The sequence below is a fragment of the Heptranchias perlo genome, unplaced genomic scaffold (assembly GCF_035084215.1).
Source record: "Heptranchias perlo isolate sHepPer1 unplaced genomic scaffold, sHepPer1.hap1 HAP1_SCAFFOLD_131, whole genome shotgun sequence".
NCBI classification, from domain to species: Eukaryota; Metazoa; Chordata; class Chondrichthyes; order Hexanchiformes; family Hexanchidae; genus Heptranchias; species Heptranchias perlo.
This window is the reverse complement of record NW_027138548.1, coordinates 39,629-616,344: the sequence shown is the minus strand read 5'-3', so window position 1 is coordinate 616,344 and position 576,716 is coordinate 39,629. Positions and strand designations below refer to the sequence as shown.

Sequence of the window (576,716 nt, the reverse complement as noted above, 5' to 3'; positions counted from 1 at the left end):
TGTCTTTTATTCCTCAATGCCTGTCCCCCACTATCTTTTATTCCTCAATGCCTGTCCCCCACTGTCTTTTATTCCTCAATGCCTGTCCCCCACTGTCTTTTATTCCTCAATGCCTGTCCCCCACTGTCTTTTCTTCCTCAATGCCTGTCCCCCACTGTCTTTTATTGCTGAATGCCTGTCGCCCACTGTCTTTTATTGCTGAATGCCTGTCGCCCACTGTCTTTTATTGCTGAATGCCTGTCGCCCACTGTCTTTTATTCCTGAATGTCTGTCCCCCACTGTCTTTTATTCCTCAATGCCTGTCTCCCACTGTCTTTTATTCCTCAATGCCTGTCGCCCACTGTCTTTTATTCCTCAATGCCTGTCCCCCGCTGTCTTTTATTCCTCAATGCCTGTACCACACTCTCTTTTATTCCTGAATGTCTGTCCCTCTCTGTCTTTTATTCCTCAATGCCTGTCCCCCACTGTCTTTTGTTCCCCAATGCTTGTCCCCCACTGTCTTTTATTCCTGAATGTCTGTCCCCCACTGTCTTTTATTCCTCAATGCCTGTCCCCCACTGTCTTTTATTCCTCAATGCCTGTCCCCCGCTGTCTTTTATTCCTCCATGCCTGTCCCCCGCTGTCTTTTGTTCCTCAATGCCTGTGCCCCACTGTATTTTATTCCTCAATGCCTGTCCCCCACTGTCTTTTATTCCTCAATGCCTGTCCCCCACTGTCTTTTATTCCTCAATGCCTGTCCCCCACTGTGTTTTATTCCTCAATGCCTGTCCCGCACTGTCTTTTATTCCTCAATGCCTGTCCCCCACTGTCTTTTATTCCACAATGCCTGTCCCCCCACTGTCTTTTATTCCTCAATGCCTGTCCCGCACTGTCTTTTATTCCTCAATGCCTGTCCCCCACTGTCTTTTATTCCTCAATGCCTGTCCCCCCACTGTCTTTTATTCCTCAATGCCTGTCCCCCACTTTCTTTTATTCCTCAATGCCTGTCCCCCACTGTCTTTTATTCCTCAATGCCTGTCCCCCACTCTCTTTTATTCCTCAATGCCTGTCCCCCACTGTCTTTTATTGCTCAATGCCTGTCCCCCACTGTCTTTTATTGCTCAATGCCTGTCCCCCACTGTCTTTTATTCCTCAATGCCTGTCCCCCACTCTCTTTTATTCCTCAATGCCTGTCCCCCACTGTCTTTTATTGCTCAATGCCTGTCCCCCACTGTCTTTTATTGCTCAATGCCTGTCCCCCACTGTCGTTTATTCCTCAATGCCTGTCCCCCACTGTCTTTTATTCCTCAATGCCTGTCCCCCACTGTCTTTTATTCCTCAATGCCTGTCCCCCACTGTCGTTTATTCCTCAATGCCTGTCCCCCACTGTCGTTTATTCCTCAATGCCTGTCCCCCACTGTCTTTTATTCCTCAATGCCTGTCCCCCACTGTCTTTTATTCCTCAATGCCTGTCCCCCACTGTCTTTTATTGCTCAATGCCTGTCCCCCACTGTCGTTTATTCCTCAATGCCTGTCCCCCACTGTCGTTTATTCCTCAATGCCTGTCCCCCACTGTCTTTTATTCCTCAATGCCTGTCCCCCACTGTCTTTTATTGCTCAATGCCTGTCCCCCACTGTCTTTTCTTCCTCAATGTCTGTCCCCCCCTGTCTTTTATTGCTCAATGCCTGACCTCCACTGTCTTTTATTCCTCAATGCCTGACCTCCACTGTCTTTTATTCCTCAATGCCTGTCCCCCACTGTCTTTTATTCCTCAATGCCTGTCCCCCACTGTCTTTTATTCCTCAATGCCTGTCCCGCACTGTCTTTTATTCCTCAATTCCTGACCTCCACTGTCTTTTATTCCTCAATGCCTGACCTCCACTGTCTTTTATTCCTCAATGCCTGTCCCCCACTGTCTTTTATTCCTCAATGCCTGTCCCCCACTGTCTTTTATTCCTCAATGCCTGTCCCCCACTGTCTTTTATTCCTCAATGCCTGTCCCCCACTGTCTTTTATTCCTCAATGCCTGTCCCCCACTGTCTTTTATTCCTCAATGCCTGTGCCCCACTGTATTTTATTCCTCAATGCCTGTCCCCCACTGTATTTTATTCCTCAATGCCTGTCCCCCACTGTCTTTTATTCCTCAATGCCTGTCCCCCACTGTCTTTTATTCCTCAATGCCTGTCCCCCACTGTCTTTTATTCCTCAATGCCTGTCCCCCACTGTCTTTTATTCCTCAATGCCTGTCCCCCACTGTCTTTTATTCCTCAATGCCTGTCCCCCACTGTCTTTTATTCCTCAATGCCTGTCCCCCACTGTCTTTTATTCCTCAATGCCTGTCCCCCACTGTCTTTTATTCCTCAATGCTTGTCCCCCGCTGTCTTTTATTGCTCAATGCCTGTCCACCGCTGTCTTTAATTCCTCAATGCCTGTCCCCCACAGTCTTTTATTCCTCAATGTCTGTCCCCCACTGTCTTTTATTCCTCAATGTCTGTCCCCCACTGTCTTTTATTCCTCAATGCTTGTCCCCCGCTGTCTTTTATTGCTCAATGCCTGTCCACCGCTGTCTTTAATTCCTCAATGCCTGTCCCCCACAGTCTTTTATTCCTCAATGTCTGTCCCCCACTGTCTTTTATTCCTCAATGTCTGTCCCCCACTGTCTTTTATTCCTCAATGTCTGTCCCCCACTTTATTTTATTCCTCAATGTCTGTCCCCCACTGTCTTTTATTCCTCAATGTCTGTCCCCCACTGTCTTTTATTCCTCAATGCCTGTCCCCCACTGTCGTTTATTCCTCAATGTCTGTCCCCCACTGTCTTTTGTACCTCAATGCCTGTCCCCCACTGTCTTTTATTCCTCAATGCCTGTCCCCCACTGTCTTTTATTCCTCAATGCCTGGCCCCACTGTCTTTTGTTCCTGAATGCCTGTCCCCCACTGTCTTTTACACCTCAATGTCTGTCCCCCACTGTCGTTTATTCCTCAATGTCTGTCCCCCACTGTCTTTTGTTCATCAATGCCTGTCCCCCACTGTCTTTTATTCCTCAATGCCTGTCCCCCACTGTCTTTTATTCCTCAATGCCTGTCCCCCACTGTCTTTTATTCCTCAATGCCTGGCCCCACTGTCTTTTGTTCCTGAATGCCTGTCCCCCACTGTCTTTTACACCTCAATGTCTGTCCCCCACTGTCTTTTATTCCTCAATGCCTGTCCCCCACTGTCTTTTGTTCATCAATGCCTGTCCCCCACTGTCTTTTATTCCTCAATGCCTGTCCCCCACTGTCTTTTGTTCCTCAATGCCTGTCCGCCACTGTCTTTTGTTCCAGAACGCCTGTCGCCCACTGTCTTTTGTTCCTCAATGCCTGTCCCCCACTGTCTTTTATTCCTCAATGCCTGTCCCCCACTGTCTTTTATTCCTCAATGCCTGTCCCCCACTGTCTTTTATTCTTCAATGTCTGTCCCCCACTGTCTTTTGTTCATCAATGCCTGTCCCCCACTGTCTTTTATTCCTCAATGCCTGTCCCCCACTGTCTTTTATTCCTCAATGCCTGTCCCCCACTGTCTTTTATTCCTCAATGCCTGGCCCCACTGTCTTTTGTTCCTGAATGCCTGTCCCCCACTGTCTTTTACACCTCAATGTCTGTCCCCCACTGTCTTTTATTCCTCAATGCCTGTCCCCCACTGTCTTTTGTTCATCAATGCCTGTCCCCCACTGTCTTTTATTCCTCAATGCCTGTCCCCCACTGTCTTTTGTTCCTCAATGCCTGTCCGCCACTGTCTTTTGTTCCAGAACGCCTGTCGCCCACTGTCTTTTGTTCCTCAATGCCTGTCCCCCACTGTCTTTTATTCCTCAATGCCTGTCCCCCACTGTCTTTTATTCCTCAATGCCTGTCCCCCACTGTCTTTTATTCTTCAATGCCTGTCCCCCACTGTCTTTTGTTCCTGAATGCCTGTCCCCCACTGTCTTTTCTTCCTCAATGCCTGTCCCCCACTGTCTTTTCTTCCTCAATGCCTGTCCCCCACTGTCTTTTATCTCTCAATGCCTGTCCCCCACTGTCTTTTATTCCTCAATGCCTGTCCCCCACTGTCTTTTATTCCTCAATGCCTGTCCCCCACTGTCTTTTATTGCTCAATGCCTGTCCCCCACTGTCTTTTATTCCTCAATGCCTGTCCCCCACTGTCTTTTATTCCTCAATGCCTGTCCCCCACTGTCTTTTATTCCTCAATGCCTGTCCCCCACTGTCTTTTATTCCTCAATGCCTGTCCCCCACTGTCTTTTATTCCTCAATGCCTGTCCCCCACTGTCTTTTATTCCTCAATGCCTGTCCCCCACTGTCTTTTATTCCTCAATGCCTGTCCCCCACTCTCTTTTATTCCTGAATGTCTGTCCCTCTATGTTTTTTGTTCCTCAATGCCTGTCTCCCACTGTCTTTTATTCCTCAATGCCTGTCCCCCACTGTCTTTTATTCCTCAATGCCTGTCCCCCACTGTCTTTTATTCCTCAATGCCTGTCCCCCACTGTCTTTTATTCCTCAATGCCTGTCCCCCACTGTCTTTTATTCCTCAATGCCGGTCCCCCACTGTCTTTTATTACTCAATGCCTGTCCCCCACTGTCTTTTATTCCTCAATGCCTGTCCCCCACTGCCTTTTATTCCTCAATGCCTGTCCCCCACTGTCTTTTATTCCTCAATGCCTGTCCCCCACTGTCGTTTCTTCCTCAATGCCTGTCCCCCACTGTCTTTTATTCCTCAATGCCTGTCCCCCACTGTCTTTTATTCCTCAATGCCTGTCCCCCACTGTCTTTTATTCCTCAATGCCTGTCCCCCACTGTCTTTTATTCCTCAATGCCTGTCCCCCACTGTCTTTTATTCCTCAATGCCTGTCCCCCACTGTCTTTTATTCCTCAATGCCTGTCCCCCACTGTCTTTTATTCCTCAATGCCTGTCCCCCACTGTCTTTTATTCCTCAATGCCTGTCCCCCACTGTCTTTTATTCCTCAATGCCTGTCCCCCACTGTCTTTTATTCCTCAATGCCTGTCCCCCACTGTCTTTTATTCCTCAATGCCTGTCCCCCACTGTCTTTTATTCCTCAATGCCTGTCCCCCACTGTCTTTTATTCCTCAATGCCTGTCCCCCACTGTCTTTTATTCCTCAATGCCTGTCCCCCACTGTCTTTTCTTCCTCAATGCCTGTCCCCCACTGTCTTTTCTTCCTCAATGCCTGTCCCCCACTGTCTTTTCTTCCTCAATGCCTGTCCCCCACTGTCTTTTGTTCCTCAATGCCTGTCCCCCACTGTCTTTTGTTCCTCAATGCCTGTCCCCCACTGTCTTTTGTTCCTCAATGCCTGTCCCCCACTGTCTTTTGTTCCTCAATGCCTGTCCCCCACTGTCGTTTGTTCCTCAATGCCTGTCCCCCACTGTCGTTTCTTCCTCAATGCCTGTCCCCCACTGTCGTTTATTCCTCAATGCCTGTCCCCCACTGTCGTTTATTCCTCAATGCCTGTCCCCCACTGTCGTTTATTCCTCAATGCCTGTCCCCCACTGTCGTTTATTCCTCAATGCCTGTCCCCCACTGTCGTTTATTCCTCAATGCCTGTCCCCCACTGTCTTTTATTCCTCAATGCCTGTCCCCCACTGTCTTTTGTTCCTAAATGCCTGTCCCCCACTGTCGTTTCTTCCTCAATGCCTGTCCCCCACTGTCTTTTATTCCTCAATGCCTGTCCCCCACTGTCTTTTATTCCTCAATGCCTGTCCCCCACTGTCTTTTATTCCTCAATGCCTGTCCCCCACTGTCTTTTATTCCTCAATGCCTGTCCCCCACTGTCTTTTATTCCTCAATGCCTGTCCCCCACTGTCTTTTATTCCTCAATGCCTGTCCCCCACTGTCTTTTATTCCTCAATGCCTGTCCCCCACTGTCTTTTATTCCTCAATGCCTGTCCCCCACTGTCTTTTATTCCTCAATGCCTGTCCCCCACTGTCTTTTATTCCTCAATGCCTGTCCCCCACTGTCTTTTATTCCTCAATGCCTGTCCCCCACTGTCTTTTATTCCTCAATGCCTGTCCCCCACTGTCTTTTATTCCTCAATGCCTGTCCCCCACTGTCTTTTATTCCTCAATGCCTGTCCCCTACTGTCTTTTATTCCTGAATGCCTGTCCCCCACTGTCTTTTGTTCCTGAATGCCTGTCCCCCACTGTCTTTTGTTCCTCAATGCCTGTCCCCCACTGTCTTTTATTCCTCAATGCCTGTCCCCCACTGTCTTTTGTTCCTCAATGCCTGTCCCCCACTGTCTTTTATTCCTCAATGCCTGTCCCCCACTGTCTTTTATTCCTCAATGCCTGTCCCCCACTGTCTTTTGTTCCTCAATGCCTGTCCCCCACAGTCTTGTTCCTGAATTCCTGTCCCCCACTGTCTTTTATTAAGAACATGAGAACATAAGAAATAGGAGCAGGAGTAGGCCAATCGGCCCCTCGAGCCTGCTCCGCCATGCAATAAGATCATGGCTGATCTGATCCTAACCTCAAATCTAAAGAACACAAGTTGGAGCAGGACCCGGCCGCTCAGCCCCTGGGCCCGCTCCGCCATCCACAGGGCCTTGACCGATCCAAACTCAGCTTCATGTCCAATTTTCTGCCCATCCTTGGGAACATCCTTACCGCATCCACCCGATCGAGCCCCTTCACAATCTTATATGTTTCAATAAGATCACCTCTCATTCTTCTGAACTCCAATGAGTAGAGTCCCAATCAACTCAACCTCTCTTCATATGTCCACCCCCTCATCCCCGGGATTAACCGAGTGAACCTTCTTTGTACTGCCTCGAGAGCAAGTATGTCTTTTCTTAAATATGGAGACCAAAACTGTATGCAGTATTCCAGGTGCGGTCTCACCAATACCTTATATAACTGCAGCAATACCTCCTTGTTTTTATATTCTATCCCCCTAGCAATAAAAGCCAACATCCCGTTGGCCTTCTTGATCACCTGCTGCTCCTGCATACTAACTTTTTGATTTTCTTGCACTAGGACCCCCAGATCCCTTTGTACTGCAGTACTTTCCAGTTTCTCGCCATTAAGATCATAACTTGCTCTCTGATTTTTCCTGCCAAAGTGCATAACCTCACATTTTTCAATATTGTATTGCATCTGCCAAATCTCCGCCCACTTACCCAACCTGTCTATATCCCCTTGTAGGTTTTTTATGTCCTCCTCACTCTCCACTTTCCCTCCCATCTTTGTATCATCTGCAAACTTCGATATGTTACACTCGGTCCCCTCCTCCAAATCGTTAATATAGATTGTAAAGAGTTGGGGACCCAGCACCGACCCCTGCGGAACACCACTGGCTACAGGTTGCCAGTCCGAGAATGTACCATTTATCCCAACTCTCTGCTTCCTGTTAGATAACCAATCCTCCACCCATGCCAGAATATTACCCCCAATCCAGTGATTCTTTATCTTGAGCAATAATCTTTTATGTGGCACCTTGTCGAATGCCTTCTGGAAGTCTAAATACACTACGTCCACTGGTTCCCCTTTATCCACCCTGTACGTTATGTCCTCAAAGAACTCAAGCAAATTTGTCAGACATGACTTCCCCTTCATAAAGCCATGCTGACTTTTTCCTATTAAATTATGTTTATCCAAATGTTCCGCTACTGTCTCCTTAATAATAGACTCCAAAATTTTACCCACCACAGATGTTAGGCTAACTGGTCTATAATTTCCAGCTTTCTGCCTACTACACTTTTTTAAATAAGGGTATTACATTAGCAGTTTTCCAATCTGCCGGGACCTTTGCCGAGTCCAGAGAATTTTGGAAAATTATTACCAAAGCATCCACAATCCCTACTGCCACTTCCCTCAAGACCCTCGGATGTAAGCCATCAGGTCCAGGGGATTTATCCGCCTTGAGTCCCATTAATTTACTGAGTACCAATTCCTTAGTGATTTTAATCGTATTTAGGTCCTCCCCCCCCCTAGAGCCCCCTTTTTGTCCAGTGTTGGGATATTCTTAGTGTCCTCTACCGTAAAGACTGAAACAAAATATTTGTTCAGCATTTTTGCCATCTCCATGTTTCCCACCATTAATTTCCCGGTCTCATCCTCCAAGGGACCTACGTTTGCCTTAGCCACCCTTTTTCTTTTTATATAACTGTAGAAACTCTTGCTATCTGTTTTTATATTTTTTGCTAATTTATTTTCATAATCTATCTTCCCTTTCTTAATCAATCCTTTAGTTACTTTTTGCTGTCTTTTGAAGAATTCCCAATCTTCTATCCTCCCACTAAGTTTGGCTACCTTATATGTCCTTGTTTTTAGTCTGATACTATCCTTAATTTCTTTACTTAGCCACGGATGGCTGTCATTTCTTTTACACCCTTTTTTCCTCAGTGGAATATATATTTTTTGAAAGTTGTAAAATAACTCCTTAAATGAACACCACTCCTTAAATGAACACCACTGCTCATGTACCGTCTTACCCTTTAATCTATTTTCCCAGTCCACTTTAATCAATTCCGCTCTCATACCATCATAGTCTCCTTTATTCAAGCTCAGTACGCTTGTTTGAGAACCAACCTTCTCACCCTCTAATTGGATATGGAATGTAACCATGTTATGGTCACTCATTCCAAGGGGATCCTTAACTAGGACATTATTAATTAATCCTGGCTCATTACACAGGACCAGATCCAAGGTTGCTTGCCCCCTTGTAGGATCAGTTACATACTGCTCAAGAAATCCATCCCTAATACACTCAATAAACTCTTCCTCAAGGCTGCCCTGCCCAATTTGATTTGTCCAGTTAATATGACAGTTAAAATCCCCCATAAATATAGCTGTTCCCTTATTACATGCCCCGACTATTTCCTGGTTAATACTTCTTCCAGCAGAGTTGCAACTCTTTCGAGGCCGACATACTACGCCCACTGGTGTTTTTTTCCCTTATTATTCCTTATCTCTACCCAAACTGTTTCATTATCCTGATCCTTTGTCCCAATATCATTTCTCTGTATTACAGTGATTTCTTCCTTAATTAACATAGCGACCCCACCTCCCCTTCCTTCCTGCCTGTCCTTCCTGATTGTTAAATACCCTGGCATATTTAATTCCCAGTCATTGTCACCCTGCAGCCATGTTTCTGTAATGGACACAAGATCATACCCATATCATACAAGATCATCCTCAATGCCTGTCCCCCACTGTCTTTTATTCCTCAATGCCTGTCCCCCACTGTCTTTTATTCCTCAATGCCTGTCCCCCACTGTCTTTTGTTCCTCAATGCCTGTCCCCCACTGTCTTTTATTCCTCAATGCCTGTCCCCCACTGTCTTTTATTCCTCAATGCCTGTCCCCCACTGTCTTTTATTCCTCAATGCCTGTCCCCCACTGTCTTTTGTTCCTCAATGCCTGTCCCCCACTGTCTTTTATGCTGAATGCCTGTCCCCCACTGCCTTTTATTCCTCAATGCCTGTCCCCCACTGTCTTTTATTCTTCAATGCCTGTCCCCCTCTGTCTTTTGTTCCTCAATGCCTGTCTCCCACTGTCTTTTATTCTTCAATGTCTGTCTCCCACTGTCTTTTGTTCCTCAATGCTTGTCTCCCACTGTCTTTTATTCTTCAATGTCTGTCTCCCACTGTCTTTTGTTCCTCAATGCCTGTCCCCCACTGTCTTTTATTCTTCAATGCCTGTCCCCCTCTGTCTTTTGTTCCTCAATACCTGTCCCCCACTGTCTTTTATTCTTCAATGCCTGTCCCCCTCTGTCTTTTGTTCCTCAATACCTGTCCCCCACTGTCTTTTATTCCTGAATGCCTGTCCCCCACTGTCTTTTGTTCCTCAATGCCTGTCCCCCACTGTCTTTTATTGCTCAATGCCTGTCCCCCACTGTCTTTTGTTCCTCAATGCCTGTCCCCCACTGTCTTTTGTTCCTCAATGCCTGTCCCCCACTGTCTTTTGTTCCTCAATGCCTGTCCCCCACTGTCTTTTGTTCCTCAATGCCTGTCTCCCACTGTCTTTTATTCCTCAATGCCTGTCCCCCACTGTCTTTTATTCCTCAATGCCTGTCCCCCACTGTCTTTTATTCCTGAATGCCTGTCCCCCACTGTCTTTTGCTCCTCAATGTCTCTCCCACACTGTCTTTTGATTCTGAATATCTGTCCCCCACTGTTATTTGTGCCTAAATGTCTTTCTTTTTATTTGTTCATGGTATGTGGGCATCGCTGGCAAGGCCAGCATTTATTGCCCATCGCTAATTGCCCTTGAGAAGGTGGTGGCAAGCCGCCTTCTTGAACTGCTGCAGTCCGTGTGGTGAAGGTTCTCCCACAGTGCTGTTAGGAAGGGAGTTCCAGGATTTTGATCGAGCGACTATGAAGGACCGGCGATATATTTCCAAGTCGGGATGGTGTGTGACTTGGAGGGGAACGTGCAGGTGGTGTTGTTCCCATGTGCCTGCTGCCCTTGTCCTTCTAGGTGGTAGAGGTCGCGGGTTTGGGAGGTGCTGTTGAAGAAGCCTTGGCGAGTTGCTGCAATGCATCCTGTGGATGGTACACACTGCAACCACTGTGCACCGGTGCTGAAGGGAGTGAATGTTTAGGGTGGTGGATGGGATGCCAATCAAGCGGGCTGCTTTGTCCTGGATGGTGTCGAGCTTCTTGAGTGTTGTTGGAGCTGCACTCATCCAGGCAAGTGGAGAGTATTCCATCACACTCCTGACTTGTGCCTTGTAGATGGTGGAAAGGCTTTGGGGAGTCAGGAGGTGAGTCACTCGCCGCAGAATACCCAGCTTCTGACCTGCTCTTGTAGCCACAGTATTTATATGGCTGGTCCAGTTAAGTTTCTGGTCAATGGAGACCCCCAGGATGTTGATGGTGGGGGATTCGGCGATGGTAATGCCGTTGAATATCAAGGGGAGGTGGTTAAACTCTCTCTCTAGTTGGAGATGGTCATTGCCTGGCACAAATGTTACCTGACACTTACTATCCCAAGACTGGGTGTTGTCCAGGTCTTGCTGTATGCGGGCTCGGACTGCTTCATTATCTGAGGGGTTGCAAATGGAACTGAACCCTGTGCAATCATCAGCGAACATCCCCGTTTCTGACCTTATGATGGTGGGAAGGTCATTGATAAAGCAGCTGAAGATGGTTGGGCATAGGACACTGCCCTGAGGAATGCCTGCAGCAATGCCCTCGGGGCTGAGATGATTGGCCTCCAACAACCACTACCATCTTCCTTTCTGCTAGTTATGACTCCCGTCCCCTGCTGTCTCTCGCTCCTCGATGCCCGTCCCCCGCTGTCTATCGCTCCTCGATGCCCGTCCCCCGCTGTCTATCGCTCCTCGATGCCTGTCCCCCGCTGTCTATCGCTCCTCGATGCCTGTCCCCCGCTGTCTATCGCTCCTCGATGCCTGTCCCCCGCTGTCTATCGCTCCTCGATGCCTGTCCCCCGCTGTCTATCGCTCCTCGATGCCTGTCCCCCGCTGTCTATCGCTCCTCAATGCCTGTCCCCCGCTGTCCCTCGCTCCTCAATGCCTGTCCCTCACTCCTCAATGCCTGTCCCTCACTCCTCGATGCCCGTCCCCCGCTGTCCCTCGCTCCTCGATGCCCGTCCCCCGCTGTCCCTCGCTCCTCGATGCCCGTCCCCCGCTGTCCCTCGCTCCTCGATGCCCGTCCCCCGCTGTCCCTCGCTCCTCGATGCCCGTCCCCCGCTGTCCCTCGCTCCTCGATGCCCGTCCCCCGCTGTCCCTCGCTCCTCGATGCCCGTCCCCCGCTGTCCCTCGCTCCTCGATGCCCGTCCCCCGCTGTCCCTCGCTCCTCGATGCCCGTCCCCCGCTGTCCCTCGCTCCTCGATGCCCGTCCCCCGCTGTCCCTCGCTCCTCGATGCCCGTCCCCCGCTGTCCCTCGCTCCTCGATGCCCGTCCCCCGCTGTCCCTCGCTCCTCGATGCCCGTCCCCCGCTGTCCCTCGCTCCTCGATGCCCGTCCCCCGCTGTCCCTCGCTCCTCGATGCCCGTCCCCCGCTGTCCCTCGCTCCTCGATGCCCGTCCCCCGCTGTCCCTCGCTCCTCGATGCCCGTCCCCCGCTGTCCCTCGCTCCTCGATGCCCGTCCCCCGCTGTCCCTCGCTCCTCGATGCCCGTCCCCCGCTGTCCCTCGCTCCTCGATGCCCGTCCCCCGCTGTCCCTCGCTCCTCGATGCCCGTCCCCCGCTGTCCCTCGCTCCTCGATGCCCGTCCCCCGCTGTCCCTCGCTCCTCGATGCCCGTCCCCCGCTGTCCCTCGCTCCTCGATGCCCGTCCCCCGCTGTCCCTCGCTCCTCGATGCCCGTCACCCGCTGTCCCTCGCTCCTCGATGCCCGTCACCCGCTGTCCCTCGCTCCTCGATGCCCGTCCCCCGCTGTCCCTCGCTCCTCGATGCCCGTCCCCCGCTGTCCCTCGCTCCTCGATGCCCGTCCCCCGCTGTCCCTCGCTCCTCGATGCCCGTCACCCGCTGTCCCTCGCTCCTCGATGCCCGTCACCCGCTGTCTCTCGCTCCTCGATGCCCGTCCCCCGCTGTCTCTCGCTCCTCGATGCCTGTCCCCCGCTGTCTCTCGCTCCTCGATGCCTGTCCCCCGCTGTCTCTCGCTCCTCGATGCCTGTCCCCCGCTGTCTCTCGCTCCTCGATGCCTGTCCCCCGCTGTCTCTCGCTCCTCGATGCCTGTCCCCCGCTGTCTCTCGCTCCTCGATGCCTGTCCCCCGCTGTCTCTCGCTCCTCGATGCCTGTCCCCCGCTGTCTCTCGCTCCTCGATGCCTGTCCCCCGCTGTCTCTCGCTCCTCGATGCCTGTCCCCCGCTGTCTCTCGCTCCTCGATGCCTGTCCCCCGCTGTCTCTCGCTCCTCGATGCCTGTCCCCCGCTGTCTCTCGCTCCTCGATGCCTGTCCCCCGCTGTCTCTCGCTCCTCGATGCCTGTCCCCCGCTGTCTCTCGCTCCTCGATGCCTGTCCCCCGCTGTCTCTCGCTCCTCGATGCCTGTCCCCCGCTGTCTCTCGCTCCTCGATGCCTGTCCCCCGCTGTCTCTCGCTCCTCGATGCCTGTCCCCCGCTGTCTCTCGCTCCTCGATGCCTGTCCCCCGCTGTCTCTCGCTCCTCGATGCCTGTCCCCCGCTGTCTCTCGCTCCTCGATGCCTGTCCCCCGCTGTCTCTCGCTCCTCGATGCCTGTCCCCCGCTGTCTCTCGCTCCTCGATGCCTGTCCCCCGCTGTCTCTCGCTCCTCGATGCCTGTCCCCCGCTGTCTCTCGCTCCTCGATGCCTGTCCCCCGCTGTCTCTCGCTCCTCGATGCCTGTCCCCCGCTGTCTCTCGCTCCTCGATGCCTGTCCCCCGCTGTCTCTCGCTCCTCGATGCCTGTCCCCCGCTGTCTCTCGCTCCTCGATGCCTGTCCCCCGCTGTCTCTCGCTCCTCGATGCCTGTCCCCCGCTGTCTCTCGCTCCTCGATGCCTGTCCCCCGCTGTCTCTCGCTCCTCGATGCCTGTCCCCCGCTGTCTCTCGCTCCTCGATGCCTGTCCCCCGCTGTCTCTCGCTCCTCGATGCCTGTCCCCCGCTGTCTCTCGCTCCTCGATGCCTGTCCCCCGCTGTCTCTCGCTCCTCGATGCCTGTCCCCCGCTGTCTCTCGCTCCTCGATGCCTGTCCCCCGCTGTCTCTCGCTCCTCGATGCCTGTCCCCCGCTGTCTCTCGCTCCTCGATGCCTGTCCCCCGCTGTCTCTCGCTCCTCGATGCCTGTCCCCCGCTGTCTCTCGCTCCTCGATGCCTGTCCCCCGCTGTCTCTCGCTCCTCGATGCCTGTCCCCCGCTGTCTCTCGCTCCTCGATGCCTGTCCCCCGCTGTCTCTCGCTCCTCGATGCCTGTCCCCCGCTGTCTCTCGCTCCTCGATGCCTGTCCCCCGCTGTCTCTCGCTCCTCGATGCCTGTCCCCCGCTGTCTCTCGCTCCTCGATGCCTGTCCCCCGCTGTCTCTCGCTCCTCGATGCCTGTCCCCCGCTGTCTCTCGCTCCTCGATGCCTGTCCCCCGCTGTCTCTCGCTCCTCGATGCCTGTCCCCCGCTGTCTCTCGCTCCTCGATGCCTGTCCCCCGCTGTCTCTCGCTCCTCGATGCCTGTCCCCCGCTGTCTCTCGCTCCTCGATGCCTGTCCCCCGCTGTCTCTCGCTCCTCGATGCCTGTCCCCCGCTGTCTCTCGCTCCTCGATGCCTGTCCCCCGCTGTCTCTCGCTCCTCGATGCCTGTCCCCCGCTGTCTCTCGCTCCTCGATGCCTGTCCCCCGCTGTCTCTCGCTCCTCGATGCCTGTCCCCCGCTGTCTCTCGCTCCTCGATGCCTGTCCCCCGCTGTCTCTCGCTCCTCGATGCCTGTCCCCCGCTGTCTCTCGCTCCTCGATGCCTGTCCCCCGCTGTCTCTCGCTCCTCGATGCCTGTCCCCCGCTGTCTCTCGCTCCTCGATGCCTGTCCCCCGCTGTCTCTCGCTCCTCGATGCCTGTCCCCCGCTGTCTCTCGCTCCTCGATGCCTGTCCCCCGCTGTCTCTCGCTCCTCGATGCCTGTCCCCCGCTGTCTCTCGCTCCTCGATGCCTGTCCCCCGCTGTCTCTCGCTCCTCGATGCCTGTCCCCCGCTGTCTCTCGCTCCTCGATGCCTGTCCCCCGCTGTCTCTCGCTCCTCGATGCCTGTCCCCCGCTGTCTCTCGCTCCTCGATGCCTGTCCCCCGCTGTCTCTCGCTCCTCGATGCCTGTCCCCCGCTGTCTCTCGCTCCTCGATGCCTGTCCCCCGCTGTCTCTCGCTCCTCGATGCCTGTCCCCCGCTGTCTCTCGCTCCTCGATGCCTGTCCCCCGCTGTCTCTCGCTCCTCGATGCCTGTCCCCCGCTGTCTCTCGCTCCTCGATGCCTGTCCCCCGCTGTCCCTCGCTCCTCGATGCCTGTCCCCCGCTGTCCCTCGCTCCTCGATGCCTGTCCCCCGCTGTCCCTCGCTCCTCGATGCCTGTCCCCCGCTGTCTCTCGCTCCTCGATGCCTGTCCCCCGCTGTCCCTCGCTCCTCGATGCCTGTCCCCCGCTGTCCCTCGCTCCTCGATGCCTGTCCCCCGCTGTCCCTCGCTCCTCGATGCCTGTCCCCCGCTGTCCCTCGCTCCTCGATGCCCGTCCCTCGCTCCTCGATGCCTGTCCCCCGCTGTCCCTCGCTCCTCGATGCCTGTCCCCCGCTCCTCGATGCCTGTCCCCCGCTCCTCGATGCCTGTCCCCCGCTCCTCGATGCCTGTCCCCCGCTCCTCGATGCCTGTCCCCCGCTCCTCGATGCCTGTCCCCCGCTCCTCGATGCCTGTCCCCCGCTCCTCAATGCCTGTCCCCCGCTCCTCAATGCCTGTCCCCCGCTCCTCAATGCCTGTCCCCCGCTCCTCAATGCCTGTCCCCCGCTCCTCAATGCCTGTCCCCCGCTCCTCAATGCCTGTCCCCCGCTCCTCAATGCCTGTCCCCCGCTCCTCAATGCCTGTCCCCCGCTCCTCAATGCCTGTCCCCCGCTCCTCAATGCCTGTCCCCCGCTCCTCAATGCCTGTCCCCCGCTCCTCAATGCCTGTCCCCCGCTCCTCAATGCCTGTCCCCCGCTCCTCAATGCCTGTCCCCCGCTCCTCAATGCCTGTCCCCCGCTCCTCAATGCCTGTCCCCCGCTCCTCAATGCCTGTCCCCCGCTCCTCAATGCCTGTCCCCCGCTCCTCAATGCCTGTCCCCCGCTCCTCAATGCCTGTCCCCCGCTCCTCAATGCCTGTCCCCCGCTCCTCAATGCCTGTCCCCCGCTCCTCAATGCCTGTCCCCCGCTCCTCAATGCCTGTCCCCCGCTCCTCAATGCCTGTCCCCCGCTCCTCAATGCCTGTCCCCCGCTCCTCAATGCCTGTCCCCCGCTCCTCAATGCCTGTCCCCCGCTCCTCAATGCCTGTCCCCCGCTCCTCAATGCCTGTCCCCCGCTCCTCAATGCCTGTCCCCCGCTCCTCAATGCCTGTCCCCCGCTCCTCAATGCCTGTCCCCCGCTCCTCAATGCCTGTCCCCCGCTCCTCAATGCCTGTCCCCCGCTCCTCAATGCCTGTCCCCCGCTCCTCAATGCCTGTCCCCCGCTCCTCAATGCCTGTCCCCCGCTCCTCAATGCCTGTCCCCCGCTCCTCAATGCCTGTCCCCCGCTCCTCAATGCCTGTCCCCCGCTCCTCAATGCCTGTCCCCCGCTCCTCAATGCCTGTCCCCCGCTCCTCAATGCCTGTCCCCCGCTCCTCAATGCCTGTCCCCCGCTCCTCAATGCCTGTCCCCCGCTCCTCAATGCCTGTCCCCCGCTCCTCAATGCCTGTCCCCCGCTCCTCAATGCCTGTCCCCCGCTCCTCAATGCCTGTCCCCCGCTCCTCAATGCCTGTCCCCCGCTCCTCAATGCCTGTCCCCCGCTCCTCAATGCCTGTCCCCCGCTCCTCAATGCCTGTCCCCCGCTCCTCAATGCCTGTCCCCCGCTCCTCAATGCCTGTCCCCCGCTCCTCAATGCCTGTCCCCCGCTCCTCAATGCCTGTCCCCCGCTCCTCAATGCCTGTCCCCCGCTCCTCAATGCCTGTCCCCCGCTCCTCAATGCCTGTCCCCCGCTCCTCAATGCCTGTCCCCCGCTCCTCAATGCCTGTCCCCCGCTCCTCAATGCCTGTCCCCCGCTCCTCAATGCCTGTCCCCCGCTCCTCAATGCCTGTCCCCCGCTCCTCAATGCCTGTCCCCCGCTCCTCAATGCCTGTCCCCCGCTCCTCAATGCCTGTCCCCCGCTCCTCAATGCCTGTCCCCCGCTCCTCAATGCCTGTCCCCCGCTCCTCAATGCCTGTCCCCCGCTCCTCAATGCCTGTCCCCCGCTCCTCAATGCCTGTCCCCCGCTCCTCAATGCCTGTCCCCCGCTCCTCAATGCCTGTCCCCCGCTCCTCAATGCCTGTCCCCCGCTCCTCAATGCCTGTCCCCCGCTCCTCAATGCCTGTCCCCCGCTCCTCAATGCCTGTCCCCCGCTCCTCAATGCCTGTCCCCCGCTCCTCAATGCCTGTCCCCCGCTCCTCAATGCCTGTCCCCCGCTCCTCAATGCCTGTCCCCCGCTCCTCAATGCCTGTCCCCCGCTCCCCCGTGCCTGTCCCCCGCTGTCCCCCGCTCCTCAATGCCTGTCTCTCGCTCCCCCGTGCCTGTCTCCCGCTCCCCCGTGCCTGTCCCCCGCTCCCCCGTGCCTGTCCCCCGCTCCCCCGTGCCTGTCCCCCGCTCCCCCGTGCCTGTCCCCCGCTCCCCCGTGCCTGTCCCCCGCTCCCCCGTGCCTGTCCCCCCGCTCCCCCGTGCCTGTCCCCCGCTCCCCCGTGCCTGTCCCCCGCTCCCCCGTGCCTGTCCCCCGCTCCCCCGTGCCTGTCCCCCGCTCCCCCGTGCCTGTCCCCCGCTGTCCCTCGCTCCTCAATGCCTGTCCCCCGCTGTCCCTCGCTCCTCAATGCCTGTCCCTCGCTCCTCAATGCCTGTCCCCCGCTGTCCCTCGCTCCTCAATGCCTGTCCCCCGCTGTCCCTCGCTCCTCAATGCCTGTCCCCCGCTGTCCCTCGCTCCTCAATGCCCGTCCCCCGATGTCCCTCGCTCCTCAATGCCCGTCCCTCGCTCCTCAATGCCCGTCCCTCGCTCCTCAATGCCTGTCCCCCGCTGTCCCTCGCTCCTCAATGCCTGTCCCCCGCTGTCCCTCGCTCCTCAATGCCTGTCCCCCGCTGTCCCTCGCTCCTCAATGCCCGTCCCTCGCTCCTCAATGCCTGTCCCCCGCTGTCCCTCGCTCCTCAATGCCTGTCCCCCGCTGTCCCCCGCTCCTCAATGCCTGTCCCCCGCTCCTCAATGCCTGTCTCTCGCTCCTCAATGCCTGTCTCTCGCTCCCCCGTGCCTGTCTCTCGCTCCCCCGTGCCTGTCCCCCGCTCCCCCGTGCCTGTCCCCCGCTCCCCCGTGCCTGTCCCCCGCTCCCCCGTGCCTGTCCCCCGCTCCCCCGTGCCTGTCCCCCGCTCCCCCGTGCCTGTCCCCCGCTCCCCCGTGCCTGTCCCCCGCTCCCCCGTGCCTGTCCCCCGCTCCCCCGTGCCTGTCCCCCGCTGTCCCTCGCTCCTCAATGCCTGTCCCCCGCTGTCCCTCGCTCCTCAATGCCTGTCCCTCGCTCCTCAATGCCTGTCCCCCCGCTGTCCCTCGCTCCTCAATGCCCGTCCCCCGATGTCCCTCGCTCCTCAATGCCCGTCCCTCGCTCCTCAATGCCTGTCCCCCGCTGTCCCTCGCTCCTCAATGCCTGTCCCCCGCTGTCCCTCGCTCCTCAATGCCTGTCCCCCGCTGTCCCTCGCTCCTCAATGCCCGTCCCTCGCTCCTCAATGCCTGTCCCCCGCTGTCTCTCGCTCCCCAATGCCTGTCCCCCGCTCCTCAGTGCCTGTCCCCCGCTCCTCAGTGCCTGTCCCCCGCTCCTCAGTGCCTGTCCCCCGCTCCTCAGTGCCTGTCCCCCGCTCCTCAGTGCCTGTCCCCCGCTCCTCAGTGCCTGTCCCCCGCTCCTCAGTGCCTGTCCCCCGCTCCTCAGTGCCTGTCCCCCGCTCCTCAGTGCCTGTCCCCCGCTCCTCAGTGCCTGTCCCCCGCTCCTCAGTGCCTGTCCCCCGCTCCTCAGTGCCTGTCCCCCGCTCCTCAGTGCCTGTCCCCCGCTCCTCAGTGCCTGTCCCCCGCTCCCCAGTGCCTGTCCCCCGCTCCCCAGTGCCTGTCCCCCGCTCCCCAGTGCCTGTCCCCCGCTCCCCAGTGCCTGTCCCCCGCTCCCCAGTGCCTGTCCCCCGCTCCCCCGTGCCTGTCCCCCGCTCCCCCGTGCCTGTCCCCCGCTCCCCCGTGCCTGTCCCCCGCTCCCCCGTGCCTGTCCCCCGCTCCCCCGTGCCTGTCCCCCGCTCCCCCGTGCCTGTCCCCCGCTCCCCCGTGCCTGTCCCCCGCTCCCCCGTGCCTGTCCCCCGCTCCCCCGTGCCTGTCCCCCGCTCCCCCGTGCCTGTCCCCCGCTCCCCCGTGCCTGTCCCCCGCTCCCCCGTGCCTGTCCCCCGCTCCCCCGTGCCTGTCCCCCGCTCCCCCGTGCCTGTCCCCCGCTCCCCCGTGCCTGTCCCCCGCTCCCCCGTGCCTGTCCCCCGCTCCCCCGTGCCTGTCCCCCGCTCCCCCGTGCCTGTCCCCCGCTGCCCCGTGCCTGTCCCCCGCTGCCCCGTGCCTGTCCCCCGCTGCCCCGTGCCTGTCCCCCGCTGCCCCGTGCCTGTCCCCCGCTGCCCCGTGCCTGTCCCCCGCTGCCCCGTGCCTGTCCCCCGCTGCCCCGTGCCTGTCCCCCGCTGCCCCGTGCCTGTCCCCCGCTGCCCCGTGCCTGTCCCCCGCTGCCCCGTGCCTGTCCCCCGCTGCCCCGTGCCTGTCCCCCGCTGCCCCGTGCCTGTCCCCCGCTGCCCCGTGCCTGTCCCCCGCTGCCCCGTGCCTGTCCCCCGCTGCCCCGTGCCTGTCCTCCGCTCCCTGTTATGAATGTGTTCTTTCTTTGAGCCACTAGTCCCTACTTTTCTCTTTCTCGAACTTTGGTTCCCAACTGTCCTTTTTTTTGAACGTGCATTACCCTGTCATTTTGTGAATGCCTGTTCCCCACTTTTTTTGGAAAGTTACGTGCCACCTGTATTGTTTGGGAATTACTCTTCCCTTTTAAAATTTCTTTCCAACATCACTGTCTTCTTCACCCACCAAACTAAAATCTAAGTATCCCACTCAGCATATCTTGTCACTCCAAGCCCTCAAATAGTCACTGCCATTCCATTATTTCTTTTATCCCTCAACCACTCACTACCCCTTTCTCCTCATTCACTATTATATCCCAACTAAGCCCCAAAAATCCTCAATATTTTCCCTTAAAAACCCAACTCAACAGCACACTTTACTCAAACACCCATCTGAAATCTTCACCTCCTGACTCCCCAAAGCCTTTCCACCATCTACAAGGCACAAGTCAGGATGTGAGGGAATACTCTCCATTTGCCTGGATGAGTGCAGCTCCAACAACACTCAAGAAGCTCGACACCATCCAAGATAAAGCAGCCCGCTTGATTGGCACCCCATCCACCACCCTAAACATTCACTCCCTTCACCACCGGCGCACTGTGGCTGCAGTGTGTACCATCCACAGGATGCACTGCAGCAACTCGCCAAGGCTTCTTCGACAGCACCTCCCAAACCCACGACCTCTACCGCCTAGAAGGACAAGAGCAGCAGGCACATGGGAACAACTGAAGGGATTCGCAAAATTTCACATGTTCCCCCCACCCCGAAGATTTATTGAAGTTATTAAAGAAACCCTGGTGTGACTGTTTTTTTAAAAATCCAAGGTCTCTCAAAATGGCTGCAGTCAGACACATGGCCGAGGACCGGCAGATTTGAAATTGCATTCTCAACAACTCGGCAGGCTTCATGTTTCAGACAGGTTTCTTTAAACAATGCAGCTGCATTCTAGCCCTGAGGCAAGCTATCAACATGGCCGGCCAACACATCAAAATTCGAGCAGGAAGTGATCGCAGGACAAAAGGTGAACCATCAAGGTACATTCGGAACAATGGTAAAGCAGTTAGCGAACAGATCGATACAGGAAATGGCCATTAATGTAAATGGGCCAGAGATGGGGTCCTTTGTCTTACGTTTCATGCTTAAATCAAACAATGAAGCAAGCTGATAAGGTATGAAAAAAACCTGTTACCAAGAGGGTATAACTGGGGCTGCCCAGTATCTCTCTCTAGCTGCTCTCTTCGCCTGGTGGCCGGGGTCCTGCTGCTCACTAGCTCAGACTTGAGAAGGCAGGCCATCCAGAAAAACCTCGCAAACGCAGCAGGAGGCCAGGCCTTTTTCATCTGTTTCACCGGTGAGCATTAATTTTCTGGCCGCCACAAGACAACCTAGCATAAGTGTAAGGTTGGGGGTTAAGGGATATTGCTAAACTTGTGATTTTAGAATTTTCCCTCGATGTGTCCGTTTCTTTCAACCCGATAAGTGTAAGACTGTATTCCATCCATAGCGATTTCTTTATCTTCTGTATTATACTGTTTACCTTGTAGTTTTAGTTTTCTTATTAATAAACATTGGTTTTCCTTGTACCAATCCACTGGTCTGTTTGTCTGTCTTTGTTACCACTCGATAAGTCCTCAGCTCAGAATCAGGAAGGGGTAAGCGATTCGCAACCGCACTGCGGGCAGGGCAGCTCAGGAAAACATAACTGGCTGACCTATTATAAGCCCGAGAAACAGTAAAAAAGAAACCCCTTACACAACACCACCTGCACGTTCCCCTCCAAGTCACACACCATCCCGACTTGGAAATATATCGCCGTTCCTTCATTGTCGCTGGGTCAAAATCCTGGAACTCCCTTCCTAACAGCACTGTGGGAGAACCGTCACCACACGGACTGCAGTGGTTCAAGAAGGCGGCTCACCACCTTCTCGAGGGCAATTAGGGATGGGCAATAAATGCTGGCCTCGCCAGCGACGCCCACATCCCGTGAACGAATAAAAAAAGAACACGCTGTCATTGACACTGTCATCTAATGTAGCCAATGCTAACTCCCCACAAGTAAAGCCACCAGCCGCTGACTAGTATACATATATTATTTTTAAAGTTTGACATTTTCTCCTTGCACTGTTCTTACCTCTTCTCTTAAGGTGCTAACTTGTGCCAAGGTACAGTTCTACCCTCCAGTATAGAATTATAGAAATTTATGGCACAGAAGGGGCTATTCGGCCCATCATGTCTGTGCCAGCTGAAAAAGAACTATCCAGCCTGATCCCACTTTCCAGCACTTGGTCCATAGCCCTGTAGGTTATGGTACTTCAAGTGCACATCCAGGTACTTTTTAAATGAGTTGAGGGTTTCTGCCTCTATCACCCTCTCAGGCAGTGAATTCCAGACCCCCACCACCCTCTGGGTGAAAAATTGTTTTCTCAGCTCTAATCCTTCTACCAATTACTTTAAATCTATGCCCCCTGGTTATTGACCTCTCTGCTCAGGGAAATAGGTTCTTCCTATTCACTCTATCTAGGCCCCTCATAATTTTATACACCTCAATTAAATCTCCCCTCAGCCTCCTCTGTTCCAAAGAAAACAACCCCAGCCCGTCCAATCTTTCCTCATTGCTAAAATTCTCCAGTCCTGGCAACATCCTCGTAAATCTCCTACATACCCTCTCTGGTGCAATCGCATCTTTCCTGTAATGTGGTGACCAGAACTGTACGCAGTACTCAAGCTGTGGCGTAACCAATGTTTTATGCAGTTCTTGCATAACCTCCCTGATTTTATACCTATACCTCAGCTAATAAAGGCAAGTATCCCATATGCCTTCTTAACCACCTTATCTACCTGTCCTACTACCTTCAGGTATCTGTGGGCATGCACTCTAAGGTCCCCCTGTTCCTCTACACTTCTAAGTATCCCCCCATTTATTGTGTAGACCCTTGCCTTGTTTGCTCTCCCCAAATGCATCACCTCACACTTCTCCGGATTGAATTCCATTTGCCACTTTTTTGCCCAGCTGTCGTCCATTGGTATCTTCCTGCAGTCTCCGGTTTTCCTCCTCACCATCAACCACACGGCCAATTTTTGTATCATCTGCTAACTTCTTCATCCTGCCCCCTATATTTAAGTCCGAATCTTTAATATATATCACAAAGCAAGGGACCTAGTACTGAGCCCTGCAGAGCCCGACTGGAAACAGTCTCCCAGTCACTAAAATACCCGTCGACCATTACCCTTTGCTTCCTGCCACTCAGCCAATTTTGGATCCAACTTGCCACATTCCCTTGGATCCCATGGACTTTTACTTTTCTGACCAGTCTGCCATGTGGGACCTTGTCAAAGGCCTTGCTAAAATACATGTAGACCACATCATGGACAAATATCTTGTCCAAATGGTCAATCATCATATGTAAGCTGAGTGTCAGCACTATATTTGAACATGGGGTGTTTCATAGCAAAGTCTGACCCTGTCATTCACCCATGTCCACATGAATCATTGGGTGGCACTGAGAAGCAGGAATCCTGTTTTTTTTTGCTGCCTTAGTACAGAGAGGCTGAAGCCAATTGCAGGGTCCCCTGTTGCAATCTCTGCTGAAATCAAAGAATAGTACTGACCAGAAATGAACTTGGCACGTTCCTGGCAGGGCATTTTCAAATTAGCTGGGGAGGAACGGGGACTCAAACTTCTGTAGTTATGATTGGTTTCCCAGAGCCGCAAAAGCCAACACGTCTTTTAAAGTTGTCTGTTACTTTAAGAGGAAATATGAAAGCCAACGGGAGAGGGAGAACAGTAGTAATTTCCCATCACTAGCTATTTTACACAAGAACATAAGAAATAGGAGCAGGAGAAAGCCATACGGCCCCTCGAGCCTGCTCCCCCGTTCAATCAGATCATGGCTGATCTTCGACCTCAACTCCACTTTCCTGTCCGATCCCCATTTCCCTTGATTCCCCGAGAGTCCAAAAATCTATCGATCTCAGCCTTGAATATATTCAATAACTCAGCATCCACAGCCTCTGAGGTAGAGAATTCCAAAGATTCACAACCCTGAGTGAAGAAATTCCTCCTCATCTCAGTCTTGAATAGCTGACCCCTTATCCTGCGATTATGCCCCCTAGTTCTAGACTCTCCAGCCAGGGGAAACAACCTCTCAGCATCTACTGTCATAGAGTCATAGAGTCATACAGCACGGATAGAGGCCCTTCGGCCCATCGTGTCAAACCCTCTTAGAATCTTATATGTTTCAATGAGATCACCTCTCATTCTTCTAAACTCCAGAGAGTATAGGCCCATTCTACTCAACCTCGCCTCATAGGACAACCCTCTCATCTCAGGAGTTAATCTAGTGAACCTTCGTTGCACCGCCTCTAAGGCAAATATATCCTTCCTTAGATAAGACCAAAACTATACGCAGTGCTCCAGGTGAGGTCTCACCAAAGCCCTGTACAACTGTTAGAAGACTTCCTTACTCTTATACTACAACCCCCTTGCAATAAAGGCCAACATGCCATTTGCTTTCCTAATTGCCTGCTGTACCTGTATACTAACTTATTGTGTTTCTTGTACGAGGACACCCAAGTCTCTCGGAATACCAACATGTAGTAGTTTCTCACCATTTAAAAAATATTGTTTTTCTCTTCTTCCTACCAAAGTGAATAACCTCACATTTCCCCATATTATACTCCATCTGTCACCTTCTTGCCCACTGACTTAATCCATCTTTGTGACCTCCTCACAGCTTACTTTCCCACCTAGCTTTGTATCATCAGCAAACTTGGTCCCTTCATCTAATTCATTGATATAGATTGTAAATACCTGAGGCCCAAGCACTGATCCTTGTAGTACCCACTAGTTACAGCCTGCCAACCTGAAAATGACCCGTTTATCCCAACTCTCTGTTTTCTGTCCTTTAACCAATCCTCTATCTATGCTAATATATTACCCCCTACCACATAACTTTTGTAACAACCTCTTATGTGGAACCTTATCGAATGCCGTTTGAAAATCCAAATATACTACATCCACTGGTTCCCCTTTATTTACCCTGCTAGTTACATCCTCTAAAAACTCTAATAAGTTTGTCAAATGCAATTTCCCTTTCATAAAACCATGTTGACTCTGCCTAATCATATTATGATTTTCTAAGTGCCCTGTTACCACGTCCTTAATAATGGATTCCAGCATTTTCCCGACGACTGATGTCAGGTTAACTGGCCTGTAGCTCCGTTTGCTCCCACCCTCCTTTCTTGAATAGCGGGTTTACATTTGCTACCTTCCAATCTACCAGGACCGTTCTAGAATCTAGAATTCTGGAAGATCATAACCAATGCATCCACTATCTCTGCAGCTACCTCTTTTAGAACCCTTTTTTATCTTGTTGGTAGTGTGACGTGTTATTTTTAGGTGTATATTTGCCCCCTCGTCCAGCAACAATTGGCGGGGTTTCAGGAAGGTGATCGGATGGGTTACCAGTATCATGAGCCCATCCATTTCCAGGTCTGCTGCAGTGCTACTGGGGACAGAAGACCAGTAGGTGGACTTACTTCTGCAATGGGTAAAGATGACAGTCCAGGGTCACAGCCCGTAGCCCTAATCTCTAACAGAAGACTAGACACTCAAGAGTCCAAAGTGGTTAAGTATCTTCATATAATTTTTAATTAAATTATATAAACTGTTACAACCAGGAAAACGTTAAAATGTAAAATAAGGCACGGCAATGATTTAAAAAATGGAAACAATATACAGAGACAGCTGTACTGGACTACGTGTGCTAGGAGTCAGTTGTCTATCATCTTTTGGAGTGCCACCATACCAAGCTCATTGCACATTTCATTCCCAAGGTGAAAGGTTCCAATACGGCAGAGAAGCCTATCCAGTCTTTTATGTTGCTTCGTCTTGGTGAGACGGCCTTGACGAGAGTTGTCCTGTTACTCTGGGGTGTGTCATGAAGAGGTGACACAGACACGATCTTTCTTTATGTACACAAAAAGGGGTCGCCGAGTGCAACGTTCTTTCTCATGTTGCTCGAGCAACTTTTAGGACCCTTGGTTCCTGAGCAATGCCTATGTGGGTATGGGTGCAGGACAGGGTTAAACCACTTTAACTTGAACAGGGGCTCCCACTATTTTATTGGAAAAGGCCTGTGCTCTCTTACTTCCTTTATCACAACAATTGAAAAGAGGGCTTCAACATGCTGTTGCTTTTGTTCTTTGGACTATGATGTGTGCTACTGTAAGTAACGTGACAAGGACATGTAACCAATTTGACCCCAGCAGTGCCTGGAAGTGCAAGAAGTCTAAGTAATTACAGCTGGACACCAAGTTATAGCTATCCCAGCCAGACAGAGGATTCAGCACAGTGATGGTCTGAACTTCGCCAACTGGCCCAACAACTGTGATCTGGGAGAGAGTTCCGTCCACAGGAGATGCAGTCTGTGAAGCTGAAGAGTTAGTACGCCTTGATAGCTTTTTGGATTGATACAGATGATGAGGTGCAGGGGCAGTTGCTCTTCTGTTCCTGCCATTAACATGGAGGTTCGACAAAAGCCCTGACATCACTAGTGCATTACATTACAGTGCAGTGTAAGTAGTGAAATAATCAAACACTGATATTTCACTCAACAATTCATGTTCTATCTTCCCCTGTCCAGAGAAAAGTTGAGCAGTGCAGCTGTTGAGGTTAGTTTATTTAGACTTGGTAGATTCTCAAGATCTGCAGAGGGTCTAGGGTCATGTAAATGGGAGGTATGAAACCTGAGCAGGACGGCCTGTTTAGACAGAGATACTGATTATCGTCTCCTATTTATCTGGTACGCTGATGTTTTCAAATATTATGATAAGTGGATGTAGACATGTATGTTTGCAATTAAAGATTCAGTTAAGTTTGCTGTAAGGAGCACTGTGTATGTTGCCATTTTGTGTTTCCCCACTAATAGCATGAAAGACTCCAAATGCTGCAAGGTCGGGGGGGGGGGGGGGGGGGGAAAGAACAGACAAGACAGTGAAGGCCCCAACTAGGTCCTCTTCCACACTTAAAAAAAATAAATAAACAAGTTAGCATGAAAATCATGAAACCTGGAAATCAATCCGAGTAAGACAAGACCTGCGTCAAATGTTTCTGTAGATACGTATAGGAAACCATTGAGGACACTCTCCAGGTCCTGGAAGACAATTCGAGGGGTGATCAGAAGCACGTGCTCTTCTTGTACCCAATTTAGTCCGAGTACTTTACAAAACGTTGGTCAAATCTCTCTAACGCGTGACCAGCAAGAGGTCTGAGCACTCAAGCAAACCAGTGGGTCTTTTGGTGGGGGGGGGGGGGGGGGGAAAGAAACCACTCTTTTTCCTCAAGCTATTCTACAGGTTTCCAGTAGCACAAAGGCTTTGTTGACATGACATAAATGTCCAAGAACAACTCATCAAAGCCCAATAATTTCCCTAAAGATCATCCTTCCTTAATTTGTTTCAGAATCAGCTAAAGCAAGTCATTGGTGTGGCTTCAGTTGCTAAGCTGAAAGCCCCAGGGAATCCAATTGTTTTTGTCATGCTTGGTCTGTGGAATCTTTCACACGGCCCTCAGACTTCTCCACAAATGGTGTGTGTTGAGAAATAGTGCATCAACGTTCTTGCTGGTTGAAACCAACATCTCCAGTTTCCTTGTTTGAAGTACTAGTATCCTCCATTCTTCTTCCTCGCACAGACGGGGCGTGTTACACTCACAGGAAGGAGAATTTCCTTTTATTGACTTTGCAGATGAACTTTAGCCATGAATAGCTCAGTACATACTGATACAGACCCATTCAGCCTAGAATCTTTTGAGATATTCCCTCAAGTATATCCTAATTTCTCCTTTGGCTTGTGTCCATTCTTTCCTTGCACCTCTCTATATAAATGCAAGTTTTAAAAACATCTTTTGGAATCTTACCTTAAGAGTCAAAGCTTTTTGAAATAGTGTTTTCAAAACTATGATGAATGTGTGTTACAATCCATTATATATGTCATGCAAAAGCATTGATACAGAAGCAAATAAATACATCTTAGGAAAACATTGCCAATACGTGTTGCTGATAATTCATTAAGAACATTAAAGAAAAAAGTTGCAAAAAGTAAAGCAGAAAAAAAATCTAAAAGCCAATTCTCCCTTTTTGGTTTTATCAAATGCATGTATGGAAGGTCCAGCAAATAATATGCCAGCAATCCCATAGTCTCAAAATAGTATCTACACTGGACAAAACCAACAACCCCAACTGATGAGCGAGAGAGAGATCAGATTTTATACAGCAGGTTCTGTCAGAACTGCATTCAAAATAGGCCCACCCACGTGGGAGGATCTGCCTCAAACCATGGGACTGAGGTATGTTCCTAGGTTGAGAATCGTCATTTTCAGATTAATTCAGGTAAATGGATGACCATAGGGAAGAACAGTCAAACAAGTGTAACTGGGCCTGTCCAGGCATCCATTCTCAATACTTCATTGATCGTGGAGCTGGCCCTTTTCAGAAATTTTTGTTCCTACATTCTGCCAGCAAGTGCTCAAACTTTAAATCATCAAGCTGGGCACCTTTCACTTTAGTTAAGAGTTGTTTGTAACAAACTCCTCCATCCCTTATTGAATAAAGGTGGAAAATCTCTCCCTCCTGTACAAGGGAAGTGTTGAAGAACCAACACATAACCAGAACAGAAATAACGTGGATGTGCACAAAAACAACGGTCCACCCCGCTGGATCAGTGTGATTCGTGTGGCTGTGCACAGAAACAACGGTCCACCCCGCTGGATCAGTGTGATTCGTGTGGCTGTGCACAGAAACAACGGTCCACCCCGCTGGATCAGTGTGATTCGTGTGGCTGTGCACAGAAACAACGGTCCACCCCGCTGGATCAGTGTGAATGTGTGCTTATCACACAATCTCACAATGTGAAGGGGTAAAAATACTTGTACTTCATTAGCACCTCATCATGTTGCCAAAATATTGAAAAGCACTTGATAGAATGAATGACTGAGTGCAGTGATTGTTGTTGTGGAGGGAAACAGCACCTAATCTGTTCATCAAGGTCCTAATGAGATTAATGACAGGTTAATGTTTTTTGGTGATATAGGTAGAAGGAGGAATGTTGACAATGAGTAACAGTAGTTTAAATAATTCTGTCCAATGGGATTACCCATTCACCATACTTCAGTTAGCCTAACCTCATTGAGAAATTTTACTCCTCTTAATAGTAATGCAGTTAGAAGTCCAGCCAAGGGTGAGCTCCATGATGTGCATTAAAAATCCCCATCTAGAATCATGGGGGTTCTTGTATACCTGGAGAAGAAGGAAGAGCCGTTATCTAAACAAGAAAGTGAAAGGCATTAATAGCTGGCACTCACAACCAGTTATATTGCAACTCTTAGTAACCGACACAAGGCTTGGCCGAAATTCTACCCTCAAGATCAGAGTCAGAGGTTGTTAGTAAAACAAGATTCCACCACAATTCCTACTCATTTATGTTAGATCCTGGAAGACAGACATTCCAGTCAACCTACTGAAGTGGGTGGGTACTTTACCTCTTTGTTGGCAGCACTATTGACACCATGTACACTACACTCCAAAATAGGATTGGAAGACTTTTATATTATAACTTGTTTTAAAACTATATTGAGTTGACTTCACCCATTCACAAATATGCCTCAACCAATAGAAACTGTTGACCGCCGCCCCCTGTTTCCTCACCTGGCTATCCAGGCCGAGACCTGCTCCTGTAAATCTAAAACCTCTGTGACCAATTCCAATTACTTTGAGGGAAGCTGAATACTGTTACCTAAATCCAGATGTGTTTATTGTCACTGCATAGCTGTTATTGTAACAGGCTTTGTACAAGGCCAATTATGTAGGTATGAGGGGTGAGTTGGCTAAAGTAGATTGGGAAATTAGATTAAAAGATATGATGGCAGATAAGCAATGGCGAACATTTAAAGAAATAATTCAAAATTCCCAATATACATTTCCCTTGAGGAATAAAAATGCCATGGGAAAATTGATTCAACCATGGCTAACCAGAGAAGTTATGGATAGTATTAGACTAAAAGAGGCTTACAATGTTGCCAAGAAGAGTAGTAAGCCTGAGGATTGGGAGTGTTTTAGAAATCAGCAAAGGATAAGAAAGAAATTGGTAAAGAGGGAGAAAACTGAATGAGAGTAAACTAGCAAGAAATAGAAAAACAGATTGTAAACGGTTCTACAAGTATATAAAAAAAAATTAGCGAAAGTAAACATGAGTTCCTTACAAGCAGAGTCAGCAGATATTATAATGGGTAATAAGGAAATGGTAGTGACATTAAATAAATATTTTGTATCTGTCTTCACATTAGAAGACTCAAAAAAAACATACCGGAAATAATGGGGAACCAAGGGTCTAATAAGAGTGAGGAACTTGAAGTGATCAAGATGAGTAAAGAAAAAGTATTAGAAAAATTAATGGGACTAAAAGCCAACAAATCCCCTGGATCTGATGGCCTATATCCAAGGGTTTTAAAAGATGTGGCTGCAGAGATAGTGGATGCATTGGTTTTGATCATCCAGAATTCCCTAGATTCTAGAACAGTCCCCGTGGATTGGAAGGTAGCAAATGTAACCCCGCTATTCAAGAAAAGGAGAGAGAAAACAGGGAACTATATGCCAGTTAGCCTGACATCAGTAGTAGGGAAAATGCTAGAATATATTATTAAGGATGTAGTAACAGGGCACTTAGAAAATCATAATCTAATTAGGCAGAGTCAAAATGGTTTTATGAAAGGGAAATAGTGTTTGATAAATCCATTAGAGTTTTTTGAGGGTGTAACTAGCAGGGTTGATAATAGGGAACCAGTAGATGTGGTATATTTGGATTTTCAAAAGGCATTCGATAAGGTGCCACACAAGAGGTTATTACATAAGATTAGGACTCATGGGATTGGGGGTAATATATTAGCATGGATTGAGGATTGGTTAACAGACAGAAAACGGAGAGCAGGAATAAAGGGGTCATTTTCAGGTTGGCAAGTTGCAACTAATGGGGTGCAGCAAGGATCAGTGCTTAGGCCTCAGCTATTTAGTCTATATTAATGACTTAGATGAAGGGACCGAGTGTAATGTATCCAGGTTTCTGATGATACAAAGCTAAGTTAAGCTGTGAGGAGGATGCAAAGAGGCTGCAAAGGGATATAGACAGGTTACGTGAGTGGGCGAGAAGGTGGCAGATGGAGTATAATGTGGGGAAATGTGAGGTTATACACTTTGGTAGGAAGAATAGAAAAACAGAATATTTTTTAAATGGTGAGAAGCTATTACATGTTGGTGTTCAGAGGGATTTGGGTGTCCTTGTACACAAAACAGTTGGAGTACAAGAGTAAATAAGTCTTGCTGCAATTGTACAGGGCTTTAGCGAGACCACACCTGGAATACTGTGTGCAGTTTTGGTCTCCTTTTCTAAGGAAGGATATACTTGCCTTAGTGCAACAAAGGTTTACCAGATTTATTCCTGGGATGAGAGTGTTATTCTATGAGGAGATATTAAGTAGAATGGGCCTATACTCTCTGGAGTTTAGAAGAATGAGAGGTGATCACATTGAAACATATAAGATTCTAAGAGGGTTTGACAGGGTAGATGCTGAGAAGATGTTTTTCCTGGCTGGAGAGTCTAGAACTAGGGGACATAGTCTCAGGATAAGGAGTCAGACATTTAGGACTGAGAGGAGGAAGAGGAATTTCTTCACTCAGAGGGTTGTGAATATTTGTAATTCTCTACCCCAGAGGGCTGTGGATGCTGAGTCACTGAGCGTATTCAAGACTGAGATCGATAGATTTTTGAACTCTAGGAGAATCAAGGGATATGGGGATTGGGCAGGAAAGTGGAGTTGAGGTTGCAGATCAGCCATGATCTGACAATGGCAGAGCAGGCTTGAGAGGCCGGATGGCCTACTCCTGCTCATGTTTCTTATGTTCTTAAAATGAATTACGGTTTGTTTTCTCCCTGTAACCCATCAGGTCTGGCCAGAAGACTACATAGACATCCACTGGAGAGAGACTGTTATTACAGTATGGCCAGTTTACAGAGTTTTCATTATACAAGTGGGCATAGGTATTCATAACGGAAAATGTTGCCAGGAAGTGGGTGCAGAAATAAGGTTTTTAAAAAAATGATTAGTCCATTTCCTGCAACATCGTACAATATGGTCACTCACTTGCCTGTCTCTGTGTTCCTGTGTCCCTCTCGGGGTGTCTCTCTAACTTTTTGCTTCTCTTTTTCTTGTTACATTTGGATGGGAGGTGGTAGGTGGTGCATGGTGCAGCAGGGGAAGGAGCTATTAATGGCTGGAGATCACAGGGTAAATGTGGCTCTCAACAGCTTTCTGCCCATCCTCTTTCCCAATCACGTGTTTCCCCCACCTCCTCATTCCCACCATATCTTCTACCAATTCACCTTCCCACTACCCGTTCCCCTTCCCTGCACCCCATCACTTCCTTCACCACCCTCCCTTTCCTCCATTTGAGCTCCTTGCTCAACCACTGTATCCTCCCCTTGCTCCAGTGATTCATAGAATCATAGAAAGTTATGGCACAGGAGGCGGCCATTCGGCCCATCGTGTCTGTGCCGGCCGAATAAAAGCTGTCCAGCTTAATCCCACTTTCCAGCGCTTGGTCCGTAGCTCTGTAGGTTTTTTTTAATATGTTCATGGGATGTGGGCATCGCTGGCGAGGCCGGCATTTATTGCCCATCCCGAATTGCCCCCGAGAAGGCTGCAGTCCGTGTGGTGACGGTTCTCCCACAGTGCTGTTCGGAAGGGAGTTCCAGGATTTTGACCCAGCAATGATGAAGGAACGGCGATAAATTTCCAAGTCGGGATGGTGTGTGACTTGAAGGGGAACGTGCAGGTGGTGTTGTTCCCATTTGCCTTACGGCACTTCAAGTGCACATCCAAATACTTTTGAGAGTTGAGGGTTTCTGTCTCTCCCATCCTCAGTTCCAGACCCTCCTCAGCTCCCCTCTAATCCTTCTACCAATTACTTTAAATCTATGCCCCCTGGTCACTGACCCCTCTGCTAAGGGAAATAGGTTCTCCCTATCCACTCTATCCAGACCAATCATGATTTTGTACACCTCAATTAAATCTCCCTTCAGCCTCCTCTGTTCCAATGAAAACAACCCCAGCCAATCCAATCTTTCCTCAGCGCTAAAATTCTCCAGCCCTGGCAACATCCTCATAATTCTCCTCCATACCCTCTCTAGTGCAATCACATCTTTCCTATAATGTGGTGACTGGAACTGTACGCAGTACTCAAGCTGTGGCCTAATAATTTTATACAGTTCAAGATCAAAGCACTGCAGTCCTGCCACATCCAGTCATGAATGGTGACAGACAATTGAACAACTAACAGGAGGAGGAGGCTCTGAAAACATCCCCATCCTCAATGATGGCAGAGTCCATGTAAGTGCAAAAGACAGGGCTGCAGCGTTTGCAACCATCTTCAGCCAGAAGTGCCGAGTGGATGATCCATTTCGGCCTCCTCCCGATAACCCCACCATCACAGAAGCCAGTCTTCAGCCAATTCGATTCACTCCATGTGATATCAAGAAATGGTTGAGTGCACCGGATACAACAAAGGCTATGGGCCCTGACAACATCCCGGCTGCAGTGCTGAAGGCGTGTGCTCCAGAACTAGCTGCGCCTCTAGCCAAGCTGTTCCAGTACAGCTACAACACTGGCATCTACCCGACAATGTGGAAAATTGCCCAGGTATGTCCTGTCCACAAAAAGCAGGACAAATCCAATCCGGCCAACTACCGCCCCATCAGTCTACTCTCAATCATCAGCAAAGTGATGGAAGGTGTCGTCGACAGTGCTATCAAGCGACACTTACTCACCAATAACCTGCTCACCGATGCTCAGTTTGGGTTCCGCCAGGACCACTCGGCTCCAGACCTCATTACAGCGTTGGTCCAAACATGGACAAAAGAGCTGAATTCCAGAGGTGAGGTGAGAGTGACTGCCCTTGACATCAAGGCAGCATTTGACCGAGTTTGGCACCAAGGAGCCCTAGTAAAATTGAAGTCAATGGGAATCAGGGGAAAAACTCTCCAGTGGCTGGAGTCATACCTAGCACAAAGGAAGATGGTAGTGGTTGTTGGAGGCCAATCATCTCAGCCCCAGGACATTGCTGCAGGAGTTCCTCAGGGCAGTGTCCTCGGCCCAACCATCTTCAGCTGCTTCATCAATGACCTTCCCTCCATCATAAGGTCAGAAATGGGGATGTGCGCTGATGACTGCACAGTGTTCAGTTCCATTCGCAACCCCTCAAATAATGAAGCAGTCCGAGCCCGCATGCAGCAAGACCTGGACAACATCCAGGCTTGGGCTCACAAGTGGCAAGTAACATTCGCGCCAGATAAGTGCCAGGCAATGACCATCTCCAACAAGAGAGAGTCTAACCACCTCCCCTTGACATTCAACAGCATTACCATCGCCGAATCCCCCACCATCAACATCCTGGGGGTCAGCATTGACCAGAAACTTAACTGGACCAGCCATATAAATACTGTGGCTACTAGAGCAGGTCAAAGGCTGGGTATTCTGTGGCGAGTGACTCACCTCCTGACTCCCCAAAGCCTTTCCACCATCTACAAGGCACAAGTCAGGAGTGTGATGGAATACTCCCCACTTGCCTGGATGAGTGCAGCTCCAACAACACTCAAGAAGCTCGACACCATCCAAGATAAAGCAGCCCGCTTGATTGGCACCCCATCCACCACCCTGAACATTCACTCCCTTCACCACCGGCGCACCGTGGCTGCAGTGTGCACTATCCACAGGATGCACTGCAGCAACTCGCCAAGGCTTCTCCGACAGCACCTCCCAAACCCGCGACCTCTACCACCTAGAAGGACAAGAGCAGCAGGCACATGGGAACAACACCACCTGCACGTTCCCCTCCAAGTCACACACCATCCCGACTTGGAAATATATCGCCGTTCCTTCATTGTCGCTGGGTCAAAATCCTGGAACTCCCTTCCTAACAGCACTGTGGGAGAACCGTCACCACACGGACTGCAGCGGTTCAAGAAGGCGGCTCACCACCACCTTCTCAAGGGCAATTAGGGATGGGCAATAAATGCTGGCCTCGCCAGCGACGCCCACATCCCGTGAACGAATAAAAAAAAGAGCTGAATTCCAGAGGTGAGGTGAGAGTGACTGCCCTGGACATCAATGCAGCATTTGACAGAGTGTGGCACCTTGGAGCCCTAGTAAAATTGAAGTCAATGGGGATCAGGGGGAAAACTGTCCAGTGGCTGGAGTCATACCTAGCACAAAGGAAGATGGTAGTGGTTGTTGGAGGCCAATCATCTCAGCCCCAGGACATTGCTGCAGGAGTTCCTCAGGGCAGTGTCCTAGGCCCAACCATCTTCAGCTGCTTCATCAATGACCTTCCCTCCATCATAAGGTCAGAAACAGGGATGTTCGCTGATGATTGCAGTGTTCCGTTCCATTCACAATCCCTCAGATAATGAAGCAGTCCGTGCCCGCATGCAGCAAGACCTGGACAACATCCAGGCTTGGGCTCATAAGTGGCAAGTAACATTCGCACCAGACAAGTCCCAGGCAATGACCATCTCCAACAAGAGAGAGTCTAACCACCTCCCCCTGACATTCAACGGCATTACCATCGCCGAATCCCCCACCATCAACATCCTGGGGGTCACCATTGACTAGAAACTGAACTGGACCAGCCATATAAATACTGTGGATACAAGAGCAGGTCAGAGGCTGGGTATTCTGCAGCGAGTGACTCACTTTCTGACTCCCCAAAGCCTTTCCACCATCTACAAGGCACAAGTCAGGAGTGTGATGGAATACTCTCCATTTGCCTGGATGAGTGCAGCTCCAACAACACTCAAGAAGCTCGACACCATCCAGGATAAAGCAGCCCGCTTGATTGGCACCCCATCCACCACCCTAAACATTCACTCCCTTCACCACCGGCGCTCTGTGGCTGCAGTGTGTACCATCCACAGGATGCACTGCAGGAACTCGCCAAGGCTTCTTCGACAGCACCTCCCAAACCCGCGACCTCTACCACCTAGAAGGACAAGAGCAGCAGGCCCATGGGAACAACACCACCTGCACGTTCCCCTCCAAGTCACACACCATCCCGACTTGGAAATATATCGCCGTTCCTTCATCGTCGCTGGGTCAAAATCCTGGAACTCCCTTCCTAACAGCACTGTGGGAGAACCTTCACCACACGGACTGCAGCGGTTCAAGGCGGCGGCTCACCACCACCTTCTCAAGGGCAATTAGGGATGGGCAATAAATGCTGGCCTTGCCAGCAACACCCACCTCCCATGAACGAATAAAAAAAAGCATAACCTCTCTGCTCTTATATGCCTCGGCAAATAAAGGAAAGTATCCCGTATACATTCTGAACCACCTTATCTACCTGTCCTGCTACCTTCAGGGATCTGTGGTCATGCACTCCAAGGTCCCTCGGTTCCTTTACACCCCTCAGTATCCTCCCATTTATTGTGTATTCCTTTGCCTCCCCAAATGCATTACCTCACATTTCTCCGGATTGAATTCCATTTGCCACTTTTCTGTCCACCTGACCAGTCCATTGCTATCTTACTGCGGTCTACAGCTTTCCTCCTCACTATCAAACACATGGCCAATTTTTGTATCATGTGCAAACTTCTTAATCATGCCCCTTACATTTTGGTCTACATTATTTATATATACCACAAAAAACAAGGGACCTAGCACTGAACCCTGTGGAACCCCACTGGAAACAGCATTACAGTCACAAAAGCACCGGACCATTACCCTTTGCTTCCTACCACTGAGCTAATTTTGGATCCAACTTGCCACTCCCCCTTGTATCCCATGGGCTTTTACTTTTTTGACCGAGTCAAAAGCCTTGCTAAAATCCATGCAGACTACATTAAACGCACTACCCTCATCGACCCTCCTTATTACCTCCTCAAAAAATTTAATCAAGTTCGTCAGACACAACCTTCCCGTAGCAAATGCATGCTGACTGTCCTTGATTAATCCTTGTCTTTCTAAATGACGATTAATACTGTCCCTCAGAATTGTTTCCAATAATTTGTCCACCACTGAGGCAAGGCTGACTGGCTTATAATTACTCAGTCTATCCCTTTCTCCCTTTTTAAACAATGGTATGACATTAGCAGTCCTCCAATCCTCCAGCACCACGCCTATAGCCAGAGAAGATTTGAAAAAGGTAGTCAGAGCCTCTGCTATTTCCTCCCTTGCTTCTCTTAATAGCCTGGGATATATTTCATCCGGGCCTGGTGATTTATCTACTTTCAAAGATGCTGAACCCCTTAATACTTCCCCTCTCACTATGTTTATCCCATCCAATATTTCACACTCTTCCTACTTAACTAAAATCTCTGCATCGTCCCTCTCTTTTGTGAAGACAGACCCAAAGTATTCATTAAGAACCATACCCACATCTTCCGCCTCCACACACAGGTTACCGTTTTGGTCTCTAATAGGCCCTACTCTTTCCTCAATTATCCTCTTGCTCTTTATGTATTTATAAGACATGTGAATTTTCCTTGATTTTACTTGTCAGTATTTTTTCATGTCAACTTTTTTTTTTCCTAATCTTTCACCCCTGCACTTTCTATACTCCTCTAGGCTTTCTGCAGTACTGAACTCTCGGTGTCTGACATAAGCTTCCCTTTTTTGCCATATCTTAGAGAGTAGCAAAAGTAAATGTTGCTACCTTAGAGGCTGAGACAAGATCAATTATAATGGGGAAATCAGGAAATGGCAGATACGTTAAACAAATATTTTACATCTGTCTTCACAGAAGATGACACAAAAAGCATACCAAAAATTGTGGGGAACCAAGGGGTAAATGAGAGTGAGGAACTTAAAACAATTAATATCACTACAGAAAAAGTACTGAACAAACTAATGGGACTAAAAGCCGACAAATTCCCTGGACCAGATGGCCTACATCCTAGGGTTCTAAAAGAGATGGCTGCAGAGAAAGTGGATGCATTGGTTATGATCTTCCAAAATTCCCTAGATTGTGGAACGGTCCCAGTGGACTGGAAGATAGCAAATGTTACCGCGCTATTCAAGAAGGGAGGGTGAGAAAAAACAGGGAACTACAGGCCAGTTAGCCTGACATCGATTGTCTGGAAAATGCTGGAATCGATTATTAAGGAAGTGGTAACAGGGCACTTGGAAAATCATAATATGATTAGGCAGAATTAACATGATTTTATGAAAGGGAAATCCTGTTTTGACAAATTTATTAGAGTTTTTTGAGGATGTAACTAGAGGGTATATAAAGGGGAACCATTGGATGTAGTGCATTTGGATTTTCAAAAGGAGTCGATAAGGTGCCACATAAAAGGTTGTTACACAAGGTAAGGGCTCATGGGGTTGGGGATAATATATTAGCATGGAAAAAGGATTGGTTAAAGGACAGAAAACAGAGTAGGGATAAACATGTCATTCTCAGGTTGGCAGGCTGTAACTAATGGGGTGCCGCAAGGATCAGTGCTTGAGCCTCAGCTATTTACAATCTATGTTAATGACTTGGATGAAGGGACCTAGTGTAATGTATTCAAGTTTGTTGACAAGACAAAGCTAGGTAGGAAAGCAAGCTTTGAGGAGAACACAGATTCTGCAAAGGGATATAGACAGATTAAGTGAGTGGGAAAGAAGCTGGCAGATGGAGTATAATGCGGGGAAATGTGAGGTTATTCACCTTGGTAGGAAGAATAGAAAAGCAGAATATTTTTTAAATGGTGAGAAACTATTAAATGTTGGTGTTCAGAGAGACTTGGGTGTCCTTGTATAAGAAACCCAAAAAGTTAGTATGCAGGTACAGCAGGCAATTAGGAAAGCAAATGGTTTGGAGGGTTGGAGTACAAGAGTAAAGAAGTCTTACTACAGTTGTACAGGGCTTTGGTGAGACCTCACCTGGAGAACTGCAAACAGTTTTGGTCTCCTTATCTAAGGAAGGATATACTTGCCTTGGAGGCGGTACAGCGAAGGTTCACCAGATTAATTGCTGGGATGAGGGGCTTGTCCTATGAGGAAAGGTTGAGTAGAACAGGCCTATTATGTTTGGAGTTTAGAAGAATCAGAAGTGATCTCATTGAAACATAAGATTCTGAGGGGGCTTGACAGGGTAGATGCTGAGAGATTGTTTCCCCTGGCTAGAGAGTCTAGAACTAGGGGGCATAATCACAGGATAAGGGGTCGGCCATTCAAGACTGAGATGAGGAGGAATTTCTTCACGCAGAGGGTTGTGAATCTTTGGAATTCTCTACCCCAGAGGGCTGTGGATGCTGAGTCATTGAGTATATTCAAGGCTGAGATGGATAGATTTTTGGACTCTGGGGGAATCAAGGGATATGGGGATCGGGCGGGAAAGTGAACTTGAGATCGAAGATCAGCCATGATCTGATTGAATGACGGAGCAGGCTCGAGGGGCCGTATGGCCTACTCCTGCACCTATTTCTTTTGTATGTTCTTTGACATCCAGGGGGCTCCAGATTTGGCATTCCCACCCTTTTTCTTTGTGGAAACATATTTGCTCTGCGCCCCTTGAATCTCCCCCTTGAATGCCTCCCACTGCTCTGACACTGATTTGCCTTCAAGTAACTGTTTCCAGTCCACTTTTGCTAAATCACTTCTCAGCTTATTAAAGTTTGCCTTTCCCCAATTAAGAACTTTTGCTCCTGTTCTCTTTGTCTTTTTCCATAACTATGCTAAATCTAATTGAATTGCGATCACTACCACCGAAATGTTCTCCCCACTGATACTCCTACCACCTGCCCAGCTTCATTCCCTGAAGCTAAGACCAGAACTGCCCCCTCTCTTGTTGGGCTTGCCAAATACTGGCTAAAAAAGTATTCCTGAATGTGTTTTAAGAATTCTGCGCCCTCTATATGTTTTACACTAATTCTATCCCAGTTAATATCAGGGTCGTTAAAATCCCCTATTACTGCCCTATTGTTTTCGCACTTCTCAGAAATTTGCCGACATATTTGCTCTTCTATCTCCTTCTCACTGTTTGGGGGGTCTAGAGTACACTCCCAGTAGTGTGACTGGCACTTTTTTGTTCTTTAGCTCAAACCATATTCCTCATTTGATGATCCTTCTAACATATCATCCCTCATTTCACCATTGCATCCAATCCTCCCATATGTGGGTGGGTAGAGACAAGAGACCCCCTCACACTCATTGATCGCCTCCTCTCCTACCATCACTTCCTATCAGTTTTCCTCAAAGAGGTTTTGTTTGGTTTGGTTTCAAAATTCAACTTGAAAAAGAAAAATAACTCAAATTGGAATAAGGGAAGAAATGGTCAGTCTTGTACTCCGTCTCACTCGCTCCTCAGGTATTAGATGTTAGTACTTCTGTCTCTCAGATATAAGCAATTAGTATTGATCTTTTTAATCGTCAACAAAACACACAAGAGAATTTGTTTGCTTCAAAATTAAACAGTTTTTCATTTGAAAACTGAATGTTATATGATGAAAAACTCACGCTTCCTCCAACCTCAGTCTCTCTTTCTCACTCACTGACCAGCGTATCTCTCGGATCCCAATCTCTCATTCACATTCCCTGATCATAATCTGTGTCTCTTTTCCTTCTCAGCTTAATACACTTTCTAAAGTTTCCAGAATACACAACAAAAGGCGTGTAAACAAAACATGGTCATTCTTCTCCCTCTCTCTCACACACAACAGCCTCTTTTTAAAAAAAAAAGACTCCATATTAATTTTACCTCGTTAAAGCTTTTGAAATTTGTCAATATTGATGTATCTCATAGAATCATAGAATGATAAGAACATAAGAAATAGGAGCAGTAGGCCATACGGCCCCTCGAGCCTGCTCCGCCATTCAATAAGATCATGGCTGATCTTCGACCTCAACTCCACTTTCCCCCAGATCCCTCTGCTCCTCTACCCCATTTAGACTCTTACTATCCAAGCATGATACAGCATACAATGAGGCCATTCAGCCCATCATGCCTATGCCAGCTCTTTGAAAGAGCAATCTAATTAGTCCCACTCTTCTGCTCTTTCCCCATAAATTTTTGCCATTCAAGTATTAATCCAATTACCTTTTGAAAGTTAATATTGAATCTGCTTCCACCACCCTTTCAGGCAACACATTTCAGATCATAACAACTCGCTGCGTAAAAAAATGTTTCCTCATGTCACCTCTGGTTCTTTTGCCAATTACCAATCAGTAGTGGTGCTGCCGAGCCACTCTTGGTGATAGACTTTGAAATCCCCCACCCAGAGTACATTTTGTGCCCTTTCTACCCTCAGTGCTTCCTCCAAGTGGTGCTCAACATGGAGGAGGATTGATTCATCAGCTGAGGGAGGACGGTAGATGGTAATCAGCAGGAGGTTTCCTTGCCCATGTTTGACCTGATGCCATGAGATTTCATGGGGTCCACAGTCAATGTTGAGGACTCCCAGGGCCACTCCCTCCTGACTGTATATCACTGTACCGCCACCTCTGGTGGGTCTGTCCTGCCCGTGGGACAGGACATACCCAGGGATGGTGATGGAAGAGTCTGGGACGTGGCTGAAAGGTATGATTCTGAGAGTATGGCGATGTCAGGCTGTTGCTTGACTCGTCTGTGGGACAGCTCTCCCAATTTTGGCACAAGTCCCGAGATGTTAGTAAGGAGGACCTTGCAGGGTCGACTGGGCTTGGTTTGCAATTGTCGTGTCCCATGCCTAGTGGTCCGATGCCGGGTGGTCCGTCCGGTTTTATTCTTATTATGACTTTTCGTAGCGAGATTTTACAACTGAGTGGCTTGCTAGGCCATTTCAGAGGGCAATTAAGAATCAACCACATTGCTGTGGGTCTGGAGTCACATATAGGCCAGACCGGGTAAGGACGGCAGGTTTCCTTCCCTAAAGGACATTAGTGAACCAGATGGGTTTTTACGACAATCCGGTAGTTTCACGGCCACCATTACTGATACTAGTATTTAATTCCAGATTTTTATTTAATTAATTGAATTTAATTAATTGAATTAATTATAAATATAAATCTCATTGAAACATATAAAATTCTGACAGGGCTAGACAGACTGGATGCTTCCCCTGGCTGGGGGGGTCCACAACGAGGGGTCACAGTCTCAGGGTAAGGGGTAGGACCTTTTAGGACTGAGATGAGGAGAAATTTCTTCACTCAGAGGATTGTGAACCTGTGGAATTCTCTACCACAGAAGGCTGTGGAGGCCAAGTCACTGAATATATTTAAGAAGGAGCTTAGATAGATTTCTGGACACAAAAGGAGTCAAGGGGTATGGAGAGAGAGCGGGAATATGGTATTGAGATTGAGAATCAGTCATGATCATATTGAATGGCGGAGCAGGCTCGAAGGGCTGAATGGCCTACTCCTGCTCCTATTTTCTATGTTTATAAAGGTTTAGCATAACTTCCTTGCTTTTGTACTCTATGCCTTTATTTATAAAGCCAAAGATCCTGTATGCCTTTTTAAACAGTCTTCTCAACTTGTCCTGTCACCTTCAAAGATTTGTGTACACACCCCCCCAGGTCTCCCTGTTCCTGTACCTCCTTTAAAATTGTACCATTTAGTTTACATTACCTCTTCTCATTCTTCCTACCAAAATGTATCACTTCACACTTCTCTGTTAAATTTCATCTGTCATATGTCTGCCCATTTCACCAGCCTGTCTATGTCCTCCTGAAGTCTGTTGCTATCCTCCTCACTGTTACATTTCTGAGTTTTGTGTCATCTGAAAAGTTTGAAATTATACCATCTATACCCAAGTCCAGGTCATTAATAAATATCAAAAAGAGCAGTGGTCGTAATACTGTCCCCTGGGGAACACCACTGTAAACTTCCCTCCAGTCTGAAAAACAATCGTTCACCACTACTCTCCGCTTTCTGTCCCTTAGCCAATTTTGTATCCACCCACCAACTGCCCCTTAAATCCCATGGGCTTCAATTTTGCAATGAGGTACTTTATCAAATGCCGTTTACACAACATCAACTGCACTACCCTCATCAACCCACTCTGTTACTTTATCAAAGAACTCAATCAAGTTAGTCAAACACGATTTGCCTTTAACAAATACATGTTGGCTGTCATTTATTAACCCATATTTTTCCACAGACCAATTAATTTTCTCCCAGGTTAATGTCTCAAAGTTTCCCCACCACCGACGTTAGGCTGGCTGGCCTGTAATTGTTGGCTTTATCCCTCTCACCCTTTTTAAACAGTGGTGTAACATTTGCAATCCTCCAGTACTCTGGCACCATCCCTATATCTAAGGAGGATTGCAAGATTTTGGCCAGAGCCTCTGCAATTTCCACCCTTACTTCTCTAAGCAACTTAGGATGCATCCCATCCGGACCAGGTGACTTTTCTACTTTGAGCACTGCCAACCTTTTAAGTACCTCCTCTTTATCTATTTTTATCCCATGCAATTCCTCTATTATCTCCTACTTTACTGTGATATTGGCAGTATCATCATCTTTCGTGAAGACAGATGCAAAGTACTCGTTTAGTACCTCAGCCACGCCCTCTGCCTCCACAAGATCTCCTTTTTGGTCCCTAATTGGCCCTACCCTTCCTTTGACTACCCTTTTACTATTTGTATGTTTACAAAAGACTTTTGGGTTGCGTTTTATGTTACCTGCTAATCTATTCTCATACATTCTCTTTGCCTTATTTCCTTTTTCAGTTCTCCCATATACTTTTTGTATTCAGCTTGGTTCTCTACTGATTTACGAACCTGACATTTATCATAAGCCTTTTTCTGTTTCATTTTAATCTCTATATCTTTAGTCATCCGGGGAGTTCTAGCTTTGGATGCCCTTCCTTTCCCCCTCGTGGGAATATGTCTAGTTTGTACCTGAACCATCTTCTCTTCAAAGGCCTCCCATTGCTCATTTACTTGCCAATCTTTGATTCCAATCCATCTTGGCCAGATCCCTTTTCAACTCACTGAAATTAGCCATCCTCCAGTTGAGTATTCTCACATTTGATTTTTCCTTGTCCTTTTCCATAACTACTCTGTGATCACTGAACTCCAAATGCTCCCCCACTGAAACATGCTCCACTTGCCCCACTTCATTCCCCAGAACTATATCCAGCTCTGCTTCCTTTCTTGTTGGGCTGGAAACACACTGATCAAGAAAGTTCTCTTGTACACATTTCAGGAGTTCCTCCCCCTCTTTGGCCTTTACACTGTTATTTTCCCAGTCTATGTTGCGATAATTGAAGTCCCCCATTATCACTACTCTATAGTTCTTGCACTGTTCTGCAATTAGCTTGCAAATTTGCTTCTCAAACTCCTTCCCACTATTTGGTGGCCTATAGTATTTACCCAGAAGCATAATAGCCCCTCATTTGTTCCTTAATTCTAACCTAATAGATTCTGTCTTTGAACCCTCAAGTACATATCCCTTTCTAGTGCTATAACAGTATCTTTGATCAATACTGCCACCCAACCCCCACCTCTTTTTTTTCTTTTCTGAATACATTATAGCCAGGAATATTATAGCCAGAAAAATGAAACAGAAAAAGGCTTATGAATCCTCCCCTTGTTTGAGCCAGGTCGCCGTTATTACCACTATATCATTATCCCATGTGGCGATTTGTGCCTGCAGCTCACCAACCTTATGTACCACGCAACATGCATTTACACATATGCACTCTAAATGGTAATGCATCTGGGGAGGGCAAACAAGGCAAGGGAGTACACAATAAATGGGAGGATACTGAAAAATGTAGGGGTAGTGAGGGACCTTGGAATACATGTCCACAGATCCCTAAAGGTAGGAGGACAGATAGATAAGGTGGTTAAGAAGGTATATGGGATACTTTCCTTTATTTGCCAAGGCATAGAATGTAAGAGCAGGGAGGTTATGCTGGAACTGTATAAAACACTAGTTAGGCCACAGCTTGAGTACGGTGTACAGTTCTGGTCACCACATTACAGGAAAGATGTGATTGCACTAGAGAGGGTACAGGAGATTTACGAGGATGTAGCCAGGACTGGAGAATTTTAACTATGAGGAAAGATTGGAAAAGCTGGGGTTGTTCTTTTTGGAACAAAGGAGGCTGAGGGGAGATTTCATTGAAGTATATAAAATTATGAAGGGCCTAGAGTGGATAGGGTGGACCTATTTCCCTTAGCAGAGAGGTCAATAACCAGGGGGCATAGATTTAAAGTAATTGGTAGAAGGATTAGAGGGGAGCTGAGGAAAAATGTTTTCACCCAGAGGGTGGCGGGGGTCTGGAACTCACTGCCTGAAAGGGTGGTAGTGGCAGAAACCCTCATCACATTTAAAAAGTACTTGGATATGCACTTGAAGTACCATAACCTACAAGGCTAAGTGCTGGACCAAGTGCTGGAAAGTGGGATTAGGCCGTGTGGCTCATTTTCGGCCTTCGCAGACACAATGGGCCAAATGGCCTCCTTCTGTGCCGTAAATTTTCTATGATTGTAAACCCATCTTAGTCTGCCTCACATTTCCCCTGTCTGATCCCTCCTATTTCTGAACTATTTATTGCAACGCTGTTTGTCTCTCCCAGTCCTGTGTGCACCTTATATCTCCTCTCTAATGCTTCATCCTGGTGCCCCTCCCCCCCCCGACAAATTAGTTTAAACCCTCCCCCACAGCACGTTAATCTTCTGAGGACAATGATCCCAGCTCTGTTGAGGTCAACCCATCCAATTTGTTACTGGTCTCTCCTGCCCCAGAACTGGTCCCAATACCCCAGGAATCTGAAGCCCTCCCTCCTGCACCATTTCTCCAGCCACGCATTAACCTGTCTTATCTTACTGCTCCTCCTACTCACTAGCACATGGCACTAGGAGTAATCCAGAGATTACTACCTTTGATATCCTGCTCTTTAACTTCCTCCCTAGTTCCAAAAACTGTCTGGATGACCTCAACCCTTTTCTTACCTATTTTATTGGTTCCCACATGGACCACGACTTCTGGCAGCTCCCCCTTCCCCCACAAAATGTTCTGCACCCGTTCAGTGATGTCCTTCACCCTGGCACCAGGGAGGCAACACGCCATGCAAGACTCACATTAATGGTTGCAAAAACGCCAGTCTATCCCTGACTATCGAATCCTCTATGATCACTGTATTTCTGCACTGCACTGTACTCCCTCACCATTACCTCTGGAGTCCCCCAAGGATTTATCCTTAGCTCCCTTCTATTTCTCATCTACATGCTGCCCCTCGGTGACATCATCCGAAAATACAATGTCAGGTTCCACATGTATGCTGATGATAGCAACCTCTACCTCACCACCACCTCTCTCGACCCCTCCACTATCTCTCATTTGTCACACTGCTTGTCTGACATCCAGAACTGGATGAGCAAAAATTTCCTCCAACCAAATATTCGGAAGTCAGAAGCCTCAAACGAAATTCCCTAGCCATCGATTCCATCCCTCTCCCTGGCCACTGTCTGAGGCTAAATCAGACCGTTTGCACCCTTGGCGTCCTATCTGACCCCGAGATGAGCTTCCAACCACATATCCAGTCCATCACCAAGATCATCTACTTCGACCCGCATTACATCGTCTGTTTCCGCCTGTGCCTCAGCTCATCTGCTTCTGAAACCCTCATCCATGACTTTGTTACCTCTAGACCCGACTTTTCAAATGCTCTCCTAGCTGGCCTCCCATCTTCCACCCTCCATAAACTTGAGCTCATCCAAAACTCTGCTGCCCTTATCCTAACTCGCATTAAGTCCCGTTCACCCATCACTCCTGTATTTGCTGACCTATATTGGCTCCTAGGCCGGTAACGCCTCGATTTTAAAATTCTCATCCTGGTTTTCAAATTCCTTCATGACCTCGCCCCTCCCAATCTGTTGTAGGGAGTAGCAAATATGCTCTGCCCACAAGATATAGATGACTGCTATACTCACAGACATCTGGATATGAATGGACATGATAGCATGTAACCCCATCATGAACAAAGAATTTGCATAGCATTACTAGACTATTTCACTTGCCACATGAGCACAGTATTAAGCATATTAGAGAGAGTATACTTACAGTTACATGAAATATTGCTTTGTTCCACACAGTCCTGACACCAACAGGGTCTTAAACATCAGCAGAATGACATACGTAAGTGATCTTGGCACGGAACATCTTCTTGGGAAAGTCCCCTATGCTGAATAACAACATTGTGAAAGACAGATAGAATGGTTTAGCGTACCTTCAGAGGGGTGTATTGTAATGTACTGGAAGACAGCTTTCCAAACATTCTCAGTAACCGTGCAAGGCATTTGGTGGACTGGATCATTACTGTTTCCTTTTCAGAGTTGAATGGGCTGGGCCCTTGGCCATAATCACTATCACCGAATAGCTGACCCAGATGTCTCTCGATGGTCTTAAATGTCCTGGAAATGGAGGCACCGAGTGGACTCTGGATAGTTTACAAACAAAAGTGATGAAACTGTTTAAACCACAAACTATTTGTATGTTCATAACCACTTACCTTCTGTACCAGGGGTACGGTATTGTAGTGATTATGTTACTAAACTAGTAATCCAGAAAACACAAGTTCTAATCTCACCATGGCAGTTTGAGAATTTGAAATCAGTTTAAAAAGAAAATCTAGAAATGAAAAAAGCTGGTGTCAGTAAAAGTGACCATGAAGCTGTTGGATTGTCATTAAAAACCCAAGTTGTTCAGTAATGTCCTTTAGGGAAGGAAACCTGCCACTCTTACCCAGTCTGGCCTATATGTAACTCCAATCCAACACTTATGTGGTTAACTGCTCTCTGAAGTGGCCACCACCTTCTCAGTGCAACTAGGGGTGGGCAAATAATGTCCATCAGCAACAATGAATATTTAAAAATTCCTTCCAATTATGGTAAAAGACTACATTTAGTTAAGGGGCACTCAAGTATTAAGCTGACACTACCCTCAACCATGTCAAGCCATCAAATAGTACAGCACTATTTTCTGCTTTTGCTTAGAGTTTTGAGGGAAACATACCTGTAAATGCAATTCTTTATCAACATAGCTGTGACTTGCTGGATTCGTGCAGACATGGTGGATGGACAATTAGAAAGAGCCTGGAAGCGATCAGTAGCTTAAAAGCTGATCCTAATGATAACATTGTCACTGCTAATGGCAATGCTGGGCTAATGCCAAAACTGCAACTCTTCATTGTATTCATGACATATGTAGTCTTGATATGCCCTTACCTTAAAGCCAAATAATTCACATGGGTCTGATCAATTCTGTTTGGAAAGAACTGCCTCCTCATCCTACGTTCATCATCTGCTGCTGTTATCCACTAGTAAAACTGTAACTGTTAGCCTATCAACCACCATCTGACCAAGGGATGTACTTTGGCCAGCCGTTTTGCAGTCTTCAGACATCTGGCCAAGCACTACCATTCAAAATGTTCGAAGAAGATTTAAAATTGCTGTTGCTGCTGATGGTTTTGAGGGAAAGATATATATGGATGGTGAGTATTTTAAAAGCTGATGCTGAAGATACTGTCACCAACACCGCAGAGTATGTTCGAGTCTAGATTTCAACAGGACTGGAAGACAGACTTGTGCAGAGAAGCATCACATTCACTGCTGGCAGCATATAATACTGACACTCAAACGCATCAAATCCAGTTGAATGTGGCAGGCAAAATAGCTAATTATTCAATCAATTAAACATGTTGGGCCGGATGTTGCTCTGAAAATAACAGCGATGCTAACAGGGCTCAGTTATTTCAGTGCAAATGGTACAGCAACTTCTGGCCAACGCACATGCGCAGTCTAACGTGGAAATCAAGAAGTTCCTCTACCAGATGTCCTGCTCCTCCGTAAGCATAGTGAGAACTGCATCTCGCCAGCTAAGTCACCGTTAAAATGAATGCAACAGCGTGAAATTCCTCTACTGCCATAATGGAATCGAAGTAATTGCGCCAAAAAAAGGTATGTCAAGTCTTTTAAGTCTAAGCAAACTTTTAACAGCGTGGTAAGTCTTAATGACTGCCAACCAGCCTCTCTGGCACTGAAAATTAACTTCTACGAGTGTGGAATCTCATTCCTTCAGATTTTAATTGTTGTTGGACATGTGAAAATTTTTTAAAAAAACTTTTTCTCTTGGTTCAATATTTCTTACCCTCTCTATTTCGCTTTTTATAACTGATTTGACATTGAATTCACTATTCTAACTTACACTTCCTGGTTCTGACTCGGTGCTGCTTATTAACATGGTTCAATCTGATTATTTATGAGGATACACAGAGCTTGCCACTTCACACAGGTCCCAGATGCCCAGGACTGTGCACCGCGTTGCATTGAGGGCCCCTTGAGAGGAACTTACTGTGCAAAAGCCCATGAAAAGTGTACAGGCAAGTGCAAGTCTAACAGCAGGTGCCGTTCATTCACTGCTCAGAGCAAAATCCGGCCCAAAGTATAATCTAAATTAGTTTATTTTAATTTGTTTACTTTTAATAATTTACATTGCTTTATTCAAAAGAAAAAAGTGCACCCATATATTTCATGGAGTCACTGTACAGCTTGTCACAGTGTTTACGGACACATACATTGATGTACTGGGGTAGTTGCATGTTATGAAGACATTTGAAATAACACGCTGTTTGGGTTCAGAATCCTTCAACAATGGTCAGTGAGATTTAAATCCCTCAAGTGCCTTGCAAAAACGACGGTGAGCCTTGTCTGTTGTGGAGCACTGCAGAACTTGTTAGATTTCAGTCTCCCCTCAACTTCCCCGAGGAGTGATATGGATCTGCATGGTCTTCCAGGAATGGGTTCCAAATGGCTGTGCATTCCCCCGAGTTCCAGGTGGAGTACACACATCAAGCTCCCACAGCTGTTTCACCCACATTTTGGGTTGTGGGTGGGGTTGCACTCCAGCACAGTGGGGGAATGGATTGCCTTGCTGCTAGCAGTGACAGCTGCACAACTCTGGAAAGGTGTATTCATTCCTTGGTGGGCAAGGCCTACAAACATAGGCTTTGGTCCACAGGACTACAAAGCTCAACATGCTCTCTCTGCCTTCTAGTTTGTTGCCCAGAAAGTATGAATGAGGGAGCAGGACTAGAACATGTGCAGTAGTGTGTTCCTTTGGCCTCAGTCCCTTCAGCATTCACCACCTAGAGGGGAGTGAAATTTGTGGACCAAGTATAGGGTGCAGTTCGCTCAATGCACTACCCATAGTCCGTAAATTACAATTTTAACTGCTGAGTCTTCCATCACCTCTAATATATTTAACATAACCAAGCTCCACTAATGGGAGTTTCTGAATAGCTGTATTTAAACAGCCAATTAGATGTCACTTTGTATGGGGGATATTCCCATACGAACGGGAGGGAAGAGGCTTCCATTTGCTCCACTCCAGTCAGATATTTAAATATTAACCTGATCAGGATGCCTCTGTTCGCTCTACCCCAGTCACCAGTTATATCTCACCCTATACAGGGATTTCTGTTTAGCAGCACTCCAATTCCAGCTGGCTGCACACGCATATGTTCCATTTTTCTTCAAAAGGTCCAATGCAAATGCATAACACCTGACGCTTCTCCTTAAAATGAATGGGAAATCAGAGGTAAATTGTGATTAAACTATTGTCAACAAGAAACAGCTGATTTTTCTGATTTTTCGTTAACAGAAGTAGTTCATGATGAAGAAATGAACATTTTTCATTAATAAGTCAAAGATCACTTATGAGAAACTTCCAATATCCAATAGAATAAAGCAGAAGTCTCGGCCAATATACAAAGCTTGTTAAAATAATTTACAACTTCCAGGCAGCTGGCTTACCTGAGTGAACAGCTGGAGAAGGAACGAGTACCCACTATTCTGAGTGAGCTCAACAGTTGCTTGACGTCATTGCAATAATGACGTGGCGATTTAATAGATTCGACCATTCAAATACTGAGATGAGGCCATTTATAATTGGCAAGTAAACAACATAAAATTTTAAAAAGGAACATGGTGATAAAAATGGATTATGAATTTCGTGCACATCATATTGTTATGCTGAGAGCAGGCAGAATGACTGGCAAGACATGAGTACAACTTACATTCCAATAGTCAATCAAGGCTGTGATCTTGTAGCCTAATGAGTCAGATTGGTCCCTTTTGACAAAATATTTTAATGTGCCCTGGTGGCTCAGTCTATAATTGCACCACATACTGGACCACAGGCCAGGAGGGCTCCAGGTTCAAATGTAACCCCAATTTTGCTTTGAAGGCTTGGTAGCAGACACAGAGTCATACAGAGGATGATTTCACTGATGTCTCTGCAGCCTGCTCTCCTAAGAACTGTTCCTTTCTGTATAAATGTACTAAAAACTTGCTGTGGAACAGGAACCTTTAAGCAGCAAACTGCTCCTAGTGTGATATCAACAGTGGACTATTGCTTCCCAAAGGCATCCAATCTTTTTGGATTCAAGGAACATGAAATTCTTACCCTATAGGACTTCCCCAATTTCATCTAAATACAAAATATGGACACGTCTGACAGCCAAAGAAAGCTTCCTCAGATGGCATGACAACTCCAAAGACCACACAGACCTCACAAAAGCAAAATACTGCGGATGCTGGAAATCTGAAATAAAAACAGAAAATGCTGGAAATACTCAGCAGGTCAGGCAACATCTGTGGAGAAAGAAACAGAGTTAATGTTTCAGGTCGATGACCTTTTGTCAGAACTGGAAGAAGTTGAAGATTTAATAGTTTTTAAAGCAAGTACAGAGCTGGGGAAGGGGGTGGGAAGAACAAAAGGGAAGGTCTCTGATAAGATGAAGGGCAGTACAGAACCAGCCCCCAAGTTTCCGGTCGCTTGCCATTTAATTCTCAGTTCCACTCCCACTCGGTCCTCAGCCTCCTACACTGTTCCAACAAAGCTCGAGGAACAGCACCTCATCTTTCAATTGGGCACTTTACAATCTTCCGGACTCATTGATTTTAAAAACTTCTGATCAGAACCACTGCTCCCATTTTTTCCCGGACAGAAGTGCTGGTAATGGTTTTGTTGTTGCCATTTACAGTTGTTCTTTTGTTTCTTTACTTATCCCATTACCACCTTCCCTGCCTTGCAACATCATTCCTTTTGTCATTTAATCACTCCTGCCCTTCACCCTTTCACAGACCTTCTCTTTTGTTTTTTCCCCCCCTTCACTTTGCCTGACTCTGTACTTGCTTAAAAACTGTTAAATCTTTACTTCTACCAGTTCCAATGAAAGGTCTTTGACCTGAAACATTAACTCCTCCTTTCTCCACAGATGCTGCCTGATCTGCTGAGTATTTCCAGCATTTTCTGTTTTTAACACAGAACTCTCATCCCTGTATGGTCTATGCATACTAACAATGACCAAGTCTTGTAATCACTTATCAATAATTTTTCTCCACTAAAGATTTTTTTCCTGATTTATCCTATCGTCTCTTTTCAGTCACGTTGCACTGTGGGCCATACCCCTTCCTATAGGTTTCTCAAAAAATATCAGCTGTGTAAAGCTGCAGATTTGGAGGAAGCAGTATTTTGATCTCATTTGTATTTGTATGCTAAGCAAAAGCTTCAAAAGTATACTGGAAGACATACCTGAGAGCATAAAAAAAAATTCTGATGACAAAACCAGTTCATTAAGAAAAAAAAGTTGTAATTAATTACAAGAAAATTTTAGGACTGGTTTATAGCAGGATTCATTACTCACCGTACCACAAAATCCCTGCACATTACATCTTCTCCTCAATCAAAGCACTGCTAGACTTGTCCCTGAAAGATCTGATCCTCAAACACAATCACATCACAAATCAATTAGACAAACCAAGCATTTTAGCTATCGTATATGATTAAACAGCACAACCTCAGGATTAAAGTTGTGTTGTTGTACTGACATCCTGCATCAAAAAAGTAGGATTTACATCTTTAATCCCCATATGGCATCTGGACCTTGATGAGAGTGGGGGCGGGGGAGAGAGGAAACATAGAAAGGTAAAATAACTAAGGTGGTTTTCAAGGACATCCTAGCAGCAGAGCCCTGAGAACAGTGCCTACTCACTTCCATTAGTCGGAGAAAACTTGGTGACCTTGAAATCAATAAAATGTGCAAAGGAAGAAAGAACTAGAAACTGGAAACAATATAACTTTATAGTTAAATGTGTTTTCAATATTGGCATCACACACAGTGATCCCAAGCCCAGTTTAATTTTCATTCCACCACAACGCAGGTCTCGCTTTCTGGATTCTAAACTTATGTTTCACTGCAACCATATTAGTAATATTCTGTAGAACAGGATGCCAGTATTAAGAGAGCCCTTTTTGCAAGTTTTTAAAATTTTCTTTAAAACTTGTTATTTCAAGTCAATGGGATCAATGAATAGATGAAGATGGTTGAAGATGAGAAGTGCTGCCCTGAAACATGTATGTCAAACTTCAGATTATTTGGCCACTCCAGAACATTTCTGCAGCTGGAAACTGATCAAATACAAGACAGAACTTTCTACAGTTGAATGGAGTAGTTTTATTTGTAACGTTTCAACATAGTAATTATGCAAATAAGTGTCTTCCAAGCAACTTTCAGTTACAATCCATCAAGTTCACAAAGTGTTTTTTTTACATTACAGTTTAGAACAGAATCGTACAGAAATTGCCAATACAATGATATTTTGATATTGTGTTCAGGCAGAGGAGAAATGAGTTCAATATCTTCCTTCCTCAGTTTCTGTTTCATCAGTTCTGCATTGCTCTATACGCTGTAATAGAGGAAAGTTACTGCATCACAGTAATATTACAAAGCATAGCATTTACGAAAGTGAAAATTCTCAACAATCACAATTTTGGTCCATGCTCTTGTCCTGTCTTACCGACACACTTTCCACTCATAGGCTGACAAGATGTACCGGTGAAGTCTATCTATTCAGTGGAGACAACACTGCAGAATTATGAAACAAAGGAACAAAAGACAGACACACAGACTTGACTACGCTGTTTAATGTACAATATTGGGAATAAAACAGAATGAACTATAAACTACTTAAAAACATCCAATGTTTTACCATAAGTGACAGATGATTTCTTCTGGCCAGTACAATAATGGCAACCAAGTACAGAAGAACAGTGTGTAAAAAAAAAAATTGGAAAAATACTCCTTCAACCCAGTTTGCAAATGCTGCAACACAAAGCCTTCTGTCTTCTCAAACAGCTCAAGTCGTGGGTTAGAAATATCCCCGTACTTTATTAAACATCGATTTTTTTTTAAAGTGGAATGTCTGCGCCCTGGGTGCTTGTTACAACATAATGCAGCACCATGCAAAAAGAAGAAATTATAATGCTACACAGCACTTACAAAGTGATTGGAAACCCTTGCTGGAACTTTTACAGCATGCATGCCTGAAAAGACAGCAGAAAAACAAACCAAAAAAAAAATAAATCACAAATTTTTAAAAAAGTCAGGGAATCAGACAAGAGTAGGATACACAGTTTAGGCCATACTCCGCAGTTTAGAACGTAGAGGGTGTTTGTGTGCCTCGAATGTCTGTTAATGAACATGTTATGCATCCTGCTCTGCAGATATCTTTCTCTTCTGTCAGGGTTATTTTCCAACGTTACTTTGTTGATCGAAGGTTTCTTGCACTCCTGCGACGCAGCTGCTTGGCAGGTGCCTGAATGTTTTCGGACTCATCTGATTCACGCTTTTCAGTTGTTTTATCAGGCGTCTGTGAGCACAACGCACCCTTTCCAGCCTGTGCTGCTCGTCTGGAAGAGGTGCGCGAGCTGCCACTGCTCCTGCATTCCTCTCGAGTGCCCACCTGGCCGCTGCCAGCTGCTTCTATTGACTGTGAGCTGCTTGGCTTGCTGCTTTCCTTTTGTGCCGTTTCTGATGTGCTCAAATTAATATTTTGAAGCAGTGCAGGCTGTTCTGGGGCTTTTTCTGCACTGTCTGCTGCCTTCACTGCAGGATTGAGGGTGCTGATCGGACTATCACTACTACTCCTGGTTTGATCTGAAATGTTAATTCCACCACTCCCAGACAGATCTTCTGATTTAGGAGAGCTGCTTCCACCCCGATCTTGATCCTGCTTTGCCTCAGGGGCACTTATCTCAATATTTTCGTGTTGCTCAGTCTGTCGTGAACTGCGCATATCTGTACCTTGCTCCTCTGTAACACAGATACCCACCTCACTATCATCACAAGGCACTGAGCCAGTCATTTCTATGTCTTGCTGTTCTGGGATAGGACCACTCATCACACGATTATCACACAGATCAGTCTGTAGCAAACTGCTCATTTCATTATTTCCAATTTGGTCTACTTGGTGGATATCCACTTCTTTAACCCGCACCTGTTCCAATGCATCAAACTGCTGCTGCTGTTCCATGGTACTATCTAATATTGCGGCATTTACTTCTATATCTCTCACCTCGTCCGTTGGATTGAGGCTGCTGAAGCCAACATCGCAACGCTGTTCTGCAGCGTTATCTAATATGAAAGCATCCACTTTTATATCCTTAACCTCATCTATTGTCTTGGCGAAGCTTAAGCCAATATCACACTGCTCTGGCTGATTTGCAGTGCTATCTAAAACAGGGGTATCTACTTCCACATCCGTAACCTCATCTATTGTCTTGGCGAAGCTTAAGCCAATATCACACTGCTCTGGCTGATTTGCAGTGCTATCTAAAACAGGAGTATCTACTATCACATCCTTAACCTCATCTATTGTCTTGGCGAAGCTTAAGCCAATATCACACTGCTCTGGCTGATTTGCAGTGCTATCTAAAACAGGGGTATCTACTATCACATCCTTAACCTCATCTATTGTCTTGGCGAAGCTTAAGCCAATATCACACTGCTCTGGCTGATTTGCAGTGCTATCTAAAACAGGGGTATCTACTTCCACATCCGTAACCTCATCTAATGTCTTGGCGAAGCTTAAGCCAATATCACACTGCTCTGGCTGATATGCGGTGCTGTCTAACACGTGGGCATCCATTTCCACATCCTTAACCTGTTTTGCTGGAGTAGGGAAGCTTAAACCAGTATCACACTGTTCTAGGTGATCTGCAGTGCTTTCCAACATGTCGACTCCGATTTCATCTCTAACCTGCTCTGCCAGATTGGACATGCTTAGGTCATCATCGCAACTTTGTTGCTCCACAGCACTATCTAATATGGGAGTAGCATCAACATCGTCAACTTCTATTAAAGTGTTGCATTGCTGTGGCTGTTCTGCAGTGCTACATAATACGGGAGCATCCATTTCTACATCCTTAACCTCAAGCGTATTCAACATGCTTAAATCATCACACTGTTGAGGCTGTTCTGCACTGCTATCTGCTACAACAGCATCAATTTCCATGTCCTTAACTTGTTCAACTGTGTTGAAGATGCTTAAATCGTTGTCACTTTGCTGAGACTGTTCAGCATTGCTATTTAATATGGGAGCATCCAATTCTACATCCTTAACCTCTTTGTTTGAATTAGAGATGCTCACATCATCATCATACCACTGTGGCTGTTCGGCAGTGCTTTGTAAAACATGGGTACCCAGTTCCTCATCTTCATCTTCATCTTCATCTTTTTCTGCTGGATTGGGGATACTTAAGTTGCTGTCACCGTGTTCTGCAGTGCTAATCATCCACTTTCCAGCTTGGCTCCCTTGCTGAGGAACAGTCAGCTCATCACCTTTATTCTGCAATTCTACTGCAGAGGTGCTGAAATTGCTATCTTCACATTGCTCCATTTCTTGTGCATCATGTATGCCCCTCCTTCCAGCTTGTTCATCTGTTTCAGTTTCATTGCTTTTATCTGGGACTGGTGGCTTGGCAACGACCACAGCAGTATTTTCAGAGTGTACCTGTTCTTTGGAAGAGTTTCCATCCTCATTTTTGACTTGTCCTGCCGCTAACTTCAGAGTACCATGCACCAATTTGGCACTTTGTGCACTGTTGCCAAGTCTGCTGTCAGCTGGACTCTTCCCCGAGCTACTGTAATAAATGCCGTACAAATCTTTAGCATTCGCAGCAGCCAGACAAGTTTTGGGTTTCTCAGTTTTCTTACTGGAGTCACCGAGACACACAGGAGGTGGTGGTGGTGGGCGGACTGGAACAGCTAATATGGTTTGTTCACACTCAGAGACTCCAGGAGCTGGTTCTTCGGCCAAAGGATCTGGTTCTCTATTTACATCCAGAATACTTCCCTTCAAAGTCACTTCCTCTCCACCAAAGGCCCTGGAGATCACTTCAGGAGCCAACAACACTCCAGCCTTAACTACAGGTAGTGGTTTGTTGGAAGCCCCTGAAGACCGAATGGAGAGGAATGTGTCTAAAGGAGCTGGCTTATTGACAGATGTCCCACTAGCCTTCCTCAGTGGCATGTTAGCTACAGGAAGGTTGGGCCGGATTTTTGCCTGTGTGGTGGTGGTCACTGAAGTGAATGGTACCCATGGGCTTGTGTGAGCAATAAGAGTCTTCCCCGAGAGTTTGATTTCAATAGTCTTGGAGGCAGATTTTCCTGCCTGCCCCTTGCCATCATCTTTCTCTTTGCTGCCCTCACCATTTTCCTCCTTAGCACCCACCATGCTGCTTTTCTCCTCCTCTTTCTCAGGTTTCTTCCAGCTGAATTTCCCAAAGGATGAGCCATGTTCCTCGTCTTTCTTGTCTTCAATCTCGTCCTTTTTCAGCATTAGCTTTATACCAGGCTTGTTACTAGGCTCCATTTTGCGGGAGGAGGAACGGTCACTTCTTTCCTCCTCCAGCTCAGTGACACTCTCGCGCTCCTCCTTATCCAGTTTGATTAGCTTTGCCTTTCTCTCATCACTTTCTTCCAGCCTCTTCTGTTTCTGAACCTCTTTCTCTTCATCTATTTTCCTCTTCAGCCCTGCCTGGCGCCGGCGCTCTGTCTCCATGATCACCACTAAGCCAGCCTGGCGGTCTAGGTTTCTTCTCTGTTCATAGACAGGATTCTCATTTAAGTATTCCTATCAAAAGACAATGGAAACAAATGCTGTTACTCTAAGAAAACGTACACCATCTGCAGTTTCAAAAAAAAGAACGATTACTTACGTCTCAACAACCCATACTTATCAACTCAACAAAACGTCAGCTGCTCTGTGCAATAATTCTTCTCCTTGCTTAAAGGGAGTAAAGAGTTTATTTTTCAGGAACTCTCCTCGCCAGCCCCCCCCCCCCCCCCCCAACCACAAGCAATCTTCCAATATATTTTCCCTGGTTCCCAGAACATTAATTGAATTCTGAAAAGACCTTCTCCATTTCAAACACAGAAAACGAATGCATGAGATCACAACTCAATATTGGAGAAGAGGCAGTGAAGGAGACAGGATATGAGTAATTAACTCATGAAAGGAACTGATAAATTACCATACTTATACACAACTAGAACTCTGAGTTTTTACAACATAATTCAAGGCACAATTACATCTCTTTTGTGGGTTGTAATCTTGGTGAATTAAATAGTCAAATGTAGGAATCACAGAATCTGGATAATTTTTTCTTACTGAGGGACACACGCTCACCACGGGGACAGAAAGGATACAGGCACTGGAAGGAGGGAAGGGTAAGACTTGGCATGGAGCATGGAAGGAAGGATACATGGGCCAGGACAGAGGGAAAGGAAGGATACAGGCAAAACATGGGAAGAGGCAAAAGATAGAGATACAGCATTGGGATAAGAGCGGGTTAAATCAGGTCCTCGATATATTGACTTTGAATAGCCCTTTATCACTGCCATTGTTTCTATCCTCCCCATCGAACTTGAACATGGCATTTGGGGCCACCTTCTTTTCCTGGGGGCAAACTTATGCTGTGGTAGAATTTCACGGGCACCAGCAACCCTCCAGCAGAACACCATTCTTCACATCAGAGTCTAGACATGAGTATCAGTAGGATCTTTGATCATTAGGTGGATGGGGATGGAGTGAAAGAGAAAGAGGGAAAAAAGGAAATCACTTCCAAGTCAAATTTGGTCCTCACATGAGATACACAAACACACACACAAACTGTAGTGCCTGCACTCCCACTTCAACCAAGGTCTGAAATAGAAGAAGTACAGCACCAAGGATTGAATACAAGATCATCTTGGTCTGTATGTCTCAGTACCACACCATAAAGTGCTGTTACCCACTGAGCTTTGAGTTCCAGCATAGGCACGGCCTTTCTTTTGTAACTGATTTCGGGGACGCAGCAATGTTAGCTGTGCTCAGTGGGTAGAGGAGTGCAATCAGACCATTATTGTGCATGCTTTCATGGAGCCAGCACCATGGTACAGGGGTATGTATGTGTGTACACACACACACACACACACACACACACACACACACACACAGGTTTTTAAAAAAACAAATACATGGTATGTTAGACATGAGCCTCAAAGACATGCCACGCTGAAATGAAACATTTAGTCAAGGAAAAGAAAGAATTTCACAAGCACCACACTCTGCTACAACAAACAGCAGTGTTCAGGCATTCCTGACAAGAGTGTATATCTGGAGGTAAATCTTTGCATGTCCATCATTTTCAGTAGGTGCATTCCTTCATAGCGTCTGAGCCACTAAAAATTACTCTCTTACTGACACGTGGTAGGAAGGAAGCTTCTGACATGACTCAAACATCTTTCTTAAATACTTATGAAAAATATCAATCGAAGAATTCAATCACAGAGTTCCTCATCTTACATGGCTTATTCTGCCACTATTGAGGGTGGCAGCTTTCAGTGAGGGTTACACCCAGGTCACTGCTGACGTTACCCAAAGATCATGCTTCATTTATTGTCACTTTAGATTTGCAGTATTGAGTTGGAAAAGACAGAAAAATATCTACTACTCACGAATAGGGTTATGCTACACCATTTTATTTTGCAATGAATTACCACAGGTCTTCCATTCATTTATGGTCCTTCAAAACCTGCTAAAAGGGATTACCACTAATGTATTTATTTGATTCGTATTCAAATCTTAGCAGAGCTAAGAAGGAACACAGAAGGCGTGTTTAGACATGTATGGTGAAAAAGGAGGCTGTGCACTTCGGGCTGCAGCTTAAGCCGCTCTGTAAATGAATTGACCCATAGTGTCGAGACTGGTCAAAAATAGCTATTTTTTGCCTTTGTGGAATTTCATTCCACATAAAAAGTCACATTAAATTGGGTTATACCAATTACTGAGGAATACTCCACCTTATATAGCCCATTACTGAAACTGCTCAAATACTAAAACTGTGCATCAGACAATAGAACACTTTTAATGGCCGGAAATGGCTTCACACCCTTTTTATGGAGATAAAACCACTCTCTGGTCATTTTGTACTTTGAAGACAGGTATCAGCATCACCTGAAATGCTTCAGAAATTATTTCCATCATTTAAAACAAAGAGATGCTTCATACAAAATCCAAATGCCTGTCCGCATTGCATCTCATCTGCAAAAAGGCATTTCTGAAAAAACGATCGATTATGGAGACATCATTGTGTGCCATAGAGTTGAAAGATCCAAGCAGTGCATATCTGCCCCATAGAGTATGTGCTGTGTGCTTTAGGTAGATGGGACACATAACCAGTGCACCAGTAACTCCAGTGCACTAGGTTCCCAGGCTGCTATCTCCATTCTGGAAATGCTTTATAATCGTCTTTCTTCCTAACCTTATACTTATCATTGTGACCGTGTGATTTGACATGATCTTCAGCACAGATCTGATCTCCGTAGAACTCCTCACAGAGCTGGCAGTAAAATCCAGTGACTGGCATCAGAAATTCTGAACCTGAGACAAGGACAGATGTACGCAGTCAGAAGCTGAGATGAAATACAGAAAAGATTCAACATAATGAGCGTCCTAAGAATACGATGCCCAGATTTTAAATATATCCAGCTGGAGTGTGACTTTATTCTAGTTATACATATCTAATTCTGGCAATTGCTTGTTAAGGAGTCTGCCCTGATTAAAGCACTTTTGATTTGGTTTCCACTCCCCCTTTTTGAAAGGCAATGAATATTTGCTAGACCATGTTTCATAGGTATTAATGGTTGTCTGGTATCAGTCATGTGGAACCCTGATGGTGATAAGCTGGTTATTTGACCACTGAGCCTCGTCACACCCTCACCGATATCTGCAGGTGTGCATTTCTAAGTAGGGGTTGTTAGGTAGAGATCAGGTTTTTCCCTCCTAACCAATGAGGTGCTGATACCAACTGCAGCAACCCCTGCATCTGTATAGCTCAACTACTCATTGGATAAACTCTGGTTATCACTCAAACTGGCCTGCCTTAACTGAGATTTTCACATCCAGATGGACCCCTTGCAAAGAGCTATGATATAGCATGGATTTTGAGCAAGAGTGGGAAGAGATAGAAGGGCGATGACTGGATCACATCCTCCACTGGCCAAGCAAAACTAACTGTCACACCTTACTGTGTGAAGGGCACGCAAAGGAATTGCACAGAAGAATTATAAATAGAGCTCAAGTTCTCTACCTCCCCCTCCCATAAAGCAGCTCCTACAGCAAAATATTCAGAACAGATTGCAAAATGAAATAAAACACAAACCCACCTTTTGCCGGCATTGTTATTTTATCAGTTCGCTTAATGGAGTCATTTTTGTCTTCACTTGGCATCTTCGCAGACCATGGTCTATCATAAGGATCCAGCGTCTAGTTGCATAGTGACAGAGGCACATCGTGGATTTGTACATTAATTTACACAGAGTATATTACAACAAGCACATACCAGGAAACACAATTAGTTGTTACAGTACAAGAGTACATTACAGTTGTATATAAAATGCCTTTTTCTCCCTGTAGTTTATCAGTGCACATGACTTGCTGTGGAGAAGGTAAGAAACAAGTTAAAAATGGAAAAGACCAAATGAAAAATTGACTGATTGTTTTCCAAAACTGCTTTAAAAAGGAGAGAAAACTGTTTTAAAGCATGGAGAGACATTTTCTACTTAAAACTTTGGGTTTCACATCATCTTTCATTTATTGCATGGCGAGAGTTAGCTAATGAAAAGGGCAGGTATTCATCATGTATTGCAGTTGGTTACTGACTTGTACTGAGAGCTGGGACATGAACTACAAGTTGGCTTGCAATCTTCGGAAATTCCAACGGATGTCCACTACTCCAAGACACAGGACTAGAGGTGCCCATGTACAAACAGCAAAGTGCGTAGTTTTGCACAAGCTAACTTTGATTACTATAGGTTTGAAATTACACCTCTTTAAATAGAGGACAAAAGAAAGGAATAGGAACCGGTTGTGTGTTCATAATCTTTGAACAGCAGTTTCAAAGCCTAAGATTTTCTGAAATGAAACTTAAGTCAAATTCTTTCCCTTCCCTTTAATACTTAATTCAAAATTGGTGTTCCTCTTTATCCCCTTTATTTTAACATGAGAAAAGCACAAAAATTGTGAAATATAAAGCTCATTAAGTTGCACCCAGTTTAGAAACATACTGGATAAAAATTCAAATTAAACAACTATCCTACTTGGGGGAGTGGAGGTTGATTAGTTATTTTTTTAATGAATTTCCAGAGTTTCTATCAACTTTTTGGGATTTTCCATTTTTTAATTTCCAGAATTTGATTGAGTTTTAGGGAGTTTCACTGTTGTTTGTGGTACTGAATCTGGGTCACCATCAGTCACCTCTTTTACCATGGCATTTCATTTGATCTTTTATTCCTGATTTTATATATATTCCTCATTGCCAACCCACGATACCACCTTACACTTATCGGTTTTTAGTACCTGAGGTTATCCTTCATCTTCAGCTTCTCTCATTACTCCAAGTACTATTTTCACGCACATTTAGGAAATAACTGTGACCAAATTGATCCCAGGATGCCTTTTATATATCAGTTACATCTTAGTGCCATCTAAACACCACAATGTCCCATTACCTGCTTATTGTTCACACTGTCTTTTCCACATCACACATACAGATTTTCACAAAGTTTTTAAGATTAATTATTCCTTGAGTTCATTATGGATCTTCCTGAATTTTTCTTTTCATTAAATTATTTTTTTTAAATAAAGGGATTTTTTTTTAACGTTTCTAGGATTATTTTTTTTGTTGGAGATTTTTCAGTTTTGGTGGGAAATTTTCAAGATTTGTGTGTTTTTGGGATTGACTAGTTTACCTTCCCAGATTTTTCCTGTTTCGACTCAAATACGATAAACTCATAAAACTCTTCTATTTCAAATTGCATTATTTTTTCCTTTTATTTCAATTTCTTTAATTCAGTTTCCAAACAAATGATAGTTCTGTCCATGATACAAATGCCACTGTGTTGCCTATTTTGCAGTATATGTAGTGTGACTTTTCGAATTAAATTCTTTTGTGACGGTGAAGTATCAGAAAACAGTGTCTAAGTATACGCACCTGCCTGTGCCGCTTGTTATGCATGTGAGTGAAAAAGTCGAAGAGTGTCCCACAAATGGTGTTGCAGTTTTTGCACCAGTGGTTTCCTGCATCATAGTACTCGTACACATCCCCAGATTCAGGGAAGCCCTCCAAGAGCTTCTCAGTTTTAACATCCAACTCCTCCAGAGATCCTTTTCTTGTTGAAATCTCCTGTATTAAGACCCACAGATATGGTCATATACAAAAGTACATTTCAAGTTTCAAACAAGTCCAAATTCACATGGTAACCCCCTTAAAAGGTTGTCATGATAGGATCATAATGTGCCTTCTGCCAGAACTGTTGGACTTGCAGTTGGGTCCTATATATTTGAACAAATGGGAACAGTCCTGGATCGCATCCATAATTCCAGATGGCTGCATCAGGAGTGGCGGTGGGGGGAAAGAGAGGCCAGGAAGCTTCTTAGAGAGAGGGGCTCGAGCAAGCTTCTTACTGACCATCATTGTCAAGAGACCTGGGAGTAGGTTTCCCATCCATTCACTTTACCAACAGAAGTTTCTGCTGCAGGAGGAGATGAAGCCAAATGCAAGAAAATAAAAATGTAAAGGTGCCATTAGTGCAATTTTTCAATTTAAACAAAAAATACGGTCACTAAATCATATTATGACGTCCTTTATATGGGTCCAACTTTTTCAGTGTAGTTTGATTAGTATTTTTTGAATAAGTGTTTCAAAAGTCACTACCTTTGAGAATGGTAACTTTTCTCCTTTTAGCAGCACCTTTTCCAAGATATCATCTTTGTGTTTGTCAGAAGATTTGAAACTTTTATCTTGAATCACCACCCCCAAGATTTGAGCCACTTTCTCCAGCTCGGATAGCTTTTTGACCGTCTCTTCAACCTGCTGGCGAACTAACGACATCTGGCGCACAATATCTTCCTGTAGCTTGCCATTTTCAACCAGAAGAGGGTCCTTGTGTCCATCCTTCTCACGGCGTTTCTTTCTTAGCAATTCCCCTTTGCACGTTAAAGGCGGAAGGGAGAGGTGAAGATTTAGTTTAAAAACTTAACGCCTCATTTAATGCGCAACTCCCTCTCGAGTTCTCCCCCCCCCCCCCCCCCAGTTTACAGCAGTGGGCTCACTGCAATTTTTCAGTTTCTTGTATCCTCCATTGACCAAGGGGAGCACAGGCCAACAAATTGTTGATTGCTACACAAGTTTGGAGACCAATTGGTGTTCTGTGGATCATAAGTTTGTGGGTTCAAGCTCCACCTGGAGGGAGGGGCCGAAACACAAATCTGTAAACACTATAAGTAGGAATGATTGCACTGGTAGAGGCACTGCCCTGAGTATTTGATGAGGTTCCACCTGCCTCTCTTGGTGGGTGATACAGATCCCACTGTGCCCAATTCCCTAAGCAATACCCTTGCAGGTGGTCTTTGGGCTACTTTTTCCCCACCCCACAGTGCCTCTAATGTAAAAATCTTGGAACAAGTAAACTGATGTTTGTAGTGATCCTTACCTAGTCAACATGATGGTTTCACAGCACAGTGAGCGACAAATGGTTAGCTTCCCCTCCAAAGTAGGGCACCCAGCCTCCACAAGGATTCAATATAGCAGCCTGCAACAGCGGCCACTACTGGGACTTGAAGTCCACGGAAACAAAGTTTTTTTTAAATTAACTACAAAGTAAACAAATCCCACAGTAAAGAACGCAGACTGTTGGTATATAGGCAGAAAGGAATAGCGGTCAACCACAATTATTTTGTGGAATGGGGGTTTAAAGGACAGTAGGTTGTTTTAAAGTAGCTGGGCTGTAAAAAGATGGCAGCAATAAACATTTATAACCATTCCTGTATCAAAACAGTTTAGCACATCAACTTAACTGGACAGTAATATTGTGGCAGCCCATTGCCAATTTCTACCTTGTTGTTTGCGGAGCTTCTGCAGCTCATTTCCAAGATAATCCAGGCGTTTCTGCCGAGCTTCTTTCTCCTTCTGGAGTTTCTCTTTCTCTTCCAGAACCTGAGGGGAACCAACGTGGGGTTTACTTTGTAATGACACTTAAAAGTACACAGAGCAGCCCAACTATCAAGTACCTGACCACTAAACCTCAGTCTAAGAAAAGTCATTGTTACTATTTAGTAAGAAATGTAAACGTGAAAAACTGGGTGAGAACGTTCACTTATAGGAACAGTGTTCAGATCAAGACTAGACTGATGGGATAAAGTCTCTCTCTCCTGTGTGTGTGTGTGCGCGCGCGCGCGCGGCGGGGGGAGAAATAGAAAGAGAAAAAGAGAAGGTGGGGGAAAGGAGGAGCAAAGAAGGAAAGAGAAAGGAGGAAAAAGAGTAGAGAGTTGAGCAAAAAAAAAAGGAAAGAGGAGAAAGGGAGGGACATACACACACCATGTCCATGACACCAAATTTAATATTTAGAGAACCCTGAGAAAGTCACAAAACAGTGCTGCCACACATGATCTCGCCTCATCCAGTGCAGTGACACCCATGCCCTGTTCATCTCTTCACTGATGACAGACACAAGCAATCCGCCAGTGAACCAATCTTCACATTCCAACCACTTTGTCTTCCACATTGATGCCAGATCAAAACTCCCCATGCTGCCAAACTCCACAGGCCCACTGTGGTACTCCCAAACTCCAGTGCAGAATAATCTTTTAGTGCGACAAAAGCCCAGGACTAACTCCACTGCTACCAAAGCAGTGGACTGTCTCCAGGTGCATCTACACCCCATTCCCCCTCCCAGCACAATTAGCCATCATATCTATCTTCAAACTGTGCATCTTGCATACTATCTTGTTTTATTCTCAGTGTTAAAAATGGTAAAGGGAAAAAAACTGAAATACATAGGTAAAGAATATGTACAAAATAAAGGCAGATTTGAGGAATGCAATCTCAAAAGCATCAGTAAAAATCCCAGATTATTTAATAAAAATTAAATCTGGCTTGGTCACTGTCAATCTGTGTACCTAATGTCCCCTACATTACATAACTTCTCTACAGTTATAAAGCAGCTTGAGCAACGCCACGGAATATAGAACTAGTGTTAACATACAGACGTGATGGAAAAAGGGCATGACACTAAATCATTATACACACAATACAAACATATCTATAAAAATTATGTTGTAATATACAGTCCTTTAACCCATAAAAAGTATATGTTGGGTAATACATGTGTTACAAGGGAGTAGTTCATGAGGTTCAGAGGGCTGAAGCCACAAGAGTAAAGCATCTCAGAATGCAACATACTGAACTACATACTCCTAAGGATTTTAGCTGTGTTGTGCTCCTTAACTTATGATATATTTGCAATGCAAGATTCAGCACCTTTTTTTCAATAATAAACTAGTACCCAGCTGCCAGGCTAGTTACCATGATGATATGAAGTGTTAATTATCTGTTCAAAGGGAGGATGACCTAAGAAGGATATACTTGCCTTAGAGGCGGTGCAACGGAGGTTCACTAGATTGATTCCTGGGATGAGAGGGTTGTCCTTTGAGGAGAGATCGAGTAGAATGGGCCTATACTCTCTGGAGTTCAGGAGAATGAGAGTTGATCTCATTGAAGCATACAAGATTCTAAGAGGGCTTGACAGGGTAGATGCTGAAAGGCTGTTTCCCCTGGCTGGAGAATCTAGAACGAGAGGGCATAGTCGCAGGATAAGATGTTGGACATTTAAGACTGAGATGAGGAGAGATGAGGGTTGTGAATCTTTGGAATTCTCTACCCCAGAGGGCTGTGGATGCTGAGTCGTTGAATGTATTCAAGGCTGAGATAGATAGATTTTTGGACACTAAAGGAATCAATGGATATGGGGATCGGGCAGGAAAGTGGAGGTGAGGTCAAAGATCAGCCATCATCTTAATGAATCTTTCAAAGTTCTCTAGATTCAGGAACTGTCCCTCCAGATTGGAAAATTGCTCATGTCACTCTGCTTTTTAAGAAAGGAGAGAGAGGGAAACCGGGGAATTATAGACCAGTTAGCCTAACATCTGATGTGGGGAAAATGCTGGAGTCGATAATTAAGGATAGGGTGACTGAACACCTCGAGAATTTTCAGTTAATCAGAGAGAGCCAGCATAGATTTGTGAAAGGTAGGTCGTGCCTGACAAAACTGATTGAATTTTTTGAAGAGGTGACTAAAGTAATGGACAGGGGAATGTCAATGGATGTTATTTATATGGACTTCCAGAAGGCATTTGATAAGGTCCCACATAAGAGACTGTTAGCTAAGATAGAAGCCCATGGAATCGAGGGAAAAGTACGGACTTGGTTCGGAAGTTGGCTGAGCGAAAGGCGACAGAGAGTAGGGATAATGGGTAGGTACTCACATTGGCAGGATGTGACTAGTGGAGTCCCGCAGGGATCTGTCTTGGGGCCTCAATTATTCACAATATTTATTAACGACTTAGATGAAGGCATAGAAAGTCTCATATCTAAGTTTGCTGATGACACAAAGATTGGTGGCATTGTAAGCAGTGTAGATGAAAACATAAAATTACAAAGGGATATTGATAGATTAGGTGAATGGGCAAAACTGTGGCAAATGGAATTCAATGTAGACAAATGTGAGGTCATCCACTTTGGATCAAAAAAGGATAGAACAGGGTACTTTCTAAATGGTAAAAAGTTAAAAACAGTGGATGTCCAAAGGGATTTAGGGGTTCAGGTACATAGAACATTGAAGTGTCATGAACAGGTGCAGAAAATAATCAATAAGGCTAATGGAATGCTGGCCTTTATATCTGGAGGACTAGAGTACAAGGGGGCAGAAGTTATGCTGTAGCTATACAAAACCCTGGTTAGACCGCACCTGGAGTACTGTGAGCAGTTCTGGGCACCGCACCTTCGGAAGGACATATTGGCCTTGGAGGGTGCAGCGTAGGTTTACTAGAATTTTTTTTTTTTATTTGTTCACGGGATGTGGGCATCGCTGGCAAGGCCGGCATTTATTGCCCATCCCTAATTGCCCTCGAGAAGGTGGTGGTGAGCCGCCTTCTTGAACCGCTGCAGTCCGTGTGGTGACTGTTCTCCCACAATGCTGTTAGGAAGGGAGTTCCAGGATTTTGACCCAGACTTCAAGGGTTAAGTTACGAAGAGAGATTACACAAATTGGGGTTGTATTCTCTGGAGTTTCGAAGGTTAAGGGGTGACCTGATCGAAGTTTATAAGATATTAAGGGGAACAGATAGGGTGGATAGAGAAACTATTTCCGCTGGTTGGGGATTTTAGGAGTAGGGGGCAGAGTGTAAAAATTAGAGCCAGACCTTCCTTTCAGGAGTGAGATTAGAAAACATTTCTACACACAAAGGGTTGTAGAAGTCTGGAATTCTGTTCCGCAAACGGCAATTGATACTAGCTCAATTGCTAAATTTAAATCTGAGATAGATAGCTTTTTGGCCACCAAAGGTATTAAGGGATATGGGCCAAAGGCAGGTATATGGAGTTAGATCACAGATCAGCCATGATCTTATCGGATGGCAGAGCAGACACGAGGGGCTGAATGGCCTGCTTCTGTTACTATGAATGGTGGAGCAAGCTCGAGGGGCCGAATGGCCTATCTCTGCTTTTTCTTATGATTATGTAGAACGTCAAACGTTTCAGCGTAGTGTGAAATGTTCACTCCTTGAACACCTGATGGTCCAGATGTCGTTCCATTTTATTTGCATAATAGGAATTTGGATAAGGCTGACAATGGAGAGCCGCCTGCACCCACATCGAAGGTAGAACTGTATTGACAGCTTAACAGACTGAGTGCCTCACCTCAATTTAGAGTTAAAAAGTAACATAAGAAATAGGAGCAGCAGTCGGCCAGATGGCCCTTCGAGCCTGCTCCGCCATTCAATAAGATTATGGTTGATCTTCGACCTCAACTCCACTTTCCTGCCCTATCCCCATATCCCTTGATTCCTCTCGAGTCCAAAAATCTATCAAAAAATATCCAAAATGCCATTTGCCTTCTTAATTGCTTGCTAAACCTGCATGCCAACTTGTGTTTCCTGTACCAGGACACCCAAATCTCTCTGAACACCAACATTTAATAGTTTCTCACCATTTAAAAAATATTCTGTTTTTCTATTCTTCCTACCAAAGTGAATAACTTCACATTTCCCCATATTATACTCCATCTGCCACCTTCTTGCCCACTCACTTAATCTGTCTGTATCCCTTTGCAGACTCTTTGTGTCCTCCTCACAGATTACTTTCCCACCTAGCTTTGTATCGTCGCTTTGTATCGTCAGCAAACTTGGATACATTACACTCAGTCCCCTCATCTAATTCATTAATACAGATTGTAAATAGCTGAGGCCCAAGCACTGATCCTTGCAGCACTCCACTAGTTACAGCCTGCCAACCTGAAAATGACCCATTTATCCAGACTCTCTTTTCTGTTAGTTAACCAATCCTCTATCCATGCTAGTACATCACCCCCCATGAGCCCTTATCTTGCATAGCAATCTTTCGTGTGGCACCTTATCAAATGCCTTTTGAAAAAACAAATATACTACATCCACTGGTTCCCCTTTATCTACCCTGCTAGTTACACCCTCAAAAAACTAATAAATCTGTCAAACATGATTGCCCTTTCATAAAACCATGTAGACTCTGCCTAATCATATTATGATTTTCTAAGTGCCCTGTTACCACTTCCTTAATAATGAATTCCAGCATTTTCCCGACGACTGATGTCAAGCTAACTGGCCTGTAGTTTCCAGTTATCTCTCCCCCTCTTTTCTTAAATGTTGTATTCTCTAGAAGGTTAAGGGGTGATGTGATCGAAGTTTATAAGATATTAAGGGGAACGGATAGGGTGGATAGAGAGAAACTATTTCCGCTGGTTAGGGATTCTAGGAGTAGGGGGCACAGTCTAAAAATTAGAGCCAGACCTTTCAGGAGTGAGATTAGAAAACATTTCTACACACAAAGGGTTGTAGAAGTTTGGAACTCTCTTCCGCAAACGGCAATTGATACTAGCTCAATTGCTAAATTTAAATCTGAGATAGATAGCTTTTTGGCAACCAAAGGTATTAAGGGATATGGGCCAAAGGCAGGTAAATGGAGCTAGATCACAGATCAGCCATGATCTTATCGAATGGTGGAGCAGGCACGAGGGGCTGAATGGCCTACTCCTGTTCCTATGTTCCCATTTGCTAGCTTCCAATCCGCTGGGACCGTTCTCGAATCTGGGGAATTTTGGCAGATCATAACCAATGCATCCACTACCTCTGCAGCCACCAAGGATGTCGGCCATCAGGTCCAGGAGATTTATCGGCTTTTAGTCCCATTAGTTTCTCAAGTACTTTTTCCTCAACTGATATTACTTTAAGTTCCTCACTCTCATTAGCCCCTTGGTTCCTCACTATTTTTGGTATGCTTTTTGTGTCTTCTACTGTGAAGACAGATACAAAATATTTGTTCCATGTCTCTGCCATTTCCTGATTCCCCATTATAATTTCTCCTGTCTTAGCCTCTAAGGTACCAACATTTACTTTTGCTACTCTCCCTTTTTACATACTTGTAGAAGCTCTTAGAATCCATTTTTATATTTCTTGCCAGTTTACTTTCATAGTCTATTTTCTCCCTTTTTAAAATCAACTTTTTGGTCTCCTTTGCTGGTTTCTGAAACTCTCCCAATCCTCAGACTTACTACTCTTCTTGGCAACATTATGGACCTCTTCTTTTAATCTAATACTATTCTTAACTTCTTTAGTTAGCCACAGATGAATCACTTTTTCCGTGGAGTTTTTATTTCTCAATGGAATGTATACTTGTTGAGAATATTAAAATATTTCTTTAAATGTTTGCCATTGCTTATCTACAGTCATACCTTTTAATCTAATTTCCCAATCTACCTTAGCCAACTCGACCCTCATTCCTTTGTAATTGGCTTTATTTAAGTTTAAGACTCTAGTTTCAGACTTAAGTATGTCACTCAAACTCAATGTGAAATTCTATCATATTATGATCAATCTTCCCCAGAGGTTCTTTTACTGTGAGATTACCAATTAACCCAGGTAGAGGCGGTTCCCAAAAGCCTGCCTCTCAGACACAGAGGGTGTTGTGCGTTCTCAGAGCAACAAGAAGCTGTGTTTTAAAAGTCTGGAGCAGCTGAACTTCAGAAGCTTAGCTTGACATGATGAACCTGTATTGAGTTAGTAACTTGTGTCTTCATTGTTTTGGAGCATAGGAAGATTGAGTGTATGCAGTGTAAAAACTGCATATTGTTCTTGTATTTTGTAGTCTGCTGTTCTGGCTATGTGGTTTAACAGTCCATTGGCTTTGTTTATTGCTGCACTGCATTGGTTAGACATGTTGAGCATCAAGTCTGCTGAGACTCCCAGATCTCCTTCAACTTCATCTTTGGCTTTTTCCAACAACATTCATGGAGTAAATGTCTTGCCTATTTTTCCTCCCGCTTTGAAATACATTAAAAACTTGTTCCCATTAAATATCATCTGTCATTCTTCAACCTACGTACATATTATGCCCAACTCATTTTGTGATTTTTGTAATTCCTCTATTAATTCCACTTCCATGCATCACATGGCATAATTTAAAAATGTAACCAATTTGCACTAAGTTTCTGAATCCAAGTAAAATAGAAACAGTATTGGCTCTGAAACCAATCCCTTGTGGCATCCCATTTAGTACCTCCCTCACCCTGATATAACTCCTACAACAAATACCTGTTTTCTGCTCTTCAGCCAATATCTTATCCTTTCTCAAGATTTACCCTGAATTCCCAGAGCTTTGAACTTGGATAAAAACACTTATGCAGAATTTTGTCAAATGCCTTTTAAAAGTCTAGATACAACACACTGTAGGGTTTTCTGCAGTTCATTTAGGATGTTACTGCCTCAAAAGAAGACAAGGAGGTCAATCATGCAGGATCTTCTCCTTCTGAACTGATATTGGCTGATGTTTGCCAGGTTATTATTATACAGATAACTCTCAAGTGTAATACTGGTAGGAACATAGGCCATTCAGCCCCTCGAGCCTGCTCATTCAATTAGATCATGGCTGATCGGTCATAGTATCATAGCAGGTACAGCACAGGAGGTGGTCATCTGGCTCATCATGCCTGTGCCGGCTCTTTGTAAGACTATCCAATTGGTCCCTTTCCCTTGCACTTTCCCCATGGCTCTGTAAATTTTTTCCCTTCAAGTATTTATCCAATTCCCTTTTTAATGTTACTATTGAATCTGCTTCCACCACCCTTTCAGGCAGTGCATTCAATCATTACAACTCGCTGCGTAAAAAAATGTTTCCTCATGTCGCCTCTGGCTCTTTTGCCGATCACCTTAAATCTGTGTCCTCTGGTTACTGACCCTTGCGCCACTGGAAACAGTTTCTCCTTATTTACTCTAAACCGTTCATGATCTTGAACACCTCAATCAAATCTCCTCTTAACCTTCTCTGCTCTAAGGAGAGCAGCCCCAGCTTCTCCACATAACTGAAGTCCCTCATCTCTGGCATCATTCCGGTAAATCTCTTCTGCACTCTCTCTAGGAAGGATGTGAAGGCCTTAAAGTGTGGTGGCCAGAATTGAACACAATACTCCAACTGGGGCCGAACCAGTGTTTTATAAAGGTGCAGCATAACTTTCTTGCTTTTGTACTCTATCCCTCTATTAATGAAGTCCAGGATCCCATATGCTTTTTAAAAAAAAAACAGCCTTCACAACTTGTCCTGCCACCTTCAAAGATTTGTGTACATGCACCCCTCGGTGTCTCTGTTCCTGTACTCGCTTCAAAATTGTACCATTTAGTTTATATTGCCTCTCCTCATTCTTCCTACCAAAATGTATCACTTCACACTTCTCTGCATTAAATTTCATCTGCCATGTGTCTGCCCATTTCACCAGTCTGTGTCCTCCTGAAGTCTGTTACTATCCTCCACATTGTTCACAACATTTGAGTTTCGTGTCATCGAGTTGATGTATACACCAGCTCCATTTACCTTCCTTACCTCCATAACCCTTGATACCTTTACCTAACAAAAATCTGAGTTTTGAAAGCAACAATTGTCCCAGCATCCACAGCCTTTTGGGGGAAAAGTTCCAAATTTCTGCTACCCTTTGTGTGAAAGATGCTTCCTGACTTCTCCTGGGCTCACCAACCCACAGGGCCACTAGACCCTATCCTCCAATACTGCCAGATCTCAGCAACACCCATCCTGCCAAGTTCTGGTCCCTAAGCTCCCAAACACCCTCCCCCAGTCCATAGAATCATAGAAGTTACAACATGGAAACAGGCCCTTCGGCCCAACATGTCCATGTCGCCCAGTTTATACCACTAAGCTAGTCCCAATTGCCTGCACTTGGCCCATATCCCTCGATACCCATCTTCCCCATGTAACTGTCCAAATGCTTTTTAAAAGACAAAATTGTACCCGCCTCTACTACTGCCTCTGGCAGCTCGTTCCAGACACTCACCACCCTTTGAGTGAAAAAATTGCCCCTCTGGATCCTTTTGTATCTCTCCCCTCTCACCTTAAATCTATGCCCCCTCGTTATAGACTCCCCTACCTTTGGGAAAAGATTTTGACTATCGACCTTATCTATGCCCCTCATTATTTTATAGACTTGTATAAGATCACCCCTTAACCTCCTACTCTCCAGGGAATAAAGTCCCAGTCTGTCTAACCTCTCCCTGTAAGTCAAACCATCAAGTCCCGGTAGCATCCTAGTAAATCTTTTCTGCACTCTTTCTAGTTTAATAATATCCTTTCTATAATAGGGTGACCAGAACTGTACACAGTATTCCAAGTGTGGCCTCACCAATGCCCTGTACAACTTCAACAAGACATCCCAACTCCTGCATTCAATGTTCTGACCAATGAAACCAAGCATGCTGAATGCCTTCTTCACCACCCTATCCACCTGTGACTCCACTTTCAAGGAGCTATGAATCTGTACTCCTAGATCTCTTTGTTCTATAACTCCCCAACGCCCTACCATTAACGGAGTAGGTCCTGGCCCGATTCGATCTACCAAAATGCATCACCTCACATTTATCTAAATTAAACTCCATCTGCCATTCATCGGCCCACTGGCCCAATTTATCAAGATCCCGTTGCAATCCTAGATAACCTTCTTCACTGTCCACAATGCCACCAATCTTGGTGTCATCTGCAAACTTACTAACCATGCCTCCTAAATTCTCATCCAAATCATTAATATAAATAACAAATAACAGCGGACCCAGCACCGATCCCTGAGGCACACCGCTGGACACAGGCATCCAGTTTGAAAAACAACCCTCGACAACCACCCTCTGTCTTCTGTCGTCAAGCCAATTTTGTATCCAATTGGCTACCTCACCTTGGATCCCATGAGATTTAACCTTATGTAACAACCTACCATGCGGTACCTTGTCAAATGCTTTGCTGAAGTCCATGTAGACCACGTCTACTGCACAGCCCTCATCTATCTTCTTGGTTACCCCTTCAAAAAACTCAATCAAATTCGTGAGACATGATTTTCCTCTCACAAAACCATGCTGACTGTTCCTAATTAGTCCCTGCCTCTCCAAATGCCTGTAGATTCTGTCCCTCAGAATACCCTCTAACAACTTACCCACTACAGATGTCAGGCTCACTGGTCTGTAGTTCCCAGGCTTTTCCCTGCCGCCCTTCTTAAACAAAGGCACAACATTTGCTACCCTCCAATCTTCAGGCACCTCACCTGTAGCGGTGGATGATTCAAATATCTCTGCTAGGGGACCCGCAATTTCCTCCCTAACCTCCCATAACGTCCTGGGATACATTTCATCAGGTCCCGGAGATTTATCTACCTTGATGCGCGTTAAGACTTCCAGCACCTCCCTCTCTGTAATATGTACACTCCTCAAGACATCACTATTTATTTCCCCAAGTTCCAGTCCAGCTGAAATCTTGCTTCATTCCCAGGATCTCCCCATAGTGCACAAAAATCCTCAACACATTCCAAATCCTCCTCAATCCTAGACCCTCAAACCTCACAGACACTGAGGCCCCTCTCCTCCAAATACTGTTAGACCCGGAGATACCATCCCATTACTGCCAAACACTGAACCCTTTTCCCAGTGCTCCCAGGCCCCAATACTAATAAGTCAGTATCTCCCTTGTTCTTATAAAACCTCTATCACAATTGAACAACAGGGAAAGATCTGTTAATAGGTCAGAGTCAGAGACAGTACACATTCTGTCCTCTATACAGGACACAAGTACAGAAAGTATAGTTGCATTGAGCGTTCAGTAAACAACAGGCAAAGAACATGTATCCTATTGAAGGAACCCTTCACAAGAAATTGGCCTCCAGAATTAGCAGCTGATGGAGATGTATCCAAGTTAATTCACTCATCTTGGATTCTTGCCGTGACTGAGACTCACTCTGGGTTTGGCTTCCACTCACCATGCCTGTGAATGTAGTGAAGTATGAACAAGTGCAGCATTATGGGCTCAGGTCACAGCTGCTCCCACTTTGGGAGGAAAAATAAAAAAGCAAAATATTATTTGAACAGAGAAATACTACAAAATGCTGCGGTACAGAGGGATCTGGGTGTCTCGTACATGAAACACACAAAGTCAACATACAGGTGCAGCAGGTAATCTGGATGGCAAACGGAATATTGGCCTTTATTTCTAGGGGGATGGAGTATAAAAGCAGGGAAGTTATGCTACAACTGTGCAGGGTGCTGGTGAGACCACACCTGGAGTACTGCGTACAGTTCTGGTGCCCTTATTTAAGGAAGGATATACTTGCGTTGGGGGCAGTTCAGAGAAGGTTCACTAGGTTGATTCCAGGTATGGAAGGGATGTCTTATGAGGAAAGATTGAACAGGTAGGGTCTACACTCACTGGAGTTTAGAAGAATGAGAGGAGATCTTATTGAAACATACAAGATTCTGAGGGGATTCGATCGGGTCGATGCTGAGAGGATGTAACCCCTCATGGGGAAATCTAAAACTAGGGGGCATAGTCTCAGAATAAAGGGTTGCCCGTTTAAGACGGAAATGAGGAATTTCTTCTCCCAGAAGGTCGTGAATCTTTGGAATTCTTTACCCCAAAAAGCTGTGGAGGCTGAGTCATTGGATACATTCAAGGCTGAGTTAGACAAATTTTTGATCAGCAAGGGAGTCAAAGGTTATGGGGAAAGGGCAGGAAAGAGGAGTTGAGGTAAAAATCAGATCAGCCATTATCTCATTAAATGGCGAAGCAGGCTCGAAGGGCCAAATGGCTTACTCCTATCTCTTATGGTCTTTACACACTGGATCAATCTTTTTGCTTTTCTCTGTATCCAGTCCAATGAATGCACTTTGCCCAACATTCTTTCCCCAACCAATATGTACAAAAACAGATTAACTGGTCATTTATCTCACTGCTATATACAGGATCTTGGTATAGTAAAATGTTTGCCTACAGATCAACAGTTATTGCAACTGAAAAGTGACTCATATGTTGAGCACCTTGAGACACGTAACCAGGAATATAAATACAAGTCTTTCTTTCTGTAGTATGGTGATCAGACACAGTATTCCATGTATGGAACTACAAAATTAAGGTCTGCTCTAGATAATATTTTGCCACTGGCTTCTCCTGTAAGTGGATCCCATGTCTGTTATGCTCAGTTTACCTTTACTACCCATTAACTAAGCATACAACAGCATGAACCAAGAGACCATGAGACCCCCTTGTTATATGATCTAGGTATCAAACTTGCACTTGCCCACACATACACACTTCCAAATTTTCAGAACTAATGGACACAAGGCCAAATGCAAATCAACCAGCTAGTTTATTGTATAACTGTTAAGTGAACAAAGACAAAACCTTACAGCACTTTGACTTAACTCTAGTTCGCTCCTCGTGAACCTGACATTCCACCTGGAACTTTTTCAAAAGCTTTCTGGAAGTCCAAATAATCAGTTCATTGGAAGTTCCTCTATTGACTTCAGCTGTAAAGTTCTTAAAAGTCAAGATGTGTCAGTTAGGACATCCCCATCTAAATCTAACTGACTGATTCTTATGGACTAATTGTTGTACAGGTCCTCCTCCAACCTACCCCTTTCAATAGTTTCCATTATTTTACCCATTATCAATGTTGGGCTAATGTGCCTGTGGTTGAATAGGTCTCATTTGTCAACCTTTTTAAAGAATATGCTACCGTTGTTCACTTCCAGTCCTGTGGGAGTTCACCAGGTCAAATGATTCCTCCAAGACCATAACCTGCATCCCATAAATTATATTGCAAAGGTGCTGTCTCTATCTAAGAATATATTACAACTAAAGAACCAATGAACCATGGAAGGATACAACACAGAAGTAGGCCATATGTAGGTATGGTAGTGCAGTGGTCATGTTGCTGATCCAGAGAATGGGAGTTCAAATGCTCAACTGCCGTGGTGGGATTTGAACTCAGTTTAAAAAAAGTGGAAATAAAAAACTAGAATCAGTAAAAGTGACCATGAACTTTTGTAAAAACCCAACTTAAATCACTAATATCCTTTTGGGAAAGAAACACGTCGTCCTTATCCAGTCTGGTCTACACGTGACTCAAGTCCCACACCAATGTGGTTGACTATAGTTGGTCTAGCAAGTCACTCAATCATAAAACTGCTAGTGGTTCAACAAATGGGCCCACCATCTTCTCAGGATAACTAGGGATGGGCAATAATTGCTGGCCTTGCCTGCAATGCCCACATTGAGAAAGAATTTTTAAAAATGTTTTTGTCCCCTTGTGTCTGTGCTGGCTCTTTGCTAGAGCTATCCAAAACTAATCCCACCTTTGTGCTCATTCCCCATAGCCTTGAATCTTCCTCCGCTTCAAATATTTAGTCAATTTTCTCTTCAAAATACTCAACTACTCTGTAGCAAAGCATTCGATGCTCTAACGACTGAAGAAATTTCTCCTAATCTTTCTCCTCATTCTCTGATCATTTTAAATTGATGACCCCTTTTCTCCGACTCCCAACTTCCCTATTCACTCCATCAAAACTCAATTTTAAAAGCCTCTCAACTCTCCTCTTGGCTTTCTCTGCTGCAGTTGAAATAGTCCCAGTAATTCAAGTCTCCCCTCAAATATTGTTTCCCATCCCTGGCATCATCCGAGTGAACCTATGTTGAATGATCTCTGTAGCTTTAATGTCCTTTCTATCATGAAGAACCCAAAACTACATACAATGCTTTAACTGTGGCCTAATCAATGTTTCATATAAATTCATCATTACTTCTTAATAAAATCCAGAAATTTATCAGCCTTTTTATGACTTTATCTATTGGCACTTACACCTTCAGGGAATTATGTATTTGAACCACACCCTTCAATGTCTTTCCATTGAGTGTACATTCCAATTCCTGGTTTTCCTCCCAAAATGTATTCCCTCATCCATATTCACATTATATTGTATCTGCCAACTTTCTACCCAATCCACTAACTTGCTGTACGTCTTCCTGAAGTCTTTCACAGTTCTCCTCACTGTGCCAAACATCCTACTTTTGTGGTGTCAGCATATTTTGAGATTGTATTCCCTATACCCAAGTTGAAATATCTATATATAAACACCGAGAACCAACGTGGATCTAGCACTGACCCCTGGGGTACATCACTTCCAACCCTTCTCCAATCCAAGCAACACCCATTTACTCTATCTCATTGTTTCCTGTCTATCAACCAGCTTTCTATCCATGGTGCTACACTTCCATATACAATATACCTGAATTTTTCTAACAAGTCTCTTATGAGATACCTCATCGAACAGCTTCTGAAGATTCATGTACACTATATCTACTGTATTCCCTTTATCTATCCAATTGGTCACTTCAACTAAATAAAAAGAAACTCTTAAAATTTGTCAAACACAACTTGCATTTAACAAATCTGTGCTGACTATCCTTGATTAATTTAGGCGTTTCTAAATACTCACTATGTGATCTCAAATTATGGATTCTAAGAATTTTCCCACAACCAATGTTGGCTGTGGTAGCACTCTCGGCTTGGAGTGAGAAGTGAGTTTAAGTCCCACTCCAGAGACTTGAGCACATAATCTAGGCTGACACTTCAGTGCAGTATTGAGCGAGTGTGTACTTTTGGAGGTGCCATTTTCAATATATATGGGAGTCTACCCTCCCATGACACAATTGAAAGTGCAGGAGAGTTCTCTTTGGTGCCCTGGCCAATATTTATCCCTCAAGCAACATCACTGAAAAATAGATTATCAGGTCATTGTAGGACCTTGCGTGCAAATTACTGGCCTTTATATCAAAGGACTAGAGTACAAGGGGGCAGAAGTTATGCTGCAGCTATACAAATCCTGGTTAGACCGCACCTGGAGTACTGTGAGCAGTTCTGGGCACCGCACCTTCGGAAGGACATATTGGCCTCGGATGGAGTGCAGCGTAGGTTTACTAGAATGATACCCAGACTTCAAGGGTTAAGTTACGAGGAGAGATTACCTGAATTGGGGTTGTATTCTCTGGAGTTTCGAAGGTAAAGGGGTGATCTGATCGAAGTTTATAAGATTTTAAGGGGAACAGATAGGGTGGACAGAGAGGAAATATTTCCGCTGGTTGGGGATTCTAGGAGTAGGGGGCAAGTCTAAAAATTAGAGCCAGACCTTTCAGGAGCGAGATTAGAAAAAATTTCTACACATAAAGGGTGGTAGAGGTTTGGAACTCTCTTCCACAAACGGCAATTGATACTAGCTCAATTGCTAAATTTAAATGTGAGATAGATAGCTTTTTGGCAACCAAAGGTATTAGGGGATATGGGCCAAAGGCAGGTATTTGGAGCTAGATCACAGATCAGCCATGATCTTATCAAATGGCGGAGCAGGCACGAGGGGCTGAATGGCCTACTCCTGTTCCTATGTTCCAAACTGTCTGCTGCATTTCCTACATTACAACAGTGACTACACTTCAAAAGTACTTAAATCAAAAGCAAAATACTGCAGATGCTGGAAGTACTTCAATAGCTGTAAAGTGCTTTGGGTCACCCTGAGGTCGTAAAAGGCACGATATAAATCTATGTTCTTTCTTAGACTACATGGTGTACTAGTTACCCTTGAAAAGAGTGTTACTTCAGCTGTTCTACTGCTCAATATTAAAGAAGTGTTGAAAAATTGTGATCAGAGCCTCTGCTATGTTCTCTCTGACTTCTTTCAACACCCTAGTGCATGCCAATATGGCCCAGTCATGACTTCACCTAGAGTTTTCTAAATTATTTTCCAGAACCATTTCTACCAAGACAAGCTATTTCACCTTGTCCAGAACAGCAGAACCAGAGGACACAGTCTGCATTTGAAGGGAGGTAAATTCAAAACTAATCTGCGGAAACAATATTTCAGTGAGTGAGTGGTTAATCTATGGAACAGACTCCCTAGAGAGATGGTGGAAGCAGTTAGTATTGATTAATTCAAATAAATGGTGGAAAGGAATATATAGCTCCACCTTTGGAACTATGATTAGTCAACAACTCCATTATCATTGTATCATGCGACTACCAGGATGGTTGAAGGCAAACTAGGCGGACCTTGATCTTTTTTGTCCAGTAATTCCTATGTTCTTTTTCTACAATTATCTCTATCAATTGTTCCATATTCTCAAGTAGACCTATATATTCCTTTCCACCATTTATTTGTAAAAGCTGGTGCAAAATATTTAATACATTCATCATACCTTCATCTTCCACAATTAGACTCACTCCCTCATCCTTGAATGGTCCTATTCTCCAACTAATCTTATTAAATTAAACAAACTTAACCTCTCTTTATCCATTGAACTCTATACTTTGATATACTCCTCTAACCCTGTGCATTGTCAGAATGCCATAACTATAATGATACTTCAACTCTAATATGAATTCTGTCTTAATGCAATCCCCTAGAACATCTTTACATTCTCGCACTGCAATAGAATCTTTCATTATCACTGCCACTCCACCCCTTTCTTTCCTCCCCATCTCTCCTGAAAATATTATAAACTGGAATTTTAACCTCCCAGTCCTGCCCAATCTTAAGCTAGCATTTCATTATAGTTACTATATATCCCTCCATACTTTTTAATTCTTGTATACTATGTTCAATATTTAATGTACAATTTTCATGCACTATTTTTGTTCTGTATATGGGTCTAACACATATCATGGAATTTTACCTTCTAACCAAATGCTGGAGAAAAAAAAAATCTAATGTTAAACATTCCCCTTGTTACTAAGCTACAAAATGTCACAAAAGTATGTCTAACTTCTACCTTTTTTCTAATCACGGCTAGTGTTTTGACAGCATTTTTATTTACTGCCATTGAAACCCATTATATTAATTGAAAACACTACCAGGGACTCAGTATTTATTATGGAAGTGGATCCACCCTCATGTACAGGTCCGCCAGTTGGATGTACATCATCCAATTGTGAAGCATAATCTTTCTGTATACGCTAGCACTAGTCAGGATCCTCAGAAAACTTGACACTGAGGAGTCAAAGGTATGAGCCCACAACTTACAGAATTACATCAAGCCATGATCTTACTGAATGGCGGAGCAGGCTCGAGGGGCCGTATGGCCTACTCCTGCTCCTATTTCTTGTTCTTAAGCCTGTGCTTGTGTTTACCTTATTAACTACAGCTAATGCCTTTCCTAGTGCCCTTTTATATTCTTCCTTCTCAAATACTTACCAAATTCTTTTTTAAATGATGTTATAATCTCAGCCTCAACAAGCCACTTGTGGCAACACATTCCATGTTGTATAGTGGAGATTTTTTCCTCTGACTATCCCTGTTATTTTTTCAGTATCGGAAGGTTATGAATCTTTAGAGAAGGTACCACAGTTTCACTAGGATGCTCTGGTATGAGGAAATAGAAATATAAAGACTTGAAATGTTGGGCTTTTTCTTCTTTAGAACAAATTCCAGAGAAAAAAGCCCACTTTATTTGAGCCTTTCTTCATACCTTCCCATTACTAGTGTCATTCTGTAGCTCTAATATTCTTCCTAATGTGGGATGCTGAAAACTTTAACCAGCACTCAAACTGTGGCCTAATCAATGTTCTACATGTCTTTGCCAATGTAATCTGGATTACCTGTGTCCACTAGCATGCACGTTTAGGCTGCCGCTCTGGTTCCTTTTTTTCTTTCTCTTGACCCTCTCTTCTGTCGCCTCTTCTTTCCGTCACCCAGTTATGTCTCTTGGGTACTTTGCGTCCCCAATCCATCACTACTTCTCTACCTTCCTACTCCCCTGCCGCTGCCCTAAGCTTGAATCTCCCTGGGATAAGCCCATAGCTACCCTTTGTGCCTCTTTCGGCATTCTTTTAACAGCCCGAGGCACCCATCGTTGTCTCCAGTAGCAACCCCAACTGTCCAATCCTCCTCTCAGCGTGTCCACTGGGGGTAATCTTAGCAAACTCCTTCCTATCCTTCCCACCCCACTCACCAGTGCTGCCTTGAACTCTGCAAGATCAACAATCACTGCCTCTCTCGATTTCTCTCCAGTATGTCTATTTGTTTGCAAAAAAGGCTCTAGACATCCAAGATCTTATTGTGGATGACTGCACTGACATCATGGCTTTGACGGAAACTTGGCTCAGATGGTAACACCTTGTCCCCTACTATAACCACCTCTTCCAGGCTATACCTTCCATCACCTATCCTTATAAACTACTGCCTCATCTCCAACTTGTTTTTCCTCTCCAAAGTCCTTGAACATATTGTCGCCTCCCAAATCCATACCATCTTTCCTGCAACTTCACATGTAAATTTCTCTAATCAGGTTTCCGCTCCTGCCGCAGTACTGAAACTACCCTAATTGAAATCACAAATCCTCTGTAGCTGTGATCACAATGCACAGTCCCTCTAAACCGCTCTGTAGCCGTTCACACGGTCAAGCACACCATCTTCCTAGACCTCTGCTCTGTTGTCCAGCTCAGTGGGACTACCCTCACTTGGTTTCACACTTATCTTTTCAATCATAGCCAGAGCATTGCCAGCAATGGCTTCTCATGCCACATCTAGAGTCCCCCAAGAATCTATCCATATCCTCTCCATTTCCTCATCTACATATTGCCCCTTGGCGACATCATCCAAAGACACAGGATGGCCTTCCATCCCCCACCTTCCGTAAACTTCAGCTCATCCAAAACTCTGCTGCCTGTATCCTATCCCGCACCATTTCTCTCACCTGTCACCCCAAGCTCAGTAGCTGGTCCACAATGCCTCAAATTTAACATTTTTATCTTAGTGTTCAAACCCCATCGCGACCTCATCCCTTTTCTATTTCTGTAACCTTATCCAGCCCTACAACTCTCCAAGAACTCTGTTCCTCCAACTTTGGTCTCTTGGATCTATCCCATCAGTTCCCAGAAGTGGGAGTACAGTGGTATACAGTCAGGTGGGAGTGGCTCTGGGAGCCCGCAACATTGGGTCTGGACGCACAAAGTCTCATGGCTCTGGTCATAAAAGGTCAAGGATACTTCCTGATGACCACATGAATCAGTATTCTTCATCTTGACCACCACTTGAAGGAAACACCGAAAGAAGCAAGGGCATGAACTTTTCTGAAAGAGGGAACTTCAATATCCACCAAAAATGGCTTGGTAGTATTTAACATGCTGGCCAAGTCCAGAAGGGCACAGCCGTCAGACTGGGCCTATGTCAGGTGAGGGATCAAATAGGGCACTGGTGAGGGAATCAACACAAGGGAGTAACCTACTTGACCTCATCCTCACCAACCTACTTGTCTCAGGCACGTGTCCACAACAGTGTTGATAGGAGTGACCATTACACAGGCCTTGTGAAAACAAAGTATCATTTGGGTATCCAAAACGCGACAATATTCTGAGGTCCAACCAATGTTTTGTATAGCGTTACAGTACCTCTGTGCTTTCAAAAAGGACAAAGAGCAATCTAGAGTAAAAAAAAAACTTAATTGGAGGGTGGCCAATTTCAGTGTGTTGAGAACAGATCTGGCCCGGGTAAATTGGAACCAAAGATGGTCAGGCAAGACTGTAATTGAACAATGGCCGGCTTTTAAAGAGGAGATGGTTTGGGTACAGTCTAGGTACATTTCCACAAGGGAGAAAGTTAGGGCAACCAAAAATAGGGCTCCCGAGATGACAAAAAGAGATGAGAATAAGGTGAAGCAAAAAAAAAAGGGATGCATGACAGTTGTCAGGTTGATAATACAAGTGAGAACCAGGCTGAATATAGAAAGTACAAAGGAGAAGTGAAAAAGGAAATAAGAGGGACAAAGAGAGAGTATGAGAATAGACTGGCAGCTAACATAAGGGAATCCAAAAATCCTCTATAGGCATATAAATAGTAAACGGGTACTAGGAGCAGAGGGGTATGTTAGGGACCAAAAATGAGATCTTGCGTGGGGCACTAAATGAGTATTTTGCACCTGTCTTTACCAAGGAAGAAGATGCTCCCAAAGTCACAGTAAGAGGTGGTATTGAAATGCTGAATGGGCTAAAAATTGATAAAGTGGTACTAGAAAGGCTAGCTGTACTAAAAGTAGATAAGTTACCTGGTCCGGATGGGATGCATCCTAGGTTGCTGAGGGAAGTAAGGGTGGAAATTGCAGAGGTGCTGGCCATAATCTTCCAATCATCCCTAGATACGGGGGTGGTGCCAGAGAACTGGAGAATTGCAAATGTTACACACCCTTATTCAAAAAGGAGTGTAAGGATAAACCCGGCAACTGCAGGCAGTTTAACCTCAGTGGTGGGGAAGCATTTAGAAACGATAACCCGGGACAAAATTAAAAGTCACTTGGACAAGTGTGGATTAATAAAGGAAAGTCAGCACTGATTTATTAAAGGCAAATAGTGTTTAACTAACTTGATTGAGTTTTTTGATAAGGTAACAGAGGGTTGATAAGGGCAGTGCGGTTGATGTTGTGTATTGGACTTTCAATAGGTGTTTGATAAAGTGCCACATAATAGGCTTGTCAGCAAAGTTGAAGCCCATGGAATAAAAGGGGCAGTGGTAGCATGGATACGAAATTGGCTGAGTGACAAGAAACAGAGAGCAGTGGTGAACAGTTGTTTTTCAGACAAGAGGGAGGTGTACAGTGGTGTTCCCCAGGGGTCGGTGCTGGGACCACTCCTTTTCTTGATATATATTAATGATTTGGACTTGGGTGTACAGGGCAAAATTTCAAAATTTGCAGAGGACACAAAATTTGGAAGTGTAGTAAACAGTGAGGAGGATAGTAATAGACTTCAAGTGGACAGACAGGCTGGTGGAATGGGCGGACACATGGCAGACACAGTGAAGTGATCATTTTTCCTGCCAAAACGTAATGGAGGCAATATAAACTACATGGTACAATTCTAAAGGAGGTGCAGGAACAGAGGCCTGGGGGTATATGTGCACAAATCTTTGACGGTGGCAGGACAGGTTGAGAAAGCAGTTAAAAAAGCACAGGATCCTGGGCTTTATAAATAGAGGAAGAGAGTACAAAAGCAAGGAAGTTATGCTGAACCGTTAAAAAACTAGTTCGGCCACAACTGGAATATTGTGTCCAATTCTGGGCGCTGCACTTTAGGATGTGAAGGCCTTAGAGAGGGTGCAGAAAAGATTTACTGGAATGGTTTCAGGGATGAGGGACTTCAGTTACATGGACAGACTGGAGAAGCTGGGGTTGTTCTCAGAGCAGAGACGGTCAAGAGGAGATTTGATAGAAGTGTTCAAAATCATGATGGGTTTAGATAAAGTAAATAAAGAGAAACTGTTCCCATTGGCGGAAGGGTGAAGAACCAAAGGACACAGATTTAAGGTGATTGGCAAAAGAACCAAAGGCAACATGAGGAGAAACATTTTTTTTAAAAAAACACAGCGAGTATTTATAATTTGGAACGTGCTGCCTGAAAGGGTGGTGGACGCAAATTTAATTGTGGCTTTCCGAAAGGAAAAAAATCTGCAGGGCTACAGGGAAAATAGTGGGAGAAACGGGACTAACCAGATTGCTCTTACAAAGAGCCGGCATGGACTCGATGAGTCAAATGACCTCCTTCTGTGCTGTAATCATTCTATGTTCTATGATGTGTCCTGAATTATAAAAGCTAGGCCCCATATACTTTTTCTTAAACTATGCCCTTCTACTCCATTTAAAGTTTTACCATTTAGTATCTCCCTCGCTTTCCACTTTACTTTCTCTGCCCTTCTTTCTAGTTTGCTCTCCCCCACTTTTCTCGCTCTTCCATGACATTGTCTTTCCCTCCCTCCTCCCAACTATTGTCGCTCACCCGCTTTCACCTTCCACTACTGTCCCTAATCTCTCTCTCTCTTTCACCTTTGTCTCACTTTTCTTGGTCACTCTCACCTTCCACCTTTGTCCCTCACCCCGAACTATAGCTCTGACCTCCCACTTCTGTCTCCCCTCCAATCTCCTGCTTCCTTCCTTTCTCCTCCCTTTTCTGCCTCTTTCCCTCTCCACCTTCCATTTCTGCCTCCTCGATCCCAGCCTTGGTCCTTCTCCCTCACCTGGATCTCTCTCACTCTTAAACCACACAGTCCCTTTCCCTCATTTCTGTGTCTCTTCCCTCCCCTCCCCTGCATATTTTTCTCCTACACTTCTTGTGTCTGTCTCTCTCCTCCCCTCCTGTTCTCATGTCTTTCTCCCCACCCTCTACTATCTGTGGCTCTCTCTGCTAACCCCTGCCAGTGTTGGCTCCTTCTCCTGTGCACCAGTATCTATTACTCTCCATCCCTATGGCTGACCAAATTCTGAAACATGTAAAACTACGATACAAACATGCACAGCTATGCAATCAATGCGCCATCCTGTAATGATGTTAAGAAAATGTACAACTTTTCTCTTCTGAAAAATGTATACCAATCTTTCTCTTCCCAAAAAATATTCATGCCTGAAATTAGCGTTAAACGTTTGGTTCTTGATTTGTAAAAAATGTCATGAATTATAAAACACGAGTATATAGAGCCAGAAGAGTTAGCACCATTTTTAGTTTATTTTCTAATGGAGCTTAATACAAGCTTCAGGAAGGCTATCCTATCTTTCTCCTGGGCACTCTGTAGCTCTCTGACCTGAACAGACTAACCAGAAACTCAACTGGACCAGCCACATTAATGCCATGGCTACTAGAGCAGGTCAGAGGCTGGGTATTCTGAAGTGAATGGCTCACCTAACACCCAAAGCCTCTCCACTACCTACAAAGCACAAGTCAGGAGTATGATGGAATACTCTCCACTTGCCTGGATGGGTGCAGCTACAACACAATTGAGAAAAAACCAGTCCGCTTAATTGGCAGCCCAACCACCTTAAACATCTGCTCCCTCCGCCACTGGCATACCGTGATTGCAGTGTTTATAGGATGCAGCAACTTCCAAATCTATGACCACCACCAGGAGGAAAAGGGCAGCAGTAGCATGGAAATATCATCCACCTCCAAGTCACACACCATCCTTACTTGGAAATATATTGCTGTTCCTTCATCGTCGCTGGGTCAAAATGCTGAAACTCCCTACTTAACAGCAGTGTGGGAGTACCTTCATCTCACGGACTGCAGCGGTTCAAGAAGAAGGATCACCACCAGCTACTCAAGGGCAACTAGGGATGACAATAATTGCTGACCTTGCTCGAGACACCCACATCCCAAGAATGAATAAAAAAAACTCTAGTAATTTCAGCCTTCAGCGAAATCCTCCATTTTCTTTACAGCAAGATACGCTAGTGACGTGGGGTTGGTCTGTTGATGTCCGGTAGTTTTGGGGGATGGGGAGAGAGAGAGAGAGAGAGAGAGAGAGAGAGAGAGAGAGAGAGAGAGAGAGAGAGAGAGAGAGAGAGAGAGAGAATGCAGGTTGGAGTTGAGATCCTTATCCAGGACACAGTGCTGGAAGGGAAAACTGCGTTTTTCTTCTTTCCCTCCTTTCGAGGCCATTAGACCAAATGTTTCCCCAGCAGTTTGTTTTAATTTCTGACTTGACATATACTTTGTGTGTTTTCAATTTGTCCCATTTTTTCCTTGTTTTCCTTAGTGCACTTCTTACTGCCTTGAATATCTTCCATTTCTTTAATGCTTCTTTTTATTGTCTTGCTGAGATGTCTATATCATGCAAGTCTTCTGGTCCTTTAAGTACTTTTTACTCCCTTCTCTCTTTTTGGATTCTATTAAAACGATTAGCCTCTTTCATTTTACCATTCTGAAGAAGGGCCTGGCCCAAAAAGTTTATCCACCTGTTCTCTCCATGTATGCTGACCGACCTGCTGTGTTTTCTGCATTTTCTATTGAGGTCATGCGAGGGCGTACAACACAATGGTCAGAGAACACTGGAAGGCTGAGAGTAATTCCGGTCAACATGCTACACAAGGAATTCACAAACATTGGAAACGGTTCATTCAAGAACAAGAATGATTCCAAGTGTCATGGGGATGAACTAAGAGGAAAGGTTAAAAATAACCTGGAGAAAAAGAAGTGGCCTGCCTCCAGATAGGGACACTGGCAATATCCAGCACTTTAACAAAAAAATGTTTTTCTTCCTTTCAGGTGTCACGGACAGCAAGCTTCAACAACTCATATCAACACCACTCCTGATCCTTGTTCACCTTCACTTTCCTCTGACCCTATCCCTCCTCCCAATCTCACCCTTTGTCGTGTTTTCACTATCCACTCTGATCGCGAATGATCAGTCCTCAACAAAGGCCTCAGCTTCATCCCCAAACACCCCCACTTCAATGGCTTTCGAGCTCGACTCGATGCTGAGCTCCTCTTCTGTCGCCTTTGCCTCTGTGCCCACTTCTTTGGCCAGGAGTCCTCCCCCCACCACACAGTGGACTCTTTCTCCAGTCTTCAGAATTCTCATTCCACTTGGACTCATCCCTCTAGCCTCTTATCCTCTCTTGATCTCATCGTCACGCTGGCAATTCTCATCGGCCATCTCAATTTCTCGACTCCCCTCAATCACTCTAACCTACCTCTCTCGGAACTTGCAGCACTCCGTTCACTCAGGTCCAACCCCGATATGGTCATTAAACCTGCTGACAAGGGCGGCATTGTTATTGTGTGAACAGACCTCTACCTTGCAGAGGCTGGATGCCAACTCTCCGACACCTCCTCCTACCTCTCTCTGGACCACGACCCCATCGCCGAACATCAAGCCATAGTTTCCCAAACCGTCACTGACCTCATCTCCTCCGGAGATCTCTTTCCCACCACCTCCAACCTCATAGTCCCCAAACTTGCACAGCGGCTTCTACCTCCTTCCCAAGGTCCACAAACAGGACTGCCGTGGTGGACCCATCATTTCACCATGTTCTTGCCCCACGGAACCTATTTCTTCCTATCTCATCTTTATTTCTGATGTGGAGATGCCGGTGATGGACTGGGGTTGACAATTGTAAACAATTTTACAACACCAAGTTATAGTCCAACAATTTTATTTGAAATTCACAAGCTTTCGGAGGCTTCCTCCTTCCTCAGGTGAATGTTGTGGAAATGAAATCCTCGAACCCTTCGCATTTATAAATCACAGAACAATACCTGGTGATTACAGATCGTAGTCTTTCCAACTGCCCGTTGCCAAGGCAATCACAGTGTGCAGACAGAGAGGCGTTACCTAAAAGGCCACCGAATATACAAACCACCAAAAGAGGCAGAAACATAGAAAAGACAGCAAATGACCCGTTATATTAAAAACAGATAACATTTGTTCGCTGGTGGGGTTATGTGTAGCGTGACATGAACCCAAGATCTCGGCTGAGGCCGTCCTCATGGGTGCAGAACTTGGCTATCAATTTCTGCTCGACGATTTTGTGTTGTCGTGTATCTCGAAGGCCGCCTTGGAGAACGCTTACCCGAAGATCGGTGGCTCAATGTCCTTGACTGCTGAAGTGTTCCCCGACTGGGAGGGAACCCTCCTGTCCGGCGATTGTTGCGCGGTGTCCGTTCATCCGTTGTCGCAGCATTTGCATGGTCTCGCCCATGTACCATGCTCTGGGGCATCCTTTCCTGCAACGTATGAGGTAGACAACGTTGGCCGAGTCACAGGAGTATGAACCATGCACCTGGTGGGTGGTGTCCTCTCGTGTGATGGTGGTATCTGTGTCGATGATCTGGCATGTCTTGCAGAGATTACCGTGGCAGGGTTGTGTGGTGTCGTGGACGCTGTTCTCCTGAAAGCTGGGTAATTTGCTGCAAACGATGGTCTGTTTGAGGTTGGGTGGCTGTTTAAAGGCGAGTAGTGGAGGTGTGGGGATGGCCATAGCGAGGTGTTCGTCGTCATTGATGACATGTTGAAGGCTGTGGAGAACATGGCGTAGTTTCTCCGCTCCGTCATATCCCGTTCCTAGTAAGAACGGGATATGACGCTCGACTCATCGATCGACAGTTCCGATGGGCCACAGCGAAAAATCGCATAGACCTCCTCAGGAGACTAACATGGGACGCAACCAACAGAGTACCCTTCGTCGTCCAGTACTTCCCCGGAGCGGAGAAACTACGCCATGTTCTCCGCAGCCTTCAACATGTCATCAATGACGACGAACACCTCGCTATGGCCATCCCCACACCTCCACTACTCGCCTTTAAACAGCCACCCAACCTCAAACAGACCATCGTTTGCAGCAAATTACCCAGCTTTCAGGAGAACAGCATCCACAACACCACATAACCCTGCCATGGTAACCTCTGCAAGACATGCCAGATCATTGACACAGATACCACCATCACATGAGAGGACACCACCCACCAGGTGCATGGTTCATACTCCTGTGACTCGGCCAACGTTGTCTACCTCATACGTTGCAGGAAAGGATGCCCCGGAGCATGGTACATTGGCGAGACCATGCAGACGCTGCGACAACGGATGAACGGACACCGCGCAACAATCGCCAGACAGGAGGGTTCCCTCCCAGTCGGGGAACACTTCAGCAGTCAAGGACATTCAGCCACCGACCTTCGGGTAAGCATACTCCAAGGCGGCCTTCGAGACACATGACAACGCAAAATCGTCGAGCAGAAATTGATAGCCAAGTTCCGCACCCATGAGGACGGCCTCAACCGGGATCTTGGGTTCATGTCACGCTACACGTAACCCCACCAGCGAACAAATGTTATCTGTTTTTAATATAACGGGTCATTTGCTGTCTTTTCTACGTTTCTGCCTCTCTCTCTCTTTTTTTTTTGGTGGTTTGTATATTCGGTGGCCTTTTCGGTAACACCTCTCTGTCTGCACACTGTGATTGCCTTGGCAACGGGCAGTTGGAAAGACTATCTGTAATCACCAGGTATTGTTCTGTGATTTATAAATGCGAAGTGTTCGAGGATTTCATTTCCACAACATTCACCTGAGGAAGGAGGAAGCCTCCGAAAGCTTGTGAATTTCAAATAAAGTTGTTGGACTATAACTTAGTGTTGTAAAATTGTTTACAATCTTTATTTCTCCCCTTGTCCAGTCTCTTCCCTCCTACATCAGTGACTCTTCTGATGCCCTCCGCCACTTTAACTGTTTCCAGTTTCCCGGCCCCAACCTTCTCCTTTTCACTGTGGACGTTCAGTCCTTCTACACCTCCACCCCCCCACCAGGCCACTGTCCTCCTCCTCCTCCTGGCTGAACTTGTTCTTACGTTGAACAACTTCTCCTTTGACTCCACTCACTTTCTCCAAATAAAAGGTGTTGCTATGGGAACCTGTATGGGTCCCAGCTACGCCTGCCTTTTTGTGAGATATTTGGAACATTCTTTGTTCCAGTCCTACTCAGGTCCCCTCCCTCACCTCTTTTTCCAGTACACTGATGACTGTATCAGTGCTGTTTCCTGCTCTCACCCCAAACTGGAAAATTTCATCAACTTTGCTTCCAATTTCCACCCTTCCCCTAGCCTTCACATGGTCCATCTCGGACTCCTCCCTTCCTGGACTTCTCTATCTCCATCTCTGGGGATAGGCTGTCAATCAATATCTACTATAAGCCCACTGCCTCCCACAGCTACCTTAATTACACTTCCTCCCACCTTGCTTCCTGTAAGGACTCTTCCATTCTCCCAGTTTCTCAGTCATATCTGTTCTGACGATACCACCTTCCACACCAGTGTGTCCGATATGTCTTCCTTTTTCCTCAACCAACGATTCCCCTCCACTGTAGTTGACAGGGCCCTCGACCGTGTCCGTCCCATTTCCCACACTTCTGTCCTCAACCCTTCCCTTCCAGAACCACGATAAGGGTCCCCCTTGTCTTCACCTTCCACCCCACCAGCCTCCACATTCAATGGATCATCCCCCGCCATTTCTGCCACCTCCAGACACAGTTTCCCCTCCCCTCCCCACATTCCGAAGGAACTGCTCCCACTGCGACACCCTGGTCCATTCTTCCATCACCCCAACACCCGCTCTCCTTCCCACAGAATCTTTCTGTGTGAGCGCAGGAGATGCAACACCTGCCCTTTCATCTCCTCCCTTCCCACCATCCAGGTCCCCAAACATTCCTTCCAGGCAAAACAGCGATTTACTTGTACTTCTTTCAATTTAGTATACCGTATTCGCTGCTCACAATGCGGTCTCCTCTACATTGGGAAGACCAAATGCAGATTGGGTGATCGCTTTGCTGAACACCTCCGATCTGCAAGCGTGACCCCGGACCTTTTGGTTGCTTGCCATTTTAATTCTCCGTCCCACTCCCACTGTGCCCTCAGACTCCTACACTGTTCCAACGAAGCCCAAACCCAAGCCCAAGGAACAGCGCCTCATCTTTCAATTAGGCACTATACAACCTTTCGGATTCACTGATTTCAATAACTTAGATCATAACCACTGTTCTCATTTTTTTCAGTCAGCAGGCGCTGCTAATGGTTCTGTTGTTACCATTTACAGCTCCTCTAAACCCAACTTTTGTTTCTTTACTTGTTACATTACACTGCTCCCTGCCTTGCACGATCATCCCTTTTGACATTTAATCACTCCTGCCCTCCACCTTATCACAGACCTTCCCCTTTGTTCTTTCCTCCCCTCCACTTTGCCTGACTCTGTGCTTGCTTAAAAACTGTTAAATCTTTCACTACTTCTGACGAAAGGTCATTGACCTGAAACATTAACTTTGTCTCTTTCTCCACAAATGCTGCCTAACTTGCTGAGTATTTCCAGCATTTTCAGCATCCATGGTATTTTGCTTTTCACTGAAAATAATCCAGAAAACATCACTTCTGAAATATCCATGTAGCCAGGATGAATCATACACCAGGTTTTTAAATGGATAAAACCTTCATTTAAGTGCTTGATCTGCCAACACACCACAGTTTAGTGGCCCAATGTCTGCACTAACATTATCCTCTGCACTAACTCAACTACAATAGATGCCATGATTAGTGAACAACTACATTATTGCTATATCATGTGACTACCAGGATGTTGGAAGGTGAACTAAATGGGCCTTGGTCTTTTTGTGTCTAACAATTCCTATGTTCCATTCTTCGATCTGCTACTACCTTATTCTGCACCAACATAAGAAAACCCCCTGGACAAAGGTGAAGTAGAAGTGCAATCAAATTTAGTCATTAATATTTTACATGCAGTAAGAGGGCCTTCATGTGTAGATACACATGTCACAGCACAAGTAAATAAGGTCATAATAAAAGGCAAACAGAATCCTTGGCTCTGCATTCAGAGAAAGAATACAAGGGCAAGGAGGTAATGTTAAGCTTGTACAAAATCTTACACGACAGCTGGAGTAAAACATGCATTTTAGGCTCCTCGTTATACAAAGGTTATAAATCCAATTGAAAAAATAGTGTATTATTAGGATGAAAGGGTTAGTCACGGAAACAGTTGAGAGGTTTGGGATATTTTCTACTGGAGTTCAGAATGAGGGTGACCCAATAAAAATCTTCAAAATTCTGAATGGTTATGATAGGGTAAATAGTGATAGATTATGTCCATCGTTCAAGAAAGATGGTTATGAGTAAGCACAAATTTAAGTTAAGTTTCCTCACACTGATAGTGGTTGGAATGTGGAACTCTGTCTCAAACCATTGTTGAAGCTGTGTTCATTGGGAAATGGTTGCTTGAAGAAGGAAAACTGAAGTGTTTGGGGAACGAACCGGAGAGTGGGATTAGATTAGGGATTCTTCGGGATGTGGGTGTCACTGGCAAAGCTGGCATTTACTGCTCTAGTTGCCTGAGAAGATGGTAGTGGGTCACCTTCTTGAACTGCTGCCATCCATGTGGTGAAGGTACTCCCACAATGCTGCAAATTAGGGTGTTCCAAGATTTTCACTCTTTTCTGCACTACCAGTGCCTGAATGTCTCCTTTGATCCTTAGTGGCCAGAACTGGACACAGTTGAAGGCTCACTCTGACCAGAGCACTGATTTATAGTCTACCGTTTTGAATATGTAGTTCAGTTTTGTTGATTGCAGCTCTGCATTAGTTGGACATGTTGAGTGTCAAGTCTACAGACCTGTAGGCCCCTTTCAACTTGCTTCCTTAGGTATTTCAATATCATTCATGAAGTACATGTTGCCCATTTTCCCTTCTTTTGTGCAGTACTTCACACAAGTATAATTTTCATCTGCCATTGTTCTTCCCACATCATATTTTGTCCAATTTATTATGTATTTTTTGAGATACCTCCATAAATTCCACAACTCAATTAAGGTGTCAGCCTTGGCTCAATGGTAGCACTCTCACCTGTGAATTAGCAGTTGTGGGATCAAGCCCCACTCCAGAGACTTGAGCACATATTCTAGGCTGGCACTTCAGCGCAGTACTGAGGGAGTGCTGCACGGTCAGAGGTGCCATCTTTTGGATGAGATATTAAACCAGTCTGCCCTCTCAGCTGAACGTAAAAGATCCTATGGCACTATTCGAAGTTCTCTCAGTGTCCTGGCCAATATTTATCCCTCAACCATCATTAAAACAGTATTGACTACATTACAAAGATGACTACATTTCAAAAGTACTTCATTGTCTGTGAAGCACTTTGGGATGTTCTGCGGTCGTCAAAGGCGCTATATAAATGCAAGTTCTTTTTTCTTACCCCCTCTTAGCTCCGTATAATCTGAAAATTTGATGAATTTGCATCTAAATCCAAGTTGTTGATCCAAATTAGAAACAGTTGTGGCCCTTTTAGTGAGCTCTGGAGCATCCCATTCAGAACATTCCAATATAATTCTATTAACAATTCTTTAGTCAATCATTCCTAAGATTTACCTTGAATGCCCTCTTACTATTGTAATACTCTTAATATTGTAATGTTTTGTAGCTGGACATTTTCCAAAGTCTTTCTTGGCCCCCCTGATCAGCCTTTTAACGTGTTTCTGCATGTTCCTGTATTCATCCTCGTGTATTCCTTTTCTTTTCTCCCTCCCCCTTCCAAAATCACATTTAGTCCAAAGGATGGAATGCTTCATCCCAATTCCACATTGACGTTACCAGGGCTCTGGCTAATATCCAGGGAGGTTTGCTTCAAATGTGCACAGAAGGGACAGTTCCCATCCATTCCTGATACCCAAAACACTAAAGCTGTAATCAAAGATATACAGAATTGCAAATTTCAGCAACGTAACCATTCCTGAAGCAATTTTCAGCCAAGATTTCACCAGACAAATAGAAACAGTGAGATCAGTAATTATGCACATGTCCCATATAGGGGGAAGGCAAAATAAACTCAAAATAGTGTCAGCCTTGAACCTGTCTCTGTGCTCCACAGTGCACCAGGCTGGCACACGAATGTATCACATTCCTGTTTTTTTGTCAATTTTATACCCTCCTTTCTTGAAGACACTTGCTCTTTCTGGGATATGGTTCCACAGGTACTGGCAACCATCCCATACCCTCACTCAAAAGTGGCCATGCTTGAGCCTAGACATCAAGTGTCAGCAGGCTACTTGATTATGGAAGATATCACATCCAAGTCCAATCCCACAAATTTTTACCATTAATTAGTAACCTCGAGTCACTAGTTAGTCATTCACACAGTTCCTTGGCTGCTGTAACTCTTATGTGCAAAGCACAAGAGACATTTTTCAACATAACTTGCCCATACGAAAGAAAACACATGCTGAGTGATAAAAAAAAATTCAACCCTCCTTCTCTTCACAAAGATACACAATTAACATTTACAAACCTTTCGCTTCTGTTCAGATTTCCTCTTATCCTCCTCAGTAGACTTGGGCATCAGCACCATTCGGTTCGAGGATGGTGTCGGAATATTGGGTAAGGTAGATGTTGTTTGCACTTGCACCAGCACCGAATCCTCTCGTTTGTGGTCCATGTCTTTGGGAGCCTTGACCGTTTCAATGACCCTCAGATTTGGCCGGGAGACCTTTGGCTGCTGCATCACCACCACTATTGGACTACTCGTTTCCTGAATATATGGCTCAGTAACTTGTGGGGGTGGGTACGTCGGCCAGGCAGGGGCAGGGTATGAGAGATAATGGTCATATTGATTATAGTTAGGAGGTGGTGCATTTGGTGGATAATTTACTGGCGGTATTGGATATTGCCCATAGGGCGGCATGACATAAGTTGGTGAGGGGGTAGGCAATAAACCAGGCTTACGATTCGTTGGAGCGATTACAGCAGGACATCGTGGAGCCGTTCTCTCAGGTTCATTAGCCTTCACATTCATCTCTCGTCTAAACACTTCCTTGCTCTCTTTCACCACAGGGCAAGGGACGTTTTCTTGTTTGTACGATTTCACTCGAGACTGTGAGTGAGACTCTGGTGATTTTGTCTCATTTCGGGTCCTCCGCTTATCCCAAGAACCTGATTTGTGGGATTCCAAGGGGCGGTCGGGTGATCGCATTGAGGGTTTTTTCCCATGGAGCCGCTCCTGAGTACGGGCTGCCAGCTTGCTGATCTCCGTTACCCCTATATCGAGCCCAATGGTTTTCAGTAAATCATGTATCTTTTCATACTCTTTATCAGGTTTCACAATAGCCATGTTGGACACTCCTTCAGGTAGACTGGTTTGTCTTATAGGAAGGAGATTCCGGTTTGGAGGAGTAGGCCTAAATTTGGCAGATTCTGTCTTGTCATCCTCATCCTCTCCGTACAGAAACCTTTCCTCATCCTCTATATCGGGGAAGCTCCGCTTCCTCCTTTCTTGTAAGTTGCTGTTCTCAGCCTCTGCCAATAACCCAAGTATACGAGAGAAGCTACTGCCATCTTGACCGGCTCGTTCGTGTGGGAGGAGAAAGTCCGCGACTCGGTCCTTATTTTCAGAAGACATTTCCGATTCAGATTTTGTGCCAAATTTAGAAGTAAGACCCCGCTCAAAAAGGAAACTGGTGTTTGTTAGACCAGGGAGACCGCCCTGCTCAGTGATTCGATGCATTTCTCTGGCGTCTCGCATGAAAGAGAATTGTTCAGTCTCAGGGAAGCTGGACTCGTGCTGTGATAACCGCATAAAGCTTTGCGATGGAAGATAATTTTCCTGATGTTCAGGGTTTTCAACGACTGTGCCACCACGGTACTCATCAAACTAAAAAAAAATCAAACAGCCACAAAGTTAGGAGAAGTCACATTTTCTAGCCTATACTCTTGCAACACAGGTTTTTTTTAAAAAAAATTTGGCTACTTTTTTTCCTGGCCATAGGCAGCGTGTGCTGTGCTGAGAGCACAAGCGGTCCATACAGGTCATTAATGCGCTTTTCATATTGCTGGCTTGCATGCATGCATCTTTCGCAATCAAACTGAAACTTCTGAATAACTGAGTGAACAAAGGCAGCATGGTCAGAGCTTTTTTCTGCATCTTAGTCCATTTACTTCGCCCACTCTCTCCATTTTCTCACCTCTTGAATGGGCTGACATGCTGGGAAGCAGTTCTACATATACGAGCTGCCCGTCAGTACCTCACCTAAGTAGCTAAAGACCCTTGTTTATAGTTTACAGTGTGAACAGGCTATTTGACCAGCGAGGACATCACCTGAAGCCTAATCTTGTTTTCACACACGAGCTTTCCAAAAGGAGCCAGTGATCAGCAGTGAAAATCCCAACTGAGGTCCCAAGGCCAAATGTAGCCTTTTCAATGCCCAAGCAAGCTCGGTGCCCTAGACTGAGACCGTAAGGTGTGTATAATTAAGTTTCACACTGGGCAATGTACTTAGTATGAAGCTCTTCCAGTTGCTCAATTGAGGACCCACTTCAGAATGTAGTTTTGCAATATCAGCTGTGAACCAGCTAGGCGTTCGACATGTACAGAAACCATTCACAATGAATCATTGAAGTTTACAGCATAGAAAGAGGCCATTGGCCCATCAGGTATGTGTTGGCTCTTTACAAGAGCAATCCAAACCCAATCCACTGCCCTGCTCTCTTCCCGTAACCTTGTATCTTCCTCTGCCTCAGCTATTCCCTGTGGCAAAGCATTCTGTGTTCCAGCAACTCTCTTGAGTAAAGACACTTCTCTTAACCTCTGTTTACTGAGGATTTTAAACCGGACCCCTCATCAGTAAATCCCCAATATGATATAATTTTTCCCTATTCATCCGATCAAAACCCTTCATTTAAAAAAAAACTCCATTAAAACACCTCTGTTCCAGTGGAAACAGTCCCAGTATCTCAAGTCTTCACTCATAACCATAGTTTCCCATCCCTGGTATCATCCTGGTGATGCCATGCTGTATACTCACCATGTCCTTTTCATAATAGGGCACCCAAAACCGTACACAGTACTCTATGGCATAACCATTGCCACGTGCAAAGTTGTCAAAATTCTTTACTGTTGTACTCTGTGCCTTTATTTATAAAACTCAAAATGCTGCTAACCTTCTTTATGGCTTTACCTACTTGCATTTACAATTTCTGAGAATTATGTATTTGAACCCCAAGGTCTCTGTTCATCCACAACCTTCACCTCTCCACAATGCTGGAAGTTGACAGACCAGTTGTACTAGTGTGTTTCTGAAGGGTATATATGAGAGGGATATCTGCAAAAGCACAGAGCTTGATGAAACAGAGTGAAGACTTTAAAAACAGGAAATTGGTGAGAGTGGCAATTCGGTGCAGAGGGGGAAAGAGGTGCTAAGTAATTTAAATGAAGGGGCAAGTGTATAAGTAAATATATAAATAATCAGAGTAAATATATAAATAATCAGAGTAATTAATTAGATCCAAGGGGTTAAAATTAGCTAAGCAGAGGGTATCAACATTAAGGGATCCAAATTGCATTAAATAAAATCTGGTATACAAAAATAATAAATAGGAGTTAAGGGGATAGTAAACTAAAAACATCTTTATAACAAGAGACATGTATATATGTATATCATAAGCAGATAGCTTTTTAAGCAAAATGATGGGACAGCTGAGACCCATTGTCTGCAAGTCCAGTGCCATGTGGGAACTCCAGGACACTTCATGTGTCTGGACAACCACGTGTGCAGAAAGTGCCTCGAGTTGCTCGAACTCAAGTTCAGGGTTTGAGCTTCAGGAGCGGCTGGAGTCACTGCAGGGTATACAGGAGGCTGAGAATTTCCTAGGAGTGCAAGTTCCAGGAGGTGGCCACCCTGCAGCCAAGAGAGCCATCGGGCGGTGGGGGGGGGAGGGGGGCGGGGGAAGAGACAGGAAGTGCAGGAATCCTCCAGGAGCGTGGCACTCTCAAACCGGTTTTCAGTGCTGAATAATGTTGAGGCTGATGACACCTCGGGGGAGTGTAGTCCAGAGCACATCCAGGGCACTGTGGGGCAAATAACTGCACAGGAGGCACAGTGAAGTGTAGAAATGCAGTGGTCATAGGGGATTTGATGGTTAGGGGGGACAGACAGGTGTTTCTGCAACTGCCGATGTGAGTCGCACATGGTGTGTTGCCTCCCTGGTGCGTTGCCTCCCTGGTGCCAGAGTAAAGGACATCACCAAACGGGTGCAGAACATTTTGTGGGGGAAGGGGGAGCTGCCAGAAGTCGTGGTCCATGTGGGAGCCAATGAAATAGGTAGGAAACGGGTTGAGGTCCTCCAGACAGAGTTTCTGGAACTAGGGAGGAAGTTAAAGAGCAGGATATCAAAGGTAGTAATCTCTGGATTACTCCTAGTGCCATGTGCTAGTGAGTAGGAGGAGCAGTAAGATAAGACAGGTTAATGTGTGGCTGGAGAAATGGTGCAGGAGGGAGGGCTTCAGATTTCTGGGGCACTTGGACCAGTTCTGGGGCAGGAGAGACCAGTACAAGATCAACAGAGCTGGGACCAATATCCTCACAGGGAGGTTAACGTGCTGTGGGGGAGGGTTTAAACTAATTTGTCAGGGGGGGGAAACCAGAATGAAGCATCAGAGAGGAGATATAAGGTGCACAGAGAACTGGGAGAGACAAACAGCAATGGAATAAATAGTTCAGAAATAGGAGGGATCAGACAGGGGGGGAAATGCAAGGCAGACGAAGATGGGTTTGGAGTGCATGCGCGTAAATAAGGAGCGTGGTAAATAAGGTTGGTGAGCTGCAGGCACAAGTAGCCACATGAGATGACGATATACTGGCAATAATGGAGACCTGGCTCAAACAATGGGAGAAATGGGCACACAATATTCCTGACTACAATGTATTTTATGTATATGTATGTGAATTTTATATCCACACACTCACTTCCCCTTTAATCCCATGGGTTTTTAATTTTGCTAGCAAGTCTATTACGTGGTACATTATCAAACGCCTTTTGAAAATCCATGTACACAACATCAACCCTCTCCGTTACTTCAAAGTACTCAATCAAGTAAGTCAAACATGATTTTCCAATCCGTGCTGACTTTCATTTATGAACCCATATTTTTCCAAGTGCCAATGAATTTTGTTCTGGATTGTGTCTCAAAGTTTCCCCACCACCAGTTAGTCAGACTGGCCTGTAATTGCCAGGTTTATCCCTTTCCCCTTTTTTGAACAGGGGTGTAACATTTGCAGTCCTCCAGTGCCATCCCCATATCTAAGGAGGATTGGAAATTGTGACCAGAGCCTCTGCAATTTCCACCCTTACTTCCCTCAGTAACTTAGGAAGCCTCCCATCTGGACCGGGTGACTTTTCTACTTTGATTGCTGCTAATCTTTTAAGTGCCTCCTCTTTATCTATTTTTGTCCCATCCAATATCTCTACTACCTCCTCCTTTACTGCTACAATGCAGCAGCCTCATCTCCAGTGAAGACATGCAAAATATTAATTTAGTGCCTCAGCCATGCCCTCTGCCTCCATTAGATGATCTTTTTTGTCCCTAATCAGTCCCATGCTTCCTTTGACTACCTTTTTATTATTTTTATGTTTAAGGAAGACTTTTGGGTTCCCTTTCATGTTAGCAGTTAACCTATTCTCATACTCTCTTTGCCCCTCTTACTCCCTTTTTTAGATCTCCTCTGTATTCAGTCTGGTTCTCTATGAATGTTAAGTTCGACATAAGCCTCCTTTTTCTGTTTCATTTTAATCTCTATCTTTAGTCATCCATGGGGTGTCAACCGTGACCGAGTGTCGGTGGACTATTATACAGTATAGGACAGATGAGCTTATCCTGTATGCAGCTAACATCCACACGTTTTCCACAGGGAGACTGGTTTATGATCCCTTTAATCTGATGGGAGTAGGCAATCCTGCAGTCCTCCAGGGTGATGTTAGTTGACCAGCCAGCTTGGCATATGTAAGGAATCTGGGGACTGGCATTCTCATTCAGCAGGAGGTAACACTGGAAGCCAGTGCCTTAAAAGGTAGAGTGGTCCTAGTTAAACAAGCAACAGGGAGCACATCAGTGCACTGTGCCTGTAAGCACTGGTGAAATGGGCAGACACATGGCAGATGAAATTTAATGCAGAGAGGTGTGAAATGACACATTTTGGTGGGAAGAATGAGGAGAGGCAATATAAACTAAATGGTACAATTTTAAGGGGAGCGGAGGAACAGAGAGACCTGGGGGTGTATGTACAGAAGTCTTCGAAGGTGGCAGGACAAGTTGAGGAGGCTGTTAATAAAGCCCAGGATCCCATATGCTTTTTTAATAGAGGCATAGAGTATATAAGCAAGGATATTATGCTAAACCTTTATAAAACCACTGGTTAGGCCTCATTTGGAGTATTGTGTTCAATTCTGGGCACCACATTAGGAAGGATGTCAAGGCCTTAGAGAGGGTACAGAGGAGATTTACTAGAATGGTACCAGGGATGAGGGACTTCAGTTATGTGGAGACTGGAGAAGCTGGGGTTGTTCTCTTGAGAGCAGAGAAGGTTAATGGGAGATTTGATAGAGGTGCTCAAAATCATGAATGGTTAAGACAGAGTAAAAAAGGAGAAACTGTTTCCAGTGGCAGAAGGGTCAGTACCGAGAGGACACAGATTTAAGGTAATCAGCAAACGAGCCAGCAGCGACACAAGGAAACATTTTTTTTCTTTACGCAGCGAGTTGTAATGATCTGGAATACACTGCCTGAAAGGGTGGAAGCAGGTTCAATAGCAATTTTCAAAAAGGGAATTGGATAAATACTTGAAGGGAAAAATTTACAGGGCAATGGGCAAAGAGCAGGGGAATTAGACAGCTTTTTCAAAGAGCCGGCACAGGCATAATGGGTTGAATAGCCTCCTCCTGTACTGTAACTACCTTGATACCAGAGAGCTAGATGTTTCTGTGAAATCGCTCCCTAGCAAGAGGCACTGTTTGAGGACTGGGATGGGGGGCTGGAAGACAGTCCTCGGCCACGATCAGCAGTCTCCACACACACGCAGTACAAGAACAGGAGTTGGCCATAAAGCCCCTCAAAGCTGAGCTGCCATTCAGTTAGATCATGGCTGATCTGTACCTCAACTCCACTTACCCGTCTTTGTTCCATATCTCTCAATACCCTTACCTAAAAAAAAATCTATCGATCTCAGTCTTGATTATTTCAATTGACCCAGCATCCACAGCCTTTTGGGGGAAAGAGAGTTACAGATTTCTACCTTTGCATGACAAAGTGCTTCCTGATTTCGCTCCTGAACGGCCTAGCTCTAATTTTAAGATTATGCCCCCTTGTTCTGGTTTCCCCCACCAGAGCAAATAGTTTCTCTGCCTACCCTATTGAATCCTTTTATCATTTTAAACACCTCGATTAGATCACCCCTCAATCTTCTAAACTCAACAGGAATACAAACCAAGTTTATACAATCTGTCCTCATAATTTAACCCTTCAAGCCCCTGTATCATTCCAGTGAATCTGCGCTGTACCCCCAAGGCCACACCTTCCTGAGGTGTGCTGCCCAGAACTGAATGCAATACTCCAAATGGGGTCTGACCAAGGCTCTATGCAACTGAAGCATCACTTCCTCCTCCTTTGTATTCCAGTTTTGACTGGCTGTTTTATGTGTGGGGTGAGGGTTGAAAGAGGGGGAAGCTTTGAGCTGTAGCTCAGCCCCAAATGCATCTGTACTCATGCCAAAGCAATCTATATTTAAATTTTATTAAATCTGAAAATATCTAAATGCATATACATATAAAACATTTCTAAAAAAAACCAGCAAAATGTGAAATGAGCAAAGGAAGAGTCAGGTAGATTTTTTGATTTGGAAAAAGTACTAAGCTGTAAATCATTTAGACACAGAATACAGATCTAACCTGCATTGTAGTTGAGAGCTCCAATCCTGGTTCAGTGCGTTTCTTCAGAATAGATTTCTTTGGCATTGGAGGGGCCTCATCTGGTCTATGCAAAACATAGCCACTACTTGGAGACTGCTGAATGCCTAATATACTCTTATCAAATTGCTCAGATAGACCATAAGTGGGGTTTGAGAGTTCCCGCTGAGAGGGAGGGAGCATTTCTGCTATGATCCTTTCTTCTTGCTCTTTCCTCCTGCGAGCAATTTCCAACTCACGAAATTCGTCATTTTTACTTTTGCTGTATGGAAAATGTTCCTGAGCATGACTGTTGCTTGGATTCCGAGTTGGAGTCGGACTTTGTCGCCGGTCAGGACTTCTGGCTCTGTAATTCCTGTGCCTTTCTGGGCTGCGGCTACGGCGCTCTCTGCTATGACGATCCCTGCTGCGGCTACGGTGTTCAAGCCGTGAACGTTTAGGATCCCTTCCTCGATCGTCAGATCTTGAGTGGGGGTAAGAAATCTTCTTCAACTTGTCACCATCATGTTCACTTGATCTTCGCCCTTCTTCTCTGTGAGACAAGCACTGCGATCCATAGTCTGGTCTGCGTTTGAACGAGTCACCAGAGGGTACCATGCCTAGATACCCTTGAGATTGGTCATCATGAAGAGGATACTTCCCTTGCATATGAGCTGACTGTTGCAAAGGTTGTCTGTAAATGAGACCATCAGCCATTTCATCCCTGTTGGGTCACAAAGAGCAAGTCAGAGAAGACTACCACACACACACAGAAATCCGTGGTTACTTAACAGAAGCCATATTTATACAGCAACAAGAGTCTCAAGTTACATAAAAAGTGTCAGCTTGGCTCAGTATTAGCACGGTCACCTCTGAATCAGAAGGTTGTAGATTTAGCACCCCCACCCCCCAAACCAGGACTCAAGTACATCATATACACTGAAACTTCAGACTTCCTACTGAGGGAGTGCAGCATTGACGGAATGAGACGTTAAACCAAGGCTCTGCCAGCCTGTTCAGATCTCATGGCAATATTTTGAAGAGGTGAAAGTTCGACCAATGTCCTGGCCAACATTTATCCCTCAACGAACACTGATTAGAATCATACAGCAGAGGAAGACCATTCGGCCCATCATGCCTGTGCCAGCTCTTTGAAAGAGCTGTTCAATTAGTCCTGCTTCCCTGCTTTTTCCCCATGGTCCTGCAAATTTTTACTTTTCAAGTATATATCCATTTCCCTTTTGAAAGTTACTATTGAATCTGCTTCCATCACCCTTTCAGGCAGCACATTCCAGATCATAACTTGTTGTGTAAAAAAAACCTCATCTCTCCACTGGTTCTTTTGCCAACTACCTTAAATCAGTGTCCTCTGATTACCAACTCACCCGCCAGTTGCAGAAGTTCCTCCTTATTTACTCTGCCAAAACCCCTCACAATTTTGAGCACCTCTATCAAATCTCCCCTTGACCTCCTCTGCACTATGGAGAACAACCCAGCTTCTCCAGTCTTTCCACATAACTGAAGTCCCTCATCCCTGGTACCACTCTAGTAAATCTCTTCTGAACCCTCTCTAAGGCCTTGACATCCTTCCTAAAGAATGGTGGTTCAGAAATGGACACAATACTCCAACTGAGGCCTAAGCAGTGAATCATGAAGGTTTAGCATATCATTGCTTTTGTAATCTTATGTCTTATTTATAAAGTCATGGATCCCACATGCTTTTTTTTAAAAAAGTTTTATCAACTTGTCCTGCCATCTTCAAAGATTTGTGTACGAGAATCTCCAGGTCTCTCTGTTCCTGCAACCCCTTTAAAATTGTACCATTTAGTTTATATTGCCTCTCATCAGTCTTTCTCCCAATATGCATCACTTCACACTTGTAAGAATGTGGTTTAAAACAAGTATAGTCAAATATCCCGGCTCGCATAACACCCAAACATTTAGCAAAAGGGTCGTGGTTCAGCAGCTCTGGAGAACAAGGGCAACTTACAGGCCAAAAAGTGGGGAGTATAAGGCCAACATTCCATAGAACAGATAACATTCAGAGATTGCTTACACAAGTAAGAATTATGGAGACATACTAATTTCAGAAGCGGGGGGGGAGGGGGGGCGGTGTCTATACCAAAACAAGAGATGTGGTTGCTAAGAAACCCCAAGGCCAAATAGCACGGCTGTACTCATAAGAAGGGCACACATTCCTGAAAAGAAACAAACAGCTTGTAATCAGAGATGAAGGGTTGAGGTCGGTCGTTACGCAACGTAGATCAACTCATTCGGGTTGCTAACGTGGCAGCAGCCTGACAAGATAATTTACGACCAGAAGATAAGGCCAAAGATGCTTACGTGCAGAACAACGCAGCTGAATAGTAAAAAGATTGGGAGGGAGCATACCCTAAGATTATGGCTCTCGAGAGGACAATCGGAAGTCCAGCCCAAGGCAGCCTAGGAGGTCAGACCACATCAGTTTATGTATGGGAAAACCAGGTTGTATAATTGCTTGCAATGTCATGTACGCCAAATTTATTTTAAATTCACAAGCTTTCGGAGATTTTCTCCTTCCTCAGGCAAAACATTTGCCTGAGGAAGGAGAAAATCTCCGAAAGCTTGTGAATTTAAAATAAAATTGCTGGACTATAACTTGGTGTTGTAAAATTGTTTACAAATGTACGCCAAAGACAGTTGTATTGTAATTATTAGATTGTTGGTAAACAACAAACTTTAATACATATTGACTAATAACCACTCAGGCCGGAATCATGCGGAAGTTATTGTTGAAGGCTGAACAACTCTTGTTGCAAGACAGTAATGGGAAAAATCCACTAACAACACTTCTTTGCATTAAATTTCATCTGCCATGTGTCTGCCCATTTCACCTGCCATGTGTCTGCCCATTTCACCTATCTCCTTCTGAAGTCTGCTACCATCCTCCTCACTGTTTACCACATTTCCAAGTTTGTGTCATCTGCAAACTTTGAAATTGAGTTTTGAACCCTCTCCATTATTTCACTAAGAACTCAATCAAGTTTGTCAGACTTGACTTCAACAAATCCACATTGGCTGTCACGTTTCTCAAGTGAAAATTAATTCTGTCCCAGATTAACTGATCATCCATCTCATCACTGTGAAACATTAATATGGCTGCTGTATTTGCCTATAACACAATAGTGACAACTCTCCAAAAGTAATTTGTTGCCTATGAAGCACTTTGGGATGTGCTGAGATGAAAAGTGCTATCGAAAAGGCAAGGTTTTTTTTTATTTCTCCCTCTCCTGCAACAGTGGAATGCATTTTTTGTACCCTGCAATTTTCTCCCTTCCTCTGCTGAGGATGCTAACACATTCATTTATCATTCAGAAGCACGAACAAGACTCGAGCATCTTGTCCGAATAGTAATTCTTTATTAATGAGCCTAAACAATGAGTGCTGGCAGGAAATTCAACTGTGGACTGTGACATGACCAACCCTGTCCATTTGCAGCAGGGGTTTCTGGAGAGCATTAAAATCAGAAAGCTTCACTGATAAACTGAGGCCAACTGTAGCGTTTTTACTTCTACCTTGGCTCAGATCAGCTAAATTAGCTCAGGGATCAAACCTAGGACCTTGCTTATCTGTATGACTGTGTTCCACACTGGGAAGCCCAAAGAGTAGGCCAGCGAGAAAGCCCTTTAATGGTTCATCTAATAACCTAGCCGAGAACAGCCCGTAGCTAAAATTTAACTGTCACTCAAGAGATTGATGGAGATGCCGGTGATGGACTGGGGTGGACAAATGTAAGGACTGGCACAACACCAGGTTATAGTCCAACAGTTTTATTTTAAATCACAAGCTTTCGGAGCTTACCTCCTTCGTCACCTAACGAAGGAGGTAAGCTCCGAAAGCTTGTGATTTAAAATAAAACTGTTGGACTATAACCTGGTGTTGTGCAAGTCCTTACAAATTACTCATGAGATTCAAACTGGAGACCATTTGGTTTTAAACCCTGTTGCAACCACTAGACTTACCAGACTGCCTCCCTCACCTTTTAATATGTCACTAAATAGCACAAGCCTAATTCACTGTTAATGCAAGAATAATCTAACATAATGAATGTTATTCTTATCAAGTACCATCTCTTGTTTTCACATGATCGAAACCTATAGTTCAGAAAAAAGCATCACAGTAAATTACACACCACCGAGAAACCACAATGGATGATTAAATGCTGACCACAGCCAGTTGGGTTTTAAATGTACAGTTTGCATTCCACAGTTTGAACTATTTGGGGTTCTAGTATAGAACACAATGAATTCCAGAACCTCACGCTGCAGCTGTACAAAAATACTCACTCTATCCCCATGTCATCAACAGACGCCCATGTTCAGAGCAATGAAATTTAACCCTGTCAAATTTACAGAACCAATTTCTATGTGTTAGTTAAAAAGAATTAAAACTTTGAACTTATAAACACTGCAACTTTGAACATGTACATCAGTGGCACAGAGCAGAAGCTAGGAAGCACTTCCCGACTAGAGCAGATAGAAGAAGTGTCAACTCAGACTGCACTCATACCTAGTCAGGGCCACTTTAATAGCCATTTTACTCTAACACTGGAAACATTACGCCAGATCAGGGATCTGGAATTTATTACACATTTTAAGTCCCGGGTCAATGGTGCTGTGAAATACAGTGCATTAGTGTTACAATTTCCCACTGCAGCCTCCAAGTGCACGCCAAGTGAATTTTGATCAGCAAACTCTTAGTAACGCCAAAACACTTCCTGCATGGCTCAGAATTCATTCTCTTATTGATTCCTCTGTAAATCATCTTGAGATGTTTTCTATATTAAAGATACGACAATCTATCAATCACTGCTGGAAGAAGTATTAATCAGGAAATAGACAGGGCATGTAATAAGGGAACAGCTATAATTATGGGGGATTTTAACTATCATATTAACTGGACAAATCAAATTGGGCAGGGCAACCTTGAGGAAAAGTTTACTGAATGTATTAGGGATGGATTTCTTGAGCAGTATGTAACTGATCCTACAAGGGGGCAAGCAACCTTGGACCTGGTCCTGTGTAATGAGCCAGGATTAATTAATAATGTCCTAGTTAAGGATCCTCTTGGAATGAGTGACCATAACATGGTTACATTCCATATCCAATTAGAGGGCGAGAAGGTTGGTTCTCAAACAAGCGTACTGAGCTTGAATAAAGGAGACTATGATGGTATGAGAGCGGAATTGATTAAAGTGGACTGGGAAAATAGATTAAAGGGTAAGACGGTACATGAGCAGTGGTGTTCATTTAAGGAGTGGTGTTCATTTAAGGAGTTATGTTACAACTTTCAAAACCAATATATTCCACTGAGGAAAAAAGGGTGTAAAAGAAATGACAGCCATCCGTGGCTAAGTAAAGAAATTAAGGATAGTATCCGACTAAAAAGGACATATAAGGTAGCCAAACTTAGTGGGAGGATAGAAGATTGGGAAGTCTTCAAAAGACAGCAAAAAGTAACTAAAGGATTGATTAAGAAAGGGAAGATAGATTATGAAATTAAATTAGCAAAAAATATAAAAACAGATAGCAAGAGTTTCTACAGTTATATAAAAAGAAAAAGGGTGGCTAAGGCAAACGTAGGTCCCTTGGAGGATGAGACCGGGAAATTAATGGTGGGAAACATGGAGATGGCAAAAATGCTGAACAAATATTTTGTTTCAGTCTTTACGGTTGAGGACACTAAGAATATCCCAACACTGGACAAACAGGGGGCTCTAGTGGGGTGGGGGGGGGGGAAAGAGGAGCTAAATACGATTAAAATCACTAAGGAATTGGTACTTAGTAAATTAATGGGACTCAAGGCGGATGAATCCCCTAGACCTGATGGCTTACATCCCAGGGTCTTGAGGGAAGTGGCAGTGGGGATTGTGGATGCTTTGGTAATAATTTTCCAAAATTCTCTGGACTCGGCAAAGGTCCCGGCAGATTGGAAAACTGCTAATGTAACACCCTTATTTAAAAAGGGTAGTAGGCAGAAGGCTGGAAATTATAGACCAGTTAGCCTAACATCTGTGGTGGGTAAAATTTTGGAGTCTATTATTAAGGAGACAGTAGCAGAACATTTGGACAAACATAATTTAATAGGACAAAGTCAGCATGGCTTTATGAAGGGGAAGTCATGTCTGACAAATTTGCTTGAGTTCTTTGAGGATATAACGTACAGGGTGGATAAAGGGGAACCAGTGGACATAGTGTATTTGGACTTCCAGAAGGCGCCACATAAAAGATTATTGCTCAAGATAAAGAATCACTGGATTGGGGGTAATATTCTGGCATGGGTGGAGGATTGGTTATCTAACAGGAAGCAGAGAGTTGGGATAAATGGTTCATTCTCGGACTGGCAACCAGTAGCCAGTGGTGTTCCGCAGGGGTCGGTGCTGGGTCCCCAACTCTTTACAATCTATATTAACGATTTGGAGGAGGGGACCGAGTGTAACATATCGAAGTTTGCAGATGATACAAAGATGGGAGGGAAAGTAGAGAGTGAGGAGGACATAAAAAACCTGCAGGGGGATATAGACAGGCTGGGTGAGTGGGCGGAGATTTGGCAGATGAAATACAATATTGGAAAATGTGAGGTTATGCACTTTGGCAGGAAAAACCAGAGAGCAAGTTATTTTCTTGATGGCAAGAGATTGGAAAGTACTGCAGTACAAAGGGATCTGGGGGTCCTAGTGCAAGAAAATCAAAAAGTTAGTATGCAGGTGCAGCAGGTGATCAAGAAGGCCAACGGAATGTTGGCTTTTATTGCTAGGGGGATAGAATATAAAAACAGGGAGGTATTGCTGCAGTTATATAAGTATTGGTGAGACCGCACCTGGAATACTGCATACAGTTTTGGTCTCCATACTTAAGAAGACATACTTGCTCTCGAGGCAGTACAAAGAAGGTTCACTCGGTTAATCCCGGGGATGAGGGGGCGGACATATGAGGAGAGGTTGAGTAGATTGGGACTCTACTCATTGGAGTTCAGAAGAATGAGAGGCGATCTTATTGAAACATATAAGATTGTGAAGGGGCTTGATCGGGTGGATGCGGTGAGGATGTTCCCAAGGTTGGGTGAAACTAGAACAAGGGGGCATAATCTTAGAATAAGGGGCTGCTCCTTCAAAACTGAGATGAGGGGAAACTTCTTCACTCAGTGGGTGGTAGGTCTGTGGAATTTGCTGCCCCAGGAAGCTGTGGAAGCTACATCATTAAATAAATTTAAAACAGAAATAGACAGTTTCCTAGAAGTAAAGGGAATTTGGGGTTACGGGGAGCGGGCAGGAAATTGGATATGAATTTAGATTTGAGGTTAGGATCAGATCAGCCATGATCTTATTAAATGGCGGAGCAGGCTCGAAGGGCCGATTGGCCTACTCCTGCTCCTATTTCTTATGTTCTTATGTTAATTAGAAGCCACTTGATTCAAATTTTCTGATAATTTGAATTTTTAAAGCACTAAATTGTCACTTTCCTATTATTTACATTGTTATTTTGAATTATTGGATAATTCAAAAACTTTGAATTATCAGGTATAGATTGTATATAAAAGCAAGTTGTTGTGTGGAGGTTGAATGAGTATAGAATTGGATCAGCTGTGATGCCCCACCAACACTCATTCTCCAGGCCCACACGTGAAGAATGGCCACTTTGATGAGGAACTGGGAGGACTTGCAATGCCCATGGATCTGTACCCCATCAGCTGTCAGTGCCTGCAGGAAAGGAGGAAAACACAAGTGGAATTTGAGCACCTTTTGCAGATAGGGAAGGAATCACTCCAGGGTCCTCTTAATGACCTCTTAGCTGCTGGTCAGCATGCAATTGCCACTTGTATCACGTATCCAACAATCATCTTGGTGGCAGACAGTGCATAGTGCAGAGAACGGGGAAATAAATATTTTAAGGGTCATTGGATAGCAATAAGGAGCAGGAAACTGGCTAACTTTCTATACCCCTTTCCCAGCCTAGGGGTACTGAGACCAATTGTTGTCCCTTCATATTCAGGCAAGAACCCATCCTACTGGATTGTATGGCTTGGCTTAGCTTGACTTTGACAAAATAAAAATTCAACACAAATAAAAATGTATATTTTGTATTACTAGGAACAATGTGTAAGGGGTTAAAATCCAAGATCACACATTTCTCAATGAAAAGCCATTTGCTCAGACACCAGAAAGGAAGGCTGCAATGAGCTTCACAATTAACCATCCATTCAATAATGATGAGAAATGCATCTGTGGATTTGGCTATTGATCTAATGTAATTAGGAGAAGCAGTCAATGAATATCTTTTGTTCCTGTATAACCTCAAAGGGGTTGGAACTATATTTCTGCAGGAAGCCAGTTTTACCAGAGCATGTCAGTTTTAGCTTTCCAGTCAGAGAAGGAACTCTGTTTTTAAGACTGTGCTGATGAACAGAGGGTTTAAGGCTATTTGAGGCTGTGGCATGCACAGTGTAAGAAAATGCTTCTGTATTAAAGTCTATGAAAAAGTGGGTGATATTCATATTATTTTGTATATCAAGGAGAGTAGTGTATAATTCACTGTTCTATACTGTACACAGCTCATTTACTCAATGTAAATAAACCATCTGTTGATTTAAAACCCGTGTCTTGGTCTGATGATGTGGAGATGCCGGTGATGGACTGGGGTTGACAAATGTAAAGAATCTTACAACACCAGGTTATAGTCCAACAATTTTATTTGAAAATCACAAGCTTTCGGAGGCTTTCTCCTTCGTCAGGTGAATGTCAGGTCACATTCACCTGACAAAGGAGAAAGCCTCCGAAAGCTTGTGATTTTCAAATAAAATTGTTGGACCATAACCTGGTGTTGTAAGATTCTTTACATTGGTCTGATGGACTGAATATTCACACTATCTTTTAAGGGAGGAGAATCACCTGGCATAAGAACATAAGAAATAGGAGCAGGAGTAGGCCATTCAATAAAATCACAGCCAATCATCTACCACAACTCTACTTTCCCACCCTATCCCCATATCCCTTGATGTCCAAAGATCTATCGATCTCAGTCTTGAACATACTCAATGACTGAGCATCCACAGCCCTCTGAGGTAGAGAATTCCAAAGATTCACAACCCTCCGAGTGAAGAAATTTTTCTTCATCTCAGTCCTAAATGGCCGACCTCTTACCTTGAGATTATGACCCCTAGTTCGAGACTCTCCAGCCAGGGGAAACAGCATCTCAACATCTACCCAGTCAAGCCCCCTAAGAATCTTATATGTTTCAATGATATCACTTTTCATTCTTCTAAACTCCAGATATAGGCCCATTCTACTCAATCTCTCCTCATAGATCAACTCTCTCATCCCAAGAATTAATCTAGTGAACCTTCATCGCACCGCCTCTAAGGCAAGTATATCCTTCCTTAGGTAAGGAAACCAAAACTGTACACAGTATTCCAGGTGTGGTCTCACCAGAGCCCTATATAATTGCAGCAAGACCTCCTTACTCTTATACTCCAACCCCCTTGCAATAAAGGCTAACATACCATTTGCCTTCCTAATTGCTTGCTATACCTGCACATTAACTTTGTGATTCATGTACAAGGACATCCAAATCCCTCTGACCACCAACATTTCTTACTCGCTCACCTTTCAAACATATTCTGCTTTTCTATTCTTCCTACCAAAGTGGATAATTTCACATTTCCCCACCTTCTCACCCACTTAATCTGTCTGTATCCCTTTGCAGACTCTTTGCATCCTCCTCACAGCTTGCTTTCCCACCTAGCTTTGTATCATCAGCAAACTTGGATACATTGCACTCAGTCCCTTCATCTAAGTCATTGATATATATTGTAAACAGCTGAGGCCTAAGCACTAATCCTTACTGTACCTCATTAGTTACAACCTGCCAACCCGAAAATGACCCATTTATTCCGACTCTCTGTTTTCTGTCCGTTAACCAATCCTCAATCCATGCTAATATATTACCCCCAATCCCATGAGCCCTAATCTTGTGTAACAACCTCTTGTGTGGCAACTTATCGAATGCCTTTTGAAAATCCAAATATACTACATCCACTGGTTCCCCTTTATCTACCCTGCTAGTTACACCCTCAAAAAACTTGAATGGATTTGTCAAACACGATTTCCCTTTCATAAAACTGTGTTGACTCTGCCTAATTAGATTATGGTTTTCTAAGTGCCCTGTTACTACATCCTTCTAGCATTTTCCTACTACTGATGTCAGGCTAATTGGCCTTATAGTTCCCGGTTTGCGCTCTCCCTCCTTTCTTGAATAGCAGGGTTACATTTGCTACCTTTCAATCCACGAAGACCGTTCTAGAATCTAGGGAATTCTGGACGATCAAAATCAATGCATCCACTATCTCTGCAGCCACATCTTTTAAAACCTTAGGATTAAGGCCATCATGTCCGGGTGATTTGTTGGCTTTTAGTCCCATTAATTCCTCTACTACTTTTTCTTCACTAATTTTAATTACTTTAAGTTCCTCACTCTCATCTGAACCTTGGTTCCCCACTATTTCTGGTATTTTTTTTTATGTCTTCTACTGTGAAGATAGATACAAAATACTTATTTAACATCTCTACCATTTCCTTATTGCCCATTATAATTTCTCCTGTCTCTTCCTCCAAGGGACTCACATTCGCTTTTGCTCCTCTCTTCCTTTTTACATACTTGTAGTCTTACAATCTGTTTTTATTTTTCTTGCCAGTTTACTCTCATATTCTATTTTCTCCCTCATCATCAATTTCTTGGTCATCATCTATTGATTTCTAAAAACTTTCCCAATCCTCAAGCTTATTCCTTTTTGGCAACATTGCGCCTGGCAGCACACAATAGATCCAGTAGTTGGTGCAGCAAGAGTTCTCAGTTACTATACCTGGTCGAACTATTGTTTACTGAGATATTGGGCAGAAAAAAGGTGCACTCCAGATCATAGGCGACGCAAAGTCTGCTTATGGGAGTTTCCGCTGAACCTGAAAAAATACCTCACATAAAAATGCAAAAAAAGACATTGACATGGGGACACGCACATACCAACTGAGCCGTTGCAAAGTACCAAACATAACTTTTTAAAATTTTCTACAACCCTCTCAGGATCCTGTAATTATTTTACTCTTCTATTTAACAATGAATCAAAGTAGTGGCCCAATAGTCCCTCCAACAACAAAGTCAATAAAAAGATGCAGATTCACTTCCTCTTCCCTGCACTGAATAAACAGGTGACATGCCCTTGGCCATCATTGAAACATGAACAGGTCAAAACATCCACCTGAAGAGATTCACACCCTACCTCTCAACGTCATATAATCCATCCACTGTTGATCCTAATCGGTCGAGTGCAGATGGAAGCCTTCTATCTGGGGAATTGTTGCAGTAGTGATCGTTCCCAACAGTTATCGTTAAGCTCTGATCAACCCCAGATTTGGAAGGGTGACCTGGACAGCACTTCTGTTAGAGAAGAGGAAAAAACTAAGTGAATATATTTAATTGAGCCATAGTTAATTCAAACATTTCCCACACTTCTCCAATGATTTCCTTTTTGTTTTACAATTTTCTCCTTTCATCTCCTCCGAGGTATAGTTCCATGGAGAGAGATCAGTATCCAAGTTCTTTGCCCAAACTGGCATTGGCACGAATATTAATTGGCTAAGTGATCCTTGGGGAGAGGGGTGGGAAACAGGGACATCTCAATAGACATTCACACAAAAATTTTCCGGCCAATAATAGGCATTGGATAGAGATCAGAAGCAGGAACCTTGACTATTTTTCTGCTTGAAATGCTCAAACGTTCCCTTTACACGGTATTCCATTTTTTAAAAATCCCTTAAACCCAGAAATGGTTCAGAAGAGAAAGATCTTTTAACTGAATTTTCAACCTAAGAAAAAAAAAAGTACATTCTCAATTAACAAACTTTGTTGATAATTAGAAAGGAAAACAAAAGGCATTGCTGCTAATCACAGCTGTGGGCTAACTGAGCATATCAGAGAAAAATTATTCACATTTTAAATGAGACCTGCCTGAAATAAATCTGAGAATTTAATCTTTAGTTGGTTTAAAATCTTTTAGAATAAGATACACACAAATTCTCAAAAACCTACCAATGCACACTGGTAAATTCTACAAACTGCACATGCTCAGAATGCACATGGTTGACAGCTCTGTCAAGCGTTGAGGCAAAAAACATTTAAGGAAAGTTCAGGCTTTCGAAACAGGCTGAGGCCCTGAAGTAAAAACTTTAAAGAAGGTAATTTTAATTATTGTGAAGTGTAATTTTTTGATTTTAAAATAAATTCTACTTAGAGATTTCAGTCGCTGAGAAAAAAATGGCCGATGAAAACCTTTTCAGAGCATCGGCTGACTCAAAAATCACAATAGCAAAAATTGACACTTTGAGTTAGCGCTTTGCTGTTATAAATGTTTATGCATGGGTTTCCATTATAAATGCTGACATAGGCAGTTTGAATGTTGACACAGCAAGGGTGATTCAATATCGTGACACACAAATTTCGGTTTGAACAGGGTGTGTGCCCCATACACTATTAATACTAGATATCAACACGTTCCTTACCATGAATCCTCTGACCCTTCAAACTTTGTGTCTATCACTCTGTTCCCACTTATCTCAGAGAGTCATAGAGTTATACAGTACGGATAGAGGCCCTTCGGCCCATCGTGTCCGCGCCGGCCATCAAGCCCTGTCTACTCTAATCCCATATTCCAGCATTTGGTCCGTAGCCTTGTATGCTATGGCATTTCAAGTGCTCATCCAAATGCTTCTTGAATGTTGAGGGTTCCTGCCTCCACAACCCTTTCAGGCAGTGAGTTCCAGACTCCAACCACCCTCTGGGTGAAAAAGTTCTTTCTCAAATCCCCTCTAAACCTCCTGCCTTTTACCTTGAATCTATGTCCCCTTGTTATAGAACCCTCAACGAAGGGAAAAAGCTCCTTAGTATCCATCCTATCTGTGCCCCTCATAATTTTGTACACCTCAATCATGTCCCCCCTCAGCCTCCTCTGCTCCAAGGAAAACAAACCCAATCTTCCCAGTCTCTCTTCATAGCTGAAGCGCTCCAGCCCTGTTAACATCCTGGTGAATCTCCTCTGCACCCTCTCCAAAGCGATCACATCCTTCCTGTAGTGTGGCGACCAGAACTGCACACAGTACTCCAGCTGTGGCCTAACCAGTGTTTTATACAGCTCCATCATAACCTCCTTGCTCTTATATTCTATGCCTCGGCTAATAAAGGCAAGTATCCCATATGCCTTCTTTACCACCTTATCTACCTGTTCCGCCGCCTTCAGGGATCTGTGAACTTGCACACCAAGATCCCTCTGACCCTCTGTCTTGCCTAGGGTCCTCCCATTCATTGTGTATTCCCTTGCCTTGTTAGTCCCTCCAAAGTGCATCACCTCGCACTTTTCTGGGTTAAATTCCATTTGCCACTGTTCCGCCCATCTGACCAACCCATCTATATCGTCCTGCAGACGGAGGCTATCCTCCTCGCTATTTACCACCCTACCAATTTTTGTATCATCAGCGAACTTACTGATCATACCTTTTACATTCATATCCAAGTCGTTAATGTAGACCACAAACAGCAAGGGACCCAGCACCGATCCGTGGTACCCCACTGGCCACAGGCTTCCAGTCACAAAAACAACCTTCGACCATCACCCTCTGCCTTCTGCCACTAAGCCAGTTTTGTATCCAAAGTGCCAAGGCACCCTGGATTCCATGGGCTCGTACCTTCTTGACCAGTCTCCTGTGGGGGACTTTATCGAAGGCCTTACTGAAATCCATGTATACCACATCCATTGCGTTACCCTCATCCACACGCCGAGTCACCCCCTCAAAAAATTCAATCAAATTAGTCAGACATGATCTTCCCTTGACAAAGTCATGTTGACTATCCCTGATTAATCCTTGCTTCTCCAAGTGGAGACTAATTTTGTCCTTCAGAATTTTTTCCAATAATTTTCCTACCACTGATGTTAGGCTCACTGGCCTGTAGTTCCCCGGTTTTTCCCTACTCCCCTTCTTGAATAATGGTACTATATTAGCGGTTCTCCAGTCCTCTGGCACATCCCCTGTGGCCAGAGAGGTTCTGAACATATGTGTTAGAGCCCCCGCAATCTCCTCCTTTGCCTCACACAATAGCCTGGGATACATTTCGTCCGGGCCTGGGGATTTATCTCTTCTCAACCACTCTCTGCCTCAAGTATCATTGCTTGATTTGACTGCATGATCTTCTATTCCATCCAGATATTGCACTATTCTCTTTATCTTTGCTTCAATTTCTCTCATCTGTCGCACCACATGTTTGTTCATGATCGAATGCGCTCATTTTTCTCTCCAGTGATCTACTAGCACCATCTCTCTGAATTTCTGAATCATACCCCTATCTCCAATATTATTTTCTGTCTTTCTCTCCATGGCCTCTATCTTTCTTTATCCCCATTTGTCTGAGGCACGTCTGTCTGAAATCTGTCCCACCAATCTGTCTCTCCCCTGATCTTTGACGTCCATGTCTCCCCTTCTCAGTACTACAATTATTCCCTTCTGCTTTTCTCTGGTGCTACGTTTTCTGCTGGCCCCATGTACCTCGTGGCTTCTGTGCGTCTCCATACCCCCTCTCACATTCTCTCTGACTCATCTCATCTCTCTGCAGAACAGTGGAATAGTCAAGTTGAGGTAACAAAAGCATGGATGAAGGTTTCAGCATTTGATGGCCTGAGGCATGGGCGGAGACAGGCAATTTTACGGATGTGACAGGTGGAAGTAGGTGATCTTTGTGATGGGAGAAGATATGGATTCGGAAGCTGAGCTTCGGGTCAAATTGGACACGGAGGTTGAGAATAGTCTGGTTCGGCCTTAGGCAATGGCTGGGGAGGGGGATGGAATCAGTGGCGAGGGAACAGAGTTTGTGGGGGCACCAAAGACAATGGCTTCGGTCTTCCCAAAGAAATTGAGCCTCATCCAGGATTGAATGTCGGACATGCAGTCTGACAACACAAATGTAGTGAAGGAGTCGTGAGAGGTGGCAGTGAGGTAGAGATGGAAGTTGTCAGCCTTTATGTGGAACCTGACGTCATGTCCTCGGCATCAAGGGACAGCATGTAGGTGAGAAATAAGGGGGGGGGTTCAAGAACAGAACCTTGGGGAACTCCAGAAGCAATTCTGCAAGGTGGAAGAGAAGCCATTGCAGGAGATGCTCCGGCTACGACTGGGTAGATAATGATGGAACCAGTCGAGTGCTGTCCCACTCAGCTGGACAATGGAGAAGAGGTGTTGAATGAGGATGGTGTGGTCAAAGGCTGCAGATAGGTCAAGAAGGATGAAGACAGTTAGTGAACCATGGTCACAGTCACAGAGGGTATCATTTTTGACTGATTAGGGCTGTCTTAGTGCTGTGGCGGGGCAGAAATCTGATTGGAGAGCTTCAAACATGAAGTTGTGGGAAGGAAGGGCAAGGTTTTGGGAGGCGACAACACATTCAAAGACTCTGAAGGTGAAAGGGAGCTTGGAAAAGGGGCAGTAATTTGCAAGGACAGAGGGGACAAGGGTTTTTGTTTGAGGGGGCGATAACAGCAGATTTGAAAGGAAATAGTTCCTGAGGAGGGAGCAGTTTACAGTATCAGCTTGCATTTGGGCCAGGAAGGGAAGCTAGGTAGTCAGCAGTTTAGTGGGAATAAGGTCAAAAGAGCACAAGGTGGTTTCTTGGACAAGATGAGCTCAGAGGGGCATAAGGAGAGATAGGAGAGAAACTAGAGAAAGATGCAAGTTCAGGGCGGCAGCAGGAGTGAACCTTTTTGGGTGGGGGAGAAAGAGAAGCTAGGCTTGGTGGGCAAGGTGGCAGAACAAATAGTTTCAATCTTACTGACAAAGTCCAAGAGCACCTAGCACTGTTGGAGGTGAGCGGTTTAAGGAGAGGGTTGTTAGTGGAGAAAAGAACCCGTGGGTTATCTTTGCATTCTGAGATCACCCTGGAGTAATTACCAGTTTTGGCAGAGGAGAGCAGGGGCTGTTAAGTGTTTGGTGTGGCTCAGCTAGATCTGGCAATAAATGGTTAAACCAGTTGAATGCCATATATGTTTCAAGTCTGCATCACTTGGACTTAAGGGAGAGAAGATGACTGGGAAGGGCAGTGCAGTTGGGAAGAGTGAAAGCCAGGAAAGGCACAACAAGATCAGGTAAGAGAGCAACATTAAAACAGCAAGGGTGGGAAGGGCCAGCGAGGCCTACACTTATGGCAGGGATAGCTGGTGGTCAAAATAAGCAATGCTCAGAAGTCAGGAGTCAGAGGCAAGCAGAGCCAGTAGAAGTTGTGGAGCAAAACACAGCCCCAGGAAGAGGTATAAAAGGATGGGGAAGCTGCTGGAGCACTGTCATGCAAGAGGACAGGGCCTGCAGGGAAGGCCAGGGAAATTATGAAAGCCAGAAACAGCAGAGCAAAGCTGGGAAAGGCCATAAAAACCAAGACACCAGTGATGAGAGCAGTAGCTGGCAAGAGGCTGAAATATATCAAAATAAAAACTTACCTGGAGAAAAATCTGGTAAAAACAAAATGGCAGGCAGAACAGGGTGACTAACTGCACCCAATGGTGGGAGGCCTGCAATTGTACACTGAAGATTCAAAATATTCTCAGTGATTTACTATAGGATGCATTACAGATCAGCAATCAGATTAACTTTGGGGGAAGCATCAGAGGAAAAGTGTCATCACCACTTGCCATTTTAACATGACACTCCATGGTTACATAGGAACATGCAGCCCACATACATACATACATATATTTTTTTTAAAATCTTACATCTGCATGCACTTCCTGTTAATTTTCTATTCGAAATCCCCATGCCCACATTATTAAGGACACGAGCCTATGTCAACATCACACGGTCATTACACACTGTGGCCAGTGGAGGTACCACCATGGTTTGCCCAACATGTCCCAGTACATGGAGGAGAGTCCGTGTGGTACCTCAGTAATATAACCAAACCCCACACCCCCTCACATTCCTGCCCTTTGCTGCAGGTAAACAACCACCAGCTATTTGATTTTTTTTTTTGGCTTTCCAGTGCGTTCATTTTTAACGGCTCAGGGACTAAAGAACCGTCCCCACTCCTTTAAACGTCTCTCGTTTTACAGCTCCCCGGAGCACCCCCCTTCCCCTCCCCCAATAACTTGAGGACATTTTTACCCCGCGATCTCCGTGTGACGCGTATCCAGGCCCCGGCGCTCGCGTACCGGCCGGCAGAGGGGAGCAGCACGGAGAAGCCGAGCAAAAACGACGCCTGTCCAAGTAACCTTCCCCGCCGCGACGGCACGTCGAAACCGAGGGCGACTTGGAACGGCGTCGAGATGCCGACGAAGCAGAAGAAGAACCGCCAGCAGGCCCCGGGCTCCAAGCTCGGCTCTTCGCTCGCCAACTGCGGGCTCTTCCGTGGTACATTGCAGGGGAGGAGGGGGAGGGGGGGGGAAGCGCGCGCGCGGGGGGGGGGGGGGGGCGGGGGAGCGGGCTCGGGCTCGGCCCTGGGCACGCGGGAACCAACGGGTTTTTATTTAAAACCCAAGATTCGAAGGAAAAAACGGTCGAGGCTCGCGCGCGCTGCCGCTGCGCGTCCAGACGACGCAGGGTGAGCCCGACAGGCCGCAAGCACGGTGCCCGCACTACCGACTACGCAGCAGAAACCAACCGCTAACCCACTCGACAGAGGGGCTACGTTCTTTTTTATATATATATATATATATATAAACTGTAAATATTATTATAAATCGAGAAAACTACGGGATTTATTTCAATAAAAACGGTAACCGAAGCGAACAACGGCCTCAAAGATGCTTTACCAAAATGGACCCGCTCCTGCAGAGACCTCTGGGGAACGATCGATGCAGCTACAGCGCATGTGTGGGTAGATTGATGTTTTTTATGGACTGTGGTTGTCCGCCTAAACCCATAGGTGGCGCGGTGCCTGGTACCGAGGGTCAGACAGGCTCGGCTCGGCTCGGCTCACCGCACTCCCCCCCCCCCCCATACAGGCACAGCCCATGTCCAGATAACACATCTCCCGGAACATTGCTCGAGGTGAGTGAGAGGATGCACTGTTTTATATGTTCATCCCTTTATAAAACACCAGTTTAGGCTCCAGCTGGAGTATAGTGGCCAATTCTGGACACTGCACCGTAGGAACGATGCCAAGGCATCGGAGCGGGTGCAGAGGAGATTTACCAGAATGATACCAGGGATGCTGGACTTCAGTTGTGTGGAGAGACGAGAGAAGAGTAAAAAAAATACTTTATTAGAGGAGGGCCAGTTTCAGTGTGATGAGAACAGATCTGGCCCGGGGAAAGTGGTGGGTGAAACTGCAATTGAAGAATGGGCGGTCTTTAAAGAGGAGATGGTCCAGGTACAGTCTAGGCACATTGCCACGAGGGGGAAAGGTAGGGTAACCAAAGCCAGAGCTCCCTGGATGACGAAAGAGATAGAGAGTAAGATGCAACAGAAAAAATGGGCTTATGACAGATGTCAGATTGATAACACAAGTGAGAACCAGGCTGAATATGGAAAGTTCAGAGGAAAAGTGAAAAAGGAAATAAGAGGGGCAAAGAGAGAGTACGAGAATAGACTGGCAACTAACATAAAAGGGAATCCAAAAGTCTTCTATAGGCACATAAATAGTAAACAGGTGATAAGAGGAGGGGTGGGGCCAATTAGGGACCAAAAAGGAGATCTACTCATGGAGGCAGAGGGCATGGCCGAGGTACTAAATGAGTGCTTTGCATCTGTCTTTGCCAAGAAAGAAGACACTGCCAAAGTCACAGTAAAAGAGGAGGTAGTTGAGATATTATAATTAAATAGAAATTGATGAAGAGGTGGTACTTGAAAGCCACCCGGTCAGGATGGGATGCATCCTAGGTTGCTGAGGGAAGTAAGGGTGGAAATTAATCCGGAACAAAATTAACAGTCACTTGGACAAGCATGGATTAATTAAGGAAAGCCAGCATAGATTTGTTAAAGGCAAATTGTTTTTGATGAGGTAACAGAGAGGGTTGATGAGGGCAATGCGGTTGATGTGGTGTATATGGACTTCCAAAAGACGTTTGATAAAGTGCCACATAATAGGCTTGTCAGCAAAGTTGAAGCCCATGGAATAAAAGGGGCAGTGACAACATGGATACGAAATTGGCTGAGTGACAGGAAACAGAGAGTAGTGTTGAACGGTTTTTCGGACTGGAGGAAGGTATACAGTGGTGTTCCCCAGGGGTTGGTACGAGGACCACTGCTTTTCTTGATACATATTAATGACTTGGTCCTGGGTGTACAGGGCACAATTTCAAAATTTGCAGATGACACAAAATTTGGAGGTGTAGTGAACAGTGAACAGTGAGGAGGATAATGATAGACTTCAAGAGGACATAGACAGGCTGGTGGAATGGGCAGACAATGGCAGATGAAATTTAGTGCAGAGAAGTGCAAAGTGATACATTTTGGTAGGAAGAATGAGAAGAGGCAATATAAACTAAAGGGCACAATTCTAAAGGGTGCAGGAACAGAGAGATCTGGGGGTATAGGTGCACAGGTCGTTGAAGGTGGCAGGGCAGGTTGAGAAAGCAGTTAAAAAAGCATTTGGGATCCTGGGCTTTATAAATAGAGGCATAGAGTATAAAAGCAAGGAAGTTATGATGAACCTTTATAAAACACTGGTTCAGCCGCAGCTGGAATATTGTGTCCAGTTCTGGGCACCGCACTTTAGGAAAGATGTGAAGGCCTTAGAGAGGGTGTAGAAAAGATTTACTAGAATGATTCCAGGAATGAGGGACTTCAGTTACGTGGATAAACTGGAGAAGTTGGGGTTAGAATCATAGAAGTTACAACATGGAAACAGGCCCTTCGGCCCAACATGTCCATGTCGCCCAGTTTATACCACTAAGCTAGTCCCAATTTCCTGCACTTGGCCCATATCCCTCTATACCCATCTTACCCATGTAACTGTCCAAATGCTTTTTAAAAGACAAAATTGTACCCGCCTCTACTGCTGCCTCTGGCAGCTCGTTCCAGACACTCACCACCCTTTGAGTGAAAAAATTGCCCCTCTGGACCCTATTGTATCTCTCCCCTCTCACCTTAAATCTATGTCCCCTCGTTATAGACTCCCCTACCTTTGGGAAAAGATTTTGACTATCTACCTTATCTGCTTAGAGCAGAGACGGTTGAGAGGAGATTTGATAGAGGTGTACAAAATCATGAAGGGTCTCGACAGAGTAGATAGAGAGAAACTGTTCCCATTTGCAGAAGGATCGAGAACCAGAGGACACAGATTTAAGGTAATTGGCAAAAGATCCAAAGGCGACGTGAGGAAAAACTTTTGTGTGCAGCGAGTAGTTACGGTCTGGAATCTGCTGCCTGAAAGGGTGGTGGAAGCAGATTCAAATTTGGCTTTCAAAAGGGTCGTAATCTCTGGATCACTCCCAGTGCCAGACGCTGGACCAGACTTGGAGGGAAAGATTAGAATTGTTAACGCGTGGCTAGAAGGATGATGTAGAAGGCTGGGTTTCAGATTCCTGCTTCACATGAGACCTCCAGTGACTGGGGAATGCTACACAGATGGGATGTCCTTCACCTAAACCAGAGTGGCTCCCATGTCCTTGTGAAAAGGATTAATAGGGTAGTGGGAAAGGATTTAAACTGGTTAAAGGTGTGTGAGGGTAAAATCCACACAGTAAGACAAAAAGACCATGAGAAAAAGACCAGGATGGGGCCAGTTACCCAAATAAGAGTTCTGTACACAATTGCACACAGCATAAGAAATAAAACAAGTGAGTTAGAAGCACAATTTCAGCTTATAGGTTACGATGTAGTAGCCATTGCAGAGACCTGGCGACCACCTAGGCATGATTGGGAGCTAAATATTCCAGGCTATAGTGTCTTTGGAAAGGACAGGGAATTTGGGAAAGAAAGCGAAGTAGCAAAATTAATAGAAGTCACAATTATAGCAGTAGAAAGAAAGAATTTCAGTTACAGTGATCTAGCAGTGCAAACAATATGGGTAAATTTAACAAATAGCAAAGGATGCAAGATTCTGGTAGGAATTGTCTACGCACTGATTGCAGTGATGGAGTCGGGATGTATAAATACACAGATCAGGGAAGCATGTGGCAAAAATAAAGTGGTTTTAATGAGAGATTTTAATTTTCACATAGACTGGAGGAGTCAGAACAGCTCCAGTAATAAAGGCAATGGCCCCGGGGAGGCGGGATGGCAGCGGGTGGGGACGCGGGGGGGGGGGATTGGGCACGTGGGTATCCCGCCCAGTAAAATCCGTCCGTTCCCCATACAATCGCGGGTAAATTGGAGCCACTTAACGTGGCCTCCGGGTTTGCCGTCGGAAACCTGCACAGCGGGCGGACTGCGCATCCGCATCACAGGCTGTCAGCTGGAGGAGCTCTATTTAAAGGGGCAGTCCTCCAATGGCTGCTCCTGGAGCAAACACCCAAATTACACAACAGAGCAGCACAGGGGAAAGGCTGCTCCTAGATTCAGTGATGCCTCACTCCAGGTGCTACTGGATTGGGTGAGGAGGGAGAGGGATGTCTTTTACCCGGCGGAAGGGAGGAAGTGGCCTGCCTCTGCCCCCAAGAAGGCCTGGCTCGAGGTGGCCGAGGAGGTCACCAGCACCAGTAACATCTCCCGCATCTGGATCCAGTGCAGGAAGCGCTTCAATGACCTAACTAGGTCAGCCAAAGTGAGTACACTTACCCATTCTCCAACATTCCGTCTTCCACATCACTGCCCCCACCCCACAACTCATTCTGCTCTGCCAACACTGCTTTATCACATCACTCCTCACACCCACTCAAAGCTCATCCTCAACTTACCTGCACTTACTCACCATTTCCTCACCTCCCCAGTACTCATCCCACCACTATCACTCAACCCAATCCTCATACAATGTCATGGCTCTGTCTCACACTCACCCTCTGATGCATTTCTTTCACGGTCAGCCGCACCCAAACCAATGTATTCATCGGTTGGCCACGTCACCAGCACTCACTCGCACGTCTATACTCTCTCCCCTTCTAGGAGAAGAGAGCCCAGAATGCACGGGAGAGGGCGAGGACCGGAGGGGGGCTGCTAGTTGTCCTCACAGACGGGGAGCAGGAGGCGCTGGAGCTGAGCAACATCCTTGAGTGCCTGTCCGTCGGGGATGCCGAGACTGGCACCCGACAAACGTCTGGTTACATAACTTTAACATTCAGCACACACAATATCAATTGATGTTACCATGCCTTGCCATCTTCAGCACCTCAAGATCTGTCATCATGCTTAATATTGCCTTCTGTTCTCTTACAGGGACTTCAGCGACTGCTGTGATGACAGAGGGCGATTCCTCAGAGGACCTGTCGGCCTCTGAGGGGACACAGTCACATCGGAGCGAGCCATCCCCAGCACAGATACACACACCTCACTGGGTCCCCGTCCTCAGTTAGCTGGTGTCGCAGATGGTGAGTCACCATACACATGTGAGCACGAGCAGACACTGGTGGCAGGGGCAGCTGTGGAGAGTCCATGTCGGTGGGAGCACTCTTCTCCAGGCTCTGCTCAGCTGGACACAGATGCTGAACCCTGGGGGCCATCCATTAAAAGGAGAATGATCGAGGGGCAGCAGCACATTTGCGAGGTGCTGGAACAGGTGCCACGCGCACTTTCCACATTCACGCAGAGTATGGAGGAGTCCAACTCCTGCATGAGGGGAATGGTGGCACAGGTAAGGGAGGGCATCTCTGAGATACCGTCACAGGGATGTGAGGGCATCTCTGAGATAGTGTCACAGGCAAGTGCAGGAATGTCTGCGATGGAGGGAAGGCTAGCCTCCATGGAGCTTCAAGCACGGCTCACCAATGAGTCCATTCAGGCCCTGACAACGGCCCTTCAGACTCAGGATGAACAACATTCAGCTGTCTTAAACAGGCAGGCAGATACTCTAGCACTGGCCTTACAAGGCTTCACACATGTCCTCCCAACTGTCGTCCAGCAGAGTGGTAGGAGTGGTGTGGGCCTGGCCCAGGGGAGGGACGATGGCGAAAGGGGACATGAAATTGGGGACGCCACTCAAAGCGCCCCCACGTCTCATCCCGTTGCCCCCCTCTCAACCAGTACCCGCAATGCTGCCTCCTCTCCAGGTGGCTGAGTCTGCCCTACACAGGTGCAGGTGGAGCAGTCTTTGGAGGGGCCCTCATGGGCACTGAAACCCAGAGAGCGTAGGCCCAAAGCATCTAATCGGTCAGGGCATGAACAAGAGCAACCTGCCACTACTTTGACAGTTGGTCATGTTTTTTATTTATGTTTGCTTTTTGTTAAACGTACATTAAATGTTATTATTGTCATCACTACTGCCACGTCTTGGCCATTCATGACTGGCTTGTGTAATAAGGCCCTTTCATGAGGTTCACCATGAACGTCTACACTTGTTGCCATCCATTGGGTCACTCTACAGTGGGTGCAGGTGTAGTTACAGGACTGTTTTGTGCAGGGGGTGGGGTGGGAGGGGTTGCTGGTGTGGGCTGCTGCTCTGTCCAGGTGGTGAGGACTGGACTCTTCACACTATCTGATGTTAGGAGAACCATTCACATATCAGTGACTCCCTGGCCTCACGAGCAGCCAGGTGAGCTGCTGTTCTGCCCATGGGTTGCTCCTCCTCCTCCTCCTCTGCCTTGTCCTCATCATCCTCCACCTCCTCCTCCTCCTCCTCCCGGGTGGCAGATGTGGATGGGGCCTCCTCAAGTGGCACCCCTCTCTGTTGTGCCATGTTGTGCAGGGCACAACACACGGCTATAATGCGTCCCACTCTGTCTGGTGCATCTTGAAGTGCTCCCCCTGAATGATCAAGGCACCTGAAGCACATCTTGAGCAGCCCTATAGCCTGCTCAATTGTAGACCCAGTAGTGATGTGGCTGTCATTATATTGACGCTGTTGCTCAGTGGTGGGGTTCCTCAGAGGTGTCATGAGCCACATGTGCAGGGGGTATCCCTTGTGCCCGAGGAGCCAGGCCTTGCGGGTGTTCAGTGCGGGGAAGAGGGGCGGGATGCTGGACTCCTGGAGGATGAAGGAATCGTAGCAGCTGCCAGGGTATCTGGTGCACACGTGAAGGAATCTCTTGCGGTGGTCACAGATGAGCTGAGTGTTGATGGAGTGATAGCCCTTCCTGTTGATGAACAGTCCTGGCTCGTGTGGAGGTGCTCGTATTGCTATATGGATTCAATCGATTACACCCTGCACCCGTGGGAAGCCAGCCACAGCGTGGAATCCCACTGCCCTTTCTGTCTGGCTGAGGTCATCCATGGGGAAGTTGACGTAGTGCGAGGTCCCGCGAAACAAGCCGTCGGTGACCTGCCTTATGCACTTGTGTGCAGAGGACTGAGAGACCCCGGCAATGTCCCAGGTGGCACCCTGAAACGATCCGGAGACGAAGAAGTTGAGGGCAGTGGTGACTTTGACAGCGTCAGGTAAGGAGATGCTGCTCGGCCCAGCCGCGAGCAGCTCGGCATGAAGGATGCTGCAGATGTTTGCGACTACCTGGCAACTGACTCTGAGCCTCCGTATGCACTGCTCCTCAGAGAGGTCCAGGAAGCTGAGCCTCTGTCTGTAGACCTTGTTGCAAGGGTAGTGCCTCCTGCGACGTCGCTCGCTCTGTTGTTGCCCTCCATGCTCTTGTGCAGGTGCCTGTGGCGCAGCACTGTGTGGTGGAGCTCCACCTGGCAGAGGTGGACGGCCTGCCTGGCAAGGCTGGTGATGTTGCTCGTCCTCGGATGAAGTGATGAATGCAGCCATGGCGCCCCCCATCCTGACGGTGTGAGTTTGAGAGGGTCCGCAAAGTAGGTAAACATGTTTGCACAGCAGAGTTTTGGGTGTAAAGTAAGAATTTTGAGTGAAAAGACAAAGGTCTTGCAGCCAAAACTTTTTCTGAAGTGACAGAGTGACCTGCTGCATTAAATGAGGTTTTCTCCCCACCTGTCAAATAATCATTTGCATCTCCCACTGGCTGCGGGCTGAAACACGTCTGCTACAATAGGGAGTGTTTCCCACAGCGCGGGAAACACGTTGAGGATCCTTCAAAATTGCAACCCTACCAAAATGTTCACTCAATAAGGTCTCTCAAGTACCTTAACCAACTGACAAACTATGTAAATCATCATCCCGCCGGCTTTAATCGCTGGCGGGAGTCCTGCATTCAGGAGGTGCGTGCGTACCCGAACGCGTTACTGGGGAATCCGGAAGTCAGTGGGTTGGAGCCGAGCTCCGAGCCCGCTCCAGATTTCTACCATTTTAGGAGCCCCCCCCACCCCCAATGCACTTGCTCCATCTTCTGAAAATCGGCACCAATGAATTTTTAAAATGTATTTAGGACAGTTTTCTGGAACAATATGTTTTAAAATGAACAAGGCATAAGGCCGTATTTAGATTTAGTCATGAGTAACAAACCAGAATTGGTTAAAATTCTGACAGTAAGGGAACATCTTGCAAATAGTAATTATAATATGATTGAATTTGATATTAGGGTTGAGAGGCAGAAGGGAGAGTCTCAAACCAAGGTTTTAAATTTAAATAAGGCAAACTTCGAAGGGATGAGAAATGAATAAACCACAGTAAACTAGGCTGAACTGTCAATGGGTAAACCTACAGACAAACACTAGGAAATATTCAAAGAAGTATTTTGCTACGATACAAAACTAGTACATAACCCTAAAAAATAAAGGCTCCACTTGTGTAATTAAGTAACCATGGTCAACAGATGAGGTAAAAGACAGTATCAAGCTAAAGAAAAGGTTTACACAAATGTAAGAAAAAGTAATAATAGGTGCAAAAAGGGAATATGAAAAAACATGCAACAGATATTAAAGCTAACAATAAAAATTTTTATAAATATATTAAGAGAGAGTGGTAAAGGGGAATGTGGGCCTATTAAAGACAGATGCAGGTGAGACTATAATTGATAATAAGGAAATGGCAGACTTGTTAAGTGAGAAAGTTATATTCGTTTTCACAGTGGAAGAGGAGGACAAAATACCAGTGGTACAAGGAAACCTAAAAATAACTTAAGGGGAGGAATTTAGTGGATTTAATATAAATTTAAAAAGAATAATGGAGAAAATAATGGGACTTAAGATAGACAAATCTTCGGGATCTAATGGTTTCCACCCCAGGCATTAAAAGAAACAGGTGAGGAAATTGCAGATGTATTAGTCATAATTTTTCAAAGCTCTCTGGATTCAGGAATTGTGCCTTTGGATTGGAAAATTGCAAATGTCACTCCATTATTTAAGAAGGGCAGGAGGGAGAAACCAGATAACTGCATCAGTTGTGGGGAAATTACCCTAATCTATAATCAGAGACAGAGTGACTGAGCACTTGGACAAGTATGCTGATCAAAGAGAGTCAACATTGCTTTGTGAAGAGTAGGTCATATCTGACTAATCTACTTGATTTTTTTAAGGAGGTCGTGGTGGATAGGGGAGTGTCTATTGATGTTGTCTATATGTACTTCCAGAAGGCTTTTGCTAAGATTCCGCACAAGAGATTATTAGCAAAAATGAAATTGCGTGGAATTGGAGGTAACCTTGTGATATGAGTTGGTAATTGTTTGGGAGATAGGAGACAGGGAGTAGGGATAAAGGGAACATTCTCGGATTGGCGGGATTTAAATTGTACCATTTAGTTTATATTGTTAAAGGCGCTATATAAATGCAAGTTTGTCGTTGTTGTTGTTGTTAGCGATGGAATATGCAGTAAAGGCAGGTAAATGGAGTTGAAGTACAGATTAACCATGATCTAATTGAATGGCAGAACAGGCTTGTGCGGCTGAATGGCCTACACTTGTTCCTATGGTCTCCTTTGCTGTGGAAGCTACATCATTGAATAAATTCAAAGTAGAAATAGACAGTTTCCTAGAAGTAAAGGGAATTAGGGGTTACGGGGAGCGGGCAGGAAATTGGACATGAATTTAGATTTGAGGTTAGGATCAGATCAGCCATGATCTTATTAAATGGCGGAGCAGGCTCGAGGGGCCGATTGGCCTACTCCTGCTCCTATTTCTTATGTTCTTTAATATCCTCTTTAAAACACACTCCTAATATCTCCCTCTTTGGTTCAGTGTCTATTTTTGTCGGATTTCTCCACTGTGAAGCACTTCAGGACTGTCTGTGTTAAAGGTGCTGTATAAATGCAAGTTGTTGATATCATGTTTTTGTGGTACTTTTGTGTCAGCTTTTGCCATTCTTATCTGTACACTTCTAATGGAAACCGCCTATGTAAACTTGTCACGCTGTAATTACACCCTCCTGCCAGTGGTGGCATTCATATTATCATAGTAAGTACAGCACAGGAGGAGGCTAATCGGCCCATTGTATCTTTGCCGGCCCTTTGAAAGAGCTATCCAATTAGTCCGATTCTCCTGCTCTTTCCCAATAGCCCTGTTGTTGTTGATAAATCTGTCCACCTCTCTCTCTCCTTTTTTAAGGCGCTCCTTAACACCTACCTCTTTGACCAAGCTTTTGGTCACCTCTTCTAATATCTCTTTATGTGACTCGGTGTCAAATTTTGTATGATTACGTTTCTGTGAAGTGCTTTGGGATGTTTTACTATGTTAAAGGTGCATATAAATGTAAGTTGTTGTTAACACTGGGGCATGATCCTGATCTTTGGCAGCACTGAGGTGGGATCCTGGAGTTTGGCAGAGGACTGTGAGGCTTGGTGCTATGGTGCCTTCCTGGAGTCTATCAGCATTGAGGAGAGGGAGAAGCCTAACCGCTCTGGATTGGTGGAGGAGGGGAGGGCATCCCAGGTCTGGCTTATAACTCACTGAGCGGTCTCTGCAGATGTTAAATTTGGTGTTTTGTTACTGGTCCCGAAAGTGTATCTCCGTGTCAGTCTTTTCTTGTTAGCTTCCTCTTTCTTGTCTCTCCTTCTCCCTCTTGGCATACTATTAACAAAACATTGGAGATAATTATATGAATATTAAATATTTTCTGTTTGTTTTCAGGTTCAACTCTTTTTTTGAAGTATAGGATGAGAAAAGATTATCTCCATCTCAGGGTTTAAGGAACTTTCTGATGTTTTTAAGAATATAATTCCTGACCAAGAAAAGCTACTACAGGTGTGTAATCAGTAATGTCATATTTCCCTCCTTATCATACACACAAACAGCCTGATAAATTTTACATGAATATAGCTTTTGAAATGTATTATCCAGCTTTTCTTCCAATAATTTTGAAATCAACCAAAAAGATTTTCTTCAAGAGAGAAGCATTTTATTGCTTGGCAAGCTAAATGCTGCTGCTACATTCTGGGAACTTGTGCACACTGCACATGTTCAGACTGCAGGTCCTGCCTTCAGCTTGCAGAGTAACTGTCTTGGGCAAAAATATCAAGCCCAGCACCCTGGCTTTTGGGAGATGCTGATGCCTTCAAGTAAATACTTTGTGAAGGTATTAAAAGATAATTCAGTGAGTAAATTTAATTATGTTATTGTGAAATATGTAACATGTTATTCTTTGAATTTTAAAATTTTGTGTAAAACCTAATTTTGGACATTAGAAATTTCAGTTACTGGGGAAAAATGTTGGATTATTTTTTTTTAAAAGGCATTTTGAGTGATTTGATTGATTCATCAACAAACCGTGATGGCAAAATGTTTACATATAATTTCATAAATGCTAAGTAGCAGTTATGGACAGGAAGTGTGTGGCATACACAAGATTTTTTAATTATACATAGATGTATATATGTTGGATAAAATTAGGAGAACACACCAGGTCTGTCCATCTGCAAAGAGAAAGACAGGTTCACGTTTGGGTGGGGACCTTTCGTCAGAATTTTAAGTCTTACAGTGTTTGCAATTTTTCTTTTTATGAATACTAGCAGATTTACATTTGCATTGCTTGTGGTGATGCAGAGGTTTTGCTGTTACAAGGGGGGATGGAAGTGTATGCAAAGTATTTGGAAAGAAATTTGAGAGAGATAGAATTCTAGAAATACATCAAAGAAGATCATTTGGCTTATTAAGCCTTTGCCAGTGCTGGTAAATTAACTGGAGCTATCCACTTTAATCCCATTTCTCTGCTTTATCGTTATGTTCTTTTTCAAATAATTATCCAATTCCTTTTTAAATAATGTTGTAGTTTTGGTTTCTATAGCCACCTGTGGTAAAGCATTCCATATTTTAATAACTATCTGTGAAAAAATTCTCAAACTCCCCCCAGTGATAATCCTGAGTCTATGCCCGCTTGTTACCGATTTGCCAATTGATGGAAACAAACTTTCACTATTTAAATTCTCAAACCTCTATTAGATCATCCCCCAACCTTTTTATTTCCAGTGAAAGAGCCCCAATTTCTAATAATTTCTTCATAACTATAACCTTTTGTTCCTGGTATAAATTTTAGTGAATCATTGCTGTACCCTTTCCATGGCTCAAATATATTTCTCATAATAGGGTGCCTAGAATTGCACCCAGAACTCCAACTAACTAATGTCCTGTGTAAATGCAGCATCACTTCCTTGCTTTTATATTATGATGTTTTCTACCTGCAGCCCTACCTTTTTAAAACCTGTATCTGTATTCCTAGATCTCTCTGTGCCTGCAATCTGTTCAGAATCTTGCCGTTTAGGGTGTACTTCCTTTCATTGTTCTCTTTCCCAAAATGCATCTGCCCAATCCACTAAAATTTCCAGCGTCACATGTGTCACCTTGAAGCCACCTTGACCCCATACAGACTGTTTACCTCTTCTCAAGCAGGATAGTAACTGGTTGAACATTGGTCATCTGTTAAGTGTGTGTTTGAACCCTGTGCATTCATGGAGTTTCTGCTCACTTACTCTCACAGCAACAACTTGCATTTATATAGCACCTTTAAAGTAGTAAAGTGTCCCAAAGCGCTTCACAGGAGCGATATCAAATAAAATTTGATGTCGAGCCATGTAAGGAGAAATTAGGACAGGAAGCTTGGTCAAAGAGGTAGGTTTTAAGGAGCAAGGTTTAAAGGATGACATAGAGGCGGAGAGGTTTGTAGTATCATAGTAGTATAGCACAGGAGGAGGCCATTCGGCCCATTGTGCCTTTGAAAGAGCTATCCAATTAGTCCCACTCCCCTGCTCTTTCCCCATAGCCCAGTAAAATTTTTTCCCTTCAAGTATTTATCCAATTCCCTTTTGAAAGTTACTATTGAATCTGCTTCCACCACCCTTTCAGGCAGTGCATTCCAAATCATTACAACACACTGCGTAAAAAAATGTTTCCTCATGTCGCCTCTGGCTCTTCTGCCGATCACCTTAAATCTGTGTCCTCTGGTTATTGACCCATCTGCCACTGGAAACAGTTTCATCTTTTTTACTCTTATCAAAACCAGTCATGATTTTGAACACCTCCATCAAACCTCCCCTTAACCTTCTCTGTTCCAGGGAGAACAACCCCAGCTTCTCCAGTCTCTCCACATAACTGAAGTCCTTCATCCTCGGTATACAATACTTCAGCTGAGGCCTAACCAGTGTTTTAAAAAGGTTCAGCATAAACTTCCTTGCTTTTGTACTCTATGCCTCTCTTAGTAAAGCCAAGGATCCCATATGCTTTTTTAACAGCCTTCTCAACTTGTCTTGCCACCTTCAAAGATTTGTGTACATAAACCCCCAGGTCTCTCTGTTCCTGCACTTCCTTTAAAATTGTACCATTTGGTTTATATTGCCTCTCCTCATTCTTTTGACCAAAATGTATCACTTCACACTTCTCTGTGTTAAATTTCATCTGCCATGTGTCTGCCCATTTCACCAGTCTGTCTGTGCCCTCCTGAAGTCTGTTACTATCCTCCACATTGTTTACTACGTTTCTGAGTTTCGTGTCATCTGCAAACTTTGAAATTATACCATCTATTCCCAAGTCCAGGTCATTAATATATATCAAAAAGAGTAGTGGTCCTAATGCTGTCCCCTGGGGAACACGACTGTATACTTCCCTCTAGTCTGAAAAACAACCCTTCACCACTACTCTGCATTCTGTCCTTTAGCCAATTTTGTATCCACGCTGCCACTGTCCCTTTAATCCCATGGGCTTAAATTTTGCTAACAAGTCTATTATGTGGTACTTTATCAAATGCGTTTTGAAAGTCCATATACACAACATCAACTGCATTACCCTCATCGACCCTCTCTGTTACCTGATCAAGTTAGTCAAACACGATTTTCCTTTAACAAATCCGTGTTGACTTTCATTTATTAGCCTATGCTTTTCCAAGTGCCAGTTAATTTTGTCCCGGATTATTGTCTCTAAAAGCTCCCTCACCACTGACGTTAGGATGACTGGCCTGTAATTGCCGGGTTTATCTCTCTCCCCTTTTTTGCATAGGGGGGCAACATTTTCAATCCTCCAGTCCTCTGACACTATCCCCATAGGGAGGGAATTCCAGAGTTTAGGGCCTAGGCAGCTGAAAGCGCAGCTGCCAATGGTGGAGCGATTAAAATTGGGGATGTGCAAGAGGCCAGAATTGGAGGAGCGTAGAGATCACGGAGGTTACAGAGGTAGGGAGGGGCGAGGCCACTGAGGGACTTGAAAACAAGGATGAGAATTTTAAAATGCCAGACTGGGAGCCAATGTATGTCAGTGAGCACAGGGGTGATGGGTGAACGGAACTTGGTGCAAGTTAGGATACAGGCAGAGTTTTGGATGAGCTCAAGTTTATGGAGGGTGCAAGGTTGGAGGCCAACCAGGACAGCATTGGAATAGTCGAGTCTCGAGGTAACAAAAGCATGGATGAGGGTTTCAGCAGCAGATGAGCTGAGATGGGGCAGAGACGGACGATGTTACGGAGGTGGAAGTAGGCGGTATTGGTGATTGAGAGGATTTGGAGTCGGAAGCTCAGCTCAGGGTCGAATAGGACACACACAGATGGTGTTCGCTTCTCCCTTCCAAAACAGTACATGTAGATGCAGATCAGAAAATGTTGAGTATTACAAAAAATTGAGCATTTTGAGCTTAATAATAAAAAATACTTAGTCTTTGAGGAAATAAGTTGTGGGTTGGGACCTGAGCCGCACTCTGCTATCTTGGGTTGCAGCCACTGGGGGAGAGGAGGTCAACACATGTGCATCAAACAATTTTTATTGAAGTGCTGAATCATAAATCAATGAAAAATACTTACTTTTGTTTAGAGGGGATTGGGATCTGATCTCCCTGGGACCGATACTGGAGCCTTGGCTGTCGGGGGAGAGGGGGGGCAGTGTCAGTTTGAAAAGACAAAGCAGAGCCTAGTGGAAATACATTGAAAAAATACATCAGAGCACTGATTTCAATACCTGCTTCTTTCCAGAATCCATATCCTTGAAGTCTCTGATGCTGCTAGCCATGTTAGTGCTGCTCCAGAGAAGATTACTCAACATTAAATCAAAATTAGCAGCATTGGGCTCACCAGCCACATGGAGGACTGCAAGCACTGTAATGGCAGATACAGATGTGATCACTGTTGCTGCACACTTTGTGTTACCTGTCACCCAAGAAGGTAGAGCATGCGTACGACCTTTAAAGACTCAAATCTCATGAGATTTGAATCATCACAAGGTGAATGTAAAATATCCCAGCTCTTGAACAATTTAAAATGCCAGGAAGAAGAGGAGTCAGGCGAAGCCGGCTGACCAAAATTCCAGCCTTCAAGTAGTGAAAAGTTGGTCAGGACATTTTTGACCATTCCAGGTGGTGGTTTCACTACTGCAATGGTCTATAATGTATTTTCAGTATGGTAACATATGTTTTATTGTCTTAACTCAACCTAGACAGATTCAGTCAGAGCACCACCATTAATTTAGAAACTTTCTTTTCTTTGGTTGTGATTGTGCCCTTAATTAACAAGGCCCTCCTCCCTTTTTTTATTTTCTGTCTCTCTTTGAGAATTTTATAGCTAGGAATATTTAGCTCTAGTCTTGTCCTGCCAGAAGCCAAGTTTCCATCAAGGCTGCATCGTATGTTCTAATTAGTTCCTCTGGTTCTCTGACTTTATTTCAAATGATTTGTGTAGTTACATATAAACACTGCAACTCTGACCTATTCATACTGGTGAGTTACCCTTTTCCTTTCTAGTCATTCCTTCTTTGTAACCTCTCTTATGTGCTGTAAGGTAGTTCTCTCTATTTGATGAAAGGCTATCGGGAATATAATTACTTGGGTTCAGATTGAGAATAACAAATAACCAAGTTTTAATAGCACAAAGATAAGAACATTCCATTCAATACAAAAGCTTATCTGTCTGCTGCTATTTCCCTGCTTTCTGAAGGAGGATGCCCCTCTGCTTTCTCTGGCCTTGAACTAGATTAATAACACAGTATATCAGCTGAGCCCTATTATCCTACATGTTGATTTTCTTTATCAACAGGTATCCACCAAAATCTAGCCCTAGCAGTATAATGAGAGTTTTAATTCTCTTGAAGAGTTAAAGTGTTACAAGGGAACATGTTTTAGCATTTTCTGCCTCAGCCAAAGGTGCTGACTCGTGGTTGAACCTGGGATTTTGCTCGTCTGTATGACCTGCTTTCACAGCAGTCAATGCCTTTACTCACTGAGTCGTTGGGGGAGAAGTCCATAAGGGAACTTTCAAACAAATCTATTAACTCTTACTAATTAGTAATATATTCACTCTGTATGGTTTTATTTTGATGTATTTCACTGAAAAATAAATACTATTTCACATATTTGAAAGGTTTGCAATCTGTGTCAGTCTTCCTGATCATAAACGTCCCTTCTGACAGTTCCTGAAAGTTGGTTACTCTTATTTTTGCAACAGTTTAAATCTGGAATCTGGAGACGCCTCTTTAATAGTTATTAGTTAATCAGGGATCAAAGAGAAAGGGTAGCTGGAAGGAGCATCTCAATAATGGTGTGCTGATACAGTAATATTTGTCAGCGTGCTCCATATTCTGAAACAAAGGGCCTAAAATTGGGCTTCTGGCACATTGTCAGTACAGGGACATTGTGTAGTGCAGTTGGCAGACTGCGGGATCTATGGGTTATGTGGGGACCCTTGCTTAGCATACTGGTATTGTGCACCCAGCGTACTTTGTGCAATGCACTGAGTACAGAGATGGGCGGGGGGACATGAGTTTTCCTGTGCAAAGGCTTAAAAGTGCAGGTCCAGCTCCTTCGTTAGTTCAAGCCCTACTCCAGAGACTTGAGCACATAACCTAGGCTGATACTCCAGTACAGTACTGAAGGAGAGCTGCACTGTTGGAGGTGCCTTCTTTCGGATGACACATTAAAATGCTCTCTCAGGCGAACGTAAAAAATCCCATGCGCTATTTCTAAGAAGAGCAGGAGAGTTCCCCCTGCCATCCTTTTTTCAATTAGTTCATGGGATGTGGGTGTCGCTGGCGAGGCCGGCATTTATAGCCCATCCCTAATTGCCCTTGAGAAGGTGGTGGTGAGCCGCCTTCTTGAACCGCTGCAGTTCCGTGTGGTGAAGGTTCTCCCACAGTGCTGTTAGGAAGGGAGTTCCAGGATTTTGACCCAGTGACGATGAAGGAACGGCGATATATTTCCAAGTCGGGATGGTGTGTAACTTGGAAGGGAACGTGCAAGTGGTGTTGTTCCCATGTGTCTGCTGCTCTTGTCTTTCTAGGTGGTAGAGGTCGCGGGTTTGGGAGGTGCTGTCGAAGAAGCCTTGGCGAGTTGCTGCAGCGCATCCTGTGGATGGTACACAGTGTGCCGGTGGTGAAGAAAGTGAATGTTTAAGGTGGTGGATGGGGTGCCAATCAAGCAGGCTGCTTTGTCCTGGATGGTGTCGAGCTTCTTGAGTGTTGTTGGAGCTGCACTCATCCAGGCAAGTGGAGAGTATTCCATCACACTCCTGACTTGTGCCTTGTAGATGGTGGAAAGACTTTGGGGAGTCAGGAGGTGAGTCACTCGCCGCAGAATACCCAGCCTCTGACCTGCTCTTGTAGCCACGGTATTTATATGGCTGGTCCAGTTAAGTTTCTGATCAATGGTGACCCCCAGGATGTTGATGGTGGGGGATTCGGCGATGGTAATGCCGTTGAATGTCAAGGGGAGGTGGTTATACTCTCTCTTGTTGGAGATGGTCATTGCCTGGCACTTGTCTGGCGTGAATGTTACTTGCCACTTATCAGCCGAAGCCTGGGTGTTGTCCGGGTCTTGCTGCATGCGGGCTCGGACTGCTTCATTATTTGAGGGGTTGCGAATTGAACTGAACACTGTGCAATCATCAGCGAACATCCCCGTTTCTGACCTTATGATGGAGGGAAGGTCATTGATGAAGCAGCTGAAGATGGTTGGGCCTAGGACACTGCCCTGAGGAACTCCTGCAGCAATGCCCTGGGGCTGAGATGATTGGCCTCCAACAACCACTACCATCTTTCTTTGTGCTAGGTATGACTCCAGCCACTGGAGAGTTTTCCCCCTGATTCCCATTGACTTCAATTTTACTAGGGCTCCTTGGTGCCACACTCAGTCAAATGCTGCCTTGATGTCAAGGGCAGTCACTCTCACCTCACCTCTGGAATTCAGCTCTTTTGTCCATGTTTGGACCAAGGATGTAATGAGGCCTGGAGTCGAGTGGTCCTGGCGGAACCCAAACTGAGCATCGGTGAGCAGGTTATTGGTGAGTAAGTGCCGCTTGATAGCACTGTTGACGACACCTTCCATCACTTTGCAGATGATTGAGAGTGGACTGATGGGGCGGTAATTGTCCGGATTGGATTTGTCCTGCTTTTTGTGGACAGGACATACCTGGGCAATTTTTTACATTGTTGGGTAGATGCCAGTGTTGTAGCTGTACTGGAACAGCTTGTCTGGAGGCGCAGCTAGTTCTAGAGCACAAGTCTTCAGCACTACAGCTGGGATGTTGTTGGGGCCCATAGCCTTTGCTGTATCCAGTGCACTCAGCCGTTTCTTGATATCATGTGGAGTGAATCGAATTGGCTGAAGACTGGCTTCTGTGATGGGATATCGGGAGGAGGCCGAGATGGATCATCCACTCGGCACTTCTGGCTGAAGATGGTTGCAAACGCTTCAGCCTTGTCTTTTGCACTCACGTGCTTGTGGTCTGCAATGCTATGCATGTAACACACGCATACACTTTCACCTTCATCAGCTGCATCTTCACCAGGAATATATTCTTATCTTTGTCTGGAACCCTTTCGCTGGTGGATATACCCATTAAAGACCCCTTTTGCATGCTATCGGTGCTAGCACTTCTGTTTAGGCAAGCACAATGATAAATTGCCCGACTCTAATTGACTGCTTCCTGTGGCCTGTCATTCATTAATGTCTTACATACATACATAAGATCATAAGAAATAGGAGCAGGAGTAGGCCAATCGGCCCCTCGAGCCTGCTCCGCCATTCAATAAGATCATGGCTGATCTGATCCTAACCTCAAATCTAAATTCATGTCCAATTTCCTGCCCGCTCCCCGTAACCTCTAATTCCCTTTACTTCTAGGAAACTGTCTATTTCTGTTTTAAATTTATTTAATGATGTAGCTTCCACAGCTTCCTGGGGCAGCAAATTCCACAGACCGACGACCCTCTGAGTGAAGAAGTTTCTCCTCATCTCAGTTTTGAAAGAGCAGCCCCTTATTCTAAGATTATGCCTCCTAGTTCCAGTTTCACCCATCCTTGGGAACATCTTTACCGCATCCACCCGATCAAACCCCTTCACAATCTTATATGTTTCAATAAGATCGCCTCTCTTTCTTCTGAACTCCAATGAGTAGAGTCCCAATCTACTCAACCTCTCCTCATATGTCCACCCCCTCATCCCCGGGATTAACTGAGTGAACCTTCTTTGTACTGCCTCGAGAGCAAGTATGTCTTTTCTTAAGTATGGACACCAAAACTGTATGCAGTATTCCAGGTGCGGTCTCACCAATACCTTATATAACTGCAGCAATACTTCCCTGTTTTTATATTCTATCCCCCTAGCAATAAAAGCCAACATTCCGTTGGCCTTCTTGATCACCTGCTGCACCTGCATACTAACTTTTTGATTTTCTTGCACTAGGACCCCCAGATCCCTTTGTACTGCAGTACTTTCTAGTTTCTCGCCATTAAGATAATAACTTGCTCTCTGATTTTTCCTGCCAAAGTGCATAACCTCACATTTTCCAATATTGTATTGCATCTGCCAAATCTCCGCCCACTCACCCAGCCTGTCTATATCCCCTTGTAGGTTTTTTATGTCCTCCTCACTCTCCACTTTCCCTCCCATCTTTGTATCATCTGCAAACTTTGATATGTTACACTCGGTCCCCTCCTCCAAATCGTTAATATAGATTGTAAAGAGTTGGGGACCCAGCACCGACCCCTGCGGAACACCACTGGCTACTGGTTGCCAGTCCGAGAATGAACCATTTATCCCAACTCTCTGCTTCCTGTTAGATAACCAATCCTCCACCCATGCCAGAATATTACCCCCAATCCAGTGATTCTTTATCTTGAGCAATAATCTTTTATGTGGCACCTTGTCGAATGCCTTCTGGAAGTCTGTAAATACATTACGTCCATTGGTTCCCCTTTATCCACCCTCTACGTGATGTCCTCAAAGAACTCAAGCAAATTTGTCAGACATGACTTCCCCTTCGTAAAGCCATGCTGACTTTGTCCTATTAAATTACGTTTATCCAAATGTTCCGCTACTGTCTCCTTAATAATGGACTCCAAAATTTTACCCACCACAGATGTTAGGCTAACTGGTCTATAATTTCCAGCCTTCTGCCTACTACCCTTTTTAAATAAGGGAGTTTTCCAATCTGCCGGGACCTTTGCCGAGTCCAGAGAATTTTGGAAAATTATTACCAAAGCATCCACAATCCCTACTGCCACTTCCCTCAAGACCCTGGGATGTAAGCCATCAGGTCCAGGGGATTTATCCGCCTTGAGTCCCATTAATTTACTGAGTACCAATTCCTTAGTGATTTTAATCGAATTTAGCTCCTCCCCCCCTCGAGCCCCCTGTTTGTCCAGTGTTGGGATATTCTTAGTGTCCTCTACCGTAAAGACTGAAACAAAATATTTGTTCAGCATTTTGCCATCTCCATGTTTCCCACCATTAATTCCCTGGCCTCATCCTCCAAGGGACCTACGTTTGCCTTAGCCACCCTTTTTCTTTTTATATAACTATAGAAACTCTTGCTATCTGTTTTTATATTTTTTGCTAATTTATTTTCATAATCTATCTTCCCTTTCTTAATCAATCCTTTAGTTACTTTTTGCTGTCTTTTGAAGACTTCCCAATCTTCTATCCTCCCACTAAGTTTGGCTACCTTATATGTCCTTGTTTTTAGTCGGATGCTATCCTTAATTTCTTTACTTAGCCACGGATGGCTGTCATTTCTTTTACACCCTTTTTTCCTCAGTGGAATATATATTTTTTTGAAAGTTGTAAAATAACTCCTTGAATGAACACCGTTGCTCATGTACCGTCTTACCCTTTAATCTATTTTCCCAGTCCACTTTAATCAATTCCGCTCTCATACCATCATAGTCTCCTTTATTCAAGCTCAGTACGCTTGTTTGAGAACCAACCTTCTCACCCTCTAATTGGATATGGAATGTAACCATGTTATGGTCACTCATTCCAAGGGGATCCTTAACTAGGACATTATTAATTAATCCTGGCTCATTACGCAGGACCAGGTCCAAGGTTGCTTGCATTGCAAACCAAGGGAGCAATCAACTGAAATGAGGCTGAAAACTGGAGGGTATCCCCCAAATCTGCAGCCCGGACCTTATGATGGAGGGAAGGTCATTGATGAAGCAGCTGAAGTTGGTTGGGCCTAGGGCACTGCCCTGAGAAACTCCTGCAACAATGTCCTGGGGCTGAGATGATTGGCCTCCAACAACCACTACCATCTTCCTATACTTGTTTATACTCCCCTTTCTTGTGGTGATCCAGCACTGCTTATTCCGCCCCCTACTCTAAGATACCTAAGATGCACATATTGGTATGGATGCCCACAGAAAATATTTAAATGAGATGATCCTGGATACTCTGACAGGGTCAGGAGTTGAGATTGGGAAGTCTGCTCCCCTCAACTTACACCTACTCAGTGAGCCCAAGGCTTCATGGCACCTGTTTCTTTCAGATATGCATCCTGCACTGGCAAAATTACTTGCACCATATTGGGTGTTGCTGAATATGCATTGCAAAGAATGTGTTGCATATTTCAATAGAAGTTTTTCCCATTGTCTTCGTGGAAAACAGAGCCTGAAGCAGCACCGTCCACAATGCACTACGCTGTCACTTACTCCACAAGATATTAACTCAGGATTATCCACTGCAGGAGAAGTTGAATTCGAGTTTAAGCAGGGAGCTCCAAGCATCCCTGCGATGATGACATCTGGGAATAGTAACATCCAGGACTTGCCCATATAAAAAGATTGCTTGCTGAGCATCAGTCCTTCCAGAGTGTGTAAAGAAAAAAAGAATTTAAATTTACACAGTACCTTTGACATCCTCAAGACATCCTAAAGCACTTCACAGCCAATTCTCATATTGAAGTGTCGTTACTGTTGTAGTGTAGCAAACACTGTAGCCAATTTGTGCACAGCAAGGTCCCACCATCAGCAATTAGATAAATGACCAGATAAATCTTGGCCATGATATCGCAATTACCCTGTACAGTTTGACGGCTTGTCTGGAGGAGGTCACCAACCGCATCTATACTGTCACATTTGACCAAATGACAGAACTACAGACCACCTCAGAGTACATGGCTGTTCCAGGGCCATCACAGGAGTCCCAACGCCCCCCCACCAACTTATGGGGGTCCTAGGCATAGCTGTGTGCCCTTTGAGGAGCATTATAACTGATAATATGAAGAACTTGGGGGCTCTGAACTCTGAATCAATTCTTTGGGTTTCTCTGCTGGGTGGTTGTCTGGAGTAGACCTTGACACAGTGTGACCTCAGAGCAACTCTGCGTTCTGCCCCCGTGCAGATGTCTGAACATGCTGGGTGGCAAGAGATGACGTCGTTGTTTCTCAGGACGACACATCCTTGCCACCCAACCGCCCAACTCAAGGGATTCTATCTTCCCTGGGAGGTTAGCAAACGCAGGCACCATAACAGCAGCACAGGTGGTGCCTGCCATTGCAGGAACTTCTGATATCACCTCTGAAGGAACGAAGGAGCCACTCCCATCCCTCGGAACCCCACAAGGTCATCAAGAATTCCCACCAGGGTAGCACTCAGAAGAAAAAAATAGACTAGGTAGCAACCTGTAGTTAACAAGAGGAAGCAACTGGGGAAAGAAAAAGTAGAGCATACCACACAAGAAACACTAGACACAAGAAGTGGATATGGTTGCAAGGGATTTTGGTGTTTGTGTTTCCTTGGAGGGGCACTGGCCTTTATGCTGAATCTATGCATCTATGCCTAGCTGGGCAGTGATGATGACAGAGAAATAGTGGGAGTTCAGTATAGATTGTATTGGTGATTCTGGCCAGGGCAAATCTCATCCAGGAATGGTTATGCAGGGAGAAAAGACTTTTCAAGTGAAGTGGGTTTGTATTAACCACTGCCTCAGTAGTGGTAGTGGTAAGTCCTGATGCTGTGCCTTTGGATGGGCCTCATCTGTGACCCCTTCCTGAGCCACCTCCTCTCCTTGCTGAAAATCACTGCCTCTGTGAACAACAAAAATATAAAGCATGCATCACTATCACTTTAATTTGATAGCTTGGCAGAGCTGTGTAGTACAATACCCTCTCCAGCCAATACAGAATCTCTGCTTCAGCGGGCCATTGGTATAATTGATTTTGACTGTGGTGTTGGACTCAGCCTCTGAATCTTCTTTCTGCAGGTGTTCTTGGGTTTCACACAGTCATTAGATTCATGGTTCCATTGGCTCCTCTGATTCTGGTCTTCTGAGCACCCTCAATGCCTTTGCATCTACCACTGGTGGCAGAGCCTTTAGCTGTTTTGGTCCTACTCTGTGGAACACCCTCTGTAAACTTTTCTGTCCTTTCACCTCTCTCTAATTTTAAAAATCTTCTCAAAACCCAATTCCAAAACCAAGCTTTGGTCACTCCTCCTAATCTCTCCCTTCCTGTCTTGGTGTCTGTTCCTTTTGCCTATTTGTGATGCACCTTGGCACCTTCGGATTGGGGGTAATATTAGCATGGATTGAGGATTGGTTAATGGGCAGAAAGCAGAGAGTCGGAATAAATGGGTCATTTTCAGGTTGGCAGGCTGTAACTAGTGGAGTGCTGCATGGATCGGTGCTTGGGCCTCAGCTATTTACAATCTATATTAATGACTTAGGTGAAGGGACCAAGTGTAATGTATCCAAGTTTGCTGACGATACAAAGCTAGGTGGGAAAGTTAGCAGTGAGGAGGACACAAAGAGTCTGCAAAGGGATATTGACAGGTTAAATGAGTGGGTAAGAAGGTGGCAGATGGACTATAATGTGGGGAAATGTGAGGTTATTCACTTTGGTGGGAAGAATAGAAAAACAGAATATTTTTTAAATGGTGAGAAACTGTTAAATGTTAGTGTTCAGTGGGATTTGGGTGTCCTTGTGCATGAAACACATTAAGTTAACATGCAGGTACAACAAGCAATTAGGAAGGCAAATGGTATGTTGGCCTTTATTGCAAGGGGGTTGGAGTACAAGAGTAAGGATCTCTTGCTGCAATTGTACAGGGCTATGGTGAGACCATACCTGGAGTACTGTGTGCAGTTTTGGTCTCCTTACCTAAGGAAGGATTATACTTGCCTTAGAGGGGTTGCAACGAAGGTTCACTAGATTGATTCCTGGGATGAGAAGGTTGTCCTATAGGAAAAGATTGAGTAGAATTGGCCTATTACCTCTGGAGTTCAGAAGAATGAGAGGTGATCTCATTGAAACATATGAGATTCTGAGAGGGCTCGACAGGGTAGATGCTGAGAGGATGTTTCCCCTTGCTGGAGAGTCTAGAACTCGGGGCATAGTCTCAGGATAAAGGGTTGGACATTTAGGACTGAGAAGAGGAGAAATTTCTTCACTCAAAGAGTTGTGAATATGTGGAATTCTCTACCCCAGAGGGCTGTGGATGCTCAGTCGTTGAGTATATTCAAGACTGAGAGCGATAGATTTTTGGACTTTAAGGGAATCAAGGGATATGGGGATTGGGTGGGAAAGTGGAGTTGAGGTCGAAGGTCAGCCATGATCTTATTGAATGGCGGAGCAGGCTCGAGGGGCCGTATGGCCTACTCCTGCTCCTATTTCTTATGTTCTTATCTAAGAAAATAGTAACAGGAGTAGGCCATTCAGCCCCTCAAGCCTGTTCTGCCATTCAATTCGATCATGGCTGATCTGTATCTTAACTCCATCTATCCACCTTGGTTCCATAACCCATAATACCCTTGCCTAACAAAAAATCTATCAACTTCAGTTTTGAAATTTTTAATTGACCTAGCCTCAACAGTTTTATGAGGGAGGGAGTTCCATATTTCCACTACCCTTTATGTGAAGAAGTGCTTCCTGACATCACACCTAAACAGCTTCATTTTAAAGATGCCATGAAAGGCACAACTTCCACATCCAATGATGGTTGAGAGATTGTGATCAGATCTGCTGCTATTTCCTTTCTGACCCTTATTAATGGGGAGAGGAGAATAAAATGAGTTATAGTTTTTCCTCTTGATCGCTATCTAGTGACTCCTGCTAGGATGACAAGATCGCCCTTGGTTGCAATGCCCGTTGTGGTCAAATATCTTATTTAAGTTCAAGCACGAAAATTGTCCACTTGGTTGAAGTATCAGAGAGCTGCTGATATCATTGATCACTTCAGGAGAGGAGGGGAACATTTTGAAACAATAATTTAGCAGCAACGAACTTAAAGGCAAATGCATTTTAGAGAATTTACCAGATTGATTTAATACTCAGCTTCATCTGGTGTCAAAACAGTCACAGTTGGTATTTATTATTGGCAAGAGAACAAATCTGCAAAAGTGATTTCCTATAACTTGTAGCACTGAATGATATATAAAGCTGGGTTACTGGTGTATAAAGCCACAAAACTTTTACAATTTATGATACGATCTGTGATTTTTCATAACATCCCACAAAAAGCTTTACTTTGACAGTTTTCTCCTCTTTTCTCTCCTGAAGACATCAACTCTTTGCTGGGCTATGGTTCCGTGGGCACTATTTGTTGTCTGGCAACTTGTCCAAGTAGCCATTGTTAATCTGTGAGGGGGTTACTGAATCGTGATCAGGGAGAGAACTCCAGCTGATTGTTTTGTTACCTGCCTAACCCAGAGGTACTGAGGCCAATTATGGTGCCCCCTTACTGCTGTCCCACTTAAATCAACTAATTCAGCACAGACTGGGGTTGAAGCTGAGACATTCAGCTCCATATGGACAGCTACGCATTTACTTTAATAGCTGAGCCATCAATAATCAGCTACTCAGTTATGTGCCTGAACATGATTTATTGTCGGCAATTATCAGTTTCTCACTATTAAAAGATCAAGGTGCATCAGCAAGATTTTTTTTAATAATGCTTTAAAGACTGAAAAGCTGCACAGGCTTTGGATACGCTCTAGGAAAGTTGGTTGGTTGATGTCAGGTAAATGCTACATTTCCATGGGCTATGTTTGTTTCAGCTGCATAAACAGTGACATTGAAGCTCTATGCTTCCCTGAATTTGGGACAGAAACTTGACAGTGAAGGAAATTCGAAAAAGTAACTCAAATAGCTAGTATAAAATACAATTGGTTTTACAGGGTGACGCTATTCATTTATGAGGTTGTTTTTTTAATACAGCAAGTTGTAATGATCCGGAAAGGGTGGTGGAAGCAGATTCAATAGTAACTTTCAAAAGGGAATTGGATAAATACTTGAAGGGAAACAATTGCAGATTTTTGGGGAAAGAGCAGGGGAATGGGACTAATTGGATAGCTCTTTCAAAGAGCTGGCACAGGCACAATGTTCATTATATTCAAGTGATTTATATCAATTAGTGTTAATTGCATTCAGGTGGTGCATGGCAATTGGGAACACGCTTGTATCCATTTATAAGAGAGCTGATCGAGGGTGTGGCAGTAATAATATGGATCTCTGTGAATAAGGGCTTGAAATGTTTGAAGACTAGGTTTGTGTCGTCTCTCTTTCACCACCTGGCTATCCAGTTTGTAACACACAGTGGGTCAAATGGTCTCCTTCTGTGCTGTAAGATTCTATGATTTTTTTTTGTCTTTTATCCTCTGTGTTCTCTAACTGAAAAAGCAAGCAGGTGACCTGAAGTTACATAACTGCCAGTGCTGCTGTGAAACTGGCTGTTAGGAGATGCTTGAGAGCAACTCCGTGGGCCAGAGTATTTTTGCTCAACACCTCTGCACAAGAATATAGCTCATATGAGGAACTCGGCTTGTGGCAAATCACAGAATGCTACCACTCGTCAGCACAATGTGTCGGAGAACCTAGTGTGCTTCTGCACCATGTTACACATTCAGCAAAGTATGTAGAACAGTGACAAAACGGGGCGTGGGACTAGCTGGATGTTCTTGCATACAGTCAGCAAGGACTCGATGGTCCGAATGGCCTCCTTCCTTACTGTCACCTTACTATGATTCTATGAAATGAAAATGGTGTATGTTGATGTATCAGCATGCTGCCATTCACGTTGTCAGGGCAGCAGGCAGTGATACCCAGTTGAAGTGCAATGATGGTAAATGATCCAACCTAACTACATCTTGACACTTGGTTACACAGCAGCATTGGGAGAATCTGACATTGGTCCAGTGGGTCACTTCATAACCTGCTGTGGTACAGAGCAGGAGGTTGCCGATTGATTCCCCTATCTGTATTGAGTAAGCTGATCTTAGCTGGGACAGTGGTTGGGATGGTATAACTGACCTCTGTTCTCTGAGCATAGAGGGGAATTACAAAATCAAGCCGCATTCTCACCCTTGATCTCCATTCAATAGAGAGTGTTGACATCAGGCGAGGACAGGACATTAAATCAAAAGCAAAATACTGTGGATGCTAGAAATCTGAATCAAAAACAGGAAATGCTGGAGAAGCTCAGTAAGTGAGGCAGCATCTGTGGAGAAAGAAACAGAGTTAATGTTTCAGGTTGAAGACCTTTTGTCTTAACAGGAAGATGTTAAAATTTTTAAGTACAGAGCCAGGGAAGGGGGTGGGTAGGGGGAGGAGGAAAGAACAAAAGGGCAGGTCTGTGATAGGGTGGAGGGCAGGAGTGATTAAATTACAAAAGGGATGATGGTGCAAGGCAGGGAGAGAGGTAATGGGACAAGTAAAGAAACAAAAGATGGGTCTGGAGGAGCTGTAAATGGCAACAGCAGAACCATAGACAGCAGCTGCGGTCAAACAAAAAAAATGGGAGCAGTGGTTATGGTCTGAAGTTATTGAAATCATTGTTGAGTCCGGAAGGTTGTAAAGTGTCTAAACGAAAGATGAGGTGCTGTTCCTCGAGCTTATGTTGAGTTTCTTTGGAACAGTGTAAGAGGCCGAGGACAGAGTCTGAGTGCGAGTGGGATGGGGAATTAAAATGGCAAGCGACCGGCAGGTCAGGGTCACGCTTGCAGATCGGAGGTGTTCAGCAAAGCGATCGCCCAATCTGCGTTTGGTCTCCCCAATGTAGAGGAGACCGCATCGTGAGCAGCGAATACAGTATACTAAATTGAAAGAAGTACAAGTAAATCACTGTTTCACCTGGAAGGAGTGTTTGGGGCCCTGGATGGTGGGAAGGGAGGAGGTGAAAGGGCAGGTGTTGCATCTCCTGCGCTCACACGGGAAGGTGCCGTGAGGAGGAGAGGGGGTGATGGAAGAGTGGACCAGGGTGTCGCGGAGGGAGCGATCACTTCGGAATGGTGAAAGGGGAGGGGAAGATGTGTTTGATGGTGGGATCATGCTGGAGATGGCGGGGGATGATCTGTTGAATGTGGAGGCTGGTGGGGTGGGGAGTAGGGGGACCTTATCACTGTTCTGGAAGGGAAGGGTTGAGGGCAGGTGCGGGAAATGGGACGGACACGGTCGAGGGCCCTGTCAACCATAGTGGAAGGGAATCCTCGGGTGAGGGAAAAGGAAGACATAGCGGACACACTGGTGTGGCATCGTCAGAACAGATATGACAGAGAAACTGGGAGAATGGAAGAGTCCTTACAGGAAGCAGGGTGGGAGGAAGTGTAATTAAGGTGGGCTATAGTAGATATTGATTGACAGCCTATCCCCAGAGATGGAGATTGAGAAGTCAAGGAAGGGAGGAGTCAGAGATGGACCATGTGAAGGCGAGGGGAAGGGTGGAAATTGGAAGCAAAGTTGATGAAATTTTCCAGTTTGGGTTGAGAGTAGGAAACAGCACTGATACAGTCATCAGTGTACCAGAAAAAGAGGTGAGGGAGGGGACCTGAGTAGGACTGGAATGTTCCAAGTATCCCATGAAAAGGCAGGCGTAGCTGGGACCCATACAGGTTCCCATAGCAACACCTTTTATTTGGAGAAAGTGAGTGGAGTCAAAGGAGAAGTTGTTCAACGTAAGAACAAGTTCAGCCAGGAGGAGGAGGACAGTGGTGGTGTATAGGGACTGGTTGGACCTCTGTTCAAGGAAGAAGCAAAGGGCCTGCAGGCCTGGTGGGGGGGTGGAGGTGTAGAAGGACTGAACGTCCACAGTGAAAAGGAGAAGGTTGGGGCCGGGAAACTGGAAACAGTTAAAGTGGCGGAAGGCATCAGAAGAGTCACTGATGTGGGAGGGAAGAGACTGGACATAAGAAATAGGAGCAGGAGCAGGCCAATCGGCCCCTCGAGCCTGCTCCGCCATTCAATAAGATCATGGCCGATCTGATCCTAACCTCAAATCTAAATTCATGTCCAATTTCCTGCCCGCTCCCCGTAACCTTTAATTCCCTTTACTTCCAGGAAACTGTCTATTTCTGTTTTAAATTTATTTAATGATGTAGCTTCCACAGCTTCCTGGGGCAGCAAATTCCACAGACCTACTACCCTCTGAGTGAAGAAGTTTCTCCTCATCTCAGTTTTGAAAGAGCAGCCCCTTATTCTAAGATTATGCCCCCTAGTTCTAGTTTCACCCATCCTTGGGAACATCCTGACTGCATCCACCCGATCAAGCCCCTTCACAATCTTATATGTTTCAATAAGATCGCCTCTCATTCTTCTGAACTCCAATGAGTAGAGTCCCAATCTACTCAACCTCTCCTCATATGTCCACCCCCTCATCCCCGGGATTAACCGAGTGAACCTTCTTTGTACTGCCTCGAGAGCAAGTATGTCTTTTCTTAAGTATGGACACCAAAACTGTATGCAGTATTCCAGGTGCGGTCTCACCAATATCTTATGTAACTGCCATGATGTGGAGATGCCGGTGATGGACTGGGGTGGACAAATGTAAGGAATCTTACAACACCAGGTTATAGTCCAACAAATTTATTTTAAAATCACAAGCTTTCGGAGATTATCTCCTTCGTCAGATGAATGAATGAAAAGGTTCTCAAATCGCATATCTTATACGATGTTGGGACAGCATCATACCAATCAAAAGGTGTCGTTGTTATTCAAACAGGCCAGTCACGGAGAACAGCACGTCCCAGTACACTCGATATACATTGTGTCTTTTACACAGGCAGGCAGAAAGAAACTCAAAATGGCAGAGAGAGAGAGAGAGAATTTTAAAAAACATATAAATTTTTTCCCCCTTTTTTGTTGGTGGGGTTACGTGTAGCGTGACATGAACCCAAGATCCCGGTTGAGGCCGTCCTCATGGGTGCGGAACTTGGCTATCAACTTCGGCTCGACGATTTTGCGTTGTCGTGTGTCTCGAAGGCCGCCTTGGAGAACGCTTACCCGAAGATCGGTGGCTGAATGTCCTTGACTGCTAAAGTGTTCCCCGACTGGGAGGGAACCCTCCTGTTTGGCGATTGTTGCGCGGTGTCCGTTCATCCGTTGTCGCAGCGTCTGCATGGTCTCGCCAATGTACCATGCTCCGGGGCATCCTTTCCTGCAACGTATGAGGTAAACAACGTTGGCCGAGTCACAGGAGTATGAACCATGTACCTGGTGGGTGGTGTCCTCTCGTGTGATGGTGGTAACTGCAGCAATACCTCCCTGTTTTTATATTCTATCCCCCGAGCAATAAAAGCCAACATTCCGTTGGCCGCCTTGATCACCTGCATACTAACTTTTTGATTTTCTTGCACGAGGACCCCCAGATCCCTTTGTACTGCAGTACTTTCCAGTTTCTCGCCATTAAGATAATAACTTGCTCTCTGATTCTTCCTGCCAAAGTGCATAACCTCACATTTTCCAATATTGTATTGCATCTGCCAAATTTCCACCCACTCACCCAGCCTGTCTATATCCCCTTGTCCTCAAAGAACTCAAGCAAATTTGTCAGACATGACTTCCCCTTCGTAAAGCCATGCTGACTTTGTCCTATTAAATTATGTTTATCCAAATGTTCCGCAACTGTCTCCTTAATAATAGACTCCAAAATTTTACCCACCACAGATGTTAGGCTAACTGGTCTATAATTTTCAGCCTTCTGCCTACTACCCTTTTTAAATAAGGGTGTTACATCAGCAGTTTTCCAATCTGCCGGGACCTTTGCCGAGTCCAGAGAATTTTGGAAAATTGTTACCAAAGCATCCACAATCCCCACTGCCACTTCCCTCAAGACCCTAGGATGTAAGCCATCAGGTCCAGGGGATTTATCCGCCTTGAGTCCCATTAATTTACTGAGTACCAATTCCTTAGTGATTTTAATCGTATTTAGCTCCTCTCCCCCTGGAGCCCCCTGTTTGTCCAGTGTTGGGATATTCTTAGTGTCCTCTACTGTAAAGACTGAAACAAAATATTTGTTCAGCATTTTTGCCATCTCCATGTTTCCCACCATTAATTTCCCGGTCTCATCCTCTAAAGGACCTACGTTTGCCTTAGCCACCCTTTTTCTTTTTATATAACTATAGAAACTCTTGCTATCTGTTTTTATATTTTTTGCTAATTTATTTTCATAATCTATCTTCCCTTTCTTAATCAATCCTTTCGTTACTTTTTGCTGTCTTTTGAAGACTTCCCAATCTTCTATCCTCCCACTAAGTTTGGCTACCTTATATGTCCTTGTTTTTAAGGGGAGAAATAAAGATGAGATAGGAAGAAATAGGTTCCGTGGGGCAAGAACATGGTGAAATGATGGGTCCACCACGGCAGTCCTGTTTGTGGACCTTGGGAAGGAGGTAGAAGCCGCTGTGAGGGGTTTGAGGCCGTGAGGACAGGACATTGCTTAGCAATGATGCTTTCCAAAGTTGAAAAGCTTGTCACCACTCACGGCTAAATTATCTGATTGGCATTATTATAACACTGGTTTGAATTAAATGTATTAACACCAGTATTAAAATAACAATGATTGGAAAATCAACCTGCGCCAGGTACCAAAGTCAGTCAGTACCTTCAGCAATGGACAGGAAATGTATGCGAGTACTTATGAACTGAAATAGGCTTCGAGCCTCCGATTACAAGGGGGTGCTCTCTCCACTGTTGTGCAGTCATTAAGAAACAACCATCTTGGTGCAAGAGATTATCGTTGAGAGCCCGGTGTCATTAGTGAAGGGGCGGAGTTACACTGGTTCCTCAGTTGCGGTTTCGAGCTTTATGTAAGCGTTTATTTATTTCGCCAGTAAATTGAAACCGGCGAGAAGGAATCGATAAATGAACTAAAAACCCGGCGGTGGGAATAAGTTGCAGCAGGGAGGCTGACTCTCCCTAAATTTAAACCCCGGAATCATTAGCTTACCCTTTAGACAGCATAATTTTAACTGTGATGTTTTTGGTAACGACATTTCCACCTGTGTGTTTAATTAGTGAAAGTTGCAAATCAGCTCAATGCAACCTCAAAAGTCCAAACTTCTCCCGTGCCTGAGAAACCAGACTTTCACTCTAATAATTCTTAGTATTCATTTCCACATTACAGACATTCTCTGCTTGTCCCATGGATCACTTTCCAGTGTGGACTGAGCCCCGCACCTCACAAGGTCCCAGATTTGATTAATCGTCTGTGCCGAGTTCGTTGTTCGCAGAGGCAAGAGAAATGGCCTGTGTGTCTCTGAGATGGGGAGGGGAATTGTGGCCAATTTGTCCATTTTTGATCGCTATTTAGTGTCTCCAGACCTGGTCCCAGGTGCATTTCCAACAGGAGTCGTTGGAAAGCGACCAGAACCCCGGCTGATTTTACACTCCCTAACCGGGGACACTGGTGCCAATTGGAGCAGCACCCTAACTCCTGCCATAGCTAAGCTCAAATAACTCGGGACCAATTGGGAATTGAATATTAGACCTTACGGTTCGGACCACACTTGGGTGATGCATTTGAACACCGAGCCACCAGTGAAACTCAACCTATTTTTTAAAGAAAATATATATTCAAAAGTTTGCTGATTGAGGGAAGATAATACCCTCTGTATCAACCCTTGCTGCTGTGTCTACGTTGTAAGATTGTTCTGATGCTGTGCTTATTGTCTTATTTATATAATGTACTCTCTCTCTTCCCAGGTATTTCCTGATGCTGTGGTTTCTACCCTGGCATGGCTGACTTCCTGGCTGCATTGTGTAACTCTGATCGTACTGACCCATTTCCAGTGTGGTACAATGGCAGTGTTGGGTATTGCTTCACTCAACTGGTCCTTAACGTGCTGCCACACACCGCGCTGGCTTTTGTCAGTGCCTGCTACCTTAACACCCCTCGGTATGTGTGTTCCACACCTGTGCTATTGTGTCAGGTTATATTCTCCTAGTGGGGAGTTTAATTCCCCTAGTTTGATTAGACTGTTCATGTTCAGAGGATCCCAGGGTCGATTAGGGGTGGGGTGTCTGGTTCTGAAATTATGGAGTTATATGATGACAGTATGAAAGAGTTGCCTGGACAGGATTAGTGCAATGTGGGCATTGGTCTCATGGTTATACACAAGGACGTAGATTCATACCGAAATCCTATCTTTTGTTTGCCAGGGTTTTCCTCTTCACTGCTCTTGAAGACTGGGATGAAGAGTATGGTACCTTGGCTAAGTGGCCATTGTTTGTGTGAACCTTGGCACTGTGTCAGGGTATTCATGCGAGGAAGGAACATCACAGCCGAGCCCAATCCTTTCCTCACTTGCTGTCCACACAAACGCACTTTCTGGTTCGGCAATCGTTGCCCATCAATCAGGAGCAAGAACTCGAGCTGATTTCCCTCCCCCCCCCCGCCCCCGCCAACCCCTTCCAGGGTCTACTGTAGGCACTTATGGTACCTTATCACCACCTAGACAGCACAGGCTGGGTATTGAACTTGGAAACTTCTAGTCTGCAGGGCTTGGTGCTACACTGGTCAGTGCCTTCATGCACGAGGAAATGTTCTGAAGCAAGCACTTAGGCACTAGTGCTGACAGACATATGTTTAGTCTTTTCAGAGCTGATCTCCCTTTATACAACACATACCCATATGTTTATAATAAGTATACTCACCTGTGTGTTTCTGTGCAATGTTTGCATCTATCCTATGTACATCTGTATGTTTATGGATAGTAGACACACACCTGGGCACTGTCAGCAGCTCCTTTTTCCAGTTTTTGCCCCTCCTCTCTGGAAGTGCTGGCATACTTGGGGTACAGTTTCATAAACACTGGCAGCCCTCCAGCACCTCAACTGTGTCAAGGGGCACATTGTTCATGTGTGAGCTTAGACAGTGTGTGTCAGTGGGTTATTTAACTGCGAAGGACACCATAGGCTGTGGAATTCACTTCCAGGGTTAGTGCTTGAGGCAGAAACTATGTCAACTTTCAAGATTAGATTGGAGAGGTGGATGGAGGAAAAGGGGAACAGGTTCAGTAAATGTGAGTGGGACTATTTGCTGGTGTTGAGTGTAAAGGCCAACATGGGCTGGTTGGGCTGAATGGCCTGTTTCCATGTTGTAACTTATATGTAAGGTTTAGATTTTAATCAGTAAAACAGTTTAAAACTTTCCTATGTATTACTCATTTTACATATTCAAGTTTTTAAAAATCCATTTCCAGAATGGTGAGATGAAAGTGTCACCTGTTTACTGGTTGTTAGGGCCCTGAGTGAAATGTATTAAGAGTCACAGCCCATTACCTAGTGGGCATGGTTCCACAGCACAAAACTGTCTCTAATTTGGTTCTAAATCGGCAATTTCACTAAGAAAGGCCATAGTGTGCAAAACGGAAAAATGCCACCTGGTGCAATAGGGCCGCTATTCGCTGTTGCGACTGAGGTACATTTTAGGGGTGGTGTCGAGCAAGCTTCACTGCATCTAAATGCTGGACCTGAACTGGGAGTGCTCAATGAATGCCCAAGATGAAAAGTATTATTCCTAAGTGCTAACACCTCTCACTTTGATCACAAAAAGAAATTAATTTAAAATCTCTTCCTAAATTTGACTCTTTCTCAGCAGATCCCGCTGGGAGAATTTCACGTGGAGCTGGGAATGCAGGATTATTATCTCTTTCGTTCTGGTGTCTCTTTTCCTCATTGATGGGGTGGCAGTCGTCTTTTTTCCGGACTTGCCTACTCTGTGGCTGGAGGTGTTGGTGGACTCGGTTGCTGTGATAGCCTGGCTTGTTCATGGACTGGCAGCGGTCGCACTCGCTCAGTCGCAGTACAGCAGCTCGCGGGGTCCAGCAATACTGCCATTCTTTGCGGTCCTGCCTGCCCCTGCATTAATTATCATTCTGGTAGCTGATTGCCAGAGTGGACAGGTCACGTGTGCTGATTTCCTTTCAAGCTGGCTGAGATTCATTTTGATTTGCGCAGAATTAACTTTACTTTTGGCTTATATCATTGTGCTCGTCGCCTCCCAGCTTGGAAGAAATGAATTGAGCTCTGAGCGGGAACCGTTGTTGCAGAGTGGGACTACGGGACCCGAGAGACAGATTGTGGCTGAAGATGGGGCAAGCTGGATCTCTCGCCTCTTCTATTTCTGGATGAACCCCCTCATGAAGCGTGGCTACAATCGACAGATTTCCCAGCCCAACAATGTCTATCAGCTTCCACTGAAACTTAGGACCGACAACATTCAAGAACATTTTCAGAAATGCTGGCAAATGTGCACGTTGGAGAAGACATCGAGCAAGACAAACAAGCAGTACAGACCAAAACCAGACAGCAGTCAGAGCATCCGCAGAAAGTCACGGAGCAACAGACAACGATCCGAGGGCACCCAGGAAGAGGCCACATTTGCGGACACAGACACGGAAGTGCAGCTGCTCTCCGTCTTGCACAGAGCCTTCGGCTGTCGTTATTACTGCCTTGGGCTGTTGAAGTTTGTAGGCAGCATGCTGGGCTTTGCGGGGCCTCTGCTTTTAAATCTGCTGGTCACTTTCATGGGCTCCAGCACTGAGAAAGTGACCAAGGGCATCTGGTACGCACTGGGTTTGTTCCTCAGCACCTTTGTGGGGGCCATCCTCCTCAACCAGTTCACCTACCAAGTCATGAAGATCGGCTTGTCAGTCCGGTCAGCTATAATCTCTGCCATCTACCGCAAAGCCCTGCGAGTCAACATCACCACTCTTTCCAAATTCACCGTGGGTGAGATTGTCAACTTCATGAGTACTGACACGGACAGGATAGTGAATTTCTTTCCCAGCTTCCACGAGGTGTGGAGCCTACCCATTCAGTTTAGTATCACTCTCTACCTCCTGTACCAACAGGTTGGTGTGGCGTTTCTAGGGGGCCTTGTAATAGGGATACTGCTGGTGCCTTTAAACAAGATCATCGCCAACATAATCATGGAGAATAACAAGAAACTGCTGGAGCACAAGGACTCCAGAGTCAGGGTAAGCATTACGTAGAATTAAATGGAATTTACAGCACAGAAATTGGTCATTTGGCCCAACTGGTCTATGCCGATGTTTATGCTCCCCACGAGCCTCTTCCCAACCCTCTCCGAGTAACTCTATCAGCATATCCTTCTATTCCTTTCTCCCTTGTGTGTTTATCTTGCTTCCCCTTAAATGCTTCTATGCTAGTCGCCTTAACTACTCCTTGTGGTAGCGAGTTCTTCATTCTAACCACTCTCTGGGTAAAGACATTTCTCCTGAATTCCCCATTGGATTTATTAGCGACTATCTTATATATATGTTCAGTAGTTTTAGACTCCCCCACAAGTAGAAACATCTTCTCTACATCTACCCTATCAAACCCCTTTACAATTTTAAGGACCTCTATTAGATAACCCCTCAGTCTTTTCTCCAGAAAAAAGCCACAGTCTATTCCATCTTTCCTGATAGTTATAAACTCTCTGTTCTGGTATCAGCCTTGTAAATCTTTTTTGCACCTTCTCCAGTGCTTCTACATCCTTTTTATAATATGGAGACCAGAACTGTGCACAGTAATCTAATGAGTCTTACAACACCAGGTTATAGTCATAGAATCATAGAAATTTACAACATGGAAACAGGCCCTTTGGCCCAACATGTCCATGTCGCCCAGTTTATACCACTAAGCTAGTCCCAATTGCCTGCACTTGGCCCATATCCCTCTATACCCATCTTACCCATGTAACTGTCCAAATGCTTTTTAAAAGACAAAATTGTACCCGCCTCTACTACTGCCTCTGGCAGCTCGTTCCAGACACTCACCACCCTTTGAGTGAAAAAATTGCCCCTCTGGACCCTTTTGTATCTCTCCCCTCTCACCTTAAATCTATGCCCCATCGTTATAGACTCCCCTACCTTTGGGAAAAGATTTTGACTATCTACCTTATCTATGCCCCTCATTATTTTATAGACTTCTATAAGATCACCCCTAAACCTCCTACTCTCCATGGAAAAAAGTCTCAGTCTATCCAACCTCTCCCTATAAGTCAAACCATCAAGTCCCGGTAGCATCCTAGTAAATCTTTTCTGCACTCTTTCTAGTTTAATAATATCCTTTCTATAATAGGGTGACCAGAACTGTACACAGTATTCTAAGTGTGGCCTTACTAATGTCTTGTACAACTTCAACAAGACATCCCAACTCCTGTATTCAATGTTCCTGACCAATGAAACCAAGCATGCTGAATGCCTTCTTCACCACCCTATCTACCTGTGACTCCACTTTCAAGGAGCGATGAACCTGTCCTCCTAGATCTCTTTGTTCTATAACTCTCCCCAACGCCCTACCATTAACGGAGTAGGTCCTGGCCCGATTCGATCTACCAAAATGCATCACCTCACATTTATCTAAATTAAACTCCATCTGCCATTCATCGGCCCACTGGCCCAATTTATCAAGATCCCGTTGCAATCCTAGATAACCTCCTTCACTGTCCACAATGCCACCAATCTTGGTGTCATCTGCAAACTTACTAACCATGCCTCCTAAATTCTCATCCAAATCATTAATATAAATAACAAATAACAGCGGACCCAGCACCGATCCCTGAGGCACACCGCTGGTCACAGGCCTCCAGTTTGAAAAACAACCCTCTGTCTTCTGTCGTCAATCCAATTTTGTATCCAATTGGCTACCTCACCTTGGATCCCGTGAGATTTAACCTTATGTAACAACCTACCATGTGGTACCTTGTCAAAGGCTTTGCTAAAGTCCATGTAGATCACGTCTACTGCACAGCCCTCATCTATCTTCTTGGTTACCCCTTCAAAAAACTCAATCAAATTCGTGAGACATGATTTTCCTCTCACAAAACCATGCTGACTGTTCCTAATCAGTCCCTGCCTCTCCAAATGCTTGTAGATCCTGCCTCTCAGAATACCCTCCAACAACTTACCCACTACAGATGTCAGGCTCACCGGTCTGTAGTTCCCAGGCTTTTCCCTGCCACCCTTCTTAAACAAAGGCACAACATTTGCTACCCTCCAATCTTCAGGCACCTCACCTGTTGCTGTCGATGATTCAAATATCTCTGCTAGGGGACCTGCAATTTCCTCCCTGACCTCCCATAACGTCCTGGGATACATTTCATCAGGTCCCGGAGATTTATCTACCTTGATGCGCGTTAAGACTTCCAGCACCTCCCTCTCTGTAATATGTGCACTCCTCAAGTCATCACTATTTATTTCCCCAAGTTCCTTTAACATCCATGCCTTTCTCAACCGTAAATACCGATGTGAAATATTCATTTAGGATCTCACCCATCTCTTGTGGTTCTGCACATAGATCCTGAAAGATCCTTGTTGATCCTGAAGAGGCCCTACTCTCTCCCTAGTTACTCTTTTGCCCTTTATGTATTTGTAGAAGCTCTTTGGATTCTCCTTTGCCTTATCTGCCAAAGTGTATTCAGGAGGAATTTCTCATTCAGTATGTGGATGGCCCGACGAGAGAGGGGGCAAAACTTGACCTCCTCTTGGGAAATAAGGAAGGGCAGGTGACAGAAGTGTTGGTGAGGGATCATGTCCCCTTTTTGCCCTCCTGATTTCTCTCTTAACTCTACTCCGGCAATCTCTATACTCTTCAAGGGATCCACTTGATCCCAGCTGTCCATGCATGTCATATGCCTCCTTCTTCTTTTTGACTAGGGCCTCAATCTCCCGAGTCATCCAAGGTTCCCTACTTCTACCAGCCTTGCCCTTCACTTTATAAGGAATGTGCTTACCCTGAACCCTGGTTAACACACTTTTGAAAGCCTCCCACTTACCAGACGTCCCTTTGCCTGCCAACAAACTCTCCCAATCAACTTCTGAAAGTTCCTGTCTAATACCATCAAAATTGGCCTTTCCCCAATTTAGAATTTTAACTTTTGGGCCAGACCTATCATTCTCCATAGCTATCCTAAAACTAATGGAATTATGATCACTTGTCCCAAAGTGATCCCTCACCAACACTTCTGTCACCTGCCCTTCCTTATTTCCCAAGAGGAGGTCAAGTTTTGCCCCCTCTCTCGTCGGGCCATCCACATACTGAATGAGAAATTCCTCCTGAATACACTCAACAAATTTCTCTCCATCCAAGCCCCTAATGCTATGGCTGTCCCAGTCAATGTTGGGAAAGTTAAAGTCCCCTACTATTACCACCCTATTTTTCTTGCAGCTGTCTGTAATCTCCTTACATATTTGCTCCTCAATTTCCCATTGACTATTTGAGGGTCTGTAGTACAATCCTATCAAAGTGATCTCTCCCTTCTTATTTTTCAGTTCTACCCATATAGACTCAGTGGGCGAACCCTCTGATATACCCCCTCTCACTACTGCCGTGATGTTCTCCCTAATCAAGAACGCAACTCCCCCTCCTCTCTTACCTCCTGCTCTATCTTTCCTATAGCATCTGTACCCTGGAACATTGAGCTGCCAGTCCTGCCCCTCCCTTAGCCATGTTTCAGTAATAGCTATAACATCCCAGTCCCATGTACCCATCCATGCCCTGAGTTCATCTGCCTTGCCCATCAGACTTCTTGCATTGAAATAAATGCAAGAAATCGTCAGGTGAGGAAGGAAGAAAGCTCCGAAAGCTTGTGATTTCAAATAAAACTGTTCAAATAACCTGGTGTTGTAAGACTCCTTACATTTGTCCACCCCAGTCCATCACCAGCATCTCTACATCACAGTTATCTGAGTGTGGTCTAACCAAAAGTTTGATACAACTTGAACATAACTTCTGCTTTTCAATTCGATTGCTCTAGAAATGAACCCCATTGCTTTGTTTGCATTTTTATGGCCTTATTAACCTGCATTGCTACTTTTAATGATTTGTGAATCTGTACCCCAAGATCTCTTTTTTTCTCCTCTACCCCATTTAGACACTTATTTTCCAAGAAGTATGTGGCTTATTCCTCCTACCAAAATGCACCACCTCACACCTATGTTAAAATTAATTTGCCATTTACATGCTCGTTTTGTAAGTTTAAGTAATGTCTTTTATATTTTGTCGCAGCCTTCCTCAGTATTAACTATACCCTCAATTTGGTGTCATCAGCAAATTTTGAATTTGTACTTCTGATTCCCGAGTCCAAATCGTTTATGTAAATAGTGAACAACAGTGTTCCCAGCACCTGATACGGGTGGAACACCACTTCCTGGCTTCCGCCAGTCTGAGTGAATACCATTAACCCTTTTTCTCTGTTTTGTAGTTATCTTGCTACCCAGCTCCTTGTTCCCTGACTCCACGTGCTCTGAGTTAGTCATGAGTACTATCCGGTAACTTATCGAAGTCCTTATCTACTCTTTGTTACTTTTTCAAAGCACTTCAACAACTGCATCATTAGCAGCTGCTTCAGGATTCATTTCACTGTCATCCTTTCACGAAGATGCTGACTCCTGCTGGTGTTTGGTGTCATAGGAATTGGACACTTTCCAAGTGGCCATCATTCATGTGTCTGTCGGGAACAGTGATTATCAAACCACAAATACAGGCACTCCTGGTGCCCCCCCCCCCACCCCAAGTCAGTACAGGCAGCGCTCCTGGGGACCACCCCCCCAGTCAGTACAGGCACTTGCTCCTGGGGACCCCCCCCTCCATCTGTACAGGCACTTGCTCCTGGGGACCCCCCCTCCGTCAGTACAGGCACTTGCTCCTGGGGACCCCCCCCTCCGTCAGTACAGGCACGCGCTCCTGGGGACCCCCCCCTCCGTCAGTACAGGCACTTGCTCCTGGGGACCCCCCCCTCCGTCAGTACAGGCACTTGCTCCTGGGGACCCCCCCCTCCGTCAGTACAGGCACTTGCTCCTGGGGACCCCCCCCTCCGTCAGTACAGGCACGCGCTCCTGGGGACCCCCCCCTCCGTCAGTACAGGCACGCGCTCCTGGGGACCCCCCCCTCCGTCAGTACAGGCACGCGCTCCTGGGGACCCCCCCCTCCGTCAGTACAGGCACGCGCTCCTGGGGACCCCCCCCTCCGTCAGTACAGGCACGCGCTCCTGGGGACCCCCCCCTCCGTCAGTACAGGCACGCGCTCCTGGGGACCCCCCCCTCCGTCAGTGCAGGCACGCGCTCCTGGGGACCCCCCCCTCCGTCAGTACAGGCACGCGCTCCTGGGGACCCCACCCTCCGTCAGTACAGGCACGCGCTCCTGGGGACCCCCCACTCCGTCAGTGCAGGCACGCGCTCCTGGGGAGCCCCCCTCCGTCAGTGCAGGCACGTGCTCCTGGGAACCCCCCCCCTCCGTCAGTACAGGCACGCGCTCCTGGGCATCCCCTCCGTCAGTACAGGCACGCGCTCCTGGGGACCCCCCCTCCGTCAGTACAGGCACGCGCTCCTGGGGACCCCCCCTCCGTCAGTACAGGCACGCGCTCCTGGGGACCCCCCCCTCCGTCAGTACAGGCACGCGCTCCTGGGGACCCCCCCCTCCGTCAGTACAGGCACTTGCTCCTGGGGACCCCCCCCCTCCGTCAGTACAGGCACGCGCTCCTGGGGACCCCCCCCTCCGTCAGTACAGGCACGCGCTCCTGGGGACCCCCCCCTCCGTCAGTACAGGCACGCGCTCCTGGGGACCCCCCCCTCCGTCAGTACAGGCACGCGCTCCTGGGCATCCCTTCCGTCAGTACAGGCACGCGCTCCTGGGGACCCCTCCCTCCGTCAGTACAGGCACGCGCTCCTGGGGACCCCTCCCCTCCGTCAGTACAGGCACGCGTTCCTTGGGACCCCCCCCCTCCGTCAGTACAGGCACGCGCTCCTGGGGACCCCCCCCCTCCGTCAGTACAGGCCCCCTTTATTCCATGGGCCACAATTTTGATGATAAGCTATCGTGCGGCACTTTCTCAAACACCTTTTGAAAGTTCATATACAACACATCAACTACATTGCTTTCATCTACCCTCTCTGTTACCTAATCAAAAAACTCTATCAGGTTAGTTAAACACGATTTGCTTTTAACAAAGCTGTGCTGCCTTTCCCTCGTCCATGTCACTGTTAATTCTGACCTGGATTATCGTTTCTAAAAGTTTCCCCACCACTGAGATTAAACTGACTGGACTATAATTGCCGGGTTTATCCTTACGCCCTTTTTTGAACAAGGGTGTAACATTTGCAATTCTCCAGTCCTCTGGCACCACCCCCGTATCTAAGGATGATTGGAAGATTATGGTCAGTACCTCAGCAATTTCCACCCTTGCTTCCCTCAGCAATCTAGGATGCATCCCATCGGGACCGGGTGACTTATCCACTTTAAGTACAGCTAGCCTTTCAAGTATCCCTTCTTTATAAATTTTTAGCCCATCCAGTATCTTAACTATATCTTCCTTTACTGAGACTCTGGCAGCATCTTCTTCCTTGGTAAAGACAGATGCAAAATACTCATTTAATATCTCAGCCATCCCCTCTGCCTCCATGAGTAGATCTCCTTTATGGCCCCTAATCGGCCCCACCCCTCTTCTTACCACCTGTTTATTGTTTACGTGCCTATTTGGATTCCCTTTAATGTTGGCTGTCAGTCTATTCTCGTACTCTCTCTTTGCCCCTCTTATTTCCTTTTTCACATCCTCTCTGAACTTTCTATATTCTGCCTGGTTCTCACTTGTGTTATCAATCTGACATCTGTCATACTCCCTTTTTTCCATTTCATCTTACTCTCCATCCCTTTTGACATCCAGGGAGCTCTGGCTTTAGTTCCCCTACCTTTCTCTCTCGTGGGAATGTGCCGAGACTGTACCCGAACCAGCTCCTCTTTAAAGGCCGCCCACTGTTCAGTTACAGATTTGACTGCCAATCGTTGATTCCAATTTACCCGGGCCAGATCTGTTCTCATTCCATTGAGTATTTTTACTTTAGAGTGGTCCGTGTCCTTTTCCATAGCTATTCTAAACCTGATGATACTATGATTGCTGCTCCCTAAATGCTCTCCCACTGACACTTAGTCCACTTGGCCCACTTTGTTCCCTAGAACTAAGTCCAGCAATGTCTCCTTCGTCATTGGGCCGGAAACGTACTGGTTAAGAAAGTTATCCTGAACACACTTCAAAAATTCCTCCCCCTCTGTGCCCCTTGTTGTTATCCCAGTCTATATTAGGATAATTGAAGTTCCCGTTATCACTACTTTATAGCCTTTGCACCTCTCTGTAATTTCCCTGCAAATTTGCTCCTCTATATCCGTCCCATAGTTGGTGGCCTATAGAATAGACCCAGGAGTGTAATGGCACCTCTATGGTTTCTTGACTCTAACGAAATAGATTCTGCCCTTGACTCCTCCAGGACATCCTCTCTCTCCAGCATTGGAATATTCTCCTTAATCAGTACTGCCACCCCCCCTCCTTTCTTTCCTTCCCTATCTTTCCTGAACACCTTGTATCCAGAAATATTTAGTACCCAATCCTGCCCTTTTTTGAGCCAGGTCTCCGTTATCGCCATGAAATTGTATTCCCATGTGGCTATTTGCGCCTGTAGCTCACCAACCTTGTTTACAATGCTTCGTGCATTTACACACCTGCACAGCAAACCAGTCTTTCTTGTACTCTCTCTCTCTGTCTGCTCCCACCTAATCCCGTACTATTTCTTGCTCTAGTGCTATCTTTCTCTCCCGATCCTTTTGTGCGCCTTGTTTCTCCTTTCCAATGCTACATCCTGGTGCCCATCCCTCTGCCAAATTAGTTTAAACCCCCCCTCCCCCCCCCACTCCTCCCACAGCACCAGCAAACCTCTCCACGTGAACATTGGTCCCAGCTCCATTGAGGTGCAATCCGTCCGGCCTGTACAGGTCCCACCTTCCCCAGAACTGGTCCGAATGCCCCAGGAATCTAAAGCCCTCATCCTGCACCAGCTCTCCAGCCACGCATTCATCTGCTCTATCCTCCTATTTCTATACTCAGTAGTGCGTGACACCGGGAGTAATCCGGAGATTACTACTTTTTGAGGTCCTGCTTCTTAACCTCTTTCCTAACTCCTTTAAATTTTCCTGCAGGACCTCATCCCTCTTTCTACCTATGTCATTGGTACCGATACGGACCACGACCTCCGGCTGTTCACCCTCTTTCCCCCCCCCCCCCCAGAATGTTCTGCAGCCGCTCAGTGACATCCATGACCCTGGCATCAGGGAGGCAACATACCGTTCTCGAATCACGTTTGTGGCCGCAGAAATGCCTGTCTGCTCCCCTAACTACAAAATCCCCCATCATTATCGCTCGACTGACCTTTCACCTCCCCCCTCCCCCCCCCAACCCGTATAGCTGAGCCACCCATGCTGCTATGGACTTGACTCTGGCTGCACTCCGCAGAGGAACCTTCTCCCCCACCAGTATTCAGAACTGAATACTGGTTAGAGACTGAGATGCACTCGGGACTCCTGCACTACCTGCCTAGTCCTCCTTGTCTATCTGGCGGACACTCAGTCCCTGTCTGCCTGTTCTCGTAAAGCTGCGGGGTGGCCACCTCCTGAAACGTGCTATCCACTCCGGGAGACCCCCTGTGAATACGGGGACACACTCTGGGAGACCCCCTGTGAATACGGGGACACACTCCGTGTGGGGGTGGGGAGCCCCTGTGTTGAACCATGTATTACTCTGCTGTCTGTACAGTTGGGGAGGGGGAGCCCTTGTGTCTTACACTGTTGACTTGGGGTAGTGGGTCCCATTCCCTGTTTTACCTACTGAATGTTCCCTGGGATTTAGTCCCATTCCCTGTTTCACCTGCTGAATGTTCCCTGGGATTTAGTCCCATTCCCTGTTTTACCTACTGAATGTTCCCTGGGATTTTGTCCCATTCCCTGCTTCACCTGCTAACCTCTGATTTTTATTGATTTCCTAGCTGATGACTGAGATTCTGTTTGGAATGCGAGTGATTAAGTTCTACACCTGGGAGAAGCATTTCGTTGATATGGTTGATAAATACAGGCAGAAGGAGCTGGGCCGTCTGAGAATCATCAAGTACCTCGACGCAGTTTGTGTTTACATGTGGGCTGCACTTCCTGTCGTTATCTCCATCCTCACCTTCGTCACATACTCCCTGCTGGGACACCAGCTCACCGCTGCCAAGGTCAGTGATTTATTCTTTGGGAATAACTCTACGTGTTTCCTGACACTATTTGACCCAGTTTCCAGTTCCCCGTTCCCAATTCAGGGACCTCCTTTTGTTGCAGTGAAGTGAAGGGCCTCGACTCAGAAATCAATTGTGTTGCACTTGACTGGTCTCCAGGATGTAGACGTTGCCCATACATTTTAAATTTCCTCCCTCTTCTCTTATCTTCTATGCTGTTGTCCTGTCTAGTCATCAGGTAAAGAAGTCGAATTTGCTTTTGACCGTTTTTTTCAGCTCATTACCACTGTGGTACCAGCTGTACTTTTGCACATTGATTCTGGAAGATTTTGTCATTTTAATGCCTAAGTCACTTGGATTTTTTTTCCCAGGCGGACATTGATTCTGAGGTTCAATGGCACAAAACAGAAAGTTTCAGAATCCGTCACTTTCATCCCATTTATTGAGAAACGTATTGATGATACAGAACTCAAATGGCAGCTCTGTGTACCTGGACTGAACCCACCCCCCACCGCTCTGTGTACCAGGACTGAACCCACCACCCCCCCGCTCTGTGTACCTGGACTGAACCCACGCCCCCCCCCCCCCTGCTCTGTGTAACTGAACTGAACCCACCCCCCCCCCTGCTCTGTGTAACTGGACTGAACCCCCCCCCCCCCGCTACTGCTCTGTGTAACTGAACTGAACCCCCCCCCTACTGCTCTGTGTAACTGAACTGAACCCCCCCCCCCTACTGCTCTGTGTAACTGAACTGAACCCCCCCCCCCCTACTGCTCTGTGTAACTGAACTGAACCCCCCCCCCCCCCCCACTGCTCTGTGTAAAGCTCTGGAACAAAAGACAGCAAGCAGTCTGAATCACTAACCTTTTGTATGAGAGTGATGGTGTTCAGAGGGATTTGGGTGTCCTTGTACATGAAATACAGAACGTTAACTTGCGGGTACAGCAAGCAATTAGGGAGGCAAATGGTATGCTAGCCTTTATTGCAAGGGGTTGGAGTACAATAGTAAGGAAGTCTTATTGCAATTGTACCAGGCTTTAGTGAGACCACACCAACGTACTGGATTAATGTTTTGGTCTCCTTTCCTAAGGAAGGAAATACTTGCCATAGAGGGGTGCAATGGAAGTTAACTACATTGATTCCTGGGATGAGAGGGTTGTCCTATGAGGAGAGATTGAGTAGAATGGGCTTACACACTCCGGAGTTTAGAAAAATGAGAGATGATCACATTGAAACATGTAAGGTTCTGAGGGGGCTTGACAGGGTCGAGGCTGAGAGGCTGTTTCCCCTGGCTGGAGTGTCTGGAACTAGGAGGTATAGTCTCAGGATAAGGGGTCGACCATTTAGGACTGAGATGAGGAGAAATTTCTTCACTCAGAGGGTTGTGAATATTTGGAATTATCTACCCCAGAGGCCTGTGGATGCTCTATCGTTGAGTATATTCAAGACTGAGATTGATAGATTTTTGGACACCAAGGGAGGTGGAGATCAGGTGGGAAAGTGGAGTTGAGGTCGAAGATCGGCCATGATCTTATTGAATGGACTCGAGGGGCTGTGTGGGCGACTCCTGCTCCTATTCTTTATGTTCTCATGTTCAATGGTTGCAACTAACATCTCACTGCAAGACCACACTCAGGAAAGCTGAAATGTGCTTATTGCAGAGTGAGGGGACGTTGGGACCAGGCGTATGTTTCCTCACACAATCATAGAATGATCGAGCGCAGAAGGGGCCATTTGGCCCATCGTGCCTGCGCTGGCACGATGAGCTATCCAATTAGTTCCACTCCTCTGCCCTATCCTCATAGTCCTGCAAATTTTCCTCCTTCATATTTATCCAAATTCTTTTTGAAAGTTATTATTGAATTTGCTTCCACCACCTTTTCAGGCAGTGAATTCCAGATCATAACAACTCGCTGCGTAAAAAAATGTTTCCTCATCTCACCTCTGGTTCTTTTACCAATCACCTTAAATCTGTGTCCTCTGGTTACTGACCCTTCTGCCACTGGAAACAATTTCTCCTTATTTACTCTATCAAAACTTCCTGATTTCGTCCACCTCTATCAAATCTCCCTGAATCTTCTCTGCTCGAAGGAGAACAACCCTGGTTTCTCGCGTCTCGCCACATAACTGAAGTCCCTCATCCCTGGTACCATTGTAGTAAATCTCCTCTGCACCCTCTCCAAGGCCTTGACATCTTTCCTAGTGTGGTGCTCAGAATTGAACACAATACTCCAGCTGGGGCCGAACCAGTGTTTTATAAAGGTTCAGCATAACTTCCTTGCTTTTATACTCTATGCCTCTATTCATCCCACATGCTTTTTTAACAGTTGTCTCAACTTGTCCTGCCACATTGAAATACTTGTGCACATACACCCCCAGGTCTCTCTGTTCCTGCATCCTCTTTAAAATTGTACCATTTAGTTTATATTGCCTCTCCTCATTCTTCCTATCAAAATGTATCACCTCACACCTCTGCATTAAATTTCATCTGCCATGTGTCTGCCCATTTCATCAGTCTGTGTCCTCCTGAAGTCTGTTACTATCCTCCACATTGTTTACTACATTTCCGAGTTTTGTGTCATCCGCAAACTTTGAAATTATGCGTTGTATACCCAATTCCAGGTCGTTAATATGTATCAAAAACAACAGTGGTCCCAACACTGACCCCTGGGGGACACCACTATACATTTCACTCCAGTCTGAAAAATAATTGCTCATCACTGCTCTGCTCTCTGTCCCTTAGCCAATTAAGTTAGTCAAACATGATTTTCCTTCAACAAATCCATGCTGACTTTCATGTATTAGCCCATACTTTTCCACATGCCAATTAATGAGTTTCTGATTTCAGCTATGTCACTGTGGGCGGTTGCCAAAAGGAGTCCAAGCACCTTTCCACAGGGAGAGAAAAAACTGAGATTGATAGTTCTATTTTAATAGTGCCCTTTTAGTTGCTGTAAGGAGGTTGTATAAACTCTGGATAGCAAGAAAAGAAGAGGCAGCAGTACCAAATCCCACCTTGCTCAACATCCTACAGCTGGGAAGCCATTAATGAAGGCTTAGGAACACGTAAAAGAGTCGGTCGAAGGAGAATGGGCCACAAGTTGCCCTGGACCATATTGTGAATAATACCAAACTAAGGAATTGTGCCTGTGTGTGAGGTGTGGGGGTGGAGAAGGTGTCACTTCCCTGATCCATGCCTGTGTGGTTCACATGGCCATTTGGCAGCCATTTTGTTTCTTATTGGACTGTCTCTGTCTTTCTCTCCTTTTTCTCCTTACAATCTCTCCTTCTCTCTCACTCCCCCTTTCCCTTTCCCCTCGTGCAGGTGTTCACAACCCTGGCCTTGGTGGGTATGCTGATCCAGCCCCTGAATAATTTCCCCTGGGTCCTGAATGGAATACTGCAAGCAAAGGTCTCCTTGGACCGGATCCAGCGCTTCCTGCAGCTCTCCGACCAGGATCTCAACAGCTACTATATGACAGGTGAGTCAGTAAGATAAATCATGCATCAACCTGTCAACAAACAAGATCACAGGATAATTACAGATGAGGGAGGCCATTCGGTCCATCTTCGTCGATTATCCAGAATGACTAAGTGCCCCATTGCAGCATCTAATTAGTTATAAAATGATTTCAAGGTCTTCTATAAACCTATAAATAATTAAAGGGTAGTCAAAGGAAGGGGCAAAAAAGGAGATCTTCTTATGGAGGCAGAGCGTATGGCTCAGGTACTAAATAGATACTTTGCATCAATCTTCACTTGAGAAGAGGATGATGCCAATGCAGCAGTAAAGGAGGAGGTCGTAGTGATATTGAAGACAATCAAAATAGATAAAGAGCAGGCACTTTAAAGAGTAGCAGCACTCAAAGTAGAAAAGTCATCCAGTCCAGATGGGATGCATCCTAGGTCACCGAGGGAAGTAAGGGTAGAAATTGCAGAGGCTCTGGCCACAATCTGCCAATCGTCCTTAGATATAGGGATAGAAACATAGAAAATAGGAGTAAGAGTAGGCCATTCAAAATGATCATGGCTGATCGTCTAACTCAGTACCCTGTTCCCGCTTTTTCCCCATATCCCTTGATCCCATTAGCATTAAGAAATATATCTATCTCCTTGAACACATCTAATGACTTGGCCTCCACTGCCTTCTGTGGTAGAGAATTCCACAGGTTCACCACCCTCTGAGTGAAGAAATTTCTCCTCATCTCGGTTCTAAATTGCATACCTCGTTTCCTGAGACTGTGACCCCTGGTTCTGGACTCCCCATCCATCGGGAACATCCTCCCTGCATCTAGTCTGTCTAGTCCTGTTAGAATTTTATATGTTTCAATGCGATCACCTCTCATTCATTAAACTCCAGTGAATGTAGGCTTAGTCGACCCAATCTCTTCTCATACGTCAGTCCTGCAATCCCAGGAATCAGTCTGGTAAACCTTCGTTGCACTCCCTCCATGGCAAGGACATCCTTCCTCAGATAAGCAGACCAAAACTGCACACAATACTCCAGATGTGGTCTCACCAAGGTCCTGTATAACTGCAGTAAGACATCCCTGTCCCTGTACTCAAATCCTCCTGCAATGAAGGCCAACATACAATTTGCCTTCCCAATCGCTTGCTGCACCTGAATGCTCGCTTCCAGCGACTGGTGTACAAGGACACCCAGGTCTCGTTGCACCTCCCCTTTTCCCAATCTATCACCATTCAGATAATCTGCCTTTCTATTTTTACAACTAAAGTGGATAACCTCACATTTATCCATGTTATACTGCATCTGCCATGTTCTTTCACTCACCCAACTTGTCTGAATCACATTGGAGCCTCTTTGCATCCTCCTCACAGCTCACATTCCACCCCAGCTTTGTGTCGTCTACAAACTTGGAAATGTTACATTTAGTTCCCTCATCCAAATCATTGATATATATTTTGAATAACTGGGGCCCAAGCACTGATCCCTGCGGTACCCCACTAGCCACTGCCTGCCACCTGGAAAAAGACCTGTTTATTCCTACTCTCTGTTTCCTGTCTGTCAACCAATTCTCAATCCATGCCAGTATATTCCCCCCAATCCCATGTGCTTTAATTTTGCACACTAACCTCTTGTGTGGGACCTTATCAAAAGCCTTCTGAAAATCCAAATACACCACATCCACTGGATCTCCCCTATCTATTCTACTAGTTACATCCTCAAAAAACTCCACTAGATTCATTCTAGAGTCATTCACCTGACGAAGGGGATAATCTCCGAAAGCTTGTGATTTTAAAATAAAATTGTTGGACTATAACCTGGTGTTGCAAGATTGTTTACATTTGTTAAGTATGATTTCCCTTTCATAAACCCATGCTGACTTTGTCCAATCCCATTAATACCTTCCAAGTGTTCTGTTATCAATCTTTTATAATAGACTCCAGCATTTTCCCCAGTCCTGATGTTAGGCTAACTGGTCTGTAATTTGCTGTTTTTTCTCTCCCTCCTTTTTTAAATAGTGGGGTTACATTTGCCACCCTCCAATCTGTAGGAACTGTTCCAGAGTCTATAGAATTTTGGAAGATGATCACCAATGCATCCACTATTTCCAGGGCCACTTCCTTTAGTACTCTGGGATGTCGATTATCAGGCCCTGGGGATTTGTCAGCCTTCAGCCCCATTAATTTCCCTAACACTTTTTTAACGAATACTGGTTTCCTTCAGTTCCTCCCTCTCACTAGACACTTGGTTCCCTAACATTTCTGGGAGGTTATTTGTGTCCTCCTTAGTGAAGACAGAACCAAAGTATGTGTTTAATTGTTCTGCCATTTCTTTGTTCCCCATTATAATTTCCCCCATTTCTGACTGTAAGGGACCAACATTTGTCTTTACTAATCTTTTTTTCCAGACATATTTATAAAAGCTTTTACAGTCAGTTTTTATGTTCCCTGCTAGTTTACTCTCATACTCTATTTTCCCCCTCTTAATCAATCTCTTTGTCCTCCTTTGCTGAATTCTGAACTGCTCCCAATCCTCAGGCTTGCTGCTTTTTCTGGCAATTTTCTGTGTCTCCTCTTTGGATCTAGTACTATCACTAATTTCTTTTGTAAGCCACGGTTAAGCCACCTTTCCTGTTTAATTTTTGCGCCAGACAGGAATGAATAATTGTTGTAATTCCTGTACACGTTCTTTAAATATTAGCCATTGCCTATCCACCGTCATCCCTTTTAGTAAAGTTCCCCAATCTATCATAGCCAACTCGCACCTCATACTTTCGTAATTTCCTTTATTTAGATTTAGGACCCTAGTTTCGGAATCAACTCCTTCACTCTCCATCATAATGAGGAATTCAATCATGTTATGGTCGCTCTTCCCTGAGGGACCCTGCACAACATTATTGTTAATTAATCCTTTCTCATTGCACAATACCCAGTCTAGGATCACCTGTTCTCTAGTTGGTTCCTCAACGTATTGGTCTAGAAAACCATCACGTACACATTCCAGGAATTCCTCCCCCATATATTGCTAATTTGGTTTGACCAATCTGTATGTATATTAAAGTCACCCACGATCATAGTTGTACCCTTCTTGCATGCATCTCTAATTTCCTGTTTTTAATGCCCTCCCCTACATCTCCACTACTGTTTGGGGGCCAAAGACAACTCCCAACAACGTTTTCTGCCTCTTGGTGTTTCTTGGCTCCACCCATACAGATTCCACATTGTGATTTTCCGAGCCAATATCCTTCCTCACTATTGCATTGATTTCCTCCTTTACTAACAACACCACCCCACCTCCTTTCCCTTTTTGCCTGCCCTTCCTAAATATTGAATACCCCTGGATGTTCAGTTCCCATCCTTGGTCACCCTGCAGCCATGTCTCCGTAATCGCAACGATATCATAACCATTAATATCAATCTGCGCTGTTAATTGATCTACCTTATTGCGAATGCTCTGCGCATTCAGAAGCAATGCCTTTAGACTTGTCTTTTTAAGATTGCTAGTCATCTTAGTTTTATTTTGCACTATGGCCCTATTTGTTTTTTGCCCTTGTTTTCTCTGCCTTCCACTATTGCTTCTTCCCTTTCTGCCTTTTGTTTCTATCCTTGTTTCCCCCTCCTCTGTCTCCCTGCTCAGGTTCCCATCCCCCTGCCATTCTAGTTTAAACCTTCCCCAACAGCACTGACAAACACCCCCGCAAGGACATCGGTTCCGGTCCTGCTCGGGTGTAACTCGTCCTGCTTGTACAGGTCCCATCTTCCCCAGAACCGGTCCCAATGTCCCAGGAATCTAAATCCCTCCCTCCTACACCATCCCTGCAGCCACACATTCATCTGGTCTATTCTTCTGTTCCTATACTCACTAGCACGTGGCACTGGTAGTAATCCTGAGATCATTACCTTTGAGGTCCTGCTTTTTAATTTATCTCCTTACTCCTTAAATTCACCTTGCATGACCTCATTCCTTTTTTTTTACCTATGTCGTTGGTACCGATATGGACCACGACTACTGGCTGTTCACCCTCCCCCTCCAGAATGCCCTGCAGCCGCTCCATGACATCCTTGACCCTAGCACCAGGGAGGCAACATTACCATCCTGGAGTCACGTTTGCGGCCCCAGAAACACCTATCTGTTCCCCTTACAATTGAATCTCCTGTTGCTCTCGCCCTGCCACTCTTATTCCTCCCCTCCTGTGCAGCAGAGCCACCCGTGGTGCCCCGAACCTGGCTCTTGTTGCTTTCCCCTGAATAGCCATCTCCCCCAACAGTATCTAAAGCGGTATATCTGTTTGAGAGGGAGATGGCGCAATGGGACTCCTGCTCTTCCTGCCTAGTCCTTTTACTCTGCCTGGCGGTCACCCATTTCTTTTCTTCCTGCATAATCTTCACCAGCAGTGTGACCACCTCACTGAACGTGCTATATACGATAATCTCAGCATCGCGGATGCTCCACAGTGAATCCACCCGCAGCTCCAGCTCTGAAATACGGTTAGCCAGTAGCTGCAGATGGACACACTTCCTGCACACGTAGTCGCCAGGGACACTGGTAGTGTCCATGACTTCCCACATAGTGCAGGAGGAGCATATCACGGGTGCAAGCTCTGCTGCCGTGACTTGCCTTAGATTAAGCTTGTTAGTTAGGAACAGAGGAACATAGTCGTGCCTGCTCCGCCATTTGATAAGATCATGGCTGATCTGTGATCTAACTCCATATACCTGCCTTTGGCCTATATCCCTTAATACCTTTGATTGCCAAAAAGCTATTGAGCTAGTATCAATTGCCATTTGCGGAAGAGAGTTCCAAACTTCGACCACCCTTTGTGTGTAGAAATGTTTTTTAATCTTGCTCCTGAAAGGTCTGGCTCTAATTTTTACACTGTGCCCCCTACTCCTGGAATCCCCAACCAGCGGAAATAGTTTCTCTCTATCCACCCTATCCGTTCCCCTTAATATCTTATAAACTTCAATCAGATCACCTCTTAACCTTTGAAACTCCAGAGAATACAACCCCAATTTGTGTAATCTCTCCTCGTAACTTAACCCTTGAAGTCCGGGTATCATTCTAGGAAACCTACGCTGCACTCCCTCCAAGGCCAATATGCCCTTCTGAAGGTGCGGTGCCCAGAACTGCTCACAGTACTCCAGGTGTGGTCTAACCAGGGTTTTGTATCGCTGCAGCATAACTTCTGCCCCCTTGTACTCTAGTCCTCCAGATATAAAGGCCAGCATTCCATTAGCCTTTTTGATTATTTTCTGCACCTGTTCATGACACTTCAATGTTCTATGTACCTGTACCCCTAAGTCCCTTTGGACATCCACTGTTTTTAACTTTTTACCATTTAGAAAGTAACCTGTTCTATCCTTTTTTGATCCAAAGTGGATGACCTCACATTTGTCTACATTGAATTCCATTTGCCACAGTTTTGCCCATTCACCTAATCTATCAGTATTGCTTTGTAATTTTATGTTTTCATCTACGCTGCTTACAATGCCACCAATCTTTGTGTCATCGGCAAACTTAGATATGAGACTTTCTATGCCTTCATGTAACTCGTTAATAAATATTGTGAATAATTGAGGCCCCAAGACAGATCCCTGCGGGACTCCACTAGTCACATCCTGCCAATGTGAGTACCTACCCATTATCCCTACTCTGAACTTTATTCCCTTCTGTCTCCCTGCTCAGGTTCCCATCCCCCTGCCGCTCTCGTTCAAACCTTCCCCAACAGCACTAACAAACACCCCCGCGAGGACATTGGTCCCGGTCCTGCTCGGGTGTAACCCGTCCCGCTTGTACAGGTCCCATCTTCCCCAGAACCGGTCCCAATGTCCCAGGAATCTAAATCCCCCCCTCCTCCACCATCCCTGCAGCCACGCATTCATCCGGTCTATTCTCCTGTTCCTATACTCACTAGCACGTGGCACTGTAGTAATCCTAAGATCACTACCTTTGAAGTCCTGCTTTTTAATTTATCTCCTAACTCCTTAAATTCACCTTACAGGACCTCATCCCTTTTGTTACCTATGTCGTTGGTACAATATGAACCACGACTACTGGCTGTTCACCCTCCCCCTCCAGAATGTCCTGCAGCTGCTCCACAACATCCTTGATCCTAGCACCAGGGCGGTCACCCATTTCCTTTCTGCCTGTGTAATCTTAACCTGCGGTGTGACCACCTCACTGAACGTGCTATCCACGATAGTCTCAGCATCTCGGATGCTCCCCAGCGAATCCACCCGCAGCTCCAGCTCCGAAGTTACTACCTTTAAAGAGTTTACTCCTTTAAATTACTCTTAATTAGAGAATGTTAACTACACTAGGAACCTTGATTGACTAAAAAACACTACTTGCTATAAGAGCTGCAGACCTTCCCTTTCTTTTTACTTTAGTTACTGTAGAATAGTAGAAATACTCACCTGAACCGACTTACCAATCAGGTGCCTCCCCTGTGTGGCGTCCCTTTCTGAATCCTGACGTCACTTCGAACTCCGTCATAGCTCCCTCTGCTCTGTTCCGCTCCTCTCAGCTGTTTTCGGTTCTCCGAAATCCTGCCTTTTTATGGGGCGCTCCCTCTGCTCTGTTCCGCTCCTTTCAGGGATGGTGCCGGAGGACTGGAGGATTGCAAATATTACCCTCCTGTTTAAAAGAGGGGAGAGGTATAAACCCAGCAATTACAGGCCAGTCAGACTAACGTTGGTGGTGGGGAAACTTGGAGGCAATAATCCGGAACAAAATAAATTGGCACTTGGATAAGTATGGGTTAATAAATGAAAGTCAGCACGGATTTGTTAAAGGAAAATCGTGTTTGACTAACTTGATTGAGTTCTTTGATGAAGTGGATACAAAATTGGCTAAGGGACTGAAAGCAGAGAGTAGTGGTGAAGGGTTGTTTTTCAGACTGGAGGGAAGTTTACAGTGGTATTCCCCAGGGGTCAGTATTAGGACCACTGCTCTTTCTGATTATATATTAATGACCTGGACTTGGGTACAGATGGTATAATTTCAAAGTTTGCAGATGACCTGAAACTCTGAAATGTAGTAAACAATGTGGAGGATAGTAACAGACTTCAGGAGGGCACAGACAGACTGGTGAAATGGGCAGACACATGGCAGATGAAATTTAATGCAGAGAAGTGTGAAGTGATTCATTTTGGTCGGAAGAATGAGGAGAGGCAATATAAACTACATCGTGCAATTTTAAAGGGGGTGCAGGAACAGAGAGACCCAGGGGGTGCATGTATAGAAATCTTTGAAGATGGCTGGACAAGCTGTTAAAAAAGCATATGGGATCCTGGCTTTATTAATAGTCATCAAGTACAAAGGCAAGGAAATTATACTAAACCTTTATAGAACACTGGTTAGGCCTCAGCTGGAGTATTGTGTTTAATTCTAGGCACCACACTTTAGGAAGGATGTCGAGGCCTTAGAGCGGGTGCAGAAGAGATTTACTAGAATGGTACCAGGGATGAGGGACTTCAGTTATGTGGAGAGACTGGAGAAGTTGGGCTTGTTCTCCTTAGAACAGAGAAGGTTAAGAGGAGATTTGATCGAGGTGTTCAAAATCATGAACGGTTTTGATAGAGTAAATAAGGAGAAACGGTTTCCAGTGACAGAAGGGACACAGATTTAAGGTGATCGGCAAAAGAGCCAGAGGCGACATGAGGAAATATTTTTTTACGCAACGAGTTGTGATGATGGAATGCACTGCCTGAAAGGGTGATGGAAACAGAATTAATAGTAACTTTCAAAAGGGAATTGGATAATTTTTTAAAAATTCATTCATGGGATGTGGACATCGCTGGTAAGGCCAGCGTTTATTGCCCATTCCTAATGGCCCTTGAGATGGTGGTGGTGAGCCACCTTCTTGAACTGCTGGAGGATAGTAATCTTCTCAAGGGCAATTAGGGATGGGCAATAAATGCTGGCCTTGCCAGCGACGCCCACATCCCATGAAAGAATAAAAAAAAGCTGAATTCCAGAGGTGAGGTGAGACTGACTGCCCTTGACATCAAGGCAGCATTTGACCAAGTGTGGCACCAAGGAGCCCTAGTAAAATTGAAGTCAATGGGAATCAGGGGGAAAACACTCCAGTGGCTGGTGTCATATTTAGCACAAAGGAAGATGGTAGTGGTTGTTGGAGGCCAATCTTCTCAGCCCCAGGACATTGCTGCAGGAGTTCTTCAGGGCAGTGTCCTTGGCCCAACCATCTTCAGCTGCTTCATCAATGACCTTCCCTCCATCATAAGGTCAGAAATGGGGATGTTCGTTGATGATTTGCAACCCCTCAGATAATGAAGCAGTCCGTGCCCGCATGCAGCAAGACCTGGACAACATCCAGGCTTGGGCTGATAATGGCAAGTAACATTCGCGCCAGACAAGTGCCAAGCAATGACTATCTCCAACAAGAGAGAGTCTAACCACCTCCCCTTGACATTCAACGGCATTACCATTGCCGAATCCCCCACCATCAACATCCTGGGGATCACCACTGACCAGAAACTTAAATGGACCAGCCACATAAATACTGTGGCTACAAGAGCAGGTCAGAAGCTGGGTATTCTGTGGCGAGTGACTCACCCCCTGACTCCCCAAAGCTTTTCCACCATCTACAAAGCACAAGTCAGGAATGTGATGGAATACTCTCCACTTGCCTGGATGAGTGCAGCTCCAACAACATTCAAGAAGCTCAATACCATCCAGAACAAAGCAGCCCGCTTGATTGGCACCCCATCCACCACCCTGAACATTCACTCCCTTCACCACCGGTGCACAGTGGCTGCAGTGTGTACCATCTACAGGATGCACTGCAGCAACTTGTCAAGGCTTCTTCAACAGCGCCTCCCAAACCCGCGACTTCTACCACCTAGGAGGACATGGGCAGCAGGCACATAGAAACAACACCACCTGCCATTCCCCTCCAAGTCACACAACATCCACAATTGGAAATATATCGCCGTTCCTTCATCGTTACTGGGTCAAAATCCTGGAACTCCCTACCAAACAGCACTGTGGGAGAACCTTCACCACACGGACTGCAGCGGTTCAAGAAGGCAGCTCACCACCACCTTCTCAAGGGCAATATGGGATGGTCAATAAATGCCGGCCTTGCCAGCGACACCCACATCCCATGAAGGAATAATAAAAAAAATGATCCAATTCCCTTTTGAAAGTTACTATTGAATCCGTTTCCACCACTCTTTCAGGCAGTGCATTCCGGTTCATAACAACTGATTGCATAAAAAATGTTTCCTCATGTCACCTCTGGTTCTTTAGCCGATCAACTTAAATCTGTGTCCTCTGGTTACCGACCCTTCTGCCACTGGAAACAGTTTCTCCTTATTTACTCTGTCAAAACCGTTCATGATTTTGAACACCTCTATCAAATCTCCCCTTAACCATGTTTGGACCAAGGCTGTAATGAGGTCTGGAGCCAAGTGGTCCTGGTGGAACCCAAACTGAGCATCGGTGAGTAGGTTATTGGTGAGTAAGTGCCGCTTGATAGCACTGTCGACGACACCTTTCATTGCCTTGCTGATGATTGAGAGTAGACTGATGGGGCGGTAATTGGCCGGATTGGATACATGAAGGTAAAAAATTGACAGGGCTATGGGGAAAGAGCAGGGTAGTCGGACTAATTGGATAGTTCTGCCAAAGAGCTGGCAAAGGCATGATGGGCCGAATGGCCTCCTTTTGTGCTGTATCGCGCTCTGATACTAAGGTTTTTGCCTTCATTGCTGTATTTTGAAGGCCATTTCCAGTGTTATCGCTCTTGTCATAAAGAACTTCTTGATATCAGTCTTAAATTTACCCTTTATCAGTTTAAATAGAGTCATAGAGTTATACAGCACGGATAGAGGCCCTTCGGCCCATCGTGTCCGCGCCGGCCATCAAGCCCAGTCTAATCTAATCCCATATTCCAGCATTTGGTCCGTAGCCTTGTATGCTATGGCATTTCAAGTGCTCATCCAAATGCTTCTTGAATGTTGTAAACAATTTTACAACACCAAGTTATAGTCCAGCAATTTTATTTTAAATTCACAAGCTTTCGGAGGCTACCTCCTTCCTCAGGTGAACGATGTGGAAATGAAATCCTCGAAATGAAGTCGCATTTATAATTCACAGAACAATGCTTGTTGATTACAGACAGTTTTTTCAACTGCCCGTTTTTAAAATAAAATTTTAAAATAAAATTGCTGGACTATAACTTGGTGTTGTAAAATTGTTTACAATTGTCAACCCCAGTCCATCACCGGCATCTCCACATCATTCTTGAATGTTGTGAGGGTTCCTGCCTCCACAACCCTCTCAGGCAGTGAGTTCCAGACTCCAACCACCCTCTGGGTGAAAAAGTTCTTTCTCAAATCCCCTCTAAACCTCCCGCCTTTTACCTTGAATCTATGTCCCCTTGTTATAGAACCCTCAACGAAGGGAAAAAGCTCCTGAGTATCCATCCTATCTATGCCCCTCATAATTTTGTACACCTCAATCATGTCCCCCCTCAGCCTCCTCTGCTCCAAGGAAAACAAACCCAATCTTCCCAGTCTCTCTTCATAGCTGAAGCGCTCCAGCCCTGGTAACATCCTGGTGAATCTCCTCTGCACCCTCTCCAAAGCGATCACATCCTTCCTGTAGTGTGTCCCCTTGTCCCAATCTAGCAATTTAATTCTCAGTAATTTTCCTGATTTATCTTTTCCGTTCAGTTTATTATCCTATATACCTCTAAGATCATTCAGATGCCTCCTTTCCAGGTTGAAAAGCCAAAGTCACTCCAGTCTTTCCTCATAACTCTGAGCTCTGACACTAGGGACCAGTCTCATGGCCCCGCTCTGCAGTGTCTCCAGGGCTTGAATGTCTTCCTTGAGTCTTGGTGACCAGAATTGGACACTGTGTTGAAGCTGCAGTCTGACCAGAGTATTGTGCAGTTTGTTCGCAGCTTCCTCTGACTTGTATTAAACTACACACAGCCAAAACAGTTGAATATTCTGTTGGCGTTGTTGATTGCCACCCTGCATTGGTTGGATATGTTGAGCATTGAATCTGCTAAGATTACTGGTCTCTTTCAACTTCTTCCCTAGCTATGTTAACACCTTTCATGGAATTTGTGTGTTGCCCATTTTTCTTGCCGTGCAGTAATTCACATTTGTCTGTATGGACCGACTGAGATTGGGAGGAAGGAGAGAACAAAATTGAAGTCTGCAATTGTAAATATCTTGTAATCATAAACACAAATGTGGTGAATCAGAGAGAAAGTGAGCGAGATGGTGGCAGACAGATCCAGGATTATTCTCCTGAAGATTAGGTGTATACCTCACTTCTGTCTTTGTCCCACTGTTGACAGGAGCTGCTACCTTCAGGTAAAATTTGAAATAGGTTTACGATACTTAGGACATGAGTCATTGGCGAATGCTCTTGGTAAGGAGTTTGAAATTTGATATTTCCATTGAGAAAACATTGAAGGGCTGGGTCATACAGCAGACCTCTCACTTAATGTAATTTTGAGTTTTGTTCAGGAGAACCCGATGATCCCAACTCAGTAATTGAGCTGCATGATGCTTCCTTCTCTTGGATACCCAGTGAAACTTCCAGTGACCGCAGTTACCATGACAATGATGCCTCGCGTGACGGCAGCCTGAAGCTCTTGAACATGAATCTAATGATGAAGCAGGTAAGCTCACTGCTAAAATGAGCAGTTATATTTTTTATTTACTTGTAAGGAAGGGGTGAATCAGACTGTCCTGAAGTTTACGAATGTTATACTACTATTGATTTCTCCTTATATTGTAGTAATGTTCATCTTTAACCTTTGCCTGTTAAGCAAGGAAGTTTAAGTCAATTGAAAGTACCACTGGGTTATTGGACCAGGGCTGACCCTGCAGCAGTGGTCAGTTTCAGGGTGAAGTAATGAGGTTTAATTAAAGACTGCCACTGAATCATTTGATAAGTGTGGGAGAACAGTTAGTTCAGTAAAGGAAAACCCTTTTTAATGGTACAGATACAAAAGGCAGCCTTATAATGAAAGGTTTCACTTGGAAGAACAGCAATTATCTGGAACAAGAGTGAAACTGAGATAACAAAGTAAGGGAGTTAGACCCGTTAGCTCAATTGAAAAAAGAGCTAGTTAAGTAAGGAAAACTAAAGTTATTGGGAAGGGATAAGTCAATTAAATTCTCCTTTATATGGTGTTGTATTTTAACTTTTACATAATTATGTAATGCAGAATTGTGTGGATTATCATGTAGAGGGAGTAAGAGAAATATATAAAAATTGTCAGTTTGTAGTGAATATTGGGATTCGTAAAGGCCTAAGATACTGAGCTCAGAACTGTAACATGTTTGAATTCCTCAACTAAACCAGCAGCTTCATAGAATCAAAGAAAATAGGAGCAAAGTAGGCCATTCAGCCCTTCGGGCCTGCTCCGCCATTCAAAATGATCCTGGCTGATCATCTAACTCGGTACCCTGTTCCTGCTTTTTCCCCATATCCCTTGATCCCTTTAGCATTAAGAAATATATCTACCTCCTTCTTGAATACATCTAATGACTTGGCCTCCACTGCCTCCTCTGGTAGAGAATTCCACAGGTTCACCACCCTCTGAGTGAAGAAATTTCTCCTCATCTCTGTTCTAAATGGCATACCCCATATCCTGAGACTGTGACCCCTGGTTCTGGACTCCCCAGTCATCAGGAACATCCTCCCTGCATCTAGTCTGCTTAGTCCTGTTAGAAATTTATATGTTTCGATGAGATCACCTTTCATTCTTCTAAACTCTAGTGAATATAGGCCTAGTCGACCCAATCTCTCCTCATACGTCAGTCCTGCCATCCCAGGAATCAGTCTGGTAAACCTCCGTTGCACTCCCTCCGTGGCAAGGACATCCTTCCTCAGATAAGGAGACCAAAACTGCACACATTTCTCAGACGTGGTCTCACCAAGGCCCTGTACAACTGCAGTTAGACATCCCTGCTCCTGTACTCAAATCCTCTTGCAATGAAGGCCAACATACCATTCGCCTTCCTAACTGCTTGCTGCATCTGAATGCTCACTTCCAGCGGCTGGTGTACAAGGACACCTGGGTCTCGTTGCACCTCCCCTTTTCCCAATCTATCACCATTCAGATAATAATCTGTCTTTCTGTTTTTACAACCAAAGTGGATAACCTCACATTTATCCATGTTATACTGCATCTGCCATGTTCTTGCTCACTCACCCAACTTGTCTAAATCACTTTGGAGCCTCTTTGCATCCTCCTCACAGCTCACATCCCACCCCAGCTTAGTGTCGTCTACAAACTTGGAAATGTTACATTTAGTTCCCTCATCCAAATCATTGATATATATTGTGAATAGCTGGGGCCCAAGTACTGATCCCTGCGATACCCCACTAGTCACTGCCTGCCACCTGGAAAAAGACCTGTTTATTCCTACTCTCTGTTTCTTGTCTGTCAACCAATTCTCAATCCATGCCAGTATATTCCCCCCAATCGCATGTGCTTTAACCTCTTGTGTGGGACCTTATCAAAAGCCTTCTGAAAATCCAAATACTCCACATCCACTGGTTCTCCCCTATCTATTCCACTAGTTACATCCTCAAAAAACTCCAGTAGATTTGTTAAGTATGATTTCCCTTTCATAAACCCATGCTGACTTTGTCCAATCCCGTTAATACCTTCCAAGTGTTCTGTTATCACATCTTTTATCATGGACTCTAGCATTTTCCCCACTACTGGTGTTAGGCTAACTGGTCTGTAATTCCCTGTTTTTTCTCTCCCTTTTTTAAATAGTGGGGTTACATTTGCCACCCTCCAATCTGTGGGAACTGTTCCAGAGTCTATAGAATTTTGGAAGATGATCACCAACGCATCCACTATTTCCAGGGCCACTTCCTTTAGTACTCTGGGATGTCGATTATCAGGCCCTGGGGATTTGTCAGCCTTTCGCCCCATTAATTTCCCTAACACTTTTTTACGAATACTGGTTTCCTTCAGTTCCTCCCTCTCACTAGACCCTTAGTTCCCTAACATTTCTGGGAGGTTATTTGTGTCCTCCTTTTGTGAAGACAGAACCAAAGTATGTGTTTAATTGTTCTGCCATTTCTTTGTTCCCCATTATAATTTCCCCCATTTCCGACTGTAAGGGACCTACATTTGTCTTTACTAATCTTTTTCTCTTGACATATTTATGGAAGCTTTTACAGTCAGTTTTTATGTTCCCTGCTAGTTTACTCTCATACTCTATTTTTCAACTTCTAGGGTTCAGTTGTAAGTACTTTTAAGTGTACGTTTAAGGACTGTTGCATGTACTGTATACTTAATAAATCCGTGACACCTGATTTTCTATGTATGAGAACCTTATCTATTTCAGGTGTAAATTATAAATAAGAATCTTTCTTCTAATATACCAGCAGATCTCCCTTGGCATTACTCACCATAAGTCAGAGTGTACGCTGTTATAAGAAAAGCGTAATGGCAAAGTGTTACATAGAATTACATGAATGTACAGCACAGAAACAGGCCATTCGGTCCAACAGTCCATTCCGTTATTTATACTCCACACGCACCTCCTTGTTCAGTACTTCATGTAACCCTATCAGCATACCCTTCTATTCCTTTCTCCCTCATGTATTTATCTAGCTTCCTCTTAAATACATCTATGCCATTCACCTCAACTACTCCCTGTGGTAGTGAATTCCACATTCCAACCACTCTCTGGGTAAAGAAGTTTATGCTGAATTTAATTTTGGATTTATTAGTGACTCTTTCATATTTATGGCCCCAAGTTCTTGTCTTCCCCCACAAGTGGAAACATCTTCTCTCCGTCTACCCTATCAGTCTTTTTTCTAGAGAAAACAGCCCCAGCCTATGCAGTCTTTCCTGATAGGTATAACCTCTCAGTTCTGGTATTGTTTTTTATTCGTTCATGGAATGTGGGCGTCGCTGGCAAGGCCAGCATTTATTGCCCATCCCTAATTGGCCTTGAGAAGGTGGTGAGCCGCCTTCTTGAACCACTGCAGTCCGTGTGGTGAAGGTTCTCCCACAGTGCTGTTAGGTAGGGAGTTCCAGGATTTTGACCCAGCGACGATGAAGGAACAGCAATATATTTCCAAGTCGGGATGTTGTGTGACTTGGAGGGGAACGTGCAGGTGGTGGTGTTTTTTATTCCTTCATGGGATGTGGGCGTCGCTGGCGAGGCCAGCATTTAATGCCCATCCCGAATGGTTGTTCCCATGTGCCAGCTGCCCTTGTCCTTCTAGGTGGTAGAGGTCACGGGTTTGGGAGGTGCTGTCGAAGAAGCCTTGGCGAGTCGCTGCAATGTATTCTGTAGATGGTACACACTGCAGCCACAGTGCGCCGGTGGTGAAGGGATTGAATGATTAGGATGGTGGATGGGGTGCCAATCATGCGGGTTGCTTTGTCCTGGATGGTGTCGAGCTTCTTGATTGTTGTTGGAGCTGCACTCATCCAGGCAAGTGGAGAGTATTCCATCACACTCCTGACTTGTGCCTTGTCGATGGTGGAAAGGTTTTGCGGAGTCGTGAGGTGAGTCACTCACTGCAGAGCACCCAGCCTCTGACCTGCTCTTGTAGCCACAGTATTTATGTGGCTGGTCCAGATATGTTTCTGGTCAATGGTGACCCCCAGGATGTTGATGGTGGGGGATTCGGCGATGGTAATGCCGTTGAATGTCAAAGGGAGGTGGTTAGACTCTCTCTTGTTGGAGATGGTCATTGCCTGGCACTTGAGTGGTAAGTAACATTCGTGCAAGACATCGGCCCAAGCCTGGGTGTTGTCCAGTTCTTGCTGCATGCGGGCACGGACTGCTTCATTATCTGAGGGGTTGTGAATGGAATTGAACACTGTACAATCATCAGCGAACATCCCCATTTCTGACCTTATGATGGAGGGAAGGTCATTGATGAAGCAGCTGAAGATGGTTGGGCCTAGGACACTGCCCTGAGGAACTCCTGCAGCAATGTCCTGGGGCTGAGATGATTGGCCTCCAACAACCACTGCCATCTTCCTTTGTGCTAGGTATGACTCCAGCCACTGGAGAGTTTTCGTCCTGATTCCCATTGGCTTCAATTTTACTAGGGCTCCTTGATGCCGCACTCTGTCAAATGCTGCCTTGATGTCAAGGGCAGTCACTCTCACCTCACCTCTGGAATTCAGCTCTTTTGTCCATGTTTGGACCAAGGCTGCAATGAGGTCTGGAGCCAAGTGGTCCTGGCGGAACCCAAACTGAGCATCGGTGAGCAGGTTATTGGTGCGTAAGTCCGCTTGATAGCACTGTCGATGACACCTTCCATCACTTTGCTGATGACCGAGAGTAGACTGATGGGGCGGCAATTGTCCGGATTGGATTTGTCCTGCTTTTTGTTGTCAGGACATATCTGGGCAACTTTCCACATTGTCGGGTAGATGCCAGTGTTGTAGCTGCACTGGATCAATTTGGCTAGAGGCGCGGCTAGTTCTAGAGCACAAGACTTCAGCACTACAGCCGGGATTATGTCGGGGCCCATAGCCTTTGCTGTATCCAGTGCACACAGCTGTTTCATGATATCACATGGAGTGAATCGAATTGGCTGAAGACTGGCTTCTGTGATGGTGGGGATATCGGGAGGAGGCCGAGATGGATCATCCACTCGGCATTTCTGGCTGAAGTTGTTACAAACGCTTCAGCCTTGTCTTTTGCACTCACGTGCTGGACTCCGCCATCATTGAGGATGGGGATGTTTACAGAGCCGCCTCCTCCTCCTGTTAGTTGTTTAATTGTCCACCGCTATTCATGACTGGATGTGGCAGGACTGCAGAGCTTTGATCTGATCCGTTGGTTGTGGAATCGCTTAGCTCTGTCTATAGCATGTTGCTTCCGCTGTTTAGCATTCATGTAGTCCTGTGTTGTAGCTTCACCAGGTTGGCACCTCATTTTTAGGTATGCCTGGTCCTGCTCCTGGCATGCTCTTCTACACTCCTCATTGAACCAGGGTTGATCCCCTGGCTTGTTGGTAATGGTAGAGTGAGGAATATGCCTGTTTATGAGATTACAGATTGTTCTGGAATACAATTCTGATGGCCCACAGAGCCTCGTGGGTGCCCAGTTTTGATCTGTTCTGAATCTATCCCATTTTGCACAGTCGTAGTGCCACACAACACGTTAGATGGTGATCTCAGTGTGAAGACGGGACTTCGTCTCCACAAGGACTGTGCGGTGGTCACTCCTGCCAATACTGTCATGGACAGATGCATCTGCGACAGGTAGATTGGTGTGGACGAGGTCAAGTAAGTTTTTCCCTCGTGTTGGTTCGCTCACCACCTGCTGCAGGCCCAGTCTAGCAGCTTTGTCCTTCAGGACTCGGCCAGCTCGGTCAGTAGTGGTGCTACCGAGCCACTCTTGGTGATGGACATTGAAGTCCCCCACCCAGAGTACATTCTGTGCCCTTGCTACCCTCAGTGCTTCCTCCAAGTGGTGCTCAACATGGAGGAGGACTGATTCATCAGCTGAGGGAGGGCGGTAGACGGTAATCAGCAGGAGGTTTCCTTGCCCATCTTTGACCTGATGCCATGAGATTTCATGGGGTCCGGAGACAATGTTGAGGACTCCCAGGGCCACTCCCTCCTGACTGTATATCACTGTCTCACCACCTCTGGATGGTCTATCCTACCGGTGGGACAGAACATACCCAGGGATGGTGATGGAAGAGTCTGGGACATTGGCTGAAAGATATTGTTGTGGGAAAAAATCACCACTCGGAGTCAGACTTAAAGATTCAACATGCAGTTTATTGGACAAAGTACTCTGGGAGAAGGCTGGACATTCCGCAATGTACGCATATACCTTCTCAACTTTAAAATGGTTGTCATGCTTTTTTATACCTTTGAAATACAGATTTCAGTAGCTTTTACATCATAAATCTTGATTACACACATTAACCAATTAAGTCCGCACAGCAACAACAGACAGTTTACACATTAACCAATTAAGTTTGCATAGCAACAACAGACTGCTTACGCATTAACCAATTAAGTCCGAACAACTATTATCACCTTAAGACAGCATGCCTTTGTTTTATGCAGTCTGGTTCTATAGTTTTATTAGTTCGTTATGAAATGTCCTTTGTATTCTCAGACTGTAAGCCAGTTCTGGAATGTACAAACTCAACACTTTTAACTGTCTTTCCCACAGTCACAGAATCCATTTTATTTAATAGTGTCCCTTTGTTAATAGAATCCATTTTGTTTAATAGTGTCCATTTTATTAGTAGTCAAGCGTTATATTTAAGCCTTTAATTAAGGTTAGTCTAATCTACACAAAGCGCATTTCAATGTGGTTTTAGGGTAAATACCACTGTCATGTACCCATCAGTCACTTCATCGTTGCCTTTAATTCAACAGTCCAAAATCCACGCTAACAATATGATTCGGTGAGTATGGCTATGTCAGGCTGTTGCTTGACTCGTCTGTGGGACAGCTCTCCCAATTTTGGCACAAGTCCCCAGATGTTGGTGAAGAGGACTTTGCAGGGTCAACTAGGCTTGATTTGCCTTTGTTGTGTCCGGTGCCTATTGGTCCTTCTGATTTTATTCTTATTATGACTTTTTGTAGCGAGATTGTACAACTGAGTGGCTTGCTAGGCTATTTTAGCAGACGATTAAGTATCAACCACATTGCTGTGGGTCTGGAGTCGTATATAGGCCAGATCGGTTAAGGACGGCAGGTTTCCTTCCCTAAAGGACACTAGTGCACCAGATGGGTTTTTACAACAATCTGTTACTGATGCTAGTCTTTCTTTATTCCAGATTTTGTTTAGTTAATTGAATTTCAATTCCCCAGCTGCCGTGGTAGGATTTGAACTCATGTCTCCAGATTATTAGTTTGGGCCCCTGGATTACTGGTCCAGTAACATAATCACTATGCTACCTGACCGTATCACCCGAGTAAATCTTTGTTGCACCTTCTCCAGTGCCTCTATATCCTTTTAATAAAAGGCGGCCAGAACTGTTCACAATACTCCAAGTGTGGTCGAACCAAGCTTCTATACAAGTTTAACGTAACTTCTCTGCTTTTCAATTCTATCCCTCCAGCAATGAATCCCAGTGCTTGGTTTGCTTTTTTTATGGACTTACTAACCTGCGTCACTACTTTTAGTGATTTGTATATCTCTACCCTATTTAGACTCTTATCCAAGCAGTATGTGGCCTCCTCATTCTTCCTACCAAAATTTAATACCTCACACTTATCTGTATTGAAATTCATTTGCCAATTACACTCCCATTCTGCAAGTTTATTAATGTCTTCCTGTATTTTGTTGCAGTCCTCCTCAGTATTAACTATACCCCCCAATTTGGTGGCGTCCGCAAATTTTGAAATTGTACTTCCGATTCCAAGTTGTTTATGTAAATAGTGAACAGTGGTCCCAGCACCGATCCTTGCGGATCACCACTTCCCACCTTTTGCCAATTTGAGTAACTACCTTTAACTCCTTCTCTCTGTTTTCTGTTTTGTAATCAGCTTGCTATCCATTCTGCTATTGGCCACCTGACTTCACATGCTCTGACCTTAGTCATGAGTCTACTATGCAGTACCTTATCGACGGCCTTTTGAAAATCCAAATATATTACATCTACTGCATTACCCTTGTCTACCCTTTCTGTTAATTCTTCAAAGAATTCAATAAGGTTGGTCAAGCATAACCTTCCCTTTTGAAATTTGTGCTGACTATTCTTCATTCTATTATGTGTCTGGGGAAAGTGTGTCAGGGAAATGTTATAAGAAGTACTGAGACATGGCTGCAGGATGGTCAGGATTGGGAACTATTACTGAGACATGGATGCAGGATGGTCAGGATTGGGAACTATTACTGAGACATGGCTGCAGGATGGTCAGGATTGGGAACTATTACTGAGACATGGCTGCAGGATGGTCAGGATTGGGAACTAAATATACCGGGTTATAAGGTCTACAGGAGAGATAGGGAAAATGGAAGAGGGGGAGGAGTCGCCTTAATGATTAGAGATGAAATCACTTCAATGATAAAAGGAGCATATAACGAGAGGTAAGCAGCCAACAGAGACCTTATGGGTTGAATTGAGCAATAGGAAAGGATCTAAGACTATAGTGGGAGTTGTGTCTTGGACCCCTGGCAGCAGCTCTGAAGTGCTAGATTGTATAAATGCAGAGATTAGACAAGCGTGTAAGAAAGGCATAGTGGTCTTAATGGGGGACTTTAACCTTCACATAGATTGGGAAAAGCAGACTAGCAACTGTCAGAAAGGTAGTGAATTTCTTGAGTGTGTCTGGGATAATTTTCTACAGCAGTATGTCCGAGAGGCAACAAGGGGGCAAGCCATACCAGATTTAGTAATGAGTGATGAACCAGATTTAGTTAACGGCTTAACTGTACGCGAACATCTATCCAGTAGCGATCATAACATGATGTAGTTCAATGTAGTGTTTGAAAGGGACAAAAGTGAGTCAGCTGCTAAGATTCTAGACTTGGGTAAGGCAGACTTCAATGGGATGAGACAGAGACTGTCCACAGTAAACTGGGCAAATCTGTTAATGGGTAAAACGACTGATGATCAGTGGGAAATGTTTAAAGAAACATTTAACGTGATACAGAACCAGTTTATACCCCCGAGGGGCAAGAACTCTACTTGCCAAAAAGAACAGCCATGGACAACTAAAGAGGTAAGTGACAGAATAAGACATAAGGAAAGGGCATACAAAAAGGCAAAAAATGGCACAGATCCTGGTGAATGGGAAAGATACAAAGATCAACAAAGGATCACAAAATAGATAGTAAGAGCTATGAAAAGAAACTTGCAAGGGATGTCAAAACCAATACGAAGAACTTTTATAGTTACATTAGGAAAAAGAGGGTGGTCAGGAGCAGTGTTGGCCCCTTAAGAACTGAAAGTGGGGATATTGTCATTGACAATGGGGAAATGGCGGACACGTTGAATAATTACTTTGCGTCAGTATTTACAGTAGGAAAAGAGGATAGCATGCCGGAAATCCCAAGAAAACTAATATTGAATCGGGGACAGGGAATCGATAAAATTAACATAAGTAAAGCAACAGTAATGAAGAAAATAATAGCACTAAAGAGTGACAAATCCCCAGGACCAGATGGTTTCCATCCCAGGGTTTTAAAGGAAGCAGGTGAGCACATTGCAGATGCCCGAACTATAATCTTTCAAAGTTCTCTAGATTCAGGAACTGCCCCTCTAGATTGTAAAATTGCACATTTCACTCTGCTTTTGAAGAAAGGAGAGAGAGGGAAACCAGAGAATTATAGACCAGTTAGCCTAACATCTGTTGTGGGGAAAATGCTGGAGTCTATAATTAAGGATAGGGTGACTGAACACCTTGAGAATTTTCAGTTAATGAGAGAGAGCCAGCATGGATTTGTGAAAGGTAGGTCGTGCCTGACAAACCTGATTGAATTTTTTGAAGAGGTGACTAAAGTAATGGACAGGGGAATGTCAATGGATATTATTTATATGGACTTCCAGAAGTTAGAAGCCCATGGAATCGAGGGAAAAGTACGGACTTGGTTAGGAAGTTGGCTGAGCGAAAGGCGACAGAGAGTAGGGATAATGGGTAGGTACTCACATTGGCAGGATGTGACTAGTGGAGTCCCGCAGGGATCTGTCTTGGGACCTCAATTATTCACAATATTTATTAACGATTTAGATGAAGGCATAGACAGTCTCATATCTAAGTTTGCCGATGACACAAAGATTGGTGGCATTGTAAGCAGTGTAGATGAAAACATAAAATTACAAAGGGATATTGATAGATTAGGTGAATGGGCAAAACTGTGGCAAATGGAATTGAATGTAGACAAATGTGAGGTCATCCACTTTGGATCAAAAATGGATAGAACAGGGTACTTTCTAAATGGTGAAAGGTTAAAAACAGTGGATGTCCAAAGGGACTTAGGGGTACAGGTACATAGATCATTGAAGTGTCATGAACAGGTGCAGAAAATAATCAAAAAGGCTAATGGAATGCTGGCCTTTATATCTAGAGGACTAGAGTACAAGGGGGCAGAAGTTATGCTGCAGCTATACAAAACCCTGGTTAGACCACACCTGGAGTACTGTGAGCAGTTCTGGGCACCGCACCTTCGGAAGGACATATTGGCCTTGGAGGGAGTGCAGTGTAGGTTTACTGGAATGATACCCGGACTTCAAGGGTTAAGTTACGAGGAGAGATTACACAAATTGGGGTTGTATTCTCTAGAGTTTAGAAGGTTAAGGGGTGATGTGATCGAAGTTTATAAGATATTAAGGGGAACGGATAGGGTGGATAGAGAGAAACTATTTCCGCTGGTTGGGGATTCTAGGAGAAGGGGGCACAGTGTAAAAATTAGAGCCAGACCTTTCAGGAGCGAGATTAGAAAACATTTCTGCACACAAAGGGTGGTAGAAGTTTGGAACTCTCTTCTGCAAATGGCAATTGATACTAGCTCAATTGCTAAATTTAAATGTGAGATGGATAGCTTTTTGTTAAGCAAAGGTATTAAGAGATATGGGCCAAAGGCAGGTATATGGAGTTAGATCACAGATCAGCCATGATCTTACCAAATGGCGGAGCAGGCATGAGGGGCTGAATGGCCTACTCCTGTTCCTATGTTCCTAAGTAAGTACGATGCTTTTACTGTTACAGGAAGTGTGCACAATATACATGACTTTTAATACATTACTGGTAGATTCCCAGGCATTGCTGATGGAGAGACTGAGGATTTGCTGTTTTATAACCATAGGAGTGTTTGTCATTTTGGAATATCAGACCACTGATTTACAGTAACTGAATACGTTAAATTCCATTTTTACTGAATGGTATTCTTTGAATTTTTTTAACTGGCGCTTTGGGGATTGAATTCCATGCTGTTTCCATTATTCTGTGAAAACTGTAAATGTGTGGCCTTTATATTTTATATTCTTTACCGATGTATTTGATTTTTCTCCCATATCATTTTTAAAGCTGAGAATACATAGCAAAATGATGTGCAAAATGCCCCAGGTAGAGGTATTGATTTGGTATTTAACAATACTGTGGAGGTGGAATTGGGTTTAGCTACAGTTGGGGACAGTTCTGTGCTTTGCTGGCGCTGAGGGGCTTTGGCAGTACTGCGGGGGGCTACTGGAGTTTGGCAGCATGAGGCGGGGAAGTTGAATGTCCTCTAATCAGCATCTCGACAGAAGGGGAAACTGGGATGGCAGAACTGTGGAAAGCAGATCTGAGGTTTGATACTTGGGATAGAATGTGAAGTTTTCCTCGTGCATTCCTGGTGTCTGTGAGTTGCGGAGGGAGGGACAAGGCAGGGCCTGACAGCAATGGGGGTTTGGGAATCCTCTGTGTCACACTGCTGGTTTGTGACTTTCTGAGGAATCTCATTGAACATTGAATTTGGATTTTTGTGATTGGCTCCTGGACATCCATCTCTCTGGATGGAACTTTCAACTTCAGCGGACATGTGAACCGGGCAAAATCGTATCAGCCAGCTGCTGTCGGCCCCTGCCGCTATACACCCCACCTGGGCTGGTTTTACTTTCCATTGATTGTGGAAGGTATAACAGGTGGCCAATCCGATATTGCCTGTTCTACACCCCTGTCGAAGCTGAAAGTTCCAGCGTCTGTTTGCGACTCTCTCTGTCTCACACCTGTAAAGAAAGGTAAACATTCTAATTACTAATGACAAACACTGGTGGTAATTAGAGCTCTCAACTCATTTGTTTCTTATTTGAGGAAAAAAACTCAAATTAAGAGACAGAAGTAGTGTGTATTGACTTTTTCCCTCTCTCTGCCTGACGGTTGTCAGTAAGTAGATGTTTACGTTTTCAATCAACTAAACCCAGGTGATAAGGCAACTTGCATCAAAATCTAACTAATTTGTTTTGTTGAAAAATTATCTCAGATTTAGATGAGGAAAGAACTTCCCCCCCCCCCACCCCCTCAGCTTAATGTGCTTTCTGAAGTTTATAGAACATAAGGGTATACAGGTGTGCATTATATCTTTTTTTCTCTCTCAGTGCATGTACATGGATGCACACGCATACATATACACTCTCTCTGTTTAAAAAAAAAACATTTGAAATAATCTTGACCTGAATAAATCTTTTGAAATTGTCCTCGAGCTTTGCTTTAAGCTACATGTTCTGTGCTGGGATGATCTCAGCTTGTGATGCATTATGGGCGACTTTCCATCAGCTGCAAGTGGGAGAAAGTCACCTCTTCTAAGTGGTCTCGCTGTTGGTACCATTTTATACATTGCCACAACATTGACAGTCTTACACAGCATGTTTAATATTTAAAGTCGCATTAATGTCCAGCGTTCCATATAGTTGTAGGTTTGATAAATCTGTGTATCTTTTAAATTGAAGATATAACACAATTTTCAAAAGGCCTTTGATAAGGGACCGCATAGTAGACATGACTAAGGTCAGAGCATGTGGAGTTGGGACAAGTAGCAGAATGGATAGCAAGCTGGCTACAAAACAAAACAGAGAGTAGGGGTTAAGGGTAACTACTCAGACTGACAAAAGGTGGGACTTGGTGTTCCACAAGGATCGGTGCTGGGACCACTGTTGTTCACAATTTGCATAAACGATTTGGACTTGGGAATCGGAAGTACAATTTCAAAATTTGAGGGAGACATCAAGTTGAGGGTATAGTTAATACTGACTGCAACAAAATACAAGACGACATTACTAAACTAGCAGAATGGGCATATAATTAGCAAATGAATTTCAATATAGATAAGTGAATGGGGTTATATTTTGGTAGGAAGAATAAGGAGGCCACACACTGCTTGGATAATAAAAGTTCAAATGGGGTAGAGGATCATAGAATCAGAGGTTACAGCATGGAAGGAGGCCATTCAGCCCATTGAGTCAGCGCTGGTTCCATGCAAGAGCAATCCAGCTAATCCCACTCTTCTGCCCTATCCCCATAGCCCTACAAATTTTTTTCTTTCAATTACAATGGATGTGATGTATTTGGATTTTCAGAAGGTCTTTGATAAAGTCCCATGTAAGAGGTTAGTGTGCAAAATTAAAGCACATTGGATTGGCGGTAATATACTGACATGGATTGAAAATTGGTTAACAGACAGGAATCAGAGAGTAGGAATAAATAGGTGTTTTTCAGGGTGGCAGGCAGTGACTAGTGGAGTACCGCAGGGATCAGTGCTTGGGCCCCAGCAAAATTCACAATATATATCAACGATTTGGATGAGGGGACCAAATGTAATATTTCCAAGTTTGCTGACGACACAAAACTAGGTGGGATTGTGAGTTGTGAGGAGGATGCAAAGAGGCTTCAAGGCGATTTAGACAAGTTGAATGAGTGGGAAATACATGGCAGATGCAGTATAACGTGGATAAACGTGAAGTTATCCACTTCGGAAGGAAAAACAGAAAGGCAGAGTATTATTTAAATTGTGATAGATTGGGGAATGTTGATGTACAAAGGGACCTGGGTGTCCCCGTACACCAGTCACTGAAAGCAAACATGCAGGTGCAGCAAGCAGTTAGGAAGGCAAATGGTATGTTGGCCTTCATTGCAAGAGGATTTGAGTACAGGAGCAAGGATGTTTTACTGCAGTTATACAGGGCCTTGGGGAGACCACACCTGGAATATTGTGTGCAGTTTTGGTCTCCTTACCTAAGAAAGGATATACTTGCCATAGAGGGAGTGCAGCGAAGGTTCACCAGACTGATTCCTGGGATGGCAGGACTGTCGTATGAGGAGAGATTGGGTCGACTCGGCCAGTATTCACTCGTGTTTAGAAGAATGAGAGGGGATCTCATTGAAACATATAAAATTCTGACAGGGCTAGACAGACTGGATGCAGGGAGGATGTTTCCCCTGGCTGGGTGGGGGGGGGTCCAGAACCAGGTGTCACAGTCTCAGGATATGGGATAGAACATTTAGGACTGAGATGGAGAAATTTCTTCACTCAGAGGGTGGTGAACCTCTACCACAGAATATATTTAAGAAGGAGATATATAGATAGATTTCGAGACACAAGGCATCAATGGATGTGGGGAGAGAGCGGAAAGATGGTATTGAGATAGAGGATCAGCCATGATCATATTGAATGGCGGAGCAGACTCGAAGGGCCAAATGGCTTCCTCCAGCCCCTATTTTATATATTTCTATGTTCTGTTACTTATCCAGTTCCCTTTTGAAGGCTATGATTGAATCTGCCTCCACCACTCCCTCGGGCAGTGCATTCCAGATCCTAACTACTCGCTGTGTAAAAAAAAAAGTTTTTCCTCATGTCACCTTTGTCAATTACCTTAAATCTATGTCTTCTGGTTCTTGACTATTCCGCCAATTGGAACAGTTTCTCTCTATCTCCTTTGTCTGGACCCTTCATGATTTTGAAAACCTCTATCAAATCTCCTCGCAACCATCTCTGTTCCTAGGAGAACAACCCCAGCTTCTCCAGTCTATCCACGTAACTAAAGTCCCTCATCCCTGGAATCATTCTAGTAAATCTTTTCTGCACCCTCTCTAAGGTCTTCACATCTTTCCTAAAGTGCGGTGCCCAGAACTGGACACAATACTCCAGTTGTGTCCGAACCAGTATTTTATCAAGGTTTATCATAACCTCCTTGCTTTTACACTCTATGTCTCTATTGAAAAAGCTCAGGATCCCGAATGCTTTTTTAACCACTTTCTCAACCTGCCCTGCCACCTTCAATCATTTATGCACATACATCCCCAGATCTCTCTGTTCCTGTACCCCTTTTAGACTTGTGCCCTCCAGTTTATATTGCCTCTCCTCGTTCTTCCTACCGAAATGTATCACTTCGCATTTTTCTGCATTAAGTTTCATCTGCCACTTGTCCACCCATGCCACCAGCCTGTCTATATCCTCTTGAAGTCTATCACTACCCTCCTCACTGTTTACTACCCTTCCAAGTTTTGTGTCTTTACAAGGAGTAAAGGGATCTAGAGGTAAAGATACACAAATCACTAAAAGTAGTGATGCAGTTTAATAAGGCTTTTTTTTTAAAAGAAGCAAACTGAGCACTGGGATTCATTTCTAGAGGAATCGAATTGAAAAGCAGAGAAGTTAAACTTGTATCGAACCTTGGTTGGACCACACTTTACTGTGTAACAGTTCTGGTCTCCATATTATAAAGAGGATATAGAGGCACTAGAGAGCGTGCAAAAAAGATTCACAAGGATGATACCAGAATTGAGAGGATATATTATCAGGAAAGGCTGAACAGGCTGGTGCTCTTTTCTCTAGAAAAGAGAAGGCTAAGGGGTGACCGAAAAGAGGTCTTTAAAATTATGAAGGGTTTTGATAGGGTAGACGTAGAGAAGATGTTTCCACTTGTGGGGGAGACTGAAACTGGGGGCCATAAATATAAGATAGTCATCAATCAACCCAATAGGGAATTCAGGAAAAACTTCTTCATCCAAAAAATTGTAATAATGTGGAACTCACCACCACAAGGAGTCGTTGAGGCGAATAGTACAGATGCATTCCAGGGGATACTAGATAAGCACATGAGGGAGAAAGGAAGAGAAGGAAATGCTGATAGGATTGGATGAAGAACGATGGGAGAAGGCTCGTGTGAAGCATAAATGCCAGCATAGACCAGTTGGGCCAAATGGCCTGTTTCTGTGCTGTAGATTCTATGTAAAACTGAACAGAAACCATTGGAAGCTAAAGAAAAATATTGCAACAGGTCAACTACCGAATAGTATAGATGCATCTAGCGAAAGTGGGTACACTACACATGTTCTTCAGCAAACAAACGTCACAGCTTTAGGCAAAAATATCATAGGAACATAGGAACAGGAGTAGGCCATTTAGCCCCTCGTGCCTGCTCCGCCATTTGATAAGATCATGGCTGATCTGTGATCTAACTCCATATACCTGCCTTTGGCCCATATCCCTTAATACCTTTGGTTGCCAAAAAGCTATCTATCTCAGATTTAAATTTAGCAATTGAGCTAGTATCAATTGCCGTTTGCGGAAGAGAGTTCCAAACTTCTACCACCCTTTGTGTGTAGAAATGTTTTCTAATCTCGCTCCTGAAAGGTCTGGCTCTAATTTTTAGACTGTGCCCCCTACTCCTCGAATCCCCAACCAGCGGAAATAGTTTCTCTCTATCCACCCTATCCGTTCCCCTTAATATCTTATAAACTTCAATCAGATCACCCCTTAACCTTCTAAACTCCAGAGAATACAACCCCAATTTGTGTAATCTCTCCTCGTAACTTAACCCTTGAAGTCCAGGTATCATTCTAGTAAACCTACGCTGCACTCCCTCCAAGGCCAATATGTCCTTCCGAAGGTGCGGTGCCCAGAACTGCTCACAGTACTCCAGGTGTGGTCTAACCAGGGTTTTGTATCGCTGCAACATAACTTCTGCCCCCTTGTACTCTCGTCCTCTTGATATAAAGGCCAGCATTCCATTAGCCTTATTGATTATTTTCTGCACCTGTTCATGACACTTCAATGATCTATGTACTGTACCCCTAAATCCCTTTGGACATCCACTGTTTTTAACTTTTTACCATTTAGAAAGTACCCTGTTCTATCCTTTTTTGATCCAAAGTGGATGACCTCACATTTGTCTACATTGAATTCTATTTGCCACAGTTTTGCCCATTCATCTAATCTATCAATATTGCTTTGTAATTTTATGTTTTCATCTACAAATATATCAAGCCCAGTCCAAACTTTTGTTAAAGGCTGAAGCCTTTAAGTTAAAAACTTTAATGAAGGCATTGAAAGACAATGCACTTTCTGAAGTTTATAAAACATACGGGTAGAACGGGAATGCATTATGTCTTTTTTCTCTCTCAGCTCACACATACATGCACACCCTCTCTTTTTAAAAAAAAAACATTTGAAACAAGCTTGACCCGAATAAAGCTTTTGAAATTTGTTCTCCAGCTTCTCTTTAAGTTACATGCTGTGTGTGTGCGCATCATCTCAGCTTTCACAATAATATGGTTAAATTTGTATCATATATATTTTTAATTTTGTTTAAACTGTGATTTTAGAAATTGGAAGATTTTGTTACTGAGAAGAAAATGGTGAAGAATTTTCTTTTTGGAAAGTATTTTGAGCAATTTTTGTGGAAAAGTAGATATGAATACCTGTAGGACACTCACTAAACCAAGTCGTTTATGTGATTGGTGGTGTTCTGTGACAGGCTAAGTTTGACACCTTTAACATTAAAACTCCTATCACACTGCTACCTTCAGGGGTCACAGGTAATTGCAAAACGTTTGGACACTCACAATATTTCCCTTAAGAGCTGTTTTACATAATAGTTTTCAATGGAACACGTACCAAATTTTATGTATATGAATAGGAAGAATTCAAGTATTTTCCTTTTATTTCCAACCATTCAGCTGTTGAGCAGTATTGATGGAGGTAATTCTATTTTTCTTTTCACTCCTGCTGGGGTACAGTTCCTTGGGTGCTGGCATCCTCTGGTAGCTCTCATAATTGGCCATTTTTCATTTATAGACTTGGAGAGTGATAGCAGGCTGTTTTACTGTCGAGAACAACACACTTTCCATTGGGGGTCACTGGAAAACAATCAGCAGCAGGAAACCTTACTGATATTTTCCCCCTTCTTTGCTTATTGTACTGTCATGCTGCCGTCTCAGCAGAGATCACTATAGGCAAGGAACTGAAACTTTGATTTTCTGGTCTGTATGATTCCGGCACTAACTTGACCAACTGGGCCTTCTGCCCAGCTCTTTCTCTTTTGACCTGAGATGATGTTAAAAGGGTGCAGTCATCACACTGACGGATTCTGCTTCAATCTATCTGCAGGGGGAGCTGATAGGAATTGTTGGGAAGGTCGGCTGTGGCAAGAGCTCCCTGTTAGCAGCGATACTGGGAGAACTCAACAGGTAATTTAGAAATACATAGAAGTTACAACGTGGAAACTGGCCATTCGGCCCATCCAGTCCATAGCAGCGTTTACCCTTCACCCAAGCACACTTATCCACCCTGTTCCCGTATCTCTTCAACCCCTTTTCCTCCAACCTCCTTTCCAATCTAAACTTGAGTATTGACATAATTTCTGCTTCAGCAACCAATGCTAGAAGTGAATTCCGTAGCCTCATGATTCTGTGTAAGTTTCTCCTGCCCTCTGATCTAAATATTTAATCTTGCATCTATGACCCCTTGTTCTTGACCCCTCAACTTTGTAGATAGTTTGGTTTAGAGAGTTATTGGACAGCATGCTCCCACTAATCTCAGCTGAGGAAGAGATCTGGGCTGGTCTTGGAAGGTTTCCTTTTCTGTGCTTGGTCCAGTTCCTGATAGAAACAGAGGAACGGGAGGACGCCATTCAGCCCCTCGAGCCTGTTCCGCCATTCAGTGAGATCATGGCTGATCTGCATCCTAACTCCATCCACCTGCCTTGGCTCCATATCCCTTAAAACCCTTGGATAGCAAAAATCTGTCGATCTCAGAGTTAAAATTATTAATTGAGCTAGTATCGACTGCTTTTTGTAGGAGTATTTTCCACATTTCTACCACCCTTTGGGTGCAGTAGTGTTTCCTCACTTCTCTTCCGAAGGGCTTGGCTCTGATTTTAAGTATATGCCTCCTTGTCTTAGACTCCCCCACCAGCAGGAAAAGTTTCTCAATCTACCCGATCAATTCCTTCCAAAATCCTAAAAACCTCAATCAGATCACCCCTTTACCTTCTATATTCTGAGGAATACAAGCCTAGTTTATGTAATCTCTCCTCATAATCTAACCCTTGGAGCCCTGGTAACATTCTGGTGAATCTGCACTGCACTCCTTCTGAGGCCAATACATCCTTTCTAAGGTGCGGTCCCCAGAACTGTACACAGTACTCCAGATGTGGTCTAACCAGGGCTTTGTATAGCTGTAGCAAAACTTCCTCCCCTTTATATTCTAGCCCTCTAGTTATAAAGGCGAACATTCCATCAGTCTTTTTGATTATTTTTTGTACCTGACGACTACATTTTAGTGATCTGTGCACACGGACCCCTAATCCCTTTGGACTTCTACTATTCCTAGCTTTTCACCATTAAAAAATACTTGGACCTATCCTTTTTTGGTCCAAAATGGATGACCTTACACTCACCTGCGTTGAAATCCATCTGTCACAGTTTTGCCCACTCAATTAATCTATCAATGTCACTTTGTAATTTTATGCTCCCGTCTGCACTACTTACGATGCCACCAATCTTTGTGTCATCATCAAACTTGGATATATGGCTCTCGATTGTGTTACCTAAGTCATTAATAAATACAGTGGATTGTTGAGGCCCCAGCACAGATCCTTGTGGGACACCACTAGTCACTGATCTTGGTCGTATGGCTGTGGAGAGATACTGAGCGGCACGACAGTACCTCCTCAGATGGGAAAAGGAGAGTTATTTCCCCACCGCCATCAGCCCCACACTGCTCATCCATAGTGGTGTTGACAGAGAGCTGATGGGTCGATACCACCCCCGTCTCTTGGCAGTAGTTGGTGCTTGGCCTGGGATGCCTCGGGGGTGAGTTATTGAGGGAGGTCAAAAGAATTTCTTTTCATGTTGTAGGCAGCTTGGAGAGGGTCTAGGGCAGCTTGTGGAGGTATAAGACAGCAGGGTGAGTCCCGACATTGCAGTCACTCTGCTATTATATTTTAGGAGGTGGGGAGGTTAAGATGCAGGAAATTCAGTCACTGAAGAGTTAGTGATTTTTAAAAATTCTTTCATAGGATGTGGGCGTCGCTGACAAGGCCAGCATTTATTGCCCATCCCGAATTGCCCTTGAGAAGGTGGTGATGAGCCACCTTCTTGAACTGCTGCAGTCCGTGTGGTGAAGGTTCTCCCACAGTGCTGTTAGGTAGGGAGTTCCAGGATTTTGACCCAGCGACGATGAAGGAACGGCAGTATATATCCAAGTCGGGATGGTGTGTGACTTGGAGGGGAATGTGCAGGTGGTGTTGTTCTCATGTGCCTGCTGCCCTTGTCTTTCTAGGTGGTAAAGGTCGTGGGTTTGGGAGGTGCTGTCAAAAGTCTTGGCGAGTTGCTGCAGTGCATCCTGTGGATGGTACACACTGCAGCCAAAGTGTGCCGGTGGTGAAGGGAGTGAATGTTTAGGGTGGTGGATGGGGTGCCAATCAAGTGGGCTGCTTTGTCCTGGATGGTGTCGAGCTTCTTGAGTGTTGTTGGAGCTGCACTCATCCAGGCAAGTAGAGAGTATTCCATCACACTCCTGACTTGTGCCTTATAGATGGTGAAAAGGCTTTGGGGAGTCAGGAGGTGAGTCACACACTGCAGAATACCCAGCTTCTGACCTGCTGTTGTAGCCACCGTATTTAAATGGCTGGTCCAGTTAAGTTTCTGGTCGATGGTGACCCCCAGGATGTTGATGGTGGGAGATTTGGTGATGGTAATGCCGTTGAATGTCAAGGGGAGGTGGTTAGACTCTCTCTTGTTGGAGATGGTCATTGTCCGGCCCGAATGTTACTTGCCACTTATCAGCCAGGCTTGGATGTGGGTACGGATTGCTTCATTATCTGAGGGGGTGCAAAACATAGAAACATAGAAAATAGGAGCAGGAGTAGGCCATTCGGCCCTTCGAGCCTGCTCCGCCATTCATTATGATCATGGCTGATCCTCTATCTCAATACCATATTCCTGCTCTCTCCCCATACCCCTTGATGCCTTTTGTGTCCAGAAATCTATCTAGCTCCACCTTAAATATATTGTGACTTGGCCTCCACAGCCTTCTGTGGTAGAGAATTCCACAGGTTCACTCTCTGAGTGAAGAAATTTCTCCTCATCTCAGTCCTAAATGTCCTATCCCGTATCCTGAGACTGTGACCCCTCGTTGTGGACCCCCCCCCCAGCCAGGGGAAACATCCTCCCTGCATCCAGTCTGTCTAGCCCTGTCAGAATTTTATATGTTTCAATGAGATCCCCTCTCATTCTTCTAAACTCGAGTGAATACTGGCCGAGTCGACCCAATCTCTCCTCATACGACAATCCCGCCATCCCATGAATCAGTCTGGTGAACCTTCGCTGCACTCCCTCTATGGCAAGTATATCCTTTCTTAGGTAAGGAGACCAAAACTGCACACAATACTCCAGGTGTGGTCTCACCAAGTTCCCTGTATTACTGCAGTAAGACATCCTTGCTCCTGTACTCAAATCCTCTTGCAATGAAGGCCAACATACCATTTGCCTTCCGAACTGCTTGCTGCACCTGCATGTTTGCTTTCAGTGATTGGTGTACAAGGACACCCAGGTCCCTTTGTACATCAACATTCCCCAATCTATCACCATTTAAATAATACTTTGCCTTTCTGTTTTCCCTTCCGAAGTGGATAACTCCACATTTATCCACATTATACTGCATCTGCCATGTATTTGCCCACTCACTCAACTTGTCTAAATCGCCTTGAAGCCTCTTTGCATCCTCCTCACAACTCACAATCCCACCTAGTTTTGTGTCATCAGCAAACTTGGAAATATTATATTTGGTTCCCTCATCCAAATCATTGATATATATTGTGAATAGCTAGGGCCCAAGCACTGATCCCTGCATAACCCCACTAGTCACTGCCTGCCACCCGAAAAAGACCCATTTATTCCCACTCTCTGTTTCCTGTCTGTTAACCAATTTTCAATCCATGCCAGTTTATTATCCCCAATCCCATGTGCTTTAATTTTGCACGTTGACCTCTTATGTGGGACCTTATCAGAGGCTTTCTGAAAATCCAAATAAATCACATCCACTGGTTCTCCCTTATCTATTCTACCAGTTACATCCTGAAAAAACTCCAGTAGGTTTGTCAGACATGATTTCCCTTTCATAAATCCATGTTGACTTTGTCCAGTCCCATTGATATTTTCTAAGTGTCCTGTTATCACATCCTTTATAATAAACTCTCGCATTTTCCCTATACTGATATTAGGCTACCCGGTCTGTAGTTCCCTGTTTTCTCTCCCTCCTTTTTTAAATAGTGGGGTTACATTTGTCACCCTCCAATCTGGAGGAACTGGTCCATAATCTATGGAATTTTGCAAGATGTCAACCAATGCATCCACTGTTTCCATGGCTACCTCTTTTAGTACTCTGGGATGCAGATTATCAGGCTCTGGGGACTTATCGGCTTTCAGTCCCATTAATTTCTCCAGCACTTTTTTTTACTAATACTAATTTCCTTTAATTCCTCCTTCTCACTAATGCCTTGTTCCCTAGCATTTTTGGGAAGTTATTTGTGTCCTCTTCCGTGAAGACTGAACTGAAGTATTTGTTTAATTGCTGTGCCATTTCCCTGTTCCCCATTATAAATTCTCTTGTTTGACTGTAAGGGACCGACATTTGTCTTCACTAATCTTTCTCTTTTTACATACTTGTAGAAGCTTTTACAGTCTACTTTTATGTTCCTTGCAAGTTTACTCTCGTACTCTATTTTTTCCCCTCAATCAATCTCTTGGTCCTTTTTTGCTGAATTCTGAACTGCTCCTAATCCTCAGGCTTGCTACTTTTCCTGGCAACTTTATATGACTCCTCTTTGGATCTAATACTATCCTTAATTTCTTTTGTCAGCCATGGTTGGGCCGCATTTCCTTTTGTGTTTTTTGCCAGAAAGGAATGTATAATTGTTGCAATTCATGCATTCGTTCCTTGAATGTTAGCCATTGCCTATCCACCATCATGCCTTTTTAATGAAGCTTCCCAATCTATCATAGCCAACTCACTCCTCATTCCTTCATTGTTTCCTTTGTTTAGATTTAGGACCCTAGTTTCGGATTGGACGACTTCACTTTCCATCTGAATGAAGAATTCGATCATGTTATGGTCACTCTTCCCTAAAGGACCCTGCATCAACAAGATTATTAACTAACCCCTTCTCATTGCACAATACCCAATCTAGGATAGCCTGTTCCCTGGTTGGCTCCTCAACGTACTGGTCTAAAAAAACCATCTCATACACACTCCAGGAATTCATCCTCCACAGTTTTATTGCTAATTTGGTTTGGCCAGTCTATATGTAGATTAAAGTCACCCATGATTACTGTAGTACCCTTGTTATATGCATCTCTAATTTCCTGTTTGATCCCATCCCCGACATTACCACTACTGTTTAGAGGCTATAGACAACTCCCACCAGTATTTTCTGCCCCTTGGTGCTTCTTAACTCTACCCAAACTGATTCCACATCTTGATTTTCTGAGCCAATATCCTTTCTCACTATTGCTCTGATTTCATCCTTTACTAACAATGCCACCCCACCTCCTTTTCCTTTTTGCCTGTCCTTCCTAAATATTGAATGCCCTTGGATATTCAGCTCCCAGCCTTGGTCACCCTGCAGCCATGTCTCCGTAATCGCAATTATATCATATCCGTTTACATCTATTTGCGCTGTTAATTCGTCTACCTTATTACGAATGCTTTGTGCATTCAGATACACTGCCTTTAGATTTGTCTTTTTAACATTTTTAGACATCTTAACACTTTTTGTACTATGGCCCTATTTGTCTGATTACCATTTTTTCTTACCAGGACCCTATTTGTTCGTGCACTCTTTTGTTTGTACGCTCTGTCCCTTCCTGACACGATCTGGTTACCCTTACCCCAATCACTTCCCTGCACTGATTCTTGGTCTTTTCTCTTATTTTAGCATTCTCCACTGGGACCCTCCCTGCAACCCCCCCCCCCCCCCCCCCCCGCCACCTTATTTAGTTTAAAGCCCTAACTACCTCCCTAGTTATTCGATTCGCTGGAACTCTGGTCCCAGCATGGTTCAGGTGTAGTCCGTCCCAACAGAACAGCTCTCTCTTTTCCCAGTACTGTGCCAGTTCCCCACGAATTGAAACCCACTTCTCCCAGACCAATCTTTGAGCCACACATTCATCTTCCTGATCCTATTGACCCTATGCCAATTTGCTCGTGGTTCAGGTGGTAATCCAGCGATTATTACCTTTGTGGTTCTGCTTTTTAATTTAGTCCCTAGCTGCTTAAACTCTCTCAGCAGAACCTTTTTCTTAGTCCTACCCATGTCGTTAGTACCTACGTGGACCACGACAACTGAATCCTTCCCCTCCCACTCCAAGTTCTTCTCCAGATACTTAACCCTGGCACCAGGTAGGCAACATAGTCTTCGGGACTCATGCTCCTGGCAGCAGAAAACAGTGTCTATCCCCCTAACTATATTGTCGCCTACTACAACCACCTTTCTTTTCACTCCCCCGATGTGAACGGCTTCCTGTACCACGGTGCCTGGTCAGTTTGCTCGTCGTCCCCGCACTTGTCCACAAGGGTTGCAAGAACCTCAAATCTATTGGACGAGCGCAGGGACTGAGGCTCCTGCAATTCTACCTCCTGGATCCCCATATCTGCCTCACTCGCAGACACACCCTCCTGTCCCTGACCACATGTCAGTTCTGAAGTATTCAATCTAAGGGGTGTGGCTGCCTCCTGGAGGAAAAGGTCCAGGTAGCTTTCTCCCTCCCTGATGTCTCGCAATGTCCGCAGCTCAGACTCCAGCTCCTCAAGCATGGGAACTGAACATCCAGGGGTATTCAATATTTAGGAAGAACAGGTAAAAAGGGAAAGGAGGTGGGGTTGCGTTGTTAGTAAAGGAGGAAATCAATGCAATAGTGAGGAAGGATATTGGCTTGGAAAATCACGATGTGGAATCTGTATGGGTGGAGCTAAGAAACACCAAGGGGCAGAAAACATTGGTGGGGGTTGTCTATAGGCCCCCAAACAGTAGTGGAGATGTAGGGGAGGGCATTAAACAGAAAATTAGAGACGCATGCAAGAAGGGTACAACTATAATCATGGTGACTTTAATCTACATATAGATTGGTCAAACCAAATTAGCAATAATACTGTGGGGGAGGAATTCCCGGAGTGTGCACATGATGGTTTTCTCGACCAATACGTTGAGGAACCAACTAGAGAACAGACGATCATAGACTGGGTATTGTGCAATGAGAAAGGATTAATTAACAATCTTGTTGTGCGGGGTCCCTTAGGGAAGAGCGACCATAACATGATTGAATTCCTCATTGTGATGGAGAGTGAAGTAGTTGAATCCGAAACTTGGGTCCTGAATCTAAATAAAGGAAATTATGAAAGTATGAGGTGCGAGTTGGCTATGATAGATTGGGGAACTTTACTAAAAGGGATGACTGAGGATAGGCAATGGCTAATATTTAAAGAACGTGTGCAGGAATTACAACAATTATTCATTCCTGTCTGGCGCAAAAATAAAACAGGAAAGGTGGCTTAACCGTGGCTTACAAAAGAAATTAGGGATAGTATTAGATTCATAGAGGAGGCATATAAAATTGCCAGAAAAAGCGGCAAGCCTGAGGATGAGGAGCAGTTGAGAATTCAGCAAAGGAGGACAAAGAGATTGATTGATTAAGAGGGCAAAAATAGAGTATGAGAATAAACTAGCAGGGAATATAAAAACTGACTGTAAAAGCTTCTATAAATGTGTCAAGAGAAAAAGATTAGTGAAGACAAATGTAGGTCCCTTACAGTCAGAAATGGGGGGAATTATAATGGGGAACAAAGAAATGGCAGAACAATTAAACACATGCTTTGGTTCTGTCTTCCAAAAGGAGGACACAAATAACCTCCCAGAAATGTTCGTGAACCAAGGGTCCAGTGAGAGGGAGGAACTGAAGGAAACCAGTATTAGTAAAAAAAAATAGTGTTAGGGAAATTAATGGGGCTAAAGGCTGACAAATCCCCGGGGCCTGATAATCTACATCCCAGAGTACTAAAGGAAGTGGCCCTGGAAATAGTGGATGCATTGGTGATCATCTTCCAAAATTCTATGGACTCTGGAACAGTTCCTACAGATTGGAGGGTGGCAAATGTAACCCCACTATTTAAGAAAGGAGGGAGAGAAAAAACAGGGAATTACAGACCAGTTAGCCTAACATCAGTAGTGGGGAAAATGCTGGAGTCTATGATAGAAGATGTGATAACAGAACACTTGAAAGGCATTAACGGGATTGGACAAAGTCAGCATGGGTTTATGAAAGGGAAATCATACTGGAGTTTTTTGAGGATGTAAACTAGAAAGAGTGCAGAAAAGATTTACGAGGATGCTACCGGGACTTGATGGTTTGACTTATAGGGAGAGGTTGGATAGACTGAGACTTTTTTCCCTGGAGAGTAAGAGGTTTCGGGGGGATCTTATAGCAGTCTATAAAATAATGAGGGGCATAGATAAGGTAGATAGTCAAAATCTTTTCGCAAAGGTAGGGGAGTCTATAACGAGGGGACGTAGATTTAAGGTGAGAGGGGAGAGATACAAAAGGGTCCAGAGGGGCAATTTTTTCACTCAAAGGGTGGTGAGTGTCTGGAACGAGCTGCCAGAGGCAGTAGTAGAGGCGGGTACAATTTTGTCTTTTAAAAAGCATTTGGACAGTTACATGGGTAAGATGGGTATAGAGGGATATGGGCCAAGTGCAGGCAATTGGGACTAGCTTAGTGGTATAAACTGGGCAACATGGACATGTTGGGCCCAAGGGCCTGTTTCCATGTTGTAAACTTCTATGATTCTAACCAGTAGAATAGATCGGGGAGATCCAGTGGATGTGGTGTACTTGGATTTTCAGAAGGTTTTCTATAAGGTCCCACACAAGAGGTTAGTGTGCAAAATTAAAGCACATGCGATTGGGGGGAATATACTGGCATGGATTGAGAATTGGTTGACAGACAGGAAACAGAGAGTCGGAATAAACGGGTCTTTTTCCAGATGGCAGGCAGTGGCTAGTGGGGTACCGCAGGGATCAGTGCTTGGGCCCCAGCTATTCACAATGTGTATCAATGATTTGGATGAGGGAACTAAATGTAACATTTCCAAGTTTGTCGACGACACAAAGCTGGGGTGGAATGTGAGCTGTGAGGAGGATGCAAAGAGGCTCCAAAGTGATTTGGACAAAATGGGTGAGTGGGCAAGAACATGGCAGATGCAGTATAATGTGGATAAATGTGAGGTTATCCACTTTGGCTGTAAAAACAGAAAGGCAGAATATTATCTGAATGGTGATAGATTGGGAAAAGGAGAGGTGCAACGAGACCTGGGTGTCCTTGTACACCAGTCGCTGAAAACGAGCATTCAGGTGCAGCAAGCAGTTAGGAAGGTGAATGGTATGTTGGCCTTCATTGCAAGAGGATTTGAGTACAGGAGCAGGGATGTCTTACTGCAGTTATACAGGGTCTTGGTGAGACCACATCTGGAGTATTGTGTGCAGTTTTGGTCTCCTTATCTGAGGAAGGATGTCCTTGCCATGGAGGGAGTGCAACGGAGGTTTACCAGACTGATTCCTGGGATGGCAGGACTGACGTATGAGGAGAGATTGGGTCGACTCGGCCTATATTCACTAGAGTTTAGAAGAATGAGAGGTGATCTCATCAAAACATATAAAATTCTAAAAGGACTGGCCAGACAAGATGCAGGGAGGATGTTCCTGATGGCTGGGGAGTCCAGAACCAGGGGTCACAGTCTCAGGATACGGGGTATGCCATTTAGAATGGAGATGAGGAGAAATTTCTTCACTGAGGGTGGTGAACCTGTGGAATTCTCTACCACAGAAGGCAGTGGAGGCCAAGTCATTAGATGTATTCAAGAAGGAGATAGATATATTTCTTAATGCTAAAGGGATCAAGGGATATGGGGAAAAAGCGGGAACAGGGTACTGAGTTAGACGATCAGCCAGGATCATTTTGAATGGCGGAGCAGGCCCGAATAGCCTACTCTTGCTCCTATTTTCTATGTTTCTATGTAACTCTGAGCCGAAGTTCCTCGAGCCGCAGACACTTACTGCAGATGTAGCTGCCCTGGACAAAAATATCCACAATCTCCCACATATTGCAGCAGCAACACATCTCCTGTTCTCCTATTATTTTATTTATTTATTTAATCAATTTAGTGTTAAATTATTTACCACGTTTAATTAGATTAATTAAATTAAGTTTAGTCTTTAAAATTTCGTTATATGCTATGTGATAACTTAAAACTTAGCCCACAGTCACTGCCAATCACTTACCTGTCTCACCTGTGACGTCACACTGCAGTTTTCTATTGTTGCAGGTCTGCCGCTGCTTTTATCCCCGCTCTCGGTCTGCCGCGGCTTTTATCCCCGCTCTCGGTCTGCCGCTGCTTTTATCCCCGCTCTCGGTCTGCCGCTGCCTTTGTCCCCGCTCTCGGTCTGCCGCGGCTTTTATCCCCGCTCTCGGTCTGCCGCGGCTTTTATCCCCGCTCTCGGTCTGCCGCGGCTTTTATCCCCGCTCTCGGTCTGCCGCGGCTTTTATCCCCGCTCTCGGTCTGCCGCGGCTTTTATCCCCGCTCTCGGTCTGCCGCGGCTTTTATCCCCGCTCTCGGTCTGCCGCGGCTTTTATCCCCGCTCTCGGTCTGCCGCGGCTTTTATCCCCGCTCTCGGTCTGCCGCGGCTTTTATCCCCGCTCTCGGTCTGCTGCGGCTTTTATCCCCGCTCTAGGTCTGCCGCCGCCTACGTCCCCGCTCTCGGTCTGTTTATTAATAAGAAAACTAAAACTACAAGGTAAACAGTATAATACAGAAGATAAAGAAATCGCTATGGATGTAATACAGTCTTACACTTATCGGGTTGAAAGAAACGGACACATCGAGGGAAAATTCTAAAATCACAAGTTTAGCAATATCCCTTCACCCCCAACCTTACACTTATGCTAGGTTGTCTTGTGGCGGCCAGAAAATTAATGCTCACTGGTGAAACAGATGAAAAGGCCTGGCCTCTGTGCCTGCTGTTGCCGTCGACATGTGGTTGCGAGGTTTACTGAATGGCCTTCCTTCTTAGGTGCTAGCAGACAGACATGACGGGGCCAAGAGGTGAAGAGAGAAGAGCGAGAGAGATACTGGGCAGCCCCAGTTATACCCTCTTGGTAACAGGTTTTTTCCATACCTCATCAGCTTGCTTCATTGTTTGATTTAAGCACGAAACGTAAGACAAAGGACCCCATCTCTGGCCCATTTACATTAATGGCCAATTCCTGTATTTCTGAGTTCCATAACTGCTTTAAGACAAAGGACCTAATTTCTGGCCCATTTACATTAATGGCCGGTTCCTGTATCGATCTGTTCGCTAACTGCTTTACCATTGTTCCGAATGTACCTTGATGGTTCACCTTTTGTCCTGCGATCACTTCCTGCTCGAATTTTGATGTGTTGGCCGGCCATGTTGATAGCTTGCCTCAGGGCTAGAATGCAGCTGCATTGTTTAAAGAAACCTGTCTGAAACACGAAGCCTGCCGAGTTGTTGAGAATGCAATTTCAAATCTGCCGGTCCTCGGCCATGTGTCTGACTGCAGCCATTTTGAGAGACCTTGGATTTTTTAAAACAGTCACACCAGGGTTTCTTTAATAACTCCAATAAATCTTCGGGGTGGGGGGAACATGTGAAATTTTGCGAATCCCTTCACTCCCCCCGGATTGTCAGCTGAGGCCAATTACTTTTCCCCCAGCGCTGCCCTGGCTCATAATGTAATCTCGGATTTTCCTTTTTTGTAGGGCTGATTTTGACTAAATCTTTGAGGGAACTTTTATCGTTAGATGTTTCCAGTTCCAACTCCATGTACTCTGTCAGATTTACATGTTACAGGGGATTTTTGGAGCAGTAGAATGGATTTGTGTTTCATTCGTGAATATATTTATTTTTTTCTTATCTTGCTCCCTATAGGCTTGACGGAGAATTGTATGTCGCATTGCAAGATGAAGGCTTTGGTCTGGCAGCTCAAGAGCCCTGGATTCAGTTTGCCACTATCCGGGAGAACATACTTTTTGGAAGTAAATTTAATGCCAAGCGCTACCAGGAGGTGATCGAGGCATGCGCACTCTCGGAGGATCTTAATGTACGGAATCCATAATTTATATATTTTTTATTCGTTCATGGGATGTGGGCGTCGCTTGCAAGGCCACCATTTATTGCCCATCCCTAATTGCCCTTGAGAAGGTGGTGGTGAGCCGCCTTTTTGAACCGCCGCAGTCCGTGTGGTGAAGGTTCTCCCACAGTGATGTTCGGGAGGGAGTTCCAGGATTTTGACCCAGTGATGATGAAGGAATGGCGATATATTTCCAAGTCGGGATGGTGTGTGACTTGAAGGGGAACGTGCAGGTGGTGTTGTTCCCATGTGCCTGCTGCCCTTGTCCTTCTCAGTGGTAAAGATCGTGGGTTTGGGAGGCGCTGTCGAAGAAGCCTTGGCGAGTTGCTGCAGTGCATCCTGTGGATGGTACACACTGCAGCCACAGTGCGCCAGTGGTGAAGGGAGTGAATGTTTAGGGTGGTGGATGGGGTGCCAATCAAGCGGGCTGCTTTGTCCTGGATGGTGTCGAACTTCTTGAATGTTGTTGGAGCTGCACTCATCCAGGCAAGTAGAGAGTATTCCATCATACTCCTGACTTGTGCCTTGTCGATGGTGGAAAGGCTTTGGGGAGTCAGGAAGTGAGTCACTCGCCGCAGAATACCCAGCCTCTGACCTGCTGTTGTAGCCACAGTATTTATGTGGCTGGTCCAGTTAAGTTTCTGGTCAATGGTGACCCCCAGGATGTTGATGGTGGGGGATTTGGCGCTGGTAATGCCGTTGAATGTCAAGGGCAGGTGGTTGGACTCTCTCTTGTTGGAGATGGTCATTGCCTGGCACTTGTCTGGTGCAAATGTTACTTGCCACTTATGAGCCCAAGCCTGGATGTTCTCCAGTTCTTGCTGCATGCGGGCACGGACTGTTTCGTTATCTGAGGGGTTGCGAATGGAACTGAAATGTAATGTATACAATGCAGAGGGTGATTCAAAATCCAAAGATCCATGCTTGTCACTGCTGGAATTAGGGCGATTTGACTGCTCTTTACTGACACATTCCCTGTCTAAATCTGTAGTAAAGTTACCACAGAGGGTTTCAATGTATACACCAGCACCCACTGGAAAACCCTCACTATCAGGATCAAACATGGAACCACCCCACTTTACAAAAAAACAACTGAACTAGTTGATCCCTACCTGTGTTAGTGTCCATTGGAATTGAATCGGGATGCACATAAGGTAAGCCTCATGTCACAGAACCCGTCATCTGACCTGAATTGAAAAACTTCCCAGCTTTTAAATGTCATTTCTTTTGAAGGGTTTTTTTTCTATATTTCATGCCACTTAATTAACATTGAAAAGAGACCCTTTAGAAGTGTATAATATCAGAGGGATAGACAGGCGTTTCTGCAACCGCAGGAGTGGGTCCGAATGGTGTTAGCTCTTTGGTGACAGGGTAAAGGACATCACTGAACGGAAATCGGATACTCTGCGAGGGGAAGGGGAAAGCCAGAAGTCGTTGTTCATGTTGGAACCAATGACATCGGTAGGAAAAGGGTCAAGTTCCTACAGGCAGAGTTTCAGGAGCCAGGAAAAAGATTAAACAACAGGATATCAAAGGTGATAATCTCTGGATTACTCCCAGTGCCATGTGCTAGTGAGTACAGAAACAAGGAAGATAGCACAGGCTGAAGAAGTGGTGCAGGAGGGAGGGCTTCAGATTCCTGGGGCATTGGGACCAGTTCTGGGGCAGGAGGGACCTGTACAAAAGCTGGACAGGTTGCAGCTCAACAGAGCCGGGACCAGTATCCTCGTGGGGAGGTTAACTGGTGCTGTGGGGGAGGGTTTAAACTAATTTGACAGGAGAGGGGCACCAAGATGCAGCAGAAGCGAGGAGAAAACTAGGAGAGACAAACAGCAACAGAACAAAGAATAATATAGAAAGAGCAGGAATTAGTTGGAGGAGAAAAGTAAAGTCGAGGAGCGTTACTCATCTGCTGCTGAAACCCTCATCCATGCTTTTGTTACCTCCAGAATTGACTATTTCAATGCTCTCCTGGCCGGCCTCCCATCTTCCACCCTCCATAAACTTGAATACATCCAAAACTCTGCTGCCCGTATCCTAACTCGCACTGAGTCCCGTTCACCCAACACCCCTGTGTTCTCTGACCTTCATTTGGCTCTTGGTTCGGGAACGCCTCAATTTTAAAATTCTCCTCCTTGTTTTCAAATCTCTCCATGACCTCGCCCCTCCCTTTCTCTGTAACCTCCTCCAGCCCTACAACCCTCCAAGATCTCTGCACTCTTCCAATTCTTGCCTTTTGCACATCCCCAATTTTAATCGGTGCAGCATTGACAGCGTGCCTTCAGCTGCCTAGGCCCTATGCTCTGGAATTCCCTCCTTAAACCTCTCTCTCTCTCTCTCTCTCTCTCTCTCTCTCTCTCTCTCTCTCCCCCTTTAAAACACTCCTTAAAACCTGCCTCTTTGACCGAGCTTTTGGTCACCTGCCGTCATATCTCCTTATGTGACCCGCCTAATATCTCCCGTGAAGTGCCTACATTAAAGGCGCTATATAAATTATTGTTGTTATTACAAATATGGTTAACGAGCTTCAGGCGCAATTTGACTCATAGGGGTATGATATAGTGGTTATAACGGAGACCTGGCTTCAACATGGGCAGGAATAGGAACTAAATGTTCCTGGCTACAATGTATTCAGGAGGACTGGGAAAGGAAAAGAGATGGGGGTGGTGGGGGTGGCAGTTTTGAATTAGGATAATATTATAGTTCTACAGAGGGATGATATACCAGAGGTTTAAAAGAATGAATCTATTTGGTTAGAGTTAAGGAGCTGTTACATTGCTGGGTGTTCACTATCCACCCCCAAATAGTGAGAAGGAGATAGATGAGCAAATCTGTAGGCAAATTTTAGAGAAATGTAAAAATAATAGAGCAGTAATAGTAGGGGACTCCAATTAGAATTATAGAATGGTTACAGCACGGAAGGAGGCCATTCGGCCCTTCGAGTCCATGCCGGTTCTCTCCGTAAGAGCAATCCAGCTGGTCCCACTCCCCCACCCTTTCCCCATAGCCCTGCAAATTTTTTCCTTTCAAGTACTTATCCAATTCCCTTTTGAAAGCCATGATTGAATCTACCTCCACCACCCCCTCAGGCAGTGCATCCCAGATATTAACCACTCGCTGTGTAAAAAAGGCTTTCCTCATGCCAATTACCCTAATATAGACTGGGAAAAAACAGATTAAAGGGCAAGGGGGGGTGAAGAATTCCTAAAATGTGCACAGGAGAACTTTCTTAATCAGCATGTTTTTAGCCCAATGAGGAAGGAAGCAGTGCTGGATCTAGTTCTGGGGAATGAAGTCGAGCAAGTGGAGTGTGTTTCAGTGGGAGAAAATCTGGGTACTAGTGATCATAATATAATGAGGTTTAAAGTAGTTATGGAAAGGGACAAAGAAAAATTAAAGGTGAAAATACCCAACTGGAGGGGAGCCAATTTCAGTGATTGAAAAGGAATCTCTCACAGGTAGAGATAGTTCGGGTACAAACCAAGCATATTCCTATAAGGGGCATCCAAAACTTAGAGCTCCCTGGATGACAAAGGAAAGAGTGATCAAAATAAAACAGGAGAAAGTTTGACAAATCAGGTACAGAATACAGTAGGAAACCAGGCAGAATACGGAGAGTGCAGGGGGAAATTGAAAAAAGATATCAGAAGGGCAAAGAGAGAATATAAGAAAAGATTAGCGGGTAACATAAAAGAGAATCCAAAAATCTTTTATAAGCATATAAAAAGTAAAAGGATAGTCAAAGGAAGGGTGGGGCCAATTCGGGACAAAAAAGGAAATCTTCTTGTGGAGGCAGAGGGCATGATTGAGGTACTAAATGAGGACTTTGCATCTGTTGTCACAAAAGAGGATTATGTTAATGTCCCAGTAGAGGAGGAGGGAGTAGAGATATTGGATAGGGTAAAAATAGATTGAAAAAAGGAGGTGCTAAATAGGTTGGCATCACTCAAAGTTAACAACTCACCCCGTCCAGATGGGATGTATCCTAGGTTGCTGAGGGAAGCTAGGGTGGAGACAGCAGGAGCTCTGACCACAATTTTTGAATCCTCCTTGGATATGGGAGTGGTGCTAGAGGACTGGAGGATTGCAAATGTTACACCTCAATTCAAAAAAGGGGAATGGGATAAACTTGGTAACCACAGGCCAAACAGTCTAACGTCAGTGGTGGGAAAACTACTGGAGACCATTGTCAGGGACAGAATTAATTCTCACTTGGAGAGGTATGGGTTAATAAGGGACAGGCAGCACAGATTTGTTAAAGGCGAATCGTGTTTGACTATCCTGATTGAGTTCTTTGATGAAGTGACAGAGAGGATTGACGGAGGGAGTGCAGTAGATGTTATATATATGGACTTTCAAAAGGCATTGGATAAAGTATCACATAACGGACTTATTTGGAAAGTAGAAGAACATGGTATTAAAAGGTCTGTGGTAACTTGGGTACATAATTGGCTAAGGGATAGGAGGCAGAGAGTAGTGGTGAACGGATGTTTTTCTGACTGGAGGGAAGTATACAGTGGGGTCTCCCAGGGATGGATTAGGATCATTACTTTTCTTGTTTTATATAAAGACCTGAACTTGTGTGTAGGGAGTACAATTCTGAAGTTTGGGGATAATACAAAACCTGGCAACGTAGTGAACAGTGAGGAGGATAGTAGCAGACTTCAGGAGATAGACGGACTGGTGAAATGGGCAGACACATGGAGATGCAATTTAATGCGGATAAGAATGAAGTGATGCACTTTGAGGAACAACATGGAGAGGCAGTATAATCTAAATGGTACTATTTTGATGGGGGTGCAACTGCAGAGGGACCTGGGGCTGCATATTCACAAATCTTTGAAGGTGGCAGGGCAGGTTGATAAGGTGGTTAAGAAAGGATATGGAATACTTGGCTTTGTAAATAAGGGCATTGAAAACAAAAACAAGGAAATCCTGCTAAACCTTTACAAATCACTGGTTCGGCCTCAGCTGGAGTATTGTGTACAATTCTGGGCACCACATTTTAGGAAGGATGTCAAGGCCTTGGAGAGAGTACAGAGGAGGTTTACCAGGGATGAGGCTAGTCAATTATGTGGAGAGATTGGGCAAGCTGAGATTGCTTTCCTTAGAGCAGAGAAGCTTAAGGGTAGATTTGATCGAGGTGTTCAAAATGATGAGGGTTTTTGATAGAGCAAGTAGGGAGAAACTGTTCCCTCCAGCAAGTGGTTGGTAACCAGAGGTCATAGATTTAAAATAATTGGCAAAAGAACTGGAAGGTAAATGTTTTCACACAGAGGGTTGGTAAGATCTGGACCACACTACCTGAAAGAGTGGTGGAATCGGATTCCATAGGAACTTTCAAAAGGTAATTGGTCATGTACTTGAAGATGTTTAATTTGCAGTGTTTGGGAAGAAAGCTGGGGTGTGGGACTCTATCAAAGAGCCGGCACAGGCATAATGGGCCGAATGGTGTACTTCTGTGCTGTAAGATTCAATGATTCTATTCTATGATTCTGTAATAGCATAGAAAGAATAATTCCAGAAACACTCCTTTCTCTGTATCAATCTTGTGATCATACAAGATGAGAAAAGACCACCAGGTCCATCTGTGCTCACTGCATCCTTTAAACAATGCTGTATTGTACACCATCCTCCCTAACCGCTAGTAATACTAATTCCTGCAGTCGGCAAAAAAAGCAGATAAATTCTGGGAAATTCGTCCCTTAGGTTGTTTTTAGATGCTTGTAAGTGAATACTAGGCAAACAGGTAATGTTTCATAATATTGTACTTCAAACAGATAATGCTTACTGGTATTACATTTCAAAAACAGTGAAGTTACATCCTTCCCAGGTTTCTGAACATTCACAATAGATAATACACCAACTAATTCATCATACAGGAAATTCTGCTGTTTAGCAATTTGAAGCAAACTGGCACAAGCATAAATCCACACATTTATAATGGGGTTCAAGACGCAAATACATGAATTTCTGGAGAGAAGGGATTGAGGGTTCGGTGGGTTGAGAGCTGTCAGAAAAAGGTCTCGCTTCCTGAGCCTAAACATTCTGTTATGCCCGTATCGGGTTTATTTCTCAAATGCAAGCTGTTTTTAAAAACAGGAATTACAATAATCCAGAACTGCCACAGAAACTTCAATTCTGACTTTTATTTGGGTGCAGATTCTGCCGGATGGTGACCAGACAGATGTTGGCGAGAGCGGAGTGACCCTAAGTGGTGGACAGAAAGCCCGCGTTGCCCTGGCCAGAGCTGTTTACATGGTAATTCTGATTATTTCATAGATTTCAAGCATTCCTACCCAAAGGGAGGGGAGATCTGGAATTACGTACGGAGCTTGTTGATGTGTCGGGATAACTGGGTATTTCACATGTGGAGCCATGAGGGGGAGGGAGGATCTTGTTTGCAGACCTGTGACGGGCTGTGCTGCACACAAATATCCCTGGGGAGGGAAAGAGTGGAGGATTTCACATAGACCCATGAGGGGCTGAGATGAAGAATGCACATACACAACATAGGAACAGGAGTAGGCCTTTCAGCCTCTTCTGCCTTTCAATTAGATACTGGCTAATCTGTACCTTATCTCCGTTAACTTGACTTTGCTCCTCATCCCTAATACCCTTACCGAACAAAAATCTATCTCAGTTTTGAAATTTTCAACTGACCTAGGCTCAACAGCTTTTTGAGGGAGAATGTTCCAGATTTCCACTACCCTTTGTGTGAAGTGCTTCTTGACATCACCCTGAATGGCCTAGCTCTAATTTTAAGGTTATGACCTCTTGTTCTGGACTTCCCCACCAGAGGAAATAGTTTCTGTCTATCTACCCTATCAAATCCTTTAATCATCTTAAGCTCCTCAGTTGGACCATCCCCATATCTTCTGTAAACAGAATACAAGCCTAGCCTATGCCCTTATAATTTAATCCCTTTAGCCCTGGTATCATTCTGGTGAATCTGTGCTGTACCTGCTCCGTACCTGCTCCAAGGCCAATATATCCTTCCTGAGATGCGGTGCCCAGAACTGAATGCAGTACTCTAAATGGGGTCTAATAAGAACTTTATTAGGCTGCAATATAACTTCCAATCCTATGTATTCCAGCCCCCTTGAGATGGAGGCCAACATTCCATTAGACATTTAGAATTATTTTTGTACCTGTCCACTAGATTTTAGTGATTTCTGTAAATGGACCCCTAAATCTCTCTGCTCCTTCACAGTTCCTAGCTCCTCCCCAGTTAGAACATACTCTGATCTATCATTCTTGGGTCCAAAGTGGATAACTTCGCACTTCCCCACATTGAACTTCATCTGCCGTAGTTTTGCCCACTCACTCGATCTATCAATGTTTATAAACGAGGAAGGAAGCAGTGCTGGGTCTAGTGAAGTAGGGCAAGCGGAGTGTATTTCAGTGGGAGAACATCTGAGCAATAGTGATCATATAATTGAGTTTAAAGTAGTTCTGAAAAGGGACAAAGGAAAATCTAAGGTGAAAATACTCAACTGGAAGGGAGCCAATTTCAGTGGGGAGGAAAGATAGGGCATCTAAACCTCGAGCTCCCTGGATGACAAAGGAAATAGAGGTTAAAATAAAACAGAAAAAGGAGGTTTATGACAAATGTCAGGTATAGAATGCAATCGAAAACCAGGCAGAATACAGAGAGTGCAGGGAGAAATTGAAAAAGGATATAAGGTCAAAGAGAGAGTATAAGAAAAGATTAGCAGGTAACATAAAAGGGAATCTAAACACCTTTTATAAACATATAAAAAGTAAAAGGGTAGCCAAAGGAAGGGTGGGGCCGATTAGGGACAAAAAAGGAAATCTTCTTGTGGAGGCAGAGGGCATGATTGAGGTACTAAATGAGGACTTTGCATCTGTTGTCACAAAAGAGGATTATGTTAATGTCCCAGTAGAGGAGGAGGGAGTAGAGATATTGGATAGGGTAAAAATAGATAGAAAGGAGGTGCTAAATAGGTTGGCATCACTCAAAGTTAACAACTCACCCCGTCCAGATGGGATTTTTTTTTATTTGTTCATGGGATGTGGGCGTCACTGACAAGGCATTTATTGTCCATCCCTAATTGCCCTTGAGAAGGTGGTGGTGAGCCGCCGCCTTAAACTTCTGCAGTCCGTGTGGTGAAGGTTCTCCCACAGTGCTGTTAGGAAGGGAGTTCCAGGATTTTGACCCAGCGACGATGAAGGAACGGCGATATATTTCCAAGACAGGATGTTGTGTGACTTGGAGGGGAACGTGCAGGTGGTGTTGTTCCCATGTACCAGCTGCCCTTGTCCTTCTAGGCGGTAGAGGTCGTGGGTTTGGGAGGTGCTGTCGAAGAAGCCTTGGCGAGTTGCTGCAGTTCATCCTGTGGATGGTGCACACTGCAGCCACGGTGTGCCTGTTGGTGAAGGGAGTGAATGTTTAGGGTGGTGGATGGGGTGCCAATCAAGTGGGCTGCTTTGTCCTGGATGGTGTCGAGCTTCTTGAGTGTTGTTGGAGCTGCACTCGTCCAGGCAAGTGGAGAGTATTCCATCACACTCCTGACTTGTGTCTTGTAGATGGTGGAAAGGCATCCTAGGTTGCTGAGGGAAGCAAGAGCTCTGACTACAATCTTTCAGTCCCCCTTGGATATGGGAGTAGTGCCAGAGGACTGGAGGATTGCAAATGTTACACCCGTCGAATCATAGAATAGTTACAGCACAGAAGGAGGTCATTCGGCCCCTAAACCCCGTACCGGCTCTTTGTAAGAGCAATCCAGTTAGTCACATTCCCCTGCTTTTTTCCCGCAGCCCTGCAAATTTTTTCTCGTCAAATGTTTATCGAATTCCTTTTCGAAAGCCGCAATCGAATCGGCATCTGCCACCCTTTCAGGCAGTGCATTCTAGATCATAACTACTCGCTGCGTAAAAAAGTTTTTCCTCACGTCGCCTTTAGTTCTTTTGCCAATCACCTTAAATCTGTGTCCTCTGGGTTCTCGACCCTTCTGCCAATGGGAATAGTTTTTTTATATTTACTTTATCTAAACCCTTCATGATTTTGAACACTTCTGTCAAATCTCCTCTTAACCATCTCTGCTTGAAGAAGCTTCTCCAGTCTCTCCACATGACTGAAGTCCCTCATCCCTGAAACCATTCCAGTAATTCTTTTCTGCACCCTCTCTAAGGCCTTGACATCCGTCCTAAAGTGCAGTGCCCAGAATTGGACACAATACTCCAGTTGTGGCCGAACCAGTGAATTATAAAGGTTCAACATAACTTCCTTGCTTTGTGCTGTATGCCTCTATTTATAAAGCCCAGGATTCCGTATGCTTTTCTACCGCTTTCTCAAGCTGTCCTGCCACCTTCAACAGAGACCAAAATGGTAACCTGTGTGTGGAGGTGGAAGATGTGGGTATGGTTCTTAATGTATACTCTGCGTCTGTCTTCACAAGAGAGGGGGATGATGCAGAGATTGTAGTTGAGGAGGAAGAGTGTGAAATATTGGATGAAATGTATCCCAGGCTGCTAAGAGAAGCAAGGGAGCAAGTAATGGAGGCTCTGACCATCATTTTCCAATCCTCCCTGGCTACAGGCGTGGTGCCGGAGGATTGGAGGACTGCTAATGTTGTACCATTGTTTAAAAAGGGAGAAAGGGATAGACTGAGTAAATACAGGCCAGTCAGCCTTGCCTCAATGGTGGGCAAATTATTGGAATCAATTCTGAAGGACAGCATAAATTGTCATTTAGAAAGACACAGAGTAATCAAGGACAGTCAGCATGGATTTGTCAAGGGAAGGTTGTGTCTGACTAACTTGATTGAATTTTTTGAGGAGGTAACAAGGAGGGTCGATGAGAGTAGTGATTTGATGTAGTCTACATGGATTTTAGCAAGGCTTTTGACAAGGTCCCACATGGCAGACTGGTCAAAAAAGTAAAAGCCCATGGGATCCAAGGGAAAGTGGCTAGTTGGATCCAAAATTGGCTCAGTGGCAGGAAGCAAAGGGTAATGGTCGACGGAAGGCTGTTTCCAGTGGGGTCCACAAGACTCAGTACTAGGTCCCTTGCTTTTTGTGATATATATTAATGATTTGGACGAATGTGGGAGGCTTGATCAAGAAGTTTGCAGATGATACAAAAAGTGGCCATGTGGTTGATAGTGAGGAGGAAAGCTGTCAGGAGAAAAATATCAATGGACTGGTCAGGTGGGCAGAAAAATGGCAAATGGAATCCAGAGAAGTGTGTGGTAATGCATTTGGGGAGGGCAAACAAGGCAAGGCAGTACACAATAAATGGGAGGATACTGAGAGGTGTGGAGGAATTGAGGGACCTTGGAGAGCATGTCGACAGATCCCTGAAGGTAGCAGGACAGGTTGATAAGGTGGTTAAAAAGGCATACGGGATACTTTCCTTTATTAGCTGAGGCATAGAATATAAGAGCAGGAGGTTATGCTAGAACTGTATAAAACATTGGTTAGACCACTGCTTGAGTACTGCGTACAGTTCTGGTCACCACATTACAGGAAAGATGTGATTGCACTAGAGAGGGTACAGAGGAGATTTACGAGGATATTGCCAGGGTTGGAGAATTTTAGCTATGAGGAAAGATTGGACGGGCTGGGGTTGTTTTCATTGGAACAGAGGAGGCTGAGGGGAGATTTAATTGAGGTACATAAAATTATGACGGGACTAGATAGAGTGAATAGGGATGACCTATTTCCCTTAGCAGAGAGGTCAGTGACCAGGGGGCATAGATTTGAAGTAATTGGTGGATGGGAGCTGAGGAAAATATTTTTCACCCAGATGGTGGTTGGGGTCTGGAACTCACTGCCTGAAAGGGTGGTAGAGGCAGAAACCCTTAACTCATTGAAAAAGTAGCTGAATGATCACTTGAAGTGCAGTAACCTACAGGGCTACGGACCAAGTGCTGGAAAGTAGGATTAAGCTGGATCGCTCTTTTTTGGCTGGCACGGACACAATGGGCTGAATGGCCTCCATCTGTGCCGTAACTTTCTATGATTCAAAGATCTGTGCACATATACCCCCAGGTCTCTCTGTTCCTGCACCCCTTTAGAATTGTACTATTTAGTTTATATTGCCTCTCCTCGTTCTTCCTGCCAAAATGTATCACTTCGCACTTCTGTGTTAAATTTCATCTGCCATTGTCTGCCCATTCCAACAGCCTGTCTATGTCCTCTTGAAGCCTATCACTGTTTACTACACTTCCAAGTTCTGTGTCATCTGCAAATTTTGAAATTGTGCCCTGTACGTCCAAGTCCAAGTCATTAATATATATCAAAAAAAGCAGTGGTCCGAGTACCGACCCCTGGGGAACACCACTGTATACCTTCCTCTAGTCCGAAAAGCAACTGCTTTCCACTACTCTCTGTTTCCTGTCACCTCGCCAATTTCGTATCCATGCTGCCACCTTTTATTCCATGGACTTTAATTTTGCTGACCAGCCTATTATGTGGCACTTTATCAAATGTCATTTGAAAGTCCAATACACAACATCAACCGCATTGCCCTCATCAACCCTCTGTTACCTCATCAAAAAACTCAATCAAGTTAATTAAACATGATTTGGCTTTAACAAATCTGTGCTGGCTTTCCTTAATTAATCCATGCTTGTCCAAGTGACTATTCAAAAAAGTGGAGATGGATAAACTTGGTAACTACAGGCTAAACAGTCTAACGTCAGTGGTGGGAAAACTACTGGAGACCATTGTCAGGGACAGAATTAATTCTCACTTGGAGAGGTATGGGTTAATAAGGGACAGGCAGCACAGATTTGTTAAAGGCAAATCGTGTTTGACTATCCTGATTGAGTTCTTTGATGAAGTGACAGAGAGGATTGACGGAGGGAGTGCAGTTGATGTTATATATATGGACTTTCAAAAGGCATTGGATAAATATCACATAACGGACTTATTTGGAAAGTAGAAGAACATGGTATTAAAAGGTCTGTGGTAACTTGGGTACATAATTGGCTAAGGGATAGGAGGCAGAGAGTAGTGGTGAACAGATGTTTTTCTGACTGGAGGGAAGCAGTCCTCAAATAATTGGCAAAAGAACTAGAGGGGAAATTAGGAGAAATATTTTCCCTGTGACACTTAAGGTATCAAGGTCCTCAGACACTGCCTATTTCTCTATTGTGTTCTGAACTACTGGATCACTCAAAGGCTCTTTCGACTGGCATGTGCATGGTCCTGTCTGTGTGGCTCCTTGTAGCTGAGTTGTGGTACTGTAGTTGCAGCTTCCAGGACTTGTATATTATAGAACGGATCGGCTTATGTGATTGGTGCTGAACTTTTCCTGTTTATACTGCGCATACTCAGTTACTACAAAGTTGTGTTGTATTCTGACATACCCCTTACGGGCCAACAATAGCTCCCAGCTTGCCCACAGCCAGAATCAAAATTGCAGACTTAAGCCATGTGTCGATGATGACCTTCTGGCTTTGCATGGAGGCACCCAGGCCCCTACCTCCTGAGGAAGGTTTTAGTGCCCCTGACAGCGAACATAGTATTGGAGTCAACCTGGTAGGTAAAGAGGCTTCATTTTCCTTCAAGTTTTCGTAGATGTCCAAACTCATGCGCGCAGTCCTCTGATCCAGTTACCCATCCTTCCAGCTGAAATTGGGACTCTGGGATTGGGGAGGGGAGGGACATAATGAAGGAAACTAATTCAAGACCTTGCCCTTGTCTCTCGTAGGACAAAGATCTGTACCTCCTCGATGACCCCCTAGCTGCCGTGGATGCACATGTGGCCAGTCACCTCTGGGATAATTGTATTATGGGAATTTTGAAACATAAGACCATAATCCTTTGTACACATCGGACAGAGTTTTTGGATAAGGCTGACATGGTAGTGCTGCTGGATAATGGACTGCTTGTACAAGCAGGTGAGTGAATGGCTTAGTGGGTAAGTGCACCACGAACTGGTACTGAGCTGTAAGAGTCCCAGGTCGAGTCCCTGGTCAAGTCCCCGGTCTGTGATGCGTCAGCTAATCGCATTAGGGGCACTGTCAGGGAGGGGAAAGTTTGTGTATTGACGTGCGGTAAGGACACAATCAAGCTTGACTGTGATACCCATTAGAATCAATTTGTCTGCTGCCCCTCACGGTCCAGATTCACACATGAAGAACAACCATTTGGGTAAGGTTTCAGAGGGTACACATTGTCAATGGAATTATGGCACAGTGTCTTCAGTGGAGAGGAAAGGGGAGAAATTTGGGAAAATAAAGCAGGCAAGTGTCCTTCACAACTGGACTGATGCTGTTTGATGTGCCAGTAGAAAGGGCCTCTCTCCAAACAGAAACCTGTTGGAGCTCCAGAACACTGACACAGTACTGGGGGCATCATGGAATGAAGGTTCACTTCTTCTTTGTAAGGAGATAGCAAAGACCAAATGCTGCTATTGGGGGAGTGAGGGGGAACTGAGCGATATCACTGGGCTACGCTTGCCTACTTCCTGTTGGTGATCCCAGATTAATATCAGGACAGGGAAATGGCTCCTCGGCCCCCAAGTTTCCCTCGTTGACCTGGTTTCTTGTTTGACCTCTTTTCGTCTTTGCATGTGCAGGTACCCCTGATCAAATCCTACCCATGGTGGAAGCTTACCCCAGTACCAAAAAAAAGACTTCAAAAAAGAAAGCTACAGGTAAGTGAACCCCACTGCCAAGCACAAGAGAACCCTGCTAACAAAAGGAATCAACACTTGGGGAGGTGCCCCCAGACACACAGATAAAGGCACCCAAAAGTATCCCAATGGCACTGTGTGCTTATGCAACATGAACCTGAGCTTGGATTGACAGGCACATGTTCTACACTATAATTCCAATTGTGAGCTTCAGGTCAGCTGTGCCTTCTCCGAGAAAGGAGGAGATTGGGAATGCGAACAGCCATCTTGTCTTCCCTCACTGTCTGGTTATGGGCAGAGGATAAGCTGAAGGGCACAGTGAAGGAGTAAAACACGCAGATGGCTCATTTGGTAAATTCATCATCTGGTATGGTACTGAGCCATTTGGGCCAGCCTGTGCTGAGTTACCTGGTCTCAGGTGATAAAGGTCTTACAGTTGGTCTTAGCACCCATGGGCTAGCGAGGGAGAAGAAGTTGGTAATGCTGCTTGCAATCTGTCCCACAACTAGGCGGGTGAGGGAGGGATGACAGGTTGCCTTCTTACCCTCTCCCCCAGAGTGGAATACTACACTCTGCACCCACATCCAAGAAGGGAAAGGATTCCTCACAACTGCACTGGATGAATCACAACATCAAATGTCCTTGACATTCAAACCTGCACCATCAGGTCATTGTGACAAACTGCATGGTCTCATCACTGTACAAGGGTAGATGTGAGGAGGAATAGAATTGTTTGTAAATACATGTTTGAATACTTTGTGTTTTATATAATTTTAACACTGGCAGTATAAGGCTTGGAGATGGGTTTGGCTCCAGTTCAAAAAGCTTTTGGAAGGTAAGCTTTGTTCTTAACTTCCAAGTTCTTCTAATGTGTCAACTTCAGACAATGTGAAGAGCAGCTGAAGGCATGGTCTCCAATGGTGGGGTGAAGTGAGGCATTGGGAGACTAGGAGCCAATGTCGATCAGCGGACAGGGTTGATGGATGAATGCGACAGTGCAGGATAAGGTATGGGCAGCAAAGTTTTGGATGAGCTCAAATTTACGGAGCATGGAGGATAGGAAGCCAGCTCGGAAAGCACTGGAATAGTTGTCTGGAGGTGACAAAGGCATGGATGAGAGTTTCTGCAGCAGATGGGCTGAGGTAGGAGCAGAGGCAGAGGCAGAGGCAGGTGATGTTAGAGGTGGAAGTAGGCGGTCTTTGTGATGGGGAGGATATGGGTTTGGAAATTCAACTTGGGGTGAAACAGGATGCCGAGGGTGCTAATAGTTTGGTTCAGTGGCAGGGCAGGGGATAGAGACAGCGTGAGTTTATGGAATTTGTGGTGGTGCCAAAGATGATGGATTTCATCTTTCCAGTGTTTAGCTGGAGGAGGGAAATACGGGTCATCCAAGAATGGATATCGAACAAGCAGTCTGATGGCACTGACGCAATGAGGGGTCGTGAGAGGTGATGGAGAGGTCGACCTTGGTGTCATTGGCATGTATGTGGAAGCTGAGCCCAGTCTGTGAATGATGTCATCAAGAGGCAGCATAAAGATGATGAGGAAGGGGCCAAGGATGATTCTTGGGGGACTCCAGAGCTAACGGGCTAGGCGTAGGTGGAGAAGCTAATGCTAAAGATGCTCAGGCTATGATCAGATGTGTAAGAGAGGACCCAAGCAAGGGCAGTCTTTTCAAGCTGGACAGTGGAGAAGTGTTGGAGGAGGAAGGTGTGATCGAGAGTGTCAAAGGCTGCAGGGAGGACAAGGAGGAATGATGTACTCTGGTTACAGTCACAGAGAATGCAGCTCATGACTTTGGTTAGAGCAGCTTCAGTGCTGTGAAAGGGACAGAACAGTTTCTTAAGGAGGGGATGATGATGATAAGTTTTAAAAGAGAGGGGATCACTGCCAGAGGAGAGGGAGCCATTTACAATTTCAGCTCGTTTGGGAACAAGGAAGGGAAATTGGGTGATCAGGAATTTAGTGGGAATGGGGTTGAGAGAGCAGATGGTGGGTCTGATGGGTGAGATGAGATGGGAGAGAAACTGGAGAGATGAGAGTTCAAAGCTAGGCTCTGAGGTATTGGGTAATGGAATTACTGTGAACTCGAAGAATTGGAAATTCACTGTGCACTCCAAGACAATGAAAGGAAAATTGGGCATTTAAGCCTCTGGCATGTAGGACTTGAGGTTTGAACCACAACAGAGCAGGGAAACCGAGACTGATCTTGAGGAACTGAACCAAAAGTTTGTACTGGAAAGGGTTTCAGACTGGTGGGGGTAAAAGACGGTGTAACCGAAAAAGATCAGGCTGTTTACTGCTGTCATTGCACCAAAACCTGTGCTGTTCCCTGTGTGTCTAAGTTAATCATTACTTAATGTCTGTGAATAAAAGTAGTTGGGCATTTGGGAAGCTGAGTCTTGCTTGATGTGTGGTGCTGATATTACCGTCCACTGGAGTGGCTTAGAGAGAAGTGCAGATGGCACAGGCGAGCTAGGATTGTGCGAGTCCTGAATAGTACAGGACTTCTGGGGCAGAAAACCTAGTGTCTGCAGTTTCTGGCTTGTAGGGGATTTGAGATACAACTATAGGAAGTGCAGCTTGACCATTGAAGGAGAGAGCAGCTCATGAAAATATCCAACATTTTCATCACACTGGTGGGAGTTAATTGTGCAAAATCCATGTTCCGTCATAGTCATTAAAGCAGCATTGGTTTATAGTGGCTTTTTTAAAAATTGAGAGACATCATTAAAAAGCGGGACTGACCATACGGAATCCATAGTTTGGAACCACCCTTCAAATACATGTGATGCATGCAGTGCAGGGGAACGCCCTGTATCTGAAGGTCCTGGCTTGTTGCTGAATTTTTTAAATTGAGAAACCTCAGAGGATCATAGTGCAGGGCAGTGCCAAGGCAGAAAAGAGCAGGAGAGAAGATGTATTAATTAGTGACTAGCTTGACACTAAGCTTAGGATTTAAATGCCTGAAGATTGGAGGAGGAAGGGAAGACTGAGGGAGCTGAAGAGTTTTAAGCTCCTGGGAAAGAATGAGTTACAGTAGGTGGTAATGTGTTGGGTCTTGGTTTCATCACCAAGAAAAAAGAACAAAAACTGCTGGGCCTGGGATTGAAAAGTAGATTGCTGTCTCCTTCTTCTCCCCCAGGCACAGGCTAGTTTGCGTTAAATACAAACCAATGAAATTAAAAGTCCAAGTGCGCAACAGAGAACATGTTTCATGGTGGAGGGAATTGGTTTGGAGGTGACAGCGGGGTAGGAGAATGTGACTTGTGTGGGTTTTGATCTTGGATTAGCATTTGAGATGCACATCTGTGCTTCCACTGCTCACGCTCACCATGTCCGTTTTCTTTGAACTTAGCTAAGGCAAAGAGCTCTGAGGAGGAGGAGGAGGAGGAGGAGAAGAAGCCAGTTGACCCAGCCAGCATGCAGGTCAAACCTGGGGGCGAGGAGGAGAAGAAGGTGGGAGCAGTGGCACTGCGCGTGTACCGGACGTACTGGCTGTCGGTTGGCAAATGGCTGGCATTTTCCGTGCTGTTGTGTCTGTTCATAATGCAAGGTAAAGGGTCTGGTAGACTTGGCCTGAGGAAAGTGTTACACGAAAAGTGTGGTGAAACAGGTGATGGCGAAGCGGTTCATTCCCAGAATTCCCCACACACAAGTGTCTGATCTTGGCTGTGTCCTCGGTGGGAGGTTCTGACTTGGTGGGTAAATGGACTGCTGAACGTGATGCCAAGTCATATAGAATTGGAGGCCCCAGCTTCTATCCTCGGCTTGTGTTGAGTTAGCTGCTTTCATCTAGGGTGGCATTTGGGGCCCAGCAATTGGCCCTGTGGAAGGGGAAAATGAGTTTGGTTCCCTGTGCTGATGCCTATCCAGTAACTCCCTGCTGAAATGTGCATGTGTGCAAGTGAGCACCAGACTGGGCTCAGCTGTGATGTCCCACACTATTCAATAGTCTGCTGATGTTATAACACGTGAGAGCTTACACATGTAGAATGGCCACTTGGGCGAAGTGGCTGTGAATACATTAACAGTCAGCGCCTTCAGGACAGGAAGGAAGAGAACCTTGTTAAGCGTGCGTTCATCGATTGTTTCCCCCCGGCCCCCCCCCCCCCCAGTTCATGTTCTGTGTTCGTGCGATTGGTTGGGGGTTGCAGAGAATTCAGCCCACAGATAGCTTTGTGCTTTCTCTACTAAGATGTTAGGGGGAGAACCTTTGTGCCTCACGACTGGGTGATTTGATTCTCTGTGAGGGGTATCAGTGAAGTTTGAGAGTCTTTGCTGGTTGAGGAGTCCCAACGTCAGTCTTTGCTTACCACAGAGTCTGAAAGATCGGCTTCCTCCAAGTTTTTTCTCCATTGACCCTTGTAGGTCACAGGTGAGGCAGGAGAGTCCGAGAGGTGAGCACAGTATAAAAGGAGAGACCGAGAGTGGGAGGAGAGTCTGAGAGGTGAACGCAGGGTAAATCTAAGGCAAGTCACGGCAGCAGAGCTCGCACCCGTGATATGCTCCTCCTGCACTACGTGGGAAGTCATGGACACGACCAGTGTCCCTGGCGACCATGTGTGCAGGAAGTGTGTCCAGCTGCAGCTACTGGCTAACCGCATTTCGGAGCTGGAGCTGTGGGTGGATTCACTGTGGAGCATCCGCAATGCTGAGACTATCGTGGATAGCACGTTCAGTGAGGTGGTCACACCGCAGGTAAAGATTACGCAGGCAGAAAGGAAATGGGTGACCGCCAGGCAGAGTAAAAGGACTAGGCAGGTAGAGCAGGAGTCCCCTGGGGCCATCTCCCTCTCAAACAGATATACCGCTCTGGATTCTGTTGGGGGAGATCGTTTTTATTTTATTCGTTCATGGGATGTGGGCGTCACTGGTGAGGCCGGCATTTATTGCCCATCCCTAATTGCCCTCGAGAAGGTGGTGGTGAGCTTATCAGGGGAAAGCAGCAAGAGCTAAGTTTGTGGCACCACGGGTGGCTCAGCTGCACAGGAGGGGAGGAAGAAGAGTGGCAGGGCTATAGTGATGGGGGATTCAATTGTAAGGGGAACAGATAGGTGTTTCTGTGGCCACAAACATGACTCCAGGATGGCATGTTGCCTCCCTGGTGCTAGGGTCAAGAATGTTGAGTAGATTGGGACTCCACTCATTGGAGTTCAGAAGAATGAGAGGCGATCTTATTGAAACATATAAGATTGTGAAGGGGCTTGATCGGGTGGATGCGGTAAGGATGTTCCCAAGGATGGGTGAAACTAGAACGAGGGGGCATAATCTTAGAATAAGGGGCTGCTCTTTCAAAACTGAGATGAGGAGAAACTTCTTCACTCAGAGGGCAGCAGGTCTGTGGAATTTGCTGCCCCAGGAAGCTGTGGAAGCTACATCATTAAATAAATTTAAAACAGAAATAGACAGTTTCCTAAAAGTAAAGGGAATTAGGGGTTACGGGGAGCGGGCAGGAAATTGGACATGATTTTAGATTTGAGGTTAGGACCAGATCAGCCATGATCTTATTGAATGGCGGAGCAGGCTCAAGGGGCCGATTGGCCGACTCCTGCTCCTATTTCTTATGTTCTTATGTTCTTATGTTGTGGAGCGGCTGCAGGACATTCTGGAGGGGGAGGGTGAACAGCCAGTCGTCGTGGTCCATATCAGTACCAACGACATAGGTAAAAAATGGGATGAGATCCTGCAAGGTGAATTTAAGGAGTTAGGAGATAAATTAAAAAGCAGGACTTCAAAGGTAGTAATCTCAGGATTACGACCAGTGCCACGTGCGAGTGAGTATAGGAACAGGAGAATAGACAGGATGAATGCGTGGCTGCAGGGATGGTGTAGGAGGGAGGGATTTAGATTCCTGGGACATTAGGACCGGTTCTGGGGAAGGTGGGACCTGTACAAGCGAGACGGGTTACACCCGAGCAGGACCGGGACCATTGTCCTCGCGGGGGTGTTTGCTAGTGCTGTTGGGAAAGGTTTAAACTAGAGTGGCAGGGGGATGGGAACCTGAGCGGGGAGTCAGAAGGGAGTAAAGTTGAGAGCAGCAAGAGAGGGGAAGACCCAGGGGAAATTTACAATACAAATAGTACAAACAGTTGTTCAAGAACAAGTGAAAGGGAAAAACGTAGAGCAGCAGAAAGAAAGTGCACTTTAGACACCACAGATAAAGTGAAAACTAGAAGGTGTAAGGCGATTAACGCAGCATCAAAGCTGAAGGTCAGGCTAGGGTGTGTGGCCCAACTAAGAGTTCTATATACAAATGCACGGAGTATAAGGAATAAATTAAATGAACTACAGGTTCAAATTCAAATTGGAGGGTATGATGTGATAGCTATTACTGAGACTTGGCTGCAGGATGGTCAGGATTGGGAACTAAATATACCAGGTTATAAGGTCTACAGGAGAGACAGGGAAAATGGAAGAGGGGTGGAGTAGCCTTAGTGATCAGAGATGAAATCACTTCAATGATAAAGGAGGATATAACGAGAGGTAAGCAGACAACAGAGACCTTATGGGCTGAATTGAGAAATAGGAAAGAATCTAAGACTATAGTGGGTGTTGTGTATAGGACCCCTGGCAGCAGCTCTGAAGTGCTAGATTGTATAAATGCAGGAGATTAGACAAGCATGTAAGAAAGGCATAGTGGTCTTAATGGGGGACTTTAACCTTCACATAGATTGGGAAAAGCAGACTAGCAACTGTCAGAAAGGTAGTGAATTTCTTGAGTGTGTCCAGGATAGTTTTCTACAGCAGTATGTCTGAGAGGCAACAAGGGGGCAAGCCATACTAGATTTAGTAATGAGTAATGAACCAGATTCGGTTAACGGCTTAACTGTACGCGAACATCTATCCAAAAGCGATCATAACATGATGAAGTTCAATGTAGTGTTTGAAAGGGAAAAAAGTGAGTCAGCTGCTAAGATTCTAGACTTGGGTAAGGCAGACTTCAATGGGATGAGACAGAGACTGTCCACAGTAAACTGGGCAAATCTGTTAATGGGTAAAACGACTGATGATCAGTGGGAAATGTTTAAAGAAACATTTAACGTGATACAGAACCAGTTTATACCCCCGAGGGGCAAGAACTCTACTTGCCAAAAAAAAAGCCATGGACAACTAAAGAGGTAAGTGACAGAATAAGACATAAGGAAAGGGCATACAAAAAGGCAAAAAATGGCACAGATCCTGGCGAATGGGAAAGATACAAAGATCAACAAAGGGTCACAAAACAGATAGTAAGAGCTACAAAAAGAGAGTATGAAAAGAAACTTGCAAGGGATGTCAAAACCAATGTGAAGAACTTTTATAGTTATATTAGGAAAAAGAGGGTGGTCAGGAGCAGTGTTGGCCCCTTAAGAACTGAAATGGGGAAATGGCGGACATGTTGAACGATTACTTTGCGTCAGTATTTACAGTAGGAAAAGAGGATAGCATGCCGGAAATCCCAAGAAAACTAATATTGAATCGGGGACAGGGAATCGATAAAATTAATATAAGTAAAGCAACAGTAATGAAGTAAATAAAAGCACGAAAGAGTGACAAATCCCCAGGACCAGATGGTTTCCATCCCAGGGTTTTAAAGGAAGCAGGTGAGCACATTGCAGATGCCCTAATTATAATCTTTCAAAGTTCTCCAGATTCAGGAACTGTCCCTCTAGATTGGAAAATTGCACATGTCACTCTGCTTTTTAAGAAAGGAGAGAGAGGGAAACCAGAGAATTATAGACCAGTTAGCCTAACATCTGTTGTGGGGAAAATGCTGGAGTCTATAATTAAGGATAGGGTGACTAACTGAAAATTCTCGAGGTGTTCAATCAGAGAGAGCCAGCATGGATTTGTGAAAGGTAGGTCATGCCTGACAAACCTGATTGAATTTTTTGAAGAGGTGACTAAAGTAGTGGACAGTAATGTCAATGGATGTTATTTATATGGACTTCCAGAAGGCATTTGATAAGGTCCCACATAAGAGACTGTTCGCTAAGATAGAAGCCCATGGAATCGAGGGAAAAGTACGGACTTGGTTAGGAAGTTGGCTGAGCGAAAGGCGACAGAGAGTAGGGATAATGGGTAGGTACTCACATTGGCAGGATGTGACTAGTGGAGTCTCGCAGGGATCTGTCTTGGGGCCTCAATCATTCACAATATTTATTAACGACTTAAATGAAGGCATAGAAAGTCTCATATCGAAGTTTGCCGATGACACAAAGATTGGTGGCATTGTAAGCAGTGTAGATGAAAACATAAAATTACAAAGGGATATTGATAGATTAGGTGAATGGGCAAAACTGTGGCAAATGGAATTGAATGTCGACAAATGTGAGGTCATCCACTTTGGATCAAAAAAGGATAGAACAGGGTACTTTCTAAATGGTAAAAAGTTAAAAACAGTGGATGTCCAAAGGGATTTAGGGGTTCAGGTGCATAGATCATTGAAGTGTCATGAACAGGTGCAGAAAATAAGCAATAAGGCGAATGGAATCCTGGCCTTTTATATCCAGAGGACTGGAGTACAAGGGGGCAGAAGTTATGATGCAGCTATGCAAAACCCTGGTTAGACCGCACCTGGAGTACTGTGAGCAGTTCTGGGCACCGCACCTTCAGAAAGACATATTGGCCTTGGAGGGAGTGCAGCGTCGGTTGATACCCGGACTTCAAGGGTTAAGTTACAAGGAGAGATTATACAAATTGGGGTTGTATTCTCTGGAGTTTCGAAGGTTAAGGGGTGATCTGATCGAAATTTATAAGATATTAAGGGGAACGGATACGATGGATAGAGAGAAACTATTTCCGCTGGTTGGGGATTCTAGGAGCAGGGGGCACAGTGTAAAAATTAGAGCCAGACCTTTCAAGAGTGCGATTAGAAAACATTTCAACACACAGAGGTGGTAGAAGTTTGGAACTCTCTTCCGCAAACGGCAATTGATACTAGCTCAATTGCTAAATTTAAATGTGAGATAGATAGCTTTTTGGCAACCAAAAGGTATTCGGGGATATGGGCCAAAGGCAGGTATATGGAGTTAGATCACAGATCAGCCATGCTCTTATCAAATGGCGGAGCAGGCACAAGGGGCTGAATGGCCAACTCCTGTTCTGATGTTCCGACTTGCAACAAGTGAGGGTAGATGGGTAAATTCCCCATGTGGCCTGCCAGGACCATGCTGATCCGTTTCTCCAAGAATAACAATCATGGCTTGGGGACGGTGGCCATGTATTCATTATGCAAAGGTAATTTCTTGAATCTGTTCCTTTCTTCCTACCTGCGGCACGACAGTCAAGATCAGCATCTCAACATGTACAAGATGGCAACAGCTTCCTGGCACTGTATGGTATACCACGTCTCAAATAGTCCGAGGTACTTCCAGATATAATGTCTCAAGTTTCCTTCCTCCGCAGCATCCCGTAATTTGTCCGACTGGTGGCTCTCCCATTGGATTTCCCACTTAGAACACGAGAACAATGGGTCCACACCAAGTAACCATTCAAAATCACTTTACACACGTTTCACACGGTAAGCCCCATTCTCAATATTGGTGTGTGTCGTATTGGAAACATACCTCCCAGTGTCTGGATTGATACAGGAGGAATGTATCCCCCAGTGTCTGGATTGATACAGGAGGAATGTATCCCCCAGTGTCTGGATTGATACAGGAGGAATGTATCCCCCAGTGTCTGGATTGATACAGGAGGAATGTACCTCCCAGTGTCTGGAATGATACATGAGGAATGTACCCCCCAGTGTCTGGATTGACACAGGAGGAATGTACCCCCAGTGTCTGGATTGATACAGGAGGAATGTACCCCCCAGTGTCTGGATTGATACAGGAGGAATGAATCCCCCAGTGTCTGGATTGATACAGGAGGAATGTATCCCCCAGTGTCTGGATTGATACAGGAGGAATGTATCCCCCAGTGTCTGGATTGATACAGGAGGAATGTACCCCCCAGTGTCTGCATTGATCCAGGAGGAATGTATCCCCCAGTGTCTGGATTGAGACAGGAGGAATGTACCCCCCAGTGTCTGCATTGATACAGGAGGAATGTACCCCCCAGTGTCTGCATTGATACAGGAGGAATGTACCCCCCAGTGTCTGGATTGAGACAGGAGGAATGTACCCCCCAGTGTCTGGATTGAGACAGGAGGAATGTACTCCCCAGTGTCTGGAATGATACAGGAGGAATGTACCCCCCAGTGTCTGGAATGATACAGGAGCAATGTACCCCCCAGTGTCTGGAATAATACAGGAGCAATGGACCCCCCCGTGTCTGGATTGATACAGGAGGAATGTACCTCCCAGTGTCTGGATTGATACAGGAGGAATGTACCTCCCAGTGTCTGGATTGATACAGGAGGAATGTATCCCCCAGTGTCTGGATTGAACAGGAGGAATGTATCCCCCAGTGTCTGGATTGAACAGGAGGAATGTATCCCCCAGTGTCTGGAATGATACAGGAGGAATGTATCCCCCCAGTGTCTGGAATGATACAGGAGGAATGTATCCCCCCAGTGTCTGGAATGATACAGGAGGAATGTATCCCCCCAGTGTCTGGAATGATAAAGGAGGAATGTACCCCCCAGTGTCTGGATTGAAACAGGAGGAATGTACCCCCCAGTGTCTGGATTGAAACAGGAGGAATGTACCCCCCAGTGTCTGGATTGATACAGGAGGAATGTATCCCCCAGTGTCTGGATTGATACAGGAGGAATGTATCCCCCAGTGTCTGGCTTGATATAGGAGGAATGTACCCCCCAGTGTCTGGATTGATACAGGAGGAATGTACCCCCCAGTGTCTGGATTGATACAGGAGGAATGTACCCCCCAGTGTCTGGATTGATACAGGAGGAATGCACCCCCCAGTGTCTGGATTGATACAGGAGGAATGTACCCCCCAGTGTCTGGATTGATACAGGAGGAATGTACCCCCCAGTGTCTGGATTGATACAGGAGGAATGTACCCCCAGTGTCTGGAATGATACAGGAGGAATGTATCCCCCAGTGTCTGGATTGATACACGAGGAATGTAGCCCCCAGTGTCTGGTTTGAAGACGAGGAATGTATCCCCCAGTGTCTCGTATGATATAGGAGGAATGTACCCCCCAGTGTCTGGAATGATACAGGAGTAATGTGCCAAAAAGTGTCTGGAATGATACGGGAGGAATGTGCCCCCCAGTGTCTGGAATGATACGGGAGTAATGTGCCCCCCAGTGTCCGGATTGATACAGGAGGAATGTACCCCCCAGTGTCTGCATTGATACAGGTGGAATGTACCCCCCAGTGTCTGCATTGATACAGGAGGAATGTACCCCCCAGTGTCTGGATTGAGACAGGAGGAATGTACCCCCCAGTGTCTGGATTGAGACAGGAGGAATGTACCCCCCAGTGTCTGGAATGATACAGGAGGAATGTACCCCCCAGTGTCTGGAATGACACAGGAGCAATGTACCCCCCAGTGTCTGGAATGATACAGGAGCAATGTACCCCCCAGTGTCTGGAATAATACAGGAGCAATGGACCCCCCAGTGTCTGGATTGATACAGGAGGAATGTACCTCCCAGTGTCTGGATTGATACAGGAGGAATGTACCCCCCAGTGTCTGGATTGATACAGGAGCAATGTACCCCCCAGTGTCTGGAATAATACAGGAGGAATAGACCCCCCAGTGTCTGGATTGATACAGGAGGAATGTACCCCCCAGTGTCTGGATTGATACAGGAGGAATGTACCCCCCAGTGTCTGGATTGATACAGGAGGAATGTATCCCCCAGTGTCTGGATTGAAACAGGAGGAATGTACCCCCCAGTGTCTGGATTGATACAGGAGGAATGTGTCCCCCAGTGTCTGGATTGATACAGGAGGAATGTACCCCCCAGTGTCTGGATTGATACACGAGGAATGTATCCCCCCAGTGTCTGGATTGATACAGGAGGAATGTGTCCCCCAGTGTCTGGATTGATACAGGAGGAATGTGTCCCCCAGTGTCTGGATTGATACAGGAGGAATGTACCCCCCAGTGTCTGGATTGATACACGAGGAATGTAGCCCCCAGTGTCTGGTTTGAAGAGGAGGAATGTATCCCCCAGTGTCTCGTATGATATAGGAGGAATGTGCCCCCCAGTGTCTGGAATGATACAGGAGTAATGCACCCCCCCAGTGTCTGGATTGATACAGGAGGAATGTACCCCCCAGTGTCTGGATTGATACAGGAGGAATGTACCCCCCAGTGTCTGGATTGATACAGGAGGAATGTACCCCCAGTGTCTGGAATGATACAGGAGGAATGTATCCCCCAGTGTCTGGATTGATACACGAGGAATGTAGCCCCCAGTGTCTGGTTTGAAGAGGAGGAATGTATCCCCCAGTGTCTCGTATGATATCGGAGGAATGTGCCCCCCAGTGTCTGGAATGATACAGGAGTAATGCACCCCCCCAGTGTCTGGATTGATACAGGAGGAATGTACCCCCCAGTGTCTGGATTGATACAGGAGGAATGTACCCCCAGTGTCTGGAATGATACAGGAGGAATGTATCCCCCAGTGTCTGGATTGATACACGAGGAATGTAGCCCCCAGTGTCTGGTTTGATACAGGAGGAATGTACCCCCCAGTGTCTGGATTGAAACAGGAGGAATGTACCCCCCAGTGTCTGGATTGATACAGGAGGAATGTGTCCCCCAGTGTCTGGATTGATACAGGAGGAATGTACCCCCCAGTGTCTGGATTGATACAGGAGCAATGTACCCCCCAGTGTCTGGAATAATACAGGAGCAATAGACCCCCCAGTGTCTGGATTGATACAGGAGGAATGTACCCCCCTGTGTCTGGATTGATACAGGAGGAATGTACCCCCCAGTGTCTGGATTGATACAGGAGGAATGTATCCCCCAGTGTCTGGATTGAAACAGGAGGAATGTACCCCCCAGTGTCTGGATTGATACAGGAGGAATGTACCCCCCAGTGTCTGGATTGATACAGGAGGAATGCACCCCCCCAGTGTCTGGATTGATACAGGAGGAATGTACCCCCCAGTGTCTGGATTGATACAGGAGGAATGTACCCCCCAGTGTCTGGATTGATACAGGAGGAATGTACCCCCAGTGTCTGGAATGATACAGGAGGAATGTATCCCCCAGTGTCTGGATTGATACACGAGGAATGTAGCCCCCAGTGTCTGGTTTGAATACGAGGAATGTATCCCCCAGTGTCTCGTATGATATAGGAGGAATGTACCCCCCAGTGTCTGGAATGATACAGGAGTAATGTGCCAAAAAGTGTCTGGAATGATACGGGAGGAATGTGCCCCCCAGTGTCTGGAATGATACGGGAGTAATGTACCCCCCAGTGTCTGGATTGAGACAGGAGGAATGTACCCCCCAGTGTCTGGATTGAGACAGGAGGAATGTACCCCCCAGTGTCTGGAATGATACAGGAGGAATGTACCCCCCAGTGTCTGGAATGATACAGGAGCAATGTACCCCCCAGTGTCTGGAATAATACAGGAGCAATGGACCCCCCAGTGTCTGGATTGATACAGGAGGAATGCACCTCCCAGTGTCTGGATTGATACAGGAGGAATGTACCCCCCAGTGTCTGGATTGATGCAGGAGCAATGTACCCCCCAGTGTCTGGAATAATACAGGAGCAATAGACCCCCCAGTGTCTGGATTGATACAGGAGGAATGTACCCCCCAGTGTCTGGATTGATACAGGAGGAATGCACCCCCCAGTGTCTGGATTGATACAGGAGGAATGTATCCCCCAGTGTCTGGATTGAAACAGGAGGAATGTACCCCCCAGTGTCTGGATTGATACAGGAGGAATGTGTCCCCCAGTGTCTGGATTGATACAGGAGGAATGTACCCCCCAGTGTCTGGATTGATACACGAGGAATGTATCCCCCCAGTGTCTGGATTGAAACAGGAGGAATGTACCCCCCAGTGTCTGGATTGATACAGGAGGAATGTGTCCCCCAGTGTCTGGATTGATACAGGAGGAATGTACCCCCCAGTGTCTGGATTGATACACGAGGAATGTAGCCCCCAGTGTCTGGTTTGAAGAGGAGGAATGTAACCCCCAGTGTCTCGTATGATATAGGAGGAATGTGCCCCCCAGTGTCTGGAATGATACGGGAGGAATGTGCCCCCCAGTGTCTGGAATGATACGGGAGTAATGTGCCCCCCAGTGTCTGGAATGATACAGGATGAATGTACCCCCCAGTGTCTGGATTGATACAGGAGGAATGTATCCCCCAGTGTCTGGATTGATACAGGAGGAATGTATCCCCCAGTGTCTGGATTGATACAGGAGGAATGTATCCCCCAGTGTCTGGATTGATACCGGAGGAATGTATCCCCCAGTGTCTGGCTTGATACCGGAGGAATGTATCCCCCAGTGTCTGGCTTGATACAGGAGGAATGTATCCCCCAGTGTCTGGATTGATATGGGAGGAATGGGCCCCCCAGTGTCTGGATTGAGACAGGAGGAATGTACCCCCCAGTGTCTGGCTTGACACAGGAGGAATGTATCCCCCAGTGTCTGGATTGATACAGGAGGAATGTACCCCCCAGTCTCTGGATTGAGACAGAAGGAATGTACCCCCCAGTGTCTGGATTGATGCACGAGGAATGTACTCCCCAGTGCCTGGATTGACACAGGAGGAATGTATCCCCCGGTGTCTGGATTGATACAGGAGGAATGTGCCCCCCAGTGTCTGGAATGATACAGGAGAAATGTATCCCCCAGTGTCTGGATTGATACAGGAGGAATATAACCCCCAGTGTCTGGATTGATACAGGAGGAATGTGCCCCCCAGTGTCTGGATTGACACAGGAGGAGTGTATCCCCCAGTGTCTGGATTGATGCACGAGGAATGTCGCCCCCAGTGTCTGGATCGAGACAGGAGGAATGTGCCCCCCAGTGTCTGGATTGACACGGGAGAAATGTGCCCCCCAGTGTCTGGAATGATACGGGAGTAATGTGCCCCCCAGTGTCTGGAATGATACGGGATTAATGTGCCCCCCAGTGTCTGGATTGATACAGGAGGAATGTACCCCCCAGTGTCTGGATTGATATGGGAGGAATGGGCCCCCCAGTGTCTGCTTGATACAGGAGGAATGTATCCCCCAGTGTCTGGATTGATACAGGAGGAATGTACCCCTCAGTGTCTGGATTGATGCAGGAGGAATGTATCCCCCAGTGTCTGGATTGATACTGGAGGAATGTATCCCCCAGTGTCTGGATTGATACTGGAGGAATGTATCCCCCAGTGTCTGGATTGATACTGGAGGAATGTATCCCCCAGTGTCTGGATTGATACAGGAGGAATGTATCCCCCAGTGTCTGGATTGATCCAGGAGGAATGTATCCCCCAATGTCTGGATTGATACAGGAGGAATGTATCCCCCAGTGTCTGGATTGATACAAGAGGAATGGATCCTCCAGTGTCTGGATTGATACAGGAGGAATGTACCCCCCAGTGTCTGGCTTGAGACAGGAGGAATGTATCCCCCAGTGTCTGGCTTGAGACAGGAGGAATGTATCCCCCAGTGTCTGGCTTGAGACAGGAGGAATATATCCCCCAGTGTCTGGCTTGAGACAGGAGGAATGTATCCCCCAGTGTCTGGCTTGAGACAGGAGGAATGTATCCCCCAGTGTCTGGCTTGAGACAGGAGGAATGTATCCCCCAGTGTCTGGCTTGAGACAGGAGGAATGTACCCCTCAGTGTCTGGATTGATACAGGAGGAATGTATCCCCCAGTGTCTGGATTGATACAGGAGGAATGTATCCCCCAGTGTCTGGCTTGAGACAGGATGAATGTATCCCCCGGTGTCTGGCTTGAGACAGGAGGAATGTATCCCCCAGTGTCTGGCTTGATGCAGGAGGAATGTATCCCCCAGTGTCTGTATTGATACAGGAGGATTGTATCCCCCAGTGTCTGGAATGATACAGGAGGAATGTACCCCCCAGTGTCTGGATTGATGCAGGAGGAATGTACCCCCCAGTGTCTGGAATGATACAGGAGGAATGTACCCCCCAGTGTCTGGATTGATACAGGAGGAATGTATCCCCCAGTGTCTGGATTGATACAGGAGGAATGTATCCCCCAGTGTCTGGATTGATGCAGAAGGAATGTATCCCCCAGTGTCTGGATTGATACAGGAGGAATGCATCCCCCAGTGTCTGGATTGATACAGGAGGAATGTATCCCCCAGTGTCTGGATTGATACAGGAGGAATGTATCCCCCAGTGTCTGGATTGAGAAAGGAGGAATGTACCCCCCAGTGTCCGGATTGAGACAGGAGGAATGTATCCCCCAGTGTCTGGATTGATACAGGAGGAATGTATCCCCCAGTGTCTGGATTGATCCAGGAGGAATGTATCCCCCAGTGTCTGGCTTGATACAGGAGGAATGTATCCCCCTGCATCTGGAATGGTACAGGAGGAATGTATCCCACAGTGTCTGGAATGATACAGGAGGAATGTACCCCCCAGTGTCTGGAATGATACGGGAGTAATGTGCCCCCCGGTGTCTGGATTGATACACGAGGAATGTATCCCCCAGTGTCTGGATTGAGACAGGAGGAATGTACCCCCCAGTGTCTGGATGGATACGGGAGACATGTGCCACCCAGTGTCTGGAATGATAAGTGAGAAATGTGCCCCCCAGTGTCTGGAATGATATGGGAGTAATGTGCCCCCCAGTGTCTGGCTTGAGACAGGAGGAATGTATCCCCCAGTGTCTGGCTTGAGACAGTAGGAATGTATCCCCCAGTGTCTGGCTTGATACAGGAGCAATGCATCCCCCAGTGTCTGGCTTGATGCAGGAGGAATGTATCCCCCAGTGTCTGGATTGATACAGGAGGAATGTCTCCCCCAGTGTCTGGATTGATACAGGAGGAATGTATCCCCCAGTGTCTGGCTTGAGACAGGAGGAATGTATCCCCCAGTGTCTGGCTTGATACAGGAGGAATGTATCCCCCAGTGTCTGGCTTGATACAGGAGGAATGTATCCCCCAGTGTCTGGCTTGATGCAGGAGGAATGTATCCCCCAGTGTCTGGCTTGATACAGGAGGAATGTATCCCCCAGTGTCTGGCTTGATACAGGAGGAATGTATCCCACAGTGTCTGGAATGATACAGGAGGAATGTACCCCCCAGTGTCTGGATTGATCCAGGAGGAATGTATCCCACAGTGTCTGGAATGATACAGGAGGAATGTACCCCCCAGTGTCTGGATTGATACACGAGGAATGTTCCCCCCAGTGTCTGGTTTGAACAGGAGGAATGTATTCCCCAGTGTCTGGATTGATACAGGAGGAATGTATCCCCCAGTGTCTGGCTTGAGACAGGAGGAATGTATCCCCCAGTGTCTGGCTTGATACAGGAGGAATGTATCCCCCAGTGTCTGGCTTGATACAGAAGGAATGTATCCCCCAGTGTCTGGATTGATACAGGAGGAATGTATCCCCCAGTGTCTGGATTGATCCAGGAGGAATGTATCCCCCAGTGTCTGGCTTGAGACAGGAGGAATGTATCCCCCAGTGTCTGGATTGATACAGGAGGAATGTATCCCCCAGTGTCTGGATTGATCCAGGAGGAATGTATCCCCCAGTGTCTGGCTTGAGACAGGAGGAATGTATCCCCCAGTGTCTGGATTGATACAGGAGGAATGTATCCCCCAGTGTCTGGATTGAGACAGGAGGAATGTATCCCTCAGTGTCTGGATTGAGACAGGAGGAATGTATCCCCAAGTGTCTGGATTGATACAGGAGGAATGTATCCCCCAGTGTCTGGATTGATACAGGAGGAATGTATCCCCCAGTGTCTGGATTGATACAGGAGGAATGTATCCCCCAGTGTCTGGATTGATACAGGAGGAATGTATCCCCCAGTGTCTGGATTGATACAGGAGGAATGTATCCCCCAGTGTCTGGCTTGATACAGGAGGAATGTACCCCCCAGTGTCTGGCTTGATACAGGAGGAATGTACCCCCCAGTGTCTGGATTGATACAGGAGGAATGTACCCCCCAGTGTCTGGATTGATACAGGAGGAATGTATCCCCCAGTGTCTGGATTGAGACAGGAGGAATGTATCCCCCAGTGTCTGGATTGACACAGGAGGAATGTGCCCCCCAGTGTTTGGATTGACGCAGGAGGAATGTGCCCCCCAGTGTCTGGATTGAGACGGGAGGAATGTGCCCCCCAGTGTCTGGATTGATCCGCGAGGAATGTATCGCCCAGTGTCTGGATTGATACAGGAGGAATGTCCCCCCCAGTGTCTGGATTGATACGCGAGGAATGTACCCCCCAGTGTCTGGATTGATACAGGAGGAATGTACCCCCCAGTGTCTGGATTGATACAGGAGGAATGTATCCCCCAGTGTCTGGATTGATACAGGAGGAATGTACCCCCCTGTGTCTGGATTGATACAGGAGGAATGTATCCCCCAGTGTCTTGATTGATACAGAAGGAATGGACCCCCCAGTGTCTGGATTGATACAGGAGGAATGTACCCCCCAGTGTCTGGATTGATACGCGAGGAATGTCTCCCCCAGTGTCTGGAATGATACAGGAGGAAGGTACCCCCCAGTGTCTGGATTGAGACAGGAGGAATGTACCCCCCAGTGTCTGGATTGAGACAGGAGGAATGTATTCCCCATTGTCTGGATTGATACAGGAGGAATGTATCCCCCAGTGTCTGGATTGATACAGGAGGAATGTATCCCCCAGTGTCTGGCTTGATACAGGAGGAATGTATCCCCCAGCATCTGGAATGGTACAGGAGGAATGTATCCCACAGTGTCTGGAATGATACAGGAGGAATGTACCCCCCAGTGTCTGGAATGATACGGGAGTAATGTGCCCCCCGGTGTCTGGATTGATATACGAGGAATGTCTCCCCCAGTGTCTGGATTGAGACAGGAGGAATGTCCCCCCCAGTGTCTGGATGGATACAGGAGACATGTGCCCCCCAGTGTCTGGAATGATATGGGAGTAATGTGCCCCCCAGTGTCTGGCTTGAGACAGGAGGAATGTATCCCCCAGTGTCTGGCTTGAGACAGGAGGAATGTATCCCCCAGTGTCTGGCTTGATACAGGAGCAATGTATCCCCCAGTGTCTGGCTTGATACAGGAGGAATGTATCCCCCAGTGTCTGGATTGATACAGGAGGAATGTATCCCCCAGTGTCTGGATTGATACAGGAGGAATGTATCCCCCAGTGTCTGGCTTGAGACAGGAGGAATGTATCCCCCAGTGTCTGGCTTGAGACAGGAGGAATGTATCCCCCAGTGTCTGGCTTGAGACAGGAGGAATGTATCCCCCAGTGTCTGGCTTGATACAGGAGGAATGTATCCCCCAGTGTCTGGCTTGACGCAGGAGGAATGTATCCCCCAGTGTCTGGCTTGACACAGGAGGAATGTATCCCCCAGTGTCTGGCTTGATACAGGAGGAATGTATCCCACAGTGTCTGGAATGATACAGGAGGAATGTACCCCCCAGTGTCTGGATTGATCCAGGAGGAATGTTTCCCACAGTGTCTGGAATGATACAGGAGGAATGTACCCCCCAGTGTCTGGATTGATACAGGAGGAATGTATCCCCCAGTGTCTGGCTTGATACAGGAGGAATGTATCCCCCAGTGTCTGGATTGATACAGGAGGAATGTATCCCCCAGTGTCTGGATTGATACAGGAGGAATGTATCCCCCAGTGTCTGGATTGATACAGGAGGAATGTATCCCCCAGTGTCTGGATTGATACAGGAGGAATGTATCCCCCAGTGTCTGGCTTGAGACAGGAGGAATGTATCCCCCATTGTCTGGCTTGAGACAGGAGGAATGTATCCCCCAGTGTCTGGCTTGAGACAGGAGGAATGTATCCCCCAGTGTCTGGCTTGATACAGGAGGAATGTATCCCCCAGTGTCTGGATTGATACAGGAGGAATGTACCCCCCAGTGTCTGGATTGATACAGGAGGAATGTATCCCCCAGTGTCTGGATTGACACAGGAGGAATGTGCCCCCCAGTGTCTGGATTGACACGGGAGGAATGTGCCCCCCAGTGTCTGGATTGAGACGGGAGGAATGTGCCCCCCAGTGTCTGGATTGATACGGGAGAAATGTGCCCCCCAGTGTCTGGAATGATACGGGAGTAATGTGCCCCCCAGTGTCTGGAATAATACGGGAGTAATGTGCCCCCCAGTGTCTGGATTGATCCGCGAGGAATGGATCCCCCAGTGTCTGGATTGATACAGGAGGAATGTACCCCCCAGTGTCTGGATTGATACGCGAGGAATGTATCCCCCAGTGTCTGGATTGATACAGGAGGAATGTACCCCCCAGTGTCTGGATTGATACAGGAGGAATGTATCCCCCAGTGTCTGGATTGAGACAGGAGGAATGTATCCCCCAGTGTCTGGATTGATACAGGAGGAATGTATCCCCCAGTGTCTGGATTGATACAGGAGGAATGTATCCCCCAGTGTCTGGATTGATACAGGAGGAATGTATCCCCCAGTGTCTGGCTTGAGACAGGAGGAATGTACCCCCCAGTGTCTGGCTTGAGACAGGAGGAATGCACCCCCCAGTGTCTGGATTGATACAGGAGGAATGTACCCCCCAGTGTCTGGATTGATACAGGAGGAATGTATCCCCCAGTGTCTGGATTGAGACAGGAGGAATGTATCCCCCAGTGTCTGGATTGACACAGGAGGAATGTGCCCCCCAGTGTCTGGATTGACGCAGGAGGAATGTGCCCCCCAGTGTCTGGATTGAGACGGGAGGAATGTGCCCCCCAGTGTCTGGATTGATCCGCGAGGAATGTATCGCCCAGTGTCTGGATTGATACAGGAGGAATGTCCCCCCCAGTGTCTGGATTGATACGCGAGGAATGTACCCCCCAGTGTCTGGATTGATACAGGAGGAATGTACCCCCCAGTGTCTGGATTGATACAGGAGTAATGTATCCCCCAGTGTCTGGATTGATACAGGAGGAATGTACCCCCCAGTGTCTGGATTGATACAGGAGGATTGTATCCCCCAGTGTCTTGATTGATACAGAAGGAATGGACCCCCCAGTGTCTGGATTGATACAGGAGGAATGTACCCCCCAGTGTCTGGATTGATACGCGAGGAATGTCTACCCCAGTGTCTGGAATGATACAGGAGGAAGGGACCCCCCAGTGTCTGGATTGAGACAGGAGGAATGTACCCCCCAGTGTCTGGATTGAGACAGGAGGAATGTATTCCCCATTGTCTGGATTGATACAGGAGGAATGTATCCCCCAGTGTCTGGATTGATACAGGAGGAATGTATCCCCCAGTGTCTGGCTTGATACAGGAGGAATGTATCCCCCAGCATCTGGAATGGTACAGGAGGAATGTATCCCACAGTGTCTGGAATGATACAGGAGGAATGTATCCCCCAGTGTCTGGCTTGACACAGGAGGAATGTATCCCCCAGTGTCTGGCTTGATACAGGAGGAATGTATCCCACAGTGTCTGGAATGATACAGGAGGAATGTACCCCCCAGTGTCTGGATTGATCCAGGAGGAATGTTTCCCACAGTGTCTGGAATGATACAGGAGGAATGTACCCCCCAGTGTCTGGATTGATACACGAGGAATGTATCCCCCAGTGTCTGGCTTGATACAGGAGGAATGTATCCCCCAGTGTCTGGATTGATACAGGAGGAATGTATCCCCCAGTGTCTGGATTGATACAGGAGGAATGTATCCCCCAGTGTCTGGCTTGAGACAGGAGGAATGTATCCCCCATTGTCTGGCTTGAGACAGGAGGAATGTATCCCCCAGTGTCTGGCTTGAGACAGGAGGAATGTATCCCCCAGTGTCTGGCTTGATACAGGAGGAATGTATCCCCCAGTGTCTGGATTGACACAGGAGGAATGTACCCCCCAGTGTCTGGATTGACACAGGAGGAATGTGCCCCCCAGTGTCTGGATTGAGACGGGAGGAATGTGCCCCCCAGTGTCTGGATTGATACGGGAGAAATGTGCCCCCCAGTGTCTGGAATGATACGGGAGTAATGTGCCCCCCAGTGTCTGGAATAATACGGGAGTAATGTGCCCCCCAGTGTCTGGATTGATCCGCGAGGAATGGATCCCCCAGTGTCTGGATTGATACAGGAGGAATGTACCCCCCAGTGTCTGGATTGATACGCGAGGAATGTATCCCCCAGTGTCTGGATTGATACAGGAGGAATGTACCCCCCAGTGTCTGGATTGATACAGGAGGAATGTATCCCCCAGTGTCTGGATTGAGACAGGAGGAATGTATCCCCCAGTGTCTGGATTGATACAGGAGGAATGTATCCCCCAGTGTCTGGATTGATACAGGAGGAATGTATCCCCCAGTGTCTGGATTGATACAGGAGGAATGTATCCCCCAGTGTCTGGCTTGATACAGGAGGAATGTACCCCCCAGTGTCTGGCTTGAGACAGGAGGAATGTACCCCCCAGTGTCTGGATTGATACAGGAGGAATGTATCCCCCAGTGTCTGGATTGAGACAGGAGGAATGTATCCCCCAGTGTCTGGATTGACACAGGAGGAATGTGCCCCCCAGTGTCTGGATTGACGCAGGAGGAATGTGCCCCCCAGTGTCTGGATTGAGACGGGAGGAATGTGCCCCCCAGTGTCTGGATTGATCCGCGAGGAATGTATCGCCCAGTGTCTGGATTGATACAGGAGGAATGTCCCCCCCAGTGTCTGGATTGATACGCGAGGAATGTACCCCCCAGTGTCTGGATTGATACAGGAGGAATGTACCCCCCAGTGTCTGGATTGATACAGGAGTAATGTATCCCCCAGTGTCTGGATTGATACAGGAGGAATGTACCCCCCAGTGTCTGGATTGATACAGGAGGATTGTATCCCCCAGTGTCTTGATTGATACAGAAGGAATGGACCCCCCAGTGTCTGGATTGATACAGGAGGAATGTACCCCCCAGTGTCTGGATTGATACGCGAGGAATGTCTACCCCAGTGTCTGGAATGATACAGGAGGAAGGGACCCCCCAGTGTCTGGATTGAGACAGGAGGAATGTACCCCCCAGTGTCTGGATTGAGACAGGAGGAATGTATTCCCCATTGTCTGGATTGATACAGGAGGAATGTATCCCCCAGTGTCTGGATTGATACAGGAGGAATGTATCCCCCAGTGTCTGGCTTGATACAGGAGGAATGTATCCCCCAGCATCTGGAATGGTACAGGAGGAATGTATCCCACAGTGTCTGGAATGATACAGGAGGAATGTACCCCCCAGTGTCTGGAATGATACGGGAGTAATGTGCCCCCCGGTGTCTGGATTGATATACGAGGAATGTCTCCCCCAGTGTCTGGATTGAGACAGGAGGAATGTCCCCCCCAGTGTCTGGATGGATACGGGAGACATGTGCCCCCCAGTGTCTGGAATGATAAGTGAGAAATTTGCCCCCCAGTGTCTGGAATGATATGGGAGTCATGTGCCCCCCAGTGTCTGGCTTGAGACAGGAGGAATGTATCCCCCAGTGTCTGGCTTGAGACAGGAGGAATGTATCCCCCAGTGTCTGGCTTGATGCAGGAGCAATGTATCCCCCAGTGTCTGGCTTGATACAGGAGGAATGTATCCCCCAGTGTCTGGATTGATACAGGAGGAATGTATCCCCCAGTGTCTGGATTGATACAGGAGGAATGTATCCCCCAGTGTCTGGCTTGAGACAGGAGGAATGTATCCCCCAGTGTCTGGCTTGATACAGGAGGAATGTATCCCCCAGTGTCTGGCTTGATACAGGAGGAATGTATCCCCCAGTGTCTGGCTTGACGCAGGAGGAATGTATCCCCCAGTGTCTGGCTTGACACAGGAGGAATGTATCCCCCAGTGTCTGGCTTGATACAGGAGGAATGTATCCCACAGTGTCTGGAATGATACAGGAGGAATGTACCCCCCAGTGTCTGGATTGATCCAGGAGGAATGTTTCCCACAGTGTCTGGAATGATACAGGAGGAATGTACCCCCCAGTGTCTGGATTGATACACGAGGAATGTTCCCCCCAGTGTCTGGTTTGAACAGGAGGAATGTATTCCCCAGTGTCTGGATTGATACAGGAGGAATGTATCCCCCAGTGTCTGGCTTGAGACAGGAGGAATGTATCCCCCAGTGTCTGGCTTGAGACAGGAGGAATGTATCCCCCAGTGTCTGGCTTGAGACAGGAGGAATGTATCCCCCAGTGTCTGGCTTGAGACAGGAGGAATGTATCCCCCAGTGTCTGGCTTGAGACAGGAGGAATGTATCCCCCAGTGTCTGGCTTGAGACAGGAGGAATGTATCCCCCAGTGTCTGGATTGATACAGGAGGAATGTATCCCCCAATGTCTGGATTGATACAGGAGGAATGTATCCCCCAGTGTCTGGATTGATACAGGAGGAATGTATCCCCCAGTGTCTGGATTGATACAGGAGGAATGTATCCCCCAGTGTCTGGCTTGATACAGGAGGAATGTATCCCCCAGTGTCTGGATTGATACAGGAGGAATGTATCCCCCAGTGTCTGGATTGATACAGGAGCAATGTATCCCCCAGTGTCTGGCTTGAGACAGGAGGAATGTATCCCCCAGTGTCTGGCTTGAGACAGGAGGAATGTATCCCCCAGTGTCTGGCTTGAGACAGGAGGAATGTATCCCCCAGTGTCTGGCTTGATACAGGAGGAATGTATCCCCCAGTGTCTGGATTGATACAGGAGGAATGTATCCCCCAGTGTCTGGATTGATACAGGAGGAATGTACCCCCCAGTGTCTGGATTGACACAGGAGGAATGTATCCCCCAGTGTCTGGATTGACACAGGAGGAATGTGCCCCCCAGTGTCTGGATTGATACGGGAGGAATGTGCCCCCCAGTGTCTGGATTGAGACGGGAGGAATGTGCCCCCCAGTGTCTGGATTGATACGGGAGAAATGTGCCCCCCAGTGTCTGGAATGATACGGGAGTAATGTGCCCCCCAGTGTCTGGAATGATACGGGAGTAATGTGCCCCCCAGTGTCTGGATTGATCCGCGAGGAATGGATCCCCCAGTGTCTGGATTGATACAGGAGGAATGTACCCCCCAGTGTCTGGATTGATACGCGAGGAATGTATCCCCCAGTGTCTGGATTGATACAGGAGGAATGTACCCCCCAGTGTCTGGATTGATACAGGAGGAATGTATCCCCCAGTGTCTGGATTGATACAGGAGGAATGTATCCCCCAGTGTCTGGCTTGACACAGGAGGAATGTATCCCCCAGCATCTGGAATGGTACAGGAGGAATGTATCCCACAGTGTCTGGAATGATACAGGAGGAATGTACCCCCCAGTGTCTGGAATGATACGGGAGTAATGTGCCCCCCGGTGTCTGGATTGATATACGAGGAATGTCTCCCCCAGTGTCTGGATTGAGACAGGAGGAATGTACCCCCCAGTGTCTGGATGGATACGGGAGACATGTGCCCCCCAGTGTCTGGAATGATAAGTGAGAAATGTGCCCCCCAGTGTCTGGAATGATATGGGAGTAATGTGCCCCCCAGTGTCTGGCTTGAGACAGGAGGAATGTATCCCCCAGTGTCTGGCTTGAGACAGGAGGAATGTATCCCCCAGTGTCTGGCTTGAGACAGGAGCAATATATCCCCCAATGTCTGGCTTGATACAGGAGGAATGTATCCCCCAGTGTCTGGATTGATACAGGAGGAATGTATCCCCCAGTGTCTGGATTGATACAGGAGGAATGTATCCCCCAGTGTCTGGATTGATACAGGAGGAATGTATCCCCCAGTGTCTGGCTTGAGACAGGAGGAATGTATCCCCCAGTGTCTGGCTTGATACAGGAGGAATGTATCCCCCAGTGTCTGGCTTGATACAGGAGGAATGTATCCCCCAGTGTCTGGCTTGACGCAGGAGGAATGTATCCCCCAGTGTCTGGCTGGACACAGGAGGAATGTATCCCCCAGTGTCTGGCTTGATACAGGAGGAATGTTTCCCACAGTGTCTGGAATGATACAGGAGGAATGTACCCCCCAGTGTCTGGATTGATACACGAGGAATGTTCCCCCCAGTGTCTGGTTTGAACAGGAGGAATGTATTCCCCAGAGTCTGGATTGATACAGGAGGAATGTATCCCCCAGTGTCTGGCTTGAGACAGGAGGAATGTATCCCCCAGTGTCTGGCTTGAGACAGGAGGAATGTATCCCCCAGTGTCTGGCTTGAGACAGGAGGAATGTATCCCCCAGTGTCTGGCTTGAGACAGGAGGAATGTATCCCCCAGTGTCTGGCTTGAGACAGGAGGAATGTATCCCCCAGTGTCTGGCTTGAGACAGGAGGAATGTATCCCCCAGTGTCTGGATTGATACAGGAGGAATGTATCCCCCAGTGTCTGGATTGATACAGGAGGAATGTATCCCCCAGTGTCTGGATTGATACAGGAGGAATGTATCCCCCAGTGTCTGGATTGATACAGGAGGAATGTATCCCCCAGTGTCTGGATTGATACAGGAGGAATGTATCCCCCAGTGTCTGGATTGATACAGGAGGAATGTATCCCCCAGTGTCTGGATTGATACAGGAGGAATGTATCCCCCAGTGTCTGGCTTGAGACAGGAGGAATGTATCCCCCAGTGTCTGGCTTGAGACAGGAGGAATGTATCCCCCAGTGTCTGGCTTGAGACAGGAGGAATGTATCCCCCAGTGTCTGGCTTGATACAGGAGGAATGTATCCTCCAGTTTCTGGATTGATACAGGAGTAATGTACCCCCCAGTGTCTGGATTGATACAGGAGGAATGTATCCCCCAGTGTCTGGATTGACACAGGAGGAATGTGCCCCCCAGTGTCTGGATTGATACAGGAGGAATGTGCCCCCCAGTGTCTGGATTGAGACGGGAGGAATGTGCCCCCCAGTGTCTGGATTGAGACGGGAGAAATGTGCCCCCCAGTGTCTGGAATGATATGGAGTAATGTGCCCCCCAGTGTCTGGAATGATACGGGAGTAATGTGCCCCCCAGTGTCTGGATTGATCCGCGAGGAATGGATCCCCCAGTGTCTGGATTGATACAGGAGGAATGTACCCCCCAGTGTCTGGATTGATACGCGAGGAATGTATCCCCCAGTGTCTGGATTGATACAGGAGGAATGTACCCCCCAGTGTCTGGATTGATACAGGAGGAATGTATCCCCCAGTGTCTGGATTGATACAGGAGGAATGTACCCCCCAGTGTCTGGATTGATACAGGAGGAATGTATCCCCCAGTGTCTGGATTGATACAGAAGGAATGTGCCCCCCAGTGTGTGGATTGGTACAGGAGGAATGTACCCCCCAGTGTCTGGATTGATACGCGAGGAATGTCTCCCCCAGTGTCTGGATTGATACAGGAGGAATGTACCCCCCAGTGTCTGGATTGAGACAGAAGGAATGTACCCCCCAGTGTATGGTTGGTACAGGAGGAATGTACCCCCAGTGTCTGGATTGATACCGGAGGATTGTATCCCCCAGTGTCTGGATTGATACAGGAGGAATGTACCCCCCAGTGTCTGGATTGAGACAGGAGGAATGTATCCCCCAGTGTCTAGATTGAGACAGGAGGAATGTATCCCCCAGTGTCTGGATTGAGACAAGAGGAATGTATCCCCCAGTGTCTGGATTGATACAGGAGCAATGTATCCCCCGGTGTCTGGATTGAGACAGGAGGAATGTATCCCCCAGTGTCTGGATTGATACAGGAGGAATGTATCCCCCAGTGTCTGGATTGATACAGGAGGAATGTATCCCCCAGTGTCTGGATTGATGCAGGAGGAATGTATCCCCCAGTGTCTGGATTGATGCACGAGGAATGTATCCCCCAGTGTCTGGATTGAGACAGGAGGAATGTGCCCCCCAGTGTCTGGATTGATACAGGAGAAATGTGCCCCCCAGTGTCTGGAATGATACGGGAGTAGTGTGCCCCCCAGTGTCTGGAATGATACGGGAGTAATGTGCCCCCCAGTGTCTGGAATGATACGGGAGTAATGTGCCCCCCAGTGTTTGGAATGATACGGGAGGAATGTATCCCCCAGTGTCTGGATTGATCCGCGAGGAATGTATCCCCCAGTGTCTGGATTGATACAGGAGGAATGTACCCCCCAGTGTCTGGATTGATACGCGAGGAATGTATCCCCCAGTTTCTGGATTGATACAGGAGGAATGTATCCCCCAGTGTCTGGATTGATACAGGAGGAATGTACCCCCCAGTGTCTGGATTGATACAGGAGGAATGTATCCCCCAGTGTCTGGATTGATACAGGAGGAATGTATCCCCCAGGGTCTGGATTGATACAGGAGGAATGTATCCCCCAGTGTCTGGATTGATACAGGAGGAATGTATCCCCCAGTGTCTGGCTTGAGACAGGAGGAATTTATCCCCCAGTGTCTGGCTTGAGACAGGAGGAATGTATCCCCCAGTGTCTGGCTTGAGACAGGAGGAATGTATCCCCCAGTGTCTGGCTTGATAGAGGAGGAATGTATCCCCCAGTGTCTGGATTGATACAGGAGGAATGTACCCCCCAGTGTCTGGATTGATACAGGAGGAATGTATCCCCCAGTGTCTGGATTGAGACGGGAGGAATGTGCCCCCCAGGGTCTGGATTGATACGGGAGAAATGTGCCCCCCAGTGTCTGGAATGATACGGGAGTAATGTGCCCCCCAGTGTCTGGAATGATACTGGAGTAATGTGCCCCCCAGTGTCTGGATTGATCCGCGAGGAATGGATCCCCCAGTGTCTGGATTGATACGCGAGGAATGTACCCCCCAGTGTCTGGATTGATACAGGAGGAATGTATCCCCCAGTGTCTGGATTGATACAGGAGGAATGTATCCCCCAGTGTCTGGATTGATACAGGAGGAATGTATCCCCCAGTGTCTGGATTGATACAGGAGGAATGTATCCCCCAGTGTCTGGCTTGAGACAGGCGGAATGTATCCCCCAGTGTCTGGCTTGAGACAGGAGGAATGTATCCCCCAGTGTCTGGCTTGAGACAGGAGGAATGTATCCCCCAGTGTCTGGCTTGATACAGGAGGAATGTATCCTCCAGTGTCTGGCTTGATACAGGAGGAATGTATCCTCCAGTGTCTGGATTGATACAGGAGGAATGTACCCCCCAGTGTCTGGATTGATACAGGAGGAATGTATCCCCCAGTGTCTGGATTGACACAGGAGGAATGTGCCCCCCAGTGTCTGGATTGACACAGGAGGAATGTGCCCCCCAGTGTCTGGATTGAGACGGGAGGAATGTGCCCCCCAGTGTCTGGATTGAGACGGGAGAAATGTGCCCCCCAGTGTCTGGAATGATATGGAGTAATGTGCCCCCCAGTGTCTGGAATGATACGGGAGTAATGTGCCCCCCAGTGTCTGGATTGATCCGCGAGGAATGGATCCCCCAGTGTCTGGATTGATACAGGAGGAATGTACCCCCCAGTGTCTGGATTGATACGCGAGGAATGTATCCCCCAGTGTCTGGATTGATACAGGAGGAATGTACCCCCCAGTGTCTGGATTGATACAGGAGGAATGTATCCCCCAGTGTCTGGATTGATACAGGAGGAATGTACCCCCCAGTGTCTGGATTGATACAGGAGGAATGTATCCCCCAGTGTCTGGATTGATACAGAAGGAATGTGCCCCCCAGTGTCTGGATTGATACAGGAGGAATGTACCCCCCAGTGTCTGGATTGATACGCGAGGAATGTCTCCCCCAGTGTCTGGATTGATACAGGAGGAATGTTCCCCCCAGTGTCTGGATTGAGACAGAAGGAATGTACCCCCCAGTGTATGGTTGGTACAGGAGGAATGTACCCCCAGTGTCTGGATTGATACCGGAGGATTGTATCCCCCAGTGTCTGGATTGATACAGGAGGAATGTACCCCCCAGTGTCTGGATTGAGACAGGAGGAATGTATCCCCCAGTGTCCAGATTGAGACAGGAGGAATGTATCCCCCAGTGTCTGGATTGAGACAGGAGGAATGTATCCCCCAGTGTCTGGATTGATACAGGAGCAATGTATCCCCCGGTGTCTGGATTGAGACAGGAGGAATGTATCCCCCAGTGTCTGGATTGATACAGGAGGAATGTATCCCCCAGTGTCTGGATTGATACAGGAGGAATGTATCCCCCAGTGTCTGGATTGATGCAGGAGGAATGTATCCCCCAGTGTCTGGATTGATGCACGAGGAATGTATCCCCCAGTGTCTGGATTGAGACAGGAGGAATGTGCCCCCCAGTGTCTGGATTGATACAGGAGAAATGTGCCGCCCAGTGTCTGGAATGATACGGGAGTAGTGTGCCCCCCAGTGTCTGGAATGATACGGGAGTAATGTGCCCCCCAGTGTCTGGAATGATACGGGAGTAATGTGCCCCCCAGTGTTTGGAATGATACAGGAGGAATGTATCCCCCAGTGTCTGGATTGATCCGCGAGGAATGTATCCCCCAGTGTCTGGATTGATACAGGAGGAATGTACCCCCCAGTGTCTGGATTGATACGCGAGGAATGTATCCCCCAGTTTCTGGATTGATACAGGAGGAATGTACCCCCCAGTGTCTGGATTGATACAGGAGGAATGTATCCCCCAGTGTCTGGATTGATACAGGAGGAATGTACCCCCCAGTGTCTGGATTGATACAGGAGGAATGTATCCCCCAGGGTCTGGATTGATACAGGAGGAATGTATCCCCCAGGGTCTGGATTGATACAGGAGGAATGTATCCCCCAGTGTCTGGATTGATACAGGAGGAATGTATCCCCCAGTGTCTGGATTGATACAGGAGGAATGTATCCCCCAGTGTCTGGCTTGAGACAGGAGGAATGTATCCCCCAGTGTCTGGCTTGAGACAGGAGGAATGTATCCCCCAGTGTCTGGCTTGAGACAGGAGGAATGTATCCCCCAGTGTCTGGCTTGAGACAGGAGGAATGTATCCCCCAGTGTCTGGCTTGAGACAGGAGGAATGTATCCCCCAGTGTCTGGATTGATACAGGAGGAATGTACCCCCCAGTGTCTGGATTGATACAGGAGGAATGTATCCCCCAGTGTCTGGATTGAGACAGGAGGAATGTATCCCCCAGTGTCTGGCTTGAGACAGGAGGAATGTATCCCCCAGTGTCTGGCTTGATAGAGGAGGAATGTATCCCCCAGTGTCTGGATTGATACAGGAGGAATGTACCCCCCAGTGTCTGGATTGATACAGGAGGAATGTATCCCCCAGTGTCTGGATTGAGACGGGAGGAATGTGCCCCCCAGGGTCTGGATTGATACGGGAGAAATGTGCCCCCCAGTGTCTGGAATGATACGGGAGTAATGTGCCCCCCAGTGTCTGGAATGATACTGGAGTAATGTGCCCCCCAGTGTCTGGATTGATCCGCGAGGAATGGATCCCCCAGTGTCTGGATTGATACGCGAGGAATGTACCCCCCAGTGTCTGGATTGATACAGGAGGAATGTATCCCCCAGTGTCTGGATTGATACAGGAGGAATGTATCCCCCAGTGTCTGGATTGATACAGGAGGAATGTATCCCCCAGTGTCTGGATTGATACAGGAGGAATGTATCCCCCAGTGTCTGGCTTGAGACAGGAGGAATGTATCCCCCAGTGTCTGGCTTGAGACAGGAGGAATGTATCCCCCAGTGTCTGGCTTGATACAGGAGGAATGTATCCCCCAGTGTCTGGCTTGATACAGGAGGAATGTATCCTCCAGTGTCTGGATTGATACAGGAGGAATGTACCCCCCAGTGTCTGGATTGATACAGGAGGAATGTATCCCCCAGTGTCTGGATTGACACAGGAGGAATGTGCCCCCCAGTGTCTGGATTGACACAGGAGGAATGTGCCCCCCAGTGTCTGGATTGAGACGGGAGGAATGTGCCCCCCAGTGTCTGGATTGAGACGGGAGAAATGTGCCCCCCAGTGTCTGGAATGATATGGAGTAATGTGCCCCCCAGTGTCTGGAATGATACGGGAGTAATGTGCCCCCCAGTGTCTGGATTGATCCGCGAGGAATGGATCCCCCAGTGTCTGGATTGATACAGGAGGAATGTACCCCCCAGTGTCTGGATTGATACGCGAGGAATGTATCCCCCAGTGTCTGGATTGATACAGGAGGAATGTACCCCTCAGTGTCTGGATTGATACAGGAGGAATGTATCCCCCAGTGTCTGGATTGATACAGGAGGAATGTACCCCCCAGTGTCTGGATTGATACAGGAGGAATGTATCCCCCAGTGTCTGGATTGATACAGAAGGAATGTGCCCCCCAGTGTCTGGATTGATACAGGAGGAATGTATCCCCCAGTGTCTGGATTGATACAGGAGGAATGTATCCCCCAGTGTCTGGCTTGAGACAGGAGGAATGTATCCCCCAGTGTCTGGCTTGAGACAGGAGGAATGTATCCCCCAGTGTCTGGCTTGAGACAGGAGGAATGTATCCCCCAGTGTCTGGCTTGATACAGGAGGAATGTATCCCCCAGTGTCTGGCTTGATACAGGAGGAATGTATCCCCCAGTGTCTGGATTGATACAGGAGGAATGTACCCCCCAGTGTCTGGATTGGTACAGGAGGAATGTATCCCCCAGTGTCTGGATTGACACAGGAGGAATGTGCCCCCCAGTGTCTGGAATGATACGCGAGGAATGTACCCCCCAGTGTCTGGAATGATATGGGAGTAATGTGCCCCCCAGTGTCTGGAATGATATGGGAGTAATGTGCCCCCCAGTGTCTGGCTTGAGACAGGAGGAATGTATCCCCCAGTGTCTGGATTGAGACAGGAGGAATGTATCCCCCAGTGTCTGGATTGACACAGGAGGAATGTATCCCCCAGTGTCTGGATTGACACAGGAGGAATGTGCCCCCCAGTGTCTGGATGGACGCAGGAGGAATGTGCCCCCCAGTGTCTGGATTGAGACGGGAGGAATGTGCCCCCCAGTGTCTGGATTGATCCGCGAGGAATGTATCGCCCAGTGTCTGGATTGATACAGGAGGAATGTCCCCCCCAGTGTCTGGATTGATACGCGAGGAATGTACCCCCCAGTGTCTGGATTGATACAGGAGGAATGTACCCCCCAGTGTCTGGATTGATACAGGAGGAATGTATCCCCCAGTGTCTGGATTGATACAGGAGGAATGTACCCCCCAGTGTCTGGATTGATACAGGAGGAATGTATCCCCCAGTGTCTGGATTGATACAGAAGGAATGGACCCCCCAGTGTCTGGATTGATACAGGAGGAATGTACCCCCCAGTGTCTGGATTGATATGCGAGGAATGTCTCCCCCAGTGTCTGGAATGATACAGGAGGAAGGTACCCCCCAGTGTCTGGATTGAGACAGGAGGAATGTACCCCCCAGTGTCTGGATTGAGACAGGAGGAATGTATTCCCCATTGACTGGATTGATACAGGAGGAATGTATCCCCCAGTGTCTGGATTGATACAGGAGGAATGTATCCCCCAGTGTCTGGCTTGATACAGGAGGAATGTATCCCCCAGCATCTGGAATGGTACAGGAGGAATGTATCCCACAGTGTCTGGAATGATACAGGAGGAATGTACCCCCCAGTGTCTGGAATGATACGGGAGTAATGTGCCCCCTGGTGTCTGGATTGATATACGAGGAATGTCTCCCCCAGTGTCTGGATTGAGACAGGAGGAATGTCCCCCCCAGTGTCTGGATGGATACGGGAGACATGTGCCCCCCAGTGTCTGGAATGATAAGTGAGAAATTTGCCCCCCAGTTTCTGGAATGATATGGGAGTAATGTGCCCCCCAGTGTCTGGCTTGAGACAGGAGGAATGTATCCCCCAGTGTCTGGCTTGAGACAGGAGGAATGTATCCCCCAGTGTCTGGCTTGATACAGGAGCAATGTATCCCCCAGTGTCTGGATTGATACAGGAGGAATGTATCCCCCAGTGTCTGGCTTGAGACAGGAGGAATGTATCCCCCAGTGTCTGGCTTGAGACAGGAGGAATGTATCCCCCAGTGTCTGGCTTGATACAGGAGGAATGTATCCCCCAGTGTCTGGCTTGATACAGGAGGAATGTATCCCCCAGTGTCTGGCTTGACGCAGGAGGAATGTATCCCCCAGTGTCTGGCTTGACACAGGAGGAATGTATCCCCCAGTGTCTGGCTTGACACAGGAGGAATGTATCCCCCAGTGTCTGGCTTGATACAGGAGGAATGTATCCCACAGTGTCTGGAATGATACAGGAGGAATGTACCCCCCAGTGTCTGGATTGATCCAGGAGGAATGTTTCCCACAGTGTCTGGAATGATACAGGAGGAATGTACCCCCCAGTGTCTGGATTGATACACGAGGAATGTTCCCCCCAGTGTCTGGATTGATACAGGAGGAATGTATTCCCCAGTGTCTGGATTGATACAGGAGGAATGTATCCCCCAGTGTCTGGCTTGAGACAGGAGGAATGTATCCCCCAGTGTCTGGCTTGAGACAGGAGGAATGTATCCCCCAGTGTCTGGCTTGAGACAGGAGGAATGTATCCCCCAGTGTCTGGCTTGAGACAGGAGGAATGTATCCCCCAGTGTCTGCCTTGATACAGGAGGAATGTATCCCCCAGTGTCTGGATTGATACAGGAGGAATGTATCCCCCAATGTCTGGATTGATACAGGAGGAATGTATCCCCCAGTGTCTGGATTGATACAGGAGGAATGTATCCCCCAGTGTCTGGATTGATACAGGAGGAATGTATCCCCCAGTGTCTGGATTGATACAGGAGGAATGTATCCCCCAGTGTCTGGATTGATACAGGAGGAATGGATCCCCCAGTGTCTGGATTGATACAGGAGGAATGTATCCCCCAGTGTCTGGCTTGAGACAGGAGGAATGTATCCCCCAGTGTCTGGATTGATACAGGAGGAATGTACCCCCCAGTGTCTGGATTGATACAGGAGGAATGTATCCCCCAGTGTCTGGATTGACACAGGAGGAATGTGCCCCCCAGTGTCTGGATTGATACAGGAGGAATGTGCCCCCCAGTGTCTGGATTGAGACGGGAGGAATGTGCCCCCCAGTGTCTGGATTGATACGGGAGAAATGTGCCCCCCAGTGTCTGGAATGATACGGGAGTAATGTGCCCCGCAGTGTCTGGAATGATACGGGAGTAATGTGCCCCCCAGTGTCTGGATTGATCCGCGAGGAATGGATCCCCCAGTGTCTGGATTGATACAGGAGGAATGTACCCCCCAGTTTCTGGATTGATACGCGAGGAATGTATGCCCCAGTGTCTGGATTGATACAGGAGGAATGTACCCCCCAGTGTCTGGTATGATACAGGAGGAATGTATCCCCCAGTGTCTGGATTGATACAGGAGGAATGTATCCCCCAGTGTCTGGCTTGATACAGGAGGAATGTATCCCCCAGCATCTGGAATGGTACAGGAGGAATGTATCCCACAGTGTCTGGAATGATACAGGAGGAATGTGCCCCCCAGTGTCTGGAATGATACGGGAGTAATGTGCCCCCCGGTGTCTGGATTGATATACGAGGAATGTCTCCCCCAGTGTCTGGATTGAGACAGGAGGAATGTACCCCCCAGTGTCTGGATGGATACGGGAGACATGTGCCCCCCAGTGTCTGGAATGATAAGTGAGAAATGTGCCCCCCAGTGTCTGGAATGATATGGGAGTAATGTGCCCCCCAGTGTCTGGCTTGAGACAGGAGGAATGTATCCCCCAGTGTCTGGCTTGAGACAGGAGGAATGTATCCCCCAGTGTCTGGCTTGATACAGGAGCAATATATCCCCCAATGTCTGGCTTGATACAGGAGGAATGTATCCCCCAGTGTCTGGATTGATACAGGAGGAATGTATCCCCCAGTGTCTGGATTGAGACAGGAGGAATGTATCCCCCAGTGTCTGGCTTGAGACAGGAGGAATGTATCCCCCAGTGTCTGGCTTGATACAGGAGGAATGTATCCCCCAGTGTCTGGCTTGACGCAGGAGGAATGTATCCTCCAGTGTCTGGCTTGATACAGGAGGAATGTATCCCCCAGTGTCTGGCTTGATACAGGAGGAATGTATCCCACAGTGTCTGGAATGATACAGGAGGAATGTACCCCCCAGTGTCTGGATTGATCCAGGAAGAATGTTTCCCACAGTGTCTGGATTGATCCAGGAAGAATGTTTCCCACAGTGTCTGGAATGATACAGGAGGAATGTACCCCCCAGTGTCTGGATTGATACACGAGGAATGTTCCCCCCAGTGTCTGGTTTGAACAGGAGGAATGTATTCCCCAGTGTCTGGATTGATACAGGAGGAATGTATCCCCCAGTGTCTGGCTTGAGACAGGAGGAATGTATCCCCCAGTGTCTGGCTTGAGACAGGAGGAATGTATCCCCTAGTGTCTGGCTTGAGACAGGAGGAATGTATCCCCCAGTGTCTGGCTTGAGACAGGAGGAATGTATCCCCCAGTGTCTGGATTGATACAGGAGGAATGTATCCCCCAGTGTCTGGATTGATACAGGAGGAATGTATCCCCCAGTGTCTGGATTGATACAGGAGGAATGTATCCCCCAGTGTCTGGATTGATACAGGAGGAATGTATCCCCCAGTGTCTGGATTGATACAGGAGGAATGTATCCCCCAGTGTCTGGCTTGAGACAGGAGGAATGTATCCCCCAGTGTCTGGCTTGAGACAGGAGGAATGTATCCCCCAGTGTCTGGCTTGAGACAGGAGGAATGTATCCCCCAGTGTCTGGCTTGAGACAGGAGGAATGTATCCCCCAGTGTCTGGCTTGATACAGGAGGAATGTATCCTCCAGTGTCTGGATTGATACAGGAGGAATGTACCCCCCAGTGTCTGGATTGATACAGGAGGAATGTATCCCCCAGTGTCTGGATTGACACAGGAGGAATGTGCCCCCCAGTGTCTGGATTGAGACGGGAGGAATGTGCCCCCCAGTGTCTGGATTGAGACGGGAGAAATGTGCCCCCCAGTGTCTGGAATGATATGGAGTAATGTGCCCCCCAGTGTCTGGAATGGTACAGGAGGAATGTATCCCCCAGTGTCTGGCTTGAGACAGGAGGAATGTATCCCCCAGTGTCTGGCTTGATACAGGAGGAATGTCTCCCCCAGTGTCTGGATTGATACAGGAGGAATGTACCCCCCAGTGTCTGGATTGATACAGGAGGAATGTATCCCCCAGTGTCTGGATTGACACAGGAGGAATGTGCCCCCCAGTGTCTGGATTGAGACGGGAGGAATGTGCCCCCCAGTGTCTGGATTGATACGGGAGAAATGTGCCCCCCAGTGTCTGGAATGATACGGGAGTAATGTGCCCCCCAGTGTCTGGAATGATACTGGAGTAATGTGCCCCCCAGTGTCTGGATTGATCCGCGAGGAATGGATCCCCCAGTGTCTGGATTGATACAGGAGGAATGTACTCCCCAGTGTCTGGATTGATACAGGAGGAATGTATCCCCCAGTGTCTGGATTGATACAGGAGGAATGTATCCCCCAGCATCTGGAATGGTACAGGAGGAATGTATCCCCCAGCATCTGGAATGGTACAGGAGGAATGTATCCCACAGTGTCTGGAATGATACAGGAGGAATGTACCCCCCAGTGTCTGGAATGATACGGGAGTAATGTGCCCCCCGGTGTCTGGATTGATATACGAGGAATGTCTCCCCCAGTGTCTGGATTGAGACAGGAGGAATGTCCCCCCCAGTGTCTGGATTGAGACAGGAGGAATGTATCCCCCAGTGTCTAGATTGAGACAGGAGGAATGTATCCACCAGTGTCTGGATTGAGACAGGAGGAATGTATCCCCCAGTGTCTGGATTGATACAGGAGCAATGTATCCCCCGGTGTCTGGATTGAGACAGGAGGAATGTGCTCCCCAGTGTCTGGATTGATACAGGAGGAATGTATCCCCAAGTGTCTGGATTGATACAGGAGGAATGTATCCCCCAGTGTCTGGATTGATGCAGGAGGAATGTATCCCCCAGTGTCTGGATTGATGCACGAGGAATGTGTCCCCCAGTGTCTGGATTGAGACAGGAGGAATGTGCCCCCCAGTGTCTGGATTGATACGGGAGAAATGTGCCCCCCAGTGTCTGGAATGATACGGGAGTAATGTGCCCCCCAGTGTCTGGAATGATACGGGAGTAATGTGCCCCCCAGTGTCTGGAATGATACAGGAGGAATGTATCCCCCAGTGTCTGGATTGATCCGCGAGGAATGTATCCCCCAGTGTCTGGATTGATACAGGAGGAATGTACCCCCCAGTGTCTGGATTGATACGCGAGGAATGTATCCCCCAGTTTCTGGATTGATACAGGAGGAATGTACCCCCCAGTGTCTGGATTGATACAGGAGGAATGTATCCCCCAGTGTCTGGATTGATACAGGAGGAATGTACCCCCCAGTGTCTGGATTGATACAGGAGGAATGTATCCCCCAGTGTCTGGATTGATACAGGAGGAATGTATCCCCCAGGGTCTGGATTGATACAGGAGGAATGTATCCCCCAGTGTCTGGATTGATACAGGAGGAATGTATCCCCCAGTGTCTGGATTGATACAGGAGGAATGTATCCCCCAGTGTCTGGCTTGAGACAGGAGGAATGTATCCCCCAGTGTCTCGCTTGAGACAGGAGGAATGTATCACCCAGTGTCTGGCTTGAGACAGGAGGAATGTATCCCCCAGTGTCTGGCTTGATACAGGAGGAATGTATCCCCCAGTGTCTGGATTGATACAGGAGGAATGTACCCCCCAGTGTCTGGATTGGTACAGCAGGAATGTATCCCCCACTGTCTGGATTGACACAGGAGGAATGTGCCCCCCAGTGTCTGGATTGATATAGGAGGAATGTACCCCCCAGTGTCTGGATTGATACAGGAGGAATGTATCCCCCAGTGTCTGGATTGATACAGGAGGAATGTATCCCCCAGTGTCTGGCTTGAGACAGGAGGAATGTATCCCCCAGTGTCTGGATTGATCCGCAAGGAATGGATCCCGCAGTGTCTGGATTGATACAGGAGGAATGTACCCCCCAGTGTCTGGATTGATACGCGAGGAATGTATCCCCCAGTGTCTGGATTGATACAGGAGGAATGTATCCCCCAGTGTCTGGATTGATACAGGAGGAATGTATCCCCCAGTGTCTGGATTGATACAGGAGGAATGTATCCCCCAGTGTCTGGATTGATACAGGAGGAATGTATCCCCCAGTGTCTGGATTGACACAGGAGGAATGTATCCCCCAGTGTCTGGATTGATACAGGAGGAATGTATCCCCCAGCATCTGGAATGGTACAGGAGGAATGTATCCCACAGTGTCTGGAATGACACAGGAGGAATGTACCCCCCAGTGTCTGGAATGACACGGGAGTAATGTGCCCCCCGGTGTCTGGATTGATATACGAGGAATGTCTCCCCCAGTGTCTGGATTGAGACAGGAGGAATGTACCCCCCAGTGTCTGGATGGATACGGGAGACATGTGCCCCCCAGTGTCTGGAATGATAAGTGAGAAATGTGCCCCCCAGTGTCTGGAATGATATGGGAGTAATGTGCCCCCCAGTGTCTGGCTTGAGACAGGAGGAATGTATCCCCCAGTGTCTGGCTTGATACAGGAGGAATGTATGCCCCAGTGTCTGGCTTGATACAGGAGGAATGTATCCCCCAGTGTCTGGCTTGATACAGGAGGAATGTATCCCCCAGTGTCTGGCTTGACGCAGGAGGAATGTATCCCCCAGTGTCTGGCTTGACACAGGAGGAATGTATCCCCCAGTGTCTGGCTTGATACAGGAGGAATGTATCCCACAGTGTCTGGAATGATACAGGAGGAATGTACCCCCCAGTGTCTGGATTGATACACGAGGAATGTTCCCCCCAGTGTCTGGTTTGAACAGGAGGAATGTATTCCCCAGTGTCTGGATTGATACAGGAGGAATGTATCCCCCAGTGTCTGGCTTGAGACAGGAGGAATGTATCCCCCAGTGTCTGGATTGATACAGGAGCAATGTATCCCCCGGTGTCTGGATTGAGACAGGAGGAATGTGCTCCCCAGTGTCTGGATTGATACAGGAGGAATGTATCCCCCAGTGTCTGGATTGATGCAGGAGGAATATATCCCCCAGTGTCTGGATTGATGCACGAGGAATGTATCCCCCAGTGTCTGGATTGAGACGGGAGGAATGTGCCCCCCAGTGTCTGGATTGATACGGGAGAAATGTGCCCCCCAGTGTCTGGAATGATACGGGAGTAATGTGCCCCCCAGTGTCTGGAATGATACGGGAGTAATGTGCCCCCCAGTGTCTGGAATGATACAGGAGGAATGTATCCCCCAGTGTCTGGATTGATACAGGAGGAATGTACCCCCCAGTGTCAGGATTGATACGCGAGGAATGTATCCCCCAGTGTCTGGATTGATACAGGAGGAATGTATCCCCCAGTGTCTGGATTGATACAGGAGGAATGTATCCCCCAGTGTCTGGATTGATACAGGAGGAATGTATCCCCCAGTGTCTGGATTGATACAGGAGGAATGTATCCCCCAGTGTCTGGATTGATACAGGAGGAATATATCCCCCAGTGTCTGGATTGATGCACGAGGAATGTATCCCCCAGTGTCTGGATTGAGACAGGAGGAATGTATCCCCCAGCATCTGGATTGATACGGGAGAAATGTGCCCCCCAGTGTCTGGAATGATACGGGAGTAATGTGCCCCCCAGTGTCTGGAATGATACGGGAGTAATGTGCCCCCCAGTGTCTGGAATGATACAGGAGGAATGTATCCCCCAGTGTCTGGATTGATACAGGAGGAATGTACCCCCCAGTGTCAGGATTGATACGCGAGGAATGTATCCCCCAGTGTCTGGATTGATACAGGAGGAATGTATCCCCCAGTGTCTGGATTGATACAGGAGGAATGTATCCCCCAGTGTCTGGATTGATACAGGAGGAATGTATCCCCCAGTGTCTGGATTGATACAGGAGGAATGTATCCCCCAGCAACTGGAATGGTACAGGAGGAATGTATCCCCCAGCATCTGGAATGGTACAGGAGGAATGTATCCCACAGTGTCTGGAATGATACAGGAGGAATGTACCCCCCAGTGTCTGGAATGATACGGGAGTAATGTGCCCCCCGGTGTCTGGATTGATATACGAGGAATGTCTCCCCCAGTGTCTGGATTGAGACAGGAGGAATGTACCCCCCAGTGTCTGGATGGATACGGGAGACATGTGCCCCCCAGTGTCTGGAATGATAAGTGAGAAATGTGCCCCCCAGTGTCTGGAATAATATGGGAGTAATGTGCCCCCCAGTGTCTGGCTTGAGACAGGAGGAATGTATCCCCCAGTGTCTGGATTGATACAGGAGGAATGTATCCCCCAGCATCTGGAATGGTACAGGAGGAATGTATCCCCCAGCATCTGGAATGGTACAGGAGGAATGTCTCCCACAGTGTCTGGAATGATACAGGAGGAATGTACCCCCCAGTGTCTGGAATGATACGGGAGTAATGTGCCCCCCGGTGTCTGGATTGATATACGAGGAATGTCTCCCCCAGTGTCTGGATTGAGACAGGAGGAATGTACCCCCCAGTGTCTGGATGGATACGGGAGACATGTGCCCCCCAGTGTCTGGAATGATAAGTGAGAAATGTGCCCCCCAGTGTCTGGAATGATATGGGAGTAATGTGCCCCCCAGTGTCTGGCTTGAGACAGGAGGAATGTATCCCCCAGTGTCTGGCTTGAGACAGGAGGAATGTATCCCCCAGTGTCTGGCTTGATCCAGGAGGAATGTATGCCCCAGTGTCTGGCTTGATGCAGGAGGAATGTATCCCCCAGTGTCTGGCTTGATACAGGAGGAATGTATCCCCCAGTGTCTGGATTGATACAGGAGGAATGTATCCCCCAGTGTCTGGCTTGACACAGGAGGAATGTATCCCCCAGTGTCTGGCTTGATACAGGAGGAATGTATCCCACAGTGTCTGGAATGATACAGGAGGAATGTACCCCCCAGTGTCTGGATTGATCCAGGAGGAATGTTTCCCACAGTGTCTGGAATGATACAGGAGGAATGTACCCCCCAGTGTCTGGATTGATACACGAGGAATGTTCCCCCCAGTGTCTGGTTTGAACAGGAGGAATGTATTCCCCAGTGACTGGATTGATACAGGAGGAATGTATCCCCCAGTGTCTGGCTTGAGACAGGAGGAATGTATCCCCCAGTGTCTGGCTTGAGACAGGAGGAATGTATCCCCCAGTGTCTGGCTGAGACAGGAGGAATGTATCCCCCAGTGTCTGGCTTGAGACAGGAGGAATGTATCCCCCAGTGTCTGGCTTGATACAGGAGGAATGTATCCCCCAGTGTCTGGATTGATACAGGAGGAATGTATCCCCCAGTGTCTGGATTGATACAGGAGGAATGTATCCCCCAGTGTCTGGATTGATACAGGAGGAATGTATCCCCCAGTGTCTGGATTGATACAGGAGGAATGTATCCCCCAGTGTCTGGATTGATACAGGAGGAATGTATCCCCCAGTGTCTGGATTGATACAGGAGGAATGTATCCCCCAGTGTCTGGATTGATACAGGAGGAATGTATCCCCCAGTGTCTGGATTGATACAGGAGGAATGTATCCCCCAGTGTCTGGATTGATACAGGAGGAATGTATCCCCCAGTGTCTGGCTTGAGACAGGAGGAATGTATCCCCCAGTGTCTGGCTTGAGACAGGAGGAATGTATCCCCCAGTGTCTGGCTTGAGACAGGAGGAATGTATCCCCCAGTGTCTGGCTTGATACAGGAGGAATGTATCCCCCAGTGTCTGGATTGATACAGGAGGAATGTACCCCCCAGTGTCTGGCTTGATACAGGAGGAATGTATCCCCCAGTGTCTGGCTTGATACAGGAGGAATGTATCCCCCAGTGTCTGGATTGATACAGGAGGAATGTACCCCCCAGTGTCTGGATTGATACAGGAGGAATGTATCCCCCAGTGTCTGGCTTGAGACAGGAGGAATGTATCCCCCAGTGTCTGGCTTGAGACAGGAGGAATGTATCCCCCAGTGTCTGGCTTGAGACAGGAGGAATGTATCCCCCAGTGTCTGGCTTGATACAGGAGGAATGTATCCCCCAGTGTCTGGATTGATACAGGAGGAATGTACCCCCCAGTGTCTGGATTGATACAGGAGGAATGTGCCCCCCAGTGTCTGGATTGACACAGGAGGAATGTGCCCCCCAGTGTCTGGATTGATACAGGAGGAATGTGCCCCCCAGTGTCTGGATTGAGACGGGAGGAATGTGCCCCCCAGTGTCTGGATTGACACGGGAGAAATGTGCCCCCCAGTGTCTGGAATGATACGGGAGTAAAGTGCACCCCAGTGTCTGGAATGATACGGGAGTAATGTGCCCCCCAGTGTCTGGATTGATCCGCGAGGAATGTACCCCCCAGTGTCTGGATTGATACAGGAGGAATGTACCCCCCAGTGTCTGGATTGATACGCGAGGAATGTCTCCCCCAGTGTCTGGATTGATACAGGAGGAATGTACCCCCCAGTGTCTGGATTGAGACAGGAGGAATGTATCCCCCAGTGTCCGGATTGAGACAGGAGGAATGTATCCCCCAGTGTCTGGATTGATACAGGAGCAATGTATCCCCCGGTGTCTGGATTGAGACAGGAGGAATGTGCTCCCCAGTGTCTGGATTGATACAGGAGGAATGTATCCCCCAGTGTCTGGATTGATACAGGAGGAATGTATCCCCCAGTGTCTGGATTGATGCAGGAGGAATGTATCCCCCAGTGTCTGGATTGATGCACGAGGAATGTATCCCCCAGTGTCTGGATTGAGACAGGAGGAATGTGCCCCCCAGTGTCTGGATTGATACGGGAGAAATGTGCCCCCCAGTGTCTGGAATGATACGGGAGTAATGTGCCCCCCAGTGTCTGGATTGATACGGGAGAAATGTGCCCCCCAGTGTCTGGAATGATACGGGAGTAATGTGCCCCCCAGTGTCTGGAATGATACGGGAGTAATGTGCCCCCCAGTGTCTGGAATGATACGGGAGTAATGTGCCCCCCAGTGTCTGGAATGATACAGGAGGAATGTATCCCCCAGTGTCTGAATTGATCCGCGAGGAATGTATCCCCCAGTTTCTGGATTGATACGCGAGGAATGTATCCCCCAGTTTCTGGATTGATACAGGAGGAATGTACCCCCCAGTGTCTGGATTGATACAGGAGGAATGTATCCCCCAGTGTCTGGATTGATACAGGAGGAATGTACCCCCCAGTGTCTGGATTGATACAGGAGGAATGTATCCCCCAGTGTCTGGATTGATACAGGAGGAATGTATCCCCCAGTGTCTGGATTGATACAGGAGGAATGTATCCCCCAGTGTCTGGCTTGAGACAGGAGGAATGTATCCCCCAGTGTCTGGCTTGAGACAGGAGGAATGTATCCCCCAGTGTCTGGCTTGATACAGGAGGAATGTATCCCCCAGTGTCTGGATTGATACAGGAGGAATGTACCCCCCAGTGTCTGGATTGATACAGGAGGAATGTGCCCCCCAGTGTCTGGATTGAGACGGGAGGAATGTGCCCCCCAGTGTCTGGAATGATACGGGAGTAATGTGCCCCCCAGTGTCTGGAATGATACGGGAGGAATGTGCCCCCCAGTGTCTGGATTGATCCGCGAGGAATGGATCCCCCAGTGTCTGGATTGATACAGGAGGAATGTACCCCCCTGTGTCTGGATTGATACGCGAGGAATGTATCCCCCAGTGTCTGGATTGATACAGGAGGAATGTATCCCCCAGTGTCTGGATTGATACAGGAGGAATGTATCCCCCAGCATCTGGAATGGTACAGGAGGAATGTATCCCCCAGCATCTGGAATTGTACAGGAGGAATGTATCCTACAGTGTCTGGAATGATACAGGAGGAATGTACCCCCCAGTGTCTGGAATGATACGGGAGTAAAGTGCACCCCAGTGTCTGGAATGATACGGGAGTAATGTGCCCCCCAGTGTCTGGATTGATCCGCGAGGAATGGATCCCCCAGTGTCTGGATTGATACAGGAGGAATGTACCCCCCCCCGTGTCTGGATTGATACAGGAGGAATGTTCCCCCCCAGTGTCTGGATTGATACAGGAGGAATGTACCCCCCAGTGTCTGGATTGATACAGGAGGAATGTACCCCCCAGTGTCTGGATTGATACGCGAGGAATGTCTCCCCCAGTGTCTGGATTGATACAGGAGGAATGTACCCCCCAGTGTCTGGATTGAGACAGGAGGAATGTATCCCCCAGTGTCCGGATTGAGACAGGAGGAATGTATCCCCCACTGTCTGGATTGATACAGGAGCAATGTATCCCCCGGTGTCTGGATTGAGACAGGAGGAATGTGCACCCCAGTGTCTGGATTGATACAGGAGGAATGTATCCCCCAGTGTCTGGATTGATACAGGAGGAATGTATCCCCCAGTGTCTGGATTGATGCAGGAGGAATGTATCCCCCAGTGTCTGGATTGATGCACGAGGAATGTATCCCCCAGTGTCTGGATTGAGACAGGAGGAATGTGCCCCCCAGTGTCTGGATTGATACGGGAGAAATGTGCCCCCCAGTGTCTGGAATGATACGGGAGTGATGTGCCCCCCAGTGTCTGGAATGATACGGGAGTAATGTGCCCCCCAGTGTCTGGAATGATACGGGAGTAATGTGCCCCCCAGTGTCTGGAATGATACAGGAGGAATGTATCCCCCAGTGTCTGAATTGATCCGCGAGGAATGTATCCCCCAGTTTCTGGATTGATACGCGAGGAATGTATCCCCCAGTTTCTGGATTGATACAGGAGGAATGTACCCCCCAGTGTCTGGATTGATACAGGAGGAATGTATCCCCCAGTGTCTGGATTGATACAGGAGGAATGTACCCCCCAGTGTCTGGATTGATACAGGAGGAATGTATCCCCCAGTGTCTGGATTGATACAGGAGGAATGTATCCCCCAGTGTCTGGATTGATGCAGGAGGAATGTATCCCCCAGTGTCTGGCTTGAGACAGGAGGAATGTATCCCCCAGTGTCTGGCTTGAGACAGGAGGAATGTATCCCCCAGTGTCTGGCTTGAGACAGGAGGAATGTATCCCCCAGTGTCTGGCTTGATACAGGAGGAATGTATCCCCCAGTGTCTGGATTGATACAGGAGGAATGTACCCCCCAGTGTCTGGATTGATACAGGAGGAATGTGCCCCCCAGTGTCTGCATTGAGACGGGAGGAATGTGCCCCCCAGTGTCTGGAATGATACGGGAGTAATGTGCCCCCCAGTGTCTGGAATGATACGGGAGGAATGTGCCCCCCAGTGTCTGGATTGATCCGCGAGGAATGGATCCCCCAGTGTCTGGATTGATACAGGAGGAATGTACCCCCCAGTGTCTGGATTGATACGCGAGGAATGTATCCCCCAGTGTCTGGATTGATACAGGAGGAATGTATCCCCCAGTGTCTGGATTGAAACAGGAGGAATGTATCCCCCAGCATCTGGAATGGTACAGGAGGAATGTATCCCCCAGCATCTGGAATTGTACAGGAGGAATGTATCCCACAGTGTCTGGAATGATACAGGAGGAATGTACCCCCCAGTGTCTGGAATGATACGGGAGTAATATGCCCCCCGGTGTCTGGATTGATATACGAGGAATGTCTCCCCCAGTGTCTGGATTGAGACAGGAGGAATGTACCCCCCAGTGTCTGGATTGAGACAGGAGGAATGTATCCCCCAGTGTCTGGATTGAGACAGGAGGAATGTATCCCCCGGTGTCTGGATTGATACAGGAGCAATGTATCCCCCGGTGTCTGGATTGAGACAGGAGGAATGTGCTCCCCAGTGTCTGGATTGATACAGGAGGAATGTATCCCCAAGTGTCTGGATTGATACAGGAGGAATGTATCCCCCAGTGTCTGGATTGATGCAGGAGGAATGTATCCCCCAGTGTCTGGATTGATGCACGAGGAATGTATCCCCCAGTGTCTGGATTGAGACAGGAGGAATGTGCCCCGCAGTGTCTGGATTGATACGGGAGAAATGTGCCCCCCAGTGTCTGGAATGATACGGGAGTAATGTGCCCCCCAGTGTCTGGAATGATACGGGAGTAATGTGCCCCCCAGTGTCTGGAATGATGCGGGAGTAATGTGCCCCCCAGTGTCTGGAATGATACAGGAGGAATGTATCCCCCAGTGTCTGGATTGATCCGCGAGGAATGTATCCCCCAGTGTCTGGATTGATACAGGAGGAATGTACCCCCCAGTGTCTGGATTGATACGCGAGGAATGTCTCCCCCAGTTTCTGGATTGATACAGGAGGAATTTCCCCCCCAGTGTCTGGATTGAGACGGGAGGAATGTGCCCCCCAGTGTCTAGATTGATACGGGAGAAATGTGCCCCCCAGTGTCTGGAATGATACGGGAGTAATGTGCCCCCCAGTGTCTGGAATGATACGGGAGTAATGTGCCCCCCAGTGTCTGGATTGATCCGCGAGAAATGGATCCCCCAGTGTCTGGATTGATACAGGAGGAATGTACCCCCCAGTGTCTGGATTGATACGCGAGGAATGTATCCCCCAGTGTCTGGATTGATACAGGAGGAATGTACCCCCCAGTGTCTGGATTGATACAGGAGGAATGTATCCCCCAGTGTCTGGATTGATACAGGAGGAATGTATCCCCCAGTGTCTGGATTGATACAGGAGGAATGTATCCCCCAGCATCTGGAATGGTACAGGAGGAATGTATCCCCCAGCATCTGGAATGGTGCAGGAGGAATGTATCCCACAGTGTCTGGAATGATACAGGAGGAATGTATCCCCCAGTGTCTGGAATGATACGGGAGTAATGTGCACCCCGGTGTCTGGATTGATATACGAGGAATGTCTCCCCCAGTGTCGGGATTGAGACAGGAGGAATGTACCCCCCAGTGTCTGGATGGATACGGGAGACATGTGCCCCCCAGTGTCTGAAATGATAAGTGAGAAATGTGCCCCCCAGTGTCTGGATTGATCCGCGAGGAATGGATCCCCCAGTGTCTGGATTGATACAGGAGGAATGTACCCCCCAGTGTCTGGATTGATACGCGAGGAATGTATCCCCCAGTGTCTGGATTGATACAGGAGGAATGTACCCCCCAGTGTCTGGATTGATACAGGAGGAATGTATCCCCCAGTGTCTGGATTGATAGAGGAGGAATGTATCCCCCAGTGTCTGGAATGATCTGGGAGTAATGTGCCCCCCAGTGTCTGGCTTGATACAGGAGGAATGTATCCCCCAGTGTCTGGATTGATACAGGAGGAATGTATCCCCCAGTGTCTGGATTGATACAGGAGGAATGTATCCCCCAGTGTCTGGATTGATACAGGAGGAATGTATCCCCCAGTGTCTGGCTTGAGACAGCAGGAATGTATGCCCCAGTGTCTGGCTTGATACAGGAGGAATGTATCCCCCAGTGTCTGGCTTGATACAGGAGGAATGTATCCCCCAGTGTCTGGCTTGACGCAGGAGGAATGTATCCCCCAGTGTCTGGCTTGACACAGGAGGAATGTATCCCCCAGTGTCTGGCTTGATACAGGAGGAATGTATCCCACAGTGTCTGGAAGGTATACAGGAGGAATGTACCCCCCAGTGTCTGGATTGATCCAGGAGGAATGTTTCCCACAGTGTCTGGAATGATACAGGAGGAATGTACCCCCCAGTGTCTGGATTGATACACGAGGAATGTTCCCCCCAGTGTCTGGTTTGAACAGGAGGAATGTATTCCCCAGTGTCTGGATTGATACAGGAGGAATGTACCCCCCAGTGTCTGGATTGATCCAGGAGGAATGTTTCCCCCAGTGTCTGGCTTGAGACAGGAGGAATGTATCCCACAGTGTCTGGCTTGATACAGGAGGAATGTATCCCCCAGTGTCTGGATTGATACAGGAGGAATGTATCCCCCAGTGTCTGGATTGATACAGGAGGAATGTATCCCCCAGTGTCTGGATTGATACAGGAGGAATGTATCCCCCAGTGTCTGGATTGATACAGGAGGAATGTATCCCCCAGTGTCTGGCTTGAGACAGGAGGAATGTATCCCCCAGTGTCTGGCTTGAGACAGGAGGAATGTATCCCCCAGTGTCTGGCTTGAGACAGGAGGAATGTATCCCCCAGTGTCTGGCTTGATACAGGAGGAATGTATCCCCCAGTGTCTGGATTGATACAGGAGGAATGTACCCCCCAGTGTCTGGATTGATCCAGGAGGAATGTTTCCCACAGTGTCTGGAATGATACGGGAGGAATGTACCCCCCAGTGTCTGGATTGATACACGAGGAATGTTCCCCTCAGTGTCTGGTTTGAACAGGAGGAATGTATCCCCCAGTGTCTGGATTGATACAGGAGGAATGTATCCCCCAGTGTCTGGATTGATACAGGAGGAATGTATCCCCCAGTGTCTGGATTGATACAGGAGGAATGTATCCCCCAGTGTCTGGATTGATACAGGAGGAATGTATCCCCCACTGTCTGGATTGATACAGGAGGAATGTAACCCCCAGTGTCTGGATTGATACAGGAGGAATGTATCCCCCAGTGTCTGGATTGATACAGGAGGAATGTATCCCCCAGTGTCTGGATTGATACAGGAGGAATGTATCCCCCAGTGTCTGGATTGATACAGGAGGAATGTATCCCCCAGTGTCTGGCTTGAGACAGGAGGAATGTATCCCCCAGTGTCTGGCTTGAGACAGGAGGAATGTATCCCCCAGTGTCTGGCTTGAGACAGGAGGAATGTATCCCCCAGTGTCTGGCTTGAGACAGGAGGAATGTATCCCCCAGTGTCTGGCTTGATACAGGAGGAATGTATCCCCCCAGTGTCTGGATTGAGACAGGAGGAATGTATCCCCCAGTGTCTGGATTGATACAGGAGGAATGTATCCCCCAGTGTCTGGATTGATACAGGAGGAATGTATCCCCCAGTGTCTGGATTGACACAGGAGGAATGTGCCCCCCAGTGTCTGGATTGATACAGGAGGAATGTGCCCCCCAGTGTCTGGATTGATACGCGAGGAATGTCTCCCCCAGTGTCTGGATTGATACAGGAGGAATGTACCCCCCAGTGTCTGGATTGAGACAGGAGGAATGTATCCCCCAGTGTCCGGATTGAGACAGGAGGAATGTATCCCCCACTGTCTGGATTGATACAGGAGCAATGTATCCCCCGGTGTCTGGATTGAGACAGGAGGAATGTGCACCCCAGTGTCTGGATTGATACAGGAGGAATGTATCCCCCAGTGTCTGGATTGATACAGGAGGAATGTATCCCCCAGTGTCTGGATTGATGCAGGAGGAATGTATCCCCCAGTGTCTGGATTGATGCACGAGGAATGTATCCCCCAGTGTCTGGATTGAGACAGGAGGAATGTGCCCCCCAGTGTCTGGATTGATACGGGAGAAATGTGCCCCCCAGTGTCTGGAATGATACGGGAGTGATGTGCCCCCCAGTGTCTGGAATGATACGGGAGTAATGTGCCCCCCAGTGTCTGGAATGATACGGGAGTAATGTGCCCCCCAGTGTCTGGAATGATACAGGAGGAATGTATCCCCCAGTGTCTGAATTGATCCGCGAGGAATGTATCCCCCAGTTTCTGGATTGATACGCGAGGAATGTATCCCCCAGTTTCTGGATTGATACAGGAGGAATGTACCCCCCAGTGTCTGGATTGATACAGGAGGAATGTATCCCCCAGTGTCTGGATTGATACAGGAGGAATGTACCCCCCAGTGTCTGGATTGATACAGGAGGAATGTATCCCCCAGTGTCTGGATTGATACAGGAGGAATGTATCCCCCAGTGTCTGGATTGATGCAGGAGGAATGTATCCCCCAGTGTCTGGCTTGAGACAGGAGGAATGTATCCCCCAGTGTCTGGCTTGAGACAGGAGGAATGTATCCCCCAGTGTCTGGCTTGAGACAGGAGGAATGTATCCCCCAGTGTCTGGCTTGATACAGGAGGAATGTATCCCCCAGTGTCTGGATTGATACAGGAGGAATGTACCCCCCAGTGTCTGGATTGATACAGGAGGAATGTGCCCCCCAGTGTCTGCATTGAGACGGGAGGAATGTGCCCCCCAGTGTCTGGAATGATACGGGAGTAATGTGCCCCCCAGTGTCTGGAATGATACGGGAGGAATGTGCCCCCCAGTGTCTGGATTGATCCGCGAGGAATGGATCCCCCAGTGTCTGGATTGATACAGGAGGAATGTACCCCCCAGTGTCTGGATTGATACGCGAGGAATGTATCCCCCAGTGTCTGGATTGATACAGGAGGAATGTATCCCCCAGTGTCTGGATTGAAACAGGAGGAATGTATCCCCCAGCATCTGGAATGGTACAGGAGGAATGTATCCCCCAGCATCTGGAATTGTACAGGAGGAATGTATCCCACAGTGTCTGGAATGATACAGGAGGAATGTACCCCCCAGTGTCTGGAATGATACGGGAGTAATATGCCCCCCGGTGTCTGGATTGATATACGAGGAATGTCTCCCCCAGTGTCTGGATTGAGACAGGAGGAATGTACCCCCCAGTGTCTGGATTGAGACAGGAGGAATGTATCCCCCAGTGTCTGGATTGAGACAGGAGGAATGTATCCCCCGGTGTCTGGATTGATACAGGAGCAATGTATCCCCCGGTGTCTGGATTGAGACAGGAGGAATGTGCTCCCCAGTGTCTGGATTGATACAGGAGGAATGTATCCCCAAGTGTCTGGATTGATACAGGAGGAATGTATCCCCCAGTGTCTGGATTGATGCAGGAGGAATGTATCCCCCAGTGTCTGGATTGATGCACGAGGAATGTATCCCCCAGTGTCTGGATTGAGACAGGAGGAATGTGCCCCGCAGTGTCTGGATTGATACGGGAGAAATGTGCCCCCCAGTGTCTGGAATGATACGGGAGTAATGTGCCCCCCAGTGTCTGGAATGATACGGGAGTAATGTGCCCCCCAGTGTCTGGAATGATGCGGGAGTAATGTGCCCCCCAGTGTCTGGAATGATACAGGAGGAATGTATCCCCCAGTGTCTGGATTGATCCGCGAGGAATGTATCCCCCAGTGTCTGGATTGATACAGGAGGAATGTACCCCCCAGTGTCTGGATTGATACGCGAGGAATGTCTCCCCCAGTTTCTGGATTGATACAGGAGGAATTTCCCCCCCAGTGTCTGGATTGAGACGGGAGGAATGTGCCCCCCAGTGTCTAGATTGATACGGGAGAAATGTGCCCCCCAGTGTCTGGAATGATACGGGAGTAATGTGCCCCCCAGTGTCTGGAATGATACGGGAGTAATGTGCCCCCCAGTGTCTGGATTGATCCGCGAGAAATGGATCCCCCAGTGTCTGGATTGATACAGGAGGAATGTACCCCCCAGTGTCTGGATTGATACGCGAGGAATGTATCCCCCAGTGTCTGGATTGATACAGGAGGAATGTACCCCCCAGTGTCTGGATTGATACAGGAGGAATGTATCCCCCAGTGTCTGGATTGATACAGGAGGAATGTATCCCCCAGTGTCTGGATTGATACAGGAGGAATGTATCCCCCAGCATCTGGAATGGTACAGGAGGAATGTATCCCCCAGCATCTGGAATGGTGCAGGAGGAATGTATCCCACAGTGTCTGGAATGATACAGGAGGAATGTATCCCCCAGTGTCTGGAATGATACGGGAGTAATGTGCACCCCGGTGTCTGGATTGATATACGAGGAATGTCTCCCCCAGTGTCGGGATTGAGACAGGAGGAATGTACCCCCCAGTGTCTGGATGGATACGGGAGACATGTGCCCCCCAGTGTCTGAAATGATAAGTGAGAAATGTGCCCCCCAGTGTCTGGATTGATCCGCGAGGAATGGATCCCCCAGTGTCTGGATTGATACAGGAGGAATGTACCCCCCAGTGTCTGGATTGATACGCGAGGAATGTATCCCCCAGTGTCTGGATTGATACAGGAGGAATGTACCCCCCAGTGTCTGGATTGATACAGGAGGAATGTATCCCCCAGTGTCTGGATTGATAGAGGAGGAATGTATCCCCCAGTGTCTGGAATGATCTGGGAGTAATGTGCCCCCCAGTGTCTGGCTTGATACAGGAGGAATGTATCCCCCAGTGTCTGGATTGATACAGGAGGAATGTATCCCCCAGTGTCTGGATTGATACAGGAGGAATGTATCCCCCAGTGTCTGGATTGATACAGGAGGAATGTATCCCCCAGTGTCTGGCTTGAGACAGCAGGAATGTATGCCCCAGTGTCTGGCTTGATACAGGAGGAATGTATCCCCCAGTGTCTGGCTTGATACAGGAGGAATGTATCCCCCAGTGTCTGGCTTGACGCAGGAGGAATGTATCCCCCAGTGTCTGGCTTGACACAGGAGGAATGTATCCCCCAGTGTCTGGCTTGATACAGGAGGAATGTATCCCACAGTGTCTGGAAGGTATACAGGAGGAATGTACCCCCCAGTGTCTGGATTGATCCAGGAGGAATGTTTCCCACAGTGTCTGGAATGATACAGGAGGAATGTACCCCCCAGTGTCTGGATTGATACACGAGGAATGTTCCCCCCAGTGTCTGGTTTGAACAGGAGGAATGTATTCCCCAGTGTCTGGATTGATACAGGAGGAATGTACCCCCCAGTGTCTGGATTGATCCAGGAGGAATGTTTCCCCCAGTGTCTGGCTTGAGACAGGAGGAATGTATCCCACAGTGTCTGGCTTGATACAGGAGGAATGTATCCCCCAGTGTCTGGATTGATACAGGAGGAATGTATCCCCCAGTGTCTGGATTGATACAGGAGGAATGTATCCCCCAGTGTCTGGATTGATACAGGAGGAATGTATCCCCCAGTGTCTGGATTGATACAGGAGGAATGTATCCCCCAGTGTCTGGCTTGAGACAGGAGGAATGTATCCCCCAGTGTCTGGCTTGAGACAGGAGGAATGTATCCCCCAGTGTCTGGCTTGAGACAGGAGGAATGTATCCCCCAGTGTCTGGCTTGATACAGGAGGAATGTATCCCCCAGTGTCTGGATTGATACAGGAGGAATGTACCCCCCAGTGTCTGGATTGATCCAGGAGGAATGTTTCCCACAGTGTCTGGAATGATACGGGAGGAATGTACCCCCCAGTGTCTGGATTGATACACGAGGAATGTTCCCCTCAGTGTCTGGTTTGAACAGGAGGAATGTATCCCCCAGTGTCTGGATTGATACAGGAGGAATGTATCCCCCAGTGTCTGGATTGATACAGGAGGAATGTATCCCCCAGTGTCTGGATTGATACAGGAGGAATGTATCCCCCAGTGTCTGGATTGATACAGGAGGAATGTATCCCCCACTGTCTGGATTGATACAGGAGGAATGTAACCCCCAGTGTCTGGATTGATACAGGAGGAATGTATCCCCCAGTGTCTGGATTGATACAGGAGGAATGTATCCCCCAGTGTCTGGATTGATACAGGAGGAATGTATCCCCCAGTGTCTGGATTGATACAGGAGGAATGTATCCCCCAGTGTCTGGCTTGAGACAGGAGGAATGTATCCCCCAGTGTCTGGCTTGAGACAGGAGGAATGTATCCCCCAGTGTCTGGCTTGAGACAGGAGGAATGTATCCCCCAGTGTCTGGCTTGAGACAGGAGGAATGTATCCCCCAGTGTCTGGCTTGATACAGGAGGAATGTATCCCCCCAGTGTCTGGATTGAGACAGGAGGAATGTATCCCCCAGTGTCTGGATTGATACAGGAGGAATGTATCCCCCAGTGTCTGGATTGATACAGGAGGAATGTATCCCCCAGTGTCTGGATTGACACAGGAGGAATGTGCCCCCCAGTGTCTGGATTGATACAGGAGGAATGTGCCCCCCAGTGTCTGGATTGAGACGGGAGGAATGTGCCCCCCAGTGTCTGGATTGATACGGGAGAAATGTGCCCCCCAGTGTCTGGAATGATACGGGAGTAATGTGCACCCAGTGTCTGGAATGATACGGGAGTAATGTGCCCCCCAGTGTCTGGATTGATCCGCGAGGAATGGATCCCCCAGTGTCTGGATTGATACAGGAGGAATGTACCCCCCAGTGTCTGGATTGATACGCGAGGAATGTATCCCCCAGTGTCTGGATTGATACAGGAGGAATGTACCCCCCAGTGTCTGGATTGATACAGGAGGAATGTATCCCCCAGAGTCTGGCTTGATACAGGAGGAATGTATCCCACAGTGTCTGGAATGATACAGGAGGAATGTACCCCCCAGTGTCTGGATTGATCCAGGAGGAATGTTTCCCACAGTGTCTGGAATGATACAGGAGGAATGTACCCCCCAGTGTCTGGATTGATACACGAGGAATGTTCCCCCATTTGTCTGGATTGATACGCGAGGAATGTATCCCCCAGTGTCTGGATTGATACAGGAGGAATGTACCCCCCAGTGTCTGGATTGATACAGGAGGAATGTATCCCCCAGAGTCTGGCTTGATACAGGAGGAATGTATCCCACAGTGTCTGGAATGATACAGGAGGAATGTACCCCCCAGTGTCTGGATTGATCCAGGAGGAATGTTTCCCACAGTGTCTGGAATGATACAGGAGGAATGTACCCCCCAGTGTCTGGATTGATACACGAGGAATGTTCCCCCCAGTGTCTGGTTTGAACAGGAGGAATGTATCCCCCAGTGTCTGGATTGATACAGGAGGAATGTATCCCCCAGTGTCTGGCTTGAGACAGGAGGAATGTATCCCCCAGTGTCTGGCTTGAGACAGGAGGAATGTATCCCCCAGTGTCTGGCTTGAGACAGGAGGAATGTATCCCCCAGTGTCTGGCTTGAGACAGGAGGAATGTATCCCCCAGTGTCTGGCTTGAGACAGGAGGAATGTATCCCCCAGTGTCTGGCTTGAGACAGGAGGAATCTATCCCCCAGTGTCTGGATTGATACAGGAGGAATGTATCCCCCAGTGTCTGGATTGATACAGGAGGAATGTATCCCCCAGTGTCTGGATTGATACAGGAGGAATGTATCCCCCAGTGTCTGGATTGATACAGGAGGAATGTATCCCCCAGTGTCTGGATTGATACAGGAGGAATGTATCCCCCAGTGTCTGGATTGATACAGGAGGAATGTATCCCCCAGTGTCTGGATTGATACAGGAGGAATGTATCCCCCAGTGTCTGGCTTGAGACAGGAGGAATGTATCCCCCAGTGTCTGGCTTGAGACAGGAGGAATGTATCCCCCAGTGTCTGGCTTGATACAGGAGGAATGTATCCCCCAGTGTCTGGCTTGATACAGGAGGAATGTGCCCCCCAGTGTCTGGATTGACACAGGAGGAATGTGCCCCCCAGTGTCTGGATTGACACAGGAGGAATGTGCCCCCCAGTGTCTGGATTGAGACGGGAGGAATGTGCCCCCCAGTGTCTGGATTGATACGGGAGAAATGTGCCCCCCAGTGTCTGGAATGATACGGGAGTAATGTGCCCCCCAGTGTCTGGAATGATACGGGAGTAATGTGCCCCCCAGTGTGTGGATTGATCCGCGAGGAATGGATCCCCCAGTGTCTGGATTGATACGCGAGGAATGTATCCCCCAGTGTCTGGATTGATACAGGAGGAATGTACCCCCCAGTGTCTGGATTGATACAGGAGGAATGTACCCCCCAGTGTCTGGATTGATACGCGAGGAATGTCTCCCCCAGTGTCTGGATTGATACAGGAGGAATGTACCCCCCAGTGTCTGGATTGAGACAGAAGGAATGTACCCCCCAGTGTATGGTTGGTACAGGAGGAATGTACCACCAGTGTCTGGATTGATACCGGAGGATTGTATCCCCCAGTGTCTGGATTGATACAGGAGGAATGTATCCCCCAGTGTCTGGATTGAGACAGGAGGAATGTATCCCCCAGTGTCTGGATTGAGACAGGAGGAATGTATCCCCCAGTGTCTGGATTGATACAGAAGCAATGTATCCCCCGGTGTCTGGATTGAGACAGGAGGAATGTGCTCCCCAGTGTCTGGATTGAAACAGGAGTAATGTATCCCCCAGTGTCTGGATTGATACAGGAGGAATGTATCCCCCAGTGTCTGGATTGATGCACGAGGAATGTATCCCCCAGTGTCTGGATTGAGACAGGAGGAATGTGCCCCCCAGTGTCTGGATTGATACAGGAGGAATGTATCCCCCAGTGTCTGGATTGATGCACGAGGAATGTAATCCCCCAGTGTCTGGATTGAGACAGGAGGAATGTATCCCCCAGTGTCTGGCTTGAGACAGGAGGAATGTATCCCCCAGTGTCTGGCTTGATACAGGAGGAATGTATCCCCCAGTGTCTGGCTTGATACAGGAGGAATGTGCCCCCCAGTGTCTGGATTGACACAGGAGGAATGTGCCCCCCAGTGTCTGGATTGACACAGGAGGAATGTGCCCCCCAGTGTCTGGATTGAGACGGGAGGAATGTGCCCCCCAGTGTCTGGATTGATACGGGAGAAATGTGCCCCCCAGTGTCTGGAATGATACGGGAGTAATGTGCCCCCCAGTGTCTGGAATGATACGGGAGTAATGTGCCCCCCAGTGTCTGGATTGATCCGCGAGGAATGGATCCCCCAGTGTCTGGATTGATACGCGAGGAATGTATCCCCCAGTGTCTGGATTGATACAGGAGGAATGTACCCCCCAGTGTCTGGATTGATACAGGAGGAATGTACCCCCCAGTGTCTGGATTGATACGCGAGGAATGTCTCCCCCAGTGTCTGGATTGATACAGGAGGAATGTACCCCCCAGTGTCTGGATTGAGACAGAAGGAATGTACCCCCCAGTGTATGGTTGGTGCAGGAGGAATGTACCACCAGTGTCTGGATTGATACCGAAGGATTGTATCCCCCAGTGTCTGGATTGATACAGGAGGAATGTATCCCCCAGTGTCTGGATTGAGACAGGAGGAATGTATCCCCCAGTGTCTGGATTGAGACAGGAGGAATGTATCCCCCAGTGTCTGGATTGATACAGAAGCAATGTATCCCCCGGTGTCTGGATTGAGACAGGAGGAATGTGCTCCCCAGTGTCTGGATTGAAACAGGAGGAATGTGCCCCCCAGTGTCTGGATTGATACAGGAGGAATGTATCCCCCAGTGTCTGGATTGATGCACGAGGAATGTAATCCCCCAGTGTCTGGATTGAGACAGGAGGAATGTACCCCCCAGTGTCTGGATTGAGACAGGAGGAATGTATCCCCCAGTGTCTAGATTGAGACAGGAGGAATGTATCCCCCAGTGTCTGGATTGAGACAGGAGGAATGTATCCCCCAGTGTCTGGATTGATACAGAAGCAATGTATCCCCCGGTGTCTGGATTGAGACAGGAGGAATGTGCTCCCCAGTGTCTGGATTGATACAGGAGTAATGTATCCCCCAGTGTCTGGATTGATACAGGAGGAATGTATCCCCCAGTGTCTGGATTGATGCACGAGGAATGTATCCCCCAGTGTCTGGATTGAGACAGGAGGAATGTGCCCCCCAGTGTCTGGATTGATACAGGAGGAATGTATCCCCCAGTGTCTGGATTGATGCACGAGGAATGTATCCCCCAGTGTCTGGATTGAGACAGGAGGAATGTACCCCCCAGTGTCTGGATTGAGACAGGAGGAATGTATCCCCCAGTGTCTAGATTGAGACAGGAGGAATGTATCCCCCAGTGTCTGGATTGAGACAGGAGGAATGTATCCCCCAGTGTCTGGATTGATACAGAAGCAATGTATCCCCCGGTGTCTGGATTGAGACAGGAGGAATGTGCTCCCCAGTGTCTGGATTGATACAGGAGTAATGTATCCCCCAGTGTCTGGATTGATACAGGAGGAATGTATCCCCCAGTGTCTGGATTGATGCAGGAGGAATGTATCCCCCAGTGTCTGGATTGATGCACGAGGAATGTATCCCCCAGTGTCTGGATTGAGACAGGAGGAATGTGCCCCCCAGTGTCTGGATTGATACGGGAGAAATGTGCCCCCCAGTGTCTGGAATGATACGGGAGTAATGTGCCCCCCAGTGTCTGTAATGTTACGGGAGTAATGTGCCCCCCAGTGTCTGGAATGATACGGGAGTAATGTGCCCCCCAGTGTCTGGAATGATACGGGAGTAATGTGCCCCCCAGTGTCTGGAATGATACAGGAGGAATGTATCCCCCAGTGTCTGGATTGATCCGCGAGGAATGTATCCCCCAGTGTCTGGATTGATACAGGAGGAATGTTCCCCCCCCAGTGTCTGGATTGATACGCGAGGAATGTATCCCCCAGTTTCTGGATTGATACAGGAGGAATGTACCCCCCAGTGTCTGGATTGATACAGGAGGAATGTATCCCCCAGTGTCTGGATTGATACAGGAGGAATGTATCCCCCAGTGTCTGGATTGATACAGGAGGAATGTACCCCCCAGTGTCTGGATTGATACAGGAGGAATGTACCCCCCAGTGTCTGGATTGATACGCGAGGAATGTCTCCCCCAGTGTCTGGATTGATACAGGAGGAATGTACCCCCCAGTGTCTGGATTGAGACAGAAGGAATGTTCCCCCCAGTGTATGGTTGGTACAGGAGGAATGTACCCCCAGTGTCTGGATTGATACCGGAGGATTGTATCCCCCAGTGTCTGGATTGAGACAGGAGGAATGTAGCCCCCAGTGTCTCGATTGAGACAGGAGGAATGTATCCCCCAGTGTCCGGATTGAGACAGGAGGAATGTATCCCCCAGTGTCTGGATTGATACAGGAGCAATGTATCCCCCGGTGTCTGGATTGAGACAGGAGGGATGTGCTCCCCAGTGTCTGGATTGATACAGGAGAAATGTATCCCCCAGTGTCTGGATTGATACAGGAGGAATGTATCCCCCAGTGTCTGGATTGATGCAGGAGGAATGTATCCCCCAGTGTCTGGATTGATGCACGAGGAATGTGCCCCCCAGTGTCTGGATTGAGACAGGAGGAATGTGCCCCCCAGTGTCTGGATTGATACGGGAGAAATGTGCCCCCCAGTGTCTGGAATGATACGGGAGTAATGTGCCCCCCAGTGTCTGGAATGATACGGGAGTAATGTGCCCCCCAGTGTCTGGAATGATACGGGAGTAATGTGCCCCCCAGTGTCTGGAATGATACAGGAGGAATGTATCCCCCAGTGTCTGGATTGATACACGAGGAATGTATCCCCCATTGTCTGGATTGATACAGGAGGAATGTTTCCCCCAGTGTCTGGATTGATACAGGAGGAATGTGTCCCCCTGTGTCTGGAATGATACAGGAGGAATGTACCCCCCAGTGTCTGGATTGATCGAGGAGGAATGTACCCCCCAGTGTCTGGAATGATCGGGGAGTAATGTGCCCCCCGGTGTCTGGATTGATACACGAGGAATGCATCCACCAGTGTCTGGATTGAGACAGGAGGAATGTACGCCCCAGTGTCTGGAATGATACGGGAGAAATGTGTCCCCCAGTGTCTGGAATGATATGGGACAATGTGCCCCCCAGTGTCTGGAATGATACAGGAGGAATGTACCCCCCAGTGTCTGGATTGATGAGGAGGAATGTATCCCCCAGTGTCTGAATTGATGCAGGAGGAATGTATCCCCCAGTGTCTGGATTGATACAGGAGGAATGTATCCCCCAGTGTCTGGCTTGAGACAGGAGGAATGTATCCCCCAGTGTCTGGATTGATATGGGAGGAATGTGCCCCCCAGTGTCTGGATTGATATGGGAGGAATGTGCCCCCCAGTGTCTGGCTTGAGACAGGAGGAATGTATCCCCCAGTGTCTGGATTGATACAGGAGAAATGTGTCCCCCAGTGTCTGGATTGATAAAGGAGGAATGTGTCCCCCAGTGTCTGGATTGATCCAGGAGGAATGTATCCCCCAGTGTCTGGATTGATGCAGGAGGAATGTACCTCCCAGTGTCTGGATTGAGACAGGAGGAATGTACCCCCCAGTGTCTGGATTGATGCAGCAGGAATGTACCCCCCGGTGTCTGGATTGAGACAGGAGGAATGTGCCCCCCAGTGTCTGGATTGATGCAGGAGGAATGTGCCCCCCAGTGTCTGGATTGATACAGGAGAAATGTATCCCCCAGTGTCTGGATTGATACAGGAGGAATGTAACCCCCAGTGTCTGGATTGATACAGGAGGAATGTGCCCCCCAGTGTCTGGATTGATACAGGAGGAATGTATCCCCCAGTGTCTGGATTGATACAGGAGGAATGCATCCCCCAGTGTCTGGATTGATGCACGAGGAATGTAGCCCCCAGTGTCTGGATCGAGACAGGAGGAATGTGCCCCCCAGTGTCTGGATTGATAGGGGAGAAATGTGCCCCCCAGTGTCTGGAATGATACGGGAGTAATGTACCCCCCAGTGTCTGGAATGATACGGGAGCAATGTGCCCCCCAGTGTCTGGATTGATACACGAGGAATGTATCCCCCAGTGTCTGGATTGATACACGAGGAATGTATCCCCCAGTGTCTGGTTTGATGCAGGAGGAATGTATCCCCCAGTGTCTGGATTGATACAGGAGGAATGTATCCCCCAGTGTCTGGATTGATACAGGAGGAATGTATCCCCCAGTGTCTGGCTTGATAGAGAAGGAATGTATCCCCCAGTGTCTGGCTTGATACAGGAGGAATGACCCCCTCAGTTTCTGGATTGATGCAGGAGGAATGTATCCCCCAGTGTCTGGATTGATACAGGAGGAATGTATCCCCCAGTGTCTGGATTGATACAGGAGGAATGTATCCCCCAGTGTCTGGATTGATACAGGAGGAATGTATCCCCCAGTGTCTGGATTGATACAGGAGGAATGTATCCCCCAGTGTCTGGATTGATACAGGAGGATTGTATCCCCCAGTGTCTGGATTGATACAGGAGGATTGTACCCCACAGTGTCTGGATAGAGACAGTAGGAATGTACCCCCCAGTGTCTGGATTGAGACAGGAGGAATGTCCCCCCCAGTGTCTGGATTGAGACAGGAGGAATGTCCCCCCCAGTGTCTGGATTGATACAGGAGGAATGTACCCCCCAGTGTCTGGATTGATACAGGAGGAATGTACCCCCCAGTGTCTGGATTGATACAGGAGGAATGTACCCCCCAGTGTCTGGATTGATACAGGAGGAATGTATCCCCCAGTGTCTGGATTGATACAGGAGGAATGTATCCCCCAGTGTCTGGCTTGCGACAGGAGGAATGTATCCCCCAGTGTCTGGCTTGAGACAGGAGGAATGTACCCCCCAGTGTCTGGAATGATCCAGGAGGAATGTACCCCCCAGTGTCTGGATTGAGACAGGAGGAATGTACCCCCCCGTGTCTGGATTGATCCAGTAGGAATGTACCCCCCCGTGTCTGGATTGATAGAGGAGGAATGTACCCCCCAGTGTCTGGATTGATACAGGAGGAATGCACCCCGCAGTGTCTGGATTGATCCAGGATGAATGTACCCCCCAGTGTCTGGATTGAGACAGGAGGAATGTACCCCCCAGTGTCTGGATTGATACACGAGGAATGTATCCCCCAGTGTCTGGATTGATACAGGAGGAATGTACCCCCCAGTGTCTGGAATGATCGGGGAGTAATGTGCCCCCCGGTGTCTGGATTGATACACGAGGAATGCATCCACCAGTGTCTGGATTGAGACAGGAGGAATGTACGCCCCAGTGTCTGGAATGATACGGGAGAAATGTGTCCCCCAGTGTCTGGAATGATATGGGACAATGTGCCCCCCAGTGTCTGGAATGATACAGGAGGAATGGACCCCCCAGTGTCTGGATTGATGAGGAGGAATGTATCCCCCAGTGTCTGAATTGATACAGGAGGAATGTATCCCCCAGTGTCTGGATTGATACAGGAGGAATGTATCCCCCAGTGTCTGGCTTGAGACAGGAGGAATGTATCCCCCAGTGTCTGGATTGATGCAGGAGGAATGTGCCCCCCAGTGTCTGGATTGATACAGGAGAAATGTATCCCCCAGTGTCTGGATTGATACAGGAGGAATGTAACCCCCAGTGTCTGGATTGATACAGGAGGAATGTGCCCCCCAGTGTCTGGATTGATACAGGAGGAATGTATCCCCCAGTGTCTGGATTGATACAGGAGGAATGCATCCCCCAGTGTCTGGATTGATGCACGAGGCATGTAGCCCCCAGTGTCTGGATCGAGACAGGAGGAATGTGCCCCCCAGTGTCTGGATTGATACGGGAGAAATGTGCCCCCCAGTGTCTGGAATGATACGGGAGTAATGTGCCCCCCAGTGTCTGGAATGATACGGGAGCAATGTGCCCCCCAGTGTCTGGATTGATACACGAGGAATGTATCCCCCAGTGTCTGGATTGATACACGAGGAATGTATCCCCCAGTGTCTGGTTTGATGCAGGAGGAATGTATCCCCCAGTGTCTGGATTGATACAGGAGGAATGTATCCCCCAGTGTCTGGATTGATACAGGAGGAATGTATCCCCCAGTGTCTGGATTGATACAGGAGGAATGTATCCCCCAGTGTCTGGCTTGATACAGGAGGAATGTCCCCCTCAGTGTCTGGATTGATGCAGGAGGAATGTATCCCCCAGTGTCTGGATTGATACAGGAGGAATGTATCCCCCAGTGTCTGGATTGATACAGGAGGAATGTATCCCCCAGTGTCTGAATTGATACAGGAGGAATGTATCCCCCAGTGTCTGGATTGATACAGGAGGAATGTATCCCCCAGTGTCCGGATTGATACAGGAGGAATGTACCCCCCAGTGTCTGGCTTGAGACAGGAGGAATGTACCCCCCAGTGTCTGGCTTGAGACGGGAGGAATGTGTCCCCCAGTGTCTGGCTTGATGCAGGAGGAATGTATCCCCCAGTGTCTGGCTTGAGACAGGAGGAATGTGTCCCCCAGTGTCTGGCTTGATGCAGGAGGAATGTATCCCCCAGTGTCTGGATTGATACAGGAGGATTGTATCCCCCAGTGTCTGGATTGATACAGGAGGAATGTATCCCCCAGTGTCTGGATTGATACAGGAGGATTGTATCCCCCAGTGTCTGGATTGATACAGGAGGATTGTACCCCACAGTGTCTGGATAGAGACAGTAGGAATGTACCCCCCAGTGTCTGGATTGAGACAGGAGGAATGTACCCCCCAGTGTCTGGATTGAGACAGGAGGAATGTGTCCCCCCCAGTGTCTGGATTGATACAGGAGGAATGTACCCCCCAGTGTCTGGATTGATACAGGAGGAATGTACCCCCCAGTGTCTGGATTGATACAGGTGGAATGTATCCCCCAGTGTCTGGATTGATACAGGAGGAATGTATCCCCCAGTGTCTGGCTTGCCACAGGAGGAATGTATCCCCCAGTGTCTGGCTTGAGACAGGAGGAATGCACCCCCCAGTGTCTGGAATGATCCAGGAGGAATGTACCCCCCAGTGTCTGGATTGAGACAGGAGGAATGTACCCCCCCGTGTCTGGATTGATCCAGTAGGAATGTACCCCCCCGTGTCTGGATTGATAGAGGAGGAATGTACCCCCCAGTGTCTGGATTGATACAGGAGGAATGTACCCCGCAGTGTCTGGATTGATCCAGGATGAATGTACCCCCCAGTGTCTGGATTGAGACAGGAGGAATGTACCCCCCAGTGTCTGGATTGATACACGAGGAATGTACCCCCCAGTGTCTGGATTGAAACAGGAGGAATGTATCCCCCAGTGTCTGGATTGATACAGGAGGAATGTATCCCCCAGTGTCTGGATTGATACAGGAGGAATGCATCCCCCAGTGTCTGGATTGATACAGGAGGAATGTATCCCCCAGTGTCTGGCTTGAGACAGGAGGAATGTACCCCCCAGTGTCTGGCTTGAGACGGGAGGAATGTGTCCCCCAGTGTCTGGCTTGATGCGGGAGGAATGTATCCCCCAGTGTCTGGCTTGAGACAGGAGGAATGTGTCCCCCAGTGTCTGGATTGATGCAGGAGGATTGTATCCCCCAGTGTCTGGATTGATACAGGAGGATTGTATCCCCCAGTGTCTGGATTGATACAGGAGGAATGTATCCCCCAGTGTCTGGATTGATACAGGAGGATTGTATCCCCCAGTGTCTGGATTGATACAGGAGGATTGTACCCCACAGTGTCTGGATAGAGACAGTAGGAATGTACCCCCCAGTGTCTGGATTGAGACAGGAGGAATGTACCCCCCAGTGTCTGGATTGATACAGGAGGAATGTACCCCCCAGTGTCTGGATTGATACAGGAGGAATGTACCCCCCAGTGTCTGGAATGATATGGGAGGAATGTGCCCCCCAGTGTCTGGCTTGAGACAGGAGGAATGTATCCCCCAGTGTCTGGCTTGAGACAGGAGGAATGTATCCCCCAGTGTCTGGCTTGAGACAGGAGGAATGTATCCCCCAGTGTCTGGCTTGATACAGGAGCAATGTATCCCCCAGTGTCTGGCTTGATAGAGGAGGAATGTATCCCCCAGTGTCTGGATTGATACAGGAGGAATGTATCCCCCAGTGTCTGGATTGATACAGGAGGAATGTGCCCCCCAGTGTCTGGATTGATGCAGGAGGAACGTATCCCCCAGTGTCCGGATTGATGGAGGAGGAATGTACCCCCCAGTGTCTGGCTTGAGACAGGAGGAATGTATCCCCCAGTGTCTGGCTTGAGACAGGAGGAATGTATCCCCCAGTGTCTGGCTTGATACAGGAGGAATGTATCCCCCAGTGTCTGGATTGATGCTGGAGGAATGTATCCCCCAGTGTCTGGATTGAGACAGGAGGAATGTATCCCACAGTGTCTGGAATGATACAGGAGGAATGTACCCCCCAGTGTCTGGATTGATACAGGAGGAATGTATCCCCCAGTGTCCGGATTGATACAGGAGGAATGTATCCCCCATTGTCTGGCTTGATACAGGAGGAATGTATCCCCCAGTGTCTGGCTTGATACAGGAGGAATGTATCCCCCAGTGTCTGGATTGATACAGGAGGAATGTATCCCCCAGTATCTGGATTGATACAGGAGGAATGTATCCCCCAGTGTCTGGCTTGATACAGGAGGAATGTATCCCCCAGTGTCTGGATTGATACAGGAGGAATGTGTCCCCCAGTGTCTGGATTGATACAGGAGGAATGTATCCCCCAGTATCTGGATTGATACAGGAGGAATGTATCCCCCGGTGTCTGGCTTGATACAGGAGGAATGTATCCCCCAGTGTCTGGATTGAGACAGGAGGAATGTACCCCCCAGTGTCTGGATTGATACAGGAGGAATGTACCCCCCAGTGTCTGGATTGACACAGGAGGAATGTGCCCCCCCGTGTCTGGATTGATACAGGAGGAATGTATCCCCCACTGTCTGGATTGATACGAGAGAAATGTGCCCCCCAGTGTCTGGATTGATACAGGAGGAATGCATCCCCCAGTGTCTGGATTGATACAGGAGGAATGTGTCCCCCTGTGTCTGGAATGATACAGGAGGAATGTACCCCCCAGTGTCTGGATTGATTGAGGAGGAATGTACCCCCCCAGTGTCTGGATTGATATAGGAGGAATGTACCCCCCCCGTGTCTGGATTGATACAGGAGGAATGTTCCCCCCCAGTGTCTGGATTGATACAGGAGGAATGTATCCCCCAGTGTCTGGATTGAGACAGGAGGAATGTGCCCCCCAGTGTCTGGATTGATACAGGAGGAATGTATCCCCCAGTGTCTGGATTGAGACAGGAGGAATGTATTCCCCAGTGTCTGGATTGAGACAGGAGGAATGTATTCCCCAGTGTCTCGTATGATACAGGAGAAATGTACCCCCCAGTATCTGGAATGATACAGGAGGAATGCATCCCCCAGTGTCTGGATTGATACAGGAGGAATGTCCCCCCCAGTGTCTGGATTGTTATGGGAGGAATGTGCCCCCCAGTGTCTGGCTTGAGACAGGAGGAATGTATCCCCCAGTGTCTCGAATGAAACAGGAGGAATGTATCCCCCAGTGACTGGCTTGAGACAGGAGGAATTTATCCCCCAGTGTCTGGCTTGAGACAGGAGGAATGTATCCCCCAGTGTCTGGATTGTTACAGGAGGAATGTGTCCCCCAGTGTCTGGCTTGATACAGGAGGAATGTATCCCCCGGTGTCTGGCTTGATACAGGAGGAATGTATCCCCCAGTGTCTGGATTGAGACAGGAGGAATGTACCCCCCAGTGTCTGGATTGATACAGGAGGAATGTGCCCCCCAGTGTCTGGATTGACACAGGAGGAATGTGCCCCCCAGTGTCTGGATTGATACAGGAGGAATGTATCCCCCACTGTCTGGATTGATACGAGAGAAATGTGCCCCCCAGTGTCTGGATTGATACAGGAGGAATGCATCCCCCAGTGTCCGGATTGATACAGGAGGAATGTGTCCCCCTGTGTCTGGAATGATACAGGAGGAATGTGCCCCCCAGTGTCTGGATTGATACAGGAGGAATGTACCCCCCCCGTGTCTGGATTGATACAGGAGGAATGTTCCCCCCCAGTGTCTGGATTGATACAGGAGGAATGTATCCCCCAGTGTCTGGATTGAGACAGGAGGAATGTGCCCCCCAGTGTCTGGATTGATACAGGAGGAATGTATCCCCCAGTGTCTGGATTGAGACAGGAGGAATGTATTCCCCAGTGTCTGGATTGAGACAGGAGGAATGTATTCCCCAGTGTCTCGTATGATACAGGAGAAATGTACCCCCCAGTATCTGGAATGATACAGGAGGAATGCATTCCCCAGTGTCTGGATTGATACAGGAGGAATGTCCCCCCCAGTGTCTGGATTGTTATGGGAGGAATGTGCCCCCTAGTGTCTGGCTTGAGACAGGAGGAATGTATCCCCCAGTGTCTAGAATGAAACAGGAGGAATGTATCCCCCAGTGACTGGCTTGAGACAGGAGGAATTTATCCCCCAGTGTCTGGCTTGAGACAGGAGGAATGTATCCCCCAGTGTCTGGATTGATACAGGAGGAATGTGTCCCCCAGTGTCTGGATTGACACAGGAGGAATGTATCCCCCAGTGTCTGGATTGATACAGGGGGAATGGATCCCCCAGTGTCTGGATTGATCCAGGAGGAATGTATCCCCCAGTGTCTGGATTGAGACAGTAGGAATGTACCCCCCAGTGTCTGGATTGAGACAGTCGGAATGTATCCCCCAGTGTCTGGATTGAGACAGGAGGAATGTACCCCCCAGTGTCTGGATTGAGACAGGGGCATAATCTTAGAATAAGGGGCTGCTCTTTCAAAACTGAGATGAGGAGAAACTTCTTCACTCAGAGGGTGGTCGGTCTGTGGAATTTGCTGCCCCAGGAAGCTGTGGAAGCTACATCATTAGATAAATTTAAAACAGAAATAGACAGTTTCCTAGAAGTGAAGGGAATTAGGGGTTATGGGGAGCGGGCAGGAAATTGGACATGAAGCTGAGTTCGGATCGGTCAATGCCCTGTGGGTGGCGGAGAGGGCCCAGGGGCTATGTGGCCGGGTCCTGCTCTGACTTCTTGTGTTCTTTAGATTTGTGGTTGGGATCAGATCAGCCATGATCTTATTGAATGGCGGAGCAGGCTCGAGGGGCCGATTGGCCTACTCCTGCTCCAATTTCTTATGTTCTTATGTTCTTATGTTCTTATGTAATGTATCCCCCAGTGTCTGGATTGATGCAGGAGGAATGTACCCCCCAGTGTCTGGAATGATACAGGAGGAATGTATCCCCCAGTGTCTGGATTGAGACAGGAGGAATGTACCCCCCGGTGTCTGGATTGGGACAGGAGGAATGTGTCCCCCCCAGTGTCTGGATTGTTATAGGAGGAATGTATTCCCCAGTGTCTGGATTGTTATAGGAGGAATGTACCCCCCAGTGTCTGGATTGTTATAGGAGGAATGTGTCCCCCAGTGTCTGGATTGAGACAGGAGGAATGTCCCCCCCAGTGTCTGGATTGATACAGGAGGAATGTACCTCCCATTGTCTGGATTGTTATAGGAGGAATGTGTCCCCCTGTGTCTGGATTGATACAGGAGGAATGTATCCCCAAGTGTCTGGATTGATCCAGGAGGAATGTATCCCCCAGTGTCTGGATTGATACAGGAGGAATGTATCCCCCAGTGTCTGGATTGATCCAGGAGGAATGTATCCCCCAGTGTCTGGATTGATACAGGAGGAATGTATCCCCCAGTGTCTGGATTGATACAGGAGGAATGTATCCCCCAGTGTCTGGATTGATACAGGAGGAATGTACCCCCAAGTGTCTGGATTGATACAGGAGTAATGTATCCCCCGGTGTCTGGATTGACACACGAGGAATGTATCCCCCGGTGTCTGGATTGAGACAGGAGGAATGCACCCCCCAGTGTCTGGATTGATCCAGGAGGAATGTCCCCCCCAGTGTCTGGATTGATACAGGAGGAATGTCCCCCCCAGTGTCTGGATTGATACAGGAGGAATGTACCTCCCAGTGTCTGGATTGACACAGGAGGAATGTCCCCCCCAGTGTCTGGATTGATACAGGAGGAATGTCCCCCCCAGTGTCTGGATTGATACAGGAGGAATGTCCCCCCCAGTGTCTGGATTGATACAGGAGGAATGTACCTCCCAGTGTCTGGATTGATACAGGAGGAATGTATCCCCCAGTGTCTGGATTGATACAGGAGGAATGTATCCCCCAGTGTCTGGATTGAGACAGGAGGAATGTGTCCCCCCCAGTGTCTGGATTGATACAGGAGGAATGTACCCCCCAGTGTCTGGATTGATACAGGAGGAATGTACCCCCCAGTGTCTGGATTGATACAGGAGGAATGTACCCCCCAGTGTCTGGATTGATACAGGAGGAATGTATCCCCCAGTGTCTGGATTGAGACAGGAGGAATGTACCCCCCGGTGTCTGGATTGGGACAGGAGGAATGTGTCCCCCCCAGTGTCTGGATTGATACAGGAGGAATGTCCCCCCCAGTGTCTGGATTGATACAGGAGGAATGTCCCCCCCAGTGTCTGGATTGATACAGGAGGAATGTACCTCCCATTGTCTGGATTGTTATAGGAGGAATGTATCCCCCAGTGTCTGGATTGATACAGGAGGAATGTATCCCCCAGTGTCTGGATTGATACAGGAGGAATGTATCCCCCAGTGTCTGGATTGATACAGGAGGAATGTATCCCCCAGTGTCTGGATTGATACAGGAGGAATGTATCCCCCAGTGTCTGGATTGATACAGGAGGAATGTATCCCCCAGTGTCTGGATTGATACAGGAGGAATGTATCCCCCAGTGTCTGGATTGATACAGGAGGAATGTACCCCCAAGTGTCTGGATTGATACAGGAGTAATGTATCCCCCGGTGTCCGGATTGACACACGAGGAATGTATCCCCCGGTGTCTGGATTGAGACAGGAGGAATGTCCCCCCCAGTGTCTGGATTGATCCAGGAGGAATGTCCCCCCCAGTGTCTGGATTGATACAGGAGGAATGTCCCCCCCAGTGTCTGGATTGAAACAGGAGGAATGTCCCCCCCAGTGTCTGGATTGATACAGGAGGAATGTACCTCCCAGTGTCTGGATTGACACAGGAGGAATGTCCCCCCCCAGTGTCTGGATTGATACAGGAGGAATGTATCCCCCAGTGTCTGGATTGAGACAGGAGGAATGTGTCCCCCCCAGTGTCTGGATTGATATAGCAGGAATGTCCCTCCCAGTGTCTGGATTGAGACAGGAGGAATGTATCCCCCAGTGTCTGGATTGATACAGGAGGAATGTATCCCCCAGTGTCTGGCTTGCGACAGGAGGAATGTATCCCCCAGTGTCTGGCTTGAGACAGGAGGAATGTACCCCCCAGTGTCTGGAATGATCCAGGAGGAATGTACCCCCCAGTGTCTGGATTGAGACAGGAGGAATGTACCCGCCCGTGTCTGGATTGATCCAGTAGGAATGTACCCCCCCGTGTCTGGATTGATAGAGGAGGAATGTACCCCCCAGTGTCTGGATTGATGCAGGAGGAATGCACCCCGCAGTGTCTGGATTGATCCAGGATGAATGTACCCCCCAGTGTCTGGATTGAGACAGGAGGAATGTACCCCCCAGTGTCTGGATTGATACACGAGGAATGTATCCCCCAGTGTCTGGATTGATACAGGAGGAATGTACCCCCCAGTGTCTGGAATGATCGGGGAGTAATGTGCCCCCCGGTGTCTGGATTGATACACGAGGAATGCATCCACCAGTGTCTGGATTGAGACAGGAGGAATGTACGCCCCAGTGTCTGGAATGATACGGGAGAAATGTGTCCCCCAGTGTCTGGAATGATATGGGACAATGTGCCCCCCAGTGTCTGGATTGATACAGGAGGAATGGACCCCCCAGTGTCTGGATTGATGAGGAGGAATGTATCCCCCAGTGTCTGAATTGATACAGGAGGAATGTATCCCCCAGTGTCTGGATTGATACAGGAGGAATGTATCCCCCAGTGTCTGGATTGATATGGGAGGAATGTGCCCCCCAGTGTCTGGATTGATACAGGAGGAATGTATCCCCCAGTGTCTGGATTGATACAGGAGGAATGTGTCCCCCAGTGTCTGGATTGATACAGGAGGAATGTGTCCCCCAGTGTCTGGATTGATCCAGGAGGAATGTATCCCCCAGTGTCTGGATTGATGCAGGAGGAATGTACCCCCCAGTGTCTGGATTGAGACAGGAGGAATGTACCCCCCAGTGTCTGGATTGATGCAGTAGGAATGTACCCCCCGGTGTCTGGATTGAGACAGGAGGAATGTGCCCCCCAGTGTCTGGATTGATGCAGGAGGAATGTGCCCCCCAGTGTCTGGATTGATACAGGAGAAATGTATCCCCCAGTGTCTGGATTGATACAGGAGGAATGTAACCCCCAGTGTCTGGATTGATACAGGAGGAATGTGCCCCCCAGTGTCTGGATTGATACAGGAGGAATGTATCCCCCAGTGTCTGGATTGATACAGGAGGAATGCATCCCCCAGTGTCTGGATTGATGCACGAGGAATGTAGCCCCCAGTGTCTGGATCGAGACAGGAGGAATGTGCCCCCCAGTGTCTGGATTGATACGGGAGAAATGTGCCCCCCAGTGTCTGGAATGATACGGGAGTAATGTGCCCCCCAGTGTCTGGAATGATACGGGAGCAATGTGCCCCCCAGTGTCTGGATTGATACACGAGGAATGTATCCCCCAGTGTCTGGATTGATACACGAGGAATGTATCCCCCAGTGTCTGGTTTGATGCAGGAGGAATGTATCCCCCAGTGTCTGGATTGATACAGGAGGAATGTATCCCCCAGTGTCTGGATTGATACAGGAGGAATGTATCCCCCAGTGTCTGGCTTGATACAGGAGGAATGTCCCCCTCAGTGTCTGGATTGATGCAGGAGGAATGTATCCCCCAGTGTCTGGATTGATACAGGAGGAATGTATCCCCCAGTGTCTGGATTGATACAGGAGGAATGTATCCCCCAGTGTCTGGATTGATACAGGAGGAATGTATCCCCCAGTGTCTGGATTGATACAGGAGGAATGTATCCCCCAGTGTCTGAATTGATACAGGAGGAATGTCTCCCCCAGTGTCTGGATTGATACAGGAGGAATGTATCCCCCAGTGTCTGGATTGATACAGGAGGAATGTATCCCCCAGTGTCCGGATTGATACAGGAGGAATGTACCCCCCAGTGTCTGGCTTGAGACAGGAGGAATGTACCCCCCAGTGTCTGGCTTGAGACGGGAGGAATGTGTCCCCCAGTGTCTGGCTTGATGCAGGAGGAATGTATCCCCCAGTGTCTGGCTTGAGACAGGAGGAATGTGTCCCCCAGTGTCTGGCTTGATGCAGGAGGAATGTATCCCCCAGTGTCTGGATTGATACAGGAGGATTGTATCCCCCAGTGTCTGGATTGATACAGGAGGAATGTATCCCCCAGTGTCTGGATTGATACAGGAGGATTGTATCCCCCAGTGTCTGGATTGATACAGGAGGATTGTACCCCACAGTGTCTGGATAGAGACAGTAGGAATGTACCCCCCAGTGTCTGGATTGAGACAGTAGGAATGTACCCCCCAGTGTCTGGATTGAGACAGGAGGAATGTGTCCCCCCCAGTGTCTGGATTGATACAGGAGGAATGTGTCCCCCCCAGTGTCTGGATTGATACAGGAGGAATGTACCCCCCAGTGTCTGGATTGATACAGGAGGAATGTACCCCCCAGTGTCTGGATTGATACAGGAGGAATGTATCCCCCAGTGTCTGGATTGATACAGGAGGAATGTATCCCCCAGTGTCTGGATTGATACAGGAGGAATGTATCCCCCAGTGTCTGAATTGATACAGGAGGAATGTATCCCCCAGTGTCTGGATTGATACAGGAGGAATGTATCCCCCAGTGTCCGGATTGATACAGGAGGAATGTACCCCCCAGTGTCTGGCTTGAGACAGGAGGAATGTACCCCCCAGTGTCTGGCTTGAGACGGGAGGAATGTGTCCCCCAGTGTCTGGCTTGATGCAGGAGGAATGTATCCCCCAGTGTCTGGCTTGAGACAGGAGGAATGTGTCCCCCAGTGTCTGGCTTGATGCAGGAGGAATGTATCCCCCAGTGTCTGGATTGATACAGGAGGATTGTATCCCCCAGTGTCTGGATTGATACAGGAGGAATGTATCCCCCAGTGTCTGGATTGATACAGGAGGATTGTATCCCCCAGTGTCTGGATTGATACAGGAGGATTGTACCCCACAGTGTCTGGATAGAGACAGTAGGAATGTACCCCCCAGTGTCTGGATTGAGACAGGAGGAATGTACCCCCCAGTGTCTGGATTGAGACAGGAGGAATGTGTCCCCCCCAGTGTCTGGATTGATACAGGAGGAATGTACCCCCCAGTGTCTGGATTGATACAGGAGGAATGTACCCCCCAGTGTCTGGATTGATACAGGAGGAATGTATCCCCCAGTGTCTGGATTGATACAGGAGGAATGTATCCCCCAGTGTCTGGCTTGCGACAGGAGGAATGTATCCCCCAGTGTCTGGCTTGAGACAGGAGGAATGCACCCCCCAGTGTCTGGAATGATCCAGGAGGAATGTACCCCCCAGTGTCTGGATTGAGACAGGAGGAATGTACCCCCCCGTGTCTGGATTGATCCAGTAGGAATGTACCCCCCCGTGTCTGGATTGATAGAGGAGGAATGTACCCCCCAGTGTCTGGATTGATACAGGAGGAATGTACCCCGCAGTGTCTGGATTGATCCAGGATGAATGTACCCCCCAGTGTCTGGATTGAGACAGGAGGAATGTACCCCCCAGTGTCTGGATTGATACACGAGGAATGTACCACCCAGTGTCTGGATTGAAACAGGAGGAATGTTTCCCCCAGTGTCTGGATTGATACAGGAGGAATGTATCCCCCAGTGTCTGGATTGATACAGGAGGAATGTATCCCCCAGTGTCTGGATTGATACAGGAGGAATGCATCCCCCAGTGTCTGGATTGATACAGGAGGAATGTATCCCCCAGTGTCTGGCTTGAGACAGGAGGAATGTACCCCCCAGTGTCTGGCTTGAGACGGGAGGAATGTGTCCCCCAGTGTCTGGCTTGATGCGGGAGGAATGTATCCCCCAGTGTCTGGCTTGAGACAGGAGGAATGTGTCCCCCAGTGTCTGGCTTGATGCAGGAGGAATGTATCCCCCAGTGTCTGGATTGATACAGGAGGATTGTATCCCCCAGTGTCTGGATTGATACAGGAGGAATGTATCCCCCAGTGTCTGGATTGATACAGGAGGATTGTATCCCCCAGTGTCTGGATTGATACAGGAGGATTGTACCCCACAGTGTCTGGATAGAGACAGTAGGAATGTACCCCCCAGTGTCTGGATTGAGACAGGAGGAATGTACCCCCCAGTGTCTGGATTGATACAGGAGGAATGTACCCCCCAGTGTCTGGATTGATACAGGAGGAATGTACCCCCCAGTGTCTGGAATGATATGGGAGGAATGTGCCCCCCAGTGTCTGGCTTGAGACAGGAGGAATGTATCCCCCAGTGTCTGGCTTGAGACAGGAGGAATGTATCCCCCAGTGTCTGGCTTGAGACAGGAGGAATGTATCCCCCAGTGTCTGGCTTGATACAGGAGGAATGTATCCCCCAGTGTCTGGATTGATGCTGGAGGAATGTATCCCACAGTGTCTGGAATGATACAGGAGGAATGTATCCCACAGTGTCTGGAATGATACAGGAGGAATGTACCCCCCAGTGTCTGGATTGATACAGGAGGAATGTATCCCCCAGTGTCCGGATTGATACAGGAGGAATGTATCCCCCATTGTCTGGCTTGATACAGGAGGAATGTATCCCCCAGTGTCTGGCTTGATACAGGAGGAATGTATCCCCCAGTGTCTGGATTGATACAGGAGGAATGTATCCCCCAGTATCTGGATTGATACAGGAGGAATGTATCCCCCAGTGTCTGGCTTGATACAGGAGGAATGTATCCCCCAGTGTCTGGATTGATACAGGAGGAATGTGTCCCCCAGTGTCTGGATTGATACAGGAGGAATGTATCCCCCAGTATCTGGATTGATACAGGAGGAATGTATCCCCCGGTGTCTGGCTTGATACAGGAGGAATGTATCCCCCAGTGTCTGGATTGAGACAGGAGGAATGTACCCCCCAGTGTCTGGATTGATACAGGAGGAATGTACCCCCCAGTGTCTGGATTGACACAGGAGGAATGTGCCCCCCCGTGTCTGGATTGATACAGGAGGAATGTATCCCCCACTGTCTGGATTGATACGAGAGAAATGTGCCCCCCAGTGTCTGGATTGATACAGGAGGAATGCATCCCCCAGTGTCTGGATTGATACAGGAGGAATGTACCCCCCAGTGTCTGGATAGATCGAGGAGGAATGTACCCCCCCCGTGTCTGGATTGATACAGGAGGAATGTACCCCCCCCGTGTCTGGATTGATACAGGAGGAATGTATCCCCCAGTGTCTGGATTGATACAGGAGGAATGTACCCCCCCCGTGTCTGGATTGATACAGGAGGAATGTTCCCCCCCAGTGTCTGGATTGATACAGGAGGAATGTATCCCCCAGTGTCTGGATTGAGACAGGAGGAATGTGCCCCCCAGTGTCTGGATTGATACAGGAGGAATGTCCCCCCCAGTGTCTGGATTGTTATGGGAGGAATGTGCCCCCCAGTGTCTGGATTGACACAGGAGGAATGTGCCCCCCCGTGTCTGGATTGATACAGGAGGAATGTATCCCCCACTGTCTGGATTGATACGAGAGAAATGTGCCCCCCAGTGTCTGGATTGATACAGGAGGAATGCATCCCCCAGTGTCTGGATTGATACAGGAGGAATGTACCCCCCAGTGTCTGGATAGATCGAGGAGGAATGTACCCCCCCCGTGTCTGGATTGATACAGGAGGAATGTACCCCCCCCGTGTCTGGATTGATACAGGAGGAATGTATCCCCCAGTGTCTGGATTGATACAGGAGGAATGTACCCCCCCCGTGTCTGGATTGATACAGGAGGAATGTTCCCCCCCAGTGTCTGGATTGATACAGGAGGAATGTATCCCCCAGTGTCTGGATTGAGACAGGAGGAATGTGCCCCCCAGTGTCTGGATTGATACAGGAGGAATGTATTCCCCAGTGTCTCGTATGATACAGGAGAAATGTACCCCCCAGTATCTGGAATGATACAGGAGGAATGCATCCCCCAGTGTCTGGATTGATACAGGAGGAATGTCCCCCCCAGTGTCTGGATTGTTATGGGAGGAATGTGCCCCCCAGTGTCTGGATTGATACAGGAGGAATGCATCCCCCAGTGTCTGGATTGATACAGGAGGAATGTCCCCCCCAGTGTCTGGATTGTTATGGGAGGAATGTGCCCCCCAGTGTCTGGCTTGAGACAGGAGGAATTTATCCCCCAGTGTCTGGCTTGAGACAGGAGGAATGTATCCCCCAGTGTCTGGATTGTTACAGGAGGAATGTGTCCCCCAGTGTCTGGCTTGATACAGGAGGAATGTGTCCCCCAGTGTCTGGATTGATACAGGAGGAATGTATCCCCCGGTGTCTGGCTTGATACAGGAGGAATGTATCCCCCGGTGTCTGGCTTGATACAGGAGGAATGTATCCCCCAGTGTCTAGAATGAAACAGGAGGAATGTATCCCCCAGTGACTGGCTTGAGACAGGAGGAATTTATCCCCCAGTGTCTGGCTTGAGACAGGAGGAATGTATCCCCCAGTGTCTGGATTGTTACAGGAGGAATGTGTCCCCCAGTGTCTGGCTTGATACAGGAGGAATGTGTCCCCCAGTGTCTGGATTGATACAGGAGGAATGTATCCCCCGGTGTCTGGCTTGATACAGGAGGAATGTATCCCCCGGTGTCTGGCTTGATACAGGAGGAATGTATCCCCCAGTGTCTGGATTGAGACAGGAGGAATGTACCCCCCAGTGTCTGGATTGATACAGGAGGAATGTGCCCCCCAATGTCTGGATTGACACAGGAGGAATGTGCCCCCCAGTGTCTGGATTGATACAGGAGGAATGTATCCCCCACTGTCTGGATTGATACGAGAGAAATGTGCCCCCCAGTGTCTGGATTGATACAGGAGGAATGCATCCCCCAGTGTCTGGATTGATACAGGAGGAATGTGTCCCCCTGTGTCTGGAATGATACAGGAGGAATGTACCCCCCAGTGTCTGGATTGATCGAGGAGGAATGTACCCCCCCCGTGTCTGGATTGATACAGGAGGAATGTACCCCCCCCGTGTCTGGATTGATACAGGAGGAATGTATCCCCCAGTGTCTGGATTGAGACAGGAGGAATGTGCCCCCCAGTGTCTGGATTGATACAGGAGGAATGTACCCCCCCCGTGTCTGGATTGATACAGGAGGAATGTTCCCCCCCAGTGTCTGGATTGATACAGGAGGAATGTATCCCCCAGTGTCTGGATTGAGACAGGAGGAATGTGCCCCCCAGTGTCTGGATTGATACAGGAGGAATGTATCCCCCAGTGTCTGGATTGAGACAGGAGGAATGTATTCCCCAGTGTCTGGATTGGGACAGGAGGAATGTATTCCCCAGTGTCTCGTATGATACAGGAGAAATGTACCCCCCAGTATCTGGAATGATACAGGAGGAATGCATCCCCCAGTGTCTGGATTGATACAGGAGGAATGTCCCCCCCAGTGTCTGGATTGTTATGGGAGGAATGTGCCCCCCAGTGTCTGGCTTGAGACAGGAGGAATGTATCCCCCAGTGTCTAGAATGAAACAGGAGGAATGTATCCCCCAGTGACTGGCTTGAGACAGGAGGAATTTATCCCCCAGTGTCTGGCTTGAGACTGGAGGAATGTATCCCCCAGTGTCTGGATTGATACAGGAGGAATGTGTCCCCCAGTGTCTGGATTGACACAGGAGGAATGTATCCCCCAGTGTCTGGATTGATACAGGGGGAATGGATCCCCCAGTGTCTGGATTGATCCAGGAGGAATGTATCCCCCAGTGTCTGGATTGAGACAGTAGGAATGTACCCCCCAGTGTCTGGATTGAGACAGTCGGAATGTATCCCCCAGTGTCTGGATTGAGACAGGAGGAATGTACCCCCCAGTGTCTGGATTGAGACAGGGGCATAATCTTAGAATAAGGGGCTGCTCTTTCAAAACTGAGATGAGGAGAAACTTCTTCACTCAGAGGGTGGTCGGTCTGTGGAATTTGCTGCCCCAGGAAGCTGTGGAAGCTACATCATTAGATAAATTTAAAACAGAAATAGACAGTTTCCTAGAAGTGAAGGGAATTAGGGGTTATGGGGAGCGGGCAGGAAATTGGACATGAAGCTGAGTTCGGATCAGTCAATGCCCTGTGGGTGGCGGAGAGGGCCCAGGGGCTATGTGGCCGGGTCCTGCTCCGACTTCTTGTGTTCTTTAGATTTGTGGTTGGGATCAGATCAGCCATGATCTTATTGAATGGCGGAGCAGGCTCGAGGGGCCGATTGGCCTACTCCTGCTCCAATTTCTTATGTTCTTATGTTCTTATGTTCTTATGTAATGTATCCCCCAGTGTCTGGATTGATGCAGGAGGAATGTACCCCCCAGTGTCTGGAATGATACAGGAGGAATGTATCCCCCAGTGTCTGGATTGAGACAGGAGGAATGTACCCCCCGGTGTCTGGATTGGGACAGGAGGAATGTGTCCCCCCCAGTGTCTGGATTGATACAGGAGGAATGTATCCCCCAGTGCCTGGATTGATACAGGAGGAATGTACCCCCCAGTGTCTGGATTGTTATAGGAGGAATGTGTCCCCCAGTGTCTGGATTGAGACAGGAGGAATGTCCCCCCCAGTGTCTGGATTGATACAGGAGGAATGTATCCCCCAGTGTCTGGATTGATACAGGAGGAATGTATCCCCCAGTGTCTGGATTGATACAGGAGGAATGTATCCCCCAGTGTCTGGATTGATACAGGAGGAATGTATCCCCCAGTGTCTGGATTGATACAGGAGGAATGTATCCCCCAGTGTCTGGATTGATACAGGAGGAATGTATCCCCCAGTGTCTGGATTGATACGGAGGAATGTATCCCCCAGTGTCTGGATTGATACAGGAGGAATGTACCCCCAAGTGTCTGGATTGATACAGGAGTAATGTATCCCCCGGTGTCTGGATTGACACACGAGGAATGTATCCCCCGGTGTCTGGATTGAGACAGGAGGAATGCACCCCCCAGTGTCTGGATTGATCCAGGAGGAATGTCCCCCCCAGTGTCTGGATTGATACAGGAGGAATGTCCCCCCCAGTGTCTGGATTGATACAGGAGGAATGTACCTCCCAGTGTCTGGATTGACACAGGAGGAATGTCCCCCCCAGTGTCTGGATTGATACAGGAGGAATGTATCCCCCAGTGTCTGGATTGAGACAGGAGGAATGTGTCCCCCCCAGTGTCTGGATTGATATAGCAGGAATGTCCCTCCCAGTGTCTGGATTGACACTGGAGGAATGTACCCCCCAGTGTCTGGATTGATACAGGAGGAATGTACCCCCCAGTGTCTGGATTGATACAGGAGGAATGTACCCCCCAGTGTCTGGATTGATACAGGAGGAATGTATCCCCCAGTGTCTGGATTGAGACAGGAGGAATGTACCCCCCGGTGTCTGGATTGGGACAGGAGGAATGTGTCCCCCCCAGTGTCTGGATTGATACAGGAGGAATGTATCCCCCGGTGTCTGGATTGAGACAGGAGGAATGTACCCCCCGGTGTCTGGATTGATACAGGAGGAATGTATCCCCCAGTGTCTGGATTGAGACAGGAGGAATGTGTCCCCCCCAGTGTCTGGATTGATATAGCAGGAATGTCCCTCCCAGTGTCTGGATTGAGACAGGAGGAATGTGTCCCCCCCAGTGTCTGGATTGATACAGGAGGAATGTACCCCCCAGTGTCTGGATTGATACAGGAGGAATGTACCCCCCGGTGTCTGGCTTGATACAGGAGGAATGTATCCCCCAGTGTCTGGATTGATACAGGAGGAATGTATCCCCCACTGTCTGGATTGATACGAGAGAAATGTGCCCCACAGTGTCTGGATTGATACAGGAGGAATGCATCCCCCAGTGTCTGGATTGATACAGGAGGAATGTATCCCCCAGTGTCTGGATTGAGACAGGAGGAATGTGCCCCCCAGTGTCTGGATTGAGACAGGAGGAATGTATCCCCCAGTGTCTGGATTGAGACAGGAGGAATGTATTCCACAGTGTCTCGTATGATACAGGAGAAATGTACCCCCCAATATCTGGAATGATACAAGAGAAATGCATCCTACAGTGTCTGGAATGATACAGGAGGAATGTACCCCCCAGTGCCTGGATTGATACAGGAGGAATGTACCTCCCATTGTCTGGATTGTTATAGGAGGAATGTGTCCCCCAGTGTCTGGATTGAGACAGGAGGAATGTATCCCCCAGTGTCTGGATTGATACAGGAGGAATGTATCCCCCAGTGTCTGGATTGATACAGGAGGAATGTATCCCCCAGTGTCTGGATTGATACAGGAGGAATGTATCCCCCAGTGTCTGGATTGATACAGGAGGAATGTCCCCCCAAGTGTCTGGATTGATACAGGAGTAATGTATCCCCCGGTGTCTGGATTGACACACGAGGAATGTATCCCCCGGTGTCTGGATTGAGACAGGAGGAATGTCCCCCCCAGTCTCTGGATTGATCCAGGAGGAATGTCCCCCCCAGTGTCTGGATTGATACAGGAGGAATGTCCCCCCCAGTGTCTGGATTGATACAGGAGGAATGTCCCCCCCAGTGTCTGGATTGATACAGGAGGAATGTACCTCCCAGTGTCTGGATTGACACAGGAGGAATGTCCCCCCCCAGTGTCTGGATTGATACAGGAGGAATGTATCCCCCAGTGTCTGGATTGAGACAGGAGGAATGTGTCCCCCCCAGTGTCTGGATTGATATAGCAGGAATGTCCTTCCCAGTGTCTGGATTGAGACAGGAGGAATGTGTCCCCCCCAGTGTCTGGATTGATACAGGAGGAATGTACCCCCCAGTGTCTGGATTGATACAGGAGGAATGTACCCCCCGGTGTCTGGATTGAGACAGGAGGAATGTACCCCCCAGTGTCTGGATTGATACAGGAGGAATGTACCCCCCAGTGTCTGGATTGACACAGGAGGAATGTGCCCCCCAGTGTCTGGATTGATACAGGAGGAATGCATCCCCCAGTGTCTGGATTGAGACAGGAGGAATGTACCCCCCAGTGTCTGGATTGATACAGGAGGAATGTATCCCCCAGTGTCTGGATTGATACAGGAGGAATGTATCCCCCAGTGTCTGGATTGAGACAGGAGGAATGTATTCCCCAGTGTCTCGTATGATACAGGAGAAATGTACCCCCCAATATCTGGAATGATACAGGAGGAATGCATCCTACAGTGTCTGGAATGATACAGGAGGAATGTACCCCCCAGTGTCTGGATTGATCCAGGAGGAATGTACCCCCCAGTGTCTGGCTTGAGACAGGAGGAATGTATCCCCCAGTGTCTGGATTGATACAGGAGGAATGTCCCCCCCAGTGTCTGGATTGTTATGGGAGGAATGTGCCCCCCAGTGTCTGGCTTGAGACAGGAGGAATGTATCCCCCAGTGTCTGGATTGATACAGGAGGAATGTATCCCCCAGTGTCTGGATTGATACAGGAGGAATGTATCCCCCAGTGTCTGGATTGATACAGGAGGAATGTATCCCCCAGTGTCTGGATTGATACAGGAGGAATGTATCCCCCAGTGTCTGGAATGAAACAGGAGGAATGTATCCCCCAGTGTCTGGCTTGAGACAGGAGGAATTTATCCCCCAGTGTCTGGCTTGAGACAGGAGGAATGTATCCCCCAGTGTCTGGATTGATACAGGAGGAATGTATCCCCCAGTGTCTGGATTGAGACAGTAGGAATGTACCCCCCAGTGTCTGGATTGAGACAGTCGGAATGTATCCCCCAGTGTCTGGATTGATACAGGAGGAATGTACCCCCCAGTGTCTGGATTGAGACAGGAGGAATGTATCCCCCAGTGTCTGGATTGATGCAGGAGGAATGTACCCCCCAGTGTCTGGAATGATACAGGAGGAATGTATCCCCCAGTGTCTGGATTGAGACAGGAGGAATGTACCCCCCAGTGTCTGGATTGGGACAGGAGGAATGTGTCCCCCCCAGTGTCTGGATTGATACAGGAGGAATGTATCCCCCAGTGCCTGGATTGATACAGGAGGAATGTACCCCCCAGTGTCTGGATTGATACAGGAGGAATGTATCCCCCAGTGTCTGGATTGATACAGGAGGAATGTATCCCCCAGTGTCTGGATTGATACAGGAGGAATGTACCCCCAAGTGTCTGGATTGATACAGGAGTAATGTATCCCCCGGTGTCTGGATTGACACACGAGGAATGTATCCCCCGGTGTCTGGATTGAGACAGGAGGAATGCACCCCCCAGTGTCTGGATTGATCCAGGAGGAATGTCCCCCCCAGTGTCTGGATTGATACAGGAGGAATGTCCCCCCCAGTGTCTGGATTGATACAGGAGGAATGTCCCCCCCAGTGTCTGGATTGATACAGGAGGAATGTATCCCCCAGTGTCTGGATTGAGACAGGAGGAATGTGTCCCCCCCAGTGTCTGGATTGATATAGCAGGAATGTCCCTCCCAGTGTCTGGATTGACACTGGAGGAATGTACCCCCCAGTGTCTGGATTGATACAGGAGGAATGTACCCCCCAGTGTCTGGATTGATACAGGAGGAATGTATCCCCCAGTGTCTGGATTGAGACAGGAGGAATGTACCCCCCGGTGTCTGGATTGGGACAGGAGGAATGTGTCCCCCCCAGTGTCTGGATTGAGACAGGAGGAATGTATCCCCCAGTGCCTGGATTGATACAGGAGGAATGTACCTCCCATTGTCTGGATTGTTATAGGAGGAATGTGTCCCCCAGTGTCTGGATTGAGACAGGAGTAATGTACCCCCCAGTGTCTGGATTGATACAGGAGGAATGTACCCCCAAGTGTCTGGATTGATACAGGAGTAATGTATCCCCCAAGTGTCTGGATTGATACAGGAGTCATGTGTCCCCCGGTGTCTGGATTGACACACGAGGAATGTATCCCCCGGTGTCTGGATTGAGACAGGAGGAATGTCCCCCCCAGTGTCTGGATTGATCCAGGAGGAATGTCCCCCCCCAGTGTCTGGATTGATACAGGAGGAATGTCCCCCCCAGTGTCTGGATTGATACAGGAGGAATGTACCTCCCAGTGTCTGGATTGATACAGGAGGAATGTATCCCCCAGTGTCTGGATTGATACAGGAGGAATGTATCCCCCAGTGTCTGGATTGAGACAGGAGGAATGTGTCCCCCCCAGTGTCTGGATTGATATAGCAGGAATGTCCCTCCCAGTGTCTGGATTGAGACAGGAGGAATGTCCCCCCCCCCAGTGTCTGGATTGATACAGGAGGAATGTACCCCCCAGTGTATGGATTGATACGGGAGGAATGATACAGGAGGAATGTACCCCCCAGTGTCTGGATTGATACAGGAGGAATGTATCCCCCAGTGTCTGGATTGATACAGGAGGAATGTATCCCCTCAGTGTCTGGATTGATACAGGAGGAATGTATCCCCCAGTGTCTTGATTGATACAGGAGGAATGTACCCCCAGTGTCTGGATTGATACAGGAGGAATGTAACCCCCAGTGTCTGGATTGAGACAGGAGGAATGTATCCCCCAGTGTCTGGATTGATGCACGAGGAATGTGCCCCCCAGTGTCCGGTTTGAACAGGAGGAATGTATTCCCCAGTGTCTCGTATGATATGGGAGGAATGTTCCCCCCAGTGTCTGGTTTGAACAGGAGGAATGTACCCCCCAGTGTCTGGATTGATACAGGAGGAATGTCCCCCCCAGTGTCTGGATTGATACAGGAGGAATGTATCCCCCAGTGTCTGGATTGATACAGGAGGAATGTACCCCCCAGTGTCTGGAATGATACAGGTGGAATGTACCCCCCAATGTCTGGATTGTGACAGGAGGAATGTGCCCCCCAGTGTCTGGATTGAGACAGGAGGAATGTACCCCCCAGTGTCTGGATTGATACAGGAGTAATGTACCCCCCAGTGTCTGGATTGATACAGGAGGAATGTACCCCCCAGTGTCTGGATTGATATAGGAGGAATGTACCCCCCAGTGTCTGGATTGATACAGGAGGAATGTACCCCCCAGTGTCTGGATTGATACAGGAGGAATGTATCCCCCAGTGTCTGGATTGATACACTAGGAATGTATCCCCCGGTGTCTGGATTCATACGGGAGTAATGTGCCCCCTCGTGTCTGGAATGATGCGGGAGTAATGTGCCCCCCAGTGTCTGGAATGATGCAGGAGGAATGTATCCCCCAGTGTCTGGATTGATACAGGAGGAATGTACCCCCAGTGTCTGGATTGATCCAGGAGGAATGTACCCCCCAGTGTCTGGATTGATACAGGAGGAATGTGCCCCCCAGTGTCTGGAATGATGCAGGAGGAATGTATCCCCCAGTGTCTGGATTGATACAGGAGGAATGTACCTCCCAGTGTCTGGATTGAGACAGGAGGAATGTACCCCCCAGTGTCTGGTTTGAACAGGGGGAATGTATTCCCCAGTGTCTCGTATGATCCAGGAGGAATGTACCCCCCAGTGTCTGGATTGATCCAGGAGGAATGTCTCCCCCGGTGTCTGGATTGAGACAGCAGGAATGTATCCCCCAGTGTCTGGATTGAGACAGGAGGAATGTACCCCCAAGTGTCTGGATTGATCCAGGAGGAATGTCCCCCCCAGTGTCTGGATTGATACAGGAGGAATGTCCCCCCCAGTGTCTGGATTGATACAGGAGGAATGTATCCCCCAGTGTCTGGATTAATACAGGAGGAATGTGCCCCCCAGTGTCTGGAATGATGCAGGAGGAATGTATCCCCCAGTGTCTGGATTGATACAGGAGGAATGTACCTCCCAGCGTCTGGATTGAGACAGGAGGAATGTACCCCCCAGTGTCTGGTTTGAACAGGGGGAATGTATTCCCCAGTGTCTCGTATGATCCAGGAGGAATGTACCCCCCAGTGTCTGGATTGATCCAGGAGGAATGTCTCCCCCGGTGTCTGGATTGAGACAGCAGGAATGTACCCCCCAGTGTCTGGATTGATACAGGAGTAATGTACCCCCCAGTGTCTGGATTGATACAGGAGGAATGTACCCCCCAGTGTCTGGATTGATACAGGAGGAATGTACCCCCCAGTGTCTGGATTGATACAGGAGGAATGTCCCCCCCAGTGTCTGGATTGATACAGGAGGAATGTACCTCCCAGTGTCTGGATTGACACAGGAGGAATGTCCCCCCCAGTGTCTGGATTGATACAGGAGGAATGTATCCCCCAGTGTCTGGATTGATACAGGTGGAATGTATCCCCCAGTGTCTGGATTGAGACAGGAGGAATGTGTCCCCCCCAGTGTCTGGATTGATATAGCAGGAATGTCCCTCCCAGTGTCTGGATTGAGACAGGAGGAATGTCCCCCCCCCCAGTGTCTGGATTGATACAGGAGGAATGTACCCCCCAGTGTATGGATTGATACGGGAGGAATGATACAGGAGGAATGTACCCCCCAGTGTCTGGATTGATACAGGAGGAATGTATCCCCCAGTGTCTGGATTGATACAGGAGGAATGTATCCCCTCAGTGTCTGGATTGATACAGGAGGAATGTATCCCCCAGTGTCTTGATTGATACAGGAGGAATGTACCCCCAGTGTCTGGATTGATACAGGAGGAATGTAACCCCCAGTGTCTGGATTGAGACAGGAGGAATGTATCCCCCAGTGTCTGGATTGATGCACGAGGAATGTGCCCCCCAGTGTCCGGTTTGAACAGGAGGAATGTATTCCCCAGTGTCTCGTATGATATGGGAGGAATGTTCCCCCCAGTGTCTGGTTTGAACAGGAGGAATGTACCCCCCAGTGTCTGGATTGATACAGGAGGAATGTCCCCCCCAGTGTCTGGATTGATACAGGAGGAATGTATCCCCCAGTGTCTGGATTGATACAGGAGGAATGTACCCCCCAGTGTCTGGAATGATACAGGTGGAATGTACCCCCCAATGTCTGGATTGTGACAGGAGGAATGTTCCCCCCAGTGTCTGGATTGAGACAGGAGGAATGTACCCCCCAGTGTCTGGATTGATACAGGAGTAATGTACCCCCCAGTGTCTGGATTGATACAGGAGGAATGTACCCCCCAGTGTCTGGATTGATACAGGAGGAATGTACCCCCCAGTGTCTGGATTGATACAGGAGGAATGTACCCCCCAGTGTCTGGATTGATACAGGAGGAATGTATCCCCCAGTGTCTGGATTGATACACTAGGAATGTATCCCCCGGTGTCTGGATTGATACGGGAGTAATGTGCCCCCTAGTGTCTGGAATGATGCGGGAGTAATGTATCCCCCAGTGTCTGGAATGATGCAGGAGGAATGTATCCCCCAGTGTCTGGATTGATACAGGAGGAATGTACCCCCAGTGTCTGGATTGATCCAGGAGGAATGTACCCCCCAGTGTCTGGATTGATACAGGAGGAATGTGCCCCCCAGTGTCTGGAATGATGCAGGAGGAATGTATCCCCCAGTGTCTGGATTGATACAGGAGGAATGTACCTCCCAGTGTCTGGATTGAGACAGGAGGAATGTACCCCCCAGTGTCTGGTTTGAACAGGGGGAATGTATTCCCCAGTGTCTCGTATGATCCAGGAGGAATGTACCCCCCAGTGTCTGGATTGATCCAGGAGGAATGTCTCCCCCGGTGTCTGGATTGAGACAGCAGGAATGTATCCCCCAGTGTCTGGATTGAGACAGGAGGAATGCACCCCCAAGTGTCTGGATTGATCCAGGAGGAATGTCCCCCCCAGTGTCTGGATTGATACAGGAGGAATGTACCCCCCAGTGTCTGGATTGATACAGGAGGAATGTATCCCCCAGTGTCTGGATTGATACAGGAGGAATGTACCCCCCAGTGTCTGGATTGAGACAGTAGGAATGCACCCCCCAGTGTCTGGATTGAGACAGGAGGAATGCACCCCCCAGTGTCTGGATTGATACAGGAGGAATGTATCCCCCAGTGTCTGGATTGATCCAGGAGGAATGTATCCCCCAGTGTCTGGATTGATCCAGGAGGAATGTATCCCCCAGTGTCTGGATTGATCCAGGAGGAATGTACCCCCCAGTGTCTGGATTGATACACGAGGAATGTATCCCCTGGTGTCTGGATTGAGACAGGAGGAATGTACCCCCCAGTGTCTCGATTGATATAGGAGGAATGTGCCCCCCAGTGTCTGGATTGATACGGGAGAAATGTGCCCCCCAGTGTCTGGAATGATACGGGAGTGATGTGCCCCCCAGTGTCTGGAATGATACGGGAGTGATGTGCCCCCCCAGTGTCTGGAATGATACGGGAGTAATGTGCCCCCCAGTGTCTGGAATGATGCAGGAGGAATGGATCCCCCAGTGTCGGGATTGATACAGGAGGAATGTATCCCCCAGTGTCTGGATTGCTGCAGGAGGAATGTAACCCCCAGTGTCTGGATTGATACAGGAGGAATGTGCCCCCCAGTGTCTGGATTGATACGGGAGAAATGTGCCCCCCAGTGTCTGGAATGATACGGGAGTGATGTGCCCCCCAGTGTCTGGAATGATACGGGAGTAATGTGCCCCCCAGTGTCTGGAATGATACAGGAGGAATGTATCCCCCAGTGTCTGGATTGCTGCAGGAGGAATGTAACCCCCAGTGTCTGGATTGATACAGGAGGAATGTACCCCCCAGTGTCTGGATTGATACACGAGGATTGTACCCCCCAGTGTCTGGAATGATACAGGAGGAATGTACCCCCCAGTGTCTGGTTTGAAGAGGAGGAATGTTTTCCCCAGTGTCTCGTTTGATGTGGGAGGAATGTACCCCGCAGTGTCTGGATTGATCCAGGAGGAATGTACCCCCCAGTGTCTGGATTGATACAGGAGGAATGTACCCCCCAGTGTCTGGATTGATACAGGGGGAATGTATCCCCCAGTGTCTGGATTGATGCAGGAGGAATGTACCCCCCAGTGTCTGGATTGATACAGGAGGAATGTATCCCCCAGTGTCTGGATTGATACAGGAGGAACGGACCCCCCAGTGTCTGGATTGATACAGGAGGAATGTACCCCCCAGTGTCTGGATTGAGACAGGAGGAATGTACCCCCCAGTGTCTGGATTGAGACAGCAGGAATGTACCCCCCAGTGTCTGGATTGAGACAGGAGGAATGTACCCCCCAGTGTCTGGATTGAAACAGGAGGAATGGACCCCCCAGTGTCTGGATTGAGACAGTAGGAATGTACCCCCCAGTGTCTGGATTGAGACAGCAGGAATGTATCCCCCAGTGTCTGGATTGAGACAGCAGGAATGTATCCCCCAGTGTCTGGATTGAGACAGGAGGAATGTACCCCCCAGTGTCTGGATTGATACAGGAGGAATGTACCCCCCAGTGTCTGGATTGAAACAGAAGGAATGTATCCCCCAGTGTCTGGATTGAGACAGCAGGAATGTATCCCCCAGTGTCTGGATTGAGACAGGAGGAATGTACCCCCCAGTGTCTGGATTGAAACAGGAGGAATGTACCCCCCAGTGTCTGGATTGAAACAGGAGGAATGTATCCCCCAGTGTCTGGATTGATACAGGAGGAATGTCACCCCCAGTGTCTGGTATGATACAGGAGGAATCTGCCCTCCAGTGTCTGGATTGAGACAGGAGGAATGTGCCCCCCAGTGTCTGGATTGATACAGGAGGAATGTCACCCCCAGTGTCTGGTATGATACAGGAGGAATCTGCCCTCCAGTGTCTGGATTGAGACAGGAGGAATGTGCCCCCCAGTGTCTGGAATGATACAGGTGGAATGTTCCCCCCAGTGTCTGGTTTGATCCAGGAGGAATCTGCCCTCCAGTGTCTGGAGTGATGCAGGAGGAATGTATCCCCCAGTGTCTGGATTGAGACAGGAGGAATGTACCCCCCAGTGTCTGGATTGATACAGGAGGAATGTATCCCCCAGTGTCTGGATTGAGACAGGAGGAATGTATCCCCCAGTGTCTGGATTGAGACAGTCGGAATGTACCCCCCAATGTCTGGATTGTGACAGGAGGAATGTACCCCCCAGTGTCTGGTTTGAGACAGCAGGAATGTATCCCCCAGTGTCTGGATTGAGACAGGAGGAATGTACCCCCCAGTGTCTGGATTGATACAGGAGGAATGTACCCCCCAGTGTCTGGATTGATACAGGAGGAATGTACCCCCCAGTGTCTGGATTGATACAGGAGGAATGTATCCCCCACTGTCTGGATTGATACACTAGGAATGTATCCCCCAGTGTCTGGAATGATACGGGAGTAATGTGCCCCCCAGTGTCTGGAATGATGCAGCAGGAATGTATCCCCCAGTGTCTGGATTGATACACGAGGAATGTATCCCCCGGTGTCTGGATTGATACGGGAGAAATGTGCCCCCCAGTGTCTGGAATGATACGGGAGTCATGTACCCCCCAGTGTCTGGATTGATACAGGAGGAATGTACCCCCAGTGTCTGGATTGATACAGGAGGAATGTACCCCCCAGTGTCTGGATTGATACAGGAGGAATGTACCCCCCAGTATCTGGATTGATACGGGAGAAATGTGCCCCCCAGTGTCTGGAATGATACGGGAGTAATGTGCCCCCTAGTGTCTGGAATGATGCGGGAGTAATGTGCCCCCCAGTGTCTGGAATGATGCAGGAGGAATGTATCCCCCAGTGTCTGGATTGATACAGGAGGAATGTACCCACCAGTGTCTGGATTGAGACAGGAGGAATGTACCCACCAGTGTCTGGTTTGAACAGGAGGAATGTATTCCCCAGTGTCTCGTATGATCCAGGAGGAATGTACCCCCCAGTGTCTGGATTGATCCAGGGGGAATGTCTCCCCCGGTGTCTGGATTGAGACAGGAGGAATGTATCCCCTAGTGTCTGGATTGATACAGGAGGAATGTATCCCCCAGTGTCTGGATTGATACAGGAGGAATGTACCCCCTAGTGTCTGGATTGATACAGGAGGAATGTACCCCCCAGTGTCTGGATTGATCCAGGAGGAATGTCCCCCCCAGTGTCTGGATTGATACAGGAGGAATGTACCTCCCAGTGTCTGGATTAACACAGGAGGAATGTACCCCCCAGTGTCTGGATTGATGCTGGAGGAATGTAACCCCCAGTGTCTAGTATGATATCGGAGGAATGTACCCCCCAGTGTCTGGATTGAGACAGGAGGAATGTGCCCCCCAGTGTCTGGATTGATACGGGAGAAATGTGCCCCCCAGTGTCTGGAATGATACGGGAGTAATGTGCCCCCCAGTGTCTGGAATGATATGGGAGTAATGTGCCCCCCAGTGTCTGGAATGATGCAGGAGGAATGTATCCCCCAGTGTCGGGATTGATACAGGAGGAATGTATCCCCCAGTGTCTGGATTTGTACAGGAGGAATGTACCCCCAGTGTCTGGATTGCTGCAGGAGGAATGTAACCCCCAGTGTCTGGATTGAGACAGGAGGAATGTACCCCCCAGTGTCTGGATTGATACACGAGGAATGTACCCCCCAGTGTCTGGAATGATACAGGAGGAATGTACCCCCCAGTGTCTGGTTTGAAGAGGAGGAATGTCTTCCCCAGTGTCTCGTTTGATGTGGGAGGAATGTACCCCCCAGTGTCTGGTTTGAACAGGAGGAATGTACCCCCCAGTGTCTGGTTTGAACAGGAGGAATGTACCCCCCAGTGTCTGGATTGATACAGGAGGAATGTACCCCCCAGTGTCTGGATTGATACAGGAGGAATGTACCCCCCAGTGTCTGGATTGATACAGGAGGAATGTATCCCCCAGTGTCTGGATTGATGCAGGAGGAATGTACCCCCCAGTGTCTGGATTGATGCAGGAGGAATGTATCCCCCAGTGTCTGGATTGATACAGGAGGAACGGACCCCCCAGTGTCTGGATTGATACAGGAGGAATGTACCCCTCAGTGTCTGGATTGAGACAGTAGGAATGTACCCCCCAGTGTCTGGATTGAGACAGGAGGAATGTACCCCCCAGTGTCTGGATTGAGACAGCAGGAATGTATCCCCCAGTGTCTGGATTGAGACAGGAGGAATGTCCCCCCCAGTGTCTGGATTGAAACAGGAGGAATGTACCCCCCAGTGTCTGGATTGAAACAGGAGGAATGTATCCCCCAGTGTCTGGATTGATACAGGAGGAATGTCACCCCCAGTGTCTGGATTGATACAGGAGGAATGTATCCCCCAGTGTCTGGATTGATACAGGAGGAATGTATCCCCCAGTGTCTGGAATGATACAGGAGGAATGTATCCCCCAGTGTCTGGAATGATACAGGAGGAATGTCACCCCCAGTGTCTGGATTGATACAGGAGGAATGTATCCCCCAGTGTCTGGATTGATACAGGAGGAATGTCACCCCCAGTGTCTGGATTGATACAGGAGGAATGTCACCCCCAGTGTCTGGATTGATACAGGAGGAATGTATCCCCCAGTGTCTGGATTGATACAGGAGGAATGTATCCCCCAGTGTCTGGAATGATACAGGAGGAATGTATCCCCCGGTGTCTGGATTGAGACAGGTGGAATGTATCCCCCAGTGTCTGGATTGATACAGGAGGAATGTCCCCCCCAGTGTCTGGATTGACACAGGAGGAATGTACCCCCCAGTGTCTGGATTGAAACAGGAGGAATGTATCCCCCAGTGTCTGGATTGAGACAGGAGGAATGTATCCCCCAGTGTCTGGATTGATACAGGAGGAATGTCACCCCCAGTGTCTGGATTGATACAGGAGGAATGTATCCCCCAGTGTCTGGATTGATACAGGAGGAATGTACCCCCCAGTATCTGGAATGATACAGGAGGAATGTATCCCCCAGTGTCTGGATTGACACAGGAGGAATGTACCCCCCAGTGTCTGGATTGATACAGGAGGAATGTATCCCCCAGTGTCTGGATTGATACAGGAGGAATGTATCCCCCAGTGTCTGGATTGATGCAGGAGGAATGTATCCCCCAGTGTCTGGATTGAGACAGGAGGAATGTATCCCCCAGTGTCTGGATTGAGACAGGAGGAATGTATCCCCCAGTGTCTGGATTGAGACAGGAGGAATGTATCCCCCAGTGTCTGGATTGAGACAGGAGGAATGTATCCCCCAGTGTCTGGATTGAGACAGGAGGAATGTATCCCCCAGTGTCTGGATTGATACAGGAGGAATGTCCCCCCCAGTGTCTGGATTGATACGGGAGGAATGCACCCCCCAGTGTCTGGAATGATACAGGAGGAATGGAACCCCCAGTGTCTAGTATGATATAGGAGGAATGTCCCCCCCAGTGTCTGGATTGATGCAGGAGGAATGTAACCCCCAGTGTCTAGTATGATATAGGAGTAATGTACCCCCCAGTGTCTGGATTGAGACAGGTGGAATGTGCCCCCCAGTGTCTGGATTGAGACGGGAGGAATGTGCCCCCCAGTGTCTGGAATGATACAGGAGGAATGTACCCCCAGTGTCTGGATTGAGACAGGAGGAATGTATCCCCCAGTGTCTGGATTGAGACAGGAGGAATGTATCCCCCAGTGTCTGGATTGAGACAGGAGGAATGTATCCCCCAGTGTCTGGATTGATACAGGAGGAATGTCCCCCCCAGTGTCTGGATTGATACGGGAGGAATGGAACCCCCAGTGTCTAGTATGATATAGGAGGAATGTCCCCCCCAGTGTCTGGATTGATGCAGGAGGAATGTAACCCCCAGTGTCTGGATTGATGCAGGAGGAATGTACCCCCAGTGTCTGGATTGATGCAGGAGGAATGTATCCCCCAGTGTCTGGATTGATACAGGAGGAATGTATCCCCCAGTGTCTGGATTGATACAGGAGGAATGTATCCCCCAGTGTCTGGATTGATACAGGAGGAATGTATCCCCCAGTGTCTGGATTGATACAGGAGGAATGTATCCCCCAGTGTCTGGATTGATGCAGGAGGAATGTATCCCCCAGTGTCTGGATTGAGACAGGAGGAATGTATCCCCCAGTGTCTGGATTGAGACAGGAGGAATGTATCCCCCAGTGTCTGGATTGAGACAGGAGGAATGTATCCCCCAGTGTCTGGATTGAGACAGGAGGAATGTATCCCCCAGTGTCTGGATTGATACAGGAGGAATGTCCCCCCCAGTGTCTGGATTGATACGGGAGGAATGCACCCCCCAGTGTCTGGAATGATACAGGAGGAATGGAACCCCCAGTGTCTAGTATGATATAGGAGGAATGTCCCCCCCAGTGTCTGGATTGATGCAGGAGGAATGTAACCCCCAGTGTCTGGATTGATACAGGAGGAATGTATCCCCCAGTGTCTGGATTGATACAGGAGGAATGTACCCCCAGTGTCTGGATTGATACAGGAGGAATGTATCCCCCAGTGTCTGGATTGATACAGGAGGAATGTATCCCCCAGTGTCTGGATTGATACAGGAGGAATGTATCCCCCAGTGTCTGGATTGATACAGGAGGAATGTATCCCCCAGTGTCTGGATTGATACAGGAGGAATGTACCCCCAGTGTCTGGATTGAGACAGGAGGAATGTATCCCCCAGTGTCTGGATTGTTATAGGAGGAATGTATTCCCCAGTTTCTGGAATGATACAGGAGGAATGTACCTCCCAGTGTCTGGAATGATACAGGAGGATTGTACCCCCCCAGTGTCTGGAATGATACAGGAAGAATGTACCCCCCAGTGTCTGGTTTGAAGAGGAGGAATGTATTCCCCAGTGTCTCGTTTGATATGGGAGGAATGTACCCCCCAGTGTCTGGTTTGAAGAGGAGGAATGTATTCCGCAGTGTCTGGTTTGAACAGGAAGAATGTCCCCCCCAGTGTCTGGATTGATACAGGAGGAATGTATCCCCCAGTGTCTGGATTGATGCAGGAGGAATGTACCCCCCAGTGTCTGGATTGATACGGGAGGAATGTACCCCCCAGTGTCTGGATTGAGACAGGAGGAATGTACCCCCCAGTGTCTGAATTGAGACAGCAGGAATGTATCCCCCAGTGTCTGGATTGAGACAGGAGGAATGTACCCCCCAGTGTCTGGATTGAGACAGGAGGAATGTACCCCCCAGTGTCTGGATTGAGACAGGAGGAATGTACCCCCCAGTGTCTGGATTGAGACTGGAGGAATGTACCCCCCAGTGTCTGGATTGAGACAGGAGGAATGTATCCCCCAGTGTCTGGATTGATACAGGAGGAATGTATCCCCCAGTGTCTGGATTGAGACAGGAGGAATGTATCCCCCAGTGTCTGGATTGAGACAGTCGGAATGTACCCCCCAATGTCTGGATTGTGACAGGAGGAATGTACCCCCCAGTGTCTGGTTTGAGACAGCAGGAATGTATCCCCCAGTGTCTGGATTGAGACAGGAGGAATGTACCCCCCAGTGTCTGGATTGATACAGGAGGAATGTACCCCCCAGTGTCTGGATTGATACAGGAGGAATGTACCCCCCAGTGTCTGGATTGATACAGGAGGAATGTATCCCCCACTGTCTGGATTGATACACTAGGAATGTATCCCCCAGTGTCTGGAATGATACGGGAGTAATGTGCCCCCCAGTGTCTGGAATGATGCAGCAGGAATGTATCCCCCAGTGTCTGGATTGATACACGAGGAATGTATCCCCCGGTGTCTGGATTGATACGGGAGAAATGTGCCCCCCAGTGTCTGGAATGATACGGGAGTCATGTACCCCCCAGTGTCTGGATTGATACAGGAGGAATGTACCCCCAGTGTCTGGATTGATACAGGAGGAATGTACCCCCCAGTGTCTGGATTGATACAGGAGGAATGTACCCCCCAGTATCTGGATTGATACGGGAGAAATGTGCCCCCCAGTGTCTGGAATGATACGGGAGTAATGTGCCCCCTAGTGTCTGGAATGATGCGGGAGTAATGTGCCCCCCAGTGTCTGGAATGATGCAGGAGGAATGTATCCCCCAGTGTCTGGATTGATACAGGAGGAATGTACCCACCAGTGTCTGGATTGAGACAGGAGGAATGTACCCACCAGTGTCTGGTTTGAACAGGAGGAATGTATTCCCCAGTGTCTCGTATGATCCAGGAGGAATGTACCCCCCAGTGTCTGGATTGATCCAGGGGGAATGTCTCCCCCGGTGTCTGGATTGAGACAGGAGGAATGTATCCCCCAGTGTCTGGATTGATACAGGAGGAATGTATCCCCCAGTGTCTGGATTGATACAGGAGGAATGTACCCCCCAGTGTCTGGATTGATACAGGAGGAATGTACCCCCCAGTGTCTGGATTGATACAGGAGGAATGTCCCCCCCAGTGTCTGGATTGATACAGGAGGAATGTACCTCCCAGTGTCTGGATTAACACAGGAGGAATGTACCCCCCAGTGTCTGGATTGATGCTGGAGGAATGTAACCCCCAGTGTCTAGTATGATATCGGAGGAATGTACCCCCCAGTGTCTGGATTGAGACAGGAGGAATGTGCCCCCCAGTGTCTGGATTGATACGGGAGAAATGTGCCCCCCAGTGTCTGGAATGATACGGGAGTAATGTGCCCCCCAGTGTCTGGAATGATATGGGAGTAATGTGCCCCCCAGTGTCTGGAATGATGCAGGAGGAATGTATCCCCCAGTGTCGGGATTGATACAGGAGGAATGTATCCCCCAGTGTCTGGATTTGTACAGGAGGAATGTACCCCCAGTGTCTGGATTGCTGCAGGAGGAATGTAACCCCCAGTGTCTGGATTGAGACAGGAGGAATGTACCCCCCAGTGTCTGGATTGATACACGAGGAATGTACCCCCCAGTGTCTGGAATGATACAGGAGGAATGTACCCCCCAGTGTCTGGTTTGAAGAGGAGGAATGTCTTCCCCAGTGTCTCGTTTGATGTGGGAGGAATGTACCCCCCAGTGTCTGGTTTGAACAGGAGGAATGTACCCCCCAGTGTCTGGTTTGAACAGGAGGAATGTACCCCCCAGTGTCTGGATTGATCCAGGAGGAATGTACCCCCCAGTGTCTGGATTGATACAGGAGGAATGTACCCCCCAGTGTCTGGATTGATACAGGAGGAATGTATCCCCCAGTGTCTGGATTGATGCAGGAGGAATGTACCCCCCAGTGTCTGGATTGATGCAGGAGGAATGTATCCCCCAGTGTCTGGATTGATACAGGAGGAACGGACCCCCCAGTGTCTGGATTGATACAGGAGGAATGTACCCCTCAGTGTCTGGATTGAGACAGTAGGAATGTACCCCCCAGTGTCTGGATTGAGACAGGAGGAATGTACCCCCCAGTGTCTGGATTGAGACAGCAGGAATGTATCCCCCAGTGTCTGGATTGAGACAGGAGGAATGTCCCCCCCAGTGTCTGGATTGAAACAGGAGGAATGTACCCCCCAGTGTCTGGATTGAAACAGGAGGAATGTATCCCCCAGTGTCTGGATTGATACAGGAGGAATGTCACCCCCAGTGTCTGGATTGATACAGGAGGAATGTATCCCCCAGTGTCTGGATTGATACAGGAGGAATGTATCCCCCAGTGTCTGGAATGATACAGGAGGAATGTATCCCCCAGTGTCTGGAATGATACAGGAGGAATGTCACCCCCAGTGTCTGGATTGATACAGGAGGAATGTATCCCCCAGTGTCTGGATTGATACAGGAGGAATGTCACCCCCAGTGTCTGGATTGATACAGGAGGAATGTCACCCCCAGTGTCTGGATTGATACAGGAGGAATGTATCCCCCAGTGTCTGGATTGATACAGGAGGAATGTATCCCCCAGTGTCTGGAATGATACAGGAGGAATGTATCCCCCGGTGTCTGGATTGAGACAGGTGGAATGTATCCCCCAGTGTCTGGATTGATACAGGAGGAATGTCCCCCCCAGTGTCTGGATTGACACAGGAGGAATGTACCCCCCAGTGTCTGGATTGAAACAGGAGGAATGTGTCCCCCAGTGTCTGGATTGAGACAGGAGGAATGTATCCCCCAGTGTCTGGATTGATACAGGAGGAATGTCACCCCCAGTGTCTGGATTGATACAGGAGGAATGTATCCCCCAGTGTCTGGATTGATACAGGAGGAATGTACCCCCCAGTATCTGGAATGATACAGGAGGAATGTATCCCCCAGTGTCTGGATTGACACAGGAGGAATGTACCCCCCAGTGTCTGGATTGATACAGGAGGAATGTATCCCCCAGTGTCTGGATTGATACAGGAGGAATGTATCCCCCAGTGTCTGGATTGATGCAGGAGGAATGTATCCCCCAGTGTCTGGATTGAGACAGGAGGAATGTATCCCCCAGTGTCTGGATTGAGACAGGAGGAATGTATCCCCCAGTGTCTGGATTGAGACAGGAGGAATGTATCCCCCAGTGTCTGGATTGAGACAGGAGGAATGTATCCCCCAGTGTCTGGATTGATACAGGAGGAATGTCCCCCCCCAGTGTCTGGATTGATACGGGAGGAATGCACCCCCCAGTGTCTGGAATGATACAGGAGGAATGGAACCCCCAGTGTCTAGTATGATATAGGAGGAATGTCCCCCCCAGTGTCTGGATTGATGCAGGAGGAATGTAACCCCCAGTGTCTAGTATGATATAGGAGTAATGTACCCCCCAGTGTCTGGATTGAGACAGGTGGAATGTGCCCCCCAGTGTCTGGATTGAGACGGGAGGAATGTGCCCCCCAGTGTCTGGAATGATACAGGAGGAATGTACCCCCAGTGTCTGGATTGAGACAGGAGGAATGTATCCCCCAGTGTCTGGATTGAGACAGGAGGAATGTATCCCCCAGTGTCTGGATTGAGACAGGAGGAATGTATCCCCCAGTGTCTGGATTGATACAGGAGGAATGTCACCCCCAGTGTCTGGATTGATACAGGAGGAATGTATCCCCCAGTGTCTGGATTGATACAGGAGGAATGTACCCCCCAGTGTCTGGATTGATACAGGAGGAATGTATCCCCCAGTGTCTGGAATGATACAGGAGGAATGTATCCCCCGGTGTCTGGATTGAGACAGGTGGAATGTATCCCCCAGTGTCTGGATTGATACAGGAGGAATGTCCCCCCCAGTGTCTGGATTGACACAGGAGGAATGTACCCCCCAGTGTCTGGATTGAAACAGGAGGAATGTATCCCCCAGTGTCTGGATTGAGACAGGAGGAATGTATCCCCCAGTGTCTGGATTGATACAGGAGGAATGTCACCCCCAGTGTCTGGATTGATACAGGAGGAATGTATCCCCCAGTGTCTGGATTGATACAGGAGGAATGTACCCCCCAGTATCTGGAATGATACAGGAGGAATGTATCCCCCAGTGTCTGGATTGACACAGGAGGAATGTACCCCCCAGTGTCTGGATTGATACAGGAGGAATGTATCCCCCAGTGTCTGGATTGATACAGGAGGAATGTATCCCCCAGTGTCTGGATTGATGCAGGAGGAATGTATCCCCCAGTGTCTGGATTGAGACAGGAGGAATGTATCCCCCAGTGTCTGGATTGAGACAGGAGGAATGTATCCCCCAGTGTCTGGATTGAGACAGGAGGAATGTATCCCCCAGTGTCTGGATTGAGACAGGAGGAATGTATCCCCCAGTGTCTGGATTGATACAGGAGGAATGTCCCCCCCCAGTGTCTGGATTGATACGGGAGGAATGCACCCCCCAGTGTCTGGAATGATACAGGAGGAATGGAACCCCCAGTGTCTAGTATGATATAGGAGGAATGTCCCCCCCAGTGTCTGGATTGATGCAGGAGGAATGTAACCCCCAGTGTCTAGTATGATATAGGAGTAATGTACCCCCCAGTGTCTGGATTGAGACAGGTGGAATGTGCCCCCCAGTGTCTGGATTGAGACGGGAGGAATGTGCCCCCCAGTGTCTGGAATGATACAGGAGGAATGTACCCCCAGTGTCTGGATTGAGACAGGAGGAATGTATCCCCCAGTGTCTGGATTGAGACAGGAGGAATGTATCCCCCAGTGTCTGGATTGAGACAGGAGGAATGTATCCCCCAGTGTCTGGATTGATACAGGAGGAATGTATCCCCCAGTGTCTGGATTGATACAGGAGGAATGTCCCCCCCAGTGTCTGGATTGATACGGGAGGAATGGAACCCCCAGTGTCTAGTATGATATAGGAGGAATGTCCCCCCCAGTGTCTGGATTGATGCAGGAGGAATGTAACCCCCAGTGTCTAGTATGATATAGGAGTAATGTACCCCCCAGTGTCTGGATTGAGACAGGTGGAATGTGCCCCCCAGTGTCTGGATTGATGCAGGAGGAATGTACCCCCAGTGTCTGGATTGATGCAGGAGGAATGTATCCCCCAGTGTCTGGATTGATACAGGAGGAATGTATCCCCCAGTGTCTGGATTGATACAGGAGGAATGTATCCCCCAGTGTCTGGATTGATACAGGAGGAATGTATCCCCCAGTGTCTGGATTGATGCAGGAGGAATGTATCCCCCAGTGTCTGGATTGAGACAGGAGGAATGTATCCCCCAGTGTCTGGATTGAGACAGGAGGAATGTATCCCCCAGTGTCTGGATTGAGACAGGAGGAATGTATCCCCCAGTGTCTGGATTGAGACAGGAGGAATGTATCCCCCAGTGTCTGGATTGATACAGGAGGAATGTCCCCCCCAGTGTCTGGATTGATACGGGAGGAATGCACCCCCCAGTGTCTGGAATGATACAGGAGGAATGGAACCCCCAGTGTCTAGTATGATATAGGAGGAATGTCCCCCCCAGTGTCTGGATTGATGCAGGAGGAATGTAACCCCCAGTGTCTGGATTGATACAGGAGGAATGTATCCCCCAGTGTCTGGATTGATACAGGAGGAATGTACCCCCAGTGTCTGGATTGATACAGGAGGAATGTATCCCCCAGTGTCTGGATTGATACAGGAGGAATGTATCCCCCAGTGTCTGGATTGATACAGGAGGAATGTACCCCCAGTGTCTGGATTGAGACAGGAGGAATGTATCCCCCAGTGTCTGGATTGTTATAGGAGGAATGTATTCCCCAGTTTCTGGAATGATACAGGAGGAATGTACCTCCCAGTGTCTGGAATGATACAGGAGGATTGTACCCCCCCAGTGTCTGGAATGATACAGGAAGAATGTACCCCCCAGTGTCTGGTTTGAAGAGGAGGAATGTATTCCCCAGTGTCTCGTTTGATATGGGAGGAATGTACCCCCCAGTGTCTGGTTTGAAGAGGAGGAATGTATTCCCCAGTGTCTGGTTTGAACAGGAAGAATGTCCCCCCCAGTGTCTGGATTGATACAGGAGGAATGTATCCCCCAGTGTCTGGATTGATGCAGGAGGAATGTACCCCCCAGTGTCTGGATTGATACGGGAGGAATGTACCCCCCAGTGTCTGGATTGAGACAGGAGGAATGTACCCCCCAGTGTCTGAATTGAGACAGCAGGAATGTATCCCCCAGTGTCTGGATTGAGACAGGAGGAATGTACCCCCCAGTGTCTGGATTGAGACAGGAGGAATGTACCCCCCAGTGTCTGGATTGAGACAGGAGGAATGTACCCCCCAGTGTCTGGATTGAGACAGGAGGAATGTACCCCCCAGTGTCTGGATTGAGACAGGAGGAATGTACCCCCCAGTGTCTGGATTGATACAGGAGGAATGTATCCCCCAGTGTCTGGATTGATACGGGAGGAATGTACCCCCCAGTGTCTGGATTGATACGGGAGGAATGTACCCCCCAGTGTCTGGATTGAGACAGGAGGAATGTACCCCCCAGTGTCTGGATTGAGACAGCAGGAATGTATCCCCCAGTGTCTGGATTGATACAGGAGGAATGCATGCTCCAGTGTCTGGATTGATGCAGGAGGAATGTACCCCCAGTGTCTGGATTGATACAGGAGGAATGTATCCCCCAGTGTCTGGATTGAGACAGGAGGAATGTGCCCCCCAGTGTCTGGATTGATACGGGAGAAATGTGCCTCCCAGTGTCTGGAATGATACGGGAGTAATGTACCCCCCAGTGTCTGGATTGATACAGGAGGAATGTACCCCCCAGTGTTTGGATTGATACACGAGGAATGTACCCCCCAGTGTCTGGTTTGAAGAGGAGGAATGTATTCCCCTGTGTCTCATATGATGTAGGAGGAATGTACCCCCCAGTGTCTGGTTTGAACAGGAGGAATGTATTCCCCTGTGTCTCATATGATGTAGGAGGAATGTACCCCCCAGTGTCTGGAATGATGCAGGAGGAATGTGTCCCCCAGTGTCTGGATTGATCCAGGAGGAATGTACCCCCCAGTGTCTGGATTGAGACAGGAGGAATGTACCCCCCAGTGTCTGGATTGATACAGGAGGAATGTATCCCCCAGTGTCTGGATTGAGACAGGAGGAATGTATCCCCCAGTGTCTGGATTGATACAGGAGAAATGACCCCCCCCAGTGTCTGGATTGATCCAGGAGGAATGTACCCCCCAGTGTCTGGATTGATACAGGAGGAATGTACCCCCCAGTGTCTGGACTGATACAGGAGGAATGTACCCCCCAGTGTCTGGATTGATGCAGGAGGAATGTATCCCCCAGTGTCTGGATTGAGACAGGAGGAATGTACCCCCCAGTGTCTGGATTGATACAGGAGGAATGTATCCCCCAGTGTCTGGATTGATACGGGAGGAATTATACAGGAGGAATGTACCCCCAGTGTCTGGATTGATACAGGAGGAATGTATCCCCCAGTGTCTGGATTGATACAGGAGGGATGTATCCCCCAGTGTTTGGATTGATCCAGGAGGAATGTATCCCCCAGTGTCTGGATTGATACAGGAGGAATGTACCCCCCAGTGTCTGGATTGATACAGGAGTAATGTATCCCCCAATGTCTGGATTGAGACAGGAGGAATGTATCCCCCAGTGTCTGGATTGATACAGGAGAAATGTCCCCCCCCAGTGTCTGGATTGATCCAGGAGGAATGTACCCCCCAGTGTCTGGATTGATACAGGAGGAATGTACCCCCCAGTGTCTGGATTGATACAGGAGGAATGTACCCCCCAGTGTCTGGATTGATACAGGAGGAATGTATCCCCCAGTGTCTGGATTGAGACAGGAGGAATGTACCCCCCAGTGTCTGGATTGATACAGGAGGAATGTATCCCCCAGTGTCTGGATTGATGCAGGAGGAATGTATCCCCCAGTGTCTGGGATGATGCAGGAGGAATGTATCCCCCAGTGTCTGGATTGATACAGGAGGAATGTATCCCCCAGTGTCTGGATTGATACAGGAGGAATGTATCCCCCAGTGTCTGGGATGATGCAGGAGGAATGTACCCCCCAGTGTCTGGATTGATACAGGAGGAATGTACCCCCCAGTGTCTGGATTGATACAGGAGTAATGTACCCCCCAGTATCCGGAATGATAAAGGGGGAATGTACCCCCCAGTGTCTGGAATGATACAGGACGAATGTACCCCTCAGTGTCTGGAATGATACTGGCGGAATGTACCCCTCAGTGTCTGGAATGATACAGGAGGAATGTATCCCCCAGTGTCTGGAATGATACAGGAGGAATGTATCCCCCAGTGTCTGGATTGATGCAGGAGAATGTACCCCCCAGTGTCTGGATTGATGCACGAGGAATGTACCCCCCAGTGTCTGGTTTGAACAGGAGGAATGTATTCCCCAGTGTCTCGTATGATATAGGAGGAATGTACCCCCCAGTGTCTGGAATGATACAGGAGGAATGTGCCCCCCAGTGTCTGGAATGATACGGGAGGAATGTGCCCCCCAGTGTCTGGAATGATACGGGAGTAATGTGCCCCCCAGTGTCTGGAATGATACGGGATGAATGTATTCCCCCAGTTTCTGGAATGATACAGGATGAATGTACCCCCCAGTGTCTGGAATGATACAGGAGTAATGTACCCCCCAGTGTCTGGATTGATACAGGAGGAATGTGCCCCCAGTGTCTGGATTGATGCAGGAGGAATGTACCCCCCAGTGTCTGGATTGATATGGGAGGAATGTACCCCCCAGTGTCTGGATTGATACAGGAGGAATGTATCCCCCAGTGTCTGGATTGATACAGGAGGAATGTATCCCCCAGTGTCTGGATTGATACAGGTGGAATGTATCCCCCAGTGTCTGGATTGATACAGGAGGAATGTACCCCCCAGTGTCTGGATTGATACAGGAGGAATGTATCCCCCGGTGTCTGGATTGATACAGGAGGAATGTATCCCCTGGTGTCTGGATTGAGACAGGAGGAATGTACCCCCCATTGTCTGGATTGATACAGGAGGAATGTAACCCCCAGTGTCTAGTATGATATAGGAGGAATGTACCCCCCAGTGTCTGGATTGAGACAGGAGGAATGTATCCCCCAGTGTCTGGATTGATACAGGAGGAATGTATCCCCCAGTGTCTGGATTGAAAGAGGAGGAATGTATCCCCCAGTGTCTGGATTGAAAGAGGAGGAATGTGTCCCCCAGTGTCTGGATTGAAAGAGGAGGAATGTATCCCCCAGTGTCTGGATTGAAAGAGGAGGAATGTATCCCCCAGTGTCTGGATTGAAAGAGGAGGAATGTATCCCCCAGTGTCTGGATTGAAAGAGGAGGAATGTATCCCCCAGTGTCTGGATTGATACAGGCGGAATGTATCCCCCAGTGTCTGGATTGATACAGGAGGAATGTATCCCCCAGTGTCTGGATTGATCCAGGAGGAATGTATCCCCCAGTGTCTGGATTGATCCAGGAGGAATGTGCCCCCCAGTGTCTGAATTGATACGGGAGAAATGTGCCCCCCAGTGTCTGGAATGTTACGGGAGTAATGTGACCCCCAGTGTCTGGAATGATGCAGGAGGAATGTATCCCCCAGTGTCTGGATTGATCCAGGAGGAATGTACCCCCCAGTGTCTGGATTGATACAGGAGGAATGTACCCCCCAGTGTCTGGATTGATACAGGAGGCATGTGCCTCCCAGTGTCTGGATTGATACAGGAGGAATGTCCCCCCCAGTGTCTGGATTGAGACAGGAGGAATGTGTCCCCCCCAGTGTCTGGATTGATACAGGAGGAATGTACCCCCCAGTGTCTGGATTGATACAGGAGGAATGTATCCCCCAGTGTCTGGAATGATACTGGAGCAATGTACCCCCCAGTGTCTGGAATGATACGGGAGGAATGTATTCCCCAGTGTCTGGAATGATACAGGAGGAATGTATTCCCCAGTGTCTGGATTGATACAGGAGGAATGTATCCCCCAGTGTCTGGATTGATACAGGAGGAATGTATCCCCCAGTGTCTGGATTGAAAGAGAGGAATGTATCCCCCAGTGTCTGGATTGAAAGAGGAGGAATGTATCCCCCAGTGTCTGGATTGATACAGGAGGAATGTATCCCCCAGTGTCTGGATTGATACAGGAGGAATGTATCCCCCAGTGTTTGGATTGATCCAGGAGGAATGTATCCCCCAGTGTCTGGATTGATACAGGAGGAATGTACCCCCCAGTGTCTGGATTGATACAGGAGGAATGTATCCCCCAGTGTCTGGATTGAGACAGGAGGAATGTATCCCCCAGTGTCTGGATTGATACAGGAGAAATGTCCCCCCCCAGTGTCTGGATTGATCCAGGAGGAATGTACCCCCCAGTGTCTGGATTGATACAGGAGGAATGTACCCCCCAGTGTCTGGATTGATACAGGAGGAATGTACCCCCCAGTGTCTGGATTGATCCAGGAGGAATGTACCCCCCAGTGTCTGGATTGATACAGGAGGAATGTACCCCCCAGTGTCTGGATTGATACAGGAGGAATGTATCCCCCAGTGTCTGGATTGATACAGGAGGAATGTATCCCCCAGTGTCTGGATTGATACAGGTGGAATGTATCCCCCAGTGTCTGGATTGATGCAGGAGGAATGTATCCCCCAGTGTCTGGATTGATACAGGAGGAATGTACCCCCCAGTGTCTGGATTGATACAGGAGGAATGTACCCCCCAGTGTCTGGATTGATACAGGAGGAATGTATCCCCCAGTGTCTGGATTGATACAGGAGGAATGTATCCCCCAGTGTCTGGATTGATACTGGAGGAATGTATCCCCCAGTGTCTGGATTGATACAGGAGGAATGTTCCCCCCAGTGTCTGGATTGAGACAGTCGGAATGTACCCCCCAGTGTCTGGATTGAGACAGGAGGAATGTACCCCCCAGTGTCTGGATTGAGACAGGAGGAATGTACCCCCCAGTGTTTGGATTGATCCAGGAGGAATGTACCCCCCAGTGTCTGGATTGATACAGGAGGAATGTACCCCCCAGTGCCTGGAATGATACAGGAGGAATGTACCCCCCAGTGTTTGGATTGATACACGAGGAATGTACCCCCCAGTGTCTGGATTGAGACAGGAGGAATGTATCCCCCAGTGTCTGGATTGATACACGAGGAATGTATCCCCCGGTGTCTGGATTGATACACGAGGAATGTGTCCCCCAGTGTCTGGATTGATACACGAGGAATGTGCTCCCCAGTGTCTGGATTGATACAGGAGGAATGTATCCCCCAGTGTCTGGATTGAGACAGGAGGAATGTATCCCCCAGTGTCTGGATTGAGACAGGAGGAATGTATCCCCCAGTGTCTGGATTGAGACAGGAGGAATGTATCCCCCAGTGTCTGGATTGAGACAGGAGGAATGTGTTCCCCGTTGTCTGGATTGAGACAGGTGGAATCTCATCCCTCGTGGGGTTGGTCGTGAGATTAATATGTTTGAATGTGTGATGGAAGCCTGAATGATGGATTTTTGCCTGTTCGCTAGCAGCTACTGCCATGGCAAGTGATGCATTGTCGGTGATCTGTGTCAGGGTGTTTGTGATAGAGGTGATAAACTCTAATGAAATGGAAGGTTTTTTGTGAATGTAATAAATATTACCTGGCTGACTAACCTGCTCCCTGTGTTGACAGGTCCCATGACAAAGGAAAAGTTTCGTCGGAAGTCAAGTTCTACCTCACCGTCTACGGCAGCATTGCCACAGTGAACACTATCATCACCGCTGCACGAGCATTTCTCTTTGCCTTTGGCGCAATTTGTGCCGCAGTGACTCTTCACAACAAACTTCTGCATCGGGTGCTCAAGGTCAGCGGCTCATCCTTCTGTCCCAGGGTTCTTGATCTTTCAAAATTTTATGTTTCGATGTGTTCATATCTGTCTATCCTTCCACTGCATTGTGCAAGAGTGGGACCAGCAATCATCCCATGGGTGAATCCCATTCCCTTCAATCCTTGAACTGCGGGGGTGGTTTGCGGAGGCTTGGGATCCAATGAGCGCTGTCTCCTGGCGGGAGAGTCTTTGGCTTACCCAGCTGTTTGGTTCCAGGAAGCCTGGGATGAGGCCAAGCACTGACCCTTTCAGTTGCAGGCATCAGGATAGATGGACAATGAAACAGAAGAGAATCAAATAGATATAATAAAAAGGGAAACTGACACACATACCCCATAGAAATAAAATGTAAAACAATACCCAAGTGGGGTTCATGGGACAGTGCAGTGAATTGCAGGTTGGAACCCTGCTCGGTGTTGAGTTGTTTAACTCAGCTGCAGCGGAAAAGCCAGGATTCCTGTTTCTGATTGCTATCGTGGCTCCCTTCTAGAAAGTAGACTGTATGTGTAGATGTGGGCGGTTTGGGAGACGGCTGCAATACACTTCATGATCGAACAGCCAGCCCAACTCACTGTTTGAGAAATAAGGGAAGGAAATTGGGGGAAAAATTGATAGTCTTCATTGTTTGTCATTCTATTTTTAGGCAACAATGATGTTCTTCGACACGACACCCACTGGACGCATTGTGAACCGTTTCTCATCCGATCTGTACAGTGTGGACGACACGCTGCCCTTTATCCTCAATATATTCCTGGCGGCTATGTACGGCCTGCTGGGTACGCTGCTGATGATCAGCTACAGTCTGCCATGGATCATGCTGGTTCTGGTGCCGTTGGCTATTCTCTACTACTACATGCAGCGCTACTACCGCTTCACTTCAAGGGAGCTCAAGCGCCTCACTGCTATCACGTTCTCACCAATCTATACGCAGTTCTCCGAGACACTGACTGGCCTCACCACCATCAGGGCATCACGAGCAGTTCCTCGGTGAGCAGTTTGTGAAACCGTGTCACAGATGTGACAGAATTTTCCTAGAAAGCCCTCACTCAAGTGCTATTTCCAAAAAAATGTGTCCATTGGCATTTATTTTTAATATCTAGAAGTCAAAATAATTTTCCTTCCCAGCCCGCATGAAGGTGCTGAGTCTCGCTGGTATACATGTTCCACCTCACTCCCATGGCTACTCTTTATGTGTGAGTGTCTGGTTTAGAAGGGCAGGGGTGGAACAGATCACTCAGCTTCCCTTTGGCATGATAAGTCCAGAGAGGGAGGGTACCAGCCGTTGGAAACACAACTTCCATTTATTATATACAGTGCATTTAATGAATAAAACACCCCAGTGTACTTCATTAAATAGTGGTAAGAGCAATGGAAATGCTGAGCCAAAGGTTAGAATATCGGAGGTTTTAGGCTTGTGAGAAAAGATGGAATTGAGAAGGGGAGGGGTTCTCAGGAAGGAGTTCCAGAGAGCAGGGGCAAGGTGGCTGAAAGCTGAGCCACCAATGGTGGGAGGGTGGGATGCACAGGAAGCCTGAGTCCGATGAGCAAAGAGTGGGCCACAGAAGGTAGCATAGAGGAGGTTCCAGAAAACAGGCTGTAGAGAGACATGAAAACAAGAATCTTAAATTTAATGTGTTGGTAGACAAGGAGCCAGTGGAGACCTAAAGGGATGGGGTGATTAACCAACAGGGCTTTGTATGCAAAGGGCAGAAGCAGCTGCATTTTGGGCAAGTTAGAGTTTCTGGAGCATGAATGAATGAAGGGAGGCTGACGAGGAGCGTATTGGAGCGATGGAGTCTGCTGGTGGCGGAGGTGAAGCACTTTCCTCAGACAGTAAGACCTTCTGATCAGAGCTGCAATTTGTGTGCGTTTCTGTCACGGCACCAAGACATTCGGTTTGGCCACTCTTCCTGTCTGAGTGCAGCTGTGGGGGTGGTGGGAAGACTCCTGGGAACCACCATGAAACACACAATGAATGTTAAGCCTCTGTTGTGGCTTTGGAAATTGTGAGCTGCTGTGATTAGATGAGCTGTTGTTAGAAGGCTTAATATTTATTTCAAGCATTTTCTTTTTTACTTTTTCATGAATTTTGGATTAAACAAAATGATTTTAGTTCTGAGGAATGGAACATTTTGCATGTTGGGAATTCACTGTCCCATCAAACACTCCCAGGGCAGGTCAGCACAGAGTCAAGCTCCCTCTAGACTAGAGGTGTCAAATGTAAGGCCTGCCAGCCAGATCCGGCCCACGGAACAATGTAATACGGTGTCCTGTGCTCAGGTTTCCCGATTCTCCTCGAATGGGACATGAATTTCTCGGGCACTGCTTGTAACAGCTTGGAAGACCATTTGCAATATAAATTCAGCAATGTTTCCCCGCCCCCCCCCCCCCCCCCCCCCCCCGCCACCATTCGCTCTGTGACGTCACCCCACTGCCAGCACAGAGAGCCATCACTCACCTCGGTGTGGCCAGAAAGTTCACCGGTTGGTGGAGGGGAGCGCGAGAGACGGAGAGGTGTGGGGTTGGGTTGGAGTAGAACAGGGTTACCAGAGACGAAGGGGCAGGAAATTGGGGGTTGGGAGATTGAGACTTTGGGCAAGGGTGGGTAGTTGGCGACCGGGTCTGGGGGATCGGGAAATTGGGACGGGGTGGGGGTGGGTGGTGATGGGTCGGGAGCTTGGGGTTCAGGATAGGGAGGGTGAATTTGACATTGGACTGGGGGTCGGGGAGAGGGGGACTGGGGGACAGGGACTGGGGTGCTGGGAGAGGGGGACGGGTCAGGGTGACGGGGACTTGGGGAGTTAAGGAATGGGGGCTCGGGGAGCAAGGGAGTGGCAAATTGAGGTTGGGAGATGGCTTGGGGGTCAGAGGCTGGGGGCTTGGGCAGGGGGAGAGAGGGAAACTGGGGACTGAATGAGGGGTGGTGTTGGGGCTTGGGCTGGGGAGAAAGAGGACTGGGGATTGGGCGAGATGGGGGGGTGGACTGGGGAATGGCATGGTATGGGTCCCTGTATTTCCTGCGGAGCTGGGAACTTGGCCAACCATCTCTTCCGCAGCCTCCCTTTAAGGGAGGTTCCTTTTAGGATCGCTGTTTAGGCCGCTGCAGAACTGGAAAAACTAGTTGGAGCTTGCACAGTGCATGCTCCACCAAGATTTTGAAACAGGTTCAGGGCCCTTTTGTGCTTATTTAAACTGATCCAAACTGATTTTAGGTGGCTGTCCGGGACACCTAAAAACAGTGAAGACCAATATGGCCATGTTATCAACGCAGATTAGGTGCTCCCAGAAATTGGTAAACATTGAGTTCGCATTATGCCCAAATAACAGGCAAAACACATACCAATTCCCACCCCTGTGTGCCCAAATAACTTTTGCTGAATGAGCCCACGCAGAGTGCCAGGATGTTGAATCAGGCCCACCCTGTAAGTTGAGTTTGACACCCCTGGTCCACAATGTCCCATCAAACACTCCCAGGTGTTGGGCAGTGCAGGCTCGATCCAGAGTTCGATTCAGATCTTTATCCTGGAGGTCTCCTTCAATATTTAACCCATCCCTCCAACTTTGTTGCCAGAATGCTCTCAGTATGAGGCCCCTAGTTGACTTCATTTTGATCGATTTTATTCCTTTACAATGTATGTTTTTTGCTAATTTTGCTCTTGGTGCTGTGCTCAGGTTTGAGGAGGAGAACGGTCATCGCCTTGAGCTGAACCAGCGCTGTCTTTTCACCAGCAATGCCGCAGTGCAGTGGCTCGACATCAGGCTGCAGATGATTGGTGTTACCGTGGTGACCTCCATTGCTGTTATTGCTGTCATTGAGCACGCCATGAAACGTGGGAATCCTGGTAAGTTGGAATATTATAATCCCTCAACTCTTGGAGATATACGGCGGATTAACCTTCACGCTTGAAAGCCCCAGTGCCTGACTGTATCCCCACTGCACCTCGTCTCCTGAGCTGCAGAACACCACTGTCTGACTGTACCCCACACTCCACTCCTCCCACTGAGCTACAGAACACCACAGTCTGACTGTATCCCCACTGCACCTCGTCTCCTGAGCTGCAGAACACCACTGTCTGACTGTACCCCACACTCCACTCCTCCCACTGAGCTCCAGAACACCACAGTCTGACTGAACCCCACACTCCACTCCTCCCACTGAGCTACAGAACACCACAGTCTGACTGAACCCCACACTCCACTCCCCCCACTGAGCTACAGAACACCACAGTCTGACTGAACCCCACACTCCACTCCCCCCACTGAGCTACAGAACACCACAGTCTGACTGTATCCCACACTCCACTCCCCCCACTGAGCTACAGAACACCACAGTCTGACTGAACCCCACACTCCACTCCCCCCACTGAGCTACAGATCACCACAGTCTGACTGAACCCCACACTCCACTCCTCCCACTGAGCTACAGAACACCACAGTCTGACTGTACCCCACACTCCACTCCTCCCACTGAGCTACAGAACACCACAGTCTGACTGAACCCCACACTCCACTCCCCGCACTGAGCTACAGAACACCACAGTCTGACTGTATCCCACACTCCACTCCCCCCACTGAGCAACAGAACACCACAGTCTGACTGTATCCCACACTCCACTCCTCCCACTGAGCTACAGAACACCACAGTCTGACTGTATCCCACACTCCACTCCCCCCACTGAGCTACAGAACACCACAGTCTGACTGTATCCCCACTGCACCTCGTCTCCTGAGCTACAGAACACCACAGTCTGACTGTACCCCACACTCCACTCCCCCCACTGAGCTACAGAACACCACTGTCTGACTGTATCCCACACTCCACTCCCCCCACTGAGCTACAGAACACCACAGTCTGACTGAACTCCACACTCCACTCCCCCCACTGAGCTACAGAACACCACAGTCTGACTGTATCCCACACTCCACTCCCCCCACTGAGCTGCAGAACACCACAGTCTGACTGTACCCCACACTCCACTCCCCCCACTGAGCTACAGAACACCACAGTCTGACTGTACCCCACACTCCACTCCTCCCACTGAGCTACAGATCACCACAGTCTGACTGTATCCCACACTCCACTCCCCACACTGAGCTACAGAACACCACAGTCTGACTGTACCCCACACTCCACTCCTCCCACTGAGCTACAGAACACCACAGTCTGACTGTATCCCACACTCCACTCCCCCCACTGAGCTACAGAACACCACAGTCTGACTGTACCCCACACTCCACTCCCCCCACTGAGCTACAGAACACCACAGTCTGACTGTACCCCACACTCCACTCCCCCCACTGAGCTACAGAACACCACAGTCTGACTGTACCCCACACTCCACTCCCCCCACTGAGCTACAGAACACCACAGTCTGACTGTACCCCACACTCCACTCCCCCCACTGAGCTACAGAACACCACAGTCTGACTGTACCCCACACTCCACTCCCCCCACTGAGCTACAGAACACCACAGTCTGACTGAACCCCACACTACACTCCCCCCACTGAGCTACAGATCACCACAGTCTGACTGAACCTCACACTCCACTCCCCCCACTGAGCTACAGAACACCACAGTCTGACTGTATCCCACACTCCACTCCCCCCACTGAGCAACAGAACACCACAGTCTGACTGTATCCCACACTCCACTCCCCCCACTGAGCTACAGAACACCACAGTCTGACTGAACCCCACACTCCACTCCCCCCACTGAGCTACAGAACACCACAGTCTGACTGTATCCCACACTCCACTCCCCCCACTGAGCTACAGATCACCACAGTCTGACTGTACCCCACACTCCACTCCCCCCACTGAGCTACAGATCACCACAGTCTGACTGTATCCCACACTCCACTCCCCCCACTGAGCTACAGATCACCACAGTCTGACTGTATCCCCACACTCCACTCCTCCCACTGAGCTACAGAACACCACAGTCTGACTGTACCCCACACTCCACTCCTCCCACTGAGCTACAGAACACCACAGTCTGACTGAACCCCACACTCCACTCCCCCCACTGAGCTACAGATCACCACAGTCTGACTGAACCCCACACTCCACTCCCCCCACTGAGCTACAGAATACCACAGTCTGACTGAACCCCACACTCCACTCCCCCCACTGAGCTACAGAATACCACAGTCTGACTGTACCCCACACTCCACTCCCCCCACTGAGCTACGGAACACCACAGTCTGACTGTACCCCACACTCCACTCCCCCCATTGAGCGACAGAACACCACAGTCTGACTGAACCCCACACTCCACTCCCCCCACTGAGCTACAGAACACCACAGTCTGACTGAACCCCACACTCCACTCCCCCCACTGAGCTACAGAATACCACAGTCTGACTGTACCCCACACTCCACTCCCCCCACTGAGCTACAGAACACCACAGTCTGACTGTATCCCACACTCCACTCCCCCCACTGAGCTACAGAACACCACAGTCTGACTGAACCCCACACTCCACTCCCCCCACTGAGCTACAGATCACCACAGTCTGACTGAACCCCACACTCCACTCCCCCCACTGAGCTACAGAACACCACAGTCTGACTGAACCCCACACTCCACTCCCCCCACTGAGCTACAGATCACCACAGTCTGACTGTACCCCAAACTCCACTCCCCCCACTGAGCTACGGAACACCACAGTCTGACTGTATCCCACACTCCACTCCCCCCACTGAGCTACAGAACACCACAGTCTGACTGTACCCCACACTCCACTCCCCCCACTGAGCTACGGAACACCACAGTCTGACTGCATCCCACACTCCACTCCCCCCACTGAGCTACAGAACACCACAGTCTGACTGTATCCCACACTCCACTCCCCCCACTGAGCTACAGAACACCACAGTCTGACTGAACCCCACACTCCACTCCCCCCACTGAGCTACGGAACACCACAGTCTGACTGTATCCCACACTCCACTCCCCCCACTGAGCTACAGAACACCACAGTCTGACTGTACCCCACACTCCACTCCCCCCACTGAGCTACAGATCACCACAGTCTGACTGTACCCCACACTCCACTCCCTGCACTGAGCTACAGAACACCACAGTCTGACTGAACCCCACACTCCACTCCTCCCACTGAGCTACAGAACACCACTGTCTGACTGTATCCCACACTCCACTCCCCACACTGAGCTACAGAACACCACAGTCTGACTGAACCCCACACTCCACTCCCCCCACTGAGCTACAGATCACCACAGTCTGACTGTATCCCACACTCCACTCCCCACACTGAGCTACAGATCACCACAGTCTGACTGAACCCCACACTCCACTCCCCCCACTGAGCTACAGATCACCACAGTCTGACTGTATCCCACACTCCACTCCTCCCACTGAGCTACAGAACACCACAGTCTGACTGTACCCCACACTCCACTCCCCCCACTGAGCTACAGAACACCACAGTCTGACTGCACCCGACACTCCACTCACTCCCACTGAGCTACAGAACACCACAGTCTGACTGTACCCCACACTCCACTCACTCCCACTGAGCTAAAGAACACCACAGTCTGACTGTACCCCACACTCCACTCACTCCCACTGAGCTACAGAACACCACAGTCTGACTGAACCCCACACTCCACTCCCCGCACTGAGCTACAGAACACCACAGTCTGACTGTATCCCACACTCCACTCCTCCCACTGAGCTACAGAACACCACAGTCTGACTGAACCCCACACTCCAATCCCCCCACTGAGCTACAGAACACCACAGTCTGACTGAACCCCACACTCCACTCCCCACACTGAGCTACAGAACACCACAGTCTGACTGCATCCGACACTCCACTCCTCCCACTGAGCTACAGAACACCACAGTCTGACTGTATCCCACACTCCACTCCCCGCACTGAGCTACAGATCACCACAGTCTGACTGTACCCCACACTCCACTCCCCCCACTGAGCTACAGAACACCACAGTCTGACTGAACCCCACACTCCACTCCCCCCACTGAGCTACAGAACACCACAGTCTGACTGTACCCGACACTCCACTCCTCCCACTGAGCTACAGAACACCACAGTCTGACTGAACCCCACACTCCACTCCCCCCACTGAGCTACAGATCACCACAGTCTGACTGTACCCCACACTCCACTCCCCCCACTGAGCTACAGATCACCACAGTCTGACTGTATCCCACACTCCACTCCCCCCACTGAGCTACAGATCACCACAGTCTGACTGTACCCCACACTCCACTCCCCCCACTGAGCTACAGAACACCACAGTCTGACTGAACCCCACACTCCACTCCCCCCACTGAGCTACAGAACACCACAGTCTGACTGTACCCCACACTCCACTCCCCCCACAGAGCTACAGAACACCACAGTCTGACTGTACCCCACACTCCACTCCCCCCACTGAGCTACAGAACACCACAGTCTGACTGTACCCCACACTCCACTCCCCGCACTGAGCTACAGTACACCACAGTCTGACTGTACCCCACACTCCACTCCTCCGACTGAGCTACAGAACACCACAGTCTGACTGAACCCCACACTCCACTCCCCCCACTGAGCTACAGAACACCACAGTCTGACTGTACCCCACACTCCACTCCCCCCACTGAGCTACAGAACACCACAGTCTGACTGTATCCCACACTCCACTCCCCCCACTGAGCTACAGAACACCACAGTCTGACTGTACCCCACACTCCACTCCCTTCCCTGAGCTACAGAACACCACAGTCTGACTGTACCCCACACTCCACTCCTCCCACTGAGCTACAGATCACCACAGTCTGACTGTACCCCACACTCCACTCCCCGCACTTAGCTACAGAACACCACAGTCTGACTGTACCCGACACTCCACTCCCTTCCCTGAGCTACAGAACACCACTGTCTGACTGAACCCCACACTCCACTCCCCCCACTGAGCTACAGAACACCACAGTCTGACTGTACCCCACACTCCACTCCCCGCACTGAGCTACAGAACACCACAGTCTGACTGTACCCGACACTCCACTCCCTTCCCTGAGCTACAGAACACCACAGTCTGACTGTATCCCACACTCCACTCCACCCACTGAGCTACAGATCACCACAGTCTGACTGTATCCCACACTCCACTCCCCCCACTGAGCTACAGAACACCACAGTCTGACTGTACCCCACACTCCACTCCTCCCACTGAGCTACAGAATACCACAGTCTGACTGTATCCCACAATCCACTCCCCCCACTGAGCTACAGAACACCACAGTCTGACTGTACCCCACACTCCACTCCCCCCATTGAGCTACAGAACACCACAGTCTGACTGAACCCCACATTCCACTCACTCCCCTGAGCTGCAGAACACCACTGTCTGACTGTATCCCATGCTCCACTCCCTCCCTTATGCTAGAGCACCAATGTCTGACTATCCCAAATTCCACTCCCTCCCTTGTGCTGGAGCTCCAATGTCTGACTGTATCCCACACTGCACTCCCACCCCTGAGCTGCAGAACACCAATGTCTGACTGTATCCCACACTCCACTCCCTCCTTTGTGCTAGGGCGCAAATGTCTGACTGTATCCCACACTGCACTCCCTCCCTTGTGCTAGAACGCCAATGTCTGACTGTATCCCACACTCCACTCCCTTCATTTGTGCTGGAGCTCCAATGTCTGACTGTATCCCACACTCCATTCCTTCCTTTGTGCTCGAGCACCAATGTGTGACTGTACCCCACACTCCACTCACTCCCCTGAGCTGCAGAACCCCACAGTCTAACTGTACCCCACATTCCACTCCCTCCCCTGAGCGAGAGAACACCAATGTCTGACTGTACCGCATGCTCCACTCCTTCCCCTGAGCTGTGGAACACAACAGTCTGATCGTACCCCACACTCCACTCACTCCCCTGAGCTACAGAACACCATTGTCTGACTGTACCCCACATTCCACTCACTCCCCTGAGCTGTGGAACACAACAGTCTGATCGTACCCCACATTCCACTCACTCCCCTGAGCGACAGAACACCATTGTCTGACTGTACCCCACATTCCACTCACTCCCCTGAGCTACAGAACACCAATGTCTGACTGTATCCCATGCTCCACTCCCTCCCTTGTGCTAGAGCACCAATATCTGACTCTGTCCCACACTCCACTCCCTGATAAAAAGATGGGAGGGAAAGTAGAGAGTGAGGAGGACATAAAAAACCTACAAGGGGGATATAGACAGGCTGGGTGAGTGGGTGGAGATTTGGCAGATGCAATACAATATTGGAAAATGTGAGGTTATGCACTTTGGCAGGATAAATCAGAGAGCAAGTTATTATCTTAAAGGCGAGAAACTGGAAAGTACTGCAGTACAAAGGGATCTGGGGGTCCTAGTGCAAGAAGACCAAAAAGTTGGTATGCAGGTGCAGCAGGTGATCAAGAAGGCCAACGGAATGTTGGCTTTTATTGCTCGGGGGATAGAATATAAAAACAGGGAGGTATTGCTGCAGTTATATAAGGTATTGGTGAGACCGCACCTGGAATACTGCATACAGTTTTGGGCTCCATATTTAAGAAAAGACATACTTGCTCTCGAGGCAGTACAAAGAACGTTCACTCGGTTAATCCCGGGGATGAGGGGGTGGACATATGAGGAGAGGTTGAGTAGATTGGGACTCCACTCATTGGAGTTCAGAAGAATGAGAGGCGATCTTATTGAAACATATAAGATTGTGAAGGGGTTTGATCGGGTGGATGCGGTAAGGATGTTCCCAAAGATGGGTGAAACTCGAACTAGGGGGCATAATCTTAGAATAAGGGGCTGCTCTTTCAAAACTGAGATGAGGAGAAACTTCTTCACTCAGAGGGTAGTAGGTCTGTGGAATTTGCTGCCCCAGGAAGCTGTGGAAGCTACATCATTAAATAAATTTAAAACAGAAATAGACAGTTTCCTAGAAGTAAAGGGAATTAGAGGTTACGGGGAGCGGGCAGGAAATTGGACATGAATTTAGATTTGAGGTTAGGATCAGATCAGCCATGATCTTATTGAATGGCGGAGCAGGCTCGAGGGGCCGATTGGCCTACTCCTGCTCCTATTTCTTATGTTCTTATGTTCTCCCTTGTGCTAGAGCGCCAATGTCTGAATGTATCCCACACCCCACTCCCTCTCTTGTGCTCGAGCACCAATGTCTGACTGTACCCCACACTCCATTCCATCGTTTGTGCTCGAGCGCCAATGTCTGACTGTATCCCACATTCCACTCCCTCCCTTGTGCTAGAACACCAATGTCTGACTGTATCCAATACTCCACTCCCTCCCTTGTCCTAGAACATCATTGTCTGACTGTATCCCACACTCCATTCCCTCCTTTGTGCTGGAACACCATTGTTTGACTGTATCCCAAACTCCATTCCCTCCTTTGTGCTGGAACACCAATGTCTGACTGTATCGCAATCTCCATTCCCTCCTTTGTGCTGGAGCATCAATGTCTGACTGTATCCCACGCTCCATTCACTCCCTTGTGCTAGAGCACCAAAGTCTGACTGCACCCCACACTCCATTCCCTCCCTTGTGCTGGAGCACCAAAGTCTGACTGTACCCCACACTCCATTCCCTCACTTGTGCTAGAGCACCATTGTCTGACTGTATCCAAACTCCATTCCCTCCTTTGTGCTGGAGCACCAATGTCTGACTGTATCCCACACTCCACTCCCCCTCTTGTGCTAGAGCGCCAATGTCTGACTACATCCCACACTCCACACCCACCCCTGCGCTACATAACACCAATGTCTGACTGTATCCCACACTCTACTCCCTCCCTTGTGCTCGAGCGGCAATGTCTGACTGTATCCCACACTCCATTCCCTCCCTTGTGCTAGAGCGCCAATGTCTGACTGTATCCCACACCCCACTCCCTCCCTTGTGCTGGAGTGCCAATGTCTGACTGCATCCCACGTTCCACTCCCTCCCTTGTGCTGGAGCTCCAATGTCTGACTCTATCCCACACTCCACTCCCTCCACTAAGCTACAGAACACCACTGTCTGACTGTATCCCACACTCCACTCCCTCCCTAGTGCGAAAACACCAATGTCTGATGTATCCCACACTCCACTCCCTCCCTAGTGCGAAAACCCCAATGTCTGACTGTATCCCACACTACACTCCCTCACTTGTGCTAGAGCACCAATGTCTGACTGTATCCCACACTCCATTCCCTCCTTTGTGCTCGAGCTCACTCCCCTGAGCTGCAGAACACCACTGTCTGACCATACCCCAAACATCACTCACTCCCCTGAGCTGCAGAACACCTCTGTCTGATTGTATCCCACGCTCCACTCCCTCCCATGAGCTGCAGAACACCATTGTCTGACTGTATCCCATGCTCCACTCCCTCCCTTATGCTGGAGCACCAATGTCTGACTGTATCCCACATTCCACTCCCTCCCTTGTGCTGGAGCTCCAATATCTGACTGTAACCCACACTGCACTCCCTCCATTGTGCTAGAGTGCCAATGTCTGACTGTATCCCACACTCCACTCCTTCCCTTGTGCGAGAGCACCAATGTCTAACTCTATCCCACACTCCACTCCCTTCATTTGTGCTAGAGTGCCAATGTCTGACTGTATCCCACACTCCACTCCCCCTCTTGTGCTAGAGCGCCAATGTCTGACTGTATCCCACATTCCACTCCCTCCTTTGTGCTAGAGCTCCAATGTCTGACTATATCCCACACTCCACACCCACCCCTGCGCTACATAACACCAATGTCTGACTGTATCCCACACTCTACTCCCTCCCTTGTGCTAGAGCGGCAATGTCTGACTGTAGCCCACACTCCATTCCCTCCCTTGTGCGAGAGCGCCAATGTCTGACTGTATCCCACACCCCACTCCCTCCCTTGTGCTAGAGCTCCAATGTCTGACTGTATCCTACACTGCACTCCCTCCTTTGTGCTGGAAGACCATTGTCTGACTGTACCCCACACTCCATTCCCTCCCTTGTGCTAGAGCACCAATGTCTGACTGTACCCCACACTCCATTCCCTCGCTTGTGCTCGAGCGCCAATGTCTGACTGTATCCCACATTCCACTCCCTCCTTTGTGCTGGAGCTCCAATGTCTGACTGTAACCCAAATTCCACTCCCTTGTGCTAGAACACCAATGTCTGACTGTATCCCACACTCCACTCCCTCCTTTGTGCTGGAGCTCCAATGTCTGACTGTGTCCCACACTCCACTCCCACCCCTGAGCTACAGAACACCAATGTCTGACTGTATCCAACACTCCACTCTCTCCCTTGTGCTAGAGCGCCAGTGTCTGACTGTATCCAACACTCCACTCTCTCCCTTGTGCTAGAGCGCCAATGTCTGACTGTATTCTAGATTCCACTCCCTCCCTTGTCCGAGAACATCATTGTCTGACTGTATCCCACACTCCATTCCCTCCTTTGTGCTGGAACATCATTGTCTGACTGTATCCCACACTCCATTCCCTCCCTTGTGCTGGATCACCAATGTCTGACTGTATCCCACACTCCATTCCCTCCGTTGTGCTCGAGCACCAATGTCTGACTGTATCCCACACTCCATTCCCTCCCTTGTGTTCGAGCACCAATGTCTGACTGTACCCCGCACTCCACTCACTCCCCTGAGCTGCAGAACACCACAGTCTAACTGTACCCCACACTCCACTCACTCCCCTGAGCTACAGAACACCAATGTCTGACTGTATCCCATGCTCCATTCCCTCCCTTGTGCTCGAGCTCCAATGTCTGACTGTTTCCCACATTCACTCCCTCCCTTGTGCGAGAGCACCAATATCTGACTCTATCCCACACTCCACTCCCTCCATTGTGCTAGAGCACCAATGTGTGACTGTATCCCACACCCCACTCCCTCCCTTGTACCCGAGCTCCAATGTCTGACTGTATCCCACAGTCACTCCCTCCCTTGTGCGAGAGCACCAATGTCTGACTCTATCCCACACTCCACTCCCTCCACTAAGCTACAGAACACCAACGTCTGACTGTATCCCACACTCCACTCCCTTCATTTGTGCTGGAACACCATTGTCTGACTGTATCCAAACTCCATTCACTCCTTTGTGCTAGAGCACCAATGTCTGAATGTATCCCACACTCCACACCCACCCCTGCGCTACATAACACCAATGTCTGACTGTATCCCACACTCTACTCCCTCCCTTGTGCTGGAGCGGCAATGTCTGACTGTATCCCACACCCCACTCCCTCCCTTGTGCTAGAGCTCCAATGTCTGACTGTATCCTACACTGCACTCCCTCCTTTGTGCTGGAAGACCATTGTCTGACTGTACCCCACACTCCATTCCCTCCCTTGTGCTAGAGCACCAATGTCTGACTGTACCCCACACTCCATTCCCTCCCTTGTGCTCGAGCGCCAATGTCTGACTGTATCCCACATTCCACTCCCTCCTTTGTGCTGGAGCTCCAATGTCTGACTGTAACCCAAATTCCACTCCAATGTGCTGGAACACCAATGTCTGACTGTATCCAACACTCCACTCTCTCCCTTGTCCTAGAACATCATTGTCTGACTGTATCCCACACTCCATTCCCTCCTTTGTGCTGGAACACCATTGTCTGACTGTATCCCACACTCCATTCCCTCCTTTGTGCTGGAACACCATTGTCTGACTGTATCCCATACTCCACTCCCTCCACTAAGCTACAGAACACCAATGTCTGACTGTATCCAAACTCCATTCCCTCCTTTGTGCTCGAGCACCAATGTCTGACTACATCCCACACTCCACACCCACCCCTGCGCTACATAACACCAATGTCTGACTGTATCCCACACTCCAATCCCTCCCTTGTGCTAGAGCGCCAATGTCTGACTGTATCCCACACCCCACTCCCTCCCTTGTGCTGGAGCTCCAATGTCTGACTGTATCCTACACTGCACTCCCTCCTTTGTGCTGGAAGACCATTGTCTGACTGTACCCCACACTCCATTCCCTCCCTTGTGCTAGAGCACCAATGTCTGACTGTACCCCACACTCCATTCCCTCGCTTGTGCTCGAGCGCCAATGTCTGACTGTATCCCACATTCCACTCCCTCCTTTGTGCTGGAGCTTCAATGTCTGACTGTAACCCAAATTCCACTCCCTTGTGCTAGAACACCAATGTCTGACTGTATCCCACACTCCACTCCCTCCTTTGTGCTGGAGCTCCAATGTCTGACTGTGTCCCACACTCCACTCCCACCCCTGAGCTACAGAACACCAATGTCTGACTGTATCCAACACTCCACTCTCTCCCTTGTGCTGGAGCGCCAATGTCTGACTGTATTCTACATTCCACTCCCTCCCTTGTCCTCGAACATCATTGTCTGACTCTACCCCACACTACACTCCCTCCTTCGTGCTAGAACACCATTGTCTGACTGTATCGCAAACTCCATTCCCTCCTTTGTGCTGGAGCACCAATGTCTGACTGTATCCCACAGTCACTCCCTCCCTTGTGCAAGAGCACCAATGTCTGACTCTATCCCACACTCCACTCCCTCCTTTAAGCTACAGAACACCAATGTCTGACTGTATCCCACACTCCACTCCCTTCATTTGTGCTAGAGTGCCAATGTCTGACTGTATCGCAAACTCCATTCCCTCCCTTGTGCTGGAGCACCAATGTCTGACTGTATCCCACACTCCATTCCCTCCGTTGTGCTGGAGCACCAATGTCTGACTCTATCCCACACTCCATTCCCTCCCTTGTGCTCGAACACCATTGTCTGACTGTATCCCATACTCCATTCCCTCCCTTGTGCTGGAGCACCAATGTCTGACTGTATCCCACACTCCATTCCCTCCCTTGTGCTCGAGCACCAATGTCTGACTGTTGTTGGCTGAATCCTTTACCTTTTTAAACAGATTCGATAAACCTGAGACGTTTTCTGTCTGAAAAGTCACTTGATTTATTATTGACAAAACATTAACCCTAAACACCCATAAGGAGCAACGCAGATTAGCGTTACGTCTTATCACTCACGCGCGTATTTAATGAGGAACCGTGAGGATGGCTTCTCCAAGTCTGCTCACACCACCGGGTGTTGAAGGTATCAAAAGGCCTCTTTCTAATAAGTCAAAAGAATCTCACTGCTTTATACCATTTTTTTTATGTTCTGCTTCCTGCTGGATGCAACACTATCTGATGTTTTCTGACCACCTAGTTGGTCGAACCGATGCCAAACAGAGATGAGAGGCCTTGTGCCTTTTCACGCCATGCCTGTTACTTCCTATCATTGCTTTCCCTAAGCCATAGCTTTGTTGTAAACAATGTTTAATGCATGCTCTATAGCAACATATTTCAGCAGTCTCCATCTCTTACACTACCCCCTGTTTTAATGAAAAGTCCGTGTTTTAAAAGCCGATGTATTTCAATCTTAATAATTCTTGAGGCTCAATATCTCTCACCTAGCTTATTTATTTATATGTGCCTATCTTTACAGTACAATCTCCTTGGTCCTGCAACTGATCCTCTCCAATGTTGTCAGCATCATTGAAGGGAAAAGACAGAATTTGCAAGAACACAGTTTAAACCAATTCTGTCTACATTACTGTTACCATAGAATGTTATAGCACAGAAGGAGGCCATTCGGCCCATCGTGTTTATGTCGGTTCTTTGAAAGAGCTATCCAATAAGTCCCATTTCCCTGCTCTTTCCCCATAGTCCTGTACATTTTTTCCCTTCAAGTATTTATCCAATTCCCTTTTGAAAGTTACTATTGAATCTGCTTCCACCACCCTTTCAGGCAGTGAATTCCAGATCATCACAACTCACTGCGTAAAAAAATGTTTCCTCATGTCATTGGAACATGAGAACAGAAGAAATAGGAGCAGGAGAAGGCCATACGGCCCCTTGAGCCTGCTCCGTCTTTCAATCAGATCATGGTTGATTTTCGACCTCAACTCCATTTTCCTGCCCAATCCCAATATCCCTTGATTCCCCTCGAGTCCAAAAATCTATCAATCTCAGCTGAGTACTCAACAACTGAGCACCTTTCGCCCTCTGGGATAGAGAATTCCAAAGATTCACAGCCCTCTGAGTGAAGAAATTTCTACTCATCTCAGTCCTAAATGGCTGACCCCTTATCTTGAGACTTTGCCCCCTGGTTCTGGACTCTCCAGCCAGGGGAAATAACCTCTCAGCATCTACCCTGTCAAACCCCCTCAGAATCTTTTATGTTTCAATGAGATCACCTCTCGTTCTTCTAAACTCCAGGTGTGGTCTCACCAAAGCCCTGTACAATTGGAGTAAGACTTCCCGACTCTTGTACTCCAACCCCCTTGCAATAAAGGCCAATGTACCATTTGCCTTCCTAATTGCTTGCTGTACCTGCATGCTAACTTTTTGTGTTTCTTGTACGAGGACACCCAAATCTCTCTGAACAACAACGTTTAATAGTTTCTCACCATTTAAAAAATAGTAATATTATTCTTCCTACCAAAGTGAATAACTTCACATTTCCCCACATTATACTCCATCTGTCACTTTCTTGCTCACTCACTTAACCTGTCAATATCCCTTTGCAGACTCTTTGTGTCCTCCTCACAGCTTACTTTCCCACTTAGCTTTGAATCGTCAGCAAACTTGGATACATTACACTCGGTCCCTTCAACTAAGTCATTGATATAGATTGTAACTAGCTGAGGCCCAAGCACTGATCCTTACGGTACCCCACTAGTTACAATGATGTGGAGATGCCGGTGATGGACTGGGGTTGACAATTGTAAACAATTTTACAACACCAAGTTATAGTCCAGCAATTTTATTTTAAATTCACAAGCTTTCGGAGGCTTCCTCCTTCCTCAGGTGAACGAAATGAAATCCTCAAAATGATTTTTCATTTCGAGGATTTCATTTCGTTCACCTGAGGAAGGAGGAAGCCTCCGAAAGCTTGTGAATTTAAAATAAAATTGCTGGACTATAACTTGGTGTTGTAAAATTGTTTCCACTAGTTACAGCCTGCCAACCTGAGAATGACCTGTTTGTCCCTACTCTCTGTTTTCTGTCCTTTAACCAATCCTTTATCCATGCGCCCTTGAGCCCTTAACTTGTGTAACAACCTTTCATGTGGCACCTTATCGATGCCTTTTGAAAATTCAACTAAACTACATCCACTGGTTCCCCTTTATCTACCCCGCTCGTTACATCCTCAAAAAAACTCGAGTAAATTTGTCAAACACAATTTCCCTTCCATAAAGGGAAATAAATCTTGTGTGTTCCAAGTTGATTCTGCCTAATCATATCATGATTTTCAAATTGCCCTGTTACCACTTCCTTAATAATGGATTCCAGCATTTTCCTGACGACTGATATCAGGCTAACTGGCCTGTAGTTCCCTGATTGCTCTCCCTCCTTTCTTGAATAGCGGGGTTATATTTGCTACCTTCCAGTCCGCTGGGACCGTTCTAGAATGTAGGGAATTTTGGAAGATCATAACCAATGCATCCACCATCTCTGCAGCCACCTCTTTTAGAACCCGAGGATGGAGGCAATCAGGCCCAGGGGATTGATTGGCTTTTAGTCCCATTAGTTTGTCCAGTACTTTTTCTGTAGTGATATTTATTGTTTTAAGTTCCTCACTCTCATTTACCCCTGGGTTCCCCACTATTTTTGGTATGCTTTTTGTATCTTCTACTGTAAAGACAGATACAAAATATTTGTTTAATGCATCTGCCATTTCCTGATTCTCCGATTATAATTTCTCCGGTCTGAGCCTCTCAGGGATCAAGATTAACTTCTGGTACGCTCCCGTTTTACATACTTGCAGAAGCTCTTGTAATCCATTTTTATATTTCTTGCGAGTTCACTTTCATATTCCATTTTCTCCCTTTTTATCAATTTTTTTGGTGATCCTTCGTTGGTTTCTAAAACTCTCCCAGTCCCCAGGCTTATTACTCTTGGTAACATTACAGGCCTCTACTTCCAATCTAATACTCTCCTTAACTTCTTCAGTTAGTCACGGGTGGATCACTTTTCCCGTGGAGTTTTTATTTCTCAATGGAATGTATATTTGTTGAGAATATTGAAATATTTCTTCAAAATGTTTGCTGTTGCTTATCTACCGCCATACCGTTTAATCTAATTTCAATTTGACCTTAGCCAACTCGCCCTTCATACCTTTGTAATTAGCTTTATTTCAGATTAAGGCTCTAATTTCGGACTGAAGTACGAATCCCCACTGCACTCCCTCCCCCAAGCGAGAGAGCACCACTGTCTGACTGTATCCCCACTGCACTCCCACCTCCGAGCAAGAGAGCACCACTGTCTGACTGTATCCCCACTGCACTCCCTCCCCCAAGCGAGAGAGCACCACTGTCTGACTGTATCCCCACTGCACTCCCTCCCCCAAGCGAGAGAGCACCACTGTCTGACTGTATCCCCACTGCACTCCCACCTCCGAGCTAGAGAGCACCACCGTCTGACTGCACCCCCTCTGCACTCCCTCCCCCGAGCTAGAGAGCACCACTGTCTGACTGTTCCCCCTCTGCATTCCCTCCCCCGAGCTAGGGAGGACCACTGTCTGACTGTACCCCCTCTGCACTCCCACCCCCGAGCAAGGGAGCACCACTGTCTGACTGTATCCCCACTGCACACCTCCCCCGAGCGAGAGAGCACCACTGTCTGACTGTACACCACTGCACTCCCACCCCCGAGCTAGAGAGCACCACCGTCTGACTGTACCCCCTCTGCACGCCCTCCCACGAGCGAGAGAACACCACTGTCTGACTGTATCCCCACTGCACTCCCACCCCCGAGCGAGAGAGCACCACTGTTTGACTGTATCGCCACTGCACTCCTCCCCCGAGCTAGAGAGCACCACTGTCTGACTGTATCCCCACTGCACTCCCACCCCCGAGCTAGAGAGCACCGCTGTCTGACTGTACCCCCACTGCACTCCCTCCCCCGAGCGAGAGAGCACCAGTGTCTGACTGTACCCCCACTGCACTCCCTCCCCCGAGCTAGAGAGCACCACTGTCTGACTGGACCCCCACTGCACTCCTCCCCCGAGCTAGAGAGCACCACTGTCTGACTGGACCCCCACTGCACTCCTCCCCCGAGCTAGAGAGCACCACTGTCTGACTGTACCCCCACTGCACTCCCTCCCCCGAGCGAGAGAGCACCACTGTCTGACTGTACCCCCACTGCACTCCCTCCCCCGAGCGAGAGAGCACCACTGTCTGACTGTACCCCCACTGCACTCCCTCCCCCGAGCTAGAGAGCACCACTGTCTGACTGGACCCCCACTGCACTCCCTCCCCCGAGCGAGAGAGCACCACTGTCTGACTGGACCCCCACTGCACTCCCTCCCCCGAGCTAGAGAGCACCACTGTCTGACTGTACCCCCACTGCACTCCTCCCCCGAGCTAGAGAGCTCCACTGTCTGACTGTACCCCCACTGCACTCCTCCCCCGAGCTGGAGAGCACCACTGTCTGACTGTATCCCCTCTGCACTCCCACCCCCGAGCTAGAGAGCACCACTGTCTGACTGTACCCCCTCTGCACTCCCACCCCCGAGCTAGAGAGCACCACTGTCTGACTGTACCCCCACTGCACTCCGCCCCCGAGCTAGGGAGCACCACTGTCTGACTGTACCCCCATTGCACTCCCACCCCCGAGCAAGAGAGCACCACTGTCTGACTGTACCCCCACTGCACTCACTCCCCCGAGCTAGAGAGCACCACTGTCTGACTGTACCCCACTGCAATCCTCCCCCGAGCGAGAGAGCACCACTGTCTGACTGTAACCCCACTGCACTCCCACCCCCGAGCTGGAGAGCACCACTGTCTGACTGTATCCGGGCAGCACTCCCTCCCCCGAGTTAGGGAGCACCACTGTCTGACTGTACCCCCACTGCACTCCTCCCCCGAGCTGGAGAGCACCACTGTCTGACTGTACCCCCATTACACTCCCTCCCCCGAGCTAGAGAGCACCACTGTCTGACTGTACCCCCACTGCACTCCCACCCCCGAGCTAGAGAGCACCACTGTCTGACCGTACCCCCTCTGCACTGTCTGACCGTACCCCCTCTGCACTGTCTGACTGTACCCCCACTGCAAGCCTCCCCCGAGCTAGGGAGCACCACTGTCTGACTGTACCCACACTGCACTCCCTCCGCCGAGTTAGGGAGCACCACTGTCTGACTGTATCCCCACTACACTCCTCCCCTGAGCGAGAGCACACCACTGTCTGACTGTACCCGCACTGCACTCCCACCCCCGAGCCAGAGAGCACCACTGTCTGACTGTATCCCCACTGCACTCACACCCCCGAGCGAGCGGGCACCACTGTCTGACTGTATCCCCTCTGCACTCCCACCCCCGAGCGAGAGAGCACCACTGTCTGACCGTACCCCCACTACACTACTCCCCCGAGCTAGGGAGCACCACTGTCTGACTGTATCCCCACTGCACTCACACCCCCGAGCGAGAGAGCACCACTGTCTGACTGTATCCCCTCTGCACTCCCACCCCCGAGCGAGAGAGCACCACTGTTTAACTGTACCCCCACTACACTACTCCCCCGAGCTAGGGAGCACCACTGTCTGACTGTACCCCCACTGCACTCCCACCCCCGGGCGAGAGAGCACCACTGTCTGACCGTACCCCCTCTGCACTGTCTGACTGTACCCCCACTGCACTCCTCCCCCGAGCCAGAGAGCACCACTGTCTGACTGTACCCCCACTGCATTCCCTCCCCCGAGCTAGGGAGCACCACTGTCTGACTGTACCCCCACTGCACTCCCTCCCCCGAGCTGGGGAGCACCACTGTCTGACTGTATCCCCACTGCGCTCCTCCCCCGAGTGAGAGAGCACCACTGTCTGACTGTATCCCCACTGCACTCCCACCCCCGAGCTAGAGAGCACCACTGTCTGACTGTATCCCCACTGCACTCCTCCCCCGAGCTAGAGAGCACCACTGTCTGACTGTATCCCCACTGCACTCCCTCGCCCGAGCTGGAGAGCACCACTGTCTGACTGTATCCCCACTGCACTCCCACCCCCGAGCTAGAGAGCACCACTGTCTGACTGGACCCCCACTGCTCTCCCTCCCCTGAGCTAGAGAGCAACACTGTCTGACTGTACCCCCACTGCACTCACTCCCCCGAGCTAGAGAGCACCACTGTCTGACTGTATCCCCTCTGCACTCCCACCCCCGAGCTGGAGAGCACAATTGTCTGACTGTATCCCCACTGCACTCCCACCCCCGAGCAAGAGAGCACCACTGTCTGACTGTATCCCCACTGCACTCCCTCCCCGGAGCTGGAGAGCACCACTGTCTGACTGTATCCCCTCTGCACTCCCACCCCCGAGCTAGAGAGCACCACTGTCTGACTGTACCCCCTCTGCACTCCCACCCCCGAGCTAGAGAGCACCACTGTCTGACTGTACCCCCACTGCACTCCGCCCCCGAGCTAGGGAGCACCACTGTCTGACTGTACCCCCATTGCACTCCCACCCCCGAGCAAGAGAGCACCACTGTCTGACTGTACCCCCACTGCACTCACTCCCCCGAGCTAGAGAGCACCACTGTCTGACTGTACCCCACTGCAATCCTCCCCCGAGCGAGAGAGCACCACTGTCTGACTGTAACCCCACTGCACTCCCACCCCCGAGCTGGAGAGCACCACTGTCTGACTGTATCCGGGCAGCACTCCCTCCCCCGAGTTAGGGAGCACCACTGTCTGACTGTACCCCCACTGCACTCCTCCCCCGAGCTGGAGAGCACCACTGTCTGACTGTACCCCCATTACACTCCCTCCCCCGAGCTAGAGAGCACCACTGTCTGACTGTACCCCCACTGCACTCCCACCCCCGAGCTAGAGAGCACCACTGTCTGACCGTACCCCCTCTGCACTGTCTGACCGTACCCCCTCTGCACTGTCTGACTGTACCCCCACTGCACGCCTCCCCCGAGCTAGGGAGCACCACTGTCTGACTGTACCCACACTGCACTCCCTCCGCCGAGTTAGGGAGCACCACTGTCTGACTGTATCCCCACTACACTCCTCCCCTGAGCGAGAGCACACCACTGTCTGACTGTACCCGCACTGCACTCCCACCCCCGAGCCAGAGAGCACCACTGTCTGACTGTATCCCCACTGCACTCACACCCCCGAGCGAGAGAGCACCACTGTCTGACTGTATCCCCTCTGCACTCCCACCCCCGAGCGAGAGAGCACCACTGTCTGACCGTACCCCCACTACACTACTCCCCCGAGCTAGGGAGCACCACTGTCTGACTGTATCCCCACTGCACTCACACCCCCGAGCGAGAGAGCACCACTGTCTGACTGTATCCCCTCTGCACTCCCACCCCCGAGCGAGAGAGCACCACTGTTTAACTGTACCCCCACTACACTACTCCCCCGAGCTAGGGAGCACCACTGTCTGACTGTACCCCCACTGCACTCCCACCCCCGGGCGAGAGAGCACCACTGTCTGACCGTACCCCCTCTGCACTGTCTGACTGTACCCCCACTGCACTCCTCCCCCGAGCCAGAGAGCACCACTGTCTGACTGTACCCCCACTGCATTCCCTCCCCCGAGCTAGGGAGCACCACTGTCTGACTGTACCCCCACTGCACTCCCTCCCCCGAGCTGGGGAGCACCACTGTCTGACTGTATCCCCACTGCGCTCCTCCCCCGAGTGAGAGAGCACCACTGTCTGACTGTATCCCCACTGCACTCCCACCCCCGAGCTAGAGAGCACCACTGTCTGACTGTATCCCCACTGCACTCCTCCCCCGAGCTAGAGAGCACCACTGTCTGACTGTATCCCCACTGCACTCCCTCCCCCGAGCTGGAGAGCACCACTGTCTGACTGTATCCCCACTGCACTCCCACCCCCGAGCTAGAGAGCACCACTGTCTGACTGGACCCCCACTGCTCTCCCTCCCCTGAGCTAGAGAGCAACACTGTCTGACTGTACCCCCACTGCACTCACTCCCCCGAGCTAGAGAGCACCACTGTCTGACTGTATCCCCTCTGCACTCCCACCCCCGAGCTGGAGAGCACAATTGTCTGACTGTATCCCCACTGCACTCCCACCCCCGAGCAAGAGAGCACCACTGTCTGACTGTATCCCCACTGCACTCCCTCCCCGGAGCTAGAGAGCAACACTGTCTGACTGTACCCCCACTGCACTCACTCCCCCGAGCTGGAGAGCACCACTGTCTGACTGCACCCCCACTGCACTCCCTCCCCCGAGCTGGAGAGCACCACTGTCTGACTGTACCCACACTGCACTCCTCCCCCGAGCTAGAGAGCACCACTGTCTGACTGTACCCACACTGCACTCCCTCCCCCGAGCAAGAGAGCACCACTGTCTGACTGTATCCCCTCTGCACTCCCACCCCCGAGCTGGAGAGCACCACTGTCTGACTGTACCCCCTCTGCACTCCCACCCCCGAGCTAGAGAGCACCACTGTCTGACAGCACCCCCACTGCACTCCCTCCCCCGAGCTAGAGAGCTCCACTGTCTGACTGTATCCCCTCTGCACTCCCACCCCCGAGCAAGAGAGCACCACTGTCTGACTGTACCCCCTCTGCACTCCCTCCCCCGAGCTAGGGAGCACCACTGTCTGACTGTACCCCCACGACACTCCTCCCCCGAGCTAGGGAGCACCACTGTCTGACTGTACCCCCACTGCACTCCCGCCCCCGAGCTAGAGAGCACCACTGTCTGACTGTATCCCCACTGCACTCCCGCCCCCGAGCTAGAGAGCACCACTGTCTGACTGTATCCGGGCAGCACTCCCTCCCCCGAGTTAGGGAGCACCACTGTCTGACTGTATCCCCACTACACTCCTCCCCTGAGCTGGAGCACACCACTGTCTGACTGTTCCCCCTCTGCACTCCCTCCCCCGAGCTGGAGAGCACCACTGTCTGACTGTACCCCCACTGCACTCCCTCCCCCGAGCTGGAGAGCACCACTGTCTGACTGTTCCCCCTCTGCACTCCCTCCCCCGAGCTAGGGAGCACCACTGTCTGACTGTACCCCCTCTGCACTCCCACCCCGAGCTGGAGAGCACCACTGTCTGACTGTATCCCCACTGCACTCCCGCCCCCGAGCGAGAGAGCACCACTGTCTGACTGTATCCGGGCAGCACTCCCTCCCCCGTGTTAGGGAGCACCACTGTCTGACTGTACCCCCACTGCACTCCTCCCCCGAGCTGAAGAGCACCACTGTCTGACTGTACCCCCATTGCACTCCCACCCCCGAGCTCGAGAGCACCGCTGTTTGACTGTCCCCACACTGCACTCCCTCCCCCGAGCTAGAGAGCACCGCTGTCTGACTGTACCCCCACTGCGCTCCCACCCCCGAGCTGGAGAGCACCACTGTCTGACCGTACCCCCACTGCACTGTCTGACTGTACCCCCACTGCACTCCTCCCCCGAGCTAGGGAGCACCACTGTCTGACTGTACCCACACTGCACTCCCTCCCCCGAGTTAGGGAGCACCACTGTCTGACTGTATCCCCACTACACTCCTCCCCTGAGCGAGAGCACACCACTGTCTGACTGTACCCGCACTGCACTCCCACCCCCGAGCCAGAGAGCACCACTGTCTGACTGTATCCCCACTGCACTCCCACCCCCGAGCGAGAGAGCACCACTGTCTGACTGTATCCCCTCTGCACTCCCACCCCCGAGCGAGAGAGCACCACTGTCTGACCGTACCCCCACTGCACTCCCTCCCCCGAGCGAGAGAGCACCACTGTTTAACTGTACCCCCACTACACTACTCCCCCGAGCTAGGGAGCACCACTGTCTGACTGTACCCCCACTGCACTCCCACCCCCGGGCGAGAGAGCACCACTGTCTGACCGTACCCCCTCTGCACTGTCTGACTGTACCCCCACTTCACTCCTCCCCCGAGCTAGAGAGCACCACTGTCTGACTGTACCCCCACTGCATTCCCTCCCCCGAGCTAGGGAGCACCACTGTCTGACTGGACCCCCACTGCACTCCCTCCCCCAAGCTGGGGAGCACCACTGTCTGACTGTATCCCCACTGCACTCCTCCCCCGAGTGAGAGAGCACCACTGTCTGACTGTATCCCCACTGCACTCCCACCCCCGAGCTAGAGAGCACCACTGTCTGACTGTATCCCCACTGCACTCCTCCCCCGAGCTGGAGAGCACCACTGTCTGACTGTATCCCCACTGCACTCCCTCCCCCGAGCTGGAGAGCACCACTGTCTGACTGTATCCCCACTGCACTCCCACCCCCGAGCTAGAGAGCACCACTGTCTGACTGGACCCCCACTGCTCTCCCTCCCCTGAGCGAGAGAGCAACACTGTCTGACTGTACCCCCACTGCACTCACTCCCCCGAGCTGGAGAGCACCACTGTCTGACTGGACCCCCTCTGCACTCCCACCCCCGAGCTGGAGAGCACAATTGTCTGACTGTATCCCCACTGCACTCCCACCCCCGAGCAAGAGAGCACCACTGTCTGACTGTATCCCCACTGCACTCCCTCCCCGGAGCTAGAGAGCAACACTGTCTGACTGTACCCCCACTGCACTCACTCCCCCGAGCTAGAGAGCACCACTGTCTGACTGTACCCCCTCTGCACTCCCACCCCCGAGCTGGAGAGCACCACTGTCTGACTGCACCCCCACTGCACTCCCTCCCCCGAGCAAGAGAGCACCACTGTCTGACTGTACCCACACTGCACTCCCCCCCCGAGCTAGAGTGCACCACTGTCTGACTGTACCCACACTTCACTCCCTCCCCCGAGCAAGAGAGCACCACTGTCTGACTGTATCCCCTCTGCACTCCCACCCCCGAGCTAGAGAGCACCACTGTCTGACTGTACCCCTTCTGCACTCCCTCCCCCGAGCTAGGGAGCACCACTGTCTGACTGTACCCCCACGACACTCCTCCCCCGAGCTAGGGAGCACCACTGTCTGACTGTACCCCCACTGCACTCCCTCCCCCGAGCTAGAGAGCACCACTGTCTGACTGTACCCCCACTGCACTCCTCCCCCGAGCTGGAGAGCACCACTGTCTGACTGTACCCCCACTGCACTCCTCCCCCGAGCTCGAGAGCACCACTGTCTGACTGTACCCCCACTGCACTCCCGCCCCCGAGCGAGAGAGCACCACTGTCTGACTGTATCCCCACTGCACTCCCGCCCCCGAGCTAGAGAGCACCACTGTCTGACTGTATCCGGGAAGCACTCCCTCCCCCGAGTTAGGGAGCACCACTGTCTGACTGTACCCCCACTGCACTCCTCCCCCGAGCTGGAGAGCACCACTGTCTGACTGTACCCCCATTACACTCCCACCCCCGAGCTCGAGAGCACCGCTGTTTGACTGTCCCCACACTGCACTCCCTCCCCCGAGCTAGAGAGCACCGCTGTCTGACTGTACCCCCACTGCGCTCCCACCCCCGAGCTGGAGAGCACCACTGTCTGACCGTACCCCCACTGCACTGTCTGACTGTACCCACACTGCACTCCCTCCCCCGAGTGAGAGAGCACCACTGTCTGACTGTATCCCCACTACACTCCTCCCCTGAGCTAGAGCACACCACTGTCTGACTGTTCCCCCTCTGCACTCCCTCCCCCGAGCTGGAGAGCACCACTGTCTGACTGTACCCCCACTGCACTCCCACCCCCGAGCTGGAGAGCACCACTGTCTGACTGTTCCCCCTCTGCACTCCCTCCCCCGAGCTAGGGAGCACCACTGTCTGACTGTACCCCCTCTGCACTCCCACCCCGAGCTGGAGAGCACCACTGTCTGACTGTATCCCCACTGCACTCCCGCCCCCGAGCGAGAGAGCACCACTGTCTGACTGTATCCGGGCAGCACTCCCTCCCCCGAGTTAGGGAGCACCACTGTCTGACTGTACCCCCATTACACTCCCACCCCCGAGCTCGAGAGCACCGCTGTTTGACTGTCCCCACACTGCACTCCCTCCCCCGAGCGAGAGAGCACCGCTGTCTGACTGTACCCCCACTGCGCTCCCACCCCCGAGCTGGAGAGCACCACTGTCTGACCGTACCCCCACTGCACTGTCTGACTGTACCCACACTGCACTCCCTCCCCCGAGTTAGGGAGCACCACTGTCTGACTGTATCCCCACTACACTCCTCCCCTGAGCTAGAGCACACCACTGTCTGACTGTACCCGCACTGCACTCCCACCCCCGAGCCAGAGAGCACCACTGTCTGACTGTATCCCCACTGCACTCCCACCCCCGAGCTAGAGAGCACCACTGTCTGACTGTTCCCCCACTGCACTCCCACCCCCGAGCGAGAGAACCACTGTCTGACTGTATCCCCTCTGCACTCCCACCCCCGAGCGAGAGAGCACCACTGTCTGACCGTACCCCCACTGCACTACTCCCCCGAGCTTGGGAGCACCACTGTCTGACTGTACCCCCACTGCACTCCTCCCCCGAGCTAGAGAGCACCACTGTCTGACTGTTCCCCTTTTCTGCACTCCCTCCCCCGAGCTGGAGAGCACCACTGTCTGACTGTACCCCCACTGCACTCCCACCCCCGAGCTAGAGAGCACCACTGTCTGACTGTTCCCCCTCTGCACTCCCTCCCCCGAGCTAGGGAGCACCACTGTCTGACTGTACCCCCTCTGCACTCCCACCCCGAGCTGGAGAGCACCACTGTCTGACTGTATCCCCACTGCACTCATACCCCCGAGCTAGGGAGCACCACTGTCTGACTGTATCCGGGCAGCACTCCCTCCCCCGAGCTAGAGAGCACCACTGTCTGACTGTACCCCCACTGCACTCCCACCCCCGAGCTGGAGAGCACCACTGTCTGACTGTACCCCCACTGCACTCCTCCCCCGAGCTGGAGAGCACCACTGTCTGACTGTACCCCCACTGCACTCCCACCCCCGAGCTGGAGAGCACCACTGTCTGACTGTATCCGGGCAGCACTCCCTCCCCCGAGCTAGAGAGCACCGCTGTCTGACTGTACCCCCACTGCACTCCCACCACCGAGCTAGAGAGCACCACTGTCTGACCATACCCCCTCTGCACTGTCTGACCGTACCCCCTCTGCACTGTCTGACTGTACCCCCACTGCACTCCTCCCCCGAGCTGGGAAGCACCACTGTCTGACTGTACCCACACTGCACTCCCTCCCCCGAGTTAGGGAGCACCACTGTCTGACTGTATCCCCACTACACTCCTCCCCTGAGCGAGAGCACACCACTGTCTGACTGTACCCGCACTGCACTCCTACCCCCGAGCCAGAGAGCACCACTGTCTGACTGTATCCCCACTGCACTCCCTCCCCCGAGCGAGAGAGCACCACTGTCTGACTGTACCCCCACTGCACTACTCCCCCGAGCTAGGGAGCACCACTGTCTGACTGTACCCCCACTGCACTCCCACCCCCGGGCTAGAGAGCACCACTCTCTGACCGTACCCCCTCTGCACTGTCTGACTGTACCCCCACTGCACTCCTCCCCCGAGCTAGAGAGCACCACTGTCTGACCGTACCCCCACTGCACTACTCCCCCGAGCTTGGGAGCACCACTGTCTGACTGTACCCCCACTGCACTCCTCCCCCGAGCTAGAGAGCACCACTGTCTGACTGTTCCCCCTCTGCACTCCCTCCCCCGAGCTGGATAGCACTACTGTCTGACTGTACCCCCACTGCACTCCCACCCCCGAGCTAGAGAGCACCACTGTCTGACTGTTCCCCCTCTGCACTCCCTCCCCCGAGCAAGGGAGCACCACTGTCTGACTGTACCCCCTCTGCACTCCCACCCCGAGCTGGAGAGCACCACTGTCTGACTGTATCCCCACTGCACTCATACCCCCGAGCTAGGGAGCACCACTGTCTGACTGTATCCGGGCAGCACTCCCTCCCCCGAGCTAGAGAGCACCACTGTCTGACTGTACCCCCACTGCACTCCCACCCCCGAGCTGGAGAGCACCACTGTCTGACTGTACCCCCACTGCACTCCTCCCCCGAGCTGGAGAGCCCCACTGTCTGACTGTACCCCCACTGCACTCCCACCCCCGAGCTGGAGAGCACCACTGTCTGACTGTATCCGGGCAGCACTCCCTCCCCCGAGTTAGGGAGCACCACTGTCTGACTGTACCCCCACTGCACTCCTCCCCCGAGCTGGAGAGCACCACTGTCTGACTGTACCCCCATTACACTCCCACCCCCGAGCTGGAGAGCACCGCTGTCTGACTGTACCCCCACTGCACTCCCACCACCGAGCTAGAGAGCACCACTGTCTGACCATACCCCCTCTGCACTGTCTGACCGTACCCCCTCTGCACTGTCTGACTGTACCCCCACTGCACTCCTCCCCCGAGCTAGGGAGCACCACCGTCTGACTGCACCCACACTGCACTCCCTCCCCCGAGTTAGGGAGCACCACTGTCTGACTGTATCCCCACTACACTCCTCCCCTGAGCTAGGGCACACCACTGTCTGACTGTACCCGCACTGCACTCCCACCCCCGAGCCAGAGAGCACCACTGTCTGACTGTATCCCCACTGCACTCCCACCCCCGAGCGAGAGAGCACCACTGTCTGACTGTTCCCCCACTGCACTCCCACCCCCGAGCGAGAGAACCACTGTCTGACTGTATCCCCTCTGCACTCCCACCCCCGAGCGAGAGAGCACCACTGTCTGACCGTACCCCCACTGCACGACTCCCCCGAGCTTGGGAGCACCACTGTCTGACTGTACCCCCACTGCACTCCTCCCCCGAGCTAGAGAGCACCACTGTCTGACTGTTCCCCCTCTGCACTCCCTCCCCCGAGCTGGAGAGCACCACTGTCTGACTGTACCCCCACTGCACTCCCACCCCCGAGCTAGAGAGCACCACTGTCTGACTGTTCCCCCTCTGCACTCCCTCCCCCGAGCTAGGGAGCACCACTGTCTGACTGTACCCCCACTGCACTCCCACCCCCGAGCTGGAGAGCACCACTGTCTGACTCTACCCCCACTGCACTCCTCCCCCGAGCTGGAGAGCACCACTGTCTGACTGTATCCGGGCAGCACTCCCTCCCCCGAGTTAGGGAGCACCACTGTCTGACTGTACCCCCACTGCACTCCTCCCCCGAGCTGGAGAGCACCACTGTCTGACTGTACCCCCATTACACTCCCACCCCCGAGCTCGAGAGCACCGCTGTTTGACTGTCCCCACACTGCACTCCCTCCCCCGAGCTAGAGAGCACCGCTGTCTGACTGTACCCCCACTGCACTCCCACCACCGAGCGAGAGAGCACCACTGTCTGACCATACCCCCTCTGCACTGTCTGACCGTACCCCCTCTGCACTGTCTGACTGTACCCCCACTGCACTCCTCCCCCGAGCTAGGAAGCACCACTGTCTGACTGTACCCACACTGCACTCCCTCCCCCGAGTTAGGGAGCACCACTGTCTGACTGTATCCCCACTACACTCCTCCCCTGAGCGAGAGCACACCACTGTCTGACTGTACCCGCACTGCACTCCTACCCCCGAGCCAGAGAGCACCACTGTCTGACTGTATCCCCACTGCACTCACACCCCCGAGCAAGAGAGCACCACTGTCTGACTGTATCCCCTCTGCACTCCCACCCCCGAGCGAGAGAGCACCACTGTCTGACCGTACCCCCACTGCACTACTCCCCCGAGCTTGGGAGCACCACTGTCTGACTGTACCCCCACTGCACTCCTCCCCCGAGCTGGATAGCACCACTGTCTGACTGTACCCCCACTGCACTCCCACCCCCGAGCTAGAGAGCACCACTGTCTGACTGTTCCCCCTCTGCACTCCCTCCCCCGAGCTGGGGAGCACCACTGTCTGACTGTACCCCCTCTGCACTCCCACCCCGAGCTGGAGAGCACCACTGTCTGACTGTATCCCCACTGCACTCATACCCCCGAGCTCGGGAGCACCACTGTCTGACTGTATCCGGGCAGCACTCCCTCCCCCGAGCTAGAGAGCACCACTGTCTGACTGTACCCCCACTGCACTCCCACCCCCGAGCTGGAGAGCACCACTGTCTGACTCTACCCCCACTGCACTCCTCCCCCGAGCCAGAGAGCACCACTGTCTGACTGTATCCCCACTGCACTCACACCCCCGAGCGAGAGAGCACCACTGTCTGACTGTATCCCCTCTGCACTCCCACCCCCGAGCGAGAGAGCACCACTGTCTGACCGGACCCCCACTGCACTCCCTCCCCCGAGCGAGAGAGCACCACTGTCTGACTGTACCCCCACTGCACTACTCCCCCGAGCTAGGGAGCACCACTGTCTGACTGTACCCCCACTGCACTCCCACCCCCGGGCTAGAGAGCACCACTCTCTGACCGTACCCCCTCTGCACTGTCTGACTGTACCCCCACTGCACTCCTCCCCCGAGCTAGAGAGCACCACTGTCTGACTGTACCCCCACTGCATTCCCTCCCCCGAGCTGGGGAGCACCACTATCTGACTGTACCCCCACTGCAATCCCTCCCCCGAGCTAGAGAGCACCACTGTCTGACTGTACCCCCACTGCACTCCCTCCCCCGGGCTGGGGAGCACCACTGTCTGACTGTATCCCCACTGCACTCCTCCCCCGAGTGAGAGAGCACCACTGTCTGACTGTATCCCCACTGCACTCCCACCCCCGAGCGAGAGAGCACCACTGTCTGACTGTATCCCCACTGCACTCCCTCCCCCGAGCTGGAGAGCACCACTGTCTGACTGTACCCCCACTGCACTCCCTCCCCCGAGCTGGAGAGCACCACTGTCTGACTGTACCCCCACTTCACTCCTCCCCTGAGCTGGAGAGCACCACTGTCTGACTGTACCCCCACTGCACTCCCTCCCCCGAGCAAGGGAGCACCACTGTCTGACTGTATCCCCACTGCACTCCTCCCCCGAGCGAGAGAGCACCACTGTCTGACTGTACCCCACTGCACTCCCACCCCCGAGCTAGAGAGCACCACCGTCTGACTGTACCCCCTCTGCACGCCCTCCCACGAGCGAGAGAACACCACTGTCTGACTGTATCCCCACTGCACTCCCACCCCCGAGCGAGAGAGCACCACTGTCTGACTGTACCCCCACTGCACTCCCACCCCCGAGCTGGAGAGCACCACTGTCTGACTGTATCCGGGCAGCACTCCCTCCCCCGAGTTAGGGAGCACCACTGTCTGACTGTACCCCCACTGCACTCCCACCACCGAGCTAGAGAGCACCACTGTCTGACCACACCCCCTCTGCACTGTCTGACCGTACCCCCTCTGCACTGTCTGACTGTACCCCCACTGCACTCCTCCCCCGAGCTGGGAAGCACCACTGTCTGACTGCACCCACACTGCACTCCCTCCCCCGAGTTAGGGAGCACCACTGTCTGACTGTATCCCCACTACACTCCTCCCCCGAGCTGGAGAGCACCACTGTCTGACTGTATCCGGGCAGCACTCCCTCCCCCGAGTTAGGGAGCACCACTGTCTGACTGTACCCCCACTGCACTCCTCCCCCGAGCTGGAGAGCACCACTGTCTGACTGTACCCCCATTACACTCCCACCCCCGAGCTCGAGAGCACCGCTGTTTGACTGTCCCCACACTGCACTCCCTCCCCCGAGCTAGAGAGCACCGCTGTCTGACTGTACCCCCACTGCACTCCCACCACCGAGCTGGAGAGCACCACTGTCTGACCATACCCCCTCTGCACTGTCTGACCGTACCCCCTCTGCACTGTCTGACTGTACCCCCACTGCACTCCTTCCCCGAGCTGGGAAGCACCACTGTCTGACTGTACCCACACTGCACTCCCTCCCCCGAGTTAGGGAGCACCACTGTCTGACTGAACCCCAATGCTCTCCCTCCCCTGAGCTAGAGAGCAACACTGTCTGACTGTACCCCCACTGCACTCACTCCCCCGAGCTAGAGAGCACCATGGTCTGACTGTACCCCCTCTGCACTCCCTCACCCGAGCGAGAGAGCACCACTGTCTGACTGTACCCCCACTGCACTCCTCCCCTGAGCTAGAGAGCACCACTGTCTGACTGTACCCCCACTGCACTCCCTCCCCCGAGCAAGGGAGCACCACTGTCTGACTGTATCCCCACTGCACTCCTCCCCCGAGCGAGAGAGCACCACTGTCTGACTGTACCCCACTGCACTCCCACCCCCGAGCTAGAGAGCACCACCGTCTGACTGTACCCCCTCTGCACGCCCTCCCACGAGCGAGAGAACACCACTGTCTGACTGTATCCCCACTGCACTCCCACCCCCGAGCGAGAGAGCACCACTGTCTGACTGTACCCCCACTGCACTCCCACCCCCGAGCTGGAGAGCACCACTGTCTGACTGTATCCGGGCAGCACTCCCTCCCCCGAGTTAGGGAGCACCACTGTCTGACTGTACCCCCACTGCACTCCCACCACCGAGCTAGAGAGCACCACTGTCTGACCACACCCCCTCTGCACTGTCTGACCGTACCCCCTCTGCACTGTCTGACTGTACCCCCACTGCACTCCTCCCCCGAGCTGGGAAGCACCACTGTCTGACTGCACCCACACTGCACTCCCTCCCCCGAGTTAGGGAGCACCACTGTCTGACTGTATCCCCACTACACTCCTCCCCCGAGCTGGAGAGCACCACTGTCTGACTGTATCCGGGCAGCACTCCCTACCCCGAGTTAGGGAGCACCACTGTCTGACTGTACCCCCACTGCACTCCTCCCCCGAGCTGGAGAGCACCACTGTCTGACTGTACCCCCATTACACTCCCACCCCCGAGCTCGAGAGCACCGCTGTCTGACTGTACCCCCACTGCACTCCCACCACCGAGCTGGAGAGCACCACTGTCTGACCATACCCCCTCTGCACTGTCTGACCGTACCCCCTCTGCACTGTCTGACTGTACCCCCACTGCACTCCTTCCCCGAGCTGGGAAGCACCACTGTCTGACTGTACCCACACTGCACTCCCTCCCCCGAGTTAGGGAGCACCACTGTCTGACTGTATCCCCACTGCACTCCTCCCCTGAGCGAGAGCACACCACTGTCTGACTGTACCCGCACTGCACTCCTACCCCCGAGCCAGAGAGCACCACTGTCTGACTGTATCCCCACTGCACTCACACCCCCGAGCGAGAGAGCACCACTGTCTGACTGTATCCCCTCTGCACTCCCACCCCCGAGCGAGAGAGCACCACTGTCTGACCGTACCCCCACTGCACTCCCTCCCCCGAGCGAGAGAGCACCACTGTCTGACTGTACCCCCACTGCACTACTCCCCCGAGCTAGGGAGCACCACTGTCTGACTGTACCCCCACTGCACTCCCACCCCCGGGCTAGAGAGCACCACTGTCTGACCGTACCCCCACTGCACTACTCCCCCGAGCTTGGGAGCACCACTGTCTGACCGTACCCCCTCTGCACTGTCTGACTGTACCCCCACTGCACTCCTCCCCCGAGCTAGAGAGCACCACTGTCTGACCGTACCCCCACTGCACTACTCCCCCGAGCTTGGGAGCACCACTGTCTGACTGTACCCCCACTGCACTCCTCCCCCGAGCTAGAGAGCACCACTGTCTGACTGTTCCCCCTCTGCACTCCCTCCCCCGAGCTGGATAGCACTACTGTCTGACTGTACCCCCACTGCACTCCCACCCCCGAGCTAGAGAGCACCACTGTCTGACTGTTCCCCCTCTGCACTCCCTCCCCCGAGCAAGGGAGCACCACTGTCTGACTGTACCCCCTCTGCACTCCCACCCCGAGCTGGAGAGCACCACTGTCTGACTGTATCCCCACTGCACTCATACCCCCGAGCTAGGGAGCACCACTGTCTGACTGTATCCGGGCAGCACTCCCTCCCCCGAGCTAGAGAGCACCACTGTCTGACTGTACCCCCACTGCACTCCCACCCCCGAGCTGGAGAGCACCACTGTCTGACTGTACCCCCACTGCACTCCTCCCCCGAGCTGGAGAGCACCACTGTCTGACTGTACCCCCACTGCACTCCCACCCCCGAGCTGGAGAGCACCACTGTCTGACTGTATCCGGGCAGCACTCCCTCCCCCGAGTTAGGGAGCACCACTGTCTGACTGTACCCCCACTGCACTCCTCCCCCGAGCTGGAGAGCACCACTGTCTGACTGTACCCCCATTACACTCCCACCCCCGAGCTCGAGAGCACCGCTGTTTGACTGTCCCCACACTGCACTCCCTCCCCCGAGCTAGAGAGCACCGCTGTCTGACTGTACCCCCACTGCACTCCCACCACCGAGCTAGAGAGCACCACTGTCTGACCATACCCCCTCTGCACTGTCTGACCGTACCCCCTCTGCACTGTCTGACTGTACCCCCACTGCACTCCTCCCCCGAGCTAGGGAGCACCACTGTCTGACTGCACCCACACTGCACTCCCTCCCCCGAGTTAGGGAGCACCAGTGTCTGACTGTATCCCCACTACACTCCTCCCCTGAGCTAGGGCACACCACTGTCTGACTGTACCCGCACTGCACTCCCACCCCCGAGCCAGAGAGCACCACTGTCTGACTGTATCCCCACTGCACTCCCACCCCCGAGCTAGAGAGCACCACTGTCTGACTGTTCCCCCACTGCACTCCCACCCCCGAGCGAGAGAACCACTGTCTGACTGTATCCCCTCTGCACTCCCACCCCCGAGCGAGAGAGCACCACTGTCTGACCGTACCCCCACTGCACTACTCCCCCGAGCTTGGGAGCACCACTGTCTGACTGTACCCCCACTGCACTCCTCCCCCGAGCAAGAGAGCACCACTGTCTGACTGTTCCCCCTCTGCACTCCCTCCCCCGAGCTGGAGAGCACCACTGTCTGACTGTACCCCCACTGCACTCCCACCCCCGAGCTAGAGAGCACCACTGTCTGACTGTTCCCCCTCTGCACTCCCTCCCCCGAGCTAGGGAGCACCACTGTCTGACTGTACCCCCACTGCACTCCCACCCCCGAGCTGGAGAGCACCACTGTCTGACTGTACCCCCACTGCACTCCTCCCCCGAGCTGGAGAGCACCACTGTCTGACTGTACCCCCATTACACTCCCACCCCCGAGCTCGAGAGCACCGCTGTTTGACTGTATCCGGGCAGCACTCCCTCCCCCGAGTTAGGGAGCACCACTGTCTGACTGTACCCCCACTGCACTCCTCCCCCGAGCTGGAGAGCACCACTGTCTGACTGTACCCCCATTACACTCCCACCCCCGAGCTCGAGAGCACCGCTGTTTGACTGTCCCCACACTGCACTCCCTCCCCCGAGCTAGAGAGCACCGCTGTCTGACTGTACCCCCACTGCACTCCCACCACCGAGCGAGAGAGCACCACTGTCTGACCATACCCCCTCTGCACTGTCTGACCGTACCCCCTCTGCACTGTCTGACTGTACCCACACTGCACTCCCTCCCCCGAGTTAGGGAGCACCACTGTCTGACTGTATCCCCACTACACTCCTCCCCTGAGCGAGAGCACACCACTGTCTGACTGTACCCGCACTGCACTCCTACCCCCGAGCCAGAGAGCACCACTGTCTGACTGTATCCCCACTGCACTCACCCCCCCGAGCGAGAGAGCACCACTGTCTGACTGTATCCCCTCTGCACTCCCACCCCCGAGCGAGAGAGCACCACTGTCTGACCGTACCCCCACTGCACTCCCTCCCCCGAGCGAGAGAGCACCACTGTCTGACTGTACCCCCACTGCACTACTCCCCCGAGCTAGGGAGCACCACTGTCTGACTGTACCCCCACTGCACTCCCACCCCCGGGCTAGAGAGCACCACTCTCTGACCGTACCCCCTCTGCACTGTCTGACTGTACCCCCACTGCACTCCTCCCCCGAGCTAGAGAGCACCACTGTCTGACCGTACCCCCACTGCACTACTCCCCCGAGCTTGGGAGCACCACTGTCTGACTGTACCCCCACTGCACTCCTCCCCCGAGCTAGAGAGCACCACTGTCTGACTGTTCCCCCTCTGCACTCCCTCCCCCGAGCTGGATAGCACCACTGTCTGACTGTACCCCCACTGCACTCCCACCCCCGAGCTAGAGAGCACCACTGTCTGACTGTTCCCCCTCTGCACTCCCTCCCCCGAGCTAGGGAGCACCACTGTCTGACTGTACCCCCTCTGCACTCCCACCCCGAGCTGGAGAGCACCACTGTCTGACTGTATCCCCACTGCACTCATACCCCCGAGCTAGGGAGCACCACTGTCTGACTGTATCCGGGCAGCACTCCCTCCCCCGAGCTAGAGAGCACCACTGTCTGACTGTACCCCCACTGCACTCCCACCCCCGAGCTGGAGAGCACCACTGTCTGACTCTACCCCCACTGCACTCCTCCCCCGAGCTGGAGAGCACCACTGTCTGACTGTACCCCCACTGCACTCCCACCCCCGAGCGAGAGAACCACTGTCTGACTGTATCCCCACTGCACTCATACCCCCGAGCTGGGGAGCACCACTGTCTGACTGTATCCGGGCAGCACTCCCTCCCCCGAGTTAGAGAGCACCACTGTCTGACTGTACCCCCACTGCACTCCTCCCCCGAGCTGGAGAGCACCACTGTCTGACTGTACCCCCATTACACTCCCACCCCCGAGCTCGAGAGCACCGCTGTTTGACTGTCCCCACACTGCACTCCCTCCCCCGAGCTAGAGAGCACCGCTGTCTGACTGTACCCCCACTGCACTCCCACCACCGAGCTAGAGAGCACCACTGTCTGACCATACCCCCTCTGCACTGTCTGACCGTACCCCCTCTGCACTGTCTGACTGTACCCCCACTGCACTCCTCCCCAGAGCTCGGGAGCACCACTGTCTGACTGCACCCACACTGCACTCCCTCCCCCGAGTTAGGGAGCACCACTGTCTGACTGTATCCCCACGACACTCCTCCCCTGAGCGAGAGCACACCACTGTCTGACTGTACCCGCACTGCACTCCCACCCCCGAGCCAGAGAGCACCACTGTCTGACTGTATCCCCACTGCACTCACACCCCCGAGCGAGAGAGCACCACTGTCTGACTGTATCCCCTCTGCACTCCCACCCCCGAGCGAGAGAGCACCACTGTCTGACCGGACCCCCACTGCACTCCCTCCCCCGAGCGAGAGAGCACCACTGTCTGACTGTACCCCCACTGCACTACTCCCCCGAGCTAGGGAGCACCACTGTCTGACTGTACCCCCACTGCACTCCCACCCCCGGGCTAGAGAGCACCACTCTCTGACCGTACCCCCTCTGCACTGTCTGACTGTACCCCCACTGCACTCCTCCCCCGAGCTAGAGAGCACCACTGTCTGACTGTACCCCCACTGCATTCCCTCCCCCGAGCTGGGGAGCACCACTGTCTGACTGTACCCCCACTGCAATCCCTCCCCCGAGCTAGAGAGCACCACTGTCTGACTGTACCCCCACTGCACTCCCTCCCCCGGGCTGGGGAGCACCACTGTCTGACTGTATCCCCACTGCACTCCTCCCCCGAGTGAGAGAGCACCACTGTCTGACTGTATCCCCACTGCACTCCCACCCCCGAGCTAGAGAGCACCACTGTCTGACTGTATCCCCACTGCACTCCCTCCCCCGAGCTGGAGAGCACCACTGTCTGACTGTACCCCCACTGCACTCCCTCCCCCGAGCTGGAGAGCACCACTGTCTGACTGTATCCCCACTGCACTCCCACCCCCGAGCTTGAGAGCACCACTGTCTGACTGAACCCCAATGCTCTCCCTCCCCTGAGCTAGAGAGCAACACTGTCTGACTGTCCCCCCACTGCACTCACTCCCCCGAGCTAGAGAGCACCATGGTCTGACTGTACCCCCTCTGCACTCCCTCACCCGAGCGAGAGAGCACCACTGTCTGACTGTACCCCCACTGCACTCCTCCCCTGAGCTAGAGAGCACCACTGTCTGACTGTACCCCCACTGCACTCCCTCCCCCGAGCAAGGGAGCACCACTGTCTGACTGTATCCCCACTGCACTCCTCCCCCGAGCGAGAGAGCACCACTGTCTGACTGTACCCCACTGCACTCCCACCCCCGAGCTAGAGAGCACCACCGTCTGACTGTACCCCCTCTGCACGCCCTCCCACGAGCGAGAGAACACCACTGTCTGACTGTATCCCCACTGCACTCCCACCCCCGAGCGAGAGAGCACCACTGTTAGACTGTATCCCCACTGCACTCCTCCCCCGAGCTAGAGAGCACCACTGTCTGACTGTATCCCCACTGCACTCCCACCCCCGAGCAAGAGAGCACCACTGTCTGACTGTATCCCCACTGCACTCCCACCCCCGAGCTCGAGAGCACCACTGTCTGACTGTACCCCACTGCACTCCCACCCCCGAGCTCGAGAGCACCACTGTCTGACTGTCCCCACACTGCACTCCCTCCCCCGAGTTAGGGAGCACCACTGTCTGACCATACCCCCTCTGCACTGTCTGACCGTACCCCCTCTGCACTGTCTGACTGTACTCCCACTGCACTCCCTCCCCCGAGTTAGGGAGCACCACTGTCTGACTGTATCCCCACGACACTCCTCCCCTGAGCGAGAGCACACCACTGTCTGACTGTCCCCACACTGCACTCCCACCCCCGAGCCAGAGAGCACCACTGTCTGACTGTATCCCCACTGCACTCCCACCCCCGAGCGAGAGAGCACCACTGTCTGACCGTACCCCCACTGCACTCCCTCCCCCGAGCGAGAGAGCACCACTGTCTGACCGTACCCCCACTGCACTCCCTCCCCCGAGCGAGAGAGCACCACTGTCTGACTGTTCCCCCACTGCACTACTCCCCCGAGCTAGGGAGCACCACTGTCTGACTGTACTCCCACCCCCGGGCTCGAGAGCACCACTCTCTGACCGTACCCCCTCTGCACTGTCTGACTGTACCCCCACTGCACTCCTCCCCCGAGCTAGAGAGCACCACTGTCTGACTGTACCCCCACTGCATTCCCTCCCCCGAGCTGGGGAGCACCACTGTCTGTCTGTACCCCCACTTCATTCCCTCCCCCGAGCTAGGGAGCACCACTGTCTTACTTTACCCCCACTGCACTCCCTCCCCCGAGCTGGGGAGCACCACTATCTAACTGTATCCCCACTGCACTCCTCCCCCGAGTGAGAGAGCACCACTGTCTGACTGTATCCCCACTGCACTCCCACCCCCGAGCGAGAGAGCACCACTGTTTGACTGTATCGCCACTGCACTCCTCCCCCGAGCTAGAGAGCACCACTGTCTGACTGTATCCCCACTGCACTCCCACCCCCGAGCGAGAGAGCACCAGTGTCTGACTGCACCCCCACTGCACTCCCTCCCCCGAGCGAGAGAGCACCACTGTCTGACTGGACCCCCACTGCACTCCCTCCCCCGAGCGAGAGAGCACCACTGTCTGACTGCACCCCCACTGCACTCCTCCCCCGAGCTAGAGAGCTCCACTGTCTGACTGTACCCCCACTGCACTCCTCCCCCGAGCTGGAGAGCACCACTGTCTGACTGTATCCCCTCTGCACTCCCACCCCCGAGCTAGAGAGCACCACTGTCTGACTGTACCCCCTCTGCACTCCCACCCCCGAGCTAGAGAGCACCACTGTCTGACTGTACCCCCACTGCACTCCTCACCCGAGCTAGGGAGCACCACTGTCTGACTGTACCCCCACTGCACTCCCACCCCCGAGCAAGAGAGCACCACTGTCTGACTGTACCCCCACTGCACTCACTCCCCCGAGCTAGAGAGCACCACTGTCTGACTGTACCCCACTGCAATCCTCCCCCGAGCGAGAGAGCACCACTGTCTGACTGTACCCCCACTGCACTCCCACCCCCGAGCTGGAGAGCACCACTGTCTGACTGTATCCGGGCAGCACTCCCTCCCCCGAGTTAGGGAGCACCACTGTCTGACTGTACCCCCACTGCACTCCTCCCCCGAGCTGGAGAGCACCACTGTCTGACTGTACCCCCATTACACTCCCACCCCCGAGCTCGAGAGCACCGCTGTTTGACTGTCCCCACACTGCACTCCCTCCCCCGAGCTAGAGAGCACCACTGTCTGACTGTACCCCCACTGCACTCCCTCCCCCGAGCTTGAGAGCACCACTGTCTGACTGTACCCCCATTGCACTCCCTCCCCCGAGCTAGAGAGCACCACTGTCTGACTGTACCCCCACTGCACTCCCACCCCCGAGCTCGAGAGCACCACTGTCTGACCGAACCCCCTCTGCACTGTCTGACCGTACCCCCTCTGCACTGTCTGACTGAACCCCCACTGCACTCCTCCCCCGAGCTAGGGAGCACCACTGTCTGACTGTACCCACACTGCACTCCCTCCCCCGAGTTAGGGAGCACCACTGTCTGACTGTCTCCCCACTACACTCCTCCCCTGAGCGAGAGCACACCACTGTCTGACTGTACCCGCACTGCACTCCCACCCCCGAGCCAGAGAGCACCACTGTCTGACTGTATCCCCACTGCACTCCCACCCCCGAGCGAGAGAGCACCACTGTCTGACTGTATCCCCTCTGCACTCCCACCCCCGAGCGAGAGAGCACCACTGTCTGACCGTACCCCCACTGCACTCCCTCCCCCGAGCGAGAGAGCACCACTGTTTAACTGTACCCCCACTACACTACTCCCCCGAGCTAGGGAGCACCACTGTCTGACTGTACCCCCACTGCACTCCCACCCCCGGGCGAGAGAGCACCACTGTCTGACCGTACCCCCTCTGCACTGTCTGACTGTACCCCCACTGCACTCCTCCCCCGAGCTAGAGAGCACCACTGTCTGACTGTACCCCCACTGCATTCCCTCCCCCGAGCTAGGGAGCACCACTGTCTGACTGTACCCCCACTGCACTCCCTCCCCCGAACTGGGGAGCACCACTGTCTGACTGGACCCCCACTGCTCTCCCTCCCCTGAGCTAGAGAGCAACACTGTCTGACTGTACCCCCACTGCACTCACTCCCCCGAGCTAGAGAGTACCACTGTCTGACTGTACCCCCGCTGCACTCCCACCCCCGAGCTGGAGAGCACCATTGTCTGACTGTATCCCCACTGCACTCCCACCCCCGAGCAAGAGAGCACCACTGTCTGACTGTATCCCCATCTCCACTCCCTCCCCGGAGCTAGAGAGCAACACTGTCTGACTGTACCCCCACTGCACTCACTCCCCCGAGCTAGAGAGCACCACTGTCTGACTGTACCCCCTCTGCACTCCCACCCCCGAGCTGGAGAGCACCACTGTCTGACTGCACCCCCACTGCACTCCCTCCCCCGAGCTAGAGAGCACCACTGTCTGACTGTACCCACACTGCACTCCTCCCCCGAGCTAGAGAGCACCACTGTCTGACTGTACCCACACTGCACTCCCTCCCCCGAGCAAGAGAGCACCACTGTCTGACTGTATCCCCTCTGCGCTCCCACCCCCGAGCTAGAGAGCACCACTGTCTGACTGTACCCCCTCTGCACTCCCTCCCCCGAGCTAGGGAGCACCACTGTCTGACTGTACCCCCACTACACTCCTCCCCCGAGCTTGGGAGCACCACTGTCTGACTGTACCCCCACTGCACTCCCTCCCCCGAGCTAGAGAGCACCACTGTCTGACTGTACCCCCACTGCACTCCTCCCCCGAGCTGGAGAGCACCACTGTCTGACTGTACCCCCACTGCACTCCTGCCCCGAGCTGGAGAGCACCACTGTCTGACTGTACCCCCACTGCACTCCCGCCCCCGAGCTAGAGAGCACCACTGTCTGACTGCATCCCCACTGCACTCCCGCCCCCGAGCTAGAGAGCACCACTGTCTGACTGTATCCGGGCAGCACTCCCTCCCCCGAGTGAGGGAGCACCACTGTCTGACTGTACCCCCACTGCACTCCTCCCCCGAGCTGGAGAGCACCACTGTCTGACTGTACCCCCATTACACTCCCACCCCCGAGCTCAAGAGCACCGCTGTTTGACTGTCCCCACACTGCACTCCCTCCCCCGAGCTAGAGAGCACCGCTGTCTGACTGTACCCCCACTGCGCTCCCACCCCCGAGCTGGAGAGCACCACTGTCTGACCGTACCCCCACTGCACTGTCTGACTGTATCCCCACTACACTCCTCCCCTGAGCTAGAGCACACCACTGTCTGACTGTACCCGCACTGCACTCCCACCCCCGAGCCAGAGAGCACCACTGTCTGACTGTATCCCCACTGCACTCCCACCCCCGAGCTAGAGAGCACCACTGTCTGACTGTACCCCCACTGCACTCCCACCCCCGAGCGAGGGAGCACCACTGTCTGACTGTATCCCCTCTGCACTCCCACCCCCGAGCAAGAGAGCACCACTGTCTGACTGTATCCCCATTGCACTCCCTCCCCCGAGCAAGAGAGCACCACTGTCTGACTGTACCCCCACTGCACTCCCTCCCCCGAGCTAGAGAGCACCACTGTCTGACCGTACCCCCACTGCACTACTCCCCCGAGCTAGAGAGCACCACTGTCTGACTGTTCCCCCTCTGCACTCCCTCCCCCGAGCTGGAGAGCACCACTGTCTGACTGTACCTCCACTGCACTCCCACCCCCGAGCTAGAGAGCACCACTGACTGACTGTTCCCCCTCTGCACTCCCTCCCCCGAGCTAGGGAGCACCACTGTCTGACTGTACCCCCTCTGCACTCCCACCCCGAGCTGGAGAGCACCACTGTCTGACTGTATCCCCACTGCACTCCCGCCCCCGAGCGAGAGAGCACCACTGTCTGACTGTACCCCCACTGCACTCCCACCCCCGAGCGAGAGAACCACTGTCTGACTGTATCCCCTCTGCACTCCCACCCCCGAGCGAGAGAGCACCACTGTCTGACTGTATCCCCACTGCACTCCCTCCCCCGAGCAAGAGAGCACCACTGTCTGACTGTACCCCCACTGCACTCCCTCCCCCGAGCTAGAGAGCACCACTGTCTGACCGTACCCCCACTGCACTACTCCCCCGAGCTTGGGAGCACCACTGTCTGACTGTACCCCCACTGCACTCCTCCCCCGAGCGAGAGAGCACCACTGTCTGACTGTTCCCCCTCTGCACTCCCTCCCCCGAGCTGGAGAGCACCACTGTCTGACTGTACCCCCACTGCACTCCCACCCCCGAGCTAGAGAGCACCACTGTCTGACTGTTCCCCCTCTGCACTCCCACCCCGAGCTGGAGAGCACCACTGTCTGACTGTATCCCCACTGCACTCATACCCCCGAGCTGGGGAGCACCACTGTCTGACTGTATCCGGCAGCACTCCCTCCCCCGAGCTAGAGAGCACCACTGTCTGACTGTACCCCCACTGCACTCCCACCCCCGAGCTGGAGAGCACCACTGTCTGACTGTACCCCCACTGCACTCCTCCCCCGAGCTGGAGAGCACCACTGTCTGACTGTACCCCCACTGCACTCCCACCCCCGAGCTGGAGAGCACCACTGTCTGACTGTATCCGGACAGCACTCCCTCCCCCGAGTTAGGGAGCACCACTGTCTAACTGTTCCCCCTCTGCATTCCCTCCCCCGAGCTAGGGAGCACCACTGTCTGACTGTACCCCCTCTGCACTCCCACCCCCGAGCTGGAGAGCACCACTGTCTGACAGCACCCCCACTGCACTCCCTCCCCCGAGCTAGAGAGCTCCACTGTCTGACTGTATCCCCTCTGCACTCCCACCCCCGAGCTAGAGAGCACCACTGTCTGACTGTACCCCCTCTGCACTCCCTCCCCCGAGCTAGGGAGCACCACTGTCTGACTGTACCCCCACTACACTCCTCCCCCGAGCTTGGGAGCACCACTGTCTGACTGTACCCCCACTGCACTCCCTCCCCCGAGCTAGAGAGCACCACTGTCTGACTGTACCCCCACTGCACTCCTCCCCCGAGCTGGAGAGCACCACTGTCTGACTGTACCCCCACTGCACTCCTGCCCCGAGCTGGAGAGCACCACTGTCTGACTGTACCCCCACTGCACTCCCGCCCCCGAGCTAGAGAGCACCACTGTCTGACTGCATCCCCACTGCACTCCCGCCCCCGAGCTAGAGAGCACCACTGTCTGACTGTATCCGGGCAGCACTCCCTCCCCCGAGTGAGGGAGCACCACTGTCTGACTGTACCCCCACTGCACTCCTCCCCCGAGCTGGAGAGCACCACTGTCTGACTGTACCCCCATTACACTCCCACCCCCGAGCTCAAGAGCACCGCTGTTTGACTGTCCCCACACTGCACTCCCTCCCCCGAGCTAGAGAGCACCGCTGTCTGACTGTACCCCCACTGCGCTCCCACCCCCGAGCTGGAGAGCACCACTGTCTGACCGTACCCCCACTGCACTGTCTGACTGTATCCCCACTACACTCCTCCCCTGAGCTAGAGCACACCACTGTCTGACTGTACCCGCACTGCACTCCCACCCCCGAGCCAGAGAGCACCACTGTCTGACTGTATCCCCACTGCACTCCCACCCCCGAGCTAGAGAGCACCACTGTCTGACTGTACCCCCACTGCACTCCCACCCCCGAGCGAGGGAGCACCACTGTCTGACTGTATCCCCTCTGCACTCCCACCCCCGAGCAAGAGAGCACCACTGTCTGACTGTATCCCCATTGCACTCCCTCCCCCGAGCAAGAGAGCACCACTGTCTGACTGTACCCCCACTGCACTCCCTCCCCCGAGCTAGAGAGCACCACTGTCTGACCGTACCCCCACTGCACTACTCCCCCGAGCTAGAGAGCACCACTGTCTGACTGTTCCCCCTCTGCACTCCCTCCCCCGAGCTGGAGAGCACCACTGTCTGACTGTACCTCCACTGCACTCCCACCCCCGAGCTAGAGAGCACCACTGACTGACTGTTCCCCCTCTGCACTCCCTCCCCCGAGCTAGGGAGCACCACTGTCTGACTGTACCCCCTCTGCACTCCCACCCCGAGCTGGAGAGCACCACTGTCTGACTGTATCCCCACTGCACTCCCGCCCCCGAGCGAGAGAGCACCACTGTCTGACTGTACCCCCACTGCACTCCCACCCCCGAGCGAGAGAACCACTGTCTGACTGTATCCCCTCTGCACTCCCACCCCCGAGCGAGAGAGCACCACTGTCTGACTGTATCCCCACTGCACTCCCTCCCCCGAGCAAGAGAGCACCACTGTCTGACTGTACCCCCACTGCACTCCCTCCCCCGAGCTAGAGAGCACCACTGTCTGACCGTACCCCCACTGCACTACTCCCCCGAGCTTGGGAGCACCACTGTCTGACTGTACCCCCACTGCACTCCTCCCCCGAGCGAGAGAGCACCACTGTCTGACTGTTCCCCCTCTGCACTCCCTCCCCCGAGCTGGAGAGCACCACTGTCTGACTGTACCCCCACTGCACTCCCACCCCCGAGCTAGAGAGCACCACTGTCTGACTGTTCCCCCTCTGCACTCCCACCCCGAGCTGGAGAGCACCACTGTCTGACTGTATCCCCACTGCACTCATACCCCCGAGCTAGGGAGCACCACTGTCTGACTGTATCCGGCAGCACTCCCTCCCCCGAGCTAGAGAGCACCACTGTCTGACTGTACCCCCACTGCACTCCCACCCCCGAGCTGGAGAGCACCACTGTCTGACTGTACCCCCACTGCACTCCTCCCCCGAGCTGGAGAGCACCACTGTCTGACTGTACCCCCACTGCACTCCCACCCCCGAGCTGGAGAGCACCACTGTCTGACTGTATCCGGACAGCACTCCCTCCCCCGAGTTAGGGAGCACCACTGTCTGACTGTACCCTTACTGCACTCCTCCCCCGAGCTGGAGAGCACTACTGTCTGACTGTACCCCCATTACACTCCCACCCCCGAGCTCGAGAGCACCGCTGTTTGACTGTCCCCACACTGCACTCCCTCCCCCGAGCTGGAGAGCACCGCTGTCTGACTGTACCCCCACTGCACTCCCACCACCGAGCGAGAGAGCACCACTGTCTGACCATACCCCCTCTGCACTGTCTGACTGTATCCCCACTACACTCCTCCCCTGAGCGAGAGCACACCACTGTCTGACTGTACCCGCACTGCACTCCCACCCCCGAGCCAGAGAGCACCACTGTCTGACTGTATCCCCACTGCACTCACACCCCCGAGCGAGAGAGCACCACTGTCTGACTGTATCCCCTCTGCACTCCCACCCCCGAGCGAGAGAGCACCACTGTCTGACTGTATCCCCACTACACTCCTCCCCTGAGCGAGAGCACACCACTGTCTGACTGTACCCGCACTGCACTCCCACCCCCGAGCCAGAGAGCACCACTGTCTGACTGTATCCCCACTGCACTCACACCCCCGAGCGAGAGAGCACCACTGTCTGACCGTACCCCCACTGCACTCCCTCCCCCGAGCGAGAGAGCACCACTGTCTGACTGTACCCCCACTGCACTACTTCCCCGAGCTAGGGAGCACCACTGTCTGACTGTACCCCCACTGCACTCCCACCCCCGGGCTAGAGAGCACCACTCTCTGACCGTACCCCCTCTGCACTGTCTGACTGTACCCCCACTGCACTCCTCCCCCGAGCTAGAGAGCACCACTGTCTGACTGTACCCCCACTGCATTCCCTCCCCCGAGCTGGGGAGCACCACTGTCTGTCTGTACCCCCACTGCATTCCCTCCCCCGAGCTAGAGAGCACCACTGTCTGTCTGTACCCCCACTGCATTCCCTCCCCCGAGCTAGAGAGCACCACTGTCTGACTGTACCCCCACTGCACTCCCTCCCCCGAGCTGGGGAGCACCACTGTCTGACTGTATCCCCACTGCACTCCTCCCCCGAGTGAGAGAGCACCACTGTCTGACTGTATCCCCACTGCACTCCCACCCCCGAGCTAGAGAGCACCACTGTCTGACTGTATCCCCACTGCACTCCCACCCCCGAGCTGGAGAGCACCACTGTCTGACTGGACCCCCACTGCTCTCCCTCCCCTGAGCTAGAGAGCAACACTGTCTGACTGTACCCCCACTGCACTCACTCCCCCGAGCGAGAGAGCACCACTGTCTGACTGTACCCCCACTGCACTCCTCCCCTGAGCTAGAGAGCACCACTGTCTGACTGTACCCCCACTGCACTCCCTCCCCCGAGTTTGGGAGCACCACTGTCTGACTGTATCCCCACTGCACTCCCACCCCCGAGCGAGAGAGCACCACTGTCTGACTGTATCCCCTCTGCACTCCCACCCCCGAGCGAGAGAGCACCACTGTCTGACTGTATCCCCACTGCACTCCCACCCCCGAGCGAGAGAGCACCACTGTCTGACTGTATCCCCTCTGCACTCCCACCCCCGAGCGAGAGAGCACCACTGTCTGACCGTACCCCCACTGCACTCCCTCCCCCGAGCGAGAGAGCACCACTGTCGACTGTTCCCCCACTGCACTACTCCCCCGAGCTGGGGAGCACCACTGTCTGACTGTGCTCCCACCCCCGGGCTAGAGAGCACCACTCTCTGACCGTACCCCCTCTGCACTGTCTGACCGTACCCCCACTGCACTCCTCTCCCGAGCTAGAGAGCACCACTGTCTGACTGTACCCCCACTGCATTCCCTCCCCCGAGCTGGGGAGCACCACTGTCTGTCTGTACCCCCACTTCATTCCCTCCCCCGAGCTAGGGAGCACCACTGTCTGACTGTATCCCCACTGCGCTCCTCCCCCGAGTGAGAGAGCACCACTGTCTGACTGTATCCCCACTGCACTCCCACCCCCGAGCTAGAGAGCACCACTGTCTGACTGGACCCCCACTGCTCTCCCTCCCCTGAGCAAGAGAGCAACACTGTCTGACTGTACCCCCACTGCACTCACTCCCCCGAGCTAGAGAGCACCATGGTCTGACTGTACCCCCTCTGTACTCCCTCACCCGAGCGAGAGAGCTACACTGTCTGACTGTATCCCCACTGCACTCCTCCCCCGAGCTAGAGAGCTACACTGTCTGACTGTATCCCCACTGCACTCCCTCCCCCGAGCTAGAGAGCACCACTGTTTGACTGTATCCCCACTGCACTCCTCCCCCGAGCTAGAGAGCACCACCGTCTGACTGTACCCCCTCTGCACGCCCTCCCACGAGCGAGAGAACACCACTGTCTGACTGTATCCCCACTGCACTCACTCCCCCGAGCTAGAGAGCACCATGGTCTGACTGTACCCCCTCTGCACTCCCTCACCCGAGCTAGAGAGCTACACTGTCTGACTGTACCCCCACTGCACTCCCACCCCCGAGCTGGAGAGCGCCACTGTCTGACTGTACCCCCTCTGCACGCCCTCCCACGAGCTAGAGAACAACACTGTCTGACTGTACCCCCACTGCACTCACTCCCCCGAGCTAGAGAGCACCATGGTCTGACTGTACCCCCTCTGCACTCCCTCACCCGAGCGAGAGAGCTACACTGTCTGACTGTATCCCCACTGCACTCCTCCCCCGAGCTAGAGAGCTACACTGTCTGACTGTATCCCCACTGCACTCCCTCCCCCGAGCTAGAGAGCACCACTGTTTGACTGTATCCCCACTGCACTCCTCCCCCGAGCTAGAGAGCACCACTGTCTGACTGTATCCCCACTGCACTCCCACCCCCGAGCAAGAGAGCACCACTGTCTGACTGTATCCGGCAGCACTCCCTCCCCCGAGCTAGAGAGCACCACTGTCTGACTGTACCCCCACTGCACTCCCACCCCCGAGCTGGAGAGCACCACTGTCTGACTGTACCCCCACTGCACTCCTCCCCCGAGCTGGAGAGCACCACTGTCTGACTGTACCCCCACTGCACTCCCACCCCCGAGCAAGAGAGCACCACTGTCTGACTGTATCCGGCAGCACTCCCTCCCCCGAGCTAGAGAGCACCACTGTCTGACTGTACCCCCACTGCACTCCCACCCCCGAGCTGGAGAGCACCACTGTCTGACTGTACCCCCACTGCACTCCTCCCCCGAGCTGGAGAGCACCACTGTCTGACTGTACCCCCACTGCACTCCCACCCCCGAGCTGGAGAGCACCACTGTCTGACTGTATCCGGACAGCACTCCCTCCCCCGAGTTAGGGAGCACCACTGTCTGACTGTACCCTTACTGCACTCCTCCCCCGAGCTGGAGAGCACCACTGTCTGACTGTACCCCCATTACACTCCCACCCCCGAGCTCGAGAGCACCGCTGTTTGACTGTCCCCACACTGCACTCCCTCCCCCGAGCTGGAGAGCACCGCTGTCTGACTGTACCCCCACTGCACTCCCACCACCGAGCGAGAGAGCACCACTGTCTGACCATACCCCCTCTGCACTGTCTGACTGTATCCCCACTACACTCCTCCCCTGAGCGAGAGCACACCACTGTCTGACTGTACCCGCACTGCACTCCCACCCCCGAGCCAGAGAGCACCACTGTCTGACTCTATCCCCACTGCACTCACACCCCCGAGCGAGAGAGCACCACTGTCTGACTGTATCCCCTCTGCACTCCCACCCCCGAGCGAGAGAGCACCACTGTCTGACTGTATCCCCACTACACTCCTCCCCTGAGCGAGAGCACACCACTGTCTGACTGTACCCGCACTGCACTCCCACCCCCGAGCCAGAGAGCACCACTGTCTGACTGTATCCCCACTGCACTCACACCCCCGAGCGAGAGAGCACCACTGTCTGACCGTACCCCCACTGCACTCCCTCCCCCGAGCGAGAGAGCACCACTGTCTGACTGTACCCCCACTGCACTACTTCCCCGAGCTAGGGAGCACCACTGTCTGACTGTACCCCCACTGCACTCCCACCCCCGGGCTAGAGAGCACCACTCTCTGACCGTACCCCCTCTGCACTGTCTGACTGTACCCCCACTGCACTCCTCCCCCGAGCTAGAGAGCACCACTGTCTGACTGTACCCCCACTGCATTCCCTCCCCCGAGCTGGGGAGCACCACTGTCTGTCTGTACCCCCACTGCATTCCCTCCCCCGAGCTAGAGAGCACCACTGTCTGACTGTACCCCCACTGCACTCCCTCCCCCGAGCTGGGGAGCACCACTGTCTGACTGTATCCCCACTGCACTCCTCCCCCGAGTGAGAGAGCACCACTGTCTGACTGTATCCCCACTGCACTCCCACCCCCGAGCTAGAGAGCACCACTGTCTGACTGTATCCCCACTGCACTCCCACCCCCGAGCTGGAGAGCACCACTGTCTGACTGGACCCCCACTGCTCTCCCTCCCCTGAGCTAGAGAGCAACACTGTCTGACTGTACCCCCACTGCACTCACTCCCCCGAGCGAGAGAGCACCACTGTCTGACTGTACCCCCACTGCACTCCTCCCCTGAGCTAGAGAGCACCACTGTCTGACTGTACCCCCACTGCACTCCCTCCCCCGAGTTTGGGAGCACCACTGTCTGACTGTATCCCCACTGCACTCCCACCCCCGAGCGAGAGAGCACCACTGTCTGACTGTATCCCCTCTGCACTCCCACCCCCGAGCGAGAGAGCACCACTGTCTGACTGTATCCCCACTGCACTCCCACCCCCGAGCGAGAGAGCACCACTGTCTGACTGTATCCCCTCTGCACTCCCACCCCCGAGCGAGAGAGCACCACTGTCTGACCGTACCCCCACTGCACTCCCTCCCCCGAGCGAGAGAGCACCACTGTCGACTGTTCCCCCACTGCACTACTCCCCCGAGCTGGGGAGCACCACTGTCTGACTGTGCTCCCACCCCCGGGCTAGAGAGCACCACTCTCTGACCGTACCCCCTCTGCAATGTCTGACCGTACCCCCACTGCACTCCTCCCCCGAGCTAGAGAGCACCACTGTCTGACTGTACCCCCACTTCATTCCCTCCCCCGAGCTAGGGAGCACCACTGTCTGACTGTATCCCCACTGCACTCCTCCCCCGAGTGAGAGAGCACCACTGTCTGACTGTATCCCCACTGCACTCCCACCCCCGAGCTAGAGAGCACCACTGTCTGACTGGACCCCCACTGCTCTCCCTCCCCTGAGCAAGAGAGCAACACTGTCTGACTGTACCCCCACTGCACTCACTCCCCCGAGCTAGAGAGCACCATGGTCTGACTGTACCCCCTCTGTACTCCCTCACCCGAGCGAGAGAGCTACACTGTCTGACTGTATCCCCACTGCACTCCTCCCCCGAGCTAGAGAGCTACACTGTCTGACTGTATCCCCACTGCACTCCCTCCCCCGAGCTAGAGAGCACCACTGTTTGACTGTATCCCCACTGCACTCCTCCCCCGAGCTAGAGAGCACCACCGTCTGACTGTACCCCCTCTGCACGCCCTCCCACGAGCGAGAGAACACCACTGTCTGACTGTATCCCCACTGCACTCACTCCCCCGAGCTAGAGAGCACCATGGTCTGACTGTACCCCCTCTGCACTCCCTCACCCGAGCTAGAGAGCTACACTGTCTGACTGTACCCCCACTGCACTCCCACCCCCGAGCTGGAGAGCGCCACTGTCTGACTGTACCCCCTCTGCACGCCCTCCCACGAGCTAGAGAACAACACTGTCTGACTGTACCCCCACTGCACTCACTCCCCCGAGCTAGAGAGCACCATGGTCTGACTGTACCCCCTCTGCACTCCCTCACCCGAGCGAGAGAGCTACACTGTCTGACTGTATCCCCACTGCACTCCTCCCCCGAGCTAGAGAGCTACACTGTCTGACTGTATCCCCACTGCACTCCCTCCCCCGAGCTAGAGAGCACCACTGTTTGACTGTATCCCCACTGCACTCCTCCCCCGAGCTAGAGAGCACCACTGTCTGACTGTATCCCCACTGCACTCCCACCCCCGAGCAAGAGAGCACCACTGTCTGACTGTATCCCCACTGCACTCCCATCCCCGAGCAAGAGAGCACCACTGTCTGACTGTACCCTACTGCACTCCCACCCCCGAGCTAGAGAGCACCACCGTCTGACTGTACCCCCTCTGCACGCCCTCCCACGAGCGAGAGAACACCACTGTCTGACTGTATCCCCACTGCACTCCCACCCCCGAGCGAGAGAGCACCACTGTTTGACTGTATCCCCACTGCACTCCTCCCCCGAGCTAGAGAGCACCACTGTCTGACTGTATCCCCACTGCACTCCCACCCCCGAGCAAGAGAGCACCACTGTCTGACTGTATCCCCACTGCACTCCCATCCCCGAGCAAGAGAGCACCACTGTCTAACTGTATCCCCACTGCACTCCCTCCCCCGAGCTAGAGAGCACCACTGTCTGACTGTACCCCCACTGCACTCCCTCCCCCGAGCAAGAGAGCACCACTGTCTGACTGTATCCCCTCTGCACTCCTCCCCCGAGCTGGAGAGCACCACTGTCTGACTGTACCCACACTGCACTCCCTCCCCCGAGCAAGAGAGCACCACTGTCTGACTGTATCCCCTCTGCACTCCCTCCCCCGAGCTAGAGAGCACCACGGTCTGACTGTATCCCCACTGCACTCCCTCCCCCGAGCTAGAGAGCACCACTGTCTGACTGTTCCCCCTCTGCATTCCCTCCCCCGAGCGAGCGAGCACCACTGTCTGACTGTACCCCCTCTGCACTCCCACCCCCGAGCTAGAGAGCACCACTGTCTGACAGCACCCCCACTGCACTCCCACCCCCGAGCTAGAGAGCAACACTGTCTGACTGTACCCCCACTGCACTCACTCCCCCGAGCGAGAGAGCACCACTGTCTGACTGTACCCCCACTGCACTCCTCCCCTGAGCTAGAGAGCACCACTGTCTGACTGTACCCCCACTGCACTCCCTCCCCCGAGCAAGGGAGCACCACTGTCTGACTGTATCCCCACTGCACTCCTCCCCCGAGCGAGAGAGCACCACTGTCTGACTGTACCCCACTGCACTCCCACCCCCGAGCTAGAGAGCACCACCGTCTGACTGTACCCCCTCTGCACGCCCTCCCACGAGCGAGAGAACACCACTGTCTGACTGTCTCCCCACTACACTCCCACCCCCGAGCGAGAGAGCACCACTGTCTGACTGTATCCCCACTGCACTCCCACCCCCGAGCAAGAGAGCACCACTGTCTGACTGTATCCCCACTGCACTCCAACCCCCGAGCTCGAGAGCACCACTGTCTGACTGTACCCCACTGCACTCCCACCCCCGAGCTCGAGAGCACCACTGTCTGACTGTCCCCACACTGCACTCCCTCCCCCGAGTTAGGGAGCACCACTGTCTGACTGTACCCACACTGCACTCCCTCCCCCGAGTTAGGGAGCACCACTGTCTGACTGTATCCCCACTGCACTCCCACCCCCGAGCAAGAGAGCACCACTGTCTGACTGTATCCCCACTGCACTCCCACCCCCGAGCGAGAGAGCACCACTGTCTGACTATATCCCCTCTGCACTCCCACCCCCGAGCGAGAGAGCACCACTGTCTGACTGTATCCCCACTGCACTCCCACCCCCGAGCGAGAGAGCACCACTGTCTGACTGTATCCCCTCTGCACTCCCACCCCCGAGCGAGAGAGCACCACTGTCTGACCGTACCCCCACTGCACTCCCTCCCCCGAGCGAGAGAGCACCACTGTCGACTGTTCCCCCACTGCACTACTCCCCCGAGCTGGGGAGCACCACTGTCTGACTGTGCTCCCACCCCCGGGCTAGAGAGCACCACTCTCTGACCGTACCCCCTCTGCACTGTCTGACCGTACCCCCACTGCACTCCTCCCCCGAGCGAGAGAGCACCACTGTCTGACTGTACCCCCACTGCATTCCCTCCCCCGAGCTGGGGAGCACCACTGTCTGTCTGTACCCCCACTTCATTCCCTCCCCCGAGCTCGGGAGCACCACTGTCTGACTGTATCCCCACTGCACTCCTCCCCCGAGTGAGAGAGCACCACTGTCTGACTGTATCCCCACTGCACTCCCACCCCCGAGCTAGAGAGCACCACTGTCTGACTGTATCCCCACTGCACTCCCACCCCCGAGCTAGAGAGCACCACTGTCTGACTGGACCCCCACTGCTCTCCCTCCCCTGAGCAAGAGAGCAACACTGTCTGACTGTATCCCCACTGCACTCCTCCCCCGAGCTAGAGAGCTACACTGTCTGACTGTATCCCCACTGCACTCCCTCCCCCGAGCTAGAGAGCACCACTGTTTGACTGTATCCCCACTGCACTCCTCCCCCGAGCTAGAGAGCACCACCGTCTGACTGTACCCCCTCTGCACGCCCTCCCACGAGCGAGAGAACACCACTGTCTGACTGTATCCCCACTGCACTCACTCCCCCGAGCTAGAGAGCACCATGGTCTGACTGTACCCCCTCTGCACTCCCTCACCCGAGCAAGAGAGCTACACTGTCTGACTGTACCCCCACTGCACTCCCACCCCCGAGCTGGAGAGCACCACTGTCTGACTGTACCCCCTCTGCACGCCCTCCCACGAGCTAGAGAACAACACTGTCTGACTGTACCCCCACTGCACTCACTCCCCGAGCTAGAGAGCACCATGGTCTGACTGTACCCCCTCTGCACTCCCTCACCCGAGCGAGAGAGCTACACTGTCTGACTGTATCCCCACTGCACTCCTCCCCCGAGCTAGAGAGCACCACTGTCTGACTGTATCCCCACTGCACTCCCACCCCCGAGCAAGAGAGCACCACTGTTTGACTGTATCCCCACTGCACTCCCATCCCCGAGCAAGAGAGCACCACTGTCTGACTGTACCCTACTGCACTCCCACCCCCGAGCTAGAGAGCACCACCGTCTGACTGTACCCCCTCTGCACGCCCTCCCACGAGCGAGAGAACACCACTGTCTGACTGTATCCCCACTGCACTCCCACCCCCGAGCGAGAGAGCACCACTGTTTGACTGTATCCCCACTGCACTCCTCCCCCGAGCTAGAGAGCACCACTGTCTGACTGTATCCCCACTGCACTCCCACCCCCGAGCAAGAGAGCACCACTGTCTGACTGTATCCCCACTGCACTCCCATCCCCGAGCAAGAGAGCACCACTGTCTGACTGTATCCCCACTGCACTCCCTCCCCCGAGCTAGAGAGCACCACTGTCTGACTGTACCCCCACTGCACTCCCTCCCCCGAGCAAGAGAGCACCACTGTCTGACTGTATCCCCTCTGCACTCCTCCCCCGAGCTAGAGAGCACCACTGTCTGACTGTACCCACACTGCACTCCCTCCCCCGAGCAAGAGAGCACCACTGTCTGACTGTATCCCCTCTGCACTCCCTCCCCCGAGCTAGAGAGCACCACGGTCTGACTGTATCCCCACTGCACTCCCTCCCCCGAGCTAGAGAGCACCACTGTCTGACTGTTCCCCCTCTGCATTCCCTCCCCCGAGCGAGCGAGCACCACTGTCTGACTGTACCCCCTCTGCACTCCCACCCCCGAGCTAGAGAGCACCACTGTCTGACAGCACCCCCACTGCACTCCCACCCCCGAGCTGGAGAGCACCACTGTCTGACTGTACCCCCTCTGCACTCCCTCCCCCGAGCTAGGGAGCACCACTGTCTGACTGTACCCCCACTACACTCCTCCCCCGAGCTCGGGAGCACCACTGTCTGACTGTATCCGGGCAGCACTCCCTCCCCCGAGCTGGAGAGCATCACTGTCTGACTGTACCCCCACTGCACTCCCACCCCCGAGCTGGAGAGCACCACTGTCTGACTGTACCCCCACTGCACTCCTCCCCCGAGCTGGAGAGCACCACTGTCTGACTGTACCCCCACTGCACTCCCTCCCCCGAGCAAGGGAGCACCACTGTCTGACTGTATCCCCACTGCACTCCTCCCCCGAGCGAGAGAGCACCACTGTCTGACTGTACCCCACTGCACTCCCACCCCCGAGCTGGAGAGCACCACCGTCTGACTGTACCCCCTCTGCACGCCCTCCCACGAGCGAGAGAACACCACTGTCTGACTGTCTCCCCACTGCACTCCCACCCCCGAGCGAGAGAGCACCACTGTTTGACTGTATCCCCACTGCACTCCTCCCCCGAGCTAGAGAGCACCACTGTCTGACTGTATCCCCACTGCACTCCCACCCCCGAGCAAGAGAGCACCACTGTCTGACTGTATCCCCACTGCACTCCCACCCCCGAGCTCGAGAGCACCACTGTCTGACTGTACCCCACTGCACTCCCACCCCCGAGCTCGAGAGCACCACTGTCTGACTGTCCCCACACTGCACTCCCTCCCCCGAGTTAGGGAGCACCACTGTCTGACTGTACCCACACTGCACTCCCTCCACCGAGTTTGGGAGCACCACTGTCTGACTGTATCCCCACTGCACTCCCACCCCCGAGCGAGAGAGCACCACTGTCTGACTGTATCCCCTCTGCACTCCCACCCCCGAGCGAGAGAGCACCACTGTCTGACTGTATCCCCACTGCACTCCCACCCCCGAGCGAGAGAGCACCACTGTCTGACTGTATCCCCTCTGCACTCCCACCCCCGAGCGAGAGAGCACCACTGTCTGACCGTACCCCCACTGCACTCCCTCCCCCGAGCGAGAGAGCACCACTGTCGACTGTTCCCCCACTGCACTACTCCCCCGAGCTGGGGAGCACCACTGTCTGACTGTGCACCCACCCCCGGGCTAGAGAGCACCACTCTCTGACCGTACCCCCTCTGCACTGTCTGACCGTACCCCCACTGCACTCCTCCCCCGAGCTAGAGAGCACCACTGTCTGACTGTACCCCCACTGCATTCCCTCCCCCGAGCTGGGGAGCACCACTGTCTGTCTGTACCCCCACTTCATTCCCTCCCCCGAGCTAGGGAGCACCACTGTCTGACTGTACCCCCACTTCATTCCCTCCCCCGAGCTAGGGAGCACCACTGTCTGACTGTATCCCCACTGCACTCCTCCCCCGAGTGAGAGAGCACCACTGTCTGACTGTATCCCCACTGCACTCCCACCCCCGAGCGAGAGAGCACCACTGTCTGACTGTATCCCCACTGCACTCCCACCCCCGAGCAAGAGAGCACCACTGTCTGACTGTATCCCCACTGCACTCCCATCCCCGAGCAAGAGAGCACCACTGTCTGACTGTATCCCCACTGCACTCCCTCCCCCGAGCTAGAGAGCACCACTGTCTGACTGTACCCCCACTGCACTCCCTCCCCCGAGCAAGAGAGCACCACTGTCTGACTGTATCCCCTCTGCACTCCTCCCCCGAGCTAGAGAGCACCACTGTCTGACTGTACCCACACTGCACTCCCTCCCCCGAGCAAGAGAGCACCACTGTCTGACTGTATCCCCTCTGCACTCCCTCCCCCGAGCTAGAGAGCACCACGGTCTGACTGTATCCCCACTGCACTCCCTCCCCCGAGCTAGAGAGCACCACTGTCTGACTGTTCCCCCTCTGCATTCCCTCCCCCGAGCGAGCGAGCACCACTGTCTGACTGTACCCCCTCTGCACTCCCACCCCCGAGCTGGAGAGCACCACTGTCTGACAGCACCCCCACTGCACTCCCACCCCCGAGCTGGAGAGCACCACTGTCTGACTGTATCCCCTCTGCACTCCCACCCCCGAGCTAGAGAGCACCACTGTCTGACTGTACCCCCTCTGCACTCCCTCCCCCGAGCTAGGGAGCACCACTGTCTGACTGTACCCCCACTACACTCCTCCCCCGAGCTCGGGAGCACCACTGTCTGACTGTATCCGGGCAGCACTCCCTCCCCCGAGCTGGAGAGCATCACTGTCTGACTGTACCCCCACTGCACTCCCACCCCCGAGCTGGAGAGCACCACTGTCTGACTGTACCCCCACTGCACTCCTCCCCCGAGCTGGAGAGCACCACTGTCTGACTGTACCCCCACTGCACTCCCTCCCCCGAGCAAGGGAGCACCACTGTCTGACTGTATCCCCACTGCACTCCTCCCCCGAGCGAGAGAGCACCACTGTCTGACTGTACCCCACTGCACTCCCACCCCCGAGCTAGAGAGCACCACCGTCTGACTGTACCCCCTCTGCACGCCCTCCCACGAGCGAGAGAACACCACTGTCTGACTGTCTCCCCACTGCACTCCCACCCCCGAGCGAGAGAGCACCACTGTTTGACTGTATCCCCACTGCACTCCTCCCCCGAGCTAGAGAGCACCACTGTCTGACTGTATCCCCACTGCACTCCCACCCCCGAGCAAGAGAGCACCACTGTCTGACTGTACCCCCACTGCACTCCTCCCCCGAGCTGGAGAGCACCACTGTCTGACTGTACCCCCACTGCACTCCCTCCCCCGAGCAAGGGAGCACCACTGTCTGACTGTATCCCCACTGCACTCCTCCCCCGAGCGAGAGAGCACCACTGTCTGACTGTACCCCACTGCACTCCCACCCCCGAGCTAGAGAGCACCACCGTCTGACTGTACCCCCTCTGCACGCCCTCCCACGAGCGAGAGAACACCACTGTCTGACTGTCTCCCCACTGCACTCCCACCCCCGAGCGAGAGAGCACCACTGTTTGACTGTATCCCCACTGCACTCCTCCCCCGAGCTAGAGAGCACCACTGTCTGACTGTATCCCCACTGCACTCCCACCCCCGAGCAAGAGAGCACCACTGTCTGACTGTATCCCCACTGCACTCCCACCCCCGAGCTCGAGAGCACCACTGTCTGACTGTACCCCACTGCACTCCCACCCCCGAGCTCGAGAGCACCACTGTCTGACTGTCCCCACACTGCACTCCCACCCCCGAGTTAGGGAGCACCACTGTCTCACTGTATCCAGGCAGCACTCCCTCCCCCGAGCTGGAGAGCATCACTGTCTGACTGTACCCCCACTGCACTCCCACCCCCGAGCTGGAGAGCACCACTGTCTGACTGTACCCCCACTGCACTCCTCCCCCGAGCTGGAGAGCACCACTGTCTGACTGTACCCACACTGCACTCCCTCCCCCGAGCTGGAGAGCACCACTGTCTGACTGTACCCACACTGCACTCCCTCCCCCGAGTTAGGGAGCGCCACTGTCTGACTGTACCCCACTACACTGCTCCCCTGAGCGAGAGCACACAACTGTCTGACTGTATCCCCACTGCACTCCCACCCCCGAGCTAGAGAGCACCACTGTCTGACTGGACCCCCACTGCACTCCTCCCCCGAGCGAGAGACCACCACTGTCTGTCTGTACCCCCACTGCACTCCCTACCCCGAGCTGGAGAGCACCACTGTCTGACTGTACCCCCACTGCACTCCTCCCCCGAGCTGGAGAGCACCACTGTCTGACTGTACCCCCACTGCATTCCCTCCCCCGAGCTCGGGAGCACCACTGTCTTACTGTACCCCCACTGCACTCCTCCCCCGAGCTAGAGAGCACCACTGTTTGACTGTACCCCCACTGCATTCCCTCCCCCGAGCTGGGGAGCACCACTGTCTGACTGTATCCCCTCTGCACTCCCTCCCCCGAGCGAGGGAGCACCACTGTCTGACTGTATCCCCACTGCACTCCCTCCCCCGAGCTAGGGAGCACCACTGTCTGACTGTACCCCCTCTGCACTCCCACCCCCGAGCTAGAGAGCACCACTGTCTGACTGTACCCCCACTGCACTCCTCCCCCGAGCGAGGGAGCACCACTGTCTGACTGTACCCCCACTACACTCCCACCCCCGAGCTAGAGAGCACCACTGTCTGACTGTACCCCCATTGCACTCACTCCCCCGAGCTAGAGAGCACCACTGTCTGACTGTACCCCCACTGCACTCCCACCCCCGAGCTGGAGAGCACCACTGTCTGACTGTACCCCCACTGCACTCACTCCCCCGAGCGAGAGAGCGACACTGTCTGACTGGACCCCCACTGCACTCCTCCCCCGAGCTAGAGAGCGACACTGTCTGACTGTATCCCCACTGCACTCCCTCCCCCGAGCTGGAGAGCACCACTGTTTGACTGTATCCCCACTGCACTCCTCCCCCGAGCTAGAGAGCACCACTGTCTGACTGTATCCCCACTGCACTCCCACCCCCGAGCAAGAGAGCACCACTGTCTGACTGTATCCCCACTGCACTCCCATCCCCGAGCAAGAGAGCACCACTGTCTGACTGTACCCTACTGCACTCCCACCCCCGAGCTAGAGAGCACCACCGTCTGACTGTACCCCCTCTGCACGCCCTCCCACGAGCGAGAGAACACCACTGTCTGACTGTATCCCCACTGCACTCCCACCCCCGAGCGAGAGAGCACCACTGTTTGACTGTATCCCCACTGCATTCCTCCCCCGAGCAAGAGAGCACCACTGTCTGACTGTATCCCCACTGCACTCCCATCCCCGAGCAAGAGAGCACCACTGTCTGACTGTATCCCCACTGCAGTCCCTCCCCCGAGCTAGAGAGCACCACTGTCTGACTGTACCCCCACTGCACTCCCTCCCCCGAGCAAGAGAGCACCACTGTCTGACTGTATCCCCTCTGCACTCCTCCCCCGAGCTAGAGAGCACCACTGTCTGACTGGACCCACACTGCACTCCCTCCCCCGAGCAAGAGAGCACCACTGTCTGACTGTATCCCCTCTGCACTCCCTCCCCCGAGCTAGAAGCACCACGGTCTGACTGTATCCCCACTGCACTCCCTCCCCCGAGCTAGAGAGCACCACTGTCTGACTGTACCCCCTCTGCACTCCCACCCCCGAGCTGGAGAGCACCACTGTCTGACTGTACCCCCACTGCACTCACTCCCCCGAGCTAGAGAGCGACACTGTCTGACTGGACCCCCACTGCACTCCTCCCCCGAGCTAGAGAGCTACACTGTCTGACTGTATCCCCACTGCACTCCTCCCCCGAGCTAGAGAGCGACACTGTCTGACTGTATCCCCACTGCACTCCCTCCCCCGAGCTAGAGAGCACCACTGTTTGACTGTATCCCCACTGCACTCCTCCCCCGAGCTAGAGAGCACCACTGTCTGACTGTATCCCCACTGCACTCCCACCCCCGAGCAAGAGAGCACCACTGTCTGACTGTATCCCCACTGCACTCCCATCCCCGAGCAAGAGAGCACCACTGTCTGACTGTACCCGACTGCACTCCCACCCCCGAGCTAGAGAGCACCACCGTCTGACTGTACCCCCTCTGCACGCCCTCCCACGAGCGAGAGAACACCACTGTCTGACTGTATCCCCACTGCACTCCCACCCCCGAGCGAGAGAGCACCACTGTTTGACTGTATCCCCACTGCACTCCTCCCCCGAGCTAGAGAGCACCACTGTCTGACTGTATCCCCACTGCACTCCCACCCCCGAGCAAGAGAGCACCACTGTCTGACTGTATCCCCACTGCACTCCCATCCCCGAGCAAGAGAGCACCACTGTCTGACTGTATCCCCACTGCACTCCCTCCCCCGAGCTAGAGAGCACCACTGTCTGACTGTACCCCCACTGCACTCCCTCCCCCGAGCAGGAGAGCACCACTGTCTGACTGTATCCCCTCTGCACTCCTCCCCCGAGCTAGAGAGAACCACTGTCTGACTGTACCCACACTGCACTCCCTCCCCCGAGCAAGAGAGCACCACTGTCTGACTGTATCCCCTCTGCACTCCCTCCCCCGAGCTAGAAGCACCACGGTCTGACTGTATCCCCACTGCACTCCCTCCCCGGAGCTAGAGAGCACCACTGTCTGACTGTTCCCCCTCTGCATTCCCTCCCCCGAGCGAGCGAGCACCACTGTCTGACTGTACCCCCTCTGCACTCCCACCCCCGAGCTAGAGAACACCACTGTCTGACAGCACCCCCACTGCACTCCCACCCCCGAGCTGGAGAGCACCACTGTCTGACTGTACCCCCTCTGCACTCCCTCCCCCGAGCTAGGGAGCACCACTGTCTGACTGTACCCCCACTACACTCCTCCCCCGAGCTCGGGAGCACTACTGTCTGACTGTATCCGGGCAGCACTCCCTCCCCCGAGCTGGAGAGCATCACTGTCTGACTGTACCCCCACTGCACTCCCACCCCCGAGCTGGAGAGCACCACTGTCTGACTGTACCCCCACTGCACTCCTCCCCCGAGCTGGAGAGCACCACTGTCTGACTGTACCCACACTGCACTCCCTCCCCCGAGTTAGGGAGCGCCACTGTCTGACTGTACCCCACTGCACTGCTCCCCTGAGCGAGAGCACACAACTGTCTGACTGTATCCCCACTGCACTCCCACCCCCGAGCGAGAGAGCACCACTGTCTGACTGGACCCCCACTGCACTCCTCCCCCGAGCGAGAGACCACCACTGTCTGTCTGTACCCCCACTGCACTCCCTCCCCCGAGCTGGAGAGCACCACTGTCTGACTGTACCCCCACTGCACTCCTCCCCCGAGCTGGAAAGCACCACTGTCTGACTGTACCCCCACTGCATTCCCTCCCCCGAGCTCGGGAGCACCACTGTCTTACTGTACCCCCACTGCACTCCTCCCCCGAGCTAGAGAGCACCACTGTTTGACTGTACCCCCACTGCATTCCCTCCCCCGAGCTGGGGAGCACCACTGTCTGACTGTATCCCCTCTGCACTCCCTCCCCCGAGCAAGGGAGCACCACTGTCTGACTGTATCCCCACTGCACTCCCACCCCCGAGCTAGAGAGCACCACTGTCTGACTGTATCCCCACTGCACTCCCTCCCCCGAGCTGGAGAGCACCACTGTCTGACTGTACCCCCACTGCACTCCCTCCCCCGAGCTCGAGAGCACCACTGTCTGACTGTACCCCCACTGCACTCCTCCCCCGAGCTAGAGAGCTCCACTGTCTGACTGTACCCCCACTGCACTCCTCCCCCGAGCTGGAGAGCACCACTGTCTGACTGTATCCCCTCTGCACTCCCACCCCCGAGCTAGAGAGCACCACTGTCTGACTGTTCCCCCTCTGCACTCCCTCCCCCGAGCTAGGGAGCACCACTGTCTGACTGTACCCCCTCTGCACTCCCACCCCCGAGCTAGAGAGCACCACTGTCTGACTGCACCCCTACTGCACTCCTCCCCCGAGCTAGGGAGCACCACTGTCTGACTGTACCCCCACTACACTCCCACCCCCGAGCTAGAGAGCGCCACTGTCTGACTGTACCCCCACTGCACTCACTCCCCCGAGCTAGAAAGCACCACTGTCTGACTGGACCCCCACTGCACTCCTCCCCCGAGCTAGAGAACACCACTGTCTGACTGTACACCCACTGCACTCCCACCCCCGAGCTGGAGAGCACCACTGTCTGACTGTACCCCCACTGCACTCCTCCCCTGAGCGAGAGAGCACCACTGTCTGACTGTACCCCCACTGCACTCCCTCCCCCGAGCAAGGGAGCACCACTGTCTGACTGTATCCCCACTGCACTCCTCCCCCGAGCGAGAGAGCACCACTGTCTGACTGTATCCCCTCTGCACTCCCACCCCCGAGCGAGAGAGCACCACTGTCTGACCGTACCCCCACTGCACTCCCTCCCCCGAGCGAGAGAGCACCACTGTCTGACTGTACCCCCACTGCACTACTCCCCCGAGCTAGGGAGCACCACTGTCTGACTGTACCCCCACTGCACTCCCACCCCCGGGCTAGAGAGCACCACTCTCTGACCGTACCCCCTCTGCACTGTCTGACTGTACCCCCACTGCACTCCTCCCCCGAGCAAGAGAGCACCACTGTCTGACTGTACCCCCACTGCATTCCCTCCCCCGAGCTGGGGAGCACCACTGTCTGTCTGTACCCCCACTGCATTCCCTCCCCCGAGCTAGGGAGCACCACTGTCTTACTGTACCCCCACTGCACTCCCTCCCCCGAGCTGGGGAGCACCACTGTCTGACTGTATCCCCACTGCACTCCTCCCCCGAGTGAGAGAGCACCACTGTCTGACTGTATCCCCACTGCACTCCCACCCCCGAGCTGGAGAGCACCACTGTCTGACTGTATCCCCACTGCACTCCCACCCCCGAGCGAGAGAGCACCACTGTCTGACTGGACCCCCACTGCTCTCCCTCCCCTGAGCTAGAGAGCAACACTGTCTGACTGTACCCCCACTGCACTCACTCCCCCGAGCTAGAGAGCACCATGGTCTGACTGTACCCCCTCTGCACTCCCTCACCCGAGCGAGAGAGCACCACTGTCTGACTGTACCCCCACTGCACTCCTCCCCTGAGCTAGAGAGCACCACTGTCTGACTGTACCCCCACTGCACTCCCTCCCCCGAGCAAGGGAGCACCACTGTCTGACTGCATCCCCACTGCACTCCTCCCCCGAGCGAGAGACCACCACTGTCTGACTGGACCCTACTGCACTCCCACCCCCGAGTTCGGGAGCGCCACTGTCTGACTGTACCCCACTTCACTGCTCCCCTGAGCGAGAGCACACAACTGTCTGACTGTATCCCCACTGCACTCCCACCCCCGAGCTAGAGAGCACCACTGTCTGACTGGACCCCCACTGCACTCCTCCCCCGAGCGAGAGACCACCACTGTCTGTCTGTACCCCCACTGCACTCCCTCCCCCGAGCTGGAGAGCACCACTGTCTGACTGTACCCCCACTGCACTCCTCCCCCGAGCTGGAGAGCACCACTGTCTGACTGTACCCCCACTGCACTCACTCCCCCGAGCTAGAGAGCTCCACTGTCTGACTGTACCCCCACTGCACTCACTCCCCCGAGCTAGAGAGCACCATGGTCTGACTGTACCCCCTCTGCACTCCCTCACCCGAGCGAGAGAGCACCACTGTCTGACTGTACCCCCACTGCACTCCTCCCCTGAGCTAGAGAGCACCACTGTCTGACTGTACCCCCACTGCACTCCCTCCCCCGAGCAAGGGAGCACCACTGTCTGACTGTATCCCCACTGCACTCCTCCCCCGAGCGAGAGAGCACCACTGTCTGACTGTACCCCACTGCACTCCCACCCCCGAGCTAGAGAGCACCACCGTCTGACTGTACCCCCTCTGCACGCCCTCCCACGATCGAGAGAACACCACTGTCTGACTGTATCCCCACTGCACTCCCACCCCCGAGCAAGAGAGCACCACTGTTTGACTGTATCCCCACTGCACTCCCTCCCCCGAGCAAGAGAGCACCACTGTCTGACTGTATCCCCTCTGCACTCCCTCCCCCGAGCTAGAGAGCACCACGGTCTGACTGTATCCCCACTGCACTCCCTCCCCCGAGCAAGAGAGCACCACTGTCTGACTGTTCCCCCTCTGCATTCCCTCCCCCGAGCGAGGGAGCACCACTGTCTGACTGTACCCCCTCTGCACTCCCACCCCCGAGCTAGAGAGCACCACTGTCTGACTGTACCCCCACTGCACTCCCACCCCCGAGCTGGAGAGCACCACTGTCTGACTGTACCCCCACTGCACTCCTCCCCCGAGCTCGGGAGCACCGCTGTCTGACTGTACCCCCACTACACTCCTCCCCCGAGCTCGGGAGCACCACTGTCTGACTGTACCCCCACTGCACTCCCTCCCCCGAGCTGGAGAGCACCCCTGTCTGACTGTACCCCCACTGCACTCCCTCCCACGAGCTAGAGAGCACCACTGTCTGACTGTACCCCCACTGCACTCCTCCCCCGAGCTAGAGAGCACCACTGTCTGACTGTATCCCCACTGCACTCCCACCCCCGAGCAAGAGAGCACCACTGTCTGACTGTATCCCCACTGCACTCCCACCCCCGAGCAAGAGAGCACCACTGTCTGACTGTATCCCCACTGCACTCCCTCCCCCGAGCTAGAGAGCACCACTGTCTGACTGTACCCCCACTGCACTCCCTCCCCCGAGCAAGAGAGCACCACTGTCTGACTGTATCCCCTCTGCACTCCTCCCCCGAGCTACTGAGCACCACTGTCTGACTGTACCCACACTGCACTCCCTCCCCCGAGCAAGAGAGCACCACTGTCTGACTGTATCCCCTCTGCACTCCCTCCCCCGAGCTAGAGAGCACCACGGTCTGACTGTATCCCCACTGCACTCCCTCCCCCGAGCTAGAGAGCACCACTGTCTGACTGTTCCCCCTCTGCATTCCCTCCCCCGAGCGAGGGAGCACCACTGTCTGACTGTACCCCCTCTGCACTCCCACCCCCGAGCTAGAGAGCACCACTGTCTGACTGTACCCCCACTGCACTCCCACCCCCGAGCTGGAGAGCACCACTGTCTGACTGTACCCCCACTGCACTCCTCCCCCGAGCTCGGGAGCACCGCTGTCTGACTGTACCCCCACTACACTCCTCCCCCGAGCTCGGGAGCACCACTGTCTGACTGTACCCCCACTGCACTCCCTCCCCCGAGCTGGAGAGCACCACTGTCTGACTGTACCCCCACTGCACTCCCTCCCACGAGCTAGAGAGCACCACTGTCTGACTGTACCCCCACTGCACTCCTCCCCCGAGCTGGAGAGCACCACTGTCTGACTGTACCCCCACTGCACTCCTCCCCCGAGCTAGAGAGCACCACTGTCTGACTGTACCCCCACTGCACTCCCGCCCCCGAGCTAGAGAGCACCACTGTCTGACTGTACCCCCTCTGCACTCCTCCCCCGAGCTGGAGAGCACCACTGTCTGACTGTACCCCCATTACACTCCCACCCCCGAGCTCGAGAGCACCGCTGTTTGACTGTCCCCACACTGCACTCCCACCCCCGAGCTGGAGAGCACCACTGTCTGACCGTACCCCCACTGCACTGTCTGACTGTACCCACACTGCACTCCCTCCCCCGAGTTAGGGAGCACCACTGTCTGACTGTATCCCCACAACACTCCTCCCCTGAGCTAGAGCACACCACTGTCTGACTGTACCCGCACTGCACTCCCACCCCCGAGCCAGAGAGCACCACTGTCTGACTGTACCCCCACTGCACTCCCACCCCCGAGCGAGGGAGCACCACTGTCTGACTGTATCCCCTCTGCACTCCCACCCCCGAGCGAGAGAGCACCACTGCCTGACTGTATCCCCACTGCACTCCCTCCCCCGAGCGAGAGAGCACCGCTGTCTGACCGTACCCCCACTGCACTACTCCCCCGAGCTCGGGAGCACCACTGTCTGACTGTACCCCCACTGCACTCCTCCCCCGAGCTAGAGAGCACCACTGTCTGACTGTTCCCCCTCTGCACTCCCTCCCCCGAGCTGGAGAGCACCACTGTCTGACTGTACCCCCACTGCACTCCCACCCCCGAGCTAGAGAGCACCACTGTCTGACTGTTCCCCCTCTGCACTCCCTCCCCCGAGCGAGGGAGCACCACTGTCTGACTGTACCCCCTCTGCACTCCCACCCCCGAGCTGGAGAGCACCACTGTCTGACTGTACCCCCACTGCACTCCTCCCCCGAGCTGGAGAGCACCACTGTCTGACTGTACCCACACTGCACTCCCTCCCCCGAGCTGGAGAGCACCACTGTCTGACTGTACCCACACTGCACTCCCTCCCCCGAGTTAGGGAGCACCACTGTCTGACTGTACCCCACTACACTGCTCCCCTGAGCGAGAGCACACCACTGTCTGACTGTATCCCCACTGCACTCCTCCCCCGAGCTCGGGAGCACCACTGTCTGACTGTACCCCCACTGTACTCCTCCCCCGAGCCAGGGAGCACCACTGTCTGACTGTACCCCCACTGCACTCCCACCCCCGAACGAGAGAGCACCACTGTCTGACTGTATCCCCTCTGCACTCCCACCCCCGAGCGAGAGAGCACCACTGTCTGACTGTATCCCCACTGCACTCACTCCCCCGAGCTAGGGAGCACCACTGTCTGACTGTATCCCCTCTGCACTCCCACCCCCGAGCGAGAGAGCACCACTGTCTGACTGTATCCGGGCAGCACTCCCACCCCCGAGCTGGAGAGCACCACTGTCTGACTGTATCCCCACTGCACTCCCACCCCCGAACGAGAGAGCACCACTGTCTGACTGTACCCCCACTGCACTCCCACCCCCGAGCTGGAGAGCACCACTGTCTGACTGCACCCCCACTGCACTCCCACCCCCGAGCCAGAGAGCACCACATTCTGACTGTTGCCCCTCTGCACTCCCTCCCCCGAGCTGGGGAGCACCACTGTCTGACTGTTGCCCCTCTGCGCTCCCTCCCCCGAGCTAGAGAGCATCACTGTCTGACTGTACCCCCACTGCACTCCCACCCCCGAGCTGGAGAGCACCACTGTCTGACTGTACCCCCACTGCACTCCTCCCCCGAGCTGGAGAGCACCGCTGTTTGACTGTCCCCACACTGCACTCCCTCCCCCGAGCTAGGGAGCACCACTGTCTGACTGTACCCACACTGCACTCCCTCCCCCGAGTTAGGGAGCACCACTGTCTGACTGTATCCCCACTACACTCCTCCCCTGAGCGAGAGCACACCACTGTCTGACTGTATCCCCACTGCACTCCCACCCCCGAGCGAGAGAGCACCACTGTCTGACTGTATCCCCACTGCACTCCCTCCCCCGAGCGAGAGAGCACCACTGTCTGACCGTACCCCCTCTACACTTCCTCCCCCGAGCGAGAGAGCCCCACTGTCTGACTGTACCCCCACTGCACTCCCACCCCCGAGCGAGAGAGCACCACTGTCTGACTGTATCCCCACTGCACTCCCACCCCCGAGCGAGAGAGCACCACTTTCTGACTGTATCCCCACTGCACTCCCTCCCCCGAGCGAGAGAGCACCACTGTCTGACCGTACCCCCTCTGCACTGTCTGAACGTACCCCCTCTGCACTCCCTCCCCCGAGCAAGGGAGCACCATTGTCTGACTGTACCCACACTGCACTCCCTCCCCCGAGCTAGGGAGCACCACTGTCTGACTGGACCCCCACTGCACTCCCACCCCGAGCTGGAGAGCACCACTGTCTGACTGTATCCCCACTGCACTCATAACCCCGAGCGAGGGAGCACCACTGTCTGACTGTATCCGGGCAGCACTCCCTCCCCCGAGTTGGAGAGCATCACTGTCTGACTGTACCCCCACTGCACTCCCACCCCCGAGCTGGAGAGCACCACTGTCTGACTGTACCCCCACTGCACTCCTCCCCCGAGCTGGAGAGCACCACTGTCTGACTGTACCCACACTGCACTCCCTCCCCCGAGTTAGGGAGCACCACTGTCTGACTGTACCCCAGTACACTGCTCCCCTGAGCGAGAGCACACCACTGTCTGACTGTATCCCCACTGCACTCCTCCCCCGAGCTCGGGAGCACTACTGTCTGACTGTACCCCCACTGTACTCCTCCCCCGAGCCAGGGAGCACCACTGTCTGACTGTATCCCCACTGCACTCCCACCCCCGAGCTAGAGAGCACCACTGTCTGACTGTACCCCCACTGCACTCCCACCCCCGAACGAGAGAGCACCACTGTCTGACTGTATCCCCTCTGCACTCCCACCCCCGAGCGAGAGAGCACCACTGTCTGACTGTACCCCCACTGCACTCCCACCCCCGAGCGAGAGAGCACCACTGTCTGACTGTATCCGGGCAGCACTCCCACCCCCGAGCTGGAGAGCACCACTGTCTGACTGTATCCCCACTGCACTCCCACCCCCGAGCGAGAGAGCACCACTGTCTGACTGCACCCCCACTGCACTCCCACCCCCGAGCTAGAGAGCACCACTGTCTGACTGTTGCCCCTCTGCACTCCCACCCCCGAGCTGGAGAGCACCACTGTCTGACTGTATCCCCACTGCACTCCCACCCCCGAGCGAGAGAGCACCACTGTCTGACTGTACCCACACTGCACTCCCACCCCCGAGCTGGAGAGCACCACTGTCTGACTGCACCCCCACTGCACTCCCACCCCCGAGCTAGAGAGCACCACTGTCTGACTGTTGCCCCTCTGCACTCCCTCCCCCGAGCTCGAGAGCACCGCTGTCTGACTGTTGCCCCTCTGCACTCCCACCCCCGAGCTGGAGAGCACCACTGTCTGACTGCACCCCCACTGCACTCCCACCCCCGAGCTAGAGAGCACCACTGTCTGACTGTTGCCCCTCTGCACTCCCTCCCCCGAGCTAGGGAGCACCACTGTCTGACTGTTGCCCCTCTGCACTCCCTCCCCCGAGCTGGGGAGCACCACTGTCTGACTGTACCCCCACTGCACTCCTCCCCCGAGCTAGGGAACACCACTGTCTGACTGTATCCGGGCAGCACTCCCTCCCCCGAGCTAGAGAGCATCACTGTCTGACTGTACCCCCACTGCACTCCCACCCCCGAGCTGGAGAGCACCACTGTCTGACTGTACCCCCACTGCACTCCTCCCCCGAGCTGGAGAGCACCGCTCTTTGACTGTGTCCCCACACTGCACTCCCTCCCCCGAGCTAGGGAGCGCCACTGTCTGACTGTACCCACACTGCACTCCCTCCCCCGAGTTAGGGAGCACCACTGTCTGACTGTATCCCCACTACACTCCTCCCCTGAGCGAGAGCACACCACTGTCTGACTGTATCCCCACTGCACTCCCACCCCCGAGCTAGAGAGCAGCACTGGATGACTGTATCCCCACTGCACTCCCTCCCCCGAGCTAGAGAGCACCACTGTCTGACCGTACTCCCTCCCCCGAGCGAGAGAGCCCCACTGTCTGACTGTACCCCCACTGCACTCCCACCCCCGAGCGAGAGAGCACCACTGTCTGACTGTATCCCCACTGCACTCCCACCCCCGAGCGAGAGAGCACCACTTTCTGACTGTATCCCCACTGCACTCCCTCCCCCGAGCGAGAGAGCACCACTGTCTGACTGTACCCCTCTGCACTCCCTCCCCCGAGCAAGGGAGCACCATTGTCTGATTGTACCCCCACTGCACTCCCACCCCGAGCTGGAGAGCACCACTGTCTGACTGTATCCCCACTGCACTCATAACCCCGAGCGAGGGAGCACCACTGTCTGACTGTATCCGGGCAGCACTCCCTCCCCCGAGCTAGAGAGCATCACTGTCTGACTGTACCCCCACTGCACTCCTCCCCCGAGCTGGAGAGCACCACTGTCTGACTGTACCCACACTGCACTCCCTCCCCCGAGCTGGAGAGCACCACTGTCTGACTGTACCCACACTGCACTCGCTCCCCCGAGTTAGGGAGCACCACTGTCTGACTGTACCCCACTACACTGCTCCCCTGAGCGAGAACACACCACTGTCTGACTGTATCCCCACTGCACTCCCACCCCCGAGCGAGAGAGCACCACTGTCTGACTGTATCCCCACTGCACTCCTCCCCCGAGCGAGAGACCACCACTGTCTGACTGTATCCCCACTGCACTCCCAACCCCGAGCGAGAGAGCACCACTGTCTGACTGGACCCACACTGCATTCCCTGCCCCGAGCGAGAGAGCACCACTGTCTGACTGTACCCCCTCTGCACTCCCTCCCCCGAGCTAGAGAGCACCACTGTCTGACTGTATCCCCACTGCACTCCCTCCCCCGAGCGAGAGAGCACCACTGTCTGACTGTACCCCCTCTGCACTCCCTCCCCCGAGCTGGAGAGCACCACTGTCTGACTGTATCCCCACTGCACTCCCACCCCCGAGCTGGAGAGCACCACTGTCTGACTGTACCCCCTTTGCACTCCCTCCCCCGAGCTGGGAGCACCACCGTCTGACTGTACCCACACTGCACTCCCTCCCCCGAGCTGGGGAGCACCGCTGTCTGACTGTATCCCCACTGCACTCCCTCCCCCGAGCGAGAGAGCACCACTGTCTGACTGTAACCCCACTGCACTCCTCCCCCGAGCTCGGGAGCACCACTGTCTGACTGTTCCCCCACTGTACTCCTCCCCCGAGCCAGGGAGCACCACTGTCTGACTGTATCCCCACTGCACTCCCACCCCCGATCTAGAGAGCACCACTGTCTGACTGTACCCCCACTGCACTCCCACCCCCGAACGAGAGAGCACCACTGTCTGACTGTATCCCCTCTGCACTCCCACCCCCGAGCGAGAGAGCACCACTGTCTGACTGTATCCCCACTGCACTCACTCCCCCGAGCTAGAGAGCACCACTGTCTGACTGTACCCCCACTGCACGACTCCCCCGAGCGAGGGAGCACCACTGTCTGACTGTACCCCCACTGCACTCCCACCCCCGAGCGAGAGAGCACCACTGTCTGACTGTATCCGGGCAGCACTCCCACCCCCGAGCTGGAGAGCACCACTGTCTGACTGTATCCCCACTGCACTCCCACCCCCGAGCGAGAGAGCACCACTGTCTGACTGTACCCCCACTGCACTCCCACCCCCGAGCTGGAGAGCACCACTGTCTGACTGCACCCCCACTGCACTCCCACCCCCGAGCTAGAGAGCAGCACTGGATGACTCTGTCCCCTCTGCACTCACTCCCCCGAGCTGGAGAGCACCACTGTCTGACTGTATCCCCACTGCACTCCCACCCCCGAGCGAGAGAGCACCACTGTCTGACCGTACCCCCTCTGCACTCCCTCCCCCGAGCGAGAGAGCACCACTGTCTGACTGTACCCCCACTGCACTCCCACCCCCGAGCGAGAGAGCACCACTGTCTGACTGTATCCCCACTGCACTCCCACCCCCGAGCGAGAGAGCACCACTTTCTGACTGTATCCCCACTGCACTCCCTCCCCCGAGCGAGAGAGCACCACTGTCTGACCGTACCCCCTCTGCACTGTCTGACCGTACCCCCTCTGCACTCCCTCCCCCGAGCAAGGGAGCACCATTGTCTGACTGTACCCCCACTGCACTCCCTCCCCCGAGCTAGGGAGCACCACTGTCTGACTGGACCCCCACTGCACTCCCACCCCGAGCTGGAGAGCACCACTGTCTGACTGTATCCCCACTGCACTCATAACCCCGAGCGAGGGAGCACCACTGTCTGACTGTATCCGGGCAGCACTCCCTCCCCCGAGCTAGAGAGCATCACTGTCTGACTGTACCCCCACTGCACTCCCACCCCTGAGCTGGAGAGCACCACTGTCTGACTGTACCCCCACTGCACTCCTCCCCCGAGCTGGAGAGCACCACTGTCTGACTGTACCCACACTGCACTCCCTCCCCCGAGCTGGAGAGCACCACTGTCTGACTGTACCCCACTACACTGCTCCCCTGAGCGAGAGCACACCACTGTCTGACTGTATCCCCACTGCACTCGCACCCCCGAGCTAGAGAGCACCACTGTCTGACTGTATCCCCACTGCACTCCTCCCCCGAGCGAGAGACCACCACTGTCTGACTGTATCCCCACTGCACTCCCAACCCCGAGCGAGAGAGCACCACTGTCTGACTGTATCCCCACTGCACTCCCACCCCCGAGCGAGAGAGCACCACTGTCTGACTGGACCCCCTCTGCACTCCCTCCCCCGAGCTAGAGAGCACCACTGTCTGACTGTATCCCCACTGCACTCCCTCCCCCGAGCGAGAGAGCACCACTGTCTGACTGTACCCCCTCTGCACTCCCTCCCCCGAGCTAGAGAGCACCACTGTCTGACTCTATCCCCACTGCATTCCCTCCCCCGAGCTGGAGAGCACCACTGTCTGACTGTATCCCCACTGCACTCCCACCCCCGAGCTGGAGAGCACCACTGTCTGACTGTACCCCCTTTGCACTCCCTCCCCCGATCTCGGAGCACCACTTTCTGACTGTACCCACACTGCACTCCCTCCCCCGAGCTGGGGAGCACCGCTGTCTGACTGTATCCCCACTGCACTCCCTCCCCCGAGCGAGAGAGCACCACTGTCTGACTGTAACCCCACTGCACTCCTCCCCCGAGCTCGGGAGCACCACTGTCTGACTGTACCCCCACTGTACTCCTCCCCCGAGCCAGGGAGCACCACTGTCTGACTGTATCCCCACTGCACTCCCACCCCCGAGCTAGAGAGCAGCACTGGATGACTCTGTCCCCTCTGCACTCACTCCCCCGAGCTGGAGAGCACCACTGTCTGACTGTATCCCCACTGCACTCCCACCCCCGAGCGAGAGAGCACCACTGTCTGACCGTACCCCCTCTGCACTCCCTCCCCCGAGCGAGAGAGCACCACTGTCTGACTGTACCCCCACTGCACTCCCACCCCCGAGCGAGAGAGCACCACTGTCTGACTGTATCCCCACTGCACTCCCACCCCCGAGCGAGAGAGCACCACTTTCTGACTGTATCCCCACTGCACTCCCTCCCCCGAGCGAGAGAGCACCACTGTCTGACCGTACCCCCTCTGCACTGTCTGACCGTACCCCCTCTGCACTCCCTCCCCCGAGCTGGAGAGCACCACTGTCTGACTGTATCCCCACTGCACTCCCACCCCCGAGCTGGAGAGCACCACTGTCTGACTGTACCCCCTCTGCACTCCCTCCCCCGAGCTGGGGAGCACCACTGTCTGACTGTACCCCCACTGCATTCCCTCCCCCGAGCGAGAGAGCACCGCTGTCTGACTGTACCCCCACTGCACTCCTCCCCCGACCTAGGGAGCACCACTGTCTGACTGTACCCACACTGCACTCCCTCCCCCGAGCAAGAGAGCACCACTGTCTGACTGTACCCCCACTGCACTCCCTCCCCCGAGCTAGAGAGCACCACTGTCTGACTGTATCCCCACTGCACTCCCTCCCCCGAGCTAGAGAGCACCACTGTCTGACTGTACCCCCTCTGCACTCCCTCCCCCGAGCGAGAGAGCACCACTGTCTGACTGTACCCCCACTGCACTCCCTCCCCCGAGCGAGAGAGCACCACTGTCTGACTGTACCCCCACTGCACTCCCTCCCCCGAGCGAGAGAGCACCACTGTCTGACTGCACCCCCACTGCACTCCCACCCCCGAGCTGGGGAGCACCACTGTCTGACTGGACCCCCTCTGCACTCCCTCCCCCGAGCTGGGGAGCACCACTGTCTGACTGTACCCCCTCTGCACTCCCTCCCCCGAGCGAGAGAGCACCATTGTCTGACTGTACCCACACTGCACTCCCTCCCCGAGCTGGGGAGCACCACTATCTGACTGTACCCCCTCTGCACTCCCTCCCCCGAGCTAGAGAGCACCACTGTCTGACTGTACCCCCACTGCATTCCCTCCCCCGAGCTAGAGAGCACCGCTGTCTGACTGTACCCCCACTGCACTCCTCCCCTGAGCTAGGGAGCACCACTGTCTGACGGTACCCCCACTGCACTCCTGCCCCGACCGAGGGAGCACCACTGTCTGACTGTATCCCCACTGCACTCCCACCCCCGAGCTCGAGAGCACCACTGTCTGACTGTACCCACACTGCACTCCCTCCCCCGAGCAAGAGAGCACCACTGTCTGACTGTACCCCCACTGCACTCCCTCCCCCGAGCTAGAGAGCACCACTGTCTGACTGTACCCCCTCTGCACTCCCTCCCCCGAGCGAGAGAGCACCACTGTCTGACTGTACCCCCTCTGCACTCCCTCCCCCGAGCGAGAGAGCACCACTGTCTGACTGTACCCCCACTGCACTCCCTCCCCCGAGCTAGAGAGCACCACTGTCTGACTGTATCCCCTCTGCACTCCCTCCCCCGAGCGAGAGATCACCACTGTCTGACTGTACCCCCTCTGCACTCCCTCCCCCGAGCGAGAGAGCACCATTGTCTGACTGTACCCACACTGCACTCCCTCCCCCGAGCTCGTGAGCTCCATTGTCTGACTGTACCCACACTGCACTCCCTCCCCCGAGCTGGGGAGCACCACTGTCTGACTGCACCCACAATGCATTCCCTCCCCCGAGCTGGAGAGCACCACTGTCTGACTGTATCCCCTCTGCACTCCCTCCCCCGAGCGAGAGAGCAACACTGTCTGACTGTACCCCCTCTGCACTCCCACCCCCGAGCTGGAGAGCACCACTGTCTGACTGTATCCCCACTGCACTCCCACCCCCGAGCGAGAGAGCACCACTGTCTGACTGTACCCCCACTGCACTCCCACCCCCGAGCTGGAGAGCACCACTGTCTGACTGCACCCCCACTGCACTCCCACCCCCGAGCTAGAGAGCAGCACTGGATGACTCTGTCCCCTCTGCACTCACTCCCCCGAGCTGGAGAGCACCACTGTCTGACTGTATCCCCACTGCACTCCCACCCCCGAGCGAGAGAGCACCACTGTCTGACCGTACCCCCTCTGCACTCCCTCCCCCGAGCGAGAGAGCACCACTGTCTGACTGTACCCCCACTGCACTCCCACCCCCGAGCGAGAGAGCACCACTGTCTGACTGTATCCCCACTGCACTCCCACCCCCGAGCGAGAGAGCACCACTTTCTGACTGTATCCCCACTGCACTCCCTCCCCCGAGCGAGAGAGCACCACTGTCTGACCGTACCCCCTCTGCACTGTCTGACCGTACCCCCTCTGCACTCCCTCCCCCGAGCAAGGGAGCACCATTGTCTGACTGTACCCCCACTGCACTCCCTCCCCCGAGCTAGGGAGCACCACTGTCTGACTGGACCCCCACTGCACTCCCACCCCGAGCTGGAGAGCACCACTGTCTGACTGTATCCCCACTGCACTCATAACCCCGAGCGAGGGAGCACCACTGTCTGACTGTATCCGGGCAGCACTCCCTCCCCCGAGCTAGAGAGCATCACTGTCTGACTGTACCCCCACTGCACTCCCACCCCTGAGCTGGAGAGCACCACTGTCTGACTGTACCCCCACTGCACTCCTCCCCCGAGCTGGAGAGCACCACTGTCTGACTGTACCCACACTGCACTCCCTCCCCCGAGCTGGAGAGCACCACTGTCTGACTGTACCCCACTACACTGCTCCCCTGAGCGAGAGCACACCACTGTCTGACTGTATCCCCACTGCACTCGCACCCCCGAGCTAGAGAGCACCACTGTCTGACTGTATCCCCACTGCACTCCTCCCCCGAGCGAGAGACCACCACTGTCTGACTGTATCCCCACTGCACTCCCAACCCCGAGCGAGAGAGCACCACTGTCTGACTGTATCCCCACTGCACTCCCACCCCCGAGCGAGAGAGCACCACTGTCTGACTGGACCCCCTCTGCACTCCCTCCCCCGAGCTAGAGAGCACCACTGTCTGACTGTATCCCCACTGCACTCCCTCCCCCGAGCGAGAGAGCACCACTGTCTGACTGTACCCCCTCTGCACTCCCTCCCCCGAGCTAGAGAGCACCACTGTCTGACTGTATCCCCACTGCATTCCCTCCCCCGAGCTGGAGAGCACCACTGTCTGACTGTATCCCCACTGCACTCCCACCCCCGAGCTGGAGAGCACCACTGTCTGACTGTACCCCCTTTGCACTCCCTCCCCCGATCTCGGAGCACCACTTTCTGACTGTACCCACACTGCACTCCCTCCCCCGAGCTGGGGAGCACCACTGTCTGACTGTATCCCCTCTGCACTCCCTCCCCCGAGCGAGAGAGCAACACTGTCTGACTGTACCCCCTCTGCACTCTCACCCCCGAGCGAGAGAGCACCACTGTCTGACTGTATCCCCTCTGCACTCCCTCCCCCGAGCGAGAGATCACCACTGTCTGACTGTACCCCTCTGCACTCCTCCCCCGACCTGGAGAGCACCACTGTTTGACTGTATCCCCACTGCACTCCTCCCCCGAGCTGGAGAGCACCACTGTCTGACTGTATCCCCACTGCACTCCCACCCCCGAGCTCGAGAGCACCACTGTCTGACTGTTCCCCCCACTGTACTCCCTCCCCCGAGCTGGAGAGCACCACTGTCTGACTGTATCCCCACTGCACTCCTCCCCCGAGCGAGAGACCACCACTGTCTGACTGTATCCCCACTGCACTCCCTCCCCCGAGCTAGAGAGCACCACTGTCTGACTGTACCCCCACTGCACTCCCACCCCCGAGCGAGAGAGCACCACTGTCTGACTGTATCCCCTCTGCACTCATTCCCCCGAGTAAGAGAGCACCACTGTCTGACTGTATCCCCACTGCATTCCCTCCCCCGAGCTGGAGAGCACCACTGTCTGACTTTACCCACACTGCACTCCTCCCCCGAGCGAGAGAGCACCACTGTCTGACTGTATCCCCTCTGCACTCCCTCCCCCGAGCTGGAGAGCACCACTGTCTGACTGTACCCCTCTGCACTCCTCCCCCGACCTGGAGAGCACCACTGTTTGACTGTATCCCCACTGCACTCCTCCCCCGAGCTGGAGAGCACCACTGTCTGACTGTACCCCCACTGCACTCCCTCCCCCGAGCTAGAGAGCACCACTGTCTGACTGTATCCCCACTGCACTCCCTCCCCCGAGCTAGAGAGCACCACTGTCTGACTGTACCCCCACTGCACTCCTCCCCCGAGCTGGAGAGCACCACTGTCTGACTGTATCCCCTCTGCACTCCCTCCCCCGAGCTAGAGAGCACCACTGTCTGACTGTATCCCCACTGCACTCCCTCCCCCGAGCTAGGGAGCACCATTGTCTGACTGTACCCCCACTGCACTCCCTCCCCCGAGCAAGGGAGCACCACTGTCTGACTGTACCCACACTGCATTCCCTCCCCCGAGCAAGGGAGCACCACTGTCTGACTGTACCCCCACTGCACTCACACCCCCGAGCGAGAGAGCACCACTGTCTGACTGTATCCCCTCTGCACTCCCTCCCCCGAGCGAGAGAGCACCACTGTCTGACTGTACCCCTCTGCACTCCTCCCCCGACCTGGAGAGCACCACTGTTTGACTGTCTCCCCACTGCACTCCTCCCCCGAGCTGGAGAGCACCACTGTCTGACTGCACCCCCACTGCACTCCCTCCCCCGAGCTAGAGAGCACCACTGTCTGACTGCACCCCCACTGCACTCCCTCCCCCGAGCTAGAGAGCTCCACTGTCTGACTGTTCCCCTACTGCACTCCCACCCCCGAGCTAGAGAGCACCACTGTCTGACTGTATCCCCACTGCACTCCTCCCCCGAGCGAGAGACCACCACTGTCTGACTGTATCCCCACTGCACTCCCTTCCCCGAGCTAGAGAGCACCACTGTCTGACTGTATCCCCACTGCACTCCCACCCCCGAGCGAGAGAGCACCACTGTCTGACTGTATCCCCACTGCACTCCCTCCCCCGAGCTAGAGAGCACCACTGTCTGACTGTACCCCCACTGCACTCCCACCCCGAGCGAGAGAGCACCACTGTCTGACTGTACCCCCACTGCACTCCCACCCCCGAGCGCGAGAGCACCACTGTCTGACCGTACCCCCTCTGCACTGTCTGACCGTACCCCCACTGCACTCCTCCCCCGAGCAATGGAGCACCATTGTCTGACTGTACCCACACTGCACTCCCTTCCCCAAGCTGGAGAGCACCACTGTCTGACTGTATCCCCACTGCACTCCCTCCCCCGAGCTAGAGAGCACCACTGTCTGACTGTACCCCCACTGCACTCCCTCCCCCGAGCTAGAGAGCACCACTGTCTGACTGTACCCCCTCTGCACTCACACCCCCGAGCGAGAGAGCACCACTGTCTGACTGTATCCCCTCTGCACTCCCTCCCCCGAGCTGGAGAGCACCACTGTCTGACTGTACCCCTCTGCACTCCTCCCCCGACCTGGAGAGCACCACTCTCTGACTGTATCCCCACTGCACTCCCACCCCCGAGCTCGAGAGCACCACTGTCTGACTGTATCCCCACTGCACTCCCTTCCCCGAGCTGGAGAGCACCACTGTCTGACTGTATCCCCACTGCACTCCCTCCCCCGAGCTAGAGAGCACCACTGTCTGACTGTACCCCCTCTGCACTCCCTCCCCCGAGCGAGAGAGCACCACTGTCTGACTGTACCCCCACTGCACTCCCTCCCCCGAGCGAGAGAGCACCACTGTCTGACTGTACCCCCACTGCACTCCCTCCCCCGAGCGAGAGAGCACCACTGTCTGACTGCACCCCCACTGCACTCCCACCCCCGAGCTGGGGAGCACCACTGTCTGACTGGACCCCCTCTGCACTCCCTCCCCCGAGCTGGGGAGCACCACTGTCTGACTGTACCCACACTGCACTCCCTCCCCCGAGCTGGGGAGCACCACTATCTGACTGTACCCCCTCTGCACTCCCTCCCCCGAGCTAGAGAGCACCACTGTCTGACTGTACCCCCACTGCATTCCCTCCCCCGAGCTAGAGAGCACCGCTGTCTGACTGTACCCCCACTGCACTCCTCCCCTGAGCTAGGGAGCACCACTGTCTGACGGTACCCCCACTGCACTCCTGCCCCGACCGAGGGAGCACCACTGTCTGACTGTACCCCCACTGCATTCCCACCCCCGAGCTGGAGAGCACCACTGTCTGACTGTATCCCCACTGCACTCCCACCCCCGAGCTCGAGAGCACCACTGTCTGACTGTACCCACACTGCACTCCCTCCCCCGAGCAAGAGAGCACCACTGTCTGACTGTACCCCCACTGCACTCCCTCCCCCGAGCTAGAGAGCACCACTGTCTGACTGTACCCCCTCTGCACTCCCTCCCCCGAGCGAGAGAGCACCACTGTCTGACTGTACCCCCTCTGCACTCCCTCCCCCGAGCGAGAGAGCACCACTGTCTGACTGTACCCCCACTGCACTCCCTCCCCCGAGCTAGAGAGCACCACTGTCTGACTGTATCCCCTCTGCACTCCCTCCCCCGAGCGAGAGATCACCACTGTCTGACTGTACCCCCTCTGCACTCCCTCCCCCGAGCGAGAGAGCACCATTGTCTGACTGTACCCACACTGCACTCCCTCCCCCGAGCTCGTGAGCTCCATTGTCTGACTGTACCCACACTGCACTCCCTCCCCCGAGCTGGGGAGCACCACTGTCTGACTGCACCCACAATGCATTCCCTCCCCCGAGCTGGAGAGCACCACTGTCTGACTGTATCCCCTCTGCACTCCCTCCCCCGAGCGAGAGAGCAACACTGTCTGACTGTACCCCCTCTGCACTCTCACCCCCGAGCGAGAGAGCACCACTGTCTGACTGTATCCCCTCTGCACTCCCTCCCCCGAGCGAGAGATCACCACTGTCTGACTGTACCCCTCTGCACTCCTCCCCCGACCTGGAGAGCACCACTGTTTGACTGTATCCCCACTGCACTCCTCCCCCGAGCTGGAGAGCACCACTGTCTGACTGTATCCCCACTGCACTCCCACCCCCGAGCTCGAGAGCACCACTGTCTGACTGTATCCCCACTGCACTCCCTCCCCCGAGCTGGAGAGCACCACTGTCTGACTGTATCACCACTGCACTCCCACCCCCGAGCTAGAGAGCACCACTGTCTGACTGTTCCCCCCACTGTACTCCCACCCCCGAGCTAGAGAGCACCACTGTCTGACTGTATCCCCACTGCACTCCTCCCCCGAGCGAGAGACCACCACTGTCTGACTGTATCCCCACTGCACTCCCTCCCCCGAGCTAGAGAGCACCACTGTCTGACTGTACCCCCACTGCACTCCCACCCCCGAGCGAGAGAGCACCACTGTCTGACTGTATCCCCTCTGCACTCACTCCCCCGAGTAAGAGAGCACCACTGTCTGACTGTATCCCCACTGCATTCCCTCCCCCGAGCTGGAGAGCACCACTGTCTGACTTTACCCACACTGCACTCCTCCCCCGAGCGAGAGAGCACCACTGTCTGACTGTATCCCCTCTGCACTCCCTCCCCCGAGCTGGAGAGCACCACTGTCTGACTGTACCCCTCTGCACTCCTCCCCCGACCTGGAGAGCACCACTGTTTGACTGTATCCCCACTGCACTCCTCCCCCGAGCTGGAGAGCACCACTGTCTGACTGTACCCCCACTGCACTCCCTCCCCCGAGCTAGAGAGCACCACTGTCTGACTGTATCCCCACTGCACTCCCTCCCCCGAGCTAGAGAGCACCACTGTCTGACTGTACCCCCACTGCACTCCTCCCCCGAGCTGGAGAGCACCACTGTCTGACTGTATCCCCTCTGCACTCCCTCCCCCGAGCTAGAGAGCACCACTGTCTGACTGTATCCCCACTGCACTCCCTCCCCCGAGCTAGGGAGCACCATTGTCTGACTGTACCCCCACTGCACTCCCTCCCCCGAGCAAGGGAGCACCACTGTCTGACTGTACCCACACTGCATTCCCTCCCCCGAGCAAGGGAGCACCACTGTCTGACTGTACCCCCACTGCACTCACACCCCCGAGCGAGAGAGCACCACTGTCTGACTGTATCCCCTCTGCACTCCCTCCCCCGAGCGAGAGAGCACCACTGTCTGACTGTACCCCTCTGCACTCCTCCCCCGACCTGGAGAGCACCACTGTTTGACTGTCTCCCCACTGCACTCCTCCCCCGAGCTGGAGAGCACCACTGTCTGACTGCACCCCCACTGCACTCCCTCCCCCGAGCTAGAGAGCACCACTGTCTGACTGCACCCCCACTGCACTCCCTCCCCCGAGCTAGAGAGCTCCACTGTCTGACTGTTCCCCTACTGCACTCCCACCCCCGAGCTAGAGAGCACCACTGTCTGACTGTATCCCCACTGCACTCCTCCCCCGAGCGAGAGACCACCACTGTCTGACTGTATCCCCACTGCACTCCCTTCCCCGAGCTAGAGAGCACCACTGTCTGACTGTATCCCCACTGCACTCCCACCCCCGAGCGAGAGAGCACCACTGTCTGACTGTATCCCCACTGCACTCCCTCCCCCGAGCTAGAGAGCACCACTGTCTGACTGTACCCCCACTGCACTCCCACCCCGAGCGAGAGAGCACCACTGTCTGACTGTACCCCCACTGCACTCCCACCCCCGAGCGCGAGAGCACCACTGTCTGACCGTACCCCCTCTGCACTGTCTGACCGTACCCCCACTGCACTCCTCCCCCGAGCAATGGAGCACCATTGTCTGACTGTACCCACACTGCACTCCCTTCCCCAAGCTGGAGAGCACCACTGTCTGACTGTATCCCCACTGCACTCCCTCCCCCGAGCTAGAGAGCACCACTGTCTGACTGTACCCCCACTGCACTCCCTCCCCCGAGCTAGAGAGCACCACTGTCTGACTGTACCCCCTCTGCACTCACACCCCCGAGCGAGAGAGCACCACTGTCTGACTGTATCCCCTCTGCACTCCCTCCCCCGAGCTGGAGAGCACCACTGTCTGACTGTACCCCTCTGCACTCCTCCCCCGACCTGGAGAGCACCACTCTCTGACTGTATCCCCACTGCACTCCCACCCCCGAGCTCGAGAGCACCACTGTCTGACTGTATCCCCACTGCACTCCCTTCCCCGAGCTGGAGAGCACCACTGTCTGACTGTATCCCCACTGCACTCCCTCCCCCGAGCTGGAGAGCACCACTGTCTGACTGTATCCCCACTACACTCCTCCCCCGAGCGAGAGAGCACCACTGTCTGACTGTATCCCCACTGCACTCCTCCCCCGAGCGAGAGAGCACCACTGTCTGACTGTACCCCCACTGCACTCCTCCCCCGAGCTGGAGAGCACCACTGTCTGACTGTACCCCCACTGCACTCCCTCCCCCGAGCGAGAGAGCACCACTGTCTGACTGTACCCCCACTGCACTCCCTCCCCCGAGCGAGAGAGCACCGCTGTCTGACTGCACCCACACTGCACTCCCTCCCCCGAGCTGGGGAGCACCACTGTCTGACTGTACCCCCTCTGCACTCCCTCCCCCGAGCTAGAGAGCACCACTGTCTGACTGTACCCCCACTGCACTCCCTCCCCCGAGCTAGAGAGCACCACTGTCTGACTGTACCCCCTCTGCACTCCCTCCCCCGAGCTGGAGAGCACCACTGTCTGACTGTATCCCCACTGCACCCCCTCCCCCGAGCTAGGGAGCACCATTGTCTGACTGTACCCACACTGCACTCCCTCCCCCGAGCTCGGGAGCACCACTGTCTGACTGTACCCCCACTGCACTCCCTCCCCCGAGCAAGGGAGCACCATTGTCTGACTGTACCCACACTGCATTCCCTCCCCCGAGCAAGGGAGCACCACTGTCTGACTGTACCCCCACTGCACTCCTCCTCCGACCTCGAGAGCACCACTGTCTGACTGTACCCCCACTGCACTCCTCCCCCCAGCTAGAGAGCACCACTGTCTGACTGTACCCACACTGCACTCCCTCCCCCGAACTTGGGAGCACCAGTGTCTGACTCTATCCCCTCTGCACTCCCTCCCCCGAGCTAGAGAGCACCACTGTATGACTCTATCCCCTCTGCACTCCCTCCCCCGAGCTCGAGAGCACCACTGTCTGACTGTATCCCCACTGCACTCCCACCCCCGAGCTAGAGAGCTCCACTGTCTGACTGTATCCCCTCTGCACTCCCTCCCCCGAGCTGGAGAACACCACTGTCTGACTGTACTCCCACTGCACTCCTCTCCCAAGCTCGCGAGCACCACTGTCTGACTGTACCCGCACTGCACTCCCTCCCCCGAGCTAGAGAGCACCACTGTCTGACTGTACCCCCACTGCACTCCTCCCCCGAGCTGGAGAGCACCACTTTCTGACTGTACCCCCACTGCACTCCTCCCCCGAGCTGGAGAGCACCACTGTCTGACTGTACCCCCTCTGCACTCCCTCCCCCGAGCAAGACAGCCCCACTGTCTGACTGTATCCCCACTGCACTCCCTCCCCCGAGCAAGAGAGCACCACTGTCTGACTGTATCCGCACTGCACTCCCTCCCCCGAGCTAGAGAGCACCACTGTCTGACTGTATCCCCTCTGCACTCCCTCCCCCGAGCAAGAGAGCACCACTGCCTGACTGTCCCCCCTCTGCACTCCCTCCCCCGAGCGAGAGAGCACCACTGTCTGACTGTACCCCCACTGCACTCCCTCCCCCGAGCGAGAGAGCACCACTGTCTGACTGTACCCCCTCTGCACTCCCTCCCCTGAGCTGGAGAGCATGACTTCGATTAGACTGCTCCCTCCATCCTGAGTTGAAAGCAGCAGAACCAGACACATTGATGACAGTGGTCATTTAATATCCATGAGTGCGGGCAGGTGCCAGTGCAGTTGGTGGAAGGGATAATGTCATTTATTTTATGTCCAATCTCGCCAACGAGAGCTCCAGCTGAGAAATGATAAATATTCCTCAGATGCATCAAGCAGGTTTGAATGATGGGAGCCTTGTGTTAGTGTCCCTGAGTTTCACTGTTGAGCCTCATGTCAAGAAAGAAAGAACTTGCATTTATATGGCGCCTTTCAAGGCCTCGGGATGTCCCAAAGGGCTATACAGCCAATGAAGTACTTTTGAAGTGTAGCCATGTTGGAATGGAGGAAACACGGCAGCCAATTTGAGCACAGCAAGATCCCACAAACAGCAGTGTGATGATGACTAGATAATCTGTTTTAGTGATGTTGGTTGAGGGATTAATATCGGTTAGAACACTGGGGAGAATGCCCTGCTCTTCTTTGAATAATGGCTATGGGATCTTTTACATCCACTTGAGAGGGCAGAAGGGGCCTCTGTTTAACATCTCATCCAAAAGATGGCACCTCCGACAGTCCAGCACTCCCTCAGTACTGCACTGGAGTGTCAGCCTTGATTCCATGTTCAAGGCTCTGGAGTGGGACTTGAACCCACAACCTTAAGGTAAATGGAAATTTGTTTCACTCCTTGTGTAAATGCTGTTCTGTTACACTGCTCATGTAAGTTATGCCATGTTTCATTCAGATCTGGTCCACATGCAGGTCTTGTGTAACTGCTGCTGTGTCTTCCTCTCCCCTAGGCCTAGTGGGTCTCGCCCTGTCCTATGCACTGTCAGTCACAAACCTGCTCTCTGGTGTTATCTCCAGCTTCACACAAACTGAATCGCAGATGGTGAGTGTGGAGCGTTTGGAAGAATATGTCACCGAGATTCCCAGCGAGCCTCAAGATGGTGATATTGAGGTAAGAGGGAATGTGGGGGGAAGGGGAGAGAGTGTGTGTGTATGTGTGAGAGAGAGATAGGGAGTCTCGGGAGAGGCAGGAGTAATGACAGATGACAGCGAGGGAAAGTGGGAGTGACAACAGTTGAGAGGGGAATGACATGTGGAAACAGCAGAGTAACAAATGAGGGGTAAATGGCAGTTGGACAAGTTGGGGAAATGGGACAAAGAAAATGAGGATGAAGGAAATGGAAGGAGAGAAAGTCTAGAAGAGTGAGAGGGAATGAGCGAGTGAGACAAGTGAGTGAAGGAAAGGGTCAATGAGAGGGGTGGTGGGGAACAGAAGGACTCTTTGAAGGGTTCAGTTCCATAACTTGATATTATATTAGTACAGTACGACACTATGTGAGCTGAAGACAGAAGAACAGATGATTGGCTCAGGGAGCCTGAAATTTCCCTGGACCGAGTGGCAGTCTGAAATTTAAAAAAAACATAGTTACCAGGCACGAGCCAGTTCCGACATTTTCTTTCAAATTTTTCCATTTTTGTCTTCATTCTTTTCCTCTGTTGAAGACATTGTCCCATTGCCCTGGCAGGCCTCCAGTCCATTGTTCAGTTGCTCATTATCTGTGCTGAAGCGATGGCAGCAACACAATCAAGCGGGATCTTGTCCTCGTCTCGTGTCATTGAGAAACTCGGCCACTTTTCCTCTCCAGAACCAGAGATATTAAACTCATTTGTAGTGTTCCTCCTGCTGGTTGGGTTAAGATCAGCAAAGTGGGCGCACAGCAAGGTTTGAAACACGTCAGTCCTGGTTTAATCTGCAGACGCATCAGAGAGCTAAGCTGGCTAGCCCTTTCTGTAACGAAGGGTATGAAGGGATATGGAAACAAGGCGGGTAGAAGCAGTTAAGATACAGATCAGCCATGATCGAATTGAATGGCAGAACAGGCTCGAGGGGCTGAATGGCCTCATCCTGTTCTTACATTCCGAACTGCAGAGAAGAGACGATCAGTTGCTGATCAGTGTTAAACTTGTTATAAAGTCGTATTTTCAAAAGCACCAAATTGTCTCCATATTAATTTTATAACACCACTGTACATTTTGATTACCAGGTGCGAGCAGGAGAGTTCATTAGCTTGGTTCAGTTTACACTGTGAGATGAAGAGATAAAGGAATCCATTTGTTCCTCATCCCTGGGTGACCAGTGACTCAAAAATAGGGGTACCCTATTGGTCTTGTTGTTTCGGTGTTTGCTGCCCTTGCCTGTCTGTGAATGGATTAAGGCTGGTTGGAGTCTCTGATATTCCCTGTCTCTCGGTGGGGTCACTGTTGGTTGTAGTCTCTGATATTCCCCGTCTATAGGTGGGGTCACTGTTGGTTGGAGTCTCTGATATTCCCCGTCTATAGGTGGGGTCACTGTTGGTTGGAGTCTCTGATATTCCCTGTCTATAGGTGGGGTCACTGTTGGTTGGAGTCTCTGATATTCCCTGTCTATTGGTGGGGTCACTGTTGGTTGGAGTCTCTGATATTCCCTGTCTATTGGTGGGGTCACTGTTGGTTGGAGTCTCTGATATTCCCTGTCTGTAGGTGGGGTCACTGTTGGTTGGAGTCTCTGATATTGCCTGTCGAAAGGTGGGGTCACTGTTGGTTGGAGTCTCTGATATTCCCTGTCCATAGGTGGGACACTGTTGGTTGGAGTCTCTGATATTCCCTGTCTATTGGTGGGGTCACTGTTGGTTGGAGTCTCCGATATTCCCTGTCCACAGGTGGGGACACTGTTGGTTGCAGTCTCTGATATTCCCTGTCTCTCGGTGGGGTCACTGTTGGTTGGAGTCTCTGATATTGCCTGTCTGTAGGTGGGGTCTCTGATATTGCCTGTCTATAGGTGGGGTCTCTGATATTCCCTGTCTATAGGTGGGGTCACTGTTGGTTGGAGTCTCTGATATTGCCTGTCTGTAGGTGGGGTCTCTGATATTGCCTGTCTATAGGTGGGGTCTCTGATATTCCCTGTCTATAGGTGGGGTCACTGTTGGTTGGAGTCTCTGATATTGCCTGTCGATGGGTGGGGTCTCTGATATTGCCTGTCTCTTGGTGGGGTCACTGTTGGTTTTAGTCTCTGATATTCCCTGTCTATGGGTGGGACACTGTTGGTTGGAGTCTCTGATATTGCCTGTCTATGGGTGGGGTCTCTGATATTGCCTGTCTCTTGGTGGGGTCACTGTTGGTTTTAGTCTCTGATATTCCCTGTCTATGGGTGGGACACTGTTGGTTGGAGTCTCTGATATTCCCTGTCTATAGGTGGGGTCACTGTTGGTTGGAGTCTCTGATATTCCCTGTCTATAGGTGGGGTCACTGTTGGTTTGAGTCTCTGATATTCCCTGTCGATTGGTGGGACACTGTTGGTTGGAGTCTCTGATATTCCCTGTCTGTTGGTGGGTCACTGTTGGTTGGAGTCTCTGATATTGCCTGTCTATCGGTGGGGTCTCTGATATTGCCTGTCTATTGGTGGGGTCACTGTTGGTTGGAGTCTCTGATATTGCCTGTCTATAGGTGGGGTCTCTGATATTCCCTGTCCATAGGTGGGTCACTGTTGGTTGGAGTCTCTGATATTCCCTGTCTATAGGTGGGGTCACTGTTGGTTGGAGTCTCTGATATTCCCCGTCTATAGGTGGGGTCACTGTTGGTTGGAGTCTCTGATATTCCCTGTCCATAGGTGGGACACTGTTGGTTGGAGTCTCTGATATTCCCTGTCTCTCGGTGGGGTCACTGTTGGTTGGAGTCTCTGACATTCCCTGTCTATAGGTGGGGTCTCTCATATTCCCTGTCCATAGGTGGGACACTGTTGGTTGGAGTCTCTGATATTCCCTGTCTATAGGTGGGGTCACTGTTGGTTGGAGTCTCTGATATTCCCTGTCCATAGGTGGGGACACTGTTGGTTGGAGTCTCTGATATTCCCTGTCTTTCGGTGGGACACTGTTGGTTGGAGTCTCTGATATTCCCTGTCTCTCGGTGGGGTCACTGTTGGTTGGAGTCTCTGATATTCCCTGTCGATTGGTGGGACACTGTTGGTTGGAGTCTCTGATATTCCCTGTCTGTTGGTGGGTCACTGTTGGTTGGAGTCTCTGATATTGCCTGTCTATCGGTGGGGTCTCTGATATTGCCTGTCTATTGGTGGGGTCACTGTTGGTTGGAGTCTCTGATATTGCCTGTCTATAGGTGGGGTCTCTGATATTCCCTGTCCATAGGTGGGTCACTGTTGGTTGGAGTCTCTGATATTCCCTGTCTATAGGTGGGGTCACTGTTGGTTGGAGTCTCTGATATTCCCCGTCTATAGGTGGGGTCACTGTTGGTTGGAGTCTCTGATATTCCCTGTCCATAGGTGGGACACTGTTGGTTGGAGTCTCTGATATTCCCTGTCTCTCGGTGGGGTCACTGTTGGTTGGAGTCTCTGACATTCCCTGTCTATAGGTGGGGTCTCTCATATTCCCTGTCCATAGGTGGGACACTGTTGGTTGGAGTCTCTGATATTCCCTGTCTATAGGTGGGGTCACTGTTGGTTGGAGTCTCTGATATTCCCTGTCCATAGGTGGGGACACTGTTGGTTGGAGTCTCTGATATTCCCTGTCTTTCGGTGGGACACTGTTGGTTGGAGTCTCTGATATTCCCTGTCTCTCGGTGGGGTCACTGTTGGTTGGAGTCTCTGATATTCCCTGTCTATAGGTGGGGTCACTGTTGGTTGGAGTCTCTGATATTCCCCGTCTATAGGTGGGGTCACTGTTGGTTGGAGTCTCTGATATTCCCTGTCAAAAGGTGGGGTCACTGTTGGTTGGAGTCTCTGATATTGCCTGTCTATAGGTGGGGTCACTGTTGGTTGGAGTCTCTGATATTCCCTGTCTATTGGTGGGGTCACTGTTGGTTGGAGTCTCTGATATTCCCTGTCTGTAGGTGGGGTCACTGTTGGTTGGAGTCTCTGATATTGCCTGTCGAAAGGTGGGGTCACTGTTGGTTGGAGTCTCTGATATTCCCTGTCTATAGGTGGGGTCACTGTTGGTTGGAGTCTCTGATATTCCCTGTCTGTAGGTGGGGTCACTGTTGGTTGGAGTCTCCGATATTCCCTGTCCACAGGTGGGGACACTGTTGGTTGGAGTCTCTGATATTCCCTGTCTGTAGGTGGGGTCACTGTTGGTTGGAGTCTCTGATATTCCCTGTCTATCGGTGGGACACTGTTGGTTGGAGTCTCCGATATTCCCTGTCTATGGGTGGGGTCTCTGATATTGCCTGTCTATTGGTGGGGTCACTGTTGGTTGGAGTCTCTGATATTGCCTGTCTTTTGGTGGGGTCTCTGATATTCCCTGTCTATAGGTGGGACACTGTTGGTTGGAGTCTCTGATATTCCCTGTCTGTTGGTGGGGTCACTGTTGGTTGGAGTCTCTGATATTGCCTGTCTATGGTTGGGGTCACTTGGTTGGAGTCTCTGATATTGCCTGTCTATAGGTGGGGTCTCTGATATTGCCTGTCTATTGGTGGGGTCACTGTTGGTTGGAGTCTCTGATATTGCCTGTCTATAGGTGGGGTCTCTGATATTCCCTGTCCATAGGTGGGTCACTGTTGGTTGGAGTCTCTGATATTCCCTGTCTATAGGTGGGGTCACTGTTGGTTGGAGTCTCTGATATTCCCCGTCTATAGGTGGGGTCACTGTTGGTTGGAGTCTCTGATATTCCCTGTCCATAGGTGGGACACTGTTGGTTGGAGTCTCTGATATTCCCTGTCTCTCGGTGGGGTCACTGTTGGTTGGAGTCTCTGATATTCCCTGTCTATAGGTGGGGTCTCTGATATTGCCTGTCTATAGGTGGGGACACTGTTGGTTGGAGTCTCTGATATTGCCTGTCCATAGGTGGGGTCTCTGATATTGCCTGTCTATTGGTGGGGTCACTGTTGGTTGGAGTCTCTGATATTGCCTGTCTATAGGTGGGGTCTCTGATATTCCCTGTCTATAGGTGGGACACTGTTGGTTGGAGTCTCCGATATTCCCTGTCTATGGGTGGGACACTGTTGGTTGGAGTCTCTGATATTCCCTGTCCATAGGTGGGGTCTCTGATATTGCCTGTCTATTGGTGGGGTCACTGTTGGTTTTAGTCTCTGATATTGCCTGTCTATGGGTGGGGTCTCTGATATTGCCTGTCTATTGGTGGGGTCACTGTTGGTTGGAGTCTCTGATATTCCCTGTCTATAGGTGGGGTCTCTGATATTGCCTGTCTATTGGTGGGGTCACTGTTGGTTGGAGTCTCTGATATTCCCTGTCTACAGGTGGGGTCACTGTTGGTTTGAGTCTCTGATATTCCCTGTCTATTGGTGGGACACTGTTGGTTGGAGTCTCTGATATTCCCTGTCTATAGGTGGGACACTGTTGGTTGGAGTCTCTGATATTCCCTGTCTATTGGTGGGGTCACTGTTGGTTGGAGTCTCTGATATTCCCTGTCTGTAGGTGGGGTCACTGTTGGTTGGAGTCTCTGATATTCCCTGTCTATTGGTGGGGTCACTGTTGGTTGGAGTCTCTGATATTCCCTGTCTATTGGTGGGGACACTGTTGGTTGGAGTCTCTGATATTCCCTGTCGATAGTTGGGACACTGTTGGTTGGAGTCTCTGATATTCCCTGTCTATAGGTGGGACACTGTTGGTTGGAGTCTCTGATATTCCCTGTCTATAGGTGGGGTCACTGTTGGTTTTAGTCTCTGATATTCCCTGTCTATGGGTGGGACACTGTTGGTTGGAGTCTCTGATATTCCCTGTCTATAGGTGGGGTCACTGTTGGTTGGAGTCTCTGATATTCCCTGTCTATAGGTGGGGTCACTGTTGGTTGGAGTCTCTGATATTGCCTGTCCATAGGTGGGGTCTCTGATATTGCCTGTCTATTGGTGGGGTTACTGTTGGTTGGAGTCTCTGATATTGCCTGTCTGGAGGTGGGGTCTCCGATATTCCCTGTCTGTGGGTGGGACACTGTTGGTTGGAGTCTCCGATATTCCCTGTCTGTGGGTGGGACACTGTTGGTTGGAGTCTCTGATATTCCCTGTCAAAAGGTGGGGTCTCTGATATTGCCTGTCTATGGGTGGGGTCTCTGATATTGCCTGTCTATAGGTGGGGTCACTGTTGGTTGGAGTCTCTAATATTCCCTGTCTATAGGTGGGACACTGTTGGTTGGAGTCTCTGATATTCCCTGTCTATAGGTGGGGTCACTGTTGGTTTGAGTCTCTCATATTCTCTGTCTATTGGTGGGACACTGTTGGTTGGAGTCTCTGATATTCCCTGTCTATAGGTGGGACACTGTTGGTTGGAGTCTCTGATATTCCCTGTCTATAGGTGGGGTCACTGTTGGTTGGAGTCTCTGATATTCCCTGTCTATTGGTGGGGTCACTGTTGGTTGGAGTCTCTGATATTCCCTGTCTATAGGTGGGACACTGTTGGTTGGAGTCTCTGATATTCCCTGTCTATAGGTGGGGTCACTGTTGGTTGGAGTCTCTGATATTCCCTGTCTATAGGTGGGGTCTCTGATATTCCCTGTCCATAGGTGGGTCACTGTTGGTTGGAGTCTCTGATATTCCCTGTCTCTCGGTGGGGTCACTGTTGGTTGGAGTCTCTGATATTCCCTGTCTATAGGTGGGGTCTCTGATATTCCCTGTCTGTGGGTGGGACACTGTTGGTTGGAGTCTCTGATATTCCCTGTCTATTGGTGGGACACTGTTGGTTGGAGTCTCTGATATTCCCTGTCTATAGGTGGGGTCACTGTTGGTTGGAGTCTCTGATATTCCCTGTCGATAGGTGGGGTCACTGTTGGTTGGAGTCTCTGATATTCCCTGTCTATTGGTGGGTCACTGTTGGTTGGAGTCTCTGATATTCCCTGTCTATAGGTAGGGTCACTGTTGGTTGGAGTCTCTGATATTCCCTGTCTATTGGTGGGGTCACTGTTGGTTGGAGTCTCTGATATTCCCTGTCTATAGGTGGGGTCACTGTTGGTTGGAGTCTCTGATATTCCCTGTCTATTGGTGGGGTCACTGTTGGTTGGAGTCTCTGATATTCCCTGTCTATGGGTGGGACACTGTTGGTTGGAGTCTCTGATATTCCCTGTCTATAGGTGGGACACTGTTGGTTGGAGTCTCTGATATTCCCTGTCTGTAGGTGGGGTCACTGTTGGTTGGAGTCTCTGATATTCCCTGTCTGTAGGTGGAGTCACTGTTGGTTGGAGTCTCTGATATTGCCTGTCTATGGTTGGGGTCACTGTTGGTTGGAGTCTCTGATATTGCCTGTCTATAGGTGGGGTCTCTGATATTGCCTGTCTATTGGTGGGGTCACTGTTGGTTGGAGTCTCTGATATTGCCTGTCTATAGGTGGGGTCTCTGATATTCCCTGTCCATAGGTGGGTCACTGTTGGTTGGAGTCTCTGATATTCCCTGTCTATAGGTGGGGTCACTGTTGGTTGGAGTCTCTGATATTCCCCGTCTATAGGTGGGGTCACTGTTGGTTGGAGTCTCTGATATTCCCTGTCCATAGGTGGGACACTGTTGGTTGGAGTCTCTGATATTCCCTGTCTCTCGGTGGGGTCACTGTTGGTTGGAGTCTCTGATATTCCCTGTCTATAGGTGGGGTCTCTGATATTGCCTGTCGATAGGTGGGGACACTGTTGGTTGGAGTCTCTGATATTGCCTGTCCATAGGTGGGGTCTCTGATATTGCCTGTCTATTGGTGGGGTCACTGTTGGTTGGAGTCTCTGATATTGCCTGTCTATAGGTGGGGTCTCTGATATTCCCTGTCTATAGGTGGGACACTGTTGGTTGGAGTCTCCGATATTCCCTGTCTATGGGTGGGACACTGTTGGTTGGAGTCTCTGATATTCCCTGTCTATAGGTGGGGTCTCTGATATTGCCTGTCTATTGGTGGGGTCACTGTTGGTTTTAGTCTCTGATATTGCCTGTCTATGGGTGGGGTCTCTGATATTGCCTGTCTATTGGTGGGGTCACTGTTGGTTGGAGTCTCTGATATTCCCTGTCTATAGGTGGGGTCTCTGATATTGCCTGTCTATTGGTGGGGTCACTGTTGGTTGGAGTCTCTGATATTCCCTGTCTACAGGTGGGGTCACTGTTGGTTTGAGTCTCTGATATTCCCTGTCTATTGGTGGGACACTGTTGGTTGGAGTCTCTGATATTCCCTGTCTATAGGTGGGACACTGTTGGTTGGAGTCTCTGATATTCCCTGTCTATTGGTGGGGTCACTGTTGGTTGGAGTCTCTGATATTCCCTGTCTGTAGGTGGGGTCACTGTTGGTTGGAGTCTCTGATATTCCCTGTCTATTGGTGGGGTCACTGTTGGTTGGAGTCTCTGATATTCCCTGTCTATTGGTGGGGACACTGTTGGTTGGAGTCTCTGATATTCCCTGTCGATAGGTGGGACACTGTTGGTTGGAGTCTCTGATATTCCCTGTCTATAGGTGGGACACTGTTGGTTGGAGTCTCTGATATTCCCTGTCTATAGGTGGGGTCACTGTTGGTTTTAGTCTCTGATATTCCCTGTCTATGGGTGGGACACTGTTGGTTGGAGTCTCTGATATTCCCTGTCTATAGGTGGGGTCACTGTTGGTTGGAGTCTCTGATATTCCCTGTCTATAGGTGGGGTCACTGTTGGTTGGAGTCTCTGATATTCCCTGTCTATAGGTGGGGTCTCTGATATTGCCTGTCTATTGGTGGGATCACTGTTGGTTGGAGTCTCTGATATTGCCTGTCTATAGGTGGGGTCACTGTTGGTTGGAGTCTCTGATATTGCCTGTCCATAGGTGGGGTCTCTGATATTGCCTGTCTATTGGTGGGGTTACTGTTGGTTGGAGTCTCTGATATTGCCTGTCTGGAGGTGGGGTCTCTGATATTCCCTGTCTGTAGGTGGGACACTGTTGGTTGGAGTCTCCGATATTCCCTGTCTGTGGGTGGGACACTGTTGGTTGGAGTCTCTGATATTCCCTGTCAAAAGGTGGGGTCTCTGATATTGCCTGTCTATGGGTGGGGTCTCTGATATTGCCTGTCTATAGGTGGGGTCACTGTTGGTTGGAGTCTCTAATATTCCCTGTCTATAGGTGGGACACTGTTGGTTTGAGTCTCTCATATTCTCTGTCCATTGGTGGGGTCACTGTTGGTTGGAGTCTCTGATATTCCCTGTCTATTGGTGGGACACTGTTGGTTGGAGTCTCTGATATTCCCTGTCTATAGGTGGGACACTGTTGGTTGGAGTCTCTGATATTCCCTGTCTATTGGTGGGGTCACTGTTGGTTGGAGTCTCTGATATTCCCTGTCTATAGGTGGGACACTGTTGGTTGGAGTCTCTGATATTCCCTGTCTATAGGTGGGGTCACTGTTGGTTGGAGTCTCTGATATTCCCTGTCTGTAGGTGGGGTCTCTGATATTCCCTGTCCATAGGTGGGTCACTGTTGGTTGGAGTCTCTGATATTCCCTGTCTCTCGGTGGGGTCACTGTTGGTTGGAGTCTCTGATATTCCCTGTCTATAGGTGGGGTCTCTGATATTCCCTGTCTGTGGGTGGGACACTGTTGGTTGGAGTCTCTGATATTCCCTGTCTATTGGTGGGACACTGTTGGTTGGAGTCTCTGATATTCCCTGTCTATAGGTGGGGTCACTGTTGGTTGGAGTCTCTGATATTCCCTGTCGATAGGTGGGGTCACTGTTGGTTGGAGTCTCTGATATTCCCTGTCTATTGGTGGGTCACTGTTGGTTGGAGTCTCTGATATTCCCTGTCTATAGGTAGGGTCACTGTTGGTTGGAGTCTCTGATATTCCCTGTCTATTGGTGGGGTCACTGTTGGTTGGAGTCTCTGATATTCCCTGTCTATAGGTGGGGTCACTGTTGGTTGGAGTCTCTGATATTCCCTGTCTATTGGTGGGGTCACTGTTGGTTGGAGTCTCTGATATTCCCTGTCTATGGGTGGGACACTGTTGGTTGGAGTCTCTGATATTCCCTGTCTATAGGTGGGACACTGTTGGTTGGAGTCTCTGATATTCCCTGTCTGTAGGTGGGGTCACTGTTGGTTGGAGTCTCTGATATTCCCTGTCTGTAGGTGGAGTCACTGTTGGTTGGAGTCTCTGATATTCCCTGTCTATAGGTGGGGTCTCTGATATTCCCTGTCTATTGGTGGGACACTGTTGGTTGGAGTCTCTGATATTCCCTGTCTATTGGTGGGACACTGTTGGTTGGAGTCTCTGATATTCCCTGTCTATAGGTGGGGTCACTGTTGGTTGGAGTCTCTGATATTCCCTGTCTATAGGTGGGGTCACTGTTGGTTGGAGTCTCTGATATTCCCTGTCTGTTGGTGGGTCACTGTTGGTTGGAGTCTCTGATATTCCCTGTCTCAAGGTGGGTCACTGTTGGTTGGAGTCTCTGATATTCCCTGTCTATAGGTGGGGTCACTGTTGGTTGGGGTCTCTGATATTCCCTGTCTGTTGGTGGGTCACTGTTGGTTGGAGTCTCTGATATTCCCGGTCTATAGGTGGGTCACTGTTGGTTGGAGTCTCTGATATTCCCTTTCTATAGGTGGGGTCACTGTTGGTTGGAGTCTCTGATATTCCCTGTCTATAGGTGGGGTCACTGTTGGTTGGAGTCTCTGATATTCCCTTTCTACAGGTGGGGTCACTGTTGGTTGGAGTCTCTGATATTCCCTGTCTGTTGGTGGGTCACTGTTGGTTGGAGTCTCTGATATTCCCTGTCTATAGGTGGGTCACTGTTGGTTGGAGTCTCTGATATTCCCTGTCTGTTGGTGGGTCACTGTTGGTTGGAGTCTCTGATATTCCCGGTCTTTTGGTGGGTCACTGTTGGTTGGAGTCTCTGATATTCCCTTTCTATAGGTGGGGTCACTGTTGGTTGGAGTCTCTGATATTCCCTGTCTATAGGTGGGTCACTGTTGGTTGGAGTCTCTGATATTCCCTGTCTATTGGTGGGACACTGTTGGTTGGAGTCTCTGATATTCCCTGTCTGTAGGTGGGTCACTGTTGGTAGGAGTCTCTGATATTCCCTGTCTATGGGTGGGTCACTGTTGGTTGGAGTCTCTGATATTCCCTGTCTATCGGTGGGGTCACTGTTGGTTGGAGTCTCTGATATTCCCTGTCTATAGGTGGGGTCACTGTTGGTTGGAGTCTCTGATATTCCCTTTCTATAGGTGGGGTCACTGTTGGTTGGAGTCTCTGATATTCCCTGTCTATGGGTGGGTCACTGTTGGTTGGAGTCTCTAATATTCCCTGTCTATTGGTGGGGTCACTGTTGGTTGGAGTCTCTGATATTCCCTGTCTGTAGGTGGGTCACTGTTGGTTGGAGTCTCTGATATTCCCTGTCTATGGGTGGGTCACTGTTGGTTGGAGTCTCTGATATTCCCTGTCTGTAGGTGGGTCACTGTTGGTTGGAGTCTCTGATATTCCCTGTCTGTTGGTGGGTCACTGTTGGTTGGAGTCTCTGATATTCCCGGTCTTTTGGTGGGTCACTGTTGGTTGGAGTCTCTGATATTCCCTTTCTATAGGTGGGGTCACTGTTGGTTGGAGTCTCTGATATTCCCTGTCTATAGGTGGGTCACTGTTGGTTGGAGTCTCTGATATTCCCTGTCTATTGGTGGACACTGTTGGTTGGAGTCTCTGATATTCCCTGTCTGTAGGTGGGTCACTGTTGGTTGGAGTCTCTGATATTCCCTGTCTATTGGTGGGGTCACTGTTGGTTGGAGTCTCTGATATTCCCTGTCTGTTGGTGGGGACACTGTTGGTTGGAGTCTCTGATATTCCCTGTCTGTTGGTGGGACACTGTTGGTTGGATTCTCTGATGTTCCCTGTCTCTTGGTGGGGTCACTGTTGGTTGGAGTCTCTGATATTCCCTGTCTATAGGTGGGGTCACTGTTGGTTGGAGTCTCTGATATTCCCTGTCTATCGTTGGGGTCACTGTTCGTTGGAGTCTCTGATATTCCCTGTCTATGGGTGGGTCACTGTTGGTTGGAGTCTCTGATATTCCCTGTCTATAGGTGGGGTCACTGTTGGTTGGAGTCTCTGATATTCCCTGTCTGTTGGTGGGGACACTGTTGGTTGGAGTCTCTGATATTCCCTGTCTGTTGGTGGGACACTGTTGGTTGGATTCTCTGATATTCCCTGTCTCTTGGTGGGGTCACTGTTGGTTGGAGTCTCTGATATTCCCTGTCTGTTGGTGGGGACACTGTTGGTTGGAGTCTCTGATATTCCCTGTCTGTTGGTGGGACACTGTTGGTTGGAGTCTCTGATATTCCCTGTCTATAGGTGGGGTCACTGTTGGTTGGAGTCTCTGATATTCCCTGTCTATTGGTGGGGTCACTGTTGGTTGGAGTCTCTGATATTCCCTGTCTGTTGGTGGGACACTGTTGGTTGGAGTCTCTGATATTCCCTGTCTATAGGTGGGGTCACTGTTGGTTGGAGTCTCTGATATTCCCTGTCTATTGGTGGGGTCACTGTTGGTTGGAGTCTCTGATATTCCCTGTCGATAGATGGGACACTGTTGGTTGGAGTCTCTGATATTCCCTGTCTATAGGTGGGACACTGTTGGTTGGAGTCTCTGATATTCCCTGTCCATAGGTGGGGTCTCTGATATTGCCTGTCTATTGGTGGGGTCACTGTTGGTTGGAGTCTCTGATATTGCCTGTCTATAGGTGGGGTCACTGTTGGTTGGAGTCTCTGATATTCCCTGTCCATAGGTGGGACACTGTTGGTTGGAGTCTCTGATATTCCCTGTCTCTCGGTGGGGTCACTGTTGGTTGGAGTCTCTGATATTGCCTGTCCATAGGTGGAGTCTCTGATAATGCCTGTCTATTGGTGGGGTCACTGTTGGTTGGAGTCTCTGATATTGCCTGTCTATAGGTGGGGTCTCTGATATTCCCTGTCTGTAGGTGGGACACTGTTGGTTGGAGTCTCCGATATTCCCTGTCTGTGGGTGGGACACTGTTGGTTGGAGTCTGTGATATTCCCTGTCTATAGGTGGGGTCTCTGATATTGCCTGTCTATTGGTGGGGTCACTGTTGGTTGAAGTCTCTGATATTCCCTGTCTATAGGTGGGGTCACTGTTGGTTTGAGTCTCTCATATTCCCTGTCCATAGGTGGGTCACTGTTGGTTGGAGTCTCTGATATTCCCTGTCTGTTGGTGGGTCACTGTTGGTCGGAGTCTCTGATATTCCCTGTCTGTTGGTGGGGTCACTGTTGGTTGGAGTCTCTGATATTCCCTGTCTATAGGTGGGGTCTCTGATATTCCCTGTCTATTGGTGGGACACTGTTGGTTGGAGTCTCTGATATTCCCTGTCTATTGGTGGGACACTGTTGGTTGGAGTCTCTGATATTCCCTGTCTATAGGTGGGGTCACTGTTGGTTGGAGTCTCTGATATTCCCTGTCTATCGTTGGGGTCACTGTTGGTTGGAGTCTCTGATATTCCCTGTCTGTTGGTGGGTCACTGTTGGTTGGAGTCTCTGATATTCCCTGTCTATAGGTGGGTCACTGTTGGTTGGAGTCTCTGATATTCCCTGTCAAAAGGTGGGGTCACTGTTGGTTGGGGTCTCTGATATTCCCTGTCTGTTGGTGGGTCACTGTTGGTTGGAGTCTCTGATATTCCCGGTCTATAGGTGGGTCACTGTTGGTTGGAGTCTCTGATATTCCCTTTCTATAGGTGGGGTCACTGTTGGTTGGAGTCTCTGATATTGCCTGTCTATAGGTGGGGTCACTGTTGGTTGGAGTCTCTGATATTCCCTTTCTATAGGTGGGGTCACTGTTGGTTGGAGTCTCTGATATTCCCTGTCTATTGGTGGGACACTGTTGGTTGGAGTCTCTGATATTCCCTGTCTGTAGGTGGGTCACTGTTGGTTGGAGTCTCTGATATTCCCTGTCTATGGGTGGGTCACTGTTGGTTGGAGTCTCTGATATTCCCTGTCTATAGGTGGGGTCACTGTTGGTTGGAGTCTCTGATATTCCCTGTCTGTTGGTGGGGACACTGTTGGTTGGAGTCTCTGATATTCCCTGTCTGTTGGTGGGACACTGTTGGTTGGAGTCTCTGATATTCCCTGTCTGTTGGTGGGGACACTGTTGGTTGGAGTCTCTGATATTCCCTGTCTATAGGTGGGGTCACTGTTGGTTGGAGTCTCTGATATTCCCTGTCTATAGGTGGGACACTGTTGGTTGGAGTCTCTGATATTCCCTGTCTATAGGTGGGGTCTCTGATATTGCCTGTCTATTGGTGGGGTCACTGTTGGTTGGAGTCTCTGATATTGCCTGTCTATAGGTGGGGTCACTGTTGGTTGGAGTCTCTGATATTCCCTGTCCATAGGTGGGACACTGTTGGTTGGAGTCTCTGATATTCCCTGTCTCTCGGTGGGGTCACTGTTGGTTGGAGTCTCTGATATTGCCTGTCCATAGTTGGGGTCTCTGATATTGCCTGTCTATTGGTGCGGTCACTGTTGGTTGGAGTCTCTGATATTGCCTGTCTATAGGTGGGGTCTCTGATATTCCCTGTCTCTCGGTGGGGTCACTGTTGGTTGGAGTCTCTGATATTCCCTGTCTATAGGTGGGGTCTCTGATATTGCCTGTCTATTGGTGGGGTCACTGTTGGTTGAAGTCTCGAATATTCCCTGTCTATAGGTGGGACACTGTTGGTTGAAGTCTCTGATATTCCCTGTCTATTGGTGGGACACTGTTGGTTGGAGTCTCTGATATTCCCTGTCTATAGGTGGGGTCACTGTTGGTTGGAGTCTCTGATATTCCCTGTCTATTGGTGGGGTCACTGTTGGTTGGAGTCTCTGATATTCCCTGTCTATAGGTGGGACACTGTTGGTTGGAGTCTCTGATATTCCCTGTCTATAGGTGGGGTCACTGTTGGTTGGAGTCTCTGATATTCCCTGTCTATAGGTGGGGTCTCTGATATTCCCTGTCCATAGGTGGGTCACTGTTGGTTGGAGTCTCTGATATTCCCTGTCTATAGGTGGGGTCACTGTTGGTTGGAGTCTCTGATAATCCCTGTCTATAGGTGGGGTCACTGTTGGTTGGACTCTCTGATATTCCCTGTCTATTGGTGGGGTCACTGTTGGTTGGAGTCTCTGATATTCCCTGTCTATTGGTGGGACACTGTTGGTTGGAGTCTCTGATATTCCCTGTCTCTCGGTGGGGTCACTGTTGGTTGGAGTCTCTGAAATTCCCTGTCTGTTGATGGGGTCACTGTTGGTTGGGGTCTCTGATATTCCCTGTCTATTGGTGGGGTCACTGTTGGTTGGAGTCTCTGATATTCCCTGTCTATCGGTGGGGTCACTGTTGGTTGGAGTCTCTGATATTCCCTGTCTATAGGTGGGACACTGTTGGTTGGAGTCTCTGATATTCCCTGTCTATCGGTGGGTCACTGTTGGTTGGAGTCTCTGATATTCCCTGTCTATTGGTGGGGTCACTGTTGGTTGGAGTCTCTGATATTCCCTGTCTATAGGTGGGGTCTCTGATATTCCCTGTCTATGGGTGGGACACTGTTGGTTGGAGTCTCTGATATTCCCTGTCTGTTGGTGGGACACTGTTGGTTGGAGTCTCTGATATTCCCTGTCTATAGGTGGGGTCACTGTTGGTTGGAGTCTCTGATATTCCCTGTCTATTGGTGGGGTCACTGTTGGTTGGAGTCTCTGATATTCCCTGTCTGTTGGTGGGTCACTGTTGGTTGGAGTCTCTGATATTCCCGGTCTATAGGTGGGTCACTGTTGGTTGGAGTCTCTGATATTCCCTGTCTATTGGTGGGTCACTGTTGGTTGGAGTCTCTGATATTCCCTGTCTATAGGTGGGGTCACTGTTGGTTGGAGTCTCTGATATTCCCTGTCTATAGGTGGGGTCACTGTTGGTTGGAGTCTCTGATATTCCCTGTCTGTTGGTGGGGTCACTGTTGGTTGGAGTCTCTGATATTCCCTGTCTATAGGTGGGGTCTCTGATATTCCCTGTCTATGGGTGGGACACTGTTGGTTGGAGTCTCTGATATTCCCTGTCTATTGGTGGGACACTGTTGGTTGGAGTCTCTGATATTCCCTGTCTATTGGTGGGGTCACTGTTGGTTGGAGTCTCTGATATTCCCTGTCTGTTGGTGGGTCACTGTTGGTTGGAGTCTCTGATATTCCCTGTCTATAGGTGGGGTCACTGTTGGTTGGAGTCTCTGATATTCCCTGTCTATCGTTGGGGTCACTGTTCGTTGGAGTCTCTGATATTCCCTGTCTATGGGTGGGTCACTGTTGGTTGGAGTCTCTGATATTCCCTGTCTATAGGTGGGGTCACTGTTGGTTGGAGTCTCTGATATTCCCTGTCTGTTGGTGGGGACACTGTTGGTTGGAGTCTCTGATATTCCCTGTCTGTTGGTGGGACACTGTTGGTTGGATTCTCTGATATTCCCTGTCTCTTGGTGGGGTCACTGTTGGTTGGAGTCTCTGATATTCCCTGTCTGTTGGTGGGGACACTGTTGGTTGGAGTCTCTGATATTCCCTGTCTGTTGGTGGGACACTGTTGGTTGGAGTCTCTGATATTCCCTGTCTATAGGTGGGGTCACTGTTGGTTGGAGTCTCTGATATTCCCTGTCTATTGGTGGGGTCACTGTTGGTTGGAGTCTCTGATATTCCCTGTCTGTTGGTGGGACACTGTTGGTTGGAGTCTCTGATATTCCCTGTCTATAGGTGGGGTCACTGTTGGTTGGAGTCTCTGATATTCCCTGTCTATTGGTGGGGTCACTGTTGGTTGGAGTCTCTGATATTCCCTGTCGATAGATGGGACACTGTTGGTTGGAGTCTCTGATATTCCCTGTCTATAGGTGGGACACTGTTGGTTGGAGTCTCTGATATTCCCTGTCCATAGGTGGGGTCTCTGATATTGCCTGTCTATTGGTGGGGTCACTGTTGGTTGGAGTCTCTGATATTGCCTGTCTATAGGTGGGGTCACTGTTGGTTGGAGTCTCTGATATTCCCTGTCCATAGGTGGGACACTGTTGGTTGGAGTCTCTGATATTCCCTGTCTCTCGGTGGGGTCACTGTTGGTTGGAGTCTCTGATATTGCCTGTCCATAGGTGGAGTCTCTGATAATGCCTGTCTATTGGTGGGGTCACTGTTGGTTGGAGTCTCTGATATTGCCTGTCTATAGGTGGGGTCTCTGATATTCCCTGTCTGTAGGTGGGACACTGTTGGTTGGAGTCTCCGATATTCCCTGTCTGTGGGTGGGACACTGTTGGTTGGAGTCTGTGATATTCCCTGTCTATAGGTGGGGTCTCTGATATTGCCTGTCTATTGGTGGGGTCACTGTTGGTTGAAGTCTCTGATATTCCCTGTCTATAGGTGGGGTCACTGTTGGTTTGAGTCTCTCATATTCCCTGTCCATAGGTGGGTCACTGTTGGTTGGAGTCTCTGATATTCCCTGTCTGTTGGTGGGTCACTGTTGGTCGGAGTCTCTGATATTCCCTGTCTGTTGGTGGGGTCACTGTTGGTTGGAGTCTCTGATATTCCCTGTCTATAGGTGGGGTCTCTGATATTCCCTGTCTATTGGTGGGACACTGTTGGTTGGAGTCTCTGATATTCCCTGTCTATTGGTGGGACACTGTTGGTTGGAGTCTCTGATATTCCCTGTCTATAGGTGGGGTCACTGTTGGTTGGAGTCTCTGATATTCCCTGTCTATCGTTGGGGTCACTGTTGGTTGGAGTCTCTGATATTCCCTGTCTGTTGGTGGGTCACTGTTGGTTGGAGTCTCTGATATTCCCTGTCTATAGGTGGGTCACTGTTGGTTGGAGTCTCTGATATTCCCTGTCAAAAGGTGGGGTCACTGTTGGTTGGGGTCTCTGATATTCCCTGTCTGTTGGTGGGTCACTGTTGGTTGGAGTCTCTGATATTCCCGGTCTATAGGTGGGTCACTGTTGGTTGGAGTCTCTGATATTCCCTTTCTATAGGTGGGGTCACTGTTGGTTGGAGTCTCTGATATTGCCTGTCTATAGGTGGGGTCACTGTTGGTTGGAGTCTCTGATATTCCCTTTCTATAGGTGGGGTCACTGTTGGTTGGAGTCTCTGATATTCCCTGTCTATTGGTGGGACACTGTTGGTTGGAGTCTCTGATATTCCCTGTCTGTAGGTGGGTCACTGTTGGTTGGAGTCTCTGATATTCCCTGTCTATGGGTGGGTCACTGTTGGTTGGAGTCTCTGATATTCCCTGTCTATAGGTGGGGTCACTGTTGGTTGGAGTCTCTGATATTCCCTGTCTGTTGGTGGGGACACTGTTGGTTGGAGTCTCTGATATTCCCTGTCTGTTGGTGGGACACTGTTGGTTGGAGTCTCTGATATTCCCTGTCTGTTGGTGGGGACACTGTTGGTTGGAGTCTCTGATATTCCCTGTCTATAGGTGGGGTCACTGTTGGTTGGAGTCTCTGATATTCCCTGTCTATAGGTGGGACACTGTTGGTTGGAGTCTCTGATATTCCCTGTCTATAGGTGGGGTCTCTGATATTGCCTGTCTATTGGTGGGGTCACTGTTGGTTGGAGTCTCTGATATTGCCTGTCTATAGGTGGGGTCACTGTTGGTTGGAGTCTCTGATATTCCCTGTCCATAGGTGGGACACTGTTGGTTGGAGTCTCTGATATTCCCTGTCTCTCGGTGGGGTCACTGTTGGTTGGAGTCTCTGATATTGCCTGTCCATAGTTGGGGTCTCTGATATTGCCTGTCTATTGGTGCGGTCACTGTTGGTTGGAGTCTCTGATATTGCCTGTCTATAGGTGGGGTCTCTGATATTCCCTGTCTCTCGGTGGGGTCACTGTTGGTTGGAGTCTCTGATATTCCCTGTCTATAGGTGGGGTCTCTGATATTGCCTGTCTATTGGTGGGGTCACTGTTGGTTGAAGTCTCGAATATTCCCTGTCTATAGGTGGGACACTGTTGGTTGAAGTCTCTGATATTCCCTGTCTATTGGTGGGACACTGTTGGTTGGAGTCTCTGATATTCCCTGTCTATAGGTGGGGTCACTGTTGGTTGGAGTCTCTGATATTCCCTGTCTATTGGTGGGGTCACTGTTGGTTGGAGTCTCTGATATTCCCTGTCTATAGGTGGGACACTGTTGGTTGGAGTCTCTGATATTCCCTGTCTATAGGTGGGGTCACTGTTGGTTGGAGTCTCTGATATTCCCTGTCTATAGGTGGGGTCTCTGATATTCCCTGTCCATAGGTGGGTCACTGTTGGTTGGAGTCTCTGATATTCCCTGTCTATAGGTGGGGTCACTGTTGGTTGGAGTCTCTGATAATCCCTGTCTATAGGTGGGGTCACTGTTGGTTGGACTCTCTGATATTCCCTGTCTATTGGTGGGGTCACTGTTGGTTGGAGTCTCTGATATTCCCTGTCTATTGGTGGGACACTGTTGGTTGGAGTCTCTGATATTCCCTGTCTCTCGGTGGGGTCACTGTTGGTTGGAGTCTCTGAAATTCCCTGTCTGTTGATGGGGTCACTGTTGGTTGGGGTCTCTGATATTCCCTGTCTATTGGTGGGGTCACTGTTGGTTGGAGTCTCTGATATTCCCTGTCTATCGGTGGGGTCACTGTTGGTTGGAGTCTCTGATATTCCCTGTCTATAGGTGGGACACTGTTGGTTGGAGTCTCTGATATTCCCTGTCTATCGGTGGGTCACTGTTGGTTGGAGTCTCTGATATTCCCTGTCTATTGGTGGGGTCACTGTTGGTTGGAGTCTCTGATATTCCCTGTCTATAGGTGGGGTCTCTGATATTCCCTGTCTATGGGTGGGACACTGTTGGTTGGAGTCTCTGATATTCCCTGTCTGTTGGTGGGACACTGTTGGTTGGAGTCTCTGATATTCCCTGTCTATAGGTGGGGTCACTGTTGGTTGGAGTCTCTGATATTCCCTGTCTATTGGTGGGGTCACTGTTGGTTGGAGTCTCTGATATTCCCTGTCTGTTGGTGGGTCACTGTTGGTTGGAGTCTCTGATATTCCCGGTCTATAGGTGGGTCACTGTTGGTTGGAGTCTCTGATATTCCCTGTCTATTGGTGGGTCACTGTTGGTTGGAGTCTCTGATATTCCCTGTCTATAGGTGGGGTCACTGTTGGTTGGAGTCTCTGATATTCCCTGTCTATAGGTGGGGTCACTGTTGGTTGGAGTCTCTGATATTCCCTGTCTGTTGGTGGGGTCACTGTTGGTTGGAGTCTCTGATATTCCCTGTCTATAGGTGGGGTCTCTGATATTCCCTGTCTATGGGTGGGACACTGTTGGTTGGAGTCTCTGATATTCCCTGTCTATTGGTGGGACACTGTTGGTTGGAGTCTCTGATATTCCCTGTCTATTGGTGGGGTCACTGTTGGTTGGAGTCTCTGATATTCCCTGTCTGTTGGTGGGTCACTGTTGGTTGGAGTCTCTGATATTCCCTGTCTATAGGTGGGGTCACTGTTGGTTGGAGTCTCTGATATTCCCTGTCTATTGGTGGGGTCACTGTTGGTTGGAGTCTCTGATATTCCCTGTCTGTTGGTGGGTCACTGTTGGTTGGAGTCTCTGATATTCCCTGTCTGTTGGTGGGTCACTGTTGGTTGGAGTCTCTGATATTCCCTGTCTATAGGTGGGATCACTGTTGGTTGGTGTCTCTGATATTGCCTGTCTCTCGGTGGTGTCACTGTTGGTTGGAGTCTCTGATATTCCCTGTCTATAGGTGGGGTCACTGTTGGTTGGAGTCTCTGATATTCCCTGTCTATCGGTGGGACACTGTTGGTTGGAGTCTCTGATATTCCCTGTCTATTGGTAGGACACTGTTGGTTGGAGTCTCTGATATTCCCTGTCTATAGGTGGGGTCGCTGTTGGTTGGAGTCTCTGATATTCCCTGTCTATTGGTGGGACACTGTTGGTTGGAGTCTCTGATATTCCCTGTCTATAGGTGGGGTCACTGTTGGTTGGAGTCTCTGATATTCCCTGTCTATTGGTGGGGTCACTGTTGGTTGGAGTCTCTGATATTCCCTGTCTGTAGGTGGGACACTGTTGGTTGGAGTCTCTCATATTCCCTGTCTGTCGGTGGGGTCACTGTTGGTTGGAGTCTCTGATATTCCCTGTCTATAGGTGGGGTCACTGTTGGTTGGAGTCTCTGATATTCCCTGTCGATTGGTGGGTCACTGTTGGTTGGAGTCTCTGATATTGCCTGTCTCTCGGTGGGGTCACCGTTGGTTGGAGTCTCTGATATTACCTGTCCATTGGTGGGACACTGTTGGTTGGAGTCTCTGATATTCCCTGTCTATGGGTGGGTTCACTGTTGGTTGGAGTCTCTGATATTCCCTGTCTATTGGTGGGGTCACTGTTGTTTGGAGTCTCTGATATTCCCTGTCTATAGGTGGGGTCTCTGATATTCCCTGTCTATGGGTGGGACACTGTTGGTTGGAGTCTCTGATATTCCCTGTCTATAGGTGGGGTCACTGTTGGTTGGAGTCTCTGATATTCCCTGTCTATTGGTAGGACACTGTTGGTTGGAGTCTCTGATATTCCCTGTCTATAGGTGGGGTCGCTGTTGGTTGGAGTCTCTGATATTCCCTGTCTATTGATGGGACACTGTTGGTTGGAGTCTCTGATATTCCCTGTCTATAGGTGGGGTCACTGTTGGTTGGAGTCTCTGATATTCCCTGTCTATTGGTGGGGTCACTGTTGGTTGGAGTCTCTGATATTCCCTGTCTGTAGGTGGGACACTGTTGGTTGGAGTCTCTCATATTCCCTGTCTGTCGGTGGGGTCACTGTTGGTTGGAGTCTCTGATATTCCCTGTCTATAGGTGGGGTCACTGTTGGTTGGAGTCTCTGATATTCCCTGTCGATTGGTGGGTCACTGTTGGTTGGAGTCTCTGATATTGCCTGTCTCTCGGTGGGGTCACCGTTGGTTGGAGTCTCTGATATTCCCTGTCCATTGGTGGGACACTGTTGGTTGGAGTCTCTGATATTCCCTGTCTCTGGGTGGGTTCACTGTTGGTTGGAGTCTCTGATATTCCCTGTCTATTGGTGGGGTCACTGTTGGTTGGAGTCTCTGATATTCCCTGTCTATAGGTGGGGTCTCTGATATTCCCTGTCTATGGGTGGGACACTGTTGGTTGGAGTCTCTGATATTCCCTGTCTGTTGGTGGGACACTGTTGGTTGGAGTCTCTGATATTCCCTGTCTATAGGTGGGGTCACTGTTGGTTGGAGTCTCTGATATTCCCTGTCTATTGGTGGGGTCACTGTTGGTTGGAGTCTCTGATATTCCCTGTCTGTTGGTGGGTCACTGTTGGTTGGAGTCTCTGATATTCCCGGTCTATAGGTGGGTCACTGTTGGTTGGAGTCTCTGATATTCCCTTTCTATAGGTGGGGTCACTGTTGGTTGGAGTCTCTGATATTCCCTGTCTATTGGTGGGGTCACTGTTGGTTGGAGTCTCTGATATTCCCTGTCTATAGGTGGGGTCTCTGATATTCCCTGTCTATTGGTGGGACACTGTTGGTTGGAGTCTCTGATATTCCCTGTCTATTGGAGGGACACTGTTGGTTGGAGTCTCTGATATTCCCTGTCTATAGGTGGGGTCACTGTTGGTTGGAGTCTCTGATATTCCCTGTCTGTTGGTGGGGACACTGTTGGTTGGAGTCTCTGATATTCCCTGTCTGTTGGTGGGACACTGTTGGTTGGAGTCTCTGATATTCCCTGTCTCTCGGTGGGGTCACTGTTGGTTGGAGTCTCTGATATTCCCTGTCTATTGGTGGGGTCACTGTTGGTTGGAGTCTCTGATATTCCCTGTCTGTTGGTGGGACACTGTTGGTTGGAGTCTCTGATATTCCCTGTCTCTAGGTGGGGTCACTGTTGGTTGGAGTCTCTGATATTCCCTGTCTCTCGGTGGGGTCACTGTTGGTTGGAGTCTCTGATATTCCCTGTCTGTTGGTGGGGACACTGTTGGTTGGAGTCTCTGATATTCCCTGTCTGTTGGTGGGACACTGTTGGTTGGAGTCTCTGATATTCCCTGTCTCTCGGTGGGGTCACTGTTGGTTGCAGTCTCTGATATTCCCTGTCTATAGGTGGGTCACTGTTGGTTGGAGTCTCTGATATTCCCTGTCTATAGGTGGGGTCACTGTTGGTTGGAGTCTCTGATATTCCCTGTCTATAGGTGGGACACTGTTGGTTGGAGTCTCTGATATTCCCTGTCTATTGGTGGGTCACTGTTGGTTGGAGTCTCCGATATTCCCTGTCTTTTGGTGGGACACTGTTGGTTGGAGTCTCTGATATTCCCTGTCTATTGGTGGGGTCACTGTTGGTTGGAGTCTCTGATATTCCCTGTCTATCGGTGGGGTCACTGTTAGTTGGAGTCTCTGATATTCTCTGTCTGTTGGTGGGGTCACTGTTGGTTGGAGTCTCTGATATTCCCTGTCTATAGGTGGGGTCACTGTTGGTTAGAGTCTCTGATATTCCCTGTCTTTCGGTGGGGTCACTGTTGGTTGGAGTCTCTGATATTCCCTGTCTGTAGGTGGGACACTGTTGGTTGGAGTCTCTGATATTCCCTGTCTATAGGTGGGGTCCATGAGTGGGTCGAGGTTGTTTGGTCAATGACGCTACTTATGCATGGATGAATTGCTATTTGGTGAAGTCACTTTTGTTTTTGTTTGTCATAATCCCTGTCACAAGATCACAAAATAGTTAAGGAAAATGAAGGCCATTCGGCCTATCTTGGTTCGTCCATCTGGAACAGACCCCCTTTTGTGGCATCTAGTTGTTGTCTGAATGAGCCGATGGTTTTCCCCTCTCCTCGTCTATCCAAGAATCCATTCTTTTCTTCAAAAATTCTTCAAATCAGTCTTAAATTTACCATTTCCTGGTTTGAACCCTTGGCTCCTTATCCTAATATCGTGATTTAATTTAATGTAATGTTTCAAATTTATCCGTTCCATACTCTAACAATTTATTTTGTGTATCTCTGTAAGATCGTCTCTTGGGTACCTCCTTTCCAGGCTGAAGAGTTCACATTTTGCCAATTTTTCCTCCTAACTCAGACCTTTCATATGAGGCATCAACCTCATAGCTTGTCTCTACAATACTTCCAATGCCTAAATGTCTCCCTTGTCTGTCAGCGACCAGAATTTACCATGGAATCAAAAGCAAAATACAGCGGATGCTGGAAATCTGAAATTAAAACAGGAAATGCTGGAGAAGCTCAGCAAGTCAGGCAGCATCTGTGGAGAAAGAAACAGAGTTCATGTTTCAGGTCGAAGACCTTTCATCAGAACTGGAAGATGTTGCAGAGTTTAAGTTTTTCCGCAAGTACAGAGCCAGGGCAAGTGGGGAGGGAGGGAACGGAAGGAAAGAAGAAACGGGAAGGTCTGTGATCGTGTTGAGGACAAGAGTAGAATTAAATGACAAAAGAGATGATGGTGCAAGGCAAAGAGGGTGGTCATGGGACAGATTCAGAAACAAAAGATGGGTCTGGAGGAGCTGTAAGTGGTAATAGCAGAACCATTCCCAGCACTTGCTGTCCGATAAAATGGGTAGACAATTGTAAACAATTTTACAACACCAAGTTATAGTCCAGCAATTTTATTTTAAATTCACAAGCTTTCGGAGGCTTCCTCCTTCGTCAGGTGAACGATGTGAAAATGAAATCCTCGAAATGAAATCGCATTTATAATTCACAGAACAATGCTTGGTGATTACAGACAGTTTTTTCAACTGCCCGTTGCCAAGGCAATCAGTGTGCAGACAGACAGGTGTTACCTGCCAGGTCTCAGAATATACAAATCACCAAAAAAAACAACAAACAAAAAAAAACAGAGATAGAGAGGTAGAAACATAGAAAAGACAGCAACTGACCCGTTATATTAAAAACAGATAACATTTGTTCGCTGGTGGGGTAACGTGTAGCGTGACATGAACCCAAGATCCCGGTTGAGGCCGTCCTCATGGGTGCGGAACTTGGCTATCAATTTCTGCTCGACGATTTTGCGTTGTCGTGTGTCTCGAAGGCCACCTTGGAGTACGCTTACCCGAAGGTCGGTGGATGAATGTCCATGACTGCTGAAGTGTTCCCCGACTGGGAGGGAACCCTCTTGTTTGGCGATTGTTGCGCGGTGTCCGTTCATCCGTTGTCGCAGCGTCTGCATGGTCTCGCCAATGTACCATGCTCTGGGGCATCCTTTCCTGCAACGTATGAGGTAGACAACGTTGGCCGAGTCACAGGAGTATGAACCATGCACCTGGTGGGTGGTGTCCTCTCGTGTGATGGTGGTATCTGTGTCGATGATCTGGCATGTCTTGCAGAGGTTACCGTGGCAGGGTTGTGTGGTGTCGTGGACGCTGTTCTCTTGAAAGCTAGGTAATTTGCTGCGAACGATGGTCTGTTTGAGGTTGGGTGGCTGTTTAAAGGCGAGTAGTGGAGGTGTGGGGATGGCCATAGCGAGGTGTTTGTCCTCATTGATGACATGTTGAAGGCTGCGGAGAACATGGCGTAGTTTCTCCGCTCCGGGGAAGTACTGGACGACAAAGGGTACTCTGTTGGTTGCGTCCCGTGTTAGTCTCCTGAGGAGGTCTATGCGATTTTATGCTGTGGCCCGTCGGAACTGTCGATCGATGAGTCGAGCGTCATATCCCGTTCTTACAAGGGCGTATTTTAGCTTCTGTAGGTGTCCATCGCGTTCCTCCTCGTCTGAGCAGACCCTGTGTATTCGCAGGGCCTGTCCATAGGGGATGGCCTCTTTGACGTGGTTAGGGTGGAAGCTGGAAAAGTGGAGCATCGTGAGGTTGTCCGTGGGCTTGCGGTAGAGTGAGGTGCTGAGGTGCCCGTCTTTGATGGAGATTCGTGTGTCCAAGAAAGAAACTGATTCTGAGGAGTAGTCCATGGTGAGCTTGATGGTGGGATGGAACTTGTTGATGTTATCGTGTAGTCTCTTTAGTGATTCCTTGCCGTGGGTCCATAGCAAGAAAATGTCGTCGATGTATCTGGTGTATAGTGTTGGTTGGAGGTCTTGTACAGTGAAGAAGTCGAGCTCGAACTTGTGCATGAAATTGTTGGCGTATTGGGGTGCGAATTTGGTCCCCATGGCTGTTCCGTGTGTTTGGGTAAAGAACTGGTTATCGAAGGTGAAGACCTTGTGATCCAGGATGAAGCGGATGAGTTGTAGGATGGCGTCCGGAGATTGGCTGTTGGTGTTGAGTATTGATGCTGTCGCAGCGATGCCGTCATCGTGGGGGATACTGGTGTATAGTGCCGAGACGTCCATCGTGGTGAGAAGTGTTCCTGGTTCAACTGGTCCGTGGGTACTGAGTTTTTGTAGGAAGTCTGTAGTGTCGCGACAGAAGCTGGGGGTTTCCTGTTCGATGGGTTTCAGGATGCCCTCGATGTATCCAGAGAGGTTCTCACACAGGGTTCCGTTGCCTGATACGATAGGACGTCCGGGTGTGTTGGCTTTGTGTATCTTTGGGAGGCAGTAGAAGTCTCCCATGCGGGGAGTACGTGGGATGAGAGTGCGTAGGATGCTTTGAAGGTCTGGATCGAAGGTCTTGATCAGTTTGTTGAGCTGGTGGGTGTGTTCTTTGGTCGGATCTGCGGGTCACCGTCTGTAGTGTTCCTGGTTGTCCAGTTGTCGGTATGCTTCTTTGCAATAGTCCGTTCTGTTCTGTATGACGATGGCTCCTCCTTTGTCCGCTGGTTTGATGACGATGTTGCGGTTGGTCTTGAGAGCGTTGATGGCGTTGCGTTGTGCTCGGGTGACATTCTGGACTGTCTTCTGAGTGCGGCTGATGAATCTGGCATTGACGCATTTCCTGACAGCTTGAGCATACATGTCCAGCTGAGGGCAGCGACCCTCCGGAGGAGTCCAGTTTGACTCTTTCCTCTTCGGTTGCTGTACCGCGGATCCCTCTGTCTGCTGTTCCGGATCGTCGATTGCCTCATTGGGTTCGCTGCTGAAATCTTGGGGTTTGTGGTAGAATTCCCGGAGCCTCATTCTCCTGATGAATTCCTCTGTGTCCGCCGCGAGACTAGTGGGGTCCATTTTGGTAGTGGGGCAGAAATTGAGCCCTCGGCTGAGAACTTCGATTTCGTCTGGTTGAAGGGTGTGGTCGGACAAATTGACGATAGACTTCCCTGTGGTTGCAACCGTGGTACCAGGGGAAGCTTGGTCGATGCTGGTGGTGATGCCGAGTTTCTCAAGCTTCCTGCTCTTGGTTTTCATGTTGGCAGCGTAGTTCCGTTGCCTCGTCTGTTTGGCGGTATAACGTAGCTGGTCTGCTGTGTCCTGAGTACAGGTTGAGAGTATGGACTCTATCTTGGTTTCGAGGTTGTGGCGTCTGCTGTAGAGTTGGTGTATGAGATGGTTGCGGAGTGTGCGAGAGGTACGGCGGCAGAGTCTCTCAGCGTAATCCGAGTTGTATGTGGAAAATGGGAGCAGTGGTTATGGTCTGATGTTATTGAATTCAGTGAGTCCGGAAGGTTGTAAAGTGCCGAAACGAAAGATGAGGTGCTGTTCCTCGAGATTACGTTGAGCTTCATTGGAACAGTGCAAGAGGCCGATGACAGAGAGGTCAGAGTGTAAGTGGGACGGGGAATTAAAATGGCAAGTGACTGGCAGGTCAGGCTCACATTTATGGACAGAGTGGAGGTGTTCAGCTAAACGATCACCCAATCTGCGTTTGGTCTCCCCAATGAAGAGGAGACTGCATCGTGAGCAGCGAATACAGTATACTAAATTGAAAGAAGTACAAGTAAATCACTGTTTCACCTGGAAGGAATATTTGGGGCCCTGGATGGTGGGAAGGGAGGAGGGAAAAGGGCAGTTGTTGCATCTCCTGTGCTTGCATGGAAAAGTGCCGTGGGCAGTGGAGCTTTCTCCCTGTGCATTGCCTTCCCCCTCGCTCGCCTTTCTCCTTGTGCATTGCCTTCCCCCTCCTCTCCCTTCCTCTCCCTGTGCATTTCCTTCCCCCACCTCTACCCTTTCTCCCCGTGCATTGCCTTCCCCCTCCTCTCCCCGTGCATTGCCTTCCCCCTCCTCTCCCCGTGCATCGCCTTCCCCCTCCTCTCCCCGTGCATCGCCTTCCCCCTCCTCTCCCCGTGCATCGCCTTCCCCCTCCTCTCCCCGTGCCTCGCCCTTCCCCCTCCTCTCCCCGTGCCTCGCCCTTCCCCCTCCTCTCCCCGTGCCTCGCCCTTCCCCCTCCTCTCCCCGTGCCTCGCCCTTCCCCCTCCTCTCCCCGTGCCTCGCCCTTCCCCCTCCTCTCCCCGTGCCTCGCCCTTCCCCCTCCTCTCCCCGTGCCTCGCCCTTCCCCCTCCTCTCCCCGTGCCTCGCCCTTCCCCCTCCTCTCCCCGTGCCTCGCCCTTCCCCCTCCTCTCCCCGTGCCTCGCCCTTCCCCCTCCTCTCCCCGTGCCTCGCCCGGCCCCCTCCTCTCCCCGTGCCTCGCCCGGCCCCCTCCTCTCCCCGTGCCTCGCCCGGCCCCCTCCTCTGCCCGTGCCTCGCCCGGCCCCCTCCTCTGCCCGTGCCTCGCCCGGCCCCCTCCTCTGCCCGTGCCTCGCCCGGCCCCCTCCTCTGCCCGTGCCTCGCCCGGCCCCCTCCTCTGCCCGTGCCTCGCCCGGCCCCCTCCTCTGCCCGTGCCTCGCCCGGCCCCCTCCTCTGCCCGTGCCTCGCCCGGCCCCCTCCTCTGCCCGTGCCTCGCCCGGCCCCCTCCTCTGCCCGTGCCTCGCCCGGCCCCCTCCTCTGCCCGTGCCTCGCCCGGCCCCCTCCTCTGCCCGTGCCTCGCCCGGCCCCCTCCTCTGCCCGTGCCTCGCCCGGCCCCCTCCTCTGCCCGTGCCTCGCCCGGCCCCCTCCTCTGCCCGTGCCTCGCCCGGCCCCCTCCTCTGCCCGTGCCTCGCCCGGCCCCCTCCTCTGCCCGTGCCTCGCCTGGCCCCCTCCTCTGCCCGTGCCTCGCCTGGCCCCCTCCTCTGCCCGTGCCTCGCCTGGCCCCCTCCTCTGCCCGTGCCTCGCCTGGCCCCCTCCTCTGCCCGTGCCTCGCCTGGCCCCCTCCTCTGCCCGTGCCTCGCCTGGCCCCCTCCTCTGCCCGTGCCTCGCCTGGCCCCCTCCTCTGCCCGTGCCTCGCCTGGCCCCCTCCTCTGCCCGTGCCTCGCCTGGCCCCCTCCTCTGCCCGTGCCTCGCCTGGCCCCCTCCTCTGCCCGTGCCTCGCCTGGCCCCCTCCTCTGCCCGTGCCTCGCCTGGCCCCCTCCTCTGCCCGTGCCTCGCCTGGCCCCCTCCTCTGCCCGTGCCTCGCCTGGCCCCCTCCTCTGCCCGTGCCTCGCCTGGCCCCCTCCTCTGCCCGTGCCTCGCCTGGCCCCCTCCTCTGCCCGTGCCTCGCCTGGCCCCCTCCTCTGCCCGTGCCTCGCCTGGCCCCCTCCTCTGCCCGTGCCTCGCCTGGCCCCCTCCTCTGCCCGTGCCTCGCCTGGCCCCCTCCTCTGCCCGTGCCTCGCCTGGCCCCCTCCTCTGCCCGTGCCTCGCCTGGCCCCCTCCTCTGCCCGTGCCTCGCCTGGCCCCCTCCTCTGCCCGTGCCTCGCCTGGCCCCCTCCTCTGCCCGTGCCTCGCCTGGCCCCCTCCTCTGCCCGTGCCTCGCCTGGCCCCCTCCTCTGCCCGTGCCTCGCCTGGCCCCCTCCTCTGCCCGTGCCTCGCCTGGCCCCCTCCTCTGCCCGTGCCTCGCCTGGCCCCCTCCTCTGCCCGTGCCTCGCCTGGCCCCCTCCTCTGCCCGTGCCTCGCCTGGCCCCCTCCTCTGCCCGTGCCTCGCCTGGCCCCCTCCTCTGCCCGTGCCTCGCCTGGCCCCCTCCTCTGCCCGTGCCTCGCCTGGCCCCCTCCTCTGCCCGTGCCTCGCCTGGCCCCCTCCTCTGCCCGTGCCTCGCCTGGCCCCCTCCTCTGCCCGTGCCTCGCCTGGCCCCCTCCTCTGCCCGTGCCTCGCCTGGCCCCCTCCTCTGCCCGTGCCTCGCCTGGCCCCCTCCTCTGCCCGTGCCTCGCCTGGCCCCCTCCTCTGCCCGTGCCTCGCCTGGCCCCCTCCTCTGCCCGTGCCTCGCCTGGCCCCCTCCTCTGCCCGTGCCTCGCCTGGCCCCCTCCTCTGCCCGTGCCTCGCCTGGCCCCCTCCTCTGCCCGTGCCTCGCCTGGCCCCCTCCTCTGCCCGTGCCTCGCCTGGCCCCCTCCTCTGCCCGTGCCTCGCCTGGCCCCCTCCTCTGCCCGTGCCTCGCCTGGCCCCCTCCTCTGCCCGTGCCTCGCCTGGCCCCCTCCTCTGCCCGTGCCTCGCCTGGCCCCCTCCTCTGCCCGTGCCTCGCCTGGCCCCCTCCTCTGCCCGTGCCTCGCCTGGCCCCCTCCTCTGCCCGTGCCTCGCCTGGCCCCCTCCTCTGCCCGTGCCTCGCCTGGCCCCCTCCTCTGCCCGTGCCTCGCCTGGCCCCCTCCTCTGCCCGTGCCTCGCCTGGCCCCCTCCTCTGCCCGTGCCTCGCCTGGCCCCCTCCTCTGCCCGTGCCTCGCCTGGCCCCCTCCTCTGCCCGTGCCTCGCCTGGCCCCCTCCTCTGCCCGTGCCTCGCCTGGCCCCCTCCTCTGCCCGTGCCTCGCCTGGCCCCCTCCTCTGCCCGTGCCTCGCCTGGCCCCCTCCTCTGCCCGTGCCTCGCCTGGCCCCCTCCTCTGCCCGTGCCTCGCCTGGCCCCCTCCTCTGCCCGTGCCTCGCCTGGCCCCCTCCTCTGCCCGTGCCTCGCCTGGCCCCCTCCTCTGCCCGTGCCTCGCCTGGCCCCCTCCTCTGCCCGTGCCTCGCCTGGCCCCCTCCTCTGCCCGTGCCTCGCCTGGCCCCCTCCTCTGCCCGTGCCTCGCCTGGCCCCCTCCTCTGCCCGTGCCTCGCCTGGCCCCCTCCTCTGCCCGTGCCTCGCCTGGCCCCCTCCTCTGCCCGTGCCTCGCCTGGCCCCCTCCTCTGCCCGTGCCTCGCCTGGCCCCCTCCTCTGCCCGTGCCTCGCCTGGCCCCCTCCTCTGCCCGTGCCTCGCCTGGCCCCCTCCTCTGCCCGTGCCTCGCCTGGCCCCCTCCTCTGCCCGTGCCTCGCCTGGCCCCCTCCTCTGCCCGTGCCTCGCCTGGCCCCCTCCTCTGCCCGTGCCTCGCCTGGCCCCCTCCTCTGCCCGTGCCTCGCCTGGCCCCCTCCTCTGCCCGTGCCTCGCCTGGCCCCCTCCTCTGCCCGTGCCTCGCCTGGCCCCCTCCTCTGCCCGTGCCTCGCCTGGCCCCCTCCTCTGCCCGTGCCTCGCCTGGCCCCCTCCTCTGCCCGTGCCTCGCCTGGCCCCCTCCTCTGCCCGTGCCTCGCCTGGCCCCCTCCTCTGCCCGTGCCTCGCCTGGCCCCCTCCTCTGCCCGTGCCTCGCCTGGCCCCCTCCTCTGCCCGTGCCTCGCCTGGCCCCCTCCTCTGCCCGTGCCTCGCCTGGCCCCCTCCTCTGCCCGTGCCTCGCCTGGCCCCCTCCTCTGCCCGTGCCTCGCCTGGCCCCCTCCTCTGCCCGTGCCTCGCCTGGCCCCCTCCTCTGCCCGTGCCTCGCCTGGCCCCCTCCTCTGCCCGTGCCTCGCCTGGCCCCCTCCTCTGCCCGTGCCTCGCCTGGCCCCCTCCTCTGCCCGTGCCTCGCCTGGCCCCCTCCTCTGCCCGTGCCTCGCCTGGCCCCCTCCTCTGCCCGTGCCTCGCCTGGCCCCCTCCTCTGCCCGTGCCTCGCCTGGCCCCCTCCTCTGCCCGTGCCTCGCCTGGCCCCCTCCTCTGCCCGTGCCTCGCCTGGCCCCCTCCTCTGCCCGTGCCTCGCCTGGCCCCCTCCTCTGCCCGTGCCTCGCCTGGCCCCCTCCTCTGCCCGTGCCTCGCCTGGCCCCCTCCTCTGCCCGTGCCTCGCCTGGCCCCCTCCTCTGCCCGTGCCTCGCCTGGCCCCCTCCTCTGCCCGTGCCTCGCCTGGCCCCCTCCTCTGCCCGTGCCTCGCCTGGCCCCCTCCTCTGCCCGTGCCTCGCCTGGCCCCCTCCTCTGCCCGTGCCTCGCCTGGCCCCCTCCTCTGCCCGTGCCTCGCCTGGCCCCCTCCTCTGCCCGTGCCTCGCCTGGCCCCCTCCTCTGCCCGTGCCTCGCCTGGCCCCCTCCTCTGCCCGTGCCTCGCCTGGCCCCCTCCTCTGCCCGTGCCTCGCCTGGCCCCCTCCTCTGCCCGTGCCTCGCCTGGCCCCCTCCTCTGCCCGTGCCTCGCCTGGCCCCCTCCTCTGCCCGTGCCTCGCCTGGCCCCCTCCTCTGCCCGTGCCTCGCCTGGCCCCCTCCTCTGCCCGTGCCTCGCCTGGCCCCCTCCTCTGCCCGTGCCTCGCCTGGCCCCCTCCTCTGCCCGTGCCTCGCCTGGCCCCCTCCTCTGCCCGTGCCTCGCCTGGCCCCCTCCTCTGCCCGTGCCTCGCCTGGCCCCCTCCTCTGCCCGTGCCTCGCCTGGCCCCCTCCTCTGCCCGTGCCTCGCCTGGCCCCCTCCTCTGCCCGTGCCTCGCCTGGCCCCCTCCTCTGCCCGTGCCTCGCCTGGCCCCCTCCTCTGCCCGTGCCTCGCCTGGCCCCCTCCTCTGCCCGTGCCTCGCCTGGCCCCCTCCTCTGCCCGTGCCTCGCCTGGCCCCCTCCTCTGCCCGTGCCTCGCCTGGCCCCCTCCTCTGCCCGTGCCTCGCCTGGCCCCCTCCTCTGCCCGTGCCTCGCCTGGCCCCCTCCTCTGCCCGTGCCTCGCCTGGCCCCCTCCTCTGCCCGTGCCTCGCCTGGCCCCCTCCTCTGCCCGTGCCTCGCCTGGCCCCCTCCTCTGCCCGTGCCTCGCCTGGCCCCCTCCTCTGCCCGTGCCTCGCCTGGCCCCCTCCTCTGCCCGTGCCTCGCCTGGCCCCCTCCTCTGCCCGTGCCTCGCCTGGCCCCCTCCTCTGCCCGTGCCTCGCCTGGCCCCCTCCTCTGCCCGTGCCTCGCCTGGCCCCCTCCTCTGCCCGTGCCTCGCCTGGCCCCCTCCTCTGCCCGTGCCTCGCCTGGCCCCCTCCTCTGCCCGTGCCTCGCCTGGCCCCCTCCTCTGCCCGTGCCTCGCCTGGCCCCCTCCTCTGCCCGTGCCTCGCCTGGCCCCCTCCTCTGCCCGTGCCTCGCCTGGCCCCCTCCTCTGCCCGTGCCTCGCCTGGCCCCCTCCTCTGCCCGTGCCTCGCCTGGCCCCCTCCTCTGCCCGTGCCTCGCCTGGCCCCCTCCTCTGCCCGTGCCTCGCCTGGCCCCCTCCTCTGCCCGTGCCTCGCCTGGCCCCCTCCTCTGCCCGTGCCTCGCCTGGCCCCCTCCTCTGCCCGTGCCTCGCCTGGCCCCCTCCTCTGCCCGTGCCTCGCCTGGCCCCCTCCTCTGCCCGTGCCTCGCCTGGCCCCCTCCTCTGCCCGTGCCTCGCCTGGCCCCCTCCTCTGCCCGTGCCTCGCCTGGCCCCCTCCTCTGCCCGTGCCTCGCCTGGCCCCCTCCTCTGCCCGTGCCTCGCCTGGCCCCCTCCTCTGCCCGTGCCTCGCCTGGCCCCCTCCTCTGCCCGTGCCTCGCCTGGCCCCCTCCTCTGCCCGTGCCTCGCCTGGCCCCCTCCTCTGCCCGTGCCTCGCCTGGCCCCCTCCTCTGCCCGTGCCTCGCCTGGCCCCCTCCTCTGCCCGTGCCTCGCCTGGCCCCCTCCTCTGCCCGTGCCTCGCCTGGCCCCCTCCTCTGCCCGTGCCTCGCCTGGCCCCCTCCTCTGCCCGTGCCTCGCCTGGCCCCCTCCTCTGCCCGTGCCTCGCCTGGCCCCCTCCTCTGCCCGTGCCTCGCCTGGCCCCCTCCTCTGCCCGTGCCTCGCCTGGCCCCCTCCTCTGCCCGTGCCTCGCCTGGCCCCCTCCTCTGCCCGTGCCTCGCCTGGCCCCCTCCTCTGCCCGTGCCTCGCCTGGCCCCCTCCTCTGCCCGTGCCTCGCCTGGCCCCCTCCTCTGCCCGTGCCTCGCCTGGCCCCCTCCTCTGCCCGTGCCTCGCCTGGCCCCCTCCTCTGCCCGTGCCTCGCCTGGCCCCCTCCTCTGCCCGTGCCTCGCCTGGCCCCCTCCTCTGCCCGTGCCTCGCCTGGCCCCCTCCTCTGCCCGTGCCTCGCCTGGCCCCCTCCTCTGCCCGTGCCTCGCCTGGCCCCCTCCTCTGCCCGTGCCTCGCCTGGCCCCCTCCTCTGCCCGTGCCTCGCCTGGCCCCCTCCTCTGCCCGTGCCTCGCCTGGCCCCCTCCTCTGCCCGTGCCTCGCCTGGCCCCCTCCTCTGCCCGTGCCTCGCCTGGCCCCCTCCTCTGCCCGTGCCTCGCCTGGCCCCCTCCTCTGCCCGTGCCTCGCCTGGCCCCCTCCTCTGCCCGTGCCTCGCCTGGCCCCCTCCTCTGCCCGTGCCTCGCCTGGCCCCCTCCTCTGCCCGTGCCTCGCCTGGCCCCCTCCTCTGCCCGTGCCTCGCCTGGCCCCCTCCTCTGCCCGTGCCTCGCCTGGCCCCCTCCTCTGCCCGTGCCTCGCCTGGCCCCCTCCTCTGCCCGTGCCTCGCCTGGCCCCCTCCTCTGCCCGTGCCTCGCCTGGCCCCCTCCTCTGCCCGTGCCTCGCCTGGCCCCCTCCTCTGCCCGTGCCTCGCCTGGCCCCCTCCTCTGCCCGTGCCTCGCCTGGCCCCCTCCTCTGCCCGTGCCTCGCCTGGCCCCCTCCTCTGCCCGTGCCTCGCCTGGCCCCCTCCTCTGCCCGTGCCTCGCCTGGCCCCCTCCTCTGCCCGTGCCTCGCCTGGCCCCCTCCTCTGCCCGTGCCTCGCCTGGCCCCCTCCTCTGCCCGTGCCTCGCCTGGCCCCCTCCTCTGCCCGTGCCTCGCCTGGCCCCCTCCTCTGCCCGTGCCTCGCCTGGCCCCCTCCTCTGCCCGTGCCTCGCCTGGCCCCCTCCTCTGCCCGTGCCTCGCCTGGCCCCCTCCTCTGCCCGTGCCTCGCCTGGCCCCCTCCTCTGCCCGTGCCTCGCCTGGCCCCCTCCTCTGCCCGTGCCTCGCCTGGCCCCCTCCTCTGCCCGTGCCTCGCCTGGCCCCGTGCCCCTAGATCGGGTATTGTGCAATGAGAAGGGGTTAATTAATAATCTTGTTGTGCGGGGTCCTTTAGGGAAGAGTGACCATAACATGATCGAATTCTTCATTCAGATGGAAAGTGAAGTCGTCCAAGGAAACTATGAAGGTATGAGGAGTGAGTTGGCTATGATAGATTGGGAAGCTTCATTAAAAGGCATGACGGTGGATAGGCAATGGCTAACATTCAAGGAAAGAATGCATGAATTGCAACAATTATACATTCCTTTCTGACACAAAAACACAAAAGAAAAAGCGGCCCAACCATGGCTGACAAAAGAAATTAAGGATAGTATTAGATCCAAAGAGGAGTCATATAAAGTTGCCAGAAAAAGTAGCAAGCCTGAGAATTGGGAGCAGTTTAGAATTCAGCAAAATAGAGGGGAAAAATAGAGTATGAGAGTAAACTTGCAAGGAACATATAAGTAAACTATAAAAGCTTCTTCAAGTATGTGAGAAGAAAGGGATTAGTGAAGACAAATGTAGGTCCCTTACAGCTAGAAACGGGAGAATTTATAATGGGGAACAAGGAAACGGCAGAGCAATTAAACAAGTACTTCAGTTCTGTCTTCACGGAAGAGGACACAAATAACTTCCCAAAAATTCTCGTGAACCAAGGGACTAGTGAGAAGGAGGAATTAAAGGAAATTAGTATTAGTAGAACAATGGTGCTGGAGAAATTAATGGGACTGAAAGCCGATAAATCCCCAGGACCTTTAATCTCATGGCCTGGCATATTCCTCACTTTACCATTACCAACAAACCAGGGGATCCACCCTGGTTCAATGAGGAGTGTAGAAGAGCATGCCAGGAGCAGCCCCAGGCGTACCTAAAAATGAGGTGCCAACCTGGTGAAGCTACAATATCGGACTATATGCATGCTAAACAGAGAAAGCAACATGCTATAGACAGAGCTAAGCGATTCCACAACCAACGGATCAGATCAAAGCTCTGCAGTCCTGCCACATCCAGTCGTGAATGGAGGTGGACAATTAAAGAACTAACGGGAGGAGGAAGCTCTGCAAACATCCCCATCCTCAATGATGGCGGAGTCCAGCACGTGAGTGCAAAAGACAAGGCTGAAGCGTTTGCAACCATCTTCAGCCAGAAGTGCCGAGTGGATGATCCATCTCGGCCTCCTCCCGATATCCCCACCATCACAGAAGCCAGTCTTCAGCCAATTCGATTCACTCCACGTGATATCAAGAAACGGCTGAGTGCACCGGATACAGCAAAGTTTATGGGCCCCGGCAACAACCCGGCTGTGATGCTGAAGACTTGTGCTCCAGAACTAGCCACACCTCTCGCCAAGCTGTTCCAGTACAGCTACAACACTGGCATCTACCCGACAATGTGAAAAATTGCCCAGGTATGTCCTGTCCACAAAAAGCCGGACAAATCCAATCCGGCCAATTACCGCCCCATCAGTCCACTCTCAGTCATCAGCAAAGTGATGGAAGGTGTCGTCGACAGTGCTATCAAGCGGCACTTATTCACCAATAACCTGCTCGCCGATGCTCAGATTGGGTTCCGCCAGGACCACTCGGCTCCAGACCTCATTACAGCCTTGGTCCAAAGATGGATAAAAGAGCTGAATTCCAGAGGTGCGGTGAGACTGACTGCCCTTGACATCATGGCAGCATTTGACAGAGTGTGGCACCAAGGAGCCCTAGTAAAATTGAAGTCAATGGGAATCGGGGGGAAAACTCTCCAGTGGCTGGAGTCATACCGAGCACAAAGGAAGATGGTAGTGATTGTTGGAGCCCAATCATCTCAGCCCCAGGACATTGCTGCAGGAGTTCCTCAGGGCAGTGTCCTAGGCCCAACCATCTTCAGCTGCTTCATCAATGACCTTCCCTCCATCATAAGGTCAGAAATGGGGATGTTCGCTGATGATTGCACAGCGTTCAGTTCCATTCGCAACACCTTAAATAATGAAGCAGTCTGAGCTCACATGCAGCAAGACCTGGACAACATCCAGGCTTGGGCTGATAAGTGGCAAGTAACATTCTCACCAGACAAGTGCCAGGCAATGACCATCTCCAACAAGAGAGAGTCTAACTACCTCCCCTTGACATTCAACTTCATTACAATCACCGAATCCCCCACCATCAACATCCTGGGGGTCACCATTGACCAGAAACTTAACTGGACCAGCCATATAAATACTGTGGCTGCTAGAGCAGGTCAGAGGCTATGTATTCTGCGGCGAGTAACTCACCACCTGACTCCCCAAAGCCTTTCCACCATCGACAAGGCACAAGTCAGGAGTGTGATGGAATATTCTCCACTTGCCTGCATGAGTGCAGCTCCAAGAACACTCAAGAAGCTCAACACCATCCAGGACAAAGCAGGCCGCCCTAAACATTCACTCCCTTCACCACCGGCGCACTGTGGCTGCAGTGTGCACCATCCACAGGATGAACTGCAGCAACTCACCAAGGCTTCTTCGACAGCACCTCCCAAGCCCGCGACCTCTACCACCTAGAAGGACAAGAGCAGCAGGCACATGGGAACAACACCACCTGCACGTTCCCTTCCAAGTCACACACCATCCCGACTTGGAAATATATTGCCGTTCCTTCATCGTCGCTGGGTCAAAATCCTGGAACTCCCTTCCTAACAGCACTGTGGGAGAACCTTCACCACATGGACTGCAGCGGTTCAAGAAGGCGGCTCACCACCACCTTCTCGAGGGCAATTAGGGATGGGCAATAAATGCCGGCCTCGCCAGCAACGCCCACATCCCATGAATGAATTAAAAAAAAAATCTGCATCCCATAGTATTAAAAGAGGTATCCATGGAAATAGTGGATGCATGAGTTGTCATCTTCCAAAATTCTACAGATTATGGAACCTGTGGATATGGCTTGTTTGGATTTTCAGAAGGCCTTTGATGAAGTCCCACATAAGAGGTTAGTGTGCAAAATTAAAGCACATGGGATTGGTGGTAATATACTGGCATGGATTGAAAATTGGTTAACAGACAGGAAACAGAGAGTGGGAATAAATGGGTCTTTTTTGGGGTGCCAGGCAGTGACTAATGGGGTTATGCAGGGATCAGTGCTTGGGCCCCAGCTATTCACTATATATATCAATGATTTGGATGAGGGAACCAAATGTAATATTTCCAAATTTGCTGACGACACAAAACTAGGTGGAATGGTGAGTTGTGAGGAGGATACAAAGAGGCTTCAAGGCGATTTAGACAAATTGAGTGAGTGGGCAAATACATGGCAGATGAAGTATAATGTGGATAAATGTGAAGTTATCCACTTCAGAAGGAAAAACAGAAAGGCAGAGTATTATTTAAATGGTGATAGATTGGGAAGTGTGTATGTACAAAAGGGACCTGGGTGTCCTTGTACACCAGTCACTGAAAGCAAACGTGCAGGTGCAGCAAGCAGTTTGGATGGCGAATGGTATATTGGCCTTCGTTGCAAGAGGATTTGAGTACAGGAGCAAGGATGTCTTACTGCAGTTATACAGGGCCTTGGGGAGACCACAGCTGGAGTATTGTGTGCAGTTTCGGTCTCCTTGCCTAAGAAAGGATGTACTTGCCATAGAAGGAGTGCAACGAAGGTTCACCAGACTGATTCCTGGGATGGCAGGACTGTCGTATGAGGAGAGATTGGGTCGACTCGAGTTTAGAAGAATGAGAGGGGATCTCATTGAAACATATAAAATTCTGACTTGGCTTGACAGACTGCATACAGGGAGGATGTTTCCCCTGGCTGATGGGTCCAGAACAAGAGGTCACAGTCTCAGGATACGGGATAGGACATTTAGGACTGAGATGAGGAGACATTTCTTCACTCAATGGGTGGTGAACCTGTGGAATTCTCTACCACAGAAGGCAGTGGAGGCCAAGTCACTGAATATATTTAAGAAGGAGCTTGATATGATTTCTAGACACAAAAGGCATCAAGGGGTATGGGGAGAGAGCAGGAATATGGTATTGAGATTGAGGATCAGCCAGGATCCTATCGAATGGCGGAGCAGGCTCGAAGGGCCGAATGGCCTCGTCCTGCTCCTATTTTGTCTGTTTCTCTGAGTACAATGCTGCTGCCTGCATTATACAACACACTATCTGTGGGTAAAAAGGTGCTGCCTGTATTATTTAATGCACTGTATCTGTGGGTACAATGGTGCTGCCTGCATTATATAACGCACTGTATCTGTGGGTACAATGGTGCTGCCTGCATTATATAACGCACTGTATCTGTGGGTACAATGGTGCTGCCTGCATTATATAACGCACTGTATCTGTGGGTACAATGGTGCTGCCTGCATTATTTAATGCACTGTATCTGTGGGTACAGTGGTGCTGCCTGCATTATATAACACACTGTATCTGTGGGTACAATGCCGCTGCCTGTATTATATAACGCACTGTATCTGTGGGTACAATGGTGCTGCCTGCATTATATAACGCACTGTATCTGTGGGTACAATGGTGCTGCCTGCATTATTTAACGCACTGTATCTGTGGGTACAATGCCGCTGCCTGCATTATATAACGCACTGTATCTGTGGGTACAATGGTGCTGCCTGTATTATATAACACACTGTATCTGTGGGTACAATGGTGCTGCCTGCATTATTTAACGCACTGTATCTGTGGGTACAATGCCGCTGCCTGCATCATATAACGCACTGTATCTGTGGGTACAATGGTGCTGCCTGCATTATATAACGCACTGTATCTGTGGGTACAATGCCGCTGCCTGCATTATATAACGCACTGTATCTGTGGGTACAATGGTGCTGCCTGCATTATATAACGCACTGTATCTGTGGGTACAATGGTGCTGCCTGTATTATTTAATGCACTGTATCTGTGGGTACAATGGTGCTGCCTGCATTATATAACGCACTGTATCTGTGGGTACAATGGTGCTGCCTGCATTATATAACGCACTGTATCTGTGGGTACAATGCCGCTGCCTGTATTATTTAATGCACTGTATCTGTGGGTACAATGCCGCTGCCTCTATTATATAACGCACTGTATCTGTGGGTACAATGGTGCTGCCTGTATTATATAACGCACTGTATCTGTGGGTACAATGGTGCTGCCTGCATTATATAACGCACTGTATCTGTGGGTACAATGGTGCTGCCTGCATTATTTAACGCACTGTATCTGTGGGTACAATGCCGCTGCCTGCATTATATAACGCACTGTATCTGTGGGTACAATGGTGCTGCCTGTATTATATAACACACTGTATCTGTGGGTACAATGGTGCTGCCTGCATTATTTAACGCACTGTATCTGTGGGTACAATGCCGCTGCCTGCATCATATAACGCACTGTATCTGTGGGTACAATGGTGCTGCCTGCATTATATAACGCACTGTATCTGTGGGTACAATGCCGCTGCCTGCATTATATAACGCACTGTATCTGTGGGTACAATGGTGCTGCCTGCATTATATAACGCACTGTATCTGTGGGTACAATGGTGCTGCCTGCATTATATAACGCACTGTATCTGTGGGTACAATGGTGCTGCCTGCATTATTTAACGCACTGTATCTGTGGGTACAATGCCGCTGCCTGCATTATATAACGCACTGTATCTGTGGGTACAATGGTGCTGCCTGTATTATATAACACACTGTATCTGTGGGTACAATGGTGCTGCCTGCATTATTTAATGCACTGTATCTGTGGGTACAATGCCGCTGCCTGCATCATATAACGCACTGTATCTGTGGGTACAATGGTGCTGCCTGCATTATATAACGCACTGTATCTGTGGGTACAATGCCGCTGCCTGCATTATATAACGCACTGTATCTGTGGGTACAATGGTGCTGCCTGCATTATATAACGCACTGTATCTGTGGGTACAATGGTGCTGCCTGTATTATTTAATGCACTGTATCTGTGGGTACAATGGTGCTGCCTGCATTATATAACGCACTGTATCTGTGGGTACAATGGTGCTGCCTGCATTATATAACGCACTGTATCTGTGGGTACAATGCCGCTGCCTGTATTATTTAATGCACTGTATCTGTGGGTACAATGCCGCTGCCTGTATTATATAACTCACTGTATCTGTGGGTACAATGGTGCTGCCTGTATTATATAACGCACTGTATCTGTGGGTACAATGCCGCTGCCTGTATTATTTAATGCACTGTATCTGTGGGTACAATGCCGCTGCCTGCATTATATAACGCACTGTATCTGTGGGTACAATGCCGCTGCCTGCATTATATAACGCACTGTATCTGTGGGTACAATGCCGCTGCCTGCATTATATAACGCACTGTATCTGTGGGTACAATGCCGCTGCCTGCATTATATAACGCACTGTATCTGTGGGTACAATGCCGCTGCCTGCATTATATAACGCACTGTATCTGTGGGTACAATGCCGCTGCCTGCATTATATAACGCACTGTATCTGTGGGTACAATGGTGCTGCCTCCATTATATAACGCACTGTATCTGTGGGTACAATGCCGCTGCCTGCATTATATAACGCACTGTATCTGTGGGTACAATGCCGCTGCCTGCATTATATAACGCACTGTATCTGTGGGTACAATGCCGCTGCCTGCATTATATAACGCACTGTATCTGTGGGTACAATGGTGCTGCCTGCATTATTTAACGCACTGTATCTGTGGGTACAATGCCGCTGCCTGCATTATATAACGCACTGTATCTGTGGGTACAATGCCGCTGCCTGCATTATTTAACGCACTGTATCTGTGGGTACAATGCCGCTGCCTGCATTATATAACGCACTGTATCTGTGGGTACAATGCCGCTGCCTGCATTATATAACGCACTGTATCTGTGGGTACAATGGTGCTGCCTGCATTATTTAATGCACTGTATCTGTGGGTACAATGCCGCTGCCTGCATTATATAACGCACTGTATCTGTGGGTACAATGGTGCTGCCTGCATTATATAACGCACTGTATCTGTGGGTACAATGGTGCTGCCTGCATTATATAACGCACTGTATCTGTGGGTACAATGGTGCTGCCTGCATTATTTAATGCACTGTATCTGTGGGTACAATGCCGCTGCCTGCATTATTTAATGCACTGTATCTGTGGGTACAATGCCGCTGCCTGCATTATTTAACGCACTGTATCTGTGGGTACAATGCCGCTGCCTGTATTATTTAATGCACTGTATCTGTGGGTACAATGGTGCTGCCTGCATTATTTAACGCACTGTATCTGTGGGTACAATGCCGCTGCCTGCATTATATAACGCACTGTATCTGTGGGTACAATGCCGCTGCCTGCATTATATAATGCACTGTATCTGTGGGTACAATGGTGCTGCCTGCATTATTTAACGCACTGTATCTGTGGGTACAATGGTGCTGCCTGCATTATTTAACGCACTGTATCTGTGGGTACAATGCTACTGCCTATTATTTAACGCACTGTATCTGTGGGTACAAGGCTACTGCCTATTATTTAACGCACTGTATCTGTGGGTACAATGTTGCTGCCTGCATTATATAACGCACTGTATCTGTGGGTACAATGGTGCTGCCTGCATTATTTAACGCACTGTATCTGTGGGTACAATGCTACTGCCTATTATTTAACGCACTGTATCTGTGGGTCCAATGCTACTGCCTATTATTTAACGCACTGTATCTGTGGGTACAATGCTACTGCCTATTATTTAACGCACTGTATCTGTGGGTACAATGCTACTGCCTATTATTTAACGCACTGTATCTGTGGGTACAATGCTACTGCCTATTATTTGACGCACTGTATCTGTGGGTACAATGCTCTCTATTACATAAAACGGTTTATCAGCGGTTACAGTGCTTCAGTGGGTTATATAGCGCACTGCGTTACTGATTATTATGTTGCTGTGTATATTGTACAATAAGATATCAGTTATTTATACAATATTTGCAGGAGCACTATCTATCACACCGTGTTATACAACAGCCCTCTATACTTTGGATAATATAACCTGTATTCTTTTGCGCCCAGGTTCCTGACACTTGGCCACAGGAGGGTGTGGTTGTGTTCCGGGATGTCGTCCTCATGTATCGGCAGGGACTCCCTCATGTGCTTAACGGAGTTAATATCAAGATTAATGCTGGTGAGAAAGTGGGAATTGTGGGACGGACAGGCTCAGGAAAGTCCACTTTGTTCCTGGCACTCTTCCGGATGGTGGAGCTGAGTGAGGGTCAGATTTTCATCGACAATATTGACACAAAAGCAGTCAGTTTGGTGGAACTTCGGTAAGAGATTTCTGTGTTTCTTTTGTGCATTTCCACTTGTGATGTTGGGTGGGGGAGCAGTATTCCAGAATATTGGGGAGGTGTACGCAATATGTTGCTGGAGTAGGGGAGAGGAGGGGGGTGGGGATTGGCCCACTGTGGGGGGGGGGGGGGAGAGGTGGGGATTGGCCCACTGTTGGGGGGGTGGAATGGGTGGGGATTGGGGCACTGTGGGGGGGAATGGGTGGGGATTGGGGCACTGTGGGGGGGAATGGGTGGGGATTGGGGCACTGTGGGGGGGAATGGGTGGGGATTGGGGCACTGTGGGGGGGAATGGGTGGGGATTGGGGCACTGTGGGGGGGAATGGGTGGGGATTGGGGCACTGTGGGGTGAAGAGGTGGGGATTGGCTCACTGTGGGGGGGAATGGGTGGGGATTGGGGCACTGTGGGGGGGAATGGGTGGGGATTGGGGCACTGTGGGGGGGAATGGGTGGGGATTGGGGCACTGTGGGGGGGAATGGGTGGGGATTGGGGCACTGTGGGGGGGAATGGGTGGGGATTGGGGCACTGTGGGGGGGAATGGGTGGGGATTGGGGCACTGTGGGGGGGAATGGGTGGGGATTGGGGCACTGTGGGGGGGAATGGGTGGGGATTGGGGCACTGTGGGGGGGAATGGGTGGGGATTGGGGCACTGTGGGGGGGAATGGGTGGGGATTGGCTCACTGCGGGGGGGAATGGGTGGGGATTGGGGCACTGCGGGGGGGAATGGGTGGGGATTGGGGCACTGCGGGGGGGAATGGGTGGGGATTGGGGCACTGCGGGGGGGAATGGGTGGGGATTGGGGCACTGCGGGGGGGAATGGGTGGGGATTGGGGCACTGCGGGGGGGAATGGGTGGGGATTGGGGCACTGCGGGGGGGAATGGGTGGGGATTGGGGCACTGCGGGGGGGAATGGGTGGGGATTGGGGCACTGCGGGGGGGGAATGGGTGGGGATTGGGGCACTGCGGGGGGGGAATGGGTGGGGATTGGGGCACTGCGGGGGGGGATGGGTGGGGATTGGCTCACTGCGGGGGGGATGGGTGGGGATTGGGGCACTGCGGGGGGGAATGGGTGGGGATTGGGGCACTGCGGGGGGGAATGGGTGGGGATTGGGGCACTGCGGGGGGGAATGGGTGGGGATTGGGGCACTGTGGGGGGGGAATGGGTGGGGATTGGGGCACTGTGGGGGGGGAATGGGTGGGGATTGGGGCACTGTGGGGGGGAATGGGTGGGGATTGGCTCACTGTGGGGGGGAATGGGTGGGGATTGGTGCACTGGGTGTGGGGAGGGGGAAGAGGTGGGGATTGGGGCACTGTGGGGGGGGAATGGGTGGGGATTGGGGCACTGTGGGGGGGAATGGGTGGGGATTGGCTCACTGTGGGGGGAATGGGTGGGGATTGGGGCACTGGGTGTGGGGAGGGGGAAGAGGTGGGGATTGGGGCACTGTGGGGGGGGCGGTGCGGAGGAGGCGGGGAGTCTCGCGCGGGGGTGCGGAGGAGGCGGGGAGTCTCGCGCGGGGTGGGATTCCCTGGAGGGGGTGGGTTGGCAGGAGACTCGCGGTGGGGTCTGGGGAGGGTCTCTCGCCGGGTGGAGTGAGTGGTGCGGGGGGGTGTTTCATGGGGTGGGGAGGAAATTGCGGGTGCTGCCTGCAAACAGCTGACTCAGCATTGTGTGGCGATCCAGCCAGGAACCTTTGGTCAGTGAGGCTCGTCCTCCTCAATGTTGTGTTTTACCCATTTGCCCACTGGGCGAGCTGCTGGATGAAGTTTGAACAGCAGCGGAGCATAAATATAACTAAAGTACATCACAGATCACATCAGGAATTTCTTAACAGAATGGTGAGAATGTGGAACTCGCTGGCAGATGGAGTGATTGAAGCAAAAATGAAGGAGAAGGGAATAGCGGGCGAGGGGGAAGAGATATTGAGCTTGAGGAGGCTTATGTGGAGCATAAACATCGACGGAAAGCAGTTGGGCCAAATGCCTGTTTCTCTGCTGTCGCGTCGATGCAATAGAAACCCGTGTGAAATGCTGCCGTGTGCTCGACTGAGTACAAAAGGGAACTATTGGGCACCGTTTGCCCAACCTGTCCTCATAGTTCCTGAGCTGCGAGTGAGGGAGGGATTCTGTGGCTGTGAATGCAGTTAGCCTTATCCCCATCTCCGGAGTCGAGGTAGAACCAGGAACAAACTGTGTGGATCCAAATGGAAGCTGTCGTCAGCAGGAAATGGGAAGGGGAATTGTGCAGACAATTTGCTGCCGTTTTGTAATCATCTAACAAGTTGATCTTAAGAATCTTTGAGGTCCCTCACTGCATTAAAAAGTCTTTGGAGAATGTTAGAAATGATCCAAAAGACTCGCTCGACTGTTGATTTGTCTGATGTTAGTTGGGGACACGATGATTGACCTCAGTGCTCCTGGGTTAATGAGGGGACAAATGAGCCAGAGTTCCCCCTCCTGTTGGCGAACCAATATGCCCTGCTGGAAAGTGTGTGTGGAGTGAGAGACCATCGAATACCCCACCACACTGAGCTCACCTAATACCCCACCACACTCTGAGCTCACCGAATACCCCACCACACTCAGCTCACCGAATACCCCACCACACTCTCAGCTCACCGAATACCCCACCACACTCTCAGCTCATCGAATACCCCAACACACTCTCAGCTCACCGAATAGCCCACCACACTCTCAGCTCACCGAATACCCCACCACACTCTCAGCTCATCGAATACCCCACCACACTCTGAGCTCATCGAATACCCCACCACACTCTCAGCTCACCGAATACCCCACCACACTCTCAGCTCACCGAATACCCCACCACACTCTCAGCTCACCGAATACCCCACCACACTCTCAGCTCACCGAATACCCCACCACACTCTCAGCTCATCGAATACCCCACCACACTCTCAGCTCACCGAATACCCCACCACACTCTCAGCTCATCGAATACCCCACCACACTCTCAGCTCACCGAATACCCCACCACACTCTCAGCTCACCGAATACCCCACCACACTCTCAGCTCATCGAATACCCCACCACACTCTCAGCTCATCGAATACCCCACCACACTCTCAGCTCATCGAATACCCCACCACACTCAGCTCATCGAATACCCCACCACACTCAGCTCACCGAATACCCCACCACACTCTCAGCTCACCGAATACCCCACCACACTCTCAGCTCATCGAATACCCCACCACACTCTCAGCTCACCGAATACCCCACCACACTCTCAGCTCACCGAATACCCCACCACACTCTGAGCTCACCGAATACCCCACCACACTCTCAGCTCATCGAATACCCCACCACACTCTCAGCTCACCGAATACCCCACCACACTCTCAGCTCACCGAATACCCCACCACACTCTCAGCTCACCGAATACCCCACCACACTCAGCTCACCGAATACCCCACCACACTCTCAGCTCACCGAATACCCCACCACACTCTCAGCTCACCGAACACCCCACCACACTCTGAGCTCACCGAATACCCCACCACACTCTGAGCTCACCGAATACCCCACCACACTCTGAGCTCATCGAATACCCCACCACACTCTCAGCTCATCGAATACCCCACCACACTCTCAGCTCACCGAATACCCCACCACACTCAGCTCACCGAATAGCCCACCACACTCTCAGCTCACCGAATACCCCACCACACTCTCAGCTCACCGAATACCCCACCACTCTCAGCTCATCGAATACCCCACCACACTCTCAGCTCATCGAATACCCCACCACACTCTCAGCTCACCGAATACCCCACCACTCTCAGCTCATCGAATACCCCACCACACTCTCAGCTCACCGAATACCCCACCACACTCTCAGCTCATCGAATACCCCACCACACTCTGAGCTCATCGAATACCCCACCACACTCTGAGCTCATCGAATAGCCCACCACACTCTCAGCTCACCGAATACCCCACCACACTCTCAGCTAATCGAATACCCCACCACACTCTCATCTCATCGAATACCCCACCACACTCTCAGCTCACCGAATACCCCACCACACTCTCAGCTCATCGAATACCCCACCACACTCTCAGCTCACCGAATACCCCACCACACTCTGAGCTCACCGAATACCCCACCACACTCTCAGCTCACCGAATACCCCACCACACTCTCAGCTCACCGAATACCCCACCACACTCTCAGCTCATCGAATACCCCACCACACTCTCAGCTAATCGAATACCCCACCACACTCTCAGCTCATCGAATACCCCACCACACTCTGAGCTCATCGAATACCCCACCACACTCTGAGCTCATCGAATACCCCACCACACTCTCAGCTCACCGAATACCCCACCACACTCTCAGCTCACCGAATACCCCACCACACTCTCAGCTCACCGAATACCCCACCACACTCTCAGCTAATCGAATACCCCACCACACTCTGAGCTCATCGAATACCCCACCACACTCTCAGCTCACCGAATACCCCACCACACTCTCAGCTCACCGAATACCCCACCACACTCTCAGCTCACCGAATACCCCACCACACTCTCAGCTCACCGAATACCCCACCACACTCAGCTCACCGAATACCCCACCACACTCTCAGCTCACCGAATACCCCACCACACTCAGCTCACCGAATACCCCACCACACTCTCAGCTCACCGAATACCCCACCACACTCTCAGCTCACCGAATACCCCACCACACTCTGAGCTCACCGAATACCCCACCACACTCTCAGCTCATCGAATACCCCACCACACTCAGCTCACCGAATACCCCACCACACTCAGCTCACCGAATACCCCACCACACTCTCAGCTCATCGAATACCCCACCACACTCTCAGCTCATCGAATACCCCACCACACTCTCAGCTCATCGAATACCCCACCACACTCTCAGCTCATCGAATACCCCACCACACTCTGAGCTCACCGAATACCCCACCACACTCTGAGCTCACCAAATACCCCACCACACTAAGCTCACCGAATACCCCACCACACTCAGCTCACCGAATACCCCACCACACTCTGAGCTCACCGAATACCCCACCACACTCTGAGCTCATCGAATACCCCACCACACTCTCAGCTCATCGAATACCCCACCACACTCTCAGCTCATCGAATACCCCACCACACTCAGCTCACCGAATACCCCACCACACTGAGCTCACCGAATACCCCACCACACTCAGCTCATCGAATACCCCACCACACTCTCAGCTCACCGAATACCCCACCACACTCTCAGCTCATCGAATACCCCACCACACTCTCAGCTCACCGAATACCCCACCACACTCTCAGCTCACCGAATACCCCACCACACTCTCAGCTCATCGAATACCCCACCACACTCTCAGCTCATCGAATACCCCACCACACTCTCAGCTCATCGAATACCCCACCACACTCTCAGCTCATCGAATACCCCACCACACTCTCAGCTCATCGAATACCCCACCACACTAAGCTCACCAAATACCCCACCACACTCAGCTCACCGAATACCCCACCACACTCTGAGCTCACCGAATACCCCACCACACTCAGCTCATCGAATAGCCCACCACACTCTCAGCTCATCGAATACCCCACCACACTCTCAGCTAATCGAATACCCCACCACACTCTGAGCTCATCGAATACCCCACCACACTCTCAGCTCATCGAATACCCCACCACACTCTCAGCTCATCGAATACCCCACCACACTCAGCTCACCGAATACCCCACCACACTCTCAGCTAATCGAATACCCCACCACACTCTCAGCTCATCGAATACCCCACCACACTCTCAGCTCATCGAATACCCCACCACACTCAGCTCATCGAATACCCCACCACACTCAGCTCACCGAATACCCCACCACACTCAGCTCATCGAATACCCCACCACACTCAGCTCACCGAATACCCCACCACACTCTGAGCTCATCGAATACCCCACCACACTCTCAGCTCACCGAATACCCCACCACACTCTCAGCTCACCGAATACCCCACCACACTCTCAGCTCATCGAATACCCCACCACACTCTCAGCTCACCGAATACCCCACCACACTCTCAGCTCATCGAATACCCCACCACACTCAGCTCACCGAATACCCCACCACACTCTCAGCTCATCGAATACCCCACCACACTCTGAGCTCATCGAATACCCCACCACACTCAGCTCATCGAATACCCCACCGCACTCTGAGCTCACCGAATACCCCACCACACTCTCAGCTCACCGAATACCCCACCACACTCTGAGCTCATCGAATACCCCACCACACTCAGCTCACCGAATACCCCACCACACTCTCAGCTCATCGAATACCCCACCACACTCAGCTCATCGAATACCCCACCACACACTCAGCTCACCGAATACCCCACCACACTCAGCTCACCGAATACCCCACCACACTCAGCTCATCGAATACCCCACCACACTCAGCTCACCGAATACCCCACCACACTCTCAGCTCATCGAATACCCCACCACACTCTGAGCTCACCGAATACCCCACCACACTCAGCTCACCGAATACCCCACCACACTCTCAGCTCACCGAATACCCCACCACACTCTCAGCTCACCGAATACCCCACCACACACTCAGCTCACCGAATACCCCACCACACTCTGAGCTCACCGAATATCCCACCAAACTCAGCTCACCGAATACCCCACCACACTCTGAGCTCACCGAATACCCCACCACACTCTGAGCTCACCGAATACCCCACCACACTCTGAGCTCACCGAATACCCCACCACACTCTCAGCTCACCGAATACCCCACCACACTCTCAGCTCATCGAATACCCCACCACACTCTCAGCTCACCGAACACCCCACCACACTCTCAGCTCACCGAATACCCCACCACACTCTCAGCTCATCGAATACCCCACCACACTCAGCTCACCGAATACCCCACCACACTCTCAGCTCATCGAATACCCCACCACACTCTCAGCTCACCGAATACCCCACCACACTCTCAGCTCATCGAATACCCCACCACACTCAGCTCACCGAATACCCCACCACACTCTCAGCTCATCGAATACCCCACCACACTCAGCTCACCGAATACCCCACCACACTCTCAGCTCATCGAATACCCCACCACACTATCAGCTCATCGAATACCCCACCACACTCTCAGCTCATCGAATACCCCACCACACTCAGCTCACCGAATACCCCACCACACTCAGCTCACCGAATACCCCACCACACTCTCAGCTCACCGAATACCCCACCACACTCTCAGCTCACCGAATACCCCACCACACTCTCAGCTCATCGAATACCCCACCACACTCTCAGCTCATCGAATACCCCACCACACTCAGCTCACCGAATACCCCACCACACTCAGCTCACCGAATACCCCACCACACTCTCAGCTCACCGAATACCCCACCACAGTCTCAGCTCACCGAATACCCCACCACACTCAGCTCATCGAATACCCCACCACACTCTCAGCTCACCGAATACCCCACCACACTCTGAGCTCATCGAATACCCCACCACACTCTCAGCTCACCGAATACCCCACCACACTAAGCTCACCGAATACCCCACCACACTCTGAGCTCACCGAATACCCCACCACACTCTCAGCTCACCGAATACCCCACCACACTCTCAGCTCACCGAATACCCCACCACACTCTCAGCTCACCGAATACCCCACCACACTCTCAGCTCACCGAATACCTCACCACACTCTCAGCTCACCGAATACCCCACCACACTCTCAGCTCATCGAATACCCCACCACACTCTCAGCTCATCGAATACCCCACCACACTCAGCTCATCGAATAGCCCACCACACTCTCAGCTCACCGAATACCCCACCACACTCTCAGCTCACCGAATACCTCACCACACTCTCAGCTCACCGAATACCCCACCACACTCTCAGCTCATCGAATACCCCACCACACTCTCAGCTCATCGAATACCCCACCACACTCAGCTCATCGAATAGCCCACCACACTCTGAGCTCACCGAATACCCCACCACACTCTCAGCTCACCGAATACCCCACCACACTCTCAGCTCACCGAATACCCCACCACACTCTCAGCTCATCGAATACCCCACCACACTCTCAGCTCATCGAATACCCCACCACACTCTCAGCTCATCGAATACCCCACCACACTCTCAGCTCACCGAATACCCCACCACACTCTCAGCTCATCGAATACCCCACCACACTCAGCTCACCGAATACCCCACCACACTCTGAGCTCATCGAATACCCCACCACACTCTCAGCTCATCGAATACCCCACCACACTCTCAGCTCATCGAATACCCCACCACACTCTCAGCTCATCGAATACCCCACCACACTCTCAGCTCACCGAATACCCCACCACACTCTCAGCTCACCGAACACCCCACCACACTCAGCTCATCGAATACCCCACCACACTCTCAGCTCATCGAATAGCCCACCACACTCTCAGCTCATCGAATAGCCCACCACACTCTCAGCTCACCGAATACCCCACCACACTCTCAGCTCATCGAATACCCCACCACACTCTGAGCTCATCGAATAGCCCACCACACTCAGCTCATCGAATACCCCACCACACTCTGAGCTCACCGAATACCCCACCACACTCTCAGCTCACCGAATACCCCACCACACTCTGAGCTCACCGAATACCCCACCACACTCTCAGCTCATCGAATACCCCACCACACTCTCAGCTCACCGAATACCCCACCACACTCTCAGCTCACCGAATACCCCACCACACTCTCAGCTCATCGAATACCCCACCACACACTCAGCTCACCGAATACCCCACCACACTCTCAGCTCACCGAATACCCCACCACACTCTGAGCTCATCGAATAGCCCACCACACTCAGCTCACCGAATACCCCACCACACTCTCAGCTCATCGAATACCCCACCACACTCTCAGCTCATCGAATACCCCACCACACTCTCAGCTCATCGAATACCCCACCACACTCTGAGCTCATCGAATACCCCACCACACTCTCAGCTCATCGAATACCCCACCACACTCTCAGCTCATCGAATACCCCACCACACTCTCAGCTCATCGAATACCCCACCACACTCTCAGCTCATCGAATACCCCATCACACTCTCAGCTCATCGAATACCCCACCACACTCTGAGCTCATCGAATACCCCACCACACTCTCAGCTCATCGAATACCCCACCACACTCTCAGCTCATCGAATACCCCACCACACTCAGCTCATCGAATACCCCACCACACTCTCAGCTCACCGAACACCCCACCACACTCTCAGCTCACCGAACACCCCACCACACTCAGCTCATCGAATACCCCACCACACTCAGCTCACCGAATACCCCACCACACTCTCAGCTCATCGAATACCCCACCACACTCTCAGCTCATCGAATACCCCACCACACTCAGCTCACCTAATACCCCACCACACTCTCAGCTCATCGAATACCCCACCACACTCTGAGCTCACCGAATACCCCACCACACTCTCAGCTCATCGAATACCCCACCACACTCTCAGCTCACCGAATACCCCACCACACTCTCAGCTCACCGAATACCCCACCACACTCAGCTCACCGAATACCCCACCACACTCAGCTCACCGAATACCCCACCACACTCTGAGCTCACCGAATACCCCACCACACTCTCAGCTCACCGAATACCCCACCACACTCTCAGCTCATCGAATACCCCACCACACTCTGAGCTCATCGAATACCCCACCACACACTCAGCTCACCGAATACCCCACCACACTCAGCTCACCGAATACCCCACCACACTCAGCTCATCGAATACCCCACCACACTCAGCTCACCGAATACCCCACCACACTCTCAGCTCATCGAATACCCCACCACACTCTGAGCTCACCGAATACCCCACCACACTCAGCTCACCGAATACCCCACCACACTCTCAGCTCACCGAATACCCCACCACACTCTCAGCTCACCGAATACCCCACCACACACTCAGCTCACCGAATACCCCACCACACTCTGAGCTCACCGAATATCCCACCAAACTCAGCTCACCTAATACCCCACCACACTCTGAGCTCACCGAATACCCCACCACACTCTGAGCTCACCGAATACCCCACCACACTCTGAGCTCACCGAATACCCCACCACACTCTCAGCTCACCGAATACCCCACCACACTCTCAGCTCATCGAATACCCCACCACACTCTCAGCTCACCGAACACCCCACCACACTCTCAGCTCACCGAATACCCCACCACACTCTCAGCTCATCGAATACCCCACCACACTCTCAGCTCATCGAATACCCCACCACACTCTGAGCTCACCGAATACCCCACCACACTCTGAGCTCACCGAATACCCCACCACACTATCAGCTCATCGAATACCCCACCACACTCTCAGCTCATCGAATACCCCACCACACTCAGCTCACCGAATACCCCACCACACTCAGCTCACCGAATACCCCACCACACTCTCAGCTCACCGAATACCCCACCACACTCTCAGCTCACCGAATACCCCACCACACTCTCAGCTCATCGAATACCCCACCACACTCTCAGCTCATCGAATACCCCACCACACTCAGCTCACCGAATACCCCACCACACTCTCAGCTCACCGAATACCCCACCACACTCTCAGCTCACCGAATACCCCACCACACTCTCAGCTCACCGAATACCCCACCACACTCTCAGCTCATCGAATACCCCACCACACTCTCAGCTCATCGAATACCCCACCACACTCAGCTCACCGAATACCCCACCACACTCAGCTCACCGAATACCCCACCACACTCTCAGCTCACCGAATACCCCACCACAGTCTCAGCTCACCGAATACCCCACCACACTCAGCTCATCGAATACCCCACCACACTCTCAGCTCACCGAATACCCCACCACACTCTGAGCTCATCGAATACCCCACCACACTAAGCTCACCGAATACCCCACCACACTCTGAGCTCACCGAATACCCCACCACACTCTCAGCTCACCGAATACCCCACCACACTCTCAGCTCACCGAATACCCCACCACACTCTCAGCTCACCGAATACCTCACCACACTCTCAGCTCACCGAATACCCCACCACACTCTCAGCTCATCGAATACCCCACCACACTCAGCTCATCGAATAGCCCACCACACTCAGCTCATCGAATACCCCACCACACTCTCAGCTCACCGAATACCCCACCACACTCTGAGCTCACCGAATACCCCACCACACTCTCAGCTCACCGAATACCCCACCACACTCTCAGCTCACCGAATACCCCACCACACTCTCAGCTCATCGAATACCCCACCACACTCTCAGCTCATCGAATACCCCACCACACTCTCAGCTCATCGAATACCCCACCACACTCTCAGCTCACCGAATACCCCACCACACTCTCAGCTCATCGAATACCCCACCACACTCAGCTCACCGAATACCCCACCACACTCTGAGCTCATCGAATACCCCACCACACTCTCAGCTCACCGAATACCCCACCACACTCTCAGCTCATCGAATACCCCACCACACTCTCAGCTCACCGAATACCCCACCACACTCTCAGCTCATCGAATACCCCACCACACTCTCAGCTCATCGAATACCCCACCACACTCTCAGCTCATCGAATACCCCACCACACTCTCAGCTCACCGAATACCCCACCACACTCTCAGCTCACCGAATACCCCACCACACTCTGAGCTCACCGAATACCCCACCACACTCTGAGCTCACCGAATACCCCACCACACTCTGAGCTCACCGAATACCCCACCACACTCTCAGCTCATCGAATACCCCACCACACTCTCAGCTCACCGAATACCCCACCACACTCTCAGCTCACCGAATACCCCACCACACTCTGAGCTCACCGAATACCCCACCACACTCTGAGCTCACCGAATACCCCACCACACTCAGCTCATCGAATACCCCACCACACTCTGAGCTCACCGAATACCGCACCACACTCTCAGCTCACCGAATACCCCACCACACTCTGAGCTCACCGAATACCCCACCACACTCTCAGCTCATCGAATACCCCACCACACTCTCAGCTCATCGAATACCCCACCACACTCTGAGCTCACCGAATACCCCACCACACTCTGAGCTCACCGAATACCCCACCACACTCTCAGCTCATCGAATACCCCACCACACTCTCAGCTCATCGAATACCCCACCACACTCTCAGCTCACCGAATACCCCACCACACTCTCAGCTCATCGAATACCCCACCACACTCTCAGCTCATCGAATACCCCACCACACTCTCAGCTCATCGAATACCCCACCACACTCTGAGCTCACCGAATACCCCACCACACTCTCAGCTCATCGAATACCCCACCACACTCTCAGCTCATCGAATACCCCACCACACTCTCAGCTCACCGAATACCCCACCACACACTCAGCTCACCGAATACCCCACCACACTCTCAGCTCACCGAATACCCCACCACACTCTGAGCTCATCGAATACCCCACCACACTCTCAGCTCATCGAATACCCCACCACACTCTCAGCTCACCGAATACCCCACCACACTCTCAGCTCACCGAATACCCCACCACACTCTCAGCTCACCGAATACCCCACCACACTCTCAGCTCACCGAATACCCCACCACACTCTGAGCTCATCGAATACCCCACCACACTCAGCTCATCGAATACCCCACCACACTCTCAGCTCACCGAATACCCCACCACACTCTCAGCTCATCGAATACCCCACCACACGCTGAGCTCACCGAATACCCCACCACACTCTCAGCTCACCGAATACCCCACCACACTCTCAGCTCATCGAATACCCCACCACACTCTCAGCTCACCGAATACCCCACCACACTCTCAGCTCACCGAATACCCCACCACACTCTGAGCTCACCGAATACCCCATCACACTCTCAGCTCATCGAATACCCCACCACACTCTGAGCTCATCGAATACCCCACCACACTCTCAGCTCATCGAATACCCCACCACACTCTCAGCTCACCGAATACCCCACCACACGCTGAGCTCACCGAATACCCCACCACACTCTCAGCTCATCGAATACCCCACCACACTCAGCTCACCGAATACCCCACCACACTCTCAGCTCACCGAATACCCCACCACACTCTCAGCTCATCGAATACCCCACCACACTCTGAGCTCATCGAATACCCCACCACACTCTCAGCTCATCGAATACCCCACCACACTCTCAGCTCACCGAATACCCCACCACACTCTCAGCTCATCGAATACCCCACCACACTCTCAGCTCACCGAATACCCCACCACACTCTCAGCTCACCGAATACCCCACCACACTCAGCTCACCGAATACCCCACCACACTCTCAGCTCACCGAACACCCCACCACACTCTCAGCTCATCGAATACCCCACCACACTCAGCTCACCGAATACCCCACCACACTCTGAGCTCACCGAATACCCCACCACACTCTCAGCTCACCGAATACCCCACCACACTCTCAGCTCATCGAATACCCCACCACACTCTCAGCTCACCGAATACCCCACCACACTCAGCTCACCGAATACCCCACCACACTCAGCTCACCGAATACCCCACCACACTCTCAGCTCATCGAATACCCCACCACTCTCAGCTCACCGAATACCCCACCACACTCTCAGCTCACCGAATACCCCACCACACTCTCAGCTCACCGAATACCCCACCACACTCAGCTCACCGAATACCCCACCACACTCTCAGCTCACCGAATACCCCACCACACTCTGAGCTCATCGAATACCCCACCACACTCTCAGCTCATCGAATACCCCACCACACTCTCAGCTCATCGAATACCCCACCACACTCAGCTCACCGAATACCCCACCACACTCTGAGCTCATCGAATACCCCACCACACTCAGCTCACCGAATACCCCACCACACTCTGAGCTCACCGAATACCCCACCACACTCAGCTCATCGAATACCCCACCACACTCTGAGCTCACCGAATACCCCACCACACTCAGCTCATCGAATACCCCACCACACTCAGCTCATCGAATACCCCACCACACTCAGCTCACCGAATACCCCACCACACTCTGAGCTCACCGAATACCCCACCACACTCTCAGCTCACCGAATACCCCACCACACACTCAGCTCACCGAATACCCCACCACACTAAGCTCATCGAATACCCCACCACACTCTCAGCTCACCGAATACCCCACCACACTCTCAGCTCACCGAATACCCCACCACACTCTGAGCTCACCGAATACCCCACCACACTCTCAGCTCATCGAATACCCCACCACACTCTCAGCTCATCGAATACCCCACCACACTCTCAGCTCACCGAATACCCCACCACACTCTCAGCTCATCGAATACCCCACCACACTCTGAGCTCACCGAATACCCCACCACACTCTCAGCTCATCGAATACCCCACCACACTCTCAGCTCACCGAATACCCCACCACACTCTCAGCTCATCGAATACCCCACCACACTCAGCTCACCGAATACCCCACCACACTCTCAGCTCATCGAATACCCCACCACACTATCAGCTCATCGAATACCCCACCACACTCAGCTCACCGAATACCCCACCACACTCTCAGCTCACCGAACACCCCACCACACTCTCAGCTCATCGAATACCCCACCACACTCAGCTCACCGAATACCCCACCACACTCTCAGCTCATCGAATACCCCACCACACTCTCAGCTCTTCGAATACCCCACCACACTCTCAGCTCACCGAATACCCCACCACACTCTCAGCTCATCGAATACCCCACCACACTCTCAGCTCACCGAATACCCCACCACACTCTCAGCTCATCGAATACCCCACCACACTCTGAGCTCACCGAATACCCCACCACACTCAGCTCATCGAATACCCCACCACACTCTCAGCTCACCGAATACCCCACCACACTCAGCTCACCGAATACCCCACCACACTCTCAGCTCACCGAATACCCCACCACACTCTCAGCTCACCGAATACCCCACCACACTCTCAGCTCACCGAATACCCCACCACACTCTCAGCTCACCGAATACCCCACCACACTCTCAGCTCACCGAATACCCCACCACACTCTGAGCTCACCGAATATCCCACCACACTCTGAGCTCACCGAATACCCCACCACACTCTGAGCTCACCGAATACCCCACCACACTCAGCTCATCGAATACCCCACCACACTCAGCTCATCGAATACCCCACCACACTCTCAGCTCATCGAATACCCCACCACACTCTCAGCTAATCGAATACCCCACCACACTCTCAGCTCATCGAATACCCCACCACACTCTCAGCTCACCGAATACCCCACCACACTCAGCTCACCGAATACCCCACCACACTCTCAGCTCACCGAATACCCCACCACACTCTGAGCTCACCGAATACCCCACCACACTCTCAGCTCACCGAATACCCCACCACACTCTCAGCTCATCGAATACCCCACCACACTCTCAGCTCATCGAATACCCCACCACACTCTCAGCTCACCGAATACCCCACCACACTCTCAGCTCACCGAATACCCCACCACACTCTCAGCTCACCGAACACCCCACCACACTCTCAGCTCACCGAATACCCCACCACACTCAGCTCACCGAATACCCCACCACACTCAGCTCACCGAATACCCCACCACACTCAGCTCACCGAATACCCCACCACACTCAGCTCATCGAATACCCCACCACACTCAGCTCATCGAATACCCCACCACACTCTCAGCTCACCGAATACCCCACCACACTCTGAGCTCATCGAATACCCCACCACAGTCTGAGCTCACCGAATACCCCACCACACTCTCAGCTCACCGAATACCCCACCACACTCTCAGCTCACCGAATACCCCACCACACTCTGAGCTCATCGAATACCCCACCACACTCTGAGCTCACCGAATATCCCATCACACTCAGCTCACCGAATACCCCACCACACTCTCAGCTCATCGAATACCCCACCACACTCTCAGCTCATCGAATACCCCACCACACTCTCAGCTCATCGAATACCCCATCACACTCTCAGCTCATCGAATACCCCACCACACTCTCAGCTCACCGAATACCCCACCACACTCTCAGCTCATCGAATATCCCACCACACTCTCAGCTCACCGAATACCCCACCACACTCTCAGCTCACCGAATACCCCACCACACTCTCAGCTCATCGAATACCCCACCACACTCTCAGCTCACCGAATACCCCACCACACTCTCAGCTCATCGAATACCCCACCACACTCTCAGCTCACCGAATACCCCACCACACTCTCAGCTCACCGAATACCCCACCACACTCTCAGCTCACCGAATACCCCACCACACTCTCAGCTCACCGAATACCCCACCACACTCTCAGCTCACCGAATACCCCACCACACTCTCAGCTAATCGAATACCCCACCACACTCTCAGCTCATCGAATACCCCACCACACTCTCAGCTCATCGAATACCCCACCACACTCAGCTCATCGAATACCCCACCACACTCAGCTCACCGAATACCCCACCACACTCAGCTCATCGAATAGCCCACCACACTCAGCTCATCGAATACCCCACCACACTCTGAGCTCATCGAATACCCCACCACACTCAGCTCACCGAATACCCCACCACACTCTGAGCTCATCGAATACCCCACCACACTCTCAGCTCACCGAATACCCCACCACACTCTGAGCTCATCGAATACCCCACCACACTCTCAGCTCACCGAATACCCCACCACACTCTCAGCTCACCGAATACCCCACCACACTCTGAGCTCATCGAATACCCCACCACACTCTCAGCTCATCGAATACCCCACCACACTCTCAGCTCACCGAATACCCCACCACACTCTCAGCTCATCGAATACCCCACCACACTCTGAGCTCATCGAATAGCCCACCACACTCAGCTCACCGAATACCCCACCACACTCTCAGCTCATCGAATACCCCACCACACTCTGAGCTCATCGAATACCCCACCACACTCTCAGCTCATCGAATACCCCACCACACTCAGCTCACTGAATACCCCACCACACTCTCAGCTCATCGAATACCCCACCACACTCTCAGCTCACCGAACACCCCACCACACTCTCAGCTCACCGAATACCCCACCACACTCTCAGCTCATCGAATACCCCACCACACTCAGCTCATCGAATACCCCACCACACTCTGAGCTCACCGAATACCCCACCACACTCTCAGCTCACCGAATACCCCACCACACTCTGAGCTCACCGAATACCCCACCACACTCTCAGCTCATCGAATACCCCACCACACTCTCAGCTCACCGAATACCCCACCACACTCTCAGCTCACCGAATACCCCACCACACTCTCAGCTCATCGAATACCCCACCACACACTCAGCTCACCGAATACCCCACCACACTCTCAGCTCACCGAATACCCCACCACACTCTGAGCTCATCGAATAGCCCACCACACTCAGCTCACCGAATACCCCACCACACTCTCAGCTCATCGAATACCCCACCACACTCTGAGCTCATCGAATAGCCCACCACACTCTGAGCTCACCGAATACCCCACCACACTCTCAGCTCACCGAATACCCCACCACACTCTCAGCTCACCGAATACCCCACCACACTCTCAGCTCATCGAATACCCCACCACACTCTCAGCTCATCGAATACCCCACCACACTCTGAGCTCACCGAATACCCCACCACACTCTCAGCTCACCGAATACCCCACCACACTCTCAGCTCATCGAATACCCCACCACACTCTCAGCTCATCGAATACCCCACCACACTCTCAGCTCATCGAATAACCCACCACACTCTCAGCTCACCGAATACCCCACCACACTCTCAGCTCACCGAATACCCCACCACACTCTCAGCTCACCGAATACCCCACCACACTCTGAGCTCATCGAATACCCCACCACACACTCAGCTCACCGAATACCCCACCACACTCAGCTCACCGAATACCCCACCACACTCAGCTCATCGAATACCCCACCACACTCAGCTCACCGAATACCCCACCACACTCTCAGCTCATCGAATACCCCACCACACTCTGAGCTCACCGAATACCCCACCACACTCAGCTCACCGAATACCCCACCACACTCTCAGCTCACCGAATACCCCACCACACTCTCAGCTCACCGAATACCCCACCACACACTCAGCTCACCGAATACCCCACCACACTCTGAGCTCACCGAATATCCCACCAAACTCAGCTCACCGAATACCCCACCACACTCTGAGCTCACCGAATACCCCACCACACTCTGAGCTCACCGAATACCCCACCACACTCTGAGCTCACCGAATACCCCACCACACTCTCAGCTCACCGAATACCCCACCACACTCTCAGCTCATCGAATACCCCACCACACTCTCAGCTCACCGAACACCCCACCACACTCTCAGCTCACCGAATACCCCACCACACTCTCAGCTCATCGAATACCCCACCACACTCTCAGCTCATCGAATACCCCACCACACTATCAGCTCATCGAATACCCCACCACACTCTCAGCTCATCGAATACCCCACCACACTCAGCTCACCGAATACCCCACCACACTCAGCTCACCGAATACCCCACCACACTCTCAGCTCACCGAATACCCCACCACACTCTCAGCTCACCGAATACCCCACCACACTCTCAGCTCATCGAATACCCCACCACACTCTCAGCTCATCGAATACCCCACCACACTCTCAGCTCATCGAATACCCCACCACACTCAGCTCACCGAATACCCCACCACACTCTCAGCTCACCGAATACCCCACCACACTCTCAGCTCACCGAATACCCCACCACACTCTCAGCTCACCGAATACCCCACCACACTCTCAGCTCATCGAATACCCCACCACACTCTCAGCTCATCGAATACCCCACCACACTCAGCTCACCGAATACCCCACCACACTCAGCTCACCGAATACCCCACCACACTCTCAGCTCACCGAATACCCCACCACAGTCTCAGCTCACCGAATACCCCACCACACTCAGCTCATCGAATACCCCACCACACTCTCAGCTCACCGAATACCCCACCACACTCTGAGCTCATCGAATACCCCACCACACTCTCAGCTCACCGAATACCCCACCACACTAAGCTCACCGAATACCCCACCACACTCTGAGCTCACCGAATACCCCACCACACTCTCAGCTCACCGAATACCCCACCACACTCTCAGCTCACCGAATACCCCACCACACTCTCAGCTCACCGAATACCTCACCACACTCTCAGCTCACCGAATACCCCACCACACTCTCAGCTCATCGAATACCCCACCACACTCAGCTCATCGAATAGCCCACCACACTCTGAGCTCACCGAATACCCCACCACACTCTCAGCTCACCGAATACCCCACCACACTCTCAGCTCACCGAATACCCCACCACACTCTCAGCTCATCGAATACCCCACCACACTCTCAGCTCATCGAATACCCCACCACACTCTCAGCTCATCGAATACCCCACCACACTCTCAGCTCACCGAATACCCCACCACACTCTCAGCTCATCGAATACCCCACCACACTCAGCTCACCGAATACCCCACCACACTCTGAGCTCATCGAATACCCCACCACACTCTCAGCTCACCGAATACCCCACCACACTCTCAGCTCATCGAATACCCCACCACACTCTCAGCTCACCGAATACCCCACCACACTCTCAGCTCATCGAATACCCCACCACACTCTCAGCTCATCGAATACCCCACCACACTCTCAGCTCATCGAATACCCCACCACACTCTGAGCTCATCGAATACCCCACCACACTCTCAGCTCATCGAATACCCCACCACACTCTCAGCTCACCGAATACCCCACCACACTCTCAGCTCACCGAATACCCCACCACACTCTGAGCTCACCGAATACCCCACCACACTCTGAGCTCACCGAATACCCCACCACACTCTGAGCTCACCGAATACCCCACCACACTCTCAGCTCATCGAATACCCCACCACACTCTCAGCTCATCGAATACCCCACCACACTCTCAGCTCACCGAATACCCCACCACACTCTCAGCTCATCGAATACCCCACCACACTCTCAGCTCATCGAATACCCCACCACACTCTGAGCTCACCGAATACCCCACCACACTCTCAGCTCACCGAATACCCCACCACACTCTCAGCTCACCGAATACCCCACCACACTCTCAGCTCATCGAATACCCCACCACACTCTGAGCTCACCGAATACCCCACCACACTCTCAGCTCATCGAATACCCCACCACACTCTCAGCTCATCGAATACCCCACCACACTCAGCTCATCGAATACCCCACCACACTCTCAGCTCACCGAATACCCCACCACACTCTCAGCTCATCGAATACCCCACCACACTCTCAGCTCACCGAATACCCCACCACACTCTCAGCTCATCGAATACCCCACCACACTCTCAGCTCACCGAATACCCCACCACACTCTGAGCTCACCGAATACCCCACCACACTCTCAGCTCATCGAATACCCCACCACACTCTCAGCTCACCGAATACCCCACCACACTCTCAGCTCACCGAATACCCCACCACACTCTCAGCTCATCGAATACCCCACCACACTCTCAGCTCATCGAATACCCCACCACACTCTCAGCTCACCGAATACCCCACCACACTCTCAGCTCATCGAATACCCCACCACACTCTCAGCTCACCGAATACCCCACCACACTCTCAGCTCATCGAATACCCCACCACACTCTCAGCTCACCGAATACCCCACCACACTCTCAGCTCACCGAATACCCCACCACACTCTCAGCTCACCGAACACCCCACCACACTCTCAGCTCATCGAATACCCCACCACACTCAGCTCACCGAATACCCCACCACACTCTGAGCTCACCGAATACCCCACCACACTCTCAGCTCACCGAATACCCCACCACACTCTCAGCTCACCGAATACCCCACCACACTCAGCTCATCGAATACCCCACCACACTCTCAGCTCACCGAATACCCCACCACACTCTCAGCTCATCGAATACCCCACCACACTCTCAGCTCACCGAATACCCCACCACACTCTCAGCTCATCGAATACCCCACCACTCTCAGCTCACCGAATACCCCACCACACTCTCAGCTCACCGAATACCCCACCACACTCAGCTCACCGAATACCCCACCACACTCAGCTCACCGAATACCCCACCACACTCTCAGCTCACCGAATACCCCACCACACTCTCAGCTCACCGAATACCCCACCACACTCTCAGCTCACCGAATACCCCACCACACTCTCAGCTCACCGAATACCCCACCACACTCTCAGCTCATCGAATACCCCACCACACTCTCAGCTCACCGAATACCCCACCACACTCTGAGCTCACCGAATATCCCACCACACTCTGAGCTCACCGAATACCCCACCACACTCTGAGCTCACCGAATACCCCACCACACTCTCAGCTCACCGAATACCCCACCACACTCTCAGCTCATCGAATACCCCACCACACTCTGAGCTCATCGAATATCCCACCACACTCTCAGCTCACCGAATACCCCACCACACTGAGCTCACCGAATACCCCACCACACTCTCAGCTCACCGAATACCCCACCACACTGAGCTCACCGAATACCCCACCACACTCTGAGCTCATCGAATACCCCACCACACTCAGCTCACCGAATACCCCACCACACTCTCAGCTAATCGAATACCCCACCACACTCTCAGCTCATCGAATACCCCACCACACTCTCAGCTCACCGAATACCCCACCACACTCAGCTCACCGAATACCCCACCACACTCTCAGCTCACCGAATACCCCACCACACTCTCAGCTCACCGAATACCCCACCACACTCTGAGCTCATCGAATACCCCACCACACTCTCAGCTCACCGAATACCCCACCACACTCTCAGCTCACCGAACACCCCACCACACTCTCAGCTCACCGAATACCCCACCACACTCAGCTCACCGAATACCCCACCACACTCAGCTCACCGAATACCCCACCACACTCAGCTCACCGAATACCCCACCACACTCAGCTCATCGAATACCCCACCACACTCAGCTCATCGAATACCCCACCACACTCTCAGCTCACCGAATACCCCACCACACTCTGAGCTCATCGAATACCCCACCACAGTCTGAGCTCACCGAATACCCCACCACACTCTCAGCTCACCGAATACCCCACCACACTCTGAGCTCATCGAATACCCCACCACACTCTGAGCTCATCGAATACCCCACCACACTCTCAGCTCACCGAATACCCCACCACACTCTCAGCTCACCGAATACCCCACCACACTCTCAGCTCACCGAATACCCCACCACACTCTGAGCTCATCGAATACCCCACCACACTCTCAGCTCACCGAATATCCCATCACACTCAGCTCACCGAATACCCCACCACACTCTCAGCTCATCGAATACCCCACCACACTCTCAGCTCATCGAATACCCCACCACACTCTCAGCTCATCGAATACCCCACCACACTCTCAGCTCATCGAATACCCCACCACACTCTCAGCTCACCGAATACCCCACCACACTCTCAGCTCATCGAATACCCCACCACACTCAGCTCACCGAATACCCCACCACACTCTGAGCTCATCGAATACCCCACCACACTCTGAGCTCACCGAATACCCCACCACACTCAGCTCATCGAATACCCCACCACACTCAGCTCACCGAATACCCCACCACACTCTGAGCTCACCGAATACCCCACCACACTCTCAGCTCACCGAATACCCCACCACACTCTCAGCTCATCGAATATCCCACCACACTCTCAGCTCACCGAATACCCCACCACACTCTCAGCTCACCGAATACCCCACCACACTCTCAGCTCATCGAATATCCCACCACACTCTCAGCTCACCGAATACCCCACCACACTCTCAGCTCATCGAATATCCCACCACACTCTCAGCTCACCGAATACCCCACCACACTCTCAGCTCACCGAATACCCCACCACACTCTCAGCTCATCGAATACCCCACCACACTCTCAGCTCACCGAATACCCCACCACACTCTCAGCTCACCGAATACCCCACCACACTCTCAGCTCACCGAATACCCCACCACACTCTCAGCTCACCGAATACCCCACCACACTCTCAGCTCATCGAATACCCCACCACACTCTCAGCTCATCGAATCCCCCACCACACTCTCAGCTCATCGAATACCCCACCACACTCAGCTCACCGAATACCCCACCACACTCTGAGCTCACCGAATACCCCACCACACTCAGCTCATCGAATACCCCACCACACTCAGCTCACCGAATACCCCACCACACTCTGAGCTCACCGAATACCCCACCACACTCAGCTCATCGAATACCCCACCACACTCAGCTCACCGAATACCCCACCACACTCTGAGCTCACCGAATACCCCACCACACTCTCAGCTCACCGAATACCCCACCACACTCTCAGCTCACCGAATACCCCACCACACTCAGCTCACCGAATACCCCACCACACACTCAGCTCATCGAATACCCCACCACACTCTGAGCTCACCGAATACCCCACCACACTCTCAGCTCACCGAATACCCCACCACACACTCAGCTCATCGAATACCCCACCACACTCTCAGCTCACCGAATACCCCACCACACTCTCAGCTCACCGAATACCCCACCACACTCTGAGCTCACCGAATACCCCACCACACTCTCAGCTCATCGAATACCCCACCACACTCTCAGCTCATCGAATACCCCACCACACTCTCAGCTCACCGAATACCCCACCACACTCTCAGCTCATCGAATACCCCACCACACTCTCAGCTCATCGAATACCCCACCACACTCTCAGCTCACCGAATACCCCACCACACTCTCAGCTCACCGAATACCCCACCACACTCTCAGCTCATCGAATACCCCACCACACTCAGCTCACCGAATACCCCACCACACTCTCAGCTCATCGAATACCCCACCACACTATCAGCTCATCGAATACCCCACCACACTCAGCTCACCGAATACCCCACCACACTCTCAGCTCACCGAACACCCCACCACACTCTCAGCTCATCGAATACCCCACCACACTCAGCTCACCGAATACCCCACCACACTCTCAGCTCATCGAATACCCCACCACACTCTCAGCTCATCGAATACCCCACCACACTCTCAGCTCATCGAATACCCCACCACACTCTGAGCTCACCGAATACCCCACCACACTCAGCTCATCGAATACCCCACCACACTCTCAGCTCACCGAATACCCCACCACACTCAGCTCACCGAATACCCCACCACACTCTCAGCTCACCGAATACCCCACCACACTCTCAGCTCACCGAATACCCCACCACACTCTCAGCTCACCGAATACCCCACCACACTCTCAGCTCACCGAATACCCCACCACACTCTGAGCTCACCGAATACCCCACCACATTCTGAGCTCACCGAATATCCCACCACACTGTGAGCTCACCGAATACCCCACCACACTCTCAGCTCACCGAATACCCCACCACACTCTGAGCTCACCGAATATCCCACCACACTCTGAGCTCACCGAATACCCCACCACACTCTGAGCTCACCGAATACCCCACCACACTCTCAGCTCACCGAATACCCCACCACACTCTCAGCTCATCGAATACCCCACCACACTCTCAGCTCACCGAATACCCCACCACACTCAGCTCACCGAATACCCCACCACACTCTCAGCTCACCGAATACCCCACCACACTCTCAGCTCACCGAATACCCCACCACACTCTGAGCTCATCGAATACCCCACCACACTCTCAGCTCACCGAATACCCCACCACACTCTCAGCTCACCGAACACCCCACCACACTCTCAGCTCACCGAATACCCCACCACACTCAGCTCACCGAATACCCCACCACACTCAGCTCACCGAATACCCCACCACACTCAGCTCACCGAATACCCCACCACACTCAGCTCATCGAATACCCCACCACACTCAGCTCATCGAATACCCCACCACACTCTCAGCTCACCGAATACCCCACCACACTCTGAGCTCATCGAATACCCCACCACAGTCTGAGCTCACCGAATACCCCACCACACTCTCAGCTCACCGAATACCCCACCACACTCTCAGCTCACCGAATACCCCACCACACTCTGAGCTCATCGAATACCCCACCACACTCTCAGCTCACCGAATACCCCACCACACTCTGAGCTCATCGAATACCCCACCACACTCAGCTCACCGAATACCCCACCACACTCTCAGCTCATCGAATACCCCACCACACTCTCAGCTCATCGAATACCCCACCACACACTCAGCTCACCGAATACCCCACCACACTCTCAGCTCACCGAATACCCCACCACACTCTCAGCTCATCGAATACCCCATCACACTCTCAGCTCATCGAATACCCCACCACACTCTCAGCTCACCGAATACCCCACCACACTCTCAGCTCATCGAATATCCCACCACACTCTCAGCTCACCGAATACCCCACCACACTCTCAGCTCACCGAATACCCCACCACACTCTCAGCTCATCGAATACCCCACCACACTCTCAGCTCACCGAATACCCCACCACACTCTGAGCTCATCGAATACCCCACCACACTCTCAGCTCACCGAATACCCCACCACACTCTCAGCTCACCGAATACCCCACCACACTCTGAGCTCACCGAATACCCCACCACACTCTCAGCTCACCGAATACCCCACCACACTCTCAGCTCACCGAATACCCCACCACACTCTCAGCTCATCGAATACCCCACCACACTCTCAGCTCATCGAATCCCCCACCACACTCTCAGCTCATCGAATACCCCACCACACTCTGAGCTCATCGAATACCCCACCACACTCAGCTCACCGAATACCCCACCACACTCTGAGCTCACCGAATACCCCACCACACTCAGCTCATCGAATACCCCACCACACTCAGCTCACCGAATACCCCACCACACTCTGAGCTCACCGAATACCCCACCACACTCAGCTCACCGAATACCCCACCACACTCTCAGCTCACCGAATACCCCACCACACTCTCAGCTCATCGAATACCCCACCACACTCAGCTCACCGAATACCCCACCACACTCTCAGCTCACCGAATACCCCACCACACTCTCAGCTCATCGAATACCCCACCACACTCTGAGCTCATCGAATACCCCACCACACTCTCAGCTCACCGAATACCCCACCACACTCAGCTCATCGAATACCCCACCACACTCAGCTCACCGAATACCCCACCACACTCTCAGCTCATCGAATACCCCACCACACTCTCAGCTCATCGAATACCCCACCACACTCTGAGCTCATCGAATACCCCACCACACTCAGCTCACCGAATACCCCACCACACTCTCAGCTCATCGAATACCCCACCACACTCTCAGCTCACCGAATACCCCACCACACTCTCAGCTCATCGAATACCCCACCACACTCTCAGCTCACTTAATACCCCACCACACTCTCAGCTCACCGAATACCCCACCACACTCTCAGCTCATCGAATACCCCACCACACTCTCAGCTCACCGAATACCCCACCACACTCTCAGCTCACCGAATACCCCACCACACTCTCAGCTCATCGAATACCCCACCACACTCTGAGCTCATCGAATACCCCACCACACTCAGCTCACCGAATACCCCACCACACTCTCAGCTCACTTAATACCCCACCACACTCTCAGCTCACCGAATACCCCACCACACTCTCAGCTCATCGAATACCCCACCACACTCAGCTCATCGAATACCCCACCACACTCTGAGCTCATCGAATACCCCACCACACTCTCAGCTCATCGAATACCCCACCACACTCTGAGCTCATCGAATACCCCACCACACTCTGAGCTCACCGAATACCCCACCACACTCTGAGCTCACCGAATACCCCACCACACTCTGAGCTCACCGAATACCCCACCACTCTCAGCTCATCGAATACCCCACCACACTCTCAGCTCACCGAATACCCCACCACACTCTGAGCTCACCGAATACCCCACCACTCTCAGCTCATCGAATACCCCACCACACTCTCAGCTCATCGAATACCCCACCACTCTCAGCTCATCGAATACCCCACCACACTCTCAGCTCATCGAATACCCCACCACTCTCAGCTCACCGAATACCCCACCACACTCTCAGCTCACCGAATACCCCACCACACTCTGAGCTCATCGAATACCCCACCACACTCTGAGCTCATCGAATACCCCACCACACTCTGAGCTCATCGAATACCCCACCACACTCTCAGCTCATCGAATACCCCACCACACTCTCAGCTCACCGAATACCCCACCACACTCTGAGCTCATCGAATACCCCACCACACTCTCAGCTCATCGAATACCCCACCACACTCTCAGCTCATCGAATACCCCACCACACTCTCAGCTCACCTAATACCCCACCACACTCTCAGCTCATCGAATACCCCACCACACTCTCAGCTCATCGAATACCCCACCACACTCTGAGCTCATCGAATACCCCACCACACTCAGCTCACCGAATACCCCACCACACTCTCAGCTAATCGAATACCCCACCACACTCTGAGCTCATCGAATACCCCACCACACTCAGCTCATCGAATACCCCACCACACTCTCAGCTCACCGAATACCCCACCACACTCAGCTCACCGAATACCCCACCACACTCTCAGCTCATCGAATACCCCACCACACTCAGCTCATCGAATACCCCACCACACTCTGAGCTCATCGAATACCCCACCACACTCTCAGCTCACCGAATACCCCACCACACTCTCAGCTCATCGAATACCCCACCACACTCTCAGCTCACTTAATACCCCACCACACTCTCAGCTCACCGAATACCCCACCACACTCAGCTCATCGAATACCCCACCACACTCAGCTCATCGAATACCCCACCACACTCTGAGCTCATCGAATACCCCACCACACTCTCAGCTCACCGAATACCCCACCACACTCTGAGCTCACCGAATACCCCACCACACTCTCAGCTCATCGAATACCCCACCACACTCTGAGCTCATCGAATACCCCACCACACTCTGAGCTCACCGAATACCCCACCACACTCTCAGCTCATCGAATACCCCACCACACTCTCAGCTCACCGAATACCCCACCACACTCTCAGCTCACCGAATACCCCACCACACTCTCAGCTCACCGAATACCCCACCACACTCAGCTCATCGAATACCCCACCACACTCAGCTCACCGAATACCCCACCACACTCTCAGCTCATCGAATACCCCACCACACTCTCAGCTCATCGAATACCCCACCACACTCTCAGCTCATCGAATACCCCACCACACTCTCAGCTCATCGAATACCCCACCACACTCAGCTCATCGAATACCCCACCACACTCTCAGCTCATCGAATACCCCACCACACTCTGAGCTCATCGAATACCCCACCACACTCTGAGCTCACCGAATACCCCACCACACTCTGAGCTCATCGAATACCCCACCACACTCTGAGCTCACCGAATACCCCACCACACTCTCAGCTCATCGAATACCCCACCACACTCAGCTCACCGAATACCCCACCACACTCTCAGCTCATCGAATACCCCACCACACTCAGCTCATCGAATACCCCACCACACTCTGAGCTCATCGAATACCCCACCACACTCAGCTCACCGAATACCCCACCACACTCAGCTCACCGAATACCCCACCACACTCAGCTCATCGAATACCCCACCACACTCTGAGCTCATCGAATACCCCACCACACTCTCAGCTCACCGAATACCCCACCACACTCTCAGCTCATCGAATACCCCACCACACTCTCAGCTCACCGAATACCCCACCACACTCTCAGCTCACCGAATACCCCACCACACTCAGCTCATCGAATACCCCACCACACTCTCAGCTCATCGAATACCCCACCACACTCTCAGCTCATCGAATACCCCACCACACACTCAGCTCATCGAATACCCCACCACACTCTCAGCTCATCGAATACCCCACCACACTCTGAGCTCATCGAATACCCCACCACACTCTCAGCTCACCGAATACCCCACCACACTCAGCTCACCGAATACCCCACCACACTCTCAGCTCATCGAATACCCCACCACACTCTCAGCTCATCGAATACCCCACCACACTCTCAGCTCACCGAATACCCCACCACACTCTCAGCTCATCGAATACCCCACCACACTCAGCTCACCGAATACCCCACCACACTCTCAGCTCATCGAATACCCCACCACACTCAGCTCATCGAATACCCCACCACACTCTGAGCTCATCGAATAGCCCACCACACTCAGCTCATCGAATACCCCACCACACTCTCAGCTCATCGAATACCCCACCACACTCTCAGCTCACCGAATACCCCACCACACTCTCAGCTCACCGAATACCCCACCACACTCAGCTCACCGAATACCCCACCACACTCAGCTCACCGAATACCCCACCACACTCTGAGCTCATCGAATAGCCCACCACACTCAGCTCATCGAATACCCCACCACACTCAGCTCACCGAATACCCCACCACACTCTCAGCTCACTTAATACCCCACCACACTCAGCTCATCGAATACCCCACCACACTCAGCTCATCGAATACCCCACCACACTCAGCTCATCGAATACCCCACCACACTCTCAGCTCATCGAATACCCCACCACACTCTCAGCTCACCGAATACCCCACCACACTCTCAGCTCATCGAATACCCCACCACACTCTGAGCTCATCGAATACCCCACCACACTCTCAGCTCATCGAATACCCCACCACACTCTGAGCTCACCGAATACCCCACCACACTCTGAGCTCATCGAATAACCCACCACACTCAGCTCATCGAATAGCCCACCACACTCAGCTCATCGAATACCCCACCACACTCTCAGCTCATCGAATACCCCACCACACTCTCAGCTCATCGAATACCCCACCACACTCTCAGCTCACACTGGAAGAATGGCCACTGGGTGAGGCTTTCCGGAGAGCTTGTGAGTTTTAACAGCCTGAGGTTTATGGCCTGTGCTGGTACCCGTGGCTCTGCAGAATCGGCAGTGTTCCCACCGAAATCCCTTTCTGTGTTCAAGGTCAGCTTCATCAGTGTGGTGAATGGAACACTTCCAGACTTAGTTTCAGGGTAAGTGCTTCCTGTTTGGACCAAGACATAGAGGAAGGATCCTCTGTTCTAGCCCATTACAAACTCTGAGTCGTGCCCCGAATGTGCCTGATGATTCCCGTTTCCGACACCAGCTGTCCTTATCGACCTTGACTTCATTTCAGTTCGTGCCAAATGAGGGACAGAATTTGCTGCTGGCTTGTGCCCACTGGATCAGCATTATCCAACCCATTCCACTATGGCCAGCAGAGTTAGCACACTTCCCCTCCTGCTCCACAATCTAGTCTTGATCTCAACTAAGAGGCTGAAGTACAGCATGTTAATGGTATTCCTCAGACAAGGACAGGGCTGTGATTATACCATTCCCTCTTCCTTTTCCAGATCAAAGCTGGCTATTATCCCACAGGATCCGTTCCTGTTCAGTGGCACAGTGCGAGAAAATCTGGATCCACTGGATCACCACACAGACCAGGAGCTCCAGGCTGTGCTGGAGCAGTGCCACCTTCTGGAGGTGACTCGGAGAATAGGTAAGTGTCCAGTGGAGGAGGCATCACACTGACTGGATCCATTTCAATTAGTGACAAGTGGTCTGTGTTACTGATTGCCTGCATGGTCTGTCTCTCTACGTCAGGTGGATTGGAAGCACAGCTGGGTGAGAGAGGGAAGAATTTATCCATCGGACAGAGACAGCTAATCTGCCTGGCGAGGGCGCTTCTCACTCAGGTCAAGGTACTGTTACAGATGGGTCCTTTATTTATTCTGAAGTCTGCCTGAACACTTGCCTATTCCTGGACCTCCCCGAGCACCTCCTCTGGTTGCCCCTAAGATGCAACTGGTACTGCTAGGGCTGCACCATCCAGTCTGAACAGCTCTCCTCCTTCCCACGGCAGTCTCTGGTCAGCTTCCCCCTGCTCAGAATAGCTCAGTACAGGATTTGATCAGAGTAGCAGAGTTCAAGCTGACAGACTCCACATCGGGACACCGAGAGTTAGTGCCATAATACTGACCCCCATCACCGGATGGAGAGTGAGTGCCATAATACTTACCCAACCATGAGACGGAGAGTGAGTGCCATAATACTTACCCAACCATGAGACGGAGAGTGAGTGACATAATACTTACCCAACCATGAGACGGAGAGTGAGTGCCATAATACTTACCCAACCATGAGACGGAGAGTGAGTGCCATAATACTTACCCCACCATGGGACGGAGAGTGAGTGCCATAATACTTACCCAACCATGGGACGGAGAGTGAGTGCCATAATACTTACCCCACCATGAGACGGAGAGTGAGTGCCATAATCCTGACCCCACCATGGGACGGAGAGAGAGTGCCATAATACTTACCCATCACCGGACGGAGAGTGAGTGCCATATTACTTACCTACCATGGGACGGAGAGTGAGTGCCATAATACTTTCCCACCATGGGACGGAGAGTGAGTGCCATAATACTTTCCCACCATGGGACGGAGAGTGAGTGACATAATACTTACCCCACCATGGGACGGAGAGTGAGTGCCATAATACTTACCCCACCATGGGACGGGGAGTGAGTGCCATAATACTTACCCCACCATGGGACGGAGAGTGAGTGCCATAATACTTACCCCACCATGGGACTGAGAGTGAGTGCCATAATACTTACCCCACCATGAGACGGAGAGTGAGTGCCATAATACTTATCCCACCATGGGACGGAGAGTGAGTGCCATGATACTTACCCCACCATGGGACGGAGAGTGAGTGCCAAAATACTTACCCCATCACCAGACGGAGAGTGAGTACCATAATACTTACCCCACCATGGGACGGAGAGTGAGTGCCAAAATACTTACCCCACCATGGGACGGAGAGTGAGTGCCAAAATACTTAACCCATCACCAGACGGAGAGTGAGTACCATAATACTTACCCCACCATGAGACGGAGAGTGAGTGCCATAATACTTACCCCACCATGGGATGGAGAGTGAGTGCCATAATACTTACCCCACCATGGGACGGAGAGTGAGTGCCATAACACTTACCCCACCATGGGACAGAGAGTGAGTGCCACTCGACTTACCCCTTCATGGGACGGAGAGTGAGTGCCATAATACTTACCCCATCACTGGACGGAGAGTGAGTGCCATAATACTTACCCCTCCATGGGACGGAGAGTGAGTGCCATAATACTTACCCCATCACCAGACGGAGAGTGAGTGCCATAATACTTAACCCACCATGGGAAGGAGAGTGAGTGCCATAATATTTGCCCAACCATGAGACGGAGAGTGAGTTCCATAATACTGACACCATCACCAGACGGAGAGTGAGTACCATAATACTTACCCCACCATGGGACGGAGAGTGAATGCCATAATACTTGCCCCACCATGGGACGGAGAGTGAGTGTCATAATACTTACCCCACCATGGGACGGAGAGTGAGTGCCATAATACTTGCCCCACCATGGGAGGGAGAGTGAGTGCCATAATACTTACCCCACCATGGGACGTAGAGTGAGGGCCATAATACTTACCCCACCATGAGACGGAGAGTGAGTGCCATAATACTTACCCCACCATGAGACGGAGAGTGAGGGCCATAATACTTACCCCACCGTGGGACGGAGAGTGAGTGCCATAATACTTACCCCACCATGGGACGAAGAGTGAGGGCCATAATACTTACCCCAGCATGGGACGGAGAGTGAGTGCCATAATACTTACCCCACCATGAGACGGAGAGTGAGTACCATAATACTTACCCCACCATGGGACGGAGAGTGAATGCCATAATACTTGCCCCACCATGGGACGGAGAGTGAGTGTCATAATACTTACCCCACCATGGGACGGAGAGTGAGTGCCATAATACTTGCCCCACCATGGGAGGGAGAGTGAGTGCCATAATACTTACCCCACCATGGGACGTAGAGTGAGGGCCATAATACTTACCCCACCATGAGACGGAGAGTGAGTGCCATAATACTTACCCCACCATGAGACGGAGAGTGAGGGCCATAATACTTACCCCACCGTGGGACGGAGAGTGAGTGCCATAATACTTACCCCACCATGGGACGAAGAGTGAGGGCCATAATACTTACCCCAGCATGGGACGGAGAGTGAGTGCCATAATACTTACCCCACCATGAGACGGAGAGTGAGTGCCATAATACTTACCCCACCAAGGGACGGAGAGTGAGTGCCATAATACTTACCCCACCATGGGACGGAGAGTGAGTGCCATAATACTTACCCCACCATGGGACGGAGAGTGAGTGCCATAATACTTACCCCACCATGGGACGGAGAGTGAGTGCCATAATAATTACCCCACCATGGGACGGAGAGTGAGTGCCATAATACTTACCCCACCATGGGACGGAGAGTGAGTGCCATAATACTTCCCCCATCACCGGACGGAGAGTGAGTGCCATGATACTTACCCCACCATGGGACGGAGAGTGAGTGCCATAATACTTACCCCATCACCGGACGGAGAGTGAGTGCCATAATACTTAGCCCACCATGGGACGGAGAGTGAGGGCCATAATACTTCCCCCATCACCGGACGGAGAGTGAGTGCCAAAAAACTTACCCCACCATGGGACGGAGAGTGAGTGCCAAAATACTTACCCCATCACCAGACGGAGAGTGAGTACCATAATACTTACCCCACCATGAGACGGAGAGTGAGTGCCATAATACTTACCCCACCATGGGACGGAGAGTGAGTGCCATAATACTTACCCCACCATGGGACAGAGAGTGAGTGCCAAAATACTTACCCCATCACCAGACGGAGAGTGAGTACCATAATACTTACCCCACCATGGGACGGAGAGTGAGTGCCAAAATACTTACCCCATCACCAGACGGAGAGTGAGTACCATAATACTTACCCCACCATGAGACGGAGAGTGAGTGCCATAATACTTACCCCTCCATGGGACGGAGAGTGAGTGCCAAAATACTTACCCCACCATGGGACGGAGAGTGAGTGCCATAATACTTACCACACCATGGGACGGAGAGTGAGGGCCATAATACTTACCCCACCGTGGGACGGAGAGTGAGTGCCATAATACTTACCCCACCATGGGACGAAGAGTGAGGGCCATAATACTTACCCCAGCATGGGACGGAGAGTGAGTGCCATAATACTTACCCCACCATGAGACGGAGAGTGAGTGCCATAATACTTACCCCACCATGGGACGGAGAGTGAGTGCCATAATACTTACCCCACCATGGGACGGAGAGTGAGTGCCATAATACTTACCCCACCATGGGACGGAGAGTGAGTGCCATAATACTTACCCCACCATGGGACGGAGAGTGAGTGCCATAATAATTACCCCACCATGGGACGGAGAGTGAGTGCCATAATACTTACCCCACCATGGGACGGAGAGTGAGTGCCATGATACTTACCCCACCATGGGACGGAGAGTGAGTGCCATCATACTTACCCCATCACCGGACGGAGAGTGAGTGCCATAATACTTACCCCACCATGGGACGGAGAGTGAGTGCCATAATACTTACCCCACCATGGGACGGAGAGTGAGTGCCATAACACTTACCCCACCATGGGACAGAGAGTGAGTGCCACTCGACTTACCCCTTCATGGGACGGAGAGTGAGTGCCATAATACTTACCCCATCACTGGACGGAGAGTGAGTGCCATAATACTTACCCCTCCATGGGACGGAGAGTGAGTGCCATAATACTTACCCCATCACCAGACGGAGAGTGAGTGCCATAATACTTAACCCACCATGGGAAGGAGAGTGAGTGCCATAATATTTGCCCAACCATGAGACGGAGAGTGAGTTCCATAATACTGACACCATCACCAGACGGAGAGTGAGTACCATAATACTTACCCCACCATGGGACGGAGAGTGAATGCCATAATACTTGCCCCACCATGGGACGGAGAGTGAGTGTCATAATACTTACCCCACCATGGGACGGAGAGTGAGTGCCATAATACTTGCCCCACCATGGGAGGGAGAGTGAGTGCCATAATACTTACCCCACCATGGGACGTAGAGTGAGGGCCATAATACTTACCCCACCATAAGACGGAGAGTGAGTGCCATAATACTTACCACACCATGGGACGGAGAGTGAGTCCCATAATACTTACCCCACCGTGGGACGGAGAGTGAGTGCCATAATACTTACCCCATCACCGGACGGAGAGTGAGTGCCATAATACTTACCCCACCATGGGACGGACAGTGAGTGCCATAATACTGACCCCACCATGGGACGGAGAGTGAATGCCATAATACTTACCCACCATGGGACGGAGAGTGAGTGCCATAATACTGACCCCACCATGGGACGGAGAGTGAGTGCCATAATACTTACCCCACCATGGGACTGAGAGTTAGTGCCATAATACTTACCCCATCACTGGACGGAGAGTGAGTGCCATAATACTTACCCCACCATGGGACTGAGAGTTAGTGCCATAATACTTACCCCTCCATGGGACGGAGAGTGAGTGCCATAATACTTGCCCCACCATGGGACGGAGAGTGAATGCCATAATACTTACCCCACCATGGGACGGAGAGTTAGTGCCATAATACTTACCCCACCATGGGACGGAGAGTGAGTGCCATAATACTTACCCCACCGTGGGACGGAGAGTGAGTGCCGTAATACTTACCCCACCGTGGGACGGAGAGTGAGTGCCATAATACTTTCCCCACCATGGGACGGAGAGTGAGTGCCGTAATACTTAGCCCACCATGGGACGGAGAGTGAGTGCCATAATACTTACCCCACCATGGGACGGAGAGTGAGTGCCATAATACTTACCCCACCATGGGACAGAGAGTGAGTGCCATAATACTTACCCCACGATGAGACGGTGTGTAAGTGCCATAATACTTACTGAATCACCGGACCGAGAGTGAGTGCCATAATACTTTCCCACCATGGGACGGAGAGTGAGTGCCATAATACTTTCCCACCATGGGACGGAGAGTGAGGGCCATAATACTTACCCCACCATGAGACTGAGAGTGAGTACCATAATACTTACCCCACCATGAGACGGAGAGTGAGTGCCATAATACTTATCCCACCATGGGACGGAGAGTGAGTGCCATGATACTTACCCCACCATGGGACGGAGAGTGAGTGCCAAAATACTTACCCCATCACCAGACGGAGAGTGAGTACCATAATACTTACCCCACCATGGGACGGAGAGTGAGTGCCAAAATACTTACCCCACCATGGGACGGAGAGTGAGTGCCATAATACTTAGCCCACCATGGGACGGAGAGTGAGTGCCTTAATACTTACCCCACCATGGGACGGAGAGTGAGTGCCATAATACTTACCCCACCATGGGACGGAGAGTGAGTGCCATAATACTTCCCCCATCACCGGACGGAGAGTGAGTGCCATGATACTTACCCCACCATGGGACGGAGAGTGAGTGCCATCATACTTACCCCATCACCGGACGGAGAGTGAGTGCCATAATACTTAGCCCACCATGGGACGGAGAGTGAGGGCCATAATACTTACCCCACCATGGGACGGAGAGTGAGTGCCATAATACTTCCCCCATCACCGGACGGAGAGTGAGTGCCAAAAAACTTACCCCATCACCAGACTGAGAGTGAGTACCATAATACTTACCCCACCATGAGACTGAGAGTGAGTACCATAATACTTACCCCACCATGAGACGGAGAGTGAGTGCCATAATACTTATCCCACCATGGGACGGAGAGTGAGTGCCATGATACTTACCCCACCATGGGACGGAGAGTGAGTGCCAAAATACTTACCCCATCACCAGACGGAGAGTGAGTACCATAATACTTACCCCACCATGGGACGGAGAGTGAGTGCCAAAATACTTACCCCACCATGGGACGGAGAGTGAGTGCCATAATACTTACCCCACCATGGGATGGAGAGTGAGTGCCATAATACTTACCCCACCATGGGACGGAGAGTGAGTGCCATAACACTTACCCCACCATGGGACAGAGAGTGAGTGCCACTCGACTTACCCCTTCATGGGACGGAGAGTGAGTGCCATAATACTTACCCCTCCATGGGACGGAGAGTGAGTGCCATAATACTTACCCCATCACCAGACGGAGAGTGAGTGCCATAATACTTAACCCACCATGGGAAGGAGAGTGAGTGCCATAATATTTGCCCAACCATGAGACGGAGAGTGAGTTCCATAATACTGACACCATCACCAGACGGAGAGTGAGTACCATAATACTTACCCCACCATGGGACGGAGAGTGAATGCCATAATACTTGCCCCACCATGGGACGGAGAGTGAGTGTCATAATACTTACCCCACCATGGGACGGAGAGTGAGTGCCATAATACTTGCCCCACCATGGGAGGGAGAGTGAGTGCCATAATACTTACCCCACCATGGGACGTAGAGTGAGGGCCATAATACTTACCCCACCATGAGACGGAGAGTGAGTGCCATAATACTTACCACACCATGGGACGGAGAGTGAGTCCCATAATACTTACCCCACCGTGGGACGGAGAGTGAGTGCCATAATACTTACCCCATCACCGGACGGAGAGTGAGTGCCAGAATAATTACCCCACCATGGGACGGACAGTGAGTGCCATAATACTGACCCCACCATGGGACGGAGAGTGAATGCCATAATACTTACCCCACCATGGGACGGAGAGTGAGTGCCATAATACTTACCCACCATGGGACGGAGAGTGAGTGCCATAATACTGACCCCACCATGGGACGGAGAGTGAGTGCCATAATACTTACCCCACCATGGGACTGAGAGTTAGTGCCATAATACTTACCCCATCACTGGACGGAGAGTGAGTGCCATAATACTTACCCCACCATGGGACTGAGAGTTAGTGCCATAATACTTACCCCTCCATGGGACGGAGAGTGAGTGCCATAATACTTGCCCCACCATGGGACGGAGAGTGAATGCCATAATACTTACCCCACCATGGGACGGAGAGTTAGTGCCATAATACTTACCCCACCATGGGACGGAGAGTGAGTGCCATAATACTTACCCCACCGTGGGACGGAGAGTGAGTGCCGTAATACTTACCCCACCGTGGGACGGAGAGTGAGTGCCATAATACTTTCCCCACCATGGGACGGAGAGTGAGTGCCGTAATACTTACCCCACCATGGGACGGAGAGTGAGTGCCGTAATACTTACCCCACCATGGGACGGAGAGTGAGTGCCATAATACTTACCCCACCATGGGACGGAGAGTGAGTGCCATAATACTTACCCCACCATGGGACAGAGAGTGAGTGCCATAATACTTACCCCACGATGAGACGGTGTGTAAGTGCCATAATACTTACTCCATCACCGGACCGAGAGTGAGTGCCATAATACTTTCCCACCATGGGACCGAGAGTGAGTGCCATAATACTTTCCCACCATGGGACGGAGAGTGAGTGCCATAATACTTACCCCACCATGGGACGGAGAGTGAGTGCCATAATACTTACCCCACCATGGGACGGAGAGTGAGTGCCATAATACTTAGCCCACCATGGGACGGAGAGTGAGTGCCTTAATACTTACCCCACCATGGGACGGAGAGTGAGTGCCATAATACCGAGCACCACCATGGGACGGAGAGTGAGTGCCATATTACTTACCCCACAATGCGACGGAGAGTGAGTGCCATATTACTTACCCCATCACTGGACGGAGAGTGAGTGCCATAATACTTACCCCATCACTGGACGGAGAGTGAGTGCCATAATACTGACCCCACCATGGGACGGAGAGTGAGTGCCATAATACTTACCCCACCATGGGACGGAGAGTGAGTGCCATAATACTTACCCCAACATGGGACTGAGAGTGAGTGCCATAATACTTACCCCACCATGGGACGGAGAGTGAGTGCCATAATATTTACCCCACCATGAGACGAAGAGTGAGTGCCATAATACTTACCCCACCATGGGACGGAGAGTGAGTGCCATAGTACTTCCCCCATCACCGGACGGAGAGTGAGTGCCATAATACTTACCCCACCATGGGACGGACAGTGAGTGCCATAGTACTTCCCCCATCACCGGACGGAGAGTGAGTGCCATAATACTTAACCCACCATGGGACGGAGAGTGAGTGCCATAATACTTAACCCACCATGGGACGGAGAGTGAGTGCCATAATACTTACCCCACCATGGGACGGAGAGTGAGTGCCATAATACTTACTCCATCACCGGACGGAGAGTGAGTGCCATAATACTGACCCCACCATGGGACGGAGAGTGAGTGCCATAATACTTACCCCACCATGGGACGGAGAGTGAGTGCCATAATACTTACCCCACCATGGGACGGAGAGTGAGTGCCATAATACTTTCCCACCATGGGACGGAGAGTAAGTGCCATAATACTTACCCCACCATGGGACGGAGAGTGAGTGCCATAATACTTACCCCACCATGGGACGGAGAGTGAGTGCCATAATACTTACCCCATCATCGGACGGAGAGGGAGTGCCATCGTACTTCCCCCATCACCAGACGGAGAGTGAGTGCCATAATACTTATCCCACCTTGGGACGGAGAGTAAGTGCCATAATACTGACCCCATCATCGGACGGAGAGGGAGTGCCATAATACTTACCCCACCATGGGACTGAGAGTGAGTGCCATAATACTTACCCCATCATCGGACGGAGAGGGAGTGCCATAATACTTACCCCACCATGGGACGGAGAGGGAGTGCCATAATACTTACCCCATCACCAGACGGACAGTGAGTGCCATAATACTTAACCCACCATGGGACGTAGAGTGAGTGCCATAATACTTACCCCACCATGGGACGGAGAGTGAGTGCCATAATACTTACCCCACCATGAGACGGAGAGTGAGTGCCATAATACTTACCTCATGATGGGACGGAGAGTGAATGCCATAATACTTGCCCCACCATGGGACGGAGAGTTCGTGCCATAATACTTACCCACCATGGGATGGAGAGTGAATGCCATAAAGTTGCCCCACCATGGGACGGAGAGTGAGTGCCATAATACTAACCCCAGCATGGGACGGAGAGTGAGTGCTATAATACTTACCCCACCATGGGACGGAGAGTGAATGCCATAATACTTACCCCACCATGGGACGGAGAGTGAGTGCCATAATACTTACCCCACCATGGGACGGATAGTGAGTGCCATAATACTTACCCCACGATGAGACGGTGTGTAAGTGCCATAATACTTACTCCATCACCGGACGGAGAGTGAGTGCCATAATACTTTCCCACCATGGGACGGAGAGTGAGTGCCATAATACTTTCCCACCATGGGACGGAGAGTGAGTGCCATAATACTTACCCCACCATGGGACGGAGAGTGAGTGCCATAATACTTACCCCACCATGGGACGGAGAGTGAGTGCCATAATACTTAGCCCACCATGGGACGGAGAGTGAGTGCCTTAATACTTACCCCACCATGGGACGGAGAGTGAGTGCCATAATACCGAGCACCACCATGGGACGGAGAGTGAGTGCCATATTACTTACCCCACAATGCGACGGAGAGTGAGTGCCATAATACTTACCCCATCACTGGACGGAGAGTGAGTGCCATAATACTTACCCCATCACTGGACGGAGAGTGAGTGCCATAATACTTACCCCACCATGGGACGGAGAGTGAGTGCCATAATACTTACCCCATCACTGGACGGAGAGTGAGTGCCATAATACTGACCCCACCATGGGACGGAGAGTGAGTGCCATAATACTTACCCCACCATGGGACGGAGAGTGAGTGCCATAATACTTACCCCAACATGGGACTGAGAGTGAGTGCCATAATACTTACCCCACCATGGGACGGAGAGTGAGTGCCATAATACTTACCCCACCATGAGACGAAGAGTGAGTGCCATAATACTTACCCCACCATGAGACGAAGAGTGAGTGCCATAATACTTACCCCACCATGGGACGGAGAGTGAGTGCCATAGTACTTCCCCCATCACCGGACGGAGAGTGAGTGCCATAATACTTACCCCACCATGGGACGGACAGTGAGTGCCATAGTACTTCCCCCATCACCGGACGGAGAGTGAGTGCCATAATACTTAACCCACCATGGGACGGAGAGTGAGTGCCATAATACTTAACCCACCATGGGACGGAGAGTGAGTGCCATAATACTGACCCCACCATGGGACGGAGAGTGAGTGCCATAATACTTACCCCACCATGGGACGGAGAGTGAGTGCCATAATACTTACCCCACCATGGGACGGAGAGGGAGTGCCATAATACTTACCCCACCATGGGACGGAGAGTGAGTGCCATAATACTTACCCCATCATCGGACGGAGAGGGAGTGCCATCGTACTTCCCCCATCACCAGACGGAGAGTGAGTGCCATAATACTTATCCCACCTTGGGACGGAGAGTAAGTGCCATAATACTGACCCCATCATCGGACGGAGAGGGAGTGCCATAATACTTACCCCATCACCAGACGGACAGTGAGTGCCATAATACTTAACCCACCATGGGACGTAGAGTGAGTGCCATAATACTTACCCCACCATGGGACGGAGAGTGAGTGCCATAATACTTACCCCACCATGAGACGGAGAGTGAGTGCCATAATACTTACCTCATCATGGGACGGAGAGTGAATGCCATAATACTTGCCCCACCATGGGACGGAGAGTTCGTGCCATAATACTTACCCCACCATGGGATGGAGAGTGAATGCCATAATACTTACCCCACCATGGGATGGAGAGTGAATGCCATAAAGTTGCCCCACCATGGGACGGAGAGTGAGTGCTATAATACTTACCCCACCATGGGACGGAGAATGAGTGCCATAATACTTACCCCACCATGGGACGGAGAGTGAGTGCCATAATACTTACCCCACCATGGGACGGATAGTGAGTGCCATAATACTTACCCCATCACTGGACGGAGAGTGAGTGCCATAATACTTGCCCCACCATGAGACGGAGAGTGAGTGCCATAATACTTACCCCACCATGGGACGGAGAGTGAGTGCCATAATACTTACCCCACCATGGGACGGAGAGTGAGTGCCATAATACTTACCCCACCATGGGACGGAGAGTGAGTGCCATAATACTTACCCCACCATGGGACGGAGAGTGAGTGCCATAATACTTACCCCACCATGGGACGGAGAGTGAGTGCCATAATACTTACCCCACCATGGGACGGAGAGTGAGTGCCATAATACTGACCCCACCATGGGACGTAGAGTGAGTGCCATAATACTTACCCCACCATGGGACGGAGAGTGAGTGCCATAATACTTACCCCATCACTGGACGGAGAGTGAGTGCCATAATACTTACCACATCACTGGACGGAGAGTGAGTGCCATAATACTTACCCCACCATGGGACGGAGAGTGAGTGCCATAATACTTACTCCATCACCGGACGGAGAGTGAGTGCCATAATACTGACCCCACCATGGGACGGAGAGTGAGTGCCATAATACTTACCCCACCAAGGGACGGAGAGTGAGTGCCATAATACTTACCCCACCATGGGACGGAGAGTGAGTGCCATAATACTTTCCCACCATGGGACGGAGAGTAAGTGCCATAATACTGACCCCATCATCGGACGGAGAGGGAGTGCCATAATACTTACCCCACCATGGGACTGAGAGTGAGTGCCATAATACTTACCCCATCATCGGACGGAGAGGGAGTGCCATAATACTTACCCCATCACCAGACGGACAGTGAGTGCCATAATACTTAACCCACCATGGGACGGAGAGTGAGTGCCATAATACTGACCCCACCATGGGACGGAGAGTGAGTGCCATAATACTTACCCCACCATGAGACGGAGAGTGAGTGCCATAATACTTACCTCATCATGGCACGGAGAGTGAATGCCATAATACTTGCCCCACCATGGGACGGAGAGTTCGTGCCATAATACTTACCCCACCATGGGATGGAGAGTGAATGCCATAATACTTACCCCACCATGGGATGGAGAGTGAATGCCATAAAGTTGCCCCACCATGGGACGGAGAGTGAGTGCTATAATACTTACCCCACCATGGGACGGAGAATGAGTGCCATAATACTTACCCCACCATGGGACGGAGAGTGAGTGCCATAATACTTACCCCACCATGGGACGGATAGTGAGTGCCATAATACTTACCCCATCACTGGACGGAGAGTGAGTGCCATAATACTTGCCCCACCATGGGACGGAGAGTGAGTGCCATAATACTTACCCCACCATGGGACGGAGAGTGAGTGCCATAATACTTACCCCACCATGGGACGGAGAGTGAGTGCCATAATACTTACCCCACCATGGGACGGAGAGTGAGTGCCATAATACTTACCCCACCATGGGACGGAGAGTGAGTGCCATAATACTTACCCCACCATGGGACGGAGAGTGAGTGCCATAATACTGACCCCACCATGGGACGTAGAGTGAGTGCCATAATACTTACCCCACCATGGGACGGAGAGTGAGTGCCATAATACTTACCCCATCACTGGACGGAGAGTGAGTGCCATAATACTTACCACATCACTGGACGGAGAGTGAGTGCCATAATACTTACCCCACCATGGGACGGAGAGTGAGTGCCATAATACTTACCCCACCATGGGACGGAGAGTGAGTGCCATAATACGTGCCCCACCATGGGACGGAGAGTGAGTGCCATATTACTTATCCCACCATGGGACGGAGAGTGAGTGCCATAATACTTATCCCACCATGGGACGGAGAGTGAGTGCCATAATAATTACCCCACCATGGGACTGAGAGTGAGTGCCATAATACTTACCCCACCATGGGACGGAGAGTGAGTGCCATATTACTTACCCCACCATGGGACTGAGAGTGAGTGCCATAATAATTACCCCACCATGGGACGGAGAGTGAGGGCCATAATACTTACCCCACCATGGGACGGAGAGTGAGTGCCATAATACTAACCCCACCATGGGACGGAGAGTGAGTGCCATAATACTTATCCCACCATGGGACGGAGAGTGAGTGCCATAATACTTATCCCACCATGGGACGGAGAGTGAGTGCCATAATACTTATCCCACCATGGGACGGAGAGTGAGTGCCATAATACTTACCCCACCATGGGATGGATAGTGAGTGCCATAATACTTACCCCACCATGACACGGAGAGTGAGTGCCATAATACTGACCCCACCATGACACGGAGAGTGAGTGCCATAATACTTGCCCCATCACCGGACGGAGAGTGAGTGCCATAATACTTACCCCACCATGGGACGGAGAGTGAGTGCCATAATACTTACCCCACCATGGGACGGAGAGTGAGTGCCATAATACTTGTCCCACCATGAGACGGAGAGTGAGTGCCATAATACTTGTCCCACCATGAGACGGAGAGTGAGTGCCACAATACTTACCCCACCGTGGGACGGAGAGTGAGTGCCATAATACTGACCCCACCGTGAGACGGAGAGTGAGTGCCATCATACTTACCCCACCATGGGACGGAGAGTGAGTGCCATAGTACTTACCCCACCATGGGACGGAGAGTGAGTGCCATAATAGTTCCCCGACCATGGGACGGAGAGTGAGTGCCATAATACTTACCCCACCATGGGACGGAGAGTGAGTGCCATAATACTTACCCCACCTTGGGACGGAGAGTGAGTGCGATAATACTTATCCCACCATGGGATGGATAGTGAGTGCCATAATACTTACCCCACCATGAGACGGAGAGTGAGTGCCATAATACTTAACCCACCATGGGACGGAGAGTGAGTGCCATAATATTTATCCCACCATGGGACGGAGAATGAGTGCCATAATACTTACCCCACCATGGGACGCATAGTGAGTGCCATAATACTTACCGCATCACTGGACGGAGAGTGAGTGCCATAATACTTGCCCCACCATGAGACGGAGAGTGAGTGCCATAATACTGACCCCACCATGGGACGGAGAGTGAGTGCCATAATACTTACCCCACCATGGGACGGAGAGTGAGTGCCATAATACTTACCCCACCATGGGACGTAGAGTGAGTGCCATAATACTAACCCCATCACTGGACGGAGAGTGAGTGCCATAATACTTACCCCATCACTGGACGGAGAGTGAGTGCCATAATACTTACCCCATCACTGGACGGAGAGTGAGTGCCATAATACTTACCCCACCATGGGACGGAGAGTGAGTGCCATCATACTTAGCCCACCATGGGACGGAGAGTGAGTGCCATAATATGTGCCCCACCATGGGACGGAGAGTGAGTGCCATAATACTTACCCCACCATGGGACGGAGAGTGAGTGCCATAATACTTACCCCACCATGGGACGGAGAGTGAGTGCCATAATACTTACCCCACCATGAGACGGAGAGTGAGTGCCATAATACTTATCCCACCATGGGACGGAGAGTGAGTGCCATAATACTTATCCCACCATGGGACGGAGAGTGAGTGCCATAATACTAACCCCACCATGGGACGGAGAGTGAGTGCCATAATACTTATCCCACCATGGTCCGGAGAGTGAGTGCCATAATACTTACCCCACCATGGGATGGATAGTGAGTGCCATAATACTTACCCCACCATGAGACGGAGAGTGAGTGCCATAATACTTGCCCCATCACCGGACGGAGAGTGAGTGCCATAATACTTACCCCACCATGGGACGGAGAGTGAGTGCCATAATACTTGCCCCATCACCGGACGGAGAGTGAGTGCCATAATACTTACCCCACCATGGGACGGAGAGTGAGTGCCATAATACTTAACCCACCATGGGACGGAGAGTGAGTGCCATAGTACTTACCCCACCATGGGACGGAGAGTGAGTGCCATCATACTTATCCCACCATGGGACGGAGAGTGAGTGCCATAATATTTATCCCACCATGGGACGGAGAGTGAGTGCCATAATACTGACCCCACCATGGGACGGAGAGTGAGTGCCATAATACTGACCCCACCATGGGACGGAGAGTGAGTGCCATAATAGTTCCCCGACCATGGGACGGAGAGTGAGTGCCATAATACTTACCCCACCATCGGACGGAGATTGAGTGACATATTCCTTACCCCAACATGAGACGGAGAGTGAGTGCCATAATAGTTCCCCGACCATGGGACGGAGCGTGAATGCCATAATACTTACCCCACCATGGGACGGAGAGTGAGTGCCATAATACTTACCCCACCATGGGACGGAGAGTGAGTGCCATAATACTTATCCCACCATGGGACGGAGAGTGAGTGACATAATATTTACCCCACCATGGGACGGAGAGTGAGTGCGATAATCCTTACCCCACCATGGGACGGAGAGTGAGTGCCATAATACTGACCCCACCATGGGACGGAGAGTGAGTGCCATAATACTTACCCCATCACCGGACGGATAGTGAGTGCCATAATACTTACCCCATCACTGGACGGAGAGTGAGTGCCATAATACTTGCCCCACCATGGGACGGAGAGTGAGTGCCATAATACTTACCCCACCATGGGACGGAGAGTGAGTGCCATAATACTTACCCCACCATGGGACGTAGAGTGAGTGCCATAATACTTACCCCACCATGGGACGGAGAGTGAGTGCCATAATACTTACCCCATCACTGGACGGAGAGTGAGTGCCATAATACTTACCCCATCACTGGACGGAGAGTGAGTGCCATAATACTTACCCCACCATGGGACGGAGAGTGAGTGCCATCATACTTAGCCCACCATGGGACGGAGAGTGAGTGCCATAATATGTGCCCCACCATGGGACGGAGAGTGAGTGCCATAATACTTACCCCACCATGGGACGGAGAGTGAGTGCCATAATACTTACCCCACCATGGGACGGAGAGTGAGTGCCATAATACTTACCCCACCATGAGACGGAGAGTGAGTGCCATAATACTTATCCCACCATGGGACGGAGAGTGAGTGCCATAATACTTATCCCACCATGGGACGGAGAGTGAGTGCCATAATACTAACCCCACCATGGGACGGAGAGTGAGTGCCATAATACTTATCCCACCATGGTCCGGAGAGTGAGTGCCATAATACTTACCCCACCATGGGATGGATAGTGAGTGCCATAATACTTACCCCACCATGAGACGGAGAGTGAGTGCCATAATACTTGCCCCATCACCGGACGGAGAGTGAGTGCCATAATACTTACCCCACCATGGGACGGAGAGTGAGTGCCATAATACTTGCCCCATCACCGGACGGAGAGTGAGTGCCATAATACTTACCCCACCATGGGACGGAGAGTGAGTGCCATAATACTTAACCCACCATGGGACGGAGAGTGAGTGCCATAGTACTTACCCCACCATGGGACGGAGAGTGAGTGCCATAATATTTATCCCACCATGGGACGGAGAGTGAGTGCCATAATACTTACCCCACCATCGGACGGAGAGTGAGTGACATATTCCTTACCCCAACATGAGACGGAGAGTGAGTGCCATAATAGTTCCCCGACCATGGGACGGAGCGTGAATGCCATAATACTTACCCCACCATGGGACGGAGAGTGAGTGCCATAATACTTACCCCACCATGGGACGGAGAGTGAGTGCCATAATACTTATCCCACCATGGGACGGAGAGTGAGTGACATAATATTTACCCCACCATGGGACGGAGAGTGAGTGCGATAATCCTTACCCCACCATGGGACGGAGAGTGAGTGCCATAATACTGACCCCACCATGGGACGGAGAGTGAGTGCCATAATACTTACCCATCACCGGGCGGATAGTGAGTGCCATAATACTTACCCCATCACTGGACGGAGAGTGAGTGCCATAATACTTGCCCCACCATGAGACGGAGAGTGAGTGCCATAATACTTACCCCATCACTGGACGGAGAGTGAGTGCCATAATACTTACCCCACCATGGGACGGAGAGTGAGTGCCATAATACTTACCCCATCACTGGACGGAGAGTGAGTGCCATAATACTTACCCCACCATGGGACGGAGAGTGAGTGCCATAATACTTACCCCACCATGGGACGGAGAGTGAGTGCCATAATACGTGCCCCACCATGGGACTGAGAGTGAGTGCCATAATACTTACCCCACCATGGGACGGAGAGTGAGTGCCATAATACTTACCCCATCACCGGACGGAGAGTGAGTGCCATAATACTTACCCCATCACCAGACGGAGAGTGAGTGCCATAATACTGACCCCACCATGGGACGGAGAGTGAGTGCCATAATAATTACCCCACCATGGGACGGAGAGTGAGTGCCATAATACTTACCCCACCATGGGACGGAGAGTGAGTGCCATCATACTTCCCCCATCACTGGACGGAGAGTGAGTGCCATAATACTTACCCCACCATGGGACGGAGAGTGAGTGCCATAATACTTACCCCACCATGGGACGGAGAGTGAGTGCCATAATACGTGCCCCACCATGGGACGGAGAGTGAATGCCATAATACTTATCCCACCATGGGACGGAGAGTGAGTGCCATAATACTTACCCCACCATGGGACGGAGAGTGAGTGCCTTATACTAACCCCACCATGGGACGGAGAGTGAGTGCCATAATACTGACCCCACCATGAGACGGAGAGTGAGTGCCATAATACTTACCCCACCATGAGACGGAGAGTGAGTGCCATAATAGTTCCCCGACCATGGGACGGAGAGTGAGTGCCATAATACTTACCCCACCATGGGACGGAGAGTGAGTGCCATAATACTTACCCCACCATGGGACGGAGAGTGAGTGCCATAATACTTAGCCCACCATGAGACGGAGAGTGAGTGACATAATCCTTCCCCCACCATGGGACGGAGAGTGAGTGCGATAATCCTTCCCCCACCATGGGACGGAGAGTGAGTGCGATAATCCTTCCCCCACCATGGGACGGAGAGTGAGTGCGATAATCCTTACCCCACCATGGGACGGAGAGTGAGTGCGATAATCCTTACCCCACCATGGGACGGAGAGTGAGTGCCATAATACTTACCCCACCATGGGACGGAGAGTGAGTGCCATAATACTTACCCCACCATGGGACGGAGAGTGAGTGCCATAATACTTACCCCACCATGAGACGGAGAGTGAGTGACATAATACTTACCCCACCATGAGACGGAGAGTGAGTGACATCATATTTATCCCACCATGGGACGGAGAGTGAATGCCATAATACTGACCCCACCATGGAACGGAGAGTGTGTGCCATAATAATTACCCCACCGTGGGACGGAGAGTGAGTGCCATAATACTGACCCCACCATGAGACGGAGAGTGAGTGCCATTATACTTACCCCACCATGGGACGGAGAGTGAGTGCCATAGTACTTACCCCACCATGGGACGGAGAGTGAGTGCCATAATAGTTCCCCGACCATGGGACGGAGAGTGAATGCCATAATACTTACCCCACCATGGGACGGAGAGTGAGTGCCATAATACTTACCCCACCATGGGACGGAGAGTGAGTGCCATAATACTTATCCCACCATGGGACGGAGAGTGAGTGACATAATATTTACCCCACCATGGGACGGAGAGTGAGTGCGATAATCCTTACCCCACCATGGGACGGAGAGTGAGTGCCATAATACTTATCCCACCATGGGACGGAGAGTGAGTGCCATAAAGTTGCCCCACCATGGGACGGAGAGTGAGTGCCATAATACTAACCCCAGCATGGGACGGAGAGTGAGTGCTATAATACTTACCCCACCATGTGACGGAGAATGAGTGCCATAATACTTACCCCACCATGGGACGGAGAGTGAGTGCCATAATACTTACCCCATCACCGGACGGATAGTGAGTGCCATAATACTTACCCCATCACTGGACGGAGAGTGAGTGCCATAATACTTGCCCCACCATGAGACGGAGAGTGAGTGCCATAATACTTACCCCACCATGAGACGGAGAGTGAGTGCCATAATACTTACCCCACCATGGGACGGAGAGTGAGTGCCATAATACTTGCCCCACCATGGGACGGAGAGTGAGTGCCATAATAATTACCCCACCATGGGACGGAGAGTGAGTGACATAATCCTTCCCCCACCATGGGACGGAGAGTGAGTGCGATAATCCTTCCCCCACCATGGGACGGAGAGTGAGTGCGATAATCCTTCCCCCACCATGGGACGGAGAGTGAGTGCGATAATCCTTACCCCACCATGGGACGGAGAGTGAGTGCGATAATCCTTACCCCACCATGGGACGGAGAGTGAGTGCCATAATACTTACCCCACCATGGGACGGAGAGTGAGTGCCATAATACTTACCCCACCATGGGACGGAGAGTGAGTGCCATAATACTTACCCCACCATGAGACGGAGAGTGAGTGACATAATACTTACCCCACCATGAGACGGAGAGTGAGTGACATCATATTTATCCCACCATGGGACGGAGAGTGAATGCCATAATACTGACCCCACCATGGAACGGAGAGTGTGTGCCATAATAATTACCCCACCGTGGGACGGAGAGTGAGTGCCATAATACTGACCCCACCATGAGACGGAGAGTGAGTGCCATTATACTTACCCCACCATGGGACGGAGAGTGAGTGCCATAGTACTTACCCCACCATGGGACGGAGAGTGAGTGCCATAATAGTTCCCCGACCATGGGACGGAGAGTGAATGCCATAATACTTACCCCACCATGGGACGGAGAGTGAGTGCCATAATACTTACCCCACCATGGGACGGAGAGTGAGTGCCATAATACTTATCCCACCATGGGACGGAGAGTGAGTGACATAATATTTACCCCACCATGGGACGGAGAGTGAGTGCGATAATCCTTACCCCACCATGGGACGGAGAGTGAGTGCCATAATACTTATCCCACCATGGGACGGAGAGTGAGTGCCATAAAGTTGCCCCACCATGGGACGGAGAGTGAGTGCCATAATACTAACCCCAGCATGGGACGGAGAGTGAGTGCTATAATACTTACCCCACCATGTGACGGAGAATGAGTGCCATAATACTTACCCCACCATGGGACGGAGAGTGAGTGCCATAATACTTACCCCATCACCGGACGGATAGTGAGTGCCATAATACTTACCCCATCACTGGACGGAGAGTGAGTGCCATAATACTTGCCCCACCATGAGACGGAGAGTGAGTGCCATAATACTTACCCCACCATGAGACGGAGAGTGAGTGCCATAATACTTACCCCACCATGGGACGGAGAGTGAGTGCCATAATACTTGCCCCACCATGGGACGGAGAGTGAGTGCCATAATAATTACCCCACCATGGGACGGAGAGTGAATGCCATAATACTTATCCCACCATGGGACGGAGAGTGAGTGCCATAATACTTACCCCACCATGGGACGGAGAGTGAGTGCCATAATACTTACCCCACCATGAGACGGAGAGTGAGTGACATAATATTTACCCCACCATGGGACGGAGAGTGAGTGCCATAATACTTACCCCACCATGAGACGGAGAGTGAGTGACATCATATTTATCCCACCATGGGACGGAGAGTGAATGCCATAATACTGACCCCACCGTGGGACGGAGAGTGAGTGCCATAATACTGACCCCACCGTGGGACAGAGAGTGAGTGCCATAATACTGACCCCACCATGAGACGGAGAGTGAGTGCCATAATACTTACCCCACCATGGGACGGAGAGTGAGTGCCATAGTACTTACCCCACCATGGGACGGAGAGTGAGTGCCATAATATTTACCCCACCATGGGACGGAGAGTGAGTGCCATAGTACTTACCCCACCATGGGACGGAGAGTGAGTGCCATCATACTTATCCCACCATGGGACGGAGAGTGAGTGCCATAATATTTATCCCACCATGGGACGGAGAGTGAGTGCCATAATACTGACCCCACCATGGGACGGAGAGTGAGTGCCATAATACTGACCCCACCATGGGACGGAGAGTGAGTGCCATAATAGTTCCCCGACCATGGGACGGAGAGTGAGTGCCATAATACTTACCCCACCATCGGACGGAGAGTGAGTGACATATTCCTTACCCCACCATCAGACGGAGAGTGAGTGCCATAATAGTTCCCCGACCATGGGACGGAGAGTGAATGCCATAATACTTACCCCACCATGGGACGGAGAGTGAGTGCCATAATACTTATCCCACCATGGGACGGAGAGTGAGTGACATAATATTTACCCCACCATGGGACGGAGAGTGAGTGCGATAATCCTTACCCCACCATGGGACGGAGAGTGAGTGCGATAATCCTTACCCCACCATGGGACGGAGAGTGAATGCCATAATACTTATCCCACCATGGGACGGAGAGTGAGTGCCATAATACTTATCCCACCATGGGACGGAGAGTGAGTGCCATAAAGTTGCCCCACCATGGGACGGAGAGTGAGTGCCATAATACTAACCCCAGCATGGGACGGAGAGTGAGTGCTATAATACTTACCCCACCATGGGACGGAGAATGAGTGCCATCATACTTACCCCACCATGGGACGGAGAGTGAGTGCCATGATACTTACCCCATCACCGAACGGATAGTGAGTGCCATAATACTTACCCCACCATGGGACGGAGAGTGAATGCCATAATACTTATCCCACCATGGGACGGAGAGTGAGTGCCATAATACTTACCCCACCATGGGACGGAGAGTGAGTGCCATAATACTTACCCCACCATGAGACGGAGAGTGAGTGACATAATATTTACCCCACCATGGGACGGAGAGTGAGTGCCATAATACTTACCCCACCATGAGACGGAGAGTGAGTGACATCATATTTATCCCACCATGGGACGGAGAGTGAATGCCATAATACTGACCCCACCATGGAACGGAGAGTGTGTGCCATAATACTTACCCCACCGTGGGACGGAGAGTGAGTGCCATAATACTGACCCCACCGTGGGACGGAGAGTGAGTGCCATAATACTTACCCCACCATGAGACGGAGAGTGAGTGCCATAATACTTACCCCACCATGGGACGGAGAGTGAGTGCCATCATACTTATCCCACCATGGGACGGAGAGTGAGTGCCATAATATTTATCCCACCATGGGACGGAGAGTGAGTGCCATAATACTGACCCCACCATGGGACGGAGAGTGAGTTCTATAATCCTGACCCCACCATGGGACGGAGAGTGAGTGCCATAATAGTTCCCCGACCATGGGACGGAGAGTGAGTGCCATAATACTTACCCCACCATCGGACGGAGAGTGAGTGACATATTCCTTACCCCACCATGAGACGGAGAGTGAGTGCCATAATAGTTCCCCGACCATGGGACGGAGAGTGAATGCCATAATACTTACCCCACCATGGGACGGAGAGTGAGTGCCATAATACTTACCCCACCATGGGACGGAGAGTGAGTGCCATAATAATTATCCCACCATGGGACGGAGAGTGAGTGCCATAATACTTACCCCACCATGGGACGGAGAGTGAGTGCCATAATACTTACCCCACCATGGGACGGAGAGTGAGTGCCATAATACTTACCCCACCATGGGACGGAGAGTGAGTGCCATAATACTTACCCCATCACTGGACGGAGAGTGAGTGCCATAATACTTACCCCATCACTGGACGGAGAGTGAGTGCCATAATACTTACCCCACCATGGGACGGAGAGTGAGTGCCATAATACTTACCCCACCATGGGACGGAGAGTGAGTGCCATAATACGTGCCCCACCATGGGACGGAGAGTGAGTGCCATATTACTTACCCCACCATGGGACTGAGAGTGAGTGCCTTAATAATTACCCCACCATGGGACGGAGAGTGAGGGCCAGAATACTTATCCCACCGTGGGACGGAGAGTGAGTGCCATAATACTAACCCCACCATGGGACGGAGAGTGAGTGCCTTATACTGACCCCACCATGAGACGGAGAGTGAGTGCCATAATACTTACCCCACCATGAGACGGAGAGTGAGTGCCATAATACTTACCCCACCATGGGACGGAGAGTGAGTGCCATAATAGTTCCCCGACCATGGGACGGAGAGTGAGTGCCATAATACTTACCCCACCATGGGACGGAGAGTGAGTGCCATAATACTTACCCCACCATGGGACGGAGAGTGAGTGCCATAATACTTACCCCACCATGAGACGGAGAGTGAGTGACATAATATTTACCCCACCATGGGACGGAGAGTGAGTGCGATAATCCTTACCCCACCATGGGACGGAGAGTGAGTGCGATAATCCTTACCCCACCATGGACGGAGAGTGAATGCCATAATACTTATCCCACCATGGGACGGAGAGTGAGTGCCATAATACTTAGCCCACCATGGGACGGAGAGTGAGTGCCATAATACTTACCCCACCATGAGACGGAGAGTGAGTGACATAATATTTACCCCACCATGGGACGGAGAGTGAGTGCGATAATCCTTACCCCACCATGGGACGGAGAGTGAGTGCGATAATCCTTACCCCACCATGGGACGGAGAGTGAATGCCATAATACTTATCCCACCATGGGACGGAGAGTGAGTGCCATAATACTTACCCCACCATGGGACGGAGAGTGAGTGCCATAATACTGACCCCACCATGAGACGGAGAGTGAGTGACATCATATTTATCCCACCATGGGACGGAGAGTGAATGCCATAATACTGACCCCACCATGGAACGGAGAGTGTGTGCCATAATACTTACCCCACCATGAGACCGAGAGTGAGTGCCATCATACTTCCCCGACCATGGGACGGAGAGTGAGTGCCATAATACTTACCCCACCATGGGACGGAGAGTGAGTGCCATAATACTTACCCCACCATGAGACGTTGAGTGAGTGCCATAATACTGACCCCACCATGGGTTGGAGAGTTCGTGCCATAATACTTACCCCACCATGGGTTGGAGAGTTCGTGCCATAATACCGAGCACCAAGACCTGTGCAAATAACTCCAGGATATGATATCTCACTGGACTGTCCTTAGTGCATGTACTGTTCGTGGACAGTATTGATTGATGACAATGATAAGGAGGTACCACAGTCTCTCGGTGCTCTGCCTCCAACAAAGGATGTGATATTTGTCTTTCCCGTACAACACAATTATCAACAGCTGTTCAACCAAACGATCCGTTTTGGCAGTCTGAGGACCTGATTTGTCAGGGTTGCTCTCTGTCAGGACATCAGGATATGTGGTATCAAAACAGAAAATGCTGGAAATACTCAGCAAGTTCAGCAGTGTCTGTGGAGAAAGAAACAGAATTAACATTTCAGTTCGATGAACCTTCATCAGTTCCGGGAGAAGTTGAAGATTAAACAGTTTTTAAGCAAGTGCAGAGCCGGGCGAAGAGTTGAGGGGGGTGGGGGTATATCACTGAATACCCTTCATCCCATAATATCCTTCATCTGCCCGTCTTAGTTCCATGTCCCTTAATACCCTTCACTTACCCGCCTTGGTTCCATGTCCCTTAATAACCTTCACCAACCCGCCTTGGTTCGATATCCCTTAATACCCTTCACCTCCCCGCCTTGGTTCCATGTCCCTTAATACCCTTCACTTACCCGCCTTGGTTCCATATCCCTTAATACCTTTCACCTTCCCGCCTTGGTTCCATATCCCTTAATACCTTTCACCTTCCCGCCTTGGTTCAATGTCCCTTAATACCTTTCACCTTCCCGCCTTGGTTCCATATCCCTTAATACCTTTCACCTACCCGCCTTGGTTCCATATCCCTTAATACCCTTCACCGACCCGCCTTGGTTCCATATCCCTTAACACCCTTCAACTACCCGCCTTGGTTCCATATCCCTTAATACCTTTCACCTTCCCGCCTTGGTTCCATATCCCTTAATACCTTTCACCTTCCCGCCTTGGTTCAATGTCCCTTAATACCCTTCACCTACCCGCCTTGGTTCCATATCCCTTAATACCCTTCACCTACCCGCCTTGGTTCCATATCCCTTAATACCCTTCAACTACCCGCCTTGGTTCCATATCCCTTAATACCTTTCACCTTCCCGCCTTGGTTCCATATCCCTTAATACCTTTCACCTTCCCGCCTTGGTTCCATATCCCTTAATACCTTTCACCTTCCCGCTTTGGTTCCATATCCCTTAATACCTTTCACCTTCCCGCCTTGGTTCCATGTCCCTTAATACCTTTCACCTACCCGCCTTGGTTCCATATCCCTTAATACCCTTCACCTACCCGCCTTGGTTCCATGTCCCTTAATACCCTTCAACTACCCGCCTTGGTTCCATATCCCTTAATACCCTTCACCTACACGCCTTGGTTCCATATCCCTTAATACCTTTCACCTTCCCGCCTTGGTTCAATGTCCCTTAATACCCTTCACCTCCCCGCCTTGGTTCCATGTCCCTTAATAACTTTCACCTTCCCGCCTTGGTTCAATGTCCCTTAATACCCTTCACCTTCCCGCCTTGGTTCAATGTCCCTTAATCCCCTTCACCTCCCCGCCTTGGTTCCATGTCCCTTAATACCCTTCACCTACCCGCCTTGGTTCCATGTCCCTTAATACCCTTCACCTACACGCCTTGGTTCCATATCCCTTAATACCCTTCACCTCCCCGCCTTGGTTCCATATCCCTTAATACCCTTCACCTACCCGCCTTGGTTCCATATCCCTTAATACCCTTCACCTACCCGCCTTGGTTCCATATCCCTTAATACCCTTCACCTTCCCGCCTTGGTTCCATATCCCTTAATACCCTTCACCTACCCGCCTTGGTTCCATATCCCTTAATACCCTTCACCTACCCGCCTTGGTTCCATATCCCTTAATACCCTTCACCTACCCGCCTTGGTTTGATGTCCCTTAATACCTTTCACCGACCCGCCTTGGTTCCATGTCCCTTAATACCCTTCACCTTCCCGCCTTGGTTCAATGTCCCTTAATACCCTTCACCTTCCCGCCTTGGTTCAATGTCCCTTAATACCCTTCACCTACCCGCCTTGGTTCGATGTCCCTTAATACCCTTCACCTACCCGCCTTGGTTCCATATCCCTTAATACCCTTCACCTACCCGCCTTGGTTCCATATCCCTTAATACCCTTCACCTACCCGCCTTGGTTCCATATCCCTTAATACCCTTCACCTACCCGCCTTGGTTTGATGTCCCTTAATACCCTTCACCTTCCCGCCTTGGTTCAATGTCCCTTAATACCCTTCACCTACCCGCCTTGGTTCCATATCCCTTAATACCCTTCACCTACCCGCCTTGGTTTGATGTCCCTTAATACCCTTCACCTCCCCGCCTTGGTTCCATGTCCCTTAATACCCTTCACCTACCCGCCTTGGTTTGATGTCCCTTAATACCCTTCACCTACCCGCCTTGGTTCCATATCCCTTAATACCCTTCACCTACCCGCCTTGGTTCCATATCCCTTAATACCCTTCACCTACCCGCCTTGGTTTGATGTCCCTTAATACCCTTCACCTACCCGCCTTGGTTCCATATCCCTTAATACCCTTCACCTACCCGCCTTGGTTCCATATCCCTTAATACCCTTCACCTACCCGCCTTGGTTCCATATCCCTTAATACCCTTCACCGACCCGCCTTGGTTCCATGTCCCTTAATACCCTTCACCTACCCGCCTTGGTTCCATGTCCCTTAATACCCTTCACCTACCCGCCTTGGTTCCATGTCCCTTAATACCCTTCACCTACCCGCCTTGGTTCAATGTCCCTTAATACCCTTCACCTACCTGCCTTGGTTCCATATCCCTTAATACCCTTCACCTTCCCGCCTTGGTTCCATGTCCCTTAATACCCTTCACCTACCCGCCTTGGTTCCATGTCCCTTAATACCCTTCACCTACCCGCCTTGGTTCGATATCCCTTAATACCCTTCACCTACCCGCCTTGGTTCCATGTCCCTTAATACCCTTCACCTACCCGCCTTGGTTCAATGTCCCTTAATACCCTTCACCTTCCCGCCTTGGTTCCATGTCCCTTAATACCCTTCACCTTCCCGCCTTGGTTCCATGTCCCTTAATACCCTTCACCTCCCCGCCTTGGTTCCATATCCCTTAATACCCTTCACCTTCCCGCCTTGGTTCCATATCCCTTAATACCCTTCACCTACTCGCCTTGGTTCCATGTCCCTTAATACCCTTCACCTACCCGCCTTGGTTCCATATCCCTTAATAACGTTCACCTCCCCGCCCTGGTTCCATGTCCCTTAAAACCCTTCACCTTCCCGCCTTGGTTCAATGTCCCTTAATACCCTTCACCTACCCGCCCTGGTTCCATGTCCCTTAATACCCTTCACCTTCCCGCCTTGGTTCCATTTCCCTTAATACCCTTCACCTCCCCGCCTTGGTTCAATGTCCCTTAATACCCTTCACCTACCCGCCTTGGTTCCATATCCCTTAATACCCTTCACCTACCCGCCTTGGTTCCATATCCCTTAATACCCTTCACCTACCCGCCTTGGTTCCATGTCCCTTAATACCCTTCACCTACACGCCTTGGTTCCAAGTCCCTTAATACCCTTCACCTCCCCGCCTTGGTTCCATGTCCCTTAATACCCTTCACCTACCCGCCTTGGTTCAATGTCCCTTAATACCCTTCACCTTCCCGCCTTGGTTCCATATCCCTTAATACCCTTCACCTACACGCCCTGGTTCCATGTCCCTTAATACCCTTCACCTCCCCGCCTTGGTTCCATGTCCCTTAATACCCTTCACCTACCCGCCTTGGTTCAATGTCCCTTAATACCCTTCACCTCCCCGCCTTGGTTCCATGTCCCTTAATACCCTTCACCTACCCGCCTTGGTTCAATGTCCCTTAATACCCTTCACCTTCCCGCCTTGGTTCCATATCCCTTAATACCCTTCACCTACACGCCTTGGTTCCAAGTCCCTTAATACCCTTCACCTCCCCGCCTTGGTTCCATGTCCCTTAATACCCTTCACCTACCCGCCTTGCTTCCATGTCCCTTAATACCCTTCACCTCCCCGCCTTGGTTCCATGTCCCTTAATAACCTTCACCTACCCGCCTTGGTTCCATATCCCTTAATACCCTTCACCTACCCGCCTTGGTTCCATATCCCTTAATACCCTTCACCTACCCGCCTTGGTTCCATATCCATTAATACCCTTCACCAACCCGCCTTGGTTCCATGTCCCTTAATACCCTTCACCTACCCGCCTTGGTTCCATATCCCTTAATACCCTTCACCTACCCGCCTTGGTTCCATGTCCCTTAATACCCTTCACCTTCCCGCCTTGGTTCAATGTCCCTTAATACCCTTCACCTACCCGCCTTGGTTCCATGTCCCTTAATACCCTTCACCTACCCGCCTTGGTTCCATGTCCCTTAATACCCTTCACCTACCCGCCTTGGTTCCATATCCCTTAATACCCTTCACCTACCCGCCTTGGTTCCATATCCCTTAATACCCTTCACCTACCCGCCTTGGTTCCATATCCCTTAATACCCTTCACCTACCGGCCTTGGTTCCATATCCCTTAATACCCTTCACCTACCCGCCTTGGTTCCATATCCCTTAATACCCTTCACCTACCCGCCTTGGTTCCATATCCCTTAATACCCTTCACCTACCCGCCTTGGTTCCATATCCCTTAATACCCTTCACCTACCGGCCTTGGTTCCATATCCCTTAATACCCTTCACCGACCCGCCTTGGTTCCATGTCCCTTAATACCCTTCACCTTCCCGCCTTGGTTCCATGCCCCTTAATACCCTTCACCTACCCGCCTTGGTTCCATATCCCTTAATACCCTTCACCTACCCGCCTTGGTTCCATGTCCCTTAATACCCTTCACCTACCCGCCTTGGTTCCATGTCCCTTAATACCCTTCACCTACCCGCCTTGGTTCCATATCCCTTAATACCCTTCACCTTCTCGCCTTGGTTCCATGTCCCTTAATACCCTTCACCTTCCCGCCTTGGTTCCATGCCCCTTAATACCCTTCACCTACCCGCCTTGGTTCCATGTCCCTTAATACCCTTCACCTACCCGCCTTGGTTCAATGTCCCTTAATACCCTTCACCTACCCGCCTTGGTTCCATGCCCCTTAATACCCTTCACCTACCCGCCTTGGTTCCATGTCCCTTAATACCCTTCACCTACCCGCCTTGGTTCCATGTCCCTTAATACCCTTCACCTACCCGCCTTGGTTCCATGTCCCTTAATACCCTTCACCTACCCGCCTTGGTTCCATATCCCTTAATACCCTTCACCTACCCGCCTTGGTTCCATATCCCTTAATACCCTTCACCTACCCGCCTTGGTTCCATATCCCTTAATACCCTTCACCTACCCGCCTTGGTTTGATGTCCCTTAATACCTTTCACCTACCCGCCTTGGTTCCATATCCCTTAATACCCTTCACCTACCCGCCTTGGTTCCATATCCCTTAATACCCTTCACCTTCTCGCCTTGGTTCCATGTCCCTTAATACCCTTCACCTCCACGCCTTGGTTCCATATCCCTTAATACCCTTCACCTACCCGCCTTGGTTCCATTTCCCTTAATACCCTTCACCTTCCCGCCTTGGTTCCATGTCCCTTAATACCCTTCACCTACCCGCCTTGGTTCCATGTCCCTTAATACCCTTCACCTACCCGCCTTGGTTCCATATCCCTTAATACCCTTCACCTTCTCGCCTTGGTTCCATGTCCCTTAATACCCTTCACCTTCCCGCCTTGGTTCCATGTCCCTTAATACCCTTCACCTTCTCGCCTTGGTTCCATGTCCCTTAATACCCTTCACCTTCCCGCCTTGGTTACATATCCCTTAATACCCTTCACCTTCTCGCCTTGGTTCCATGTCCCTTAATACCCTTCACCTTCCCGCCTTGGTTACATATCCCTTAATACCCTTCACCTTCCCGCCTTGGTTCCATGTCCCTTAATACCCTTCACCTACCCGCCTTGGTTCCATGTCCCTTAATACCCTTCACCGACCCGCCTTGGTTCCATGTCCCTTAATACCCTTCACCTACCCGCCTTGGTTCCATGTCCCTTAATACCCTTCACCTACACGCCTTGGTTCAATGTCCCTTAATACCCTTCACCTACCCGCCTTGGTTCCATATCCCTTAATACCCTTCACCTACCCGCCTTGGTTCCATGTCCCTTAATACCCTTCACCTACCCGCCTTGGTTCCATATCCCTTAATACCCTTCACCTACCCGCCTTGGTTCCATGTCCCTTAATACCCTTCACCTTCTCGCCTTGGTTCCATGTCCCTTAATAACCTTCACCTACCCGCCTTGGTTCAATGTCCCTTAATACCCTTCACCTTCCCGCCTTGGTTCCATGTCCCTTAATAACCTTCACCTACCCGCCTTGGTTCCATGTCCCTTAATCCCCTTCACCTACCCGCCTTGGTTCATTGTCCCTTAATACCCTTCACCTACCCGCCTTGGTTCCATGCCCCTTAATACCCTTCACCTACCCACCTTGGTTCCATGTCCCTTAATACCCTTCACCTACCCGCCTTGGTTCCATATCCCTTAATACCCTTCACCTACCCGCCTTGGTTCCATGTCCCTTAATACCCTTCACCTTCTCGCCTTGGTTCCATGTCCCTTAATAACCTTCACCTACCCGCCTTGGTTCCATGCCCCTTAATACCCTTCACCTACCCACCTTGGTTCCATGTCCCTTAATACCCTTCACCTACCGGCCTTGGTTCCATATCCCTTAATACCCTTCACCTACCCGCCTTGGTTCCATGCCCCTTAATACCCTTCACCTACCCGCCTTGGTTCCATGCCCCTTAATACCCTTCACCTACCCGCCTTGGTTCCATGTCCCTTAATACCCTTCACCTACCCGCCTTGGTTCCATATCCCTTAATACCCTTCACCTACCCGCCTTGGTTCAATGTCCCTTAATACCCTTCACCTTCCCGCCTTGGTTCCATGTCCCTTAATACCCTTCACCTACCCGCCTTGGTTCCATATCCCTCAATACCCTTCACCTTCTCGCCTTGGTTCCATGTCCCTTAATACCCTTCACCTACCCGCCTTGGTTCCATATCCCTTAATACCCTTCACCTACCCGCCTTGGTTCCATGCCCCTTAATACCCTTCACCTACCCGCCTTGGTTCCATGCCCCTTAATACCCTTCACCTACCCGCCTTGGTTCCATATCCCTTAATACCCTTCACCTTCCCGCCTTGGTTCCATATCCCTTAATACCCTTCACCTACCCGCCTTGGTTCCATATCCCTTAATACCCTTCACCTACCCGCCTTGGTTCCATGTCCCTTAATACCCTTCACCTACCCGCCTTGGTTCCATGTCCCTTAATACCTTTCACCTTCCCGCCTTGGTTCCATGTCCCTTAATACCCTTCACCTACCCGCCTTGGTTCCATATCACTTAATACCCTTCACCTACCCGCCTTGGTTCCATATCCCTTAATACCCTTCACCTTCCCGCCTTGGTTCCATGTCCCTTAATACCCTTCACCTACCCGCCTTGGTTCCATATCACTTAATACCCTTCACCTACCCGCCTTGGTTCCATATCCCTTAATACCCTTCACCTACCCGCCTTGGTTCTATGTCCCTTAATACCCTTCACCTTCCCGCCTTGGTTCCATGTCCCTTAATACCCTTCACCTTCCCGCCTTGGTTCCATGTCCCTTAATACCCATCACCTACCCGCCTTGGTTCCATATCCCTTAATACCCTTCACCTACACGCCTTGGTTCCATATCCCTTAATACCCTTCACCTACCCGCCTTGGTTCCATGTCCCTTAATACCCTTCACCTACACGCCTTGGTTCCATATCCCTTAATACCCTTCACCTACCCGCCTTGGTTCCATGTCCCTTAATACCCTTCACCTACCCGCCTTGGTTCAATGTCCCTTAATACCCTTCACCTACCCGCCTTGGTTCCATGTCCCTTAATACCCTTCACCTTCCCGCCTTGGTTCCATATCCCTTAATACCCTTCACCTACCCGCCTTGGTTCAATGTCCCTTAATACCCTTCACCTTCTCGCCTTGGTTCCATATCCCTTAATACCCTTCACCTACCCGCCTTGGTTCCATGTCCCTTAATACCCTTCACCTACCCGCCTTGGTTCCATGTCCCTTAATACCCTTCACCTACCCGCCTTGGTTCCATGTCCCTTAATACCCTTCACCTACCCGCCTTGGTTCCATGTCCCTTAATACCTTTCACCTTCCCGCCTTGGTTCCATATCCCTTAATACCCTTCACCTACCCGCCTTGGTTCCATATCCCTTAATACCCTTCACCTACCCGCCTTGGTTCCATGTCCCTTAATACCCTTCACCTACCCGCCTTGGTTCCATATCCCTTAATACCCTTCACCTACCCGCCTTGGTTCCATGTCCCTTAATACCCTTCACCTACCCGCCTTGGTTCCATGTCCCTTAATACCCTTCACCTACCCGCCTTGGTTCCATGTCCCTTAATACCCTTCACCTACCCGCCTTGGTTCCATATCCCTTAATACCCTTCACCTACCCGCCTTGGTTCCATATCCCTTAATACCCTTCACCTACCCGCCTTGGTTCCATATCCCTTAATACCCTTCACCTCCCCGCCTTGGTTCCATATCCCTTAATACCCTTCACCTTCCCGCCTTGGTTCCATATCCCTTAATACCCTTCACCTACCCGCCTTGGTTCCATATCCCTTAATACCCTTCACCTACCCGCCCTGGTTCCATGTCCCTTAATACCCTTCACCTACCCGCCTTGGTACCATGTCCCTTAATACCCTTCACCTACCCCCCTTGGTTCCATATCCCTTAATACCCTTCACCTGCACGCCTTGTTTCCATGTCCCTTAATACCCTTCACCAACCGGCCTTGGTTCCATGTCCCTTAATACCCTTGACCTACCCGCCTTGGTTCCATGTCCCTTAATAACCTTCACCTACCCGCCTTGGTTCCATATCCCTTAATACCCTTCACCTACCCGCCTTGGTTCCATGTCCCTTAATACCCTTCACCTACCGGCCTTGGTTCCATATCCCTTAATACCCTTCACCTACCGGCCTTGGTTCCATATCCCTTAATACCCTTCACCTACCCGCCTTGGTTCCATGTCCCTTAATACCCTTCACCTACCCGCCTTGGTTCCATGTCCCTTAATACCCTTCACCTACCCGCCTTGGTTCCATATCCCTTAATCCCCTTCACCTTCCCGCCTTGGTTCCATATCCCTTAATACCCTTCACCTACCGGCCTTGGTTCCATATCCCTTAATACCCTTCACCTACCGGCCTTGGTACCATATCCCTTAATACCCTTCACCTACCGGCCTTGGTTCCATATCCCTTAATACCCTTCACCTACCCGCCTTGGTTCCATATCCCTTAATACCCTTCACCTACCGGCCTTGGTTCCATATCCCTTAATACCCTTCACCTACCGGCCTTGGTTCCATATCCCTTAATACCCTTCGCCTACCCGCCCTGGTTCCATGTCCCTTAATACCCTTCACCTACCCACCCTGGATCCATGTCCCTTAATACCCTTCACCTCCACGCCTTGGTTCCATGTCCCTTAATAACCTTCGCCTACCCGCCTTGGTTCCATGTCCCTTAATACCCTTCACCTTCCCGCCTTGGTTCCATATCCCTTAATACCCTTCACCTACCCGCCTTGGTTCCATATCCCTTAATACCCTTCACCTACCCGCCCTGGTTCCATGTCCCTTAATACCCTTCACCTCCACGCCTTGGTTCCATGTCCCTTAATAACCTTCGCCTACCCGCCTTGGTTCCATATCCCTTCATACCCTTCACCTACCCGCCTTGGTTCCATGTCCCTTAATACCCTTCACCTACCCGCCTTGGTTCCATATCCCTTAATACCCTTCACCTACCCGCCTTGGTTCCATGTCCCTTAATACCCTTCACCTTCCCGCCTTGGTTCCATGTCCCTTAATACCCATCACCTACCCGCCTTGGTTCCATATCCCTTAATACCCTTCACCTACACGCCTTGGTTCCATATCCCTTAATACCCTTCACCTACCCGCCTTGGTTCCATGTCCCTTAATACCCTTCACCTACACGCCTTGGTTCCATATCCCTTAATACCCTTCACCTACCCGCCTTGGTTCCATGTCCCTTAATACCCTTCACCTACCCGCCTTGGTTCAATGTCCCTTAATACCCTTCACCTACCCGCCTTGGTTCCATGTCCCTTAATACCCTTCACCTTCCCGCCTTGGTTCCATATCCCTTAATACCCTTCACCTACCCGCCTTGGTTCAATGTCCCTTAATACCCTTCACCTTCTCGCCTTGGTTCCATATCCCTTAATACCCTTCACCTACCCGCCTTGGTTCCATGTCCCTTAATACCCTTCACCTACCCGCCTTGGTTCCATGTCCCTTAATACCCTTCACCTACCCGCCTTGGTTCCATGTCCCTTAATACCCTTCACCTACCCGCCTTGGTTCCATGTCCCTTAATACCTTTCACCTTCCCGCCTTGGTTCCATATCCCTTAATACCCTTCACCTACCCGCCTTGGTTCCATATCCCTTAATACCCTTCACCTACCCGCCTTGGTTCCATGTCCCTTAATACCCTTCACCTACCCGCCTTGGTTCCATATCCCTTAATACCCTTCACCTACCCGCCTTGGTTCCATGTCCCTTAATACCCTTCACCTACCCGCCTTGGTTCCATGTCCCTTAATACCCTTCACCTACCCGCCTTGGTTCCATGTCCCTTAATACCCTTCACCTACCCGCCTTGGTTCCATATCCCTTAATACCCTTCACCTACCCGCCTTGGTTCCATATCCCTTAATACCCTTCACCTACCCGCCTTGGTTCCATGTCCCTTAATACCCTTCACCTACCCGCCTTGGTTCCATGTCCCTTAATACCCTTCACCTACCCGCCTTGGTTCCATATCCCTTAATACCCTTCACCTACCCGCCTTGGTTCCATATCCCTTAATACCCTTCACCTACCCGCCTTGGTTCAATGTCCCTTAATACCCTTCACCTTCCCGCCTTGGTTCCATGTCCCTTAATACCCTTCACCTTCCCGCCTTGGTTCCATGTCCCTTAATACCCTTCACCTCCCCGCCTTGGTTCCATATCCCTTAATACCCTTCACCTTCCCGCCTTGGTTCCATATCCCTTAATACCCTTCACCTACTCGCCTTGGTTCCATGTCCCTTAATACCCTTCACCTACCCGCCTTGGTTCCATATCCCTTAATAACGTTCACCTCCCCGCCCTGGTTCCATGTCCCTTAAAACCCTTCACCTTCCCGCCTTGGTTCAATGTCCCTTAATACCCTTCACCTACCCGCCCTGGTTCCATGTCCCTTAATACCCTTCACCTTCCCGCCTTGGTTCCATTTCCCTTAATACCCTTCACCTCCCCGCCTTGGTTCAATGTCCCTTAATACCCTTCACCTACCCGCCTTGGTTCCATATCCCTTAATACCCTTCACCTACCCGCCTTGGTTCCATATCCCTTAATACCCTTCACCTACCCGCCTTGGTTCCATGTCCCTTAATACCCTTCACCTCCCCGCCTTGGTTCCATGTCCCTTAATACCCTTCACCTACCCGCCTTGGTTTGATGTCCCTTAATACCCTTCACCTACCCGCCTTGGTTCCATATCCCTTAATACCCTTCACCTACCCGCCTTGGTTCCATATCCCTTAATACCCTTCACCTACCCGCCTTGGTTTGATGTCCCTTAATACCCTTCACCTACCCGCCTTGGTTCCATATCCCTTAATACCCTTCACCTACCCGCCTTGGTTCCATATCCCTTAATACCCTTCACCTACCCGCCTTGGTTCCATATCCCTTAATACCCTTCACCGACCCGCCTTGGTTCCATATCCCTTAATACCCTTCACCTACCCGCCTTGGTTCCATGTCCCTTAATACCCTTCACCTACCCGCCTTGGTTCCATGTCCCTTAATACCCTTCACCTACCCGCCTTGGTTCAATGTCCCTTAATACCCTTCACCTACCTGCCTTGGTTCCATATCCCTTAATACCCTTCACCTTCCCGCCTTGGTTCCATGTCCCTTAATACCCTTCACCTACCCGCCTTGGTTCCATGTCCCTTAATACCCTTCACCTACCCGCCTTGGTTCGATATCCCTTAATACCCTTCACCTACCCGCCTTGGTTCCATGTCCCTTAATACCCTTCACCTACCCGCCTTGGTTCAATGTCCCTTAATACCCTTCACCTTCCCGCCTTGGTTCCATGTCCCTTAATACCCTTCACCTTCCCGCCTTGGTTCCATGTCCCTTAATACCCTTCACCTCCCCGCCTTGGTTCCATATCCCTTAATACCCTTCACCTTCCCGCCTTGGTTCCATATCCCTTAATACCCTTCACCAACTCGCCTTGGTTCCATGTCCCTTAATACCCTTCACCTACCCGCCTTGGTTCCATATCCCTTAATAACGTTCACCTCCCCGCCCTGGTTCCATGTCCCTTAAAACCCTTCACCTTCCCGCCTTGGTTCAATGTCCCTTAATACCCTTCACCTACCCGCCCTGGTTCCATGTCCCTTAATACCCTTCACCTTCCCGCCTTGGTTCCATTTCCCTTAATACCCTTCACCTCCCCGCCTTGGTTCAATGTCCCTTAATACCCTTCACCTACCCGCCTTGGTTCCATATCCCTTAATACCCTTCACCTACCCGCCTTGGTTCCATATCCCTTAATACCCTTCACCTACCCGCCTTGGTTCCATGTCCCTTAATACCCTTCACCTACACGCCTTGGTTCCAAGTCCCTTAATACCCTTCACCTCCCCGCCTTGGTTCCATGTCCCTTAATACCCTTCACCTACCCGCCTTGGTTCAATGTCCCTTAATACCCTTCACCTTCCCGCCTTGGTTCCATATCCCTTAATACCCTTCACCTACACGCCCTGGTTCCATGTCCCTTAATACCCTTCACCTCCCCGCCTTGGTTCCATGTCCCTTAATACCCTTCACCTACCCGCCTTGGTTCAATGTCCCTTAATACCCTTCACCTCCCCGCCTTGGTTCCATGTCCCTTAATACCCTTCACCTACCCGCCTTGGTTCAATGTCCCTTAATACCCTTCACCTTCCCGCCTTGGTTCCATATCCCTTAATACCCTTCACCTACACGCCTTGGTTCCAAGTCCCTTAATACCCTTCACCTCCCCGCCTTGGTTCCATGTCCCTTAATACCCTTCACCTACCCGCCTTGCTTCCATGTCCCTTAATACCCTTCACCTCCCCGCCTTGGTTCCATGTCCCTTAATAACCTTCACCTACCCGCCTTGGTTCCATATCCCTTAATACCCTTCACCTACCCGCCTTGGTTCCATATCCCTTAATACCCTTCACCTACCCGCCTTGGTTCCATATCCATTAATACCCTTCACCTACCCGCCTTGGTTCCATGTCCCTTAATACCCTTCACCTACCCGCCTTGGTTCCATATCCCTTAATACCCTTCACCTACCCGCCTTGGTTCCATGTCCCTTAATACCCTTCACCTTCCCGCCTTGGTTCAATGTCCCTTAATACCCTTCACCTACCCGCCTTGGTTCCATGTCCCTTAATACCCTTCACCTACCCGCCTTGGTTCCATGTCCCTTAATACCCTTCACCTACCCGCCTTGGTTCCATATCCCTTAATACCCTTCACCTACCCGCCTTGGTTCCATATCCCTTAATACCCTTCACCTACCCGCCTTGGTTCCATATCCCTTAATACCCTTCACCTACCGGCCTTGGTTCCATATCCCTTAATACCCTTCACCTACCCGCCTTGGTTCCATATCCCTTAATACCCTTCACCTACCCGCCTTGGTTCCATATCCCTTAATACCCTTCACCTACCCGCCTTGGTTCCATATCCCTTAATACCCTTCACCTACCGGCCTTGGTTCCATATCCCTTAATACCCTTCACCGACCCGCCTTGGTTCCATGTCCCTTAATACCCTTCACCTTCCCGCCTTGGTTCCATGCCCCTTAATACCCTTCACCTACCCGCCTTGGTTCCATATCCCTTAATACCCTTCACCTACCCGCCTTGGTTCCATGTCCCTTAATACCCTTCACCTACCCGCCTTGGTTCCATGTCCCTTAATACCCTTCACCTACCCGCCTTGGTTCCATATCCCTTAATACCCTTCACCTTCTCGCCTTGGTTCCATGTCCCTTAATACCCTTCACCTTCCCGCCTTGGTTCCATGCCCCTTAATACCCTTCACCTACCCGCCTTGGTTCCATGTCCCTTAATACCCTTAACCTACCCGCCTTGGTTCAATGTCCCTTAATACCCTTCACCTACCCGCCTTGGTTCCATGCCCCTTAATACCCTTCACCGACCCGCCTTGGTTCCATGTCCCTTAATACCCTTCACCTACCCGCCTTGGTTCCATGTCCCTTAATACCCTTCACCTACCCGCCTTGGTTCCATGTCCCTTAATACCCTTCACCTACCCGCCTTGGTTCCATATCCCTTAATACCCTTCACCTACCCGCCTTGGTTCCATATCCCTTAATACCCTTCACCTACCCGCCTTGGTTCCATATCCCTTAATACCCTTCACCTACCCGCCTTGGTTTGATGTCCCTTAATACCTTTCACCTACCCGCCTTGGTTCCATATCCCTTAATACCCTTCACCTACCCGCCTTGGTTCCATATCCCTTAATACCCTTCACCTTCTCGCCTTGGTTCCATGTCCCTTAATACCCTTCACCTCCACGCCTTGGTTCCATATCCCTTAATACCCTTCACCTACCCGCCTTGGTTCCATTTCCCTTAATACCCTTCACCTTCCCGCCTTGGTTCCATGTCCCTTAATACCCTTCACCTACCCGCCTTGGTTCCATGTCCCTTAATACCCTTCACCTACCCGCCTTGGTTCCATATCCCTTAATACCCTTCACCTTCTCGCCTTGGTTCCATGTCCCTTAATACCCTTCACCTTCCCGCCTTGGTTACATATCCCTTAATACCCTTCACCTTCTCGCCTTGGTTCCATGTCCCTTAATACCCTTCACCTTCCCGCCTTGGTTACATATCCCTTAATACCCTTCACCTTCTCGCCTTGGTTCCATGTCCCTTAATACCCTTCACCTTCCCGCCTTGGTTACATATCCCTTAATACCCTTCACCTTCCCGCCTTGGTTCCATGTCCCTTAATACCCTTCACCTACCCGCCTTGGTTCCATGTCCCTTAATACCCTTCACCGACCCGCCTTGGTTCCATGTCCCTTAATACCCTTCACCTACCCGCCTTGGTTCCATGTCCCTTAATACCCTTCACCTACACGCCTTGGTTCAATGTCCCTTAATACCCTTCACCTACCCGCCTTGGTTCCATATCCCTTAATACCCTTCACCTACCCGCCTTGGTTCCATGTCCCTTAATACCCTTCACCTACCCGCCTTGGTTCCATATCCCTTAATACCCTTCACCTACCCGCCTTGGTTCCATGTCCCTTAATACCCTTCACCTTCTCGCCTTGGTTCCATGTCCCTTAATAACCTTCACCTACCCGCCTTGGTTCAATGTCCCTTAATACCCTTCACCTTCCCGCCTTGGTTCCATGTCCCTTAATAACCTTCACCTACCCGCCTTGGTTCCATGTCCCTTAATCCCCTTCACCTACCCGCCTTGGTTCATTGTCCCTTAATACCCTTCACCTACCCGCCTTGGTTCCATGCCCCTTAATACCCTTCACCTACCCACCTTGGTTCCATGTCCCTTAATACCCTTCACCTACCCGCCTTGGTTCCATATCCCTTAATACCCTTCACCTACCCGCCTTGGTTCCATGTCCCTTAATATCCTTCACCTTCTCGCCTTGGTTCCATGTCCCTTAATAACCTTCACCTACCCGCCTTGGTTCCATGCCCCTTAATACCCTTCACCTACCCACCTTGGTTCCATGTCCCTTAATACCCTTCACCTACCGGCCTTGGTTCCATATCCCTTAATACCCTTCACCTACCCGCCTTGGTTCCATGCCCCTTAATACCCTTCACCTACCCGCCTTGGTTCCATGTCCCTTAATACCCTTCACCTACCCGCCTTGGTTCCATATCCCTTAATACCCTTCACCTACCCGCCTTGGTTCAATGTCCCTTAATACCCTTCACCTTCCCGCCTTGGTTCCATGTCCCTTAATACCCTTCACCTACCCGCCTTGGTTCCATATCCCTCAATACCCTTCACCTTCTCGCCTTGGTTCCATGTCCCTTAATACCCTTCACCTACCCGCCTTGGTTCCATATCCCTTAATACCCTTCACCTACCCGCCTTGGTTCCATGCCCCTTAATACCCTTCACCTACCCGCCTTGGTTCCATGCCCCTTAATACCCTTCACCTACCCGCCTTGGTTCCATATCCCTTAATACCCTTCACCTTCCCGCCTTGGTTCCATATCCCTTAATACCCTTCACCTACCCGCCTTGGTTCCATATCCCTTAATACCCTTCACCTACCCGCCTTGGTTCCATGTCCCTTAATACCCTTCACCTACCCGCCTTGGTTCCATGTCCCTTAATACCTTTCACCTTCCCGCCTTGGTTCCATGTCCCTTAATACCCTTCACCTACCCGCCTTGGTTCCATATCACTTAATACCCTTCACCTACCCGCCTTGGTTCCATATCCCTTAATACCCTTCACCTTCCCGCCTTGGTTCCATGTCCCTTAATACCCTTCACCTACCCGCCTTGGTTCCATATCACTTAATACCCTTCACCTACCCGCCTTGGTTCCATATCCCTTAATACCCTTCACCTACCCGCCTTGGTTCTATGTCCCTTAATACCCTTCACCTTCCCGCCTTGGTTCCATGTCCCTTAATACCCTTCACCTTCCCGCCTTGGTTCCATGTCCCTTAATACCCATCACCTACCCGCCTTGGTTCCATATCCCTTAATACCCTTCACCTACACGCCTTGGTTCCATATCCCTTAATACCCTTCACCTACCCGCCTTGGTTCCATGTCCCTTAATACCCTTCACCTACACGCCTTGGTTCCATATCCCTTAATACCCTTCACCTACCCGCCTTGGTTCCATGTCCCTTAATACCCTTCACCTACCCGCCTTGGTTCAATGTCCCTTAATACCCTTCACCTACCCGCCTTGGTTCCATGTCCCTTAATACCCTTCACCTTCCCGCCTTGGTTCCATATCCCTTAATACCCTTCACCTACCCGCCTTGGTTCAATGTCCCTTAATACCCTTCACCTTCTCGCCTTGGTTCCATATCCCTTCATACCCTTCACCTACCCGCCTTGGTTCCATGTCCCTTAATACCCTTCACCTACCCGCCTTGGTTCCATGTCCCTTAATACCCTTCACCTACCCGCCTTGGTTCCATGTCCCTTAATACCCTTCACCTACCCGCCTTGGTTCCATGTCCCTTAATACCTTTCACCTTCCCGCCTTGGTTCCATATCCCTTAATACCCTTCACCTACCCGCCTTGGTTCCATATCCCTTAATACCCTTCACCTACCCGCCTTGGTTCCATGTCCCTTAATACCCTTCACCTACCCGCCTTGGTTCCATATCCCTTAATACCCTTCACCTACCCGCCTTGGTTCCATGTCCCTTAATACCCTTCACCTACCCGCCTTGGTTCCATGTCCCTTAATACCCTTCACCTACCCGCCTTGGTTCCATGTCCCTTAATACCCTTCACCTACCCGCCTTGGTTCCATATCCCTTAATACCCTTCACCTACCCGCCTTGGTTCCATATCCCTTAATCCCCTTCACCTTCCCGCCTTGGTTCCATATCCCTTAATACCCTTCACCTACCGGCCTTGGTTCCATATCCCTTAATACCCTTCACCTACCGGCCTTGGTACCATATCCCTTAATACCCTTCACCTACCGGCCTTGGTTCCATATCCCTTAATACCCTTCACCTACCCGCCTTGGTTCCATATCCCTTAATACCCTTCACCTACCGGCCTTGGTTCCATATCCCTTAATACCCTTCACCTACCGGCCTTGGTTCCATATCCCTTAATACCCTTCACCTACCCGCCTTGGTTCCATGTCCCTTAATACCCTTCACCTACCCGCCTTGGTTCCATGTCCCTTAATACCCTTCACCTACCCGCCTTGGTTACATATCCCTTAATACCCTTCACCTACCGGCCTTGGTTCCATGTCCCTTAATACCCTTCACCTACCCGCCTTGGTTCCATATCCCTTAATACCCTTCACCTCCCCGCCTTGGTTCCATGTCCCTTAATACCCTTCACCTACCCGCCTTGGTTCCATATCCCTTAATACCCTTCACCTACCCGCCCTGGTTCCATGTCCCTTAATACCCTTCACCTACCCGCCTTGGTTCCATATCCCTTAATACCCTTCGCCTACCCGCCCTGGTTCCATGTCCCTTAATACCCTTCACCTACCCACCCTGGATCCATGTCCCTTAATACCCTTCACCTCCACGCCTTGGTTCCATGTCCCTTAATAACCTTCGCCTACCCGCCTTGGTTCCATGTCCCTTAATACCCTTCACCTTCCCGCCTTGGTTCCATATCCCTTAATACCCTTCACCTACCCGCCTTGGTTCCATATCCCTTAATACCCTTCACCTACCCGCCCTGGTTCCATGTCCCTTAATACCCTTCACCTCCACGCCTTGGTTCCATGTCCCTTAATAACCTTCGCCTACCCGCCTTGGTTCCATATCCCTTCATACCCTTCACCTACCCGCCTTGGTTCCATGTCCCTTAATACCCTTCACCTACCCGCCTTGGTTCCATATCCCTTAATACCCTTCACCTACCCGCCTTGGTTCCATGTCCCTTAATACCCTTCACCTTCCCGCCTTGGTTCCATGTCCCTTAATACCCTTCACCTACCCGCCTTGGTTCCATATCACTTAATACCCTTCACCTACCTGCCTTGGTTCCATGTCCATTAATACCCTTCACCTCCCCGCCTTGGTTCCATGTCCCTTAATACCCTTCACCTTCCCGCCTTGGTTCCATGTCCCTTAATACCCTTCACCTACCCGCCTTGGTTCCATGTCCATTAATACCCTTCACCTTCTCGCCTTGGTTCAATGTCCCTTAATACCCTTCACCTACCCGCCTTGGTTCCATATCCCTTAATACCCTTCACCTACCCGCCTTGGTTTGATGTCCCTTAATACCCTTCACCTCCCCGCCTTGGTTCCATGTCCCTTAATACCCTTCACCTACCCGCCTTGGTTTGATGTCCCTTAATACCCTTCACCTACCCGCCTTGGTTCCATATCCCTTAATACCCTTCACCTACCCGCCTTGGTTCCATATCCCTTAATACCCTTCACCTACCCGCCTTGGTTTGATGTCCCTTAATACCCTTCACCTACCCGCCTTGGTTCCATATCCCTTAATACCCTTCACCTACCCGCCTTGGTTCCATATCCCTTAATACCCTTCACCTACCCGCCTTGGTTCCATATCCCTTAATACCCTTCACCGACCCGCCTTGGTTCCATATCCCTTAATACCCTTCACCTACCCGCCTTGGTTCCATGTCCCTTAATACCCTTCACCTACCCGCCTTGGTTCCATGTCCCTTAATACCCTTCACCTACCCGCCTTGGTTCAATGTCCCTTAATACCCTTCACCTACCTGCCTTGGTTCCATATCCCTTAATACCCTTCACCTTCCCGCCTTGGTTCCATGTCCCTTAATACCCTTCACCTACCCGCCTTGGTTCCATGTCCCTTAATACCCTTCACCTACCCGCCTTGGTTCGATATCCCTTAATACCCTTCACCTACCCGCCTTGGTTCCATGTCCCTTAATACCCTTCACCTACCCGCCTTGGTTCAATGTCCCTTAATACCCTTCACCTTCCCGCCTTGGTTCCATGTCCCTTAATACCCTTCACCTTCCCGCCTTGGTTCCATGTCCCTTAATACCCTTCACCTCCCCGCCTTGGTTCCATATCCCTTAATACCCTTCACCTTCCCGCCTTGGTTCCATATCCCTTAATACCCTTCACCTACTCGCCTTGGTTCCATGTCCCTTAATACCCTTCACCTACCCGCCTTGGTTCCATATCCCTTAATAACGTTCACCTCCCCGCCCTGGTTCCATGTCCCTTAAAACCCTTCACCTTCCCGCCTTGGTTCAATGTCCCTTAATACCCTTCACCTACCCGCCCTGGTTCCATGTCCCTTAATACCCTTCACCTTCCCGCCTTGGTTCCATTTCCCTTAATACCCTTCACCTCCCCGCCTTGGTTCAATGTCCCTTAATACCCTTCACCTACCCGCCTTGGTTCCATATCCCTTAATACCCTTCACCTACCCGCCTTGGTTCCATATCCCTTAATACCCTTCACCTACCCGCCTTGGTTCCATGTCCCTTAATACCCTTCACCTACACGCCTTGGTTCCAAGTCCCTTAATACCCTTCACCTCCCCGCCTTGGTTCCATGTCCCTTAATACCCTTCACCTCCCCGCCTTGGTTCAATGTCCCTTAATACCCTTCACCTTCCCGCCTTGGTTCCATATCCCTTAATACCCTTCACCTACACGCCCTGGTTCCATGTCCCTTAATACCCTTCACCTCCCCGCCTTGGTTCCATGTCCCTTAATACCCTTCACCTACCCGCCTTGGTTCAATGTCCCTTAATACCCTTCACCTCCCCGCCTTGGTTCCATGTCCCTTAATACCCTTCACCTACCCGCCTTGGTTCAATGTCCCTTAATACCCTTCACCTTCCCGCCTTGGTTCCATATCCCTTAATACCCTTCACCTACACGCCTTGGTTCCAAGTCCCTTAATACCCTTCACCTCCCCGCCTTGGTTCCATGTCCCTTAATACCCTTCACCTACCCGCCTTGCTTCCATGTCCCTTAATACCCTTCACCTCCCCGCCTTGGTTCCATGTCCCTTAATAACCTTCACCTACCCGCCTTGGTTCCATATCCCTTAATACCCTTCACCTACCCGCCTTGGTTCCATATCCCTTAATACCCTTCACCTACCCGCCTTGGTTCCATATCCATTAATACCCTTCACCTACCCGCCTTGGTTCCATGTCCCTTAATACCCTTCACCTACCCGCCTTGGTTCCATATCCCTTAATACCCTTCACCTACCCGCCTTGGTTCCATGTCCCTTAATACCCTTCACCTTCCCGCCTTGGTTCAATGTCCCTTAATACCCTTCACCTACCCGCCTTGGTTCCATGTCCCTTAATACCCTTCACCTACCCGCCTTGGTTCCATGTCCCTTAATACCCTTCACCTACCCGCCTTGGTTCCATATCCCTTAATACCCTTCACCTACCCGCCTTGGTTCCATATCCCTTAATACCCTTCACCTACCCGCCTTGGTTCCATATCCCTTAATACCCTTCACCTACCGGCCTTGGTTCCATATCCCTTAATACCCTTCACCTACCCGCCTTGGTTCCATATCCCTTAATACCCTTCACCTACCCGCCTTGGTTCCATATCCCTTAATACCCTTCACCTACCCGCCTTGGTTCCATATCCCTTAATACCCTTCACCTACCGGCCTTGGTTCCATATCCCTTAATACCCTTCACCGACCCGCCTTGGTTCCATGTCCCTTAATACCCTTCACCTTCCCGCCTTGGTTCCATGCCCCTTAATACCCTTCACCTACCCGCCTTGGTTCCATATCCCTTAATACCCTTCACCTACCCGCCTTGGTTCCATGTCCCTTAATACCCTTCACCTACCCGCCTTGGTTCCATGTCCCTTAATACCCTTCACCTACCCGCCTTGGTTCCATATCCCTTAATACCCTTCACCTTCTCGCCTTGGTTCCATGTCCCTTAATACCCTTCACCTTCCCGCCTTGGTTCCATGCCCCTTTATACCCTTCACCTACCCGCCTTGGTTCCATGTCCCTTAATACCCTTAACCTACCCGCCTTGGTTCAATGTCCCTTAATACCCTTCACCTACCCGCCTTGGTTCCATGCCCCTTAATACCCTTCACCGACCCGCCTTGGTTCCATGTCCCTTAATACCCTTCACCTACCCGCCTTGGTTCCATGTCCCTTAATACCCTTCACCGACCCGCCTTGGTTCCATGTCCCTTAATACCCTTCACCTACCGGCCTTGGTTCCATATCCCTTAATACCCTTCACCTACCCGCCTTGGTTCCATGCCCCTTAATACCCTTCACCTACCCGCCTTGGTTCCATGCCCCTTAATACCCTTCACCTACCCGCCTTGGTTCCATGTCCCTTAATACCCTTCACCTACCCGCCTTGGTTCCATATCCCTTAATACCCTTCACCTACCCGCCTTGGTTCAATGTCCCTTAATACCCTTCACCTTCCCGCCTTGGTTCCATGTCCCTTAATACCCTTCACCTACCCGCCTTGGTTCCATATCCCTCAATACCCTTCACCTTCTCGCCTTGGTTCCATGTCCCTTAATACCCTTCACCTACCCGCCTTGGTTCCATATCCCTTAATACCCTTCACCTACCCGCCTTGGTTCCATGCCCCTTAATACCCTTCACCTACCCGCCTTGGTTCCATGCCCCTTAATACCCTTCACCTACCCGCCTTGGTTCCATATCCCTTAATACCCTTCACCTTCCCGCCTTGGTTCCATATCCCTTAATACCCTTCACCTACCCGCCTTGGTTCCATATCCCTTAATACCCTTCACCTACCCGCCTTGGTTCCATGTCCCTTAATACCCTTCACCTACCCGCCTTGGTTCCATGTCCCTTAATACCTTTCACCTTCCCGCCTTGGTTCCATGTCCCTTAATACCCTTCACCTACCCGCCTTGGTTCCATATCACTTAATACCCTTCACCTACCCGCCTTGGTTCCATATCCCTTAATACCCTTCACCTTCCCGCCTTGGTTCCATGTCCCTTAATACCCTTCACCTACCCGCCTTGGTTCCATATCACTTAATACCCTTCACCTACCCGCCTTGGTTCCATATCCCTTAATACCCTTCACCTACCCGCCTTGGTTCTATGTCCCTTAATACCCTTCACCTTCCCGCCTTGGTTCCATGTCCCTTAATACCCTTCACCTTCCCGCCTTGGTTCCATGTCCCTTAATACCCATCACCTACCCGCCTTGGTTCCATATCCCTTAATACCCTTCACCTACACGCCTTGGTTCCATATCCCTTAATACCCTTCACCTACCCGCCTTGGTTCCATGTCCCTTAATACCCTTCACCTACACGCCTTGGTTCCATATCCCTTAATACCCTTCACCTACCCGCCTTGGTTCCATGTCCCTTAATACCCTTCACCTACCCGCCTTGGTTCAATGTCCCTTAATACCCTTCACCTACCCGCCTTGGTTCCATGTCCCTTAATACCCTTCACCTTCCCGCCTTGGTTCCATATCCCTTAATACCCTTCACCTACCCGCCTTGGTTCAATGTCCCTTAATACCCTTCACCTTCTCGCCTTGGTTCCATATCCCTTAATACCCTTCACCTACCCGCCTTGGTTCCATGTCCCTTAATACCCTTCACCTACCCGCCTTGGTTCCATGTCCCTTAATACCCTTCACCTACCCGCCTTGGTTCCATGTCCCTTAATACCCTTCACCTACCCGCCTTGGTTCCATGTCCCTTAATACCTTTCACCTTCCCGCCTTGGTTCCATATCCCTTAATACCCTTCACCTACCCGCCTTGGTTCCATGTCCCTTAATACCCTTCACCTACCCGCCTTGGTTCCATGTCCCTTAATACCCTTCACCTACCCGCCTTGGTTCCATATCCCTTAATACCCTTCACCTACCCGCCTTGGTTCCATGTCCCTTAATACCCTTCACCTACCCGCCTTGGTTCCATGTCCCTTAATACCCTTCACCTACCCGCCTTGGTTCCATGTCCCTTAATACCCTTCACCTACCCGCCTTGGTTCCATATCCCTTAATACCCTTCACCTACCCGCCTTGGTTCCATATCCCTTAATACCCTTCACCTACCCGCCTTGGTTCCATATCCCTTAATACCCTTCACCTCCCCGCCTTGGTTCCATATCCCTTAATACCCTTCACCTTCCCGCCTTGGTTCCATATCCCTTAATACCCTTCACCTACCCGCCTTGGTTCCATATCCCTTAATACCCTTCACCTACCCGCCCTGGTTCCATGTCCCTTAATACCCTTCACCTACCCGCCCTGGTTCCATGTCCCTTAATACCCTTCACCTCCACGCCTTGGTTCCATGTCCCTTAATAACCTTCGCCTACCCGCCTTGGTTCCATATCCCTTAATACCCTTCGCCTACCCGCCCTGGTTCCATGTCCCTTAATACCCTTCACCTACCCGCCCTGGATCCATGTCCCTTAATACCCTTCACCTCCACGCCTTGGTTCCATGTCCCTTAATACCCTTCACCTTCCCGCCTTGGTTCCATATCCCTTAATACCTTTCACCTACCTGCCTTGGTTCCATATCCCTTAATACCCTTCACCTACCCGCCTTGGTTCCATGTCCCTTAATACCCTTCACCTTCCCGCCTTGGTTCCATATCCCTTAATACCCTTCACCTACCTGCCTTGGTTCCATATCCCTTAATACCCTTCACCTCCACGCCTTGGTTCCATGTCCCTTAATAACCTTCGCCTACCCGCCTTGGTTCCATGTCCCTTCATACCCTTCACCTACCCGCCTTGGTTCCATGTCCCTTAATACCCTTCACCTACCCGCCTTGGTTCCATATCCCTTAATACCCTTCACCTACCCGCCTTGGTTCCATGTCCCTTAATACCCTTCACCTTCCCGCCTTGGTTCCATGTCCCTTAATACCCTTCACCTACCCGCCTTGGTTCCATGTCCCTTAATACCCTTCACCTACCCGCCTTGGTTCCATGTCCCTTAATACCCTTCACCTACTCGCCTTGGTACCATGTCCCTTAATACCCTTCACCTACCCCCCTTGGTTCCATATCCCTTAATACCCTTCACCTACACGCCTTGTTTCCATGTCCCTTAATACCCTTCACCAACCGGCCTTGGTTCCATGTCCCTTAATACCCTTGACCTACCCGCCTTGGTTCCATGTCCCTTAATAACCTTCACCTGCCCGCCTTGGTTCCATATCCCTTAATACCCTTCACCTACCCGCCTTGGTTCAATGTCCCTTAATACCTTTCACCTACCCGCCTTGGTTCCATGTCCCTTAATACCCTTCACCTACTCGCCTTGGTTCCATGTCCCTTAATACCCTTCACCTACCCGCCTTGGTTTGATGTCCCTTAATACCCTTCACCTACCCGCCTTTGTTCCATGTCCCTTAATACCCTTCACCTACCCGCCTTGGTTCCATGTCCCTTAATACCCTTCACCTACCCGCCTTGGTTCCATATCCCTTAATACCCTTCACCTACCCGCCTTGGTTCAATGTCCCTTAATACCTTTCACCTACCCGCCTTGGTTCCATGTCCCTTAATGCCCTTCACCTACTCGCCTTGGTTCCATGTCCCTTAATACCCTTCACCTACCCGCCTTGGTTTGATGTCCCTTAATACCCTTCACCTTCCCGCCTTGGTTCCATGTCCCTTAATACCCTTCACCTACCCGCCTTGGTTCCATGTCCCTTAATACCCTTCACCTACCGGCCTTGGTTCCATATCCCTTAATACCCTTCACCTACCCGCCTTGGTTCCATGTCCCTTAATACCCTTCACCTACCCGCCTTGGTTCCATGTCCCTTAATACCCTTCACCTACCCGCCTTGGTTCCATGTCCCTTAATACCCTTCACCTACCGGCCTTGGTTCCATATCCCTTAATACCCTTCACCTACCCGCCTTGGTTCCATGTCCCTTAATACCCTTCACCTACCCGCCTTGGTTCCATGTCCCTTAATACCCTTCACCTACCCGCCTTGGTTCCATATCCCTTAATCCCCTTCACCTTCCCGCCTTGGTTCCATATCCCTTAATACCCTTCACCTACCGGCCTTGGTTCCATATCCCTTAATACCCTTCACCTACCGGCCTTGGTACCATATCCCTTAATACCCTTCACCTACCGGCCTTGGTTCCATATCCCTTAATACCCTTCACCTACCCGCCTTGGTTCCATATCCCTTAATACCCTTCACCTACCGGCCTTGGTTCCATATCCCTTAATACCCTTCACCTACCGGCCTTGGTTCCATATCCCTTAATACCCTTCACCTACCCGCCTTGGTTCCATGTCCCTTAATACCCTTCACCTACCCGCCTTGGTTCCATGTCCCTTAATACCCTTCACCTACCCGCCTTGGTTACATATCCCTTAATACCCTTCACCTACCGGCCTTGGTTCCATGTCCCTTAATACCCTTCACCTACCCGCCTTGGTTCCATATCCCTTAATACCCTTCACCTCCCCGCCTTGGTTCCATGTCCCTTAATACCCTTCACCTACCCGCCTTGGTTCCATATCCCTTAATACCCTTCACCTACCCGCCCTGGTTCCATGTCCCTTAATACCCTTCACCTACCCGCCTTGGTTCCATATCCCTTAATACCCTTCGCCTACCCGCCCTGGTTCCATGTCCCTTAATACCCTTCACCTACCCACCCTGGATCCATGTCCCTTAATACCCTTCACCTCCACGCCTTGGTTCCATGTCCCTTAATAACCTTCGCCTACCCGCCTTGGTTCCATGTCCCTTAATACCCTTCACCTTCCCGCCTTGGTTCCATATCCCTTAATACCCTTCACCTACCCGCCTTGGTTCCATATCCCTTAATACCCTTCACCTACCCGCCCTGGTTCCATGTCCCTTAATACCCTTCACCTCCACGCCTTGGTTCCATGTCCCTTAATAACCTTCGCCTACCCGCCTTGGTTCCATATCCCTTCATACCCTTCACCTACCCGCCTTGGTTCCATGTCCCTTAATACCCTTCACCTACCCGCCTTGGTTCCATATCCCTTAATACCCTTCACCTACCCGCCTTGGTTCCATGTCCCTTAATACCCTTCACCTTCCCGCCTTGGTTCCATGTCCCTTAATACCCTTCACCTACCCGCCTTGGTTCCATATCACTTAATACCCTTCACCTACCTGCCTTGGTTCCATGTCCATTAATACCCTTCACCTCCCCGCCTTGGTTCCATGTCCCTTAATACCCTTCACCTTCCCGCCTTGGTTCCATGTCCCTTAATACCCTTCACCTACCCGCCTTGGTTCCATATCCCTTAATACCCTTCACCTACCCGCCTTGGTTCCATGTCCATTAATACCCTTTACCTTCCCGCCTTGGTTCCATGTCCCTTAATACCCTTCACCTACCCGCCTTGGTTCCATGTCCATTAATACCCTTCACCTCCCCGCTTTGGTTCCATGTCCCTTAATACCCTTCACCTACCCGCCTTGGTTCCATATCCCTTAATACCCTTCACCTACCCGCCTTGGTTCCATGTCCCTTAATACCCTTCACCTACCGGCCTTGGTTCCATGCCCCTTAATAACCTTCACCTACCCGCCTTGGTTCCATATCCCTTAATACCCTTCACCTACCCGCCTTGGTTCAATGTCCCTTAATACCTTTCACCTACCCGCCTTGGTTCCATGTCCCTTAATACCCTTCACCTACCCACCTTGGTTCCATGTCCCTTAATACCCTTCACCTACCCGCCTTGGTTTGATGTCCCTTAATACCCTTCGCCTACCCGCCTTGGTTCCATGTCCCTTAATACCCTTCACCTTCCCGCCTTGGTTCCATATCCCTTAATACCCTTCACCTACCCGCCTTGGTTCCATATCCCTGAATACCCTTCACCTACCCGCCCTGGTTCCATGTCCCTTAATACCCTTCACCTCCACGCCTTGGTTCCATGTCCCTTAATAACCTTCGCCTACCCGCCTTGGTTCCATATCCCTTCATACCCTTCACCTACCCGCCTTGGTTCCATGTCCCTTAATACCCTTCACCTACCCGCCTTGGTTCCATATCCCTTAATACCCTTCACCTACCCGCCTTGGTTCCATGTCCCTTAATACCCTTCACCTTCCCGCCTTGGTTCCATGTCCCTTAATACCCTTCACCTACCCGCCTTGGTTCCATATCACTTAATACCCTTCACCTACCCGCCTTGGTTCCATGTCCATTAATACCCTTCACCTCCCCGCCTTGGTTCCATGTCCCTTAATACCCTTCACCTTCCCGCCTTGGTTCCATGTCCCTTAATACCCTTCACCTACCCGCCTTGGTTCCATATCACTTAATACCCTTCACCTACCCGCCTTGGTTCCATGTCCCTTAATACCCTTCACCTACCCGCCTTGGTTCCATGTCCCTTAATACCCTTCACCTACCCGCCTTGGTTCCATGTCCCTTAATACCCTTCACCTACCCGCCTTGGTTCCATGTCCCTTAATACCCTTCACCTACCGGCCTTGGTTCCATATCCCTTAATACCCTTCACCTACCCGCCTTGGTTCCATGTCCCTTAATACCCTTCACCTACCCGCCTTGGTTCCATGTCCCTTAATACCCTTCACCTACCCGCCTTGGTTCCATATCCCTTAATACCCTTCACCTACCGGCCTTGGTTCCATGTCCCTTAATACCCTTCACCTACCCGCCTTGGTTCCATATCCCTTAATACCCTTCACCGACCCGCCCTTGTTCCATGTCCCTTAATACTCTTCACCTACCCGCCCTTGTTCCATGTCCCTTAATACCCTTCACCTACCCGCCCTTGTTCCATGTCCCTTAATACCCTTCACCTACCCGCCTTGGTTCCATGTCCCTTAATACCCTTCACCTACCCGCCTTGGTTCCATGTCCCTTAATACCCTTCACCTACCCGCCTTGGTTCCATGTCCCTTAATACCCTTCACCTACCCGCCTTGGTTCCATGTCCCTTAATACCCTTCACCTACCCGCCTTGGTTCCATATCCCTTAATACCCTTCACCTACCCGCCTTGGTTCCATGTCCCTTAATACCCTTCACCTACCCGCCTTGGTTCCATGTCCCTTAATACCCTTCACCTACCCGCCTTGGTTCCATATCCCTTAATACCCTTCACCTACCGGCCTTGGTTCCATGTCCCTTAATACCCTTCACCTACCCGCCTTGGTTCCATATCCCTTAATACCCTTCACCTACCCGCCCTTGTTCCATGTCCCTTAATACCCTTCACCTACCCGCCCTTGTTCCATGTCCCTTAATACCCTTCACCTACCCGCCCTTGTTCCATGTCCCTTAATACCCTTCACCTACCCGCCTTGGTTCCATATCCCTTAATACCCTTCACCTACCCGCCTTGGTTCCATATCCCTTTGGTAAATGTGCTAACAAAAATCCATCTGTCTCAGTTTCGATTGACCTGAACGTGAACAGCTGTTTGCGGGAAGGAGTTCCAGATTTCCACTCCCCTTTGTGTGAAGTGCTTACTGACATCATCAATGAACAGGCTTGCTCTAACTTTAAGGTTCTGTACTCCCCCGTCCAGAGGAAATAAGGTAGATAGAGAAACTATTAAATCGTCTCATCATCTTAAGCACCTCAATTAGACCTCCTTAAGAACATAAGAAATAGGAGCAGGAGTAGGCCAATCAGCCCCTCGAGCCTGCTCCGCCATTCAATAAGATCATGGCTGATCTGATCCTAACCTCAAATCTAAATTCGTGTCCAATTTCTTGCCCGCTCCCCGTAACCCCTAATTCCCTTTACTTCTCGGAAACTGTCTATTTCTGTTTTAAATTTATTTAATGATGTCGCTTCCACAGCTTCCTGGGGCTGCAAATTCCACAGACCTACTACCCTCTGAGTGAAGAAGTTTCTCCTCATCTCAGTTTTGAAAGAGCAGACCCTTATTCTAAGACTATGCCCCCTCGTTCTAGTTTCACCCATCCTTGGGAACATCCTTACCGCATCCACCCGATCAAGCCCCTTCACAATCTTATATGTTTCAATAAGATCGCCTCTCATTCTTCTGAACTCCAATGAGTAGAGTCCCAATCTACTCAACCTCTCCTCATATGTCCACCCCCTCATCCCCGGGATTAACCGAGTGAACCTTCTTTGTACTGCCTCGAGAGCAAGTATGTCTTTTCTGAAGTCTGGTGACCAAAACTGTATGCAGTATTCCAGGTGCGGTCTCACCAATAACTTATATAACTGCAGCAATACCTCCCTGTTTTTATATTCTATCCCCCTAGCAATAAAAGCCAACATTCCGTTGGCCTTCTTGATCACCTGCTGCACCTACATACTAACTTTTTGATTTTCTTGCACTAGGACCCCCAGATCCCTTTGTACTGCAGTACTTTCCAGTACTCTCCTTAATCTTCTGTACTCAGGGGAACGATTATGCTTTCGTTTCTGGCGCAAGAGCACAAAAGAAATTGAGGATAGTATTAGATCCAAAGAGGAGTCATATAAAGTTGCCAAAAGAAGTAGCAAGCCTGAGGATTGGGAGCAGTTTAGAATTCAGCAAAAACGGACCAGGAGATTGATTGAGAGGTAAAATGGAGTATGAGAGTAAACTTGCAAGGAATAGAAAAGTGGACTATAAAAGCTTCCACAAGTATGTAGAAAGAAAAAGATTAGTGAAGACAAATGTAGGTTCCCTACACTCAGAAACAGGAGAATTTATAATGGGGGACAAGGAAATGGCAGAGCAATTAAACAAATACTTTGGTTCTGTCTACACGGAAGAGGACACAAATAACTTCCCAGAAATGCTTGGGAACCAAGGGGTTAGTGAGAAAGAGGAATTAAAGGAAATTAGTATCAGTAAAAAAATAATGCTAGACAAATTAATGGGACTGAAAGCCGATAAATCCCCAGGGCCTGATAATCTGCATCCCAGAGTACAAAGAGGTAGCCACGGACTGCAGCGGTTCAAGAAGACGGCTCACCACCACCTTCTCAAGGGCAATTAGGGATGGGCAATAAATGCTGGCCTCGCCAGCGACGCCCACATCCCGTGAACGAATAAAAAAATTTAAAAAAATAGTTGGATGCATTGGATGTCATCTTCCAAAATTCTATAGATTCTGCAATGAATGAAGGAATGGCAATATATTTCCAAGTCGGGATAGTGTGTTACTTGGAGGGGAACGTGCATGTGGTGTTGTTCCCATGTGCCTGCTGCCCCTGTCCTTCTCGCTAGTGGAGCTCGCAGGTTTGGGAGGTGCTGTCGAAGAAGCCTTGGCGAGTTGCTGCAGTACATCATGTGGATGACAAAGGGTCACAAAACAGATAGTTAGAGCTACAAAAAGAGAGTATGAAAAGAAACTTGCAAGGGATATCAAAACCAATGCCAAGTACTTTTATAGTTATATTAGGAAAAAGAGGGTGGTCAGGAGCAGTGTTGGCCCCTTAAAAACTGAAAGTAGGGATATTGTCATTGACAATGGGGAAATGGCAGACATGTTGAACAATTACTTTGCGTCAGTGTTTACAGTGGAAAAAGAGGATAGCATGCCAGAAATCCCAAGAAAACTAATATTGAATCGGGGACAGGGACTCGATAAAATTAACATAAGTAAAACAACAGTAATGAAGAAAATAATGGCACTAAAGAGTGCCAAATCCCCAGGACCAGATGGTTTCCATCCCAGGGTTTTAAAGGAAGCAGGTGAGCACATTGCAGATGCCCTAACTGCAATCTTTCAAAGTTCTCTGGATTCAGGAACTGTCCCTCTGGATTGGAAAATTGCACATGTCACTCCGCTTTTTAAGAAAGGAGAGAGAGGGAAACCGGGGAATTATAGACCAGTTAGCCTAACATCTGTTGTGGGGAAATTGCTGGAGTCTATAATTAAGGATAGGGTGACTGAACACCTCGAGAATTTTCAGTTAATCAGAGAGAGCCAGCATGGATTAGTGAAAGGTAGGTCGTGCCTGACAAACCTGATTGAATTTTTTGAAGAGGTGACTAAAGTAGTGGTCAGGGGAATGTCAATGGATGTTATTTATATGGACTTCCAGAAGGCATTTGATAAGGTCCCACATTAGAGACTGTTAGCTAAGATAGAAGCCCATGGAATCGAGGGAAAAGTACGGACTTGGTTCGGAAGTTGGCTGAGCAAAAGGCGACAGGGAGTAGGGATAATGGGAAGGTACTCACATTGGCAGGATGTGACGAGTGGAGTCCTGCAGGGATCTGTCTTGGGGGCTTCAATTATTCACAATATTTATTAACGACTTAGATGAAGGCATAGAAAGTCTCATATCTAAGTTTGCTGATGACACAAAGATTGGTGATGTGGAGATGCCGGTGATGGACTGGGGTTGACAATTGTAAACAATTTTACAACACCAAGTTATAGTCCAGCAATTTTATTTTAAATTTTAAATTCAAATATTGAATTTAAAATTTAAAATTGCTGGACTATAACTTGGTGTTGTAAAATTGCTGGACTATAACTTGGTGTTGTTTACAATTCAATTTGTTTACAATTCAATTTTGTTTACAATTCAAAATTGCTGGACTATAACTTGGTGTTGTAAAATTGTTTACAAAGATTGGTGGCATTGTAAGCAGTGTAGATGAAAACATAAAATTACAAAGGGATATTGATAGATTAGGTGAATGGGCAAAACAGTGGCAAATGGAATTCAATGTAGACAAATGTGAGGTCATCCACTTTGGATCAAAAAAGGATAGAACAGGGTACTTTCTAAATGGTAAAAAGTTAAAAACAGTGGATGTCCAAAGGGACCTTGGGGTACAGGTACACAGATCATTGAAGTGTCATGAACAGGTGCAGAAAATAATCAAGAAGGCTAATCAAGAGGACTGGAGTACAAGGGGGCAGAAGTTATGCTGCAGCTATACAAAACCCTGGTTAGACCACACCTGGAGTACTGAGAGCAGTTCTGGGCACCGCACCTTCGGAAGGACATATTGGCCTTGGAGGGAGTGCAGCGTAGGTTTACTAGAATGATCCCTGGACTTCAAGGGTTAAGTTACGAGGAGAGATTACACAAATTGGGGTTGTATTCTCTTGAGTTTAGAAGGTTAAGGGGTGATCTGATCGAAGTTTATAAGATATTAAGGGGAACGGATAGGGTGGATAGAGAGAAACTATTTCCGCTGGTTGGTGATTCGAGGAGTCGGGGGCACAGTGTAAAAATTAGAGCCAGACCTTTCAGGAGCGAGATTAGAAAACATTTCTACACACAAAGGGTGGTACAAGTTTGGAACTCTCTTCCGCAAACGGCAATTGATACCAGCTCAATTGCTAAATTTAAATCTGAGATAGATAGCTTTTTGGCAACCAAAGGTATTAAGGGATATGGGCCAAAGGCAGGTATATGGAGTTAGATCACAGATCAGCCATGATCTTATCAAATGGCAGACCAGGCATGAGGGTCTGAATGGCCTACTCCTGTTCCTATGTTCCTATGGATGGTGCACACTGCAGCCACGATGCACTGGTGGTGAACGGAGTGAATGGTTTGGGTGGTGGACGGGGTGCCAATCAAGTGGGCTACTTTGTCATGGATGGTGTCGAGCTTCTTGAGTGTTGTTGGAGCTGCACTCATCCAGGCAAGTGGAGAATATTCCATCACAGCCCTGACTTGTGCCTTGTCGATGGTGGAAAGGCTTTGGGGAGTCAGGAGGTGAGTCACTCACAGCAGAATGCCCAGCCTCTGACCTGCTCTTGTAGCCACAGTATTTATGTGGCTGGTCCAGTTAAGTTTCTGGTCAATGGTGACCCCCCAGGATGTTGATGGTGGGGGATTTGGCGATGGTAATGCAGTTGAATGTCAAGCGGAGGTGGTTAAATTCTCTCTTGTTGATGGTCATTGCCTGGCACTTGTCTGGCGCGAATGTTACTTGCCACTTATCAGCCCAAGCCCGGATGTTGTCCAGGTCTTGCTGCATGCAGGCACGGACAGCTTCATTATCTGAGGGGTTGCGAATGGAACTGAATACTATGCAATCGTCAGCAGACATCCCCATTCCTGACCTTATGATGGAGGGAAGGTCATTGATGAAGCAGATGCAGATGGTTGGGCCAAGGACACTGCCCTGAGGAACTCCTGCAGCAATGTCCTGGGGCTGAGATGATTGGCCTCCAACAACCACCACCATCTTCCCTTGTCATAGGTATGACTCCAGCCCCTGATTCCCATTGACTTCAATTTTACTCGGGCTCCTTGGTGCCACACTCGGTCAAATGCTGCCTTGATGTCAAGGGCAGTCACTCTCACCTCACCTCTGGAATTCAGCTCTTTTGTCCATCTTTGGACCAAGGCTGTAATGAGGTCTGGAGCCGAGTGGTCCTGGCGGAACCCAAACTGAGCATCGGTGAGCAGGGTATTGGTGAATAAGTGCCGCTTGATAACACTGTCGACGACACCTTCCATCACTTTGCTGATGATTGAGAGTAGACTGATGGGGTGGTAATTGGCCGGATTGGATTTGTCCTGCTTTTTTCCACATTGTCGGGTAGATGCCAGTGTTGTAGCTTAACTGGAACAGTTTGGCTAGAGGCGAGGCTAATTCTGGAGCACAAGCCTTCAGCACTATATCCGGGATTATATCGGGGCCCGTAGCCTTTGCTGTATCCAGTGCACTCAGCCATTTCTTGTTATCACGTGGAGTGAATCGAATTAGCTGAAGACTGGCTTCTGTGATGGCGGGGATATCGGGAGGAGATGGATCATCATTCTGACAGGGCTGGACAGACTGGATACAGAGAGGATATTTCTCCTGGCTGGGGGGTCTAGAACGATGGGTCACAGTCTCAGGATACATTTAGGACTGAGATGAGGAGAAATTTCTTCACTCAGAGGGTGGTGAACCTGTGGAATTCTCTACCACAGAAGGCAGTGGAGGCCAAGTCACTGAATATATTTAAGAAGGAGCGAGATAGATTTCTGGACACAAAAGGCATCAAGGGGTACGGGGAGAGAGCGGGAATATGGTGTTGAGATAGAGGATCAGCCATGATCATATTGAATGGCAGAGCAGGCTCAAAGGGCCGAATGGCCTTCTCCTCCTATTTTTCTATGTTTCTATGAATACAAGCTTCGTCCATGCAACCTGTCCTCCTGGTATCATTCTGGTGAATCTGCACTTACCTCCTCCAAGGCCTTGACGCCCTGTCTTTGTGTTGCTCAGATTCTGTGTATTGATGAAGCCACTGCCAGCGTGGACCAGAAAACAGATCAGCTGCTGCAGGAGACGATACGAGAACGGTTTGCAGAGAAAACCGTATTGACAATCGCCCACAGGTAAGGTCATCACCCAGACATGAAGGGGTGGCGAACAGTGTGAGTGAGGGGGGGAAGAATTTGGGAGAGGTGAGTTGAGAGAGGCAATCAGTGAGGAGAGGATTGGGGAGAGGAAAGCAGCCATGAAGTGAAGTCAGGGATGGGGGCTGCGGAGGGGAAGCTGTGGGAAGATTGAGCCCAGTGCCACTGCTGCTGTTAGAGCAGGTGCTGATATCAGTGTGCAATTGGGTATATGGCTGTGCCAGACAAACCTGGACAAATCTGCCCAATCATGGTTGACCTCCTCTACTATGCAGCGTAATGAAGAGGTGGGCAGCCCTGCGATCTCAGGCCGGTCACTGTGACACTCGCTATCCGTGCCACCCCGGTGTAGTATTACTGAGAGTGGAAGTGACTTTTTTTTCATTCGTTCATGGGATGTGGGCGTCGCTGGCGTGGCCAGCATTTATTGCCCGTGAGAAGGTGGTGGTGAGCCGCCTTCTTGAACCGCTGCAGTCCGTGTGGTGACGGTTCTCCCACAGTGTTGTTAGGAAGGGAGTTCCAGGATTTTGACCCAGTGACGATGAAGGAATGGCAATATATTTCCAAGTCGGGATGGTGTGTGACTTGGAGGGGAACTGCAAGTGGTGTTGTTCCCACGTACCTGCTGCTCTTGTCCTTCCAGGTGGTAGAGGTCGCGGGTTTGGGAGGTGCTGTCGAAGAAGCTTTGGCGAGTTGCTGCAGTGCATCCTGTGGATGGTACACACTGCAGCCACAGTGCGCCGGTGGTGAAGGGAGTGAATGTTTAGGGTGGTGGATGGGGTGCCAATCAAGCGGGCTGCTTTTTCCTGGATGGTGTCGAGCTTCTTGAGTGTTGTTGGAGCTGCACTCATGCAGGTAAGTGGAGAATATTCCATCACAGCCCTGACTTGTGCCTTGTAGATGGTGGAAAGGCTTTGGGGAGTCAGGAGGTGAGTCACTCGCCGCAGAATACCCAGCCTCTGACCTGCTCTTGTAGCCACAGTATTTATGTGGCTGGTCCAGTTATGTTTCTGGTCAATGGTGACCCCCAGGATGTTGATGGTGGGGGATTCGGCGATGATAATGCTGTTGAATGTCAAGGGGAGGTGGTTAGACTCTCGTTGGAGATGGTCATTGCCTGGCACTTGTCTGGCGCGAATGTTACTTGCCACTTATCAGCCCAAGCCTGGTTGTTGTCCAGGTTTTGCTGCATGCGGGCACGGACTGCTTCATTATCTGAGGGGTTGCGAATAGAACTGAACACTGCAATCATCAGCGAACATCCCCATTTCTGACCTTATGATGAAGGGAAGGTCATTGATGAAGCAGCTGAAGATGGTTGGGCCTAGGACATTGCCTTGAGGAACTCCTGCAGCAATGTCCTGGGGCTGAGATGATTGGCCTCCAACGACCACTACCATCTTCCTTTGTGCTAGATATGACTCCAGCCACTGGAGAGTTTTTCCCCTGATTCCCATTGACTTCAATTTTACTGGGGCTCCTTGGTGCCACACTCGGTCAAATGCTGCCTTGATGTCAAGGGCAGTCACTCTCACCTCACCTCTGGAATTCAGCTCTTTTGTCCATGTTTGGACCAAGGCTGTAATGAGGTCTGGAGCCGAGTGGTCCTGCTGGATCCCAAACTGAGCATCGGTGAGCAGGTTATTGGTGAGTAAGTGCCGCTTGATAGCACTGTCGATGACACCTTCCATCACTTTGCTGAGGATTGAGACTGCACTGATGGGGCGGTAATTGGCCGGATTGGATTTGTCCTGCTTTTTGTGAACAGGACATACCTGGGAAATTTTCCACATTGTCGGGTAGATGCCAGTGTTGTAGCTGTACTGGAACAGCTTGGCTAGAGGCGCAGCCAGTTCTGGAGCACAAGCCTTCAGCACTACAGCCGGGATTATATCTGGGCCCATAGCCTTCGCTGTATCCAGTGCACTAAGCTGTGGTTTGTCCTGTGGTGTCCAGCATTCCTGGATAATGCCTCCTTGGATTGTTTTTCTCTCAGGCTGAACACTATAATGGACTCAGACCGGATTCTGGTGATGCACGCTGGCGTGGTGCAGGAGTTTGACTCCCCGTCCATTCTCTCCAAGCAGAAGGACTCCTATTTCTACCAGCTCATACATGGTGGGAATTGATAATGGAGAAGCTGCAGGACCAACCTGACACGACCAGAGAGGACTGAGTCTCTGCCCAGTTCTGTTACTACGATCAGCACTTCACATCCACAGAGCTGACGGATTGGGTTTGGGTTTGGGTTTGAAGACCCAGGAAGCTCTCGGCCTCTCATGCATTTCAAAAACAGCACAAGAAAAACAAAATGTCACCATATCAAAAGGATTTTAATAAACCTTCTCGGTGCTTAAAAATACTGACGGTAAGGGTTGTGTGATCCTCAGTTAACAGGCTTCAGTTGGGGTAGCTCTCCACTAAAATGCTGCAATCTTCAAAAAAAAAATGTGTTCCTTTATTCTGCACAGTTCTCCTTCATTCACTCCCTGTCTCACTCCCCCTGTTCTGTACAGTCTGATATTCAGTCACAGGCAGTCCCATTCCTCTGTTCAGTGCAGCTGATATTCACTCCCTTTCCCACTCCCCTTGTCCTGTACAGTCTGATATACACTCACTCCCTGTCCCACTCCCACTTTTCTGTACAGTCCGATATTCACTCCCATCCAGTCCCACTCCCCCTGTTCTGTACAGTCTGATATTCACACACTCTCCCTGTCCTACTCCCCCTCTTCAGTACAGTCTGATATTCACTCTCATGACCTGTTCCAATCCGCCTGTAACGTACAGTCTGATATTCACTCTTTCCCTGTCCCTTTCCCCCGTTCCATACAATCTCCCATTCACTCATTCCCTATCCCACTCTCCCTGTTCTGCACAATATCCCATTCACTCATTCCCTATCCCACTCTCCATGTTCTGTACAATCTCCCATTCACTCATTCCCTATCCCTCCCTCCCTGTTCTGTACAATCTCCCATTCACTCATTCCCTATCCCACTCCCCCTGTTCTGTACAATCTCCCATTCACTCATTCCCTATCCCTCTCTCCCTGTTCTGTACAATCTCCCATTCACTCATTCACTATCCCACTCCCCCTGTTCTGTACAATCTCCCATTCACTCATTCCCTATCCCACTCCCCCTGTTCTGTACAATCTCCCATTCACTCATTCCCGATCCCTCTCTCCCTGTTCTGTACAATCTCCCATTCACTCATTCCCTATCCCACTCCCCCTGTTCTGGACAATCTCCCATTCACTCATTCCCTATCCCTCTCTCCCTGTTCTGTCCAATCTCCCATTCACTCATTCCCAATCCCACTCCCCCTGTTCTGTGCACTCTCCCATTCACTTATTCACGATCCCACTCCCCCTGTTCTGTACAATCTCCCATTCACTCATTCCCTATCCCTCTCTCCCTGTTCTGTACAATCTCCCATTCACTCACTCCCTGTCCCACTCTCCCTGTTCTGTACAATCTCCCATTCACTCATTCCCGATCCCACTCTCCCTGTTCTGTACAATCTCCCATTCACTCACTCCCTGTCTCACTCCCCCTGTTTGTACAATCTCCCATTCACTCATTCCCTATCCCACTCCCCCTGTTCTGTACAATCTCCCATTCACTCATTCCCTATCCCGCTCTCCCTGTTCTGTACAATCTCCCATTCCTTATCCCCCGATCCCACTCCCCCTGTTCTGTACAATCTCCCATTCACTCATTCTCTGTCCCACTCCCCCTGTTCTGTACAATCTCCCATTCACTCATTCCCTATCCCTCTCTCCCTGTTCTGTACAATCTCCCATTCACTCATTCCCTGTCTCACTCCCCCTGTTTGTACAATCTCCCATTCACTCATTCCCTATCCCACTCCCCCTGTTCTGTACAATCTCCCATTCACTCATTCTCTGTCCCACTCCCCCTGTTCTGGACAATCTCCCAGTCACTCATTCCCTATCCCTTTCCCCCTGTTCTGTACAATCTCCCATTCTCTCATTCCCGATCCCACTCCCCCTGTTCTGTACAATCTCTCATTCACTCATTCCCTGTCCCACTCCCCCTGTTATGGACAATCTCCCATTCACTCTCCCACTCCCACTTTTCTGTACAGTCCGATATTCACTCTCTCCCAGTCCCACTCCCCCTGTTGTGCACAGTCTGATATTCACACCCACTACCTGTTCCAATCCCCCTGTTATGTCCAGTCTGATATTCACTCACTCCCTGTCCCTTTCCCCCTGTTCTGTGCACTCTCCCATTCACTCATTCCCTGTCTCACTCCTCCTGTTTGTGCAGTCTGATATTCACTCCCTGTCCCATTCCACCTGTTATGAACAGTCTCCCATTCACTCATTCCCTATCCCACTCCCCCTGTTCTGGACAATCTCCCATTCACTCATTCCCTATCCCACTCCCCCTGTTCTGGACAATTTCCCATTCACTCATTCCCTATCCCACTCTCCCTGTTCTGTGCACTCTCCCATTCACTCATTCCCTTTCCCACTCACCCTGTTCTCTACAGTCTGATATTCACTCATTCCCTGTCCCACTCCCCCTGTTCTGTGCACTCTCCCATTCACTCATTCCCTGTCCCACTCCCCCTGTTCTGTACAATCTCCCATTCACTCATTCCCTATCCCACTCTCCCTGTTCTCTACAGTCTGATATTCACTCACTCCCTGTCTCACTCCCCCTGTTCTGTACAATCTCCCATTCACTCATTCTCTGTCCCACTCCCCCTGTTCTGGACAATCTCCCAGTCACTCATTCCCTATCCCTTTCCCCCTGTTCTGTACAATCTCCCATTCACTCATTCTCTGTCCCACTCCCCCTGTTCTGGACAATCTCCCAGTCACTCATTCCCTATCCCACTCCCCCTGTTCTGTACAATCTCTCATTCACTCATTCCCTGTCCCACTCCCCCTGTTATGGACAATCTCCCAGTCACTCATTCCCTATCCCTTTCCCCCTGTTCTGTACAATCTCCCATTCACTCATTCCCTATCCCACTCTCCCTGTTCTGTACAATCTCCCATTTACTCATTCCCTATCCCTCTCTCCCTGTTCTGTACAATCTCCCATTCACTCATTCCCTATCCCACTCCCCCTGTTCTGTACAATCTCCCATTCACTCATTCCCGATCCCTCTCTCCCTGTTCTGTACAATCTCCCATTCACTCATTCCCTAACCCACTCCCCCTGTTCTGGACAATCTCCCATTCACTCATTCCCTATCCCTCTCTCCCTGTTCTGTACAATCTCCCATTCACTCATTCACGATCCCACTCCCCCTGTTCTGTACAATCTCCCATTCACTCATTCCCTATCCCTCTCTCCCTGTTCTGTACAATCTCCCATTCACTCATTCCCTGTCTCACTCCCCCTGTTTGTACAATCTCCCATTCACTCATTCCCTATCCCACTCCCCCTGTTCTGTACAATCTCCCATTCACTCATTCTCTGTCCCACTCCCCCTGTTCTGGACAATCTCCCAGTCACTCATTCCCTATCCCTTTCCCCCTGTTCTGTATAATCTCCCATTCACTCATTCCCTCTCTCCCTGTTCTGTACAGTCTCCCATTCACTCATTCCCTATCCCACTCCCCCTGTTCTGTACAATCTCCCATTCACTCATTCCCTATCCCACTCTCCCTGTTCTGTACAATCTCCCATTCACTCATTCCCTTTCCCACTCTCCCTGTTCTCTACAGTCTGATATTCACTCATTCCCTGTCCCACTCCCCCTGTTCTGTGCACTCTCCCATTCACTCTCCCACTCCCACTTTTCTGCACAGTCTGATATTCACTCTCACTCCCAGTCCCACTCCCCCTGTTCTGTACAGTCTGATATTCACTCTCACCAACTGTCCCACTCCTCCTGTTCTGTACAATCTGATATTCACCCCCACTCCCTGTCCCACTCCTTCTGTTCAGTACAGTCCGATATTCACTATCTCCCTGTCCCACTCCCCATCTTCAGTACAGTCTGATATTCACTCACTCCCTGTCCCTTTCCCCCTGTTCTGTGCACTCTCTCATTCACTCATTCCCTGTCTCACTCCTCCTGTTTGTGCAGTCTGATATTCACTCCCTGTCCCATTCCACCTGTTAGGTACTGTCTCCCATTCACTCATTCCCTATCCCACTCCCCCTGTTCTGGACAATCTCCATTCACTCATTCCCTGTCTCACTCCTCCTGTTTGTGCAGTCTGATATTCACTCCCTGTCCCATTCCACCTGTTATGTACTGTCTCCCATTCACTCATTCCCTGTCCCATTCCACCTGTTATGTACAGTCTCCCATTCACTCATTCCCTATCCCACTCTCCCTGTTCTGTACAATCTCCCATTCACTCGTTCCCTATCCCACTCTCCTTGTTGTGTACAATCTCCCATTCACTCATTCCCTATCCCTCTCTCCCTGTTCTGTACAATCTCCCATTCACTCATTCCCTATCCCACGACATGTTCTGTACAATCTCCCATTCACTCATTCCCTATCCCTCTCCCCCTGTTCTGCACAATCTCCCATTCACTCATTCCCTATCCCACGACATGTTCTGTACAATCTCCCATTCACTCATTCCCTATCCCTCTCCCCCTGTTCTGCACAATCTCCCATTCACTCATTCCCTATCCCACTCTCCCTGTTCTGTACAATCTCCAATTCAGTCATTCCCTATCCCTCTCCCCCTGTTCTGCACAATCTCCCATTCACTCATTCCCTATCCCACTCTCCCTGTTCTGTACAATCTCCAATTCAGTCATTCCCTATCCCACTCTCCCTGTTATGTACAATCTCCCATTCACTCATTCCCTATCCCACTCTCCCTGTTCTGTACAATTTCCCATTTACTCATTCCCCATCCCACTCTCCCTGTTTTGTACAATCTCCCATTCACTCATTCCCTATCCCACTCCCCTGTTATGTACAATCTCCCATTCACTCATTCCCTATCCCTCTCTCCATGCTCTGGACAATCTCCCATTCCCTCATTCCCTATCCCACTCCCCCTGTTCTGTACAATCTCCCATTCACTCATTCCCTATCCCACTCTCCCTGTTCTGTACAGTCTCCCATTCACTCATTCCCGATCCCACTCCCCCTGTTCTGTACAATCTCCCATTCACTCATTCCCTATCCCACTCTCCCTGTTCTGTACAATCTCCCATTCACTCATTCCCTTTCCCACTCTCCCTGTTCTGTACAGTCTCCCATTCACTCATTCCCCATCCCACTCCCCCTGTTCTGTCCAATCTCCCATTCACTCATTCCCTATCCCACTCTCCCTGTTCTGTACAATCTCCCATTCATTCATTCCCGAGCCCACTCCCCCTGTTCTGTACAATCTCCCATTCAGTCATTCCCTTTCCCACTCTCCCTGTTCTGTACAATCTCCCATTCCCTATCCCCCGAACCCACTCCCCCTGTTCTGTATAATCTCCCATTCACTCATTACCTCTCTCCCTGTTCTGTCCAATCTCCCATTCACTAATTCCCTATCCCACTCCCTCTGTTCTGTACAATCTCCCATTCACTCATTCCCAATCCCACTCCCCCTGTTCTGTACAATCTCCCATTCACTCATTCCCTATCCCACTCCATTTTCTGTACAATCTCCCATTCACTCATTCCCTATCCCACTCTCCCTATTCTGCACAATCTCCCATTCACTCATTCCCTATCCCACTACATGTTCTGTACAATCTCCCATTCACTCATTCCCTATCCCACTACATGTTCTGTACAATCTCCCATTCACTCATAACCTATCCCTCTCTCCCTGTTCTGTACAATCTCCCATTCACTCATTCACTCATTCCCGATCCCACTCTCCCTGTTCTGTACAGTCTCCCATTCACTCATTCCCTATCCCACTCTCCCTGTTCTGTGCAATCTCCAATTCACTCATTCCCTATCCCTCTCTCCATGTTCTGTATAATCTCCGATTCACTCATTCCCTATCCCACTACATGTCCTGTACAATCTCCCATTCACTCATTCCCTATCCCTCTCCCCCTGTTCTGTACAATCTCCCATTCACTCATTCCCTATCCCTCTCTCCCTGTTCTGTACAATCTCCCATTCACTCATTCCCTATCCCTCCCTCCCTGTTCTGTACAATCTCCCATTCACTCATTCCCTATCCCCCTCTCCCTGTTCTGGACAATCTCCCATTCACTCATTCCCTTTCCCTCTCTCCCTGTTCTGTACAATCTCCCATTCACTCATTCCCCATCCCACTCCCCCTGTTCTGTACAATCTCCCATTCACTCATTCACTATCCTACTCCCCCTGTTCTGTACAATCTCCCATTCACTCATTCCCTTTCCCACTCTCCCTGTTCTGTACAGTCTCCCATTCACTCATTCCCAATCCCACTCCCCCTGTTCTGTCCAATCTCCCATTCACTCATTCCCTATCCCACTCTCCCTGTTCTGTACAATCTCCCATTCACTCATTCCCTAGCCCACTCCCCCTGTTCTGTACAATCTCCCATTCAGTCATTCCCTTTCCCACTCTCCCTGTTCTGTACAATCTCCCATTCCCTATCCCCCGAACCCACTCCCCCTGTTCTGTATAATCTCCCATTCACTCATTACCTCTCTCCCTGTTCTGTCCAATCTCCCATTCACGAATTCCCTATCCCACTCCCTCTGTTCTGTACAATCTCCCATTCACTCATTCCCAATCCCACTCCCCCTGTTCTGTACAATCTCCCATTCACTCATTCCCTATCCCACTCTCCCTGTTCTGGACAATCTCCCATTCACTCATTCCCTATCCCTCTCTCCCTGTTCTGTACAATCTCCCATTCACTCATTCCCAATCCCACTCCCCCTGTTCTGTACAATCTCCCATTCACTCATTCCCTATCCCACTCCATTTTCTGTACAATCTCCCATTCACTCATTCCCTATCCCACTCTCCCTGTTCTGTCCAATCTCCCATTCCTTATCCCCCGATCCCACTCCCCCTGTTCTGTACAATCTCCCATTCCCTCATTCCCTATCCCACTCCCCTGTTCTGTACAATCTCCCACTCTCCCTGTTCTGTACAATTTACCATTCACTCATTCCCTATCCCACTCCCTCTGTTCTGGACAATCTCCCATTCACTCATTCCCTATGCCACTCTCCCTGTTCTGCACAATCTCCCATTCCTTATCCCCCTATCCCACTCCCCCTGTTGTGTGCAATCTCCCATTCACTCATTCCCAATCAAACTCCCCCTCTTCTGTACAATCTTCCATTCACTCATTCCCCATCCCACTTCATTTTCTGTACAATCTCCCATTCACTCATTCCCTATCCCACTCCCTCTGTTCTGTACAATCTCCCATTCACTCATTCCCTATCCCACTCCCCCTGTTCTGTACATTCTCCCATTCACTCATTCCCTATCCCACTCCCCCTGTTCTGTCCAATCTCCCATTCACTCATTCCCTGTCCCACTCCCCCTGTTCTGTACAATCTCCCATTCACTCATTCCCTGTCCCACTCCCCCTGTTCTGTGCAATCTCCCATTCACTCATTACCTATCCCACTCTCCCTGTTCTGTACAATCTCCCATTCCTTATCCCCCTATCCCACTCCCCCTGTTCTGTACAATCTCCCATTCACTCATTCCCTGTCCCACTCCCCCTGTTCTGTGCAATCTCCCATTCACTCATTCCCTATCCCACTCTCCCTGTTCTGTCCAATCTCCCATTCCTTATCCCCCGATCCCACTCCCCCTGTTCTGTACAATCTCCCATTCACTCATTCCCTATCCCACTCCCCCTGTTCTGTACAATCTCCCATTCCGTCATTCCCGATCCCACTCCCCTGTTCTGTACAATCTCCCACTGTCCCTGTTCTGTACAATTTACCATTCACTCATTCCCTCTCCCACTCCCCCTGTTCTGTACAATCTCCCATTCACTCATTCCCTCTCCCACTCCCCCTGTTCTGGACAATCTCCCATTCACTCATTCCCTATCCCACTCTCCCTGTTCTGCACAATCTCCCATTCCTTATCCCCCGATCCCACTCCCCCTGTTCTGTGCAATCTCCCATTCACTCATTCCCTATCAAACTCCCCCTGTTCTGGACAATCTCCCATTCACTCATTCCCTATCCCACTCCCCCTGTTCTGTACAATCTCCCATTCACTCATTCCCTATCCCACTCTCCCTGTTCTGTGCAGTCCACCATTCACTCATTCCCGATCCCTCTCCCTCTGTTGTGTACAATCTCCCATTCACTCATTCCCGATCCCACTCCCCCTGTTCTGTACAATCTCCCATTCCCTCATTCCCTATCCCACTCTCTCTGTTCTGTACAATCTCCCATTCACTCATTCCCTATCCCACTCCCCTGTTCTGCACAATGTCCCACTCTCCCTCTTCTGTACAATTTACCATTCACTCATTCCCTATCCCGCTCCCCCTGTTCTGGACAATCTCCCATTCACTCATTCCCGATCCCACTCTCCCTGTTCTGTACAATTTACCATTCACTCATTCCCGATCCCACTTCCCCTGTTCTGGACAATCTCCCATTCACTCATTTCCTATCCCACTCTCCCTGTTCTGTACAATCTCCCATTCACTCATTCCCTATCCCACTCCCTCTGTTCTGTACAATCTCCCATTCACTCATTCCCTATCCCACTCCCTCTGTTCTGTACAATCTCCCATTCACTAATTCCCTATCCCACTCCCCCTGTTCTGTGCAATCTCCCATTCACTCATTCCCTATCCCTCCCTCCCATGTTTTGAACAATCTCCCATTCACTCATTCCCTATCCCTCCCTCCCATGTTTTGTACAATCTCCCATTCACTCATTCCCTATCCCTCCCTCCCTGTTCTGCACAATCTCCCATTCACTCATTCCCTATCCCACTCCCCTGTTCTGTGCAATCTCCCACTCCCCCTGTTCTGGACAATCTCCCATTCACTCATTCCCTATCCCACTCCCCCTGTTCTGGACAATCTCCCATTCACTCATTCCCAAACCAACTCCCCCTGTTCTGTACAATCTCCCATTCACTCGTTCCCTATCCCTCTCTCTCTGTTCTGCACAATCTCCCATTCACTCATTCCCTATCCCACTCCCCTGTTCTGTACAATCTCCCACTCTCCCTGTTCTGTACAATCTCCCATTCACTCATTCCCTATCCCACTCCCCCAGTTTTGGACAATCTCCCATTCACTCATTCCCTATCCCACTCCCCCTGTTCCGTGCAATCTCCCATTCTCTGTCCCCCTATCCCACTCCCCTTGTTCTGTACAATCTCCCATTCACTCATTCCCTATCAAACTCCCCCTGTTCTGTACAATCTTCCATTCACTCATTCCCTATCCGACTCCATTTTCTGCACAATCTCCCATTCACTCATTCCCTATCCCACTCCCCCTCTTCTGAACAATCTCCCATTCACTCATTGCCCATCCCACTCCCCCTGTTCTGTACAATTTCCCATTCACTCATTCCCTATCCCACTCCCCCTGTTCTGGACAATCTCCCATTCACTCATTCCCTATCCCACTCCCCCTGTTCTGTGCAATCTCCCATTCACTCATTCCCAATCCCACTCCCCTGTTCTGTGCAAATTCCCATTCAGTCATTCCCTGTCCCACTCTCGCTGTTCTGCACAATCTCCCATTCTCTATCCCCCGATCCCACTCCCCTTGTTCTTTACAATCTCCCATTCACTCATTCCCTATCAATCTCCCCCTGTTCTGCACAATCTTCCATTCACTCATTCCCTATCCCACTCCATTTTCTGTAGAATCTCCCATTCACTCATTCCCTATCCCACTCCCTCTGTTCTGTACAATCTCCCATTCACTCATTCACTATCCCACTCCCTCTGTTCTGTACAATCTCCCATTCACTCATTCCCTATCCCACTCCCTCTGTTCTGTACAATCTCCCATTCACTCATTCCCTATCCCACTCCCCCTGTTCTGTCCAATCTCCCATTCACTCATTCCCAATCCCACTCCCCCTGTTCTGTACAATCGCCCATTCCCTCATTCCCTATCCCTCCCTCCCTATTCTGTCCAATCTCCCATTCACTCATTCCCTATCCCACTACCCCTGTTCTGTACAATCTCCCATTCCCTCATTCCCTATCAAACTCCCCCTGTTCTGTACAATCTCCCATTCACTCATTCACTATCCCACTCCCTCTGTTCTGTACAATCTCCCATTCACTCATTCCCTATCCCACTCCCTCTGTTCTGTACAATCTCCCATTCACTCATTCCCTATCCCACTCCCCCTGTTCTGTCCAATCTCCCATTCACTCATTCCCAATCCCACTCCCCCTGTTCTGTACAATCGCCCATTCCCTCATTCCCTATCCCTCCCTCCCTATTCTGTACAATCTCCCATTCACTCATTCCCTATCCCACTACCCCTGTTCTGTACCATCTCCCATTCACTCATTCCCTATCCCACTCCCCCTGTTCTGTACAATCTCCCATTCACTCATTCCCTACCCCACTCTCTCTGTTCTGCACAATCTCCCATTCACTCATTCCCTATCAAACTCCCCCTGTTCTGTACAATCTCCCATTCCCTCATTCCCTATCCCTCCCTCCCTGTTCTGTCCAATCTCCCATTCACTCATTCCCTATCCCACTACCCCTGTTCTGCACAATCTCCCATTCACTCATTCCCTATCCCTCTCCTCCTGTTCTGTACAATCTCCCATTCACTCATTCCCTATCCCACTCCCCCTGTTCTGTACCATCTCCCATTCACTCATTCCCTATCCCACTCCCCCTGTTCTGTCCAATCTCCCATTCACTCATTCCCAATCCCACTCCCCCTGTTCTGTACAATCGCCCATTCCCTCATTCCCTATCCCTCCCTCCCTATTCTGTCCAATCTCCCATTCACTCATTCCCTATCCCACTACCCCTGTTCTGCACAATCTCCCATTCACTCATTCCCTATCAAACTCCCCCTGTTCTGTACAATCTCCCATTCCCTCATTCCCTATCCCTCCCTCCCTGTTCTGTCCAATCTCCCATTCACTCATTCCCTATCCCACTACCCCTGTTCTGCACAATCTCCCATTCACTCATTCCCTATCCCTCTCCTCCTGTTCTGTACAATCTCCCATTCACTCATTCCCTATCCCACTCCCCCTGTTCTGTACAATCTCCCATTCACTCATTCCCTACCCCACTCTCTCTGTTCTGCACAATCTCCCATTCACTCATTCTCTATCCCTCCCTCCATGTTCTGTACAATCTCCCATTCACTCATTCCCTACCCCACTCTCTCTGTTCTGCACAATCTCCCATTCACTCATTCTCTATCCCTCCCTCCATGTTCTGTACAATCTCCCATTCACTCGTTCCCTATCCCTCTCTCTCTGTTCTGCACAATCTCCCATTCACTCATTCCCTATCCCACTCCCCTGTTCTGTACAATCTCCCACTCTCCCTGTTCTGTACAATCTCCCATTCACTCATTCCCTATCCCACTCCCCCAGTTTTGGACAATCTCCCATTCACTCATTCCCTATCCCACTCCCCCTGTTCCGTGCAATCTCCCATTCTCTGTCCCCCTATCCCACTCCCCTTGTTCTGTACAATCTCCCATTCACTCATTCCCTATCAAACTCCCCCTGTTCTGTACAATCTTCCATTCACTCATTCCCTATCCGACTCCATTTTCTGCACAATCTCCCATTCACTCATTCCCTATCCCACTCCCCCTCTTCTGAACAATCTCCCATTCACTCATTGCCCATCCCACTCCCCCTGTTCTGTACAATTTCCCATTCACTCATTCCCTATCCCACTCCCCCTGTTCTGGACAATCTCCCATTCACTCATTCCCTATCCCACTCCCCCTGTTCTGTGCAATCTCCCATTCACTCATTCCCAATCCCACTCCCCTGTTCTGTGCAAATTCCCATTCAGTCATTCCCTGTCCCACTCTCGCTGTTCTGCACAATCTCCCATTCTCTATCCCCCGATCCCACTCCCCTTGTTCTTTACAATCTCCCATTCACTCATTCCCTATCAATCTCCCCCTGTTCTGCACAATCTTCCATTCACTCATTCCCTATCCCACTCCATTTTCTGTAGAATCTCCCATTCACTCATTCCCTATCCCACTCCCTCTGTTCTGTACAATCTCCCATTCACTCATTCACTATCCCACTCCCTCTGTTCTGTACAATCTCCCATTCACTCATTCCCTATTCCACTCCCTCTGTTCTGTACAATCTCCCATTCACTCATTCCCTATCCCACTCCCCCTGTTCTGTCCAATCTCCCATTCACTCATTCCCAATCCCACTCCCCCTGTTCTGTACAATCGCCCATTCCCTCATTCCCTATCCCTCCCTCCCTATTCTGTCCAATCTCCCATTCACTCATTCCCTATCCCACTACCCCTGTTCTGTACAATCTCCCATTCCCTCATTCCCTATCAAACTCCCCCTGTTCTGTACAATCTCCCATTCACTCATTCACTATCCCACTCCCTCTGTTCTGTACAATCTCCCATTCACTCATTCCCTATCCCACTCCCTCTGTTCTGTACAATCTCCCATTCACTCATTCCCTATCCCACTCCCCCTGTTCTGTCCAATCTCCCATTCACTCATTCCCAATCCCACTCCCCCTGTTCTGTACAATCGCCCATTCCCTCATTCCCTATCCCTCCCTCCCTATTCTGTACAATCTCCCATTCACTCATTCCCTATCCCACTACCCCTGTTCTGTACCATCTCCCATTCACTCATTCCCTATCCCACTCCCCCTGTTCTGTACAATCTCCCATTCACTCATTCCCTACCCCACTCTCTCTGTTCTGCACAATCTCCCATTCACTCATTCCCTATCAAACTCCCCCTGTTCTGTACAATCTCCCATTCCCTCATTCCCTATCCCTCCCTCCCTGTTCTGTCCAATCTCCCATTCACTCATTCCCTATCCCACTACCCCTGTTCTGCACAATCTCCCATTCACTCATTCCCTATCCCTCTCCTCCTGTTCTGTACAATCTCCCATTCACTCATTCCCTATCCCACTCCCCCTGTTCTGTACCATCTCCCATTCACTCATTCCCTATCCCACTCCCCCTGTTCTGTCCAATCTCCCATTCACTCATTCCCAATCCCACTCCCCCTGTTCTGTACAATCGCCCATTCCCTCATTCCCTATCCCTCCCTCCCTATTCTGTCCAATCTCCCATTCACTCATTCCCTATCCCACTACCCCTGTTCTGCACAATCTCCCATTCACTCATTCCCTATCAAACTCCCCCTGTTCTGTACAATCTCCCATTCCCTCATTCCCTATCCCTCCCTCCCTGTTCTGTCCAATCTCCCATTCACTCATTCCCTATCCCACTACCCCTGTTCTGCACAATCTCCCATTCACTCATTCCCTATCCCTCTCCTCCTGTTCTGTACAATCTCCCATTCACTCATTCCCTATCCCACTCCCCCTGTTCTGTACAATCTCCCATTCACTCATTCCCTACCCCACTCTCTCTGTTCTGCACAATCTCCCATTCACTCATTCTCTATCCCACCCCCCTGGTCTGCACAATCTCCCATTCACCCTGTTCTGTACAATTTACCATTCACTCATTCCCTATCCCGCTCCCCCTGTTCTGGACAATCTCCCATTCACTCATTCCCGATCCCTCCCTCCATGTTCTGTACAATCTCCCATTCACTCATTCCCTATCCCACTCCCCTGTTCTGTACAATCTCCCATTCACCCTGTTCTGTACAATTTACCATTCACTCATTCCCTATCCCACTCCCCCTGTTCTGGACAATCTCCCTTTCACTCATTCCCTATCCCACTCCCTCTTCTGAACAATCTCCCATTCACTCATTCCCAATCCCACTCCCCTGTTCTGTGCAATTTCCCATTCAGTGATTCCCTATCCCACGCTCGCTGTTCTGCACAATCTCCCATTCTCTATCCCCCTATCCCACTCCCCCTGTTCTGTACAATCTTCCATTCACTCATTCCCTATCCCACTCCATTTTCTGTAGAATCTCCCAGTCACTCATTCCCTATCCCACTCTCCCTGTTCTGTACAATCTCCCATTCACTCATTCCCTATCCCACTCCCTCTGTTCTGTGCAATCTCCCATTCACTCATTCCCTATCCCACTCCCCTGTTCTGTACAATCTCCCATTCACCCTGTTCTGTACAATTTACCATTCACTCATTCCCTATCCCACTCCCTCTGTTCTGTACAATCTCCCATTCACTCATTCCCAATCCCACTCCCCTGTTCTGTGCAATTTCCCATTCAGTCATTCCCTATCCCACGCTCGCTGTTCTGCACAATCTCCCATTCTCTATCCCCCTATCCCACTCCCCCTGTTCTGTACAATCTCCCATTCACTCATTCCCTATCCCACTCTCCCTGTTCTGTGCAATTTACGATTCACTCATTCCCTATCCCTCTCCCCCTGTTCTGTACAATCTCCCATTCCCCCATTCCCTCATTCCCGATCCCACTCTCCCTGTTCTGCACAATCTCCCATTCCCTCATTCCCGATCCCACTCTCCCTGTTCTGCACAATCTCCCATTCCCTCATTCCCGATCCCACTCCCCCTGTTCTGGACAATCTCCCATTCCCTCATTCCCGATCCCACTCCCCCTGTTCTGTACAATCTCCCATTCAATCATTCCCTATCCCTCTCCCCCTGTTCTGTGCAATCTCCCATTCACTCATTCCCTATCCCACTCTCCCTGTTCTGGACAATCTCCCATTCACTCATTCCCTATCCCGCTCTCCCTGTTCTGTACAATCTCCCATTCACTCATTCCCTATCCCACTCCCCCTGTTCTGGACAATCTCCCATTCACTCATTCCCTATCCCACTCCCCCTGTTCTGTACAATCTCCCATTCACTCATTCCCTATCCCACTCTCCCTGTTCTGTACAATCTCCCATTCCCTCATTCCCTATCCCACTCTCCCTGTTCTGTACAATCTCCCATTCACTCATTCCCTATCCCACTCTCCCTGTTCTGGACAATCTCCCATTCACTCATTCCCTATCCCACTCTCCCTGTTCTGTACAATCTCCCATTCACTCATTCCCTATCCCTCTCCCCCTGTTCTGTACAATCTCCCATTCCCTCATTCCCTATCCCACTCTCCCTGTTCTGTACAATCTCCCATTCACTCATTCCCTATCCCACTCTCCCTGTTCTGTACAATCTCCCATTCACTCATTCCCTATCCCTCTCCCCCTGTTCTGTACAATCTCCCATTCACTCATTCCCTATCCCACTCTCCCTGTTCTGGACAATCTCCCATTCACTCATTCCCTATCCCACTCTCCCTGTTCTGTACAATCTCCCATTCACTCATTCCCTATCCCACTCTCCCTGTTCTGTACAATCTCCCATTCACTCATTCCCTATCCCACTCTCCCTGTTCTGGACAATCTCCCATTCACTCATTCCCTATCCCACTCTCCCTGTTCTGTACAATCTCCCATTCACTCATTCCCTATCCCTCTCTCCCTGTTCTGGACAATCTCCCATTCACTCATTCCCTATCCCACTCCCCCTGTTCTGTACAATCTCCCATTCACTCATTCCCTATCCCACTCCCCCTGTTCTGTACAATCTCCCATTCACTCATTCCCTATCCCACTCTCCCTGTTCTGTACAATCTCCCATTCACTCATTCCCACGCTCCCCAGTGTTCTCTCTGGTTCTGTTATTTGTTCTCGGGCATTAGTCAGATTTCCTCCCCCCTCACTGCTCTGTTGTTTCCTCCTCCGTTCCCAACTTTATTGAGCTTCTTTCTTCCCTTCTGTCATCTTGTAGTTTCTGACCATGTTCCATCATTGTGTCAGCTCTCCTTTGTGTTCCCGATGCTCTACTTATGCTGCTACTTCACTGTAATCTCTCTGGCCACTGACATTTATACTGACAAAACCACCCAAAGGAGTCGTCAGACGGGTCATTACTGTGTTCGCCCACTGACTCTGGGTCTGTCTTTGTGGGCATATTCGTGTCTTCCTGCATCTCTTCATACGTGCCTGGATTTGTCATGCAATGACATTTGATGGTGGAAGGTATGTGGGTGTATCTCTGATAATTGATCAGCTGATTGGGGTTGGTGTGAACGGCCGTGAACTCCCCTGTACCGTTCCTCGGGTGTGATCGGCCGTGAACTCCCCTGTACCGTCCCTCGGGTGTGATCGGCCGTGAACTCCCCTGTACCGTCCCTCGGGTGTGAACGGCCGTGAACTCCCCTGTACCGTTCCTCGGGTGTGATCGGCCGTGAACTCCCCTGTACCGTCCCTCGGGTGTGATCGGCCGTGAACTCCCCTGTACCGTCCCTCGGGTGTGATCGGCCGTGAACTCCCCTGTACCGTTCCTCGGGTGTGATCGGCCGTGAACTCCCCTGTACCGTCCCTCGGGTAGGATAGGCCGTGAACTCCCCTGTACCGTCCCTCGGGTGTGATCGGCCGTGAACTCCCCTGTACCGTCCCTCGGGTGTGATCGGCCGTGAACTCCCCTGTCCCGTCCCTCGGGTGTGATCGGCCGTGAACTCCCCTGTACCGTCCCTCGGGTGTGATTGGCCGTGAACTCCCCTGTACCGTCCCTCGGGTGTGATCGGCCGTGAACTCCCCTGTACCGTCCCTCGGGTGTGATCGGCCGTGAACTCCCCTGTACCGTCCCTCGGGTGTGATCGGCCGTGAACTCCCCTGTACCGTCCCTCGGGTGTGATCGGCCGTGAACTCCCCTGTACCGTCCCTCGGGTGTGATCGGCCGTGAACTCCCCTGTACCGTTCCTCGGGTGTGATCGGCCGTGAACTCCCCTGTACCGTCCCTCGGGTCGGATCGGCCGTGAACTCCCCTGTACCGTCCCTCGGGTGTGATCGGCCGTGAACTCCCCTGTCCTGTCCCTCGGGTGTGATCGGCCGTGAACTCCCCTGTACCGTCCCTCGGGTAGGATAGGCCGTGAACTCCCCTGTACCGTCCCTCGGGTGTGATCGGCCGTGAACTCCCCTGTACCGTCCCTCGGGTGTGATCGGCCGTGAACTCCCCTGTACCGTCCCTCGGGTAGGATAGGCCGTGAACTCCCCTGTCCCGTCCCTCGGGTGTGATCGGCCGTGAACTCCCCTGTCCCGTCCCTCGGGTGTGATTGGCCGTGAACTCCCCTGTCCCGTCCCTCGGGTGTGATCGGCCGTGAACTCCCCTGTACCGTCCCTCGGGTAGGATAGGCCGTGAACTCCCCTGTCCCGTCCCTTGGGTGTGATCGGCCGTGAACTCCCCTGTCCCGTCCCTCGGGTGTGATCGGCCGTGAACTCCCCTGTACCGTCCCTCGGGTGTGATCGGCCGTGAACTCCCCTGTACCGTCCCTCGGGTGTGATCGGCCGTGAACTCCCCTGTACCGTCCCTCGGGTGTGATCGGCCGTGAACTCCCCTGTACCGTCCCTCGGGTGTGATCGGCCGTGAACTCCCCTGTACCGTCCCTCGGGTGTGATCGGCCGTGAACTCCCCTGTACCGTCCCTCGGGTGTGATCGGCCGTGAACTCCCCTGTCCCGTCCCTCGGGTGTGATCGGCCGTGAACTCCCCTGTCCCGTCCCTCGGGTGTGATCGGCCGTGAACTCCCCTGTACCGTCCCTCGGGTGTGATCGGCCGTGAACTCCCCTGTACCGTCCCTCGGGTCGGATCGGCCGTGAACTCCCCTGTCCCGTTTCTCGGGTGTGATCGGCCGTGAACTCCCCTGTACCGTCCCTCGGGTGTGATCGGCCGTGAACTCCCCTGTACCGTCCCTCGGGTGTGATCGGCCGTGAACTCCCCTGTCCCGTCCCTCGGGTGTGATCGGCCGTGAACTCCCCTGTACCGTCCCTCGGGTCGGATCGGCCGTGAACTCCCCTGTACCGTCCCTCGGGTCGGATCGGCCGTGAACTCCCCTGTACCGTCCCTCGGGTGTGATCGGCCGTGAACTCCCCTGTACCGTCCCTCTGGTGTGATCGGCCTTGAACTCCCCTGTACCGTCCCTCGGGTGTGATCGGCCGTGAACTCCCCTGTACCGTCCCTCGGGTGTGATCGGCCGTGAACTCCCCTGTACCGTCCCTCGGGTGTGATCGGCCGTGAACTCCCCTGTACCGTCCCTCGGGTGTGATCGGCCGTGAACTCCCCTGTACCGTCCCTCGGGTGTGATCGGCCGTGAACTCCCCTGTACCGTCCCTCGGGTGTGATCGGCCGTGAACTCCCCTGTACCGTCCCTCGGGTGTGATCGGCCGTGAACTCCCCTGTACCGTCCCTCGGGTCGGATCGGCCGTGAACTCCCCTGTCCCGTCCCTCGGGTGTGATCGGCCGTGAACTCCTCTGTCCCGTCCCTCGGGTGTGATCGGCCGTGAACTCCTCTGTCCCGTCCCTCGGGTGTGATCGGCCGTGAACTCCCCTGTCCCGTCCCTCGGGTGTGATCGGCCGTGAACTCCCCTGCACCGTCCCTCGGGTCGGATCGGCCGTGAACTCCCCTGTACCGTCCCTCGGGTGTGATCGGCCGTGAACTCCCCTGTCCCGTCCCTCGGGTGTGATCGGCCGTGAACTCCCCTGCACCGTCCCTCGGGTCGGATCGGCCGTGAACTCCCCTGTACTGTATGAATAAATTCAGGACCCTCAAGGGCTCCTTCCTCCTGCCATTCCTTTGTCTGTTTTTGAAGTGATTCAGTTGGGTTCTGAGTTCTGCTCCAGGATAGTGATTCAGCTGTTGATTTGAGCCTGCTCCGCCATTTAATGAGATCATGGCTGATCTGATTTTTACCTCAACTCCTCTTTCCTGCCCTTTCTCCATATCCTTTGCCTCCCTTGCTGATCAAAAATTTATCTCACTCAGCCTTGAATGTATCCAAACACTCAGCCTCCACACCTTTTTGGGGTAAAGAATGCCAAACATTCACAGCCCTCTGGGAGAAGAAATTCCTCCTCATTTCCGTGTTAAACGGGCAACCCTTTATTCTGAGACTATGCCCCCTAGTTTTAGATTCCCCCATGAGGGGTAACATCCTCTCAGCATCGACCCTATCAAGTCCCCTCAGAATCTTGTATGTTTCAATAAGATCTCCGCTCATTCATCTAAACTCCAGTGAGTGTAGACCCAACCTGTTCAATCTTTCCTCATAAGACATCCCTTCCATACCTGGAATCAACCTAGTGAACCTTCTCTGAACTGCCTCAAATGCAAGTATATCCTTCCTTAAATAAGGGCACCAGAACTGTACGCAGTACTCCAGGTGTGGTCTCACCAGCACCCTGTACAGTTATAGAATCATAGAAGTTTACAACATGGAAACAGGCCCTTCGGCCCAACATGTCCACGTCGCCCAGTTTATACCACTAAGCTAGTCCCAATTGCCTGCACTTGGCCCATATCCCTCTATACCCATCTTACCCATGTAACTGTCCAAATGCTTTTTAAAAGACAAAATTGTACCCGCCTCTACTACTGCCTCTGGCAGCTCGTTCCAGACACTCACCACCCTTTGAGTGAAAAAATTGCCCCTCTGGACCCTTTTGTATCTCTCCCCTCTCACCTTAAATCTATGCCCCCGCGTTATAGACTCTCCTACCTTTGGGAAAAGATTTGTTGTACCATGACTTCCCTGCTTTTATACTCCATCCCCCTAGAAATAAAGGTCAATATTCCGTTTGCCTTCCGGATTACCTGCTGCACTTGTATGTTGACTTTTTGTGTTTCATGTACGCGGACACCCAGATCCCTCTGTACCGCAGCATTTTATAGTATTTCTCCGTTCAAATAATATTTTGCTTTTTTATTTTTCCTCCCAAAGTAGATGACTTCACATTTTTGCATATTATATTCCATCTGCCAAATGTTTGCCCATTCGCTTAACCTGTCAATATCCCTTTGCAGACACTTTGTGTCCTCATCGCAACTTGCTTTTCCACCTATCTTTGCATCATCAGCAAATTGGAAATGTATCGCTGTTCCTTCATTGTCGCTGGGTCAAAATCCTGGAACTCCCTTCCTAACAGCACTGTGGGAGAACCTTCACCACACAGACTGCAGCGGTTCAAGGTGGCAGCTCACCACCACCTTCTCAAGGGCAATTAGGGATGGGCAATAAATGCTGGCCTCGCCAGTGACGTCCACATCCCATGAACGAATAATTTAAAAAAATTTGGCCACAAGACACTCTGTTCCTTCATCCAAGTCACTGATACATATTGTAAATAGTTGAGGCCCTAGCACTGAGCCCTGCGGCACCCCATTAGTTACAGATTGCCATTTTGAAAATGACCCTTTTATCCCGACTCTTTGTTTTCTGTTAGTTAGCCAATCCTCTATCCGTGCCAGTATATTACCCCAACACCATGAGCTCTTATCTTGTGCAGTAATTTTTTATGTGGCACCTTATCAAATGCCTTTTGGAAATCTAAATATACTGCATCCATTGGATAAAGGGGAACCAATGGATGCAGTATATCCAGGGTGAGGATGATGGACTTACCTTCAATTACCTTTACCTATCTTTTCTAATCTTCACCTGCTTTACTGAACTTTACCAAGATGTCTGCTGATCTCTGGGACATGCATTGCTACAGTGGCCCTTGAATGTTAGGTACTGCAGTTAAAACTGGCATAAATGGCTGAAGTGCCCTTGATTGTTGGTCATGTAATGTTAGGTGGTATAATGTTACACTTGGAGCAACACCATTCGACTATTGCACCCACTCACTGCTTTAAATATATCATGTGGGTAGAGCCAACACAGGATGCATGTATCATTTGCAGGGAACAAATATAATGAGAATGAAAAAGATCGAGGTGTAATTGTGCACA

At 50.5% G+C, this 576,716-nt stretch overlaps 2 protein-coding genes and 1 long non-coding RNA gene across 3 annotated transcripts; 1 reads left to right on the top strand and 2 right to left on the bottom strand.

The window, feature by feature from the left end:
• Nucleotides 1-25,130: 25,130 nt before the first annotated feature.
• On the bottom strand, nt 25,131-48,110 carry LOC137308476 (uncharacterized). Its single transcript, XR_010959532.1, has 2 exons — nt 46,583-48,110; nt 25,131-28,799 (listed from the first exon to the last, which is right to left on the bottom strand). It is a non-coding gene; the product is annotated as an uncharacterized lncRNA (long non-coding RNA).
• A 4,902-nt stretch (nt 48,111-53,012) lies between these two features.
• znf318 (zinc finger protein 318) lies at nt 53,013-125,953 on the bottom strand. The gene is made up of 11 exons (XM_067977161.1): nt 125,852-125,953; nt 121,232-121,279; nt 114,674-114,831; nt 103,367-104,087; nt 95,943-97,301; nt 64,801-64,900; nt 63,620-63,891; nt 62,897-63,088; nt 61,071-61,170; nt 60,167-60,285; nt 53,013-57,495 (listed from the first exon to the last, which is right to left on the bottom strand). Exons 1-11 carry the CDS (start codon nt 125,951-125,953, stop codon nt 54,121-54,123), a joined length of 6,546 nt encoding a protein of 2,181 aa, XP_067833262.1. The 3' UTR covers nt 53,013-54,120.
• A 27,056-nt stretch (nt 125,954-153,009) lies between these two features.
• Nucleotides 153,010-556,246, top strand: abcc10 (ATP-binding cassette, sub-family C (CFTR/MRP), member 10). Its single transcript, XM_067977164.1, has 22 exons — nt 153,010-153,043; nt 153,939-154,131; nt 155,836-157,216; nt 166,052-166,279; nt 169,605-169,761; nt 181,256-181,410; nt 199,571-199,650; nt 211,465-211,636; nt 217,829-217,927; nt 224,349-224,538; nt 225,219-225,296; nt 228,634-228,831; nt 234,666-234,780; nt 331,970-332,141; nt 332,809-333,152; nt 335,838-336,007; nt 419,659-419,819; nt 462,862-463,115; nt 493,985-494,130; nt 494,235-494,332; nt 553,751-553,863; nt 555,881-556,246. The coding sequence occupies exons 2-22, from the start codon at nt 153,971-153,973 to the stop codon at nt 556,011-556,013; spliced, it is 4,605 nt and encodes a 1,534-aa protein (XP_067833265.1). The 5' UTR covers nt 153,010-153,043; nt 153,939-153,970; the 3' UTR covers nt 556,014-556,246.
• Nucleotides 556,247-576,716: the final 20,470 nt, after the last annotated feature.

Excerpts from the sequence above, each read along its gene's own strand:
- znf318 (XM_067977161.1), bottom strand. The coding sequence starts at position 125,953 with ATGGACTCTCCACAGCTGCCCCTGCCACCAGTGTCTGCTCGTGCTCAC. Across the intron at positions 104,088-114,673 it reads GGATTATATGACGTTGAGAG|GGATGAAATGGCTGATGGTC; the intron begins GTAGGGTGTGAA and ends GTGACCCAACAG. Across the intron at positions 97,302-103,366 it reads AGCTCTCAACTACAATGCAG|TTTGATGAGTACCGTGGTGG; the intron begins GTTAGATCTGTA and ends ATTTTTTTTTAG.
- abcc10 (XM_067977164.1), top strand. The coding sequence starts at position 153,971 with ATGGCTGACTTCCTGGCTGCATTGTGTAACTCTGATCGTACTGACCCA. Across the intron at positions 154,132-155,835 it reads TGCTACCTTAACACCCCTCG|ATCCCGCTGGGAGAATTTCA; the intron begins GTATGTGTGTTC and ends CTTTCTCAGCAG. Across the intron at positions 419,820-462,861 it reads CTCAAGATGGTGATATTGAG|GTTCCTGACACTTGGCCACA; the intron begins GTAAGAGGGAAT and ends TTTTGCGCCCAG.